The following is a 576,716-nucleotide window of genomic DNA, read 5'->3' as shown; positions in this document are numbered from 1 at the left end:
AAGGTCTAGATTTGAAATTGAATGAAGACATGGGAAGGCAGCAGATTAATGGAAGAGAAGGTCATTTATTTCACAAAGTGGTGAGTTGTCAGAGTTAGAAGGGACTTCTGGGAATTTAGGGTCGGCTAACAGATCTGCACCTTTCATGACGTTGCTGATGATTTCGGAGAGATGGTGTTGATGGTGCCCTAGGGCTCAATGGGAAAACAGTGCTGCGATAGATTAGCAATGTCCATCAAGGGAGCATGAGCAGTGAGTGATAACATGCAGAATATATGCCATATTTCTTTTTTAAAGTTCCAAGAAACACATGTATAAAAAAGTAAACCGGAACTGTAGAACACAAGTGACATTTTCAAGCGACATTAGCAGACTACATCTTACATTATAAATAGTTTTTATTATTCTTATCTAGGGGCTATCTATTTGCTTTTTTTTTAAAGATTTATATATTTATTGGAAAGTTAGATATACAGAGAGGAGGAGAGACAGAGAGGAAGGTCTTCCTTCCAATGATTCACTCCCGAAGTGAGCCCAACAGCCGATGCTATGCCGATCCGAAGCCAGGAGCCAGGAACTTCTTCCGGGTATTCCACACGGGTACAGGGTCCCAAAGCTTTGAGTCATCCTCAACTGCTTTCCCAGGCCACAAGCAGGGAGCTGGATGGGAAGTGGAGCACCCAGGATTAGAAGTGGTGCCTGTATGGGTTCCCGGGCGTTCAAGGCAAGGACTTTAGCCACTAGGCCACGCTGCCGGGCCCCCTATTTGTTTTTAATTTAACAAATATTGACTATCTACTTTTTGACAGGTCTTTTTCCATTTAGACTCTTAACCTTTATTGTTAATGTGACACATTTTTTCTTTTCATCCTCTGCAAAGAATTGATGTCCTTCATGAAGTCTCCCCATAATCTGTTTCCATTTCATTGAATGTTTGCTGTGTAGCATCTTCTGGATCTGGAAAGACACAGCATAGTGTGCAAGACCATGGACCCTGGAGACAAACTTCCTGAACTTCTATCTCAACTTTGACTTATCAACAAGGAGCAGGTTAGTTAAGTCCAGTGCATCTCTGTTATCTCATCTCTGAAGTGGAGATGACAATAGTAACAACATTTGCCTAGTAATTTTTGTCAAGATTAAATTTAAAAGGCCCTTAACACAGTAACTAGCATATAGCGCTACATAAGGGTCAATCATTATTTTTTTTTAATTCAATCTCCAAAACAAATGTATAATGTGAATGCAATTAGTGTCCCAGCCTTTCTCAACAAATTGTCTGGGTGTAGATCATGCTTCTTCCTTTGATTGGATAGGCAGTGGTGGAACTCAGCTTCTTGGCCATTAATTGGGGTGGTAATCAAACATCATCATCATCATCATTAGAATGTAGAAAGGCTATGAATGATCAATAGTGGCTTCAAATCTGAATATTCGTAGCTTCCCTTAAATCTGTTCCACTAATGACTGTCCCTCTCTCAGTTTCACATCTCATGCTACGTACTCAGCCTCAACCAATATGTCTTGACAGCACCTCATTTTCTTAAATTTTTATAGTTAGCTGACACATATGAATTGTACACACTTATAAGACATCAAGTAATATTTTTATAAAGTAAACATTGTATCATATCCAAACAGCACACACATATAACTCCTTGATCTTTTAATAGATTTTTTTTTAACAAACATCTCATTGTTAATCATGTCATAATCAGTTTCTGACTCCTCTCCTCTCTCCAGTCCCTTTCTGGGTAAACCTCATGTCAGTGAACAATGCCACCTCTTGCAGTGTTGTATGCCCATGCCCAGTGTTGGTGAGCTAGGAACTCCAACATGTCTCAAAGTATAGGTTTGATCTGTCTCCAGATTGTATCAGACTTATTTCCTATTTCTTAAACTCTCTGCCTCTCCTTCCCCTCCATTGCTGCCTCTCTTGTAGACTACCGTCCCTCTTATCAGACAGTTGCATTAGGTTTCTAGAGTACCTCATTCACCTGTTCTTACCCTTCCATGAGGCTGTCATCATACTCAAGCCACAAGTACTTCTGGGAAAATCAAGTTTCACCATTTTACGTCCTTCCCTTTTGTTTACTCACCCTGTCCACACGCTACGAGCCACATTCATGTTGTCATGAGAAAGGCCACCTTTCTCAGTGTGGCCTGTCAGCTGTCAGGAAGTCTCTGTAGTGGTGGCTTCCTACATCCCTCTTTAGTCTTACCTCTATTCTCATTGGGCTTTTGTTCCACCATTCATTCTCTCTCTCTTTCTTACACACACACACACACACACACACACACACACACACACACACACACACCCCTACCTGGGATTTTGCACTTGCTGCCTTCTGCCAAGAACTTCCCTGTCCTTTTCAACTTTACCAAGTTCATTTCTATTCAACCATAAGCTCCTAGGAAAGCAACCATGCATTTTATTCATGTGCAACACTTAAAAGCACTCAAAGATACCCCCCCACACACATTATCTATCCCCTCCCCTCCCCTCCCCTTCCTTTCCTTTCCCTTCCTTCCTCCCCTCCCCTCCCCTCCCTTCCCTTCCCCTCCCTTCCCCTTCCTTCCCTTCCCTCCCCTCCCCTCCCCTCCCCTCCCTTCCCCTCCCTTCCCTCCCCTCCCCTCTCCTCTCCTCCCCTCCCCTCCCCTCCTTTCCTTTCCTTTCCTTTCCCTAACCTCTCTTTGTGTGTGTATGAGCCAGAGTTGGGTGATGTCCAGAGTGTTGATCTTCAGGACATCAGAGGTTCTGTTGCAGTGTTCACTGTCCTCCCTGAGAAGACTCACTCCACTGTGAGTTACTTTGCTAGAGTTCAGTACTAAGGCTGGGAGCATAGTTGCCTTATGCCAGCTCCCTGGACTCACTGCCATGCTGTGGATCTTGGGTCCTGGCATCTCATCAAGGAACTGCAAGGCCTTGCAAGGGAGGATTACTGCTACTTTTTATTGCCAGGAAATGCCCAAACCCCACTCTTCCCCTAATTTGGAGGTATTGTTCCCTCTCCTAGTGGGCCATTTCTGGTTCTGCCTCAAAAGAGATGAGTGTTAGAGGAAGCTGGGAGAAGCAGAACACCCTTCTACGCCCTTCTGTACCCTTCTGCACCCTTGTTTGGGCTTCTGGTCACACAGGGAAGGCCTAGGGGTGTAGCAGGGAAGGGTGGTGCTGGAATCAGATCATTTTAATGAAGGGATTCTTAACAAATTTTGTGACATCCCTTTTGAAGTCTGAGGAAACTATGGTCTCCCTTCTCAAAAATTATTTTAGATCCATAAAATATACATCAGTGCAATTCTATCAGAATAATTCTTAAACAGATCAGAATGTGCCTGACACATTTTTCAATTAAAGAAACTAGTTGGTTTAAAAAATTAATTTAGTTATATTCCATGAAAGTACTCCCATTACCAAAACATACTCAATAGAGAAAATTTAGATAATGTTTTCAAAGTACCTTCAATTTAGTTAGTACCTACTAGGTAGGTTGTTGCTAGTTGCTGTTCACTTGCCTTTTTAGTCACAGTAGTTCACACAAAAAAAAAAATGTCAGAGTACCATCATGAAAACCTTCAAGTTGAGATCCAATGAGATTATCTTGAAATAGATCACACACCTGTGGATAAAATCCAGATGTGTTTCACCGAAAGCCATAGTTTCTCGGCAGTCCTGGGGTGCCTTACAGTATGTAATAATAGCTAGAAAACGATGCGGAGCTATAGCCGATCTTCCTTGCTGGCTGGAACTGCGTTGTGTAAGGTCACTGCCAACAGTGGCCGAGGGAATACTGATGTACTGATCCTGTTTCCTGCAAGGCCATGTCCACGTCACCATGTTTCTGTCGGTGGATCAATACTTAGCTTCGTTTCCTGTGTGTTTTTGTGCAAAGGCATTGTCTTTTCAGATGTCTTTTTGGTTCTCTAACATAGAAATTAGTCAACAGCAGCTGGAGGAAGCAAATGCAGTAAGAGCATTTTCCCTGTAAGGCACACCACAGCTTTCTGGAGTTCAGGAACACTTCAGCCTTATGCCTGGGCACTGTGTGAAACAGGAACACTAACAGAAGCAAAAACACCAGAAACAGGTGCCACTACAGAGACCATGAAAAGGAGATTCGTTTACGACATGAAGGCTGCAGCAAATGATTGGGCAGGAGTGAAGTTCTATATTTGTCACATGACTCAATTTTTCACTAATCTGCATGCATGGTCAAACAACTATGAAAGTGCCATAGGTATTGATTTCGGCGTTACAAATACATTTTATGAGCAGATGAATTCACAAATATGAAACCTAAGATATTTAAGATCAACTACATATTGTGAATATTTAGATCAGTTTCTTCTAATATTTGTTTATAATCTCTTATATCTTAACATAAGAGTACTTCAAAAAATGCATGTCAAAATGGAATTATAATGTAAGTTTATTTTGGTGCGAATCTTTTGAAACACATGTAGATTTTTCATCATACACATTTGTATTAATTTTTTATTATTCTTCACATTTTCTGCATTGAAATAAGCTTAAGTTTTAATTCAATTTTTTCCATTAACTTGTGTTCTATGGAAGAGACAGACTACAGACAAATAATGACTCAAGCGGTGATTAGTTCTATTCAGAAAAATTATTCACATGAAGAAAACTAGAAAGTATGAGATTGCAAATAGATCCGAAGAGGATGCAATTTTCCATGGACTTCTGGGAAATTCCTAATAGAAGTGCCACGAAAACAGACACATCATTTCATTTAATCCTGCGTTCCCTTTGCCTTCAGGATCACCTTTCTACTAGTAGGTCTGCAGTAAATACTTTGTTGATTGGACTGAAGAAATGAGTGACTATCATGTGCTTGGCATTTGGGTGTGATTGAGTAGCATCGCCTTATGGCAGTCACTCAAACTTGCATGGTGTTCAAAGGCAGATTGATGAAGCTGTTGGCATTCTGGGCTTGGAACTGTGTATATAAAACATTCCCACGCCACCGTACGGGAAATCCAACACGGGCTGTGTTTCTGAAACTCTGGTAAAAATGTGCAAAGGTTAAGCTCAGTGCTAAAACCACTGACATTTGAACAGACTCAATGAGAAAGCAGAGTAGCTGCAAGAAAGAGTCATTTGAGGCTTTTTCCTCGAAGTGTGAGACCCACGTTAATGACTACCAGAACCACGCTGAGATTTGTTTTAGGGTGGGAGTGAAGTAGAAATGGTCTTCATTAAAATAACACACACACACACACACACACACACACACACACACACACACACGCTAGGTCCTTCCAACTGGAGTTCGGTGGAGCATGGCAAATGGAGGGACAAGTTTAATTATCAATGTGCCATAAACAATGTTTTTGCTGTGTAAACTCTTCCCACTGGAATGCAGTTGAGCGTCACTTGTTTTCCCTCTGCTGCAAGAAGAAAACTCAGACCTGCCGGTGCCGTAAGAAGCTTGCTCAGACTCCTGGGATCGGAACAGTCTCTCCCCATACCCTGTCTGTGAGAGCAACCCTCCCGTACCACGTATCAGGTCAGAGCTTATCCCAGCCACCTACGCATTTTAGCCTCTGCCCAGTTTCCAGCAACACCTTCTGCTTTGGCATCCCTGCATTTAGTCTTGTCCTTTTCTCGACTATCAACCCTGTGCTAAGTACTACAAACAGCTGTTGGAAAATGGAACTTGAAGATAAGTTTACTATAGTAGGCACACCCCCCAAATTGAAGTCCATCAGCATTCCATAATATTCATTTTCCAGGAAGTTTAGGAGAGCTTTTTGATTCTTTTTATGAAAAGCAAGTTTGACCTTTCCATTTCCCAGCTTATAACCTGTCAGGGGCTCCTTGCTATCCTTCTTAGCCTGTGTGCCTTACACTACATAGACCCCTACCCCTAGGTCCACAGAACATTAAACATGAGCATGTGATAATACTGTTGCAGCTGGTTGTTGGGAAGGGAATTCATTAGTGTAATCCCTACTTATGTATATATTTAGTATCTTCTAAACTAAAGGTAAACATGAAACTCTACAGCTAGCTGAGTCCTTCGCAGACTTTTGTATGTGGGACTCTAGGAGAAACATATTGGACTTGAGGGGAAAAGCATTATGCTCTAGGATCAGCAGCTGCAAAGCTCTGAATGCCACATTGGACCTTTGAAGGGACTCAGAGACGTGATGGAACCCTCATCTGAAGGGCTTTATAGTTCTCCCGCATCACATTAAGTTGAGCCTGAGCGCACCATTAGTGTCTTCCCAATTCCATCAAAGAGATTATTTCAGTGTATCTAACTTGGAAAACACAGGCTGTTGTTGTGAGTCACAAAGACTAAAGATAATCCTGAGAGACACAGGTCTGATGAGGACTCCAGTGGGGAACTGGTATTTGATGTAAGAATTCTGAATGAGAGTGAGGGCACGTACTATAAGGTACATAACGGATGTCCGATGACTAAATGAATGAGTGTGCCAGTCAAAATGAGAAATTCATAGGGCATAAAGTTGAAACAAGTATACTAAGGGGAAGACACCTGAAACCATTAGAGATGTCTTAAGAATAGTAGTGACAGGGTTCCAGCGCGTTGGCATCATGACTAAAGTCCTCGCCTTGCACGCACAAGGATCCCATATGGGCACCAGTTTGTATCCCAGCAGCTTGCTTCCCATCCAGCTCCCTGTTTGTGGCCTGGAAAAGCAGTCAAGGACGGCTCAAAACCTTGTCACCCTGCCCCCGCGTGACCCAGAAGAGCTCCTGGCATCAGACTGGCTCAGCTCCAAGCATTGCGGCTACTTGGGGGGTGAATCAACAGACGGAAGATCTTCCTCTTTCTCTCTCATACTCTCTGTATATCTGACTTTCCAATAAAAATAAAATGAATCTCAGAAAAAGAACAGTAGTAACAAGAAAGACTCACACTTGGTAGTTGTCCTCTCGTGTATGAGATCTCCCAGGTGAGTGGCAGTGAGTGGGCGTCCTGCATGTACAGCATAAACAGTGGGTAAAGAAAAGGTGCCCTCTGAAGGCCATCTTACATCCACCACAGGCATTCAAGCTCATACAAGGTCTTGAAGGTTGACACAATCCTAAATCTGAAGTAGCCTTCCTGAAATCTTGAAAATGAGACAACGTTCAGGCCAGGTGGGTAGGAGTACTCTGGCTCTGATCCACGTTGAACAAAACAGCAGCAACACAGAGAGACACCACAAACAGAAACATACAACATGAAGTTCTAGAGATCTTGAGGCCAATAGGCCTTGGTGGCTGCTTAAAGGTAGGATCCCTGCCAGATGATACCAGACCAGATGATCCCCCAATGTTGCTGTAGGAGCCCCGACTCAGGATTTATCTATCCGTGTCCAGCATATCCTCTGAGTCCAGATGGTGCGTCCATAGTCCTTATCTCTTGAGTCCAGAGACAAAGTCCTGTTTCAGATCTTTAACCTTCCCAGCCAATGCACCAAATGTTGCATCCACTCGACACTAAACAGAAAATTACTCACACCAGTGGCAGTCAAAGCAAAGCTCTAATCATGATGAGAGGCAAAGCAACTGACCAACCGAACAGGACTGACACCACTTACCCAGACTGTGACCCTGAACAGCACATTTACAAAGTTTTTATAGGAGCAGTTTACAATGGCTTGCATAGTGTAGCAGGAGAAGAGGCATTGTGTTGCCCTGCTATCTTAGCTGGGCATCCTGTGCCCGACTCTCCTCCGGTCCGGCAGTCCAGATAACTAGACTCAGGCCTTGGCAACATCCGTGAAATAAACAGACTTGGACCTGAATCCCTGGGAACTGGAATTTGTGCTGAAGGTCACGTAGCAGGCTTGGCTTGCGAGCCTACACAGTCTCATATAGCTTCATTGACAAGCAAGGAAAGGAGATGCGAAAGTGAAAAGCATTGCAGTAAGCCACCAGCCTCGTTTACTCCATTTTGACTTCAATTCTACATCCTTCCCACCACCCGCAAGTTGTATCTCAACTTCACAACAAAGCACATACCCCAGAGTCTATTCTTTTAATTTGAAGCTATAAAGAGAAGCTCAGTCAAAGTTTATATAATACCTAATACTTCAATCGTGTACCTGGAAATTTGGATGGCTTTAAGTATCAATGTTAACGATTGAATAAACATGGAAAGCCTGTGGAAACATCTGTTCCTTATCTAACATGTTCAACCCAAAGCTTGCTGTTTAGAATTGCTCTCCCTCAGCACGTGTCAGTCATCCAGGGTGGAGTTATGGATCGCTTTGGCAATAGTCAGGCTGATGCCTTTTCAGGTGAGATGTGTGAAGACAAACTGGATGCCATGGCAAAACACGAATCTGGGGAAGATAAATTTTTAGAAGTCTAAAACTCATACAGAGTCCTTGAGTCAGACAGAGTAGTGAGGGCTCACATGCCTCCTTTTTGTGTGTTCTTTTCAGATCGTTTTTTATGGATACAATATCTGAGAAACAACCGTATAAAATGAAGCTGGCCTTCACCCTACGATCCTCTCAGAGCAAGCATTTGTTTTCTTGTTGTTGGAGTTTCTTATACAGTTTGCCCGTCTACAATGGTGCTGCTGCTGCTTCTTTTTTTTTTTCAGTCCTGATGCATTTTACAGCTATTGAAAAATAAGTTTGTATTGTTTATCATTATAAAATTTATATTCTAAGGAAGCATCAGGGATTGGAGATGAAAACGATGTTACTTATAATATGTATTTAAGGCCCATTGGCAATAGAAGATGTGTTTCCCATTTTCCAATAGAGATCTTTGTCTTGTAAGGCCATATAACACACGGTGATTTTGTGAAAAAAAAATACAGGCTTTAACATTAGAAAGAGGCATGTCTGAATTCTGGCTCAATCAGTTATTTAATGAGCTTCTGATAGCACCACTTCCACAGTGTGTGAAAAAAGAATTAAGGGATGGGCGTTTGACATAGCAATCAAGCCACAGGTTGAAATGCTTCCATCCCTTCGTTGGAATGGCTCAGTTCCAGTCCCACCAATGGCAGATCCTGCTTCCTGCTCATGTGTACCCTGAGAGGCGGCAATTGATGGTGCACGTGCCTGGGACTGTGTCACTCGCACAGCAGATACGACACAAATGAGCCGCATTTCCTGGCTTTGATTTAGCTGAGTCTCAATCACTGCTGGCAGTTGGGGCGTGAACCGGCAGGTAGAAGATCTCTTTCTCTGTGTTTCTCTGTATTTGTCTTTCACATACAATGAAAATAGATTTTCAAAAAGTTAAATGAAGGGATGGCTGTGGGCATTGAGACTTCTAGGCACATAGTATTCAACTCCCTTCCCTCCTTTACATTCACTAAACAAAGCCCAAGCGAATTCCCATAAACTGGTCACCAGAGCCAAAAAATATCCAGGGGGCTTTGTCGGAACATTAGATCTAGGTTCCAAATCAAAGAAGGTGGTTATTACTGATGCATATGCTTTTAACTAAACACTAGAAAACTACCCAGTTGCTACATGAAACACATTATAATGGGATTTATGTATGTTTGTAACCTTTAGTTGAACATTGTGCCTCACTTGGTATTTGTGCATGTTTCCTCGTGTCTGTTTGAGATCAACTCTAACTGGCTGCATTGTGGATGCAGAGCCTGCCAGCGAGGCAGGTTTTGTATCCTGAGGGTTACCCTCTACCCCAGCACCAGCTCCCTGGCCCACCCATACCTGACTGCCCAGGGCTACTCTGCCTTCTGCCTTGGCCAAGATTTTAGCTACTTGTGCAGATGAAGGGCAGAAAGAGATAAGGTTGCAGGTGTGGTTTCCTGCTATGGCACCAGGGTTTCACCATGGCTGGGCTTGCTTTGGACAGCAGGCCTTGGGTGGTGATCTCTGTTTTCCTCCCTTGCTCCTCAAGAACAGGAGCGCTCGCTTGAGCCTGGAGCCTTTGACATCCAAGACCCACCTTTGGACACATTGCTTTGCTTATCATTAGATGCTAAGCTCCTGCACGATCAGCCTCTAGACATCTTGCAATGGTCTGTCCTTGCTCACCAGGGATCTCTGGGCTCCAGAGTTTTGGAAGCATCACTGTTTCTGGAGCTGCTGCAGACATCTGGCTGGATTTCCTATTGGAACACTTGTGTCTTGTCATATGCCCCTATCAGGGCCCCGATGTGTTGGTCAGTTCCTCTTACTTCAGTTCAGGCTGTCTGCTCCTTTGGGCTATTTTCCCTGGTGTGTCCAGGATCGGCAGGCACAGCAGCTTTTCCCTTATTCCAACATCAGTGACTTCTGCTTTGCACCTTCATTACAGCATTCGTTGGCAGAAGGGGGTGCTCCTGTGTGTCTGTTCCCCCCTCATTTCCCCACAGCACATGGAATACTCAAGGGGCTTCCTATGTACCTGTTGGAACAAAATAAAACACATCACAGCTTTTCCTGAATGAGTCCCTCCAAGACATATCAGGAAAGACAGGAAAGAAGCCAATTAGAAAGCATGACATTCTGCCTAAAAATCAAAGGGCAAAGAGACCCATTTTCTGGCAATAAAAAAACAAGGAGAGGGCCCGGTGCAATAGCATAGTGGGTAAGGTCCTCTCCCTGAATGTGCTGGGATCCCACACGGGCACTGATTCTAATCCCGGCAGCTTCATTTCCCATCCAGCATCCTGCTTGTGGTCTGGGAAAGCAGTCGAGGATGGCCCAGAGTATTGGAATCCTGCACCCGCGTGGGAGACCCAGAAAGAAGTTCCTGGATCCTGGCTTCGGACTGGCATAGCATCGGCCGTTGCGCTCACTTGGGGAGTGAATCATCGGATGGAAGATCTTCCTCTCTGTCTCTCCTCCTCTCTGTACATCTGCCTTGCCAATAAATAAATCTTAAACAAACAAATAAACAAACAAGGACAGATGGCACGAGGCACATGACAACTTTGCTGGTTGCCGAATGATAAATGTCAGGTCTGGTCTCTCTTTAGAAAACTGTTGATTAGAAAAGAAGCATAAAATTGATCCGTTTCTTTTCCTTGCCCGTTCTCCAACCTGCCCATGAAATGCTTTGGCAAGGAAAACTAAAGCTGTCATGATCTTCTCCGATGAGAATTATTCTCACAGTGTTTGTGGTGCAGATAAACCAGGAACCTCACTCCCTGGCCGTTTGGTTTTTATAAGGATGCTTTAAAATCAATTTTATCCTAATACACATTAATATTATTTATTCTGTTAATTTTTGATGCCAAAAACAAAGGTGGTATTTACACCCATGTGCTTATATGAAATACAGATGTTTTTGCCCCGCTCTACTGTATTTGGATACAGAGAAACAATGAAATTGTAAACGGTTTTGTGATTATGGCACTCTGATGCCACAGGATGTATTATATTTTAGTGGTGAAAGCAGGGCTCTATATCACAGTTCTCTTTAATTATTATGTATTTCTTTTTATTGAGGGGAAGATGGTTAGAGAAAGTTAGAACATGCTTCTGTCTGCTGGTCCATGCCCTTAAAGTCCACAATACTCAGGGCAGGGCAGGCCAAAGCTGAGAAGCAGATGGTCCATCCATGATTCCTATGTGAGTGGCAGGGACAGAGTCATTTGAGCTATCACTGCCACCTGTCAGTATCTGCATTAGCGGGAAGCTGGAATCAAGAGCCAGTGCTGGGAATGTAACCCAGGCATTTTGACATATACCATAAGGGTCTTAACCACCCTCTGTCTAAGTGCTACGTTAAATGTCTATCCTATTAGTGAATCACACACACACACACACACACACACACACACACACACACAATTTTATAGTTTATTTCTCTGTATGGAAACTCATTGAGACTAGTTCAAGATGTTTCATCTTTTTATTTTCAGATATCATAACAACATGTACATAATAGATGTTCAATAAATACTAGATAGATAAGTGGTTTGATAGAATTCTATCTCAGAGAGTGGTATTACAGCTTTTACAGTTCTTGTTCTCAATTTTAGTTTTAAAGACAGAAGACAATGTGACTATAGTGCCCACATGTTTATAGACTGCATTTATAAGTATTTTGTTCAAATAGAGTGTGGATGCCACGTTCCACTCTGTTTCAGGGAGAAGAATTAAGGAGGAGCTAAGTGTTCTGGGCAGAATGAAGCTCTGTCTCACAGTTCCAGCCATATAGAGGCTACATCTTGCTATTAACAAGAATTATTTTAGGCAAATATAAGTGGAGGATATTTGTAAGTATCAAAATGGGGGAGGGCAGGTGATAGGTATTAAAGGACTATGTCAGTTCATGGAAAAGGGAATGAAAGAAAATAGCAGTGGAATAAGCGATTGGCAGAGTGGTGAAGAGAATGTCCAGGATGCCCCCATTCCCTGTTGGTATGCTCTGTTTCTAGCCCAGCATCCCGTTTGTATGCACTTTGAGAAAGCAATAGAAGATGGATCGGTGCTTGGGTCCCTACCACCAATGTGGGGGACTCTGATCGACTTCTAGGCTGCTGGCCTTCTCCTAGCCCAGTCCTGACTGTTTCAGACACTTGGAGACTCAACAAGAAAGATGAAGTTCTCTCTTGCTTGCTCTCTCGCCTTCACTCTCCCTCTTGCCCCATTTCTCTATTTTTCAAATAAAAAGAAAAACAATAGAAAATGGCAGAAAATGGACACAAGAGCCTGGGTTACAGCTCTAGATCAACTGTAGGAAAAACCACTGAACTTCTCTGAGTATCATTACAAATGAAGCGTCCCCAGCTATTCTGGCATCTCTGCCACTCCTGTAAGTCAACCAGACTTAGTTGTGGATGGTTTAAAAGGTTGATTGTAAATCCATGTATCATTATTAGCATAGTTGAACACTTACTCTTTATCTGTTCCTGTTCATTTAGTTCTAAAAACAAACAAAAACAACAACAACAGCAAAAACCTTAGGCAATTGGTGGTATAATTGTACCCATGTTAAAGTTGAAAAACATTGAGGCACAAAAATTTCACTCTTAAATATTATGGAAAGGCGTTGAAGACAATGGAATCCGATGTCTCTGAATGGTGTGTGGAATCTTCAGAGACCACGTGAAGAGTTGGGGTTGGGGGAGTGGGGTGAATAGAGAGGCCTGGGCCTCCCACTGCCCCCCTTGGCTTGTTATCTATATCCCTCTCTCTTTCTTTCCTACCTTCCTTCCTTCCTCCCTCTGTTCTTCACAAATCACAAGACTGCTAGTGCCAGGCACTCTTCTAGATGGTAAAAATACATCCATCAGTAAGTACAAAAAGTCCCCAACTCTGGTAGCAGTGTCGATGTTGGAAAAACAAGCAAGAAACCATTGGAAGTAGAGGACGATGATAAGAAGTACAAGGAGGGGAAGGAAAGCAGCAGAGGGGGAATGGGAAGGCCAACTTCAGGAAAGAGCTGGGGAAGTGATGTAGTTTGAATGTTTCTTCCAAAATGAGTGTCTAAAAAATACGTTTTCAAAGAGAACTCCCACCCACAGATTCACTCTCCAAATGCTTTAAACAACTGGAACTTGGCCAGGGTGAAGCAAAACTGAGAGCCCAGTCCAGCACTCGTAGATGGTAGGGACTCAAGTATTTGAGCCATTACTTGCTGCCTCCATCAGTCTGCATTAGCAAAAACCTGGAATGAGAAATAGGTTTATTTTTATTATTTTTTTTTAAGATTTATTTTTATTATTTTTTTTTACTGGAAAGGCAGATATACAGAGAGGAGAGACAGAGAGGAAGATCTTCCGTCTAATCATTCACTCCCCACTTGAGCGCAACAGCCGATGCCATGCCGATCCGAAGCCAGGAGCCTCCTCCGGGTCTCCCACACAGGTGCAGGGTCCCAAAGCCTTGGGCCGTCCTCGACTGCTTTCCCGGGCTACAGGCAGGGAGCTGGAAGGGAAGCGGGGCTGCCGGGAAAGAACCGGCACCCATATGGGATCCCGGGTGTGCAAGGTGAGGACCTTACCCACTTGCACCACCGCGCCGGGCCCTGGAATGAGAAATAGAGCCAGGACTCAAACCCACACACTTCTACATGGGATACAGTGGGATACAGATGCATCACCTGTGTTTAAATGTAACTGCAATGCAGTAGCATTCGGAGGTTGGCGGTTTCAGAGGTGATTCCGTCACAGGAGCACCATCTTCATGAACAGTGTAGGAATAGGCCAATCATTGTGGGTGTGAGTTAGTTACACAAGGAGACATGTCATTCCTCTTCCTTTCTCCCTTTCATTCACCCCTTTATGTATACTTTATTCACCCAGTGGTACTTCTGCTGTATCGTTGTGAAGCAAAACAGTCCTCATTAAACGTGGTCCCTCAGTACACCTGCTTTATTTATAACTTACCTAGTCCATGGTGTTTAACAGCAGAAAATGAGCTAAGTCAGGATAATTATACCATTCCTCCATGAAGGCTACACGTCAGTGGAGGCCAGTAGAGTTTGATGTCCAGGCTGGGCAAGGGTCTGGGAAGAGCACTCTGGCAGGGACACAGGAGGTGAGTATGACAGGAGAGCCAGAGAGCCAGACAGCCAAAGAGGCAACAGAGCAGAAGCCATGGCTATTTGTGGATTCATATTGGATTTCAGTTTCGTTTTCACTCTGAAATATCCCAGAGTCTGATAGATCAAGGGATAGAGTGGACTCTGGAGTGCACACAGAGCAAGCTTGCGAGTTTGAGCAGCTCAGCTTCTTCAAGGAATCAAGGATGTGCAGTAAAACACAGCACCGAAGACACAAAAGGAGGCATGAAAAGATGTGCGCTGGGGACTGAGAACAGGGATTTTAGGCTGTGTGGGGACTCTGGGAGGAGGAAGAAAAGATGAAGGAGGTGGGAAGGAATCAGATCAGGCAGGGCCCTGAATGCCACACTGAAGTGTGGAAATTCCTTCCATTCTCAACTCTTGGTCCAAATTAGGAGGCCTAGTATGAAATCTTAAGACTTTAAGGTCAGTTGGACTCCAAGAGCTTGGTGTATGCCAGGTGGTTCAATAAGCTCCTTGGCTGGTGATGTTGGCTGTAATCTTAGGATGGGGAAGTTAATTGCCAGCCAGAGAGGTTGTTGTTCCCCCGGGGGGCTGAAGCCTGGGGCAGACAGCTTGCTGGGTGTACAACAAGGAGAAACAGGGACCGAGTGAGCATCTTTCTCACAGGATGTTCAAGTGTTAGGTACAGCAGTCCTGCTGAGACGCAAGGTTCCCAACAGCATGGCTTTGGCTTTCAGAGGTTGATTTCTTGCCCAGTGGATACTCCTGATGTGAGCAGCTTTGCTCCCCTTCACAGGCTGAGACCTGTTCCTCTCTCATCTGGTAACAACCTGAGCTGCCTACCCAGCTTCCTCCAGTCAGAGGAAAGGACCATAGTGAGAGCCTCTCAGAGTGGTGGCACCTTCTCCCTTCATGGCAGTGGTCACATCTGGCACACAGGAGACTCTGTGCGGGTCCACAGAGGAAAGTATTGATGGCAAGCAGCCCATCTCTGCTGTCAGGATAAAGAAAACAATATTTTTGATCACTGGCAGACATGCCAGTGTGTTTCTTACCCTGCTTCCCACTCCTTATTGACTTCCAAAAACATCAATGGCATCTCTGTAGCTAATGTTGGGAAATCTTTGTTATCTGACGAAAGTTTTGTTTTAATTAGCTTTTTGCACTGTGCTGTATTTTGAAATGGAGAAGTACTTCAAGAAGGATTTAGAAGATCCCTTCATGGTGGGCCCACCAGGCCTCCATGGTCTCCTCCCCATCTCCTCCTCACCTGTCCATCCTACTCCTCTACTCTCATTACTCTGCACCCACTGACATCCCTGGAACCCTGGAAAACTCACTGATCCCAACCACATTGTACAATTTCCCAGTCACTGCATTTTGTTCTGTTGCTTACATTCAGATTTGTAAGATGCTTTAGTCCCATCCTTCTGTGGACCAGTCTCATCAGCTGGACTAGGGCTGTAACAAAGAAAGAAAAGAAGAAGCACCAAGAAGGAAAACCCGGAGACTTGGCTCCTGTTCATGAACTCCACATCCTAACTGGGAATTCGTTCACCTTTTCCGGAAGTCTGTTTCTTCTCCCTCCACGGTCTCCCACTTCCACACAAAGTTCTAAGAAAAGATTCTTTTCTGCACTCTGAAAACATTGCACATGCATCTGAGCCAGTTGCTTTAAAACTTTTTTGGTCTCAGGACACTTCACACACTTAAAAATTATTTATGAGAAAATCTTCATGACCTAGGGCTAGGCAAAGAATTTGGAGACTTAGCACCAAAGGCAAGAACTATAAAAGGAAAAAAAAATCAACAAATTGCACTTCATTAAAATTTAAAACTTTCACTTGTGTGAAAGACCCTGTAAAGAGGATTTTAAAAACCACAGACTACAACAAGTTGTGAATCATATATCTACCAAAAGACTCAATAGTAAGGCAACAAATAATCTAAAACAATACAAAGAACTCACAGTATGTATCAGGACAAGAACCTCCTGGGTCTCTCACATACTGCAGATAGGAATGAAAGTGCCATAGCCACACTGGGGACATTGACTTGTTTCTGAGATAAATCTATTCCCCAAAGGATCCTAGCAACACAATGATGCACAATAAAACTCCCCCCAAAAAGCATGTTTTCATTAAAAAAATACACAAATTTTCACAGTAGTTTTATTTGTAATAGACAAACATGGAAAGCAACACAAATATCCTCATTTGGTGAATATATCCATCCAGTGGAATACTGTTTAGCAAACCAAAAGGAAATAGCTGTTGATACAATTTCTGGGGCATGCTCACAAGCAAAATGCAAAGCAGGAAAGGCCACCTTGTTGGGTTACATGCTCTGGGATGCATTTGCATAACATTCTTAAAGCAACAGAATCATACTGGTAGAAAAAAAGATTGCCAGAAATTAAGATTGGGAGGAGAGGGAAAACAATGCAGTTACGTTGTGTGAGGAAACAGCTTGGCATCTGATCAAGGTAATAGTTGCAAGAATCTGTAGATGTGGTAATAGTTGCAATGAATCTGTAGATTTCATTGGAGTAGACAGTGTGTTACAGGAGATCATGTTTCTGGTTGGGATGCCCCATTCCATCTTGGAATGACAGTTCAAGCCTTAGCTACTTGATTTCTCATCTAGCTGCCTGGGAACGTGCCCAGGAAGCAGCAAATGATGGCTCAGGTGCTTGAGTTTCTGTCCGCCATCTGGGAGATGACAAAGTAGTTCCTGACTGTCGGTATTGGCCTGGCCCAGATTTGGCTGTCATGGTCATCTGGAGAGCAAATCAATGATTGGAAGATCTTGCTCTTTCTTTCTTTCTTTCTTTCTTTCTTTCTTTCTTTCTTTCTTTCTTTCTTTCTTTCTTTCTGTTTCTGCCTCTCTCTCTCATTACTCTGTCTTTCAAATAAATAAATCTTTTAAAGGTTTAAGAAACTTCATTGAAAGCACCCCCCACACAAACACAAGAATACGTATTAAAATGGTAAACAGAGGTTAAGATTTGTGTTGAAATCAAGGTCAGATTTCTGGTTTTGATAATACACTGTAATTATATAAGATATTTTCACAAAGAATATGAACAAAACATACGTACATAGCAGACCAGCACTATTTCTGTACAACCTTGGCCATCCGAACTCTTATTTATGTGTGCTGTATTCATCAATATTAGATACATTAGAAATCAATTCTGAGATCTGTACATAGTTATTGGTTTATTTGCAGAAACTATAAATCAACTATGCAAAGACAAAAATAACATATCTTAATGAAAAGTGTATTTTTTTCGAGGCAAAATAAGGATTTGAAGTGTGGCATTATTTAACACATTGCAACTCTTTCACATCAGGCTTAATCGAAGATAGCTGGCTCGTCCTGTTGGTTGCTGCTTCAGTCCGTGGTGACCTTAATATCATGTCCTCTCAAAACTCTTCTCTTTACACTCATGAGATAATTAGGACAAAAAAACCATAGATGACATGTTGATTTTATTACGAAAAGAGTTTGGATCTCAAACAATCTCTGCAAGGGTCTTAGATTTATGTGGTACTTCATACATTAAGAATTGCTTTTAAACATGCTGATTCAGACTGGTCTTGTGGTACAGTGGCTTAAGTTGCAGCTTACAATACTGGAATCCCATAACAGAACCAGTTTGCATCCCTGCTGCTCCATTTTCAACCAGCTTCCTGATAATATACCTAGGAAGGTGGCAGATGATGGTCCAAGGACTTGGGCACCTGACACCCTTGTGAGAGGCCATGGTGGGGTTCTCTGCTCCTGATGTCAGCCTGGTCCTACCAGGGTTGTTGCAATCATTTGGGCGGGTGAACAAGCATCTGGAAGATCTCCTGTGTATGTGTATATGTGTGTTCCTCTCTTTGTTACTCTGCCTTCCAAATAAGTATTTGTTTTAGAAAGAAAAGAACTGTTGATCCAAGTTTAACAAACGTCCCATGATATGCTAGTGATCTATCTCCTAACGCTGTGAGTCACAGCAGAACAGGAGCTCTTCATTCGCCTGCTTTCCTGAAAACTCCCATTATGCCTAATAATGAGGGGCTGAGTATGCATGGCAAAAAGACGATGAATGACCATAGGAAACTGTCTGTTGTTCTGTCTTTCGTCTGTATTTCTTTGTAGGAGGTTTCTGCTTTTCAAGTTTGCAGAGCAACCCTAAGAATGGAGAGATGTGCTGTTTCTAGGCAGAAAGCGCCCTGGTTCAGGGAGCAGTGGCAGCAGCATGGATGAGGGCTGGGCAAGGCAAGGCAGGCTATTTGCATTCATAGTGTTCCTTATGACTTTTCCCTCCCCTTGTCTCCTGCCATCACTGGTTTTATGTTCCTTGTCAGGACACAGGAGTACATACAGGATATATAGCATATGTTGCAAGGTCCAGGAAGTCTTCTTTGCAGGACCAGGCACAGCCAAGATCAATTAAGAAACAAGGAAGGCAGAAAATATAGCCGCAGCTGGAACAAATCAGTTAGTCAGGCATGCGAGTTGCAGCCCATAAAAGGTCAGCAGGCAATGGACATGAGTAGCTGGGAGCAAAGCTTATAGCTCTGTGGAGCTGGAAGGAGCTAAGCGACCAAGCACCTGACACCAATATTTCCAATCAAGAATGCACATCTTGGAAGGGGAAGGTGCAGTGTGCACCTTGCAAACAGTAGCCCGAGTTGTGTCCAGTTGCATTTCTCATTTGGCTTCTTCTCCATTCTCTTTCTCCTCCCCTAGCTCCAGATGAGTTATTCTGCAGTGACAGGTTGGTTTTATGGGTTAGAGGCGGGCCTCAACTACTAAATTTTAATGAGTGAGAGGAGCTGGACCTGTGTATAAATTAGGGGACCTCTTGGAAGGAGGAGTGGGGTGGTAGAGATCGCTGGCAAAAAGCAAAACCACAAGCTTTATCTTACCACACATATGTCAAAACTGCAGATCAAATTTCAAGTTAGTTTCTATCAAAAAAATAATAACCAATTGGCAAATCGATTAGCTACCTGCTTTTCATTATTTCTGTAACAAGAGATTGTTATTTTGTAGTTTAATTCTGTTCTGCACTCAATGCTTTTTCCAGAAAAATTTACATATACAAATGTGTATATATGTAGCTATTCAGAGCAAAGGAATTAACAGGCATGAGGAATGTAATCTAAGTATCCAAAATGAAATTAAACACCACCTTCCATTTTGAATAGAGTTCTGAACACATTTTGAGACATAGATGCCAATTTCACATTTTGAGACATAGATGCCAATTTCAGTTAGGGATTTTTAGCTGAAAACAAGTATAGAAGTAGGATGTGGCCTAGCAATTAAGTGGCCAACTGGTATACCCATGGTGTGTATTGGAGTAATTTGGTTAAAGTCCAGCTTCCTGCTGGTGTGTACTCTGGGATGCAGCAGGTGGTGGTTCAAGTGGTTTGGCTCTTGCTACCCCACATGGGAGACCTGGATTGGGTACTTGGTTCCTGAATTCTGAGCCAGTCCTGATTATTGAAAGTAGTTGAAGGAATGAACTTTCTCTCTCTCTTTCTCCCCCTGCTGTTTGGTTGTTCAGTCTCCCTCTTCAAATAATTTTTGAAAAAAGGACTGCAAACTCAAGTTTAAGGTTCTCCTTTCATTCAACAATTACTGAACAACTGTGCTGTGAACGACTCAGAGATTGCAGAAATAATAAGGTTAGATGCGGTCACTTCATTGCTGCCTATTCAGAAAGAAGATTGTGCACAGTAGGACCACAAAGGGACAGGTGACTTCTGAAAGGCAGACTTTTGGAGGGAACCATTAGCTCCTAGGGCCCTTTCACACACAGGGTATACATTTTAGAATATTAAGTACTAATTTATCCTCGGTTCAGGCCAGGGAGGTCATGCCACATGTTCATGCTCAGTAAGCAGTAAGAGGGAAAGATGAGGAATCGGAGCTTTTCACTGCAGAGGCACTCCTAAGCTCTTGTTGGAATGAGAATTAAATGAGATCATATGTGTGAAAAACGCCTAGGAAAATTGCATATAAAGACCAGATATTGTCATTGTTACAGTGGTTTTTGTAAAGTGATAATTACATTGAGGAGTCTGATTCCTTGTTTACACTTTCCAGCACCTTTATGCTTAAGTGTGTCCCTTCCAATTCAGTATTTTCCTGAGTGCTTAGTGGGCCCTGCTTTGTGTCTTGCAGGATTGTATATATCTTAAAAAGACATAATGAAATGATTTCTGTTTGCTTGTGTTTGGGAATGAACAGCACATGATTAAAAAGGAGCTTTAGAAATTATCTGTCAGCACGAAGACAAGAAAGAGGGGCAGGGTACTTACTCATTTTTATTTACTTATTTTGTAAACTGCCTAGTTGCATTTGAGATAGGAAGAACTGATGCCATGGCATCTTTTGAAAGGACCTGCTGTGGACGTGGTTAGAGACAAAGCACCAGAGCTGGGACAGGAATCTGCAAATCACAAGGAGAAGGAACCAGCGTCTGAATCTGAGGCAGCCATGGGGCATTAGGAGAGCCATGGGGCTTGTAAGGGAGAGGTGCAGGTGTTGCTGCATGAATCTCCTGGGCCATGGAATCGCCTCTTATGAAGTTTTGTGCAAGAGAAAAGGATACACTGCATTCTCATGAGCCTTTGGTCCATCCCATAAGGGCTTTAAGTTTTCATCAAAATTATTAGAAGTCTGCCACCCTAGCAGCAGAATCAGTGGATGATCTTTGATGGAATGCATGTGAGACAAGAAAGGTCAGGAAGCAAGCTGGAGATGCTCTGTTAGGATAGTGGACAGGAGATCCACAACAAAGCCCCGTATTTCTTCTGGAACATTGAGTCATGGGATAACAGGTCCTTTCCATCACATTGTAGCTCTCTAAGATAGATATGGCCGCCTGTGGCAAACACTCCGGCAGTTTGCAGAAGGGACTGTGTGGTTTAATATGTGTGAATCTTTGATATAGGGATGTTTTGTACTTAGGTGCCTGAAAGAGAAAAAAGAGTGAGAAGAAGAAGTTTCTTTTATAATATATATATGGATTTTCTCATACATACATAAAAATTGGGGAATAGAGACATAAGTGAGAAATCCTCTATTCAACACCTCTTTTTTTTTTTAGAGGAGGAAGAAGCGCTGGAAAGAGCTCAGTTAGTGCAGGATGAGGGGTGTGGGTTAAGAATACAGCGTGAGTCACTGGTGAGTCAGTATTCTTATAAAATAAAGCTTCTGTATGCCAAAAATGAAGGGAAGGGAAAATACGTCAAAGCCTTTTAAAAAGGAAGACTCCTAACCTGGGTAAGAGTAAGCTGTTTAACGATCTGCTGTGTCCTAGGTGAATTGACTGGCCGCAGAGACCATTTGAACCTGCTGACGCACAGCACCGACATCCACAGCATGAACCCAAGAATGACTTGAAGCCATTTGCCACTTCATATCTACAGTCTGTGCTCCTCAAGGGAGTCCCAAGTTCCCCCCCGCCAAATTCATGTGCTGTTTTAGCCTGAAATTTCTGAATACCCAAGTGGCCCTCAGAAGCAATTGACTTTTTTTTTTAAAGATTTATTTTTATTTGCAAAGTCAGATATACAGAGAGGAGGAGAGACAGAGAGGAAGATCTTCCATCTGATGATTCACTCCCCAAGTGACTGTAATGGTTGGTGCTGCGTCGATCCAAAGCCAGGAGCCAGGAACTTCCTCCAGGTCTCTCACATGGGTGCAGGGTCCCAAGGGGTTGGGCCGTCCTCAACTGCTTTCCCAAGCCACAAGCAGGGAGCTGGATAGGAAGTGGAGCTGCCAGGATTAGAACTGGCACACATATGGGATCCCAGCACGTTCAAGGTGAGGACTTTAGCTGCTACGCCAACCAGGTCTGCAATTGACTTTTAATTCTTCTCTGGAAAAATGCTGTACGTTTCCCAGCCCAGTACAGTTCTCAGTTTCTGAAGAAGTGAATGGATCACGTAAAACTAGAGCTGTCCACGCAGAATTGAATCTAGCAGGCAGTGTTTCTCATAAGAGAAGCATGGCTGGAGATGGTGCAGATGCTGGACAGCAGACTCAGAACAATGTAACAGCAGGTGCAAAGGATGCAAAAGAAACAGTAGAATAGAGAACACAGGGCCCTCTGCTCTGCAGTTTTAACAAGGACTGAGGACAAGCCTTAAGGAGAAGACAGAGCAGCAGGGAGAAGTCCTGTGGACCCAGAAATCGCTGCTTTGGATTCCAGTTGTGCCACATCTGGTATCTGCAGCTGCAGCTTTGCTACATCAGCACTTTGAAAGGTTAGGTACATTGTAGTGTCCTCTTCCTTGAGCCTCATTTCTTTCCCTGCATAGCAAAGGACAGAGCGGGAACACGGCCCTCCTGCTTCACTTGAGCATCACAGACACTGGACCAAATGACCGAGGGAGTCCTTGTGGCCAGGAATAAGAGGGGAGGAAATGACAGTTGTATCATTTTGTCTGCTATCTTTTTTCTTGCCTATAGGAAATACCTGAATCAGGTTGCTATGCAAATAAAAGAGGTTTATTTACTCTCTGTGTATTGAGGCGCAAGGCTGAGGGGCTCATCTGGTAATGATTTTTGCTGGCAAAATTCCAAGGCAATGTGGAATACTCCATGGAAAAAGCTTGATATTGCCTCTCTGTACCTCTCCCTCCTCCTGTGCTTCTAAAGACACTAGCATTCGACCATGCGGACTCCATCCTAGAGACTCTACCTAGGGCCCCCATTCTGAAGATCAAGGCTTGATCAAGTATTCCTCTTGTAATACTTCACAATAGGAATTAAATTTCAACACAGAAAGGCTTAAGGGACATCCACACTATAAACAAACTCCAGCTTCTTCTATATTCTTTGACTGACAAGATATAGCATGTCTAACAGTTACTGCCCAGCAGGTGCACGATTTTTAATTCAGAAAGGATGGGAATTTCAGCTCATATATTCCATCAGAAAATTTCCAATCTGGGGAGGATCAAGGGTAGGTAATTTGAATCCCTCATTTTGTAGCTGAGAGCCTTCCATTGTGGGTGTGGTTTACTCCTAAACCTCATTACTGTATTACAAACCTTTGAGTTTAGGAGCAGTGTTGGCCTCTGGTTTCATTCAACTCACAGAAATTTGCTGTCTCACATTTTCATTTTGGCTTGCTGGTATTCTAGACTTCAGGGCATCTTCACATTGATATATCACACAAATTGATTTTCCTTTTAAAATAGAGATGATAAAGAAGAAGGACCAAAACAATCCTGTTTCTTATGTACCAGGCATTTACAACAGTGTTTTCTGTTATGGTCAAGGGCACCGGGATTTGACGGGGAATGAGGCATTGTGAGGCCGGGGAGAACAGCTTCTCCATAGCAACATAAGGAGGCCTGTGGCAGGCTTCCTTTTTTTGTTCCTGAGATATTGGGATGCTTTATCTAGGGGAGAGGAATTAAGATTTAGTGATGTGTCCCTTGATTTTCGAGTTTGGCTTTTTCCTGTTCTCCATATTTTTTCCTTCTTTTACAGTCAAGTCTTCCCTCACTGAGAACCTGCAAGATGTATGGAGACTGTTTACAGCTGCCATGCTGGTGACCTAATGGGGCACACACTGGGCTGGTGTCTCTCTCCCTCAGGCAGGGGTAACAAAGCATCCCAAACCCAAAGGCTTCAACTATACAGATGTATTCCATCACCGTCTACCCATCTTTATCTCCACATGGTCGACTTCCCTAAGTGTTTCTCTGTATGCCTGTTTGTCTTCATTGGAGGCAACCATTATCTCCAGATTAGCGTCCACCCAGATTCAACACAACCTCATCTGAAATGAACTAATGATATCTACCAAGGTCCTATTTTCAAAAAGAGTTACATCCGAGGTTCTAGGTGGACATGAAGTTTGGGAGGACCATGTGCAAATGGAATTTTAAGAGTGCCTCTGCACTGGATCCTGCAGCTGGCTAACTGGCCACTGTACTGTAACCTTTGAATTTGTTCTTTCCTGGGACTCCCTTGGGCTCTCTTTTCTTCTATCTCCTCCAAGTCTAGGACCTTTGTTCCTTATTGATTGAAATTTAGCATCACGAAGAAAACTTTAGTTCTAAGTGCAGTGTTTGCCACCATTTCCCATCAAATCCATCTGACATATTTTCCCCGCCCCTACCTCCGCTATGCCTGGCTTCTTGCAATCCAACTTCACACAAAGTACCAGGCATGTTCCAAAACATGATTCTCACATTTGCTCCTCATGGCTTTGACTCTGACTGAGTACCTCTTGTCCATCTTCTGGGACTCCAGCCTCATAACTCAGCTTTTGTGATATGTTACCCATGCCCTATTATGAGTGCCATCCACAGCTGGTTCACACTTCAAATACAGCGGTGGGCACCCTCTGCCCATGAGCTGTTAGGAGTCTGTTCCTCTTAGGCCCTTTGTTTGTTTGCTGTGCTATTCTCAGACCTTTCCTTAGGTGTGTATCCCTTAGAATAACCCACTGTACTTCATTGATTTGAGGGAGGAGCCTCTTTGCTCTTTCTCTTTCCACTGTCTCAGGTGGCTCTTGGAGGAAGATCACCTGTCAGATAAAGTAGGTTCAGTGCTCCTTTTCATTTTCCCTCCCAACTCCTGGCAGCCACCCCCCCCCCCAAAAAAAAAAAGGAAGACGCTAGTGTGGAGCTGAGTCAGGTTCTAAGATGCTAACAATATCGTCTTTGTGTGGAGCAGAGCTTTAGCGGGAAAATAGGGGGCAGTACCTCTTTCTCCAAAGCTTGAAATAAGCTGGGGACTTAACCCTCCTTCTTTCAGTGAAATAGACATTCTACATCACTTTTCAATATGTCACTGTTACCTTAGAATACCAGGCAAAGCTAGAGGTGGTTGTATTATTTGAGAAGCTCTAGGGAAACAGCTGATAGGATATGGCGAGGGATTATATAAAAACGAATATACTGCAAGGGGATGGTGGCTGAAAATGTAGAGGCTGAGAAACCCTACCACCTGCAGGCTGCAAGCCAGAGATCTAGAAAAGCCAGAGGTCTCGCTTGAGTCCAAGTCTGAAGGCCTGAAAACCAGAGGAGCTGGAGGCCTAAGTTCCATTCCAAACCTACAGGTCAAGAACCAGGAGCAGAGATGAACAAAGGCAGGAAGTGATGGGTATCCTGACTTGAGAAAAATTTTCTCTTCTACTTTTTATCTCATTTGGGTTCTCAGTGGATCAGACAGTGCCAGCCCACATTTGAAAGGGTGGCTTTAACTCAGTCTACTGACTCAGATACTAAGATCTCTTGGAAATACAGAGATATACCTGTGAATATTGCTTTCTCAGCTCTCTGTGCATCTTTTAAACCAAGATCCAAAGGCAGAAATCCACAAAGGCCTACTGTACTAGGAAAAGGGAATCTTACTGCTTCTGAACTATATGGGTTAGATAACCAGGCACAGAGCGTCATCAGGGGCTTGCACACACTGTGGTAAAAAATGCTGGGTTTCGGGTTAGCCCTTGTATCTGCTTTTCTTCCTTGAATCTAAATTTAAAGTTGAGCTGGGCTCATTTGCCGCCTAATGATTTTCCTTCCAACCTCCCATGCCATTGAGTGGAGTCGTAAGAGTGTTTTAAACTGTCTACGGCAATGAGCCACTGACAGAAGATATGCATACAAATTCTTGGAGTATACCTCAAAGAAAGAATATACCTTGCTCTGGTCCTTGTTCGTAGAGTTGGTAGGACTACAAACACAATGGCTATGTTTAAACAACCACTTGCAGATCTTGAGTAAGAAACCAATCCTTGGGGGTCACTATGGCATTGCCATATCAGCTTTGTACGACTTGCTTTCAGGATTTGTGTGTTCCGTGTATGTGTCTCAGTGAAAAGTGACATGTTTTTTGTTGAGTCACTGATTGTTTGGACTTACTGGCAGCCGGGGGGAAGGGGTGTCCAGGATAACCACAACCGAGATGTGAAGTGCAGGAAGGAAACCTCCTGCCCCAGGACTTACTGCCACGGAGTTCGGGTGGACGACACTGCTGAGACACAAACAGGATTTGGAATTCCGGATTCCTGCTGTGGGAAGTGGTTTTTCCTTTACCTTTGAGTGGTCCCATGCTTGTTCCCACCTGGAGCTCAGTAAATCAGGTGTTTCTCAACCTATTTTTAATCATTGAGACTTTGGGAACTCTCCTTAATTTGTTCTCTACTCCCACAATGAGAATTCAAAAACAGAGACAATTCATTAAGAAAGGGTATTATTGTGTGTGTGTGTGTGTGTGTGTGTTATACCCTTTCTCCACAACCAATTGTTCTCCACAACCAACTATGGGGAAGACTACACCTGATGGGAATACGTTGCTTAGGTGAGGATTCTAAGGGCTGAGAAACAAGAGGCTTATTTCAAACCACTCTGCACAGATTTGTGGCTCGTATGTGCCTTTACTGCCTTGAAACGTTATAGTCAAACAGCATACACTGGTTTGAGACATCCTGTTCCTCCCAGCTCTGGAAGCTGGTTGGGAAAATGAGGGAGCCAGCAGGGTGGGGTTCAGGTGAGGACCCCTTCTGGCTTGCAGAAGCTGAATCTCTGAGTGCTTCTCTGAGCAACTGTGAGACCTCAGAAGTCCTGCCACTCATGGATACTGTTGTCAGACCCATTGCCCTCACTTCCACGCTGTCACGTACACTCTACTTTAACTGAGATTTAACATTGTTTTCTGAAAATACCTGATTTATTTGCTTATTGATATGGTTATTGCATGCTATGCAAAAGCATGCAAAATTTCACTAAAGGCCTTTCTTCACAGTTGTAGTCAAGTATTAACGTAAGACCTGGCACACAATAGACACTGAGTGAGTGTGGAATAAAGGAAGAAAGGACCCCCTTTGCCCTCGAGGCCAGCAGAGTGAGGAGCAGACATCCATCATTTGCTTATCCGTGTTCCACGTGGGAGGTCTGACTCCCTCATCCACTCTGGTCCAAGGCTCTCAGCCTTCCAGGCAGGCTGCGGTTATTAGGGTCCATTGTGTCAGGAAGGATTGCTCAGAGTGATGGTTCTGGCTGGTGGGAGGGACTGAGGCCTCCTGACCCTGGGCCAGTCCGTTACAGTCACTCTCCTTTTGCTGGGCAAGGCCTTCCCTGTCCATGATGAAGTCTTCATTTTTTAATCTAGGGAGAAGGACATGGGTCAGCTCCTCAGAAAACCAGGCGGCAGGTCAGTTAGTGGTTCTACTGATGACCACGAAGCCTTCCACTGCACTTCAGGGTGTCTGGAAAGAGCAGGCCTGCTCCACGGCTCAGCAGGTTCCCCTCTGGGACCTGGGCCTCAGCCCTCCTTGGGGCTTCAGAAGCTCTCCTCTTCAACTGTGCTTGTGCTCTCCAAGTTTCCGCAGTGAGAAGCAATTCTGGCAGGAGACAGGTGGGGCATGTGGGTGACTGTTTTCATCTAATTGGTTGTTACCTTGCTCTGTTCCTTTGGAAGAGTCATTCCTTAGAAGGTGATGCACTTTGCCCTGAATAATCAGACACAGCCTAATTGCTCAACAATGTGGGGATTGTCAAATCAGGAAGCAAAATTTGGGAGTAGGAGTTGTGATGCAGTGAACTAAGCTGCTGCTTGCCATGCCTGAATCCCATATAAGAGTGCTGATTTAATTCCCAGCTGCTCTGCTTCTGACTCAGCTTCCTGCTATTAAGCCTGGAAAAGCAGCCGTTGATGACTTAAGTCTTGAGTCTCTGCCACTACACGAGACCCAGAAAGGATTTTTGCCTCTTCTCTTTGGCCTGATATACTTCAGGTGCTGTGGTTGTTTGGGAAGTGAACTAGCAGATGAAAGATCTCTCGTTCTGCCTCTCTCTCACACTGCCTTTTAAGTAAATAAATCATATTATATATATAATATGTAATAGAATAGATTATATATATATACATATATATATATAATACGTTCCTCATTATGACTGTTGGGTAGAAATATTTAATACTAATGTAGAAAAACATTAAAAACAAAAACATTTTAAGTGGTAAGAACAAATTGCAAAACTGTATGCATATTGTGATAGCTGTAACACAAAAGGAAAACCCGAGCTTGAGAAACACAAGAAACACAGCCAGCCGGTAGTGTGGGACTGACAATGACTGCATTACAGAGAGCTGTGCTTCTATGGTCTTCTTTGCTTTTATTATTTTTTATAGCACAATATTTAGATGGTTTTTCTTAAAACATTCATTGTTATTCCTGTAATTCGTGATAAACACATTTAAAAATGAATACAATCGAGAAGGGGAAAATGCTAGTATTCTTACCTTTGGTAATATATTGCAGTATAGCCTTCTTTTTTTTCTACACGCATACAAATTTACCTTTTTTGAAGCAAAAATGAAGTCATACTCTGCTCATAATTTATAATGTATACTTACAGACTGAAATTTTATGAATATTTTAACATGTTAATATTCTCCTACAATAATTTAAATTCTGCTTAGAGTGTGTTGTATAAATGTATTGCTATCTAGTTTATCACCTATTGTTTCAAGTGCCTTCAATTTTTTTCTTTACACATAACAATTTTTTTTTTATTCATTCTAGATTATTTTCTTAAAATAACAATTTTAGGGTGGAAACTGAGTGTCACAGAATACACAATTTTAAATACATCGATTATTTTTAATATTTGTGCATACTCATGTGACTATTTCTGTGAGTTACACATAGGAGAGAGCTTGTTTTGTTCCACACCTAGTACAAATTTGTTATTGCTTTTTACAATTTTTGTAATTTCGATAGTCATGAAAGTATATGCAAGTTAGATGTCTCTATTACAGTCTTCAGAAACCCAACTCTGGTAAGTTAAGCAAAAGGCAGCAGTGGAGGGAGGACAGGAAAGGTGACTGCTCCCATAGCTGTCAGATCCATCCCAAGTGGAGATCTTATTTTAAGGAAGGTTTGCTAGGACCCATTTCTAAAATGGATTTCTTCCAAGTTGGGTTTCTGCTGTCCATGTGATATCATTATAACAGCCAGATCAGATAAGGATGAGTGTTATAAAAACCCACAGAGTGAGTTTGATTGACCCTGGCTTACCTTAGATAGTGCTCATGGCCAACAGAAGAATAGACACTGGCCAGGGGCTGGGGCCAAGCGTGGGAATTGTTCCTCCACCGAAGTTCAGGGGCGGATTCAGGCTGCCACGGCTCTTACAGGTGAGGAGCAGCTTGTTCGATGCCAAGCCAGGTGTGACTGACTGCAAGAAAAGTAAGCAGATGTTGGGTAACAGAAGGTAAAAACGTACCCTACTTTGTACCCATCTGTTTGTTCTGAAAGCACGCGTACAGTTTCAGATGACTCTGGAGATGAAATCTTCATGTACAGAAGAATGTCTAGAGATGTTATGTGCCACCCCTTCTCCTTTCCTTTTTTAATTAAAAAATTTACATTTAATCATGGAAAATATTATCTCCAAAGCTCAGAATATCATCCATAAAATGGATTATCAGCCATCATTTGAATGTGATTGACAAGATAACAGTAAATCATAGTTTGTATTCAATGGAATCTTTTTTTTAAAGACAAGGATGATATTACAGACACACAGAACAGTTCTTTTCTATTTTTCTAAGATCTATTTATTTTTATTGGAAAGGCAGATTTCCAGAGAGAAAGAGAGAAAGATCCTCTGTCCACTGGTTCATACCCTGAGTGGCCACAATGGCCAGAGCTGAGCTAATCCGAAGCTAGGAGCCAGGAACTTCTTCAGGGCCTACTGTGCAAATGCAAGGTCCCAAGGTTGGACCATCCTTTACTGCTTACCCAGGCCAAAAACAGAGAACTGGATGGGAAGCGGAGCAGCCAAAGCATGAATTGGCTTCCATACAGGATCCCCACACTTAAAAGGCAAGGATTTAGCTACTGAGTCATTGCGCTGGGCCCTCCAGTGGCGTCTAACATATTTGACTAGAGATTTCCTACTAATTCAAAGATGCAGACTTATAGAAAAAAACATTGGCCATGGTGTTCAAAAATTCTAAAGAAATTGATTGTATTTTGGGGGAGAAAGGAAACTAATTATTTTGTACATATTCTTGCCCTTAGTATGAAAAAAAAATAAAGTTAGGAACTTCTGCCTTCAAATATACTAGTTCAACTCAAAGAACAAAGCCCTGTATAAATATAAGATAGATTAGTTCAACAGCAAGTGGATTATTTCTGAGAGAATGCAGCAGCTACTTTTACCTAACCCAAGAAGAGCTCCACAAAGAATCTTTCTGAATGCTATATTCAAATATGGTGCATAGAGAACCCTGCCAATTGATATAAGTATCCTTTTATTTATAGCTCCTGAAGTCTCTAATCTCTTATGAACCTCTACTCATGAACTATTTGTATTCTTTCACTGGTGCCCTGTGGAATCTGCTCCAGGGGGACCCTTGTCCTACTTCCCTTTATGTGGCTGTCACTCTTTAGATTTTGCCTCCACTTGGCCTATTGCCCTGTGACCCCAGGGCGCGCGCACACACACACACACACACACACACACACATATATGTATTACACACACATTTCTATATTATGTGAAAGGCAGATTTACGGAGAGAAAGAGACAAAAAGAGAGTTATTCCATCTCTTGGTTCACTCTGCCAGTGATTGCAGTGGTCAGAGCTGAGCTGATCTGAAGCTGAAAGCCAGGAACTTCTTGTAGGTCTCCCGTGTGGTTACAGAGGAGTAAGGACTTAGGACATCCTCTGCTGCTTTTCCAGGTGATAAGCAGAGAGTTGGATTGGAAGTGGAGCAGCCAGGACATGGACTGGTATCCATATGAAATGCTGGCAGCACAGGGGAAGATTAGCCTGTTATGTCATCATAACAGGTCTGTGAGCTCATGCTTAGTTGGACTCCTTTTGTTATAAAATCAAAAGAAAGGGTTTCTTCAACTTTCCACTCCAGAGCAGAAACTGGAAATTCTGGAGGCTGCATCAACAGACCACGTGTGTTCCTTGGCACAGGTGTAGTCAACAAAGAATAGTGGACCTCTTCTTCTCCCGCCCCTTATGAACATAGGGGAAGGTAGAAATATTTCTCTCATTCACCTTCTCCACACCCCCCGAATCCACTTCACCCCAATTAGTGGTCCATGTTGCTCTGTGAGTTCCTCACCTTTGTAATGTATTAAAATTAACTGAAAATCTGTAAATAAACAAATAAATTGAATTCTCATACTGACCAAGGGAGGTAGGCGTTATATTTCAAAATGAAGAAACTTGATCAGACTTAAGTTCAGTGTTTACAAAAGAGGATAACCAGGACTTGAAGACAGGGCCCTGGAACTACTGTTGGATGTGTCTTTTGAGAATGGTGTTTTCTTGAAGGGGTTAAACTGCAGCTTCAATGCAGATGAGGCACAACAGAAAAGTCAGGGCAGTTCACAGCAGACTTGAATGCTAAGTGAGGAAATGTGCCATTTAGGCTACAGAGAGTGACCTTGCCTCTGAGAAGACGGATTTTTATCCATCAAAAGAAGGGATCTGACATCAGTGTGGAGGATACATGAGAAGTCTGAGTCTAAAGGAAATTGAACTGAGGCAGACAGGATAACATTTTTAAATCATTTCCAGCTGTTGAATCAACTCACGAGAGTAGAGAGCAGGATTTTGGGGAATCTGCTCAGGGTCTGGTGTGCATTGGACAAGAGAAAGATGGTGACATGAATTTACTGTGGAGCAGAAATAGGGCGTGCTTGGCAGGGAAATGTGGACAAGGTTTTTGGTTTTAGATTGAGTGGCACGTGTCCAACCCAAAGGGACAGCTGACAGGTACCTGGCCGTGGGTACCTGCCCAGGACACTGACTCAGGTCTCAGTGTGGGTTGCCCAGGGCGTGAGTATCCGTGAGGCATTGATTCCGATATCCGTGGACACAGTAACATTCAGAATCTCCATTACTTTTTGAAAACTTAAAATTGGTAACTCAAATGGGACTTTGGAAGAGTTTTAATGTGACTTGCATGAAAAACAAGCAGTCTTTCCTTTCTGTCAAGCTGGAGCTCATCACACAGGGACAATTTGAAATTTACGACTCAGACATTTAACATGTTTCAAGGAGAACATTTCCATTTGAAAACCTTGCAGAGAACTGTGACTGAGCAAAGAAACCCACTCTCTTCCTTTTGTGCAGAGACCCCAATCATTTACATTTTCACTTTTGCTTCCAATCTCATGTTAAATAATTCTGACATTTTCTTCAAATGCAAATTGTATTTCTGAACATTTCTCACATGTGAGGTTTTATTTTTCCAATGGACAGAGAGAGGAACAAAATACTTTGATGTGGCAGCTCTGGTTTGCCTCCGGGGTCTCTAACCCCTACTCGGTCTAGCGAGAGAAGACGCTAATTTCATCTGGATTTCCTGAACACGAAACTTTGGTTGAAAAATGGTTCCTTGAATCTTAAATGGCTGAGGGACTACTTGCTCAGATAAACAAGGGAGCTGTTCAGCAGTAACTTCCATAGCCTTAACTTTGGGGTTGGAAGACCTTCAAGGTCAGCAGATGCTAGATGCTTCCAGGCATCGCTGAATTTCTAGGGATCCTCTGAGTGAGTTATCTACTTGCAATAACTGATGGAAAAGTTTTCCTCAAACTAGAACAATCAAGTGAAAGTTTAGATATGAGTTCCTACTTGTTAGCCCTAGTAAGCACTTTGGCCTACAGTCATCATTCATCTTAACTTTGTAGACAAACGTGTTTACGTTCAAATTGTTTGCCCAGTGCAAGTCATAGTTTCAGCATTATCTGCATCAGTTGGAAGCTTTTCAGAACCATAGAATCAAAGGCTACACTCTAGACCTACTGAGTCATATCTGCATGTTAACATCAGTTAATTACTCCTGCCCTCAGTTTCTTTTCTGAAATTTGTTGCTAACACTTAACCTTTTTCATCTGTAAAATAATAAAATCGTAAATACGGAGCTTAAAATACACATATTTTTTCATTTCTTTTTTGAAATTATTTTATCATACAATTTCAAAGAACTTCTCAGAGGACTCCCCCTCCCCCACTGATAGCTCCTATTTTGTTACAATAATACAGTCCTTCAAAAAACAGTCATAAGTCCATTGTTCTGTTATTTCAGTGTATCCTGACATTGTGGGTATGGACAATGGCAGAGTCTAGCATCCTATTGTTAAAATATACTTAACACTTTCATTGGGATTCCATCTTTGTTTTGGAAGTAGAGATGCATATTGCATTTCATCTTCATGTTCACATTTTGATATGATGGTCTCTAAAATACAGTTCCTCTATGTGGACATGCATGTTTACCTATATATCTATGATCTGCATTTTGCATGAAGGCTGCCTTATATCAGAGAGAATATATGATGTTTGTCCTTTCAGGATTCATTTATTTCATGGAGCGTAATGGTCTCTGGTTGGGACAATTTTGGTGCCAGTGGTAGAATTTCATTCCTTTTAATGGTTAAGAAGTATTCTCTGGAGTAGATATACCATGGTTTCTTTATCCACTCCCCTTTTGACAGGCGTCTGGGTTGTTTCCATGTCTTTGTTATTGTAGATTGTGCTGCTGTAAATATAGCATTACAAATCCCATTCTCATGTGCAGATTTCATTTCCTTTGTATATTTTCCAGAATTGGGATAGCCGGGGCATACAGCATGTCAATTTCCAGTTCTCCTGACGTTTCTCCATACTGACTTCCATATTGGTTGTTCTAGCTACACTCCCACCAGCAGTGAAGGAGGGTACGTTTTTCCCCACATCCATGACAGCAGGTATTGTTAGCAGAGTTCTGGATACAGGCCAATCTTAGTGGAGGAAGGTGAACCTCATTGTGGTTTTCATTTGTGTTTCCCTATGGCTAGGGAGCCTGAGCATTTTTTCATTGTCTATTAGCCATTTGAATATGTTCTTTTGAAAAATGTTCATCTCCTTTGCCCATCTCTTCAAAGGGTAGAACTTAGAAAATTATGTTAAAAGCTCATTTTTAATAAGGGAAAACTAAAAAGTATCTAGCTATAAAATGATAGAGATATTTTAAACTATTTTTTTTAAGACTTATCCATTTTTATTGCAAAGTCAGCTATATAAAGAGGAGTGACAGAGAGGAAGATCTTCTGTCTGTTGATGACTCCCCAAGAGATGGCCACAGGTGGAGCTGAGCCAATCTGCAACCAGGAACCAGGAGCTTCTGCTTGGTCTCCCATGCGGGCACAGGGTCCCAAGGCATTGGGCCATCCTCAGCTGCTTTCCCAGGACACAAGCAGGGAGCTGGATGGGAAGTGGGACTGTCAGGATTAAAACTGACTCCCATATGGGATCCTTGCACATTCAAGGTGAGGACCTTAGCCACTAGGCCACTACACTGGGCTCTAAACTATTACTTTAATCATTGAATCAGGCTGTTTTAAAAACTATGTTAGACAAAGTTTTGTAAGATAGAAAAGTCTGGAAATAATATGAAGAAAATACCAACGTGAAATTTTCGAAACACAAGAGACCACGAATTCACTTGCTTCTAATCTAGCTTCCGGTCAATGTACACCCCAGGAGGTGGTAGTGATGGCTCACACTCTTGGGTCTGTGCCACACTGAAGGAGAATTGGATGGAGTGCTGCATTCTTGGTTTTTGCCTGGCTCAACCTAGATGTCACAGGCCTTTGGGGAACAAATCAGTGGATGGGTGATTGATAGCGCTCTCGAGCTCAGTTGCTCTGTTGCTCAAATAAATTAAAACAAAAAAATTTACAGCATTGAACATTTATATTGAAAAAAAGTCTCAAGTCTTTCCACTTCAAGAAAAAAGCAAATGAAATGCTATGTAAGCAGAAAAAAATTAAATAGTAAAGATGAGTGAACACCAACGAAACAGAAAAAAAGAAAAAATTTTAAAAGCATTGTTTTCAAAAGCTGTAGTGTTTTTATTTTGTTTTGATTTTTTTTTCCCCACAAGAAACACAACTAACCAAATGGGGGAAAGTGATGGCAAGAGGTAGAGAAATTAAATGTTGCTTAATGTAGGATTGAACAATGTGACATAGAATCAGCTTCTGGATATTACAGTTACACCAAGGGAAAATCATGAATTCTGTATGCCAATAAATTAAGAACTGTAGGTGAAAGAGACAAATTATTTGAAAGATGCAAATTACAAAAACTCTTGCAAGGAAAAAAAAAAAGATGTGGTTAAAAAAAAAGTTTGTGGGAAATGGAATTAAAAGGTAAGTTTAGGAGAGGACTTTTGACCTGGTAGTTAAGATGCCATTTGAGAGTGTCTGGGTTGAAATTTGACTCCGCTCCTGACTCAGCCTCTTACTGGTTCAGATCCAGGGAGGTAGTGGTGAGTTTCTGCCCGCCAGGAGGGAGCCCTGGGTTTAGTTCCTGGCTCCAAGTGTTTGCCCGGCTCACTCCTTTCCTCCGTCCTGGGAGCTCTGGGGGGTGAACCAAAGCAGGGCCGCTCCCTCTTTCTGTGCTCATCTGATTATGATTCTGTGTCTCTCGAAATGAAATTGTCTTAGAGCAAAACATTGAAAATCATCCATGTGAGTAGATGATCTGAATAGGCATAAATCTTCTTCCCATGCAGAAAATGCCAACTCCATTTGATTTCAATGGAAAATTCTATAAAACATTTAAGGAAAAAAATAATATCAATTTTACCTGATCTCTTCCAGAAAACTGTGACAAGATAAAATGCATAGAAAATTTTTATTTAAATTACAAACAAGTGTATCAGCACTAGAAAGTTAATCTAGCAATATTGCAGACTACAGTGTCAATACAACAGAAAGCAATTATATTTCTATATATTAGCAATGAATAATTGGATATTCAAGTCACAAAATATTAGCAGGTCATAGGGTTAAAATGAGGATAAGCACCAACAAATATTCATCATGAGTCTGATGTATAAGGCAGCACCAAGAACTCAGTAGAGATTACGAGTGCACTATATTGTACTTCTTCTAAATACATTAAATTGTAATATTATACGTTAAAGCATTAAAATTACGTTAGGTATTCTGAGACAGGACCTGAAGGAGGGAATAAGATCCTGCAAACAGATTCTCATCTAGTAGGATTAACAATTTACAATGACGAGGAAGAGCCAGGCTCTTTCCCCCCTCTGTCGCTTCCTCTATGGGAAACAGAATTTTTGCCAGTAGTAAATGCGACACATGGAATCAGCTGGTAACTGGTCTTGGATTTACAGCCATGGGGATCTTGGGGAAGGGGAGGAGAAGGGGAATCCCAGTGCCTAAAAACCTGTGTCACATGATGCAATGAGTATCAGGAAATCTCTCATGAAGAGTCCAGTACCAGACTGTCGGATGGTTCAAACTCCGGAAGTGCATGAACCTGGCTATACCTGGCTGGGGATTGCTCCTGCTGAGCTAGGGGTGAAGGTGTGGAGCAGAGCAACTGCTAATCAGCCGTGAAAGCACGAATTCCACAAGGCCTCAAGTACAGGAAATGGACAGACCCGCTTCACTCTCCATTAGGATTTGGTGGACGTGGAATAATGTGAAGAACGCACAGTGGCTGCGTTCTTCAGTTTCAGTGAAAGCACAAACTGAATTTCCCTGGGCTTTGATCTCGTCCGCGTTTATACTGGATGATAACAGATCTGTGTCTCCAGCAATAGCATTGATTCCTGGGTGGAGTGAGAAATGAAAACTTGTGGAAACAGAATTGGACTAAAAGAGCTGAGCAGGGCCTCCTACTCAGGTGGACCTGGGGAAGCAGCAGTGATGGCTCAAGTGACTGACTTACCAGCACCCATGTGAGTTTTTCAGCAAGTTTTTTTTTTTTTTAATTAATGAAAAAAGAAAAAAAAATGATGGTGAATAAGAACTTCATGTGGAACTTTTCCACTGCAGGCAACAAATGTTACATGTTTCATTGCAGAATGGCATCCTTGATAGAGCCAGTGACATGAGCTTTAAAAGCACATTAAGTATACCATCTCAAAGGACATGCTGCTAAACAAAGTTATGATATTCATGCATATTTAAAGCTTTTATATTTCACTCCTAGCACCTATTGAAAAACTCTACACAGCACATGAACATTTTGTTTGGCTGCAAATGATATCACACAGGTCAAAATGGCTCTACGGGCAATTGCCTACCGAATTAACATGAACTTGCAGAAGCTACAAAGGGCCTTTGCTGCACCTTCAGTGACAGGTTCCCTATCTGCTCATTCTGCTCGACTTTCCTACAAGGAACATTAGGAAATGTACTCAGGGATGCCGTGGCATAGTAGGTGTCCTCTGCCTGCAACGCCAGGAAGCTCTTAAATGTTTGTTATCAACTTTGTCATGTACAAGAATAAAACTTCCAACCCAGGAAACTAAAAAACAAACAAAAAATACCCCGGAAAACCATTTACTTTGGAGTTTCCTAGACCTTCTTGCATACAAATTCCTTAGATTACAGTGATTAGGCATAAAGAGGTAACTTATTCTGGTTTTTTTTTTTTCCAGAAATGACTAAACTGGTTTCCAAAGTGGTTGTGCCCATCGACAGAGTGTGAGTGATACTGCTTCTGCCTTCTTAAAGCTTACCATGCTCATCCTGTTCCACTGTTGCCATCCTAACGGTGTGTGGTGGCATCTCACTGTGATGGGAGTTGGCAATTCCCTGATGACTGATGATAAGTGGATCACTTTTCACCCATTTTTTAAAAAAATCTTTTTGTCTTTTCCGTTCAAATACGTGTGTGTGTGTGTGTGTGTGTGTGTGTGTGTGTGTGTAATTTCTGGGAGAAGGGAGGTTGTGGCGGGGGTGGGGAATTCTTTGATTGAGTTCTGAGGGTCCGTGCTAGGCTTGGGGTGCAGTGCGTACAGGTGTTTCCTCTAGTCTGTGGCTTGCCTTTCATCACACGTAGTCTTTGACAGAACTCTAATTTACAATATTGATGAAACTTAATGCACAATTTTTATTTTGCGAGTCATGCTGGGGTATTATATTGAAGAAATATTTGACCTACTCAAGGTCATAATACTTTCTTTGCTCTCTCAAACTATTTGGAGAATTATTTAGAAATAATCAATTTTCTTTAATTTGCCATTGGATATTTAATTAGTCCAGAATAATTTATTGCAAAGATGATTCTTTCTCCATTGAAACATCTTTGCAGCTATGTTAAAAGTTTATTGATCATGTATATGTAGGTCAATTTCTGTATTTCTTACTCTGAAATCTACCTGTTTACCAATATTGATACTAGTTACTACACCACTGATCATTGCGGCTTTGCAAGCTTTGAAGGTAGCTAATGAAAGTACTCCAATTTTGTTCTTTTACTTTTTCAGAATCATCTTAAGTATTCTATATTTTTTGTATTTCCTTTTTAGTTTTAGAATGACCTTATCAATTTCTAAAAAATAAACGAACAAAAAACTGGATTTTGACCAGAATTGTGAAATTGAGATCATTTTGGGAAAACTGCATATAAATAACATGAAATCTGATAGATGAGCTTGATGCATTTAAAAAATAGTTTTTTTGTAATTTCTCTCCATAATGTTCTGTAATTCCCCATATTTAGGTCTTTCAGCAACAGGTTTTTTGATAAGAACTATCCCCCTGTACAATAATACAAGATTATGATATAACGAACAATTCTATTTTTAGCTTTGATAGTCTATTTAATGTGAATTTTTTATGGATGCATATTTTGAGACTTTAAAATTTGCCATTTTGTATCTGACATACTGTGTTTCTAGTGTCCCTTTAAACTTGCGATCACTCTCACCACAGGCCTACTTCAATTTTCCATACCTTCTGTGCTCAAGTTGTGTAACCTGGCATGCCACTAGACACGTCTCTCACACGGGCTGTTACTACAGACCAGCTTCTCTCTTCACGACGGCCTTATCCGCCTAGGAGGGACAGGCCTTTGTCTTCCTTCTGGAATAACACAGAGCAGGAAGGACAGGTCGTGTCCTAGAACGGATACGGCACAAGAGACAGGGCCACTTGAATGAAACTAAGCTGCTCATTTGCTGTCTGATTCTGAGAAAGATCAAAACCTCAGTTTTTTAATCTGGAAAATGAAACCAGTGCTTACATTACAAGGTCATTGTCGTGATGAAGAGGGTAAGAAACCAAATGAAGACTGCAGCCACCACGCTCAGTCCTGTTTCTTGTTCCTTCTACTTGTGCAACTGTAAAGGTCAGGGTGCTCGGGGCCTGTGCTGTGGCACAGGAGGTGAAGCCATGACACATAACACTGGCATCCCCTGAAGAGCCAGTGTAAGTCCCAGCTACTGTGCATCCAGTCAAGCTCCCTGCTAATACACCTTGGAAGGCAGCAGATGCTAGCTTGAGTACCAGGGCCCCTGCCATCCATGTGGGAAATCAACTGTTCTGGCTTCTGCCTGACCCAGCTCTGTCTTTATGTCCATTTAGGGAGTGAGCCAGTGTCTGGAAGATTTCTTGCTTGCTCTGTCTCTTCCTCTCTCCCTGTCACTCTCCCTCTCAGATAAGTTAAATAAATCTTAAGGAAAGAAATCATTCTTCTCCGGAGAAATACAGCCAATGGGATGCAGGGAGATTGATCTTAGGAAATCACATCATGCAATTAGGGCAGCAAGCAAGAGTTAAGTCTTGATGACAAAACAGGCTGGAGACCCCGAGTGGAGCTGGTGCTGCAGTCTTACATCAGAAAACCTCTGGTGGCAGAATTCTTTATCTGTTGGAGGTACTAGTTAGTTGTATACGGCCTCCAGCTGCTGGGACGAGGCCGACCCAATGCCAGAGGTTCTTCGGCTCTACGCAAAGTGTGTCCATTAAAATTTCAATCAACGCTAAAGAACACAGAATGAAACATCTAGCTTAACCTACCTTGCCCATCTCTGAAGGGGAAAGTGATATGGGCAGGAAGTAGCTAGTCAGGAGGGGCTGAAGAGTGCCAACACCTGCAGTGTGGCCAAGTATGTGTTGTAGCCCTTTGCGCACCCCCCGGACCCCACCTCCTTCTCTGCAGACTGCGGCTGCCAAGGTTTGGGCACTGCATAACCTGGTGCCAGCTAATCAATATCCAACACAGCTGCCAGCTGCATGGCCACAGTGCCCTTGAATTCATCAAACCATCATTATTATAAAATGATCATGGCCAACAATCCCACTCCCGTTGTGTATCTAATGTCATGACACTTACAAGATTTCTCCAAAACAGGTAAGTAAATGGGAAAACTCAAGTCATTCCGGGAGCTCTGCCTCTTCTGAGTATTCAAGTAAGCCCTGCTCCGAGCAGCACTCACGTGGTTTGAAAAGACAGCCCCACATTGTTCATTACAGCTCCTCTTTTGAGCGTCTCTGAACTCACTCCTTGAGCGTGAACTTTTCCTTTAACCAGATCTTGCATTCTCAGCTCACCCTTATCCATCTCTTCTTTGATTTTCTTATTATGTCATTACAAGAATTTGGATCAAGCCTAGCTAAAACAAACAAACAAACAAACAAAAACCATAGTATCGAAATGTGTTTGGTCAAACAACTGGGCACTTTACCCTAGCCAAACTGGCATATCAAATTGCCTTCCACACCAACACTTCAGCTTGAGGAGAACTGTGACGGTTCACCATGTGCTTTCTCAAGGCTAGATAGCTCCAGGATCTGCTTCTGTTCTGTGGCTTGGTGGATTCTTTCTTTCAGTCTTTAGTTCTCTCATGCCTTTATTTCTGCTGAGATTATTTTCTCATGTGGTATTAGACCCAAACTCACACAGTTATGGATTTGAAGTGACCTAATCCTTAGAGTTCCACTGACAGCCCAGTTAAAGAACTTGCACTTGTAATGAAGTGTCCATAGTTTTTTAAGATGCACAACTCCATCTTCATATTATGCCTGGGCAGTTATATGAGGTCTTGGAAAGGAAACCCCAGGATGAGTTCATGAACTTCAGCTGTAGGCTGTAGTCCAGATTCCTGACTGCATGAGAATAAAACAATTTTAATTGCTTCACAATTAGGTTTCCTTGTAGATGGTAAGGCTGTGCCTGGGCTGCTAACTTCAATGTGCAAGGAGAGACAAATGGGTTGTAATTTCAATGGCTTTCTACCTATGACGGCCTCAGGGTCTTCTGATCTATCTATCTATCTATCTATCTATCTATCTATCTATCTATCATCTATCTATCTATCTATCTATCTATCTATCTATCTATCTATCTAATACCAGTGCCAGGCCATCCATCTTTCCTGCTGGTGCAAGGACAAGCCATGCACAATTGCAGAGGGACACGGAGCTGCAGCAGTGTGTAAGCACTGGGAAGCTGAATGAGCCCCCATAATTGAAACCAGGCCCACCAAATGCTCCTGATTCCACAGGTCACATCTGATTTCCTCTAAAACATTCTTTTGGGTCCTCTCTTAACCCAGTCTTGACTTTTGAGCATTCTCGTCGTGACCAGGGTAGAGTATGGGAAGAAGAGTGGGGGTGGACAGAAGAATGATACATTGACAATTCTGGGTTGGATTTTGTTTGCAATTGAACTCCAATCGCATGTTTGCAATACAGTGTGAATGGTTATATCTCTGGCACTTTATTTAGTATTCTGTTTTTCTGAGTAGTTTTACAAAAGTAAGATGAAATGAGCTATTGAATTGGGGTACCTCTTATTCTTCCAATCTCACATCCAACTCCCATGATTTTTCTAATGAAAAACAGATGTTTGTTATTACTCACTTTAGCCAACACGCTTCCAAGTGTCTGCAGATTGTTTCATTTTAACTTTGGGAGCATTGTTTCTTGAAATGTCACTTGGACATTACCTAGAAGTTTGGCTAAACAGCACAATGGTTTCACTGTGGAGCAATGTTTTTGTTCGGCATTAGAAAGTTTGAGCAAGACTTTCATTGCTCCAAATGGGGAGCTATAAGCCAAAAGTGCCCTATAGGCTCTGGGCTCTTTTGGAGATCTCAAAGGGATCATGGTGAAATATCTAATTTCGTTATGGAGACAAGGTTAATTAAAGCTGATGATAGTAGAATATAGCCGTGCCTTACTTAACAAGAAGGACACTTTCTGAGAAATGTGTGATTTTTTCCTATGCAAGCATAAAATAAACTTTTATGTAAATATAATGGCTATTGCCATTGCTCTGAAACTTTCAACCTCCTCAGCTTGTTACAGTACTAAACAAAAGGCAAATGCAGTGCTATTTGTGTTTCTAAACAAATTTAAACAGTTGTATTTATACTAGCACCACCACAAACACATGAGTACTGCGTTGCACTGTAGTGCTACAACTGCTAGATCATTAGACAAAACAAATTTTTCAGTTCCATTACAATTTTGTGGATTCACCATTGTATATGCAGCTCATGACCAAAATGACAGAAATGCAATTATGCAATACATGATTACATGTCAGTAATTCGTTCTCTCTGTAACACCTAGTGTTTTTTAAGGTTTAAGTGTCAACTTCTGCAACTATGTTTTGGTTTATTGAAACTGCATTGTCTTTCACACTTTCATGTGTGTTCATCAAGAAGACGAAAGAAATGCAAATGTCTTCACTTTAGTTAGACAACAATTCTATACTGAACAGTTAAGGCGTGCCCAACATTGTGCTGGTGTACCAAATAGCACTAAGAAAGACATCTTTCCTCTCTCTACCTCTTGTTTCTCATCTGGAACATGAAGCCCAGCTAGTGTGATACTGAGAAGCTGGTTCTCCAAAATAGGGAGATGGGAAGAAGACATGAAGGGAGGGCTTGCTTCTTTATGTGACATACATTGAGAAGAGCAATGTACTCGGGATGAGCTGTCTTTTGCATATGTAATTCCAGGCCAACCCATGTGCCACCTTCTTCTCAGAGGCATCACCAAGCCTGTACTACCCTCTGTCCTCTTGCCCATGCAGACAGGCGAATTCCTGGAAAATCTGAGCAGATCGTATCTCCTGGTCGAAGAAATGAATACTGAATAGGACATAAGCATTTTAAGTCTTGAACGTTAGTTACGAACTCTATGCAGTCACACCCCACTTGCCTTGTTGCATCTCCCATGAAAAGGGTGTCTGGTTCACCTCCCTAATGGGCTCATCTACTTCAAAAGAAATGACAGTTTCATAATCATTTTCCTTTCTGGTGGAATCCTGATCAACGTACACATTACCGTGAATAGGAGCAGGTCTGTGGCTTTAAGATATGCCTTGTGGTTTCCTTAACTTAAAACCTTAAGCCAAGCTCTTGAAAGAAGCTACACAGAAAGTAATGATCCTCAAAAATGAATGCATTGTAAGAGCAAAGAAGAAATTTAATTAGCCACCATAATAGCATCATTTAGGCTTCTTTTATCTTTTCCTCCTTATAAACATCAGTGCAATGACTAGAAACTCTAGGTGCCCCTGTCTTAGTCCTCTGAACCCCTGTAACTGGGACAGTGAATGGTGTGTGAATGTGTGTGTGTGTGCCCAATCACAAAAATGAGTTCATCTGACTTTTTGACAGGTAAAAAATAGTAACTTTTTAAAAAATGGCCCCTCAACAGAGAGAAACAAATAGTCAAAACACAGTAAAACAGGCTAGAAAAGAGTTGGCCCTCTCTAATTGTCTGGGCTACCTTCTACCTGCATTTATTGGGGCTCAGCTTCCTCACTGTTATATGGGATGACTATGGTATAACGAATGAGGAAAGAGGGATGAATTTAACAACGGTAAGTCTAGAATCTTCACATTTGAGAGATTTAAATGGGAGTGGCACAAGGGGGTCTGACCAAGGCTGTGTGTTTGGTTGGAGTCTGTGCATTCCTGGATGGTTTAGGGAAGGTCAACTGGACGTGAACAGCAATATCCTTGTTCCTAGGACTCCCGGAGGCCGGTGACTCCTTCCCAGAGTCTCAGGCTGCTCTGGAGGACTTCTCGTCAAGGCCAGGGCTCCTAGCTCTTGGTGTTGATAGGTTGTATTGTTGGTCTGTCAGGACACACAGTTATTCCAGTTGTGATCTTCAATAAGTTACTTAAACTCAGACTCAGCTTTCTCAGACGCAAAAATGAGACAACAATATAATTGTCTGGGCTTTTAAATGAGGAGACTAAGGTGATGTTCAGCATAGAAACATACGAATGTCTTTTCATTAAAAAATAGTAAGGAACACTGTAAGTCAAAGTTCAGAGCAGAGCAAGAAACTGAAATCAGCAGGACCCTGAAGATGCTGTTGGGAAGCAATTTTCCAGAGTAGGTGCGTTAAAAAGCAGGAGGAGGTGGCTGCGGCAGGGCAAAGGGATGCCTTTCCCAGAATGACTTCAGATGACAGGATTTAATATGTATATCCTAAATGAACATGATCACAGCTGGAACCCGGCAGGGTAGCCTAGTGGCTAAAGTTCTCAGCTTGCATGCACCAGGAGTACATATGGCCTCTAATTTATATCCTGGTTGCTCCACTTCCCATCCAGCTTGTGGCCTTGGAAAGCAGTGGAGAATGGCCCAAAGCCTTCGGACTCTGGACCCATGTGGGAAATAGAAAAGAAGCTTCTGGTCCTGGGTCTGGATCAGCTCAGCTCCAGCCATTGTGGCCACTTGGGGAATGAGCCAGCAGATGGAACGTCTCTCTTTCTATACATCTGACTTTCCAATAATAAATAAATAAATAAATAAATAAATAAATAAATAAATAAATAAATAAACAAATAGATATTTTAAAAAGAATGAAGGCTTTCACCAGCCTTTAAAAAGGAAAAAGAAAATCGTCCCAGCTGCCAGCCCTGCACTGGGGAAAGCCATCTCAGCCAAGGCCTCCCTGAGCGGGGCCGAAGCAGGGATACCAGCGCCTGAGCCTCTACCTTAACTTCCTTTGCTCTAACCCTGTGCTTTCTACACCCACACGTGCCACTTCGGGGTGGTGGCTGAGGACGGCAGCCACAGCTTGCTCTGAGGTGTCCCTATCTCCCTGAAGACGGATTTAGGAAAACTTACATCACAGGAAAAGTTAAAGGTGTTGCTGCTTGTTCTTCAGCTCCAGATTTCTTGCTGATACGCTTTCTGCTCAGTGCTTGGCTTCCGCAAAAACCTGACCTCCTCTGATGGCATTCAAGGCTAAGGCAGAGGAAGCATCCAGCAGGGAGGGAGAACAAGCCGGCCATGGTTTCTGGGTGTGACGTCAGCGGGGTTTGGTAGTAGGAAGGAAGCTGCAGGGCATCAAGAAATGGCCTCTCACTGCCCACTCGCCCACTCTGAAGCTGTTGCCACTGAAGAAGATGCTGGAAAGAATAAGCGATGTCTGTTCTAACTAGCCTCTCCGTATGAGCCTCAGCAATAATATAAAATTGCTTGAACTTCATAGAAGTGGGGAAAATCAAGACGTTTTCTTCTTCTAATGCCTTAAAATTTCTTGCAGGGAGAGCTTCATTTTAAGAGGTCAAAGAGAAGACCCAGGCATATTGTGAATAGGTGTAGGCCTCCTCTGCTTCTTCGATTTTTCTTTTCCTAAGTTCAGGGACTGCAACTCTTCTGGCTCAGTGTCAATCAGGAGGATCTGGTGCTTCTCTCAAGGAATAGGAATGGCTCTCAAGGATCTCTCTTTCATCTCTGCCCTTTGGCCCTTTCGCCTTCGACCAGGAGCTGAAGCAGCACTGTTCAGTAACCGGGCTGAGGCCAGCACCTGCTCTTGCAATTCCCAGCTTCCAATTCCGTGACCCAAAGTAAACCACTTTTCTTTATACTAATCCAACCTTGGGTATTATGCTACAGCAACAGAAAGTAGACCAAGGCACCTCATTTTTTGTAAATGCAATTAGAATAATAAAGTTAACATTATATATTTCAAGTGTATGATATGATGTTTTTAATACTTTACATTGTGAAGTGATCACTTCAATGCAACTAATTGACATAGTTACCTTTTCTGTATAATGAGAATATTTAAGAGATACTCTCTTAGCGATTTTAAGACTCGCACACATTATTTTTAAATATCATCATGGGTGTTACATTAGGTTTCCAGAACTTTTTTGCCTTATGACTTAAAGTTTGTGCCTTTTGACTTGCATCATTTCTCTCTTATGCCCTAACCTTGGGCAACTCCATATATATTCTGTGTTTTTATGAGTTAGGATGAGATGAATTTTACCTGTAAGTGACATCATCCAAATAAATATTGTCAACCCAGCATCCTCTTCTTTGTGAGCCTCACATCAGCTGTCTTTCCTGGCTGGCTTCAGGCTAAGTGGGTGCAAATCAACTGATGATCCCCTTCAACACAGAGCTCATGGATCCAAAGAAGGGCTGTTCCCATTTCTCTGTGTTTTCCTCGACCAGTGCAAACAATTACTACTTAGATCCTAACCAGTCTTTGTGGAAGTATTTCTTCATGAGCATGTCTGATTATTCCAAAATTGGACTTTATCTATCTATCTATCTATCTATCTATCTATCTATCTATCCACATATAGTTGTCATGTGAAATTAAAGACAGAAAGATAGTCTGTATCTTACCCCTGAATTCTCTGACCTATCCATCAAAAATAATTACAACGAGCAGTTTTATGTCTCCTTCCAGAAATTTTCTATACATTCAAGAACATTCCTAAACTTTCTAATTTTTTTAACCACAAATATGTGTACTCATTATCCATCTTTTCTCTCTTTTTTTTTCCCCTACATAGTTTAGAGTTTGCCCTGATTTGCCTTGAGTTTGGGTGTGGAATCATTCATCTAAAGGCTCATGTGTTTGGTCCCCAGGTCTCAAGTTAATGGCATTGAGCAGGTAATTCTGTGGTGTCTGAGGTAAAACCTTTGGAAATTATTTAGCTTGGGTCAGGTTATTCAGCAGGAACACCCGTGATGACGTCATTGAGGTTATATAAGGAGAGAGACATATGCTCTTCTTCCAATCTTGTGATTCCCAGGTCTGCCTTGGGATTTTGCTGGTAGGGAAGCCCTCCTCACAGGCTAAACCAGTGGGACCTGCCATGGGCAGAAAAACAAATAAACCATAACAACAACAACAAAAAAACCAAAACAAACAAAAAACTCTCCTTTCTTTACATGCAGCTTACTGTAGGTATTTCGAGACAATGGCAAATGTTGACAAATACAGTGTTCCACTGCCTAAACTAAAACACTCTGTAATTTACCTACATAGTAAGCAGGGTTCATTGACTAAATAACTAGGTGCTTAGAGGAAGAGCAGAATTGACTGAGAAGCTTACCCATATCATCTGAGATCTGATTTCCCTCTCAGTTCTGTTCCTCTCATTTATGTTGCCAAAGCAACATACATGCCTGGCAACATCTGTGCAGGGACAGGAAGTTATTTCTTGAAGTTTCCTCAGAAGGGCTAGGAAATTTTCAATGTAATATTCTCCCACTGGAGGTTTACACTAGGCCTCTGCATGTCTCATCAATGGGTCTCATGCCCCCATTGGAACTAGTCAACTCCTTTACAAAGGGATGGGGTTACATGAATTAGATTTGAGCCAAGGAAAAACTCTCAAAAAGATAGGGGTACAGTTATCATTTTCCCCTTCTTTGGGCAGTGAGTGGTAGTTGTGGCCAAACAAAAGTCAAGTTCTTAGTAACATATTCCATACTTAGTCACACACATCCTTGCGTAGCTGAATGGATGGAGATGTTTCTTTGGAAAAAAATAAAGTGCTCAGCACAGAGTTCAATGATGTGGATACAACATGAGTAATTTAAACACTTTTCTGCTAATGGGCATTTAAGTGTTTTCTAATTTTTTCATGATATCCGTCTATGCTTCAGTAAATTCTATACATTCATTTTTTGCTTCCATATGGATTTTAGGTATATTTACTGGCTAAATTACCAGACGATGGCTTCAGAAATCTAATCAGCTTATATTTCGTTTCAGAAAATCAAATCTACTTCAGGAAACAAAGATTTGAGTTTGAACTTTCAGGGATGCTTGTCAAAGTTACACAATTGGGCCAATTCATCAAGATAGTTTCTGCCAATTAAGGCGTGGCCATATAGCTTTCTGCTTCTAAAATCATACCACCATGAAACCACATTCAGAAATTATCAAGACTAGGAACCCAAAATGATCAGGGAGTCAGATCTATCCTGTGCCTGTCACATGGACATCCCATGCCTTGACATGTAACACTCAAGAAAGGAGGTATCTGCAGAGACAGACGCAATGGAGGGAAAGCTTCGCTGTTGTCTACCAAATCCAACCTAATGCATGAGATTGAATTTAGATTTGATACCCTGTTCGTAAGGGAGTCTGAGGAATGTCTAACTTTCTAGGCCCTTCTATCAAGAAGGCACACTTAAAGAGGGAGAAAAGCATGCCAGTCTCTCCCACACACAGAAATATGTACTGTTTTAATTATGCCAGATCCTCTAAAATTCTCAAGAAAAAAAATGTGTTGCCCCTGTCAATCTAACACTTGCATACAGTGGCCTCCACTGTAGCTTTACTGTGATCATTCAGACCAAAATCGACTTGCCCTTCATTCCTGACTAACAAGGTCCCATACTGGTAAGGAATAATGAGCTACTCTGGAGGATATGGCAGTACATTGGAGCCTGCAGAGGACACCTGGTTCCACAACAGAGGACAGAACAAATTGATCAACAACCCCAGCCAAGTGTTGGCAGTAAAATCTGGGCAAGTGGAGACGCTAAGGAATGCTGAGATTGGCAGCAATTCAGAACAGTTGAATTATCGAAGCCACTTGAGCAGTGCCCTTGGAGTATGCCCCACACTGGGGACCTTGGGATGGTTGGGAGTGTGGGTGTGGCTTCTTCCTTTGTCTCTCCCCTTCCCCTAGATACAGGAAGGAAAAAAGAGAATGTGGAAACAATGGTTTTACCCACTTTCCTACAGCCCTCGACCCTTTGAGTCTTAACCAACTATGTAAATGTCATTAAAAAAGAGTAATGAGTGACTCTAAAACTGCTGTAAAGACAAAAGTTTGTGGGAAATATTATCTGTGTGATTAGAAAGCAAAGGTGTTCGTTCTTCCAAAGACATGAAAGTTGAGCCTCTGGCACCAGACCATTGTTGAACATCTCCACTGGTTGGATTTTGTGTCAGATGACGCTGACTCCTCTCACATGAAGGTGGTCTCTTGTGCTATGGCTGGATACAGAGACAGTGCACAGGAAATGCACATTATCATTTGATTCCATTTTTGAGGAACTTTTTCTACAGCTCTAAGGAGCAATCTGCCGTTTTAATCCTGGTTCCTTGTATGTATCATTCAGTTGTTTGAATATTACTGTTGATTATCTCTACTTTGTAGATAAGAAAAGCAGAGGTACTAAAACATTCTTAGCGCTGCAAAATTCGGGGACTGTTATATGATGGATGATCCAGCACAGCTTGAAAGAGAAGTGACACAGAAATGTACAATGCATATTGAGGCAAACAGGGTTAAGAATCCCTTGGGAGACCAGCATGCCCCGAGTGCCTGTTTAAGGGTCAGTTACACTATTTTTGATCCAACTTCCTGCCAGTGGAACCTGGGAGGCAACTAAGATGGCAGAAGGGCCTGGGCCTGGGCCTGCTCTTGCTTTTGGCTTGTCTCAGTCCTGACTATCGTGGACTTTTGGGGAGTGAAGTGGCAAATGGAAAAATTCTCTGTGTTTCTGTGCAAGTGTGCATACACACACACATACACACACACACACACACACACACACACACACACACACACACACACACATACATGCTTCTTGCTCTGCCTTTCAAGTAGGTGAAAATAAGGATAGTGGCCAACATTGTGGCTCAGCGAGTTAAGCCACAGCTTACTTTGTCATCATCCTATGTTAGAACACCAGTCCAAGCCCCAGCTGTTCTTCTTTCAGTTTGGCTCTCTGCTATTGCAACTGGGAAGCAGTGGATGACAGCCCAGGTACTGAGGCCCCTGATGTCCATCGGGGAGAGCAGGATGGAGTTCTGAGCTCCTGACTTCAACCTGCCCCACACCTGGCTTTTGTTGCCGTTTGAGGAGTGAACCAGCAGATGGAAGATCTCTCTCTCTCTCTTTCTCTTTCCTCTTTGTCATTTTGCCTTTCAAATAAACAATTTTTTTAAGCTAGAAAAGAGACACCTGCCATAATCTGGCAAAAACTAAAATCTGTCCCTAGCCTCCTTTGTGTTTTGCTGCCAAGTTTCTCATGTGTCCCACTTGAAGCATCACCAGCCCACACCCTTGCCAAGACCTATAGATAAAATGCCCTTTGCCTTATAGGATGCCGTCCTCTGAGGCTGGTGCAATGCAGACTTCTGAAGGGGAAACTTTTCTGACATTCTCAAGGTGTTTCCTTCCACCCACTGTGATTATATGTCTGTCATACTCCTAAATGAAGGTAACTTCTTCTAATGTTCTTTTCTTCCAGTGAACTGTGATTTCATAAAATTAATATAGCAATCACCTATGGTATCTTCCAGTTCCTTGCTTGTTTAATATAAATTTAGAGAGTCTGTTATAGTTCTTTGCTTTTCCAAGTAGAAGACTAACAGTAAGGTTTTTTTTTTAAATTACATTTTCTTCATTGTAACTTACAACTTGTATTGTAAAAACTTATGTAATATCAACTACCCTGAAGCCTCAGTAGTGTCTTCCTACAGAGTGAAGAAAGCACTAAATGACAGTGTGGTAGAGAACTGATTCTGGAGTGAGAAATTTGTGGATTGGAATTCTTACCTTACCTTTTGTTTCTTGTTTGACTTTGCTTAGTGTTTTCATGGGTAGAATAAAGAGTGCCTATTCCACACGTGTGCGTGAGGTTCAGAGAGATGATGCGCCTGGAACCGTCAACACAGGGCCTGGCACAGAGTCCTCTAGTCATGGGGGCAGAGTGGGAGAGGGAGTCCAGTAGTCTCTAAGTTTCGAACATGGCATTTTCTCATGTTTGTCAGAGGCGGGTATTAGGACTACCTTCGGAATCTCATCAGTGCCAAAATGTTAGAATCCAAGAATTTTTGTCTAATAGATAAAAAGTATATTGTTCACTCACTTGTAGAAAATTACAAATAACCCTTCTGAAAGACATCTGCCACCATCTCCTGTCAGAGGTGAACTGAGCCACAGTAATGGGCAATATTGATGTCTTTCATTTCTCCTAAAGGTTTGGGGAGAATTGCCGTAGGAGGCTAAAGTCTTGATCCTGGGGCTAAAAGAAAGATCATAAGAAGCAGGGCATAGATGGAACTAAGCTAGGGTGTAAGAAACAGGGAATGAAAATTTGCAAGTTAGAGATCGAAACGTTCCATGGAGTTATGGGGGCTCAGAGTTCAGGGTCGGGGTGGAGTGCTAGGATCAAGAGAGACCAATTCTACTCAATGGCTGAGACTTAGAGAAGCCATTATTTTCTCTTCCAAGCCCCCTCCTTTTTTGCATACATAGAATGAACTTATAAGAGAAGGACAATACTTTCTTCTTTACTTTTCATGGATTGTAAATCGGAATGGACTAACAAGTGAAAACACGTACAGAAATTACTCAATGTGTGTATTCTGTTTCTCCGTAGGAGATGTCAAGGAAGGAGCAGTTCTCCAAGAGGTGACTGTCAATCCCAGCTCATATAGCATCTCCAACAAAGGATCGTAAATCTTAAGAGAAGCAACGAGCCCAAGGTAAAGGACTTCAAGTGGCAAGGGGTGACAGCTCTTGAGCAGGCAGAGAAATGGCAGAGGAAGGCTCTGCCATGTCGATCGTTCAGGTGCCTTTGCCAGGATCTGAGTGGGTTTTCAGTGGTGATGCAGAGGGGAGGAACACTTTCTGTCTTTGAATCTCGATGCTGCTGTTACTAGAGTAAGTGAAGAGAGCGTTCCTGTAGCTGTTTCTCTTCGCTTGTCTTTAGCACAAAAACGCTTCACATGTTGGGGTGGCACATTCTGGCCTCCCATTGGCACAGTGCCCCTATGTCCTATATATCCCAAGGTTTATCAAGCACCATGCACAGGTAAAGAATTTGGTATTAGCAAATCTAAGGAGAATATCAGCCTACTCACCCTGTGTCTCTGCTCAGACACTTTGACCTGAGTATTGTCTTTTTTTTTTTTAAGATTCATTTATTTATTGGAAAGTCAGATATACAGAGAGGAGGAGAGACAGAGAGGAAGGTCATCTATCCGATGATTCACTCCCCAAGTGAGCCCAACAGCCGATGCTATGCCGATCCGAAGCCAGGATCCAGGAAATTCTTCCGGGTCTCCCACGTGGGTGCAGGGTCCCAAGGCTTTGGGCCATCCTCGACTGCTTTCCCAGGCCACAAGCAGGGAGCTGGATGGGAAGTGGAACTGCTGGGATTAGAACCGGTGCCAATATGGGATCCTGGGCGTGTTCAAGGCGAGGACTTTAGCCGCTAGGCCACGCCGCCGGGCCCACCTGAGTATTTTCTTGTAGGAGGTAAACCAGACAGGTGTTACTCTATCTCCTGGCCAGGTGAAGTATTTGAAATGGAAAAATTCATGTGTTCTTTTTTCTTAGCCTCTCTACACTTGCTCTGAAGTTTTAGAGATTTATAAAATAAAACACATTCTTCAAACCTCAAGTTTTATTGTATGCATTATTTTTTATTGCGAACAATACATGCTTTGACTGGGAAAGGACTGAAGTGTGCAAGGCAGGGATTGCATGGGTACATGGCAGTCTGCAGCACTGTGAAGAGAGCAAGTAAGCACATAGAGAAACTGAGGGAGAGTGGGACTAACAGGTGGCCAGGCGGAGATGGACGTACTCCGGTCAGACAGACCGAGCAGCTCTAAAGAAGCTCTCACAGGTTCCGCTTTCCGTTCCCTTTCAAAACTGGGCTCTTACCTTTGACACGGTGCCAGAGAGACAGAGCAGCACTCTATTGACTTCATTGGAAGCTAAGATTTTTCAGCCAGAAAATAAAGACCAACCCTGTCCTCAAAGGGGAGCAGGCAAGTTCCCCATCCCCTCTACCCTGGCCAAACCCAGCCCTTCCCTAGATACCTGACTTCTTCCTCTCTTTTCTAGCACAGTGGATGTATGGACAGTCTGTCAAAACAGAGGATGACATTTCCTAATCTGCTGGCTCATGCCTGGTACCCCATGGTATTCTGAATCGCATCATGGATGTGCAAACTGTAGTCATTTTGTGGTGATTGCATTAATCTTGCCTGTCCACATCATACTCATGCTTTTCCTGGGAACACACTGCGTAGAGGCCATTCACCTGAACTGTTGCAAACTCTCACTTTTAATTTATAAAGAAAGCCAGCAAGAAGAAGAAGAAAATACCAAGAGATAGAGACAAGGAAAGAGGGAGAAAAGGTGCGAGGTTTCTTACTCTAGGGGGCAGGAATGTTTTGACCTTCCACATGGGCTCACTGTTGTAGCTCTGGGTGGAATAGGGACCCAGTGATGTGCAACCAGGGCTCCAGGACCACAACTGTTCTGTCTGTTCTGGCCACTACATGACCAGGACCAGATGCAGGGCAGTGCTATCGCTGAGATCCGGAGCACTGAACATCATGACATCAAACATCTCAAGGATGTTTGTGAGGGCCTCCTGAAGCAGTGCCATCAAAGGAAGGACATGATTGGTTCTAGTACTGATGTACTCAGTGCACGGAGCTCTCTGAGCTGCTGTAGAGCAAGCAGAACTGCCACTGTTCGCAGCCATCTCTCTTGAGTACATCAGCCCCCAGCCCCTGACTTGGATGCCCTTCCCCCTGCCAGTCTAGGACACAGGCCTGTCAGCTACAAATCAGCAGCAATCTCAAAAGTTAGTAGCTACAGGGTGGCAAATAATTTTAAAATAAAGTAAGCAAAATTTAAAAAGAATAACTACACCTCTAGTATTCTTTTGCAATGTTTTCTCTTTATTTCTTTTTTTATGTGTCAATTTTAAGATATGTTAGTGACATGCTTCACTGAAACTGCTTCACAGAATGAGTCAGTATATTCTCACATAGACTTAACTCTCTCTGGTAATTCTCTCCTTAGTTTATCACATACATGTACTGAGTCTGTTTTACACATGAGGTTATCAAGAATCGGAGTTCAAGTAAACTGCCTATCTTTCCAAGCTGGGATGTGGCAGAGTCAGGAACAAAACCCAAACCTGGCCCCAGAAGTCTCAGAAGTTCAAGGTGAAGTGAAAGCTCCCTGCTTGGCATTCTTTTCCTTCAGGTTCACTGCGCCTTCCCGGAAGACAGAGGGTCCCCTGCTATCCCCAGCAGTCGCACGGGCTGAGCCCTCAACCCTTAGTGAGACTGACATTTGTCCTGGACCATTTCAGCCATGCACAAAGCAGGTGGCATGTCACAGAGCCATCATCTTCAGCTACCTGTCAAGCGGGAGCAGAAGGATGGCTCAGGAGAAGGAATGAAGGATGACTGACACAACCATCCTTGACCTGGAAGGAGACCTCTTGGCTTTTGTCTCATCTGGACCCTTGTGCTAAGAATTGCACATATAAACTTTTGTTGTAGAAGAAACACCACTCAGCCCTGTATGGCTGCTGGGGAAAGTTGACACATCAGTTGGTGAACTTGCTAATTTCTTATTTTCCAGGAAGTGAAGGCCCACCCACTGGTGTGGCTGTTGATGGTGGTGCATTTTCAGAAAACAATCACGGCTTGAAACTTTTAGGATTGGGATCTTTGTAAAGGTCAGAAACTTTTGCAGAAGGAAGGTGAGATTTCTGCATTTCCAGACTGACCATTGAAATGCAAGTTATTGTTCAGGGAGAGTTGTGAGGCCAGCAGGCTTCAAATTTCCTTTTGATCTCCTCCCTTCCTTTTCACACCGCACTTTTGCTTTCTCTAGAAAGTGAAGCCCTTCCCATCTGGTTGTCCCCGACCTAGTTTTCCTTCCTGCCATTCAGTAAAGCTGGGAATTTGGTGTTGTGATGTCAGGGAGTTGCCGCACTTCTTTGTGTGGCTCTGTTGGAGGCCATTTATGGCACATTCTGTTATGTTAACCAAATGCTTTAACTAGCAGGTTTTCAGTAAATTCTTTGATCACTTGCTAAGGAGACTAAGGACTCATTTTCTATTTTCACACACAGGAGAATTGGTCATAAAAAGAACTTCAGAAGTAAACAAGTCTTTGAGCTCACTACAAATGACCACACCCAGAAAGCACATGGTTTTGTCAAGGTTTGTGGAAAATGACACATCCATCCAACATTTAAAAATTTCTGTGATCCTTGCTCTGAGTACAACTGCAGCTCGGCATTAGCTTTCAAACCAACGAACCCTTGGTGTTCTCAGAAGAAAAAAAAAAGATTATTCATCCGGAACCTGGACGTAAATGATCCTTTTAGGATTGTTTCCAAATGATGCTGGCAACAATCTTGAGTTGGGTTTCAAAGGGGCTTCTTAAAGCCACATGAATGTTTGCTGTGTGTGTATTCATAATTCTTCTAGGGGGCAGATCCATTGCTTTCCCCAGAGTTATATAAGGGACCTGTGGCCCTCACTGTTTATACTTACTGATACACCGAGGAGGACTTTGTAGGATGAACTTAGCCTGAGCTGCACTGATCACACCTGGAGAAAGCAGCAGGCACAGGGATGTACTCACCTGGTGATCTGCCACGTGTTTAATTCAACCCTGCACTGCATGAGTGAGCTCGAATTGTCTCTTTAGGAGTCACGGTCATCAATGCAGTTGTTTCCTGTAAGTCATACATCCCTTTCAAGTCTCAGAACGCAGGATGGAAAGACTCCAGTTCCAGGGGTTGGGTAGGACTTCCTGCTGTGTGGGGAAGGGCTCAAGCAGTGATTTGTGCAAAGTACTTTGAAGATCTACAGCAGTAGAGTGAAGGAAGTGTTATCAACCTCCCCAAACTTCCTTTGTGTCTTTACTTGAAGGTGACTTGCCCAGCCCTGATGAGGTCCTCATTACACAGGTCTTGCCTACAAATCCTCAGGAATAGGGGTGCTATTTCTATTTTTCCTGAATTGGTGGAGGAGGGACTTGGCATTCCTAAGAAGCCAGGTTTAGAACAAGCAATTTGTCTTTTAAACATAGATGGCTTTTATGGGGAAATGTTTAAGACAAGAGAAAGCCTGGTGCATAAGGCGATGAATTGAATGAGAGGATCTGCAGGCGGGCCGCCCCAGCGCATCTGGGAGGCAGCTCCTCGGGCTGGGATCTGCAAGATGCTCAGAAGCCTCTGCAGGGGATAAAGGGATCAGGATTTACAGTCTAACAGGGACATAAGATAAGTTCACAGATAACTATGGTATAAATCTTGGATGAGTTCTCAGAGCTGGAGGAGACACTTGGAGGGTTAGACAATGGCTCTGTCACATGCTGGGGGCTGAATAACCAGACCATTCAAGACTACAGTGACTTTGGAAAGTGTAACAAGTTATAACCAACATTCCTGGTGTCATCGCCATTTACCCTCAGGGATAAATCTTTGAGGTGCAACATCTCATTCATCGGAGTTCAACTGGTGGTAGGAAGTGCTAAGTAGTTGTGCTGGGTTATATGATTTACTCCAGGGGAAGGCAAAGACCAGAGCCAGAGGCTCCACACTGCTTCCTCTTGAGTCCTTGCAATTTTGCATTAATGGCTACGGATGAGACTAACAGGCCAAGCATGAAAGAAAATCTTTCATCAATCTCTCCCCTCTGCCAGCGATGCCACTCACTGAGCTTCCAGTTACCTGCAGTTAACCGTGGTCTGAAAGAAGGAATTCTTAAGTTTAAATTGTGTGATGAAGTCTCACATCCTGCTCCTTCCCATGTCCTTAAGTAGACTGTGTCATATGAAGCCTACGTTAAAGAATCGAGAAGGGAAGAAATCCGTTTGGTCACTTACAATTGTGTTTTATAGTTAGCTATTGTGTATATTTCTACCAGAGAGGCCTACACTATTGATTATCATTGAACTGAACTCCAGGAACTTGTACTATCCACTATGAAGATTGTGGCCAATGAGCAAACAGGAAAGGAGGCAATTTTAGCATAGTTTATTGGAACAAGAGAGTGATTCTTAGACCCGATGGGCAGTAAAGGACTGAAGCCCAGTCTCCGTGTTCAACGTGCGTTTTTTTGTGAACATCAGTGTGGGTCTCCCATTTCTTCTGCTTTCTTCCCTCTTCAAAGAAAGTCTAGATAGAGGATATTTGGATGTGGAGTTCCCCTAAGCGAACCCCTCCTAATAGTACTGAACACTAAGACTCTTACCTATTAGAGAAGCAACTAAAGCCTTCAGCCCACTGACCATGATAGTTTTGGGCTAGCTGTACTGTTCCCTCAAGTCAGTCAAGTTTTTGATGAAGGACAGGCAGCAGCAACACCTTGGGCTCCTTGGGACAGTCAAGAAGTTGGGTCCTGCTTTCAGTATGTGTTTCCTTGTTCCACTGAACATAATTCATTCTCATTTTCCTCTGTTCCCCTTACATACATAGGCTAATATCTAGTTAGCTGCTTAACAATATCCTTCCCCGTTAATATATCAGAAACATTGGGGGGGGGTCTTATATATATTAAGAGCATACTGCTCAGAGATGGACAGATCTGAGTTGAGATCCAAGCTCTGTCACTTTACTATGAGTTTGGGTAAGTTACATATCACCTGTTCCCCACTGGAATCCCCATGCTCTCCCCCTGGGTGATGGTCAGATTAATTTAAATCATGTGTGTAAAAGCACATGGTGCCATAGACTGGATCTAATGAGGGCCGCCTTCTGCTGAATGGCACAACTTGCCTTAGGCATACTTTGCAAGAGCCAGTCCTTTCTGTCCACAACCAAGCTCCAAATGTCCCACATGCTCCTCTACTCAGTGGCTGGCTTGGGTACCTGACTCGTTCTGTTTCCAGTATCCAATTCATTCTTACAATAGGTTCATGGTTGAGCTCTTTTTAATACAAGACTGGTTAAAAAGAGAAAAACCATATACATGTATTTTGTAGTAGGATTTACATGCCACAGGTGTCTTCAGAAGACCCAAAGAAAAGGAAACTGGTTTTATCCAGTTTTGAAAAGTGGACAGTCTTGGTGAAGCACGATTTTATGGAAGGAATATTATCGTATGACAAGACAGTGAGGAACTTTGGCAAAGTGTGTTCATTCAGATAATTCTATGTGTCCCTGTGTCTTCCTAGATGAGGATATTCCTTTCCTCTAGGCACTGGGTAGCAACCTGCTACATGAAGATCTTAGCATCCATTTTACAGGAAGATGAGAAAATCCCTTATGTCCTTCTTCTGAAGAGAATGGTGGGAGAAGGTCAAATGCGGAAGTGCCCTGGTTTGAGGGGGTGTGTACTGAAACCCACACTCGGACGGCACCTGTCTGCTTCCTCTTAACTCCTAAAACAGGTGCTGTGCTAAAATGTTTGAAGCTAATGCTGATTTCAAAGTGTCATTCCTCTCAGGTGGTGATGTGTTTTATCCGAAGTCATGCAGTCCCATAGTTGAAAAGCAAGGGCAGAATTCAGAGATCTTCATTTTTTAAAATCAGGCTGGACAGCTGGTACTTCCTTTCCCCTTCTAGCTGGGACCCCCAAATTCCCTCCCTCAGTCCCCAGGCTCTGTGTGAGCTGTGTGTCTAAACCTCTGCACCCTATTTTTACCACAGTATATACTTTGGACTACTGTATAAGCTTCGGGATTTGGGGAACTGAAATTCTCCGGTATTTGGGGGCTTTGGGTTTCAGTATCTTTGCTAGTAGAATGTGTTGCTTTGGAAGGGACAGCATGGCTGCAGTAGCCTGGATCTCATATCTTTACATTTATTTTGCTCTCAACTGTGCTTTGAGGAATTGGAGAAAATGCCAATTCTTGCACCGCAATGCAACATATTGTGATAGATGCTTCCTCTGACATCCCATATGCTTCTTATTGCCATGGAAAAAGCACTGGCGGAGCAAGCTTTTTTTTTTTTTCTGTAAATTTCCCCAGAGACTGAATTGGATTCCTGTTGGCTGCTTTTGCAGCAGCATTGCCTCATCAAGGGGAGGGAGCCAGGAAGGCCGGGGAGAGGAAGAGGAGGGGAGGGGACAGAGGGGACTGAAGGGGGGAGGAGGAAAGGAGAGCAGAGGATAGAAATTACTTATTAACAACGGAGTGACTTTTTAATGCACATTTGCTTTAAAACAACAATTTGTGAAGGGCCATGGCCCTACAATACTCCTGGTCTTTGTCCTACTGACTAGTACATGAACTGACAAGTCTTGGACTAATGGAAAAGCGGTGAATTTAGGAAAGGAGAGCCATTGCTTCATTATCTCTGAATCAGAGGCAAGTGTGTCAATTAGTTTTGCTTGCATAATGATTCAACAGTTTTTAAAATTTTTATTTTCTTTTTCTTTTTCTTATTTTGTTTTTACTTTTTCCTTTTTATTTTGTTTTTACTTTTCTTTTTACTTTTTCTCACATTTGGCTCTGTGTTGGCTGTGCAGGGCAGCCTGCTCACATCTAATGCTGGGGATGGTGTCACCGCAGTGATTTAGGGATGTGCCCCTGGTCCCCTGGCAGGTTAGTCCCAAGTGTTCCCTCCCATAGAGGTCATGGGATTACCATGAAGATTTTGTAAACCTGTACTTGTGTTATATTCCCTAACACCCTGTACTGCCAAACAGAGTCACATATAGAAGTTTGCATTCAGGGATCAGAGAGAGAGATTTCCCGCCCTAAGGGGAGGTGTGGCAGTCACGTGACAAAAGGGCCACCTGCACAGTCTATTGCTTCATATGCATTGTGGTGTCTCTGTACCCTCAGGTCTAATATGGGGGAGCACCCTGCACCCAGCAGTTCAAACTTATCACCACAAATACGACTGTTGACCTGGAGCCACTCCATTCTTCCTGCACCTCCTGGATTCTCCTGTCTTAGTTGGTTGCACCACTGTTCACCTCTCAGTGGAAGCAGAACCTGGTCGTGGTGGAGAGTGTCATCCTGAGTCCTTTTCTGTATATCTGGCATCTGTCACACTGATCACAGATGCTAACTCTGAAAGATAATTGCCCTGTCCACTTCACTCTGCTGCAGCCCCTTCTCCTTCAGCAAGACTGGTCTTTCCTCTTTAGGAACAACTTGCCAACACTCACATGGCTTTCTGTGGTCTTGGCTTGGGATCACATTCGGAGTAACATCGTGCTTGACCTTGACAGTCAGATATCCGTTGTCAATCATATACTATCTGGAATTTTGTGTCCTTGTTTCTTATTACTGAGTCACTTATTTTTAAATGTCTGTCTGCCCCATTGGAATTTCAATTCTGTGAGAATGGAGGGGAACAGAGGATGCAGTATTAGTTAGACTCACTGAATCTCAAGCACCTATAATAGTACTCAGAATGTAATTAGCAACATCGACAGACCTGTTTCCTATGCAAAGGCCCTGAGGCACTGAGTCAGAGAAACTTATCAGAGAAATAGTATCTAAGACCTAAAGGTACATGGTGATGGAAGGCAGTAGGTGAGACAACAGCCACACTGATGGCTATGTGCAAAGTTTGTGTGGGCAGATTGCATAGCTGTATCTATCTTAAGAAGGTAAGATAGGCTTTGTTCATTTTGAATGGGGTCCATTAACTCTCACTAACCAAAGGAGACACATCCAGATCAGAAAAGCTGCGGTTCCCCATCATGTAGAGCTTCAGGCTCGAGATTCTCTTTTCATTTCTTTTTCAATCTCTTCTTTCTCTTTATTCTTCGTTTCTCTCTCTTTCTTTTTTCTTTCTTTCTCTCTCTCTTTCTTTCTTTCTTTTTTTTCTTTCTTTTTTCTTTCTTTCTCTCTCTCTCTTTCTTTTTTCTTTTTTCTTCTTTCTTTCTTTCTTTCTTTCTTTCTTTCTTTCTTTCTTTCTTTCTTTCTTTCTTTCCTTTTTTCCTTCTTCCTTCCTTCCTTTCTTTTTCTTTTTTTGTCATATCCTAATCCCTGAAACTTTCCTCTGCCCAGTTGTATTACAATATTTTTACTGGATTTATCTAAAATAGCCTTCACAAAGTAGAAAAGTCACATGAAAAGATTTCTAAGAAACCAATGTGAACTGACAATACTACCATTAAAACAAGCACAAAGGAAAACTGAGACAGCAGAGCTAGTAGTTTAGCTCCTAAAAACAATGACAGACTCTTCAGTTCATACAGAAACAAATGGGGGTGGAAATAAGCTTACAATTGTCAAAACAACCTGAAAAATACATTTACATCAATTGTTAGCAATTCTGAAGAGATTATACTTAAGCTATCCGCAAAGGTGAAAGATTACAATGGATAAGAAACTAAATATTACTCATTGAAGTTTTTATTTTTTGTTGAAGCATACTGTAAGTGTTTCATTGATTTTGAACAACTGCATTGCATAATATCAACCTCAAACAGAATAGAAGACATTTTTATCCACCCTGAAATTTCAATTCCTTTTTGTTCTTTTTGAGTCAATTTTCTCTACCGTGAGCCAAACATTTTCTGACTTGTGTAACTGTAAATAATTCCTTTTTTCACTTTTTTGTTTAACATAAATGTAATCACTGTGTCTGTATGTGAACTTAGATTTTTGTGTCCATAAAATTCTATGGTATTTTTTTAAATCATTTATTTCTTTTTTTCTAAACAACATCAATGTATCCTACATTTAAATGTGTTCTTCTATTGATAGACTTTTCAAGTTGTTTCAATTATGAACAACTAAGTTTGTGATACACATTATCTTTTTGAAAAAAAAATACTTATTTTAAAGGACAGATGGATGGATGGATGGATAGGTGATAGAGACATTAATAGAGAGTTCCTGGAGACACACACAGACACACATACGGGGCGAGAGAGCCCATCAGCTTGTTCATTCCCCAAATTCCAGCGTCAGCCAAGGAATGGTCAGGCTGATGCCAAGAGTTGGAAACGCAAGCCAGGTCTCCCATGTGGGTGTCAGTCACCAGAGCTATCGTCTCCTGCCTCCCCAGGTGCACGTTAGAAGGAAGTGGAGCCTGGACTCAACCCAGGAACTCTGAAGTGGGATGTGGATGTTTCAATTTGTGTGTCAAATAGTTACTTATCTCGACTACAAATATTCTATTCTTATTTGAGTGGATATTTGGTTTTATTGCTATTATATATATATATACACATAATCATATACATATATATGTATATTTAAAAGTAGAATTGCTGAACTCATAGTAGTGGAATTTTTTAAGGTTTATTCATCATTTTGAAAGGCAGAGTTGCAGAATCAAAAGGAGAAGGAGAGAGCGATCTTCCACCTGCGGATTCACTCCCCAGATAGCTGCAGAAGCCAGGGCAATGCCAGGTCAGCGCAAGGAGCAAGGTGGGCCCAAGGACCTGGCCGTTCTCCACTGCTTTGCCAGGCCATGAGCAGGGAGCTGATTTGGAAGCAGAGCAGCCAGAATACAAACCAGCGCCCACATTGGGTACCTGCATTCCAAGGGGCAAATTTACTGCTATGCTGCAACACCGGCCCCATGATTTTTAAACTTTGTATGATTGCGGCATTTCACGTTGACATCAGGATCTTCTATGCATTTTAGTTACACTTCACTCTCACCGTCATCTTCATCCTTTCATGTCAGCCAGTCTATTTAATTTGAGTCATTCTTGCACAGTGACATCTTACTGTCTTTCTAATTTTTGTTTATGTATTTACTAATATCACTGGAACATTTTTTTCATATGTCTACTGGTTATTTCTCTATCATTAATGGTAAAGTGTTCACATGTTTTGCTTACTTAACTTTTTTTTTACCTTATTGTACTTATATATTTTAAGACTCCTTTATTAAATATATATATATAGATAGATGTATTCCCAAATCCCCCCAAAATCGCATATTATGTTCTGTATTATACTTAGGAGGTCTCTACCTATTGGACCCATAAAAATAGACGCCCCATGATTTATTAGATAGCACATTCCATCCTAAACATCAGATTAGTAAGCCTTTATTTTGATGTACCAGAATAAATTTACTGTTTAATTGCATTTTCCCTAAGCATTTTGGAATATATATAAATCTATATATGTGTGTATATATATAATATTTTAAAAATCTATAAAATAAGTACATATAAATAAATAAATATAGATTCACACACATATTAATACATACCCCTCAACTGTGCTTTAACTATTTTGTTAATAATAGCTCGAGAGCATATTCTGAGAATACAGAATTTTTATTTTTGGCCCAGAGTCATGGAATAGCCAGTTAAGTCTCTACCTGTTGTGCTGGGTTCACATATGGGTGCCGATTCAAGCCATGGGCTTCACTTCTAATCCATGTCTCTGCTAACGCACCTGGGAAAGCGGCAGAGGCCAATCCAAGCTCTTGGGCCCCTACACCCACGTGGGAAACTTGGAGGAAGCTCCAAGGTCCTGGCTTCAGACAGACTCAGCTGTAACTGCTGTGGCATTTGGAGAGTGAACTAGTAGTTGGAAGATCTCTCTGCCCTTCCCCACTGCCCACTCTTTCCTTCTCTCTGTAAAGTCTGCATTTCAAACAAAAATACATGCTTTTTAAAACTTCTTATTGAAATGAAATATAATTTACTTTTTTCCTCTTGAAAATTGCTGACTTCTGTCTCCTATCTAGCAATTCTCTTAATCACAGGTTGTAAAGCTTTTCTCATTTCTTTTGTTTTAGAAGACTTGCCCTTTATGCTTTTTTTTTAAAAAGAATCATTTATTTATTGGAAAGACAGATATACAGAGAGGAGCAGAGACAGAGAGAAAGAATTTCTGTTGATGCACTCCCCAAGCAGCCACAATGGCTGGAGCTGAGTTGGTCCTAAGCCAGGAGCCTGGAGCCTCCTCCGGGTCTCCCACATGGGAGCAGGATCCCAAGACTTTGGGCCGTCCTCGACTGCTTTCCGAGGACACAAGCAGGAAGCTGGATGGGAAGTGGAGCTGTTGGGATTAGAACTGGCACCCCTGAGGGATCTTGGCGAGTTCAAAAAGAGGACTTTAGCCTCTAGGATATTGTGCTGGGCCTGCCCTTTATGGTTTTTTTGGTAGTATCTATGATTCATCTCAGATTAGTTTTGTGCATAATATGAATTAAGGATTTATGTATTCATTCTTATATGGATATTTATCAATTTCAGCATCATTTGCTGAATGAATTTTTCTAGACTTATTGAATGACTTTGTAGCTTCCATGAAAGCAATTGACTATATAAAAGGACCTGTTTTGAACTGCATTTTGTTCCGTTGCCTGATTCATCAGTCCTTACGCAAACATTGTACTCTCCCTGGCTTTGCGTTGCAGTGGGTGCTGCTGTCATAAAGTGTTGGTCCTCTAGGTTTATTCTTTTTTTTTGAACATTGATTCAGTTACTCTAAGTTCTTACACTTTCATATAAATTTTAGACACATCACACAGATTTCTATTTTAAAAACCTGCTGGGATTATGAGTTGGATGGTGTTGACTAAATTGCGAAGAATTGACATCTTCACAAAGTTAACTCTTCTTAACTCTAAAGGATGTATCTTCCAATTCCACAGACTACATTCAGCACTTGAAATTTCTCTACAGAGTTGCAGTCTTGAGAAAAGGGGACTTGTCTATCTGTGGCTGAATCTATTCCTAGGTTTGTGAAGTACTTATACTACTGCAAACGGAATTTAAAAAGCTTGTTTTGCTTTCTGTTTGTTGACAGCATGTAGAAATATAGTTGCTGATTGCATGTCAACCTGTGGTATCTCGGGATATCACCAACCTTACTAAGTAGTTCTTATATGTTTGTTTTCTATTAATGTTGTTGTTTATGGCAGGAAATGAAGGACTCCTCAGGATTTTCTATACAATCATATTGTTTGGAAATAGAGAAGTTTTACTTCTTTAGAAGTTTTATTCTCTATTTTCAACCTTTATACATTTTATGTCATTTTCTTTTCACACTAAATGGGCAAGAACCTCCAATAATCTTGAATAGAAATGATAAGAGTGCGAGTAACCTTGCTTTGTTCACACTCTTTTGTATTTATGTTTGAAAAGTAGAGTGACAGAGAGAATCAAAGAGAGAGAGAGAGATTCCATGTGCTGGTTTGGCTCCCAAATGACTGCAATGATTAGGGCTGGGCTAGGGAAAAGCCAGGAACTGCATCCAGGTCTCCCACATGGGTGACAGGGGCCATCCTGCATTTCTTTTCCAGGCACATTGGCACGTATTTGGATTAAAAGCAGAGCAACCAAGATCTGAGTCAGCACTTGGAATCCTGGGATGTGGATATTACAAATGATGTCTTAATACACTGAACCAAACTGCCAACCCGGAGAGAGATGCTGCTCATCATGTGGTCCATCACTCCAGTGCTGGAAACAGCCAGGATTGCACCAGGCCAAGGTCAGGAGCCTGACTTTGTCTAGTTCCCTACCATTGATAGCAGGGATCTAAATACTTAGATCATCACCTGCTACCTTCTTCGAAACATTAACAGGGCACTATATCAGAAGCAGAGAAGCTACGACCCAAACCAGGTTCTTTGATACTATACGCAGGTATTACACCTGCACCGGTTCCTAACATTTTGGGAAATAGGTTTACCAAGTTTGTTGTTAGCTCTAGTTCTTCATATTCATTTTTATCTGACTCATTCTAGCTTTGTAAGAGCCCATTTCATAAATAATATAGAATTATATAAATTTTTAAAAAATAATTATTTACTTTTTTTTAAATTGAAAAGGCAGATTTGCAGAGAAAAGGGCAGAAAGATATTCCATCTGCTAGTTTATTCCATAAGTGGCCACAATGGTCCTAACTGAGCTGATTCAAAGCCATGAGCTAGGAGCTTCCTCCAAATCTCCCACATGGATGCAGGGTCCCAACGGCTTGCACCATCATCTACTGCTCTCCCAAGCAATTACAAGGGAGCTGAATGGGAACAGGTGGGACATGAACCAGAACATATATGGGATCTCAGTGCTTGCAAGGTAAGGATTTAGTTCCTGAACCATCACACCAGGCCCTGTATACATTTGTTGAATTGACCATATAACTACACTGTGTTCTAGAAAATGATGAAATAGTCTGATTTTCAAATATTAAACCACCCTTGATAGAGTGAAACAAAATCTACTTAGTCAAAATTATAATGTATTTTTTTAATATATTGCTTTTTAATTTTCTAATATTACCTAAGAACATAAATAAATGTATTTATCTATCTATATATCTATCACATGTAAATATGTATACATGTTTGTATGCATATACATAAGTGTATATGTGTACATATTTGTGTATTTATACATACATATGCATACATATACACACATATATAGTCCCAGCATAAAACCATTATCAAATCAATAGGGTAAGTCTCCTATCTCTTCTTTTGCTTGAAAGAGATTGTGTGGAATTGATTTTATCTTTTCTTCAAAGAGTAGTATTTCATCTTTTTTGGTAGAATCCACTTCCCTTGAATATTTCTGGGTGAAAAGAATTTTTTATAGCAAATTCAATTACTTCAATAAGTATAAATCCATTCAAATTTTACATTTCATCTTTTGTCAGGCTTAAAAAATCATATTTTTAAGGATTCATCCATTTTGTCCTTTTTGCTGCCTTTATTGACATTCTGCCATCCAAAATATTTTGTTACTACTCTTTTCATGATCTTACGTGATCACCTCTCTTTGATGATGGGCTTGTAACTTATAACCTTTGCTTTTTATTGATCAATGTTCCTAGGAGGTTTTCTATTTGCAAATGTTGCCTTAAATTTTAAAAATATATATTATTCTCTATAACATGTGTTTCCATTTCTCTGACTTTTGTGGTAATCTCTATTTTTTTTTTTCTGTTTTTGTTGGGCTTAATTTGACCCTCTTTCTGGCCTTTTAAGATTGAAAATTACATAACTGGTTCTGAGTTTTCTTTATGTAAAATTTTCACATGTAATCTTGTACAAATTAGCTCCCCTACTTTTTAATGTTGTATTTTAACCTAATTGTGCTCAAATCATTTTTTTTTATTTCACTCTGATTTATCCACTGACTCATGGATCATTTTGAAACAAATTGTTTAAGTATGAGACAATTTTTCACTGTGTCTTATTGGTATTAATCTCTTGTTAAATGCCAGTATGGTTCAAGAACATGCTATGTAAATATCAACAAAAATATTAACTTGTTTTATAATGATTTAAAAAGAGTCTAGATTTTGTTATCTGAAGCATAGTTATTCCAAACTTCCCCAGTGACATCTATTACTTACATTTGTGTGACAAATCAGCACGACTTAGCAAATTCAACCAACACACATTGATTATTGTACCATTTCTGAGAAATGAGAGGCTAGTCATGGCTTAGTGAAGACCCAAGGCTCCCTCACAGGTGTGACTGAGATGTTGACTGGTCAGTGCTCCACCCTGGAACACAGCATCTTTCAACCCTATTCATGCAATCATTGGCAGAGTACAGTTCCTTGAGGTTGTAGATCTGAAGACCTCATTTCTCAGAGGTCAGTGGAAGCCTTCTACCTTGAAATAGTCTATAGGCAGTTTATAACACGGCAGTTTACTTCTTTAAGGACAAGGAAAGAAGTTTCTGTCATAGATTCTGAGAAAAACATGTAGCTGTGTCTGTGCTTTGTGTCATATGCAAATGATACACACACACACACTAAACTGATTCCAAGCTACTGCTCATAATTTTACCTGTATATTGATCAGAAGCAGTCGCAAGTCTCTCCATGACAATGAACAAGCATAAGATATTTATGGGGAGTGCCACCAGGAGCCAGTGGCCACAGAGGGTTGTACTTTGGAAACCTGCATATTTCATCGTTATCACCAGAAGACAGAATTTTGCTTTATTTCTCAAGAACATATTTTTGCTAGATATGGATTGTATCTTGGCAGACAATTTTTTTCTTTCAATACAATAAAAAATACTGTTGTCTTTAAGCTTCCTCGTTCCTGGTGAGCAGTTAGTTGTGATTAGATTATGGTGTTATATTTTTAATGGGGCGTCCTTTCCCATTGGCTGCTCTTAAGAGTCACTCTTCATTTTGCGCTTCATACATACAGCTGCCTATGATGTGTCTGCCTGGTTTGTTTCTGGTCTAGAAGTTGATTTATACAGGTTTTTAAAAATTTTTTAAATCAAACTTCTTATTTTTAGATAATCACAGATTGATACATAACTGTAGGAAAAAGCACGGAAGACTTCTGTGTGTCCATTTCCATTTTCCCACGATGGTAGCATTTTGTAAAACCAAATCAACATGAAAAGATCTTGAAATTGATAAGATACTAATTGCTTTATCATCACAAAGATTTCATACGTTCCGCTTTTATAATCTTGCCAACTTCTATCCCACCTTAATTTCTGATAGCTATTAATGTGTTATCCATTTGTGTAATTTAGTCATTTTAAGAATGCTATTAAAGTATGAAACTTTGGTGGTTGGCTTGGTTATTTTCAGTTTGGGGTTTTGCAGATAAAGATGCTGTAAGCATGCATGGACAGGCTTTGTGTGACTGAGAGTCCTGATTTCTTATGGCTGAATACTCAAGAGCGCAGTTGCTGCATTGAATGGTGGTTGCATGTTAGGGCTCTTATGTGGTGGCAGTGTTTTCAACAGTTCCAGTGACTGACTGCATAGCTTTCCACTTTGACCAGAAATATATCAGCGATCCTGCTTCTCTGCTTGCTCATTAGCATTTGGTGCTGTTGGTTCTATTCCAGGCTTCTCCCTGCAGCTGAAATTGGCCTTCCCCTACTTTATGATCTCCAGCCCCTTGGCATGGCGCATATTGTTAGGGCTTGTCTGCTCTCTTTTTGTCTGGGAGCTTGCTAGTATAGCAGATTTTATTGATTTTAGCTGAGAATGATTTCTTTGTTTTCTCTGTTGCTTTTGTTTTCATTGCAAATGGTTTCTATTCTTACCCTTGTTATTTCCTTCTCTTTGTTGCCTAGACTACTGTTGTCTCATTTTCTACTGGAGGTGGGAGTTTAGGTTCTTGACTTGCTACTTTGTCATTTTCACGTCTGCATTAGTGCTATGAATTTTCCTCTCAGCATTGGTATAGCTGAGCCCTCATCTTCATTTCCAATCAACCTTATCTTTCACATCATTTTCTTTCTTTTAAAGATTTGTTTATTTTTATTACAAAGTCAGCTATACAGAGAGGAGAAGAGACTGAAAGGAAGATCTTCCATCCTATGAGTCACTCCCCAAGTGAGCGCAATGGCCAGTGCTGTGCCAATCTGAAGCCAGGAACCAGGAACTTCTTCCAGTTCCCCCACATGGGTGCAGAGTCTGAAAGCCTTGGGCCGTCCTTGACTGCTTTCCCAGGCTATAAGCAGGAAGCTGGATGGGAAGTGGTGCTGCCAGAACTAGAACCGGCACCCATATGGGATCCTGGTGTGTTCAAGGCAAGGACTTTAGCTGCTAAGCCACTGCACTGGGACCCACATCATTTTATTTCAATTTTATATTTTTATTTTTAAAATTTCCCTCGACACTTTCTCTTTGACCCATGCATTACTGAAATGTGTCTTGGTAAGTTTCCAAGTTTTAGATTTGGTCTGTTTTTGTTTTCTTCTAGCTGATTTCTAGTTTGGTTATGTTGTTGTGTGGGGCACAGTATATGATTTCAATTCTTATAAGTTTGAAAAGTATTTTTTAACAGCCCTGGGCTCTCCTGTGTCTGTTCTCTTTCAGCACACAAACAAAACGACTAGTATGCTATTATTGGCTGGATTGAGAGACAGAGACAGAGAGATCTCCCATATGCTGGTTCACTACCAGCTGCCACCAGCGGCTTGATCTGGGGCTGGGCAAGGCTGAAGTCAGAAACACAAATCAGATCTTCTCTGTGGAGGGCAAACTCCCAATTACTGGGCAGGTATTGTGGGGTTACCTGTTCAACCACGTTTAGAGATGTCCACATCCTATATGGTGCCAGTTTGGGTCCTGGATACTTCAAGCTTTCACTGCATGCTTCTTTAAGGCAGCAAATGATGATGCATATATACGGATTCCTCTACCCATCTGGCTGTCCTAGACTCCTAACCTCAGCCAGGCCTACCCCTAGCTGCAGGCAAAATGGGCAGTGAATCAGGGAATGAAAGATCTTTCTCTTCCCCATTCTATCATTATCAAATAAAATAAAAAATTTTTTTAAATAAAAAGGACCCTGATTACTGATCCCATCGCTGCTGCTTCCCAGAGTTTGTATTATTAAAAAGCTGGAGTCAGTAGCTAGAACTGGGAATCAAACCAAAACACTTAAATATGGGCAGTGGGAATCTTAACTGCTTGGTTAAATAGCTTCTCTCTTATTAAATATTGAGAGGTATATGTTGATGTCTTCAGTAATAATTTGTCTATTTTCAGAAAGAATCTTGTCTTTCTATATAACAGGTATTTTTCAGGAAGTAATATATTAATATACAGAATAGAAATAGATTTATTTGGGAGTATGTATTAAAAGATATCCTTCTGCTGAAGATATGCGATCAAGAGTTTGGAGAAGCATTCTAAAACTAGAAATAATGGCAGGGAGGGTTCTAAATGCTGTTAAAGAATGTGTGTTCTATCCCGGTTGGCGCACTTTGCGTAGTGACAGTTTAAACAGGACCTAAAATGATCAAATATGAGGTGACGCCAAGTTCTTGGATAAATGCAATTAAAAGATAAGTTCATTTTGGCGCAAAAAAAAAAATGAAGTACATCGTGATTTCTTCATAATAGACCTTTTCCATGAGCTTTTTGAAAACTACCCTGTAGACTGTTTATATAAGTTGCTTCAAGTGGAAGACTGGAGTCTAGAGGACTGTTGGAAGCTGGTGTCCATCAGCCTGACTAACCCATACCACTGTAGGCCATGTCACTCTTTACATGTCACTGTAAATTTTAATGAAAGCAATTAGTTTGCTAACTGACTCTCACCATTTCCTTTTCTACCCAATTTCTTATTCCTGCCCCATCTGGGGTGTGTTTAATATTCATGTTTCTCCTGGTTTCTTAGCTTCTCAACTGTCTTAGCTCCATTATCTTTTTCCTCACCATTCTTATCCTTTCACTGTCACAGTGCGTCTGAGACTGTGTCCCCGTCAGTGCAATATCTGTCTTTAATTTCTGTTCTACAAACTTACTTTCGTATTCTGAATATAGAAAGTCTTTTGCTTCATCATGACTCCAAATCCATTGCTTCCATCATTTCTTTGTTGTATGTGACTCTGTCTCCTGCTTTCACCCATTTTCCACAGCACATAGGTTAGGCTGCTCCAGTGACACCGATCTATTCTTTCCCTCTACTGGTAACTGCTTAAGGACTAAGCATGGGATCCCACAGCTCATGAGGCATCACAGCAGATCTTGTTTTATTTGTTGCTTTTTCCTCCCTCATACCTAAGAGAGAGAGTGTCAGAAGAAAAGCGGTGTCAGCTTGTCTCCGGACTGTGCTAGATATTTGTATGATGCCCAGATTTCTGGCAGCCACTATGAAACTAGGGAGAGAGTCAGATTCTGGAAAAAAGTATGACATATTGAAGGCAAAAGAAGTGAATCATGGGACCAATGTGGGTCCTATCACAGCTGAATAAAACATCACCAATCCACTCATGAACTCCATATGTTCAAAGAAAATAGTTCTTATTGTTCAATTCAGTATTCAACCTCACACTGGTGTATGTGTGTGTAGCTACACTTATTGATGCTAGTATTGCCACTTTCTCTTAGTGAACCTATTGAATGATTATGTGTGACTTTAACCTGCTTTAAAAAAAACTTCATTTATTTTCATTTTATTTGAAAGGCAGAAATAGAGAAAGAGAGAGATGGATGGAACCTGATCTTTCATCTATTGGTTCACTGCCCCAGATGTTTGCAATACCAAGGACTGGGACAAACTAAAGCAGGGAGCCTAGAATTCAACCTATGTCTCCTACATGGTGAGACGAGCTCGGGAAAGAACCAGCTCAAAAAGATATTATTGCTGCCTTCTAGATTACACATTAGCAAGACATTGGATGGGAAGACAGAGCAGAAGGCAAATAACTGGAATTGAACAAGCAGCCAAATATGAAGTACGTATCCTATGGGCCAGTTCAGCTTGTTTTGGAGCCATTCATCATTTCCACTTCCTTGAAATCTCAGCTGTTTCTCCTCTTTAACTCTTTAACTCCTTGCCACGTACCAGATTGTACTTTCTAAAGATGATTGCAATAGCATCTTCTTTGACATGTGCTTGTCAAAGCTCTTGCTACTTTCTCATGAAATGTATAGCTCTTCCTTATGAAATCCTTTGATTGACTAATAGATCGTAGTGAAAATACCACTGTGTGACTGCCAAGCGCACACGATATCAGGCTATTCATTTTCTGTCTTTCTTAGCAGCATATTCACTCCTGAAACCGTGTAAGAAATACAGTTCCCTGAGATTGCCATGCTGTAAGGAGCCCAAGCTAGCTAGTCCACACACACTACACGGTGAATCCCTAAGCTCATATTCAGAGTTACCATGCCCTCAGTCTCTACCAAGCCAGTTGTAATTCTAGCCAAGCCCACCAGCAATTTTGCGAAGTGTCCTGGGCCAGAACCACCAGTCCAAATCTCTAGTGAATTCATAAGTCATAATAATCATAGGAGCTAATAAAACTATTGTTATTATAAAACACTAAATTTTAATGGTATTTGTTACACAATTAAAAAATGGAAACCCTTTTCACAAGAACTGACAGTAATGTTCTGAGAAAATGTAAATTTTCTCTTAGTATTTGAACTACTTTGCAAATGGGTAGATTTAGCATTCTGTGTCCTAGAAAATACAGTTTGAGAGGGGGATGGGAACATAACTGGTGCAGCAGGCAGAGAGTTGTCTCTTTGGGTGCGCAGTCCTTTAGGGGGTGCTCCTTGGTGTAGAGTAACTGGCCGATCCGCTGAGAAGGTCTGTGCCTTGACTGTATCTTCCTTGCAATCCTATCACACGAAGGGGTCAAGAACCCATAAGCAATCACTTAACATCTGCCCTTTCCAGGCTTGCTCACTCTTGCTAACTAGATATCCATTCTTGAAGTTGCAGATAGCATGCCCTTGTTCCCTTGTAGCTGGCATACTGCCTGGTGCATATCAGAGTCTAATGTCCTGCTTATAAAGAGGCTCATGGGCAGCATCCATAATAAGTCTCTGATGTGCTTCTCAATATTTGAGGCAGATTTGCTTCATATAGTTGGCATATCATAATTGTTGGTATGATGCTGATGAGTTGAGACAAAAACAGCCACCTTTTTTGAGATTCTAGGCCTGCCACTATCTGGGCAAAGGTAATTACAAAGATAATTAAAATGAAAGGAAACTTGCGGTTTCCATTTGCATTGAACCACTGGAACTTCAGGACTGTGTTGATCAAATTCTCAAGTTGGTAATTTAACTCCTTGTCTTCCCATCTTCATGGGCAAACCAAGGGGGCTGAGTGATCCTAAAGCACAAAATCTAAAATAACATTCAAACAGCAGTCTGAAGAGGGAGAGACAAAGAGAACAGAGATGTCATTTTTATCTTCAGAAAAAATAATTACCCCACTTACTGCATTTTGGTAAATGGTGGGCAGAGGCCTATTAAGATAATGCTTGGCTGTTGAATGAAATTGCTGACCTTGGTCAAGAGCGGAGTGTGAGAGACAGGTGTCTGGTATTAAGATGAAGCGTGGTGTCTGCTCACCCTCCCCTTCTTGCTGCATTTATTGCTAGCCATGAACTCTTCTCATGTCTTTGCTATGGAAGACCTGGATACTAGACCCTCAGAGAAAAATTGGAGCCTGACATGGAAGTGATGAAACCTGTGCTTACTTGGCACATTGAAAGGAAGGGGTCCCTGTGGTCCACGCAAGTGTGAAGGCCACAAGATGAGCGACAAGCAAGGTAAAGATTGCTGGGACCCGGGAGCCACAGGTCAGCATAGTTGGGCCTCACTTTTTAAGATTCTCTCTTTAGATGTCCACACAATCACCAAAAAAAAGGTAAGAATCAGCTCATACTCAATATTTTCTAGTTATTTTTGGTCATGGATCAAGACTTTTTTCAGCATTTTGATAATGTGCCTAATGTGTATATCTTAAGTGGATTTATAAACACCATAGTGTTAAAATTATGTGGACTAGGGCCCGGCACGGTGGCGCAGTGGTTAAGGTCCTCACCTTGCACGCCCGGGATCCCATATGGGCGCCGGTTCTAATCCCGGCAGCCCCGCTTCCCATCCAGCTCCCTGCCTGTGGCCCAGGAAAGCAGTCGAGGACAGCCCAAAGACTTGGGACCCTGCACCCTCATAGGAGATCCGGAAGAGCCTCCTGGCTTCGGATCGGCATAGCATGGGCCATTGTGCTCACTTGGGGAGTGAATCATCAGACAGAAGATCTTCCTCTCTGTCTCTCCTCTCTGTATATCTGCCTTTCCAATAAAAAAAAAATTAAAAACAAATTATGTGGACTAGGCAACATTGTATGAAGAATTATCAAAATAACTGTTCTGGGGGCTGGAGTTGTGGTGCAGTGAGTAGGTTAAGCCATGCCTGCAATGGTGGCATCCCATATGGGTGCTGATTCAAACTCTAGCTACTCCACTTATGACCCAGAGGATGCCATCCTCTGAAGCTGGCACAAAACAGAAGCGCTGGTTATTGTGTGTGAGTCACCATAAACTCAAGTATTTGAGCCATCCCCTGCTACCTGTTAGAATACACATTAATTGGAAGCCAGACTGGAAGCTGAGGCAGGACTGGAACCCCAGAACTCTGACATAGGATGAGGGTGTCCCAAGTGGTGACTGTAACTATTGTACCACAAAACTATTTTCCGTAGGTTCCACTTTTAAAACTGGTCTTTTTCATTTTCAATTTTATTGAGGAATTATTTCAAAACAATAAACCATGCACATCTGAAGTTCACAGCTCGATGTGTTCTGACATTGGCATATTACCCACAAAACCACTGCCATGGTCATGACTCCAAACCTGCCCATCATACCCCAAGGATTCCTCCAAGAGTTTATTCCCCTCCAGCTCTGGCTCAGACAATCCCTGAACTGCTTTTTGTCACTGTGGATTGGTTTACATTCATTTAAATGGACCCATGCATGTGTCTGGTTTCTTTCACTCAGCATCATGCCTTTGAGATCCAGGCATGTCGTTGTGGGCACAGTGATCACATTCTTTTTCAGTGAGGTGCAGTCTCCCCTTCCTTGTGCTATAGCACAGCTGTACTTGACCATTCACCTGTTCAGTGGACATGCCCCACCAAACCCCACTCACCACCCCCTCCGGTTTAAAGCTATTGGCGATGAAGTTGCTTTGAAAATTTAGGACAAGTGGTTGTGTGCATGTATGTTTACATTAGACTTAAGGAACAGAATGGCTTTGAAAAAGTTGGGAAACTAATGGTTCAGAGAGATGATGCAACCAGCCCAAGCCACAAATAAGTGGTAGGAATGGAGATTGAAGTCAGCTTGGCTTAACAGGCTCTTTGCTGGCATTGGATGGAGTCTGGTGTCACTGCAAGAAAATGCAAGATCTTTGGAAGCCAAGAGGGCATAAATCCATGTCAGGGTGTTAGCTGTGTCAGCCTTTCAGTTGATTCCCAAGTATCCTTCTGGAGCTTCCCGGCATCTTGGCCCTGGCTCACATGCTGATGGTGCCTGCAGGGATGACTAGGATGTTGTCCCTGGCTGGGGTGGGGTGTGACATTATTCCCAAGTGGGGTAACAGCAGACAATGTTCCTGTTCCAAGTGCTATGAATGAGCAAACTCAAATTCAGGCTGCAGAAGAAAAAAAAAATCATTTGGAGGGAGCCCAAGTGGCTTGGTGCGCTTTGAAAAAGGAAGGCAGGAAATAGAGAGAACGAAGGCAGGGCATAGAAACAGGAGGTCTCAGGGGTCACAGCTTACACCCTGGGACAGGGAAGGGAGGGAGCAAGGGGTGGAAGAGTGCACAGTAAGTGCTCTGAGCTCTAGCCCTCTCCAAGTGGGGCACATCTCAGGGACAGTGCACCTGGGCCATGCATGTCAACCTTGCTCTGCAGAACAGTGACAATGACACTCACTAGGCAGGATCTGTTTCCATTTTCTTTGTTATAATTCTCATTTGTTGAGAGAAAAATGAAGGCATGAAGAGAACCTTCTCTGTTCTCCAGACAAACTAAAATGCACAGCTTGGAGTTGAGCTCTTCCAGTGACTCAACACAAGCAGGCCTTGTGGACCAATGGAAACGCTTGTCTGCACCTGGGCTCCATACAACTGCCAGGCTGACCCCTCTATGGGGCATTCTATGCTCCTATGCTGCCTCCTAGGTGAAATGAAGGTGCTTGCTCTGCATCCTGGGCCAAAGGAGGGAGTAGTGGTGGGGATTAAGCAGGGCGATTTTAACCTCAGTTCCCAAAAGATCAATATGATATTTAATAATAAGGCTGGGACCGGAGAGGGGAAATGGGGTAGCCACAAAGCAAATTAGAGGAGGAGACATTCTTCTAGGTTGTTGTACCCATAACGTGCTCCTGAAGAATAAGGAAGTGGAAAACGTTTTGGTTCCGGGTCACATGACTCCAGCATTTTGTGGGGAGAGTGTATATATATTGGTTTCTAGATCCTTCAGGCACCTTCTGGTGCCCTGATGAGGGTCTCCAACACCCTGGGCCTAGTTGAACCCTGTGGACACCAAAGAAAATGGAGCTGTGTATTTGGGGAAAGCTCCTGTGGAGCCATGCAGGATGGGCAGGCAGCTCTTTCAGGGAGCTGGGCTGAAAGACTCAGTCTTGGAAAAACATGGACTGAATCCTCGGGGTCATGTTTCTCCCCATTCCTTCCTGCATAGCCCTGGATACATTACATTTTTTATTTCCTTCTGTAAAATGTAACAACTGGTTTATATTGCTAAGATTCTTTCCAACTATAATATATATGTATTTGTAAATATATATATATGATTCTATAAATACAGAGAAAAGAATGAGGGACCAAGAGGCTTAGAACTCTGAGGAACAAGTGGATTTCTCCTGGTCTGCCATCAGTGTTCCCCATCTTCCAATTTTCACTGTGTTTACTGTGAGTTACCGAGCCGAGCCCAAGAGGTGCGGTGTGACTGACAGTGCTGGGAGCCCCACTAAAGCCTGTCCCTTGGACCCTCGCCCTCATCTTTACTGTTTATTGGTCCTGTGTGTGATGAGAAAACCTTCCCTAGCAGCCCCCCTTTTAAGTGGAAAGCTCCAGTGGGAATCAGGCTCCTCCCAGATGCACTGGTGTGGCTTCTCGGCTTCAGCAAGGACAAGCTTCTCTGGTATCTGCAAATGCAGGGAGCAATTCAAGCTGCATCCCCAAGACAAAGAGAGAACTGAAGCTGAAGCCAAACCTTATGTAACAAAGTAGATAGGGGACTGCAAAAACAACAGCAGTGAGAAAAGTGCTGGCATCACAAGACAGAGGAAAGGAGGATTGGAAGCAGGCACTGCGATTCTGTACTTCTGAAGAGGTGGGGGACCTGATTTCTTTAGGAAATTTAAGTTTTGATTGGGCTCTTGGGGCTGAAGCTCTGAGGGCATACATCAGCAAGAAAAAAAAAAAACAAGAGTGAATGAGATGGTTGTATATTCAAAGTGGAAGAGGAATTTTTAGATTTCTTTTATTTGAAAGTCAGAGTTATACACACCAACAGACACATGAGAGCGAGAGAGAAACTTCCATCCACTGACTGACTCCTGGAATAGCTGCGATGGTCAGAGCTAGGCAAGTATGAACCCCCGAATCAGGAACAAGAAGGTTCTTCCAGGTATCCCATATATGTTCAGAGGCCCAAGCAATTGGACCATCCTCATGCTTTCCCAGGCATGTTAGCAGGGAGCTGGGTCAGAAGCAGAGAAGCCAAGACTCAAACCTGAACTCCTGTGGGGTACCAGGGTGGAGGAATTAGATAGGTGGTGAATCAAGAAGGGAAAACAGACAGGGTGGGAGCAGGGATCAAGTGGAGATTAAGTAGTGACAATGCTGTGTGCCACAGGTTGCAGGCTACAGGCAAGTGATGTCACATTACTCTCCAGCAGAGACAGCTGTATCCCTGATGTGAAGCTGTGGAGATGTGACATTGGGCCCTGGAATGGAGGCTCAGAAAAGGGCAAGGCAGATGCACAGTGGCTGCAACCAATGGCTCTGACTCCGCAGGAGCACCTCAAGGAAGATCCAAGGCAGAAAGGCCCTAGGCAGCAGCTATCCCTGACCTACGGTCTGTGGAGAAACTACAGATTTTGCTTCTTGGGCAGAGCACACGAAGAGAGCTACAAGATGACCATCACGGTTCTTAAGCATGGAGGAGAGGATGAGGGGCTCTGTGGGGGCATGACTCAGTTTGGGGGTAATGTGAGCTCTCAGCCTACCTTTGTGGCAACTGCACTTTACAGATAAAGCTTTCCAACACAGGTCATACAGAAACACTCTGGCTTGTTCCATTCATTTTACCTATGTTGAATACTTGCATATGGATTTATTCTGCAAGTCATCAAAATGTAGAAATGCTCAATTTCCTTATATAACACAAAATAGTATTTGTATATAATCTAGGCACTTCCTGTATATACTTTAAATCTGGATTACTTGCAATACCTAATACTATATAAATGCAAATGGTCACCCCTCCCCCTGTATTGTTTTAGGGAATAATGACAAGGCCTGGATGTGTTCAGTACATCTTCGGACATGGAGGGCAGACTGGATCTGATTTATCTCAAAAGCTGCATGCTTGTGTGCTTGCTCTCCATTTTCTGCAGCAGAACTAAATTGCTTAAAATGTAAGTTAAGCATCCATAACACTGGACAAGTCACTGAGGTTTTGGGAAACACATGTTTGTTGAGGGAGGACAACATAATGAGTGAGGTTCCATCCACAGTTCTTCTTGCTAGCCCTCCCACGCCTCTCTGCCTCCTTGACAAGGCTCTGCCATCGCATTTTCATCATGGTGGAAAATTTACTTGTTGAACTTTTCATTTATTGATTTTCTGAGATTTGACTTGCCTGTCCACTGCGAGGTCCCTTAGAAGAGAAATGGACACTTTTGCAGCAAGCTGGTCCAGAGCCCAGTGCAGTGCCTGGTGTATAGAAAGTGCTCAGTAAGTGTTTGATGAATAAATGAATCAAACTGCAGTGAGCTCTGCTCTGCAGGCTTAGCAATCAGGGGCCCATGGGATCAGGCTGTGGGTGAGATGGAATTTTAATAAGCAGTGGAAAATTCACGAATCCGAAACATCTAAAGGCTGTTCCACTGACTTCCCTGCCATCAGCTGCAGGATTTCTGAAAGGCAAAGACAGCTCAAAAATTTTGTGGGCTGGTTAACATGAAGAGGGACTTCTTTGGTTTTCATTATGAGGCTTTCTGTGACAATGGTGGAACGATAACTCCGCATACCCAGGAAGGTACTCCTGAGAATTAGACTTGTCATTTTTCTAACAAAATTTAAAGATGTATGGAAAATAGGAGGAGAAAGTTAAGCTGGGACAAGAACAATAAAACTAAATTTAAGGCCCAGTGTTGCAGTGCAGCAAATTAATCCACCGCTTGCAAAACCATGTTCTGTAACAGAATGCTTGGCTTCTGATCCAGCATCCAGCTTTTGCACCTGTGACGGCAGCAGATGGAGGGCCAAGCACAAAGGAGAACCAGGTGGAATTTCTGGCTTATTATTTCAGATTGGCCCCGCCTTGCAGCCATCTGGGAAATAAACCAGCAGATGAAAAAAATTTTTCTCTCTTCTGTTCTCCAAATTACGTTGTCATTTAAACAGACGAGTCTTAAAAGGATGAGTTAAACTAATTCTTTGCTAACTGCGCAAAGAAACAGCTCCTGATTTGCTGAGAATGTGAGCCACCAAGCAGGCGGCAGGTCCATCCAGGGCAAGCCTACATCTGAGACTGAAAAAAGTCGGTGACCTGACAGGACAAAATATGCATATGCAAAACCTTCGCCTATAGGACGATTGCTTGCCGGCCTCTTTTCCAAAGGTCCGTCCTATATTAATAATCATATCAAATTATTTCTATTTCTATTCTCCCAGATTGTTTCTATTTCAAAGTGAAGAAAAAATAAATATTTGACAGAAGCAATGCATTTGCCCAAGTTAGAAGGCCTACAGTGATTTTTCTTCTTAAAATATTCCTGGCATTCTAGCGAATTGAATCACCTGGCACTGTTTAGGACGATTGTAGCATCTATTTATGAAATATGCCCAATTCTGTCATCCTACATGTGTATTTTATCCATGAAAATGTTACCAATAAAAGAAGAGCTATACAAAATTAGAGCATCTAAGGGCAGTTGTAATATAAAGGGCAGAGATGTATTTCAGGCAGAGAAGAGAAAATGCAGTTTCTTCATTCTACAATTATATTTCACATGTCTGAAAATGTCGCTGTCTTCATGCCGGTTTTGTCTTTAATCTCATCCTTCCTTGTAAGGTAGAAGTTCATGTTCAGAACCGGAAATCCACACAGAACAGAGCTCAGCTGAAGACAAGCTTTTATTGGGAGCGTCCCTGGGCGAGGTTCAGTGGTCCTGCACAGACAGTAATGTCATGTCCCGGCATGTGAGGGGACAAAGCAATGTGCCTTATAGAGTGTCACAGGCCACCTTCGACCTTGGTGGATTCATTCCTCACTGCTGGACTGCTGGCCGAGGGGGAAGCTGCCTTCTCCTGGTGGGGCCTTATCAGCCACCCTGCTCAGCCCCTTCCCAGGGGGTCCGTCACCCACCTCGGCTGGGCTTTACACTTCTGAGGTTAATCCTGTGCTTGTTCGACAAATTCACGAGGATGTGTGCACTGTGAGGGCTTGCCATGGCCGGAACATGAAGTGAGCATCACATGTAAGCATGACTGAAACACACACTTCACAAGATTTGGGGGGTGGGTGATCTATGAGGTGACCGAGGAAGGTGGAGAGAGTGCAGACAGATAACACAGACACGCACAGCTTCATTTGCTGGCTCACCCCTCAAATGTCCATGTTAACTGACAGCTAAGGAGGGCCAAAGCCAGAACTGAGAACTCAATTCAAGTTTCCATTTTGGATAGCTGCAAGCTAACTCCTCCAGCCCTCAGAGCTACCTCTGAGTTTGCACTGGCAGGTAGCTGGAATATGAAGGCAGAGTGAGGAAGGGACACAGGTGCTGTGAGATGCGTCAGCTTAACTGGTGTCTCAACAGCTGGCCCAACAGCCTCCCTCTGGGCCAGGTGTACACGGCACGGAATCATGAGTAAGGTGCACGTCATTGAGCCTTCAGCCAAACCAGGAGGATCAAATGCCGTTTGGACTTTTCAATTATTTAAATTATAGAAAGGTGACTCATTGCAACCTAGTTTTTCTGTTTCTGCAGGATAATACAGTGACTTGAGTAGAGTAAGATTAGGTTTTACAGCCAGATAGATTCTGAAGGAAGTTCCTCCTTTCCCATTTTCAGAGTGCTTGAGGGGATGGAGGTCCGCGGCGTGTAAGTAACAGAAGGAATCTCAGCTCAGGTCATCAGCTTCCCTGGAGAGAAGTCCTGGGGCGGGGGCTGGGGGGATGCCGGTCACCTTAACATCCCCCACCTCTCTTTCTAATGAAGCAACTTGAAATCTGTGCAATTGAGGTTGTCATTCAAGAAAATGCCTCCTGCAGTCTCATGAACCCCTCCCTTCTCAGCCAAATCTTGTATTTTCTCCCTCCGTTTGAAATGGTAGGGATTTTAGATGAAGGATATTTTTTACTTACTTTTCATTACTTGTATATTCTTTACAGTTTGTTACTTTATGCATATATTTATGTATTTTCTTACAAATTTTTTTATGCTTCCTTTTATTGAAGTCATACAAATTCATTCACACACACGCACACACACACACACACACACACAATTAAATGCAGTGACAGACAGCCAGAACAAAGAAGTTGTAAGCCCCTGGCCACTCTAAGATAACAAGACTAACTTGGTTAGTTTCTTTCCAGATTTTTATGTATCCAGTTGTGCAAAAAGTGGGGTTTTATTCCATCAAAATGAATACTGCACTTGAAGCTGTAATGAAGGACTTTTAGAAAAGTTACATTAGTGATACATCCTTTCAGCAAGCAGGCATACATTTTTTTAGACTTATTTATTTTTATTGGAAAGTCAGACATGCAGAGAGGAGGAGAGACAGATCTGTCCATTGATTCACTGCCCAAGTGGCCACAATAGCCAGAGCTCAATCGATTCAAAGCCAGGAGCCAGGAACTTTTTCCAGATCTCTCACATGGGTGCAGGATCCCAAGGCTTTGGGCCATCTTCAACTGTTTTGCCAGGCCACAGGCGGGAGGCTGGATGGGAAGTGGAGCAGCCAGCATTCAAACTGGGATCCCAGTGTGTGCAAGGTGTCACTAGGCTACCATGCTGGGCCAGCTGGCATACATTAATAACTGAAATGTTGGAAGCCCACCTCGCCATTTGGCATTTGGGAATAAGGTTACAGTGCTAATGCTTCATTTTGTTTAGGTTTTGTATTAAATCCAAGTGTTAATGAAAGTGTACCAGTGGGACCTCAGTCCTGAGCTGTGTTCTGCACATGGCTTTCAGGCTTCCTCTTGAAAACTTGATGAGCAAACTAGGGAAACATACAGCAAGTTAAAGCTGGAAGGAAATCCAGTCAACCCGCTGGCTTAAGAGGCAAGGGCACTGGGACCAGAGGATGCCCCGTTGCTGGCCCCACCCTTCGCTCCAATGCCTGGGTTCAAATCCTAGTTCTATTTGGGCAAACCATCTACATCGTGTGAGCTTCACTTTCATAATCTGAAGCAGAGGTGCTACTCCCAAAATGAGATCTTGCCAACCATAGGTTCTACAACTACAGATTTAGTCAACTGCAGAATGAAAATGCGTACCGTCGTTCGGCTTCTGGCACAGTGGCTTCAACTGTGGCTACTTATCCCAGCATCTCAGATGAGCACCAGTTCAAACCCAGCTGCTCCGCTTTCAGACCATCTCCCTGCTAATGCACCTGGGAAAAGCACTGGAAGATGGCTCATGTTACCCACATGAGAGCTGGGTGGTGGTGTTTGTGAACTTTTGGGGAGTAAGTCAATCTATAGATGGAAGGTTCTTTCTCTCTGCCTCACTCTGCCTTTCAAATAAATAAGTGCATCTCCCCCTGTCAAAAAAAAAAAAAAAAAAAACAAGAAAGGAACTGTCTGTGGAAGAATGATACAACTGCATGGAACACATATAGCCTCTTTTCATTCCATTATCCCCTGAATAATACAATCTAACAACAACTTACACAGCATTTACATCGTATTAAGTATTGCAAGTAATCAGGAGACAATTTAAAGTATAAGGGAGTTTGTGCAAAGGCTTATGCAAATATGACTCTTTTTTTAAAAAGCAACTTAAGTATCGATGGGTTTTGGTATCTAACAGTGCAGGAAGCAGTGCTCTGTGGAACCAGGGCCCACCTGTACCTAGCTGAGGATATGGTGAGGCTGCAGTGTGGTGACCTTGGGAAACAGCTAAGCATTCTACTCGCAGCTGATCTGAGTCCAGCGAGCAACTTTACCCCCGACTGGGTTTGGGGTGCCTTGTTCCAAGTCGAGTGCTCCTCCTTACACGCTAAGAACCTCATTGCAAATGATGAGGAGCTGTGGGAGCAACCTTCCTTTTATCTGGAGTTCGAAGCTGTGTGCACAGAGCTGGGAGGAGCACTTCCTGGGATGTAAGAGAAAGCAGCAAGGGTGATTCTGGAGTGGAGCCGTTGCCAGGAGTGTGAGAGCAGTCAGAAGCAGCAGCTCTTTAACCTAGACATGGCTGAAACGAAAGGAAATGCAGAATGCGTAATGGCCGTGCTGGGCAGCAATGTACAGATTCCTCAGCACTGCATAAACACTGATATTCAACATCAACCTGTTCCTTGAAAGATGTCGGAACTAATAAAATTCAGCTTACAACTGATGACTGAAGAAATAAAGACACGGAACATAAACGCAGTGACGTCTGGCTGCAGGAAATGTTTGCTACCTTTGTGCAGCTTGAAACACACACAGTGCTCATGCAAGCACAAATGCAAGCATGCACATACAACAAGCACACCCATGCAGACACACAAGTCCTCACACATGCAAGCATGTATGTGCCCACACAAGCAAACACACAGTGGCATCTCCTAACTGTCCTGGTGATCTGATACATTGGAGAATTGGTGGTGGACTCATGTATGGCTTACTAACGCATTCTTTTCTTTACTGAAAATCGTTAGTTACAGGATCCATGATATTGATTGTTTTTTTTTTTTAAGTGAAGCTCCCACGAAAGAGAAGTTGGGTTTGTAACACAGGCCCTACCCTTAATCATCGGTACTGTTAGATTTCAATACTCTGAAATGATCTCTTAATTTGGAGGATTCAATATGCACAAGTCTCTAGGAAGACTGAGATCTGTAACCTTAATTTACTTAAACGAAACCACTGCTAGGGTCCAATTGCCAGTGGCCTGACACTAATTTTTATGTAAAATTGAGATGGCCATTCATCTTTTCCCTAGGGAAGTTCTAGGGGAGGGGGACCAGACCTCTCTAAGTTGCAAATGGAATTCGTTTGTAAGCTGAAATGGTATTTGTGTGTGGCGGGGGTGGGGGGGCAGAAATGGGGACAGATGCATGCTGTTTTTCTTCATTTCATTAGCTCTTGTAGGGATCCCTGGAGAGCAGACAAAAGAGCCTGGAGTTTGAATACAGTTTGGGATCAGGAAAAAGTAGAACACGGTTCAGTTAAAACGAAAAGGATCCCAAGACTCTCGGTTTTATTAAAGAATTGGGGAGGAGCTGTACGCTGAAGGAAGAGAGGAGACTGTTGAAAGAAACGCCAACCATTTCAAAGATTGCGTCTCTCCTACACTCTTTGCAGGAACTAACCCACAAGGACCTGCAGAAATCCCCTTCTCGGAATGTTTTCTTGATAATTCTCAATAGGTGCTGCTGTTAAGTGGAAGATTGATGAGAAAACCCCGAGTTGGAAAGCAAAAGCACAAAACCAGTATAGCATTAGCAGTGTTTCTGATTCCATTAAGTCAGATGTGAAATAGGAAATTATTTCCATTCTTCTTTGCAAAATAAAATAAATAAAAACTAAACAGGTGGACCAACCAACCTCCTCCATGGGTAGGGGATGAAAGCATATTAGCATCATATGTCAGCTCGTTTTTTTAAAGGGGTTCTTGGAGTGCCCTCTCTTGCTGCAAGTGCCACTGTGCTTTGGTGCTAATGCCCAAGTGTGCTTTTATAGGGCCAGGCTTGCATGCCCATCTCAACAGGCAGTACAAAGCTGCCCTGCTCCTACCCCCAGGAGGCTCTCAGCTCCTGGCAGCATCTCAACTTCTCTGAATAAGATGGAAAATTATTAAGAGGAAATTATTCTGGTGTCTTCAGAAATACAACATTCCTGATAAAAATCTTGCTCCTGATAGCAGACTAACAAGGTACATTTGTGAGCAGTTTGTGTTCCCAGGAATCAGCCATGAATGCCCTGCCCTTCCATTGCAGACTTGAGGTTCCCATTTCACAAACAGCTGAGCTGGAGTTGGTGTGCCAGGAGCTCTCCGGCTTGTTCTGCACATGCCAGGTCTCTGGTGGCTCCTGGCACATAGCAGGTATATAATGAACTGTTGCCATTCTAAAGTTTTGTTGATAAGATAGATTTCATGCCTCCAGAGAGCTCACAGCCTACCAGGAAAACATCGTTTCAGAGACTGGTAAATAGCCAACTGGGCCCTTGCACAGTTCAAATACATGTCCCCATTCATAAAGAAGCAGTGGATACACTTTGCTCATGAGAAAGCATCTTCAAAAACTAGTCTCTTAATTGCTTTTTAAAAATTCTCACAGACTTAAAATTCTGATTGTCTATTAGTTGCACGTTAAGAGTAGTTGTTAAGTTAGTCTGTAACTTGCTGAGAGGCACAGAAGCAGTGGGACGGGGCATCAATCGAGTGGAGACCAATCAAGGACGATAATCCAGCTAAAGAATTCGGACACCATAGAAGTTCTAGGAGTGTTTGAAACAGCAGTAACTCCCCTCCCCCCACCCCGCTCATGGTGCTTCTCAGGGTGGTAGGGCATTCTGGTAGCCAGAATTTTATTTTTTAATTTTCTACAGTTATGTTTATGAAGACAATGAGCATTTTTAACCTGCTCAGGGTGATGTATTTGAGAAAACTGGGAAACTTAAGCTTCATTGTGTTGGAAGGAGACAGAATTAGATGATTGCTCCAAGCAGGCTTAGTTTGTTTTAGTTCAGTTTCTGCAGAATTGCAAGAGACAGAAAAGATGTATATTATTTTCTGCTCATTAACAGAATCCTCGAAATTCCTTGGGTAAAGATACAAACACAGTTATTGAAATACAATTATCATGCGTTAGTTTCCTACTGTTGTTGTAATGAATTAGCACCCATTTAGTGTCTTAAAAGCAGCACCGATCTGTTTTCCTAAAAGCGGGGAGTTTACCATTGCTCACCCGGCAGCGGTTAGGATGCTTGCAGAGCTGCACGGCCCAGGAGGCTCTGCCTGCGGAGACCTGCTCTCCAGTGTTCGCCGCCCATCGCCAGCATCTCTTTGTCTTTCTCTGTCTTAAGTAAGTGTTCTTCCACCTCCACTTAAAAAAACATCCTGGATCATCTCGTTATCTCAAGCTCTTCAGTTCAGTTGCGTCTGCAAACAGAAACTGGTCGTCTTGTAAGCTGGCTTCACGATATCACGTGTCACGGATATCAGAATATTAAGGCTTGCGTATCTTTAATATCACAGAGAGGAAGTAACTGTCAATACTTCCCGCCTGAGATCGATCTTCCTTTTTCTTTTTTCTTCCCTCCTTTTTTTTTTTTTAAGATTTATTTATTTATTATTGGAAAGCCAGATATACAAAGAGAAGTAGATACACAGAGAAAGATCTTCCATTTCTTGGTTCACTCCCAAAGTGACTGCAATGGTCAAAGCTGAACTGATCTGAAGTCAGAAGCCAGGAGCTTCTTCCATGAGGGTATGGGATCCTAAGGCTTTGGGTCATGGTTCGCTGCTTTCCCAGGCCACAAGGAGGGAGCTGAATGGGAAGTGGAGCAGTCAGGACATGAACCAGTGACCATATGGGATCCCAGCACTTGCTAGGTGAGGATTTAGCCACTAGGCTATTGTGCTAGGCCCTATCTCTTCCTCCTCCTCCTTCTTCTTCCCCTCTTCCTGTTCTTCTTCATTTTTTAAAGGACTTACTTATCTATTTTTAATTTGGAAGGCGGAGTACAGAGGGAAGCAGACGCAGAGATGTGATTGTTGAAATGTCACTGCCAAGCTCATGATGGAACTTACTGCCAGGTGTCAGTGTTAATGTGGGACCTCCAGGTTATGATGAAGTCATAGTGATTCTGCCCTCATAGATAAGTGAATGTCCTTAGCCAATGTGTGGGTTAGTTATCACGTGATTTGGACTCCCTCTCTCATGCAGTATTTTCCATGATTATTATCACACAGCAATGAGACCCTCGGCAGATGCAGCCCTCTGATCTTGAACTTCCCAGCCTCCAGAACTGAAAGCAATACATCTTTTTAAATCAAAATTTGCCCAGTTTGTTATTTTGTTATAGCTACATAAAATGGATTAAAACAAACAGGCTTTCTTCTGCAATCATTAAGCAAATTTGCCACACTGTACAACTTCTCTAAGACAGTTTTAGCGATGATAAAAGTGGCAGTTATCTCAAATAATAGTAAATAATGAAGTATCTATCTTACATGGTCATTTTAGAAACTAAGCTAATAAATGTATACAAATTACTTATCAGAGTATATAGTACACATCAATAGTGATTAGTTGCTACTTGATTATTAGCAGGTATTATTTAGCATCTTTTCACATAATCTCTAAGCATTCCTGTTGATAACTTCTTAGAGAAAGAATATTAGGATGTACAGCAGGAACTTTGAAAGATCATCAAATCTGCCCTGTTTGTGAACATATGTTCCCATCCCCCTTCACCACCAATGAATAATTTTAAAACTGAAAATATGGCTACATAAAGAAACGAAATTCATTCTTTCAGTTTTCATTCAGCTGAGTAAATAGTTAGCTAAGATTCCTTTTGGAATGGTGGCCTATTTTCCTTTGCTTTCATTATGCACAGAATTCTTCAATGAATCTCCTTTTTGTCATCACTTTCTAGAAGCTCTTTACATAGTAATATTTTCTTGTCCTTTAAATCTAATCTCATATACAAATATTACCAAATACCTTACAATAAGAGTATTTGGACTCTTGTTTTTTGAGATTTTATTTACTTGTTTGAAGGAGTGATGGAGAAAGAGGAAGATGGGAAGAAAGGGAAGAAGATTGAGAGAGAGAGATCTTACATTCTGATTCACTCCCCAAATGCAAAATGTAAACATCATGGTGCAAAAATGCTATTTGTGACATTGACAGCTCATATCATCCCAGCAACTACACTTTCCAATTCAATTTCCTGCTAATGAGAGTGGGAAGGCAGCAGAAAGTGCTCTGTTTGAGCCCTTGCCGGTATGGAATTCCTGAATCCTGGTTTACGCCTGATCTAGTTTCTGCTATTGTAATCGTCTTGGAAGTGAATCGGTCGATTGAAGATTGCTTTTTCTCTCTCTTTCTCCATCCCTGCCCTCCATCACTCTGCCATTTCAATACATATAACAACAGCTAAATCAATCAATCCATCAATCAATCACTCTTGAAAAAGTAAGCTAAGAGCATGGAACTCTTATTTACATCACCCAGCTAGTAGCAAGAACCCAAGTGTGTAGGCCATCAGCCAGTCAGCAGGAATGTCAGCAGGAGCTGAATGGCTGAATTGGAAGTGGAGGAGCAGGACTCGGTGCTAGGCCCTATGATATGGGGAGGGGCAGGTATCCCAGGCAGTGGTATTATAACTACCAACCAGTGACTCAAGTAAATGTTGAACTATTACATTTCTAAATGAAAGTAAACGTAGTCTCTTCTCATTCATGAAGGATATGAATTTAGTGGGTGGATAGTTCTTCACTTTGAAATATTCTATAATCCACTAGCTCTCTGGCTGGTGAGAATTAGAAAATGACAAGACAAACAAAATCCGCAAGCACTAGCAAAAATAATCCTGTGGTGACATTTTTTTTCTCCTAAGGAGGATCGTCTCAAAGTGGCTCAGGGGAAGTAAGTGTGTCACTAGTCCATCATGTCTGAGAGCAGAGTGACACTTAAGAGTCGTGTTTTCTGAACAAGCATGAGAGTTATTCAGCCTCCAGGAGTAAGCTGTCCATCTCAGAGGCACACAGAAGCACTTCTCATCCTGATCCCCGTGCTGGCCACCCTCCAAGCAATCTGTCCATTCAGTATGCTGTTTGAGTCCGCAGCCACCACATGTTCTGGATCCAATTTTGTGCTCCTCTAAGTGCATATGATCAAGAGTTGATCCCCCAGGACATCCAAACAGGGTCTCATTTGGAAATAGGGCAGCTGCATATGTAACAGGTTAAGGTGCGGGTATGCTGGACCACACTGGGCACCTGACACAATAGGACTGGTAACCTTGGCCATAGGCACAAACACAGGGAGAAAGCCACATGATCACAAAGGTGAAAGTGGACATGATACATCTTCCAGTCAAGCAATGCCAAAGCTGATCTGAAAGCCACCAGGAGCCAGAGTTGTTCTTCCTCACAGTGTAGGCAAGGTTGGCTTTTTAACTTGCCTACACCTTGAACATGGAATGCCATGGGTCAATCATTTTTATACCATCCACTTTCTGGTATCCAGTTTCCAATACCTTCTAGCAACCCTAAGAACTAACATTCCAGGTTGCTCATACAACCTGCACTTTCCTGGCCTTGCATGCACCGGGATCCCATAGAGTGCTGGTTCTAATCCTGGCAGCCCCGCTTTCCATCCAGCTCCCTGCTTGTGGCCTGGGAAAGCAGTCAAGGATGGCCCCAAGCCTTGGGACCCTGCACCCGTGTGGGAGACTTAGAAGAGGCTCCGGGCTCCTGGCTTTGGATCAGCTTATCTCCAACCATTGCGGCCGCTTGCAGAGTAAGTCAATGACAGAAGATCTTCCCCTCTGTCTCTCCTCCTCTCTGTGTATCTGAATTTCAAATAAAAAATAAAATAAATAAAATAAATCTTAAACAGAAAAAATAAAAATAAAACTAGCATCACAAGATGATTTCTAGTCAAATATATAATTGCTCTGACTTGAGCTAACAGTCCAAGCAGTGAATGCACGCAAAGGTACTTATGAGACAGTCAAATTTCTGCTAATTCTTTAGATGCTTTTATTTTTTAGCTAAAAAATAAACAAATTTGATATTTTCACAATTAAATAGGAAGATACTTCAGAATGCACATAGTCAAAACAAAGAATATTAAAAAACACTGATCATCTTACCACCCTGTGATAACTCCTACTAAAAGGTCTGGCTGCCATTTCAGACTGACTTCTGCTGTTACACAGTGAATAGACATTATGTACCTTAAGCAAAGGCAGAATTGTAGTGTATTTTTAATTTCATGATCATGTTCCTATCCATATCTAAGGATATAAATGTCATTTTTTCACCTTACACCAATAAGCATCTATCTATTGAATTATCTTAAGGTTGATTTCAATTATTTCATGCTATTTTGTTTGGGTTTCAGAAGAATCTTCAAAATAACAACCATCTTTCTTACCTAAGTGAGAAATAAATAACACCTTCATCTCGGATGAGTCTGGTATTAGACACAGCAGCTAGCATTACAGATGAGTAGGCCTCCTCATATCAACGCCCCATTAAAACATATTCCCTGGTCTCAAGTGGCACTGCTGAAGAGCAGGGACCCCAAGACATAAGAGGCAGGGATTGGATCAGGACCTCCTGCTTACTGTTCCTGAGTTGTTCGGTGAGAAAAGGCAGCCCTCCTGTTCCATGGAAGGCCAAAAAGCGGGTGGTGAGCCACAGGTTGTCCCTATGTCTGCTCCCTCCACCTCAAAGGAAACAGTAGGAACAAGGAAGCACCACCTCTGAAGGCATGGGCATGCTTGATTTATAGAGCGAGCCCTTAGGAGACATCTGGCTTATTTCCAGACATTCCATTATATCACAAATTATTTTGTCTGTACATGATAATTGTCCTCCATAGATACAGAAGGACTCGGTGCTGTCTGGGATCACATAGTTAGTTAATGCTGGACCTGAACTTAATGTTAGAATTCTCTTGACTTCAAAGTCCAGTATTCCATACCTCTGAAGCAGCTCTGGGGAAAGTCTTACAGATAAAGCTAAATGTATGGGACCTTAACCATAGGCACAGTATATCCAGAAAGCTCTGCAAAACATCTGACAAAGAAATGTGCAATAGGGGCCTGGTGTTGTTACACAGGGGATTCAGCCACAGCCTGAGAATACTTGGCATCCCAGATGAGCTTCAGTGCAGGTACCAGCAACTCTATTTCCCATCCAACTCCCTGATAATGAGTCTGGAGCATTTGGAAGATCTGGTTGGAGTCCCAGGCTCCTAGCTTCAGTTCACTCAAACCTACCCAGAGAGATCAGTTGAGCAGAAGGTTCTTTCTTTCTTTCTTTCTTTCTTTCTTTCTTTCTTTCTTTCTTTCTTTCTTTCTTTCTTTCTTTCTTTCTTTCTTTTTCTCTCTCTCCATAATTCTGATTTTCAAAAAAAACCAATCAATCAATGTCAAAAAGAAAGAGAAAAGGAAGGAAGGAAGGAAGGAAGGAAAGAAGGAAGGAAGGAAGAAAAAGAGAAGAGACAGAGAGAAGCAAAGGGAGGAGAAGAAGCGAGATAATGATCTGATAGACACCAGTGATCAGTGGATGGAATACCTACTTCCTGGTTTCAGCCTTGTCCAACCCTGGCTTTTACAGGCATCTGGAAGATCAAGCAGGTAATAGAAAAGCTCTCTCTCTTTCCCTCTCCTTCTCTCTCTCCCCTTCTCTCTGTCCCTCCCTCTGTCATTGCACCTTTCAACCACATCAATAAGTATTTAAAGAAAAAACCTGTCAAGGGTGCAAGTATCCACCCAGGGATAAGGGGACTAGAACATTCACACAGTGAGAGAGAGAGAAATACACATCACCTTCATTTCGGATGCCTCTGGTGTTAGACACAGCAGCTAGCATGGAGATGAGTAGGCTTCCTGATATCAAACCCCCATTACAATGTATTCCCTGGTCTCGGGCAGCACTACTGGCCCTGCTTGGCTGTTGTTGCTAAAGGCATGCAAGAGGCCTCCCCAGCTGCAAAGCAAACCTCCTCCCCAGTAGTCAGAGTCACTTATTGCAGTTAGGAGTTAACCAGAGTGCCTGAGAATGGTGAGCAGGGAAGAATGATCTGCCACTTCTGTTCCTACTACCTACCCCCAAAATGGCCCTGATCTAGGCCCTTAATGTCTGTGGCTCATCTTCCTTATGAGCAAAATGGGGACTATGAAACCCTCCCCTTGGGAAGGACAAGCCAACTTCATTGCGGTAAGAAAAAAAAATCCCATGAATGCAATGTACTCTTAGGGCATAAACACCAGAATAAGCAGTCATCAGGGGTTTATCAAAAGAACTTCACGTTTTACCCGGCCCTCTTCCAAACTGAGGCTTCACTAAAATTCCCGGAGAAGTGTAAGAGTGAACTGAGAACCTTGAACTCCACATGATTAACTCTCAGAATTGTGAAGCAACATATAAGCTTTTCCCCTCTTCCTCGCCATCGGATCCAGCCCACTTATTGCTAATAATATTTTTGCTTCTTCCTCCAAGGAGGATATCAGTGGCAGGGTCACTGGTGTAGCCTGCAGAGAAATCTAGCGCTGTTTCCATGGTGTCCTCCTAAGAATTCTGCCTTGTGACCACAGCAAGAGGCATGCAGATGGTGGGGGTGATGGGCTGCTTGGCTTTGAGGCCCTCGCAAAAGGGAATTCACAGTGTCCTGAATTACAGGCTCATCCCAGCAGTTACAGCAGGGAACTGAGCCCTCCCACCCTAAAATACTTGCCTTGCTGTTGTCCACTGCAGGCAACATTTCTCTTTGTCTGTGTTAGGTTTAACTCATTCTTTTTCTTCTCTCTGATGGAGCATGATTTTAGTTACAGAAATACAGGGCGCTTAAGCAAAAAATTAGTTGTGTTTTGACAAACCTACACACCTGTGAAACCAATAGCCTAACAGAGTAGTACATCTTAGTCATTCCAGAAAGTTCCCTCATGCCTTTTGACCTTTTATCTTCTCCATCATTTTCATTAATTTCCCCATAGGTCTTGAAATTCTTAAACTTATAAAATATATATTTTTGGGTGTGTCTAGCTTTTTCATCCAACAATATTTTTGAAATTCAATTACATTATTGTCTATAACCTGGTTTGTTCTTTTTTATTGCTTAGCAATGTTATTGCTTGATAGCTCATGATTCCTCTATTTTCTTGTTGATAGTTATTTGGGTTTTATTTTTTATTCTTGGCTCTTATGGGTAACATTAACATGGACTTTCTTGTACAAGTCCTTTCATGAACAAATGTTCTCATTTTTTTTTTTTGTAAAATACTTCCATGCAGTGGCATTCTACCAAAGAATCTATCTAAATATCCAATAAACCATCAACTTCATCATTCTTAAAAGAGATGCAAATTCAAATCCTATGAAATAGTCCTGTACTCCACTATAAGGGACAAAGTTTCCAAGTATTTTCTTTGCACAGGCAAATGAATCTGAAAAGAGTCTGATTTCAAAAATATTTTTAACATTTTTGCTGTAAAACTTTACAATACACACAACTCCAGGGCACTTCAGAAGACTGAGTAAAAACCAAATTAACAGGTAGTGCACATTTTTCCCAAGAAGTTTAGAAGATTCTTTGTAGAATGAATATGAACCTCCAGATACACATCACACAGATTCAATAATTATCAATGTTTTAACATAACCACCTTGTGTCATTTTTTCAAAATAAATCAATCACTCAACTCTCTGATACAAACTGGGGGTTCCTACCACTCAATTCAGTTCTGACATTCATCATCTGGGCTCTATTTGCCCTTATTTGTCAACGATTCAGTCTCACAGGGTAGCCCCCTATTCAGGTGCAAGACACAAATGGGCCCTCAGGCTTCCTGTACTTCTGCGTGCCTAGTAATTCAGTAGTTTTCCAAGTTGCCCCTTTCAGGCTTAGTAATTCGCAAAAACAACTCATAAAACTCACAAGGCATGAATAATTATGGTTTTTAAAAATAAAAGACACAGTTCAATGGAAGGGGCACTTTGGACGAGGTCTGGAGGTGAGAGGCGGGGGGAGGGGATAGTGTTTGGCTGCTAAGACACTGCAGGATGGGCATCATCCTGGCACACACATATACTGGCTAGCCCAGACACCCCTAAACCTTGTGGCATGGAGCTTGTAATACAGGATCTCATTACATAGATGTGAATGAGTCAATCACCACCCATTATTTAATGAACTCAGTCTGTTAACTCTTCTTGGAGTTCTAATTCTCTGGTAATATGATTTATTATTCCCATGTCCAGTCTCTATCCCAAATCCCACCCCCACCATCACCTTCCTTTGCTAGCCTCTCCCTAGGAGTCACTTCCTCAGCTTGGACTTTAGTGTAGTTGAAAGGGGCTCATCATGACTACCAAAGGAGATTCCCCTTACTCAGGAAATTTCAATGGTTTTAGGAATTCTATTTTGGAAGAAAAAAAAAATAGGCCCTAGTATATCACGCATTGCAACTATGCCTTATTTGCATATCTGTACTAATTTTTCATGTTGATATATTTTAAAGTCAATTATATCAAACCATTTTAAATAGCAGCATTTCATAAATAGTGAAAATATTGGCTTTATACCTAATCATAATAGTATCATCTAATAGGCTCTCCATACTTAGATTTCCCCTAATTATCTCAAAAATATCCTCATACAGAGTTTACACTTACACTTGGTGGTAATATGCTTGTCTGTTTTGTTCTAGAGGAGTTCCCATGCTATCTTCTCCCTCCTTTCCCCAGCCACTGAACTATTAAAGAAGCCACATCAACTGCCCTAGAATCCATGTTATGATTCTTATGATTCCTTTCTAACACTCTTCATTTCTGCCATTCTCTTAGCCTATGTTTTTTCTTTCAACAGCAATGTAGCAATAAATATCTCCAGTCCATGTTCCATGAGTTTAAAGCAAGAATACTTAGGAGGTTCAGAGGTGGTTTCATTTATTTTGAAAAACATTTTTTATATTTTTATTATTTTTTAAATTTTTTATTGTCTACCATGTTTGGGATCCTGGGAGTTAGAAAGGAAAATACCATATGTCATAGTCTTGCCCTTATAGATCTTACAGCCTCATTGAGGGGAGAAGCAGGTAAACTAATCAATAGAACAGTATAAATGCCACAGAGGATATGGGTGCGGATATAAATTCTGATAGGAGCATCAAAGCTGCATGAGGAAGTGACAAATGGGGTGATGCTGAAGGAAAAATTAGGGTTTGCTAGTGTAAGCGGGGAGGCAAGGTGGAGCATGTCAAGCCCTTGTCCATGTGTCTGTAGAAAGAGAGGCACAAATCTATTAGAACTCACTTGTACGGAGCCTTAAGTGACACATCAAGGCATCTAAACTAAATCTTTTGAGCAATGGCAAGCCTGGGAATAATGCTATCTGAACATGGGCACGAGAGAAAAGAAATAAGGTAGCAGGATGGATTGTCAGTCCGGTGAGTAGTCCCTAACACCCGAGTGTGACAGATTTACCAAGAATGGCTCTTCCAGCCCAAGATGGACTCCACAAGCCCTGATTTAATTCCTTAGCCTGTGGTCCTGACAAAAGCTGGTATGTGGCATTTTAAATGCCCTATGCTATGTTTACTTTGCCCTTTGTCCCGCTTAGAGGCCTTTGTAACCATGGAAACAGTTGTATTTTTCAATGTAGTATAAGATAGAGCTTAGAGACATGTTGTGTGGGATATGCAGATAATATTTACCTTCTTTTCCTGGACTTTTCCAGTGATGTTACCCAAGATGCAGAGGCAATAGCCAATTGCACAGTCCACTGCCTGGTGTCCAGCCAATCCCCGAGTTCTTTGGCATCCTTTTCCTTATTCTTGATTGGATGAGTTAGTGGAGCACATCTTCAAAAGAAGCAATGAATTCAAGGCAGATCCTAGTTTTGGAATAATGTAAAAGTGATTCAGATGAAGAAACATCTTGGAAGTGCCAGAGACTGGGCAAGCACATGTCACCTCTCCATAACTGGGGTTCTCAGTACCTTCTGTTTTGCTGCTGTATAGCAAGAAATTAAACCATAACCTATATGTGTGAGAGAAGCCCAAGGAAAGTGAAACAGCCACAGTCCAGGAGTAACTAGACCCCATGCCCTTAGAAGTTTCATTTTGAACAAGTGCCCACAAAGTTGAGTCCAGGAGGCTGGAAATCCATTTGAGTGTCACACAGGGTCACAGGGACTCAAGTATTTGAACCATTACTTGCTGCCTCCCAAAATGCCCATTAGCAGAAGCTGGACAGGAAGTGGAGGGAGCACTTGACCCAGACATTCTGATGTGTGAGTGGCTGTGACAGATGTCTTGACTGCCACCTCAGCATGTACCCTACTTTTAAGTGGTCCCTTCAGTTGACTACATGTGATTATAAAGGTGCAATGACTGTAACGAGTCCTTACGTGGCAAAGGCACTGAAAAAGAGTCATCATGTTACTTCACAATGGTGCCCAACACTGGCTGATAGTCCAGATAGGCTACCAGAGGAAGCATCCAAGAACACTTAGCAAGAGGCCCAGAATCTATATCTCTGTGGGCCCTGGCATGACTTGACTGCTAGTGCTCGTCCTTGGACATTCAAATATTGTTTGGGGGATTTTAGCAGGCAACAGAGAGCTCATGCTATGAATGAAAACAAATTCTTACGTAAGGAGAAAACAACTGGCAATCTACCATGTTCTTGGAAAACTCAGCAAATGGATGTTTGCTAAGTATTATGGGAAGTGTTCTGCTGGACATGTGTTGCTTTCCAGAAGACTATCGTCATTATTCACTCCTACTGTGGGGGGTTTTCCCTTGTAGACACTTGCCAGCACTTTGTCCGTGCTTAACACCTGAGGCATCAAAGAACTGGCTTGAGAAACTACATGCATCAATGCAATGTGTTACTGCTGCTTCAAACCATACCAACCCCCTCTACTCTCTCCTCTCGGGACTCCTAGTATACCCTTGAGTCTCAGCTTCCATGTTTATTGATAATTTAGCTAGGTGTTTGCAAAAACAATCGCTTGTGAAATATCAAATGCTGTAAATAACGATTTACCAAGGCCAGCAGAATTCAAACATAAAAAAAAATCAATCAGCAAATATTAAATACCTACCTTCCACTTTTCTACACTTTCCCCCGATGGCTCATTTCATCATCCAACATACTAAGAGTTTACTCATTTATTAAGCATGTTGTTTATCGCCTTTCTTCTCTTCCTGGAAGATAAACTCCTTTGTGTGTTCAGAACTGCCTCAAGTCCTAGTTCAGGATCTTATACATACTGGACACTCAAAACTCCTTTCTGAATGAAGGCATGGATAAAAGGCAAGTGGAATCTGATTCCTGGGAATTAGTTCACACGAGTAAGACTTATAAATACAAATAGTAATTTGTGAGCTTGTTTAGCTACCTCTGGTTTAATAGGAAACAACAGAAATTAGTTGAACTTAGAGCAATGGGTATGTCCTTTCAAAGAGTAAGTCAGTAACAGCAGTAGCAGAGCGAGTAAAGAAGAAAATAGCTCTATGTTCTTGACGTTTATTTTTATCTGCTTCTAGTGCTGCAAACATTTTTTTCCCTTCCCACTTTGGGGATTTCTCTATTTAGATCATTGGAATCTGTGTTACTTCATTAGCAAACCAGCTCAATGAAGGTAAATTATCTGTGATTCTTAGGATAACAGCCCTGCAGTCGAAAATACAGACTGATGTTGGACTGTGGATTCTAGGTGAGAAAGAATTTCTTTCCTCATCCATCACTGAATGCATGGCTGATGTGCCTGTGACAAAAGACAGATTAACAAGACATAAACATGCACATCTGTCCACAGTCCACGTAATAGACACCTGCTACTCTGATTTGGAAAGAAATTTACAAGACGAAGATCTAAATTTTCTCTCTGGACTGGAGAGCATAGAGAGTCTTTCACTGAATTTTTGCCAATTGTCCACCCAAAATTTCATCTGTAGGTTCAATAGTGAGTGGGTGTTTCAGCTGCTTCTAGAGGTTCCAGAAAACGTAGGGGAGAAGGGAAAATGCTATTTATCACTGCTAGTTTCTGGGCATCTTAACCACCAGACTAAACATTTGCTCCAACGAATCATTTTTTCATGTCTGACACACAGAGGCACTCTATAAAATAATCTGATCCGGTTCTCAAGTGGACGGCCAGTTCTGAACCAGGTCCATTTCCATGTATGAACTAAGGAGCATTCTCGCTCCTGAAATGTTCCAAGCACTAGCTGCATGCCAAGTACGCTTTCAAACTCTTAAAATATTATTAACGTATTAATTTAAGTTTGAGTTGACAAGGAATTTGAAAATAGGCCATCGCTCTCTAAAGTCTATTCTCTTTATTGCTACTTTGTTTTTTAGTGTTAATGATATTGTCTTTTACCTATACAAGTTGTATTTTGGATTAAACTACTAGTATTTAGTATACTAAAGTTACAGATTCACAAAACCTAATTGCGTCATTGATATTTAGCTTCTTTTCGAAATGTTATGCTCTATTTGTAAATTAGTTTAGCAATCTTTTTGCTTATCATAATAGGATAGCATTGGCAATTTTATTATTTTGTTTAGGGAAATTTCAAGCCTACAGAAAATAGAATGAATAATACAGTGAATCCACATGTAACCCTCATTCAATTTCAACGATTGCCAATCAACTAATGGAGAGTCTTGTTCCATTTCTCCTTCGGCCTACTTCCTTCTTTCTTGTTATTAGGGAGATAATTTTCATTATTATATGATTTCATCCATAAGTACTTCCTTATGTATGTGAAACAGAAAAGCATGCTTTTAAAAGCATAACTCCAATTTCTTTTCTCACATAGATAGAATAGCAATAAATATTTAACATCAAATATCTAGTCTTAAATTTCCAATTGTGTCATAAATATCGCCCTTCTAAAAACTTTTGATTTGGGATAGGTTTTTGGCTCAGTGGTTAACTTACCACTTGCATCTCCTGCGATTTGTATTGGAACGCCTGGTTCAAGTCCTGGCTTCTCTGTTTCTACTCCCACTTTCTGCTCACATGCATTTTAGGAGTAGTAGATGATAGTAGCTCAAGTACTTGGGTCCCTATTTCCCATGTGGTGGGGCGGGGGGGACTAGCATTGGTATAATACTCCTTGCTTCAGCCTGGAACAGCCCTGGCTACTGAAAATGTTTAGCAAGTGGGCCAGTAGATGGCGGATCTTTTTCTGTCTCTCTTTGTTTCCTTGCCTTTCAAATAAAAGCAAAACTAATGATAGCTTATTTGAAAGAAAAAGCATTTTTGTTTGAATCAGAATTCAAATAAAGTCATATATTGTTGCTGTTAATAGCTATTTATGCTTATTTCTAATTATCTATACCTCTTTTTCTCTTTTCTCCTACAATTTGCTATTGAATAAAATAAGTTGTTTCAATGTCCTTTCTTCACAAGGATGATAGGATTCATATTTCCCATATTTATTCAATTGTGTTATTTCTCAACACACAAAATAACAGCATTAACAAAGGCATAAACAGTAGGATTATTTTCAAATGTTTACATGTAGGGTGATGGGGGAAGAAGTTATTTTGTACTAAGCATATATCCCACTAGTGCAAAAGTCCAATTACTTTGTTTTACAATCACTTAAAATTATTTTCTCTTTGTGGATTTGGCACAAACTATGTTACAACAAAGCTCATCTGCTTTTTATTATTTATAATTTATTTTTAAAATTTAATTTTATTTTTAAGTCATATAAATAATTTGCATGAATCCAAAATCAAATTTAAAAACCAAACCCCTTATGGTTAACCATTTTCTCTTAGTTTCACAACTTATGCTTCCATCATTTTTGTGTCATTAGTAGAAGTAATTATGTGCATATATTCATATTCTGCTTAAAAACAGGAAACCATTCACACTTTTCATTTTTATTTAAAACTTTGCTTCTTTATGTGAAAGAGCAACAAAAAAAGAGAGGTAAAACAGTAAGACAGAGAGAAAGTAAGAGAGAGAGAGATAAATAGAGAGAGATCTTCCACTGCTGGTTCACTCCCCAAATGGCCATCACAGCTGAGGCCAGGAACTTACCTGGGTTTCCCACATGGGTGGCACTGACACAGTATGTCAGCCATCTTCCACTGCTTTCCCAGATCAAAAGCAGTCAGAAATGCAATTGATCAACAAACATATGGAAAAATGTCCAACATCATTAGCTATCTGGCAAATGCAAGTGAAAATCACAAAGAGGTATGACAGCACCCTTGTCAGAATGACTGAAATTCAAAACACAGAGAGTAACAGATTCTGGCGACGATGCAGACGAAAGGGAACGCTAACTTCGTGCAGCTACAGTGGAAAACAACATGGAGAGTTCTTAAGAAAACTAGAAATAAACCTGTCTTCCGAACCGGCAATCCCATTACTTAGTATATACACAAAAGATTTAAACACAAAGAATCAAAAAGATACTTACATCACTGAGTTTATAACAGCCCTGTTCACAATAGCCAAGATTTGGAATCAACCAAGATACGTATCATCAGATGAATGGATAAAGAAAATGTGGTATAGATCCGCAATAGAATATTACTCAGCTATAAAAAAAATTGAAATCCTATTTGCAACAAAATGGATTCATCTAGATTATATCATGTTGAGTGAAATAAGCTAGACTGAGAAAGACAAATACCACATGCTCTCCCTTGTATGTGGAAACCAATGTTTAAAAATCCAGTAGAAAAAGAGAGAGATCAGCATGCATCAGTATTGCTGTAAATGTAATTTTATGAAACTTAATTGTATACCTTTATCAAATCACTGGTTAGGAATATTATACTACTATAGTTTCCATGCTCTGTGATTACTTAAAAATTTACTGTACTAGGTGAATTCAGTTTTCCATTCAAGTGTTTTGCTTACAGCTTTTGTGAATATTGCCCCTAAATTAACTTTTTTTTACTTGTAAAACTTTTTTTTTTGAAGTAATAAGTAATGTGATATAAATTTATAATGTGTCACCTCAAAAACTTTTAAAAATAAAAGAGGAAGAAAGCAAATGAGAGAGAGGGAAGATATTATGTTCTTAGAATTCTATCTATAAATCACATTTAAAAACTAAAAAATTAAAATTAAAATATTGAAAACAAAAAGCAAATGACTGGGATGTGAACTAGCATTTTGACATGGCATGGGAGCTTCCCAAGCGCTGCTTTACTGGCTGCCCCACAATACTGGTCTCATTTTCTATTTGTAGGTGATAATTTACCTTGGGCATCATTCCATCAGGGTGTGTTCAGAGAGCTATTTCTCTTTTATCTAAAAATCTTCGTATTGTACTCTGGTGAAACAGGCTTTTAACTAGTGCCCTGTTAATGGGCACTGGGTCATGCCCATGTTTTTCCTATTATAGTTAATGTTGCAATGAATAACCTGGGAGCTATTCCTTTTCTCATCTTCCCACTTTCTTCCTTTTTGCTGGTGTAACTGGGATACATTCCTAGAAGCAAGATTGTTAGGTCAAAGTTCAAGTGTACATGTACTTTTTCTCCATATTACAAGTCCCCTTCCACCTTGTACCATTTTACACTTTCATCACAATATATGAAAATGTCTACTGGCCTACTTTCCTAAAGTCTTGTATTTTATTCAAATTTTTAAAAAATTTGGCCTTTTCTGTCTACTGGGTAAGAAATTCAAAATGAAATAGATTTATTTAATAGTGAAGGAAGTTGAGAAAACATTCACGCTACTAGGAGTCCCTTGAATTTGGTTTTCTGTGAACATTCTTTTCAGTGCACATTCTGTGAAATTGTGGTCTCTTGAAATTACATTTGGAAGTTTTTCCTATTTTAGGGAGAATTTTTTTAAGCATATTTATTTTTATTGGAAAGTTAGATTTATAGAGGAGATATACAGAGAAAATATTCCATACTCTGGTTCACTTCCCAGTGGCTGGAGCTGAGCTGATCCAAAGCCAGGAGCCAGAAGCATCTTTTTGATTTCCCACGTGGGTCCAGGGTCCAGGACTTTGAGCAATCTGCTACTTTCCCAGGCCATAAGCAGGGAGCTGGATGAGAAGTGAAGCAGCTGGGATTTGAGCCAATGTCCATATTGGATCCTGATGCTTGAAGAAGGGAGGATTAGCTGATTAAGCTAACTCCCAACTGAAGAAGGATACAGACAAGATGGCTTCCATCAGGGACTGGCCTCTGAGTGAGGCTTGGTGCTACACACAACCATGTGTCAGACACCAAGAGCTAGTTCTTCTAAGCTGGAAAGGCAGCACCAAGTCACTGCTCAGAAATGCTGGATATAATGAAAAGGAAGCAAAAGGAACGCAGCCCAGGACACGTCAAGAATCATCCATCAACATCAGTGCTTGAGCTCTGGCCAGAGGATGAAGTATTTGGAAGTAGAACTTTCCTGGTGACTACTGGTGTAGAGTTGCAGTTTTTATAGATTCTTGAATGTTTGATTTTAATCATTGAACGGATACGATATGGGAAAAGTATTTGGCATCGTTTTAGGCCACCTATTGCATTGCATATCTGGAGTGCCTGGGCTCACCTCTCAGCTCCTTGTTCCTGTCTCTGGCTGCCTGTTGACACACGCTCTAAAAGGCAGTGGTAAAGCAACCTGCCACCCGACATCAGAGACCAGGAGTGAGGGCTTCACTGTGAGCCTCAGACTGGCACACGGTCTACCAGTCTGGACATCTAGGGCAGCTGGGGGAGTGGAACAGTGGACAGGGACACTTTCTCTTTCTGTCAGATAAAATCTTTGAAATGCAAAGAAACAAAAAGAATGGAAGGAAAAATGAGCTATTGCTAAAGGCTTTGGTTAAGAATTCATTTGCTCCCAGCGAAAAACCTATTAAGGTAGTCATGACTCGTTATTACTATTTTCAAGTGAAAAAAACTAAGTAACTTGTGAACAGTAACGTCAAATGGATAAAATTAGCCAAAGACAAGAAAGGGATCAAAAGAAAACTGGGACATTAGATCACCGAACCAACTTTTGGCTATTATGCAAGGATTTTGTTGTTGTTGTTGTTAGTTTCTTGGGGTAATAAACATAATAAACAAAAACTTAGAAAAAATAATGAGAATGATGCGAAGTCCATGTTTGAGAAAACAGTTTTAAATATATCTTTTCATAATTTTTCCAGGCCAAAATTACTCACAAAGGCATTTATTGGTTTATAAATGCACAATGTTTTAGCAAATTGTGCTTTTAAAAAAAAGCTACTGGTCATATTTTGTTCACTTTGGCTTTCTAAAACCTAAGACATGGAAATCCTTAAAGTTTTTGAAATTGTACTTTGAAATTTTTTTTTCACAGGGTAGTAGCCTAGAGGCTTACGGCCCCACTTTGAACATGCTAGGATCCCATATGGGTGCCAGTTCTAATCCTGGCAACCCCACTTTCCATCCAACTCCCTGCTTGTGGCCTGGGAAAGCAGTTGAGGAAAGCCCAAAGTCTTGGGACCCTGCACCCAAGTGGGAGACCCAGAAGAGCCTCTGGGCTCCTGGCTTTGGATTAGCTCAGCTCCAGCCGTTGCAGCTGCTTGGGGAGTGAATCAATGGGCAAAATATCTTCCTCTCTCTCTCTCCTCTCTATACATCTGCCTGTCCAATAAAAATAAATAAATCTTTAGAATTTTTTCTTTACAACAGAATTTTCCTTCTGGCAAACTTGAGTCTTTGCTATGGGCTCAGTCTGAATTCCTTTGTGTTGGTTTCTTGAAAGGTTGTGCATAGGGCCTGTCGGGATAGCATAGTGGCTAAGGTTCTTGCCTTGAAAGAGCTGGGATACCATATGGTCACCAGTTCTAATCCCAGCAGTCCCACTTCCCAACCAGCTCCTGGGAAAGCAGTCAAGGACAGCCCAAAGCCTTGGGACCCTGCACCCATGTGGAAGACCGGGAAGAAGTTCCTGGCTCTTGGCTTTGGATTGGTGCAGCTCTGGACGTTTTGGTCGCTTGGGGAGTGAATCAATGGGCAGAAGATCTTCCTCTCTGTCTCTTCCTCTCTGTATACCAGACTTTACAATAAAAAGAAATAAATCTTTGGGGAAAAAAAATTGTATAATTTATAAGAATGAGCAAGAGAGTTGAAAAAGAGTGCTCCATGCAGTATCTGACAAGTGGAGGTAGTTGATAAGGGTTTGGCAATTGAATGAAGGATACATGATGAATTACATTTTGTGTGTATATATGTATATTTACATATTTGTATACATATGTGTGTGTGTAATTATTTTACCCTTTTAACATGTTAGGCAGCGTCCCAGACCCAGGGCCATCAGGAAGACAGGTGATGAAGGAGGTGAGGGTGCTTGTTATCACCTCCAGCGGCCCACCCTCGGGAGGAAAATGTCCGGGAACGTTGCGGTTGACTTCGGTGGACACTGCTGCGTTGCACCTCTGCCTCCTTCTCCGTGCTTCTGGGGAACTGGCAAAGGCTGCAAGCGGCCAAGTTCAGAAAGGGGCCTGAACACATGTGCAATTACACAAAAATGCAGTTAGGCTCATTCGTCTTCAAAGGAATGTCGATTATTGTAAGTGCCTGAGAAGTTATTGGGCAGGCACACTATACATTTTAATTGATCTTTACAAATTGCCTTGCAAAAGAGCAGCACCCTTCCCAATCTTCGCACAGGATAGCAGCAAATAATTCCCACATCCCTGTCAACCCTTGACTTTATTTGTTGTTACTCTGATCAGAAAAGGGAATGTTATGTTCCTCTTCATGTTTTGATCATGAGGTTAAGTGCCTTTGGATATTTTCATTGAACATCTGTGTTGTGTGCCTTACTTGTTTCTGTGTAAAGTTCATTTTCTATAGGGTTGCTTTGTTGATCCTATCTATATAATTTTAGTGTGAAAATACTTAGCTATAAAACATATGAAAATATTAAGATTACTAGTCCTTGGTTATTGCTTTCAAATATATTTTCACCAAATGTTTCTCTTCTAATTTGCTTCATGGATTTACTTATGCTGTGAGAGCAGAGCAGAGAAAGAGGCAGGTATCAAGAGGGATCTGCTCTCTACTCTTTCCCTGCTGAAGCACCCTGCACGGCTGAAGCCAGAGCAGAGCAAAGCCATGACCTCAGTCCAGGCCTCCCACGTGGACGGCAGAGACCCTGCTGCTGGAGTTACGACCTACTGCCCCCCAAGTCCACACTGCCAGGAACCTGAAGTCAGGAGCTGCAGCTGGCCGTTGAACCCAAGCACTCTGCAGTGGGATGCAAGCATCCAAACACGTGCCCACCAACACCTGACATCTTTGTTACCGATTTTGTCAATTCTTTCTTGACTTCTGGGTTGTATGCTTAGCTTTGGAACAGGCTTCCCATTGAAGGTTTTTTTATTCATTATTTTTTTTTCTTGATATGGATTTTTAAGTATAGGGATCTCTCCCTTGCCCTCCTTCCCCCTCCCCCATTCTCCCCCCAACCATTTCTCCCCATAGTGCTACAATAGTACAACTCTTCAGCAACAGTCACAAATCCAGCATTCTGCTATCTAAGTGTATCACGGCATTGTAGGTAAAGACAATGGTAGAAAGTCTAGTGTTCTGTTGTCAAGGTGTAGGTAACAGTTTCTTTGGGAGTCCTCCTTCTGGTCAGAAACAGAAATGCATGCTGTAACATACCTTCAATTCCCGGCATGCTAGTCTCCTTTTAACAGTTCGTGAACTGTTTGCTTTCTCATGCCAGTTTCCCAAATGGTACCAATTTACATCCCAACTGCTCCACTTCCATCCTATCACTCTGTTATTAGTACGAAGCACCTAAGAGAAGCACTGGTTGCTCTATCTGAGGTCTGAATGAAGGGGGAGTTCTCTGAGGAGGAAAGAGAGGGGAAAAAGTTTCAGATGGTGTGTGGCTTCATAAGCACTGGTAAAAACGTAGATTTTATTGTTTGTGATGAGGAAACGTTGATAGATTATTTTTATCATTATTTTTAATTTGAAAGGCAGATTTTACAGAGAAAAGGAGAGAAAGGTGTTCCATCCACTGGTTTACTCCCCAAATGAGTACAAGGGCCAGAGCTGGGCCAGTCTGAAGCCAAAAGCCTCGCGTTTCTTCTGGGTCTTCCACATGGGCAAAGAGGCCCAAGGATTTGGGCTGTCTTTTACTGCTTTTCCAGGCACCTTAGCAGAGAGATGAATTGAAAGTGGAGCAGCTGGGACCCCAATTGGAACCATATGGGATGCTAGCACCACAGGGGAAGATTTAAACTACTAAGCCACAGCACTGGTCTCATATTGGAGAATTTAAAATAAGGATGCCCTGTGGTCTAATTTAACAATTTACTTCAGTTTGCCTGCCATCCTTGAATTTACCACTAGAGGGAGGGAGGAAGTGGCAGGGCAGGCAGCTCAGAATTCCCCTGGTGAGCACCTGTCTCCAGTTATTGCCTAAGAGGCAGAAGTGTCCTGAAGGGTGCTGGCTAATCAGAGGGCACCGACTGTGTCCAATTAAAGCAAAGTGGATTTTAAGAGCTTGTCATAGGCAAGTTTCTCAGCCTGTCTCAAAGTAGTTGAGACTTGGGAAATACCCTCAGACTGACCAGCTTATGGGTCCTCGTGGCCATGCAGAACTCGGAATTCCCCAGGGGATCTGCCACATAGCTTGTTGAGGGTTTTTGCTTTGTTTTGTTTTGTTTGTTTGTTTTTGGTTTTTGTCGGTTCTCCCAGGACAGCTAGATGAAAGATTCACCTTACTGGAGCACCACTTTTGAGCCAAGATGGCCACGGACCAGATTCCAAGAACCCCATCCACCCAGCAGGTCGCTTGCTTTGGAAGACTTTTTCTCTGCAACCGAACTGGACGCCTGATTTTCATCCAGGCACATGCTGAGTGAGCAGAAAATAAGTAAGACAAAGTAAGTGAAGAAAATTTATATGTAAATATATATATATATATTTAATGGTATCAGTCTCTGATCTTGGCGGTGAAGAAAGCTAGCAGGTGAACATGAATTTCAGAGGGCTCCCTCTGCTGGCAAGGCGTGGATGGGCACTGTTAGAGTTTCCTTGGTGAGCTCCACCGGTTTCCTCTACGCCCAGGGAGGGTGTTGCCTAAGAGCACAGGTGTTGGAACTGCACAGGTGAGTTCAAAGCATGGCTCAGCCTGATCCTTATTCTTGACCAGGGCAAGTAAGGCTCCCTGCCTGAGCTGTACGTTCCCCATCTCTGAACAGTCCAATTGGAAGGGCAGTGCACACTCCCCAAGATTGGTGTTGGACTGAATGAGCGATTGTTTTGACACAGAATCTGCACACGGCAGACACTGTCAAGATAGTCAGGGTCCATGCTAGGTTTGGCACCCCTCTTTTCCCTTTTGATTGACAGTCTCTCAGGTGCTCAAGCAATCTGCGTGATTTTGTGTGCTTTAATTGCTTACTTGTAAATGAACAATCATACACCCTTCCTGTTAGTTTCTTCCTGACATGTCCTGACCACACCCACTCATGGGACCAGAACCACCTGCCCCCAACCATGAACCTTTATTTAACTCTTGTTGCAAAAACCTTCTGCTGCTACTGTCATTATTTCTCCGATTCCCACAACCTGGAACTTTAGCAATTATTCAATTTCACCATTACCTTAAGCTGAGTCCTATAAATAGCAGAAATGTATGACTCCAATTCCCTGACAGTGTGTGTGTGATGGAAAGGAAAATATGCAGCCAAGCCAGGTTCCAGTGGGTGACAAGTATATTTTTGAAAACCAGAGAAATCGGTGCATTCGTGTTCACATACAGCAAAATAATTGAGATTATGCCACAGATTTGAATGGGGCTGGACTGGAAACAAAGGAGGCGCTATGAAGACCTCAATGGCAAAAGAGAAATGTCTTCAACATTTTGGGCTCACAAGACGTTCTTCCTCTGAGGGGATGTGATCCAAGATCTGGGTCACTGACCACAGTGACTACCCAAGCTTGACACGTTGTGGAATCCTAAGCCAACACTGCTCCATTGATGTGGTGAATAAAAGGGACACCGTAATTTTATCTGCTGCTCTAATAAATACTCCAAAGGCAGAATTGATGTCGCTCAATGACTTCAAGAGCATGATCACCCACCCACAACTTGAGCTGGGAAAGTAAATAATGACAAGACCAAGCTTTCTTTTTTAAATAAAGCCATTTAGATATGAGTATTTTCAGTTAAACACAGCATGCATGCCAAACAGAAAGACAAGTGTCTCTCAGCCTGTACATTTCTGATCTATAGAAACCATGTGCATAGCCTGTATATTTCTGATTTGCCAAGAGCAGTTTGCATGCAAACTATGTTATTCAATATCATAGCCATTGTTTTTGGAAATTGAAAGATAGCTTATGTTTTAGAGTAGAAGCTTCCAAGTTAATTGGCAGCGTATACTGCTATTGTTAGGGAGGCTCAAGTGGCAGGATAGGGTGTCCTTTCTTCTCTCCTGCACGTGACTGCGGGGAGCAAGCAGCAAATGGCAGAGGACACCTACCAAGAACAAATAAGACAACTGTACTAGAGATTTCCATAGGAAGAGAAGTGAGAGAGAGAGAGAGAGACTGTACGTTCCTAAAACCACAGAGGCTGGAAGATCCAGTCTGCAGCCTGGAATGGCAGCCTGGCGATCCAGCCAAGCTCTCGTTCTAATCTGGAAGCTTCAGGCCATCAGATCTTACGGAATTCCAAAGGCAATCTGCTGGAGAATTCTCTCTGACATGGGGGGGTTCGGGGATCTTGTTTATTCAGGCCTCATCATTGGATGAGGCCAATGCACATTAAGGTAGGGAGGACTCTATGTATGTTAATTTCGTCTTGTAGAAACACTAGGAATATCTGACCATCTGCCCGGGTGCTCCGAGGCCCAGCCATACTGGCCCATAAAGTTAGGCACTGGAACCACCAACCTTTTCCTGAATCCTGTCCTTGGAGGCTATCTCGGCCAGAGTTCTTTTCAGGGGCCAGGTACTCTTCTGCTCAGCTTGGGTCCTACCACAGGCAACGCAACTTGAGCAAAGTGCAGTCTCTATCCTTCTCAAGCCCCTCTTTGGAAATAGTTATTGCTCAGATATTAACTTAAAATAAACAAAATGCATTTGGAGTCTTTTGCTTAAATAAATAAAAGTTCTAAAATATTTTAAAATATGACAGTTTTTTATATCTTTGGAACTATATTCTTATTTACTGCAGTATTGCCACTTTATCTTTGTTACTAACATAAAGATGTCTTAGTACTAAAAAAGACAAATCTTTGAGTAAAATATAATATTTTAGACTGAATACATCTGACTTTATCTAAAACCTATGTTACTGCTCCTCTTAGTTGAGGAATTGCTGTTTTTCTTAGTTTATCTGAGATAGAAAGCAGCACAGGTCCCTAGAGAGAGAATAAGAGAGATCTTCCATCTGTTGGTTCACTCCCCCAGATGACTGCCATCGCCAGGAATAAAAACCAAGAGCTGCCTCCAGCTTTCCCACATGTTTGGCAAGAACCCAAATACACGAGCTGTTGCCTGCTATCTGCCAAGCACATTAGCACGAAACTGCGTTGAACCTGGAGCTAGGGCCTATTCCCAGCTACGATAGTATGGGATTCCAGTGTCCTGAATGGAAGCTTAAGCTTCTGTGCGTGACACCTGAAGTAGGACGAATGGCTTCAGCTTTTAAAAGAATATGTTGAAGTCCCTGGGCCAGTGCATTGGCTCAACTGGCTAATCCTCCACCTCCAAGGGCCAGCATCCCATACAGGTGCTGCTTCATGTCTTGTCTGCTCCTCTTCCCATCCAGCTCCCTGCTTCTGGCCTGGGAAAGCAGTGGAGGATGGCCCAGTGCCATGGGATCCTGCACCCAAGTGGGAGATCCAGAGAAAGCTCCTGGTTCCTGGCTTCAGATAGGTTCAGCTCCAGCATTGTGGTCATATGGGGAGTGAACCAGCAGATGGATGAGCTTTCTCTGTGCCGCCTATTCTCTGTGTAAATCTGCCTTTCCAATAAAAATAAATAAATCTTTTTTAAAAGAATATGTTGAAATCCTAATTCCAATTTCTTTAGAATATTGTTTCTTTTGGAAATAGGGTCCTTGCATGCGAGAGTATTCTGAGTAGAGTGAGATCCTGATCCAAGGGACTGGTGTGCTTATGACGTGATGGCTGTATGCTGACATAGACACACAGGAAGAACACCATGTGATGACAGACAGTGGAAGGTACCTCCGAGGCTGCCAGAAACCGGAGGTTTTCCCTCAGCTCACTTGTAAGGAATCAACCCTGTCAACACGTTGCTTTTGAATTTCCAGTCTCCAGAACCATGAGTCAGAGAATTTCCATTGATTTAGCTTCTGGTTTATGATACATCATTATGGTTGCACCAGAAAACCAATGTATCCTATAATGATAGATATTAGAGAATCTTTTTCAAAATATTTGTATGGCAAAAGTTTAGTGTTTATGATTTTTAGTTCATTGAGCCATAGAGGGCCTCTGAGCAGAGATAAGGCAGTTAGGAATCCAGCCTGCTAAAATTATTCTGGCAGTGAAATAAAGAACAACTTACAAACTAGAGTGCCAGTAAGAAGAGAAAGTGGCTTAGAGGTGGCCACGATGATCTTCCTGACATCAAGAATACACTCATGACAGAGGTCACAGAAAAGACAATCCCTAGGCTGAAGACATGGTGAAATCGGAGATTCTATACAGGTGCACCATGCTACAAAATTGTTTAATTAGCTACTAACTTAACAATCATGTATGCAGCATCTGTTATGTTAATAATGACTCTTGGGTTATTGAAGAAATTATGTGTGACACAAGCAAAAATGGCAAAGGGAGAAGAGTTGGCTTTGAGTAAAGATGGGCTCATTGTACTTTTCTGATTATGGTACACCTTTGTCCTTGTCAGTGTCCACATAGACCTTAAGCATACTAACTCCCATACACTCCTATCAGACTCCCTCCATAATCCAGTTGACAGGGTTTAAGATTACCATTTTGTTTCAGTTTTTTTAGTGTCCTCACAACCGTTAGAATGATTTTTAAATACACCAATAATCTGAAAGTTCCCCAAGCATGAACGTTAGTCCTAGCATCAACTCCATGATGGTTATGAAACCCTGCCTCTGGGCTGAATGCTGACAGCATGCATGGCAGGCAGCCCCAGCCACTGCCCTTGAAGTCTACCATCACTCCTGTGCTGAAAGCACTCTTCCCATGTTATGCTGCAAAGCCAATGAACAGGACGTAAGCACGAGTGGTGAAGTGTGGTACCCCTCCACAAATGTCAGCTTTGGCTTGAACAGTCCCCATCTGGTTTCTGGAATTGTCCTGCAGGCACACTTCTAAGACTCATCCACCAAACCTTCCTCCCTTCCTCTCTTTCTCAGAACTTAGGTCTGTACCTTGATAAACCAGTTCCTTCACACCCCCAACCTCCTGTCTCATTGTTTCCTAAGCACTACCCCAATACAGTGCACTTGTTTCTGTTTCTCTGGAGAACCCTGAGTAAATCAAGGGATTCATTCATTTATTCAGCCATTTGTTCATCTATTTCCTGTCTTACTTATTTAAGATAAAGAATTGGCTAATGTGATTATGAAGGCCAATGAGTCCTAAGACGTACAAACTGAGTCTGTGTAATGACTCACTTATGTGTTGATCATACTGGGCTAGGGGATGTTCAGGTAGCTGATGGAAAACCATCTCTCAGGGAGCCTGAAGGTGTTCTCAGAGATCAGCACTTGAATCAGTGAACTGAGTGAGGAAGATCACCTGTGCAATGAGCGGATCTCATCCAATCCCATGAGGACGAGTGCAAAAGCAGAGTAGATTGATTCTGCCTGTTCCTTTGGAGCTGGAACCTCCACCATTTCCTGGCCTTGTACATCAGGGCTGCTGCTTCTTGGACCTTTGGACTCTAGGACTCAAATGAGCACAGCCCTCCACCCTTCAACTCACAATCCCATATCTTTGGACCAGTCATACTGGGATTCACACCATTTGCTCTTCGTGTTTCTCAGACTAAATTTGTGAATTAAACCACTGGATTCCACTTTGCAGACAGAAATGATGGGGCTTCCCTGCCTCTAAAATCACATGAACTAATTTTAATTATCTATTTATTCAATCCCTATGCCCTATAAGATCTCTATGTCTACACGTCAATCTCTGTCTCTCTGCCATTGATTCTTCTTCCTCTGCAAGTGCTGATTAATATAATCAGTAAGTTAGGGCCCTAAGAGAGCTGGCGATTTAGTTTCAATGTGAGATCAAAAGCCTGAAAATTGGGAGAAGCAATATTCAATACGAGTTCTGGAAAAATTCTTTATTACTGAAATGACAGTCAGCTCTTTTGCCCTCTTCCAGGTCTTCGACTGGCTGGAGGAAGCTCACCTACTTCCGGGAAAGTGATCTGTTTTACTCTATCAAGTTAAATATTAATCTCATTCACAAACAATGTGACAGGAATAACCAGGGTAATATTTGACCAGATATCTCAGCACCTTATGTCCCAATTAACACCTTAAACTAATCACCACCAAGCTACTTTTTGCCAAGTCAGCATCATATACCTCTCCTTAAACTGCATCATAGCTGTATCAAAGACAAAACAAGGTCAAAATTCTATCAAGCACTGTACCACTATCCTGTGTACTATTTGAAAATGTACCAATCTCTTTTCTAGAAAACAAAGTGAAATCCCGAGTTTTCACTTTCTCCTTGATAATTTGCCAGTTACAAAGTATGATGTAAAGTTAATACTTAAATGCTATAATACAAATCAGTAAACCTTGTGTTAAATGATAAAGGCAAAAGAGTAGGTAAAGGTATTTCTTAATATTCACACACACACATGAGCAAAATTAAGACAAAATAAGCTTTGATTCTCAGTGATAAGAACAGTCTTCATTCCTATAAGTGGTCATCTTTTTGCAACTAATACTTATAACTATGTTATTCTACCACCCAATCTATGTTTCTTTTGCCTTCGTGAAGTAACTCAGCATTATTTCCCATGGTTGGGAAACTCAAGCCTTTACTCCCAACGGATCTAAGTTCTTAGCAATCCATCTATTGTGGAATATTATAATTTTTCCATTGACCTCAATCATAGAACATGGTGATACTAAGACAAATGGTCCCGTTGTCTTCCAGACGTATTTCCTTAGCACCACTATGGAGTAGCAGTCCAATTTGCCCTGGCTTCAGCTCAGCTCAGCTCCAGCCATTGTGGCTAGTTGGAGAATAAATCAGGGGAAGGAAAATCTTTGTCTCTCCTTATTTTTTTCAATAAAAATAAATAAAGCTTTTAAAAAGGATAAAGTGATAATATGTTATAGACTTGGGATATATGCATGCTCCCATCATGACACGATGCAGTCAGGACTCCCTCACTAACGGCTGAGTCATGCTGTTGAGACTTTGAGAATCTAAAACCATAAACCAAAGTAAATCTCTTTTCTTTGTCAAACAGCCTGCCTTGGGTATTTTAATTGTGTTAGAATACACTAATATATGCCATAATACAATTCTAAAGCAGTGAATCCATAGGGAATTCTTGCTGCAATAGAATGGTTTTGAGAACCCATTAGCCTCACTGTGAGACCAACCTGAGCTACAATTTCATCAATCACCCGATTTCTATAAATCCTGTTACTGTTTGGAGACCCCAAAGGCATGTGTGTTAAGGATGTGTGTTGATTCTCAGATTCTCGTGCTAACAGGTTAAGAATGAAACAATCCAATTTACCCACAGCCCCTATTAAGAAACTTCACCCGGGCCCAGTGCGATAGCATAGCAATTGAAATCCTTGTCTTGAATGTACTTGGACTCCATATGGTCTCCAGTTCTAGTCTCGGCAACTCCACTTCCCATCCAACTCCCTGTATGTGGCCTGGGAAGGCAGTCAAGGATGCCCCAAAGCCTTGGGACTCTGCACCCACATAGGAGACCTGGAAGAGCTCCTGGCTCCTGGCTTCGGATTGGCTCAGCTCCAACCATTATGGCCACTTGGGGAGTGAACCATCGAACAGAAGATCTTCCTCTCTGCCTCTCCTCCTCTCTGTATATCTGCCTTTGCAATAAAAATAAAATAAATCTTTTTTAAAAAAATAAACTTCACCTGATCTAGCTTTATATTCCTTCCACTATTATTCTGTTCCCATACTACTCATTCCCACACAAGAATTTCAGAGTTCTGTCTTCATTCACTGGAAAATGCAAGTAGTTCTTTTGCAGTGTCATGCCACCTCTGACTGTGTTATCCTTGGTACCTCTCCTTTCCAGGGCTGTTTCAGTCAGTGACAGGTTCAGAAGCAAGACGGTCCAGGGGTGGGTGCTTCGGGAGCACAACCTTGTCAGGCACAGCAACCACCTGTGCAGGACCAATTAGATTTTCTTGAGGCAATGCTGGACTCACTTGCTCAGTCTCCCTTCTGTGACCTGTAGTCTCAAATGGTAATGAAATCCAGAAACTTGGTGAATAGTGTTGAACTATCTGGGCTCTCTGGCTCAGTCCTCTATCACAGTTCCCTGCACTTGCGCGGTATTCAATGCATCACAGCCACAACAGATACTTCTTCAGTTGCACCGAGCGGATAGGGCAGTTTGTACATAAAATATTGATTCATTTCAAAATTAGGTTGCCACTGATAACAGACGTATCTCACAGCATGTTGCGCCTTCTGAAAAGCTTGCTGCATATCACTAGATGTGTGGGGACTTGTGGGTCTCGTGTGCTCAGAAACTGAGCAGGCATTTGCTTCTATGCACAAGATTCAGGGCTTGTATTCCAGTTAATGAACCAAAGCAAGTTGAAATATGGATTGGGGAGTTGAGGGACGCTTTCTTGGGGAGTGGCATTGTGGCCAGTGCGGAACGATGGATGCTAGATATTCATGACCCTGTAGGTGATTGTGAGGGTTTTGCCAACTCCAGTACTCTACATCCACAGTGGATTCTCTTTTGCCACCTGCCAGTGGGACAGTGGTGGTGGTGGGAGGGCGCTCCACTTGCTCACAGAGATGCACCCCTGGAGCCTTCCTGCACGATGTTTGTAGCAGAGAAAATCAGGTGCATTCACAGCTTCCATCACGCTTTGAAGTACTGCGTCAGTTTCCTTCTTGACTTTGTAGCATGCTTGCCAACATTAAAGCACAACCAAAATTAAACCCTGGTAGGATTATACCCATTTAGCTCACCTATAGGACAGTGTGTTTGGCAATATTACCAAATGTATGATTTTTCACCTTAAAACAATTTTATTTTTAGAGTTTTTTTGTCTCTACTTGTGGATATTCGAAAGGTAGGAGAATACGAATTCAAGGATTCTGTTATTAGAGAATTGGAAGTAATGCAAATATCAGCAACAGGGTACAGATCAGCAAGGTCCCTTTCACACAAGGAAATCCTCTCTATCTCTTAAGAATGATGTGCAGGGAAGTCTGTAATGACAATTCACTTGGGAAACAAAGCAGATAAAAGTGGCAAGTGGCCTGATAAAAGCTAGGGGTAAATGATAAGTCCCTAGCAAACAGCAGTGACTGTAAGTGCAGTTTCAGGAACACAGGAGTATCTCCAAGTGGCCTCAGCTATTAAGTACTTCAAAGGCAATGGAAAATGACAGGTGGAAACCTGGACCATTTTGGAAAAGGTACCATTATGTACAGTTATTTTCCAAGATAAATTGTTTGATCTTGGATTAGGGTAGGGCTTTTATGAAACAAAAACATACAGACGCTTCAGATGTCAGACCAAATAATAAAGGGATCTGAAATCAATTCAGAGCAGGAGCAGGCATAGGAAAGTCTTTGTACGAGAATGATTGTCCACTTCCAAGCTGCACCAACCCGTGAGAGTTTGTCCTTGACAGAGTCCTTTGGGAGACTTCGTGCAATGGACTGACTTCCAAGCTTGCGAAGTGCCTATAGTAGTCTTGGGCTCAGCAGATCACAGAAGCTGGAGGTGGCAGGTGGACAGAGAGGATGGGTAAGGCTGTCTCTGGCAGATTGGGACGATAAAGCAAGGACTGAAGTAACAGACAAGAAGATCATGCTATCACGGGCAATCGTCTTTAATGTGTTAGAGCACCATTGCAACAGAGAATTAGCCAACAGGCTGCGATGGCCTAATTGGTGAAATACTTGCCACCTGTCTAACTTGGTGGGCAGGGATGGGGTAGGGGTGTATGTGTATTTAGGGAGATTAGTGAGCTAGAAAACCTGCTGCTGTCACAGCTCTTACCTGGAATGTGAGGAAGCATATTCTGTGTATCATTGATCTTCACATGCCTCGTGCAGCAGGGGTGTTGTGAGCGTTTGAAGATGGGATTTTATGAACAGTACCAGATTGTGTGTTTGCATGGCATGACAGTTAGCAAATGGTGGGATGGTGATGGTGATGATTAGGCCTGGAAAAGACCCTCCTTCCACCGATAGTGGTTTTGAGCCAAGACAACCTTGATGTAGTTGGACATCACAGGCTTTGTGAATGCTGTTTCCCTTCTCTATTGGATTGCTAAGGCTGCAGGGACCATGCACCAATAGCAGGTGGCTTGTACCACCAGCGGTTTGCTCTCCCACCATTTCTGCAGCCGAATGTTGTAGCTCAAGGCATGGGCAGGCCTGAGCTGACTCTGAAGGTGCCACTGAAAAATCTAATGTTGCCTTTCCTTGGCTGCTCGTGCTTTCTAGCTGTGCTGGGCACGCCTTGGCTTTGAGCAATGTTACTCTGTCTCTGCATTTCTCCTCACATGGCTGTCTTCCCACCATGTGTGTCTGTTGCTTTCCTTATGTAGACCAAATGCCACGAGATTTAGGTCTACCTTAATCTAGCAAGGCCTCAACTTGACACCATGAACAAAGACCCTGTTCACATAATTTTAGCTTCACAGGTACTGGATAGTAAATTGTGAGTCTGTGTTTCAGGATTACAGAATTCCTTCCAGTACACTCAGCTTCTGAGAATGGAGCCCTGCCATTTTATCAAGTCGCAGGATTTAGGACAGACAGTTGTCAAACAGACTGGAAGGATGGGCATGGGATTCAGATGTGGCCATTCCCTTTGCTGCAGGGACACTTCAGGTGTGGGCATCTCTAGCCATACCAGGTAATAAGATGCAGCTTGTTTGCTGTTGAGCCTTTCACACTACCTGACCTGGGGTAAGCAACAAAGATGCTTCCTGGATGAGTAAATGAATGAACGATACCTTCTAAATATCCCTGGTATGTGGGTGTCCTGGCCTAGAACCTAGGGGATTTAATTTATCCTGGCATTCAATCTGATAATTTTTTTTAAAAAAATATTTATTTATTTTTATTGGAAAGTCAGATTTACAGAGAGAAGGAGAGACAGAAAGATCTTTCATCTGTTGGTTCACTCCCCAAGTGAAGAGTCTGAGCTGATCCGAAACCAAGAACCAGGAGTTTCCTCCAGGTGTCCTATGTGGGTGCAGGGTCCCAAGGTCCTGGGAGATCCTCTACTGCTTTCCCAGACCACAAGTAGAGAGCTGGAAGGAAAGTGGAGCAGCAGGGACATGAACTGGTGACCATATGGGATCCTGGTGCATGCAAGGCAAGGACTTTAGACACTAGGCTACTGTGCTGGGTCTCCATTCTGATGATTTTTTTTTTTTACCCATTCATTTTACAAAACGTGCTGGATATCCACATATGCCAGGGTTCAGGCTGAATTCTGGTGTACACCGGTGTATAAAAACAGCAAAATGGTACTCAGTGTGGTGCAGAGCATTAAGCTGAACGAAACCCCCATCCTGGATGAGAGAGCCAGTTCTAGTCCTTGCTCCTCTGCTTCGAATCTGCAGTGAGTCTGGGAAGAAGCCGATCATGGCCCAGGTGCTGGGCCCCTTGGCCCACATGTGGGAGACCAGGAATTCCAGGTTCTGTGCTTTGGCCTGGCTTAGCCCTGGCCATTGCAGTTCTTTGGAGAGTGAACCAGCAGATGGAGGATCTCTCTGTCCTCCTGATTCTTCTATGTCACTCCGCTTTTCAGATAGATGAAAATAAGTAGACATTTCTTTTGAAGTTCAGAATAGTAGGGCAGACATTGTGGCTCAGTGGGTTAAGCAGGCACTTGAAATGCTCCCATTCCATGTCAGAGTATCTGATTTTGAGTCCCGTCTCTGCTTCTGACCCAATACTCCTGGTGATTTCTACTTTGTGAGGAAACTGGTGACAAGTACTTGGGTCCCTTATTCCCATGTGGGAGACCCATATTATTGTATATGTATGTGTGACTGTGCTGTTCAAATAAATGAAAATAAATACTAAAAAAATGAAATGCAGCACATCATCATCCCTTGTGAAATTTACAATCTCAAGGTGGACAGAGGCAACAATACAAGTAAATAGCAAATACGGATACGGTTGTACACAACAATCAGCGTTGGAGACCTAACAAACAGAAATCCATGAGAGAAACAGACGGAGCATGGACGGATTATTTAGATAACCTGGTTGTGGATGGCCTTTCTGAAGAGGTAACATTTCAAGTTGAGATGAGCAGCTGAAGCCCATGGAAGGACTGTGGCAAAGCTCAGAGGAGAGGAGGATTCTAGAATCCAAAGGGAAGAGTTTGATGTGATCTAGGAATGAAAGGGAGGAAGGGTCATGGGTAGTGAGGATGGGAAGAGCAGAGAGAAAGAGTTACAGAATGCCTGCAGAGGGCCATTCTGAGAAGAGGGTGTCCCGTGTGGGACTCCTGGTTTCAACCTGTCCAGCCCTGGCTGCGAAGTAAGCCAACGCATGGAAGATTCTTCTCTCTCTCTGGCTGTGGAATTTTTCAATGCATGAAAAATTCTCTAACTATGACTTTAAAATGAAAAAAATCTTAAAAAGAAGAAGATGGAGTGTAGGGATTCTGCTGACACATGTAGTAACTTTAGAAGTACTGTTCAAGCCTTGGCTCTGTCTAAAGCCACTGTTACCCTCTTTGAATCTATAAGTCAGCTACTGGACCAGGTCTCTTCCTCATGTCAATGTCCTGCTCCCATGGGCCCATGCAGTCAACTGTGGAGTCCTTCAAATGTCATGTAACGCCTTCCCAAATTGGACTCTAACATCTTCTTACTGTCTCTGCTTACACAGTTTCTTGAGTTGCTTGATATTAAATAATCTGTTCATTTCCATGGTGCCATTTCTACTTGGTGTGGCCCACATCAAACTTACTTTTCTGTGTGTGGCTGATCCTTTGAGGATTAATACCAATGTCCCTTCCCCTGTGAAGTCTTCCTTGGCATAAGTATTTTTAAATAAATTCTCCTGCTTTTAAGGATCTTTGCAAACTAGGATTTCACTTATAAATTTGATTGTGGGGGCCAGTGTTGTAGCACGGAGTAGGTCAGAATGCTGGCTTGAATTCTGGCTATTACATTCCACATAAGCTCCTGCTAACGTGCCTGGGAGGGAGTGGATGATGGCACAAACACTTGGCTCCCTGCCACCCACAGGTGTCCATCTGGAGGGAGTGCATTTTATAGAGAGAAAGAAGGAGAGACCAGAAGTGTTTTCCATCCATTGCTTCACTCTCTAAATGGCTATAACAGCCAGAGCTGAACTAATCTGAAGCCAGGAACCTGAAGTGTCTTCTGGGTCTCCCACATGCGTGTAATGGCCTAAGGATCTGGGTCTTCCTCTGCTGCCTTCCCAGGCCATGAGCAGGGAGCTGGACCGGAAGTGGAGCAGCCAGGACAGGAAGTGACCCTCACTTCCCAGGCCATGAGCAGGGAGCTGGACCGGAAGTGGAGCAGCCAGGACAGGAAGTGACCCTCACATGAATGCTGGAACTATGGGTAGAGGATTATGCTGATACACTACCTCATCGGCTCCCACTCTACATTTTAAATAAACAACTCTTAAAAAAGATTAATTTGGAGGTGCCTACTACAGAATGCCTTAGATTATTTTCTTCTCTCTTTTTACTTCTTACACCCTGTCCTTATTCCAGCTTATCTGCCACACTCCACGGTATCATTTTGCACTTATTGATGAGATGGGATATTCCTCTCATTTTTTTTCTAATAATATTAGTTACAGGCACTTACTAAATGCCAGGCACTGTTAAAAACAGTTTCCATGTACTAACACATTCAATTCTTTTAGGAAGCAAAGAGTTGCTATTCTCTCCATGTTACAGATAAGAGCATGGAGGCCCAGTTGTTAAGTAGTATGTCACTCTCATACAATAATGGCAGATGTCAATGCTGAAGCACAGTTGGTGAGGCTCTAAAATCCATTCTTTGAAACCATAATTCTAGACTGGGAACTGGGCATTAGTTCTGTATTTTCCTTAATTTTATTTCTGGAGCTGTAGTCCTAGTACCTAAAATGGTATTTTTTTACATCATGGGGACTTGGTATATAGTTGCTGAATATAGAAAGCATATTTAAAAAATAATTTATTGGGCCAGACATTGTAGCCTAGCAGCTAAAGTCCTTGCCTTGTATGTGCCGGGATCTCATATGCGTACCACTTCTAATCCTGGCAGCTCTGCTTCCCATCTAGCTCCCTGCTTGTGGCCTGGAAATGCAGTTGAAGATAGCCCAAAGGCTTGGGACCCTGAACCTGCCTGGGAGACCCGGAAGAGGCTCGTGACTCCTGGCTTTGTATTGGCTCAGCTCAGCTATTGTGGCCACTTGGGGAGTGATTCATCAGATGGAAGATCTTCCTCTCTGTCTCTCCTCCTCTCTGTATACCTGACTTTCTAAAGAAATAAAATAAATATTAAAAAAAATATTCATTTATTTGCAAGTCAGAGTTAGAGAGACAGAGAGATCTTTCATCTGCCGCTTTACTCCGTAGATAGTCTCAATGGCTAAGTCTGACCTAGGCCAAAGCCAGAAGCCGGGAACTTCATCTGGGTCTTCCATGCAGATGTCAGCATCACAAGCACTTGGCCCATCCTTTGCTGCTATCCCAGCTCCTTAGCAGAGAGCTGGATCAGAAGTGTGGTAGCTGGCAGATGAACTGGTGTCTGCATTGGATGTCAAGCTTACATGCAGCCTTACCTGCTATGCTACAATTCAGGCCCCAGGAAGCATATTTTTACATGTCTGAGAGTCCCTGGAAAGCAAAGGCCACACTTTGTAAACCTCTACCCTGCCGCAATTTCACCCAGCAGCTCATGTCAGCTCTAACCTTTTGAAATTGGTTAAATGCTCATTGAATGAAGAGAGAAAATACAGAGCATAGAGCTGGGTAAGGCCAACCAGAGAAGGGAAACTGAAGAATTGTGAGAAAACTTGCTCTTCTAAGCAAAGAACTTCATAGAAGGAGTGGAACAGAATGCTCCTGGACAGATGCAGGGAAGGGTGAGGACCAGGCAGGGAGATGGAAGTTAATGCCTTGAATGGTGAAGGCCAAGCGTGAAGGGGAATGGACAGGCACTCACAGGCCGGTCCAGACACACATGACTGAGGAAGCAAGGATGGGGCCAAAGGGTGCTAGAGCTTAGGATTCCTCAAGAGAGGATTCAAGTTGGATCTTCTGTGTAATCTTTTTGTTTTTTAGCCTATTTGGCAAATATTTCAAATTAAAGGAAAAAAAATAAGTGCTCTGTGGGTTCAATTTGGTGTCTGTAGCTGGGTGAATTTCCAAGGCTAAAGCAGGCCTTCTCCAGGGTGTCTCTCGTACCTTGCGGAGGACTTTTGGAATTTGTTTCATACTGAACATGCAAGCTGATAGGAAAATGCCCTCGCTTCCATCTTTTGGATGAGAGAACTGTCGCCTTGGGCATGGGGCTTGTCCATTCTATGATGGTCTACAGATATCGCTTGCTTGACACTCCCTAAGGTTTACAGGCTTTTCTTTTCCAGAAAAAGACTTATTTACTTAAAGGTAGAGTAACAGAGAGGAGGAGAGGTCTTTCACCTGCTTGCTTACTCCCCAAATGACTGTAAGAGCTGGGACTGGGCCAGGCTAAGTCAGACTTCTGCTGGATACCATGCACGGATGCCAGACTCCTTCACTGCCCTCCCTGCAACAATGGCAAGGAGCTGGATCAAAAGCTAAGACGCAGTGCAGCTGGAACTAGAACATCTCTTTGAGGGATGAGGTTCTATCTGTAGCTTCATTCCCCAAATAGTCACAACTTCTGGGACTGGATCAGGCTGAAAACAGAAGCCTTGACCACCACCCAGGCCTCCCATGTGGGTGGCAGTGACTGCAACAGGTGGGGCAGCTTTGATTGCTTTCCTAAGGTCATTAGTAGCACTCTAGGTAGGAAGTAGTTGAGATGCGGCATCACAAAGGACAGCTTAACCCCTTTTATCACAAAGCCTGCTCCCAGGAAGAGATACTTTCACTGGATAGGAATAGAAAGAGGCGTCTGTAGGTAAATAGGGACCCAGAGGACAAACGTGGCAATGCAAAAAAGAAGATTCAGGAAAATCAAACCTATGAAGTCAATGAGTGAAAGAAGAAATGGATGAGTGTGTGTGTATGTGTAAAGGAGAGAGTATGTGTGTGTGTGTGTGTGTGCGTGCGCGTGTGTGTAAAGGAGAGAGTATGTGTGTGTGTGTGTGTGTGTGCGCGCGCACGGGTCTTCCCGAGCTCTGTGTACCATGTTCATAAGGAACTTTAATTTTTTTTCTATTATTGGCAGCAGGAAAATGGTGGAAAGGAAAAATACAGGACCTGATCAGTTTCACTTTTGTGCAGTCAACATCCTGCTCCGGACGGTTTGGAGATCCGACGGGGGTTTTCAGCCGGTCCGTGGGAGGATAACTCTTGAATCTGGGTGTGGTGAGACCGATTTGGAGACTTGAAATACCAGCACTGGGACGTTAGAAATGTAGATGGAGAATGATGAAGTTCCGGGTGGCTCTCAATTGAGTCTTTTGATTTTTTAAGAGGTTATTAACTGGAATGATGTCAGTTACAGTTTACAAAGATTCATAGGAACGCACGAACACAAAACTTACCCTTCTTCAGAAAGAGGTTTTGGAGCAGGTCTGTATTGGTTAGGCGTGAGCTGCACACGCCTGACGCTGTGTCCTCTTGAGCTGTGCCCTGAAACAGCTATACAGGAACACAACTTCGGGAACATCTCTAGCTTAGGAATTTAAATACAAGGAATGGTTGGGTTTTACAGTGGCCCTCATATGAAAACATAAATCATGCCAAATTTGTTTGAAATGTTGTCTTTAGGAGGTTGTGTGTTTTGACAAACCTTGTAGCAAATTTGGTCCAGCTTTTGGATTTGTAATGAAACCTGAAACCAAGTGTGCTGGCCTGCCTTGGGGTCTCCTAGCATAAGTTCCAAGCAGCCTTAGCTTAATACCTCCCTTAATCCCATCCTGGCAAGCCACACTGCTCTGCTGAGCTAGGTACACTGCTGTAAGGTTGGGAGCAAATTCCTCAAACATTCTATACTATGTTATAGAAAAGGACTGACCGGGATGGCGACTTGGGGTCATTTCTGTGCCCGAGTTTCTTCAGGGTGTAAATTGTAGAATTAGCAGTACTTTATTCCCTGGTGGCTAATGACTTGGAGATACCCCAAGCCATGATTGGGGCAGAAAGTTAATTAATCTGCTTATTAAAAAAGAAGAAATGTCTCATTTGCATGCATTTGCATTCAGGTCTTGTGTTCATTCTGCTTTTTGGTGGCCCTCTGTTTTCTTTAATGCCAGTGACCCAGCTAGGTGTTGGTTGAAAACATCTAAATTGTGCCTGGGCTTTGTTCAAGTATCATCAGGCTGGTTGCCATTGATTCCAGGGGAATTGGATTATGTTTCAGATCCTTTAAATCTCTACAGAGATCTTTTTCTTTCCAAAAGGCTGTTTGGATTTTCTTGCAGTCACCATATACCACAGATGGGAGAAGATTTATATACTTGACCAATCTTGGAAAATAAAGACCATGTCTCCATCAGAGTTAGGCATGTTATTTGGGGATGACCCGTTCAATTATCTACAATTTCCTACTCAACTGAATTTTCCATGGTCGTTTTTGTGGGAGTTCTTTGCTTTGCTTTGCCTATCTTATTGGGAGGTCTGCTTTTAGAATTTTTTTTTTCCTTCTTAGAAAAAAAAAATACAACAAACTCACGCTCCAAGGATTTATCTCAGGCACTCCACCTTGAGAATGACAGTTTTTCACCTGAAAATGCCCAGGTAACCTGAATCCAAGCCTCCTTCAAGACCTTTAAAGGGCTTGAATGAAGTCTTGGGAAGAGAAAGAGGGGGGGTTGGGAAGAGGGGAGGTTGGGGAGGGGTGGAAATGCAAAGAATGCAACAAGCTCTTGGAACAGCAACAAGGAAAGCCAAAACTCTCCAGCGAGATTCCAGCCCAGAGAAGTCTTTGCCTGGGAGGGAGTGACCCGCTCCAATTCGGGGGAACCGCGGCCCACGTTCCTGGGGCTTCCTAGTAATCCCATTTCTGATACATTACACCGGGCGGCTGTCAGGGGTGAGCGCCTCAGACAGCGGGGGAAACCACCTCTATGCTAACAAGCCCAGCAATCAGGTTGTAAAGGGTCCTGGCTGGAGGGGAAAAAATTAAAACCAAACCTTAGACCTCTTGTCAGCCTAGGAGGAGAATTATATTTTTGAACTAGGCTACAATGTGGACGGGAAGTGACCTCTCCACAAACTGCTTCTTTAAAAACAAGCAGTGGTGCCTAAAGCTATTCTCTCTCTCTCTCTCTCTCTCTCTCTCTCTCTCTCTCTCTCTCTCTCTCTCTCTGCCTCTCCAGCTCTCTACCCTTCCCTCCCTTCCTGCTTACCAGTCTCCCTCCCTCTCTGGAGCTCCTGCGCTCTCCCTCTCCCTCCTCTGCCGCGCTCCCTCCCTCCCTCCCTGCCGTCCTCCCTCCTCCCGCTCTCCCGCTCCGCTCCCGCTATACAAGCTCCCACAGCAGTTCTCAGCCAGTGTGTTCTGCCTGCCTGCCTGCCTGCTCTGTGTGTGTGTGCGTGTGTGTGCGTGCGCCTACTTTGTACTGTGAAGAACACAGCCCATGTGCCCTGCATGGACGTTGCTGCCACTCTGTTGAGCTTGATTTTCGACAAGCAGGCAAGATGTCCAGCACGCCACATGACCCCTTCTATTCTTCTCCTTTCGGCCCATTTTATAGGAGACATACACCCTACATGGTGCAGCCAGAGTACCGAATCTATGAGATGAACAAGAGACTGCAGTCTCGAACAGAGGTAAGTACTTCAGCCTTGCGGGTGGGTTGGGGGTTTTTGTTAAACTGCGCCTGGGCTTTTCTCGAGGGGGTTCTGGCGAGGGGAAAATCTGTGGGAAGTGTCCCACCAGTTAGTACCACAGACGCTGAGATGAGCGCCGGGATGAGCCCACGAGTTTGAACGCTGGGTTTGCACGCACAGCAACTCTTGGAGCAGAGGACAGTTTCTGCCGGAATCTTGAGACCCAAAATCCAGCACTTGACTCCCAAGCAGGGTCTCCAGAAATGCTGCTCCCCTGGCACCCCGCGGGTGTAGGCTCTCAGCCCCTGTCCGGCTTGCTTTGTGAGACACAGTTCCAAGGGATTTTGTGATCCTTTGCGTTGGGGAAATATACATATGCACTTAAGATAATCTCTCTCTCACTCTCTCTTTTTAAAAACAAACCCCAGAGGAAGTCTGCACTGACAGGCATTCACTTTTCAAACTCCAACAACCTGGCAAACGGAGGGGACGGGGACACGGCAGTGACCCCACATACTTTTCGGAATCAGCTCTGCAGGGACACATGTTTGTCTATTTCCGCGTTAGATAAAGAAGCCAGTTGCTTGGGGTCGGGGCATTCTTGGACTTTTCTGCTGTGGCGATGGCCGCGCTTCCCAAGCACTCTACCTTAGGATGGGAGCTGGCTGTGCCATCAAGTCAGCTCTAGTTTTTGAGTGTTTGGGATCTCTTGCCTGAGAGGGGTGATGCGCAGCAGCCCAGGCAGCCAGCAACTCTCCTCAGGACTTTCTGCATGCAAAACTCCAGGCTAGCCTTCTGCAATTGAAATGTTTAATGTCACTTGACTTTCTCTCTGTGCTTACTGGACTGGCAAGGTGAGCTGCCAGTCTGTCCCTGGCACTGTGTGTAGGAGCTTGAGGTTGAAGTATTTGCAGAAGTTGGATGTACTTGTGTATCACAGGCTCTTGGGAAATAGAAATCTGGGAGATTTAGCTTCTAGCAGTGTACAAGTACTCGGAGGGTTTCAGAGAACAATTCTGGTGAAATTTTGGATTGAAGATGAACTCTTAACTCGGGAAGGGACTCTATGAAGTTTGTGTCCTAAAATAATGCGCTCTTGCTCGGATTGTCAACACAGCCTTGGGAGTTGATGACACGTGTGGGGGTTTAATACAGCTCACAAAATGTGACCTGTTTTCTCATTGGTCAACTGCTGGACGAGGGGTCCTGTTTGCTTCAAAGCTGGGTCGGGGTGGTTTTTTTGTACCGTGATCCTCTCTGGATGGTCAATGTCGTGGCTCTTTCCAGAAGCCACTTGCTGCAGGAGAGTAAATCCTGCTTGCTCAGGGAGCTGAGCAGTCAGTGAAGTCTGTGTGTACATGAATGTGATGGTTCCTATACTCCCTCCAGACTTTTGTAACTGTGTGTTGGAGTCTTGTATTTAAGCGCTCGGTGAACATCTCCTGCTTTCATTATAAGAGGATAGAAAATTGCTTCTAGTTCAGGCACACATTGATGACCATCTACTTTGGAACGGAAGTCTTTTAAAGTAGAGTTAGTTGTTTGTTTTGTTTTAAAGAGACGAGAGGCCATTGTGGCTCAATTCTTTAAAAGCAATAGGATTTGAAAATAACTCCTGTCACTTATGCTGCAGAAAGTTTGTAAGGACTTGCCAGAAGGGTTTCAGTTCTTGGGGCAGGTGGATGTCTCTGAAATCTGGGTGTTTTGGTGTTCTCTCCCTATGGGGGACAGTTCTGACCTGGGAAACTGGCCCTTACCAAAATCCGCAGGATGCATCAACCCCACATTTGTTTCACATTTGAGATAAGACATGTGAAGCGCCTCCCTCCTGGTCCATTTGTATCATGTTTTTCAAAAATGACACTGTTTTTGTGAGAACTAAACTCAGGAACTCCTAACTTTTGCATTGTGGGCTATTACTTTGAGAGACTAGTCTGAGTGAAACAGTAAACTATTTCACAGCTCAGCAACAGAGAGGCTTGTTCTAATAAATATTAAAGATTTTAGGATGTCTCTGTCCCCAACCCCAGCCATGTTTCCTTAACTTATTAGTTCTTTCTCATGCTTATCAAAATCGTCACCCTGCTATCACCCTGCTCTTTGCTGAGTGATAAATGATGTCATGTACCCAATGCCATAATGTTGTTTTTATTATATTGAAGAAATGAGGACTGAATAATTGTTCCAAGATATTTCAGTATTAACACTAAATGGTCAGTTTTGATCATGATATGCATTTAGAAAAAATGACTTTATGAAAAAGTTACACTGTGTCTTTACTAGTGATGTTTTTGTAATAAAGTTCTTCTGAGCTTTGAAAGAGATTTATTGGAATAAAAATATATGGGTTTCCAGCAAGAGTTATCCATTTATTCACACACAAAAGAAAGTAGATTGTTGAGTATTTACTTTAGAATTCAACTAATAAATCCAAGCATTAGGATCAGGTTCTTCCCTTCTCCTCCCCTCCCCTTCCTTCCCCTCCCCTCCTCTCCCCTCCCCTCCCCTCCCCTCCCCTCCCCTCCCCTCCCTTCCCCTCCCCTCTCCTCCCCTCAACTCCCCTCCTCTCCTCTCCTCTCCTCTCCTCCCCTCCCCTCCCCTCCCCTCTCCTCTCCTCCCCTCCCCTCCCCTCCCCTCCCCTCCCTTCCCTTCCCCTCCCCTCTCCTTCCCTCCCCTCCCCTCTCCTCTCCTCTCCTCTCCTCTCTTTCTCTCCTTTGTGTCTTCTCTTTTCCCCTCCTCTCCCCTCCTCTGTTCTCTATCCTCCTCTCCATTCCCGTTCCCTTCCCTCCTCTCACCTGCACTCCTCTCTACTTCTCTTCTTCCCTCCCAACCCCTCTCTTTTCCTTTCCCCTTTGCTCTCCTTCCCTCTGCTCTTCTCCCCTCCCCTCTCAATTTTTCTCCTCTTCCCTTCCTTCTCCTCCTCTCCTCTCCTCTGCTCTCCTCTCCCCTCCCCCTTCCCTTCCTCCCCTCTCCTCTCCCCTCCCTCTTCCCTCCCCTCCCCTCTCCTCTCCCCTCCCCCTCCTCTCCCCTCCCCCTTCCCTTCCCTCTCCTTTCCTCTGTTCTAGATCCTCATCTCCTCTTTCCTTTCCTTCCCTTTCCTCCTCTCACCTGCTCTCCTCTCTACTTCTCTCCTCCCCTCTCCTCTTCTCCCCACCCAATCCCTCCCTTCTCCTTTCCCCTCTGCTCATATTCCCTCTCCTCTTCTCCCCTACTCCCCCTCTCCCTCTTTTCTTCTTCCCTGCTCTCTCTCCCTCTCTTGCTTCATGTCACCATCTTTGACTCATTCCTATAGTACACAGCATTATGAACTCGTAATAGTGTGTTGCCCCATTTGGATAGCCTTTGCATTCTCCATTCCTTTTGGAACATAGATTTGGCTGGAAAAAGGCTATAGCAAATTAGTGTGTAATTTAAAAATTGTGATCAAATTAGTAGAAATTCCCAGGGAAACCTTTTTATGGAAAGAAATCCATGACGAACCCTGATGTTTTCTCTACCTTTTCCTTGGCTGATCCCCGAGGCGTATTCTCATGTGGAGGCGAACATGTCACCCAATAACCCAGAGTCCTCACCAGTTGGTGTTCTTGTGAAGAGCATTAGATTGAGACTTAACTCTGTTTCTAACTCCTCTTTGTCACTTCCTAAGTAGTGTATTGTGGATCTTGAGTGCTCATCTGCACCCTACGTGCAATTCCGTCTCATTTGAACATTCTGATTCCTTCTCTCTAGTATGAGAAAGTGTAAACTTGAGAGTGCAGATATTATTTCTTGGTTCAAAATCACAAGTGGTTCTGAAATAATTAGATGGTAGTGAAAATGGCTTGAAGATGTAGATCCTGCCAGTCTTGCTTAGTGCTTGTCCTACTTATGGGAACTATTCCACCAGCATTCACTAACTAGTACGTGAATCTGTAGACAAGGGCAGAGAGAGAATCTGAGTCAGGATGGGTGAAATCAGCACCTTCCTTGAGTAACACCACTTGGATGGCCTCGGGGATCTGGGATCTTCTTTTGAGCTGAAGTTGCTCTGCCTTCTACTCCTGTTACAGCACTCTCCTTTATCCCCTGCCTTTGCTTTCATTACAAAGCCATCAGATCCCCCAAGTGTGTGGATCTCAAAGATCCTGGGAAGCAAGCATCTCAAAGACCCTGGGACCTCCGGCCTCACCTCCCTGGAAAGGAAGATGGGCACAGAAAAAAAATTAAATAAAAAAGCAAACATGTGTTTTAATTGCCCCACAATTTTTTGCTATATCAGAATCATGGGGAGTTTCATAAAAAAATGTGTAAATATTTCCCCACCTCCTTTTAAAATCAAATTAAGAGAAACCCTGACCTGGCCCTCATTGCTTTAGCTTTTGTGGGTCCTAGGCAGGTAAAGAAAGGGTTAATGCGTCGTTTGTGTGTGTGTGTGTGTGTGTGTGTGTGTGTGTGTGTGTGTGTGTGTGTGTAGGTAAATGTATGAGAAATGTGGTTGACATTATCATCCACACCATCTTAAGTTTAAGGGGCTTACTATATTGGGTTATCAGAGAATGTAAGAAAGTTTATCAAGTACAGCTAGGGAACTCTTTGTTATTCCAGATAACTTTTCTGTAGCTTATTCCCTTGTTAACCCCAACTGTCTCCAAATCATATCAAGATTTTTGTGGCCTGTACATGTATATGTTTTCATGTTGTTCCATGGTCATTTTACCATCATACCCAAAATACCAGAAAGTGTGAGCTTCCTCACGTTGCTTCTTTTCAGAGATGTGTTTTCTTTTTATCCGTACTACAAATCCCATTCCAAAAAAGAGAAAATTGATTACAATGGGAAATTGTTCACACAAGGATTTTATTAGAATTACAGTGTTTAGTTTCACAGGATTTAATATGAATGTTAAAAATGTTTGAAGACCTTGAAATTTAAATCTGCTGGTTTTCACCCCTCCTTAGCACAACTCTAGCTCCCTGGGGAGGGGGCCTGGAGGGAGGCGGATTCTCTTTTCTTTCAGCTACATTTTTATCTACTTCAGTCACAGGGTTTCATGTTGTAACATCATGTTTATTCATGGAATAGCTCAATATCGTTGATGTTCAGATGGAATCTAGTTAAAATGAGATTAGGTTATTTTGGATAAGTGAAAAAAAAATAAAAAACAGGCTTTGTTACAACTTGGACTGGCCTTCCCATCTCAAAATTTAGAAAGAAAAAAGATGTTTGTGTTCCTCTGAGAGGTAAAGGAATGATTTTAGTGTTAAAAACAGAACTTTCCAACTTTTTTTGAAGGGGCTGCGTGAGGGTTGGAGGAGGGGGTTGGGTAGTGGTAAGGAGAGCTATTTTGAAAATCTTAAATGAAACCAAAAGTGCAGTTTTAAAAATGAGAACTCCCAAACTCTTATTTTTCAGGCTTCCTTCGTGGCCTTAGAAAACAAATTGCAGGACTCTTGTACGGGTTTTATTTTCCTGGAGTCCCTTTTTTTTTTTCCCCCTCTCCCATTTTCTTACTATGGGAACTGTTTTTAATTAAAAATTGCTGCAAACTAACTATTCGTAGGAGGCTAAGAAGAAAAAAAAATCTTTCAACTCACATTCAACACAGATTCTTATCAGCTCCTAAAATCAATGCACATTTAAATTTCTTTTTGGTGTGTAAATTACGATATAGGGTTTAAACACTGCATTTTTTCAGCATTTAGCTTTTTGTTTGGATCTCAGAAAGAAATTAATTTAAGTGATATGGAGAACAGGATCATAAATCTCCTCTTCTTATAATTGTCCATGTTAACTCATTTTTCATGGGGAACACAGAGCACCCTCGTTCTGAAAAGGCAAACAAAACACAAAACAAACAGACACAAAAATGCAATGAGATCCATAAACTTACTTATTTGAATGTGGGTGGTGGATCTCACGGTACGAGTAACCTGGGAGACACCTGACCCTGAGAAGTATCAGAAAAAACCAGCATCGCGTCAGTGCGATGCTCACGTCAATACGGCACCACACACCTTTGTCATTTTCTGGCCATGGCTTTGTCTTTCTTTTGTTTCCTTTCCTGTTTGAGCTTAGATTTTTTTTTTTTTTTTTCAGTTTAGATTCTTGCAGTGTGCATCTGAAACACAGGCAACTGTTAATCCCTAAGACAAAAAAATTTACTCATTGTTCAGGAATTTCCATACTGGAGGCAATGAGAGTCTAGAGGCCGAGGAGACAGAGGTGGTTAAGGCATTTTCTCTGTACTATAGTGGTTATGATTTTGTAATGAAGGGAAGTATGCAAACCAGCCCCCAATAATGAGGAACGCCCTTGGGTCAGCGCACAGTGGATGGGGGAGTGGTAGGGGAAAGTCAGTGTGAAGTGAGGTACTCAGCTGTCGTCGCTGCAGTGTTCGCCATGTCCCACGTACAGTTCTAGGCACTTTGTGTATGTCGGCTTGGGTAACCCTAAGCTTGCCTCCTCTGATAGGTGCTGCCAAGAACTCATTTTAATGATTAGGCAGCTGAGAACAAGAAGTTAAATCGTTTCCGAGATGGTGCAAACTATACTTTGTGATTGCTCCTCTTTGGGAGATTAGACGTGTTAGCCAGGACTCTGTTTTCACCTACAGGTGTTTTAAAGGTGCATCTATTCATTTTGTCCTGGGGTAGGTCGATTTTGCAGGTGGCATGGAAGTTGACCCGATTCACCTAATGTGTTCCTACTGATTGTGTCTCAAATGCCTGACTTGATCTCAAAACGAATCAAGTGAAACTTCTTTCTTTTTTTTTTTAACATTTATTTTATTTTTATTGGAAAGGCGGATATACAGAGAGAAAGATCTCCTGTCTGATGATTCACTCCGCAAGTGCGTGCAAAGGCCAGTACTGCACCAATCTGAAGCAGGGAGCCAGGAGGAGCTCTTTCGGGTCTCCTACGTAGGTGCAGGGTCCCAAGACTTTGGGCCGTCATGACTGCTTTCCCAGGCCACAGGCAGGGAGCTAGATGGCAAGCAGGGCTGCCAGGATTAGAACTGGTGCCCATAGGGGATCCTGGCGCATGCAAGGCAAGGACTTTCACCATTACCCTACCGCGCCAGGCCCCTCAAGTGATGTTTCAAGGGATGGAACCAGAAATGGAAAGTATTCCCTGGTTATTGAAAAGAAAATAATGCAAATCACATTCACAGTTGAAGAACGCTTAACACTAGCTCCCTTACTGCAAGAGACACTGGAGTTGTAAGATATTATGCATTGTCATCTGAAAATGTTCTTTATTTTTTTTTCTTTAAAACATGTTTAGATTTCCGCCCAGTGCCTGATGGCATTTTGACTGTTTTTTACCAGAAGTGGGATGCGTATACAGCTACCCCATGTGTGAGTGTTACCCCTCCACAACAATAGCTATTATGAATTAAATTTGAATTAAAATTTGGCATAGTATTGATTTTATTTGTTGGCAATTAATTGAGAATCTTGGAAAAAATAGAGGAAGAAGAACTCACCATGTTTTGGTTTCTCACTACCATAATTTGATTCACTCCTAAGAGGCGCCCCACGCCCTGACTCTCTCTCTCTGCAGAAGGTTTCCCTGGGAGATGCTGCCATCTTGCTGGCCACCGTGAGGTCACTGTTTTCACAGTGAAGGGCCGCCAGTTACTGGAGATGAGGTGGTTCTCCTCACTGGCCCATGTAGATGAAGTGGCTCTCCACTGGACCCACGCAAACCTTGAAACGCACAATGACAAGGAAACGGAGGCTCCGAGAAGTGGAGACAGGTTGAGTCCAGACATGAACCTCCCGGGCCGGGACTGTCCTGTAGTCAGAGCTCCCAACTCCCCATTCTGTGCGAAGTCACAGGACCTTGCAGCTGCCCAGTGCCTATTGCACGCGCTCTGGCACCTTTGCCTTGTCTCATCAGGACCATGCTCGCTAACCTACATGGATACTTTAGATTTCCAGTGAAAAAATTTAAACGTGGCAGCTCCTTAGGAAGAAGAGAAGCCTACCCTTTTCTAATGCCATCAGAAACCCTCGTCCTGTCTTATCTGAATTGGAGTGGTCTCTGAACTGTGCTGGACCCCCCTTTCTTGCAAACAGACTAGGTGACATTGTCGTGGGACTATCAGTGTCTCCTGCCACCTGGACAAGACCTGAAATCTGCAGTTAAGACTCTGTTTCTTCCTGATGGTTCAGTCACATCTTCTAGACTAATCTATAATAGATTTTGTGTAGATCTGTTAACTTGCTCACCTGTTTGCAAATCCAGGCTGTTCGCTGTGGTTGAAGGGATGTGTGGCATCCTCTTATAATAACTCATGATAATCCCTAGGAAATTTAATTTGGGTTTGGATTTGTTGTAGTGTTGCCTTTATTTGTGGGTAATCAATTAGATATCACAAATAAAATGAGAGTGCAGTGGCACAGTGGTTTAAGCCACACTTTAGGACTTTCACGTATTGTATACGGATTGAAATTCTGGCAACCCTTCTTTCCCTTCAGCTCTCTGCTAATACAGCTGGTAGATCCAGATGGTAGTCCTGGCTCTTGATGTTAGATTGATCTCATCTTGACTATTGCAGTGATTTGGGAAGTGAATCAGTAAGTGGAATAAGTCTGTTTCTCTCTTTCTTTGTTTATCTATATATGTATGTGTGTATTTCTCTCTGTCTCACATTGCCCTTCATAGATATGTACATACATATGTATGCATATGTAGATATCTGTGTATATATATACCCACACCGCAGGGTACCTCCTAGGGGCAAGCATTCTTTTAGCTCCTTGTCTTTGAGATTCAGAGGAGGCACCCTGTTGATCACAGAGAAAGGCATCCTTCACAGAGAACACTTTTTCAATTCTTACAACTAAAATTAATCCCCAATCACTTATTCCTTTTCCTCATAAGAATCATGGCAAGTTCATGTTGTCTTGCTCCCTGTTTGCTTCCTCTGTGCTTAATTGTCCTCGATGGCATGTAAATGACGTAAGGGAGGGCCTTGGCTGCTCCGTTTACAGCTGCTTCCAGGTGCCCATCGCACATAGCTGATATACACAGTGCATTTGTTGAAGAAGTTATGTTGCTTCAGGACTATTGAGGCTGCCGTGGAATCCACATTGAGTCTTCCCAACAAATGCCCAGACTTCTAATCAGAAAAGACTCTGTAAGCCTAGCAGCCAGTGAGCGTTCATCGGTAGAGCACACAGCCAGACCTGCCGGGAAGAGAAGCTCTGAGGAAGGAGAATTTCTTTGTGAAGGAAATCTTGACCTGAGAATTTTGCCCTCTGGGTCTTGTGAACCTGCTGGAAAGCTTCTGACTTATGATTAAAAATATTTAGCTTTATCCTGGTGTTTCTTTTTCCCATTTGATATTTCTACCACTTGTCTCGGTCTCTCTCTCTCTGAATCTACCTGTTGGGGCCCACAGCCATGAATTATGATAGGAATCGTGATAATACTTCACATTTCCTGGAGCACTTTGCATTTTAGGAAAGTGCTTTTCAGGGCCATTAATTAGCTTATCTGAAGTGGTTTGCACTACAGAAAATATGGCAAGTTATATCAGAACAAGTGTGTGATGCTGTGCTCTGTAATGATTTTGTTTGCTAATTGCATAGTGTGTGTGTGTGTGTGTGTGTGTGTGTGAGAGAGAGAGAGAGAGAGAGACGCTAATCAAATGGTATTGTGTAAGTGTACAACTTGTACAATCTTTTCACTAGTATTTTCTTCCTCTGGAGTGGAGTGTCTGTTTTGTATATAACCATCTGACTCTGAGGATGAACTAAAAAAAATCAAATTTGTGTTGAAATCCTACTCAAAGGCAAGCTGTGTCCCTTTGGGAAAGCTTGTTCACTTTCTGAGCCTTGACTTTTCAGCCTGAAATGTGCACTGTGAAGGACTGATGTATGTAAAGTACCTGGCATGTCATAAGCACTAAAACATAGGCACTGTGCTGATGACGATGCTTTATTTTCTATCTGCTAATTAAGTAATGTACATAATGTGAGACCCTACCTGAATTCTTGAAAGTGTTTCCAAAGCAGAGTTTGATATGACCTGCATTAGTGCGTTTCCCTCTCATGAACAAAACTTGCAGTAAAACATTTCCAGGACTTTTTTTTGCTTGATGTTCTCATAATACTGGATAATATTTGATTAGCTTTTAACTGTTTCAGAGTAATGATGAGATAACATAATCACCTAAGAACTTGTGGAAAGTGATACCTCTACAGAGTAGTTCCCGTGTCCTCCAAAGTCCAGGTGGCAGTTGTCCCTGGGACATACCTGTGGTTTAGTTTTAAGAACTTACTAAGTTACAGGACCCTGTGCACTCCATTCTTTTGGCAAAAAGCTGCCCTTAGGGATAGCTCCATCTAAGAACTCAGTAGAGACAACAGTGCATTGACATCTTACCCAACCCCAGTGCTTGGGCAGAGCAATCTAAATGATGCCCCCGGGAGACACTGGCAAGCACTCCCCATGCGCCACTCCTGCCCTTGAACGGCCGTTTCTGGTAAAGAGACACAGTTCTCAATATGCAGCCCATCAGAGATTTCTCCAGGGGAGCTGGGTCAGAGCTAGTTGGAAGCATGGAGCACTGCCTGTGTGATGACAGACCTTGTGACTGATTCACTGGGACTCACCGTGGCTTACTCCTTCACACAGTGAAAGCACTCACACAGGTGGAGATGCCTGTGGGCGGACAGGGCCTGTATGGTAGCTTTCTGACTATAGATGGAGCAGAGAGATGGGCGGCAATGCTACCTGTCTTTGTCTCCTTCACTGATACAACACTGCTGATTTGTCCCACCCGTTCCAGCATAGGGGCTCCTTGATTTTTCATACCAAATGTGTCACATGACATTCACCTTCCTATACTTAATTTCATCCACCAGGATAAATGTGATTTTCACTCAGAGTTCTACATGAAAAAAATCTTTTATCCCATATTTCTGGAGAAATGTCGTCTGCAGCTCTAACAAAACTGTTCCAGATTTAATTAACTAATTAGTTTACGGGGGGGAGGAGCGCTTGTCAATGCTGTGTCCCCATGCAGCTCATTCCTTAGGACTCTTGGGGATTTTATCTTGAGACTCAAAATTGGTGCGCAAACAAAAGCTGAACCAAGAAACAAGGCAAATCATTTGTCAGGACACACAAAAAGAAACTATTTTATGCCTTATAGTTTTAATCATGATTAACCCTGGGGTTGGGTAAAACTCCTTACTTGAAATGGAAACTCAGCAGTTAGTATCTGTCACCTGCCTTTGCAAAATCTTGGTTTGATGGCAACTACTGCTCCTCACTTGGCTGAATCTCAGAATCCCAGGGCTAAACCACAGGTGAGATGAAATCTAACCCAAGCTCCTGATTTTGGAGTACAGAAATGAGATCCAAGTAGGGCGTACCTGGACCATGTGGTGCTACAAGTTCAGATGGAATCTCGGGTTTTGGCACCCATCTGTTACCACATAATATCACAAACTATCAAATTAAAACACCCTGAACCAACTGCTCATTTTGTACTGCAACTCTTAAAACATGTTATCCTTGTTGAGTCCCCATATCTCTTCATTTTTCCAGTTGTTTTGAAGAAGTGTTATTGCTAGTTAACGTCATGCTGATTTTTAAAACCCATGTCCTGTAGTTAGCAGTCCATGGAGTTAACATTTTAGTGCTCTCTTTTGCGTTGTTGTAGGATTTTTTTGTTTGTTTCTGGAGCAGAGTGGCAGGTTCCAGCCAGGAGTCTAGAACTCCATTTCCGGTATGTGTGGCAGGGACCCAAGCACTGGAGCCAACACGTGCTGCCTCCTGGATACGTTGTCAGGAAGCCGACTGGAAGCAGAAGAACCAGTGCTCAAGTCGACACTAGCAGGGGATGGGGTATCCCAAGTGATGACTTGGCCGAAAGTACCACAAAAGTTTAGCTAGCAACATGCTTTGAATATTGAAATATCCCTCACCAGTGTTTGTTGCTTTTGCTTTTGCGATTTTCTTTGCCAATTTTGGTGAAGTCATGTTACATCTGCTTTAAAGGACCTACCTACTTAAAAAAAATGTCAGAACAGTCTGAGAGCTGTGTAAGTGATGTGACTGCAGCTCTGGGATGTTCTTTATTCCGCTGTACCAGGGCTGCCATCACAGGTGCTGGGGTGATGGAGAATCTGTTTCTCTGAGTTGTTGTGACAAAGTGTAAGAGAATTCTTATAAAGTGCTAGCACAACGCCTGGACCCCAAAATGCAAATGGTTATTACTAATACTAAGATTCATGTTTAATGTTAAATATTAATGATGATTACTGCAGCAATTGATGAACAGATATTGTACATCCAGTGCTCATTATGAAATACATGAAAAATATAGCAGTGGCAAAGCAGAACGTAAGTCGTGTTTAATTTTACCATGCGAAGCATTGCTGCTAACATTGCTGTATAAATTCAACATACACATGCGCATCCGTGAGAATTCCTTTGCTTAGGGAGCATATTGAACATTCTTTTGAATCCAGCTCTTTAAAGTTATGAGTATTCAACATTTAGTTAACTCTCTTTATAATGTAATTTGAGTCACTGAATTATTCATACATCTGTGTATGCTTGAAAAATTAACACACATACTCATATCCTTTGACCTCTTTTCCTATGGTTTGAATCCTCTGAACCCTAATAGTTCAGAGTTCATAACTACTGCTCTTATTCCCTACTAAGCCAGAAAAGTGATGACATCAAGGACTTTTACTGGTTCTATTCTGATTACTATTAGCATTTTAGGACGAGTCTGAAGGCTAGAGTCTGAAGCTGTGTCATCTTTTATGAAGACCATTCTCCAATTTGAGGGCAGTTCTTTTTTTCCCTGCTATTCTTTCTTTTGTATTATTACTGAATCAATAGGCAGTCAGTATGCTACCTTATGTAGAACTTGTAACCAAAATGATCTTTGCATGATTCATACTCAGAAGGGTGTTTGGATTAATGTTGAAACTTGGTGTTGATCCAGAAACAGTGGTTAGGATATAACCAGTTCATTTGTAATACTGCTTAGTGGACACATCTTTTTTTTTTAATTACATTTCATTTTATGACAGTTTCATAAGCTCTGGGATTCCCCCAACCCCTCCCTGTACCCTCCCCCCATGGTGGATTTCTCCACCTAGTTGCAGTATTACAGTTCAAATCCAATCATGATTCTTCCATTGCAAGCATGTACTTTGCATAGGGTCCAGAGTCATATTGGATGGACACATCTTTAATTCAAGCAGAAAAGGAGTATCTCAAAAACTGTGCTATGGGACAATGTTTAGTCCAACTGTCAAGATACCATTCAGGAGGTATGCATCCCATATTAGAGTACTGTACTGTGGGACAGTGTCTGGTCCAGCCATGAAGACAGCAGTCAGGACTTAAGCATCCACATTGGAGTACTGGGTTTGGTTTCTTGTCAGTGCAGATCCTGGTAGACAGCAGATGTTAGCTGAAGTCATTGGGTTTCTGACACCCATGTGGAAGACCTGAATTAACATGCCTGGCGCAGCCCTGGTCACTGCATGCACATGGAGAATGAACTAGCAGATGGTGCTCTTGCTTGCCTGTGTCTTTTGATCCAACAGTGAAGTGTGCTTTGTTGTGAGTTGTGTGCCATCTTATCTTGTTTTCTGCACCGCATTTGGACCAGGTGCTATATTACTCAAATTTGTGTCCTTGATGGCAATTAACAGCTGTGGGTTTTTTTTTAAAGTTTCATTTCAGAGGCCACAGTTTTATAATTCATTTTTAAGTTATTGCTGTTTATCTGTTGGTAATATGTGTTCTATAAATAAGCTCCATTCATGTATGCTTCTAGTACGACAAACTATTAGGAGTAATTTCCCTACGATGATGTTAGCATTGAGTACTTAACTTCTACAATCATGCAAATTTCTTTTTTAGTGTTTGTGGGACCCCTGGGCAACTTAATTTTCTCCTTGGTGCCTGCAGTAGCCTCATGGGGGTGGTGGAGATGATGGTGGAATTTGACTTTGGGTTTTTAGAAAGATGGTGAGAGAATTCTTACCAATTGTTAGCAAAGTGCCTGCATCCAGCAAGTGTTAGCATTTGTTATTAGGGCTTATTTGTTGAACAAACGCTGAGAGGCCAATATATGTAATCTTGCTGAAGTAGTGACAAAAGAGCGCAGCCTCCTTATTTGAGAAGAGCTTGGTGAGGCTGCAGTAAGGATTGAGGACTGTCCCAGGACTGGGGGATGAGTGGGAGTTTGCCAGTTCAGAAATAAGGGGAAGAAGTGTCTGATGTCAAAGGAACTGCAAACACAAAGACGTTGAGTCTTGAAAGTTGAAGTTACTTTGAGGAAGAGCAAGTATACTGGCATTCCTGCAGCTTAGGATGTGTGTGTGTGTGTGTGTGTGTGTGTGTGTGTGTGTGTGTGTGTAGGGTGGGGGCTGGTGCAGGTGGGAAGAAATAAATCAGGATAGGATGGAGGGGTGCCACTCTCTGAAGATGTTGCTCTTCAGAGAAAAGCTGTGGGACTGTAGCATGACCATTGACACTTCTGTGACTTAGTTTCCTGGTCTGGAAAATGGCACAACACTGTAAATGTTGCATGAGAGGATTTTTTAAAAAAAGATTTATTTTGTTTTTATTGGAAAATCAGATTACAGAGAGAAGGAGTAACAAAGAGAAATATCTTCCATCTGTTGGTTCACACCCCAAGCAGTTGCAATGGCCAGAGCTGAGCAAATCCAAAGCTAGGAGCCAGGAGCCTCCTTCAGGTCTTCTTCATGGGAGCAGAGTCCGAAGGCTTTGGGCTGTCCTTGACTGCTTTTCCAGGCCACAAGCAGGGAACTGAGTGGGAAGTGGAGCAGCCGGGACACGAACCAGCACCCATGTGGGATCCTGGTGCATGAAAGGCGAACACTGTAGTCATTAGCTTACTGTGCCAGGCCCTTCATAGGAGTTTTTCAGGGAATTTACTGAGAGAAGGTCCCTAAGCCTAGAACACATAAAAAATTCAATCGGCGTCAGCTTGGAGAAAGAGAGCCAAGGCAGCTAGTTTCTGCTTTGTGTGTGAAGTGAAACAGTTGGATCTGATCTGCCCTGGTAGTGCTCCGTTCCCTTTGGGAAGGGTGGGTTGGTGTCCGTCTTAGAGCATCTTTGTATGCAGAGAGAAGAAATCAGTAGATGGGAGATGCGCAAGGGAAGCTTCATGCACGCTTGCTGGCTGACTGAGCTATTTTTAGCCCTGTGTGTCTAAGGCACAGGATGGATTTTCACGGCATTTAAAAAATATGCAAAATTACTGTATGGTAAGGTTATGTTACCATGGACCACGAAACTTGGAGCTGCCATTTCAGAAGGTGGATGCCCCAGATTCTCCATGTTCTGATTTTCTTCCTGCATGGACACAATCAGGACCTTTTATAGGAGATTGAAAGGCTGTGTTGTGTGTTCTGGAAAATTCTCTTAGCCACAACCAGTGTGGCCCAGGTATCCTACAGATCTGTGACAACGGAGGACGTGAGAAGAGAACAAGAAAGGACAGCAAAGGACAACACGGGTTGAAACAGGCGCAGTGCACAGCCAGGTCTCCAAGTCAGTGTATCTATCAGTCAGTAGAATGGGTGCAACAACGCATACCATGTCACAGGAACATCATGTGGCTAACGGGAGCACAGGAAAACCGCCAACACCGAGGGTGTCTGCATGTGGTCATTCCCTTCCCTGAAGGACACTTGATGGTTCATATACTTTGTATGTTTTCTTCAAATCCTTCTCAGACCTTCTGCTTCCAAACCTCAGAGTGGCCTTGGATAAACCTTTTCCTTCCCTGAGCCTCTTTCCACCTCTGACTTCCCTGGAACAGACACGATAGGAGAGCCAAACATCTCCACACCTGTGGCTGCAATGAGGTGGCCTGTGGCCAGTTGCCATCCACGTTGTTCTATACGAAGCCAAGGGCCAGGAGTGTTTTTGAATCTGTTGAGCTTCCTTCTGTTCTTTCTCTTCCACCTTTTTTGTTTTTTGTTTTGTTTTGAGTGAGGCTCTTGCTGAGTCACGAGCCTCCTTTTCTCCTCCCAGGCTGACTGAAGCTGGAAGGCCATGTTTTAGCCTCACAAAGATTGTGTACCATTGTTAAAGCCCGCACCGACAGGAAGCCCAGTGGCTGTTTTTTCCTGTCATCATAAAAGAAGCTCAAAATTCAAATGCAGGATGTACTAAAATTACAGAGTTCAGGGGGATGGATGCCCAGTTCTACCAGTGTGTTTAGAAAGGTTAAAATTTATCTGAACCAAGACTAGAAAATCAGCTTAAGGTGTTAGGTTATTGTGAAAAGACTGTTAACGGTTGTTGGCTAAGTGCATTAAAATGCTTGCAAACCATTACTTGTGTGCACTGTTTTAGAAACTGCTTGCTGGGCTGGTGATTTAAACCTGTTTTTGTCTGGACTCAAAACTTTGCATTTGTCTGTTGAAAAAAATACTGTGTTTGAAACAAACAAACATTAAAATATAGCTTATTGTATTTCCAGGCGTTCATCTGAAAGGAAAATATGTCAAGACATTTATAGTTAGCAACTGAAATCTCAGCCTTAATTCACTCCATTGTGTTTCCAACAAGCTCAACCTTATATAATATTACCCCGTCTCTGGAGACTGCCTTGAAGGGATACCAGATACTCTTGGTATAATGAGGGAATGGGGGAGGTGGGGAGAGAATGGTTGGGGAATGGTTTGCAGTCTTAATTCTATATTTCCTGTGACTTTTTTTTCCATGAAGGCAGGGGGAAAGCAGAGAAGAAAGAACTCTGCTGTTACTTTTATGATGGCTTTGATTTTAAAACCATTTAAGTCATTGCATTCATGGTGGCACCCTGTGGTGTGTAGGATGGAATTGCATCAACTCATTCATTCTGCAACAAATGAGCTTATTTATTTATTTATTTGGGGGTTATGTTCTTAGTGATGAAGGCCATGAGGGAACGTCTTGCCCGCAGGATGCCTGTATCCTGGCTATGGTCAGGGAGACAAGTGCTCCACGGATGAGTGGGCTGTTGGGAGAGCAATGAGAACACCAGCTATGCCAGTGGGACCGTGGTGTTGACAAGCTCGTGGGCATACACACGTGTGCCTACATACATGCTTACTCTTAAGGTTACTTGTGTTTTGTGGCAAATTGTGACCCGGATGCTCATGTTTTTAGTCTAGGACACCTCTAACTTCTTGAGGATGCTGAATTTCTGGTGATCTTTCAAGAACTAAGCTCCTTAAGCAACCAAGAAGAGCACAATGTCATGACGCATTAATGTGCCAGGAATGGCTGCAAGCAAGCCCCTAACCTACTGTGCTCTAACCTTTCAGTGAGAAAAAGTGAACAGTTTCCTTAAGACCATTTAAAAATCTGAATGCAACACAAGCAGTCCCCCAACCCTGGGGATGGACCATTTTCTGGAAGGTGCATCTTTTAAATTTGTGATTTTATTAGAAAATATGATTCTTACCCAGGTATTGATCATAGTAATATTCATGAAATTTCTAGATTGTTATCTAATGGATTTTTAAAACAAATCCACTCCCAAGCTTCTCTCCCTCATGATAGTGAAGTATCCTACAGAAGCAGCTGGGTCATCTACAGCCTGGAACTCCTGCAGGTGAAGGCAGAAGACTGGTAGCTTAAGAGCAGAAATGCTGCTCATCGCAGTGAACCAAGGGTGGTTGACTAGTAGCTGCATGTGAGTCTTGCCACGTGCTTTGCGTCATCGTGTCAGTCAAGTCCTGTGCTGCTGTGGTCATCAGCATATTCTCCCCATGTTTCAGACTAGAAAGCGGGCTCAGAAAAGCCTAGCCATCATCTTGGGTTCAAGAGCCATTTGCTCAGGGTGAGAGAGGCACCTTGTCACTTGAAGCTGGGTGTAGTCAAGTCCAGAGATGAACTTGTCTTCAACTCTCTGACACTCTAGAAGGGCTCCCACTTTACAGCCAAAAAGGATGAGGTCCAGAGACGTCACAGCAGAACTTGAGTCTTGCTAGAGGGCACAATCAAAACCTTGCCATTGACTGACAGCTTGGTGTGGTTCCTTCCCGAGCCCTGCATGTGCACCCTGAGAGCCCAGGAGGAGTGTCACACCACTGTGCGGGGTCACGGACTTCTTCAAGTCAGGGACTGTGCATGGCTCATCTTTGTTTCCGTCATGAAGCAGAGATCAGAGATAGAAAAGGATTTAGAATTTTCTTGCCTGAATGAAGGGTATGAAGCCAGTAGCAGGCTCTGAAGTTTAAGCACAGCAGCTGACGTTAAGCTCCCCCACAGATATGCGGGATGTGACATTCTAGGCGTGGCAGTGTACAGGACTGCCTTCGGGTGAGTTCATGGCCCTTTTGTGAGAAAGCAAAGCTTCTTGGTCTTCTGGCAGACAGCTACTGCTCAGGCTTGTCAAAGTGATCTGATAGTCAACCCTCTCCTGCTAGCCTCTTGGCCAGTTTTCTGCAGTGTGCAAACTGCCCAACTGTATAAGATGGCTTATTTTTATTTAATTTGCAGAGTCTAACACAGGTCCTGAGATCTAATTGATATTCACTAACTATTGGTTGAACACACAAAGCATTTTTTAGATGGTGCTAACTTGTCCTATGTGTTAGAACAAAGCGTATACAAAATCATGTTTGGACCAAATGTCACAGAGAAAGTTGGGGTTGATTTTCCAAAGATTACAAAATTTGGGTATGCTGGAGGCACATAAGGGCATCCCAGCTGGCAGACACAGAGGCCTGAGATACCAATCAGCAAGCAAGCCCTGGGGCCAAGGCGGGATGTGGTTGGTTGACCTGCACAGGGAAGCATCTGCAAACGCTGCATACCCGAGGAAGCCACTGCAGCTGGCGTGCCCATGCTGGGGCACTATGCCCATATAGTTCATTGGGAATGGACTTCTAGTTGTCTCCAAATGCCCCTTCTTCTCCACCCGCTCCATATTGTCAGACACCTCTACAGAAGCAAAGTTAACATATGCCCAGGACAAGAGGTACTATGAGGTATAGCCCCACATGATTCGGCAGGCTGGCAAGTTCTGTGATTTGCCATTTGCAAATTGCAGACCGAGGAAACCAAGAAAATCTGAATAGCTTAGATCTGACGGTGCAGATCCAGTCTGGGTCAGGAGTTTGCAGAAGCAGGCAGCCTTCCTGGGGGCCACTTCACTGGAGAGCATCAGTTCCCATAATCAACCCACGATTCAGATGCTGGTTTCTGAGAAGCCACCTTCACAGGCCTGCTCAGCAGTGTGTGAGTAGTAATTAACCAGGACTATGGGCATCCTCTAGCCCCATAAAGCTGATATATAAAATTAAGTATTTCATCCTTCCCTGTCTAAATTCTGCTTTTTCGAGGATAGCAGCTGGTGTTGGAGGTTCTTTTTTTAAAAAAAATTCTTTATTGTTATTATTACAATCATTTTATGATACAGTTCCATAAGCCCTGAAATTTCCCTTACCCCCTTTTTAATCCCCCCAACTGAGTTCCCCTATATTATTACTATAGTATAGTTTTTTTAAAAAAATTTATTTTTATTATTTTTTTTATTGGAAAGGCAGATATACAGAGAGGAGAGACAGAGAGGAAGATCTTCCGTCTGATGATTCACTCCCCAAGTGAGCGCAACAGCCGATGCTATGCCGATCTGAAGCCAGGAGCCTCTTCCGGGTCTCCCACGCGGGTGCAGGGTCCCAAGGCCTTTGGCCGTCCTTGACTGCTTTCCTGGGCCACAGGCAGGGAGCCGGAAGGGAAGCGGGGCTGCCGGGACCAGAACCAGCTCCCACATGGGATCCCGGGCGTTCAAGGTGAGGACCTTAACCACTGCGCCACCGCGCAGGGCCCTACTATAGTATAGTTTTTCATAAACATCCATATGTCCATCATTGTGGGCATGGACAATGGCAGAATTCAGCATCTTATTGTCAAGATATAGTTAACAGTTTCATTGGGAGTCAATTTTTGATTTGGAAGTAGAAATGTACACTGCATTGTGTGTTCACATCTGGATATAATAGTCTCCATTACACAGTTACTATACATTTCCTTAAATGAAAAGCCACAATACAAAATCAACAACAGGAAGAAAAATAGAAATTTACAATGCCATGAAGTTAAATGACACGTTACTGGATATGATGATCTCTAGTACACAGTTGCTGTACTTACCCTTGGTTTTGAATTATGGACGGAGGAGTTTGCTTTGGATTTTGGCAGTAGAGAACTCATGTATACATTTTGAGTAGGTCCTTGAAATTTTGCCAATTCTGTGTGAAGAGGCACCTATATTGAGAAGAATACTTGGTATTTAGCATATGGCATGTAAACATAGACACAGTGCTGCATTGCAGGAAATGTATCCTCATGAAAGAGAGAGATACGCAGCAACTAAATCATCACACTAATTCATGTGTACTATAGAACACAATATGATATGTTCGCATAAAGGATTAAACATGTTTGTATGAAAACAAAGAGATCTGACTAGAGAGAGACATGTTTTGCGGGGGCTTCGTGGAGGAAGTAGTTTTAGTGGAGAGTTAAAGATCAAATGAGATTCAGCTTACACAAATGGACCATGGGATGCAAGAGGGCGCTAAGATAGGGCTGATCGTGCAAGAGCCCTGAGGTTGGAAGAAGTTGTTGTTTATGTTTGGAGAGCAAGTGGGAAACACATGATGTAATCTGTCGGTGAGGGGTACAGATTGGGGTCTGACCAAGTTTGACACTGGATAGGTGATATTGAAGATTTTGAATTTTCCAAACCATAAAAACAATGGCTATTGTGCTTATTTTGGTGAAATTGAGAGATGAATCTACATGAATGGCATTTTTAAAACAACACTTACACTGTGTAATAGGGAATGGTTGGGAAGGCTTTAACGGCAGATGTAGAAAGTCAAGTTAGAGAAGAGTATTCTGGTTTTCCGAGTAAACAAAGACAACACATTTGATAGATACTGGAATGCTTCTGGAAAGTACTGGGTGGCGGTGGTCTCCCATTCAACCTCAGGTTTACTGGAGGAAAAGGGCCTCTTCTCATCTATTTTTGACAGAAGCATGTCCTTGTGTCGTCAAGGCCTGAATCAGCTTGCGGTTGAATGGTGCCCATTCACCTGCTTCCCAGCATCCCTTTGAAATGGCTGTAACAGCACATCGCTGAGATCCACTCGCTGCCTCACCCTCTGGGGCGGTCCTCGCTTCCTGTCCCGAGCTGTGTCATCCCCAGTTCTTTCCCCTTACCTGCCTTTGATAACATCTTCGTTACTCACCAATTTTTGTTCGACACATTGTTTATTTTTTTAAAAGCAAAGATTGATTAGGAGTTTACTCTCTTCCCAGTTCTTGTCTCATTATTTCCGTTTCCTTGGTTATTAGTGGTCCTGTTTGCTTTCGAGTGCCTCTTGTCTTTGAGAAGTTCTTGTGATTCTCTTCAGCCTGTTTGCCGTTTTACTGGCTGGTTTCCCTTTACCCTGTAAGCCTTAAGGATGGCATCATGGTTTTTTCATCCTTCTTTCTTTTCCAGGTATAACTCTAGACACTTTTCTCTTTCGAGATTGTTAAGTAGTGCCAGACACAATACAGAGACCTACCAATATTGGCTAAATTTTTTTTAGTATTGAATGCACGAATTTTGATGGCATCATTTAAAATTCTTACTCTCATTTACATCTGTGTGTGTACATGTATGGCTATTGGAATCCATATTTCTCTAGGGGAGGCTCACAACAAAATTAATTTTTCTGTGAATATGGAATGGTGACATGAATTTTCACCTATGCCTGTGAGGAGAATATCCTCAGAAATACAGAGTGCTTTTTCATCATAAATGCATGAGTTCATACTCTTTCTCATGTGCTTCTCTTCTTAGCTTTTTGATGATTTCAGATGGTATGCAGTTTCTGTATCTGTTAAGAGACAATAATCAGAGGATACAATTTTTCTAGATATTTCTAGAGCTTGTATTTATTCCAATTTGGGACATTGTCCTGTTTTAGAAAAATGCAAAGATGAACAAGATTAAGAGTAAGAAGGGGCCAATGATGATTTGTCGTATAAACTTCTTAAAGTGTCAGTTAAAAGTCACAAGAATGTTTTGGATTGGAAGTTGTCTCCAAAACATGATTGTCCTCTTTTTACAAACCAACTCTGATCACCAGTAAAGCAGCTAACTGATTTAAACGTGTTTTGAATAGGTACCAACACTGGACAAATTCCAGGTTAGGAGATTATCACTGGATCAAAGGTACAAAGATATTTGATTAGTATTTGGAGAATTTCGAGGCTCGATAGAAGTAGCTTTCCCTCCCTGGAAGTGGCCTGTTGTTTGCTGACTACTATTAGTTACGATCAGTTTAATGTCTTTCCCTCTAATGTGCCTAGATATCTATGAAGAGATTAATTATGCAAATGGATCCTTAAAGAAAAAAAAAACTCAGCAAACCTGTATGTTATATTTATAAACTTTACATTGTACTAAAGTCAGCAAATGTCACAGAATTAAAATCAGTAAATGTAAAAGTGAAGGTTTCCATGGCAACAGTAACTAACCCATATTGCAAGTAAAATGGAGTGTACATTAGGATTTACATTTAACTGTGTATTAGTAGAGAAAAATCCTGTAGAGAAGAGAAGCAGCATTGACCCACTAGGGTCCCCTTAACAGATCTTTATCTTTGCAACTTTCCAAGCTTTAGCTGCCCAAACTCTTCCGTGTCTGTACATTTTAGACTCCTTTGAGGAAAGCAAGGCAGGAAAAATGAAAAGCAACGGCAAGGCAGAGAGGTGTGGATCCCTAAAGGCGGCAGAAAATCACTATTGCATAAATTATCAATCACCCCGGTTGGTGTTTCAGAGAAAGAAAAAGCCCAGAACACTAAATGGTTCTGAAATAGTTGTATATTAGCTACTTGAGAATTCTAACACAGTTATCCAAGCCTCCAAAGACTCTAAGACATGGTAATGCGAGATGACCTTATTCTTCGGTTGTGGAGAGGTCCAATAGGAGAGGGGACAAAACTGGAGCCAAAGATGCGGGTTGGAGTGCGAGCCCACCATTCTGCGTATCAGGTCTCCCTGGTGGAGCTTTGGTTTCTTCCTACACTGTGTCTCTTCTCAACTTCAGATGGAAGTGAGCAAGGAGGATGTGGCCAAATTCCCCGCACGGACAGTGGCACTGCTATGGGGAGTTAGACCTGGCTTTTGACTCATTCTGCCTGGAAAGGAGCTGTCCCCGAGAGCTTACATGATGGGTGTCTCCTTTGCAGGCCCACGTGGTCTTGCTGATCACCCATAACGCAGTAGTTCTGCCTCCTCCAGATCACCCTGTGTTACATGCAAGGAGGTAGAGAATCTTCTTTTGCACACATTTTTCTCCTATAACATCGGAAAAAAAATTAGTAATGGCTAATCATGTTTCATTCTAAAATCCAGTTAATAATTTTTTAAAAATGTAATCAATCCTATTGTTTTATTTGTTTCTCAGATTGGCCTCCCTTGTAGTCAAACACGTGTTAGTTATTTTTAATGCTCTTATTTTCTGGTCCATTAGATGTTCCATGGCCTTCTCTGCTCTCTCTGTGGCCATGAACTCTGTCCTACCAGCTTGTGGTTTATGGTTTGTGTCACCTTTTCTTACCACACAGAATTTTTGTTTCGTGTTTATCAAAAGAACTTTATATAGATTTAATTAGGCAAATTTTCATCAATTATTACTCTTCACAAACCTAATGTGGAACAGAAATGAAATAAATTGGCTTAGTATTCTTTAAGCATATCATATTCAGGATCTAACTATTCAGAATTTATTTTTAGAATTGTATGCAGGTGCCTAAGAAAAAGTTTTTCATGGAAGATGTCAGGTAGATTTGTCTTAGTGCAAAACAATTTTGAAATAATTCATGTTTTTTTTGTAATATATGTTTTCCATAAACTTTCTGGAGACCCATTCATAGTTGTCCATGACTTTCCATTCAATATAATTTCTTTGAGTTAGAAATATTCTTAATAATTGTTTTTTTAAAAAAGCTATAGAGATGCTAGACTTTGGGCAAGCTTTGTATTATACAGGTCTTGCCTAAGTTCAGTCTCCAGGAATGAAACAAATTTTGTTGTGAGTATAACGTCTCTGGCTCTTACCTCAAACATTTGCTCCTCAGAGGTGGAGGAGAGATTCGTCCGTTCACTCTGCAAGCCATGATGGTTCTGCTTCTGACACTGGCACCTGTGTAGTGACATCAATGGCTTCACAGAGATGATGCATCCTAACCTGATTATAAAGGGTAGTTGGTATTGGAAAAAGTGCGTGCATCTTACAATTGATGAAATTATTTCTATACTCGTATAAATAGACACATTTGGGATCTTATTGCACTTACTGCTTTATAATCTTAAAATACACTCTAAACTTGTTTTTTTTTGGCAAATATAATGTAAGATTGGACTTTAATATCTGCATCATTGTACTGTATTTATTGCCATGATGTATATTATCATTATTTGGTTCTTGTCATCTACTTCTGTATTTTCCATGGATGTTTGATCCTGGCCCAACTCTGTCTTATGCAGGTAGGGAAGTGGAAATAGATCTTTTAAAATGACAATGTCAATGTCATTTGTAATGATCAAAAGCAGAAGTGAGCGAAATGTCTGTTAGCTGATGAATAGAATCATGAAACGCGATAGAACAATCCAATGGAAGTCATAACACGGAATGCGACTCTAGTACATCCTGCAGTAAGGGTGAGTCTCACAATGATTCTGTTAAAGAGAAGCAGCCCTTCATGAAAGGACATGCATCTGTGACTGTGTGTGGGAGGGACAAGAGTTCATTTAATGCATGCGAGGGTTATGTTGAGAAAAATGGAAATCTTCCAAAATTGGTTGTAGTGGCACTTGTACAACTTGGTGAATTTATTTAAACTTACAAGAATAAATTTTATAATTGTGAATTATGCCTCGGCATGATAATTAAAAACACGTTTTTTTTCCACCATGGCTGTCTTTCTATAATATTTTAAGACTAAAATATGCTAATTAGTATAAAATATTAAACAATTGAAATATATCCAAAATGCTTTGTTTTGCAAGGCCTTTCAAGTATTGGAACTGTTTTTTTTTTCTTCTTGTTCATGTATTTTTTTAGAGCTGTAAGGTGGAAGTATAGGAAGCATAAATATGAAGAACGTTTTTCATCTTTAGGTGTCCATCAGCGTTCCTGCAGGCTCAATGCCAGAGTCTCCGGGTTTTTTTTTTTTTTTCAGCATCCTAGCCTATTGTTCTGGGTTTCAATGCTAAAATCAACTTAAAAAACACAGAACTCAAGTCTATCTTTCTGTTGCTGTTAATGACTAGTCACTTTCTGAGCTTGTACACAGTAAGTTCCCTCTCTCTTCAGTGAGACAGCCCTCTGTTGTGCGGACACTGACAGCCAGTTCTCTCCAGAGTCTTGATCTGTTTGCTGGCCCGAGCCTTTGCAAGGGTTCGCAGCTTTCAGGAGCACTGAAGATGCTCTCTGTACACCCCGCCTCACTCTCCTGTATCCTCACCTGCCTGCCTCTTGATCTGTCCCGCATTGCTGGCTGGGGGCACCTCCTTTGCTGGCTTTCCTGGACCCTGAGATGTCAATGATGCTCCTGGAATGTGACCGTGGGAGCCAGTGAACCAGCCCAGCAGGGATCTGGCTGGTTTTGCCTTGAGTGTGATGGGTCTTGAGCTTTCCAAGCTCTCTTTCCAGAAATTGTAAGTAGCTTAATTGCAGATCTTATTATCCTTGGCTTAAACACACTGGAAATTAGGGAAGAGTCACAGTGCACATCACAAACTGCAAAATTTATTTCAGCATATGTGTCTTTATCCTCTACTTTGACTTTTTATTATGACACTATGAGAGGAGTCTAGAGTTCTGCATATATAAACTTGTAACAAAATTATGAATGTGCCCAAGAGTCTGAGGAGCACTTTTTTTTTTTTAAAGATTTTTCTACATTTATTAGAAAGCTAGATTTAGAGAGAGAAAGGAGAGACGGCTAAAAAGAGAAAGATCTTCCATCTACCGGTTCACTCCCCAAGTGACCACAACCGCCAGAGCTGAGATGATCCAAACCAAGAACCAGGAGCTTCTCCCGGGTCTCCCATGCAGGTGCAGGGTCCCTTTAGGCCATGCTTGACTACTTTCCCAGGCCACAAGCAGGGAGTTGGATGGAAAGTGGAGAACCTGGGACATGAACTGGCATGGATATAGGATCCTGGTGCATCCAAGCTGAGAACTTTAGCTACTAGGTTACTGTGCCAGGCCCCGTCATTTTATCTTTACAAAGCCAGAATCATGATGTGTGCAATATTGAGACCACCAGCATGTGTATTCAACATTAACAACTAATTCTGAAAAAAGCTGACACATATATAATAAGTTTATTGCATATTTTACAGATAGAATGATAGATACATTGTTTATAGTTTATGAATCATAATAAAATACATAGTTCTTTTTATTATAAATTCAACATCATCAATTAAATTTCTCAAAATGCTTTCATTGATTTTTGCTAAATGCTTCTAGTCATAGCCGAACTGTAATTTTAATAGCCCAGCAAGTGTGATTCTGACATGAGTGTGGGATGATACATTCTTTTACACTAATGAGTTATAAAAACATAAAACAACAGGGATGAATCTGCACTTCGTTCATTCAATGGTATGAGTTATTGCTCCTCTGAATCACATAGTTATAAAATATTAGAATATTTCCCTTTATCTTCTGCCATTTGCAATGTAATGGCTACTAACATGATGCACTTCCATATTAAATCTGAATTATTGCCATTTTTCCACCACTTTCTTAAATTCAGAAAATCAGCAAAAGCAAATTGTCAGACTCTGGGTTGTAACATTTGCCAATTCCTACCGTGTAAATACTGTGACTGTGGCCAATCTCAACTTGAACTCACGGAGCTTGGATTTGAAAGAGACATCTTACCTTGTGACATCTCCACCATGCTTGAAGCATGAATGCAAGATGCAAGCTTGATGCAAGAAGCTTGAAGAATCTCAGGATCACCGATACTAGTAACACATAGCAAAATGAATTTCTTTAGGTTTTCGTTTTTGCTTTTGGTTTGAATGGAACTTGATTAATTGGGAGTTCGAAGCAGGAGGGCTGCTGTGAAGGACTGAGCACGTTGCCAAGGGCAACATGCAGATTTTGGGGACACTGCAGACAGAGAAGTTTGCTGTCAGGGATGCCCTCAATAATTTAAAGAAAAGTGGAGAAGTCAGTGCAGGGGACATGGTGTGCGCAGAGGCCCTCCACGGTAGGTCAAGGCTGAGCAGGGAGGACCTTGGTGCCTGAAGAGCAGTTGTGTTGCAGGAATAGATGCCCACAGAGCTCCGGTTCCTCCAGCTGAATGTGGTGACCTCTGAATCCGACTTTTTGTTTCTCCAGTAGAGTATTTGGTAGAGGTGAGGTGTAACCTCCTTCATTCCAGGGCTATTGCTACTTTCAAGCCCCACATGCGATCCTCAAACTCTTAACATCTGTCAAAACGCACACATCTCAGAGACCTGAGAGGCATGGCTCAGATGGGGCTGCCGGAGCAAAATGGAATCCACTGGGAACATCCTGAGTGCTGCTCTTGAGCTTACCCATTGACCTTCTTGGTCAACTCTAGATTCAGAACCTGAAGTAGCTTGGTGTCCTTTAGACACCTAGATGAAGGATGGGCTAAATATCAGTGGGGAAAGTACCCATCCTCATGTTTGCTAGAAGTAGCTCCAAAGTTGAAGAATGGAGCAGGGAAACAGTATTATGACACAAGAGTTTCTTAACTCAGTAATCATGATGTTTTGAAGCACTGTGGCGTGGAGATTAAGACCCCACTCTCCTGGCCAGACTGTCTCTGTTGAACTTGAGGCACCCGTCCTCAGCCACGTTCTGTAACTGCCCGTGAGTCCATTTCCTCAGTTCACACAGTGTGATGGAGTAGGAGCTATCTGTTGGGATTAGATGCATAAACACTATTGCATAGCGCTTATGGCACATTATAGTTTTAGGAACACCCTCATATGTGGGATTTGAAAATCTATTGATTACAGTGCCGTTTCTGGCTGATGTCACCATCTCCAGTTTAGAGGGACATTATGGAATGAGCTACTCTTCCTGGCACTGCAGGCACCCTGAGCACTTTTGCCCTTCGTGTACAGGGATGCACCTCTGACACTGGCCTGTCTGAGTTTGATGTGCTTGAAACAGTTGTATGTCTTTGTGGCCTGATTTTCCTTTTCTGATAAAGCAGATTAATAATAATACCACTTCACAGTGGAGTTGATAATTAGACAACTATGTCTTTGACGAGCATTGAGACATTTAACATGGCACCTGGAAAGTGATAATACATCAGCATGAATATGTCATCATCTTTATCGGTTTCATATTAACAATATCAACATCACAGCTACCACCACCACCCTTTATCTTCATCATCATCATCATTATCATCAATCAGAGGTTAAATGCATGGTTTGAAAAAAAGAGCATGGAGACGAAGGCCTTGGGTAGTCCCTTCCTCAGTGAATCATATATTGTTCTGTGTAACACTCTGCCTGGCTATTACTGTTTCTGTCTTCATTTCCGGGAAGGAGAAATGTGAGTAAAAGGATGAGGGCAGCTTTCGTGGGATGACAAGGAGATTTTCATCTGCCTGCATGACTATTGGTCCTGCTTTATCATAAGATTCTTCCAGCTTGTTTTTATTCCAGAGCTGGGTGGGTGATTGGGAAACCAGAACTTGGGTTAGGGTGATGACTCCGGCCATTCTGATGTTAAAAAGCCATAGAGAGCATTTGCTGTGCATCTTAATCAGTGAAATGCACACCCTTTGGCAGCTTTTAATTTGCATTTTGACATCTACAAATGATCCCCTGGGAACTTGAGAATCTGGTGTAGAAGCAATTAGAAATTTTGCATAATGATATCTCACTGCTCTCTGGAGATACTAAATCTAGTTACATTTTTTCCCCCATGCCACAGTGGTGAGACACTTGGGAATGCCTCCTAGCTTTCTGGAAGCTCAAATGACCAAAATAAAAAATAAATGAAAAATACCTACTTTCTCAAGAGATCAGAATGGATTGAATAATCAATTAAGGCTCATTTAAATAATTAGAATGAACACTTCCAATGTGATTAAAAGAAAGGTGTGGCAAACATGTACGTAATGATACAGGACCTGATAATGACAACTTTCGTGGGTCTCAGGAATCTGAGAGGTCTGGGCTCTTTATTGGAGATGGCACATGGATTTCATTTCATTCGACATCTCCAGTAGTTACTAATGAACTGTTTTGAAATCTGTTAGGTTAGGTTAGGTTGAGTTGGGTTAGGTTAGAAGATACGAAGCTTCACTGACTATTGATACCAGCTACATGCATAGGAAGGAGGGTTTTGGATATGAACACCCAATGTTTGCCATCCCTGGCTGCTTGATGTGAATCATCCTGGCAGATTCTGATGGCACAATACCTCTGTCTGGAAATCATGCACTATTATGATCTTTTGCCAGTGAATTACTGAAGATAATTTTGCTCATTCCCTAACAGCCTTCTACCACCTCAGGTTAGAAGTTCCCTAGTTAGCTCTACCTGCTGTAGTCCCTTAGGACCTAGAAAGCTTCACAAAATTTTGGCCTCATACACCACGTACATTACTGTTCCCATAGTCGTTTCAGAGCAGCCATCTTTTTACCCACAAATCTGTGATTTGGATAGGGTTCTGCAGCCATGACCTATCTGTGCTCTCCTTAGATGTTTAAGTCTGAATGTTGGGATCAGCGAAAACGTATTAATGCCCATGACTGGTAGTTGTTGCTGGGCATTGGCCAGTACCTTGAATGGATCACCCGTGGGCTACAATACTCACACAGTTTCTCTGTGGGCTTTGGATTTTCTCCTAGCCTGGCGTGGAGCATCCAGCTCCCAAGCAGGAGCCATAGAGCCTTTTAGAACCTCGATCCTCAGAATATGTCACTTTTGTCAAAATGTTTGGTGAAGCAGTGTCCCCAGTCCCTCCAGAGTCAGAAATAAAAAGTGGATACTTGGTGTGCATGTGTGTTGGTGGGACAGGTTGTCTCCATCATTTGCTAAGGTACATGAGATGGGATACCTATAAATGTGACTCCTTTGCGAACTACAATCTGTCATCCTGTATGAACAACACACATCCAATTTTCTTCCAAGGTTTTTAGGTCTGGTTGATACAGAGAACAAAATAATAGTCCTGCAGCTGCAATTAAGTTAAAAAACATTTTGTTTATCTCCTAATGGAGGAAGGCGTACTTCACCCGTCTCCAACCCTGGTATGTCTTCTTCCTTTGGTTGCAAAACTATGCAGTGGGAGAAGCACTGGGTCTGGAGTTCAAGTTCTGCTTTTAGTTCTCTCTCCCATTATGTAACCTTGGGTATGAACTTGAACAACTCAATTTTTCTAAGCTCTTTATCTTCATCTGGTAAATTGAGGATGTTTGATCAGGTACTGTCTATAGTTTGTCAGACTATTACATAACTTTTGCTTTATTTTATTTTGATGGTTCTTATATCAGGCAGTTTTTCTGTTTTGAAGGTATTCTTAAAATGATTAAAGTGCTATATAGTAGCATACAGAACTCTGAAAAGCAAAACTCTTACTATTGCATCACTTGAATATAACATTGGTATGTTGCATGCCATTTCTTTCTAATGTAGCTATAAGTGAAGTATGCTACTCTAATTTGCATTGCTATTAACCTGATATTATGTGTGCTTTCTGTAATGGTGTCTTTTACACATATTGATTGCTTTTAAAAAGTATTCAGAAAAAAAAAAAGAAAGAAACACACACAATCGCCTTCTTTTTCTAGGTTCCCAGCTCTTATCAGAAAGTTCTCTATAGATATCCTGTCAGAGCAAAATAACAATTATTCTACTTCCAAGGGGAGATAAGACCTTTGAAGAAAAAACGAAATGGGGCAAGGGGTTAGAGAGTGGCCAGAATGAGGGCAGCTGATTGGGAAAGGAAGTCTTTCTGAAGGAACACTGGCACAGGGACCTTCAGGAAGCAGAGGTACAAACCATGTGAAGGCTTGGGAAAGAACATGCGAGGTGGACGGAGCAGCAAGTGAAAAGGTGGAAATGAGACTGACGTATGTGGGAGCAGCAGCAAGGCTGTTGGTGTTGATAGTGTGCATGGAAATTTCTGTTGCCGAGTTCCCGGATGTGGACAGTCTACTGTCTCTGGAGGCAGAATTGGCTCCTTCCCAGCATGCCATAGCTAGTTGTGTGAGGTCTTCTGGAGGCTCAAGCTCTGTTGTGAACTGCTCATGTGAAGTTGGTTTGGCTCAAAAAGAATGAAACAAACTGGAGATGCTTGCTTCTTCTTGGCAATGGTTTACTTCACAGATGAGGATGCAACTTCAGATGAAGCATGGACCTTCTCATGGAGTTGGCCAGTGCAGACTGGGGCCCGATCCCCTGAGACTCAGCCTGGCCCAAGCTTACCTGCCTTGCAATAGATTGAGGGCATGATTTCCTGACTGCTACTTAGTGGAGTGCAAGGGAATGTCAAGGTCGCCAAGTGAATGTGACACACGGGCTATTTTCCAAGAGCCCTGGCCATGTCTTGGGAACAGAAGCCTTTATGTTTCTGGTATCCTGAGACAGTCGATGCATATTCTGAGCCCAGATGACCCATCACAATACTAGTTTACATTAAGTGTTACCCAAATGTAACATATTTAATGTGGGTAAAAGATCTTAAGTGTGTAATCTTGGAAGTACATGGAGATTTCAAAGATCTATTATATTTTAAAGAGTTTCCACTACTATATTTGAGGGCAAGTTTGGATTTTTTTTTTTGAAAGGCAAAATGACAAGAATGAGTGAGAGACAGAGAGGTCTACAATAGCCAGGGGTGTTGCAAGCTACATCCTGAAGCCTGAGACTCCATCCTCGTATCCTGTGTGAGCGACAGAGGTGCAATATTTCAGCCATCATTCACTGCTTTCCCTAACACATCAGCAGGGAGCTGGACAGACAGCAGAGCAGCCAGGACGTGACACATCATACTGATAACAGATCACAAGTGGTATCCTAACCCATTGTGCCACAATGCCAGCCTCAGGGTTGGATTTTGACGACCTGGATCACTCTTTGATTTTACCCTGTGTTTTTTCCTAGTTTGTCCTTGACTCATTTACCTTGGATATTTAAAATGGAAATCTAGTAAGACTGTGGAATAGATGAGTAATGTATGTTTTTCCAGAAAAGGTGCTGGAAGAAAAATTGTTATATCTTAGTGTCTTAATGAAATACAGGTCTCTCTCCCTCTCTCTCTCTCTCTCTCTCTCTCTCTCTCTCTCCCTTTTCTCCCAAGGGGCAGTATGCAATGTGCCATAGTATTTTTCCCCATTCCACTTAGTCTTTCAGGGACTTTCACATGCAATAACAGTGCTGATCCCCACCCCAGGGCTTTCCTGGGAGTCTCTGCCTGCCACCTGCTAACAGCCACAGGAGCTCCATGTGAGCGTGGGGCGGGAGACCATAGAACCTGGTCTGGCAGGTGCACATAGCACTATGCCTCCTCGCTCTTCCCTCCGCCTTAGCGGACAAACTTCGTCACCTGCCTCCAGCTGTGTGGGAAGGAGACCAACACAGCAATTTGTCCCTGTCTGCATCCCAGTGACTGCACGGTGGGAGGTGATTAATGAAAACGCGGGTTTCCCGATTCAATCCAAAACTTCAGCAAATGGAATTCTGTGAGGACCCCCAGTATCTGCCTTTATCATTGAGGACAAAGCAGAGTAAAGAGAGATTAATGAAAACATAATAGATACTCCTCTTGCTCACTTTCCCATACCTTTGGCACCCCTTCAAAGAGGGATTAAATTAATAACTTGTTGATTTGTAACTCTTGCCCTTTAAGCATGTAAGCACTCAGAACTCTGGATGTCAGAATCACTAGTCAATACATCAGTACTCTTAAGGTGCCTGTTCACTTAGCTCATGAAGCAAAGCCAAGGTTGTTTTTTCCTGGTGTCCTTGGCTGGCCAGAGCCCGTGCCCTGTGTGACTGGAGCCGTGTGGCTACCCAGGAAGTGCTGGTGATGGACGGCCCCTTGCTCAGCTGGCTGTGGCTTAGGAAGCCCCTTCCCTTCCTTGTTCTCTTCCTCTTCCTGATGGCCAGTCTTTGAGGGCTTTGGCTTCTTTATAAACGTTACACAAAGAACGCCACAGTTGCTGGACTCCAGGGGTGGGGGTAGATGTGGGGGGTGTGGGTTTGTTCCCGTTTTTCTTATCGTTGGCTGTAATAATTCCAATTTCCTTATATTCTCGTGGGAAACTGGAAACCATTTGAAAACTCCTGACGATTGCAGAGTGTGGGTTGCAGCAGCACTGGGTGAGAACTCACCCAGGGCCAGAGACGGGGGTGCTGTGGGGTGAGGGGGACTCTAATTCACACAAGACAGGTTTTTTCTATAGTTACTTGGGTATCAAACTTGACTTCCTCTCTAAATGTTGGGGGTGGGGGAGGAGAAATCTAAAATCCACAAATGAAAAAAAGATGGAATATTACTCAGGTTTTGAAAGAAAGAGATGTTAAATCTTCTTACTGGGCTTCTCCATGCTGTACACGTGGAGATGTAATAACCCAGAGAGCAAGCCCATTCTCAGAGCACAATCTTCACGGAGCTGGAACAATGAGAAGATAAGGCACAGAGATTGTGAATGGTCTTCGTTTATCGTGACCATTCTACAGATGAGGAAACTGAGGTCTCAGATGGTTAAGTTACTTGGTTGAAGTCAAAGGCTAAGGCACCTGAGGCAGAGTCAGTTCAGGTCCACTGAGCATCTTTGGAGTGTCCACAGTGGGAGGACAAGGGGCAGGAACAGCACTGCGAAGAGAGAGGTGTGTCTTGCTGTCATGGCATGGCCAAAATTGTTGGTTTTCTGGAGTGGGCACACTCCCGGAGGCCACATAGAATTGTACATGTGAATATGTTGTCAAGCAAGACAGCACGGCTGGAAAGATTGAAAGTATGGGTGCAGCCTGATAGGCCGTGGGATTGGAAGGAGGGCTGTTGGAAGTGAATGGAATTCCCTGGGGTAGGAGGTGGCTCTGGTTAGACCCTGGCTATATGGCACCTGAACTATTACCATCCTTCCTGTAGTCATTGAAATTTTGTAGCCCCAGCTCTTACCTTGGTGGGGGGAAGATACTTTTTGAGATAATTTTGGTTGTCATAACTGGAGAGGAGCTGTTGGTAACTAATGAGTGGAAGCCGGGGGTGCTACCACACTTGGGGCTAATCCTGCAGCATGGAGTGATCCAGCCATGTCCACCGGGCCAAGGCAGAGGGCTGCAGGGCTGTGGTGATTCCAGGAGTCTGGTTGGGTATCACTGGGCCTGCATTCCCTCTCTCCATTTTTGATCAGTTTAGTCTGGTCTTGTAGTTCCTCACCTGTAGACTAGATATAAAGACATAACAGAAAGAATCCAGTGTTAGGACAGACATTTTGCCAAAACATCCCAATGATTATCTATTCCATATAGACTCACAGTCAAAGCAGGAACTTGCTTCTCTCCTCCCAAATAGATTCTATACTTGGAAGTGTTGGGTGGGGTGAATGGAGTCTGTGTAGTTTCCAAGTCTGTGATATTTAAGCTACAGATTCCTAGGAACGAGGTGAATGCATGCTTTTTTAGTAGATGGTCTTAGGTTAATATTTTTATTGTTGTTGCAATGGCCCTTGGGCACCAGTTTTTTCACTGGGCAGATATGAATCCGTTGTGATAAAGACCCTAGGTGTTGCCAAGGCCTCTGCATTGCTAAGCATGAAATAAATTCAGCAACCCTGACTTCGTCCTCAAATGTGGATCACTGCCAGTATTGCCTCAATGGGACAGAGCCCCTCAATGAATGCTTTAGTCATGAGACAAGTGCTTATTGAATGAGATCACCTTGGAGCACTTTGTCAAAGAGTCATAGAGTATTTGGTTTGGAAGACACGACTTTTTGTTCAGTCTGCCTCTAATTTGATGGACGAGCAGGGGCCAGAGTTGTTGAGTGACTTGTCTGAGGCCACACAGCTGATGGGTGGCAGCCAGAGGCCCTGTTTCTACTTCTAAGAGTGCAATTTTTTATAAAAAAAATATTTATTCTTATTGGAAAAACAGATATACAGAGAGGAGGAGAGACAGAGAGGAAGATCTTCTTTCTGATGATTCATTCCCCAAGCTGCCGCAATGGCTGGAGCTATGCTGATCTGAAGCCAGAATCCCAGATCTTCATCCAGGTCTTCCATTTGGATGCAGGGTCCCAAGGTGTTTTGGGCCATCCTTGACTGTTTTCCCAGGCCACAGGCAGGGAGCTGGATGGAAAGCAGGGCTGCCGGGACTAGAACCGGCGTCCATATGGGATCCTGATACGTGCAAGGTGAGGACTTTAGCGTTAGGTCCGAATGGACACGTTTTAATACACACCATCATACCTTGTGGTGTTCTGTATGGATAGATTCCTGGGTGCTGTTTTCTTCCAGTTTGGGCAGAGGTGGGTCAGTGATAAAGATGAGCTTTGAGAAGGGCCACTCAGGCTTAGGAACCACCCTATTTTCTTTGTGACAGGCCGGTCTTTTTACCCACAGGACCAACGTTCTAACCTGATGATGAATACACCCGTGATGCACTTCTTACAGGTCTCATTAGTATTAAATAACTCAGGGAAGTATAGATGAATTGTAGATAAAGGAAACTGCCTATGGGACTGTCAGGTCATCTCCCAGGCTGCCAAAAATCCGCTTGTCTTTTCCAGCATTTGTCTCAGCAGAAATCTGTTGTTAACAAGAAGCTTTCTTGGGCTAGGTTGGAGTGTTAGAGAGCAGCAGTGTGAGAGCACATCTTGCTTTCTAAACCAAAGCCAGGCTTCTATTTCTGGATAGGCCTGGTTCTTCAAATTCTGTCTCCCTCACTGAAAGGTTCTTCCATTCACGCAATGGGAATCATGGTAATAACTGTCTCTTAGTTAGAAAGGATTAAATATTTTAAAAATTTAGCCTTCAGTATTTCAGGTGACATTTTAAGAGTACACTGTGTGTAGATTATTATCATTGCTGGTCCCGCCGAGTGGGGCTGGTATCTAGCAGGTTGTTGATAGATATTGCTTCTCTTCTTTCAAATAATTCCTCTTCTGCTCAAGAATCCCATGACCCAGCAAAAGGTATCATCTACGTTAGGCCTCCTGCCTTGAATGAAAGGAGAAGATCTCTCCCAAGTGAAAGATGTCTTGCTAAGGGACACATGCAGGACTGGACTGCATCCACCTCCAAGCTTGAAGAGATTGGGGCTTCTGGCCCTGGGTACCTGGAACTCACAGAAGGTGGCTGGACACAGTGAAAGTGGCAACATGTTTTGAGACCAAGTCCCAGCTTCTTTCTGCTGTGTAATTAGAGTTTGCAGTAGGATGTCCAGAGAGCAGAGTTCGTATCTATGACCTATTGAGCATGCAGTCCTATCGCTTCTCTTAGGACAGTTGAAAACAGGAAAGTTAGCAGAATGGGGAATAATGAGACAAAGTAAAGCACAAGGTTTCTCTCTGACACCTGTTTTGGTTTTTTTTTAAAGACAGCATTTAAGGTTTGGGAAGGTTTTAGATCACATGGCAATCACCAAGCTTTTTAATGGATTAAAATTTTTAACAGCAAACCCTAAAAAACTCAGGCAATACTTCAGAAAAAATTAGGTTCCAACACAATTTGTAGAGTTCAATAAGTATTATATCAGGTCCAGAATGGAAAAAGGATGTTGCTGAAATAATGGTGATGTGATAGTTAAAAAAAATCCTCCAACAATAGGCTAGCGTGCTGGCCAGCAGGAAGCTCCAACAATACCCCCACCTTTTTCCTGTACCTTACCCCAAGTTCCTTCCAGGCAGCACAGATAACCGATGGATGATAACATAGAGGGCTGGGTTTTGTGCCAGCTGCAAATAGAAGAATTAGTGTCAAACTGTTATCTGATTAGAAAGTGGACTAGACAAACCCCCTTCCCAGTGGTGTTTAAGAAAATGTCCCTTGGAGAGGAAAGAATCTTTTAGGCACCTGGCCAACCCTCTGACTGCTCAGAGGGTTCCCTGAACATGCATGGGCATACACATGGCATCACCTCATGTGTGAAGCTGTCAGCGGGTGGTGTGGTGGGGGTAAACAGTACGTTCTTGTGTTTTTACAAAGAACGCTATGCTACCAGTGTGGCTAGACCCGTCTTGGTCAGTGCAGCTCTGGAGGCAACTCCTGGCTCTTAGTCTATTGCTTCCACGAGTTACTGCCACTGCGCGAAGTGCTGACAGGCGCCTGCTACATACTCCCAACTTTAGGGAACACGTTCCATGAGAATGAGAGAAATGAGATTGCTGTGGGCCCGTGATTAGGCAAAGAAACAAATGCAGGAAATCTCTGAATTCTGAATAAACTGTATGAACACAGCAACCCGCTCATGTCTAAGGTTTAATGTCTGTGAATACTCAAGTAACTTTTCAGTACAGAAAATACTGCATTAAATGTTGTGCATTAGCTATGTGATATATTCTGAGCTTTTTTTTCATTCTGGCCTTACTTTCTCCATCCACAAAATGGGGAGACTGATTACATTTACCTCATAGGATTGTGGCACAGATGAAACGGGTTAATATATGTAGTAATTAGAGTAATACTGAGGACATATTAAATACCAGGCAGGTACCTAACAGCAAAATTCTTGTTGTAAAATTGCGGAAATCTTTAGAGTGTTTTCAAGACATTTTCCAAAGACCTCTCGATATCAGTCGGTAATGAGATGAGCATTGCAATGTGAAATGCGGTCTGATGTAATGCATGCAAATTAAGGGCATACTCATGGAAACAAAGGGATTTTAAAGGTAAAGTGAGGAGGACTACATGAGATGTTTTGCAATAATTAGATTTAAGTACAAGGACCAGTTACAACGGTGATGCTGGTTGAAAGTCGGACAAGCAGTTGTTGGGTAGATATTCTTAAAGAAGCATTTTTGGTGCAAGGTTCTGACCCTGGCAGGGTCTTTTGCCAGGCTTACCGATTTATGTTTTGGTTATATTTTGACACAAGTGACTCCATTTTGAGTCTGGCAAATTTCATGGAATATAGATACAATTAAAATACAAATACTATTCGATTGGAGTAGGGCCATGCTGATCTATTTACACATCCTCCAAGGCTTTTATCATGCCAGAGGAGCAGATCTGAGTCGCTTAGCAGAGACCCTCCTGCAGCAGCAAGCAGGATATGGCAGTGGCCTTACTTGTCTTCAAGGAGTAGATGCCCGAAACTGGGGGTGGTAGCAACACTACTCAGGCTGCTTGTTTTTTTCTATACATATGTAGCTATGATCACTTTTAATTTGTAAATTAGGCACATTAGAATATATAACTAATAATGAAGTAGAACAATGACACCCAATTACTGCCATGGAATCACCACCATCACAACTCTGTACTTCAGAGCCATCTGTTAGTAAATGAAGGGCCGTTCGAACACAAGGCTGGTGAAGACACCAACACTCCATTTGTTAGCCATCATGGCACCTAAATGACTATGAAGCAGGTAACACACACACACTAACTGTAGATGAACTGAAAGAAAAGAATGATTTCCCCACACAAGTGAGATTTCATCGTACTATTCATAACTACGCACAATTTAAAACATGAATTTCAATTTATGAAGTTTTCCATTTAATATTTCACAATGTATGGTCTACAAGTAACCAAAAATATAGAAAGAAAAATCTCCAATAAAGGAACTTCATTTGTTTATTTATTTTTTAAACTGTCTGGTCTTCATTGAAAAAGTTAACTAAGCCCTACAGTAGACACAATCTAATTGTACTTTACCAATTTTCACTTCCATTCAGTATTAAGCCTTTGAGAATATCCATTTCTCTATGCTTTTACCAACCAATGCTGTTGGATCAAAATTGTTACCTAAATTTAATTTACATTCTCTTGACCAAGGAATCAAAATAGTTTGGTCTTAGGAGATCTCATTACTCTTAAAAATTTTTGAGGACCTAAGAGAATTTTTGTTTGGGCATTGTTTTACATAGTTGAAAATTATTATCTCTAAAAATTTTTAATAGGTGATTGATGGATTTACATGTTAGCTTTGCATTTAATCTGATGACTTGTCTTGTTTTGATAACTGTATTTGAAGGGCAGAAAGATGGAGATTTTTCCATCCACAAATTCATTCCCAAGAGTGTGTCATAGCTAGGGCTGGGCCAGGATGATGCCCAGATCCGGGAACTCACTGTGGGCATCCCATATGGCTGGTAGGGACCCACATACTTGAGCTGTCATCCACTGTCATGCACAGCTGTCTTCCAGTTGTGTATTACCAGGAAGTGCTCCGAGTATAGATGCCCCAACTGGTGTCATACCTGAAATATACAAGTCTGCCCTGATGTGTTGCTTTGATTGAAAATGATTGGCAGCCTCAATTTGATTTTTGGTAGGAGAAAGGGATATAAAGGAATATTCGAGTAGTTTCTTGAGATAATTATAAACATTCTTCTAATTACAAACATTCTTCTTTATGGGTACACCACAACTATAAAAATGGTGGTTTCTTAAATGTTAGTTTCAATATGGAATCTTTTTCATGCATTATTACAATAAAATCCATTAATCTGCCTTGTATTTCAAGTGGATATTTTATCCACTCATGAATTTGCAATATCATAAATTGGTTATTTGAAAAATTCAAGTTCACTGATTTTTGCACATCTTCCAAATTTTACACCTTTTATTATGGAATAGCAAAATCTCACATTCATTAATGCCACCAAGAATTTCACCAGGAAAAAAACATTTTAAGTATTGGGAAGCTGTCAAGTTCACAAGGCAGATTTAACTTTTCTCTCATGTAATGTTTTCTCAAGCTCAAAGTTTCTCACTGGCGAAGCATGCCTTCAATTGTTGTGTCAAATGATTGTGAGAGCATGTCTGCCAAAGGTACTTCTGAACAACTGCAGTGTGTCAATAGTGTTTCCAGCTGCTATAGTATTGCACAGAATAACCCACAAGTCTCCCCAATCCTGGGAACACGAGTGCAGTTCCTAAAACAGTCTTCATACTTTTTTGCTTTGTTTCTGAGAATTCTGACAAGCTCTATACTCAGTGATAAGGACATACAGAATTTCTAGTTTTTAATGCTTTTCTACCCCAAGTGCATGGTGATGGAGACTGCAGTTACTCTCATGTCGTCTGTGTGTACCAAATACCTTGCTTGGCTGTAAGTCTCTCCAGCTTTCTCCTCTTTTGCTGTGCACTCACAGTGCCAATGTGAGCTCAGAACAAGAGGCAACAAGCATGCAACTGAGACGAGAATGGCTTCAATCTCATTGAAAACAGCCATTGAGACTGGGTGTGTGTTGGGTGGGCCAGGGGTGAGGAGAGTAGGGAGCGGGTAGGGTGATATTTTGTAGGTTTTCTTTTGCAAACTATCTCTTCTACCCACTTCTTGTTGTTTCCCTTATTCTATTTGTCTTGTTGACTTTTAGAAGTGATGTGCACATTGAAACTAGTGATCTTTCATACCAATGTGGAAAATAGTTCACCAACAAGGCAAGGACTAAGTATGCTTCCATATTGCATCGAATGAGCCAACAAGGAAAAGCCGTAGCATATGGCTGTGAAAAAAGACATTCCCCAAAAATGTAGACCATATTACTAATAATTTCTCTTCTCCTAAAGAGAGTTATATATTTGTATGTAGCCATATATAAATATTATATGTGTAACAAAATATGAATAATTAATTGTTCTATATGGTATGTATGTATTTGAAAAGACATATGTCAAAATGATTAGCCAATTGTTGTTTTAGCTAGAGGAAGATGACTCACTGTAGGCAGTCAGTTATGACTTTTGATTTATTTGATACTTTTATTTTTTAACATGGGAAATATGACTATTTTGTTTTTTTGCCATAAGATATATACAGACGGTAAACATTTATTATAGCAAAGAGCACTGACGTATCCATCTTCTCATTGGCTCCCTTTTTCGTTTTCGTGGCAAGAACAGATAAAATCTACTCATTTAGCATAAATCCCATATGCAACACACTTGTGTTGCCCATAGTCTTTGCTGTTTTCATCCCATATATCTAGTGCTCTGTAGTCTGATCTGCCTCTCCTCACTTCTTTTCTTCCCATATCCCCAGTTCACTACCCATGGTTACCACTGTTTGCTCTCTAGCTCTTGGTATATTTGAATTTAGGGAGTGTGTGTATTGATGATGTTTCCACATATAAGTGAGATCAAGCAATATTTTCTTTAACTGTCTGTCTTATTTCCCTTGGCATAGCATCTCCCAGCCTCTTCCATGTTGTAGCAAACAGTACAATTTTATTCTTTTTTAGGGCTAACTGACATTAATCCCATTGTTTATCACAGTCTGTCTATCCACTCATCTATTGATGGACATTTAGGTTTTCTCCATAACTTAGCTATTGTGAACAATACTTGCAATGAACATAGACATGTAGATATTTTTACAATGTGGTGATTTCATTTCCTTTGGACGTATGCTCTGGAAAGACTGCTGGATCATATGATAGTTCTATTTTTTAGTGTCTTTACAAAAGTTTGTGTTGTTTTCCCTAATGGTTGCATGCATCTTCATCCCTACTATGAGTGGATAAGAATTTCCCTCGCTGTATCCCTTGCCAATATCTTTTGTCTTGTGAGTTTTTGATAATTAGCTCTCCTAATGAGTATGAGATGCTACCTTTTGTGGTTTTGATCTGCATTTCCCTGATTAGCTTTTTATACTCCCAGTGGTCATTTTTATGTCTTTGGCCCTTTTTAAAGTCACATTGTTTGCTATTCTGCTGTTGTTTCATTTGAGTTCCTTATAAAATATGGATATGGGCATCAATGCTGTGGGGTAGCTGGTAAAGCTTCTGCTGTGATGTTAGGATACATTTGTTTACCAGTTTCAGACCACGCTGCTCCATTTCCAATCTAACTCCCTGCTAATGAAAGCTCCTTGGGAGAGCCGCAGAAGATGGCGCAAATGCTTGCATCCCTACACCCACAAGGGAGATCCACAAGAAACTCTGGACTCCTGGCCAACTGGGAGGAATCAGCAGATTGAAGAAATCACTCACAATCTCTCTCATTCTGTAACTGTCTTTCAAAAAGATAAAAATAATTTTTTTTGATATTTTGGATATTAATCCCTTAGCACATACATGGTTTTCAAAAGCTTCTTCCCAGTTGAACAGCTGCTGTTCAATTGTTGACTTAGTTATCATAATAAATTACATAAAATTATAGAAATGTAATTTCTTATTAACAACATGCAAAAATATTTAAATTCCAAATGCAATAGCAAAAATTAAATATATACATATTAGGGAAAGTAGTAATTTGGTTTTTTTTTTTAAGAAAAAGGGCTTCCGGGCCCCGCGCGGTGGCGCAAGTGGTTAAGTCCTCGCCTTGCACGCCCGGGGTCCCATATGGGCGCCGGTTCTAATCCCGGCAGCCCCGCTTCCCTTCCTGCTCCCTGCCTGTGGCCTGGGAAAGCAGTCGAGGACGGCCCAAAGCTTTGGGAACCTGCACCCGCGTGGGAGACCTGGAAGAGGCTCCTGGCTTGGGATCGGCATAGTATCGACCCGTTGCGCTCACTTGGGGAGTGAATCATCGGATGGAAGATCTTCCTCTCTGTCTCTCCTCTCTGTATATCCGCCTTTCCAATGAAAAAATAATAAAAATAAATCTTTAAAAAAAAAAAAGAAAAAGGGCTTCCTTTGTGTTGCTTCCTAATGAAAAAAGAAACCTACCTATCTTGTTGTGAATGAGTCAACGTATTGACTAAACTTAAAGTGATCTTTCCTTTTTCCATTTTCCAACTGACCAACTAATATAAATAAACCCACTTCAATATTTATATGAAAAGTGGTACAGTAACCACTGCTACATAAAATATTTGGATCAGTTTGTTTAATTTACATATTAGTGACTGACTTTTCCATTTTTGTAATTGCTTAACATTCTTGTATTTACCATAGGACAATAAATGAAGTTTTCATCCCCAAAGGAACCATTTAAGGGATTTAAAACAAGTGTGACTCTTGCATTGCATTCATATATGAGATGAGTTCATAACATCCTAAAAATAGCCAACGTCAAATTAGGAAAACCTGGATGAAGTTAATTCTTTAGGTATAATTTTCTTAACACATGCTTGATCTTCCCATGATTCATACAGTGGAATATGTAACTAGCAGTGGTCGTGGACATTCATGTAGCATCTTTTGTCCAGGTGGTTCTCCAGGCAGTTTGTGAATGGCTTTCCTTAAGGTGGCAGCACAAGGCTCACCCCATGTATGGATAGTTCACCACTCATCGAGCTGTTGATATAGGTGAGGGGAAGAAGGGGCCACCTGTGTACCTGAAACTGCATGATCTACATTTCCTTCCTCCCCAGCCATGGGTGAAGTGGAGGGTATCTTTGTAATTTTAGTTTAATTGTCTTTGTGCTCTTGGTAAGGGATGGAACACAATTATTAAAATGTTTCAAGGGTCTACCAAAAGCCAGATACTCTGCATCCTTTGCATATCTTCATACTGTTTCTTCATAAAAACCCATCAATGTGAGGAACAACCTGGACGGTGGAGGAAGTGAGTCTTGCCTGAGATGACAAAGGAAAGGATCAAGATTTCTGTCAACTGCTTGTGACTTCAAAATTCAGGCTGCACATCCATGTTGCTTTCACACTAGAAATAGTGGTAACAGCCTGGGCAGCGGCGTGTCTCCAGAGCTGCAGCGACTTTCACGTGCTGGGGAGCACACTGCCAACTGTTGTGCTAGTGACTGTAGATGACCTAGCGATTGTTTGGCTTCAATGCTCTTCTCCAACAAGTGGAGACTCACACCTCTCAAGTGATGCTCAAACTCTGCCTTGAGTCTAAATCCCACTTTAGACATTACTTTAATTGTCTCCTGCCTTGCAAGAGCCTCCGTTTCTCCATTGGTGCACTCCTGAGGCAGCGTATCTTCCCTACTCTTTTTTGAGCTTGCTTCTGAAGCCTCATTCACCAACACATCCGTAAATCCTAATATGACATCTTTTGTGCTTACCAATTAGACCTTTCTGTTGGCCCCACGAAGATGGTCATGACACTATGCCTAGTGGTGTTTATTTTATTTTACTGACTTTTTGTTGATTCGTTTTCCTTTGGCATTCTTTCTTTCCTCTCACCCTTTGTCCTGTTGGACCTGGCTCACATCTGTAAGAGCCGATCATGCACTTCTCATAACTTTTGTGAGCCTGATGTTATCATGTTGATAGCTGGAAGTTAACTGGAATGGAATATTTACACCTGGAAAAGAAAAGAATGTTAAAAAAAAAGTTCCCTCAGCTCCAAGAACAGATAATTACAACTCTCAGCTTCCATCCAAACAGATCAGTGACTGATTGATACCGCATGCTACCTACAATATAATGGGTACCAGCATTTGGTGCAATGGTTGAATCACTATTTAAATGCCTGCATCCCATTTGTAGTGCTGGCATCACTGTCCACTAATGCACACTCTAGAAGCCAGCAGCACATAATGGTTTAAGTAGCTGGGCCTTTGCCACTATGTGGGAGACCTGGATTGATTTTTTTCATTGTTGTTGTTCTTGGCTTTTGGTGTGGCCCAGCACTGGAAGTTGCATTTGAAAAGTGAGCCAGAGTGGATGGAAGCTTTCTTTGTCCCAATCTCCTCTGTCTCTACCTTTGTGTATGACTTTCAAATAAAATATTTAAAGGAAGTATGATATAATGTAGGTATTCTCTAGTATAATCCTTCTGAACAAGCTTTTCTCTCACTTGACACATATTCTTTGGATATCTAACTCTCCTCAATACATGCGCGTGCACACACACACACACACACACACACACACACACACACACACATTCACTTCAGTGTACCAGGCTTATATATTCCAAAGAAGAATTCCTAAAATTCTTCACTTGGATATGGAACAGGCACCATAATTCATCTCACCATCTTGCTCTTTTCCTGTGTCTCCAATTTCAATGAGTGGCTCCTCCATCCACTTTCCTTCCCAATCTAGAATTTAGTGGTTCTCTCTTTTTTTCCTCCATCATGCAGGAACGAAGAGAGTATTATTGAAAGTGAATATCTTCTAGGGACTAATTTCTGGGATAGTGAGATTGGGAAATGCTTATTTGGGGTGAGGGCATTTTTGAAATCTATTTTTAGACTGTTCACATTTCTGCAGTGTGGGAAATTTGATGTTCTCAAGTTCTCTGTGCTCAAGAAAGGGAGGAAATAAGCTCATGTAAATTACATATCTACTGGGTGCCAAGGTTTCTAGGAGTTTTTCCAAACATAAATTTACTGAATCTTCTGAATATTTCTGTGATGTGAATATAACTGTCACTTTTTTTTCATGTAAGGGAATTCAGCCCAGTTCAATTGAGTAGGTTATCCAAGGCAGTTCTGCTAGTAGTGGTAGAGTGACAGTTTGGCCAGGCCCATGGTACCTCAAATCTGTGACCATTCCATTGCATCATGCTGATCATGGTTAAGTGTCCATGGTAAGTCTTCCGTAACAGATTCACAAAACAGGTGCCCTGTCCTTCCCCTCTGTGAGAGCTCCAGACGCTGATGAGCTTTTAGGGCTGGCTTAATATTTGCCCCTATTCAGCACCTTGCCTGACCACCAATTTCATTTGTTAAAATATCTGCATATAAAAATGCAGAGAACACAAAATTACTTATGGTTTTTAGGCTGAAAAGGCCTAGTGCTCTTGGAGGATGTTGGTTAAGAATATATGGTCTTCAAATAGCCTTTTTAAAAGTGCTTCCATCTTTATAAAAAATATTATTTTTATTGGAAGGGCAGATAGACAGAGAGGAGGAGAGACTGAGAGGAAGATCTTCCCTCAGTGATTCACTCCCCAAGTGACCACAATGGCCAGAGCTGAGCCGATCCAAAGCCAGGAGCCTGGAACTTCTTCCGGGTCTCCGTTATGGGTGCAGGGTCCCAAGGCTTTAGGCTGTCCTCTACCACTTTCCCAGGCCACAAGCAGGGAGCGGGATGGGAAGCAGGACTGCCGGGATTAGAACTGGTGCCCATATGGGATTTGGTGCTTTCAAGGAGAGGATTTTAACCAGTACACAATTGTGCCAGGCCCCACAGTACTTTCATCTTGATGCGAATACCTGCCACTGGCTCGCACACTAGAAGATAGCAAAGATAACTGAGATCAGCAGTATGGCTGAAGGTTGGAACTTTCTTCAAGAATCTAACTGTTCAGAAGGGGCAGGACATCCACTCCTCTGCCCAAGGAATGATCAGAGTTATAGGAGGGCAGTAGGATCAAGTTTCATGTAACTAACAGTTACTTTTTAGCAGCTACAATTACATACGTTACTTTTCCATAAACTGGAAACAGTCTTGTTATAAAGTGTCACTCACAGACTACTGAAAATTTACTGTATGACTTAAGCCATAGGATGCAGAGCAGTGGCACAGCTGCTTAGGAAGGCCCCTCAGGAGCCACTGGCTCCTTGGAGAGTGTCTTTGTGTTTCCCATATATTGAGTTGTGGTCATGATAAATTGCATCTAACATTCATTCTGTCTATATTAAGCAATTATTTTATGACAGGTATTTTGAATGAAAATAACTGTCAAGGTTAGCAAGATCTCTCTGTCTCTCTTGTTCTCTCTCTTTGAGCTTGCGTTGGATGAAATCAACTGAAAAGAAAAACAAATCAGGAGACGTCAGGTGGTGATACAAGTCAAAGGAAAAAGTAACAGAGCAGAATGAGCGTGTTCGTGCTCAGGACTTGTTAGATGGGATGACAAGGCCAACTGATATTTAAACAAAGACTTCGATGTGAGAGAAAGCCAAGATGCCAACACTGTGGACATTTGTGGGGAGAATCAACAAGCAAAAGCCGGTATAAGTGCAGAAAAACAGAGAGAGGGTTAGGGAAAGAGAGAGGGGGGATGGAAGAAAGAGAGAGAGAGAGAGCATAGGAATCAATGGCTGAAGCAGAGATTATTTTTAAGAGATATTTGGTAACCAGATATTATTATTCTTTTCAGACAAGCAAAAGGGGTTTTGATTTTCAATTTGGGATTTAATTTTATTCCTCTGGGAAATCTCTGAAAATAGGAGAGTGGTGAGATATGAGTGTTTGCTGTGGATTTCTGCATCTTGGGTGCCTATACATGAAGAATTGTAGGTGGGAGTACTAATGGTTCTTCTCCTGGTCCACAGAAGACACATCTGACTTGGATCTGTTCAAGGAGGAGGGAGAAGTGAATGGATTGGAGATGTCATTTGCTGAGGAATTACTGGTCCAGACTGAAGTTACGACCCTCACGCAGGTCTCCCGCATGGGTGCAGTGGCCTAAGCATTTTGGTCATCTTCTGCTGCTTTGCTGAGCCCATTAGCAGGACAGCTGGCTGAGAAGTAGACCAGCTGGCATTTGAACTGGTGATCATATAGGAAGCTGGGATGGCAAATGGATGCTTCAGCCACTGCATGAAGTGAGCAGCCTCAGGTTTAACTACTTAATTTGAGCAAGTAGGTGGCTATTAGGATCATTGACAGAGATGTCACTCACAAGGAACTGCAGGAAAGCATAGGAAGAAAATCACTCCTCCAGTGCCCTAGCCTGTGGCCCCAGAGCCTCTGCTGAGACTGTCAGGCTGAGGAAGAGGCCGTGTCCTTAGACTACCTGCCTGGTTATTGGATGTCTCTGAAGCTGAAACATACTTCCACATGCGGAGCTCTAAGCTGCCTTCCCGTGGCTTCCATCCATGTGCACGTGTATTCTTGTTTTTCTGGAAACACATGGAATACATCTGCTGTCTACTCAGGAAGCTGTGCCAAGTATGTGAATACTCAAGATGTTTGACATTGTTTTACAACATTAAAATTTCAAGTTATTTTGGATAAAATGCCATTAGTTAAACCATAGGGTATGCAAGTGGGTGGGCCTCTTCAGCCTGAGCCCTGTTGGTGGTATAACTTGGTTTAGAATAAATGCGAAACTTCGGACTGACTTGTCACTAAGACCTTTACCAGAGTTCTTTTTCACCTTTGATTATTCATTTTGTCTCCACTGTTAATGTAATATGTGCTTTTCTGTAGGATATCAGAAAAATCCAAGCAGGTAGGTAAACTTAGAAACAAATTATCTCCCAGCATTTCACTTCCAGAAGATCTTGATATTTAAGTGATTGGCTGAGTTTTGTTCAGTAGTTTTCTTCATTCTTTTCACATGATGTTTGTACTATACAATTTTAATTTCCTTTTTCGTTTGCATAATAGAAACATTAAAAAATATCACTTCAGGGATAGGTGCTGTGATGCGGCAGCTTAAGCCGTTGCTTGGGTTGGCGACACGCCATATCCTGGCGCCTGGGATTCAGTCCCACCTCCGTCTCCACTTCTGATCCAGTGTTCTGGTAGTGTAGACCTGGGGGGCAGCAAGCAGTGGTGCAAGTACCAGGGCCTTGCCGCGCGTTGGAGAAGCCCAGATAGCTTCCTGCATCCTCATGTCCTCCTGGCCCAGCCCTGGCAGACATTTACAGGACGAAATCATCGAATCCTGAATACTCAGTTGCTTATTTCCTCTCTCCCAACTTGCCTCCCTGTCAAAGAAATAAAAATAAGCATAAGAAGCTAAGTGCTGTTAACAAGGCAAAACACTGTTTTAAAACATTTCTTAAAGACCATTCTTCTGCGCCTGGTGTGATAGCCTAGTGGCTACAGTCTTCACCTTGCATGTGCCAGGTTCCCAGATGGGTGCCCATTCTAATGCCAGCAGTCCCGCTTCCCATCCAGTTCCCTGCTTGTGGCCTAGGAAAGCAGTTGAAATTTGCCCAAAGCGTTGAGACCCTGCACCCGTATGGGAGGCCTGGAAGAGGCTCTTGGCTCCTGGCTTTGGATTGGCTCAGCTCTGGCCATTGTGACCACTTTGGGAGAGAATTAATGGACGGAAGATCTTCTCTCTGTCTCTCCCCCTTTCTGTGTGTCTAACTTTCCAATAAAACTAAAATTAAAAAGACCTTTTTTCCTTTTAACCTATTTTTGGCTAACATATTTAAGAGGGCTGTGGTTGCAATCAGAGAGCATGGATAATTCTGAGAGTCTTCAACTTTTCAATGCCAAGTTTTCAACAGAATAGACCAATGAAGCCTTCCATAGTATGGCCATGGATAGCCATTGGGCCATACAGTCATGTTTGCAAAACTGCATCACTAGAGAGACACCTGCTGACTCAAGAGATGAGGGTCCAAATAGAACTGGAAATGTCCTTTGTCTTTGTATTCTGGTGGCTTACTACAGAAGATCAATGCTTTTTTTTTTTGTTATTGTTGCTTTAGATTTATTTATTTTAATTTAAAAGGCAGATTTACAGAGAAGGAGTGACAGGTGGAGATAAACATTTCATGTACTAGTTCACTCCCCCATAGCCACAAAAGCCAGAGCTGAGCCAATCCAAAGCCAGAAGCTAAAAGCCAGGAGGTTCCTCCAAGTCTCCTGCACAGGTTCCAGGACCCAAGGACTTGTGTCGTCCTCTATTGCTTTCACAGGTCGTAAGCAGAGAGCTGGATCAGAAGTGGAGCAGGCAGGACATGAATCGCTACCCATATGGGATGCTGGCACCACAGGCCCTCTCTCATCACCTCCCCTGCCACCCCCTTTTAAAGTTGTGTTAGTTATTGGATTTTATTGTTTCTGAGTTCTCTGCTTTTGCTTTTTGCCTGTATTTCTATTTAGTCTGCATGTTTAAGTTGTGTCTACCTGTGATATCATTTTCCCCTCTATTATCTTGTTATTTTTCCATACTGTGATCCAACCAATTAGAATCTTAACTATTGAAAATTCAGGCGAGAGGCAAACTGAAAAGAAATTGACACATGCTCCAAATGTAGAGAGATTCAGATAGAGTGTTGGCCTTCTTTAGCTCTCAGTATAAAATTCATCAAAACAAAGCTGTTTTATTTAGACATCTAGGAAACGTACTTTGACAAACAGCTGCTTGATGGCTGTCAGTGTCATCAAGAGTCTTTGGTATCAAAATCCACAGAAATGGTTGAAATAAATGATCTGTGTTTATGACACAGCACTCTCTGATGATTCATTTGCATTGTCCATGTAATTTGGCTTGAGCATCTTATAAAAAGGAAGGCCCCACTTTCATGGAAATGACGTGGAGTTCGCAGATGGCAGATGTGACATCTTTCTACCTGCTTTTAGCCGTGCTTACACATGATGGCTTTTCAGCATTTTTAACATACAAATGTTTCCAAAATTTACATATTCAGTGTTTTTAGAACTTTAGAAGCACTCTCCAAAACCACCACAGAAGATATCAAAACATCGTTCAAAATTCTCATATTCCTGCTTTTAGGTCATAAAAAAATGTAGGAATAGAATTTTTAGACTCAACTTCCAATAAGTTAAAATATAACTAGTTTTGCTAGTGAGTTTGAGCTCTTGCTCATTCTCAACAGTAGGGGCAAGCAAGAGAGACTATAGCTCACCTACTATTGACAAAACGTGCAACCACTGAGCTACTAGTTCTTTGAAATTGTTGAGCTGGGTTAACTGTCTTGATGGATTTACACATTAGGTAAGGCTTTTCATCTGTTAACTAACATATTAATCCTGAAAAGTAAGGCTGAATGAAATAGAAGATACAATCCACCTAGCAGAATGCCTTTCCCTAGCAGGTTTTTATGAATCGTTATGCCATTATTATCGGTGTCAATATTATTTCTACAACTGTTGCTATTAGAGAATACTCTGGAAGGAGAAATTGTAGGTGTCGGAAAATAGAAGTTAGACAAAAATTGTAGCAGACTGTGGCTTTATTTGACCTTCTGAAAAAACAGGAGAAATGAAAGATATTATTCATATTTCCCCAACAGACTTGTTTGAGTGGGCATGGAAATGAGGTTTTCTCAGCATATATTCCTTTCAGTCCTCAGTCCCTTCGTCATGAAACCATTTGATAACAACCAGCTACTTACTTTACCATTGTCCTGCCTTCACATTATAAGGAATATAACTTTTATTATCATCATTATTTTAATTGTACATATTTATGGGGTATAGTGTAAAAATTTGATGCATTATAAAATAGATATTGATTTAATCAGATTGGTTAGAATTTCTGCTTCCTTGAGAACTTTTGAATATATCTTTTTCATTAACACTTAACAATGTTCATTATTTTTGAGCACTGTGTGATATTTCAATAAGTTTGTACATCCTACTGATCAAATCAAAGAAATCAATGTTTTCGTCTCATTATGCTTATGTTGGGGGCCTTCGGACATTTCTGTTTATTTATGGGAAGGTAATCGGCTCTTGTGGATCCCAAGTGCTGACATCCAGTGTGCCCTGGGACATGGCCCTTTCCTCCCTCCATATACCCTTTGTTCTTTGCTTTCTGCTCTCCCCAGCCTTCCTTTGTCTACAAAATCAGTCCTTTACACTCAGTCCATTGGAATAATCATTCTACTTCTTGGAAGGAAAACTTGGCAACTGTTAGAATAAAACAAAGCCAATAAAGATTTTTATGCTAAGTTACAATGATGTCTTTGGACAAAAGTCACTTTGTATTTTGTAAGCAGTCTATATTATAACTAATATTGTTAACTGTAACAAGCATATATTTGACCATTAGAGACATGTCAGGTCCTTGTGCCCACTAAAGCAAGACAGAAAGCAGCCTTTTTCGCTTCTGCCTTTGCCATTTCTTTGGCGGAGAATGCTGTGAGTGAGAGGGCTCACCATCACCACCTTCCAATCACTGAAGCTCAGAGGAGCAGCAAAGGCCACCAAAGGCACCCCACGGGTGACAGAGCTAAAAGGGGTCTCAGTGACATTCGGGATACTTGGGGTGTTGTCACCGAAGCTGCCTTCCAATAATAGACTCATTGTGTCAATTCAGCTATAAGAAATCTGTCCACAGCAAGGATTTCTTCTCATTTGCAAGAACCCTTAAGTCTTTTTTTGAATATTTATATATTATTTTTTATTGGAAAGTCAGGTACACAGAAAGAAGGAGAGAGAGAGGAAGTTATTCTTTCTGATGATTTACTCCCCAAGTGGCTGCAACGACTAGAGCTGAGCTGATCTGAAACCTGAAGCAGTAGCCTCTTCCAGGTCTCCCATGGAGATGCAGAGTCCCATGGCTTTGGGCTGTCCTTGACTGCTTTCCCAGGTCTCAGGCAGGGAGCTGGATGGGAAGCAGGGCTGCCAGGATTAGAACTGGCACTCCTATGGAAATCTGGTGGATGCAAGGCGAAGACGTTAGCCATTAGGCTATCACACTGGATCAAACACGTTAAATCTTTTGGATTCATAGAACCAAGATCCGTGACCTTCTACGGCCCTGCTGGCAAGCTGAGCGTGATGAAATTGAGGCCCAGATATTTCTAACCTGGGGCTGTGCTCAAACATTCATTCCATGTACCCAAGATGTGCCTTCTGAAGGAGCCCTGGTGAACTTTTCCCAGTGGGCAGTGGACTCAGCTGCACCTGCTTGCCAGTGTGTGCTCTTGACCTCCCATTAGCAGAAACACGACCTGATGGAGATGATGTAGTTTTCCCTCTTGTACCTCTGAACCACAGACCACATTCCATTTGCTCTGAATGTTTAAACCCGTATCAAGGCTGAAATCAAACAAATGCAGTTGGAAGAAAACATTAACTGGTATAGGTCAGGGAGAAGCAATGCTTTCAGGGGTTCTGAGAAATGTACTCAGGGAGAATTCAGCAGTCAGAGAGGGGAAGTCGCATTTTGAACTAATGTCTTCAGAAGTCACAGGTAGACAACAATCAAACAAGATGGGAAAAGGCAGTGGAAATACATTCTTGAATGCAATATCAATTAATTTGATTTCTTAATTATTAAAAAGTTCTGTGCCTTAACCACATATCTCAAGGACAGCATCAGAGAACAGAATTAGGGGACAAATCTTTAATATCTTCCTTGTGTAAAGGGTCGTGAGGGAGCCACAAGAGTTCCTGTGAAGTTGGCAAGTTTCTTGTCCAAATGTTGAACTGCAAAAAGGTAAATGAAACTCCAATGAAAAGAAGTCCTCTTCTTGAAAGGATGGTATTGGCCAAAGAATGTGAAATGAGATACTGAGGGGAGTAAGGGAGAGTGAGAAATTTAATTTTCGTGTAAACATCTGTTGCTTTCTGACCCCTCGTTGGTCACTTCTAGTAGGAAAGGACATACCTTGTTTTTTAAAGAATTAAAACTTTACAAAGTAACACAAAACCTGTGTTTTTTTTTTAAATACAAATTTGATGTATTTGAAAGGCAGAGAGCAGAGAGAGGTACCTATTGCTTCACCCTGCAAATGCTTGCACCAACATGGAGTGGGTGAGGCCAAAGCTAGAAGCCTGAAAAGACTAGACAGGCCTTCCAGCTGGGCGGCATGGCAGCAGCTACCTGATCCATCACGTCTTGCCTCCTGGGGTGCGCATTAGCAAGAGGCAATATTTAATATGTAAGGATTTAGTGAACTGACTTACTCATTTGCAATGAACTAATGAAGTGATCCATTACTTTCTTTTGTCATTCACTCATTTCTTGAGCCAAGTTCCCTGCCAGACTCTAGCTTCCTTGAAGAGCCATGAAGAAAACAGACTTGGTTTCTGCCCTTGATGTATGCATGTGGCAAGAATGTTTTGGAGGAAATGAAATACCTGCATCTACAGAAGATGATGAATTTCCAAAGACATTTATCATTATTTATTTTTAAGATTTATTTTTATTGGAAAGTCAGGTTTATGGATAGGAGGAGAGACAGAGAGGAATGTCTTCCGTCCAATGATTCACTCCCTAAGTGGCCGCAACGGCCATAGCTGAGCTGATCCAAAGCCAGAGGACGGGAGCTTCTTTCAGGTCTCCCACGTGGGTGCAGGGTCCCAAGGCTTTGGGCAATTTTCAACACCTTTTTCAGGCCACAAGCAAGGAGCTGAATGGGAAGTGGGGTTGCTGGGATTAGAACCAGTGCCCATATGGGATACAGGTGTATGCAAGGAGAGGACTTCAGCCACTAGGCGACCCCACTGGGCCCTATCAGTATTATTTTTTTAAAGCTGAAATTGGAGACACACCTCAAATTTCAAACATGAGGGACATGACTGCTTATAACAAATTAACTAGACGTTGTGATTGAGCAAGGTATCTTCAAGGAAAGTGTTTACACTGTGTTAAGGAAACATGAGGGAGCACAGATTTGTACATATGAACGAGGCAATTAGGCTAACAATGGATAAAGGAAAAAGTAGAGGAAAAATTAAAATCAGTAATAGTTCTATGATGAGATTGTAGTGGACTTTGTTTTCTCTGCAGTTTATTTTTTCTTGTTGTCGAAACACAATGACAATTCCCATTGTCAGCAAATTTCTCAATGTTGGATTTTTACTCGTTTATTCCTCCCACTAACCCTGTTTCTCAGAGAAGGGTAACAAGGAAACTGACAGTTGCAGGGCTTGGATATAATCTGGAAATTCCAGCTCCAGAATCTGCTCTCTTAGCTCCTCTTTGAATTTTAGTTTGAGAGATAATTGGATGTGACTTTAAAAATGCAAATCCAGAAGCTGGTATACAGAACCCAAACTCTAGGGTCTGATTGGTAAAGCGGAACCTTACCAGCACCCAATACCCAAAGCTGTGACAGAATCACATGTGCTGCATTTGTGATTTCTTTGTAAATTTTAAGTCAATATATTATGCATTGGAAATTATGTTTGAGTGCCTTAGTGTATATGCACATAAAATAATTTTAAGTGCATTTTGTAGAAATGTATAAATTAACCAGCTTGTCCGCTGTCAATAGCTACCTAGAATATGGTTTTTAATTTAATCAATGGAAATGAGTTGGCTTCTCCTCACTGTTTCTCCCTTTCTCTCTCTGATTTTCTCAGTCCCAATAACGTGTGAGTTTCTTTGACTTTCTCCGTTTGTTGGAGAAGTCCCTTCAAGGTCAGGAAACCACTGTCCTTTACACTTTGGAAGCATTTGGCAGGCCAAGTTTCACATTTTGAAGCAGCAATTGGGACTTGGGGCTTAGGTTGCTTTATTATGCTTTATATCTGTTGACAATGAGTCAAAAAAAAAAAAACAATCTGTGCAGTAGAATTACAAAGGTGACTCTTAAAAGCATGTGGAAAGATTATAGCTTTACAATGCATTCACCAAGGCCATGCAAATAGATGAGTTCCCCAAGAGGTATCCAGCAATACACCTTTATAGACTTCTAGCATGAAGATATGAACCCCACACGGACTTGAAGGCCTTTTGTAGACATTGGGAAGAGCTTTGTACTCTAAGAGTTTACGGGGTTTTACATTGCATCATATGCCACTGACATTTAATTTGGAAGTGATCTGTTTGATATGCCATCTGGTTTTCATTTGTGGGGCCCACTTGAAAATGGGAGGCTGCACTCAGTGACCTCCTGGCTGCCTTCCAACTCTGAAAGTTTTGTAGTTGTTTAATTTTTTAAGGTGAATGTAAAGTTTATTTTCCAACACAACAACTGATATTTGTGGATGACTTCAGAGTTTACACAACATTTTTCTCAGGTCGCTTCCCTGCCTAAGACAGGGCCAAGGGAGAGAGAGCGTGTCTTTTGGGTGTTGGTTAGAATACATACTCCACATGCTCCTGGTATTTTTCTCTGTTGGTTGCTTCCAACATGGAAAGTAATGTTCACATTCAAATGTGATTATGTGAGAATTAGAATCTCATTCACACGCACCTGTTAAGTAGGGTCACACATGATGTATAAAGACACTCAAAAATTTGTTTCACCACGTGGGAGAATTTGAATAGACCATGTCATCCTCTACTTTAAATATTTGCTTTATCTGCTTTAAATATGTAAAAGAAAACATTGATTGTTCTGGAACACTGTGAATTCATTCACAGTTTTTATGGATAAACGCAAACCTTCCTATACTTGTTGTGTTCACTGCGCTTTCCCTGGAAATTCAAGTCTGTTCAGCAATGTCAAGGCTAGCTATGGTGATGCCTGTCCTGAATTTTAAAAAATGTAATAACTGAATCTGTTTCTTCAGGGGCTAAGAAAAAAATGGCATTCTATAATTTTCTTTAGGGACTTTGGCAGATAAGACTGGGTGTAGGTGGTGTAGCCAATCAAAACACAATTTCACAGGTTATAGGTTTGCATGAGACGCCGTCTATCTCATGGAGCCTGGGCTTGAGTGTGCATGCAGAAATGAGGCAAACACCACCGTAACCAGCACCTGCCCTTTGGTGCTCCCAACAGAGACTGGGCTACTGTTGGGGTTCCTTCACTGTGGGCCTCCTCTGGGGACCTGTGAGTTGAGCATAGAGCATTGTGCCAGGTTCTACAGGTCAAGACCATTCCAACTGTTTTTATACAGAAACAATGAATGAATCATCCTCTGATGAACCTTTATTCTCTGCAGTGTGTGTGTGTGTGTGAGAGAGAGAGAGAGAGACTCATACATGGCAAAGTACAATAATCAACTTGTTAGTTGAGCATCTTTGTCTGAGGCTAAGAGATGCTGAGCAGGTCGTCCGACCTCATGCCACCTGTTGCCTAAGAACTGAGCCAGACTTTGCTCAGATTCTGTAGGTCCTGAGAATCCATTCTCTCACAACTGTTCTCTACTATTTCTCACCAAGTCCTAAGTTACCTCTGTGGAAAAGATGCACTGCAGCCACCTAAAGAATTGTCAAATTCTGCCTTCTTCTACCTTTTCTTTGTCCCGGTTTTGACCTCTCAGTGTCCCGTGTCGTAGACTTCCAAATAAATATTCAGTGATTCAGAAAGCTAGCATGGAACTTGAGTTGGCCCTTGCTATCTATGGGTCTTGCATCTGGACATTTAACCAACTGTGGCTCGAAGATGAAGTCAGGCTGGCAATGGCTGCGTACACTTTTTTCTTGTCATTATTAACTGAACAGTACAATATAACAGTAACTTACAATGCATTTACATTATATTAGGTATTATAAGGAATCTAGCACTGAATTAACCTACATTTCAGGATGCGTATAGGTTATTTGTAGGTATGATGTTATTTTGTATAAGGTAGTGAGCATTCTCAGATTTTGCTTTCTGCAAGAGCCCTAGAACCAATCCCCTGGGGATTCAGAAGGATAACTGTTGGCAGGCATTTGGCATCTATGTTTAAAACAGGTTCATTCATAAAATGTATACATATAAATATATGTATACATGCGAAATAAGTGAAAGGTATATGTGCAAATATATTTACATAGTTAAGATCATATATGTATGCATTATTTCGTGTCATACTTTTTTCCTTAAAAGTTGTTTTCATCTGCAGTTCTCTCAATATTAGGTGTCAGATTTATCTCTGGTGTTGACCAGTAGACTCAGTTCCTGTCTTTGTCGTTCTTGGCTGATGGGCTTGGCACAAGTTACTGAACTTGTGGAATTCTTAATCCTTATTTGGGAGCTGACTATTATTTTTCTCCTGATAGGATTGTTTGAAGGATGAAAGGAGATGCTGATTCTATAGTAATTGGTAAATTGGGAGAGATGATAGAGAAGATACTTATGTTCAGCCTTCATAAAAGTCTTAGAAAAGCTTTGGGTTGCTTTCAGCCCAAAGCACAGGCTATGCAAATATTGGCTACTTTAAAGGCCGCCGTGTCACATTGATTATGGACCAGTTGATGGTAGACTGGCACTGGATGCTAGGGAAGCAGGTTCCTTATCTACAGATCGTGGGTAATAACCACTCACAATTTATTTAAACAAAGTGGACACAAACTTGTAGCACAGTGTCCAGCACACAGGCGACAGTAAAGAAAGGCATGTTTTTTTCAGTTTAATATGTCTTCAAATAATATAGACTCTATCAGTTTCAGATCTCTGTTTCATCATGACTTGTTTCCTACCACCCCTGATTAACCATGACGAACTTTTAGCTTGGACAAATTCCTTAGCTTATTTTTTTTTTACTTTACTTATTTGAAAGGCTGAGATGCAGAGAGAGAAACAGATAAATAGGGATCTTCTATCTGGGTTGTTTCTCTCACATGTCCAAAAAAGGCTGTGGCTAAGCCCGAGCAGCTGGCAATGGTGGAACCCGCGGGGAAGGCAGGTCACACCTCTTGATCTGTCACCTGTTGCCTCCCATGCATGCTTTAGCAGGAAGCTGGAAACAGAAACAAAAGTGAGGCTTGAACCTAGGCACTCCCATTTGAGATGAGGGCGTCCCAACTAGCATCGTAACAGGTGGAATGTCTATCTTTTGTAACTTAAATCTTGACACACTAATTAACTTGAGGAAATTACTTAACCTCCTCCCTCTCAGTTTCTTCGTGTGTAATTAACATGATTCTCCCTGAAAGGGGTCATAGTTATGCTCAAATATCAGCAGGTATATTCAACTGAAGCAGCTCAGGAAGCAGTTCCCTTATCCGTCCTTTCTCTTCTGTTTTTGACACAGCGTACTTGCAGTTCTAGCCTTGCAAGACATAATGGGGAAGCAGATCCTGCCCTCTTATAAGACTTTATCACTGACACAGTGTGAAATATCACCCCACGAAGGAGGCTGAAAAAACAAAGGCACATGGAATTTTCTAGGCTGAGTCACGGACATAATTGTATCTGCTGCACACTTAGAGAAAGTTCTTCCTAAGTGCATTGGTCTGTGCTTTGGCTTTTTAGTCTTCGCTCAGTTCAGGGAAGGCTGCATCCCTTGTCAGCATTAATGGCAAACAGTGTAATGTTCTTTATTTTCTCTTACAATGGAGCTGCCTAGTCTCCTGGCAGAGAAGTGGTGGCTACAGTGTGTATTGGGAGCTCTGTAATGAGGAGTCCCCCCCGATATGTTCTCCAGAGTGTGACAGTGCACTCCGGGACGTGTCTGCAAGTACATGGCAAGGAAAAGCCTGTTAGCAGGCCAGCAATACTCCACGTGAACTGACATCAAGCTCTTGGCTGGAGGTGTCACGGACATGCGTCTGTATCTACAGAGGCCAGAGGTGAGCCGCACACGTACTTAGGAAATAAAAAGTTGATTTCTTAAATGTGCAGCTGCACAACTGCCAGCACAGGCAGGGTGAAAGGGGTCCTTGTGGTCACATGCCCAGGATTTGAAGTCTGGAGGCTGTGGTGACAGACAGATGAGTTTGAGGGTGTGTAGCTGTTGCTTGCTGATCTCCATTTCTAATTTCCCACAATTAGGGAGAAGGTCAGTCTGTCCTGACGTGGGGCGCAGAAATGTGTCTTACCTACTTGCATTTCCATGTCAGAAAAATCTGTGCTGTGAGAGCTCATTGCTCAAGAAGATGCCTACATTTCTTAGTGGTTCGTATAAATAGGGCTTTGATTTTCTTCAAATGCAAATTAAGTCAACCTTCCATGGTTGCAAGAAGGCTTGTTTTGTACCTTCTCTGTGTTGAAACTCTGAGATGTCATGAAAATATACAGACTCAGCCTGCCTCTGGAGATCACACAGCCTGATGCACAAATAATTTGCCCTGTGCTTGTACAATAGTTCTGTGATTTGGGGATGAGTTATTTTTCTGAAATTCAGTTTCTTCATCTGAAAGTTAGTTATAGCACATTCATTTATTCTTTCAGCAATTATTGCCATATGGCTATTGCTGTGTTGACAGGTCCTGGGAATATAATAGACAAATCCTTGCCTGCTTCCACGGATCTTGTTTTCTAAAGTCAGTATCTATAGACTCATAGGCCTGTAGGATAAAAACAACATGTGTGTCCTGTTCGGATTCTGTCACAGCTGCAGAATATGCACTCATGTGTGGGCCAAGTGCTTCCTCCACTCTAAATCAACCCTGTCACACAGGTGTGATGGCGCAGTCATGCCTGCTCCAATGTGTCAAGAGAATCTGGAAATCCCTGGATAACATGATAAGCCCATCCCTTGTGAAAGAGACAGAACATTATTAAATAAATATGTAGTAGAATGCCAGTAAGTGCAGTGATAAAAAGTGGGCAGAGTTAACAGGCCACTATTTTAGAGAAAATACCCAGGAAAGGCATTTCTAGAAAGGTGACAACTGAGCACGGACCTGAACTCACTGAATGGGCCAGATGTGGGTATGTGGATCAGACACTTAGAAGATGTAACAAGAGCAAATATAAGATCCCAGGGTGAGAGTGTGCTTCAAGGGGCTGGAATAGATGGAGCAATGGAAAATGAAGAAAGGAGTTTATTAGGACAGAATCGTAGCATTACTGCCAAGTCAGATATTGCAGGTAAGGCCACCAAACACTTACTAGATGCTCACAGAGATGTTTCTAAAATGAAGAAAAGTTAGTCCAAGGAACGTTGCTTCTTCGTTCTGTTGCATAACATCACATGTGTATTTGTTTGTCCATGACATCAAAACTGAGAAACGCCTTCTGAAAATAAGTTATAAGAAGGATCCTAAAGCCGTTTATCTAATCATTGGAAATATTTCCTCCCAGGAGTCTAGTGACCCTTTTGGAGTATCTCACTGGCTTGATCATTATACAGATCTCACTTTCCTAATTATGACTTATTAAGTATGTAGAATTTCTTGCATTTAGGCTTTAATTAGTTTCTTAATTTTAAAATATTTCTTTGAAGAGCAGGAGAGATGGAGACAGCTGGTTCACTCTGCCAATCCCTGTAATGGCTGTGTTTGGGTCAGGCAGAAGCCAGGAACCAGGAAGCTCATTGGGGACTCTCGGATAGCTGTAGAGTCCCAGGTACTTGAACTATCTTCTACTGCCTCCCAAGATGCACATTGTCAGGAAGATGGAGCAGGAGTGGAGCTGAGATTTGAACCCAGACATTCTAATACCTGACTGTGAGAGTCTTAGCTGCTATTCCAGACGTGTGCCTCCGGGCTTCATTATATACTGAAATGGAGATAAAAGTATGAACAAATGTATATTATAGGTTAACACTTGAGGATTGATATGGGGTAGTGATGCTTTAGATTTGTCCTTTTTATCCCTTTGTTATTCACCTAGATCAAGTCTTCACTCTCCATTCACCAACCCTTAGCACAAGACTTCTGTTTATAGACATCTGCGTGAGTTGGAGGAGTCAGGTCCTTTTCTGTCTGTAACAGCAGCCTATCTCTAAGCATTGCCTATAGACTTAAAATGTAGATCAGAAATTTAAACTCATTCTGTTTGCACCCATTTCAAGACTCAGGCTGTGCAATTTTATTTCATTATGATGTTTGAGATTGCACTGTGAAAGACGATTTAGTGTCACATTCATAAACATTTTCACTAAAGAATGCTATACCTCCAAAACTTAACCCAGTTTAAGAACTATAACTTGAATGTCTTTATGTTTCAGTGCTAACAAAGATGTTAAAATATAATGCCTCCAGATAAGAGTATCAAAGATAATCTCCATTTAATTTCATCATTATGTTCTCCCACAATGTCCCATTAGTACCTTCTATTAGTCAAATTCTAGTTAGCCAAACCCCTGTAATTATAAACTAGACAAGTGGTCTAGGACAAGTCATTTAACCTCTCACTGTACCAGCTTTGTTATCTGTAAAATGATAATAACAGTTCATTTACTTTGAGGTCATGAAGATTAAAGAGCATAATGTGTGTCAAGTGCTTTTCACATTACCCAGAACATAGCTAACATGTAATGAGTATATTAATAGTTGTTATTTTGATTAACCTTTGAATCAGGTGCTATTCGGTTCAGTTTTGAATAACAGAATAGACAAAATAATAGCATTTAGAGAAGTTTTGTTCAGAACTTTTCTTGGGAATAGGGACACTTCAGGTATCAGGAGGATGTGCCCAGCTTAGTGGGAGTAGAAAGTTGTTTTTTTAGTACCTGGGGTTCCGCGTTAGAGGCTGAGATGTCTCTACCAGCTCTGATCATGCTTATGTGAACTCATAGAAAGGAAGAGAAGGGGGTGGACTTTATGACAGCTCCTCATAGATGCAAAGGTTACTAAAACTGTCATCCCTCTAACTACAACTTGGTGGCCTGGTCACATCTGGTTCCCAGGGATATTTGAACCTTTGGCTGATGCTCTTCCTCCATGACTGAGAAATGAGGAGACAACAACCTCCTTACTCTTGTTGCCTTTTTTTTTTAACAGTGTAAGTCATGTTACTTCTATGAAGTTACCTTTGACTCCTTGGATTTCTCAGCTTTGCTTTCCCTTAGAACACATAGCAATGCATGTCTCCTAGCCTGAACCTTATTCCTCTCCTCACCTGTACCATTGTCGTCACTGGGATTCCTGATCCTGCTTCCACAATGTTTCCCATGCAATCGTCAGAAGAACAGATAAGGAAAGTATAGATCAGATAAGGACTCTCTTAAAAACCCTCCAGTGGTGTCTAATATTGCTCAGAAGGCAGCCTAAAGTCTCTCTCTGCTGTGTGAGAGCTAGTTGATATGCCTTCAGTCTTCCTGTGATTGTCTGTCATTCTTCCTGCTATGCTCCAGCCATTCCAGCTGCCTTGCTGTTTGTCCTGCATTTCTAAAGGATATATACTCTTTTCTGATGATCTTTGTTCTCAAAATAGGAAAACAAGTTCAGAGGCCGAGTAAGCTGCTCGAAGTCATGAACTTTGGAAGTCATGAGGGCAGCATTCAAATCCAGATCAGTCTGAGTACAGCTGTGTGTCTTCCTATTCATCTGCATTGCTTAGACTTAATGAATTCTTGATTAGTCAGTAATAGGACATCAATGCTTCTAAAGCAAGGTTAGTCCACACCTCCTTGAGATCCAGTGTCATAGCAGGAGACAATGATGCTACCTGGGTTCCACCATTGCTGGAACCTTGGTGATGCTCAATCTACTCCATGTAGTCGTAGAAAAATAACTGTGTCAGGTCTCAGGTCAGCACATACTAATTGGACCGACCATCTTTCTTCCATGGACCTAGTGCAATGCTCATCTGCGAGTTAACGTTTGGTCTCCTTGGTTCAGGTGAATCTCTTACCATGATTTGTTGCAGAATCATCTCTGTTAGGCATGGCCAGGATTAAATATAGTTCTTACCCCTTTCGCCAAGTTGCCTTTGTGTTTCTTCCTAAGCATGACAATTAATTTAAAAAAAAAATGAAAAGCAACATCTTCACCCTTGAGGGCATCTTCATGTAAATCAATTATGGAACCATGGAGGATTTCATCTGGGTTTCAGATAGTCTTTCCTTCCTTTTAATTTATATGAGAAATCATCGCTCTCTACGTCTTTGTTTCTCCAGTGAAAGCGTACATTGTTTTTACATCGTTTTTGTTAAGTTCTCCAAGTTACCTGTCATTCCTGGAGCCCCCCAAAATGGTGAGAACTACTGATAACATCAATTTCCTAAATCATTTATTTTGCACAGAATGTAAACACTAGATCATATCACCTCCTTCTAGTTCTCAAAAGCAACCCCATGAGCTAGTATATTAATGTGGTAATCTCAGAAAGCAAAAATGAAATCAGAGAGATTCAATTGCTTTTCAATATTCAACATAGATGTTAACTGAAGAAATCCTATTTCCAATACTCTCAAGAATGTACTTGATTTTTATATTGACATTTTTTATCAAAGAAGTATGTATAAATATACATAATTTTTAAAATCACTTTTTTTTTGCAGAATGATGCTTTCTTTTGCTATTTACATTCTGTCTATGGGCTTTTCCCTCCCCTGGTTGTTTGTGCCCATGGCTCCCATGGTGAAAATTTTGCTTAAATCTTGGGGTCTTCATTAAATATATGACCTCCAGAGCTAACTATAAGCTTGAAGTCCAGTGGAAATATTTATCTGATGATTGTCACCACTTATTAATGGTTAGCCAGATGGTATATTTTGCCACTGGAGTGCCACACTTTTTCTCCTCTGGATCCTTCTAGTTTCTCCATTCTTACTCCTTGTGTAATGTGTGCTGAGACCAAAGCATCATGGTTTCTAGTTAAAAAAGGGAAAGTCTAATCAGGAACTCCGAGTGTATACATGTGTCATCTGTGGAGCCTGTTTGCAACTTGATGTTTCACCTGAAGCTTAAGTTCTGAGCCTCTCTGGTCCTGTGGAGTACACTCGCTCATGGCCCTAACCAAGTTGTTCCCCTTTTAACAAGGGATTTGCTTTTTGTTTCATTTCCATCTTGGAATAATTTATGGAAATATTTACCTATTCCACTCCTTCCATTCTATTTCTACTGTTTATGTTGTACCTTTTCTATGACTTTCTTGTCATTTCTGATCTGGATAGTCAAAGTGTTCATGATCTTGCTGTAATCCTAAACTGGAAGTGCTTAGGTTTACTTCCCACCATCATTATATCATCTCCAAATATCTATCAAGTGCAGGATCACTTGAAATCTGGGAGCAAAGGATAGCTTGCAAGGCATTACACCTTGAGGAATTTTATGACCTGGTACTTATGCAGTCATTTAGTGGACTCTGCATCTCTACTACAAGCAGACAACCGTGCATCCAAGAGGGAGGCTACAGATGGTGGGCTGGAAGGAGAGACCCTTTTTATGACAAGGCATCTGGAAGGACAGAGGGAAAAAAGTAAAGGAAAATGTGTTTAAAACTAGGGAAGCCATAGTATGAGTGAAAGCCTGAAGGCAGAGACAATAGCGACAGAGAAAATATAGTCCAATAGTTTAGGTTTGGCAAAAGGAGAATCAGTACATAAATCCTGCTATCCACCAGGTGGAGGCAGCCTTAGATATCAGTGAGAAGTCTGGGTGCTTGCTGATATAGCACACACAGGTGGTGGAAAGTGGGACTATGGGAATTGAGGAGGAGCTCCTGCAACAGGAGGGTGTGCACTAACTAGTTCAGGAGATGAAGCAAAGGAAATGGTTGGGTGTGGCAGCATTCATGGCTATGGAGTGAGAGGAACCTTCCAAGAATAGGCTGCAAGCACAAAAGTGGCAATAGACCAGAGTCACAGATTAGTAAGACAGCTGTCCCTGACACAAGTGCAGGAGGGAAGGAATTTAGGAGAGAAGAAACTGGGAAGTCATTGATGAGGTCCAACCATGGAGTGTCTCCTGCCAGGGACTCAGCTGCTGTGAACTCGTGGGCTTTTCCACAGATCTTCTGATTCTGTTTGGTTTTCTTCCACTCACCCTCTTATCAAAGTATTTGCACTCATTGATACTCCAAAAAATGTTGGACAAAAGGAAATTAAAAGATGTTTACTTTGGTGCAAAAGTGTTTGAAATCCATGCATTTTTTTCATGATGTGTATTTCTATGAAACTTAAAAAAAATACTTATTTGAAAGGCAGTTATAGACAGAGAAAAAGAAATACCTTTTTCATCTTCTGGATCACTCCCCAGTAGACTATAACAGCTGGGACTGGGCCAGACTGTAGTCAGGATGCAGGAATTCCATCTTGGTCTCCCACATGGATGTGGCAGGGACTTGAGCCATTACCTGCTGGTTCCCAGGCACAGTAGGCGGAAACTGGATTGAAAGCATAGTTGCAAATGGATCCCAGGCACGTGGCATTCACAACAGGTCTTAACCCACTGTGTCACAAGGTATGTCTCCCATAATGTTTTTGAAGTAACTTCTGACAGGCAAATTTTAAAATAAAATGGTAAGCAGTATTGATTTTGCATTTGGGTCAAACATGAATACTGAAGTATATGCAGGCAAGAGAATTTTCATGATCTATTCACATGTCACATGCTATAGTTCTGTTCAAAATCTGTGGCCTCTTCAACATTAATCTGAGCAAATCTCATGAACCACATTGAAATCCTCGTGTCAAAGTTGTAGGCTTTGCCAGTTGTTCCTGTTATCCACTGGTGTGTGTGCGTGTGTGTGTGTGTCCTTTCCGAGCATGCAAGGAAAATTCTCAATGTATTTAAGAGCAAAAAATGCACATCTTAGCTGCCTCTCAGTACATCGTCCATCTTACAAAATTCCAAACTCGCTTCGTACATATCAGCCCTCACTGAGCACGCCTGAATTGCCTCTCTTTCCAGCACCATCTGCCAGCTGTCTCTGGGGTCAAGGCCTCTGAGAAGCTGCTCTGTTGGCTGTTGAGGAGGAGTGACGTCAGATCTGGAGTCCTGTTTCCTGGGGGTGGAGTACGTTCCCATGAGGGGACAGCTATAGGCACGAATGCTGTCAGCCAAGTATGGATTTTCTAAGTGCCTCTCTGTGCAACTGGTTTGTATCTTCCTCAGACTTAAGGTTCCCAAGGGGAATTTCCTTCCACGATACATCTCATGATTACGTTGAATCTCTTGGCCAATCAAGCCTAAATCAGGATTTAATCAATCCTGAGTTATTCACAACTCAAATGTCACTCTAGACACCTTTATAAACTCTTTCCCCTTGGATTGGAACACACATTTTGGAGGTGCTTCACCTCTCCCCTTTTTTTTTTTTTTTTTGGTCCTGGCCCTTTCCAAAATGGTTGGCTTGTTAAAAAAAAAAAAAAAAAGAATAGATTTCCTCAGAGTATTTGCCATCAGACGAATAATCTAATAAATCATAAGTGGGCTTAGGGAGTCCATTTTCCCTGTTCACAGTGGACTTTAGAGTGAAGATTTAACAGTTGTTGGGAAGGCTTGTTGAAGAGCTCTATCTTAGAAAACTGGTCTGTGGGAGGAGCTGGCTTCCCAGAGTAAGGCATTCAACACACCAGAAAGACAATGTCTTTTGCCTAACAATAGAAACCCTCCATTCATGGGTGAATATTCATATTCTAGGGTTAGAAGTTTCCATATGTACAAACTTCTGGAAACGGAAAATGGAGATCTGACCTGGGAAATACATTGTTTGCTCTTCTTTTTTTAAAGGACCAGTATGTCTGGAAATAAATTTCATTTTTATTTCTTTTTCTTCATTTGCTTTGAAATAAAGGGGACTTGGGAGGTTACAGATATTGGACTATAGGGACCAGATATACTCTGATGACTTGCATTCTGCGACAAATGCTAATAAATACCAATTTGTCTAATTATGATTTAGGGATCATGATGACTTATATGTACACAACAATCAAACATGATGATAACATTAAAGTACATATATGTTATACACATAATATACAGATTATATAAGATGTGTTTAATGTATATATCATATACCATATTATTTGGGATACTTCAGTTATATTAAAGCCTTCTAAAGAAAGTGAAAAGCATTGTTTACTAACCCCCATAGGGAAGAATTTATTCATATATGGCGTTCTACATGTGACTAAATACTCATAACAGGCCCACGAACCACATGTGAAGAAACTAGATAGGAGAGTGACAATGATTGCCCAGAGTAGCTGGGCTAGACACAGGGCTTTCTCCATCTCATTGGAGGGGAACCAGTTCCCTCTTTCATGGCCCTTCCTATTTGTGAGTTTTATGCTGAAAGTATTATGATCCTGGGTTCTGTAAGAAGTGGAGAGAGCAAATGAGACAGTCGGATTGTGACCAGTGCATTCTTGCTGTGTACATTGTGCTTAATATTGTATGTGCTGGGAAAATATCAGGGAATGGACTATAAATGTGCCCCTCCACTAGAACTCATATTCTAGGAATGACTAAAGGTCTAGCATCAGCATCTGCCATAAGATGGGGGAAGGGACCGTTCTAGGTAGCACCAGGAGTGATGCGGTCCCTCCATCTCAGCATACACTTAGCCTCATAGCTAAAGCACAACTCAGCCTTATCTTGCTCAGGAATACGCACTTCTGTGCCCTGTTCCTTAACTCTCACACATGGCCTTGAGTGTCACATGATCATCCAAAGTCCATTTAGTGACTTTAAAGATTTATTTTTATTATTTTTCCATTGGAAAGGCAGATATACAGAGAGGAGAGACAGAGAGGAAGATCTTCCGTCCAATGATTCACTCCCCAAGTGAGCGCAACGGGCCGATACTCTGCCGATCCCAAGCCAGGAGCCTCTTCTGGGTCTCCCACACGGGCGCAGGTTCCCAAAGCTTTTGGGCCGTCCTTGACTGCTTTCCCGGGCCACAGGCAGGGAGCTGGAAGGGAAGCAGGGCTGCCGGGATTAGAACCGGCGCCCATATGGGATCCTGGGCGTGCAAGGCGAGGACCTTTAACCACTTGCGCCACCCCATTTAGTGACTTTAACATGTGTGACTCCCTAGTGGAGTGCTCTCCTTGTTTCATCCCGGTGATTCTATGTCTGCTATTCACTTTCCTATCCCCATTTCCCAGGCTTATGTGGTGATATGGTTGGGACCCTACTTTCATGTAATAAGAAATTTTCCTTTTGGTCTTATGAACCCTTGTTGTGGTGCAGTAGGTTAAGCAGGTGCCTTTGACAACAGCATTCTGGCTTCTCCACGTGTGATCCAGCTCAATGCAATTGCTCCTGGGAAATCAGCAAAAATGGCTCAAGTCCTTGGGCTGCTGTACATGAAGGTCCTGAATCCTACCTTTGGCTTCACCCAGGCCAAAGCATTGCAGCCATTTGGGAAGTAAACCAGCAGACAAAAGATCTCTCTGTCTGTTTATATCTTTCTACTCTTAAAATATTAATACATAAATCTTTTTAAAAAAAGATACCCAAGCAAGAATTAAAAAAAACACATAATGCCTGAGCTTTGCTTGCAAGGGGAGTAAAAAGATTGAAGGAGGAGATTCATGGTTGAAAACATGAATGTGGGCGTCCAAACTGGGACCTTACAGTTCAGGTTCAAATTCCTGATGCTGAGTCTTAGAAAGAGACGTTTTGCATCCCTGCAATAGTAAAAAGGAATGCTAGTACATGGGAGCTTATGTGGCTAAGACAGCATCTCATCTATCAGTTTTGATTTTGGCCAAAAAAACCAAAGGATGGTAGTGTGTGCTCCCTCAAATGAATGTCCCAGAGCCTTGGATGGTAACGCACCACTTTGTGCAGGTTAAGCAATGCCTTCTTCCAGGTTCGCCTGCTCCTGGGGCGTCAGTGCAGAGCGGCACTTTGCAGAGCTGCACAGTAAGTCGTGTTGTGATGCAGTGTTTAAAAATAGATGTAAATTGTTAACACTTCTCTGAAACGGAATCAAATCCTCACTTATAGCCTTTATCAACCAGCTGGTTCTTGTAAGCATCTTCCCGGTCTGTGTGCAAACATTACTTTTAAGTGATCAGCTGGCATAATTAGGTAAGATTGTACACTAGAAGCACAATTCAGCCTTCTCTTCATCTCGGCTGGAAGAAGAAACAAACATCAGAGCTGATGATGTGGCGGCAGGTTCGATGTGGGAGGTTTTCCCCGCAGCTGCTGTGCCTCGCTAATCAACAGCCTAGTTATTTATTTATTTGTTTTCTTTTCTAGTTCAAAGGTATGGCTTTGTGGCACCTGAACCAGTGAGGTAATTATGAATCTGGGGAGCAGGAATGCCAGCATTGTTGCTGACACAGAGAGCGGCCTGTGGGTCTCAGTTTCTTGTTTGACTCTCTGTGCCTGGATCTTGAAGTCGTTAATACTCCCCTCCTTGTTAATTGTGTATGTCAAACCCTCCTTTAAGAGACTTGAGTCAGATTCAGGTGGGAAGACCTGTCTGGGGATGGATCATGGTTGTGCTTCAGGGGAAAGAGGTGTCGTTACCTGGGAGGCTGACAGTGAGTGGGGAAGCCAACCAATAAGCTTGCTGAAGCATGGAAAGAACGTGGTCTCAGAAAGAGGAGATGCCTATCCAGGCACCAGCATGCTAGCTTGCTCCCATTCTCTGCTCTGTGAAACGAAGGATGGGAAAGAGCACCCAGATGTATTGACACATTAGGCTCTGTGGTGACAACAGTAGATGGGAAGACAGATAAACTTGGCTGGGATCAAGGGCATTGCAATGCATGGTGGGGGCAGGGCTGTGCTCTGCTTACCTGTGCAGACTCTGCGCTAAACAGTCCAGGGCCAAAGCTGTCACTGACACCACCAGCCATAGGACCTGGGAGACCTGGGCTGCCATGATGGTTCCATGAAGTCGTGTGTGAGTGCCTGACAGGTAGCGTGTGCTCAGTGATTGCCAGCAGTTGACATGAGAGAATAGAAATTACAGAATACAGAATGGATGGGCAAGTCAAATTTCTAAGAGGAAACACTTAAACCTGAAACCTGTAAGAAAATTTAGGGCAAAGTCTTGAAGATGTCAAGTTTTATCAAGTTTTATCAAGTTTTTTATCAAGTTTTACCACTTGATAAAAACTCACGGTTTGCTAACATGCTTCTGCTCTGTAAAACATATGGGTGATGCAAAGGTCATGGTCAACAGGCCATGCCATCTTTACTTTCACCCATGTTCTGTTTGCTCACCAGCAACTGGACCCTCTTAGATCAGATACCTACAAAGCCGTATCATGGAAATAGTATCAATAAAAAAGTTTTTTAAAAATGGATGTCTAGTGTAGAAGCATTGTATTAATATTCATGGGGCAGACTCTACCTGGCCATGCATACATGTTTCTAATAATCCTGTTTTCCAATCTTCTTACATCCTAACTTAATGCCTATTTTACAATTGAGGCGCAGGTGACAAGCTCCCCAGCAGCTGGGTGAAGCCTTGATTCTGAGCCTCACAGGGGTCCAAAAGCCCTCATCCTAAACCTTCTTTAGGAGGCATCAGGGGAACAAAGGGGTCCGAATGTTCCCAGAGGAGACGGCACTGTGGTCCTGAGTTCTATGACCCACTTGGTAGTCACAGAGCCCATGAGTTTCACGGTACAAAATGAAGCTCAGGGAACTTGGGCAATTTTCCAAAAGTTGTACCTTATACTTTTCTCATTAAAAAAAATAATGGTTCTGGTCTCATATACCAAATGAAAAATTCAAGCATTCCATGAAAAAGGCTAGTGACATAACGGTTGCAGTCTGCTTTCTGCCTTTCTGAAAAGTAGCACTTATATTTTCAAAACGTAAAACCTTCAGAGTGACTGAATCATTGCCTGCTTTCTGTTAGCTGCTTCTAGTCCTGCCTTGTTCTAAGAAGGAGCAGGAGTGAGGCGGTGCTGTCGGGTGAGAAGGGGGCAGACTCTAACCTAACATGCACAAAGGTGCAACGGGGACAGGCGTTATAAAGAATTCCAACCATACACATTCTTTATTCACCAAATATATATTTTTCTTTAGCAGCTGTAAGCAGCTGGTGATTAATCATTCCATTTATAAATTCTAATGAGAAAGAGATAAAACACACTGCAGATAGTTAAAAAGTGATAAGACCACCATTCATTGCACATAGAAATGTGGCCTGGAGAAAAATCAGTCTCAACAGAAGAAGGGACAAAGAAAACCCTTTCTACAATTAAACATTATCATTCTGATATTGGCTTCATGGTCATGAAAAATAATATTTAAAATTGATCCAACTATTTTGTGTATGCACTGTGCAAAAAATGTCTACTATACTTTCCCTGAAAAATTTTTTTTTCGTTCTTTCCCAACCTGCACTAATATATGGAACACAGTGGGATTGTGGTTAGGTGGGTGAGAAGCACACAGATTAAGCGTAACTTATTCCAACGGAGAGCGAAGCATTGGTTTGCGAAAGGCTTTCTGCCATGCCCTTGCATTGATCTGGAGAACACGCCAGGTCCATTTCCTCTGTAGTCTGTTTGCCCCCCAAGTTCACTGCCAGGAAAGCTCTGCCCACAGATTTGCAGAAGGCTGGATCCTTCCTGCTATTCAGAATTCAGCTCAAATGTCACTTCCTTAGAATTATCAGTGATGCGTTTTTTCCCCTTCATAAAATTGCACTTACCCCAATCTGGAAGGATCTCACCCTTTGTGTTTCTATTTCTTCTCTTCCCATTTGGCTAAACTGTAAACACCACACTTGCCCTTTTCTCCTCTGCTTACAGCAGTGCCCGGTCCAGAGTTCTTGAATAAATGAGTGACAAATGGGATTTTAAAAAGCAAATTGCTCCCACAAATGGGTTATTATTTAAACATTACAATCAAAAATATTTTTAAAAATTAGCAAAATAATATGTTGTCACATCATTTCTGTTTTTTTTCCAGCAAATAACATACATTTTTCTCAGCAGTTTATTCTAATTTGTAAAAGTTCAGGAAATCAATAGTTTCCAAAATAAAATACATTTGCATTTAAAGTAAAAAAAAAATCTTCCTGTTGGTTGGATATGAAGGGGAAAGTGCTTCAGTTTTTATTTGAAAGGAGAAAAATGATTTGGTACCTCATTCTGACCAACAAAATCTCAAGGATCAGGGAGACAAGATCATCCACAATTCATGTTGACGTTCCTACTTCAGAGCACCTGCCTGTCAACATTTGCAGGACTGCAGAATCAGGAAATCTCAGTGCAAAGATATTTACGTTTCATTGGCCAGTTCCCCAAATCACCTACATGTATCCCTAAATCACTTCTTTAATTTTGACAATTGTACCCTATGAATTAATTTAGCATGGATAGAATATTACCCACACTTGTGTCTTAAAATATTCTGTTGGAGTTTAATTCCTAGACACCACCACATTTAATAAAAATTGAATTGTGCATGTTATATTTCAAATTGGGAAGATGGCTCTAATGTTTTCAAGGAGGTAAAATTTCATGCCAAAATTTGACTGCAATGATAGAAGAGGTAAGAACTTGGAGTATTTACTGGGCAGGGTTTTTTTTCTCCTGAGGAAGGTTTCTATTTGGCCAAAAATTTACCTCAAGTACTGTATATATAGGGAGTTTGAGTTGATAAATATGTCACATATAATGTAACAAATAGTTTGTTTCTTCAGATTATTGTCCAAGGCAAATTAGATGTAGCCTCTATTTTATACAAAATCATGGTTGAAATTTTGACTGTTCCTAGAATTTTTTTTTTTTTTGATCTGGAAGAAATCATAAAAGGTAACCTAACCTAGTTGCTTCCAAACTTTTTTCTTTGTCCCACAATGACAAATGTATTTTATTCTATGATCTATTGCCATGTATATTCTCTCTCTCTCTCTCTCTCTCTCTCACACACACATACACATGAACACATGTTATTAAGCCTTTCAAATAAGATCAAAAGCTAAGGACCAAGATTTTTTGGCACATCCATCTGAAAACCGTCTTGTCCTTTATGTAGTGTGGTAGACTAAGATGACCACAAATTCATTGGCAGTGCTGTCACTCTGAGGGTAGTCTCCTCTCTGTCTCTCTCTCTCTCTCTCTCTCACTCTCTCTCTCTCTCTCTGTTATTTGGGTGGCCTGTGACTATTGATCAAAAATCTAGCAGCAATGTTGCACTGCCAGGAGCAGGCCAGAAGTTATAGTAGCTCAGAAGTTTTAGTTTCATATGGCTCAGAAGGCTAAGCGAACTTGTGAGAAGTGCAAGCACTCTGCCCAGGAGCCATGCGGGAGGCCTGGAGTGACACATGGAGGGATGCTCAACTGGGTCAGCTACCCAGTTGCCCCCTCCAAACCAATCCCATCACCAGCTAGAAAGCACTCAGTTTAAACTCATTATAACAAGCATGCAGGCTGTTTTTTCTAAAAGATGTATTTATTTATTTGAAAGAATTACAGAGAGGAAAAGACAGGGAAAAATCCTCCATCCATGGGTTCACACCTCCTATGGCCAAAACACCCAAGGCTGGGCTGGGTGGAAGCCAAGAACCAGGAGCTTCTTTCTCTTCTCCTAGGTCTTCCACATGGATAACAGGGCCCAGGCACTTAGGCTATCTTCCCCTACTTTTCCCAGTACTTTAGCAGGGAGTTTGGAATGAAAACAGATGGAAAATGAAGTGTGTCCAGTCTGGGATGTTGGTGTTGCAATGGCAAATTTACCTGTTACGCTATGATGCCAGCCCCTTACTTAACTCTGTGTGCCTCAGTTTCCTTATCTGTAAAATAAGTACTGTGGGGTTACTTTGAAGATTTAAAAAGTCAGCTCTAGGATGGGTATATGGAAAGAGCGAGGAGCAGGACTTGGCATGCATCAATGGATGTAGAAATATCTCTTACTCTAGAGTAAGAAACTGTGTCCTTGTACATGGATTTAAATTCCATCCTGACAATCATGATTGTGAGGTTTCTTGAAATGAATTCAATTTTGTCTTAGAAATAAATCTTGCTGCAGGACCTAAGAGAGAGAAAGAACTGTAAACAAGTGCAGAGAGAAATGACATTCGCTTGACTGGCGTTTGGTGGCAGGTGCTCTCTTAAATATTGTTATTAGTGATGTGGAAGGAGGTTGAGCATCATGTTAGTCATATCTGTGACATAAAGTCATGTAGAAGCTAGAGGACATTAGCAATTGCATCTCCCCATGAGGAAAGAATGGGAAGGAGAGCTAAATGAAAAATGAAATGGAAATACTAAAACACTCAAGTTCAAAATTTTGAATTGGATATATCAATAAACTATGTTAACCTTTTCCAAGAAACAAAAAATTATTTGAATCATTTCAGTTGAACAGCTACTTACTGAGAGTGGGTTACATGTCAGGTAGTATGCGAGGAAAAGAAGACACGCCCTTCCTTTCAGGGAACTTGCAGGGTGACATCAGGTAGTGGAGACAGGAGCAGAGCTCAGGCAGCTGAGGAAATGAATGTTTGTACTTAGGATGCTGTACAGAGCAGTGGCCATGTAAGCAACAGGCTAGAACATCCCAGCTCCATTAGGAAACTGAGACCGTAGAGAAAAAGACAAAGGGAGTTAAGCCTGTAAGAGTGCTTGGATTTGAAAAGTACAATTGGCCATGCCCTTCTCAACTAGAAAGACAAAAAAGACAGCAGAATGAATTACAGAATTCCCTCAGAGAATGAGAGCTAAAGTCCAAGATATCAATGAAGGAAAGTGGTCCATGACAGACACATTTTTTTTTTAATTTGGGAAAAACATGTTAAGGGATATTTATTGATATTCACATATATATATGTTTACATAGATAGCACACATCCATTGTGCTATATAATACATATTAGCAGTTTTTATCTGTGGGGCATTTGCATGGTCATTGGAAATAACAGGATTTTTCAGTCAAATATACCAGAACATGTGTTCCTTTATTTTCGTTGTGTGAAGATGATTCCGTGTAAGTGCTACGTGGGTCCCTGTTCCCCATTAGGAGACAGTAGGAAAATCACTGTCACAGCATTGTATCACAATTCTGTCATCTTGGGCGGGGAACACACTTTGAACTCGGAGCGACTTGAACTGTCAGAGGGGCAACTGAAGCGAATATTGTTTCTCAAAGGATATTGTCTTTTCTAAAGTGATGGCTTTAGCTTTAAGCCTGAAGAATGGGTTACACAGGTAGGAAGAGAAGGCATCAGGAAGGGTGGTTGGGCAGTCTACATAGGCCTGTGTAAATGATCTGTGACAGAGAGCCCTTACAAAAACAGTCAAGAGGGCAAACGAGAGTCATAGGGAAGGGCACTGAATTTCAATAAATACCATAGAAACTTACATTCAAATGTTTGGATTTATTCTGTTTACCTTGAACAACTCATGGGTTCTTAAGATTAGTGAAGTTATCTGAGCTTTGTAAATTCTTTTCTGAATCTAGAAGAAACAATTCTATCCCCCCCCCACACACACACCTGTCTGAGTCCACCAGTGCTGCCAATATCGTGGTGGTTAGAGGTGAGTTTATAGTCTGAAGTATTGGGTCTGGGAAGTAAGCATACTGACCATGTATAGTGTTCCCACAGCTCTTAGCTGGCAAACCTGCTTCTAAGCCCAACAAGAATTTCTACTGTCACTTCAGTGATAAATTTGACGGATGCAATGAAAAATACATCACCTAGGACTTCAGTTACAAATACGCATTAATGGATCTGTGACAGTTTTCAGAGCCGATGTGCACAAACGCTAGTTATACATTTGAATGATCTTGATGTATAGGATTGTGTTTCTCCAAATGCTTTTCTTCTCCATAACTTAGGCATTACTTCTTAGGAGGAAGATACTTATGTTATTGAATGAAGCACTAATTTTTTCCATTCTAGTATTAGACTCTGCAAGTTTTGAAAATGAGCTTTGAATCCTGTTAGTTTTTCAGCACCCAGATGAAGTTGCTACTTGCTTTTGTTATCTCTCCAGAGGGCCCTGATGTGCCTGTTTTCTGGTACCCATCACTTTGCATTCCTGATTGTGACATTTTATCATCTCTTTTTTGCAAACTCTCTTAGGGACTTGGGATTTTTTACCCTGACTGTATTCCAAACTAATTCCTAGCATGACAGCTGGCAATTGATAAAGTCTCAATAAGTCTGTTGATGGAATGGAGATGATAAAGGAAGAAATAGGAGTGTGGCATCAACTATGGGCATGAAAGTTGTGGGAAACAGGATGTGATTTCTTAGCTTCCACAAAAAGATAGGCTATGAACGATTATAAGGATTGCTTGGAGCACGGGCCGGAGGCAGAGGAAGCCGACTTGGGGAGTGGGAAGCAGGATATAGCATCAGAAAGAAATTCCTAGTCTTACCTGATTGTAATCACTGAATTGAAACCACACTTTCATTTCAACCTTGTGTCCTGTTACTCAACATTCAAAGTAGCAGAGTGAGAATGGTTCTGTTCCACTCTAGGCTGAAAGGGCAGCCGCAGGACAACCGGCTTCTGTGGGTGGTTTCACTTGCCTCCCCCCCCCCCCATGAAGCTTGCACATAGCTAAGCACAAGGTAATTCTAGTAGGCGAATAGATGTGTTATTAAGTAGGTGGAACCTGAATGGGTAGTCATTCAGTAAATAACTAAATTAATAAGTCTAAACAAAGCCACAGGAAAAGCTGTCGTGGGTGGAAAGTACTCCGTAGTAACCAGATTGGCTTTGAGTTAATCGTGGTTCTACGTTGCTGGTGCTCCTGGGTGTGTTACCCGTCCTCTCTAGTCCTTGGCTACTCACTCGTCTAGTTAACTTGTCAAATAAATTAGCTTGAAAGTGCTAGTTAAGTGCAGAGTGCTCCTGTTTATGTTTTGTTTTTTATAATTTCTCAGTACCAATGCACTGTAGGTATTCAATAACTGCAATGAAAAAACTGAGCTCCTCTCATGAGTATCGATGCTCTCGAGTGAACATGACAGTAACTTCCTTTTATCTGCATCATGTATGCCAGTGGTGGTAGTAGTAGTAGCAGTGGTAGTGGTTGTGGCAGCAATGGGTTGTAGCGCAGTTGGTTAAGCCAAGGTCTGCGACACTGGCATTCTAGTGTGAGTCATGGCTGCTCCACTTGCAATCCAACTCCCTGTGGTTTGCCTAAGAAAGCAGCAAAGGATGGAGCAAGCACTTGGGTTCCTGCCTGTACTTGGGATACCTGGATGGTGTTTCAGACACCTGGTTTCAGCGTGCCCCAGGCCTGGCAGTTGTGGTCCTTGGGGAAGCGAGCTGGCAGACGGGGGAATCTCTGTCTCTCTTTAATTCTGCCTTTCAAATAAAATAAATCAGTGTTTACATTATAGTAATATCTTCTCACATTTCCTAAGGATTCAGAATTGTGAGCTCTCTATGTCCTGCTCATGTACCCTCTCACTGCAGGTGTTGACTGCTCTGAGCATGCTCACCGTGAGACTGAGTAAACGGAGTCTAGAGAGGCAGCAGATGTATCTGTCACCAGCATCTCACTGTATTCCTTCTAACCCTTTGATGAGATTTAAATGTTAATTTTTGCTTTTTTTTACCATCAGACAAGATTATGAAGAAGATTAATAAGGAAATGTTGGCATAATATTTAGTATTCTCTGGAAGAAAGCTTCTGGTGAATACAATTATTGTTGTGCATTTTCATGATAATGAAATATCATGCTATTTTTATGCTCTTGTTCTCTTTAGCTAATCTTTTCAGGACTAACTCATGATCAACTTATTTTCCGAAACCAGAGGCTTCAGAATAGTTATCTTTTATAATGTTTTTCCTGAATCTCAACACACACACACACACACACACACACACACACACACACACGATTCATTGATTCTACTCTCTTGTTCTTTTTGCTCTTGCTTTCTTGGAGGGTCAGGCCACCAGAGCTGTGAGACATGGAACCCCCATTAAAATGAGAGTGACCACTCTGCAGGAGGGCAGGTGATCTGTTCAGGTTGGATTTGGGGACACAAGCCCAACCATCTTGCATTAAAACTTCAGCTTCTTCAGTAGAGTTGGCGTCCATGCTTCTTAGCGCCTAACAAGGGGCCCTTTCTGTACCAGAAGAAAAAGAAGAGATGAGAGGTAGAGAGCATGATCTGGAAGGAATTTCCCCTTGATACCTTGTCACTCACCCAAATGGCTCATGATAACTGAACATTGGAGCCATTTGTAAGATCAGACAGAATGTCACTTCCTTAAGAAGCTGTATCGCTGACAACAGAGTGTCACTCATCGTCCCCAGACACAGAGGCTCTGTGCCTTGCTAATGCCAATGTGCTAACTCTCAATTACCAGAAAATGCAGTGAGACATTACAACAGATGGGACGAAAGATTTCATCCAGGTAGTGGAGTTTAAGATTATTGGTGGGACAGCCAAAACTTTCCCATAGCTAAACGAAGAAGAAAGTATGAAGGCACAGGGCTGGAGGCTTGGAAGAAAAATTGATAAAAAGATCTTTATATTCCTGTGGATGGGCTCTAATAATTTTGCTAAATGGGGCAATACAATATCATTTGTTTCCTGATAGTCTTTTTTTTAAAATTTATTTTTATTGGAAAGTTGGGTTTACAGAGCTAAGAGGCAGAGAGAAAGATCTTCTGTTTCCTGCTTCACCTCCCAAGTGTCCTCAACGGCCGGAGCTGAGCCGACCCAAAGCCAGGAGCTTCTTCCTGGTCTCCCATGCGGATGCAGGGTCCCAAGGCTTTGGGCTGTCCTTGACTGCTTTCCCAGGCCACAGGCAGGCAGTGGAGCTGCCGGAATTAGAACTGGCGCCCATTTGGGATTCCAGCGCATGCAAGGCAAGGGTGTTAGCCACTAGGCCAGCACACTGCGGCCCTGATAGTCTTTTATGTTTATGGAAGCACTTTCCATGATCAAATATATACAGGCATATCTTTGCCTCACTCCTTTTAGCTGCCAAGGCTGGACCAGGCCAAAACCAGCAGCCTGGAACTCATTCTGGACTCTGGAAAAGGATGACAGGATCCCAAGCACCTGAAAGTCTGCTGCTGTATTGCTGGGTGTACCTTAGCAGGAAGCTGGATCAGAAACAGAGGAGCACAAGCCTTGAGGTGGGATGGAGCCGTCCCACATGGTGACCTCACTGCTGTACCAAGTGCCTGCCCGTGGCCCCTAAGCCTTCTGCAAACATCCTAAAAACCCGTTTTACCTATTTGTTAACTGCTTATGTTTCTAGGGACAGCATTAACAGTTTTTATCCCTTCCTCAAATAAATTTTATGACCACTCCTCTGCACTTTCCCATAAGTTTAAGATGCAATGGAAACATTAACACTGAGTCATATGCCAATAGCAAGGGATACACAGATGATGAAATACAGTTCAGCCTAGTGTGATTTGTTGGAGCATTCGCACTCTTGGACACGCTAGGCGACGGTGTGATTTGCAGAGGATACTTCTAGAAAGACGCAATTGGACCAGGCCCGTGGAAGGATATGGCTAAGCAGGTGTCACTGTAGTGATGTGAGCCTCATGCACTCTCCCCTCTCTCCTTTTAATGGGGACATTTGACAGCAAGGAGGAATTAATTACCGCATGCTTCCCTTGCCTCTCCACGTTACTCGCAGCTGTGAACGGTGAGCCACATGTCCTCTGGAAGCGCTTCGCTCAGAGCGGATGTCCAGCTGCTCGTTTAGATCATGAACTGTTTGTCAATACTGACAATTAGTGGGCTAAAGATTGCATTGACCATATGACAAGAATCAATCTGAGCAGTACTTGTTAGTTATTTACCACCCAGTGTATTAAAGCCAGTAGATTTCCTCTAAACCCCTCAAAGCCATCCCGCTATGATCCCCCTCGACTGCACACATTGACACATCAATAAATCCTTTTGACAAGAGCGATCTGTGAAAATCAATACCAGTTTATCAGCGACTCCCATGTAGTCCTTGTGCTTTGAAAGGCCAGCAGAGGTTTCAGATCACTTCCCAAAGCGAGGCAATCGACATGGCTTAAGAACAAGAACCGTAGCCACAGTGCTCGTGGGCACTGACCTTGATTAAAGTCTTTTGCTCAAAGAATCTCTGTAAATCCGGCAGCAGGGAGTGAGGCCCACTCAGTGATGTGTAGTGATGACTCTGGCCAAGTTCCTAAGCCAGGTGGGAAGTGAAAGGACTCAGCATACAGCAACTGTGACTATCCTAGCCAGTCCTTAGCTCTTCTCTCTCTCCAAAGAAACTGGGGGCATAACCAGTAGGTGCCCAGCCTGACTCCTGGACAGCCTTAGAGCACCCGGCCTTCCTTGGATAGACAAGGTGTTTTACTTTGTTCAACTGTGCTAAATGAAGTATTCATTCAAGTGCTAAGCAAAAGATACAATGTAAGCTCTAATAATAAAAGCATGTGCTGGGATAAAGAGTGGCTATATCAAAGCTCCCACTTTCTGGAAGGTGTTTCCTCTATATCCTGCTTCCAGGCACACAGCCCTTTCCATCTGAAGTTCTGATGTCTCCTCGAGTCTGTATTCTTTGAGTTTCAATGTGAGGAAGGAGATACATGTCCACTTCTGAAGTCCTGATACAAGAATGACATCTTCAACCTAGGTTTCTCTCTGTTGGTAACAAAACAAGGGCACCACATGCAAAAGGGACTTGTCGGTGTAGTCCCATTCTATGGGCAGCCTCCTCCTGGAGACAATCCCATCGGAGGCAAGGGGAGCCACAGGTTTGCAATGGCGTGTGAGCCGGAGCTGACACTGGGGCCTGTCCTGTGCTGCCGTTCTGGGCCTCGTTGGCCTGAGGCTTGGCAAAGTTTGCCACAGGTGGGAAAGGCAATCCCTCTGCCCCCAAAGCAGAACCTGTGCAGGTTTGCATTTTGTCATTAATCTCCCAGATAAGCCTCTAAATACTGATAACCTTGATTTGTTTGGGTGTCCAGGCACCTCCACTTTTGCTATTAAAGAGTCGCTGAGTCAAAACTATCTCTTAGATCTTCCCCTGAAGGTTCTGTTATCTGCATCAGTTAAGGAATGCAGAGAGATGAAGAGTTATTAATGATTTCTCTATGTTTGCCTCTCTAATAATATAACTCTAAAAGAGGCTTTGGGCCAAAGTCTCAGGCCCCAGGGTTCCACTGATCATTAATATGATCCACCTGGAGCTCCACTTGTTTCAGGGGATTTTTGCCACCGATAGCTTTTCTCTGATTTTTATAAAATGTCTTTGCTGAATGACCATGTCTATGTCTTGCTGAAACAAATGAAGTTCTGCCTATGGCTTGCTTGGGGAGTTCTGGCTAGAGTCGCATGTGAGATACTAAGAGAGAGAGGAATTTCTTCTAGGTTTTAGTTTAATGTTCCAAGTTTCCAGAGAGGTCTATCCAAAGAAAAAGATGTCTACTACATTTAGGATTTTTGAATTTTCTGCTTTTCTTTATATTTTCCCTCCCTTTCCTTCTTTCTTTCCTTTCTCCATCTTTATATTATTTTAATTCTACTATTTCATTAATTATTTGATCTCTACATTGATTATTAGAAGCACATAGTCTCTTTATTTATTTATTTTTAAATTTAGCATAGAAGCTCCTTTTACGTATGGAACTGGGAGAAGAAAAATATTTTGGAGAAAGACTATGTCACCTTTTACAGGTGAATTTAAATACTTAAATTCTGGCAGAGAAGTTCCCATTGCCATGAGACTCACTTAAACAGTCCTTAGTTAGACATCTGGCAATTTTTCATGTACCAGGGGTGATTGATTATTTTTTAAAAGATTCGTGAAATTCGTTTTTATTGGAAAGGCAGAGCTACAGAGAGAGGGAGAGAGAGAGAGAGGGAGAGAGAGTCATCCATCCACTGGTTTACTTCCTCAGTGACCACACAACAATGTGCAGAATTGAGCTGATCTGAAGCCAGGAGCCAGAAACCTCCTCTGGGTCTCCCATGTGGATGAAGTGATCCATCCTTTGCTGCTTTCCCAGGCCACAAGCACGGAGTTATATCAGAAATGGAGCAGCCAGGACTTAAACTGATGCCCATATGGCATGCCGTCGTTACAGGGGAAGGTTTACCTTGTTATACCACTGCACCAATCTCAAAAGATGATGTAATTTTTTAATTTGGTGGACAAAGACCTGCTATGTGCTGCCTCACTTCCCCAGTGCCCAAAATAGCTGCGATTGTCTCACCCGAAGCATGGAGCCTAATTTCAATTAGTGTTTCTCATGTTGGTGCCAGGGACCCAAGTGCCGTAGCCTTCACCTATTACTTCCCAGTGTTTGCATTAGCAGGATGCTAGAATAAAAACGGAGCTGAAATTCAAGCCACCACCACTCAGAGGGTGCCCAAAGCAGGTTCTTAGCTGTGCCATCGACAAGGGAGAAAGAGGAACTGAACTTTTTGTCTCACTGTGTAATCATCACAGTGTCTCCAAATGCACTGTGTAGATCACACCCACTGGGAGAGTACAGAGAAACAGCACATTCGCCACGAAATTCAGAGTGAAGGATCTGAGAGGCTTTCTGCAGTGGCACACGGAGTAGCTGTAAGCAGCTGATAATCTCTTGCGATTCACAGGGTAATACGATCCCTCAGGGAAACGTAGGCTAGGATAGGTAAGGCTGGGATAATGAGAAAGCGAGAGGAAAGAGGGATTGTAGAATAAGGAAAGCATGAGTGGACGCATGCTCGGTCTGCTCACCGAAGACTTGCATATCTGCCACTCTAGGGTTCGCATGGTATTCCAGCTCTGCAGCTAGGCTATTTTTAGCATCTAACATGATTCCTGTCCAGAAGGATGACTTTGGTTATTATTCTCAATTAGTTAAGCCATATGGCTCTTCAAAATTCTACTTGTGAATATAATAATAATTATTATTATATTAAGATCATAACTGTTTACATTTTTCAAGGTATGATCACATTTGTGAAGTAGACAAGGCAGGCATTTGCAGCGAGTTCTCCCGAAGGCATGATGACATTATATACACATCTTGCATTTCTATTCCTAGAGTTGGGATTTGAACCAGATCCATAGCCAGAGGTCAGAGGGAATTGTTGGTGTGGTCCTAGGACAGGACTTATTCAGGCCAAAACTGTTTTTCTAACTCTCAATCCATGATCCTTTTTGCTGAGGAGATTTGAAATATAAAAAGTACTGAGCAAAAGGGACAGGGATCACCTGGGACTCCTGCATCCCCTGTTGGAGTGTCAGGGTTCGAGTCCTAGCTCTGCACCTGCCCCTAGCTTCCTGCTAAAGCACACGTGGGAGGCATGCGGATGGCTTCAGGAGTCGGGTGCTTGCCATCCAGACAGAAAACTGAGCTTGAGTCCTTGAGTCATGGCTTCAACCTGGCCGAGCTGTGGTTGTACAAATTGGGAGAATGACGGTAAATGGAAGATAAGTCAAATTAACAAGAGACACATTTTAAAAACTTTAAAAAATGTATTAATGATAACTAATATATAACATTTTACTAGTTACTTTTCCTCTACTAACTCAATCTGAATGCTATGAGGCAGCTCCTGATACTAAACTGTAATTTTTTAAAAACTCATTTATTTAGTTGAAAGAATTACAGAAAGAGAGAGAGAGAGAGAGAGATATCTACCATCTGCTGGGTCACTTCTCAAGTGGCCACAATGGCCAGGGCAAAGCCAGGTCAAAGCCAAGAGCCAATGGCTGTATCAGGTTCTCTCTCTGAGTGCAGAGGCTCAAGCAATTGGGTCACTTATCCGGTTTTTTTCCAGGTGCATTTGCAGGGAGCTGGATTAGAAGTGGAGCAGTCAGGACTCAAACTGGTGCCAATATGAGATGCTGATATTTTGGCTGCAGTTTAATCCATTATGAAACAAGTCTGGTCCCCATGAGCACCATTTATGAATGAGAAAATGGAAACAGGAACAGAGAAGCAGCTTGTCATTGGTGACACAGCTGGAAAGGAGAGGAGCTTGGAATCCAAGCAGTCTGTCCTCAAAATTCCAGGCAACACCTCTTGTCAAATAGCTATGAATTCTGGAATTAGAGCAAGATTCTTATGGGTGTCCCATGACCTTGAAGTTCTGAGCTCAGATTCAAGACTTACAGTCTTGTCTTCTGAGTCTGATTGAACTCCTGCAGAAAGAATTTGTAAATAGGTGGAATCCAAGTCACCCATTCCCCTGTCCCCCAGTATCCCTTCTCAACTGTCTACTCACTTGAAAACAGGGTTGCTTCTAAAGCCAGTTCCACAGATGGCCAGTGGCCCATTGTCCACTGATTAAGTGTAATGATCATCTTATCAGCTTTGTAGAGAGCCTGACGCTTTCTGACAACATGGAGTTGTTGGGCAGAGAAGAGAAGGTGCATGCAAGGGAAAGGAAGAAAATCCCAGACCACAAATAAGCTAACACAAAGCTGCGGAGTGCTCCCCCTGGCCCAGCCTGGGGAGTGCTATCAGGCAGTGGCTCCACCTTCCTCTCCTCTCTGTAGGCTCTTCCTATTCTCGGTGATTCTGCGCATGGTCAGAGGGCTCATCTTTCGCAGCGGTGATCATTATCCTGGCATTTTCCGTCCCAAGAGCTAGGCAGTGCTTCCCAATTGCCTCTTGAATCAGCTTGAATCAAATTGATCTCAGGTTTCCAGCCCTCCCTCCCTTCCAACAGCCTCATCGCATTTCACATCCTTCTCCCACACCCTGGATTTTCCCTCTACTCCAATCAAGAAAGCTTTATTTTTCACCGTTCTCTCTCTCCCAGAAGTGTCTGAACACCATCCTCCCAGACTCCTAGCAGCTCCGGCATAAGTATTTGATAGAATTTATAAAGTAAATGTATGTAATGTGATTTTAAATTTTATTTTTTTTAAATGGGGGCACAGTAAGAGAAAAGTTTCCTAATCACTACTTCACTCCTCAAATGCCTGCAATGGCCAGGGCAGAACTCAGAGTTGAGAGGTCAGCCCAGGTCTCCCATAGGAGTAGGCAGGAGACCAGTTGCTTGGGATATCACCACTGCTTCTCAGTGTCCACCTGAAGCTGGAGTCTGGAGACAGAGCTAGGAATGAAACCCATGTAGCTACCCCCATGTAGGGCATAGTCAGAACCACTAGGTAAGTGGCCACCCTGGGATGATTTCAGAGTGATAATATACGGTGAAGCAATGGTGGATAGCCGAGAGAAATATTTGCCTATAGAAAGGTGATTTCTGGCGGCCTTCTCAGCATTTGTAACTATTCAGTGTCATGGGTTGAATCTTTGTGCCCCTCAAAATGTATAAAGTCAACCTGGTGCTAGGGGTTGGAGTCTTTGTAAGGTGGTCAAGCTTGGGTTATCTCACAAAGGTGAAGCTCTCATGATAGAATTAGTGTCTTTGTAAGAAGAGAAACCAGAGCATGAACTGCCTCTCTCTCTCTCTCTCTCTCTCTCTCTCTCTCTCTTTTTCTGCGTATATGTGTCTATGTCCTTATGAGAGATCAAAGAATGGGTCCCACAAACCCCACCCCCTGAGTCGACAGAGAAAAATGGCTACCTGCAAGCCAGGAAGTGAACCCTCACCACAACCCCACCATGAGAAAAGACTTCAGCTGTTAAAGCCAGAATACCATCAGCTGTACAGTATTTTAGTATGGTGGCCCAATCTGAGATACATCCAGCTATTATAGCTTCTAACCAAAGTAACTAACACATAAACAAGCAAACAACCAAAAATACCCATCTCTATTCTAGAAGCAACATTTTCCTGGAACTGAATAGAGGTTGCCCGCCTTCCGGTGGAATCTCCCTCTGCTGCGCTTGGCAAGCTCTGCCCGAGTGTTCCCTGTAAGACCAGGGTGGTCACTAGAGCCATGTGGTTCTGCCTCAGAGCCTCCATTTTCTCAGTTGGAATAAACTTTCACATGAGACCATTGGTTGTTCTGCATATACCACAAACAACACAGACAGACTCCTCTTAACCTTCTGTAGGCAGCAAGGGGCGGGAGGGGAGCAGCGTGAACAGGCTGTCATCCTGTGTCCTAGGCACATGGCTGCTTATTTTTTTCTGTGGTTCACTGCCTCCCTTTCTCTCTTTCTCTGTCTATATTTCAACGAGTATGCATGGCTTTCAAATGAGATTTTTGCTCCCAAATAAACTTATCTAATTCCATTTTCTATAAACTTTTTGTTCCCTAAGCTCTCTAAGAGTTTTGAGAAGCAACAGGGAGGAATTGAGACTGCTGCTATGTGCTGGACACTTCCCAAAATCTGACACAAAAGCTTAGGTCCAAGTCAGGAGCCAGGAGCTCACTTCCAGCCTCTTATATAGATGCCAGGCTGTGACATCATAGGGAGCTGAACTCTAGAGGAAAGCAAGGAAGTCAAGTCCTGGCCTTCCTATGGGGTGCAGGTGTCCCAGACAAATGCCTGCCCCTCACCACTTTCTGAGGTATTCCTTCACACTTCCTCAATCGGTAATTATATCCACTTTCAAAAAGTTTTATTTATTTGAGAGGCAGAATGACAAAGAGGAATGTAGCAAATGTGATTTTACATGTATTGGTTCATTCCCCCAAATACACACAACAGCTAGAACTGAGCTATGTCGAAGCCAGGAGCCTACAGCTCAGTTCAGGTCTCCTATATGGATGGTGGCAAGCACAAGAAAAACCACTGTCTGCCTTCCCAGGTGTGTTATCAGGGAAGCAGCACTGAAAGCAGCTCCTGGGATTCCCATATTTGGGACTTCAGTATGGGATGCCATGTTGTAAGCAGCAGTTTAATCCAATGAACCACACTGTTATTCCTTCAATAATTACATTCTTAGAGTACTTAATTGAGTATTGAAGTCTATTTGATACCAATGCTAACCACAACCATTTGTGTGGATAAAAGTCCTTTATCCTTTATTCTCAAAAGCTTCAAGGTAATCCATATCCCTACTATTTACATGTTATATAAAAGCATGCATCACTGTACTAGGTCCACAATTTCTGTTACTATAATGAATTACCTGAGAATAGGTGGCTTAGAAAACAAAAAGATTTAGTTAGCTAGTATTTTTGGAGGTTAAAATGGCAAACAGCTTGGTGCCAGCTCTGGCAAGGGCCCTGCTCTTGACATGAGAGATGCCGTGACAGTGGTGGCACTCATGTGAGAGAGAATCCCATTGATCCCATCTGAGGGCAGTACCTCTAGTGCCTTAAGGATTCCCTGTAACTTCCCTCTTACACTGCCACACTGAAGGTTAAGCTCCCAACCCATGGACAGTGGGGGACACACTTAACCACTCCCAAGCCATGGCAGTAAGCATTCCCTAAGCAACGCCCTATGCTCAAAGGATTGTTCCCTCCAGCCCATTTAGTGTATGAATAAGCCTCAAAGAAGTATTATTCTTTGCATTTTACTGATGAGAAAACCAAGACAACAAGGGGAGACAACACTAAGTAAAAACATAACATTTAAACTCGGGTTTTTTTCTTCCAGTCTGATTCTTATTCTATTGCGACCTGTTTCTTACCATATGTGGTTGAAAATTGTTTTATGCATGGCGCCAAGCCAGATGCATTTACCTTCGTCATTGGTTGATGAGTTCACATGCCTAATGAACCGTGTGCTGCTTTGATTTGAAAATCACAAAATGCTGCCCTAGGATCAAACCCTCACTTGTAAATTAAACTGAGCCATCTTCCCTCGGATGATATACATCTATATCCCACTCCTTCCACTCCTTAGCAAATACTCCAAAGGATTTCTGAAGCTGCAGCTCTGTTTGGAAAGTGGCTTCCTTCTAACTTGCAAGGACCAGACAGATCCTCTTCTCTGATCATTTCCAAAATGGAAATAAATCCATAATTTGAGCCAATGACTTGATGAAGGCTTAAGGGAACTGAAGGAGGATCAGGTGATAAGTTCATAGTGGCAAAGCCAGAAAACAAGGTTCAGTGATTTCTGAATCAAAGCTTGTTGATGTTTGCCCAACACAAAGGTATCCCACACTGTCCCTGATACCACTCCATAGGGAAGGTCCTTGCAAGTGGCTGTAACAGCTGGCATTGAAGAACGTGAAGAAGCATGATTGTTCTCAGAGCTGGTGATAAATGGCACGTCGGGGCCCTAGCCATGCTGACTAGCCTAAACTTGACTCTTTGAGAATAGATTGACGCACCTGGTGAACAGCAGCCTGCACCAGCTCTCAGGGCTCCTTGCATACACTCCAGCATTGATGTCCCATATCCACTTTCACCCAGCTGACAGACCCCCACACAGAGTACTCTCTCCTAAGCTTGCCCCATCACTTTCTAGCTGTGCAACCTGGGGACAGTTCCTTGGGTGAATCCACTGCTTTAGAATACGGTTGGGGCATAGATAGGATGGCAGGAATAAAAATGTCACATTTAATTTCCAAGCATATATATCCTAGTTGATGTGAGTTTGGTCTTTATTGGGTTTTAATTCCATCACTGCTGATGTGTGGTTGAGACCTTGAGGAGGTTGTGTACCATCTTCCAAGCTGCTTCCTTCATTTCTCAGGTGTGAGTGGGACAGTACACACAGTCTCAGTGAAGGATAAATAAGAGATTGCGTGTATGCACACACACACACACACACACACACACACACACACACACACAGTGCTTGGCATTGTACATAGCATTGGTAAGCCCTAAGTTTATTTTAGTACTCTTCTAATACCAAAGCATGTCTTTAAAGAAAGACCCCAGCTGCTCTCTGCCAGGGGAGAGAGCCAGCATTGGGCTGCAGCTCTTTATCAGGATACCCAGTTAGGGTGCGTCCCCTGGCTGATAACAGCCACCAGCCTTGCATCACCTGCTCCACCTCAAACTCTCCCCCAGGAAAAGATCCAACCATGTCCTGACTCCAGCCTGCTTTTGGCTTCCTTTCTGAGATTTCTTCTGCGAAGTCATTTGTCCTTTACCTGAAGAACAGGGAACAGTGACTGTTGAGCAATAAAGAAACTACTGGGATGCAGACCAGCCTGCGGTTCCTACAAAGGGGGGTGATGGTGCCTGTGGGAAAAGTGCTGGAGGGGTAGAGGCTGCAGCACTCAGTCCCTGCTCCCTCCCACAGGTATCAGTTAGGAGCATGGCGGCGACATGGTGGGTGTGCCAGGGCGGTGATTTATGCCCCAGCCTTCGTGCCCTCAGGATCCTTCAGTGCACACATCTAGCTAATTCACCTGTTTGTGGCTATCAAAAAAAGCTGTCTGCAAATGGAAACCACAGCCTCCAGTACAAGTGCACTTTGGAAAGGGAAAGCTGCAAATCAGGTTGTCCTTGGGGGATCCTGAGGACTTAGAGGATCCTGGAATTCTTTGGGGGCTTTTAACATGCAGTTGAAAGTAGAGATGGATCAACACATTAGGAAAGAATGAGGAGTTTGCCTGCGTCCTGGAAGCATCTCATTGGAACCAACTGGCTTTTCCCCAGGTTGTGGATGGGTGGAGTTCGAATATATATTGTCTGTCTGTCTTTCAATAGGATTCTTCCTTTAAGAAATAGACTAAGCTTTGTAGGTGGATCTGTTCAATTTTATATTTCAATTTTTCAGAAGAGAAGTAAAAATTATGCTGTACTCTTGAACAATGTAATAATTAGGTCTGTGTAGTTAGGTGGAAAAAAATCAGTTGTAGGTAGTGAATCAGTCCGAGGGAGGCAAGTGGCTTTGTGATTTACCCTCACAGACTGCATACGGAAACACAGTGAGCATGAGTCTGTTGGCTTTGCTTCCTGCGCTTCTTATCCCTTCAGCTTCCTGCACCACCCTATCCCACTCTGTGCTTCCAGTTGCTTTTACTCATTCAGCAAATAACGTCAAGCCTCAGTGTGTGCTGCAACCTCCCCCACCTCTGCCAGGAGGCAGGCATCTACAAGCGAAAACAACAGTGCAAGCGTGGGCCCCAGCCTTCACGAAGTGCAGGCTCCAGACAATTAAATGGTGATTCATGCACAAGAGAAATGTGCAGTGGTGCCTGAAGACCAAAAGGCTTATAGGAACACCCAAGATGGGCACTTGCCTGAACAGGGAGAGTTGGGGGAGCCCAGTGAAGATAGGGGTGGGGAAATTAGAGTTCCCAGGATGCGTAAAGTTCTCATGAGGGAAAGAGCTCCAGGAGGACAGACACTGAGTTAAGGTGGGGATGTTTGAACTCATCCCCAGGGTCAAGCATGCGGAGTCTGGAGACTGTCCCATGGGGAATGGCAGGATCAGATTTGTGCTGCAGAAATTGCTTCCATTGCTCTCTACTCGAGCCCCTTTCATTGTAAGACTTGCACTAGCACCCCACAACTAGCCACACTCTATCTTTGACTTCCTTTCAGGCTCGGAGTGCAAAGAATGACAAGATGTTCATGGATAACTGTTTATGAAAGTTCAAATAATGAGCCTTGTAAGTAAAAAAGGAGACACGTGTCAAAGATGTATTGAACTCAAGAATTAGTGAGGAAACTAGTAAGATGTTACAAACCGTTCAAGGGAGAATTCAGAGAACCACATGTCTGAATGCACTCAAGGAATGCTGAAATAAGCTTATAATTAAATGTAGAAATGGATCTGTCCGTAGGGCTCTGCTCAGCCTGACACAGCTCAAGCATGTCTGTGGGCAAGAATTGGTTACACACTCAGTTTCCTATTATAGAGTTGTGTCATGCCTAAAAGACAAAAGGTGGAAGCATCCAAGTTGGAAACAACACTGCTGAATCTTTCTTGCCCATTTTCAAGTCTTTCAGTCTGCCTTGAGAGTCAGTTAAACAAACTTGCATCGTGAGCTCTGTAAGATTGCATTGACTTCCCAGGCCTGTCCCTCCCAGTTTGGATTTGTCCCTTCCTGGGACCTCAGCCTTTTTGCTTAATTTGTGGAACAAGACATTGTACTGAAAAAAAAAAAAGTTAAACTTTGTACAGGGTTATAACAATGGTAAATCACACATGTAAGAACACAGCCCACTTAAATTTTAGATACATATGAAATAATTCTGGCCTGAGTCTCAAATATTTCATGAGATATGTGTAGCTGCAAAAGTTTTATTCATTGGCCTGAATTCCAGACTAGAGTGAGCATTCTGTGTTTTCTTTGGCAACCATACCTATCTGCCAAGGATTAAGCAGTGGCTTAGTCCATAGCCTTGTAAGAATCAAGAGGAGGAGGTTGATTCAAGCTTGAGATGCTATTTCTCAGAATTTTTCCTTTAGTTTTGTCTGATTCATAATAAATAACCTGTAGGGCAGAGGCTGCAGCCTGGCAGCAATCCGTATTCCTGAAGGAGCAGAAAGGGAGGGAAAGTGCCAGCCGAGAGGACCCTTTTCCTCTGTTTCTTCCCTTCCACTCAGCGGATACAGGTGGTGGGCTCTGAGTGGAAGAGGAAGCCTGGAACAAGGATTAGATCCCATGGCTGGTCGTCACCTGTCCCCAAAGAGCAGTTGTGTCCCAAATCAATTCCAATCCACATAGGACCTTTTGCTTCCTTGTACATCATTCAGGGCATCAGCTGTCCCAGGTTTTGTGTTTCACAACACTGGGGATGGGAGGAGTGGGAGCTTTTTTGTTGTTTCTTCTGGAATTCTGTAGGATTTAATCATTTGCACGCAATAGCATTGCATTGCATTTTTTCCCAATTGTGCAGTTGGCTGGCAGATGAAAACCCCATATGTGATGCTGAGTAAGCACTGCAGAAGCTGTCATTTGTGCTGAAGTGACTGTAGATTCCAGAGTCCAGGCCAGAGGCACAGGCAGTTTTCGAAGATTTAGGGAGGGAACTGGACATCTCTAAGGCAACTGCTCACAGAAGATGCTAGAATGGGAGAAGTCCACTAGGGAACCAGCCGTAAAGAAATACAGGAGACAGACAGCAGGCGTGTTTTACGGCGTTAATAGACATGGCCTGTCTCCCAAGGCATCCTGAAAGCCAATGCCTACAGCATTCATGTGCACATAGACCGAGTTAGTCTGGCTGCAATTTTCCCACACTTGCCGTCTCTCAGCCCTATGTCTTAGAGCTTCTTTTCCAGAGTTTTCAAGATCTGAGGCTTTAGCCTTGGTCTTGGGCATCCTCCGAGATGAACTTGACCCACTGGCCTCTAGCAGTGTGACCTGGAATTGGTTATTTGGAGTATTTTCTTTCTTGAAGTGGGAATCACCTCATACAGTCATACTTGCAACAGACAAGGGGCATGTGGAAAATCCTGAAGGAAAATCACAATGAATCATGAATATTCATCAGTCGGCTATGTGCCACGTGTTTATCTATATGGACACACAGATTTCTCATTCTAACTCTAAAATCTAGGTAGCGCTGCTCCCATTCTGCAGCTAAGGAGGCAAAGGCACGTTTGAATTAAATCACTTGCTTAGGTGCCACAGCCTTGAGGGAGTTGCTGGTTTGTGTGTAGCCTGTCACCTCACAGAATTATTACTACCCACAGTGCTTAGACGCTCTCCAATAAACATTAGCAATGATTATTATTTCAAATATCCTGAAGAAGATATGAGCCCCAAGAGAAAGTAACAAGTTTTCACTTTTTTACTCATATTATTTTTGGTAATATCCAAAATATAATCTATTTCAGAATATTAGGCACTTTTCTTCTTTCTTTTCCTTTACTTTTCTTTTTCAGTAAAAGAAAGACAGTAAGAAATACAGGAAAAAAACAGGCAGAGTTTCTTTCGTCTGGTTTTCTCCCTGGATATGTGTGTTGGCCTGAGGCTGGGTCACACCAGGCATGAAATCCCGGCCTCCCCAGTGGGCAGCTGGAGTCCAGGCGTTGATGCCCTTAGCTCTGCCTCCCAGGAACGGACTGGAGCCTGGCATCAGGAACAGGGCTAGGGTTTGAACCCAAGCTCTGAGATACAGGCGACAAGCCTCTCAAGCCTGCATCCTACTTGGAAGGCCAAATCCCATCCCAGCATGTTGAAGCGTTGGAGAAGTCAGAGGCTGAAAACCTTTAACTGTTTAAGTAGGCTTTTCTTTTAGGATACTTTGAGATTTACATGAAAGTTGCAAATATACTTCAGGAAATTCTCAATTTCCCCGAGTTTAAGACCTCTCATTACTAGAAATTTGTCAGAACTGGTGAACATAGACAAATGCCTTGTTGTTAGTTAAAACCCATGCTTTATTCAGGTTCCTGCAGTTCTACATAATAGCCCCAGGTTTCTAACCAGGATACACATTAGTCATCATGCTTGCTTATGTTCCTCTGGGCTGAAAGAGTGTCTTGGGTACTTTTTCCCTTTAATGATCATGACCATGTTGTTGGTTATTTGGCAGAGTATCTTCCTTTGAGTGCGTCTGTGGTTAGACAAAGGCTGTGGGTACTGGGGCAAAAAAGCATCATTCTCGTTACATTGAATCCAAGGTACCATGACCCGCATGGTGTACTGGTGATGATGCGAAGCCTGCCCACGTGGCTGGGAGGGTCTCTGTCAGCTTTCTCCACTGTGAAGTTGCTCTTGTTACTTCCTCTTCTGTGCCACAGCGCTTGGATGAAAGTCAGAAAACAGCCATGGTTGCTTGGGGGATGGGGAGATAGCACCCTCCAACCGTGTCAGCAAGGTAAATAAACCAATTATCTGTGATTCTCCCACATATGAGATGTGTCTCCTCTCTCCCCACCCCCACATTTATCCAATCCTCTTTTATGTTAGTAAAGCCTCACAAGTTGTGTTGTGTTTCGGGTTCTAATCTATTCACTGCTGTTTCACCTCTGATCGGTGGAAGCTTCTTCAGTTGGCTCCCGTGGCCCGTTGACCTACGGCCATCGTAGGTGTGTCTGGGATACTTCCTTAGACTCATCATATGCACTCACTTCTCCGGTTTCACCCCAGAGGCTTTGTCCGTCTGCCTTGAGAATCTGGGTGCTAGCTCTGCCCATTGCTTCGGGGGCATTGCTGCTTGCAGGTTCTCTTGGCAGAGAGAGTTTGGAAATGTGTATGTGCCTGCCGATACCGGTTCATGTCTTTGAGTAAATATTTTCCTGGGCCTATTCCTTGCCTCCAACTATCCCAAACATTGATAATGTTAGGATTCCAATTTGCCATTCATATGTCCAGATTTCAACAATCAAGTGTAGTGCTAACAACGACCACTTGCTGTTACGTATAAGGCATTGTGCTGGTCCCAGAGGGTTGGCTGATAGGAAATTCCTGGGCTCCTCTAAACAGAGTCAGGATCTAGTGAAGGTTAACAAGTAAAGGAACACCTGGGAATCATTAACACACATGCTCTGCTGAAGATGAACTCTGAGGCCTTGGAAATCCACGTGAGGTCCCCACCCATCAACCTAGCAAAGGGACAGCAGCTTTCTGGCCTGCCCGGCCCTCCTCTACTGTGTCATCCACACTGACATCATCCACTTCCTCAGAGGCTTTCCGTTGGCTCAGGATGTGCTCCATGGACTTAGGACTAGAGTGAGACACTTGGGGATGCATGCCAAGGAAGCACCCACTCTCAAGGATAACCTGGCCCTCGTGAGCCCTGACTTCTTTGGTGACATGTGAGGCTCTTTACGATTGAGTCTCTCCTACTTCTGATCTCTTTAACTGTCTCTTCACCAGGCTTTTTCTTCATCATTACACCCAACATCCTTCTCTTCCCTGGTCTCTGACTTCTGGATTTCCACAAAGAACCAGATGCTTCTGGGATGCTTCTTTTTCCTTTCTTTATCTGACTAGTTCCTACTGATTCTTCAGGTCTTGGTTAGGGCAACGTTTCCTTGCTCTAGAAAGACTTTTTCTGCCCTCTGTGCCTTTTCACCATCAAGGCTGTTTTCAAGTATGTCTCCCATGGCGCCCTCTACTGGCTAGAGAGGGACTTGTACCTGAATGGTCAGTGCTTGATTGTATCTTTCAGGGAAGGCTCGTGCAGACTTAACTCATGGTTTAATTTCCACAGCACTGCCTGTGTGTGTTCAGTACTTTGTTGGTGCATGAGTGGTGTGAGGAACTGAACTCATGCTGAGTGCCTGAAAGGCTGCCAGAGGCAGGTGGTGCCTGAGTGAAATCAAGAGACACTTCATTCAGTGAAGCTGAGAACTTTTGTGGTCATTAGCTTAAATCATAAATTATTATTATTTCCATAAGTTAAAGATGGTTGAAATTACAAGACTCAACCTAATGGTTGATGCCATTGTTAAAAACTTAATGTGTTCTTAAAATGTGCAGAATCATTACGGATGATACCCGCCCGTAGGGGTGATACCCCTGGTGCGTTTGCGTTAGACCAATGACGCTATTGAGCTACAGAGAAGTTAAGCCTCACGGTAGGGCAAGGCTGCTGATGAGGCTGTATACTTTAAGACTCTGAAAGCTCGTCCCGTACCTTGAAAGTGAAGAGGACAGAGGGCAGTGAGGGACATCGAAGAAATGTAAAAATTCAAGGCATGCATTTTTTCGAAGAGATGTATGAGGGCAGCCTGCAGGTTATTTGACAGGTGCAGAGGGGCTGTGATCCTGGAGATGGACATCCCGATATTGTGATGTGCTTGCCCTTCACCTGCGCCTCCCTGCCTCCTTCCTGCCTTCAACTTCAGCTAACCAAGGTTCCTTCAGGACAGATAGGATACAGCCTGCTGTTTCCAGGGATTTTAAGCCAAGCCACTACAGCTCTGCCCCGAGGGCATCAGCCCAACATGGCGGAATTTAGGCACCTCTGCTGCCTGCTTGGCAAGGAAGCATTGTGGTTATTCTTCCTGAAAGAGGCAGTGCCTTAAGCTGGCAAATCTGAGGTTTTACGGAGCGAGCTGCGAAAGGAGCCTCCCACACGCTACAGGCTACGATTGATTGCATGACCTGGTATTGCTTTCAGAGGCCTCAGTCAGTGTCAAGAGCTGTAAAATGGGGCTACGCTCTGCTTGCCGTATTTTGTTCTGGTTCTTCCGAATTTTAATCCACATGCATGGAGATTCTCACTACACCCAAGTCCAGACTGGGGTTCTTTATAACCTTGTTGAACTCTTTTAGGTTGTGGATTTTCTACCCCCAAAGACTGTAAGGAGATGCACTGCTAAGTCCCCATTAAAAATCGGATTTATTTGCATGGAGGATTTAGGATTTTGTTTCCAAGAACAGAAACCTCCTGTTTTATTCTTTTTTTTTTTTTTTATGTATGAATGGCTGTTGCAAGACAACGATCCTTTTAACCTGGAAAAAGCATATTTGGGTAAAGAATCAAGTGATTAGAAATAAGAACTACAACCCAGGAGCTGATAGCCTGGGATTCAGGTGGAATTCTTCTGTCTGAACCTCTAAGTAGAATTAAACACAGAAGCTCCACCTGAAGGAACAGTGAGGCTTTGATGTAAACCCACAAAAGCCAGTACATTTGGAATTGAAGCTCTGGGGCCGTGGAGCTCATCCAGTGCTTGTAGGGTACTTCGGCACTGCTCTGTCCTCAGGCGACAGGAGCCACCTGAGATCCCCAAGCCGTAAGAACCAGGAAATGGGCACAGAAGCTGGCAACGCTATGCCAGCTTTCAGCTGTTTTCCTTTTGTCAGCTGAAGGAAGCCCATAGGTTCTACTTAGCCATGAAGTTTCCTGATTTAGAAAAAGCAAATGCTTGCACTGCACCAGTAGCTACTTTCAACCATTGGGGGGGTGGGGCATGACCCATCCAAGAAGTCGGGCTGGGAATTACCTGCTGTTCTTTTGGGTTTCGGGAAGGTTGTGATCGTTGACCTTGTCCAGCGTGTGGTAAAGCCCTGCTGGGGCTTTCCCTCCTGCTTCTCGGAAACCATTTCTCTGTCATGTTAGGGTCTGCGGCGGTGAGCTCCCTTCAGCGGCAGAGAGAGGGACAGAATGAATGTCCTGGCTGGGACTCAGGCCAGCACTCTAAGTCTCTAAAATAGGGAGAGGCCTCTCCAGCATATCTGGCACAGAGAGGGGTCCGTTAGAGAGGTCTTTGTTTTTTTGTTTTTTTTTCCTTTTAAACATTCACAGTAGCAGATAATCCTGGCAGTCCACCCTGGGATGAGATCCGTGGAGAGGAAGATACGGGGATGGAGGTCATGTTTAGACAGTGACTATGGTGCCCACCATCTTGGGCAGCGATCATGCCCCGCAGGAGCGTCTTCAGCACCTCGGGCTTCTCCATGGGCGGCGCCTCCTTGGCCTTGCGCAGCCGCCTGAGAGCGAGTGCTGCTTCCTGCGCAGGCCCCGCTCAGCCGCCGCTGCTGGCGCGCTGTCCAGCTGCATGAGCTGCGCGTAGGTCAGCAGCTGGTCCAGGTCCACGCCGCGGTAGGTGAACTTGCGGAACGTGCACTTCTTCTTTTGCTCCACCTCTGCCATCTTGTCTTCCCGGAAGAGCTGTTTCTTTTCTTTCTCAGTTTTTGTTGTTGTTGTTTCAAAGCCTTCCCACTCCCAGATGGCTTCAGAAGGCCAAATTCAAGGCTGGCCCTTCTGTTGGTTAGGATGGGGTGTGAGACTTCCTGGTGGTCAGAACATAGATCATTAAAACATGTTTGAGCTCTAAGACCAGCTGCCTGGGTGAGGAGGTGGGAGGGCAGCCGGTAGGGAGCCAACCCGGAGCTGGGGTCGTGGTGCAGTGAGTTAAAGCACTGCCTGCTATGCCAGTATCCCATATGGATGCTGGTTCAAGTCCTGGCTGTTCCACTTCCAATCCAGCCCCTTGCTAATACACCTACGAAGGCAGCAGAGCATGGCCCAAGTCCTTAGTTGCCTGCACTTAGGTGGAAAGCCTGGGTGGAGCCCCACACTCCTGGCTTCAGGGAGCAGTGAGGGCTGCAGCCTGTGTCCCTGAGAACTGAGGCGCACTGAGCTCCGTGGTTGGAGAACTCGCTCCTCACGCCCTGAAGGCCCACAGCTGTGCACGCTTCGCGGCCAGAAACCTGGGGCGTCCCTGCCCATTGCTGCAGGTCGGTATGGAAGGCTCCCCGATTTCCAGGGTTCCTGTCGCGGCAACCATAGGGGATGCAGGTGGTACAGGGTGGAGGATTAGCCTGTTTATCCAAGGTGCCAGCCCCGCAAGATCAAATTTAAAGAATAAAAGATTAAGGGAGCAAATGCGGACCTATGTTCTGAGTGCTTATGGGGATTAAGCATCTCCAAAGCACTTTAAGCACAGTGTGATGTACACAGTGGGGATGTAAGGACTTGTTAAGTCCAGTCAGTGGGTTGCTTGCTGTCTTCACTGGAAGAGTAGCTAATGTTCATGTCTTATGGTAAATGATCAGCAGAACTCGAGAGGTTACAAACCCCAAGGAAGATGTTAGCTGCTGTGGAAGCTTTGCTTGGGACGACCGCATCCCATCCCAAAGCCCCTGGTTCAGGTGGAAGGCTTCTGCCTTTAAAGTAAAAATGAGGGGAAAGGAATTGGCACAGTGGTGCAGCGGGCTAATCCTCTGTCCTGTGGAGTTGGCATCCCATATGGGTGCTGGTTCATGTCCCGAATGCTTCCACTTCCTATTCAGCTTCCTGCTTGTGGCCTGGGAAGGCAGCAGAGGATGGTCCAAGTCCTTGGGCCCCTGTACTTACTTATGTGGGAGACATGGAAACATTTCCTGGCTCCCAGCTTTGGAACAGCCCAGTTCTGCCTGTCGCAGCTATTTGAGGAGTGAACCAGCAGATGGAAGACCTCCTCTACCTCTCCTTCTCTTTGTAAAGTCTGCCTTTCAAATAAAAAAAAAATCTTTAAAAACTTAGAAATACAAAAAAAATTAAAAACTGAGGGTAACTTTAATGATCACACAATTTGCAGAATTCTCAAATCTACCAAGTTCTTTCTCATTTAGAGTATATAGGGTCCTTCAAAAATTTATGGAGAATAGGAATTAAATCATGTTTGTTTCAATGTGTGTTATTAAAGACCTACTCTGCTGAAAAGGATGCAATGTGTTACCGTGAAAACTTTTGGACACGTTTTGCTGGGATCCTACAGGTGGATGCTGGGACCCTACAGGTGGATGCTGGGATCCTACAGGTGGATGCTGGGATCCTACAGGTGGATGCTGGGATCCTACAGGTGGATGCTGGGATCCTACAGGTGGATGCTGGGATCCTACAGGTAGAGACCGCCATGTACATTAAGCATCTCACAATATTTTGAAGCATCTACCCTTGTAGATTTTAGGGTGTTCTGGAGAAACGCTCTGCTCTGTATAAAGCCATGCTCAGAGTTTTAAACTTCCAGCAGGTAAATTCATACCACTCCACATGGCATTCAGAAATGCTCAAGCTGGTTGGTAAAATGCACATATAGAAATTATCTTTTATTCTGGAGATTATAGGTAAGCACTATATGATCCCTGAAGGGTCAATTTGTAATTTTCAATAAAGAACTGGTATCTCCAGATGAGGCTCCCAGCCCCCTTCAGCAGGGAGAACAAGAGAGGTGCTACAGCAAATTACTTGATTAGCTATCTTTCAAAATTAAATTGGTTCTGATCTGGATGTTGTCAAAAAGTACCTAAGGCCTGGGGAAGATTACAGTGTTTATAAATCAAAAGCAGCTGCTTCTGTTTGTAATGGCTTTGGTTTAAAAAAAAAAATCCCGATTTGACAATCCCCTTCTTAGATCTGAGTTCACTACAAAAGGGGAAAATAGGCAAGGTATTAAAGCACAAAGAACAGATTTTGTCATGGAAATAATAAAATGCCCTTCTCTGCTGTGGTGGCAAGCGATACTGGCTTGGATATGAGTAGAGAATGTTGCCCCAGCAGTTGATAATGACAGGTCATTAGTGCAAGTAGATTACTGGAGACAGGCAGTTGGTATTCCTTGAAAGTAGGAGTCTATTGGACAGGCAGGAACCCAAGGAAGGGCCAGGGGTTGTGTGTGTGTGTGTGTGTGTGTGTGTGTGTGTGTGTGTGTGTGTGTGTGTGTATGTGTGTGTGTGTGTGTATTCCCTGCATCTAACCACAAGCCTGAAATGCTGCATTGCTTACATTGTTAGATTGCTTCAACAGTGTTAGAATTAGCACGTTGCTCTAGTCCTGGTTCATTCCCAAATAAAACTTCTCCAAGCCTCAAGCTTAACACTAGTTTATCTGCAAGACTAGCTGGACATCTCAAAGGAGAACTTATACTTCCTGGGCTGTGAGTACAGCACTTTCAGACCCCTGGAACTTTCCATCCTGGTGGTCAAGGAGAGAATTCCGTGAGCTTTCTCAGCTAATTCTGCATTATGTGCTGAGGCGCCAGCAAGGCCTCACACTCATACAGGCCTGAGTTTGAATCCTGCCTTCACCCCTTACTGGATCTTCTATGCTGGCTAAGCCAACCAGCTTCTCTGAGTCCAAGTCTGCATAACAGGACTAGTCAATGCTGCTGTGAAACACCTGTTTTTGGTAAGAATTCCGTGTTTAATGTTATGGGGTGGACGTTACAGGGAAGGTTATCTGCAATGTAAGCAGCTGTTTGAAACTCTGAGCCTTGATTTCTCATCTGTAGAATGGGGCTAGCCATGCCCATCTCATAGGTTTCCCTATGACCCTTGAATGCAGCATTTTGCAAGTGTGTGGAATGTACTGAGTGCTGACTAAATATACACCGGGCAATTTTGTTTGATTCTGTTAGTGCTGTTCAAGGCTCCTGCCTCCAATAAAGACTCACTCTCACTCTGTTCCAAGACTTGAGACCAAGGCATATTATTGGCCTGGTTTCCTCCACCTCCTAATTTGATGTCTGACTCACTATAGGCACTCGCTAAGCGTTTGCGGTATGAGTAAATGAAGGAGTGAATATAAACACTAAACAGAACATAACTTTCTTCCGCCATGGCTGGGACCGCAGGGTTGCAGCTGTCCTGCACCTGGCAATCCCTGTGTGGTTGTTCTGCTGCCCCCATCATCATCCTCATGAAAGATTCCCCCTTCCACCCTCGTGGCATCTTCTCTGGCCACCCCTTTCTGCTGCCTGCAGCCCCTCCTCCAGCCAGTGTGTGCTTGGGGAATGCAAACTAATTTAACCAAAGCCAAACATAATTAGGAGAGTAAATCTGCTGCTACTGCTGCTGCTGCTGGAGCAGCAGGAAAAAAAAAGCATATAGCTCATTCCAAAATGAAATCCGGCTTGGCGGCTTTGGGGACCCCCTATTGTCAGTGTAATCACCTTGCTGCTGGGGGCTGGGGAGGGGGCTGCTTGCTTTCCCCACACCAGCAGCCCAACAGGAAGGAGTTAATTGTGTCATTGCACCCTTGCTGCCTTTGGTCTCCAGAGGTAGAGACAAAATCCAGCCAATAAACTTGCCTGTTGCCAGTGCCCCTTGGCCTGAGCTAAGGGCACACTCTGAGCTACTGCTTTCCACTGCCTTCAACCATTCGTTCATCTAGCAATGCTGTTGTGCCAGGCATGGTACTGAGTACTGGAATCCCAGCAGAGGTGTTAGCCGCTCCAGAGTCAGGTGGCTCCTTGAGAACCTCAGTAGCTCCCAGTTTCACTTGGTTCCCAGTGAGAGACCTGGACAGATGCCACCCTGTAGAGCCTCTGTGGAAAAGGCCACTTGGGCATTTGAAAATCCCACCCAGCAAACCTTCTCTTTTGACATCCATGCTGCCTTTATGTGGGTAGCTGAGATGGGAGAAGGGCCTTGACTCCCTTGCTGAAGGCTAAGAGCTGAGAGGAGGAGGGAGGGATGGTCTCCCTGCTAGTGGCTGGAGCACAGTCACAGCAGATTTCGAGGTCCACTGTGCAGGGTCTGGGGTCTGCTAAGAGTGAAGGAGATGCAGGTGCAGCTGCCTTCTGAAAGGCACACATGTTGATTCCAAGTTGGAAGACTGGCATTTAAGGAGTCCCCAGCTGTTCCAAGGCTTATGACACTACTGAGCAATTGACACAGAACAAGAGGGAGAGAGAGAGGGAGAGAGAGAAATGGAGCACTCAAGGGACTTAGCCAGCCTACTTCCTCTCTCCCGCCAGCCCTCAGTGTCTGTACCAGACATTTGATTCTGATTACCTACTCTACCTTGTTTCTCTGCTTGAGCCTATGTTTATCTGTGCATGTACGCTCCACTAGGAAGACACAAAATTAATCCTTTGTAGGACTAATTTGTAAACAAGACAAGTGTGCATGGGAGTCACCAAGTGTTAGGCAAGAAGTCTAGGCTCCGGCATCCAGAGGTGAGCACAGCAGATGAAATCGCTCACCCTGTGGCGTTCACGTGCGAGTTAGACCAAGACAGACTGTAAACAAATAAGCATTCAGAAGAACAACTTTTGGGGCTCAGAAGGAGGCCTCCTGCAGCCATGGCCAGTTCCCTGGAAACTGGAGAAATGAGATTCCTGCCGAGTGGGAGACAAGCCTTTGGGTCCCGCCATTGTTGAGTTGTTGGTTCCATTCAGGCCTGGAAGACATTCAATGAAAATGCATACATTTAAGCTTTCTTCTAAAAGTATTTGTTCCAGAAATCAGAGCTCCCTTTTAGTGGTTGTTAATATCAGGAAATGAATATCTGATTACATTTTTCTAAGGCGAGTCCCTTAGCAGCAGGTGGAATCTCTTCTTATCACATCTTGTGCATAATTCATTTTGGAGAAAGTCCCTGGAGTTTGGCTTTTCAAACTTAAGGAGAAAAATGAAGCTGGTTTGGGGGTCGTGAGAGTTTTTAACCTTTCTGGATAAGCAAAACTGCTTAAATGTGATTCCAGGAACAGACCCTCAAGTGGGGATTCCTTGAGAAATGGTGCTGGAGCTAAGCTTTCTCAGTGATGTGTGGGTAATTTGCTCATTGGGTGTGGACGTGCAGCTAGGGGAGGGAACAAAGCAGGATGCGCAGGGTGAGCCTGCAAGCAGCCAGCAACCATGTGCACACTACTCCGTGTATCTATCTGTCATGTAGTTTTTGGCTGCCACTCCCCAGGCTTGGCTAGAGCTGCTTATCACTGGAATGTTACGGAACATTGCTTTTTCTGTTTTTGCCCTGATGTAGTAGCCCCAGTGGGCAATACTTCCCTGTGGCGTTCAGGCCTGTCTTTGGTGCTTGAATGGGTACTGGCTCAGAAGGACAAAGCTTCCACCCTCCCACGAAGCCTGTTTCCCAGCTGATTGTCCTGAGGAGGTGACCCCTGTCTTCCTCCATTCTGACTTGGCCTGCAGGAGAACTTGGACTCAGAAAGTGACCTGAACAGGCAGGCAGTGGCTTGTGCTGGCTGCAGTCTCTGGGCAGGGAACTAATCGTGAGCTCTGAAAGTCTCCCTGGTGCTTAGGGAGCCCCAGTGCATATTCACTGACCGGGAATCTCCTGCACATTGGGAATTGGGAGCCGGGGCATAAAAATGTAGTCCTACATAGGGTGAATTTTTAGTCTTCTTGTAGACATGGACATACGTAGGCAAATACTTGCTTGAGCAGAGAGACACACAGGGGCCTGTTCTCAGAGCCAATTGGTTGGCACAGACAAGAGGGCTAGGAAAGGAGTTGAATCAGATCATTTCTTTTTATCGCTTTTTGTTTTTAAACATCAAAAGAATCTCTTCCCAGCTTAAAATGTCCTTTATTTTTATAAAAATGTGAATCATTTAATATGCATGTATATTTTCATATCTTATTTGGCACCAAACTTCTTTCATTTGCTGTTATAAATATCTTTACATGCTGGTATTAACAGTTTAAAAATCATGATTTCCTCAATTATAAAAGTAATTCCCATTCAATGTAATGAATTAGTACAGTGTGTGGGACAAAAAAATTTTTTTAAATATGTATTTATTTACTGGACAGGGAGTGAGAGGTGGGCAGGGTGAAAGAGCTCTTATATGCTCATTCACACCCCAGCTGGCTTTGGTGGCCATGGCTGAACTGGATCAAAGATGGGTAGTGGGTATTGAGTCCAGGTCAGCTCCATGGGTGGCAAGGATCCATTTACTTGGATCCTCACTGCTATCTCCCAAGATCTGCATTAGCAGGAAGCAAAACTCAGGAGCTGCAACTAGGAGGCAAACCCAGGTCCTCCAAGCTCTATGTGCATCTTAACCAATGGGCTAAATGCCGGCTCTAGAGTAAAGCCTAGTAAATGGAGGCACAGCAAATTCTGGGAGCCAGAATGTCCACATACAACTGAATGGGTTACTTTTGTCACTGTGCATACTTTAAGAGAATAAAAAATGGTGTAGTTTATATAACAGTGGGGGGAATATAATTGTTGACAGAGTAGGAAGGTGTGAGATTGTTGGGTTACCATGGCTGGTTGGAATTGGACCCCGGCAATCCATGAGTAGTGTGGTGAGAATTTTGAAGTTTATTGTCTGGGCAAGATTTCTACTCAAGATTCACAATGGAGAGAACGAGCAAACCATGGCTCAAGTAAAAGCACAGCATTCTTGGTTCACTCTGCTTTAGCCATCTCTGCTCCACAGGAGAAGTTTGGTAAGTGCAAACATGTGTAAGATGCACAAACTGATGATAAATTTTATACAAAGATGAGAAAGTGAACATTCATGTGCATAAGAGTGATTTGCTCAACACAGGGAAATACCCATTGTGAGTAGGCCAAAGCAATACATGGATGAAGGCGAAGGGTGGGAGATACTACCCAGGCAGCGTCTCCAGCCACTGCTTCCAGCCAAAGTGAATGATTTACACTCATTCAGCCACTGCCATTTCTGGGGACATACTTTTTTCAAACTCATAACTGGCTTGCTAATATGATTTGGGCATGGGTGTGTTAATTCTACTCCGGATTCTTGTCTCACAAAGACTAGCATTCTAAGTGCAGACATTTGCATAAGTATACAAGTAGAAACAGGATTTACTTAACAGTGACAGAAAACACATATTCACAAGTGAGTGAATGGAGAAACACCCATCATGGGTGAGCCAGAGGATTGTCTGAAGGGAGAAGAGGTGGGAGGAGGGAGAGAGAGACACAGAGAGAGAGACCCCCCATGTTGGCTTCATTTATGAGTGAGGTATGGGTGGTGCTTCTACATTTATGATTTTTGTGATGCCTCCCTAGATACCACATGGAGCTAAGCATCCATATTTTCATGATGTGCCCCTTTAAATCCTGAATGAGGCAGGTGCATCTTGGGAAAGGGGTTGTTGTGATTGACAAGTAGAAAGATGGTGTTAAATGTGGGGCTTTCAGAGACTTCCAGCTCATGCAGACCTACCTTCCGACCTAGCTACATTAGATAATAAGGAGATGAGCAATGTGGCAGTGAGCAGATGGTTGATGGAGAGCCTGGCACACTGTTGCAAAGACTTTGCCTTTTGCTCTGGATTGCTTGGAAAGGTACTGGGGGATTCTGAACATAAAAGATACGTAAGCTATATTTTGAACTTGCCTCTCTTCTCCCTAATAATAACTGGTTATTTACGATGTGCATTATTACACTAATGTTATAAATATGTGTTCTTTTTCAATTCCTAAACCAAATTTGTGAAGGGATAAAGCCCAGTCCCAAGCTACAGCTGGGTAAACTGAGGTTTAAAGAGGCTCCATGAATTCTCAAAGTTGTAAACACTGTTTGAATCAGGAACCTGTGCTCTTTGCCTCTCACACATTTGAAGGTCTTTTTGGCTGTTTTTGGTTTGGTTTTTGCCATTCTGATCCAGAGTTGGCCTAAGTATACTCTATCTCACTGGACCAAATGACGCCCATAAGTGGCTTACAGACAGCAGGGAGCGGGGACATCTGCTAACACAGCCTGTTCTTGCACCTTGGACCAGCTGTCTCACACAGATGTGGAAGGCAGCGTGGTGTAAAGGAACTGTAAAAACCCAGAAATCTGTAAGCTGAGTGCCAGGTCATGGTCTGTGAGCAACTTACTGTGCAGTCTTATGCACCCTTTTTTGCCGTAACTATAATCAAGAGAACTTACGGATGTGTGTTTTTGTGTCTGCCTCTCTTTTGGTCTTCAGGAGCATCAGCAGCTCAGTGGCTTTCCTTTCTTACTGTGTCCTGGTCACATGAAGTGGAGTTAGCTATGTACTGAGAGCCAGTTGCTATTTGTTGAATGAAAAATCATCGTAGCCGTCATGATGGAGCATTCCGTGCATTATCCCAACATAATTTAATCATCGTAACTATTTAAGGGGATGCTGTGTGTTCATCACCCCCATTCAACAAATTAGGAAACGAGTAGGGATGGCACAGCTTAGCAGTTGCTTAAGAGCACACAGATAAATGTGAGTTCAAAACAAAGTTTCAGTGTCCTTGGAGAGAGTTGGACTGCAAGTTTATGCCTATGATTCTTTCTATTTTTTTCAATTAGTCTTACAGAACCTGGCTCCAGGGCCAATGCCGTTTGATCCTTATCTCATTGGTTCCTTATAACTCAGTGGAGGATAATTTCAATACAACTGCTCTTTCCTTATAGCTCACTTTCTCTCTTTTCTGTGTTCTTTTTTCGAGCACAACATGATGGAACAAATGAGTTTGCTGGGCCGTCTGACTGTGGGGGGTTGTGAGCTGGGTGGAGGAGCCTCTTTGCAGAACTTGGCTCCAGGCCTGGGATTTGAACTTGCACTGCCCGCTGGCAGGACTCCTCGGGCTGCTGAGATGAGCAGTGGTTATGCAATTTCCCATTCCTCCCTAAGTGCACCACAGGAAGCCTGATTTTCTTGAAATCACTCTCATTTAAAAATCTGTCCATTTTGAAGCAAATGTGTCCTCTGAACCCTGTTATGGCTTTATAGGAAATGAAATAGGCTATCTAAGCAGAGTCGGCCTGGCATTCTGTTATCCATCCGGGAGAAACACTAGGTGGCGGTTTACCAGCTTGGACTTCAGGTCTGCCCTGTATCTTGAGTATGGTGGGAAGACAGGAAACTGTCCTTTTAGGTGAAGTTGAAAGAATCGCAGACAATTAACTTGTAGAAGAACCATGGACTCTGTGGCTGTGTCCTTGTATATTTAAAAGTCACTTTTAAGAGACTAATCTTTAGGGTTCTTGGGTGGTTAACCAGCCTTAAGACCAAGAAATCAAGAAGCAAGGATGACAGAGACAAATCCGTTTCCCTCTGTTGCTTTTACTACTCTTCTATCAGCTTTGTGGAACAGACACATTGTTGAGGAATGTTGTCCCTGAATGCCAGGCACCAGGTGGCCCCTGCTCTTGGTGATGTGCCAAATCCTTGCAGTTTCTAACTTGTGAAAAGTTTGTGGAAAATAGAATTAAAAGATAATTATTCTCTCTTTTTTAAATGAAATACGTATATAATTTTTTTCCATCATACATGTTTTTTTCCAATGTTTAAGACCACTTGTGTTTGTTCCAGTAACAAAAATTGTTTGAAATAATTTATACTTCTTATCATTCTTTTCTCCAAATGTACAATCTGAACCTGTTTCTTTACACTTTTAAAATGAAAATATGGCAACATTTTCGTTGACTTTAGTGGGATTTATTTGCTTATTCATTTAACAAATTTTATAAAGAATATTGTCTCATTCAGGTGCTGGGGTTGGAGCTTAGTAAAGGGCCCCCACACAGCTCCAAGAACAGAAGACAAATGATCTGCACAAACGCAGGCAAAAACAATTATTCTTAGCAATAAACAGTGTGAGAAAAATGGGCTGAGACTAAATAAAAGAGAGAGAAATTCTTTTACACCAAGTGGCTAACAAGGAGGTGAGGTTTATCGTAGCTGAAGATTGGGAGACCGTGCAATGAAATGTGTTTCTCCCCTGACTCCCCAATCCAGTATTTCCTTCTCAGAATTACATTAGTTGCACGTTGGGTATTTTAATCTTCCCAGTATAATCTGAAGAATATATCGTAAGCACATTCTGTGTGTCTCTAACTGTGGTAAGTGTATTCGATTGAATTAGTCAGGAGAAAAAGTATGTGGGTCACTCCTCAGACTTTAGCACGCCCACATGCTTGGTGGAGAATACGATTTGGACATATTAAACCATCTCACAGCTGATACTCCTAAGAGTAAGTATCTTTTCTGGAAGCAAAGAGTAAGTTACAGCCAGTTATACTGGACTGAGTAATGTTCTCCCCAAATTTGTATCCATGTGGAGTCTCAGAATATCACATTACCTGGAAAACAGGCCTTTAAAGGAATTATGCGTTATGATAAGGTCCAAGAGCCAGGGTCCTTTCAAGAAGAAAACACAGAGAAATGCTGTGTATGGAGTGATGTCTGTGCAAGCCAGCGGAGGTCCAGAACTGCCAGCTACTTCCAGGAGCTGGCAAGAGGGCATAGAACAAGCTCTTTCTCAAAGCTCTCAGAAGAAACCCACCCTGCTGACAGTTTTATTCAGGAGTTCTACACCCTAGTGCTTATGAGAAAAGAAGTTTGTTATTTTAAACCACCAGCATGTGGTCATTTGTTATAGACGTCTTAGGCAACAATACTCTCACACACATAACAGTGAGGACTTTTGAGCTCCAGAGTGTGACCCAAACCCCTGACCTGGCGTCACCACCCACTGTTAAGCCCTAGCTTCTCCTTTGTGCCCTAACACGTTTCTCACCTGTCATTACATTGCAACATTGAAGTCTGTTTCTCTCTCTCTCTCTCTCTCTCTCTCTCTCTCTCCACTATCAGTTCCTTGTGGGCAGAGATCAGATTTAATTCATCACTGTGTACCCTACTCTTGGAATATATTTGGCACTTCACAAATGTTGAAAGAATGAACAATGAAATAAATCCTTCTTGGCTAAAGGAGTGTTTCAAAAGATTGAGAAACCCCAAACAACTCACCATTTTATTTATTCCTTCTGTTGGTATTATTAAATGGGTCTTTTGGTGCCAGGAGTTGTGAGAGCAGTTAGAAACACGGGGATAAACAAGTAAAAGGGCAAAATTTAAGGAGAAGTTGGAGAAGGAGAAAAATTAAACCTGCCAACAAATATATGTATAATTGGTGACGTAGGTAACTTGGACCTGAGGTAAGCGTCTGGATGGAGATGGACAGCATGGTGGACATCGTCATTGGAGCTCCCCCAGTTCCATGGTGTTCACAAAGATCTCTCTTCTGGAAAGCACATTGAGACTGAGAAACAGTGTGCCTCATAAGCTGCAGTCGTGCCAAGTCATCAGAGTGACCTACCCAGCTGTGCTCTTAGGGACATGGGTCAACATGAAAATCACCCTGTCTGTGCATGGCCAGGAAGGGGGAGCCCCACAAATGATCAAATGCTGTGTAAAGAATGGCACCAAGTCCTCAGTAAGGCCAAACAGAGTAAAGCCAGACGTGGCATTTTCTCCTCATTAAATCACAGAAAGCCTGAATGACCACCCACGGAGGCTGTCCTCACTTGGAGCTTTGACCAAAGCTGCCTTTCTTTGTATTTCAGCAAAAAGACAAAGCAGAGTTGGCTTTGGGAGATGGCTTCTCTGGCTGGCATCAGCCTGTGCCACTGGTACAAGATTTTCCACAGTTCTATGCCCTGCAGTTTGACGGCAGTGATCTAAGAATGACCTTGTGCTACGGAGTCCTCGTGTCTGTCCTTGGTTTTGGCATTTTCTGTAAATGCTAGCTGTCTTTAATTGCTTCCATGTGGTCCAAATCCCAGTTGATTGGAATTTTATAGAAAGTGGAATTTGCTTTATTAAATAGCATTGCTAAAGGGATTTCAGTGGCCTTCGGTTTCCTTTCTTTACACTTCGACTTTGTGTGTGTGAGTTTTAATTTGTTGCAGTATATATGATTGCTCTCTTTGGTGCTCAGCTTGCTCTCCCAACTTCTCCAATTGTGCATTGTAATTTACTTTATTGCTTCAACATTGCTCTTGGTCTTGCAGTTAAGATGGCTGAATGAGAATCAGATGGACCAGAGTTGGTATCTCGTTTGTATGGTGCATTGGTCCTGAAGCCAGTAGTGTCCTTTGCTTGCCAACATTTTTTATGGTGTTAGAAACAATGAGATTAGAATAATCAGTACACCGTCTGATGTAAACATCAAAGTGTTTTGGGGCTCACGGGTTTAAGTCCACATCTGACATCAGAAGAAATGTGCACTATTCTTTTTCTCAGAGAGATGAAATGACTTACCCAAGGTCACCCATGTAGAATATGGGTGATACAAGGCTAACCATGACCCTGAAAATCCAAGCTGTCTCTGCTTGTATTTCTTGAAATATAGGCAGGAAAATAAAAAACACACTGCTTCTGATATGTTGGAACAAACTTGGAAAATGTTTGAGTGAGTTTCTTCTACATACTATTCTTTTTTTTTCCTTTTTTTTTAAATTGTTATTAACATTGTATTATGTGATACAGTTTTATAGGCACTGGGGATTCCCCCCACCCCTCGGATACCCCTCCCCCCATGGTGGATTCCTCCACCTTGCTGCATAACCACAGTTCAAGTTCAGTTGAGATTCCTTCATTGCAAGCATATACCTAGCATAAAGTCCAGCGTCTTATTGTCCAGATAAGTTCAGTGGCCTCTTGGGGAGACCTTCTCTGGTCATACTATTCTTAATAAAAGTCTCCTCTCTATCTGGAGTAAAGAGAAGTTGTGTGTGGGCTTGTTATAGAGAATGGTAGCCTACCAGGGCTTTGGCACATGGCACCTTGCTACTCAGGTATCTCCGGGAAAACAAAACCAATAAAGGCATTATTGTTCGTGTGACTATGGCAGCTAACAAGCAGGACATTTTACAGTCAGCGATGGAGGTCTTGGGAAGCCAAGGATCTGAGAGCTGGGATACCCAATGGGGTGAGATATAGTATAGCCATAGACGGAAGACTGATGCTTCCGTTCAAGCAGGAAGGCAGTTACCGCTTCTTACTCAATAGTCTTGTGCTGTTCAAGCCTTCAAATGATTGAGCTGATGCTCACTCGTGTGGACGGGGCTGATGTACTTTGTTTAGTCCACTGATCCAGGTAGAAAACACATCCAGAATAATGTTTAGCCAAATGCCTGGTCATCCTATGGCCCAGTCAAGTTGATACATACCATTTCAAGTTGACACATTAACCATTACAAAGGTATAAATTTCAGTGTTCCCTTTATTAAATATTAGTTAAGTAGCTTTGCTAAAGTGACTCAAACATTTTCTCATTAGCTATAAATTGTAAATAGCAGTATCTTACTCAGTTGGCATCTTGTAAGAATGAACAAATCAGTTTTAGAAAGGGGCTTACCCAGCACACTGCCTGGCCCAGAGAAAAGACTCAATAATTATTTGTTAGTGTTACTCTTCTCATATTGTTGTGGCAATACTAAGTCCTGGAGCAGGTCGACAATGATTGGTGCATTTTTGTTGAATATATTTGTTGTGCATTTTAGGTCTTTTTTAAAATGAATTTGGTAAATAAAGTCATTGAAAGCAGAAATCAGCAACTGGGAGTTAGAAAGTGTTGCGTAGGTCATGGCTTGGGTGTTGGCTTTCACCGTGTGTTTATGCTCTGTGAGCCTCAGATTGCTCGTGTGTCTGCCACCTGTGTGTTGATCTGACCAGTTTTGTGGACAGATAACTGAAGACAGACGCGAGGCTGTTTGTGACATTGCTTTGTGGGTGTTGACCCCTTCAACAGATCCTGACTGGGTGATGAAATAACAACTGCTTAATGCCCTGAGCTGAGTAGGGACTGGCCTTCTGAGCTGAGCAGGATGGAATTGTATCCCCAAAGCAAATCTATCTACCATGCCTGGGAAGATCATGGTGGTGTCAAAGAGGAATTTGTGGTGAGGACAAACAGTGATTAGCAGGAAGCTGCTGCAAAGGTTGACTAGTAGAAATTATCTAGGTCATGAATTGCTGTATAGGTGATCCTCTGCCATATAGGCAGAGAAACTCTTCTTAAGATTTGCTTACCTGATTGATAGCAGAGTTATAGCAAAAGAAGAGAGACAGGGATCTTCCATTTGTTGATTCACTCTCCAAATGGTCACAGTGACGAGGGCTGAGCCAGACTGAATCCAGGAACCTGAAACTCCATCTGGTTCTCCATGTGGGTAACAGGGACCGAACTACTTGGGCCATTTTCTGCTTTTACATGCAAATTATCAGGGAGATAGGCTTGAACGGGCACAGTTAGGACTTGAGCTGGTGATCCCATGGAATGCTGGCATTGCAGGTGGTAGCTTAATCTTATGTGCTATACGAAGTGGCCCTGCCCTGGCAGAGGAATTTTTTCGACATTGTATGACATATGAAGAAGCAGTATATTGTGTGTGTGTGTTGTGTTTGAGGGTTGGTTTGCTGGTCCTCAAGATTTAGAGTTAATTGTTCTAGGAAATAGTCCAAAGATAGGCCTAAAGGTTAACATGCAAATGTGGGACCTTAAAGTACTGAAGTACACAGAACTCTTTGACATTGATTTCTAAGCCAAATATTTGCTGCAGTTCAAGTCTGTTTATGGGGAATATGAAGTCCAGACATGCTGAGAAGTCGGCAGCCAGGTGTTGCAATGAGTTTTGACGTGCAGGGCCTGAGTTAGATGTTCCAGGGGCAGTAGGAAACAGAGAGAGAGAGAGAGAGAGAGAGAGAGAAAGTTGGCTGTGAAGGCACAGTGCTTGCGGAATCTTGCTCTGGTGAGACAAAGGGGAGAAAGAAAAGCTTACATTTGTGGAAGAAGAAGCCTGCTGTGAGCCTAGACATGGTCTTTTTGAGAATACAAGCCAGTTTCAAATGTTCTGTAGATATTGTCTCATTTGATGCTCACAAGAAACTTGTGGAGTGCACAGGATTGCTGTTGCATGTTAAGATGGGAGAGCTGAGGCCCAGGCTTGTAAAGGAGTTTAATCAAGGTCACATGGCTGTTAAAGTAAAGGAATTGGTGTTGTTTTGGAAGACCTTTGGAATCCAGAACACCAGGGATCATAGTACTTTCTTGCTTACAACCTTTTCAGGAGATCCCATTGCTTGTCACAAGAGACCCACGTCTTGGCCAGCTCTGCCAGGCCCCCGGTACTCCACCAGTCCCATCTGCAGCCCCCACCTTATTTCCCAATCCTCACATTAGGCATCTTCCCTCCAATTCATTAAATATATCACAGTACATTTCAAGGCTGTTGCACCTGTTCCCTTACCCTAACTCAACCCCTTCATGCATCTACTCTCAGCCTAAACGTGACTTTTTTAAAAACTAATTTCTCACCTCACAAACAATGTGGATCCCCTTCTTGTCTTTCACAAACCTCTCTCATGTTGTCCATGCTGGCTGAGGTTTAATCACAGAGGGTGTTTGTTTGTTAGATGTACCTTGCAGCAAGGAAGTGTATGGGCTATTCTTGTTCATTCCTCTACCTTTACTGACTGCAAAAATCCTTCTGGATCTTTGTGCAGCTCCCTCCCTCCTTCCCTTTCTCAGGAATGAAGCCAGTGCTGTTTTGCCCGGGACATTTGTGCTACCTGTCCCAGAGGCCATGTGTGGACATTTTTGGTTGTCACAGCTGGGAGTAGAGGTGCTGTTGGCATCAAGTGGCTGAGTGGTACAAATGCAGTTGAGCATCCTTCAATGCACAGGGCAGTCCCTTGCAAGGAAGTGCTCACATGCTTACCATGTCAGTGATGCTCAGGTGGAGATCCCTGCTCTGAAGATGCATTCCTGGCAAGAGGGCCCACAGCCACCCTGTCTGCAAGTCCACTTTCCTTCCCCACTCCCATACTTCATCCATTTAAGCTTTAGGAAGACAGGGATTTGCCTCCCCTTTGTTTACTGTCATTTGTGCCTTGGACAGTGTCCAGCACCTAGTAGGTCATCAGTACATTTAAATAAGGCATGAATGAGCTGAGGACCCTGAGGGCCACCAGCAGCCCATCAGAGAGGCAACTGTTCATCATTCTTATGCAGACAACATGGGGCTCAAGAAGGTGATGAGATGAGAATTTTTTTCCTTTACCTTCTTGGGTAACATTGTCGCCATTACAGACCTGAGTAAGATCCTTCAAAAAGATTTTCAGTGAAGGCATGAGTGGAGAAGCATGCTAGATCCAGTGAACAAGAAATTCCTGAGGTCACTTTTGGAAGGACCCTTAGAAACTGTCTCTTCTGTGACTCCTGGGGAAACTGAATAAATTGTCCAAGAACATTTGGGTTGGGATCTTGCGTATGGGCACGCAACAGAGAAGCCTCATAATTAGAACCCGGTTTCCTGATTCCTGCTAGATGAAAGAACGAACGTGAAAAATCCTGCAGCTCTAAATATGGACGCTGGCAGGCAAGCCCCTGTTTCCTAAAGCTCTCTTTTGCCTCGCGAGTTGTGATTTCTAGTTGACAAGGAAGCAAATTGAAGAGCTAAATGTAGAACTTTCCGAGATGCAAATGAGCTCAAACCACGTGCAACTATAGATTTGAGGGTGGTGTGCAAAATGGAGGTTTGGCGCTAGTCAGGCTGCTTAGAAAATTCACTGATTCGAACTCCTTCAGCAGGCCCTGTGCAAGCACTGGGGCTATAGTGAGCATTACAGCATGGTCATTGCCTCAGCAGGCTCTTAGTTTCTATGTCATGATGAAAACAGACAGTGGAGGGTGCCCTATTTTCAGTCTGATGGAGGAGAGTGCTTTGTTGATGTCGGTGCTATGTCAGTTCTGCTAAGGGCGTTGCTCCTTTTCTGAAGACAGGTACTCTTATGTTGGGTGTCCTCATGATGATGGTGTACAAACTGCAGAGAGCCTACTGTGTGCCAGGCACTAGTCTGAGTTCTTCAATGTTCGTTCCTTTCATTCAGCCCTCCTAGTGGCACCACAAGGGAGTTACCGCAGTTACTTGTATTTTTATAGAAACGTCATATGAGATGGAGTGACTTGCCAAAGTTGCAGACAGAAGTGATGGCACTCGGGCCTAGGGCATCTGATTGCAAAGTGCAGGCTAGATTGTCAGGTGCATTATTAATCTGTGTTGTAGATTAACCACAGCAGCTCCAGCTTTGGGACTTTCTCCACCATTCTATAAGAGTACCCTTTACTGGATGCTTGTCCTGTGCCAGTCATAACTGCATGCATTATCTACATTAATTCTGCAAACTGAAAGCGGGGTGCCATGTCCCTTTTAGAGACAATGAACTGGCACACAGAGAATTGATGTGCTTTGCCTGAGGTCCCCGAGGCAGTGAGCAGCAGGGCACCGGGATTCTGGATGCTTTGTACACATGCAGTCATACAGTATGATCTTTTGCGTCTTCTTCTGTAGTATGTTTTTGGAGTACATGTGATACTTAGCATGGATCAGAATTTTGCTCCTTTATTGCTCATAGTACAGGATTTCCATATAAGGAGAGATCACATTTTGAAGCATGTTTATCAGCTGGTAGACCTTTTGATTGCATCCATTTCTTGACCATAGTGACAAATGTTGAGGCTGGGAGCATTCATGAGCTTATATGCATGACCTTTTAAGGTTAATTGGTGATATGAAAAGCAGAATTACACAGAAGAAAACAGAAGAAGAGAGCTCCTTTGTCTGCTAGTTCACACCCCCAAATGGCTGTAACAGCAAAGGCTGGGTTGGCAGAAGCTCCTTCGGGGTTTCCCATGCGGTAGTAGGGGCTGAGCACTTAGACAATTCAATCACATTTCCAGATACATTAATAAGGAGTTGGACAGGAAGTGGTGCTGCTGGGCCTGGAATCCACACTCATACGGGATGCCAGCTTCGTGGGCAATGCCTTAACCCACCGCATACACCACCCTCTTGTGACCTTCCGTTATGTGATGGTGTGTTTCTCTCTCCCTAGCTCTAACACACATGCTTGCAAACACAGAGTCGCTAACAGGGATAAGTTCTTAGCTTTGATTTGCTTTTCACCTGTAAAATGAGAATAATAACACCTGCCTGAGTGTTCAAGAGCTGGAAATGGATCATGCATAGAGCTGGGTTCAATTAAGTGTACAATAAATGTTTGTTGGGTGAGAAATGGAAAGACACAAAACAACTTCAACAAGATGCTGACTCTACTCATGAAATTCACAGTCAAGGTGCTGGGACATGAACTGGTAATGCGTGGCATGATGTAAATGCAGTCCTGCAGGAGAAACTACATCAAGGTTCATGTCAGTTAAAAATATTTTAATAACTTAATATAGATAAGAGAGACTTTTCTGTAGGTTCTAAGCCCGAGTGGCTTCAGAATAGAGATGAGGCTAGAGGAGTGGACTTAGAGAATGCATGAGGGATGGCTGGGAGTGGAAGGCAGGTGTGTGGGGTCACCGCAGGATGAGAGTGGGGAGAGGAATCTGTGTGGGTCTGCCACAGGGTCCCAGGCAGCGGCAATGGGAAGAGTGGATGTGCATGGTGGAGGTGGGCTATACTGAGCACCGGGGCTTTAGACACTCAGGTAGAAGAATCCTTGTCTCCCCATACCTCCAGCAACAGGTGGTTCTGTTCAATGTTTTTAATTTTTTTTTTTACTCTTGCCTGGGTGTACAGTGGCTTACTTTTAATTTCCCCTTCCTTGATTGCAAGTGAAATGCGGCATCTTTTGATAGCTGTAAGCATTTTGATTTATTTTCTTGGAATGGTGCTTTTACATCCTTTGCTCTCTTGCACTATATTGATTTTTGATTTGTAACAGTTTGTCATCTATGCTAGGGTTACTTTTCCCCTCCCAGCTTGTCACACTTCTTACTGCAGCCCAGTGTAGAATGTCTTTCATCACAGTAGTGCTTATAGTTTGATATATTATCAAGTGGGTCGCTTGTTTTTCATTTGCCTTGCACTTTGAGTGAGCTTACAACATTCTGACGACATAAAAATAAATATCTTCCCTCTTCCAGTAGTTTGTGATGTTTGGTTTTCTTCATGTCCATTTTAATTCATCTGAGTTTATCTCCGGTTATGTGAGATGCAATCTAATTTTGTTGCATATTCTGTTTGAAGAGCCAATTGTGGGAACACTACTTACCAGGAGGTTGGTCCTGACCTCGCCATCTAGCAGCGACCTCCCTGGCCCCCGCTTCTCCCCAGGCATGCTAGGCTGTCTTTCCTCTGTTCCAACCCTTGTTCCTTTAGCCTTTCCTCCTGCCTCTACATTACCACGTAAGGAGGGTTCGTGTTGTTGTGGCTCGTGTGCTAATCTTGCTTTTAAGGTGCCTGCTTTGTTTCACAGGGAATGACAGTGGTGTCATGAGTCACTCCTCTTTTGTGGGGCATGCATATACTTTCAAGTTTTCTCTTTTTTCCCCCCATGATGAATACTCCTCTGGTGAATAATTTTTCATGTAAAGAATTTACATATTTTTGGATTATGTCTTTTGGATGGATTCCCAGAAATAGAATTACTGAGTCAAAGGGCATGAATATTTTTAATGCTTTTAATTCGTTGCATATATTTATTTAAAATATTAAAGTGGATAAAAATTCTGGTAAGTTCAGTTTCCTCTATTATTCAGCTGCAGTCAACTGGGTTGTGCCGCATCTGGGTTGGGAATGGCTGTCCTGTGCATGTCCAACAGGGAGATTAATGACATTTTTTAAGAAAAGCTTTATGTATTTGCTTGTTTATTTGTGAGGCAAAGTGACAAAGAGAAAAGCGAAAGAGATCCACTATCTGCTGGTTCATTCCCCAAATGGCTACAACAGCTAGGACTGTGTCGGTTCTAAGCCAGGAGCTCAGTTGCATCTCCTGCTCAGTTGGTCAAGACCCAGTCGCCTGAGCTGTGACCCACTGCTTCCAAGGAGCATTAGCAAGAAGCCGAATTGCAAGTGGAGCAGCCAGGTCTCAAACTGGTTCTCTGTAAGTAGCTGGCATAGCAAGCAGAAAGTAACCCTCTGCGCCCATAGGACACAAGCTGTAATCCAAAGCTGAGAAAAGAGTGATTTGGGCTTCTTCTGGGCACAGTGTAGGTTCTGGTGCCTAGCAGCACAGTCTTGCCTGACCAGGCTGGAGTCACTGTAGGTAGAGAGCAGAGGCGATGGGGCAAGCATTCGTGTGCTGAAGTTGGACACAGGATTTACTGACTGGTTTAAGGTGCATAGTTAGAAAAAGGCAGGGATCTGGAATATGCCCTAAAACATTGGCTGAGCAACCGGGATATGAAAGATACCTTAGCAGGATGGAAAACAACCCAGAAACTGAAAAAAAACCCACCACTTTTATTTCCTCGTTTTTTTCTAAGGAAGAGGAGTGTTCATTTCTAGTGGCTTCTTAAGGCCTCAGCCCTGGCATAATCTTCCAGCTTGTAGTGATGAATTTTTCCTGTCATTTGATCAACTATTCAGATGCAGTTGGGTGGGCCACAAAAACAAGCTGTTGCATCTTGCAAGCTTCTCCAGCAATGTGCTCTTGTCTGCTGTGTTTATGTTGGAACTAAAACCATGTGCCTGGTTTTATGGTGAGTTTTACTCAAGATAGATGATCGCTGCCTCATCACATTCCCTGGCCTCTTTGGATCTCTCACACCTAGATGACGTTATGTCATATGAGGTGTAGTGCTCACTGCCACAGAGCTGTCACCAACAAGACTCGTCCTTGGGGAGCTGTGCCTTGCTATGTCAATTTCAGCGTGGCTCTGCATAGAGTCCTAGTATATATATATTTAACATGCTAAAGTATAAGTCTCTATGTTTGAGTATAAAATAGGACATTCTAAACAAGTCATTATAAAATAGGGCCATTTCTCTATCACACTAGAATTCTATAGATTGCAAGGGTGGTGGGTTAATCTTTGGCAATGAAAACAGAAATTCAGGAATTGCAGTGGGATGAAACCAATGCTGTAATTTACTTGTCATATGAACTTGAGTCCTCTTTTGAACTTACAAAGGGGCTTCAGTGTCTCTTTCAACTGGGGCAATAAGAAGTACCATCCTGCGGCAGACACTGTGAGGATGCAAAGCTAGTGCATTGCTAAGCTGTTTGCATCTTCACGAATTCAGTCATCAAACAAGCCAAACCTCTGGTCTCATAAACAGAGAAGAGGGTGGCTGTGTTCAATCATTATTAAAGTCAAACTATCGGTTTCTTGTGAATTTTGAGACTATGCTATGTTTTAATTACAAATGTGTCAAATCAAATCGTTTAAACAATTGAGCAATTATTTGGTATAAGCCTACCATGTGTCAGATGCTGTGTATAGGAAATGCGGAAGACCTGGGTACAGATCTTGCGTTCCTAAAGCTGACAGGAAGTTAAAGTTTAAAAGACAAATGTTACTTCATTGCAGTTGTGTTAACTGACAAAAAATTCCATTTCTGATAATAAACATATGTGCATATATATGACTGTTTTTAAATGATCTAAAATAATATTCTGTTTGGAATCATCACAATTTATGGAAAATTTAGTACGCTGAATACAGATGGCATTGCGTCTTCAAAGTGTATGAGGGCTGACACTGGGGGTTATCTTGCTGAAGAAATCTGTCCACTCAGCACCACAGGATGCCTTCCTGTTGCCTGTGACCTGTGCTTCCCACGGCAGCATGCGCTTGCGCTAGTGAAGCAGGAGCTGCAAACACTTTCTGAATTAGAAGCCTTCAGTTGTGAATCAGACTCTGTTATGTTCTGTAACATACCATTTTAGGGTCTATCTGTTATGGCAACTTATGCTTACTATGAAATGCAATGCAGTTTACCTGAGAATAAGCAAATTCAGAGTTGTGAATCAGAACAATTTAATCCCTGAAACATGAGTTGTTTAATTCCAGAAGAATAAGCAAAAAGGGGGATTTAAATTCTCTCCCTGTGTGTATTCCATGCCTTGGTGGTTATCAGCTGGGAAGATCAAGTGGTCCTACCTTATGACTTTCACTTCTATGTCACCTTGTAAAATCCCTTGGGTGTGAAAGGCAGCTGTGTTGTGGCCATCTGTTCAGGAGGAAGTCCCACAAATTCAGCACATTTCACATTGATTTGATGTAGAAACAACTAAGTTATTTTGAAGAATCTGTTCTGGACATTGGAACGTCATAGACCGGTTTTAGGAATGTAACTGCCAGAAGAGTTCTGTCTTTGAACTCTTCTTCTGCAGTTTGGTACTTAGGTAATTTGCAAATGTTAAGGTTCTCATCCCTTACTTCTCTCACCCATAAAATGAGGTTAGAGATGGTGTTTTGGTGCATCGGGTTAGACTGACTCTTGGGACATGCCCAACTCATATGGAGTGTGGATTTGAGTTCTGGTACTTCCAATACAGCTCCATGCTAATGCATTGTGAAACTGTGGGTGATATCTCAAATGCCTGGGTCCTTTTCACACGTGTGTGACAAATTGATTGGAGCTCCTCAATTTGGCCTGATAACCCTCACTGACCATTTGGGAAGTGAATGACCATGTCAAAAATCATTTTCTATCTGTCTGTGTGTCAATCTTAAAAGAAAAAAAAAAACAGCTAACAATAGACGTTATCTCATAGGTTGTGAGAGTGGAAGGAGTTCTCAGTGTGCTCTAAGTTCAGAACAGTGTGTAAGCATTGGTGAGTGTAACTACAGATCGTCAGAATTAAATGCACCTGACTCAGAATCAGCATCAGTTTGGCATTGGAGTTTCAGGTTGGGAGACAGGGTGGCTATCAATTAAAGCAACATGACTCCTATGATCCAGGTAAATAAATGACCTGCACTTCCTTCACTGTGAGAAGAACTCTCCTGAAAGTAAGGGCAGAAGGCAAGAGATTAGGGGTCTGTTTTGTCTCCTGTCTCAATACATGGACATGCCAGGCAAAGAGACTAAAGTCGGCATGTATGGCCGAGTGTGCTTTTGCCTCCATCATTTGAGGAACCTTCTGCTTTCTTCATTATCTTCTGGAGAAACCAGCTGACACGTGTAAAATGGGAGGGAACAAAGCAATACAATACCACTTCATGGAGTGGTAGGTGTGTGTGTGTTAGTGTGTGTGAGTGTGTGTGTGTGTGTGTGTGAGAAGTACCATGTAATGAGATTGTCTTATTTTTCACAGCCACAAGGTATGCAGATAGGAGGTGTCCCGCCCTGCCTGTATCCCAACTCCTGGACCCTTTCAGAATATTCTCCACCTAGACTTGTTTTAGTTTAGTTTAATTTTAAAAATCCCCATTTTCAAGAAATAGGTGCTTTAAGCATGGTTCACTCTTTGGAGGGGGTGTATGTGCAGCACGTGACAACTGGTTGCCATGGTAATTTCTCATTATTGTTGAATTGAAAAATAATTACTCTGGCAAAAATCCCATGTAACCTGTCAGTGCTTAAGTTAAAGATGCCGGGGGCAGCCCTGGCACCAGAATCCTGTGTTTGGCAGAGTGGGACAGGGTAAGGGACAGGAAAGAACCTGGGATGGAAGCAAAATGCTTTAGTAGATTCTAAAATATAATTAAAACTCTCTCCTGCTATTTGACATGGGGGTGTCCCTTTTCCTGGTGCATGATTCGGCTGCTGGTGGAAGTTGGGCTCATGTATAAGATGAGACAAAGGACTTTAATCACAGAAATGCATTTGGGGGTTATTTAGAATGGAGAGGATGCAGAGGTATTTTTACCTAATTAAACTATAGTAGAACAGTCAGTAGCGATTGCTCTGCCTGTGTTCAGACTGAGTGAATTTCCTCTTTATGTTTTTGGACATGGCTCTGTGTTCTTGTTGCTTTCCAGTTTTGGAGGAAAGAACCTAGTTTTTTGTTTTTCCCATTCAATAAATACTAACCATGTGCTGTTCAGAGCAAACAACAGGAAGGATTGCAAGTCTCATTGTGATAAGGCGTGCCCTGAGTTAGAAGCTCTGTGCAGGCTGATGGGCAGGACTTATGCAGGAGTTAAAGATGGTTCATTTTCAGTCATCCTCTTATGGGAGTCACCTTGGGGGGCTGGGAGACTGTGTGTTATTGTCCTTGATTCAGTATCAAGAAATAACATCTTTTCGCATTGTGAAGTCCACTTTCAGACCCTGTTTCTTTAAGAGAATAAAAGAGGTATGTCATTCCTAACTCTTCTTTGGGCTTCTAGATGTTCTTCCTTCTCTGGGTAGAGCTACACTGCCTGGAATGATGATGCTCTTTCTGGTCCCGTTCACCAATGTGCTGCTAAGAGTGTTCTTTGCTGCATCTCTGCTGCAACATCTCTAGACCAGGATTCTTCAATGTGGAGCCACAGGGTCCTCCTAGTGCAAGAGCCAAAATAGAAACAAACCTCTCCTCTGTGCTTTCACAGTCACTTCACTGGCATGCCGGGGAAAAATCTCTACATGAATATGAGGGGCTTCAAAGAGTACAGGAAAAGTACATTTTATGTCTCAAGATAAACTTACATGTCTTTCCTGAAACTTGGGTTATAGACATCCAAGGGGACATTGCAAAGGTTATTATCACAGTATCATTGTAGTAGAGAAATTAGAGTATCTAGGTATCATTAGTAGCACAATGCTTAAGTATATTCTGTCCAATCAGTGCATTATTGCATGGTGTTGATAGTGAAAGAAATGTTGAAGGAGAAACACATATCAGGTATAAAGTAACAAGCGTGAGCATTTGGGACAGTTTTGGAGTTGCGTCTTCGGATGCCCACATCCCAGATCTGAATGTCCAGTGGAAGTCCGGGCAACTTCACTTTCAATCCAAGTTTTTGCCAATATGTCTTCTGGGAGACAAAGATGATCCTTCCATCCATCTGGGAGACATACATGGAATTCTGGCCTACTGCCTTGAGCCTGGCCCAGCTCTGACTATTGAGGTTAACTGGGAGAATGAACTAGTAAAGAGAAGATTGTGTGTTTGTGTGTGTGTGTGTGTGTGTGTGCGCGCGTGCATGCGTTCCTGTTCCTTTGTCTTTCAATAAAGTGAAAATTAAGATCATTTTTAAAGGACATAAATACTACATCATTAAAATAAAACATTCACACAAGGCTGGATACAAATGGTATCACATGCTCACCAACAGAAAAGACAGGCGAGGGAATAGCCAGTTGATGCAGCAGTTAAGTCACCATTTGAGACCCTTTCACCCCCTGTTGCAGAACCGATGCTCAAGTCCTATCTGTGCTCCTGATCATCTTCTACTAGTGGATTTTGAGCTCTTTTTCAAACTCTGATTCAACTGTGCCATCCGAGGGCCTGCATATAGCAAGCAGTCAATAAACATGTGGTCGGGAAAAGAGAATAATGGAGGTGGCTTGTAGGGTAAGCCATGCATAGCTCCTGGGTTTCATCAAGAAAAGTATAGGCTTTTGCTGTGGCAACTGGGGAGAAGCCAAAGAGAGGTACAAAAATACATCTGTGTGGAATTCTTTTACTTTCACTGTTTTTGAAAATCTAGTTTGTTCAGTTAAAAAAATTGATCTCTTCATTTACGTGAAAGGGAGAGAGAGGAGGAGGGTGAGAAAGGCAGAGGGAGAGGGCAAGGGAGAGAGGGAGGGAGAGACAGAGAGACGGAGGGAGAGAGAAAGCGATCCCGTTGTTCGTTTGTGCCCCAAATTCCTGCAACATTTTGTCCTGGGGCTGCACCAGGCTGAAGCCAAGAGCCAGGAACTCAATACTCAAGTCAGTTCTCCCAGGTGGGTGACAGAGACCAGTTACTTGAGCCATCACCTTCTTGCCTCTAGGGTGCACCTTAGCAGAAAACTCGCATGAAGAGCAAAGCCAGCACTTGAACTCAGGCCCTGATGGGACATGTCAGAGTCCCAGGCACAGGTGCAATGGAATGCCAAACTGCCGGCCCTAAGATTCTCTTCTGAAGCACAGAACCAACAGAACAAATCTGCCATGTTTCCTGACGTACTGTGGGGGCTGGAGGCTCATTCTTAAGATCTTCCAAGGACAACATCTCGCCTGTCATGAGCAGAGTAACTTATTGGGAAGAAGACGTGCCACATCTTCATAAAGGCCCCAGCAGCAGGGACTCTGAGTTCAGAGCAACAATTCCTCTTCTGTCCCCTCCTCCCATCTTATAGGCAGCTGGGAAGCATCTTGTCCTAAAACCTGGCACTAGCCAGCAATTCTCTGGAACAAGATTATGCTTAAGAACTGAAGGGTAAATCGGGCCATATACAGAGCACGGCCAGGGTATGATTTGTCCTTTAAATATGACACTCTGTATAACTTTTCTAATTCACTGTTTCAGGAGGCCTCCTTCTCCCTGTGGAGATTAGCAATGATTCTTGCTGCCTTAAACTGGGCCACTTCCAAAGTGTTTTCTGGATGAGCCAGAGCAAAACTCAGCCCAAGACAAACAGAGTTCATGCGGGTGGCCTGCATTCTGTTGAACTGCTCTATTTTTAATAATCATTTGAGTAACATGCTCGTGGTTGCTTATTATCTTGAAACAACACTAATGAACAATTTGCAGACCTACAATAGTTGTTTGGTCATCAACCCCTCCACCTTTCTCTCTCCATGGAGCCATACCGATGTCATCTATAGCATCTCTTACAGGGGTAGTTACTCAGAGCAGAGCTCAGGATAGTCCTTCTCAATTGAAACAGTTCAAGGCAAATCACCCCACATATCCTGGTTATAATGTTGTGGTTGCTCTTTGTGCAAAATGACTCTTTAAATAAAGAAGAGAAAGAAATGGGGTAAGGGGATTTGAATATGTTTTATATGAAATGTAAATCCTTTGGTTAAAAAAAATTGTAGTGCTCCATGGTACATTTATTATATCTCCCCAATCCATCCTGGAAAAGTGCGTTTTCATTCAGCTCTATCTGCTCACGGATGAAACTGGAATTTAGATGATTGATTCCAAAAGTGAGCACAGGCAGGGCAAGGCCTCTGAGGACAGTCACAGATGTCTGCTAACTGCCCAGCAGGTACCAGGCACTGAGCTCTGCTTCCTCTTTACTTTCCCTTCTTCTCTGTGAAATGTTTTCCTCCTGTTAAATAACTGATCTGTCTCTTTCCAGGACAGTGACAACCTCTGGTGGGATGCATTTGCCACAGAATTTTTTGAAGATGATGCCACATTAACCCTTTCATTTTGTTTGGAAGATGGACCAAAGCGATACAGTAAGAACGTTTCTACTTCTCATTCTCTCTCTCTGTGCCTGGAACAAAACCACAGGGGTCTTTGGAGAGTGGCTCAGGGCTGGCAGCCCGACAATAATTTCTCGACTGGTGACAATGCTCTTGTTTCTTGTCAAGGCATTGTCACTGGTAGCAGTCCGCGGTGTGGTCAGAGAGTTCCATCGGGGATCAGGGCATGTGGGCACCTGCGTGTTTAGAGCAGAAAGCAAACATATGCCCACTGGGTCACCCGGTCCTAGGTGGAGCCCAGTGATGGGAAGTTTCCGTGCGTCTCTTCTCGGCCATCCTTTTAATCATTCACAGCATGTACTTGACACCCAATGTTCTGCTTCTGAGATTTCTTTTAAATAAATAACAAAGAAAGTCTCGGTGCCACTGTATCAGCCACATCCTTTTAATTCCCTCTTCTCAATGATCTCAGGTATTTATTTGACAAGTGCTATCTTTTCTTGGAGAAAGCGGAGGCCACGACCACTTTGAACATACAGCTTGGGATTAGTGTTGACAGAATAATAGCTGTTTGTCTTTGCGGTAGTGATAACTCTGTATAGATCCTCAAATTACAGCCTGTGGCACCACGGGCAACAGCTGATCTTTCCTGATTAGGTTCAGCCAACTTGTCTGCAATCAGATTTGCTAGTCTGTGGTATCAGACCAAGAGGCATACATATGTCAACATAAAAGCAATTAATGTCCGGTTAGATCAGAGAGTGATGTGTTTCTGGAAATCAGTAGCGCATATGAAAGGATCCATCTGAGGAGAAACCATCTCCGCAGTCACAGACTGCGATGACAGAGCCCACCATGGCATGCGTGAACCACACCAAAGCCTTTGCAATGGATAGGCGATCTTGATAAATGTAATTGAACGCTCTGATTGGTGCTAACTCTGTTTCAGAGCCACCAGGGAGCAGTAGATTGTCTTGTCTGTTGAATTTGGGGCTACTTTAGAAAAGTTTCTACTGTACAGGTATATTGCAAGATGTGTTAGCTAACTATGCTGAGGTCCACATCTGCATTTTATCATTCTGTGAGTGTCAGTAGGCCAGTGAGGACTTCTGCCAGGTTTTTGCATTAGATTCGTGCGTTATGGGCTTTGAAATTGTGGCAAATCACAAAGGAAAATTTTGGGTGAGAGAGGAGGAATGGCATTTAAAAATGAGTTTGTGCTTATTTCAAAAACAACAACAAAAGACAAATTAAAGCCATGGTCAGGCCTGTGTCTCATGGAATTCAGTCCTGGATTAGGATGTTGCTGTTGCCACATCGGAGTGCATTGCTCCACTCCTGGCTACCCCATGCCTTTGATCCAGCTTCCTGCTACTGCTCCTGGAAGGCAGCAGCCGAGGGTTTAGGTCCTTGGGCCCCCTGCCATGCTTGCCGGAGACTAGCAGAGATTTCCTGGCTCCCATTCCACTTTGGCTCAGCCCCAGTCATCCTGGGCTTGTGAGGAATGAGCCATCAGTTGTATCTGCCTTTTAGCCTTGCACAAAAATGTATGCAAATTAGAAAATAAAAAGTACATGAATTTTTTTCTGCATATGCACTTCCTTGAACTTTAAGAAGTTCCCTTACAGTTATAAGACCACAGATGGTTTAGAGTTAAAACAAAGTGACTCTTGTCAGAAGCCCTGGAAAATCCCCTTCTGAGGATACAGCTGGATTAACCTGCATTCCTGGTATGGGGAGCCCCAGGCAGGCTCTGCCCTTACAGGGATGTTTCCATCAAAGTCCCTGGAAGATGGGTAAAATCAGGAATTACTCTGCCCAGAGGCTCCCTGATCAATGGCTTCTACAAAGCTGTCATCCCTCTCAGAGCCCACTCTTTTTTTTAATATTTATTTTTTCTTGGTGAGACATAAGCTTGAATAACTTCAAGTTATCATTGTGTTGTGTTCCCTTGCTTTATGGGTTCAGGGATCCATCGGGTTCTGCTCTGGGAGATAGAATCATAGTTTTAAAGCCTGTACTTGTAAAACAGATTCTTATTCTTCCCTCCGTCCACCCCCCACCCCGACATCACCAGAGGAATGAGCCATGATCAATACTGTGTAAGATCTTCTATCCATTCCCAGGAATGCATGCCTGACTATGAGTCGTTGTGGTCCAGGTTTCTTTGTTTCTTGAAGCCAAAATATTTCCCGAGTGGAGAAGAGAAACAAGGATGATTGACAGTCCTGAGCCAAGTCTCATCAGCTGCCTTGCTGGCAGCCTGGTGATGTGCATACATTGCTGATGTGCAGGCGAGTGACAGCTGATTGACAGCACAGCACTGGGAGACAGGGAAGATGAAGCTTGCTTAGAACGCCTGACACGTGCTGTTTATGCAGTGCTCTGAACCCAGGCGTTGCCACCTTAACCCGTTCCCCAGCCAGGCACGCTGGGAGAAAGCCTGTTGGACAGCGGGAACTGGAAATGACAGCCTTGTCTCCTAGGGCGCTGAAGGCTTTGCCTTTGTAAGGAGAGAGACTAGGCTTGGCTAATACATTTGTGCTTGTAAAATAATTCCCCCAATTACATAGTTAGGCAAAAGGAAATATTCCAGAGGAGGCTGTTGCAGCCTTTCCTGGACTAACTTTTCCTTCCTCCTCCCCATCTCTGTTTTCTCTGTGTCTTGTTGGCTCTCTGAGAGGTTCTGTTTCTGAGCTACCGTAAATCCTTTAATAGATGCCTGTTTGCGCGTTCTCTGGCAGCCCTTTCTGGAATGTTATTTCTGTGCGGACAGCAGCTTGGTTTAGTTAATCATTGAATTTTCACATTAGTACAGGTGCTGGTGCACAACATGTGCTCATTAAGTATTTGTTGAGTGAAAGAGTGGTGTGAATACATGATCAGAGAAAAGCTTTGCTCGTCAAACTAGGATGTTGGCAAAACGTTTCTTTGGACTCAATGCTAACAGAACTTGGTGCACAATACTTGGGTGGTATTCAGAAATACATTTTAGGGTCTAATTTAATTTATTTAATGAGAAAAATATTCTCAATGATATAGTAATTCAGGAAAGAGCTAATCTGTGGGCAACTCCCTTCTCCTTCTCCCGTCCCCAGGGCATTTCTATATTCAAGTGAATCCTCCAGCCATGCAATCCCAGCCCCCAAAACCCTTCACTCTCCTGATGGGAGTGGGGTGCTCAGGGCTAGGACTGAGCTGATGAGGGGACCACTGTACCAGATAGAAGATGCTGCTGCTGCCTGGCTGCTGCTGATGCCCTGCTTGCAGTGGCTGGTATGTGAGGATGTGTGGAAGGTCCCAGGGAACAGGGCTGTGTGTTCAGAGGCCACTGCCCACTCTGGCAGGAGGCATGTCAAGAAGATTGCTTGGCTTTTGCTGGGGGGTTCCATGCAGATTCTTCCTTTGAATGGGCTGGGGGTTCAGGAAAGTGGCAGGTCAAGTGGGCAGTTTCCTTGTTAGCAGGTCAGTGCAATAAAGACTAGGAGAGCCAAGAAGGATCTTTAAGAAAATATGAAATCCAGTTCCATAGAAGTAGGTAGATGTCCAGCTTGTTGGGGAGCTAGAGATTAATGTCCCTTGGCCTCCAGTCTGCTGACAGCCCCACGCCTACATCTACCCTGGCATCATTCCATAGCTGAGGGAAGAGAAAGGATTTTGTTAACACACATTTCTGGGAGGCGAAGTGAAACTCAGGAGTAATGACTGTGCCTTTACCAAAACAGAAAGAAAGGGGAGCCAGGAGTTAGGGTCCTCAAAGCACTCTATGCAGCTGCTCTGCCATTCCAGGCTCAGCTTGGTATGTTACAGATTTCCCCACCCTAGGTGGACACATACATGAGGCAGACTGGTCTCTTGGTTGCTTGTCTCAAGCAAAACATTACTGTTCCTTTGCTCCTCTTAGTAGTTAGCAGGAATACCCTGACACATTCTCTCCCCCTTCTTAGTCATCACAGTCATTGGGGTGCCCTGTGTCTTGTGGCTCCCTCAGCAAACCCAGCCTGAATGAAGTTAGGCATGTTCTTAGGAAATCTGCGTCAGGAAATATTTTCCTGCTTTAGAGATGCATGGGAAAAAAATCTCTGGCGGCTCCTGAATACTGGCAGTGGTGAGGCTGCATGGTATAGGAGAAATGACACAAGTGGTCAAGGTGGACACTTAAGGCTTTCATCCATATGTTGCTGCATGAACAGAACCTGCATCTCTGTGACTGCAAAATGGGTCTCAGGGTGCAGTGCTTGGCTTGTGGGGAAAATGAAATGAAATGATACAAAGAGACTAAAGTTATTGGAAGCATGTAGTTGTCAGTCGTTGTCTACTGAGAACAGCGCGTGACTATATCCCCACTGTGGCCTCTGAGCATTGAAGAGTTTGTGTTTCACTGGGAACCGTCATGTGCACCACGTGCAGCTCCTGCCACAGGGGCTCCTGGACCAGGGAGAGCACAGCTGAGCCCTCTGCTGCCTGGTCCCTGCTGGAATGCAGAGCCGAGAACATTCTCTTCCCATTTTAAGGGCAGAAATCCAAACTCACCTCTGCTAAGTAAATGCTTCTAAAGAAGGGAATGGAAGGGGAAACGACTGAAGACTACAGCTTACGTGGCTAAACAATGTTTAGAAGGCCACTGCTTTGAAAGCTTAGAAAAGGTTCTCACTCCTGAAATGCCTTCTTGTTTCACAGTACTTCCTTTAGGCATGGAGTCTGATACTTGGTTCAAATTCAGCCCTGTTTGAGTGGTTTTGGGGTACCACTGGCCTCCTCTGAAAAGTGCTTTGAGGGCATGATATGTGCAAAGCATTTCTGGCCCTTGGAATTGCTGCCCCTGTGTTAGCTTTGAACCCATTCCTCCCTGTGGATTGAGAGCCAAGAGAATTCAGATTAGATCATACACCTGCTATTTTATCTTGCCTTCCATCTTCCGTCTTCCATCTTCCATCTGAAACACGGATGTCCAGTAGGACACGCCTTCATGGACACAGCAGACAAGAACCATTCTGTGGATCCTGGCATATGGCTCTTTCTCCAGCAAAAGCAATTAAAGAATGTCCGCTATGTCTTCATTTTCTTGTCACCCAAACTCATCAATTCAAGAACTGCAATGCAGCCCTCTCTAGAGCCTGCTTCTCTTCTACATTTTCTTCTCTCATCCACTTTTCCTCCCCTCATTTTTTCCTCAAAGCTTTGTAATGTTGACTAAAATTTCCAATTTTGTCTTGTAATATGTGTGTTTATGTATTACATATTTGGACCTGTTCCCCTAAGGTAAAGAAGTTTTACAATGTTCAAGTAGCGGCACTGGTTACTATTTTTATCCCGTTTTTATTGGTTCACCTTACCCACTTTTATATTTATTGGGTTTTCTGTATATGAATTTTGAAGACATATACTATAATTTTCTTTCTGTTGCTCTAGTATCATATTGCATGATTAAAAATATGTTTCTCAGACAATCACTCTTCAATAACATATAGAAGATATTTTGACACTATGCTTACTATTGTGGTATTGCCATGGCCTTTCAAAAAATTACGCGTTAATAGCATGCCTTGCAGCACACTGGGAAAAAGAAGTTCAAGACTAGAATCTGTGCATACATCTTTCCTATGAATTATATCAATAGAGTCTGCGAAGTCTAGAATGGCCTGGGTTTGCATGGTCAGAGTTTGAGACAACTGGACCACATCAAAGGCAGGGACCAGTTGTCGTCTGGGAGTTAGGAATTCACAGAGTAGTAACTGTGTTCCCCTGAAATTCTCTCTGAAATGGGGGGTGAAGATGAGAATCCTGGAATTTGGATACACAGAGTCTTTGCTCTTCCAGCAGGTATGTGATGTGATGTTAGACATGTTGCTCAAACTACTGTAACCACTATGTCATCATCCATTACTCCAAGGTAATAAGAATGCCCACACCATAGGCTGCTTAAGAAGATTCTCTGAGAGGTTTCCATAACATGAGCTTAATGCTGTCCCTGGAAAGCACACTGTAAATGCTTCCTGCATAAATGAATGAGTGGATGAACGACTAAGTGAATGTGTTAAGCCTACCAATGTGACAGTCACTTGAAATTAAATTAGAGGTCGGTTGCCTTTATTTGGTTAAATTACTTGCTCTCAAAGGATGTGTGGGCAGAGCCAGTTTAGACTTGTAGGGCAACCCTAAGAACTCGGTGGCTAACTAGAAGAAGCACTGATACCAGTAGGAGAAATTTCTACTGATTTCAATGAAATTTCAATCTATTAAATTACAATGCCTATTCAACAGAAAGTAAGACTTCCACAGCCCCCCAATCCCACTTTTTTAAAAATCAGGGAGCAAAGTGCTTCTATTGAACACTCATCAACCTGTCTTGGCACCTTCTTTGGGTTCTATGCAGTATTTTCTAAAGACCAGATGAAAGCAAATTGGCTTGGCATCCAAAAATTTATCTTGGAGGAAAGAATGCACTTCCTCCAAGTAGTTTTTGATGGTTAATTATAGATTTATTTGTTGCATCATGATATGATTGTGGCTGTCTTTGAGAACTCAGACTTTTCATTGGTGGAGTTACATTAAGTAGTTTCTGGATGCCTCTACCCCCTGACAGTGATTGTAATCAATGACTGTTCATAATAGCTATTTTCACAAGGGTGGTGAAATTTGGAGCAAGTCAAGTTAGGATTAAAATAAATATTCACTTAAATCTACTTGTTTCTTTACTCATTCATTTATTCAAAATCCTCTGAATTTTACTATTTGTCCTATGTTATCTTAGGCAGAGAGCCCTTTGGAAGAAAATAAATATGTGTTTAGTTTTTTTTTTTGTTGCTGTTGTTTCATATAAAACTCTTGTCTTCAGTTAGCAGAAACAATCAAGTGACTCAGAAAGAGAATATTCTTGTGACATTAATGGAAAAATCTGGACTAATTCTCCAGAATGACTTGAAAGAGAGCCTCCAACTGATAAATGAAGTGATGATTTCTGAAGGAGAAAAAGGAGACTGAATCTCTTCCCATTTGTGGTTTCAAATTGATGGTATCAGAAGTTGTAAATTGGTCGTAACAATAGATTGAGCAGGCGTTCCATTCTCTCATCTCTAATAAATACCATGCTAATGATCACATGAGATAATGGACAGAAAAGTGCTTTGAATAAATCTAAAGTATGGTACAAGTTGAAGGTATAATTATCATCATATTTATAATTCATCTTTCAGATTTGTTGAGCTTTTATTTTTTTCCCTATGTGTTATAAATCAAGCTGTTATGGAATCTGGGATGGTTGTTAGATCTTTTGTCATGGTATTAAAATTGTCAAAGTCAGACCTGTGACTGCCCTTAAGAATTTAGTTACAACGTTCCTATGAGGTACCAATCAGGAAAAAAGACATTCTGTGTTGTCGTGAAACTTTATTTTTTATTTGAAACTCAGAGAGTAATGGGGGTGAGGGGGAGGTGGTGAGAATGAGAAGTCGGGGGAGGGAGGGATGCGAGGTCTTGCATCTGCTGGGTGCATTCCCCAGATGGCCTTCAGGAGTTGGGAATGGCCAAGCAGGAACTCCAGATAGGCCTTTCACCGGGGTGGCAGGGATTCAGGCTGTGGGCCGTTACCTGCTGATCCCAGGCACAGCATCAGCTAGAATGTAAGCAGGGTGCTCTGATGTAGGGTGTGCGCAGCCCCAAGGATGGCTTCACCCATGATAGCACAATGGCCACCCTAATCTGTTGTTTTTGAGGCTCTGAGTGACTGTGGCATTTGGGACCTTGGTACACGCTTTGCATAATCTTTAGTGTCACGTGGCTTTTATCTACTTCTCTATCCTACACATGGCTCCCAAACCAACATGGTCCCATCCCTTAGTAGTAACACAAAAGACGTATTCAACCACAGTGACAGGTGGCGTTCCTGGCATTTAATACCACTTCATCTCCACCTCTTTGCTTCTAACTTATCAGGTTCCCCAATAAAACATAAAGAAACAAATGTAATATTTGGGACATACCGATACAGAGGGGATCTGTGCCAATAAATAAATAAATATATATATATATATTTTATATATGTATAAAATGCACTTAATGTGCCAAACACAGCTTAGCCCCATGGTCCACTATGGAGACTCGGATGCTTACCCACCTGATCGCGTACCTGAGAACTACAACTTGTTCCTACTGCTGAGAACCATGACAGAGACTACTGTTTCCACATATTACTAAGCCAGGAAACTATCAAAGTGTATGATTCAAAGGATGAATTCCACTGCTTGTACATCACATTTGCACCATTGTAAAATAAAATATTGAAAGTCAAACCATTGTAAATTGAGGTACCACCTACACTGCAAAATTATTTTCTTTATATCCAAAATTCAAATTTAGCCAGGTGTCTCGCATTTTTGTTTTTCAGTATGGCCTATCTGCTTGAGCTTGAGCAGTTACTACTGATTGTTAGTTAGCCTGACAACTTATATAAGAAAGGATGGTAAGAAATTTACCTGGTCTTTTTTATCACAATATTCTTGTCTCAGTGTCTAACAGCTGTGTCTTGTCTCTTGTGTCCCACCCAAAGAAAGTAGTGCTTCTACACATGGTTGAGGGCAAAGGGCCATGCTGAAGTCTTCTGGAGCTTAAATCCAAAGTCCATCTTGCAGGCCATCTCTAGTTGACTGTGTCGAATGTCTTGAGAGTTGTTGAAAATTTTATGCATGATCTGCCTTCAAAGACGGAAAAGTTCCAAAAGGAGCTAAACTTATCATGTTCTAGCCCTGGTGCAATAGCCCGAGCACTGTGAGAAAGAGGGACGCGAAATGCCATGGTGTTCTTGCGATGTAATGTGCCATGTATGATGACTTAGTCTCGTCACGCTGTATTGAGTATTAGAAAATCGTTAAGACTGTAGATTTGGGGTGTGATCAGAATGATTACAAACCAGGGTAACTGTATAAGGAGATAGTTGTGTTAATGACCATTTTACTATTTATATTAAAAATGTAGAAGATGACGGAGTGTGGAGAAAAGAGTAATTGAATCTGCTTCCAGAGGGAAAGGACGGAGATTAGCAAAGATTTCTAGCGTTATAAAACGCCGAATTTCTTAAATCCTAGCACATAGATACTCCTCCACAATATATTACGCAAATGAGGCTTTTCAGAAATATAGCTCACAGGCACATCACTGCACCTATGGTTTTCCCATGTTTCAATAAGTTCCCACCATCACAATCCCAAGACACCAGAGCTGATTATTCACTACAGAGTGCGAGAAATGTCAAAGAGCCATTCAGAATCAGAGCTTAAGATGAATATTTCAAACTCCAAAATAAAATTATAGGTGCTCAAGCTACAGTACCAGAAGTGAACTTCATTTTTGCTTTGGGTGTGTCGGCCCATGGACTACTGGAGTAGTTGACTGCAGACTTGGCCAAGGTTCTGGAAAGCCCAATTAGGCTGTCAAATCTAGAATAAGTAGTCCTTAGCGATGGTTAACCAGGAATTTGAATCTTCTTTCTGAATAGATCATGTGGGAAACACCTATTAATATATTTAACCTTGCTTAAGGACTTTTATGTGTTATCTTACTGTGCCCTGGGAATAAGAAGATAAATGAGCAGAATCTGCTGCTTCAGAAGAGCTCAAGGTCTAGTGAGGTGTTGTTTCAAAGATGCAACTAATAGCAGGTCGTGGCCACGTCTTTTCACGGGAAGGCCCTCTGACTCTGTTTATAAACCTGTTCCTAATAATTTTTAACACCATGTTTCTAGAATATTTCCAGGTCTAACATTGGTGTTATTTTTCAATGTAGAACAATGGGGGAAAATTCAACAGTAAGCTGAGATGTGCCATCCTATTAGAATACCGGTTTTTGTATTTGAGATGAGCTGATTCCAGGTATTTTTCTCTATCAATGTATAGCTTAATCTTTCACTTTCCTCGTTTTCAAGTTGTGAACTCACCTTATTTATGCAAATAGGGTAAAATAAAGCCTTGGTTGAAGTCAGGTTAAATTAGTATGTTTCTACAACTCTATTAAGCAATGTTCAGATGGATTTCATTAAGAATGTAGGGGCTCCCTGACAAAATTACCCATCAGAGTGTGTTTCATTATTTATTGTTTAATCAAGGTAGTCATGTTGGAGTATTTGAAATCGAGAGCTTATGGAATTTAATGCCTTCATGTGTTTTGCTTTCATTATTCATTCTAGGACTAGCGGCTTCACAGAGCCATTATGCTACACTTGTTTGTGTAAACTTGGTTTTTCCCACTTGCTGCTTTTTTTTTTTTCATGCACTCTTTGATGGGAACTTCCTTGTTACAGCATGCATCTTTGGTTCTTCAACAAATTAGGAGGCCTTGAATTTGAGAACAATTGGCACACATAATCTTGTTTAAGTTCTGGGGGAGGATGAAGGAATGTGAGCTGGGCAGTGGGAGAAAAGCGAATTGCTTCTTCTTGGAGCACAAATACATCCTTATGTATATGGGAATGTGTTCTCCACAGTGTCTGCAACAGAGCATTGTACGGTTTTTACAGGCTTTTCTAAAACTCTGTCTTATTTATTCCTGCCTTTGAATAATCTATTTGAAAATGTATAGTCTTTGTTTTACTTTGAAAAGAGGTATGATTTGTTGTGTTATAATGGATTTCTCATAGAACAATGGGAACAAAAAGCAAAAAATATGTCTTCCAGAATCTCAGTCTGTACTCAGCCCAATCAATAATGCTTGGAAGCCGATTTTTCTCACTAGCATGCACGGTCTGTCTGAGCTACTCACTTTTTCATAGAAATACTAGCTCTTTGAGATGGTTCTCTGATATGGGATGACTATGTTTTTTTTTTTCAGAATTAAGTTTAAAAATATATTCCAAAAATTGGAGTCAACTACCTGAGAAATGTATTTGTCTACATAAAATTTCTTCTGGAAACCTTGTCGTGTCATGTGTGTGAAACAGTGCTGGCACTCACTGAAGCTAAGCACACTAAGTTTTTTTTGAATCATTTAGGAAAATTAAACCTTAAGATTGTAAAAAGATTAATAATAATAAACTTTTTTCAAGGCTACCTGCATTAAATAACAACATGGTCATGCATATTTGCTTCCCTTCAATAGGACAATAAGAAACATAACAAATGGCATTTGACTGATTGGGTAAATAAACTGCTAATTATAGCCTTAATAGTTCTTTACGCTTTAGATATCACACCAGAATGTATTTCCTATAAATGCTTTCGTACGTCGGGTGCTATTATTTTTTTTAAAAGATGGGCCCAAAGTCAGTAATTATGAGAGTTAATATTCAGGTTCACAGTAGTGCAGCAGCTATTTTTCACTTGATAATTACCTTGTTAAACTAATGTCAGACTAGCACCATGCCTTATTTAAGAAAATGGTCCACTGGCCCTTTATATGCAGGCCTCGCTGTAGGAATATTAAAAGATTTATTAAATCTCATCTGATCCTCTGCGTTGCCTTCTTGGCACTAGTTACCAAAGTCCAAAAAAGTTTTATGTGTTTGTTTAGATGTTGCTAGCGTCTTTCCTGACAATTCTATCGCGTCTCTGAGTAGTTGATATTTCCATTGTTGTCCTTCCACTCTTGGTTCTTGACTTTGTGTCCAACTAGGACACTGCTTCACTGGTTCCGAAGCCTTCAGAAGGAAAAAGGAACATGTCCCATGCCCGGGGAAACTAGGAATCCGTGTGATACTGTTTTCTGTTTTTGAACTTCCAGACATTTCTACATGGGAGTTGGTTTGATTTAAAGAGAGACACAGGTACACATCACAGATTATAATCCAAAATAACTAATGCCTGCAGTGATATTACATTTACAAAACTTAATAAGAGACAAATACTTATTGGATTCTTATCTTGAAAATTATAAAGTAAGAACCTCCTGGATTTGCTCATGAATCAAAATAGCAAACATTATGATAATGCTTCGTAGTTTCAACAATTCTCGAGTGAATGTATACCATCTGTGAGATCGTTGTGGGTGAGCACTGCATGAGTGATGGAGAGGAGGCCCATGGTTAATAATGACTGAATGGAACTGGATGACAATGCTCATGCCAACCTCACTCTGGGGCGGGAGGAGGAGTTCTGTTAGATTGGAGAGATAAAGGCAGGAAGGCTCTGGGAGAGACAAGAAGTGAACCCTTACACTGCTGCACTGCCTCCTGCTGCCTCTTTACCATTCCATTCAACAGCTTACAACAGAAAATCTTTCACTGTTGGGCCCGGCGCGGTGGCGCAAGTGGTTAAGTCCTCGCCTTGCACGCCCGGGATCCCATATGGGCGCCGGTTCTAATCCCGGCAGCCCCGCTTCCCTTCCAGCTCCCTGCCTGTGGCCTGGGAAAGCAGTCGAGGACGGCCCAAAGCTTTGGGACCCTGCACCCGCGTGGGAGACCCGGAAGAGGCTCCTGGCTTCGGATCGGCATAGTATCGGCCCGTTGCGGCTCACTTGGGGAGTGAATCATCGGATGGAAGATCTTCCTCTCTCTCTCTCCTCTCTGTATATCCGCCTTTCCAATAAAAAATAATAAAAATAAATCTTTAAAATCTTTCACTGTTGTCTGTTGGGATGGAAAAAGTGCCGTCTCCTCTCCTGAATCTTGGATACGGAGCTCCACCTGCCTCTGCCCAGCATAGGTGGCAAACAATGAGATCTGATGGCGAATGGGTGTACCTCTGGTATCTTTTTCTCTTTGTAGTGAAGTGGAGCTTACTGAAATCCTCCCACAGTGCTGCTACGGAGCTGACATTTATCAGCTTTCTCTCTCGACACAGAATGGGATCCTCCATATGTCTTCCACAATAACTATCAGTGTTTTCAGGGAATCTAAAGATTTATTTCCTTCCAAGTTCTTCTTGCTGGCATTTTCTCCAAGCCTCCCAAACTGCCAAGAAATGAACTTCAATTTGGAGGAACTGTTACATTTGTCATTGTGAATTTGCTAAACTTTGGATAAATTTGAAGATTTATGCTTCTTCCGATGGGCCCTGGAAGTATCTTTGAAGCTCACAAAGTTCACGCTTGACTTTCTTTTCTTTGCAACACATAAACCAGTTCTTAAGTCCAGGCCATCTAGTTGCCTGGCTGCCAGGTCCCTGCCGCTGTCTCAGCGTGGATACCCTTGGACTGATGGGTATTTAAAAGTGACTTGCCTCAGAGGCATGGGGAGCAGGGTCCTTTCCCTGTCCTGCGCTGGAGAAATCGCATATTCTGCATTTTTGGAATGATACAATTACGAAGTCCTTTCCATAAATCCAGGACCTTGGGCCAGTCAAATGTGACTTTGAATCATAGTTCTGTCCCATAATTACCACATGCCACAGGAAACAATGCCTAATCCCTTTGAGTTCACTCTTTTTATCTGTATATTGAAAATAATGTCTGTTTGGCAGTAATACATACATATCCATGTGATAATAACATACATGGGGTTCCTGATAGTTGGGAGTTTGTCAGTGGTAGCTCTTGTACAGTGATTATTCATGCTAACATGCCAAGTTATTTCCTTGACTTAGACTTGTTCAAGGTAACCCAGGGTTAGAACCAGGATTCAAATTCATGTCTCTATATCCCTCGCTCAACACAGGACGATGACTCCCTATTTCATAAACACACTAGAATCTTATTATTACATTCTGTTCTTTGAATCATCAAAATATTTCAGAGTGACGTGTAGTACAAAGTAGCACTTCGTTCAACTCAATGGTGAAGCTATCCTGTCTTCCAGTTGTCCTAGTCATTTATCACATTATAGCAAGTTGTCGCATACTTAGTGGCTTGAAAAGCAGCATATATTTATTATCTCACAGTTTCCCTTGGCCAGGAGTCTAGACTGGGTTACCAGATACCCAGCCCAGGCCCTCACAAGGCTGACGTAGATGTCAGTTGGGTCTGTGATGTCAGCTGAGCATTGTCGGCAAGGTGTAGTTCCCGTGAGAGTGGGATGAGGTTCCTAATGTCCTGCTGCCTGGTGTCAACTCTGGATCTGTGTGCACGTTAACCCTTTCTACATACAGGTAATATCATGTATGAAGAGGTAGTTTTCCTTTATGTTTCTATGTTCCCCAATGTCCCTGATATGTAGTCTCCACAATATGGCAGCTTATTCCTTCAATATCAGCAGGAAAATGTTCTATTTTTTTTCAGATCTCCCAAACATTAAGGACCCACATGCTTATTTCAGATTAACCCAGAATAACCTCTTCTTTGATGAACTCACAATTGATCTGATTAGGGGCATTAATTACACTTATGTGCTTTTTCAGTCACATAATGTAATATAATCATAGGAAGATATTTCATCATAGTTGTAAGAATTCCTTCTGAGGAAGGGGAAGGGATAGAAAGGTGAGTATAGCAGGAATGGGAATCTCGGCGTTTGTCTCAGAATATTGCCTACCCTGAGGGTATGAGACATGTACATAACTGTAGCACATCAGGAACACACACTGCCCTACGAAGCCAGGGAAGGAAGCGTGCCTTGCCTTTCTGGGGGCAAAGCAGGAAACATGGAGAAGATTCAGTGGACACAGAGAAAAGCAAAGATGTTGGGGAAATGGTTAATGGCTTGTCTAGAATTGGACTTGTAGAAACTTCACTGTGACTCTTAGGAGGAGGCTGTTTTGAACCTTTGACACCAGTTTGAACTGTCATGGCGACGCCCTCTGAGGACTCGGGTTTCATGAGCCCTGTGTGCTTTGTGGGGGCTGAGTCCTCGGCAAGGACAGGCCATTCCGGCATGGCTTTGTGTGGAGGACCCTCTCTGGCGTCTCTGCTCAGACCTCAGAAAGCCTGTTTCCTCCCCAATTTTGGCAGAGAATTCCAACTCTGGTAACTTCTGTGGTTTAAGAAATGACTTTTTTTCTGGAAGCTTCTCCCGTGTTGTAGAAATATGGGAGACCAGTCTGGGAAAATGGGCTCAGCTCTGTAAACTGCACATGAAACTAACAGGAGCTGCAAAGGTCAGAGAGATCAAAAGTATGTTGTGTAAGAAATAGTCAACTTGTTCATTCTTCTGTTTATCTAATAAGCATATATCCTGTTTCTTCCATGTCACTCTATCTGTTTTTTATTTTGGAAATACGTATGCCTGCTGCCCACAAATGGTTTATAATTTAGACCTTAAAGTTCTTGATAATCCTAGCTACTTTAGACATTAGTCACGTGAGAAATAGCTTCTAAAACACAGATCACATGAATTATTAATTAATTTTTCTTGTCACAAGTGCTGTCAGAAAGTTATGAAATGTCTTGAGAGTGAGTTGGGGGCTGCAGCCAGTGCCTGCTCAGAGTGCCAATGGAAGGCAGGGAAGGGAGCACGTTAAACCTCCCTGAAAATAAAATTTACAAAAATCTAGGAAAATAACTGTTTCTTAGAAAAAGGATTTCTGGATGCACATGAGTGTGACCATATATCTCGTCGGCTGACAGGAAGATGTGTCAGCTTGGGGCAGAAGGACCTCAGTTAGGATCCCGACTTTGTCGTCCCTGGCTGCCATACCCCTTTCAAGTCTTTATGGTTCCCTGTGCTCCCCACGCAGGATCAATTTCTCCCTTGCTGGTGATGTGTGTCACACGTATGTGCTTCAGTGTTCATGGTTATTTGTTTAGTCCCTGCTTCCCTGAACACTTAGAGTCTTGCATGGAGGTTAGGCTCTTTTCATCTCTTAGTCTCCGATTTCTTCTTCTTTCTTTCTTTCTTGCAAGATTTATGTATTTTTATTGGGAAGTCAGATATACAGACAGCAGGAAAGACACATAGAAAGATCTTCTGTCACGTGATTTACTCCCCAAGCAGTTACAACGGCCGGAGCTGTGCCAATCTGAAGCCAGGAGCCCAGAGCCTTTTCCAGTTCTCCCATGTGGATGCAGGGTTCCAAGGCTTTGGGTCATCCTTGACTGCCTTTCCAGGCCACAAGCAGGGAGCTGGATGGGAAGAAGGGCTTCCGGAACTAAAACCAGTACCCATAAGGGATCCCGATGCGTGCAAGGTGAGAACTTTAGCCACTAGGCTACTGCACTGGACCCAGTCTCCGATATCTAATACTCAAGTCAATACCATCATTGGTACAGATGATGTCTGTTGAATGAATTAACTAGAGCTAATTGGAAGTCATGGAAGTAACTTGCTGATGACTGTATGCTTGAAAAGAAAGGTCTTTTACAAAATCAGCTTTTCAAACTTGCATGATCTGGCTTAGAATGCGATTCAAACCTCATCCTCTGCAGAGGTGACAAAGTCCCATCAGCCTGTGTGTAAGTCAGTCATAAAACAGAACTGGGAAAACTTGACTCTTTGTCAATGATCAAATTATCTCTTCATTCTTGCTTACTGGAGAAAATCCAGTGTGCTTTTTAACAGGCTTGTTTTATGTCCAGGGTAGCAATACTGGTTGGAGACTTTTTCCCGGTCACAAATTTCTGAGTTTGCTGTGAATTCTTGTCTCCCTACTAAAGGTTGTATTTGAAGTGGATAAGGATTCTTTCAAAAATTGTACATAATATGGATTCTATTATGGAACTGGTTAAGTAAATCATAGGCCCCAAGTCTGCCAAACTGTGAATAAAAACATGCTTGTGCACTAGTGTAAGGCACAGGTGGGGTAATCATGTCACTTAGTATAGCAGAAAATGTACCCGTGTGAAGGAAATGTCACCCAGCAGACAGCGCTCCCACGTGAGAGAGCTAAGGAGCGCTTCCCTCCCAGCCTGTGTTTTACAGTAACGGAGTACCCCATTAGCATGAGACAAAAGTCAAACCAATAAAGGTCGTGAACTAGTACCTGGCATGCTGCTTGTAGCAGCGGGAAGGGCAAAGGATGCAGAGGGACAATCAAAAGAGCAGCTCTCGCTGCTGGAGGCCTGGTGGGATTGATCCATGGACCAGGAACAAAAGCTTTGCAATGTAGCTAAGCAACTGTTACCGGAGAATGCATCCTGATAGACACCTATAAATCTCCAAGACTTGCAAGTGGCATGTTTAGGGCAGCGTATGCTGGGAATATTACCAAATGCAATAAGATGAAAGAAGAATTTGAACAGTTGGGCATCTGCCAGAAGAAGAAATGATGGAAACTTTCTCTTAGAGAACTGCAAACAAAGCTGCTCTCCTTCCAGTGGAAGATGTCATAGTTTAGTGCCAATAAAACAAAACCGAGGAGTATTTATTGAGGTCTCACAATAGAATCTCTGGTCACTCTTTCCTATTTCCAATTCCAAGTTTAATCTTCATTTTTTCCTTTCCATTAATCATATGAATTGGACAATGCTAGTGCATTATTCCTTTATTACATGCTTTAAAAGTTCCCTCATTTAATCCAACAAACAAGCCCTGTTTTAAAAATGCACTTTGATTTTAATTTTTTAACTGAGAAATAAAATGCAATCTACTTCATGAAAATGTAAGTTACTTTCATGGATGTTAAAATCTTAACAATTTCTCCCTCTTTGCTCTATTTTGTGTTTGTACTCTATACCTTCTCCAAACATCCTTTAAAAAAGAAAAAATTAAATATCTGTGTCATTTAAAAAGTTGTAGTAACTGACAGAAAATAGTCAGGATTCTGAAGGAAGATGATTTTGGAGATGACCGAGAAAGGTTTAATTCAAGAAAAATTCACTGCAAGTTCCCATTTGAAAGAATTGAAAGTCAGTCACGTCTCTCTTTTTCACTCTATCTTTCTGATTATATCCTTCTATCAAAAGAGTTTGAGACAGATAATTCAGAATGTTAGATGTTTGCCAAGTTAGTTTTGTTCCCAGGAGTTTAAACTCCCTTCCTCCAGCAAGACCCCAAATTGTTGGAAGTATCAGCCAGCCCGAATTGAGATGATTTGCATAGAGTGTGAGTAAACAATCCATGATAAGAATTTATTCAATATGGGACTGCAAATGTTATTTTATCCATTCGCATATTCATTCATTCTACACTTCACACTGCTAACATTTGTTCGTTAATTTGCCAAATGTTCTCTGTCTCTTGTACTTAATACACAGGAGCCAGATTTTCGCTTCTCTGGACATCTCTGATAGCCTTAGAATTCTTCAGGTAATGAAAGCAACAGTGTCTCTTTACATTGGACAGTGTAGGCCCACAGTTGTGTACCAACACCTAAATTTTATGTACTGTAGGATCTGCCATCAAAAATCTTGAAAGCTTTGTGGTCCCTTCTGATCTGAGGCAGTGACTTTGTATCATGAAAACTGGAGAAAATTAAGTTTCTGAGTTCAAAGCTCTTCATATGTTTGTTGCTCTCTGTTTTCCCTATTGCTTTTCTTCTTTCCTCCCACCACCTCCTTCTCCTACTTTCCTCTTCTTCCTTCAGTTATTGCTCCAAAACATTAGCTATTGCCTTATCGCTTTGGTCTTGGGTTGACAAAAATTGTACAGTGTGTTGTGGCTGTGGATGGGTGGGTGAGTCAATACCAGCAGGGCATCTAGGAAATGGGCTTATAGAATTCCTGGACTGGTTTCTGCAGTTGTATCTGCCCCATTTATTGATCCTTCCCATGCAACTGACCACGTCAGGTGTTGATGCTACTGGCAGGATGTTTTTAATAGAACCCTTAAATCATATATTCTTATTGTTGTACCAGTCGCTTTTAGATTTAAGCTTAACTGTAAAATAAACAGAATAGGGCCCGACGCAGTGGCGCAGTGGTTAAGGTCCTCACCTTGCACGCCCGGGATCCCATATGGGCGCCGGTTCTAATCCCGGCAGCTCCACTTCCCCTCCAGCTCCCTGCTTGTGGCTTGGGAAAGCAGTTGAGGACAGCCCAAAGCTTTGGGACTCTCCACCCGTGTGGGAGACCTGGAAGAAGTTCCTGGCTCCTGGCTTCGGATCTGCATAGCATCAGCTGTTGCGCTCACTTGGGGAGTGAATGATCGGACGGAAGATCTTCCTCTCTGTCTCTCCTCTTCTCTGTATATCTGCCTTTCCAATAAAGAAAATAAAAAAATAAATCTTAAAAAAAAACAGAATATAATATGGGATTAAAATAAACTCCTGTAAATGAATATTAAATGTAATAACACCCGTAAACAACTGCTGATTCAGTAACATCCATAGCCAGCTCATTTCTGTCATTTGGAATACCAAAATTTCTAGAGTTTCTTCTTTGAGAACTATAAATTGTTAAAGAAAAACACAAAGAATATATGCTAATTAAAGATAATCTTGAAAAGCAGAAAAGCAGAATAAATAAATAGAGCCAAAAAAGAAAGAAGAAAAGTAGAAATCCATAATTGCATAGCTGAGAGACAAATCAGTCAATATTTTGGTTTATACCCCTCCCATCTTTGGTTTGGATGTGTATATAATTTGTCTTTACATAAACAGAACCCCAGTGTATGCACTGTACAATCTGTCCCTGTCTCTGCTCAGCAACAATAAGCAACTTTTAGCTACACTATTTTCTTTTACAATGTTCTTTTTAATGCCTATGCAATATATTTTATGAATAAGTTTCAAAAATATTCTCCTTTTGTTGAATATTCTTTTCTTTCTTACATTGTTCATTGTAACTTAAAGATATCCTGGCACTACATTTTTATGAGCAAGTGTATTTTTTTTTCCTTCAGATAAATTCACAAAAGAAAAATTGTTGGATAGAAATAAACTTTTTTTCTACACTTGAACACTTTCAGTAGACATGACCACTGACTACTTCTTTGAAAGGCAGAGAGAGGTCTTGCACTTGCTGGTCCGTCCTTTGAATTCCTGCATTGACGGGTCTGGGTCAGACCAATGCCATGAACAAACAGACAGTAGCATGGCAGGAACACAACACCCAGATCCACCACCCACTGCCTCACAGGAAAGGATTTCATCAGGATTCATCCCAACATTCCAGTGATCCACGAGCTTAACCCAACCAGTGTCCTAACCGTTCCTCCTAAAGTCCACCCCAATAAGGCCATGTTGAAACTGAAGAAATTATATCTGTAAGTGAGCATTTAGCCCAGTGGTTAAGATGCCAGACTGGCTTGGTTTATTTCCAAACTGTGTACCTCAGCAAGCTTCCTGCCAAGGTAAATTCTGGGAGGTGATGGTGATGGCTCAAGTCACTGGATTTGTGCCGACATACTTTGAACACCTGTATAGAGTTTCTGGCTCCTGATCCCAGCACTGGCTGTTACAGGTATCGACAAATAAAATACTTGTAGGATATTGCTTTGTCTCCTCTATCAAATAAAAGAGACAAATTCTATCAGTTTAAACTCCTACCAGTGATACATACGAAAATCCATTTTCCTGTATTCCTAAAAGCACTAGTTGTTACCATGAAAGCATAATTAAAATTTGCATTTTCACTCACTGTGTATGTGTGTGTTTTATATACATGTATATATATATATAATATACATAGATAAGTATCCATATTTATATTTGAAATGAACTCTAGGCATAAGTGGATTCGCAAGTTCTCAGCACTGAACAAGGATTGAAGAATCTACTCCTGAAATGTTAATACACTTTGGCACATTCTTTCCTTCCTTCTTTCTTTTTCTCATTCATTCCCCGTCTACTTATTCAACAAGCTTAAATACATAGCTGCCGGAAGAATCACTTCAGGATGTGGATTTCCAAATACTTTGCTGCAAAGATCTGACCTACAGAGCCATCCTTATTAGCCATCATTATTACAGTGGTCATTTAAGGAAAACCTACTATATACTTTAAACTACATTACAAATATTTCTAAAACTCCTCAGTTAATCCAGACAAGAACTCTCCACAGGGGAATATGATTATTTCCAGTGATCAGATGAGAATACTAAGGACTCCAAATGCAAACTCAGGTTTTCCACCCGATCCTTTCCACTCCTCCCCGGACTGGGATGTCTTTATGAAAAGCATGCATTGTGCTCTGCGGCATGCTTCTCTCCCCAGGATTGAGATTTTATTCATTGTCTCTGTTACTGCTAACAGCAATGTTTGTTAGAAAAAAAAATTAGCCAATATGTGATGATCCTGTGAAAAGTAAACAAGGTAATTAAACGGTATCAAGAGGGAGTTAATTGCTGCCTGCGGGACTTGGGTGGTCTGCATACAGTAGCGGAGAGAGTGCCGGATGGCATGCAGAGAAGCTGGTACTTGGCCATGCTCACCATTTTACAACGTGGTGCTCGTTCTCTCTTAGCAAATTCTTGGAAAATGAGCAAACTCCAAATTCATTGTTGCCACCCAAATTATCTTGACCCAGTGCTGCCATTTCTAAGGGCTTTCTCTTTTGCTATTTCCTTATATCCTTCTGGCTTTCCTTTGGGGCAGATGCCCTCAACCCCAAATTTGGTCCTATAGCTAGGGTAATCTCCCAGCTGTCAGGTTACTGAGTGGCAAGTCCTTGCCCAGCCTGTAGTTATGCACATTGTAACTGTCAAGCACTTGCAGAATTGCTCTGGAATCAGGTGCCAGGACCATGATGCCAGCTGGATATTAGCCTTAGACAGCTCTTTTTCTTCAAATTCCTAATAAATTAGGTACCTGTTAAAATTCATCACAGTTAATTTGGCCCATAGCATCTTCTGTAAGATTAAATTTTATATAACTTCAGTTCATTTTATAATCATGAAGGGCTAGGTTAGATCCTGTTTCTTCTTACCTTGCCTTGTTGGAAGATGTAGGGAAGAAGCTGCATCTGGGTTACAAGCAGCCTCTTTGGATGTGGACTGTAATTTTGGTGGAAGTGTTAGAGTTCATTGGCACATTCGCTCTTGCAAGGGGCCTGAGTATGGTGCTTGCCCTGGTTCACGGTTTCACTCTTTTTTTTCTGGTGGTTTTAAGATTTGTCTGGTTCAGTTAAGCTAGCTTAGCTCCTCCACTGTCGATTCAACGTGTCCCTCAACAGCCAGCTCAGAAGAATATAAATCTCCCCTGTGCCTTTCTCTCTGACTCTAAAAAGTCAGCCAATGCACAGAAACAGTAGCTAGGTAGAAAGTGGGTGGATTTGCATAATTTGGTTTCTTTAGTGCAGAGTGTTCATTTTTAGGTTTTGCTTTGTTGCCAAAGCCATTTTCAGGGACAAGCGCAACCCACATTTCCCTCCTGCACTCCAGTCCCTAGCAGTCCATCAAAGATAAAACACCACCTCTACCACCACCCATCAAAACGAAACTTTCTGTATTAGGCAGTTTCTCCCCTTTTTTCCCATTTGGCTTCTACATGGAACTGTAGTTGTAGATGGTAATGAGTTTGCTTGCTATGGCAATTTCAAGCTGTCCTTTACTATAAGACCCTATTCTAAGCATGCATAATAATTAAGGTTATTAATGAGGGATTGAATTAGTGGGAGAGCATAATACTGAGTCACTGTGATTGGCTTGGTGTAAGTTTATAATCATATATTATATCATACTCACAGCTTTTTTGAGCTCCAGAATAGAAGCCATGGTGGCAAAGAGCATTGTGGCCAAATCCCCGTTAAGGAAGTAACATTGGGAGCTCTGCGGGGGATAAAAAGGAACATATTGTTGCTGTGAGTTTCACAGTATTGTCCTTTACCATTTTAGGGTATATTGAAATGCATAGCTAATAATTGTAGCTGTATTTATAAAAGAGAGCTCCTGTAAAGACCCAATTCTCTTTGAAAAAGATGAGAGTGAGGCTGAAAATCATAAAGAATATCTTGGAACAATAGTTCATTACGAAAAGAGACTGTTTTTCTCTCTGTGCAATAGGTTCGTGTCTGCAGTAAGATAGACTGGACCACAGCCACTTGAAATGGACAGGCTGCATCATTTAGGCAGAGGAATTAGAAGGAAGAAATCTACTTTTCAAGGCAGGGCTCCTGAATTCCTACTAGGACATTTTTAGAATGTCGCCCTGAGCTTCGAGGCAGAGAGAGGAGCTTGGGAAAGCTGGGGAATTTGCCTTTGAATTAGTATGGGTTTGCTTTCCTGAAATTCTTTTCTTGCAGAAGTAGGCAAACCCAGATAGATTAAAAGAAATTCTTAGTAAGTGTTACTGACAGAAGACAACCTTGGCCAAGTTGAGGAATTTAGAAACAAGAACATTTCTAAGGAAGGTCCCCAACACTGAATCTGTCAGCTTGGGCTTTCCTAGGAAAATACAACAGACTGGATAGAGTGAAACCCAGAGGTCACGGTGAGAAAATCTGAGATTATGCTTTCAGTTGACTTGGTTTCTTATGTGAGGTGCTTTTCTGGCTTGTGCAATCAAATGATCTCTTCTGTGTACATGTGTGGAGACATGGAGACATGGACCACGTGTAGGCACACTTGTGTATACACACACATTGCTGGCAAAACAGAGGAAGCTGATGTTTCTGACAATCCCCACATGAAGATTTTCCCCTCTAAGCTTATTTTGATGTTATTAACCTCCCAAAGATCCCACCTTCATATAGTACCACACCAAGATCCATATGCCAAAAAATGGGATAAGCCCAGCTACCAGGGGAGATTGGCCATTTGTTTTTTTTCCTTTTCAGTTGTCTTTTAAAAAGATATTTATGAAAGACTGATAGACCAACCGGTCTTTTATCTGTTGGTTCACTCTCCAAATGTCCACACCAAGTGGGACATTTGCTAGTTTGCAGCCAGGAGCCAAAAATCCCATTCTGGTTGCCTTTCTGGGTGGCAAAAACTATATGTTAATTTGAGCTATTCTATACAGCCTCCTGGGTACACCATCAGGAAGCCAGATTGGAAGGAGAGGTTATTTGGAACTTGAAGCAGGTACTCTGGTGTGGAATGCGGGCATCCTAAATTGAGGCTTCACCTACCGCACTGTGTACCTACCATGGGTATTGGCTACAATTTCGTGTCACTCTGTTCCTTTGCATCCTGCTCCATTCCATTCCCACCCGTTCTAGTCCAGTTCTAAGAAATGACATGCCAGGTTCCTCTATGAATCCAGCATACCACAAGATTTTGCTCCGCCTTCTGTTGCTGGAATATCCTTCTCTTTTTCTGTCTGAGGCATTTTGAATTTTGTCTGATCTTGACTCACTGGGTTGACCTGGAGAATTCAAGGATTAATGATGATTTCAGCCCAGGGAAATTTACCACGCCATAGATGAGAGACTAGCGGCCAAAGATGAGGCAGTATCTGCCTGTTAGATGATCATGACAGTGAAGTGGAGATGCGTAGCGCTATGGGGCAGCGCAGAGGGGCCCTGAGGTTCAAGCCCGCAAAATGTAAAGCAGGGAAGGACTCTGGTTATCTCAGGATGCTTCTGTTTATCCAGCAGTCGGGGTGAAGCAGGACGAAGTCAGGAAAGGGATGTTTCTTTCTGGCATTGCTGGCCAGCATCCAGAATTCATCATGAACAACACAAAAGCAGAAGGAAGCAGCAGAGCCAGGAGGAGCCTGCTCCGCGCCGCGTCAGCGCTGTTCTCCGCGTCAGAAGACGTTTCCCCAAGAACACACGCTGCTGTGGGAGCAAACGTCAGGAGCTGCTCTAGGATATACCATGAAACGAAACACTTCTCGGGCAACCACTCGCTTCCGGTGTGTCAGAAATCAGTGCTAATGAGGAGACACTTGGTGCAGCCGTGATTTTAGAAAATCCCTAAGCAAAACAAACGCATGGGCCACAGCGTGCTTGCTCTAGGTGGGTGTGCACTCCACTTTGGAAGACGGTCTGTTGCCTGGAGAGCCAGCGAATGATTAAAAGTTATCATCTCTTTTTATACTTGATCTTAGCCAAAAGGCCGAGAAGTGAAAACCACTTTTAAATACAGCAACTTGCTCACAGATCAGTGGCGGTGTAGAGGGCTGTGCGTGCGTGCGTGTGTGTGCGTGCTTTCCTTCTTTTTCTACCAGCTTTTCAAAGTTTCATTTGATTTGTCCAGAGAGGTAGATAATATGGGGAGGCCAGTGAGTCCGTTTGTAGCTTAAACAAAGATGAGGGATTTGGAGGTTAAGGGCTGCCTGAAATATAGCAGATTACGCAGCTTTATTTTTCAAAGATTTGTTAATTTCCTTCTCCCCCTCCTGCTCTCGGGCTGAGTGGGTGGGTTGTGTGAATGTACGTGTGTGTATATATATATATATATATCCCCCCTTTTGGTTGCCATTCAAAGAGAAAATATAAGTTTTAAGTGTGATTTTTTAACTGAATTTCACATGCCCAGCTCCATCCTCAGTCAGCAAATATGTGTTCCCCTTAAACAGCGTAGCCTTAAGATAAATAATAGGATAAATAAAGGCTGAAACTTACAAAGCCTCTTTTAATATGACAAGCTTAATTCACAGTACGAGCAGAAAGGGCTAGAGGGCTTATGTTTTTTTGTTTTTTCCTGTAAAAGATGAAGTTGGCTTTGAAATCTGAAATAATCTGAAATGAAATTTTCCAAAAGGGAAACCCTTGAGTTTCCTGCAAGGCAAACATGGTCTTTTGCCAAGGAATTCCGACTTTCATCATCCACGTGTTGAGTGTCTGGGGGATAATGACACAGGGCATTTTCAGGATCCGTGCCTCTGATAAAAATGGAATCTTATTGGATTTTTAATTTACTATCTTGACTAGATTTAGCACATTTTTTGTATATGACTTTCTGGGACAAAGAGTTCAAACATTTTATTCTAGAACCCCCTTATAGGGTCAGTATGATGATGCGATGGGCTGGTCCTTCACCTACAAATGCCAGCATCCTATATGGGTGTCAGGTCATGTTTCAGATGCTCTACTTCCCATTCAGCTCCTTATCCATGGGTTAGAAAAGCAGTGGAAAATGCCCCAAAGTCTTGGAACCCTGCACTTGCATGGCAGACAGGAAAGGGAGTCCAGGCTCCTGATTCCAGATCAGCTCAGCTCTGGCCATCACAACCATTTTGGGGTGAAGTAAAGGGTGGAAGATCTTTCTTTCTGTTTCTTTCCCTCTCTGTAAATCTTCTATTCCAACAAAATAATGAAAAAGAACCCCTTTATTTCTCCCCTTTATTTGTAACACTATTGCTTTCATTTAGCCATTTTGCACACAGTTCTTATCCTCCTGCCCTCTACAAAGCTTCGCTTGTGCCCTTGGGGGACACAAACATACCCCTAGTGGAGTCTTGCCCTTGCTGGAAAGACAGCTGAGAAATACGGATGGAACTGAATATTTCCATGGGGGCAATCATCTAACAATGGAAGCAACATAAGAAAAAGAGTTGAATTATATTTGGTGTGGCACTGTGTGGTAACAAAGCTTAAACTGCAGATCAAATGTAACTAGTTCTGTAATTAAGATGGGCATGTAAGCAAAAGAATTCTAGTTCCTGATTGCCTTATTAGTCTGAAAGAACTTAAAAATATCTGAGGTTAACATTAATAGCTATCACTGAACTTGAATGACTTTTGTCTCGATCTCTCTCACTCTCTCTTCCTGGACACACTGAAGCACAGAGGTGAGCGGCTCAGCAGAGTTTGTCAGCCCTACCGTGGGAAGGCTCCATGTCCGGTGGCACTTGATGCTTGATGGATTTCTCGGACACAGCCTTGGACATCTCTGTTGTTTTCCTCTTCTTGGGTCACGATGTTTTTACTGCTCCCTATTCCGTATCCCTTTTTCTTTCATTAGAGACACACATTCTCATATGCAGAATCCATGAAAAACTACAACTTTTGGAACTCCACAGTGAAGTCAGTTACTGCAGAGCGGATCTTTGCTGAACTGAGCTAACATCAGAAGAAGGAAGAGCTTGGATCAATCTGTGCTGTGGACTTGAGCATGAGGAGAATGTAAACCTTTCTGAGCTCCTGCATGGGCATGTTGTCTTTGTAAAAGTTGAGCAGGCTAATGACCTTTCCACATTAATATTCTATGTTTGAATTTCCATCCATTTGACCAAATAGGACCTGCCTCTACTTTCAAAATGAAAAACAAAACAAAACAAAAGACTTTAACAACCTTTAGAAATGAGGGAGGATTAATCCTAGGACAGGTGGAGTGAGATGTAACTTAAGGGAGATATGAAAAAATAAATGCTGGTTATGGATAGGGCAAAGTATTTCTGATGTGGTTATATCTCTTTTTAAAGGTGAACTTATCACTTGTATTCTTGAAATACAAGTTGTATTTTTTTGTATACAAATTATTGTATAATTGCATTTCAAGAACTTGTATTCTTGAAATACAATTCTTGATAGGAATAGAAAGCCAAGTGAGTAGTACCTTGGAGAAGAGCTCTGATATTCATCTGTAGCCCTGGGCATCCCCTTTCCCAGTGCAGAGCTCTGGAGTCCCCAGTACCTTGTACATGGGCTTCAACAACACAGCCAACTCTGAGCTTGTTTTCAAGTCTTTGGTTTACCAGCTGACTGATTCATGTGTGGCTTCCCCAAGGTTGGTTGCTTCTTCTTGGAGCTAGAACCCTCCCTGTTCTTCCCTTGGGGGAACATGTTGATGTTACCCTTCTTGTTCCGACTTATGGCCTCCAGGGATTTTGTCTAGACAGTTTTTGGATCTGGGAATCAGAAATCTGCATCCCATAACGGAGTCACGGAGTCTACCTAACTTACTTCTATGGAATCCTCGGAGAAAAAGGATGATCTTTTCCCACACTTTAAACCCATCCTGTTGATTTATTAGTGTGTGGTTGCTTATGAAATAACATATCATCCAGACACTTTGATCGTGTTATTTTTCTAAAGCATCCACTGCACACTATTGAGAACCTTGTTACAATCGTACTGCCGACACACAATTATAACATACACATAGAATTTCTACGGTCCAGTTTTTTTTACTGTTATTGTCTATTTAAGACTTTTGAAAGAGGCACAGGCTTCTCTGGAATGTGTGTGAAAATAGATTTGATGCTGTTTTGTCATCCACTGATGCTGTTTATCTACCTCGGCTTTGATTCTGATCAGTGCTCAAAGGCCTGCCATATTGGTCACTCAGCACCTGTCATGGGTGATGGATCTGGCGGTAAATGGTGGCAGGCTCTGCCCCTTCCTCCTTTAAAGGCACCCTTGCAGACAGTACCTGGCATTGCAGCCACCCTGATTTAAATAGCTTTTTATTGCAAGCGCTTCTCAGTGTGGGTGAGCATTTTCTAGCTGCTGTTTGCTCACTGATGGACTCCAAATACTCATTTGGATTTGAACATTTTCAAGGAACTTAACTCTGATCCTATATTTACTCCTTCTCCCGCAATCCTTTAGGCCTCCTGTTACTTCGCATGTATTAAAATAGAACCATGCTTGTCGGGCCCCTGTTTGAGTGCTATATAAACAAATACTATTGAATTTTACTCTTTAACTTTGAATTTCCTATTAGCATCCTTTAGGTAAGTATTCAACATTCAGCGAGGTTACATCATGTGCCCTAGCTCGTATGCAGCAGTGAGAGGTAGAGCTGAATTCTAATATAGGTTTTCTTTTTTTTTTTTTTTTAACTTTATCTCAGCATTTGCCTCACTAAGCTACACACATTATCGGTAGCAAGCTAAATGTTTTCAGATGGTTAGTGAATGTGTAAATTGAATTCAATATTTATTTATTGGATGTTACAAAATTATCATTTGTGTTTAAGATAGGTGTATAAGAATCAGCTTAAAAATACATGAAACATAAGGTTTATATTTTAAAATATATTTAAAAATCCAGTAATTATGAGCTTTATTATACATGTAACATATAAATATGTATGTATATGTATTTATTTTTTATATGCTAATACATAGTAGCCCAATGAGAGTAAGTCAAGCCTCCCTATCCAGAGCTTGCTGTTGTAAGACAGCCTGCCACCCTTACTTGCTTCTCATAGAGACTCAAAGAATGGAAAGTGTAATTCCAGAAAGTGGCTCCAGGTGTGCTGTCGAGGGAGGCTGCTGACCTGGGGAGGAAAACAGGCGTGCTATTAGGTTGGTTAGGCTGACAAGCTGCCATTCTGTAATTGGTTCTGCGTTGCAAGTGGGACCAAAAATGAAGCTGGCAGTTATTAATTAAGGCTGGCCAGTACAGCTTAGTTGTTACACACGTTTTTTGTTTGGCTTCCTGCGTGGTCACTAGAGAGTCATCTGACCTCCTCAGGTCTGACTTCTGGAAGGCTGGGCTCCTGGGCTGGTTGCTGTCGATAAGGAACTGATTTCCCAAGCAGCTTACCGTGGGTTTTGGGTCAGAGTTCAACTAGGATCTGGCCATCATGAATTGGTGTATTCAGCATTTTTTTCTCTCTCACCTGTGCACAGATATGTGTGCACACACACTCAGGTAGGACATGTGGACATTTATACGTAAGTTGGTTTCCATAACTAACTGCTCCCTATCAGTAGATAACAAAAAGCCTCACTGTGATTACCTCGAAAATTTCTTCTTTTCCTATATGTGTGGATGAACAGTTGCAAGAGAGAATAGAACAATTCCTTATTAAAATTAGAGTTCCCTCATCAATAGGTATAATTTGATGGATCAGTTAAGATTGTTAAATGAATATTTAATTTCTGAGATACAGAAGGTAGGTTTCTGGCTTTTCTGCTCTACATCTGATGGATGGCATCCCTTCCTGAAGGCACAGAACAGAGAGCGGGTCCTAACCCTGAGGGACACACTGACAGGCAAACTTCCACAGCTGCTAGAATCTGGGCAACCGGTTTCCTCTCTAGAAACCCACAAAATCCTCTTCATCCAGGGCGGCAATTATATTCCTATTTCTTAGGTACCCAAATATCTCAGTGAAGCAATGAGCTTCCTGTCCTGCTGGTAGCTTCTTAACAAATGTAAAAAGTCACAGGGTCAAGAGCTAATCAGAGGTGAAATTTGGTTATTAGCCTAAAGAACATTTAAATTTGTTAGTCATAACAAGCTACTTGTTAAAAGCATTTTATTCATTCATTGCTTTATCTACACAATTTTTGTTTGCCTCTAAATATGCTGCATACTCTTTTAGGAAATTAAGACCTAGCAGGAAGGCAACTGATGAAAGATTCTCGCTTTTTGGTGCTGTAATTTGAATGGAAGAGAAACGGGCTATATCCAAGTACCTTTGTCCCGTTTCAGGAAGTAGAAAATGCCTTGGCCAAAGAGAGGGAGCAGGGAGAGGAGAAAGAGCCAGATGATGGATGTTGTGATTTACTGTAGGTTTCCATGAAGGCTTCTCATCCAAGGGCATTTTAGCAGAGATTTAAACAAATTGGGGATATGAGATGTACTGATTGAGTTAAGGGCATCAGGCAAGAGGCAGAACCTTAGGGTAGGGCCTGTCTGGCACAATAAAAAACACCCAGGGGATCACACAGCTTCAGAGACTGTGACAGGAGACAATAAAATGGAAGCTATGACAGCTGGAGGTTGTACGAAGAGATGTGTTCATGGATGGCAGGGGAAGGGAGCTGGGCTAGTTTAACACAGTATTCTCCATTTATTCACAGGGGATATGTTCCCAGATCGCCGTAGACAGTTGACACCATGAATAAGCCCAGACTTATTAATAAAACTGTGATACTGTGGCAGGAAATCTGATCATCAGCGTGGCTACCTAATCACTAACAGGGTGATACTATATACAGCATGGATCCACCTGCTGCACAGAAGGATAATTTACATCCCAGGAAGAATGGAGTAGATGACATGAGATTTCTTCATGCAATTCTGAATAATACTCAATATGAAACTTATGAATCGCTTATTTCTGGATCTTGTCCTTTAATATTTTCAATCTATGATTAACCACAAGTGACTGAGACAACAGATGGTAAAATCATGGACGAGAGGACACTATTTTATTCTTAAATAATCTGCCCCCCTGATCTTGTCACAGTTTGGAAATCTCTTGCCTCTAGTTAGATTACAGGCTAGTAAGTGCATTACTTCCAGATCAATGCAGAATTATTGAGTGCCTGTCATAGTATAACTTTGGGCATCATGCAGGGAGATACAAGTGGTGATCTTGACTTAGAGGAGTTAGTAATCAAGTAAATAACAAAGGCAAGCTAAGGATACTGCGTACAGGGTGCTGAGTGTCATGCCAGGATTCAGTCCACTCTCATCACACCTGTGCTGGTGTTGATGCTGAAAGCATACAGGAGGTGACATGGGATCAGCATCCTGACTTTGCAATAAAAATAAATAAATCCTTAAAAAATAAATAAACTATGTTGACCCCTTTTCTACTGTTTTGGATTGTGTCGTCTTTCACTCCAGCTCCCACTGTAGATAACTAAGAGTGGTTCTTCTTTGACTTGCATTTGCTACGTACCTGTTTAAGAATCTTTATGATCATCTAAGAAGTTCAGTCATTTCTTTGTTTCTAATTCTGGAAAATCTCTAAGTAAATATATTCTCAATCATTTGATTATTATTGCATTAGCAGCTTAAAAACGCGATGGAGGCTGAATACATAGTTGTCAGAGGGCGTAGTGTTGGAATAAAGGCGTTAAGGATTGATCTGCTTCTGCTAGCCTATACTGCTGACTTCTCTTTCAAACTTTCTGGTCAAGTGACTTGACCTTGAGCTTGCATTCTCTTGATCAATCAAGGCTATCTTCAGTTTGCTTGTATGATTTGTATTGAAGGAAAGCTTACATCTTTATAGATTATACCTGTGAAATGCAATTACGATGTCAAATGTTATTTGATTCCTTGCTGGAAGAGACTAACTCTGTAGTAAACATTAATTACTACTAGCATTGCTATTATATATGAGAAATATGTGAGAAATTATAGGAGAGAGTGGTGTTTCATACCACTGTATATAAACATCCAGATGGCCTAATCATGGTGTATGTGGTTAAAGCTACTTAAGTCAGTAGGAAGATGATAAAGCCAAAACCTATTTGACAAACATCAGAGGTGCAGTGGTCAGGATGCTCATAAGCCAAAGTTGGACTGTGTCTCTGGCTACAAGATTTGAGTTTGGATCAAGATGTATCAGCTGGGGTTCAATCTGAAAAATAGAACCAATCAGAGGACATAGAAGATTCGTTGTAAATGTTTTGGGGGGCTGATACAGCATATCTGAACAGTGCAGAGCAAGTCCATGAGGAGAGGCAGGCTGTCTGCTGGACTCTGAGTGCTCCTCTCTGTTCCCCTTCCCTAGCCTCTGCTCCTAAAATCTTTCAATGATTGGGGCAAGCACACCAGAAAGTCTAATCTGCTTTATACAGGCAAACTGAGCAGGCACTCAAATCACACGTAAACAGTCAAAACAAACACCTAAGTCAGCATAGAGTTGAATTGCTGTGGGTTGGGACTTAGGAAACTAAACATGGCTATTCCCACCCTGAGGGTGCTGTTGAACCCCTTTGACTTTATGTTTCACTCAGCTGAGGCTGGTGGTTACCGTACGATGAGGGTTAGGAGTCTCAAGAAGACAGATAACTAAGTTGGCTCTCAATTGTGCTTGAAACAGTCCCTGGGATCTATATCCGCTTTGCTCCGAGTTGTTTAGTGTCATTGAGTTTCAGTTTGTTCATCTGTAAAATAGGGAGAATAATAAGATCTACTCAAGAGAAGTGTGAAGAGGGGAAGATGTATTGAATTTAGAAGTACTGACACATTATGTGGCACATAATAATATCTAATGCATAATTCCACAGTAACAGCCAGTTCTCAGGGAAAAATCAACCTTGGGTCGATGCTGTTATAAAAGTATTCCCTATATTACCTCATTTAAGAGTTTCAGTAACTGCTACTTTTAGTAACAGCAATAATGATCAATATAGATATCATCGCTTCAGTGCAAAAAAATTCAGCTAAAACATCCATGGACACAAATGAGAAAGAAGGTATTTTAGAACGAATTAGAATGTTAGGCCAGATCAACGAGGGTGAATGATGGAGAATGAATGATATTTTTAAGTGACTATTTTTTAAAACGCATTCATTTTTTCAAGACTGATGAACTGAGGCAAAGATGTGCTAGCGATAGAGGGAATGCTTCCATCCGCTGGCTCACTGCCTGGAGGTCCACAGCAGCTGAGACCCAAGCCAGGAGCGAGAATCACGATTCAGGTCTTCCACATGGATGGCAAGATCCCAGTTACAGAATCTGTCATTGCTGCTTCACAGAGTGTGTGGGCATGAAACTGATCAGGCACTAATGCCAGGAACAGAACTCAGCTACTCAAATGTAAGACAGGCTTGTCTGAACCCTGTGGGTATTATTTAAGAGCGATGCTTTGGGCTATCAATTTCTGAGGCCCCAATAATCTTTCTAATCAATCTTTGGAGGAAAATCTAAAAAGATGATGATCTTTTAGGAATAATAAGAGAGTCATTCTGTCAATAAAATAACGTGTGGATCAGCTGCTTTCATAGGCATAGCTCTATTGTTGCCCATGTGCCTTGTGTCTTAAGATACAAGAAAAAATAAACTAGTTTAAGCCATTAAAATATCGGACTCAGACTCATCTTAAAAACAGTTTCGTGTTTCTTTTTTATTGTTTTGTACTCAGCATGTTAAATGGATTGAAGAATATATAGCACAAGTATATATAGAGAATTACATTTTATATATTTGATTATACATTACTGATTTTCCCTTTTCTATTGATAATTTCTTCAGGAAAGGAACCATAACTTATACGCCTGTTTTTCTCTGTGTCTTGCTTAAATGTCCAACATCCAACAAAAGCTGAATAGATCATTCCATTCTTTGGTGGATAAATATGCAAAACTACCTATCCTACACCTGACTCATATAAAAAAAAAAGCACACTTTTGCTTTTTTCAACTTACAAAGTTATGTTTTATTAATTGCTGCTAGATTCCATATCCCAAAAGATTTAGTCAATCTAGCTGCATTTAACATGTAACTAACTCTTTGCCTCGTTGTTTGCTACTGAAAGAGCTTCTCAAAGCAGGTGTGACCATTGCCATTACCACACTTGAGTTCAAGAATTTCTGCCTAAAGAAAAAGAAACCTGATATTTTAGTTAATTTTGGGAACCCAGTCTCAGGAGGGGAATAGTGTGTTTTTAGGAGATTTAAGCCTAGGAGGTCCCAATTACCACTTTTAAGAATACTTAATGGCACAACTTCCCATAGGGAATCACTGATGTGATAATTTAGGCAAAATACCAAATGACACAATCAATCCGGCCAGGTGGGTGGGGCTTTATCAAGTAAGAGATTTGCATTTAATAGAACATAATCATAAAGAAAGGCAAAGAGATCGAACGGATATATTGTTCACTTGTGAGTCTGTGGGCTCAATGTGCTGAAGACACATTGTGTGGGGTCAAAGTTGAAGAATTTTTGCTATGATTATTAAGATTCTTAAAGTATAGTTTTTTTTTTTTTAAAGATTTATTTTTATTATTTTTTCATTGGAAAGGCGGATATACAGAGAGGAGAGACAGAGAGGAAGATCTTCCATCCGATGATTCACTCCCCAAGTGAGCGCAACGGGTCGATACTATGCCGATCCGAAGCCAGGAGCCTCTTCCGGGTCTCCCACGCGGGTGCAGGTTCCCAAAGCTTTGGGCTGTCCTCGACTGCTTTCCCAGGCCACAGGCAGGGAGCTGGAAGGGAAGCGGGGCTGCCGGGATTAGAACCGGCGCCCATATGGGATCCCGGGCGTGCAAGGCGAGGACCTTTAACCACTTGCGCCACCGCGCCGGGCCCTAAAGTATAGTTTTAATCATGGTTTGGGATCATTTGTCTTCCTCTGGGAAAACTTTGCAGCCAGTATAAGCAAGTCAGCGAATAATGATTCAATACGTGTCTATTTGCATTGCCCGGAACTTCTCTGGATTTCATCTAATGTGCAAGAGAGGGTATGCGATGGGTGTGGGGAATGCTTTGTATTCAAGAGAGCAATACAGTTTTCTCCAGCTAATATCCAATTAAACATGCGTGCTTTTTATGGCTTGAAAAGCATCAGAGCTATTGTTTTGTCTGCTGATGTATCTCCTGCACATCAATTTCAAGTTGCAGTAGAAGGGAACAGGCAAAAGAGAAGCATGAGTTTCACCATTATGATCACCAGCTGTTTTTGCTTTACCATTTGACTTCCTTTTTCCATGCCAACCTCCCCATCTGTTGCTGACCTGAGATTCTTTGACTCACTTGAAATAGATATTGACAAGAGGTCAAACCTTCCATTCAAAGTGGACAATCACGACAGAGATGGTGGAGTGGGACAAAGTTCCACCAACTGGTCCCTGCAGACTGCTGAGCGGGGTTTTCATAGGGCTTGGGAGGTGTGGTAGCTTCCTCTGGATCTCGTCCTCTTTGACTCTCTGCTCTAACTTGTACCTGGCTCAGTAGTTGGCGCAGCTGCTATGACTCCTCCTGCATACAACACACTTATAGCAGTGGGATGCTCGCTACTGTCTACTCAGGAAGACCATCTGTTGTTCACACTGGTCTATGGGGGCCTTCACACAAGCTAGAGAAGCCCCAAGGGACAGGAAGTTCTCTGCAGGCAGAGTTTAGGAGCTTCTTGCCTGGACTGGCTGGGAGCTGGGCAAGTCCACCTGCAGTAGGAACCCAGCTGGTGGGTCAGCTTGAAGGGAGCTCTATTTGGTGAGTCAAGTGCTACCGCTATCCTGTTGCACACCCATTACTTTGAGTAAATGAGAAACATCTTGTATAGAAACATCTTTTCAAAACCTTATCTTATGCAATATTTCATCTTCAAATTAACTTTTAATTTTTCTTTAAGTTCAGCTCCATTCTAGCTTATGATAGACTAGAAAACATTAAAACAAATATCAAAAATCAACATAAATGCTTGTCAGCCAATTAAATTATCTTGTGTAAGATAAAGGTACATGGCTGGAACTTTGTAGAAATCTTGTTTTGTGGGATGGGAATGGGGACATTCCATCCATAACTGAGATGGGGGATCATCACATACTTTGCACCAATGGCCATTTGGATATTTACAAAATCATCTTTTAGGACATACAAAATTACTAACTTAAAGATCAGCCCGATATAGATTACTGGATTTCAAATCCTCCCTGTGATTACCTTGGTAGGACCAGGCCAGGTGATTTTGTTGCCTGGCTCATTGTCCATGATGCAGATGTTCTCCAGCCCTGCAGAGGAGTTCAACATGGGTTTGCTCAGAGCACATGATCATAGAGATGCATGCTCTAACCCTTCCTATTAGAGGCAGTGTTACAGAGCACCCCGGTCTTGCTCCCCATTGGAGGTTCACATCTCTAGATACACACTGCACATTGACCAGACTTATTTCTCTCTTCCATTAGGAAAAAAGCAAATACAATTCCTTGCCATTGTTAACTCAAGGAACTGATGCTAACTTCTGATGACTTTTGCAGTATTCCATTAAATGGAATACATGAAGCCTAAACAGTTCTTGAGGGAAATATATCTCCAATAATTACACCAGCAGGCAGCGGAGTGCTACTTCGAAAGAACAAAAGACCTGTCATTAATTCTGCCTTACGTGAACCCGGGGATTTGTGGCTGGATGTCATAGTTGCTCCTCATTCTGCCCAGCAGGTCTAGAGCAGCACGCCTGCCCCCCTCACTTCCTTGCATGTGTGTCCATGTGGCTGACTCAAGATTGATTGAATCTCAGTGATCCCCTCCGGCTCGTCCAAAATTAAGTGAAAGAGATTCTTCTAAATTGTGGAAGAGAGAGAAATAATCGCAAATAAAAGAGCAAGAACCTTCACAAGCAGGTGTCTGAAACTTACACGGCAATATGTCAGCCACATAATATTTTTTGCTTATTTGTTTGGTCTTTAAATTGAGGAAAAAAGTAATTGAACAACCTGTGTATACTTTCAGATCTTTGAATCTTAGTGTCTTGAATTTCTTCCTTATTACAAGTTTTAATCAAAGCTCAATGTACGCGTCGCTCAGAGAAAGCCATTTATTTTGTCCGGGACGTATTAGAGTCTTGTTGACATCTGTGTTCCAGTGATCAGTAGAGAACCTGAGGCATTTATTAAGTGTTGAGCCTTTATTCCGCTGTTTCTTAATGAATGAATGAATGAATGGAATCCGATAGTACCTGCAATCTGCATAAAGTTGACCTTGTGTGTGATAAGGTCTGTTTAGGAAACAGCAAGAAATCCTGCCGGAGTGTGTTTGCCAGAGGTATGTGGCTTACCTGGCTTAAGAGCCGGGTTATACGGGGGCAGTTAGTCAACCGCTAGGTTTCATTTGTAATGTGTACACAACATGAGGATTTTACTACATGGGATATTGGATGGATTCAATAGGAAAACACCTGTGAGACATTGAGAAATAAGCTAGATACATTCAATTTCACTCAGTGGTAGCTATCTGTTAGCCGGTTAGTATTGTCCTCCCAAAAGTTTTTTTTTCAAAATTCTAACCCTTAGGATCTGTGGGATTGGGAAAAGGGTTTCTGAAATGTAGTCAAATGAAAGATCTCAAGATGACATCACCTTGGATTTAAGATGGACCCAAAATGCAAGAACTAGTGTGCCTACTAGGGAAAGGAGTTTTGTCACGCAAATGGGTAGTATACCAAAACCATATGACAACAGAGCAAAACGGTGTCTATCAGCCCAGACACTCCCAGGAAAGTGCACACAATTCTTACCAGAAGGCAAGAAACCAAGCTCTACGCTTAACTTCTTACATTCTCCGCAGAATTCCCAATGAAGACACTAGCCTGTTTCACATATAAAAGTAGCAGATACAGAGGGACATCTGCATTCATTTACTCTAAAGTCATCATGTTGCTGCCCACAGTGAGAATGGACCCTGCTTGCACAGAAAGTTGGCACAGCAGCAGCAGGAGAGCCGGAAGTGCAGAGGGTTGGCTGCTGCACGTGTCCTGTCCCAGGCCACTCTTTGTAGGAGAGCTGTGCCTACGCGGGGCAGCCACGTCAGTGCTTCTCTCATAGTGTGCTACCTGAAGCTGGCAGGCACGTGCTGCCCACCTGTTCATTTCTGATGCAAGTAAAGTTTTGGTGGAAGAAGTCCAGCCAGTATTACTCCCCAGCGTTATCTTCCAAGCAAAATAGTATCCCGGTTTGACTAGCAATCCAGGAAAACCGAGTTTCTCAGGACAAACTCCTCAACCTGCTGTTAAATGGCTTCCTGCTTCCTGCCAAGAGGAAGTGGGCTGTCACCTGGTGACTTTTCTCTGCTGTTTCTGACTGCTTGTCAGAAGGAAGCTGCTCATCATCTTTTACATAACCTAGCCCTAGTGACAGCCTGTTTTTTTTTTTTTTTTAATTTCCCTTCGCTGTTGTCTGTGACCTACAAATAGCGTTTCTGATGGTCTCAGGCAGAAATAATATCAGCTACCATCCACAACAGAGGTGGTGGCAGAGCTGGATTCACTCGTCCCAGCCAGTGTCCACAGCAAGAACGGGACTGGGAATGCCATATTTCCCGGTTGGATCAGGGTGGGCTTTGGGAATGTCAGGGAGCATGGTTAAGGATTGAATGAATTTCCATTGCAGCTTGTGAAATTCATTCCTCTATTTGCACTGCTGGCTTGACCTATGTTTTGGCTAGTAAAGCTAATGTGTGCCCCTCAGAAAATAGCTTTACCTCTCTGCCTCAGTGGAGTTTTCTCACATAAAAGACATGGGTAGTAATTGTATTAACGTAATCAGCTTTTTCCTGAAACTCCTCTGATGGCTGCTAACAAAACCTATGAGGGCCTAGTGCATAGTAGTTGCTTGTTAAGATTAGCAAACTCCATTGTCCTATAATTCTTTGACCACCTTTTCTCAGATTCTTCAGGTTCCTGAGTTCTTCTTATGGTACTTCTTTTTTTGTCCTTCAATGATATCACTTCCTTTTATTTCTCATCTGTCCTTTTCTTTAAAAGAAACTCTATTGCTTATCTTACGCATTTTGCAAAAATAAATCAATTGCACTTGAGATGTTTTTAATGTACTTAAAATTGTGTGTAACTAACAACTCATTCCAATTCTGAAACATCCGCATCACTCCAGTATGAACTGTATTTGCATACACACACCCAGTTCTGCCTCTAGCTACCCCTTATCTGCTTCGGGCCTTTATCTTCACTTTCACCTTTTTTAAACAAAAATACTTCTTCCATGGAATCGTTTAATACTTGGTTCTGTGCATCTGGCTTTTTTCTAAGATTCATTTATTTAATGTCAGAGTTGCAGAGAGCAGGGTAGCAGACAGAGAGGGAGAAAGAGAAGAACGAGAGCTTCATCCACTGCTTCAGGCCTAACGTGGCAGCAAGGGCTGGAGCTGGACTGGTCCAAAGCAGGAGCCTCCTCTGGGTCTGCCATGTATGTTCCCTGATTTTTCCTTTTCTAAGCACAATTCCTTAGATTCTTGATTGGGTCAAAGCGATCAACTTTTTCTCTTGTGGATGTATGGTGTCTAAGAAACTGCTGCCTAAAGTTTATATTCCTGTCAAGGAAGTTTTGATTGTTTCATTTCCTACATTTGAATCAGTGATCCATTGAGTTCATTATTCTGTTTGATGTGAGATATGCATTCAAATTCTGCTAGACAGACAGTTGTCCCAACACCATTCAATAAAAAAAAATCTCAAGAGCTTGATTTAAAACGACTGGCTGCCAATAAAGCCTCTTCTGTTCTTTCAGTTCTCTTCCGCCTGTCTGTATATCTATCCTCATATTAGATTTATACCAATTTCTAATTTATTGTAGCTTTAAGAATTTTTAACCTCCACATCATTACATTTGTCCCTCCGGATTTTAAACCCATCCTCTTAACTGATCCCCTGCCTCCACTCTACGCTGTTTGCAGTCCCTCCAAAACCTCCACAGAGGTTCTTCTAAAACACAGGTGGCTCTTCATCATCCCTGGGGAAAGCCTTTCATGGATCCTGGCATTAATAAACTCTAAATTTGACCTTGGCAATGTAGCCTCTGCTGACTGTTTATCTTCATTTGCCCTCAGTGGCACTCAGGCTTCATTCATTGCAGCATGACTGGGCTATTCAAGCCGCCCAGTGGGACCTGATGCTTTGACACCTCGAACCCCAGAGCTCAGCATTCCCGCCTGGAGTCACAGAGTCAATATGCGCAGATCAGGCCGAGGAGGCTGGGAATATAGGGATTTTAGTCCAGGTACTGTTTTGCTCTTGCTTTTCAATGAATTCTCTCTGTCTGAAATTTTAGGGTGAGATAACTAAGTCCTCTCCTGCTACCATGTACGTTAGGTATTCTAGAAATAGTTTTACCAAATGAACTTATAAATGTAACTTTACATGGTTACTTATACTTCCGGTTATAGGTGCTTCAGTATCACTTTTCATGATGACTGATACACAACAGCATGACTGAATAGAAGGGTGTCAATGTGCTTTTGAGCTTCAGGAAGGACCTTAGCTGAAGGTACCTTTTAGAATTTCAGTCTGGATCCACTGCTGGCTACACTGAACTACTTTCCCAGACACCAGCAAAAGGACAAGGTCAGTTGCTTTTGGGTCTTTCATGTATCTTTCCCACTTGATCTAACCTGTTATTAGGAATTGGTTCTTGGTCAATAAGCCATGGAATAAAATTGAGGAGAATAATGAAAATAAACAATAACAGCTGTTGGCATAAGGATAAATCTAGATCTGAATATTGGTTAAGGATGCATTGGTGAGTCTCCTGCCTCTACACAAGCCACTTTTATATTGTGAGATATACTCTAAAAACGAACAAATAAAACTGTATGTTGGTTGCCAGTGCGTTGCTTCCTTAGACTACTTCCCACTTTTGATGAGTTGCTATTAAAATCACCTCTCAGCAGCTGTTGCTTTTTTTAACACCATCTTCTGGGGTCCTGTGATAATTGAATCCAGACTCCTCGGAAGCTCCTCTGAAGTCTTGGTTCTCCACAACTCAGTCACTTACACATGATGATGTCACTGAGGACAACCCATATCTGCATGATTATGTTAGGTTGATTAGGCTAGCCCCAGCAAGGACTGCTTCTCGGATGCCAGTTTCTGAAAGCAACTACTCCACTTTTTGAAGTCGTTGGATGATTTTACAGTCAAACAAGACATCCTTTCAATACTTTCCAGGACTGTTTTCATTCATTCTCTCCTTTATAGGCCAGCTTAGGAACCCGTGAAGAACAAAACCCTACCCCTCCCTGCCAGTTTTGGCTTACTTGGAAGGTTAAGGAATTAATCGAGTTCTATTTAAAACGACAGATATTTTGTCCAAAGTTATGCTTGCCGGCTCACCATTCTCCATGTTAAATACTTAAGAGAGAGATAAGCCAAAGGATTTGAACTACAAATTATTAAAACGTTCAGAGAGGCTTAGGCCTTCTAATCTCAAATGATCTTTCTTGCTTCTTGGGTAATATGCTTGCATTGCACAGCCATTGCCAGATGTGTGAAATGGCCCAGGCAGGTATTGTAAGGAACTAGAACATTCTTGCTGTATCCGAAGAAGTCAGGCAATGAAGCCAAAGATTGTGTTTTCCCTTCAGCATTGTCACCACTCCACACTTCTCATGTCATCTGGTATTCATGGGAAAATAGAAATGAGATTTTTAAGGAAGATTTTTATTTATTTGAAAGGTGAGAGAAAGAGGGAGAGAAAATCCTCAATCTGCTGTTTCTCTTCCCAAACGGCTGTAATATCTGTGGCTTGGCACATCCAACACCCGGATCCTGGAACTCAATTCATGTCCCCCACGTGGTGGCAGTACTCCAAATACTTGAGCTGTCTTCCACTGGTTTCCTGGGCAACTGGATTAAAAGTGGAACAGCTGGACTTTGAACTGGTGCTTATGTAGGAAGTGATGACAAAGGTAGCCATTTTAGCTTGTTGCACCACGACACCTGCCCCATGTGAATTCTTGTGTAGAAGGTCCTCAGCACACAAATGTCTTGTGAATCAAAAGTTTATTTCATCTCATTCATCTGCTATTTTCAATGAATAGTAATTGAGAACATTTTTGTGCTAAGCTCTGTGCTAATAGGCACTTGGTACTGGACAAGTCAGACCTAGTGATAGTTTGAATGTTTGGGTCCTTTAATGCTCATGCTAGGGCCGTGTGTGATAGCCTAGTGGCTGAAGTCCTCACCTTGGATATGCCAGAATCCCACATGGGCACTGGTTTGTATTCCAGTGGCCCTGCGTCCTATCCAGTGGCCCTATTTGTGGCCTGGGAAAACAGTTCAGCATGGCCCAAGGCCTTGGGACCCTGCACACACATGGGATACCCATAAGAAGCTCCAGGCCCCTGACTTTGGATTGGCTCAGCTCTGGCCGTTGTGGACACTTGGAGAGTGAATCAGCAGATGCAAGATTTCTCGCTCTGTCTCTCTTCCTTTCTGTATATCTGACTTTCCAATAAAAATAAATAAATCTTTTTTAAAAATTCATGTTGCAATTTAGTTTCTGTTGTAAAAGTATTAGCAGAGGGACCTTTAACAAGTGATGAGACATGAAGACTCCACCCCATGAGTGGGACTGCTAAAGTTACAAAGGAACAAGTGCTTCCCGCTTTGCCCTTTCTGACACTCTTGTTCCCAATGTATCAGTGATGACAGAAGCAGGATACCCTCACCAGGTGTTAGTGCCTTGACGCTGGATGTCACGGTATTCAGAACTGCCAACTGGTAAATGTCTGTCATTTCAGGTATTTAGTTACAGCAGTACAAGGCAGAATGGATCATTTAGACTCATGGAAATGATAGTGTAAGTCAGGTGCTCTGGACTTGAGGTTCCTTAGTGACAGTCATTTGATTTATTAATAACAGATGCCGTGTTCTGCCCAGCTCTGAGGCAGACAGGTGATGGTTTTGAACCTCTGCATAGTGCACCCTATACAGAATAGTTTAGTGTGCTCATCTTTTCTTCTCAAATTTCATCAACTGTGTCTGGCACTTATCACAATTCTTCAAATATCCATTCCTCATGAGCTAAAAATGCACTTTTTCATTGCTGTATTTGAGAAAAAAATTGAGGCAGGTGTTTTAAGCTGATGAGAGAGAATAGAACAGACAGTCCACATGTCATGGAGTGTGTGGTACAGGGAGGGCTGCTGTCAAAACCAGGACCCCAGCCTGGGAATAAAGAAGGTATCAGGCAGCTCTCACCCCCAGAGTGTCAGAGTATTTGGGCAGGAGGAGGGTACTTGCAAAGGGTGCATCACAGACTGAGAAGAGTGTAACTCTGGTCACATTTTCCCTGTCAGAGAAAGTCAAGGTGTCACTTGCCCAACACTGTCCTCTCACATACGAGAAAACTCAGAGCAGAGGGAACACAGAAAACTTGAAGGATAAGAAGTGATCCCCAGTGTAATAGAGGGGTGCTCCTGCAGACCACCTTGAATGTAATATCTACCACATATTAATGTCTATCACCTAATCTGTAACGTCTATCAGAATGATCAGTGTCTCCTCTTGACCAGAGGTCTTGTGAAGCACAGGAATCATTTCTATCTTATCCCAAGAGTGTCTGCAGGACGAGGCCCAGGGTTCTGGTTGACAGGAGGTGCGCCATTAACATGGCTGACCGAAGAGAGGCTTGCTGGAGCCATAGCTGCAGAGGAGGTAGGTGGTAGGTGGCAGTTGTATTCCTAAAGGGTGAGGTAATGGGGAGGAAGGAAGGGTGTTGGTGCATGGGAGGAAGCCACGTCCGGGGCACACTGAAGGGAGCACAGGAAGCAGGACAGGTTGATGGAGGACCTGGTGTCTGAAAGACATTGGACTGAAGGCAAACAGATCCTGACCATTTTGGGGGGCAAAAAAAAAAAAGGGAGAGAGAGAGAGATTTTTTTCCCCCAAATTTGAGGCAAGACATGGATTCCTATGAACTGCTCCTGAAAAACAAGTTCCCACCAGGAAGACAGGGTTCAGAGAACGAGGTTTCTAAATTAGGTAAAAATCACTTTGTGAAGAACAAATGTTCCCTGAGCCATCCATGATCAGTGCATGTCCGTTTGAACACCGGAGTTGGCTCCTTTGAGGCTCACACGCAAATCGCCCCCTTTGCATGTGAGCTGGGTTTCAGGTAGAGCTCCTTGCTTCCCAGCTGCACGCGCGTGGGCCCCTGGTAAAGGTCAGTGTATAATGATACAACGTCTTTCATGATGGCATTTCTCACCATGTATTCCTGTACCCAAGATTTCAGAAAATCAATCACCCAGTTTTTATGCCTTTTTTTTTTTTTAAGCTGAGCTTAAACAGCTGGATGTTGGAATTTGCCATCAACCATTCACCCATTCCTAACCTTTAAATGTTTGGAGCAAAAAAATTTAAAAAGAGGAATGGTGTAAAATAATTTAGAAACTGCAGAATTCATTTAGTTTAATTTATGCTAATCATGGTGTATTGGTGTACTGGCAGCTAAAAAATAAAGTCGGTAGAGAAGATTGCATTGAATAAAATGCAACAATTAACCCTCGAAATTATCACGTGAAATGATTTTAGCTTGCTACTGAAAATAACAGGCCCAACCAATTGTCTTAACTAGTGATGATTAAAAACTTGATTAAATCACAGGGTTTATTTTACATTACTCCCACGTCCATTTGGCCATTTTGCATAATATTTTAATTATAGCAGTTTTCCTTCATCTGCAAGGTTAGAGCACAAAATTAGAATTTGATTTTATTATTTGCTCAGTTATTTGCCAAAATGTATAGAACAGGAAGGAGGTTATCTCACTCTACGGACCAAGTATTAAACTGAAGTTAGTGATATAAAATGACCATAATATTGAAAGAGGTCATAAGATCATTTGTGAATGATCAAATTATCAGATTTTATCTCATTGAATTAGTTTCTAGACTCCCATAAGCAGTTTCTTTCCTGAGTTGTGTGCAATAGGATTACTATTAATTTTATTAGAGGGCAGATTAAAACTGTGACTGTTTCATGGTGTTGCAGCCTTTGCCTCCACCCATGCTTGTTTTCCACTATGGTGAGCTGCTGGCCTGTGGGGGGCGTTAAGGAGGCAGACTTGTAGACAGACCAGACCAGCTGAGGAAGCCCTGTGCTCAGACCCGCCCATGGCAATGACAAACCTCCTCCACCCTGAGGGACCCTTGTTGCCCTCTCTGCCGGAGGTTTCTGATGAGAGCAACATTAGTTGGCAATGTATTTATCATTCAATCAGCTATCTCCTATTCAACATTTATTTTTTAAAAAGATGCATTTATTTTTATTAGAAAGTCACAAAAACAGAGAGGAGGAGACAGAGAGGAAGGTCTTCTGTTCGCTGATTTACTCCCCGAGCAGCTGCAATGGCTGGAGCTGAGCCAACCCGAAGCTAGGAGCCAGGAGCTTCTTCCAGGTCTCCCACACGGTGCAGGGTCCCAAAGCTTTGGGCTGTCCTCTACTGCTTTCCCAGGTCACAAGGAGGGAGCTAGATGGGAAGCGAGGCTGCCAGGATATGAACCAGTGCCCAATGTGATTCCAGCAGTATGTTCAAGGCAAGGACTTTATCCACTAGTCTATTGCGCAAGGTCCCTCCTGTTTATCTTTTAAAATATAGCCAACTGGCACCAACTCAAGTGGCGCCTTCTTTGATATCCCCATAGGAAAAACACCGTCCTATCTAGTCATTTAGTGTCCTCACTTTCAGATGCTTATAGAACTGCGTCTGCTGTTCTAGCATAATTGATTCGAGAACCATCACCTTGTTTTCCACATGTCTGTGTCAGTGCCAATGGAAAAAAAAAATGCCATAGACCAAGCGACTGATAAATAGCAGAAATTTAGTCTCACAGACCTGCAGATCCAGAGAGAGGTACTCCCAGATCGGACGTCCCAGGAGGGCCCTCCTCCTGGCAAGTGGATAGCTCTCTTCTTGCCTATGCCCTTATGTGGCAGCAGGGACACTCTCCAGCTTCTTTGTCAATGGCACCAACTTCACATCTAACAGCTTCCCCAGCCTCTCGTGCCCTGGCCTGATCACAGAGGCCTTCCCGCTTTATGTCATGGCCTTGAAAATGAGAGTTTCAATGCACAAATTTTGCTGAGATATATTCAGTATGTTTGGTGTTATTTCTAAGACCTAAAGTGAGGCTATGCACAAACCACAGTCATAAGGCTTGCTGAGCGAATACAATGCACATATTTAGAACATTTTTTTAAAGTAACATTGTTGATCCTTTGCATGGACAATTTTAAAGGGGCACCTATGTCTGTTTACTTTTGTAATTGAGAAAATGTAAGTTTTTTTCTGGAAAATACATATACCTGCTAGGACTAGGAAAAGTGAAACATAATCTCACATGTAGTTTGTCTATATGTTTTTGAAGTAGGATTGCTTTTGCTCTTAACTTTGTGTCTGATGAGAGAGGAGACTAGATTGAAGTAACCGACTCAGATCCTTAAATGTCTCGCATGATAATCTGTAATAGAAGTGAGGAAACAACCATGGTCCAGAAAGAACCTGACTCCGGCTCTGTAGACCTTAACATCATGCGAAGTGTGGTGGGATTTGTGATAAAGACTAATGTAGTGCCAACTACACTAGTTGCAAAGTTGTTGTGTAACAGCAAAACTGAGTGACTTAGAATTGCAGGCATTTGGGTCCTGTGCAATAGCCTAATGACTGATGTCCTCACCTTGCACATGTCAGGATCGCATTTTGGCACCAGTTTGTATTGTGGCAACCCTGCTTCCTATCCAGCTCCTTATTTGTACCCTGGAAAAGCAGTCGAAGACAGCCCAAGGCCTTGGGACCCTGTACCTGGGTGGGAGATGCGAAAGCAGCTCCTGGATCCTGGCTCCAGATCAACTCAGCTCTGGCCATTGTTGCCACTTAGTGAACCAGCAGATGCAATATCTTCCTCTCTGTATATCTGCTTTTCCAATAAAAATACATAAATCTTAAAAGAAAAAGAATTGCAGGCATTATTTTGTCCTTCATGGGGCTGAGGTAAGCTGTGATGGTTCCTTAGGAGGGAGGTTGGTTGGGCTTGGCTCCAGACCATCGGCTGGTCCCACAAAACAGCAGCCGCAGGTCATGTTCTCTTAGTAAATTGCCAGAAGGGCGCACGTGGAAATTGCCATGACTTCTGCGGTCTCCCCTCAGAAGAGGAACTCTCTGCTTCTGGCCACTTGCCATCAGCTGAAGGATGGCATGTGAACACACCCAACTGCAACGGGTAGTTGAATATACCATCCGTCTTAAAAATGATGGTCAAGGTCAGGCCAAGGACAAAGATGTCAGCTGTCACGCAAGGAGGGCTGGAAGAAGTACTCCTCAGGTAAAGTGCAAGATTTTGCACCTGTTTTTTGTCATTTATAACAGTATATTATATACATCCCTTTAGTGATTGTCCTGTACCGAAAAATATCGGTCAAATCATGGAATCACAAGCCATGAGGAAACATACAGGACCCTGTCATGTCCTCTGGAATGTTCCCTGCTCCTCTTTGTTTCTCATCTTACTGTGTCACTAGAATTCATTGTGAGAGAATTATCTGTAGCTTCCTCATGTAAGCAGGTATAATCTGTGGGTCCTGAATCTATGTCCTTGTCCTCTGCAACAAGAATCCACCTAGCAAGCATCTTTCTCTGCTGATATTTGATCAGAAGCTTTCTTTATGTAACTATGTCATTGACCTTGAGAACAGATATTAAGCCAGCAGCCCAGTCTATCATTTCTAGGTTTTTTTCTTGATTTGAACTTTAGCCAGGATTTAGACTTTAACTACAAACCATACAAGCCTATGTGAATAGATATATATTAAGTGCAGGTGTGGGTGTGAATGTGAAAGTGAGTAGAGATTTATGTGGCTTGCTTTGGGTTTTATTACCTGCTCCAAATTTAGGTAGGATATTATGGGAAGTTTGTGCTTCTATCATCATGAGATTATAAAAAAGCAGTAATATTGGTAGCTGAGCCCTCATTTTTAATAACAACAACAATAATAAAATAATCTGAATTGATTATATTTGACCTCAAGAGAAAGAAAATAGTGTTGGCTAGTTTTAACAAAATGTAACCTATTGCAAGGCTGGTAGGAATTTCTAGAATTGAGAAATAAGGGACAATGGGTTTTAAAAAGAATACATGTTTTTTTTCCCCCCAATTCCATAAGAAACAGAAATAGAGGCATATGCAAGACCAAGTTTCTTAGAAATCACTGCTTGAATGAATGACATCTTATTTTTTTTTTCAGTCTTGTTGACTATACTCAAGATTCAGACTCCAGGAAAGACAGAGCTGCTTAGCTCAGAGTGTCACATGCCTAGGGAGCCCAGGGTCCCTCGGGGATCTCACCAGATTTGTCTAGTTGCAAGGAGATCCTCCTGAATGGAGATAAGGATGCTGTCAGGGAGAGGGATGTTTGCATATACTATCATACCTTTATAGATCCTTCCTGGGCACTGTACATAAATTATGCCTAATTTTCAAACAACTCACGCAATTGGTGTTATTCCTTGCACAAAAATGTATAACAATAGCACTGATAATGTATACAGTATATAGTCCAGCTATCAAATGCCAAGTTTGATATTTGTGATCACATGGTATATAGAAAAAAAACCAGCCTCATAAAACTTAAATATGTGGTCACCCAATTGGCAGAACAGCAGTTGTCTAATTCTATGGTCTTCTTTTAAATACTCTATGAGCTAAGAAATCCAGTCATCAGAGTGGCTAAAGAACTTATACATGGCAAACAGCTAGTAAATGGAAATACATTTGTTTCATCCTAATGCTCTTTTCATATGCCCAGTTGCTCTGCCCATTACATGACCATGAACGTGGCCATGAACATGATTTTACTGACATGCAGATAAACCTCTAGTTTCTCCCCAGGAAGACTTTCATCTGCCCCACACATCAAACCCATTCCTTCCTCAGCATCTTTGCATTGTCTTCCAACAGGAACAGTCTTCCCCAGATGTTTCCATGATGCCTTGGCTGTTTCTTGGCCACCAGAGCTTTGCCTAAATATATTGCTTCCCAATTTCATGTGACTGTATCCTTTCAGATACAGTTATCAGAGCCCTCATCCCATCTGAAGTTGTCTTGTTTATGTTCTTGCCTTTTCTCTTTCAGTGTTGACTTCTTCAATACGGTTTTCTCCATTGCTTACATCGGGGCTTGGCAAATAGCAAATGCTGAATCAATGGGACTGCTTGCATATAGAAATACACAGTGGGAACAACTTACCCATACTTGCTGGTCAGGAACAGTTTGTGAGGATGCTTTGGTTAAACTTAGCCATTCCTAGTGAGCAGAGATGTAGAGGAGAGGGAATTGAGTTTTCCATTCAGGAGAGTGTTTTGCATCGGGTATGGATGAGGGGAGAGTGGACTTGTAGTTCAGGGGCTGTGAGAAACTCAATGTGGTGGAGGGGAGAGGATAATGGCAGGACAATTCATCTAGGACAGGGTGTGAGTAACCCAACAAGGCAAGGTACAAACACTCCAAGCTGGTTGCAGGCATTGGTGTGGAATTCACAAACGGGGTTCACTCATTCAATGCACAAAAAGCTAGTTGGTGACGTCGGGGATGGGGTTGGGGTGGGTGGAAGAACACAGGCCTTTATTGCAAAGTTCAGAGTAAGGAGCTGGGTAGCTATTGCTTAATTCCCAGGCTTCCAGAGGAGTTAGGGATGAAGGTTCATGTAGGCAGAAAATTGGGGCTGAAAGGTGTGTAGGTGCAAGGTTCCTGGTTGGTCCGATATGTCGTGTTCTTTAAGGAACTTGTGATGGTCTGGTGGGCTCCAACCCATGGAGTGGGGTCACTTGAATGCAGTCACAGAATTTCCTTCCAGACAATATTGACCATTAAGGTTCTTATCCATTGGGCAAGCAAATGCTCCTGGAGGTCACTCCCTGAAGTCAGCAAATTCCTTCGGATAAAAGTCAGGCAAGGGTGCCTTCTGCTAAGGTGACAGAAAAGGACACCTGAGGCTGGGGGAGAGGGCATGGGGCTGGTCCATGCTTTCCCTTTATAGGGATTTGACTTCAAGAACAGGATTATTTCAGTCAAACTGAACACCACAAGCTAAACACCACAGACTACAGTCACCCTAGAAAGTTAAACATGCATGAGAGAACTCCTTGCTTTGCTTCACAGTAGCATTGTGACTCCACTGTTTCTCAGTTTCTACAACCACGAAGCACTCCTGACAAGCAAAGAACCATGTAAAATTTCCTCCATAATCATTCTGATTCTATTATAACCCTTATTGGAAAGCCTCAGCCTTTGTACAAAAGACCCAAATACTCAGGGAATACTTGAGCTGATGGTTATGGTCTTAACCTGTTTGCTCCCAGAGGAACAAGGGTTGGCATCATAGTGTTCTTGGGACCCTGTGTGCTAAATGCCTTCCTTGTGCTTGACACATAGCAGGGCTCATTCTAGGAGTATTACTGTTTTTGTTACCTCGCTACTCATTCTGTTAAGGAAACCACTGCAGCGTGGAACTATAGGAACCATCCAAAGTGGATTTGCTGGTAGCGAGGTCTTGGTTATTCAATGTACTCTACTGATCACCAGCTCAAGGAGTATTGGTTGAGCCTCCAGGTCTTTGCATAAAGGCAGAGGCTGTCCACAAAGGGTGATAGTTGAAGCAGACTGATTATGGAGAAAATCTTATATTGTGCTTTACTTGTCAGATAATCCAAAGGACAGGAAGCATCTTAGAAAGGAAGAGCATTTCCTGCCATAGTTTCGATTCCACCTTAAATGTTTCCTCACAATGCATTCTTGAGTCATCATTCAACTTTGTGTGCTCAGGCTTCCGGGCAGTAAAATAGAGATAATAAAAGTTCCTGCCTCAAAGGACTGTTTTGAGTAACAAATGAGTTAATATGCATAAACCACACCTAATTCAAAATGAGAGCTATATATATTAGTATCACTTAATATAGGCTGTGATTTGCTCACATATTTGTTCCCTACTCCTGTTACTTGATGAGAGCATTTATTCTCATCTATTCACTTGGGGGCTTTACCTTTTGTTTTTAATGAAGGCATTATCTCAACTATGTTTGAATTCAAAATGGTCCAGGAGGTGTTAGAAGTGGTCACTCTCACAATCCAATTGGATTTTGTTCTCACCTCATATCTTTCTGCTTTTCTATTTACAAAGGGACCCTCGTAAGAAGATTCTATGGCTTTCTTCCACGGTCTGGCTTCTGCCCAATGTAGCTTATTTCATTGCAATTCAAACCCATCTTTGCAAGTATGACATGATTGAATGTGAAATGTCATGCAAAATAGAATAACTATGACTTTTCTTTAACCCCACCAGATGTTTCCAAGTAGCCAAACAAGTAGTAATTGTTTCTCAGGGCAGAATATGTGAATTACATAGTTGGGATATTTTCTAGGATATCTGGGATCTCCCAAAATGAGATGTCTTATTACATGGCAACTGAGTGTATTTAACACGTAATATAAAAAATTTGTGTGTCTTGAGTTGCCTCAAGGGTTACCTTCAGGAATCAAGGCTTGAAACCTCGAGATGAAAAATAAGCTAACCATTCTTCAGGGCTGCCAAGCAGAATCCGAGGGACTCAGATGATATTTGAATATGTTTTACATGAAAACTTTTTTTGTTTACCTGAAATACAATCTTAATGGGCTATTCTATCTTACTAGTTGCTAAATCTGACAACCTCACCTGTGATTATGTGATTTTTCCCTCTGAACTAAGGAGTTTAGTGCTTAAAGTCTTATGTTAATGATTTCGAGGATGGAAATGTAATCCAATTAGATATTCAGCAGCAAGGCCTCCGGGAAGCAATTAGGTTGGACTCAATTCCTGAGTTGGAGCCCAAGATTGAATCTTGGTAGCTTTGTAAAGAGAAATACAGACATGCGCCCCGTGTCCCTTGCCATCAATGCCTGCCTCAGAACTCTGCCAACAAGAATATCATCACTGCATGAGGAACAAGTGGGGCCTGCCAGATCTTGAAATGTGAATCTCCCAAATGTGATCCAAAATAAACCTCTTTTCTTCTCAAGTTTAGGCTGCCTCGTGCATTTCATTGTAGTAACAAAAAGCCCATGAATACACTTGCCGTCTGTGAGGCCTAAGTGGATGTAGTGCTAGGCATACTGGAAAGAGTGCATAATGGGGGTTCCAGCCTCCTCCACATATATTCCACAAAGCCCAGCCATGGAGGGGACACTGGATGAGTGAAAGCTGGGCATTTTTCTTTCAAACAAAATCATTTGTAGCTACCTGTATTTCTTGGCCTTTTCTTCCTCGTTCCTCTCCCAGTGGTTTTTATTTTTGAATGTTATTCCCTTGTTTACCTACAGTTTCTGGTGCATTTTTTTTATTCCTCAGTGATCCATGTACTTCTCCATCTCAAATATTCTGCATGGAAACATGTCCTTATTTTTCATAATGGATGTTGATGCAAGGCCATGATATACCTAATTACATAATAAACTCAATGGAAAATGGAATTGATATACAGAACTTATTTTACAGACAAACTCACAGAAGTACAGCCTATCCCTGCCAACTGGCGAGAAATACTATTACCTGATAATATCATCTGGGAATGAAGTCTGGATTTACTACACAATTAGTTAGTGATGATCCTTATCATGTTGAGTGGGTTTGGGCTTTGCGACATGGATCAAAGAGAGTGGTGGAATCTTTCATTTCAAATGCATTCGCTTTATCACGCATTCATGAGAAAGCACTGGGTGAGAGTTGTGCAGTCTGCACGAAGAAGAATTGTCCCATAATTAGAGGGTGAAACACGAAGGTGGTATCGTCTCTTGCTCTCAACCCCTGTTTGTTCTGCTCGCCTGCCTGGATGGTGGTTCGTCTACTTGTGATTGGAACAAATGAACAGAAACAGTTTCACAATACAAAGGACTACCTCTTAAAATGGGAAGCATAGTCTGCAGAGGCTGAGGGAAAGAAGCTGTCTGATCTGCACCAGAGGCAGCATGGAAGGGCTTCGCTCATCATCTACACATTTTCTCCGTAGTTTTATTAAAGAGACTTTGATTGCCAAGACTTTACGCGTTCTATATTCCATGTCACATTGTTCTTTATAAGACTCCTACAATGCTTATCACAGGATAAATAAACCATTATCTAGGAATTATAAGTTTACCTTCACATAGGTTAAAACACTTTTCTGGATGGCAAGTAAAAATAATCAATACAAAGTAAACACATAAAAACAAGCATGATAAGCCAGGATGGAATATTTATGATAATGACTTATAAAAGCAAATTTCATTAATTTGCCAAAAACCTACAGTAAAGAATAAGAAAAAAGATGAGCAGCCTAATTGAAGAAAGGGAATGGATATGAAAATATAATTTATTAAGAAATGCAAATGGCCAATAAACATATGAAAAGATTCTCAACTCCACTCCTCATTAAGGAAATGCAAACCAAAGACAACAAGAAGCCTCTCAGACTTAAATATTAGAAGTCTGATAATGTGACCAGGTGAGGTGCAAATGATGACATTGTTTTTGAAGAAAATTTGTCAAAATTATCCTTTTGGTATTCTCAGTGCTTGTACCCTTTGGAGTGTTTTGTTAACATGGTCCCCAGTGCATCAGATCATATGCTCAAAAAGATTCAGCAAAATACTTCTTATTAAAAATAAAAACAAATCTGGGAGGGGACTTGTCCACAGGAGACTAAATGAATAGAAAATAAGTTGTTTGTGCAATTCAGCTGGACCAAAGCAGTAATTCATTGGGACCGCTCCATAGAAATCTCTCCCACGTATGGCACCCATCAAAAGACTATAAAATGTGAAATGGGGCAGCTATTAGGATACATTTTTATTTAGGTATAAGCAAAATACAAATGCACACACCAATGAGGATTCTTTTTCCTGCTCTTACTTCTCCAGCACCTTGAAAGTTCCAAGCATTGTGCAGGTGCTGGCACTGTCGTGCTTACCCAGTTTCCATCACGCCATCCTCCTGTGATTTTCTTTACTTACTACCACCCAGCTCGGTCTCACTTAGCTTTACTAGGAATTAGTTGTTCTTTACCCACCAAAGTATAAACACGATAGAACCAGATCTTCATCCATTTTTTTCCTCCAATCTCCGCCCCCAACACTGGTGTGGGGAATTGGAGAACTTTTTCTCTAGAAGTACTTAGGATGCTAGAGAGAGTGGAAATGGAGGATCAAGAAAGGGTAAGTACTTGGGCAGAGGGAAAGGAGGTGCAAGGTCCAGAAGGCAGAAAAGAAGTAGAGGATTGGAGAAGAGCGAGCCAGGGTAAGTGAGAAGGCAAAAGAGATACAGTCAAGTGGCAGCCGGGGCTTCAGAAAGCAGACCTCATGACATGCTGGAGGCCAGGGCTTGGTTTTACAGTGATCCCTGGACAGGTTTTTGTGCAGGGAAGTGATTTGATATGATTGTTATTGTTCTAAAATTCTCCCACGAGGTGTGTGAAAAATTCCCCAAAGGTGGCAGGATAACAGCAAACCGTGAGGCTGGAGGCTGTGTGTGGATCCCAGCAAGATAGCGTTTGAGCTATCAGCTACTGCATCCCAATATGTAGGAAGCCAGAACTGGAAGTAGACCCAGGACCCAAGCCAGGCATTCCCCTGTGGAATAGGAGTGTCATAAGCAGTCTATTAACTTGTGCGCCAGATGCCCACTCAAACCTGTTCTAAGACAAACTTGATGCTTTTCAAAGAAAAAAAATTATTTTCACCACTGCTTATTGTGCAAAATGACATCCTGATTCGCACAAATGGGTAACAGTGCTTCTTCCGTGAGCAATTTACAGAGAATAAAGCTGTGCAGACATCCTGGCTGTAGGAAGCTAGAATCTTCAGGATGAACAGTGATGACCAGACCTCACTCAGGCTTTTGTCTTTCTACCACTGCCTGCACCACCTACCCCATGGCACATTTCTCTGTGTGTGTGTGTCCATTCTGGTAGAACACCTGTGGTGCTCGCTGGTCCTTGGCCAACGGGGTCTCTGGTCATGCCAGTGGATTGTAACTGCTCTCAACCTGCTTCTCTGTTCCCGCTCTTTCCAACCATACAGCCACAGCTCTGCTGCCTAAAGGCTGTGGAAAACCACAGATACTAGTGATTGGGACTGACTCTTTCTTTCTATATGTTAACTCCTTTGAAGAAAACGTTTTTAGTGTTAAGTGGCAACTTTGGTGCTTATTACTTTGCCCTGACCTAGCCTTAGCTGTTGCAACCATTTGGGCAGTAACTCAATGGAAGGAATATTTCTCTCTGTCATGCTGACTTTCAAATAAATGAATCCTTTGTTTTAAAGGTTTATCTATTTATTTGAAATTCAGGGTTACAGAGAGGGTGAGACAGAGGTAGGAAAGTCATCCATGTGCTGATTCAATCCCCAAATGCAGCAATGGCCTGGACTGGGTCAAGTCGTAGTTAGGAACCCAGAACTCCATCCAGGTCTCCCATATGGGTACAGGGGCTCAAGCGTTTGAGCTATGCTCCCCTGCTTTCCCAGGAGCATTAGCAGGGAGCTGGATCAGAAGTGGAGCAGCTAAACTCCAACTGGCATCCAGTCCCATAAAGAAACGTTAATTATTATTATTTTTTTTTTTTTACAAAATTTTCTGAGGCTTTCCATCTTTAAAAGGCTTGATTACATCTTCTCTTGCTAAACCCGATTGCTTTTCATGGTAGGCCTCTGGTTCTGTAATAATCCTGGGTCACTGCACAGGTTAGGAAGGAATGGATGCTGCAGAGGCAAAAAAGCACTGTGGCCTGAAGCATTCATGTTCTATGCAACAGGAGTGCAACATACCCATGAGAGCATCCTGTGTTTCCCCTCTGGAGAAGCTCAGCTTCCCACACAAGCTGCTGCCAGCCTGAACAAGTGCATGGCCCTGACACCCTCCTTTCTTCCCTTCCCATAGAGTAAGCCTGCATGCAAATGAGTGATGATCATTTATGCTTGCTTCAATACTGCTGATAGGTAGTATATACTTCCTGTGGTTGCCTCTCTGAGCAGATCACATCAAACCCCTAAGTCAGAACAAAAGTTGAAAATCACAATTCCAGTGCACGGCATACGGGGCTGTCAGTGTAATATGTGGCCAGCTTTATTTTATTTTGCCTTAAAGCAACAAAGCTTACCTGAGTGCCCACATGGTGAGGAATCTTCCTCAGTCAAGATTTGGACCATGCATTGGGGCTCACTGGAAGCATTTTAATGGATTCATGACCCCGATAGTTGCTTGTGAAAACAGCACTTTACAAACAGTTGCCCTATTTTTCTTGCACATTCACACTTCCCTCTAATTTTGAGAAGAAGCTTGCAAGAGGGGTTTTCTCTCCTGTCTCTTTCCCATGCTCCCTTTCCCTGTTTTAAGAACAGTGGCTGCTTCTAGCTGGTGACGGCCCATGCAGTGGAGGGAAAACTGCACGAGGAAGAGAAGCAGTACCGTAGATTCTGTTTGTTTTAATGGGAGCTGTTTTAGAAAGAAAGCACTCCAGACAACGCCAGGTGCTAATGTTCCTTATAGCTGCTGAAATCTGCTGAGATACACCGAGTGGGCTTTGTAGCGGCAGTGGCAGGAAGACAAAAGCCTGAGTGAGGTCCGGTCATCACTGCACATCCTGGAGATTCCAGCCTCCTGCAGCCTAGATGTCTGCACAGCTTTATTCTCTTGGTCACTTTACTCATTAGCTTTGTGTACAACATGTACAGTCTCTTGTTGTATAGTGAAGTCACAGTGGTGATTGGATGTTGTGGATGGCTGTAAAAAATTACATTGCTTAGTGATGGCAAAGACTTCTTAGCTTGCATAAGCACACCTGCGGTATTCACACACATGTGAAGCCCCTAACGATGTGCTTCTCTACACTTTTAACTAAGTGATATATGAATGTGCCTACCTTCCAGGGTTGATGTGCTAATGGTAGAATCTTCAAAAAGTTCATGCTAAATAAAAATGATGGAAAATGCACAAATCGTCCGAAAGTCATTGACAGAAGCAGAGACTTCTCCTTGAGTCTGGACTTTTTCGTGGACTTTGAGAAGTACCTCTGAGCAGCTAGCACTCTTAGGTCAATGCGAGGGAATGATCAGCCCTTGGTGACGAGTAGACAGCGTGACTCTGGTGTTCTGTCCATGCAGGATGCTTACGGCTCTGTGGCACCAGTCTGAGCGGGATCTCTGAGCTTGTCTTCTTGTCTGCATTCCCTTTCCCATGCTTTTCTTCCTCCATGCTCCCTCCTTTCTCTCACTCTCTTCCCCCTCTTGCCTCCCTCTCACTGCTTCCTGCAGCTTATGGCAAGCCTTATCATTTCATAGACCAAGGATCAGTTATTTGAGGTTCAAGGAAACTCAAGGGGATTTCAGTGATCAGTGCCCTGCAAATGCAGACATGGCTTGAATACATTGGTGTCTCATGCATTTTCCCAGGGACAGTAAATATAGATTTTGGTCATATCTCCACAGGGAAGATGATCCTGTTTCTGTAGTGAGCAGGTAGCTCACAGCATCAAGGTACAACCCTGCTAGAAGACTTTTTGGGGGTGGAGTTGTTGACTCTTCCTACTAAATTGTAGGCACCAATGTTCTTAAGGCTTGAAGGAAAGTATGAAGTGAACCTAGAAAGCTCTTCAATTCACATTTTATTCTTTTTCGCTAGAAATTTACTTCTTGCATGTCTCAAAGCACAGTGTCCTGGCTGCTAATATCCTGCTTGAAGCCGAGCCAAGGCCCCTGAAACTCATTTCGTCTTGCTTGCTGTTTAGGAGAATAACAGGGGGCCTGGTCCAGATAATTACTTAATTCTCACTCTAAAAATAAACAGGGCTTAAGGGCAGGGAAGGAAATATTAGGAATAAACCCATTTAGAGTCATTTCTACTCTAAGTAAGACAGGAATTGAAGCAAATGTTCACTGTGGAGAGACACTTGCTTTGGGGTTTTGTAGCAAGTCTCTCTTGTGCTCGGCCACACAGGGGCCACCAAATGAATCTGTGATGAACAGAAAAATTCAGCAAGACGCAAGCACCAACTCAGCTCAGGCTAAATGAGCCTTGTGGACTCTGAATAGTTTCCGAAATTCACCCAGAGAAATCCTATCTTTGTCTCCAGTCTGCCTTTCTGTCTCCTTCATTCTCCCAACTTAGACTTAAGGGCAGGAGTGGAAAATTCCAAACTGAAGTGATTCTTTTTATTTCTTCCCCCTGCAGTGCTGAGACTTACCAAAAAAGAAGGTAAAAGGCATTCATTCCTTCCATAGCAAAGAAAAAAAAATTAAACTTGCATGATGGTTATAAATATTGCATGTTCAGGGCACATGTACCTGTATTTCTCCACGTTATGAGGCAAGGGTGGAAATAACCCTTTGTTGCTGGTGGGGCTTGTAGACTGGTACATGCCTAAGGGAAAGTGATTGAGGGTTTCAGCAAGAGATTTGCCAAGAAGAAGTTGGCTATACGTAGTCTGAACATCTCAGCAATTAATTCAAGAGCATATTCTGCTGTGTTGCTTTGGGCCCAAGTCAGCATATTGACATTGAACTCACACTTCATCTAAATTCTGATAGATAACATAAGTTTATGTGCTTCCTTATTCTAAAGTGTAATCACATGATACCTTTTTTTTTCTGTGTAGGATTTCTCCCTCCAGGTAGACATGTTTGTCTCTTGTGATGGGTCAAATGGTACCACTGTCACACTCTGCTTGTCATAGTATGTTACGTGGATATTAGGATTCTCAGGATATGTCACCAAGGCACAGATTTGACACGAGACAGTCACTGGAATATCACAGAGGGAAGATCAGGTTTCCAACGCTGAGTCATTACAAACAGTGGCGGTGAGTAGCTGGTGGAGAGAGGATATAAATAAGTTTAGGACAGGAAACAGCTTCTCAAAGGAGCATACCGGGAAACAAAGAGGGGCCTGTAACAGAAGGAATGACAGTCTTTTTCAGATACATGGACCCTTTTGATGATCATTATGATAAGAAGAAAATGGGTTAAATTCTTTTCGTTTTTATAACAAAGAAAAAAATGAAAAAGGTAGGATCAAAACATTCACAGTGCTGAACTGCTCCTATTCCCCAAAGAAAGCCTGGGAGGGAGGCTGCCAAAGGCAATCGGCCAAGCTGAGACTGATCACAGACATGCTGCAGAGTTCTCCTTAAAATTAAATATTGTATTCTTCTTCCATGCAGGAAACAATGGTGCTTGCTTGTTCTTCTAGCCCAATGCTGTCCTCCTTCTCTCTATCTTGATTCGTGCCCTATGGTCAATTAGTCTATGCTGCTCTCCTGGACCAATGCCTATAGCATCATATAAGTGCCTCTAATAGCCCTCAGTGCTTATTCACAGAGCTGCTTAGTTCCCTGCAGGGCAGAGAACTGTACAATTATTGTGAATACTCACCACTGGGATGCTGCTTTGCCCACATATATTTTCATTGATTCTGTACCCAGCATAGCTTGGTGTGTGTTGTAAGAAGAAACCAATGAATGGGTAAGCACCACTCTTACGTATGAAGTGGCCTGGTTCAGCTGCAAGACCCCAGAGGCTTAGAAACAAGTAGCCTGAATTAGACTCCCAGAGGTGCCTCTTAACTTAAGAGTTATTTGACCTTGGGTGGCCTCCTAATATTTATAATCTTCTAATTTTCTTCATCTCTAAAATTTGGATATGAAAGCAGACCTTGCAGATATGCAATAAAACCTAGAAAATAACAAAAATAATTTCCTGGTGCATAATTAGTAACTGATCAGTGGTGCTGGGAGGGGTGCTTGAATTATAAGAAAAAATTGGAGACAAATTTGTAACTTACAGGAAACCGTCCATCGATTTAAGCTTGTTTCTGAAAAAATTATAATGATTTTTTATTATATTTGAAATATTTCTTAATTCTGTCAATGATAGCTTATTCAATGATAATTTGTTTTAAGCTTTGGGAATAGTACTTAGCATCTGCAAAGTATCTTTCTCCCATATTCTCATGGTGAACACTCATGTTGAACATTTTGCTCAACTTGCCCTATAGGATTTACATTTTTGTGTGGCCCATTTCCCCAGAGCCGGAAGTTGGTCTCCTGGATTAGGTTAATGAGTCTCAGTTCCCAAGATGATCAAAGTAGGAATCGGAAGCCACAGACCTTTCAACTACCCCATGGTATTTTAGTGGGAGAGGTTTACAGTGGCAGGTGTGGCATCCTTGATGAGACACACCCATGTGGTGGTCTCCTCTGCCAGTTAGTGTGGGCAGGGTGATCGCTCTCACCCCATGGTGTTTTAATGGGAGAGGTTTACAGTGGCAGGTGTGGCATCCTTGATGAGACACACCCATGTAGTGGTCTCCTCTGCCAGTTAGTGAGGGCAGGGTGATCGCTCTCTAAAAGTGTCACAGACAGTGGCAGAAATCAGCTCACCCATCTTTGTCTATTTGCTTGGCTAGTTGAAGTTGATTAAGTGCGCACCTGGATCTCACCCAATTTGGAGTGGCCCTAGGGGATTCTCTCACTCGAGAAGCCATTAGAGGAAGGCGGAATCTGCAAATAGATCTTCATATTCACAGTTCCAAGACCTAACTATTCTTAGACACCTCTGACTAGACACCACCAATTCCATTCCGTTAGGTTGTACCGTATACAGTAAGTGATTTAGGGAAATAGGCAAACAAGAGCCATTAGCTCTTCAAAGGCACCATAATTCATTTGCAATCCTGGCGAGACTATTATAATGAGAAACTGCTCACTAGTTCAGCTGCCAAATCAGTTAATACTCATACTGGCCCTAATTGGCTAAGTTCATTTCCCCATAAGTGAGGAAACTGAGGTAGATTATAGAATTTAGCAAGGGTTAGATGTCTTGTAATTGGTAGAGCCAGGAGTTGAGTATAAGTCTATCACACCTCTGTCTTCTGTAGGTTAAGGCACCACAAGTCTCCTCTATAGTGCTTATTTTAGGGAACTCAATATACTGTCCTATTTATATAACTAAGAGTTGCAGCCAAGTGTGGCACTGTGAGAAGGCCTATGTAAAGGGGGTTGGTTGTTCAGACCAGTATGTAATTCATGGGGGAAGTAGTATGGCAGCCAAACTATTAACAAAACATTTGCATTTTTCCATTTTGCTTGCCTGGCAGAACCAGGCAAATTTTAGCAAGGGTAGTTACAGTTATAAAACCAGTGACCAGGAGCCAGTGGAGCGATGATGCAGAATAAACCTCTGCTAATGATGCTACTTCCGTGTTTGTCGCATGCCTGTTGGAGTCCTGGATACCTTGTTTCTGCTTTAATTTCTTGCTGTTGCACCTGTGAAGGCAGCAGGTAATGGCCCAGACATTCACCTGGGAGACCAGAATGGACTACTGGGATGCTGGCTTCAGCTGTCCCAGCCTGGCTCTTGTGGACATTTGGGGGAAGTAAACCAGAAGATGCAAAATTCTCTGTGTGTCTCTCTTGACCTTTTGAACAAATAAATATTTAAAATAAAATTAGTGGACAGAGCTGACACAGTAAGATCATCCTCCACCTTGTGGTTTGGGGATTGTCTCTCACACCTGCCATACGTCCTCTATCATCCGTTCTCATGGGTCAGCCCTCCCTTCCGTATCATAACCTTTAATGGGTTCCATCTCCTACTATGGCCTTGGGTGCTGAATTCCCATCTTTTATCTTCCAGCAAGTGGATTTTCAGTGGCTTCTTGCTATTGGCAATTACCATAGTGCTCACTGTCCCCCACCCTTAGTTTTGGCTGCTCCATCACTGGGGTAACCAGTACCCTATATTGTGTTCATTCTGCTTGAAATAGCAAAAGCAGCTGTGGTTTATTTGACTGGACTCTACCTGATGCAATCAAGACATATAACAAAACATTGTTTCATGTTTTTGAAAGTGCTTTAGCAAGGACATATGGAGACCTGAGCATAGGTAATAGGAAAGAAGGAGGATAGAGGAAGCCAAGAAAGTAGCGATTCTGGATTGAGACTGCAAGATCCTGTTTGTTCTTGACATTGAGCTTGCAGATTTAATGTGGAGAATGCTACATAGTATGAACACCTCATTGAAATTCAGGCCATTCACTGTGTTGAGAACAGCTGAATTGCACAAGTACAAAACTTGGTCCCCTGCACAAGTCATTCAGGACTCAGAGAGAGAGAGACAAAGCTACCCTGCATTCTTTTAAATCATTCTCAGGCTTCATATTATAATCTAATGCTGTAACAGTAATTACAGCTATAGAACAAAATGCCATTTTGTGCTTTTTTAAGAAAATGGAATAAAAGGAAAAATAAGAACCTATCATTTTGGATCTGCCCAGTGCATGGGCATTGGTGGCAGCTCCCAGGGCCTCTGCTACTCTCTGCTGTTTAAGCAGCTTTAAACATTCACGTGCCCAGTGAAGTCTCTGGAGTGTTACTGCACAGTAGCTGCTTCCCACCCTCCCTGCAGGGGACAAAGGCACAGCTCCACCCATGCTGAGAAAGAACTTCAGCAAACGGATTCCTCTGCACCCCTCCAGCCCCCATTTCTCCTTCCATAGAACATTCACAGAGGTACCGAAATGCAAGACTTAAGCCTTTCTTATATCTGCCTCTCCTCCCCAAATAAACAGTTTGTGTAGATTGGAAAAGGCCCAGTGCAAGAACTTAAAAATGAACGCCATCAGACAGCTTAGAGTGGAATATTCCCGCTTGCCTTTTCTGCTGACCATCACACAGACCCTTGCCAATTGTCTGGCCCTGTTTCCATCTGCTTATCAATGTCCAATGGTTAAGCAGACACCACAGATGGACATAAATATACTCAATAGAGAAGGGCAGTACCTCTATATCAGTACAGTGTGTGTGCACTGCGTGCACTGCACACTGCTATTGGAAGGTAGGATTTCCTACCAATATGCTACTGTAGCATCATCTCCTGTCTTCCACAGCTGGTACTTCTGTCCTTTCTGGACTCTATCTGCATCCGTTCTTGATCTACATTCCACGCTGTGTCTTCCTTGTTGAAGTCAGACGTATTGTTTGTGAGTGTCTGGGCTGATCCTTGGTTTACTTGTTGTTATCCCATTTTAGGATGTGTGATGTTTAACAACTGGGGGGATCCGTGGCTTGAGAGCAAAGATTTTTGTCTCAGAGCAGCACCCAAACTGTGTTCTTTTAAAAAAAAAAATTCTGCTAAACATCTGTTGATTCATTTATTAGCAATAGAAAGATAAATGTATGGAAATGTAACTCTATCCCTGATGGTTTATGCAGATGAAATGAAACCACATATTCAAATGCTCAGCACGATGGACCATGGCTGGCCTAGAGCAGGTACGCATGGGATGAGCACAGGCGTTAATGAGTTCTCACTGATGCCAAGGAGCACACTGCCCTTCAGCCACTGTGGTGACTCCTCCTTGGATCCTGTGAGTGTGGCAGCTGACCTCAGAGCAGCCAGTCTCAGGAAGCTACTGTCCGTGACTAGGACCTGCTTTCTCTGGCTGTGGATGTGGGGGGTGACTTAAACATCCGTGTGAGTTGTGTGGAATGAGGAATTTTCAAGTCCGTATCAGTTTATTCAAAAGTCATTCATCTTGTTGCTGTTTCTTTAGTCTCCTGACTACTTTCCATGCTCTTCCTGCTGTATGAGGCCATTCATGGATGCAGAGGGATTGTAAATACAGTGAGGGCTTCAGGATACAGCAGTTCTGAATTCAGACCACCTTTTGTGTATGCCAGTGTAGTAGTTAGTAGCTTAATGTGTCATACCAGAACACTGACACACCACAAGGATTCTTTAAAATAACAAAGTAATTTACTTTATTCATTTGAAAGAGTTATAAAGTGTGGTCTTCTATCTGCTGGTTTACTCCACAAAGAGCCACAATAGCTAGGACTGAGCCAGGCCACGGCCAGAAGCCCCGAGCTTCGACTTGTGCCATTTCACATTGCTTTTCCAGATGCATTAGCTGGGAGCTTTGTCAGAAATGGAGCAACTGGTACACCAGTGTCCCTATGTGATGCAAGCCTTTTAGGCAAACGTTAAATGAGAAATGATCAGAATAACTGCCACAGGGGTTGGAGCTGTAGCTCAGTGGGTTAAACTTCTACCTGTGATGGCCACAGACTCTGCCTCCACCCACCCACCCCAGTGATTGTTAACAAGAATCATAAGGCATCAGAAAAGGAACTAATGATAATGATTTTTTTGAAGTTTATAGAGAAGAATCAGAAAAGTCTAAATGTGGGTAAACACAAGACGACTTTTTGTATTCACTCCATGTGCCAATGGTGAAAAATACTAAAAACAATTAATTTATTGAACTTTCTCCTTTTGAAACAACTTGAAATGAAAATGAAGTGTAAGACGCAGAAAGGAGGAAGAGGAATATGAAGCCAAAGAAAACAGGAGGTCAGAGACATGGAAAGTGAAAACTAAATGGAAAAGGACCTAGGAATTGAATTTATAGCCAAAGCACAGGCATGTATTAAAAAGAAAAAGTTGAGACAGCAGTCATTTTACCAGCATAAAACTGACAACATGATTTGGGCAGTTCTTTATAGATTCCTTCATTCGAAGTCAGATAGAGTTCATCTGATGCCCCAGGCTCTGATCCAGTACCAGGAACAAGTTAGGACTCCCAACATGAACCCTCATGTCTCCCTGCCTTGCCTTTGGACAGCCTGGTAGTTTGGAAAAAGTAATGTGTGATTTTTGTGTTTATGGGCAAGTTTGCCTTCAGTTGTGGTCCTTCTTTCCTTTCTTTTTAAAATTGCACTGATCTTTTTGGTGGTGGGGGAAGGGTGCCAAACAAAATTTAGGTACTCATTTATCGAAAAGTCAAAGCTACAGAGAGTGGAAACAGAGAGAGACATTTCTTCTGTCTGTAGAGTTGCATTATTTCTTGATATCTATGCCTGAAAGAATGAACATGGGGCCAAGCATGATGGCTCAGTTGGCTAATCCTCCCCTTGCAAGCTCCAGAATCCCATGTGGGAGCCAGCTCATGTCCCTGCTGCTCCATTTCCTATCCAGCTCTCTGGCTGGGAAATTACCAGAGGATGACCCAGGGCTTGGTAACCCTACACCGCCAGTGTGGGGAACCCCAAAGGAGGCTCCTGGCTCCAGATTGGCTGAGATCTGGGGCTGAGGGGCAGGTGGTGGGCCAATGGCTGTAAGACCTTTCTCTCTTTCTCTATGTAAGTCTGCCTTTCCAATGAAAAAAAATCTTTAAAAAATAGTGAGAACACAGCTTGTGTTGTCGTTGTGTCTGTTGTTTAAGCGGTTGGAGACTCAGCAAGAGTAAGAATAAGAATAAGAATAACAATAAGGATAAGGATAAGGATAAGGATAAGGATAAGGATAAGGATAAGGATAAGGATAAGGATAAGGATAAGGATAAGGATAAGGATAAGGCAACTCCAACAGTGGAGCATGACAGTGTACACACATTGGGAAGTGATGTGTGACAAGGCAAGCATGGTGACTGGCTCAAGGGAAACTGTCATTGGCCTTCTGCTTCTGCGTCTGGATGTAGGTTGCCAACTGAGTCTATAATATGGGAATAGCCACAAGGAATGGGGATATTGAGATCTCATTCATGTTGTGAAAATCTAAAGAAGGAATCATGGACACTACATTCGTGTCACTCCCTACTCAGAGCTTTCTGCACTGGGGAATTAAATTGTTGATGTTGTTGTTAGCTTTGATCTGCTGTGTTTATATATTTTGACTTAGTTTTTCCTGCTTTCTGATAATCAATAGCTAGAGAATGCTCCCAATCTTGTGGGCAGTTTTGAGTGCATTATTAGAATAATACTGAAGGCTGTTCCTTTCAGGTAGACATGAAAGTGTGAAAGTAGATTTGGATTCAATTCATTTTGGAACACCAAATCTGATTCCCTTTCCTAAGATTCATTTTCCCATACACTAGTTTAGGTAAGGGAACTTGTTGAGCCTTGGCAAGTTTCAATACAGCACCCAAAGTGACATGTGCAGTAAGCTGTAGAACCGTGTCTTCTGAGTTTGAGTACCAAGTTGTTTCTCAACAGAGTTAGAAAGAACTTGAGAGATGTCAAGGAAACTTGAGGTTGTCTCAAGTAACTCCCTGCTTTTAATGGGATGGAAACAAAGGTCTATGAAAGTCCAGTGAGGCTGGAGCCAGCCTGGAAGTACTGAAACAAGAACCTGGGCCTCCAGCTCTGCTCATTAACAGCTGAGAAATAACTCCTTCTTTTATCATCTGTTTATAATAGGATGTTCTTTGTATAGGAAGCTCCAAACAAGCCTGCAAAATTTATCCCTAAAAGGGAGAGAAATTTCAGGTTCTGCCCACCTATGCACAAGAAATCCTTCCCTTTGGATTTTCTGCATTCTTGTCTAGTAAACTGTGCATGGAGGTCAAATCTGATTTGTCACCTGTTTTTCTAAATACACTTTTGTTGGGACAGAGACAGGCCCATTCATTCACATGTCATAGAGTGATTGCATTCTTGCTACAAGGCAAAGTTGTGTAGTTCTGACAGAAACAATAGGATCCATAAAACCTAAAGTATTTACTCTTTTGTGCGGTGAGGAGAAAGTTTCTGTCATGCTTTAGTCTATATTTGTTGTTGATGAGAGTTTCAAATTTATACTCTGATGAAATTTCTCTTCCCTCATAGACAGTGATATATGGTAAAAATGCTATCAAAGCCAAAATCTGAATGTCCAAATGTTTCTTGTAGGTTAGAACCTGAATATGCAAAACCTAGACTTTTCTTCACCTTGGAGAGCAAATTAAAATAAAGGTTCTACTATTCTGAAAATAACACAGCACCTTTGCAAAGTGTTGTTTTTCCCGACAAAACAAGAAATATAACTCTGTCAGCAGCTCAATAAGCCAAAATATGATGAATGGGTAATCAAGGAATGTATACATACTTTGTAGAATATTCTTGGTGATTTCAATTCCACCTAAATCCAGCAATTCTTTTTGGGTTATTTCTTATTACAATTGGACACAAATACCTCCAGTCATATTTTCTTCTCTTAGAGTCATTTGGCATGTGTTTCTGCTTGCACACACTGAACACAGAAAGGCACATAGAGCAAAACACACCCCAGATTTCAGCTAGGTAGCTTGCTTTGCGTGGCACCATTATATCACATAATTAAAACCAGATAAAGGAGAAATTAGTTGCTAATATAAAAGTTGCCGCAGAAAATAGAGTGCTTCTATCTGAGAGGAACATATCACATTAACTGTGACAGATGTGGTCATTAGGCTCCAAAGATTGATTCTTATTTTCCATGGAGGAACATTGTTGATGCCAAGTGGCTTTGCAGTCAGGATCTGTAATTCTAATGCCCTTTTTCATCCTCCTGTATTTCTAGGCAAGGTCTTAGGAGCCATTACTGCCAATAGAATTTGAGAACTGATGTATTGCTTTTTAGCTGAGTGGATAAGAAGCTAGAGCATCGTCTTCATCCTTTATCTCCTTGTCTGGAAGCACCAACAGGTGCTTAGAGGCTATGGGTGACAAGGGGCCACAGTTCTGCAATCGCTAGGAGGTAGGCTGCCTATGGAATTCCCCAACTGGAAAGTGGATGGACAAAATACAGCTTTCTTTTGTGTTAGGACACTGAGACCTGGTAAATGACATGCTAATTCATAATTCTAACCTCTTCTGCCATAGTACATTCCTTCAAATGAACCGTTTGCAATAGCAAAAAAATTTTTAGCTGTGGTCCAGATCAAAGTTTCTCTGAATACTACTCCTGACTTTCTTTTCTTTGGCCCTTACAATGACACACGTTTACAGCTGGGAAGGACTTTGGAAGGGAAAATTCAAGCAACTAACCCCCTTTCACATCAGGAAACTCAAGTTTATCCATAATATCAATCTGGATGATTCAGACGCTATTCCTACTCAGGGTTAGCACGGGCTCTAGGTGCTTGTTTACTTGGGAGGAAGGAAGTGAAAAAAGGGGAGCAGAGCTCCTGTTGCCTCGCCAGTTCCCCTGTCCACGTAGGTTAAGGTTGGGCCTTGCTGAGGCCAGAAATTGTAAGCTCAATCTAGGTCTCCCACAGGAGTGGCAGAAACTCGGTTTCTTGAGCCATCATTACTGCCTTCCAGTCTGGGAGTCAACCGAAAATGTGTGTCAAGACAGGGAACCAGGAACTGGTTCCAGGAATTCCAATATGGAATGCAGGCATTTTAGTTTCTAAGCTAAATGTTTATTTTTTTTTTAATTCCAAATAATGACTCCCCCAAATTATTTTTTATGTTTAAACTTCAGCAAGATATACATTTTAGGACATGATGGTTTACACTTGAAAGCAAGAATGACTATTGGGGTTAGGGAAAATTCAGTACTCCTGCAAAGGCAGGAAATAGGCTAATGTGACATCTTCCAGCTGTGCAGTCAACCACAAGTGGAATTTTCCAAACAGGAAAATATTTGGAGATAAATGTAGTTGTTGGTTTGTAATGGATTGTTGAAAGTAACATTATTATTTTCTGGATCTCATAAGCAAGTATTTGAAGTTTACCTCCCATTTAGCTTTGGGTTAGAGACTTCCCAGGTGGGATGAATTTGTTAGACTGAGAAGCTACATTCATGCAATTTGCCAGAGATTTATAAATAAGAAGCGAAATCCACTGAAGGATACATCCTAGATTTGCAGGGTCTGTTTTTCATAATTCATGAGGCAGGGCTCAGTTCTAGAGACTTGAGTTTGACTGTTCTCAGTCGGGTCTTGCAATATACTCATTCAGGTTTCGGCTAGATCAGGCTTTTATCTGGAGACTTTATGGAAGACTTCATTTCCAAGCCTATCCACGTTGTTAGAAGAATTTAGTTTCAAGGAGCTGATATCGCCACATTCTTGCCAATGATTGCCAGGAAGAGCTCAGTTTCTGGCGGGTGTGCACCTTCCCTCCGTTTCAGCCGGGGAGAAGCCCCTTGGCCTTGAATCCCTTTCGTGTTTTAAATCTGCCTGACTTCCTTTTCTACTACCTGCCGGAGAAAAGAATACACGTGATTGCTTCTTTGGACTTCCGACCTGTGTAATAGCCATATCTTAAGGCCATTTAATTTGGGATTATAATTTCATCTGTGAGACACTACAACAGTAGTGCCTAGGTTCATATCTGATGGGTTAACCTAGAACTAGTGATCATGGGATGCTTGTTTAGAATTCTGTCTGTTGTGCTACTATTTCCTGTGACTTCTCATATTAATGTTAAATTTCCAGATATACAAACAGATTGAATTGTGAGGGGGTATATTTCTCTCTTTCTTTGGTTATAAGAAATTAAAGATCATTGATTATAAATAGTAAGGTAGGAGAACAAATATATGTTAGATGGCGTGTGGGTTTTTTGTTTTTGTTTTCATTTGTATTTTTCGCTTCCCCATTTCTACCAGTTGCAAAAATGTAGAGAAAGGTTAAAATAGAACAATGGAGAAGTGCATGACGAAGTTGGACAAGCCAGGACTCATATACATGCGCATATGAAAGTACTTCAAGCAGCTCATGGAAATTCACACATAGATTTTTTCATAATGTGCATTTTCCATGAATTTCTTAACATCTCTGTGTATACTTATTTTCTACATGGCCATAGGTGTGCTATAGAGACTTTCTGAACCTCAATGCTTTCATCTCTGAGAAAATTCCCTCGTAATGAACCCTCTATACACTCTAAAGACTCTAGAAATAAGTGGTGATTATTTTAGTAGCTCACCTAGCAGGTTTTTGAAACATTAGTACAGACATTTGTTCCCAGAGGTGCTCAAGCCACAGCTGGTGAAAGAAAGGGATGTATGGAGCAGAGGGTGTTTCTTCTGTTTCACTGCTGCTAGAGACACGTGTGTTACTAGTCTGGGCACTGTACCTATAGGATGACAGATAGGTGACTTCAGCAACAGAGACGTATTCTGGGATATTTTGTTTGTTTTGGTTTTGTGTATAATTATATTTTTTTATTTGAAAAAGTTATAGCTAGGAAACAGAGAGAGGAGTGAGAGGGATCTTCTATCCAATGGTTCACTCCCCATATGGTTCCAATGGCCAAGAGCTAAGACAATCTAAGCCAGGAGCCAAGAACCAGGAGCTTCTTCCCAGTCTCCCATTGGGTTTCAGGGTCTCAGGAACTCAGGAATTGAGCCATTGTCTGCTGCTCTCCTACAGGCCATAAGCAGGGAGCTGGATCAAGACTGGAACAGATGGGACATGAATTGGCATTCATATAGGATGTTGGTCTCCCACAGCTGGAGGGTTAGCTTGCAATACCATGGTGCTGGCCCCAGAGATATATTCAAAACTTTGAAGGACAAGATCAAGGTGCCAGGCCATTTGGTTTCTAGGAAGGGTTGATAATCTTCCTGGCTTTCAGAAGATCTTACTGCTCTATTTTCATTTACCAGACATAAAGCATCTCTCTCACAACCTCATACTCCCATTTTTGAGGGTTCTACCCTCATTATCTGATGATCTCCATAAGGTCCTTTTCCCAAATGCTGTCACTCTGGGGATTAGGGCCTCAACATGAAAATGGGAGCAAGAATGACACAAACATTAGGTTGGTAGCAAAAGGTACAAGTCAAATCTGCTTGGACTAAGCAACAGACAGATGTTCTGAGCAGAAATGATTCATCTTTCCTACATAAGGAAAAAGAGGGAGGCTGGACCATGTCCTATGTCCCTGCAGAAAATCTTTGCAGAAGTCAGACTGGTTGCCTAGGTTCTTCATGCAACTCTTTCCCCAGCCACCTCCTCTCAGGGCCTCCAGGGCAGGGACTACAGGTGCACAGAGGAGAGCTGAATGTGGGTTACAAGTGTGTTTATTAATCTCTCCTTGAATCTTGCTCTTTATAGGTCATGTGACTGAAGTCCCAGCATGTAAATTTGCTCTGTTTCCCTCATCTTTGAAATAGACACGAGACCAATGTCTCCATCTATTGGGTTGTTGTATGGATACAATGAGTTGATAGAAAGATTAGTTCCTGGTCCATTGCAATGTTCAGCAAATACTCCTATTGTTGTTCATTATTTTACTGACAACCTAGAAGAGTTCTATTTTTTGCTCTTTTTCCTTTCCTTCTCCTCTTCTTTCCTGCACCCCTTACTCTTCGGTATTCTTACTCTTTGATATTCACATAATATCAAAACAAAGAGGAGCATTCATTTATAGTCAAACCATTAAACTGTTTAATTTTTATGCATTCTTCTTCAGAGTCTGAAAGTATGAATGAAAAAGATGAAAATTGAAGGCTAAAAATATCTTTGCCATTATTAGAAGGCATTAAGAAGATGAAGTCTCACAGCTTACATATTCTCAGTGAATTTGTGTGTTTGTTTTATATCCACAGCCTAGCAACGTGGGCAAAACCTTTTTATTTGATGTATCTGTTGAGAATGGGGAAAATCTAATAAACAGCATGTAGCAGCCTTACACCTGTTTAAAAATGAAAGCACTCAAGCAGGTGGCCATCAACTTGTCAGTAGAAAGGGGAAGATGGGGCTGCAACTTTGGGCCTTGATACACATGGGACCTCGGGCGAGCCTTCTTACCCTGTCACGGGCAATGCTAACAAAAGCTCGCATCTCTGTGTTATGCTGCATCCTCCACACCACAATGCAAGGGGAGCAGGAAAGGAAACCTTTTTCCAATTGTTTCTGTCCTTAGAAGAGAGAAAGGGAAATCAAATTGTTTTTGCAGTGATTGCTCCAAACGTTGTCAAATCACTTATTCTACATTTCCTGGGGTACTGTGAGGAAGGGACTCAAGAAAGACGTTGGGAATTAACTAAGATAAAGTTATCTTCACTGACAAATGGGAAGCCCAAAGCAAGGCCCCACTGAATTCCTTGAAGTCCATTGGTGCTCATCAATCCACTTAGCACACCATAGGATGGGGTAAGAAGAAACTGAACACTATTAAGTGGAGGTGAGAATACCCAACAATATATTCAATTTATTATGTAAATTATTCTTCAGTACACATGGTATATTTTACCAGTAGCCTTAACACACAATAATTGGTGCACATACATTAGCGCTTTTTTAAGAGACTTATTTATTTTTAATTTAAAAGACAGTTTTTACAGAGAGGAGATATAGAAAAAGTCTTCCATCCACTGGTTCACTCCCCAAATGGCACAATAGCCAGAGCTGATCCAAAGCCAGGAGCCAGGAACTACTTTTGAGTCTCCCACATGGTGCAGAGTCCCAAGGACTTGGGCCATTCTCCACTGCTTTCCCAGTCATAAGCAGAGAGCTGGATCAGAAGTGGAGCAGACTAAATGAAGATGGCAGGATAGGGTAAGGACACGTTTAAACAGATGGAGAAATATTAGCCTGTGTGAAGAGAGGGCACATTCCAGGAAATAGGAGAGGACAGAACAATAGCAGAGGGGTACCTTGAGACTGACAAAGGAAAGCAGCAAAAATAACAGTGTGGTGTTGCAGTGACTGATACCCAAGCAGCATTCAGCGAGTGGTGACCTCAATTCTATCGGCAGCTGGAACTCCACCAGCAACCAGGTGGAAAGGGAAATTTACCAGGAACTCTAGAGGTGAACCCAGACAAAGAACTGCTCGTGCTGCTGGTCTATTTGATCTGACCAAGAGCAGAGACAGAATGGCAGATCCCAGATGGGCAATGTGGGGATTGGGTGGATTTCACAGCCCAGTCCACCTCCTGGAGGTAAACTAGGTGCCATTTCGATTAAGGAGGCAAGGGCTATGGGGCAGGACTACGTGTGTGTTCTCATTTCTGGCTCAGTTAACTGCAATAACATGGTATCCGACAGGTTCCACCCAAGTTAGGTCTGGGTAGCCCTCAGACCTGATGGCCAGCAGATCAAGAACTCTAGTAGTGGCACATCAGATGCCATTTCTTATAGTGTGGCAAAAAATTTAAGACGGCAGGGGACAACAGTGAGCTGTACATACGCTGAGCTAGATGAAGAGCCTCCCAATTTGAATAATCTAATACAGAAAGATTGGACACAAAAGTAATGAATGTTTTGGAGCTGTAGAATATGACATAAAATATCAGGCTAGTAAGCCATCAGACCCTTGCCCAAAAAGAGATCTTGCCTACCAGGAGACCAGCAGGGTCACTCTGCTAGACTGGAGCTCTAATTTTTTTTCTCCTAGGTTGTTTCATTGGCTCTGGTCACCTTTCTAATCCAGTTACCCTCCTCCCATGTATCCTTTGCAGATCTTACCCACATACTTCAGAGCTTTCCTTGTTTGACATGGGTTAGGTATGAATACCACATCTGTTGTAATTAACATTTCATGCACATATGCATATTTGTCTTGATTTCATTGGATTCACTCACAAGCCCCTTGGCACATGCTAAAGACTGTGGTTAATGTTCAAGTGAGGGTATGCAGGGAAACTTAATTCTTCCACCCAGCTTCACGTCACTCATGAATTTTGTTCATTCCTCCGTTACTCACTCATCTTGTTCCTTGCCACCCCTTGCCACTTGGCTATTATGTTAACTGCTTCACTTAATAGTAACTACAATATTAACACGTATCACTACAGCCCAATGGCATAGGTACTATCCTGTTTCCTCCTACAGATGAGACTTACTCAAACAGTTAAGAGACTTATAAATGCTCGAGTTTACATAAGGGGCTACAAATCAAATGTCAACTTGACTGATTCAAATACAAAAAGCCAAGGTCTCTGTTCCGACCTCGATATCTAGCCCCCAATGCCTCTCATTTTTGCTCTTTGCCCTACTCTTCCAGTTCCTACAACTCCCACTAACTTTCAAGACCACAATTTACATTTCACCATACCCAAATATTAACCATTGACTTGCCTCTCAAATTCCTGTTTTCATTTTGATAATCTTAAAGTATTTATAACATGCCATATATTTTGTTTTTTTAATCGAGTATTTTGTTGTTCTTATATCAGCCTTATAATGCTTCTAGTTCTTGACTTCTCACCCAGACTGCATTGTAGGTTGTTTGTAGTTCCAGAATGTAGCTCTGTGCTATATATATGCTAGGCGGTAAACAGACCATACTGTTAGATTCTCCTCATATGATTCCCCACCTGATACTGTGGGTTGCACAGAGTAGGTCCTCAATAATGGATTCTGTAATCCTGACTAGCCACTACTGTGGAGTGTGATCTTGGTCATGGGCTGTCCCTTCATAAACCCCAGGTCCCCCACCTACGTTAGGGATGTACCACACTGCAGCAGTCATGCAGATGGAACAGAGAAAAAGAAGAAATCATCTGCATCTCGTCATTCTTTTTTTCTTCTAGTGTCTGCTAGAATTGTTGCATGGCTCTTAAATGCTGCATCAGAAACATACTGCAGGAGAGAATTGTTCAGCTTTAGCGAGAAAGAAAAATGTATTTTGGTTCAGGTGTAGGTGAACTGATTTAGCACACACACATACAAGCTGGGAAACTGTCTTATGTGTGGACATGACAATAGTCAACTGTAAGAAACAGGTTTCTTCTGACTTACCCCAAGAGTATTTTTCATGTGGGCGTGACATACTGTTCTATCAAAACTTAAAAGCACCTGCCAATGTACCAAAATGCCCTGCTTTTCTGACAAGAGTTTTTATTTAGTTAAGGATAGGTAGAATTCTATATAATCTTGTAATAACAAAATGGGAGAATCTGTGCATCAACAAATCAAATCTGGAGTTTATGTTTCAACATACACACTTGAACTGTTACACTGAAGAGACACACAGATATCAATACATCATGACAGCTAATATTTTAAAAACATATATATTACATATATAAACATTATATATATATATATATGTATGTATATATCCCAGGAGCACAATTAATAAATTAAGATATGTATAGTAGTAAAATACAAGTATCTTAGGGATAGAGGTTGGTAGTATAGGCACTGAAACATAATTTCATTCATTTGGATAATTTTTGTAACTAAACAAAATACTTTCCTTATATTGTACTCATAATTACCTACATTCCTGTCTTTCCTGTGAGACCAGTAGATCCGTGAGAATAGGAACCATGTTCTCCTTCTTGTCAGATCTTTTTCTTTTTCCCATCTAAGTGGCTGGAACAGAAAGGACCATCAATGAATCAATTGACGACTGTGTCAACATCAGTAGTGTGTATTAATAAGGTTTTATTTTGATTTGTACTGAAGTTGCCATACAATCAGTGTTCACATGGTAAATTGCATAGAATTAAACACAGACACACAGGCATGCATCCAAAGCTGGGGAAATATAATGAGGTGCATGGGTCATGTGAGAGGCAGGTTCCTGATTGTCAGTTACACTATAGAGATTCCATGAGGGAACCTGAGAGAAGGGAATTAGGAATTGCTCTGTAACATTGCTTTCAACTGTATGGGAATCTTCAATTATCAAAATAATGTCTGTTAATTTTTCAAGATTTATTTATTTATTTTTAAAGGTTTATTTTATTTTTATTGCAAAGTCAGATATGCACAGAGGAGGAGACATAGAGAGGAAGATCTTCTGTGCAATGATTTACTCCCCAAGTGGTCACAATAGCTGGAGCTGAGCCAATCCAAAACCAGGAGCTGGGAGTTCCCTCTGGGTCTCTCATACAGGTGCAGGATCCCAAGGCTTCTGGCCATCCTTGACTGCTTTCCCAGGCCACAAGCAGGGAGCTGGATGGGAAGCGGGATTGCTGGGATTAGAACCAGCGCCCATATGGGATCCCAGTGGGTGCAACGCAAGGACATTAACCACTAGGCCACCACACCAGGCCCAAAGATTTATTTTTTTTATTGGAAAGTCAGATACACAGAGTGGAGGAGAAACAGGGAGGAAGATCTTCCATCCAATGATTCATTCCCCAAGTGGCTGCGATGGCCAGAGCTGAGCTGATCCAAAGCAAGGAGCCAGGAGCCCCCTCTGGGTCTCCCATATGGATTCAGAGTCCAAAACCTTAAGCCATCCCTGACTGCCTTCCCAGGTCACAAGGAGGAAGCTGAATGGGAAGCAGGAGCACCGGAATTAGACCCAGCACAAGGGGAGTATCCAAGCCAACAGGCCACAGCAGTGGGCTGTCTTTTCTTTTCTTGTTTTTTTTTCTTTTTTTTAAGTGTGAGCAATTGCAGTGCCAGGGAGTCAGCATGACAATAATTACAGAACAAAAGTTAGCAATGGAAATAGCCTATTGTCCACAGAGCTTTTGTGTACTCACACAACAGCAAATATGAAATTTAATCTGGGGTGTCCAGCTACTAAGGCACATCCCCAAGTGGTGAATGAGAACAGGTGCTGGTTGGTATATTCCCTCTCCTTGGATGGGGAACTCACCAAAGAAGAGCGGGAGATGTGTGTTGTCTCCACATGAGCTTTTCTTTTCTTTCTTTCATTCCCCTCCCTGAAAACAATGATGACAACCAGTGTTCCGTCAGCAATTCTGCATGCTGAACATTACACATTCACAGTAGAAAACATGTACATTTGGTGCAGAGCGATCATGGGTCAGCTCTATTGCTGCCATTTGTCTACCTGAGGACAATGGCATAACCTCTTCATTCTCTTAGCTATCAATTGCAGGAGGGTAGGAATCTTCATTTTAATATAATACAGAACTCAAGCCTGAACTTATAGCATGTCAGCACCCACCTTAGGCTCATAGAACCAATGATAGGTGCTCCGTAGTTATGACAAGGAAGGCATGGATGCCTCCAATCCCCTCGGGGCAGCATCCTCTCTGGAATGAGAACTCTGTGATCTTAGTGTGTCCCAGAGCATTCTTGCTGTGAGTCAGGCCGTGGCTGGCGCTCTGCCCTGGGCAGCAGATGCCGGCAGAAGCCACATCGAGCTCCGGGATTCGGAACCAGACGCCTGTGATTGATTATTACAATTTCCTATCATGTAATTGCTTTTCTGTTTGACCAAAGGTACCTTGGCTAATCTATTTCTAATTTGCTTTAAACTGTTAATTCCAAAAATGCATAAAATGGGAAAGATTCTAAGGGAAATTTTCCAACTTCCTTTTTCTGCGAAACTGCAGTTGGCTTAATGTAAGAGTGCTCGGTAAGCAGTAGAGCAGTGTATCAATGTGAATCATCACCGGTATGTTTATTATTGATCTTTGCTCTAATTTCCCTTTGGGTTTTCTCAACATCCCAGACACAGATACCCTACAGAATGTAAAGGGTCTTGTGAAAGTGAGGAAGAGTTAAAAGAGAGAGATATGTTTTTATTTTAATATCTACATTGCCTTTCATTGTCAATAATAGGATAAGCACTGCTTTTTCAGGCTTGGAACTACCAACACCCAGGATTAGATGAATCCTGGTTGGGGTGAAGGCACTTAGGTGCATTGCAGAAAGTTTAATGGCATCCCTGGACTTCGTCCACCACACACCAGTCACACCCCATCAGTTGTTACAGCCAAATGTCTCTAAGCACTACCTAGTATCCCAGGGCAGAGGCAAAACTCACCCTACATCTTGAGAGGGAACCCAAAACTCTGGATTTTGGTAGTTTCCAAGTCTAGGTAAAACTAATTCTTAAGCCAGAGGCATATATGTAAATTATCAAGGGAAGACCCAACCCCTTCTTCCCCCATTTCCAACCATGTTAAAAGCGACATGTGATTTTATTTGAAACTGAAGCACTGGGCCACAGAAATAACCTTGACTTTGAAGTTCTCCTAACATTGATCCATTCAGTATTGAGCACAGATGTTTTTGGCCTGATCTTAGTAGAATATGTGCATGTTCACTGAAGTTCCTCAAGAAGCCAGGTAGGCATTAGCGCCAGATCATATCAAATAACTACAAATGCCCAGATTTTAAGAAAATATATCTCCTGTGAAATTGATTCATGTCCTTTCCATGACAAGGAAGAACATAATTACCAGTCTCCTTCAGAATTACAAACCCATGATCACTGGTCCAGGATCCTGGTCAATGAGTTGGGAAAGGAGAGGAAGAGGAAGGAGGAGCGAATGAGCAGGCCGTCAAGAAGCAGGCCTTTGTCTCCCTTAAGGAGATGGTCTCTCCATCGCTGTACAAAGTATTGCTATTCTTTGTTGTTTTTCTGACCTCAGAGAGACACTGTGTTTAATAAGAGATCTGCAGATCCCTTAGCCAGAGCACTTGAAGCGCTGCCTCCATGGGGTTGGCTTCCCTTCAGCTTGGCTCCTTTTTTTGCCCATAATATATCTAGCTTTTGTGCTGTAGCTGCTACCTAAACAGATTTTCTGTTTTTAATAAGGAACAGGGAAGTCTTGTAGTCCTTCCCAGTAGTACAGTTTAAAACAGAAACTAGAACACTCGTACATAAGGGTCCACTTTTCCATTTAACTCTTGCCTCTCCTGTAGTCAGCCCAGGCTTAGATCGGGCTGTTGGACTGGACGCAGTCCCTCCCAGCTTCTTTCTCTGTGTATGCCTCCTAGGAGCTGGCCACAGAGAATGTTGGTCTGTATACACCTTAGATAGGAAAATCAGTGTGATTGGGAGTTAGACCTGCAGCCTAGCTGGCTTGCCTTTTAATAGATTTCTATCTCATATAAGCTATGTGATATCAAGCATTGGTTTCCTCAGCAATAAAAACAGAGATGTAATGATTCCTATTCATAATGGATTGATTGCTCTGAGCAACACATGAGACGACATCTGCTGGGCACCTGGCAAATGCCCAGCAAAGGGTCTGGTGACTGCTGCTGTTAGAACAGGTGGAATCTGTCGGTGGTGTCTTAGTCCTCTCGATGCACTTGTCCAGAGAGCCAGAACACAGCTCTAGAAATTGCATCCCTGTGGATTCTAGGCAGCATGTTTTGTACTGAAAGGAAGAAAATGACGAATCATTATTCCAAAGCCAATTTGGCTGTTGTTCACTTTTGTCCTGTGTGGAAAGCAGCTATTACTTCTCAGGCCTGGCCCATGTAATCTGATTACAGTTCCAGTCACCCACTGCCTGTGGAGGAGTTATCTGCAGATGGTTTATGAGATGCAGTGGCATCATTGTGCTTGCCTGGGGCCCCCAGGCTTTTGCGTTGTTGCCAGTGGCACAGACCCAGGCGGCAGTGAAAAGGTATTAGAGGACAGGACACGTTTACTAAGCCTTCTCTGGGTCTTAAGGGTTCAGGTTTCTGCTACAGAAGTTCCCAGACAATGTTGACATGGGATTCTTGTTCCATTTGTAGATCTAGATCCCCTGATTCTAATCAATGCTTTGTTCCCTTTTCTGGCTAAGTGGCTGAGCTGCTGCACTGGAATGTCCTTGGTTCTGACCCTGGATAACCCAGACCCAGTGGGGTAAAAGCAGGTGAGCTGAGGTTTCGGTGATGATCACAGTCTGAAGAGGAGTAGTCACGCTCTCCATGAGATTTTGCATGGTGTCTCATTTCCTTCTCACAGTGAACCTAGGAATCTGGCATTTTACGTATGAAGAAAACTCCTGGTGGACTGAAAGAGAAAATACAGTTCTTAGGGCCCAGAGGAGAGACTTCCAAGGATTTTGTGTGTGGGGTACGTTTGACAGATGGTGTTCACCTCATTGACACACTCTCAAGTGTACACTATATCTGGATTTTGAAAGCTGCCCTTTTCCTATCTTAAAAGGAAGTTAAGCAAATTAAAGTTAAGCTCTGAGCTCTTGTTTTTGTGTATGTGCTATTTTAAAGGGATTTTTCCCCAGCCACTTGAGTATGATATCATTCAGCTAAAGATCTATTTCTGGACATGGCATAGATAAGACAGGCTGTGGATTCTGCACAGTTCCCCACACACCAGCTGCAGCTGATTCCTCCTTTCTCATATGGAAGAATATCATAAGTCAGGTGACAGAGGCAGGATTACAGGTTCAGGATAATCCATGTAAAGCTCTTAGCATATTATTATTACATGTTACAGACACTCAAATATCAACCACTAGTCTATAAATGGTCCCAACTACCTCTAAGGCACTCTCATAATTATGGGTGGCACAGAGTCTAACAAATTTACCCACTAAAATCTTTTTTTCAGCTAATTATGTCTATCATTCCCACTTCACAGAAGAAGATATTAAGGCATTGGATGGATAAGGAGTTTAGCAAAGGTCATGGGGTAGAATAAAGTAAGACAAACTTTAATGCAGAGTCTGCAGCCTTAGTTATTCCTGAGCATTACACCAAGTTTTACTAAACACTTCAATTGTGTCTGGTCTTCTACTGAATTGTACAGTAAGCCTGGACTTTAGGGCTTGGACTGTTGTCTTTAACAAGTTAGTTATGCATGCTTCACAGGTAACCTTAAATTCCATGTTCTGTGACACCACTCAGAAGATCTACTCAGATGGTGCCCAGAAAAGTCCAGTGATAATGGGGACTTCATATTTATTGTGAGGATAAACATGACATTTAACCTCCGAAATAACAGACTCACAGAAATAAGGGAAGAATCACCTTCCAAAGCAAACTAAAAAGGTAAATATTTGAAAGTCCTGTTCAGCATCGTCTGGCTTGCATTCTGTGAAGCCCAAGGCTGACATGTTGCTCATATCAGTCAATTGTCTGTGCATGCTGTCTTGGGCAGGGACTGACTGTAAGGAGTGCTGATCACTCCAGCCTGGCACAGGACTCCAGAGGTGGGAAGTTGAATAAACATTGCGTAGGCCCAGTTCACTTCTTTGCTGGTGATTTTGGTCAATGGTTGCCAAGACTTTTCTATAAAAAACTAGATGGTAAATATATTAGACTGTGCCATTCTGGCTACAATAGGATGGATGCAGCCTTCTCCATTTATCCTTTAGAAAATAATCTATAAGGTACAATCTGGAAAAACCTGATTCAAAAATCAAAATCCAGACTTTAGTTGATGTAAATGTAAGAGCTTGTCGCTGAAGTGGAGAAAGGGAATTTGCTCACAGTAAGGAGTGGGGGAGGCAGTGCTGGCAAAGAGCTATTGTAGAGAACAGGGAATAAGACCTGAGAGTTCTAGACTGGAATTGTTCCTTGTCCTGTTGAAAATGGTCCTCGTCACATTGCATAGTCATTCTGATCTTTAGTTCGGAATGAACTGTGAAGAACATCCTGCTCACGGGACTGTGAGGCCTTCGTGGATGACTCCTGCTTGAGTTTGCTCAACATCCATTCTCCTTTTTCTGGCAACAAGTCCCCTGTCTTTTTCCTGTCACTACCACTCAGACTCAGGCTCTATAAAGGTTACAAACTATGAAGTTTATTGTGGTTGACTCCACCTCTTCATGCAGAGATGAGCAGGGAACTCAAGGAATTTCGTGAGAATAGGAATTTAGGAAAAGCTAAGCTAACATGAATCACACTCTGTTCCACTTGTGGCTATAAGATGGAGATATTGAGCTCATAAAACGACTTAGATGTAGTGGAACATTGATGCTTCCTTTTTGGTAAAGTCTTTGGAAAACCATGATAAAGGGGTGTTACAAAGCACTCATGGTGTAGAAACTATCTTCTGCTGAGAATGTGGATCTAAAAGAAGGGAAGTTGAGCAGTAGAATCATAAGGGCCTGAAAGAGCTGTCAAGGGGAAGACCATGCAGATTTTCTTTCTTTTTGTTTTTCCTTCATGTCTTTTGAAAGGATTACAGAGAGCTCTTCCATCCACTGATGGACTCTAAGTGGCTGTAATGGCCAGGGCTAAGCAAAGCAGGAGCTCCATTTAGGTCTCCCACATGGGCACATGGGCCCAAATGCTTGGGCAGTCCTCTTCTGCTTTCCCAAACACATTAACAGAGAGCTGGTTTAGAAGTGCAACAGTCAGGATCCAAACTAGCACCCATATGGGACGCTGGTATTACAGATGGTAGCTTAATCCACCCTACCACAGCACTGGCCTCTACAACACACGCTTTCTACTGACTTTGTGTGTGTGTGTGTGTATGTACCTTCACCTAAGTGTGTATGGGTATATTGAAAAAAAATCACTTCAAATTTTGTGTCATATAAAACATGTTTTGAAAACTTTCTATTCTTTTTAGGTTTTGTTTTAATTGCTGTATCCCATTTGGCAGTTTTTAGATGCTGGTGTTGATCCAGTAATTTGATTTCAATAATGCTACTGTATTCCAGCCTGTGTTTGAATTGCACTGTTATATAGGACAGCATCACCTGCCACGGAATGGTGGTAATGGTGATGGCAATGATGATGCCGCGATTATTGTTGCTACCATAATAGTATTTAACACGAAGCTGACAACTTGCTATGTTTGCTGCAAGCTCTTCAAACACAAAGAATATTTTAAAATTCTGTGATCCCATGTTATTCATCATTTATGTTTTTTTTTTCAGTCTCATAATGAGTTAGCCTGAATGACTACATACCTTAATTAAGCCACTATGTCTTTTTGCCAGAGTCTGTTCTTCTTTCTTCCTCCTTTTCCTCCTCCTCCGTCCATCCTCTTCTTTCTCTCCTCCTCTACCTTGTCCTCCTTCGTCCTTGCTCTTCTCCTTCTTCATGGACCTAGGACCACATTGTTCAATATCTGCCTGTATCTTTGTAATGATGAATAGGAGGAAAAGAGAGATCTGGATGCATACCTTGGGTCTTCCTGCCCCAGAGAAGTATGGGGCAGGGAGTCGTTTTGTACAGCAAGTTAGGCTGCTATTTATGATACTAATGACCCATATCAAGGTGCTCAGCTACTCCGTTTCCAATCCAGCTCCTGCTAATGCACCTGGGAAGGCACTTGATCTATAAACCCTTATTTACCTGGATACTAAAGCCACATCTTCATATCCACATATTCCTAGGTCATGCCTTTTTATTGTTTTATTGTTTTAGATAATCATTAGCATGGTAATACAGCATACACATTTGTGAAAACTAAAGGACACTTTCACCTTGGATCAAACCATTCATCCTAAGGCTGAGTTTTCATCTTTTGTTTTGTTCTGTTTTTACTATTTATTTATTTTATTTGAAAGTCAGAATTACTTGGGGAGAGTTGGACTGGCCTAAAGCTGGAAGCCAAGGACTTCTGAGTTTCGCACATTGGTGCAGGAGCCCAAGGCCTTGGGCCATTCTCTGCTGCCCTTCCAAGCCACTAGCAGGGAGCTGGATCAGAAGTGGAGCAGACAAGACATGAACCAGAGGCCACATGGGATGCTGGCTTCACAGGTGGAGGGTTAGCTTGCTGCACCAAGGCAATGACCCCAAGACCCTGCTCATGAGCTTATGGCATGCTCATTCTTTTCCATTTGTTTTCATTACCATTGTATTTACTTAAAGACAATAACAATTGTAATAGCTGACATTTACTTTGCACTTACTGTCTACTAGGAACTGTTTCCAGAGCTTTACTTGGAGTCATTTCCTTCGTCTTTATAATAATCCTATAACGTAGGTGCTTGTATCATCCTTAGAACACATCTTACACAGATGTGGAAGGCAAGGACCAAAGAGTGAATAGCTTGGCCAGAGTGAGGCAGAAGAGTCAGAAATCAAGCCCAGGCTTCTTAGCTTTGGGAGCTGTGTCTGAAGTACCATCTAGCCTTATCTTACATGTGTAAGATAGTTGACACTTACATATATATATATATATAAGCAGCTATTTCTTCAACTGTGAACATTATTAAAATATGGGTTTTTAGGGTAGTTTTGGGTTTCTAGTAGTAATTGATAAGTGATAACTGTTAATATCATTCAAAATTCAACTTTTGTGTTTTACACAAAATGTGGTCAACATTTTACTATATTGCAGTCATGGTTCTGCTGTGAAAAAAGATATTTATATTAAACTAGATTGACAGGACATGTTTCACAAATCTAAATCAAGTTTGTCCAGCATTTGATATCCTCTAAGACTTGTATATCAAAATCTTTCTTCTGAATTTAAGGAAAATTATGATGATGATCAATTACAGAGGAGACATGAAGGCTTAGATCAGCATGATGAACACCATTCAGTACAGAACAGAAAAGTCAGCAATAACCATAGCTTGGCCCACTTGAATGCTACAGATTTAATACCAAAACTCTAAATCTGTACTATGTCATTAACAAGCCCAGACCTCTCTAGTGACCTTGGAGAAGTGGGTTGTTATTCCCATTTGTCAGGAGACACCCCGAGCTCTGTGTTCTGAGCATCTCAGCACACTGTAGATCATTGGTTTTCATTTCCCTGAGTATCCCTGCCGCACTGCATACACCCCATGTGATTCTGACCTTGTGTTGCTCCTTATTACAAATTAGCATACTTAATCTGAAAACCTCAAACCCAGTAGGGTCTGAACCATGAAATTTTCAAGCATCAATAGAACACCACATGTGGAAATTCCACACCTAACATCATTTGTTCAGTTGTAAGGCAAAATACAGGTTCAGTAAAACTACCGTATAAAATCACAAGGTATTTCGTGTTTTGATGTGAGTCTCCTCCCAACAATTCCTCAGTCAGTACATGTAGATATTTCAAAATGCCATCAGATCCCAGTGTTTCAGATAACAGATACACAATGTCCCATTTCTTTGCAATGTTTTCAGTGTTACACAATCACCTTATAATTCACATACTTTATCAATGAATAACATTGTTTTTGTTTTTGGAGCATATATGCTATGTTAGATGCTTTGAATTGAAAATTTTGCTTTGTCATCTGCAAAACCTAGCTAGCCTGTCATATGTTATTGGTGAGACATTTTTAGGCAATGAACGTAAGCTCCCATGGGTCATGAGGCATGCTTCTGGGCTCCAAAGCTTATATTTTGGAGTAAAATTTAATTCCAAATCATTCTGAGGACAGCATTCCTCCTGCCTTATCTCTGATATAAACCCATATGGAAGCAGCCTAAAATAGCCATGAATACAGGAACTGCCATATGGTAGCATGTAACAATTCATCAGGTGTAAGAAATAGGACACATTTCTACTAAAGACTTGCATTATGATGGCCCGGGTAGGTGTCTCAAAGGTCATACCAAATTTTAGGATGGATAAAAAGAGGAGCAGCTCAGCTGTGAGCCCGAGCAGGGGAAGCAAAGCCCTTGTATCGCATGCACAGTTTAGTTTCCCCCTGTGCATTATGATGCAACATGATTTGGTTTTGTTTTTCCATCATTTCTACACTTCTTTGGGATTGCCTTTGCTTCCTGTAGCTGTATAAACTTGGCTGATTAAAACTATCGAAATTTGCTCTCACAGTTCTGGAGGCCAGAGTAAAATGTAAGGTGGTAGCAGGGTTGGGGGTTGTCTTAGCAGAAACTTCCTTCGCAAGCCCTTCTCCATGGACACTGCTGCAGTCCTGGCGGTTCCTTGTGAAGGAGTCACTGCAAGCTCAGCCTCCACTACCATGAAGCCTCCATACCACAATGGTTTCCCACTTCTGTTTTTTTAGAAAAAGGACTTCTGGGCCTAGTATGGTGGCCTAGGTGCTAAGGTTCTCACCTTGAATGCATCAGGATCCCATATCAGCACCAGTTCTAATCCCAGCAGCACCCCTTCCTATCCAGGTCCCTGCCTGTGGCCTGGGAAAACAGTCGATGACAGCCCATAGCCTTGGGACCCTGAGCCTGTGTGGGAGACCTGGAGGAAGTTCCTGGCTCCTGGCTTCAGATCGGCTCAACACGGGCCATTTCAGTCACTTGGGGAGTGAATCATCGGACGGAAGATCTTCCTCTCTGTCTCTCCTCCTCTCTGTATATCTGACTTTAGCTCACCTCTGTTTCTTATCATCCTTCATCTAAAGTTGATGCATCTGATTCTTGGCTTGGGACAAAGATCAATAAAGTACTAATTCTTAGGGCTAAGGTGGGATATAGCAAAGAACCAGGGCCCATGTAAATCTGTGAGTAAATAGATATGAAATAAGTGTGACTCACTGGGAGGAGAGACAACCAAGAAATGGAAAAGAAGATATTTATAAAGAGAATTTGCATATAATTAATCAAGAATTTCTCTAGCAGTCATTGATTCCCCTTCCCTTCTACCTTTGCCCTCCAGAAAGAGAAACAGATAACTAAAAGGCTGGCGTGGGACCGAGAATTAATTAAAGGCTTTCTTTGTTTGAGGCTAGAATCCATTTTTGAAGCATCCAAGAATGGATGTTAACTGCCTGAATAATTAAAATTTCCAGATATCAAGGGATTCCTTTTTCCTTAAAGATTTATTTTATTTTTATTGGAAAGTCAGATATACAGAGAGGAGGAGAGATATAGGAAGGTCTTTCATCCATTAAATCATTCCCCATCTAACTGCAATGGCTAGAGCTCAGCCAATATGAAGCCAGGAGCCCAGAGCCTCTTCCGGGTCTCCCACCCTGGTGCAGGACCCCAAGGCTTTGGGCCACCTCAACTGCTTTTCCAGGCCACAGCAGGTACCTGGATGTGAAGCAGGGCTGCCAGGATTAGAACTGGCATCTATATGGGATCCCAGCATGTTCAAGGCAAGGACTGTAGCCACTAGGCTACCACACCAGGCTGGAGATTCCTTGATTTTAACTTAATGCTTCTGACCCTGATGCTTACTTGATTGATTTTCTACTTTTCCATTGCATGTGGTCGGCATTTCATCCAATCATCTGTATAGTCCTCTCTCTTCTGTGGTGCCTGCTGCATGCTGAGTCAGTAGTTCTACATTTTAGGCACATCTTAAAAAGTACTGACTGCTGTGATCAGTAATCCTCCATTCCCTGAAACTGATGGAAAATAACTGGCTGAGGCCAAGGGCTTCTGTCACAAGGATAATAATATTTGCAACATACAGAATTGTCACACTGTAACAGAAGCTCTAGCAAATATTGATTGGGTGCCAGATATTGTCTATTTTGTGTAAATGAGCTCATTTAATCCTCACAACAGCCCTGTGAGATGGATAATGTTAGTATTCAATCAAGGTGAGAGACTGTCCCTTGGACAAGAGCATGTCACTCAGCCAAGGTCCTTATCTAGTAAGTGACAGAGCTAGGATTTAGCCTTTCTCTGTCTCTTTTCCTCTGTTGTATGATCTCTAGATTTCTATAAACTTTCCCAGAAGTTCCTCATCTATCTCTAAAGTTGGAAACCGTTGGCCAAAGTAGCATCCTTGCCATGCATTGGCATTTGCTTCTTGTCTATCTGTCCAAACATATTTGTCCTTCTTTCTTTCTAAAATATGTTAGCTATGACTAAGGAACCATGCACAACATGAAGTATTTTATACAAAGTACTCTGAGGCAGAGTATGAGTGCAGGAATATAGGAATAAGAATTCTTCGTGAATAATCTTGGAAGAAATGCTGGAAAGAGCAGAGTGCCATTGAGCTTTTAAGATCGGAAGTCAATACATGTTCCTCAAGAGAATGGAGTCCAAATCCTGTGAGAACTTGCCCTCATGTGAGAATATTCCCCATTAGCCTGTGTAAGGTGATGGCTGGATACTGGTGCTTCTAGGAAGGGACTAACTCAGACTGGGTCAAGTTTCAACTAATCTCTGCAATGTTTTCCCTAATCCTTCCTGGTGCCTGTCCAAAAAATACCTACCCTTCCTTATTATATCCTTCCTCTCTGAGATCAGCAGTTAAGAAAGACCCTCTGAAATAATGCAGGGACTGTCTGTCCCACCCATCCCAAAGCTGTTTCTCTTTTTCCTCCCAGTGACAATCACTTGATGATATAGAATAGATAGTGCATGGAGGTGTATTACTCATCGCCATGACTGGAACCTAGCAAGGAGCTGGATGGGAAGCAGAGCAACCAGGACATGAACCAGTGCCCATATGGGATCCTGGTGCTGGAAGGGGGAGGATTAGGTAATTGGTCGTCATGGTCACTGGTATTTGTGTATACTTTTACAATCATTTATCCCTTTGACTTTCTTAATATCCTGTGCAATCAGATGGGCAGTACTATACTTGATTTTGCCACCCATATGTTCATCCTCAGGGTAGCAGTCTTAGGAAGCAGTGTGACACATTTAAGAGGTCCCTGGGGATGTGTCCCTCAGAAGGACCTGAGATGACTCTTGCAGAATCCTGAGTTAGTTCTCCTAAGAGTGAGCTGTTCCAGATATAGAATCAGCCCCTACAACACCATCTGGCACCTTTTGTCTCCATGTGACCCCTTCCTCATATCTGCGTGCTTGTCTGTGTGAGGATGCTCTCCAGGAGGTCCCTAGTAAAGCCATCCTAAAGCCACGGCCATTCTCTGAAAGCTTCAGAACCATGAGCTAAATAAGCCTCTTTTCCTTATGAAGTCAGCCAGCCTTGAATATTTCATTGCATTAATGAAAAACAGACTACAGCATATATAGGAGGCTTCATCTTCACCCCAATTTATGAGTAAGAACATTGAGTTTCAATGAGTTCAAGACCATTGCCTAAGACCATTTATTGAGCTGTGTAAAATTTTGCTCTTAAATGTGTAGTCTTCCCAAATTATGTGCCTTCACATTTTTTGTAACACATTGCAAATATCCAACTGCAAAAGAAGATTTGAACCAGAGAGAAATAAGAAATATGTGTTTCCTTTGAGATTAAATATGCCTGCCTAATCCCTTGATTCTTTTTTTGAAAATATTTATTTATTTTGATTGGAAAGACAGATTTACAAACAGAAGGACAGGCAGAGAGAAAGATCTCCCATCTGCTGGTTCACACCCCAAGTGACCCCAAGCTGAGCCATTTTGAAGCCAGTAGCTTTTTCCAAGTCTCTCACACAAGTGCAAGGTCACAAGCATTTGGGAAATCCTCCTCTGCTTTTCTATACCACTAGCAGGGAGCTGGTTGGGAAGTGGAGCAGCCAGGGCATGAACCAGTGCCCATATGGGACACTAATGGTTGAAGTGGAGGATAAGCTAATTAAAGTATTGTACCGGGCTCTAATCTCTTGATTTCTAGGCCATCCTTCCTACTTTCCCTATTCCCTGTGTCATGTATCAACCAAGTAGATACTAGTAACGACCCCTCTCACCAAGTTATGACTACCCAAAATGTCTCTGATTTTTTCTAATCGCAACCTGGAAAACAAAACCATTTTTTGCCAGCAATCTACTGGCCTGAAGAGTTTGTTGGAACTATAAACCTTAATTTATCAAATCTTAATAGCATCATCCCACTTCTTTCTTCCCTTCGTTCCTTTAATTTTTTTTTTTTGATGGCTATGCTGAGCTACCTAGTTACAAAAGTCTAGGAAAGATTACAAAGCAATAGGTTATAAAGTCAGAAGATAAAGGTAGGAAAATGTAATCCTCAGAGTTACATGGCTCGTAACTGTCATAAAACAATTCTATTTTATTAGATTGAACTTTGAACTCTCTGTTTGCTTTTCTCAGAAGGTTGACCATATTATAATGTGTGTGTGTGTGTGTGTGTATAGAAGATGCATGTTAGATTTTTTTTCCATCTGGGATTGTTCAAAATTCCCTCCTGCCTACTTAAAGCAAGAATTGGCTAATAAATTAATTAAAAGCGTATTAAGGTTGAAAAACACTGGCATTTCAATCATGTGTGACACATTATTGTTTCCTGGACAGATGGACAGTGAAATTCAGGAAAAGTATGGAATTAAAACCTAATGAAATGTTATAGAAAATCCCAAGTCTTGTCCACTGCAGCGGTGAGATCATGCCAGGAAAGTTAATGGAGCTGACTCTGAGAATGACAACCCAGTGATTTATCCACCTCTGCATTTCTAAGCAAAAACACATGTCTGCAAAATGAGGTTTTGGAAAGCAAAAACAGAAAGATTAAACTGCCAAGTGTCTCAGACCATTTCTTTGTATGCAACTTTCATATTTAAGGGCAGTCCCGGTCTTTACAAACTTCAAGAAGGAATATCAGAATCCTGACATACATTAGAATGTGTTATGTTTGTGTGTCTCATTGTTTATCTCCTGTTAAAAAATTGGTCTGGAGAGGCCAGCGTGATGGCTCAACTGGCTAACCATCTACCCGCAAATGCTGGTATCCCATATGGGCAGTTATTTTGTCCGTAATGCTTGACTTGTGATCTAGCTCCTGCTTATGCTCTGGGAAACGTGGAGGCTGATTCAAAGTTTTGGTACCCTGCACCCACATGGAAAACAAGTTCCTGGCTTCTAGCTTCGAAGTAGCTCAGCCATTTGGGTAGCGAGCTAGTAGGTGGGAGATCTTTGTCTCTCTGTCTCTGAATCTGCCTTTCCAATAAAGATAAATAAGTCTCTAGCAAAATGATCTGGAGCGAGTGATTTACCTACTAGCTAAGACACAAGTTAGGAAACTTGCATCAATATTGGAGTGCCTGGGTTCTAGCTGTGGGCTGGCTCCTGACTTCAGCTTTCTGCTATTACAAACATTGGGAGACAGCGGTAACGCCTCAGGCTTAGAATGACATCGAGTTCCTGGCTCTTAGGCTTCCCCCTGCCTGAGTCCCATCATTGTAGGCATTGGGAGAATGACCTGAATGATGGGAGCTCTCTCTGTATATTCGTTTTTCATTCTTTTCATCTTTTCCTCCCTCTCAGATATATGAATGTGTGTGTATGAATTCCATATATATATTCTTGCATAGCTGAGTATGATAGAGGAATGACTTTAGTATCTGTAATTGGAACATGGCTCAAGGTGTTATCAAAGTCATACATGTATGTATGACCTTGGAAAAACCAGTTCAGCCTCTGAGCCCTACTGTTCCCTCCCATGAATGGAGTCAATGATACTCACCACTCAGGGAGTTTTGAAGACTGTAAGGAGATGGAAACTGGAAAAGAATGCAATGTGTGCTGTAAAGATTGACAAATGTTTAACAAAAGTTTGTTTTACCTCCTATTCTTTGCATCAACTACACAATCCACTCATCTGGTGGAATAAATGAGGAAGGTGTGGGTGTTTGTGAAATATTTTCAAACATTCCAAATTAATTATAATCTTTAAAAAGCAAGCTATTTTAAGAAAAAATAAAGCAATGTCTGTATTATGTATGTATCAGTATTGCTTAAAAATTCCTCTGTAAAACTTTGTCAAACCAATAATTAAGAATGTTACACTACCATACTTTCAATGATCTTTGATTATTTTAAAATAATGGTCATTTACCTTTTCAGTTGTTGCTTATAGCCATCATCTGTATTCCAACTAAATCCTTTCGCTTTTGACTTGTTAATCTTATTTGGTGAAGTTTGATAAGCCATTTTATTGTATTTAAATTTGAAATGTTACTCCATAAAATTAAAAAGTGAGACTGGGGCAAGGAAGAGAAATATCAGCATGTCCTCAGAATTATCTATAAATCATAATACATCCATTGAAAAATAGTTACAATTAAAATATTAAAACATATGTTTATTATGAACGTTGGAAGAATTCAAGCAAAAATCTAGGTTTCTGGCATTTGGGTCAAAAAGTCAAATGATGTGGCAACCGTGGCCATGTGTCGGCAGCATGATCTGCAGTCCCACAGCTTCCTGATGCCACTCTGGCCTGCTTCACTCACCTTCCTATGGTTCTGAAATGTTTAAGAATCAAGCTTTTAGCCATAATACACATAGGTAATCACGGAGTGTCTGGTGTATGGGAGGTCTCCAAGATAAAGGAATCTCCCAGCGTAGAGCCTGCCTTGAAGGAATTCACAGTCCTGTTATGGGCTGGTAAGTGATGATTTCAATTTAGCAGGAATTTATTGAATTCTTGCTGTGGAGCTGGCACGGAGAATATAAAACTTAATAAGAGATAGCCCTTGCCCATGAGGAACTGCCCTGGTGCCCTCCTCCACTCTAGTGATTGGATTTGAGTTTTTAAATTTCTGCTTCCCACTCAGGTTACGGTTCATAATCTCATTAACTTTTTATATTCTGCTTACAACATCATCAAGTGGGACCCTCGTATTTTTGTTTTGTTTTCAATATACTTACAACATGAAATTTCAACAATGATTTAGCTGCAGATGAATTTAGTCTTCCTAAAATTGGGGAGAAGAGAAAACAGTGACAGAAACGGTGTTTCTGCTTATTTCCTCCGGGGAGAGGTTTTTTTTTTTTTTTTTTTTTCTTCAAATATGAGTTTCTCAACTCTTAGCTTAGTACCCATGAAGCAGAATGGGCCAAGTAATGGGTATTTATTGAAATAAAATGATGAATGATAAATGTTGGTTTTGCCCCAATGTTTAATTCAACTCATCACTCTCCTCATATCATCTCATTCATCTCATCAACCCATATACAAATTCATAGAAATTTCCAATTATGAAAAAGCTGCATGGATTTCAAAATTCTTGTACCAGAATCCTATCTTTTAGATTTTTTTTTTCATGAACTTTTTGAAGTATCAAGCAACAAGCTTCATATGTTCCAAGATGGGAGAAAGGTGACTCAAGGTGATCACCATGGCCAGGTTATACCATGTCCTGTGTGTTTTATGTATTTGCAAAGTGGGGTGAGCACGAGAGTTGAAAAATGCTTCTGGCTTCCACATACAGAATGGATTAAAAAGAGGCAAAAGTGAACATAGGAGGCCAGTTAGTTGGCCTGAAAAAGAGCAAGTGAAAGATGGTAATGACCTTGAGTTATCATGTTGGGCAAGTTGGAAAACACTGGGAAATACCATGATGCTGGCAACAGGATGTAAAATGCAAACCCTGCCTGTAACTTCACATATTCTAACAACATTCTAGAATCCATGTTTTCTAGTAGCAACATTTTCATTTTGGGTGTTCAAAATACTAGATTCATTACGTATTTGTTGGAAATGTCTTTTTGCAATCATTAGCATCTTTCATATTTGCGTATTTACCTGCTTTGAATAATTAGTATTACCTTTGTTTTTCTTTTTTAACATGTATGTTTGCTTTCTTCTGCTGCAATAAGTTGCAACCCATGTTGTACTTAAAATTTGTGACATTTTCCTTTTTCTGTAAATTTTCCCACTATAAACTGACATGTGGTCCTCCTCTTGGTTTTGCATCAAAACCATCATTTTGAATATTTCTATCTGCCCATATGTATTTTAGCTAGAAACTAATAGTATAATAGAAACTAATAGCTTAATAGTGTTTACCTCACATAGCTAATTTTCAGTTTGATTTACAATGGTATCTCTGTAACTTGTGCTGTGTGAATAAAGCATCCAAGTTAACACAGGAGGGAAAAAAATTACTGGAGTGAATCAGCTAAATCACTCTGTTGAAAAACACTGAACACGTGCTACTGTGACACTTTGCTGTATATTAGTATAAGCAACATGTGAACCCAGATGTTGACTACTAAACTACAGTGCTTTCTTGACATATTAATGGAAATGAAGCCCTACGCCCCTAGAAGTATTTTCTGCATATTTATTTAATTTATTTGAAAGGTATAGTTACACACACACACACACACATACACGCACACAGAACATTGATCTACTGGTTCACTCCCTGGATCCCACAATCACCAGGGCTGGGTCAAGCCAAAATCAAGAGCCAATAGATTTGTCTGGGTTCCCATGTGCGTACAGAGGCCCAAGCACTTGGGTCATCCTAGGCTGTTTTCCCAGATGCATTAAGAGGCTGCTGACCTAGCTCTGGTTCAAACTATTTCCCATTCGACATTCTGGCAGAATGCTTATTGGCTTTGTCAGCTATACTAAAAGGTTAACCCTGACTTCAGAAATTTTTGATCGGTGGGAGAATATTTAGTGTATTTTAAAATCAACTTTAGCATAGTTAAAATGAATTCCAGCTCAAAACGTATCTCCTTGGTGTCATTTTGAGTGCTCTTTCACCGTGTGAGCTTGATGGCAGCCTTCCTGAACAGCAAAGCCGCAGTAGAGTTCAGTGTGGTGCTCCCCTACCTTGTTCTTCACCGGTGAGAGCTGAGCTTCAAGGGACTCCTCTCCAGGTCACTGTTCTCACTTTACTCTCTGCTCCTCCTTTGGCTGATCCTAAAACCTGAAATAGGGCTTGCCGATGACATTCTATTAGAAACAAGTTAAGGCATGAGGAAATCTGATTATTAATAACCAGATTATGTTCTTAAATATGATTCCTAAAAGAACAATCAACATTTTATGTAAGAAGAGGAAATAATATTTTGATATAGAAAAATTGACCCTCACACACACTGATGCTTTTTTCTTTCTTTCTTCACCTGTTATGTTTTAAATACAGATGTCCACAAGCTCAATGTTTTCAAAATGCTAATAATGGTACCTAGAAATTATGGCTGATATCCAAATGGTGTCACAGAGGAGTCACCACTGCAAGTCAGCTTAATATGTTCATTTTTACAAATACTAAATATAACGTCATTTGTTGTTGGCTGCCCTACTTCATCAAGCAGCCAATAAGTGCACTTAATATTCAGGCAGTTGGGACTTTTGCTGGAGTCCATAGAGCAGATGATGCTCATTTTTCATTTTGCATAAGCACAGATCCTAATTGGTAATATATTTGTGTGATCAGAGGAGCCATTGGTGACTGTCACACATACTCAGCATTCATCCACATCCACAAGCACATGGCTCACTAGAAGCACTCTCCTGTTTAAACTCTGATCTTTCCAGAGTTGCCCTAATGGGGCTCCAGCCCTGCTGTCAACATGCCTTGTCCTTGGGTAGTGCTTTGAAGCAAGAACAGACCCCTTCATGTCTGTGAGGATCTGGATTTCAAGACAGATCAACCTTGACTTCCTGCTGCTGATGGAAGACCCGCTCTGCCCCTTGTCCCCCATGGCTAGTGTCACAAATATTAATGCCATATTTCCACATGCTGGGCACAGAATGGCCCCTTTTAATTAAAATATGGATCTATTTTTTTCAAATGCATTTTCAGATTTCTGCACGGGGAGAAGGGCTGCTCCTGCAGAGTGCGATTTCAGTTTGGGCAAAATAGGTACAGGTTTTATTCTAATCTCTTTGAAGTTTCAGAATGTCCTTAAACCCTGGGATGATTTTTTGCTGCTTTTATATTCTCAATGGTTTCCTGGACATTAGGGAAGAACTTTCATGTATTCTCATCTTCGGGATTCTGAAACATTATTGGATAAATATTAAAGAAAACCAAATTGAATCACAGTTAAAGTGAATCCAATAGGCCCTAAATAAAATTTAAAAGCAACACTTAAAATACATTGTTATTAACCAAGACTTTGGGAGAAGTTATAGACTTAATGTGATTCTCATACCAATAAGTCAAGGGTTTCTGATGTAAGGAAAAAATGCTCTTTCCTTGTATGTAGGCCTGTGTCCACAAGGAAATAGAACTCTAAGTTTCTCTCTGACGATAACTAGACAGAGATATCAGCAATAGTATTTTCTTGGGCTAAATTTCCCTAAGGTTCTGAACAAATCATGGCTTTCTTTGTATCCCACCAGTTTGGGACCTCCTTTTTGGCATGATCCACTGAAATGGTTATCACATTCTTCTTATACTATTTCTCACACTTGCTCCTGCTTCTCCCAGTATTTTAAAAATCCTGGAGGATGGGAATGATGTTGGGTGTTCTGTCTCACAGTGCCCCCTCTAGACTCTAAATTTCTCATGATTTGGATGGGGTAAGGTAGCTTTCAATGATCGATATTGCATAAATCAATACAAAATGCAAACATTCACAGGGAGGGTATCACATTTACTGATCAACTCCTGACTTCTTGTTTTCAAAAATATGTAAATAGAATTCAGATACCTGGGTAATTCTGTCATCCATATTTTTTCACATTGACCTATATTCTCACTCTCTGTATTGGTCCACTTTTATCACTATAAGGAAATCCCTGAAGCAAGCTACTGTATATAGAACAGAGATGAACTCATGGTCTGATGATGTGAGGTTCATTGGCCTCACCTACTGCTGGTCCTTGTGATGGACAAGCCCTGTGTGATGCAAAAGCTTATGAGGCAAGAAGAGAGAAAACATGTAAATGTTTGTGTTTGTCTCTCCCTCTGCCTTTCCCTTAATATCATTAACATGTGACTGGGAATTTAACTCCTCCACGAGTTCAGTTGGCAAACCATATCTAAACGATAACACCCTCAAATATTTGGCTGCACAATTTTTGAAGTTGCTCGCATTGGCATTTGAACCCTGGGAGTATAGCCTGTTATGGACTTTAATCCTTTTATACATAATTAATTTGTCATCAACCACCCACTTGGAATGCCATTAATAAAAACAGTAGAGGTAGATACTTGTCTGTGGGTTTTCAGAATGTACACTGTAGATGTGTAGAAATGGCTTCTGAATTTCATCTTTTTGTATCAAAGTAGCCAGCCTAGTGAAATAAACTTTACATCTAATGACCCCTGGGTCTATTAACAGTGACTGGATGTGGGCAGCAGCAGTCATGGCGCAGTTCACAGACTGCAAAGTCACGGCCAGCCCAGCTGTGTTGCAAAGCTCTCTTGCTCCCATCTTTTCAATCCTTAGCCAGTGAGCGAGTCCAAGTCCACCCATGGAGGCACTTGAGCTTTGTGGTTTTGTTGGCTTTCCTGTGAATTTGCATTTTTTTTTTTTACTTTCCTCTACACTCTTAAGCTGTTCTTCTGGCTTGCCCTCCTGCTTTGAAAGAGTGAGGCTCTGCCTGGGGAAGGAGCTGAATGCAGAATACACAAGGATCCTCCTGTATTTGGAAATGTGAACACCTTGCTTTTACCATCTTCCACTCTCTGTAGGAATCCCCAAGGGTGTTTGTATCACGTTTCACAGGTGGTCCCCCAGCAGAGCGTTACTGTGAGGGCAACGCCCCCTAGCTCACCTACTTGGCCTCGCTAGTGAGCACCTGGCTGGTGGGCTTGGTGGTGGGGTAAAGGGAACTTTGTAGTCACCAGCAGAAACCCAACACGGGACAACAAGGTGTCAAACAGAGAGGCTGCTACAGCAACCGATGCAAATTCCTTTTCTCCAGTCAGGGCAGTAGGGCCCAGGCCCGTTCTGCTCAGCTGCAGAGCCCAGGCTATGACTTGCTCAAGCTGTTTCACAGCCACGCACAACAGTTAACTTCAAGCACATTTTCACACTGTTGGCTCAAGCTCCTGGCAGCGTTCCTAAACACTCTGAGGAAATAATTCCACAAAGTGGCATAAATTAATGTGACTAATTAACATGATGTTAATTATTTGTAAATTGTATGTTTGGATACACATTACTTGAGAGGCATATGTTATATTCAATGTTTACTGAAACAAGCGCCTGCTAATAGCTCCTCCTGAGTGTTCCCTTCAGGACAGGCAGCAAATGGAAGCTTCTCTAAAAATAAAACCTATGTCCTCGGGGAACTTGCATGAGTGACTAAACAGATTCAACCACACCGGAGTAGCCCCGCTCTTTAAAAAGCCAGAATTACTGAGACTCCCCATTGCATACCTGGATGCATTGTAACTACAGCTTCATTGAAATGGATTCTGTGTTTTCAAGCCAACGGGCAATCCAAACTTTGGGGGTGTTCCTGAGATGCCCACTCAGGTTTGGCTGAGGTGATAGCAGTGTCCAGTGTCTCTGAGCCTGTGAGGGCCAGCCCCACCAATAGCCCTAATGACAGGGAACTGTGGGAATAGCATGGGTCAGATGTGAATTAGCCTGGCCATCGCAAGTCCACACTTGTCCAGGGCTGCTCGCTCAACAGCAAAGCATTGGCATTGTCTGGACTCAACCTGACAGCTCCATCGCAGAACAAGCCAGCCTGTTTAAGCGGCTTTCACGTTGTGCAGAGTGTCTGTTACCTCAGGGTTCGTTCCTCTCCAATGCTTTGAGTGTACAATACTAACATGCACCATAAATCATTTCTTTAAAAAGGGGTTTATTTATTTTTATTACAAAGTCAGATATACAGAGAGGAGGAGAGATAAAGAGAAAGATTTTCCATCTGTTGATTCATTCCCCAAGTGATCACAGCAGCCAGAGCTGAGCTGAACCAAAGCCAGGAGCCAGGAGCCAGGAGCTTCTTCCAGGTCTCCCACATGGGTGCCGGGTCCAAGGCCCTGCACTGTCCTCGGCTGCTTTCCCAGGCCACAAGCAGGGAACTGGATGGGAAGCGGGGCTGCAGGGATTAGAACCGGTGCCATAAATCATTCTTTTCACTTAAAAAAAGTAACCACTCCGTCCCACCGTACTTTTTCCACAGAGTATATGCTCCCAGGACCACTGTGGATGTCTGGATTTGTGGATAATACTGAATCCTGTGCTTACTGTGATTTTCCTGCACACGTGCACACACACACTCTTTGAACGACAATTCCATCATAACACATCACGTGTCACATGTTGTGACTGCAGCTTTGTAGTTTGCAGCTTTGCAATGTGACAGCAAAGCTAGCATGAATTTCCCTTCTACTCATCATCTCACTGATAGGAGATTCACTGGATCTTAGCAACCTTACAGTACTTCCTTTGTTTCTTATTAAGAATCTTTTCATTTAAATAAAGCACTTTATGGATTTTTGTTGGCATATCTGAATTGCAACCCTTCTTGCACTTTGGAGCCCTTATTAAATTAAAATTTTTAAAAAAGTCTACTTGATCATAAGCCTGTGGTACCGTGACAGGGGTGTAATGGCTGAGACCGGGGATGGGGTGCAGCACAGATAGGCTGCACAAAGACACGACGCACGTCCTAGGGGAACAAGATTTCATACGATTTTTTTTCATGGCACCTGAAACAATTTGAAACTCATAAAATGTTTATTTCTGGAATTTTCCATGATTTTCACAGTGTGTTTTATAACTGGTAACTGAGGCTCTGCAGAAATCATCCACCCTGGGGACTATCCTACAGCATTTTGAGCATTTTCTGGATAAAGTGGCTGTTGGGGAGACTCCTGGAAGAGCAAGCGTCACTTCTTTGCGACATGGCACCTCCATCTGAGGAAACCCATGTGTTTTGCCGATGGTCTTTGAGACTGAGTGACCAAGTCTAGTGGAAGGAAACTGTTGATTTCTTTCCCAAGGGGAGAGAAAGAAAGCAAGGTCACGGTGTGACTTACTCATGAAAAAGCCAAGGAAAAGATATGTCCTTATTGCAGTCATTATTATTTGGAGTAAAAAATATCCATACCTTTCAAATCCTATTACAAACCAAGCATTTAGAAAGAAAGAAAGAGAACATTAGGAATGGAGGAATGACACAGATGGAGGAATTGATGGAGCTTTCTTCCAGGTAATTATCCACAAGGGGAATATTTGCTGGAATTTGTTTCCTGCAGGGGCATGTGAAAATATTTCTGGAAAGTCTAGAACATTTTAACCTGCTCATGGGCAATAATGCTTTAAATAAAAGCAATGAATAATGCTTAAAATATGCACTGATTCTCCAGGACTTCGGGGCTGCAACAAAACCCTCGCAGACTCAATAACTCCTTTGAGTGCTATCTCATCAATCATTAATTTTGCCGTACCTATTGCAGCGACCCTAAAAAAAGTGCCTATTACGTAGTGGACACGGAAGACCATGTGAGTGATTAAGTGAATCATTCCTGGTGGAAAATAAAAGTAGTTAGCCTTTTCTAACCAAGCGAGCACAGTCATTCTCACCCAAAGTCCCCAGTAAGATGTTTATTTTGTGTCAGCTTCATGGATAAAAAAGTAAGTATATGCCACTTTAGAAGAAGAAAGCAGAAACAAAGTTGGGAAATATCGAATTGCTTCCCGAGCAAGATAACCCGAAAGTAATAGGAATAAAGAAATTGAGATTCTAAGAGGGTTTTTTACATTTGAGTTTGGGAAGTTCACCCTCGACTTGAGAAATAGTATCTGCTCTGGGAGAAAGGAGAATGAACGTTTATGTGACAGCAGCGAGGGAAACAAAGACGAGGAGAAGCTTCTTGGAGACGGTCTCACAGCTCGGTAGGACACTCGTAGCTACGCTGGAAGGAAGATAGAAAGCATTGCTTCACATTGCATGAGTTTTGTAATTTAAACATAAGCACAAATCTGTTTATAATTACCAAATCTTATGAGTTCCAGAAAAAATGTTGTTTTTTAAGTTGTATAAATGACTACAGGAAATAATTGACATAACTGTTCTCCCTCTGCATATATGTCTTAGATAAATGGTCCTTAATTTAGATTCTTTGTAATCTGAACACATAACATGGAGACCACACAGTCAACCCTAGCTAAGCATTTAGCATATGATTGAATTGCACTGAACAAGTCAGGACATTCAAAGGAAATCATGTGACTGCAACATAAACGTGGTAGTTCTTTACTATGTTGTCATTGCAGTGACGACTTAGCATGTATTGACTGATTCCTGCAGTCAGTCCTCACACAACCCCTTCAGATAAATCCTGTCATTATCTGAATTTCACAAACCGACCAACACTGACACGGAGAGGTCAAGACACTTACTCCAGGTCACAGAGCTTAGAATGGTGATGCTAGGACTGGAACGGCATGAGCATCCTACAGGTTGCTTGCAACTACTGTTTCTCTCGACTAGGCAGTGGGAAAACAATCTTAGATTCAAGCTCCACTCTTGGAATAGGATTGAGAGCAGAAGCACTCCTCCACTTGCCAGGCGTCTTCAGGTAGAAGGAAAAGATGAATATTCCTGAAAGTGTATTTTTTAATTGCTTCCAGCCACCATCTGTATGAATTTCTTAAAATACTATTCCAAATAGCACTGAATTCTGAAGCCCTTTGATTATATCAAATTGTTGGTTTACTTTTCCTTATCTCGTTATAGTCGTTCAGATCCAGTAATAATGTATAAAGTTAATAGTGGCTACATGTTTTTTGTACAGCAGACTCAATTCTAATCATTTAGTGTCATCTCCATTTCTCAGATGAGGAATTGAGACACTGAAGTGAAAAGCTGACAGTGGTAGAGAAAAACTCAGGCAGTCTGAATCTGCTGGGGCGCTCATAGTTCATAGAGGTTGTAACATACAAGTGATGAAGAAAGCGTAAAAGACTGTATCCCTTCAACATGTCTATGCAAGGTCTTCAGAATGACTACGGAAGATGCCTATTATGGAAAAACGATGCTTGCATTTCAACATTTGAGGGGATTCAAATAAGCTTAAATATTTTCTGTGATTTTTTTAAAGTTTCCTCATAGAAGGCATATTATGCTTTCTTGATGTGTGTGTGTGTGTGTGTGTGTGTGTCTTCCAATACATTCCAGCACATCTGTTTGTTCAGAAACCTAAGGAGAGAGAAAAGTTGACAATACGTCGGGCAGTTACACTCTGCTTACGGTGTCTCGTTGTGAGAAGTACAAGCATCTCGTGCCCAGAGTCAGCCTGGCTACGCTTGCAGTTCCCACTCCAGGGACTCCTGCAGGCCTCATACTGCAGTTCCTCCTGGCAGGGAAGAGTTTGGGGTAACATTCCCCCTAAGGTTACTCCAAGAGAGAAAACAATGAAGCTCTAAGGTGAGATTTGGCTTCTTGCCACAGTCTAGTTAGCACAGGATTAATATTTTCCTTCTCTACACTAAAAAGTCGTTTTCCAAGGGATCATAAATTTTTAAAACAGTGATGGTGATTTCTGACTTTAAAAAAATTCAAATCATTGGCTTCAGCTACCAGTTTTAAACTCTGCCCTGCTTTGTACTGACTTAGAATGTTCAGACTTCGGAGTCCTTCATCTGTGAATTAATCATGTGCCGCACATCTACAGTTGGAATTTTGCTATAAATATAAATGAAACTCCTTCAGCCAGGGTTGGGCTCAAAAAAACAAGACTGATTTTGAGTTTTCACCTTAAAAAAATTAAAGAGAGAAAGTTCAGTTAAGGCAAGCAATTGAACTGAATACTCTTTTGGCATTAAAATGCCGGGCTTGTGCTGTGTATCTACTTTGTTAGTAAATCTATGCAAAGCAATGTGTAAGCTCTGCTGTGGAAGGGGAAAGAATTTCTAGAGTATTCACCTGACTCAAACTGCAGACTGCGTGAAAGGAAGCCTCAGACAGCAACCAACGCGAGGCCGGTGATGTCCGGTTAGGTTACACTGCCTTATTACTGAGAGTAAGAAGGTTCACCAAGCTACACAACCAGAACAGTGAGACAGAAAATAAAGAATGGATGACCAGTGCTGGCTTGTCTAAGAGTACACAGCTTACGCTCTGTCGTCCTCCCAGGAACGTCTAGAAAGCACATTCATCCAGTGCGAGGTGTCTGCTCACATCTCTTTAACCATGTCAACTCTGCTGACAAAATGGAAAGGAGTGGGAATTTGAGGCTGGCATGCTGGACTGGTGTTGGCTGTAACACTTAGCAGCCTCGTAAGTGAATAAACCCTGAGACCCAGAAGTTTTGTGTGTACATTGAGAGCATCTGCCTTTTAAGATAGAGGTGTGAAGCCACTGAGAAAGGCTGTTTTAATTATCCGCTTATCTTAAATATCTGTGGTATACTCCAAGTGTTAAGGATAAAGAGACAGAGATTTCTCTGAATGAATTCTTCCTGTAGGGAACACAGACGCATGAAATGATTATAGTACATCACAAGGAGTAAAACAGTAATATATTCAGAAGGGAAAGGTAGCAAGGGAGAAGATGGGTGAGTCTGTCAGGTGTACTATTTTTGGCCGCAGACACACAATATACTGAGGAGATGCATTTTTCTTCCATAGAAGAGAATGTAAGAATCAGAAAAGGTCTCAAAAAGGGTACCTGAACTCGGTGTTGGGGTTGGAACTGCGATGCACCTCGACAGACAGTGGGAAGAGGAAGTGCCCCGAGCCACGGGGCAGATGGTATGGAGCTGAAGCACAGGACACCAACGGGATCATTGACTGGACTCTCCCAGGGACTGAGGCTCCCTTTGGAGGCTATGGCAGAGAGGAGGTAGGATCAGATTGGACGCAGGATCCAGCTGCAGTGGACAGTGGAGCCTAAGGCTGATGGCTGTGCAGAAGTCACTGTTGGCTACTAGGAAGTGCACACTTGACATGCACACCATTCGGACATGAGTGCTGAACATCTGGTATGCAACTCTGTTTACAAACTAGTGGTTTTTTTTTCTATATTCAGTAAGCCATGTAACATTGCCACAATCAGTACTACAATATTTTTGTCTCCCTCAAAGAAACCACCCTCTGTATTCGTCACTCCCCCACTTTCTTCAGCTTTTGACAACCTCTAATCTGGTCTCCTTTCCTCTAGATTTACCCATTCTAGACACTACATAATGGAATCAACCTTTTGTGACAAGTTCTTTTTCTTTTTCTCAGCATAGGTGTTCCAGGTTCATCCACGCCTTCATCCCTTTTGCAGAGCAAATAATTCCTTGTAAAGCTGTGACACAGGTTGCTTCCCCGTATCTTTCTGGTTGTACGTATGGGTGTTCCTACATTTTGACTCTCGCGCATGCTGATGCCATGACTACTCCTACCAAGTCTGCATGTGGCATTTGCTTGCATCTCTCTTGTGTATATACTTAGTAGGGGCTTTACTAACTCATATGCTAATTCTATTTATTTAACCTTTGCAGCGACTTTGAAACTTCCAAAGTGGCTACACCGTTTTCCACCTTCCTCTCAGTACCTGATGCTTGTCCTTACATAACTATTGTGGAACAGAACCCAGGTTGGAGTAATAGCCCAATTCAGTCTTTTTGTTGCATAGATAGTCCTGGGCAGAGGTTAGCTCTTCTCATCAAATGCCTCATGATGACAAATGTGTCTTTCTTCCTCTTAGATCTGTCAGTTGAATGTAATCTTGTGCACGTCTTAGGACAAGAGGGGTTCAGCTCCAAACTAAAGGTCAGACAAATCTAGGGGCAATTGTACTTTCGGGACATAGTCTTACTATGACGAATACATAAGAAACCACTACTCACCTTTGACCAGAGCAAGTCACACAGCAGTGCCCAAAGTCAATGGCATGGAAACATTTGCTCTGCCTATGCTAGATGGTTCTGCAGTGCCTCGTGGCAAAGTGTATATAATATTGTTATGAGGATGGGGTAAAGAATTGGGTAGAATTCTCTAATGTTTTTCATGTAATACAGAATTCACAATCTTTTAATGTGGAATTCCAAATTGAGAGGTCAGCAAGGAAACAGACCAAAGTTAAAATTCTCAAATCATAGCCTAGTTATTAACAAATAAAAATGTGAAAAAGTCATATCATACAAGTATTCTTTACAGGTACACTTGAATGTTAACTTGGGGGCCAGCATTGTGATATAGTGGGTAAAACCATTGGCTACTATGCTAGCATTCCATAGGGGCACAAGTTCAAGACCCAGTTGCTTTACTTCTTATCAGACTCCCTGCTAATGTCTTGGAAAGTAGCAGAAGATGGCCTGCATGGTCCCTGAACCCACGTGGGAGACTCTAATCATTGTGACAATTTGAGTTGTGCGATTTCTCTTTCTCTTTCTATCTTTCAAATTAAAAAATACATCTTTAAAATGAAAGCCTGAAGATACCTGGAAATCATTGTTTTACATATTCCATTTTATATCTTAAGGGTTTCCCATGTGCTTGATCACTTATGGAATAACAAAATCTGAAGTGGAGAGAGCCTTAAGTGATACCTTATGTTGTTGATAGAGACAAAAAAAAAAAGTCCTACATGGATAAATCACATGCTTTTCCAAGGCTACTCGGTCCCCATGAGTTATACCAGTGGGCCTCCTACTAATTACGTCTACTTATTTTTAAGACAACTCTTGGAATAGATGCTGTTTTCATCCCAGGACAGTGAGACTTCAGAAAATCTCTTAGCTGAAAGGCACAACTCTTCCGTGGCAAGTCTAAGATTGAGAAGCCTGTGTCATCAAACGAGATCACGGGTATCTGTGGCAACAGAGCTCTACTTTGTGTTGTTCTTGAGTCCACTGCTTCACCATTCTTCCGCATGCTACCCATTCATCCTTGATCCCATTGAAGTAGGTAAAACATTCCTTTCACAGTTGTGCTGCTGCTTTGGATGCCCATAGCTGATCCTTTCGTTTCCTCACAGCTATGTATAAAGAAGGCTCCAGTCACTGTGTGAATTAGCTTAGATTCTGAGTTGGTAGGGTGCGAAATCATGGGCACTCCAATCTGTTACCTAAAACAGGTTGAAGTTATCGCGTGGCTTAGGCGTCTGTGCTTTTGCTTTTAACAAGCAAGGCCTGCATTAAACACAGGTGGAGTGCAAAGAAGAAGGTGATTATGTCTTGCTTGTTTCTACAGAAGGAAGAATTTTTCTGTTTCCGAATTAAATGTCCGTGTTATATCTGAAATGCATTGCTGTAAGCACCTGAGGTCAGGTCACTTGAAAGTCTCTGGAAAGAAACAGGAAATAGTGAGAACGGAAAAAAGGAAGAAAATTGAATTCCTGAAAGTGGAAATGAACCTGAATATCTGATATGGAAGGCGGATGGAAAAAAGGAACTACTGTAACAGGAGAGCATTACGAGAACTAAAAAGAGGAATTGTGAATGAGAGAAATATTGTTACAAAGCTTCAAAACGAATGGAGTCATTGTGGTAGTATTGAAAAAATAAGCAGCTTGTCTGCGGTAGGAGCCAATGACATTTGATTGATGCTCCCTGTAGCAAACAACCAGAGCTTGGAAGAAATAGGGAAGTTCAGGTCCCAAAATTTGTCTCTTGACCCTGACTGACATTCTGTATGCAAGGAAATTCTGTCCAAAATCCAAATTATCACCTTGCTGGTCATCAGTCGCCCAGACACCTTGTCCCTCTTCCCAGTTAGAGGCAGAGCTTGCTCACAAGGGGCCATCACATCTCGTGGCATTCCAAAGGCTGACTCTTGCCATCAGTCTGTAACACCTGTGTGTGAGAGTTCACACACTGTGAGGCATCGACAAGGTGACAAGTCATCAACAGAGAACAGTTGCTCAGAAAGTAGCACTTAGAAGGGTTGTGTGTATTTCAGTCTCAAGACATTGAAGAAACAGAGTCAGTATGATTGTGTAAAATTTTGGTCATTATGCTATATACACATTAATTCTGCAAATGCCTCAAGACTATAAAAAACAGCAAATTAAATGATAGATTTATAAGACATTGTTTTCTCCTTCTATGTTATTTTTGTTTTGAAAGACGAATGAGTAATTATTCTCCAGCTAGAACCAAAATGTGCTTGTTTTAGGATGTCAGTAAGATGGATGTTGGGAATAGACATGGAATGCTTCCATAGGAACATTCCTATTAGCTTCCAAAACTTACTGTGTTTTCAAGTATGATCTGCATAATCTATTTTGAGAATAACTTCTTGGTGTGAAATGCAAAGAAGTCAAAGTCTAGTATATTTGATATTAAAAATAATATAGTAATGGGGTCTGGCACAGTAGCCTAGTGGCTAAAGTCTTGGCCTTGAACATGCCGGGATCCCATATGGGCTCCAGTTCTAATCCTGGCAGCCCTGCTTCCCATTCAGCTCCCTGCTTGTGCCCTTGGAAAGCAGTTGAGGATGGCCCAAAGCTTTGGGAACCTGCACCCGCGTGGGAGACCCGGAAGAGGCTCCTGACTCCTGGCTTCGGATTGTCTCAGGTCTAGATGTTGTGGTCACATGGGGAATGAATCAACGGATGGAAGACCTTTCTATCTCTCCTCCTCTCTGTATATCTGACTTTGCAATAAAAAATAAATAAATATTTAATTTAAAAAAATAATAACGAGGGTGGTGGTTGCAAATAATACCTGGGTTTTATTTTCGGCCGGTCAGTTCTGCTAACTGTTTACCTGTGGGGCTCGATGAGTTCTGTGCGTCGCTCCACGAGGATGTGCACCAGGTAAGGAAGACAACTCTTCGAGCACGTGCATCACTTTCCCGAGATAGCACAGCTAGTAACTTGTAGAATTGCGTTTTGAACATCGGCGTGTCATGCTTTGGGTACTGGGATTAAGCACATATGGCATCTTCAGGGGTAGGAAAGTAATACCTCTCCCTCAAGATATCTTTAAAATCATCATTAGCAAAGTGTTAAGGGAGTATTCTTCTGTCATCTCAGACATCAACAATGACATCATGAATTCATCAGCCATGAATTGGTCCTAATGCTAATTTTCTGTGAGTTTGTTTAGTCATTATTCAGTGATTGTGGAGTAAGGTAAGTTCAGGAATAGTTAAAGTGAAGCTCCACTTTCTATGAGCTCATAGTACAAATGAGGCAACACATAGATAATTATGATAGACTCCTGCATTTGTTTGCGGGAGCTCCCTCCAATGATTGGTCACGGCCCCTCTTGATATTGAGGGACCAGATTTTGAGTCTAGGTCCACATCCAAGACATCATCCCGGTGGATCTTTGTTGTCAGTGCAGGAGGACTGTTGGTTTATTACTGAGTGTTATCTGTTGGATTTTCTTCTACAAACAAGCACTCCCCCGACCCATATATGTATTCAGCTCACCTCTGGGGATTTCATCAGTGCCCTGAGCTCTGAGTTTCCTGAGTTAATCTGTTTTAAAATCAGAATCTCTTCATGAAGACTATGTGGGCTATGTCTCAGTTTTTCACTTATTTTTTGTTTTTTTACCTGCTACGTTTTTTTTTTCCAGTCTTACACTTTGTGTCCTGTCATTTCTGTGTGACTTGTTGTCCTGTTAAGCACTCTGCAAGGCTCAGGATCTCCAGCTGGCCTGACACTGTGGATGTAAGCATGGCCTAGAACTGCTCTGTCTTTGGCTCCAAGCAACTCACTTTTCTGAGCTCTCTGATTTCTAAGGGATGAGACCAGTTCGCGAGTCAGGTGTTGCAGCTAGCTCTCCATCCGGTTCCAGAAAAGCCTGCTTCTTTCTCTAAACTGCTAAATTTCACTGCATGAAGTCAGGCCTCACTCCTTTGTTGGTTACTCGAGCAGCTGTGCCATGCTAGCTTTGCCTTTTCTCTGTGGAAGTCAGTTTATAATAAGCCACACCTCCTGTCCCCTGACTCCACTTCTCTGTTTTATTTTTTTGTACATACAATTCTGTCCTTTATGCTTCCTAAATTATCTGCTTTCCCTAAAGCTACCCCATGATTCTGAGTGCTCACACTTCAAACTTTCGTTTCTGTCTTGTTGAGCACATTTTTAGATACTGAAAGTTGAGTCTTAGCATATTATCCACTCGTAAGAGAAACACCATCTCCCGTAGCTGTGTCTCCAAAGCACACACTGACACCCGATGTCACCTTCTGTCCACATCCCCTCCGCATTATTCCTCACTTCCATACTTTTTTATTGCCTCCCACTATGTCATTTGGAACAGCTGGTCTGTCTGTCTGAACTGTGTAATGCTGGAATACAATTCACACACAGGCATGTGCACACACAGAAACACATTTCAAGGGTGTAGTGTGAACTGTACTCTGTGTTAACTGCCTGATATCAAGCCGGGCTGCACATACCAGGGGGGTGGGGAAACATTTGCACCATGATAGCACGAAGGGCTCTAAGCCTAACGGGAAAACTGACTCAATTTAAATACAGCAAAATTGCTACCTGGAAACACTTGTGAAACTTAAGCTAAAAATAACGGTACTTCCTACTGGGGTGCTAGGGACAAGTTCTAAATATGAATCTTAAATATTAGGTGCAAGATATTGGGTAAACAGTTAGGAGCCCAGAGGCAGAGCATCCTCTCTTTTCAGAAGAGGACTTGGAAAAAGATCAGGACTGTTTGGTCACGTGTTTGTCAATGACCATCTGGAAAGCCTGGGCCAAATTACTTCCCTTCCGCTATATACATTCCTGACATGTAGATCAGAGACAATTATTGTCCCCGTCTCGCAGACTGCCATGAGGACACCAATACCTATCACAAGTGGTTCAGTGGTGTCTAGCTGATGGTTGCTGGCAAAAAATGTCAAATGTTGTTGTTATTTTCTTCATCACGAGTCTCTGGTAAATAACCAGCACTTGTCCCTGATGTCATCTTCATGAATTCCTCCTCTTTCCCTCGTCCTTTTTCTGAAAGAGTCTGGTCATCTTTGAAATATCTCTTAACAGCCAGAGCACACAGGGGGTCCTTCATCTTCCAGTGAACTGCCTACTACCCCTTAGTTCTTTGAAGAGTCTCTGTTGCTGTACTCGCCAAACTTTACCAGACACTTCTCCACTTACCCATGTCTCTCCCCGCTAGACTATGAGCTCATCCATTTTGTTCATTCTGCAAGTATTCTTTTTGTGCACCTTCAAGGTAGAACATGCGCCTTTTTAATACTGATAGAACTTCCTGTAAAAGGTTCAGATGCTACAAAAAATTACAAGGCAGAATGGTACACAGTAGGTGCCTAACAAATAATGAATTAATACATAAACGAACTGAAGATTACTCAGCCAACAAATAAGAGCATTGTATAATCATTGGGGTACTTGTCACTGTTGGTCTCTGCAGGAGCTTTTTCATTCCTGTGAGAATCATGAAGGCAGATCTAAACCTGCTCCATTGCTTCTCGTCTCCTGCCTTTCCGGTGGCGCTATGGACCCCATTAGGCCTTTCTTGAAGGAATGAATGTGTGTGAAACATTACATTTCAGTATGTTTAACACAACAAAAACCCATTCGATTCTTCCTCTATATTTATTTTCTTTCAACATAATTATTATCCCTTTATCATGAAAAGATTTGTTTTTACCAGTTTTGTATTTATGATATTATACCTACTTTTGGATTTGTTTCATAGCCCTCTCTAAAGCCAAGTTATACCCATGCCAAATTTTTATACACTCAATTTAGCATAATTAGCTTTTTTAACCTTTAAATTATTTCACATGGCAACAGAAATTTGTGAGTCACTTTTTTTCCTGCCAGGTGAGGTTAGAAACACTTTGCCTAAAATTAATTCTATATTCAAGGGGGAAAAATGTGATATCAAGTGAGGACTCTAATTCTTATCTAGTTTGTTTTCCACCTATTACAACCTTTCTGAAATGCTATCAAAATTCTCAAACTCTTCTCTAAAACTAGTTCCAAAGGCTCCGGTCTGAATTTACTGTTGCATAATGAGAGAATAGAGGATTTAAACAGCAATTTATAAATTCCAAGTGGGAGATTATGTCTCCTGTTTTCTCCTTCCAAACCCTGCGCTTGCTTCCATTGCAGGACACGCTGGCGCTGTTCTCTTCCTGTATCTGTTGAGTACTGGGAGATAAACTCTTTGCATGCAGGAAGTGTCATACCTACATTCATATCTTAGTAATTGGCCCAGGACTGGATAGGTTGAGGTCATAAACTGGATAAATGTGTAAATGCAGAATAAATAAAAAAAGGAGATACAAACTTTAAAAGTATAGTATGCAAAAGACTGACAAACAGAATCAAGTGAGAGTTCATCTGAAAAGGAAAGGGTTATACATTTGACATCATTTTTATGTATTTCTTTTCATTAACAAAATCTGTAAGTGTTGCTTAACATGCTAGCTCTTGGATGGGGTAGTTACTATGAAGATGAGGAATATGAAACCATGAGATAAGTAAAGAACAGAGCGCTCTTTGCATGGCATGATGCGTTTTTTTTTTTTCCCTACTGCACAAGATCTGTCTGAGACACACTGTTGAGGGGCATAGGATCCATGGTTTCCTTCTTTGCGCTCCCGTCTGCGTGCAGCCTGTCCTCCTTGAAGTGATTACGTAACTGACTCCTCCCTTGGACTGTGCAGAGTCCTTATGTGGGTGCAGTTGCAGCTTTCTCCTCTAAACCCTCATCCATTACTGAATTTGGATAATCCTTTAACCCCATGAGGTGGGTGTCATATAATAATGCGCCATGCTTTTAAAAGCAAGGGCATGGCACAGAGGAAGGAAGGCCGTAGCTGGAAGTTTCAGAGTCAGAATTTGAGTCAGCCCTGACTCTGCAGGACACTGTGTTTGGCTCCCTCCGCATGGCCGGGAGAACTGCTTTCTTCAGCTTTTTATCTCGTGCACCTGCTGTGACTGCCTTTGGGTGGACTCTCAGGAGAACAAGTCTACGTAATTAAGATGCTGAAGAATCATTCATTCCCGTGCTGTTGTTCTTTTTTTTTTTTTTTTATTGTTGCTTACATTGTATTATGTAGTACAGTTTTATAGGCGCTGGGGATTCCCCCCACCCCTCCCATACCCCTCCCCCCATGGTGGATTCCTCCACCTTGTTGCATAACCATAGTTCAAGTTCAGTTGAGATTCATTGCTTGCAAACACATGCCTAGCATAAAGTTCAGCGTCTTATTGTCCAGATAAGTTCAGTGGCCTCTTGGGGAGACCTTCTATGGTCTGAAGATAGGTCTAACAGAGTAAAGATCCGGTCAGTTAAAAGCCTCAACAAGGCCTCAGTATCAATATACAACATTATGGAATTAATTGACATAGTATTGGGTAAACAATATGTTAAAAATAATGCAAGTTCCATTCTTCGAAACATCTGGGTTGAGACAGTATCAATGACAGGTTCAAAAAATAACAAACAACCATACAAAAATTATAGGTTAAATCAAGGCAAACATGTGGTATCTAATCTTTTGGGATTCACTCATTTCCCTTAGCATTATAGTTTCCAGTTGTGCCCATTTAGCCACAAAGAACTGCATTTTGTTTTTTTTAATAGCTGAGTAGTATTCCATGGAGTAGATGAACCAAAGCTTTCTTATCCATTCTTCTGCTGATGGGCATTTCGGTTGCTTCCATGTTTTTGCAATTACTGATTGTGCTGCAATGAACATAGGGATGCATGTTGGTTTGTCGTAAAACAGGTGTTTTGGATATATTCCTAGGAGTGCTATTGCTGGGTCATATGGTATGCAGATTTTGAGTTGTTTGAGTGTTCTCCAGACTGATTTCCATAGAGGCTGTACCAATTTGCAGCTCCACCAGCAGTGGAGTAGGGTTCCCTTTTCCCCGCATCCTCGCCAGCAAGCGTCGTTGGTGTTCTTGTTTATGTGGGCCAATCTTGCTGGTGTTAGGTGGTACCTCATCGATGTTTTAATTTGGATTTCCCTTATTGCTAGGGAGCTGGAACATTTTTTCATATGTTTGTTTGCCATTTGGACTTGTTCCTTTGTGAAATGTTTGCCCATTTCCCGTGCCCATTTCTTGAGTGGCTTGTTCGTTTTGGTTTTTTGGTTGTTTTGAAGTTCTTTGTATATCCTGGAAATTAGCCCCCTATCGCCTATATCGTGTGCAAAGATCTTCTCCCACTCTGTGGGTTGCTTTTTTACTTTGTTGATTGTTTCCCTTGCTGTACAGAAGCTTCTTAGTTTGATGAGGTCCCATTTGTTTATTCTGTTCTCAACTGCTATTGCTTTTGGTGTCCTTCTTAGAAAGTTGGGACCTACTCCTAGGTCTTGCAGGGTATTTCCTACATTTTCTTGCAAGAGTTTGAAGGTTTCTGGATGTAGGTTTAGGTCTTTTATCCATGTAGATTGGATCTTGGTGTATGGTGATAGACGTGGGTCTATCTTTTTGTTTCTACAGGCTATTAGCCAGTTGTCCCAACAACATTTACTAAAGAGGCCTTCCCACTTGCTTGAGTTGTCATTGGTCTTTTTGTCAAAGATTAATTGGCTGTATTTGTGTGGGTTCCCTTTTGGTGCTTCTATTCTATTCCATTGATCTTCCTTTCTGTCTTTGTGCCAGTACCAGGCTGTTTTGATAACCACTGCTCTATAGTATGTCCAGAGGTCCGGGATTGTGATTCCCCCTGCTAACTTCTTATATACTACCACAAGCAATATACATTTTCAATGCAATTCCAATCAAATTGCCCAAAACATTCTTCATGGAACTGGATACAATGATTCAAAAGTTCATCTGGAAACACAAAAAACCACGAATAGCTAGAACCATCCGTGCTGTTGTTCTTACTATCCAGTTCCCATCTTCCTCTCTGTCACCTGTCCCAAAACCTCATCCTTAATTAAATCTTCTTCCCTTCATTCTCTAACAGCATCAGGACTTTCCTGGGTACCTTTTAGCACAGTTTATTATTATATATTTCTTTTTTCTAACATTTGCTTATGGTCAAGTAAGTTTTGAACTCCAGGAGGATAAGATGAAGACTTTGGCCAAAGAGCCAGCCCTTGCACCTGGCACAGATTCAACACTGCATGAACATTTGTGGAATTGGGAGAAAATCATTGGACTTCATGGAATGGCCATATACCATTAACATGCCCACGTAACTATTTGGTGGAATAACAGCTCTCTTTTAACAACTCCTTAGACAAAATGCCATCTTTTCTACAAGAAATAGGAATTTTAAAATGAATATATATGTACATATATATATGTATATGATGTCAGCTTAGACAAGGGCTTCTAAAAGGCGTTCACGCTTTTTGCACATAGAATTGGAATTCATTATGAGAGTAGAGAAAAGCAGCCCACATTTTATGACTGAAATCTCATTTAGACCTCACCAAGGCAAAAATATGTATTTTATCTGGGTTGAGCCTTATTCGAAAAAAAAAATGTTTCTAATTATTTACAACAGAACACTAGGAGCTTTTGTGTTCTCTAGAGCAAAATGGTTTTGCAAAATTTCACTACCAAAAAATTGTGACCAAAGAGGGTTGCCCATTTCATTAAAGCAAATCCAGCCGGACTTCTAGCTGCAGAGTTTTGTTATCAGGGAGTAAAAATTGCAGAGTAAACTCCAACACAATGCAGTACTGCTTCTTAAAATCTTAGAGAATTTATACCACTTTCTTTCTCCTTTTTGCAAATCCTATTTGAACTGCTTCGACCCCCAGCAGCTTCAAAGGTGTGTGTTCTCTCTTTGGCAGCCAGATAAAGTATAAACTTAAAAACATGTCATCTCTGTAAGATTATTACATGCTCTAAGTTTCTCATCAGTACAAACTGCCCCTCTTGTCTTCCCCCACTCCTCACATCCCCTTAGTCCAAATGTAAGCAGATTTGCTGTAATAAAATGATTCCTGTTATTAATCTCAAAGATGCAACATTGGAAGCAAAATACATAAATGCAAGTTGTCATACAGCCTGAAGGATCTTCAGGTAAATTACAGCATCCTGTTGTCTAGCGATTGGCTTATCCCCAAAATAACAGGAACCCATCAGACATACTCATCGGTGTTGACTGTAATCAAGTTAAGACATCAAGGGCCTGTGCCCGCCCTGTGACATGTGGGCATCTAATTTCTCCCTGTCCACTTTGCCTGCCCTGAGGTGCTTGGCAGAATTGTACAAAATACTGCCTGCAGAGAGACAGCAGGGAACGCCAAAGGCTTCTGCGGGTTTGAGTGGCTTTCCTCATGAACCCAGGGTAGTTTGGTGTCCTAGCTGTACTGTTGATATGCGGATGTCATCCTAAGCGTGCCACTTCAGTTTCTTGAGCCACTGTCATTTTATCTGTCAGACAAGAATAATGTAATCATGGCTTTTAGAATATGAATCGAACTCAGTTGGGGCTTTAGTAATTTGTGATGGAATTTTCGACAGCATATGCCTTCATCCACCATGACCCTAGACCTTACCAAGATTCCACTGGCTCAGCACCTCTGTGGCCATGCTTCTGCCAGCTGCTAGTGCTAATTTGTGACAGCCTCCTCTTTTCTTGAATGCACCTGAGGAGCCAGGACCTGACAAATGAAGACGGGAGCCTGGAGTATAGAAATGGTAACCCCTAAACAGTGAAATTAGTGCATTTCATCCTCACCAGAGGCCTAACTTGAAATTATCTTTACTCTTTCAAACGTTTCCAAAAGGCAAGGTTACTTTGAAAGCGCTGTTACTTTTCTATAAGAAACAAAGAAATGGTAAAAGACCCTTGGAGAGGTTCTAGATCAGCTGTCAATGCGTGGGGTCCTCTGGGAAACCTTTGGACTGTGCCATTTATCCAGAGATCTCGGAAACTCACAAAATCCTTAGGGATCAGCATTTTAATTGAGCGGATGAGAAGAATGTAACTTTGTGTGTTTCTGCTTTTAATAGAGTTTATGAGGATTTATATGTTAAAGGAAAAGATACCAGATAGGATATGTTGTTCAAATTCAACTAAATCCAGACCATCCGAAATAGACTGGCTTTTCTTTCCTCATATTTAACTGGCTTAGAGACATCCTAGCCTTTCTAATGAATCACACAGGGATTAAGGTGAGCTTCTTTGAAAAACAAATCTTTCATTTGATTTGCAAAGAGATAGATAATTTTAAAAAATGAAAGAAACAGATACATGGCTTCTGTGTGCTGGTTCACTCCCCAGATGGCCACAAAGGTCAGAGCCAGGTCAGTTTGAGTTCAGGAGTCAGGAGCTTCTCTAGGTCTCCAACATGGGTGCAGGGGTCCAAGGTTTTGGCCCATCCTCCACTGCTTTCCCAGGTCACAGGCAGGGAGGTGGGTCGGAAGAGGAGCAGCCAGGACACGAAACAGCACCTCTGTTGGATCCCAGTGCCACAAGTGGAAAAGTTGTCTACTAGGCCACAGTGCTGGCACCATAAAATGTTTGTTTAAAAGTATATGAACAAGCAAAAGGGGAAGAAACAAACTCATAAACTATATTGTACTCATTTGCCGTCAATGTTTGGTCCCTCCTCCATGTTTTCAGCGGCTAGATGTTCGGGCAAGCCCTCATTAATTAGTTTAACCTGCTGATCAAGAGAATGTGTAATGACTCACCAAGATGGCCAGAAAATCTTGCCTTCTTGTACAGCGGTCACTCTTCCTCTGAATAATTCCTTTGTGATTCTTTGTTTTCCCATGATCTCCTGTCACATTTACTTATTCCTTTCAGTATGCACTTGGGTTATGGGAATGCAGGCCATAGGTCCATAGAAACTCTCAGTCAGAAGGAAAGAAACATGTAAATGCAGAGAATTATAAGAGTGTGATGTAAGGTATATCCGATGAAATACTTGGCGTCATGGAGGACAGAGTGAATCCTCTGACCCAGTTGGGGATACACTGGTAGGGACATGTCATGAGACATCAATAGTTTCTCAAAGAAATGACCAACGAACTGGGTATCTGAAGGATGCCTGGGGGTTAACCAGAAAAGTAATAGTTGTGGAAAAGAAAAGCAGGAGGTGGAAGAAGGTGCAGTCCTGGTGGCCAGCTCACAGAACCAGCTCCGTACATTTCCCTCCGCACAGGCTATTTTGTGTTCCTAAATAGCAGCTCACCAGTCACAACCCTCTTCTTAACAGAATATGCGATTGCACTGGAGAGGGAAGTCAGGTGATAAAGAAGAGTTTGCAGACGGTTCTTCTCCATCGGTCTCAATGATCTGTACCTGCCTGGTTCAGGTCTAGACCAAGTCAAGATTGTAAAAGTCCACTATTTAGGCAAGTTGCCTCTGCCTTGGTCCAGGTAAATATAAACAGCATGTTTAGAGAGTGCCCAGGACTTTCCTGACTAATAAGACATGAAATGGAAAATGAGAAGAAACTATATTGAGTGACATAATAAAAGTTCCTGGTGCCACCATAATAGGACTATTTCTTGGCTTTGCAAAGCTTCTAATTTGCTGGCTCTTAATAAGATATTGCGACAGTCACCATCCTTTGAGCCCACATGTGATTCACCAGGTCCCTTTTGCATGGATGTTGCCTGTTTCACCTCACTCTCACTGCTAGAGTGCCCATACTGCACGACCACAGATAATGTCTGGTTGGCATCAGCTCAAAGGGGCTTCTATAAAACTAGATGCACTGGTTCTTAGCCCTTGACAGAAGAGTAGAAAGAAAGGTCCTAGCTAATTTTCTTCCTCGCTCTCCTTCCCAGCCCTCAGAGGCATTGCACTCTCCCATTGTGGAGCATGAGTGACATGACTGGATTTACAAAATACTGATTTTCAGCATGAAGAAGCAGAGTCAGGTGTCCCAAGACCAATGTAAAAATTAAAGAAAGCCTGGTGCTTAGGCTATACAGCCAGCCAAATTGAGTTTGAGTATTAAGCATTACTATGTAAGACACTACTTCAAAAGTTAGCAGTTTCATGAACACAAACATTTTATGTCATAATTGTCATGGTTTAGGAATTGTAGTGTTTTCACTGAGCTTTCCTGTATCTGACTTTCACAGGAAGCCAGAATGAAGGTGTCATAAAGCAGCAAGGTAGAAGTTTGATTTTGGTAAAAGAAGACATGACATTCAGCAGAAGAATCTTTTAGTCCTAACCTCCCAGTACAGTGTGTGTGTCATTGCCAAGAATTCCTAACCATGACTATGTAGCTATCAGGGAGGGGGTTATGGGAGGGGTGCACCTTCATGCAGCTTTCCTATGAGAATTTAACTAACAACAGCAGCCTTGAATGTAATTTAATGCAATGTAATTTAATTTAATTTAATTAATGTGTTCTACCTTCTTTCAGCTTCTAGAGAATCCTCTGTTTCTAGCAGGGATCTCTCTTGACAGCCATTCATGTGGGCATGTTTTTGTAGTATTTTCATCTTGGTGTGGACACTCCTCCCTAATAGAGAACAGAGACTTTCTTTCGAGGTCCTGGGTGTCAAAGACACATCTAATGGATATTTATGAAGAGTCACTTATATGAGGGCATCATGTGTTGTCTCATCCAAGCCATATTCATTTGTAACAGGGACGAACATTATGGTACCGATGAGGAAACAGGTGCAGGGATGCTAACCATGTTGTCCATAATCACATAGCGGCTATAATGACTTGCGACAAAACAGGCCATGGCCTGAGTTGTTGACCACTGAAAGTGGGTGTAAGTTGCACTTACCTGGTTTTCTCAGGGCTCCTATCTGCATTCCTGGCATGTAGGATTAGAGTGTACAGTTTGTGGAATTTGGGAATAATGTATTTTGAAAGTTGTTGCCCTAGGCAGGTCAAACTTAAGCTTTGTAATGAATCTCCCCAAGCTGCACTTTTACTGACATCTGACATGTGTCACTGAGAAACAGTGACAGAAATAATCCGTGGAAGGTGAGTGAAAACCCAGGGTGTGGGTAGATGTGGAAGGAAGAGTCTCTTATTTTCCTGGAGGAATGCAAAGTCTGTTTTGGTAGGAATGAGGTGGATTGAAGTAGTAGATGGGAAACAAACACTATACATGCTATACCGTAAACTGTACAGTGTGTGACTTCAAACAGGCCACTCTGACTTATAAATTTTATCTCCCTCATTTATAACTTTATGCCTATCTCGTGCACTTGTGCTGTCAGTAACACCACACTAAAGCTTGCTTCGCATGGGCAGTGTGCCAACCTTGCCCAGGAGCCTCTTGGGCCTTCAGTGCCCTGTTACATTCATAACAAATGAAAGTGTGAGGTGAACCTGGCTCCTTCTGCGCCATGATGCTGGGGTGGTACAGAGCAGCAGTGATGGGCCATCGTGTGAAGGTTCGAGTCATTCTTTACAAGGGACGGTGCTATCATATGTAAGGCATGTAGCGAAATCTCAAAGAACTTTCTGTCACTAAGAGCAGTGATGAGAATTATAAGCTGCTGGGTTACAATTAAGCTTCTAAGTTTTCAGGGGACCTCAAACTGCTGCCGATGCAAAAGCCAACTCAGAATCTGGAAACTGTACCAAACATTTTATGGCTTCCAGGTTTATCCCAGGTGATGAGGCAATGTACTCATGGAAGAGATCTAAGTGGACATTAGAAAAGCTGCTTTCTAGGCCTAACTCATTCATTCACAGAAATACATGCACCTTCCTGGGCTCTTTGGTGAGGATGCAATGGTGACGTTGCAGGATGCCGCCCCTTCTTTAAAGAGCGTAGTCTCATCAGGAGGGCCAAGCGTGAGCTGGGAGTCCAGTGTGAGCTGTGCTCTGTTAGTGTCAGCAGAAGCCAAGGAAATTGGGGTAAACAATCCTTCTTCAAGATGGAAAAGGTTCCCAAAGGAAGTCATGCAATCCCAGGCCATTGACCTGAATGAACTGCAACTCAGAAGGAAGGGAGAGCTACTGGAGTGAATCCTAAGTCATCGTGTGCTGTAAAAATCCAAGCATGTGTATTTGTCAATGAGGTGCACTACACAGTAGGGGCAGAGGGAGGCATACGAGGACAAACAGAAGCAACAGGACAGGGAGGAAGCGAACCGTAAGATCAAAGAGGTCAGCAGGAACCTGTCGCGGGAGATCCTGGCAAGACAAACTAAGGTTGGAGTCTCATCCCAAGGGCACCAAGGAGCCACTGAAAGCTTTCCAAGGTGACCAAAGCTCGTCAAATGCTTTTGATAGATGGTTAGACTGGATGATCTTTAAGAACCTGTGTGTCTAAGCATCCCAAACAGGTTCCATTGTATGTCCTTTGAAATGTTATCCAAAGTTATTGAATACTTAAAAAATAGCCAATGGTACTTCTATAGTCTTTATTCTCAAAATGTCAACCAAGCAAAATTTTGCTCATTTGTGATATGGGGGACATCATGCTGAGTGTGGTGAAGAACTGGGCTGTGCATGAAGTTACATCTAAATGCAAGGGACTCTTAACTGTCCACACAGCAAAAATGACCAAAAAAGATGTGTCATTGCCTGAATTTGGAGTCACTCATTGTAGATGTGTGACTTTCAGTATCTAAGCCTCATTGTAGCTGTAAAATCCATTCACTCCCATTGCACTCTTGGTAATATTCACTGTCCCAAGTACAACTACCTACACCTACAATGGCAGAGTACACTTACACAGCAGGACCTTGGACTGTGACTGTTGTTGAAGGATTATACTACTGTAATAATATGGAAGAAAATGTTTGGGGGATGAAGAAAAGGGAGAAAAGAAGTGGAGACAGAGGAAGGAATCCCTATACCTACAAAACTGTTTCATGGAAAACATTTTTAAAAAGTCATTTCCGATATTAGAGGACGCAGTGCAGGCAAAAATTTAACCTAATTACTATCAAATGTAAGCAATATAGTCACGTTTTTTAAACTTTCCTGTTTTGTGTACCTATTTTCAAATACATTTTACTGTTTATGTTTGAGATGAACAATAGTGTAGGACATACGGAAATAGTAAAATGGTGAATTTATGAGAAGCAGGCTTATTCTTGTATCAAACACTTTCTGTGATGTGATAAGAACAGCCAAAAAGGTACTTATTTAGTAAAAAATCCTTAATGCAGTGTAATTTTACCAATATTATTTTTAGTAACAGTAATAGTACTGGTGATTTCATGAAGCAAAAACTGAAAAGCATGCGGACGAGGGGGCAATGGCTGCTACTGCTGTCACACTGCTAGATATGATGAAATCGTTTGGTATTTGGAAACCTCAAATTCAGAATCGTAATTTGATTTTCTATGAATTTGTTTTTCATCAGACTAAAAACAATTTGCTTCACAACTGAACAGTGAAAAGTCTGGCAGTGGTAGAGGTGATGAGGGGCATTAAGCCCCTTTAAAAATAGCAAACAAATGAGTAAGTATAAATATATGTATTTCAAGCTCTTCAAGCAACTTTCAAGGCGAGCATACGATATGCTGATTATAAACACGGTCAAACTGACTTATTCAACTATCACCCAGTGTCACTTAAATTGATAGAATTGTGATAGTTACTGCCTTTCAATAATTTGTTTTAAAACCATTAATTGATGGTTTTAAATTGATGCAATGCATTTTACTCCTTATTTCTTTTGCATGTCCTGTTTTTCCCTAGTTTCCCTCAATATGCTCTCAGAAAGTTTTATTTTACTTAGTCCATACTGGTCATCACTTATTTACTTATTTAGTGAATATTTGTAGATTTTTCTGCTCTGTATTAGGAGATAATGTGGGTGTTGAAGACACAGGGCACACAAAAAGACAAGAGCCCTGCAGCCCCGCCCCTACTCCTGTGTTACATCTTAGTCATGGGCGTGTCTTGGAACAACACAATGATGATCTTTACAGATCATCTGGTTAAAATCGTCTGGAGGCAGATGTAGAAAAATAAACACACTAGGGGCTGACACAGTGCCATAGCATGCTAACCCCCCACCTGAAAGGGCTAGCATCTCATGTGGGTATAGATTCATGTCCTGGCTGCTCCACTTTTAATCCAGCTTCCTCCTGGTAGCCTGGGAAGGGAGAGAAGGATGACCCATGCTGCATGCACATGGGAGACCCAGAGGAAGCTCCTGGCTCCCAACTTTGGACTATCTCAGCTCTGGCCACTCTGGCCAATTGGGAATGAACCAGCAGATGGAAGATCTCTCTATCTCTTTTTGTCTCTCTGTAAAAAAAAAAAAATGCACCTTTCAAATAAGAGTAAATTAAATATTAAAGAAAAATAAGCATGGCAATATTAAACACTAATAGAATAATACTCATAGTTGAGACTACAGACTACATAAGATCACAAACTTTAGGGCACTAGTGTAAGACACCGTTTTTTAATTTAAATCTTGAAAATCATAGCCTCCTGATACATGGATATTTGAATGTTTTCCCCAGTTTAAGAATGGGAGATTTGTTCATTTATTTTGCAAGTCAGAATTAGAAGGAGAGAAAGTTCTTCTATCTGCTTGTTCATTCCCCAGATACCCACAACAGCCAACACTAGGCCGGGGCAAAGCTGGAAAGTTCTTTCCTCATAGGGTAGAGGCTCAAATCCTTAGGCTATCTTCCACTACTTTCCCTGGCCAATATCAGGGAGAATTATGTAAGTGGAGCACCAGGAACTCAAACGTGTGCTCGTATGAGATGCCAGCACTGCAGGCAGTGGCTTCATATGCCTCGCTACAATATGATGCCAGGATAGTTCCCTATTACCAAATGCTCATGAAAACCCCACATCAGTTTCATAAAATTCCTTTTTTAGTTTTTAGGGATTTGAAATGAAGGTTATGATGGGTACTAACCAGTGTTGGTTTGCCACAACTTTAAAACTCACAGAATTTGGAAGCTAAAATATATTTAAATCTAGCTTTGCTCCTGCCTTGCCCAAATCCTTAACTACAGAGCCTGTCTATAGAGAACAAGCTGAACTCCAAAGTTCCTTTCTAGAAACTTCCACACGAACCAGATCGATACTGCTGTTGTTCTTGATAGCTTGTCTTTAGTTCCCAAGGCATCCTGAAGGCTCAAGAGACCCTGAGTGCAGAAGGAAAGGTGTGTTGGAACTGTTTGCCATATACCCAACTATCATCTCGCTCACTCCAGTGAGCTGTGCTTTGTTCCCATCCTGGCTCTTATGTTTTAAGCAGGTGTCTGGTTCATTAAATAGTTACTGAATGTCTCCCATGTGAAGATCATTCATAGTCTCTGTTTTTGTCTTTATTTGTTCCCCCTCCTGACATATGAAATCCAATATGTGGCTTCTCTGCAGGTAAGTAAGCACCCTTTGTAAATTCTCCAACTGGTACTTGTTCCACTCATATGGAAACCCGAAGTAGCCTGCCTATCAACCGGAGTTTACTATTACACTAATTACTCATGGGCTGGAGAAGCAAAAGAAAGGGCGCATTGATGGAAGTAATAAGTAGGCTTTTTGTCTAGATTTGTTAGCCATTTACCCACTAGCTATCGTCTGTCTATTTCAAAACACCTGCATTTAGTGTGTTGTGATTTAATCCTGTATCTATAAACAATCCCCATTATGTATTTTTCTCAATTTGAAATACACAGAGAGTGAGAGACAGAGATGCAAGATCTGCCATCCCAGGCTCAGTCCTTACCTTGCATGCACTGGGAACCTTTATAGGTGCTGCGTCATGTCCTGGCTGCTCCATTTGCCTTCCAGGTCCCTGCTTGTGGCCTAGGGAAGCAGAAGAGGATAGCCCAAAGCCTTGAGACCCTGCATCCACATGGGAGACTTGGAAGAAGCTCCTGCCTCCTGGCTTTGGATTGGCTCAGCTCTGGCCATTGAGACCACTTGGAAAGTAAGATCTTCCAGTGGATGGAAGATCTTTCTGTCTGTCTCTCCTTCTATCTGTAAATCTGACTTTCCAATAGAAATAAACAAATCTTTTAATAAGGAAGAAGAAAAAGAAGGAAAAAAAAAGATCTCCCATCCCATCTGCTACTTTGCTTTCCAAATATTTGCAATGGTACGAGCTGGGCCAGGCCAAAGCCAGAACCCAGGAATTCATTCTGGGCACAACACATGGGCAGCAGAGATGCAAATACTTGAGCCGTTGCTGCTGTCTTCCAAATCATGTTAGCAAAAAGCTGGACTCAGAAGTGAAGCCAGGAATTAGCATATGCATTCCAGTATGGGAGTCGGGCATCACAAACACCATCCTAACAGCTACATCACACTCTCATCACACTGCTATTTTATTTTTGAACACTTTTCTATAAGATGACAGAATTTTAGAAGCATAATAGTTAAGCCAGTTCAAGCCTTCTGACTTACCACTTCAATCATTTGGGGTGGAGGTGATTTTTATCTTCTTCTCAACGTACATGTTTCCATATCTTGTAGGATTTATTCATCCTGTCATTCAATCATCCATTCAGTCAACTATCTTATTAGAAGGCCCTAAGCTGAGCCTTGTCCAGCCCTGAATCAAGAAAACCAAAGCAGAGTTCTTGCCTCAAGAAGCTAACACTGCAAGATGCCTGTTGAGGGACCACGAGGCTCAACTGGTTAATCCTCCACCTCCAAACATCCGTGTGGGCACTGGCCTGTGCCCCGGCTGCTCTACTTCCCAACCAGTTCTATGCTTGTGGTCTGGGAACGCAGCAGAGGATGGCTCAAATCCTTGTGACAATGTATGCACGGGAGAGACCCAGAGGAAGCTCTTGGTCCCTGGCTTTGGACTGGTTCAGCTCCGGGCATTGTGGCCATTTGGAGAGTGAATCGGCAAAAAGAAGATCTCGCTCCATCTCTCCTTCTCTCTGTAAATCTGCCTTTTCAATAAAAATAGACCAATCTTTTAAAAAAAAGATGCCCTCATAGCATCTTTTCTATAGGGATCCTAGGTCAGCCCTAGAGTTTGATCTCTAAACCTGAATTCTGGGCAGCAGTCCAGATTCCGCTTGGAATCAGCTGCCATGGCCTCTGACATGAGTCAGTCCGAGTCTCTGCCTAGAGTGTCACCTAGGGCTCTCTGCCCTGAAATTGTGATTACCGTATGACCACTCTGAAAGGCAACATAGTGCTCCACATACGTGGTGTGAAAAGCATTTACAAAATTGAGCTGAGTTGAAATTCTTTTACTCCCTGCTGGTTACTTGTCAGTGAATTGAGATGCTAATAAATGACACTTTTTTTAACTCTTCTGTTGTGAACTGTATGAGAAATAGGACAAAGAAAATGCATATATGGAGGACACCATTTTATCATTCTGATATAGATAGAATTGGAGAGTATGGCGTTTGTTTACAGGCAAATGACTTTCTTTATATAAAATCCAAGAACATATAGACTTGTCACCTAGTCCCCAGCACTGTAGAACAGGGTCTGCCCTGGAGCAGCTGAGCAGAACCAGCATTCCTTGCAGAGCTTGTTTCCAAGCTAAGGAAGTCAAAGGAGCTGGGTGGTGTCCAGACACTCTTAGCCGGTCATGGGTCAGAAACCAATGGGTCATCGGTCTTTCCCTCTGCACTCCTCCCCAGTTCCCCCAGGGGGCAGCAGAGAGTGAGCAGTTCCCTTGGGTGTAACTCCATTAGAGCAGAACCGTGACAACCTGGGAGCAGTGGCCCTTATCTGTTCTCTGACCACGTTCTCCGTGGTTGTCTTAGTTATTGGTGTTTCCGTATCAGCCATCTGAGTCATTTAAGACTCATAACTCACCACGTCCCTCCTGCCTATCCCTTCCACTAGGCTCACTGTCTCTCCCAGGCGCACCCTGCCCTGCTTGGCTCCCAGCCTACCTGAGCTGCCTTCTTGTAGCCTACAGACTCAGTGTGCTGAACGAATGGATTCATTATTTAGCAACTGTGCCAGACACTGTTTTGGACATTGATGATGAGATGGGATCGAGCTAGATGTGTTCCCTTCCCTTATGGACAACCAGGGCCCAGAGCGATGTAACAGGCAATTACATCTCCACCATGATAATTATTGAGGCAAAGAATGCAGTGCATCTGAAATATGGAAAATTCTCCCAATGTTGACTACAGATATTAAAATACACATTTAGAATCCCTTCCACGGTGTTTAATATACTGATGAAATGGTAATTCATAATGTTTCTTTATCTGCTATCTTGAATTTTACTCTTTACTTTTATCTACCGTAACCTCTCTGCAAAAACAAGAAAAGAGTAAAAACCAGATAAAAGCATTCCAGCGTTCCGTGCAGCCAGAAGAAGAAAAATCAAAGATACGCACTAGCAGCTTGCAAAAACAAGAGGGAGTACTGGGGGTTATAAAACATATGCTTGACAACTGATATTATCCACTAGTGAGATATTGTTCATATCTCCACAGCCTGAAATTGCACGAGTGATCACCCTAGTTATCAATTCACACACGCTCACAACGGCTGGGTAGCTGCAGGAATTGGCTTCTTGGATTGTTTGCAAATCCCTCATCTCCAACAAATTCATCATGCAAAGTTTCCACTATAATGAACCTGGGGTAAAACTCAGCACTCAATTGTATTATAATGTGTTAAGTGGAGTGTGGGCAGTCTCTGAAACATAACTGTCTGGGAATGTTAGGAAAGAGACCTCACCTTTCCAATCTGTTTTCCAAAATTATCTCAGCACGTGTCCTCACTTCAGGCTTCGGTGTTTGAGACTGGAAGAGCTGTCCTCTGCAGGAGTGCCCCTGGAGGACGATCTGTCTGGGGCTTGTCCACGTCCCAGGCTCAGAGCAGCCCTGGATGCTGTCATCAGCAGGGTGCGGCTTGCAGAGCTTCTGGGAGGAGTGAGACAGCCTGCTTTCTTTCTCCAGCTGTTGGAAACAATAAGAAGTGCAAGTTTCTGTTGCTATTGTTTTTTGAGAGCACACACATTCTTGGGGCACGCCCCTCTTGGAGGAAGCCCGTTATCCCAGCAGGGTGCTGGGAGGACCTGACCCAGGGCTCCACACCATGACCAACTGCATCCTCATCTGTTGAACTGAGCATCCTGTAATCTGTTTCTTTCACTCCATGTCTGTATGTGTGTGCACGCACAACTGCATCTATACATACATACATAAACATATATGCAGGCATAATCACACATAAATGTGTGTGCATACATGTAGGAGTCCCGCTGTTACCTGTGGGTTTAATTCTGTGGTCTCAGATAGCTGTGGTCAAATGTAGTCTGAAAATACTAAATGTAAAGTTCCCGAAACAAGCAATTCATAACTTGAAATAATTTATTAAAGCATGTTGTTACACTTTATTATTAGATATTGTCACATATCTTAATTTAATGCCTAATTTATAAATTAAACTTTTTAAGAGGTGCAAATCAGAAAAGGCATTCGTGAATAAAGGGCTTGGTGCTATGTACAGCTTAAACTTTCCATTGGGTGTCTTAGAACATACCCAAAATCATACAAAGGCACTGTGCTGTGTGTTGGGTACTCGGAAAATGTCTCAGAATCCAATTGTGAACGTAGCAGCTGGGGTGTCTACTCAGCTAGCTTGCCTACTAAGAAAGCATAGACATGATTCAAATAAAGCAGTGTCTCCCACTATGATACAGAGAACACTGCAACTTGGTTCCTGGGGCACGTGTGAAGAATGTCAGAATCTAGCCTAAGGCCTGTCCCACTGATGCTGTTGAGAACAGGACCCGGGTCCTTAATCCTGCCCTTCCACAGGTGGTCTAAACGTAATGCTTAGTCAATGTCCTAGCACAGAAATGGAGCTTGTTGGTCGATTCGCAGGAACTATCCCTGACTAGTTTGGCCTACAGAAGTCAGAGAAGACATCCTAGAGAAAATAGTTCACAAGTTAGAAGTTCAAGAAAAAAAGCAATTTTCCAGAAAAAGAAATGAAGAAAGAGCAGTTGGAGGAACTACCTAGAACTAAGGGACAGGTGGTGCTTCCTCCATTTGTAAAGAGCATTTAAGTTAGAAGACATGCTTTCCCTGTGGGTCTCAGCATCGCATTGAGCTGCATTCTGCCTCACTTCCTCCTCCTGTGCTGGCTTCTTTCCAACATTGACCCCACCAGAGAAGCCTGGGCTGGTGTTCTGGTCAACCACAGGGTTCACACCTTAAATAGCCAAGAACCTTCCAAGTCAGCTGTTAGAAACACGGAGTCCGTAAGCATGTCACACGGTGCCTTCTCGATGACTGTGGCTGTAAAGTGGATTATTTCATGTTTTCTGTACCAATCTGGATGTCCTGAGAAGGGGGAATTTGAAACACCTACATGCTCACTGGGTCCCTTTTCCTTTGGGTGTAACCATTTCCTAATCTTATGCTTGTTCAGGATCTGGCTTGCTGAGGTCAGTTGAAGTCAGGAGATGTCATCTTGATTTAGTAAAATGGAATTCTTTGTCTGCCTTAGGTTTATCTCCTCAGACTGAGCTGTCATTTGAATTTTATGTTTTTGTCCTTATTTCTTCTGACCATTTTTTTCCCTTGGGGAGGGTTTTCAGTGTTTCACTAGCCCAGCCTGTTTGCAAAGAAGGTGTTTGTTTCTGCAAAGTGCCTGTCCCGTCTCATCTCCATCATCTTTACGGTCTTGCATTCTGTCACTGTGGCTCATTTCTGGATGTGGTTTGTTATGTTTTGACAGGGGTTTGCTATAAAGCGGGGATCACGTCCAGCTTTGCCTTTCAAACTTCCTTCTTTACAGTAACCATAAACCCAGACTACTAAAATGTTCCCTCTGAGGAGAGGGTAAACTCTGATAACCAAAGCCTTAGGGGAAAGGAAGAGGGGAGGGAGGGAGAAGAGCGAGAACTCTGAGGAGACATTATTACAGCAGCCAGGTATACACTGTCATTCAAATGCAAGCTGGAAAAGAGTGGATTTTCCAAAAATTTGAGGAAATCACTAGGACAGACAGAGAGAGGTACCTAGCTGACCCTGCCCTGCTGGTTGCAACCTTGTAAGACAACTTGGGAACTGCAGACACATGAATGAAACCAAGTCTGGGTTTGCTGAGTGTGGTGTCACTTTCTAAGATTGCTTTCTGCACATCTGTTTAACACAGTCTTGCAAGTTCATTCATGGAAACACTGAGTTACCTTGTTTTCCTGTATAGTGAACTGAATGTAAATAGAGTCTGTATCTATCCTGATGTGGCATCTGAATTCACCCTGCCCTGCTTCCCTCCATCAGCACTTATTGAGTGCTTGCTGTATGCATTCAGCACAGCTGTGATGTGGAAGCTTGGCTCATTACTCCATGTATTTTGTCCATTTCAGTTCATGATCAGGACACTTGGAAGGGAAGCAATGACACCTCCTTTCACTAGCTTGGAAGGCCTCCATGGTACCTAACATAGCATTGGAGTGAGATGGAGGTAGTCCACATCCTTGGCTCCCCAGCTCTGGGAAATAGCCAGAGGCGCCATCTCAGACACAGGAGATAGGTCCCCGCCACCTGACCCCAGTCTAGCAGTGCGCTACACCAAAGCAGCACTGACGCACCAGCAACTCTGTGAACTTTTCTCCCAGTGGTCGCGTCGCCCTGACCTATAGCATGCATTTGCGAGTGCAGCTTAGTCAGTGCTGTGGTGTTCTGGCCCCATCTCTTTGCTCTCTCGCCGCTCACTGCCTACCCAACCTGACTCTCCTCCAGACATCTCCAGCTTGCCACCTGTCCACCCTTGTCTCTGCCATCCACTGGCCCTCCACCCCTTCCTCTCTTCCTGGTGTTTATCTATGAGACACCAAGGCGCCAAGTACGTTTGTATTGTTTTTAATCCTTATGGCAAGTGAATCATAAAAACAATAGAATCATTTGAAGTAGCCAGTAGAGTCTTCACATAAACCAATGCAGACTCAGTCCTGCAACAAACATTTATGAAATTCCCATGAAATACCTGAAAGCACCACCAGAAACAGGAGGCCATAGCTCCTCCTTCTTGGAGCTGTGGGGAGTGGATGATGTACATGTGTGATATAATCTGAGTAGCAATGAATGCTATGAAGAAAACTAACTAAGGTGAGGATGCATTATTTAGCCTGAGATGAGAGCATGGTGTGATGGTTTGATGTGCTCTCTGGGACATCCTTATGAGGTTGTTATGCTTTTCAGCCCCATTTGTCAGATGAGAAACCTGAGGTCGGAGTGATTACAAGATCACACAGCTACCATTTGGCTGAGATGATTTCCCAGGGCACTCAGACGCCTCCATGTCCATACTCTTGATCTCATGGCTCACTTTAGGGAGAAAATGAGGCCTGCAGATGCTGGGGAAAAGGCAGGCTATGAGGCTCTTAACACAACAGAGGAGAGGTGGGGAGGCAAAGAGAGGCCATAGCTGTCCGGTGCTGTGCCTCTCCCAATGCGGGGAACGATGAATTGCTCTCAAGTTATAATTTGGAAGCGCTGAAGCCACACCGTAAGACTTGTGACAGGCATTGTTTCAGCATAGGGACCAGAGGCACAGTTCACTCCCTGAGAGGCTATGGATCAGCTTCAAGGCAGGGACAGCTGGAAAGGAGTGAAAAGTCAGCATGGATAATGAGTGTCTGGGTTTTAATACAGATAGGATGATAGTTGGTATGTTTAAGCCCCAGCTAGGAGGTGCTGCAACTCAGGCCCATGAATGCCATTTCAGAACCCAATGAGCACCCACCCACAGGTGGCCTGCCCCTGCCGAACTCCTCAGCGCTTGCTAAAATCCCGATACAAAATGCCAGCCTTGTGTGGTTTCATCAGACTTGGGTGGATACATTTGGGCTGTTTGCAACAACTGAGTTCTCTGTTGGAATGGCTGTTCCCTTTCTTGCAGACACAATCGAAGGGGCAACAGCACAACCCCTGTGGACCCTTAGGAATGTGAATCTGACCCTCTGTCACTGCTTTTCATTTCCAAGACCTCCACTCCCTTGTAAAACTCCCCTGGAATGCTGACTTGGCATGCAGATGGAGCCTTGAGGCTGGGGAACTGTGCACAAAAGTACAGTAGGGGGAGAGGTCTCATCAAAACTGAGCACTCCGCAAGGGGAGACTTTTTTTAACTCACAGAACTCACAGAATTAAATAACTTTAATCCTAAACTGAATCTTTGAAACTGATTAGTCCTAAAACTGTAATTATCTGGATCAAGGCTTGAAGACATGAGAAATGCAAGGACAGGAGCACTACAGCATTATTTTCCACTTATGGTTTTGGGTCTCTGGACCTGAACTGAAAGTGGCCCCAGCTCTCCATCAGAAACCCATGTGTGTGCCTGCTGGTCTGAGATTGGCACGCTGTCCAAACAGACAAGCCAAGTCTGCATTCAGCTACATGCCAAGCATCTCCTAAGAAGCTAATTACATCACAAATGCACTGCAATACTGAACCCTGTTCCAGGGACCTATAGTCATGGAAGGAAAGGCAATAAAATGGGTAATGCTAATACGATGGGGCATGTGCTGGTCTGTGTGTATGCAAAGTACTATGAGAATGGTTGGAAGGGATGGCAGGTACTTAGTGTCGGGCCGCATGCCAAGTCCCTTACCTGCATGAGGTTAGTGATTCATCGACGCCAAATAAGCTGTTTTTCTTGTTTGGAAGGTGAAGAAACTGGGGTTGAGAGGTCATACCTCATTGGGTCAAGGTCAATCTTGACTAAGCAACACAACCTGTCTATGAAACAGGAACTTTCTCTGCAGAGACAGGCTCATAATAATTTTAAGAGGGCAGAGAGAGCAGAAACCTCAAGGGAAACGGGAATGTGGAGCTGAGACTGAGAATCAAGGTGCCTCACAGTTTGCAGAAAACCGGACATGCGCAACAGCTGCTTCTCTTTATCTGTAAGATTCGTTTATTTAAAGCACAGAATTCCAGAAGAAGATGTAGAGATAAATCCATTCTTGCACGCCTCAAATGTCCATGATAGCCAGAACTGAACTGAGCCAAAGCCAGGATTCTTACGCGCCATCCAGGTCTCCAACATGGGTGGCAAGGGCCCATGCATTTGGGTCATCTTGTGCTATTTCCAAGGCACGTTAGCAGGGAGTTGGAATAGAAGTGGAGCAGCTGGTCTTGAACCAGTGATCATACAAGATGCCAACTTTGCAGGCTGCTATTTAAGCCACTGGACAACAAAGCCAGCCCCTAAATAAGTAATAGTTTTGAGGAACAACCTGTGCTCAGCGACAGAAAAGGTATGGATGATTCTGAAATAGAGTTGAGGGAAGGGTATGGGGAGGAAGACCAATTTGTAATTTTGAGTATTCAGGCTTTTCCTTTGACTTCGAACTATGATTTATTTTTAAAATATTTGTTATTTGAAAATCAACTACAGATAGGAAAAAACAGAGAGAGTGAAATAGGTATTTTCCATTTACTGGTTTAGGTACCGGTGACTTCAGTGGTCAAGGCTGTGGAGGTGAATCCATGAGCCTCATCTCCCACATGGGTGTCAGAGATCCAAGCTTTGTGGCTATCCTTGCTTTTCCCAAGCCATTAGCATGAAGCTGGATTAGAAACAACCAGTTTTCGATCCAGCATAAAAATGGGATGTCAGCATCGCGGGGTAGTGTTTTAACTCACTAGTCCAGTCCCTTCCAAATCCTTTCTAAAGGGGCATAAACTTCCATTTCAGTGACCACTGAACACCTTGGAAGGAATATCTTTGTACACCCGAGGAGAGTCTGCTGAAGTTCACCCACTCTGGGTTCAGATTACTTTTTCTTTTAAAGATTTATTTTATTTTTATTGGAAAGTCAGATATATAAAGAGGAGGAGAGACAGAAACATCTTCCTTCCGATGATTCACTCCTCAAGTGACCGCAACGGCCGGCGCTGTGTCAATCCGAAGCCTAGAGCCAGGAGCCAGGAGCTTCTTCTGGGTCTCCCATGCATGTGCAAGGTCCCAAGGTTTTGGGCTGTCCTCGATTGCTTTCCCAGTCCACAAGCAGGGACTGGATGGGAAGTGGAGCTGCCAGGATTTGAACCAGTGCCCATGTGGGATCCTGGCGCATTCAAGGCAAGGACTTTAGCCGCTAGGCCACGCTGCCTGGCCCCTGGATTACTTTTAAAATCAAACCCCTGTGTGTGTTTCTCTGGGAATGCTCATCTAAGCCAGAATTGTGCTGATAGGGAAACACAACGTGTCCTGACCTGTTCTGTCTTGATTGGCTTGAGTTTGGGGAGATCTGATCAATCATGGTGAAATCGTTTCAGAGGAACTCCTGATGTTTCATGCTTTTGAAAACAAAGGAGTGGTTGTAAAAGAATTGTCCATTTGAGATGCAGTTCTTACATGGCTGGAAGAGGGCACAACCCAGGTGTCCCACGTGAGTGGCTGAGACCCACGCACTTGATCCCTCACTGCTGCCTTAGCAGGAAATGCATCAGGAGACAGATGTGGGCGTTGAACCCAGACACTACAGCATGGAGTATGCGTGTTTGAAACTTTTTTTAAAAAAAGCTTTCCTTGTTTGCAGCTCATTTTTTCCCCCCTTTAACCATTTCAATAGGTTTTGAGGGGGAGAACAGAAAGCCATCTGAAAAGGAGAAATGGAGACAGCTTCTTTGTAGTAAGAACCAGGTGACCAGGTGTCTGTAGTTAATGGCTGGATTTTACCATGCACATGCAGACAACACTTAGACTACTTCAGGCCCCCAGTTTCAAGGCTCACACTTTGAGATCTAACATGGAAAAACTTCTAAATCTGGCCATCATGTTGGTGAATCTGTGATGGTGACATGTTATTTTGCGGGGAATGTCTTACTGATGTGATTTTAAAAGTATTGCAAATGAAATACTCCTCTGGCGGTTAGATTCCTTTCCCATAAAATGAAGATGTGGAATATAATCATGCATATCCTAATTACATTTATTAAATAATTGTCAGTGTTTTGTATTTTATTTTTTCCACATGATAAGTGCCATCAGAATCACTCATCAGGAGCTAATCAGGACAGCCAGGAGTTGAGCTCATGCCTGCTTGAATCAGAGCAATACACTAAACATGTTTCTTCTGTAGACTTTTTTAGAATACGTGATTAGTTTAGCTAGGTGTGCATTTTAAGGTCTTCAGGGAGCCTATTGGGATGGGGAATGTTACTGGGAACCACTGGATTAAACTTGATGTCTCTCTAACCGTATCATTTTAATACTCAAAACCCTAGCTCCAAGACTGCACTGTGTGCACTCCTGATTGCCAACGGGAAGAATGAATTCAGAAGTCGAATGTATGCAAAGATCTGTGCAAAAATGTGTGTATAGGAGAGAGTAAGGTTTATACTGAAAGGGTAAAGCCATTCAGTGATTGGAGCCATATTAATATATTTTTCCAAAGAAAAGGCAATTCAATAATTATTAACAAAACATTTGAGCAAGCCAACATCTACCAGCTTTAAAAATTATGAAAACATGTAACAAAAGAATAATTTTTCTTTCCATAATAATTTATCTGATCTCAAATCTCTATGTAGTATCTTCCTTAGTCCTAATGACATTCCTTAAAATTATCAGAGGGAAAAGATTGCACACAACTTCCTTTATTATTTCATCTTTCTCCAGAAAGTTCTTTTGTAACCATTGCAATAACATGAGAAAAATGGCATAAGTATGTTGAAAAAGAGAAAATGAATAAAATTATTAACAATTGGGAATGAGAGATTTCTTTGCATAGAAACTTTAAAAAAATTCTGGAAAATATTAACAAAAGTGTTCAGTGAAGTGTCTGAATTCCAAATAGAAATATGACGAAAAACATTGCATTAACCTTCCAGCAATACTAAAATACTCCGGTATCATTTCAGAAATAGTAAGCATCTGTACATAGAAAACTATGAAGTTCTGTTGAGATAAAAATAACTGTTTAAATAATTGGGCATATATGTCATAGCCCTGTATGGAAATAGTGTGTATTTTAAAGATGTCAGTTCTTCATAGCATATTTTATTTAATTAAATCTCTCTCCTAATTTTTTTAATTTAACAGTTAGCTTTAGGTTTACCTTGGATAATTATAAGCAATGTAATTGTGGAAGAACTATTATAAAATAACAATACAGAAGGCAAAACTAAATCTACCAGATACAAAACTCTGTTAGGAAGTTTCAGTAACTGAATTGGATATTGCACTGTCGTAAAAAAAGAGTAATACACTATGTAACAGAATAGCTTATTGAGACAAGATTTGAACGCATGCTGTTCCCCATGTTAAGGCAACTCCTCCCAACACACACACACATCCCCAGAACCAACTGATGCTCTTCATCCTTGAGCTTAGGTCTTTCTCTGGCATCTCACTTTCTCCCAGTTGACCCTGCACCATTTCCAGAAAGCATCAGTAACTGGATCGTGGGCAGATTTATTACAAAAACTAATGAAGAATTTCCACTTCATACTCAAAGGTGGACAATTCATACCAAGAGATTTGGGCAAAAGGAGATCTCAGTTGCTCAGCATTTCTGCTGCATAATGTTAAGCCCTTGGATCAGGAACTAAAGGAATTTTTGCCCATCATGAAAAGCACACATCTGAGAGAAATAACCTGCAGTATGACTGCCATGATTAGGATCCCAAGGAACTAACATACCGAAGCACTATGTGAAGTTCAATGAGGTGAAATCTATCACGTTTTTGTGCAAATCCCTGCTCTGTTGGTCCCACAAATTCAAGCAGGCAATGCATCAAGTCATTCACTGATTTGTGCCAGGTGATGAGTGAATGGTGGAAACCATTTGTTTTCCCTTCATTAAGGAGTTAATGGCACAAAGGACGGCTTTGTCAGAAGTCTCGAAGCACAGGAATGGGGTGCATCTTGGTCACTTGGTTCCTGTTGTTTCTCCAGGATCTAGCACTTAGTGCAGGTGTTGAGGCACTGAAAATTTGATAAATAGAAATGAAAGAAAAAATCTGCATTAGATTTTGGGGAAGATAAAATGTTGGCAGAGCTTCAGACCAGGTTGGCAAGTGTATTTCCCGTTTCAGAAGAACAGAATTGATTTATCAGGTTATATTATTGGGTAAAATCTTCCAGTTCCATGTCATTGCACGTAGAATAAAATAAGACAACATTGCCTTGGCTTAGAAAGTTCAGTATAATTTGTTCTTGCCTCTTTCTCTTACCTCCTTTCCGAGGCTGTAAACATCCAGTCTCATCATCCCCAAACTCATTTCTGTCTTGCACATTTGCCCTTACTGCTCCTTAGGTTTTGAACCATTCTGATTACAGCTTGTCATGTGACCTTTTCTGTCAAGATGGCTCCATCCTCAGCTCCTCCTTTGAACTTGTCTTTCATCCCACCATATTTTATCTTGTCTCCCCATTTGTCTGTTATTTATAGTACCAGGCACATCTGGACCATGGCAGGGATTCATAAGCAGATAAAAAATGAATTAACCATTGAAAACACAGGGGAGGCAATCAGGGAAGATATTTAAGTCAAAATGCTTTAATTGAGAAAAAATAAGTAAAAGGCATAATCTGATGAAAATGGTAACAGCTTACCAAGGTAAAGTTCACAACACTTGCCTTGAACCCCTGGAGACCAACAGGGATTCATCATGGCTCATTCCTACTGTTCTGGACATTTAGAATGGCTGTTTGCTATAAATAAAATGAACAGTACTGTTTCTTTTACTCGTAGGCTCCTCTTCGTTTGCATGGCAGCATAATGTATTCATTAATGTTTGGATACAACTGGGTTTCAAGTTCAAGGAATCCTCGTGTTCATTCTATACCTCAGTAAGAGAATTTCCATTTGAATTTCTAAGAGGACAGCAGCTTTATTAAAACTATATAAATTTCCCAGTTTCAACAAATGTGTTAGGGAGCTTAGAAATCATAGAGCAATCAATTATTTTAATATAACTAATATTGCCTCATTAAAAACATATCTGATACGGTTCTTTCTATTCATAGTTGAAAATAATTAGCTATGTAATAGCCAAGTGTTGAGCGGTACTAGCACATTATTATTTACAAGTCTTTCTCATTCAAATGAGATTTTCAACTCTGATTTTTTGAAGTTGTTTGTTTCTGAAACACAGAAATCAGCAACATTTATAATAGTAAATGATGTCCCCAAATCAAAAGATCCTACTAGACAATGGATTCTCAAAAAAGCTGAAGACCTTCAGAATTGCTTTTTGAACAGGGACTATATCAACAGTTTACCATCTAAATATGCAAATACATATATTGTCACAGATGAGCTGTGTAATGGAGACTAGCTTTCCAAGAAGTGGAGAGACATGGCATTATGCATTTCTACCCCCAAATGAAAGGAGCCAATGAAACTATTGAATATACTTTGACAATAGGATACTAGATTTTCTACCAATGCCATACCTAAAATGTCATAAGACACATAAACAGCAGAATGTTGGACTTGTGGCTGTTATTGAAAGAGTAACTATGCTATTCTAATAGTACAGGGGGAAATGGGGTGGGGGCGTTAAAGGGGGAACTCTGTGCCTGTGGAACCATATCATGAAAAACAAGCAAACAAAATAATAAAAAGTTTGCCTTCGCACCTTACAGATGTCCAGAGAATTAGAGGGTGTGAAGTTAAGGCAAAATTGCCTCACTGCTTTCTCAGAAAATTTGTGAATTTTCCCATTTTTTCACTACTTCACTGGGTTTACATTTTAGTCTTTTTATTATTTTAATGTGTGCCTTGACTGCTACCGTGATATTTCCCCATGTAGTTCCTTTCTGTGCATAAATTCTCTCCTGCTAATTACTTCTAAACATCCATAAGAACTTATGAAAAACATTTCACAAATACTAACAGATTTGAAATTCTCTAAAAAGGGAGAATGCATAAAAACTTTATCTTTTTTAGTGAGCCTTCAACTTGTAGTGGTTGTTTTCTAAATTGGGAGAAAAATCAGCCAATATGTCTGCAAATATCCTACAGATTTCCTAATATCTGAAATAATATCTCAAAAAATGAAGCAAGATGCCACCTTCATAGCTGAGACAATTAGCATAACGGAAGATTCTAGGGCCCAAAGATAGGTGAAAACAACACGGAAAAACCATGAAAACTTCCTACAGTATTTGAACACCAGTCTCCATAACTAAACAAATTTGTAGTTATTTCTGGTCTAATCATATTTATCTAAAAGGTAGGTTGCTATTTAAACATTCTTTGTACACATTTTGGCTCCTGAATAATTTAGTCTATGATTTTCTTTCATGAGCAAATAGATAAATAATATATAATGCATTCCACTCACCTATTACAGAAAGTCTTTCCATTGCTATATAGATTTCTATACTTATCAACACTTGATGCTTTGGCCTATATCTACTTTAAAAAGACATATTGTGTAATCTAGTCTTAATGTTACCCCCAAGAACATATGAAAGATATAATCCTTTTCATGTGAGCACAATGCAGATGTATGCATATCAATATTCCAATTATTTTAATTCTAGGGATTGGAGTATAAACTAAAGATATAAGTCAACATGTACATGTAGCAGTGTAAAGTCTGGATTTTAAATTGTTGTAAGTGATGAGTTAGGAAAACAATGAATCCAAATCTGAAATGCTTTCTCATTTAAAGTAATTTATCTTTAACTATGCTATGTAGCTTGCTAATTTACAACATTAAAAGAACATGTTAATCTTCTCAACACTTCAAAAATAACAAGATCATACATTGAATTTAGGAGTCACAAGATACCGGTAATGAGTTCATGGTCATAAATCCATTTTTTACAAATTGGGGCCAGTTTTGTGGCACCAAGGTGAAGCTGCCACTTGCAATGCTGGCATCCCTTATGGCTGCCAGTTTGAGTCATGGCTGTTCCACTTCCGATCCAGCTCTCTGCAAATGTGCTTGAGAAAGCATTAGAAAATGGCCCATGTGCTTGGGTACCTGCACCCACATAGGAAACACAGGCTCTCAGCTTTAGCCTGGCTTTGTACTGGCTGTTGTGGGCATTTATGAAGAAACTGCTGGCTGGAAGTCTCTCTCTCTCTCTCTCTCTCTCTCTCTCTCATATTATGGTTAAATATTTGTGACCTCTCCTGATAAAATCAACTTTGAAAGACAGAAACAAAATTTTGCCTTGAGTTTTCAGAGTTTTCCTTGGTGCTTTTCACCTGCTCCAGGCTCAGGGGAAGTCTCCTGAACAAATCAACGGATGCACATGGGTTTGACTCTGCAAATTTCTTGTATATGACATGTCTTACATGTGTACACCTCTGTGTGTTGAATACAGTGTATACATTACTTATGTTTTTGATTGCCAAACAGAAGCTCTTTAAAAATTTGTTTACTTGAAAGTCAGTCACAGAAAGAGGTAGAGAGAAAAAAGAGGGAGCACCGAGAGAAGGAAAATATGCCAGCTACTGTTTCACTCTCCAAATGACCATGATAGCCTCAACTGGGCAAGGACAAAGCCAAGAGCTTTGTCCAGGTCCCCCATGTGAGTGCAGAGGACCAAACACTTGAGCAGTCTTCTGCTGCTTTCCCAAGCATATTAGCAGGGAACTGGAAATAATGGAAGATTCGAATCGAGGCCATTTAGTACCCCAGGCAGTGGCTTTCCCAGATATGTAACAACGCCTGTCCCCAAACAGAAGCTCTTGGCAACTATGTTCTTCATGGGAAGCAGAATAATGGCCTCTCCAAAGATATCCAGGTCCTGGATCATACTGCCCATGATGGCACAAGGGCTTTGTGTATCTGATTAAGTTAAAGAATTTGAAATGAACTGGCTCTCTGGGATGCTTGTGTGGGAGCATAAGAGGTCAAAGTGCTGCCCGGGAGGCCCAACCTGCTCGTATTGGATTTGAAGATTGGGAAGGTACAAGGAGTTCTAGTGACTCTAGATGCTAAAAAAGGCAAGAAAACTGGTTCTTCCCCAGGGTTTCTGAAAGGATTCAGTCCTGCTGATACCATAGTTAACCCTGCAAAACTCTTGTCTGATTGTCCCAACTGTAACAAAATGCACTGTGTTTGTGACCATCTACAGCAGCCACAGGAAGTTAATATAGGCCTGTTGATCTCCTGCAGCTTCTAATACGGTTGTGTGGAGACATGTACATCTTTGCAGTTGAATCTTCCCATCTCTTCCTCTGTTTCCACATTCAGGTTCACTATTCCATGATAGAACCACACCAGTGAGGATTTCTCAGTTCACAAATGACTGCATCTTATCCAGACCAGTTTAAGCAAAAGCACCAAGAGGAGCACATTTTCTATAATGAGAACACTGAGGGATGGAGTTGGCTTCATATGTTTTATACTTCGTATGTTCTATACTCAGGCTTCTGAATTTCCATTTCCTCTTTCAGGAAAGAATTCTGATTGGCCCATCCTTGTAGCCTAGCTAGTAGAAAGGGTGCTGCAGATATCCGTTTGAATACTTAAAACATCCCAACACTTGATGTCTTAGAATGTGAATGATAGGTGAGTCTGCATTGTAGGCACAGTGTGCTGTGGGTGGCGTGTCTTTGCTCCATATAACACCAACTTGGAGCAACTCAGCTTGAGCTCAAGGATTCATTTTCAAGATGGTCTCACTCACACAAAGCTGACTCTGGCTGGAAGATTCAATCTCTTCTCCATGAGAACTCCTTACATGGGTACCCTGGGTTCCTCCCAGGATGACAATTGCACATCATTCATAGTAACTTGCTTCTTCTCAAGTTCAAAGTGGATCATTGTAGATCTTGTCATGTTCAGGTGTAACTGAAAGTCAACACAAGGTGTCTTGTTCTGATGTCTGTTAATTAAAGCAGATACAGTGTTTGTCCAGATGTAAAGAGAGAGAACCATATGCAAGGAGCGGATTGTACTGTCACGGGTCATTGGGAGACCAGCAGTTGCTTACACAGCGGAAGCTGGAGCTCTGTGCCTAGTCCCGAAGTACTACTGAAGAATCAGGGCCAAAAACACATCTCCAATACCTGTAACAATCATTTCTGAGAGTGCCAGAAATTATCCTGTAAAGGCAACTGTATTTCTCTTTAAGTGTGTTTGCACATTTTCTGAAGTTGGGGGAGCTACTCAAAAATTTATGTTTAAAGTTAAGGAATCCTAACCTTTTCACTGTTTTAGCTTTCTTACGCTGTGAGTGAAAATCATAATAGATAGCAAATAGTACTGTAAAGGAATGAAATTACGCAGCATTCGTGATGAATAAACAATTATGTGACTAATCCAGTGGTGGTTATTTTCCATAACCTACAGAATGTGACAATTCCTCAGATATTGTAGTGAAATATTTTCACCTTTCCTCCACATTTTTATGGTTTGTATTTATTATCAAAATTGCAGATTCTAAATTGTTAAATTGCCTGAGCTGATTTATGGTAATTAGCTTCAACTTAGAATATTTGAAATGCATTCAATTAATTTTATCTCTTTAGCAAGATACAATATGGTTTTAGCATTATAAATTTTCTTTATGATTTTAGCTATGCATATGTTTAAGAATATGGTGGACTCAAATTTCTCATTTGGATTTTGTATTCAGAGAATGAATATGTAGTATTGGAGATCAGACAGTATTTGGGAAATGTATGCATAAGAATTATTCAGATTGAAATCACCAAAGTTTTGGAATATTTAGCATACACTTGTTGATTGATTTTATCAGCAGCAAATATGAAGTGATAACAACGATATAAATTATTCAGACACTCATCACCCATATCAAGATCCTGTGAAGATCGTTTTAGTAAATAGTTTGGCAGAGTACTCTCTTTATATGTATTTTTTCCCAAGTTCATGTACAAAAGCTATGGATCCATATGAAGTAGATTAACACTGATTCTTTTAAAATGAAATTAAATATTTTAAAAACATGAAGTGTTGAATGGCTGATCTCCCTGACTGAAGCTCTTTTTGGTAGTTTAGCATTAATGTTATTTTTGTCTTTCAGGGGGCATTCTGTAGTGAAAGTGAGAGATTTACACAAAACCTTGGATAGCTTGAGAGGACTTTAAGACTTCGCCTTAAAATCTGCACATAGGCAAAATTCCTGATATGAGTTGGGATTTCCAGTGTAAGAGGATTTTAAAGCATTGCTGAAGCAAGGGCTTGTTGCAGGTTTCTAAACACTGTATCGGAAAGGCCCGACTGCTTTCACCGTCACTCGGACTAAAACGGGGCAGAACCAGGCAACCACATGGCATGAAAATTTAAACCAAGTAGAGGCGTCAAGTTCTCCTAAAGTGGGCCATTTATTCCAGGGAGATATTTTATCCAGCTCAAGGGCAGGTAGAATAATTAGTATTTGCATAGTCATGTTTTTCTGCATATGGAGATGCAATTACTTTTTAGAGATTTCATTAAAGCAATTAAAAAGATGGTGCTGGAGGAAGCAGCAGTTCTGATGTGAATAAAGGTGCATGTATGGGCCCCAATAGCCTCTGGAGGCATTCATCTTAACCCCTTTGGTCTCAAATCTATGCTTGTTAAGATTGTTCTGAAGTTCCAATGAGAAAATGTCCAAATATTTAACATACTACAGAGCTCTATGTCATTCAACTTTGCATTAAAATTGTTAGTGATAAAAATAAAGCATGATTGGCAAACTTGTTTGTAAATGACAGAGTGGTTGAATGCATGAAATATCAACGTGTCATGTTCTAGAAAATATGTTCACTTAAGAACTATCTGCAAGGTGCAGAGTAGCTAATATATTTCCCTCATTCTAAAGCTAATATATTTCCCTCATTTTCCTATTATTTAACTAACTAACTTCAACTGGATACACAATCTGGAGAAGTGACCATATGCTTGTGTGTGTGTGTGTGTGTGTGTGTGTGTGTGTGTTGGTTGCACCCAGAAGAAGTCATGCCTATTACCTCCATGAATTCTGTCTTGGGAGGTTTTATACCCAGTTAGTGTAGGTTTGGCAGTGCTGTGGGAAGGATGTGGGGAAGTTGGTATTTTGGTTAATGATTGCTTTCTCTGTTTCTCTCCCAGCTATCGGCAGAACCCTCATCCCCCGTTACTTTAGCACTGTGTTTGAAGGAGGGGTGACCGACCTGTATTACATCCTCAAGCATTCGAAAGAGTCATACCACAATTCATCCATCACAGTGGACTGCGACCAGTGTGCCATGGTCACTCAGCATGGGAAGCCCATGTTTACCAAGGTACAATACAGGAAACAGGCCTCACCGGGCACTTTATTCAGAGTGAAGTAATGGAGGATAATTATCATTGTTTTTGGGAATTTTGAGATGATTTCTCATATCTTCAGCCACCCACTGTTAGGAACTTGATGGAATCTTGTTTTCAATAATGGCTAGCTAGACTCTCTTTGAACACAAACCTCAGATGTCTGCTGGTGACGTTGAGAACACAAATACCAAACAGGGGAGATCCTCAAAACTCAAGACAGGTTTCACCTTTAGTTACTGAAATGGAATTTCTCTTTGCTAGAATTGGGCCTCAACAGTTGAAAGAACATTCTCCAATTACTGTGCAGTCAGTATCTATGTTTTCTTAAAAAGGTTTTTTAAAAGCTATATTCAAATTTTGCCAAATGAGAGAATCTATTAACTGCAATACAATGATAATTGGTAAGATACATAACAACACTCCAAAAATATGAATGAAATTAAGTAATTCAGAGATGAGTTTGTTTCTCTGAATTCTTGGAAGTTTTACCATTGTTCGAGTAACACATCAAATAAGCAGCTCATATTGGGGTCACGATAGAACCCTAAAATGGTTCAAAGTGAGCAAGAAAATGGAAGAGTATTAGTCACTGGTAACTTAGTGTAACAAAATTCAAAGCCCTCACCAAGGTGTGTGAAACCAAACGCACAGGAGATAATTATTTCACCTCATTTTCTATGTATTTTACACCTATAACCATTGACAAACATGGAAAATTGACCAATATTCCCACCATGAAATGTTCTGGAACACTGCAAAATACCCTTGTTTTGTTCTCTCCCAAGAAGAGAAGTTGCTAAGCACAAACATCTGGTCATAGAATCTACGAACAAGTTTGTTTTGATGAATACTAGTCAGTTGCACTTTGACTATGACTTGGCATGAAAGTAATTTGCATTGTTAACTATTTTACTATCTTTTTTTTGGAACAAAACACACATTATGATCCTCCCTTACAGTCAACAAATTGGATTATCAATTGTTAAAAAAACTCCAAATGATAAAACTAAAGATGGGCTGTTACTGATGCAGCTAGGTTGTGAGAATGCAAACAAAATATTTGTTGTTCATTCATTGGTTTTTCTGGGTGCAATTTCTTCTTTGCCCATGCTGGTAGAGAAAGTCAAAGTCCAACGATCAGCTGTTATTGATTCTGTGGCATCTTGATTTCGCAGTGGATATTTTCACGGAGTACAGGGGTGCGGTTTTCTGTCTTTCAGTTTAAATGACTGGGCAGAGAGGAAACAAAGAAGCTGTATTGGAATGCAGAATCTGTGCTGGGAGGAGAGATGTTCTCTGTGGGAAAAAGGATGCCCTAAGTGATGCTGAATTTACCCTTACCCCCGTGTCATTCCAGAGATGCGGCACATCCACGCACTCTGGAATTCAGATGGAAACAGCGCTTATTTATTTGGCTTGCTACCAAGTCTGAGTACTGCTCAGAAAGCTTTTCTCAGTGCTTCATGATCGCTTTTTCTTTAAAAAAAAAAATGTATGCTTAATGTTACATTTAGCTAATTCAGGCAAACATACCAACCTCTTATGCTTTAAGGGGGAAAAAATCCATGATAATTAAATAAAGCTTTGTCATAATTAAGGAGCTACTTCCAAAGCCTGTAGCCACTGGAAAACAGACTGTACCTTGTAGGAGCCCTTTTATATATTTATTCTGGTTTTTTTATTTCTCAGATTCAGACATCTTCATAAATGAGCATAGCTCATTGCTTTAAAGGTATAGTGTTGAACATTCCAGGCTTGTTTTAAAAGAAAAAGAATCCCGATATTCTGATGAATGGATAAACTGTGGTTTTCACCCAAATTGAGCCAGGTTTGCCTGGGGTGCAGTATTTCCTTTCTGGGATTGCCCCTCACCCCTGTCTGAGAGTGACGCGGTTTGATCAGGCATCCAAGATACAGGACGCCAACCACAGCTCTCCCAGGCCCTGGATGAGTTATCCAGACCACCCACCTTACTCCACTCAATACTAATGTGTGTGCCCTTGCCATACTGCAAAGAAAATTGCCATTTTCTGAGGAATGTGTCTCAGTTATGTGGACCTGGCCAGATGTTAATTAAGTATAGTTATTTTTTAAAGAATTTGAAGGGGTTCTTTTTCTTTCAATCCTTTATTTTTTTGCTTCTTTGTAATTAGCGCACAACCCAAACTTGAGAAGAATCTCTATAATTTCTTTCTTGCTCTTATATTAATTTAAAATATCTCATCTTCCCATAAGAAGATATTGTGGATATTTAGAATGAAATAGAGAGTTTGTGAACTTTCAGTGTCACAAAAGAAAGAGTACAGAAGCCAAAGCTTATTATTGTTATTTTACTATTAATGCCTCAGCTCATGATGTGTAGGCAGCTTATCACATTGCTCTAATTTGTTTTACCAATAATCTCTCATTCCCCAAATAGTGTTTAACCCAGTGGTTCTGAGTTGCTTTCACAAAAATGTGGCCAACTGGTGAAACAAAACTCAGCTGCAATTCTAATCAACAATGATATTAAACATGGCGCAGGAGGAGAGGGAGCATCTTGTAATTTCCTGATTCCAGGAACATTATAGATCATGGATACATTTGTAATTAGAATTTTAAAACCTGTCATAAACCTTTCTTTCATGGCTTCAAATTTGGTCTCCAATAGAAAATGAGGCTCTATCATGGGACGAGCATACGCCAGTGATTTCAGAATCAAAGACGCCTGACTCATGCTCTGTGTGAGGGTGGGGGTGCTGCAGGATGCTGGGAGGAGCACTTCCACCATGACCTCCTTGGCATTATATAGAGGTCTTGTAGGACAACAGTTGCAACCATTACTGGACAATGTCACCACCTCTGTAAATTTTTGTTTTTATTTTTGTTTTTTCCTATTCATGAGTATTTATCATGAAATTCTTGACTATGAAGAAAAGTACTGGAGAGAAACTCAGGTCTTTAACAGCGAGTTCATCATTCCTAGCTTGGCCTCTGTGCCATGTCAGACTGGAGAATGCCTACCCTTCTCCCAGCTCTATAGAATTATAATATCAGTGGTCATATTGCTGGAATGTGTAATAAATACGAACACTTACATATTCTCTGTGTCCAAGTGAAACACAGTGAGCTTTGCACACCGGGGGATCAGAAAGCACCCTTCCAGGCACGCTGTTCAAAGCTGAGAAAGTGAATTGATGACTACCTGAAACTCAGTGGATTATACAGCTACATGCTCAATAATGCTTTACAATTAGCTGAAGAAAGAAAGGGGTTAAACAGCTACGGATAGTTTTAGAAATGTTCTTTTTTAGTTCTCTTGTTCCTGGCCTAGTCTCAAGCTAGCACGTGATCTGCTGAACGCCTGCCAGCCTCTTTCTTGTTGATCCTCTGGAGACCATCTGTGCTGGGGGCATTGATTAGAGTGTGTCTGCTGGGATTACATCTTTTCTGTTGCCATGCCAACTAATCAGCTGATTTTGGTTACCACAGAAACAAAATGTCAGAGCTCACAGTACGGTAACATGAATTCAGCACAACAGAAAATGTTTTCTTAATTGGAGACCCCTTTTGATTTTGGATTTCAAGTGAAAAAAAGCAGCTAAAAAAACAAGTTTAGATAAAAGCTACATTAATTGTATTGATTAAAAGGGATACACAGATTTTTTTTTTCTGAGAGAAGACATTAATTCCCCTCAATATGCTATGCCCATCTTTTTACCACTCATGAGCAAGAAATATAAATACATACATATGTTTTGTTATTCCATATATGTTACATGTATAATAAATCACAAAGCCTTCAGTTTCCCTTAACTTCCATCATAAAGGTAGGTGACGGAGAAGCTGCCTGGGGCCCGAGGACAAGGTGAAGATGTAATTACTTGAGAATGCCCAGTGATAACCAAGATTTCCCTCTTCCTTTCACTCCAAGAAGCCACTTAATTTTTCTTCAAGAAAGCACTCAACACACTCAACTCAGATTCAATCCTAAAGTTACCCATCTTGCATATGGTGTGCCCTTGGAAAAGCTGATCCCTTGGTTTTGTTTTACAAGGAGCTTGAGTTTTGTAATAACTCACCAACATGATAGTTAGATTCCAAGAAAGCCCCCTTTTAGGTGGGCAGAGCAGAAGTGACTTGACGGATGCTCCCTTCAGGAATGCTGGCAATGGCCGATCACCCTAACCTTGTCTCTGCACAGAAGGTCAGCACCTACCGTGATGAGTATCCTACCGTGATGAGTATCCCACACTACATGTCACATGTGCAAGCTGAAGAGCTGCTGCCTTCTCCATCCGCTGTGCCTCGGGTTTATAAAAGCCCAGTGCTATGTACCCTGGGGACCATTCCCCTCATGTGGCCACTCCGCCGTGTGGAAGTGGTCCCAGGCAGCTTTCCATCAGGGAGTATTCTGTCAGGCTTTCTCTGCTGACTAATACAACTTGTGTGAACTAAAAGCCTCTTTCTTTCATTCTCTGAACCGAACATTCCCCGACTAGTTTGCTCATTTAAAATGGAACGAAAAGCACAATTTCAGCTGAAATTTAAAGATGAACAACTGAGCAGTCCACCAGAAGGATAACATACTGGGCATTCACTTCTGAAATTGTTTTTCCGATGTTAGTTCATCAGACCCTCCACCTGCCCTGGATTCCACTTGCACCAACAGAAGGGATAAACGCCTGACATTAAACCCTGCTAATCTTGGCTTAAATACCAAAAATCCCTTCCCCTTAAATGGGGGAATTGTAGCATCCAAATATCCCCATTCTGCATTGTGAAGACATTTTGCTAATGATGGCTGGATGGCCATGCATACCTCCTTTTTGTGAAAGCAGGAGCTTCTGTCACAGGCATATCACAAGGAATTATGGGGCTTCTTCTCCATGCAACACTTTGAAAACATGGATATACTGACCCCACTGCTGCTAATGTTCTGTGGGGGTAATTTGGGACAGTTGTGTCCTCCTCATTTTTGTGCACTCTATTCTCTCAGCCAGGATGCCAGGAACAGATTCTGGAAGTGACTCAAGCAAAGTTTTCTAAGGTAGTGTGCCCAAATGTCCCAAATTCCCACAGATTCTGCTAATTGCATCTGAAACAGAAGTTATTCAGAACCTCAATAATTACTTTGCATTGTTTCCAACACCTTTTGTGAAATAAAGGTAGCAAACACCAACAGCCTCTTTCTCAAGTAGTAAGCTGTCAGCACTTGTTAGTAATTTTTCTGCATTGGTTTTTGGTCTATTTAAATATTCCATTTAGGTAGAGTACATAAAAACCACTATACCCCGTAGACCTGGTTGGTGTTCAGGAAATGGTGCTTTGTATTAAATTCACAACAAAATAAGTGAATATTAATACTTCATGCAAGTTTGACACTTTATGAACTTTAGTCTTAGAAATATTCATATTTCATATCAATTCATATTGATTCAGATGTGTTCATAAAGGTTTTGTTCATCTGCTTTTAGCTTAAGAGGTCTTCCCTCGGGCCCGGCGCGGTGGTGCAGTGGTTAAGGTCCTCGCCTTGCATGCCCGGGATCCCATATGGGCGCCGGTTCTAATCCCAGCGGCCCCTCTTCCCATCCAGCTCCCTGCCTGTGGCCTGGGAAAGCAGACGAGGAAAGCCCAAAGCTTTGGGACCCTGCACCCGCGTGGGAGACCCGGAAGAGGCTCCTGGCTTCGGATCGGCATAGCATTGACCATTGCGCTCACTTGGGGAGTGAATCATCGGAGGGAAGATCTTCCTCTGTCTCTCCTCTCTGTATATCCGCCTTTCCAATAAAAATAAAAAAATAAATCTTTAAAAAAAAAAAAAAAAAGAGGTCTTCCCTCCAAAGTTGCTTACTCAGAATCCCAATGTATTAGCAGAGAGAGAGACAGAGCTGCTCTGACTCAGGAAATGAATGAAGACTTCCTAGTGAAAGGAGCACCCCAGAAATGACTGGCATGCATCCAAGGGCACGCTCGGACATGTTTGGGTCTAGGGATTCATTTTTCCTCTGGTTGTGTTTCTTTTGTCTATAGGGCAATCATTTACTTTGATTCCATTTGTGACACACACAATACTGGACAATCTACATATATAATTTCATTTACTATATTTTCACAACAACCCCATCTGGGGATAGTTTCCTCAATGTATGAAGGAGAAAGCAGAAATTTGGAGAACCTAAATGACTCTAAAGAGAATCCACAGGATTCAAATCTAGAACTTTCTGATTCCCGAAGGTTCTATTCATTCTTTTGCAGTTTTCTTCTGGCAAATAAATGCAGGCGAAATAAGAAGCTGTTACGATTTAAACTGGGTCAACATGTTACTAACATGTCCTCTTACTCAGAAGATATGGGCTTACAGTCGTACGATTGCCTAGCATTTTCTTCCATCTCAAATTCATTAATAATGAAGAACCTGGCAAACAAAACAGAAACTATGCTGAAAATGACAAGAATATTGAAAGAAGATAAACATGCTATCTTGTCAGTGATTATTCCGTCAAGAAGGAGATCCTCCAAAATTCTTTCATTATGATATATTTTTTTTTTCTTAGAAGCATGGAGCACTCCAGTCCTTTGTGTAAACAGACTGTCTTTGGTGATGTGACAAGATCCAGGAATGCGCTCTCCAAATAAGCCTTTACACATGTCAGTAACTGATATCCACTGTCTTGGGCTATGCATTGCCTTCCAGAATTCCTTTGTGGAAATAAAAACATTTCCTGCTTATGTTTGTAGTAGTAATTCACACTTAAGTATGCATGCGTGATGGTACTAGTTACTGTTCTCCAAAGGACAATTTAGGTTAGAATGAGAACTCCAGCTCCCACGGTAAAGGAAGAGTGAACATGGAGAGGTAGGAAAGGAGACAGGACCATTTGGGGAAAGGAGGATACCCAGTGTGTGTCAGGGGTGGTTAACCAAAAACTCCTATCCCTGTGAATTTTGTTCCCTTCTTAAGAAATCTGGCAGAGTCAGAAGTAACTACTAGTTACAATACCTCATGACTGGGAGGCAGATGAACATTCAAATTCACTGATTCTAGAACAGATCCTTGTGCCTGTGTGCCATGGGTAAACCACTTGTGCCATGTGACTGGCAAGAACCACTGCCACCCGTGGTCAACAAAGGAGAGCAGGTGGATTGCTGATGTGTGCAATACAGAACGAGAAATATCTAACTAGTGAGTGTGCCTGTCTCTTCTAGGTATGTACCGAAGGCAGACTGATCTTGGAGTTCACCTTTGATGATCTCATGAGAATAAAAACGTGGCACTTCACCATTAGACAATACAGAGAGTTGGTCCCGCGGAGCATTCTAGCCATGCATGTGAGTAACTTCATTTCTATTTTAATTTCTTCCTCTCCCATTCCGTGTTACTCAATGGGAAAATTCCAGCACTCACACGCTGGCTCACTGTCAAAGAACTCTAGAATCCCTCCTCTTTAAGGAATTAACTCCACATACTAAGTATTACTCTAAGCCATTTTAAACCAGGGTTTTCTTAATCTTCTCCATCGTTCTGAGTTTGGTGCATGGGGAGACTGTTTTCGATACCTTGTTATGTTAAACTCCAAACTGAGGTTACCTCAATAAATAGTTTCTACTTTCCTTTAAATTCTGTTCAGTCATTATCAACTACAGCTCTGCCTGGACCCATAAACCTGTTACACATAAGGGGGTATGAAATAAAACAAAGAAGAAGAAAAACGGTTTCTCGTTTTGATTAGAACCACCTGCTGGGAGGTGGGGCCACTAGCCCTTCAGATCTGCCTTAGCAAGCACTGCTCCTTTCTAACCACATGCTGCCTTTGAAGTGGAATATTTGTGATTCTCTTGGCTTCGTTTGGTTATAAATCATATCACATTTATTGGTCAGCATTTAGGTAAAGGGTAGGTTCTATGCTAAACCAGAGATGTATTTAAGAGGTACAGAAAAAATAGATGCAGTGCCTTAAAAAGTCATCAGAGAGCAAGGACTTACATCCCTCCCATATCGCGAAAGCTATAACAACTTCTATGAAAAACCTTTGGAGAAAATCAAATCTGATGGGTCTGAAGACTAGGACTTTGAATAATTTAGGAAGAATAAAATGTCTATAGTTACCATTAATTGATTATTTAGTATGCAGGCCTTGGCCTAAATATTCTACACACATTATGGTGTTTAATCCTCAAGCCCCTTCCAGAAGTTACTGATTATTCCCTATAGGAGAAGGGAAGAAATAAGCTCAGGGAAGTTCAATCAATTGCCTAGTGCTTCTCAGCCCTAATGTGTTGAGTCAGGGTTTTGACCCAGCTTATTCTGATCCAGAAGCCTTGGTCTCCCAGCCCTCTCATGCCAGGCTGACTCCAAAGTTTGTCCTCCCCTCTCTCCTTGCAGCTGAGGAACCCAAGCTCTACTCTTCTCAAAGAACTCATGTTTTCTGTTGCGGTGCCCTTCTCTCCTGGTCCACTACTTCCAAAGGTCCATGCTACAAGTCATTCTTCATTTGAATCCCTTCTCCCACTCTCTTTGCTGGGGCATCTTCTTCATGACTACCAAAATAGCCTGAGGGGCAGCAGAGCCACAGCCCTAAAGGAAGGATAAATAGTGATGGTCCATGAAGCCCCTAGACTAGGGCTGGCCCATAGTGGGTCTTCTGCAGGCTTGATGATTGCCCAACAGCAGCAGCAACAGCATTTCCCTTTAGTTATTTTCATCCTGAAGTGCCATGCCTGCTTCATGGAGGATCAGCTTCACCTAGCACAAGAGATGAGGCTGAACCTACAGCCTCCATGTCAACACTACTCTTCTTTTAAGACAGTCACATAAAAATAATACCCTAGGCCGGTTTTCTCCCACACTTTATTATATGTGTATGCACATCCAATTGGTAGTATCATTGTGAAAATAAAGCAAGCACAGAAAAGATCTAGCTCTCATCAGTCCGAGTGCGATGGCCTCATGAATGCCAATGAGGAAACACGAGGCTATTGACTGAATGCATTAAGAAAGAGAAGCAGAAACAACCACAACCAAGAGACTCATCTTTAAATAGATCCAGAAAGAATTGGGGGGAGGAGGTTCTGACCAAACAGGCCATATGAAGTGGTCCTTGGTAATTTATATCTCTCTTTTGCACTGTGGTGGCATTTGGAAAAATCAATGCCTACACTTACAATCCTGCATGAAATCGGTGAGGACATGGATCTCCAGCCTGAGGCTCTTTGGGGAGGAGAATTCTCCCTTCCAAATGCAGTTCTCAACCCAAGGCTGTGAAAACAGCATCGCTTAACTTTGCAGGAAGAAAAGGCCCAGGCTGACACTGCCACCAAATCCACAAGCATGACCTGTTTGAGTACAGACCTGGTGCTGGGATTCTCCTGGCAGAACCAACTCACGCTCTGCCTAAAGAGGCAGGGCCAGGACCTTCCAAGAAGGAATTTATGTCATTTCTTCAAAGGACTGGAGGCACATCTAAGGAAGTTTGATCGTCCTGGTTAATTGATCCAAAAATATTCTTGAGCACTATATATTCACACCTTCAAGATGGTAATGAAATTTTCCCCACTAACCTGACCCTCCAGGAAAAACCAACTTCAAGATTGCATTTCCTAGCAGCTGAAATATATTCTTCAGATTCTCTTATAAGCATCTCATGGGAATAAAATAGCTTGATTTCCTCTTTTCTCTCTAGGCACAAGATCCTCAGGCCCTGGATCAACTTTCCAAAAACATCACCAGAATGGGGCTGACAAACTTCACCCTCAACTACCTCAGGGTAAGGTTGATTCAATCGTTCTCATTGCCTGGTGAGTAGGAAGAGTCCCTTTGAATATTTATATGCATCTGGAACCAAGGAGCTTAAATGAGGCAACACTCATAACTGCGCATTGCGTACTCATACATGCTGTAACACAAAGGTGTGAGTGTGGGTGTGGCTGTATATGTTTGTAGTCAGTGGACCCTGAGGGTTAATTAGCAAAGTGTCCAATTTGGAACTTTTCACGGTTGAGCTTCCTCTGTCCATTGATTGGACTCTTGGAATTAATTACAGGCTAGCCGTGCCCCGGTTTTTGTCCTTTGGTGCCATTACCCATGTGGCCATTTCAAGTTTCTAATGTACTTTTGCTGGGTTCACTGCCTCTGCATCTCCACCCAGAGACCTGCCTCGCTTAGAGACAGTGTGCCATCCTGAAAGAGGCTGCTGCTATAGAATGTCCTGCAGAAATTCCAGGAAGGACTGTTTCATAGATGTTTTCATGGCTACCACAGGTTCTCTGGGTAACATACAGCAGATTTTTCTGGTCTAGTTATAAATGTAGTATCTATTAAAATTAATGATTTGGACAACTTTTCCTTCCTATGGATACTCATAGCCTTTCTTTTTGCCCTAAAAGGGTAAATTCAATATGCCTGTGTGGGATTGTAGTCATAGAAGGTTACAAGTGGATGCTACGGCCTCATTCATAAAGCAAGAACTGTCCTCCAGAAGGCACGGCAAGTTCCTGACCACATACCTCACAATTCCTTCTCAGAGAGGCTGAATTCCTTGGTAGTACAGCAGGGTGCTTCTCTGGGTCCCCTCCATCCTAAAATTAATGCTATTGCTTCTCTATTCATAAATGTATCTAGCTTTTGTGAATTTTATTATGCTCTTAGTATCCTCTGTGTGTATCTGTTTTGTATTTGTTGAAATAGTGAAATGCTTTGTTTTCCCTGCTGTGAGTTGACAATGCTTTATACAGATTATTCCAACATTGTTGGACACTGAAAAGGCAAAGATAAAAAGGCGTTACCTGGCATCAAGAAATTGACCTCGAAGAGGTACAGACCCACAAAGAGAGTAAATTCTAGACAAAATGATCGATACTATGATGGACTTTTCCAGAAGAACTAGGTGATCAGAAAACAGATATTTTCGAGGAACCAGTCAGAGAAGGGCTGCACACACTGAGAGCAGCGGAGGAGGAAAGGTAACCCCACAGGCAGAAAGGCCTTTTCCACAGGAGAGAAAAGGAGCACAGATTAAGGAATGGAATTCTAACTAAACTGATGATCCCGAGGCAAGAAGCAGTGGTAAAAGAAAGACTTTCTTGGGAGCTGAACTGATTTAAAACTGACACTGGAAGGCCTTATCCTGCATGTGAGGAAAAGCCTCCCTCTACCTGTACCCTTGGTGCCCCAGAGTCAAATCCAGATCCAGCAAGAGCTGGAATCAACTGCACTGCCCACCAGCTCACCCCAATCCCACCCCCAGTTTGAAAGCCCTGACCCAGCAAGCAGCTCAGAAGGAAACCAAAGTTAGCCCAGGAGTGTGTGCCAACAGAATGAGTCTCTGAGGCTATGACTTCCCAAACCTCAAAATTTTGTACTTTGGCTAGCTCCCCAGAGGGACAGCTAGCTGAGAAGGATTGGGTAGCAAGGCCTGAGGTGTGAGGGCCTACCTATAAGAATCCAGAAGGCTGCTCAACATTACCGGAGCCGGAAGAGACTTCGTTGAGAATCCTTCCCAGGCAGATGAATGTCCATGTTCGTGTCTCATTGTGACCCTGTGTGGGAATCTGGGTCTTTGGAGTCTATCCCAGACTTGGTCATTGACCCTCTGGCAAGAATTTGGACTGTTGTTTCATTATAGCTTTTAGCTGTGTTTAACAGAGTGATAAATGTGAATTTCTTCTCTTTTCCAACTCATCCCTCTTATCATCTGTAGATGGTTGGCTCCCACCCTGTAGTCAGGGCTCACCAGGTTCCCATATCCTGCAGCTCTGTGACTTCAACACAGGAGTATTGAGAAGATGAGACCTGAGGGTTGAGGGGAGGTGGGCCATGCCTCCTCCTAACAGTGAACCAAGGAAGCTGTAATGGGTTGAGGCAATCTAGAGTCATGCTCCCAAGCTGCCCCTTAATGGTATGCTTGCTACAAGCCAATTCCTGTGCTATATTATCTCCTGAGTGAACAAAGCTCTCACTAGAGCCTCCTGCAGTGTTGTTGTTCCATGAAAAAAATGATGTGCAGAAAAGTTCAACAAGTAATGTCCCAGCTTTACACACCAAAAGGCAGAACGTACACTTGCACTCAGGCAACCTTGCTTGAAACTGCTGAAAGTCACTGTAAAATTGAGCGACCTTAATGTTAGGAGTTAGTTGTTGGAGGTTTTCTACCTCTTCCTTCACTTTGAAGAAATTAATAGTTATCCCTTATAGACTTCAGTGCAAAGACAATGTCAAACAACCCACATAGAAGGCTCAGCACAGCACCTGAAGATGGAGGGTGTCTCATTGGTGTCATGGTTGAAATTTATGGCACATACTAGGTTTCCATCCTTGTTCTGTGTGCTGGAGCCACTTATAGCGATGTGCTCGCAATCCTTCTCTCACACTGGCTCTATCTAGCACTACTTTATGATTTAAGCAACCTGGTGCCACAGAAACTGTTTGCTTTTTCTGGATCCATCTCTTCTTTCCATGTTTCTCAACAATATTTCAAAGCATTCATGAGAAACTTGGCTGGTCATGGCAGAGCAGAATGTCAAACTCATTGCTCAAAACACTTGTCCTTAGGGAAATCCCATCATGGTTAATGATCACCAGAAATGACAAAGCTTGCTTCTGCAGTCTTGAGCTAAAGTCTAATATTTCCCCGTGATCTTTAACGAATCTTCAAAACATGCGTGAAAAAAAGTATGTTAAGGAAAAAGCAGAAGGCTCAGTGCAATAGCTTGATTGGCTACTCCTCCACCTTGCTTGCACTGGGATTCCATATAGACGCTGGTTCATGTCCAGGCTGCTCCACTTCCCATCCAAGTCCCTGCTTGTGGCCTGGGAAAGCACAGGAATGTTACCCAAAACCTTGGGACCCTGTAACCATGTGGGAGACCCAGGAGAAAATTCTGGCTCCCAGCTTCCGATTAGATTATCTCTGGCCATTGAGGTCATTTGGGGGGTGGAGCAGTAGATGGAAGATCTTTATTTCTCTCTCTCTTTTTCCTATAAATCTGACTTTCCAATAAAAATAAATAAACTTTTCTTTTAAAAAATCTAAGAAAAAGCATGTACACACTTCACAAAATTTCATGGCAAATTATCTTCTAATTTTATGAACTTTTTGAAGTACTTCATCTCATCTACTTTTTTTTTTCAAATAACTTTGCAATTACCAGGACCAACATTCACTGATAAAATCACATTAAAATCTGAGTTTTCCTATGCATTCAAGAATGGCAGCCTCCGCTTCCACCTCAAGGATTCACCGGAAGTATTATTCCAGTACAGCAAAGGCAGAGCTTCTGCAGCCACTCCCCATAGCAGAGGATGAGGTCAGATGGAAGTGTTGGCAAATATGAATCCAGTGCCTTCCAGAGGCATACAATTTTCAAAAATCACAACGTCTTCTTTGTGAAGGAGTGATGAAGATTTTAAATTCTCTGCACACCCAACATTTCAATATGCAGTATCTTAAATGTAACAGAATTAAGCAGTGAAAAAGTAAGCAATTATAGTCATCAGAGCTTCCTTAAAACAAATTCATTTATTATTATAAAGTTCTGGCTCACTCTTGGGTAATGCTGCAGGCAGGGGATATGCAGAGCAGATCACAGGCATGTGTTGTCCCTGAGGGGAAGAGCAGGTGAAGGCTAGTGAACAGGCTTGGAGATTGTGGATGCAGGAAGTGGAGCTCAACTCTCACCCACACACCAGTGGTTCTTGGGGGGAGCAGCACTGGTAACAAGCTTTTGAAGCAACAAGTGTCATTTGGTTTACGTTTTCAAATAGCCTCCCAGCCTAGCAAGTTTGGAAGTGTCATGAAGTTGTCAGGCCAGGTGGCACAATGCCCTGTCCTGACACAGCCTCTCTGGTTCAGTCACTCTGGTGGCTGTCAGGCGAGGGTTGGGACTTGACCGACACCTTGATGGAGTCATTGTCTTGTGACTGCTGGACATTCTTACACGTTGATACGTGTTCCCTAACTGGGAAGGAGAATTGTTTTATGACAGAAGGAGGGTGCACCCCCTGCCGTGGAGTTGGCCACTAGCTTGGAGAGAGCAAGCCAGGAATTGAGAATTGTGTCCTTTGCTATTCAGGCTGGGATGTAGCCCTCCTACTACATCCCTGCTGTGTCATGAAGCAACTCAGTTCAACACAAGAAGGCACAATGGAGCACAGTGATTGCCGGGTCACCCATGGCAGCAGGACGTGACTGGGAAGCACTGTCACTTCTCTCTCGACCCTCTTCAACAATTTTCTCATCTTTCATTTCACAAGCATCTCTTAGACACCTTTTTTTTGTGTCAAATCAAGTCTCAGCCTTGAGGTTCACCACCTACTATGTCAGAATTAAAAGCAAGTGTGTTCTGAGGGAGAAACTGGTCCTAGGGACAGTGATAAACACAGCAACCAGCATTTACAAAGTGCTTGTGCTGTGTCGGGAACGGCTGTCATCTGCTCTGTAAGAAGGCTTTTTTGTTACAGCTACTGTCTTTCGGAAGTAGGGCCTAATCTAGTCTGATTTTGAGGATGGAAAAAATAGAAGAATGAAATCATGTCCTCAGGTCACAGAGCTGCTAAGTGCCAAAGTGGAATGTGAGCCCATAGTTGGACTCCAGGCATAAAGAACAGGGAGGTTGTTGAAAGGTTGACGTGAAAAACCATTAGTCTCCACAAACAGATGGCACTTGAAATGATTTTTTTTTTAAGATGAACAGATAGATACAAGGCAGACAAAGCAGAGGGCAGTCTGCAAGGAGGCTCTGTCTTCAGTAGTGACAGAAAAAATGGAGAAAATTGGTGGACATTGGCACTTTAAGAACTCTCAAATTTGTCTTAGGCACTGTCAAACTAGAGAATAGATTCTTTGAAAGACAGGACTGACATGGCAACAAGAAGTCACATAACTACGTGTGTGCATCCAAAGGAGTTGTGAAAAGTAGTTCTCAAAAGCCAAGTGAGCAAGATTTCATGAACTGCCTTGGGTTAACTGTCCTTGGCCACTGGATCAATAAGGATGGCATCAGGGCAAGACCAGATGAGCCATTGTGAGACAGTTGCCCTTGCAGAGTTATTGCCTGGGTGGGGTCATAGTGACCTTTGTCAAGGTTGTGCTTCTGGCAGAGTCACTGTGATGGTTTTTGTCATCCAGCATATTTGCATGGGAGTGTCTCCTACACAATCACCTAACTTTGTATTGTTATTTTTGTTAGGGTTTGACACAAGCAGCTCCATTTTTATTCTGCTTATTTTTAAAAAGATTTATTTATTTTTATTGGAAAGGTAGCTCATATTTATGGAGAGAAGGAGACAGACAGAAAGATTTTCTATATGCTGGTTCACTCCCCAAAATGGCCACAATAGCTGGAGCTGAAACCATCTGAAGCCAGGAGCTTTTTCCACTGGGTCTCCCCACATGGGTGCAAGGTACCAAGCCTTTGGGTCATCTCTGCTGCTTTTCCAGGTCACAAGCAGTGAGCTGCCTGGTAAGTGGAGCAGCTGGAACACAAACCAGTGCCCATGTGGGGTCATGGTGTTTGCAGGAAAAGGATTTAGCTAATTGAGCCATCACATAGGGCTCTATTCCGATAGTTTTGAATACTAACTTCAGTACTAACACAAGATAATTGTTTTAACCCAATCTGTACAGCTTACCCAAGTGATGTAATTCTGGAAAATGATTTTCCAGCAATAATGTGGTCAAAGACATGATCAAATGAAGCAACCAACTGTGGAATGAGTTTGAAGATTTGATGGACAAAACCGTGTGTCAGAGAATATCCATTTTCTAGCTGTGTGACAAGTTAAATGGCCTCTCAAAACTACAGCTTTTTCATCTTTGAGATGAGGTGTAATTTCCCCTCCCTGGGTTCCTGTCAGATGAATTTGTTTAAAGCTTCCAGTGCCTGTTTGCCAGACAGAACTATGTAGAAGTCCCTGATCCTTTGCCAGGTATACTGGAGTTGGGACTGTATCCCCCACACTCAGAGGACCAGAGGACACTCCTGAGCATCAGCAACCTAGAAGTCTGAACTTTCTTCAGCAAAGTGAAATCCAGTTCTAAGAGTGTAAGGTTGCCATCATTTTTAATGTTGATGAAGTCCTTGCATGGGACTGTCCATTGTACGCAATAGCAATGTCTTCTTTAAATACTTGAAGAGACTAGGATTACAAACCTTTTTAAAAAGTATTTGATCATGTCTCGAGTATGGCCAATACCATAAAGGTACTACAGGTGGACAGTGAAGAAATCGTGTCCTTAAATGTTTGAGGAAAATACCTGCAGACTTCTAAGATGGCACTGAGTAGAGTGTGTCATTGTCATCTCCATTGACTGTCTCTCCCATAGTAAGTGAAAGAGTATTCCCTGAATGGATACATTAAATTGTCTCTTGTTAAGGATTTGAGGAGATTGGTTTTAGAATTTCATGCCAGTGAGTTAAGCAGTAGCTCACTGGTGGCCCCTACCATATATTAGACAGAAACATAACATGACAGTGTCCATTTTCTTCCCCATGGAGTTGAAGACACTGTTACAAGCAGATCTGCTTCTAGCCTATAGTGTCCTACCTCAGGTGGAACCTTCGGCTCAACCTAGAAATTTCTTCCTCTCCCGTTATCCCTGAAAATATTTGGTCAGCTCTAGCCTCACCACATGACTTGCGTTAGAATTCTTTACAATCACTGTTTAAATGTGCCTTCCTAAGTTGGCACTTAGAGCCTTCTGTGATCTAGCATCTGCTATATCCCTCCCTCGTCCCATGCTCCCGCCCCAACTGGCATTTCATTTTATACCACACAAAGCACTTGTAGTTGGTCCAAATAGGCCATGTTCTCTTGTTTTAATGTGTTTGTGATTGACTCATTGTCCAACATGCTGTTGTTCCGTTTCTCTTCCCATCTAGTTTTCTCATGCTAGATCCTGCTCATACCTCCTGTAAAATTCTCCATCTGACTTTGAGCTGGGATAGGTACCTTTCCCCCATGCTCCTGAGATTCTGTGCACATGGTCTTGTGCATAGCTCTTGCCAGGTTCCATGTAAGAACCATCCTACTTTTTTCCAACTCTAGGCTCTGAGCCACATGAAGACATGCAAACATTCAGTAAACTTATGAATGGATGGTTGATGGATGAATGATTCCATAAATGGAAGTCAAGATTTCGTTGTTACCACACTCCAGACAAAACCTAATCAAATCAAACTCGGATGGATCACTTACTCTACAATATATAGGAAAAAAGGAGAATATGGAATTTAGTTTCAGAGTCACTGCCATGGAACTTCAGCATGAAGTTTAAGACTAGAGTAGCAAAATGTATTAAAAATGAAATATCGTATGGTGCCACTAAGGTCTCCCATGTATGCAATGTTCTATCACAAATACTCAGAATTTCCATGTCAAATTTTTATTTTAATATCATTTCTTTAGTTGCTCTGAGAAACTTTTACCCTAAATGTCATGATGCCCTTTTCATTATTTTGGAAAGGCATTCTTTCAAGTCTTGAGGACAAATTTTTTAATGGGTGATTATTTTTGTCTATTTCCTTTGGCTAGGTTTTCTTGATGCTAGGGCTTACATGCTTATTTTTTTTAAGTATCATGTTTAACATAACTTTAATACACTTATTATTATGCATTTCAGTTGAAATGTGTTTTCTTTGTATTTTCAATCACTCCTTGTCCATTCACATGCATAGTTTCTGCATAAATGCAATCACATTACAATCTCTTAATTTTATTTGATAAATCTTTGAATGTTTTTGCAGAATCAACATAGTAACCATGGACAACAATAGCTGCAAATACTCCAGGGAGGAGTTGTGATGGTGCTTATTTAGTCTCTAATGTTGATCATAGTAGACACATTCAAGTTGCTGCTGGACCATTTCTTGAAACATCTTTGCCTTATCTTGTTCTTAACAACATTTCCTGCAAGTTGAAGGCTGGATTAGGAAGACACATAAATGCACTTTGGAATCAGAGAAATTCAGGTCCAAATTCTAACTCTTCCCTCTTTTTCACTAAAGGACCTTGAGCAAGTTGCTTAAGCTCCCCGAGCCCTACTTTCCTCATCTGAGCACTGAGCATTGAGAAGAATCATGTTTTTACATGGGTAGCATGAAGAGTGGATGAATTGCAGTTTATAAGGGAATGACACACAGAAGGTGCATAATAATTACAAATCCTCTCCTGTGCCATTCCAAGGTAGCAGATTGAGGTTCAATTTTTGCTGCTTCCTTTTCTTTTTATGATATTGATGACTGGCCTTCCCAGAGTCTAGGTTTTATGTGATTGAAATCTTTTGTATGCTGTGGACCCACGGTCATTGCATCACAGGTGCGGGCTGAAGTGATCATTTGCTTCTAAACTCCAAATTGCTACTCATGGTCAGTCTCCACGCAACTGCAATGCTCCTTATCTCTGCCATAGCCTCTAATCTTTTGCTGAGATTCTGAAACTATGTAAAAACTTAAAAAAAAAAAAAAAGCAGAGAGTGAAGGACATGGAGCAGTAGGAACTTGGCCTATGTGCTTCAAGTTTGATCCCCTTACGCTAACCCCATACACTGTTGTTACAAATGGGTAACCATTATCCTGATGTTGCAGTACCAATGAGCTTTTTACCATGCTTCTTATTGAGTAATCAGCTGAGTGTGAAAGCATTTCGATTTCTCAGCAATTTTTTCTTTTGATCTTGTACCTTTAATTTTTTTCCAAACATAATGGTAAGTTCTGTTGCATTATTGTTATGCTTAAACAATCATTGGTCCCTGAATGTCAGTTCCTCCAAGGAAAGGGACAGAACTGGAATGACTGGAAGACCTGAGTGGTTAACTTTGGAAAATGACTGCCAGCAAAAGGAGAGTCACAGTGGCTAGAGCCATGACTGGAACCCTGCTGAAGCTCTTTGCTTCTTGTTTTTGTAGTCTCGAGGGTTTCCTTGGTCTAGTGGCAAGAGAAGGGATTACAATCCAATCCGATTTCCCACCTAAATGTCAAGCCACGCCTGAGAATGGAACCAGAGTCCCTGTTTAGAGGATGATGAATGCAGCTATTGACAATCAGAATAGGGTGAAAGAGGGAAGCTGGTCACTATTCATGCATTCAGACACGCAGCAGAAACACCCTTGTTAAACCCTGAAGTTCTGGGAGGCCAATCCACACCAGCAAATCCCCTGTGCCTCATACAGTGCCCAGCATTTCTAAATCCACAAAGACACAAAGTGTGTTGTTCAACGTGTACACCATAGGTCACAACAGGCTTGCAAACCATGTCCCCAATGTGTCACAGGTTCAGAAAATGAGAAGAATTTCAGACCTACTGGAGCAATTTGACACTGTCAGGATATCCAAGTGCATGGACAGTGGACTCACCATGGGCATGATGAGTGTGCACTGAGGATGGGTTGGAGGGCACTGGTATAGCACTGTGCCATGAATGTGATCTCGAGTCCACTTCCCCGGGACTGTCAAGAATAACAATAGTTATGGGGCTGATACTGTAGCACAGCAAGCTAAACTGCTACTTGCCATGCCAGTATTCTATGTTAGAGAACAGGATAGAGTCCCTACTATACCACTTCCAGTCCAGCTCCTTGGTGATGTGCTTGGGAAAGCTTCAAAAGATGGCCCTGGTCATCCATGTAGGAGACCTGGGTGGAGTTGATGGCTCTGATTTCAAGTAGGCTCTGCACGGTCTCCTGCAGCTTTTTGAGGAGAGAGCTAGTAAATGGAAGATTTCTTTCTCTCTGTTTCTCTTTCCCTCTGACTTTAACTCTTGCAATTAAGTAATTCCCTAAATAATACACATCATCAGTTATTGAGGAAGCTGTGTGTGTTCTTAATAAACTCATGAAATGAATATCACTATCCCCACTTTACAGACACAAACTCCTGCTGGGGTCTGAGGTCTCACAACTGGCCTGCTCTCCTGCCCTTGAGCCTGCTTTATTCTCTACACCCTCTGTAGGAATGGTGCCCTTGATCTGAGACCATGGAAGAGCAAAAGTTCATTACAGAAGTGCAGAAGGCAGGCTGCAAAACAAAGCTGTCAGACTGTATTCTAACTTCTCCTCCTGTTCTCTCTCCTCTTCCCCTCCCTCCTCATCCTCTTCCTCAGAGATGGGTTTCAACTGAGAGGAAGCAGAGAAAGCCCCTTGGACCCCTGAGAATGCTCCCCACATAGTATGATTAAAACTTGGAGCACCCAAAGGGCACTTGTAATTGCATTTGAAGATAGAAAAGTAGTACATATGATGGGGAATAAAAGCAATTCACTCTTTAAAGAAACGTAATGTAACCATAACACACAGGCATCCCCAGATCCAGGAAAAAGTGATTTCTGAAGGCAGGCCAAAGAGAATGGCTACAGAGCCAAATCAACCCAACAAACAAGACAGTATTTTAGCAGAGAAATCCTAACCAAAAACAGTGTCAGAGTCAAGAGTGCTTCCCAAGTTCTTGGCCTTCAAAAAACAAATAGCACCTGTATTAAAGAAAGTAATTTTGCAGTCTTGTATGCTAGGGAAAGTGAAATAAATGGTTGTTTAATGAGACAGTGGAAATCAAGGGAGACGGTGAGGTGGGAATCAGACTGTCAAACTGGGAGAGACTGCAAAAGCATGTAAAGGATGGAGTCCAGAGATTTTCCAGAAATAGCCTCCCCAATTTCCTGAATTAATAAAAAAAAATTGTCTAGCAAGAATAAGAGGGAGAGGCTTTGGAGAGCTACTGTCGTTGGAATATGCCTGAATGTGACAGCATATCCAGGAGGTCGGCTCCGAAATGAGGAGGGGACAGCACACCTCACTGCTTCATACAAAACTCAAAAAGTGTGAATCCTCTAAAACGAACACCTTCCATACTTACCCTCCAATCGCAAAGCTGGCCTTTGCTAGAGGCAGACACTATCGCCAATGTCTTAGGTTTGCTTCCAGGGATGCTGTATGCATCTACAAGCCTGTACCGCTTTAATATGCACAAATAAGTGCAAGACAATGGCATTCTTCAGGAAAGTAGCCAAGTTGCATCCTCCATTGGGGATATCGCTCCAAGCTCTGCCATCATTCCTTTTGCTCATACTGTATGGATAAACATTTAGTTTATTCCTAATCTTTTTTTTCCAAAATTCACCGCAATGAGCAACTATGTTTTTGTATTTGATTTTTCACAAAACCACTAAAACACTGAGTCTGTAGTGAAATTCCCAGAGGTGCAATTCCCAGGTGGAAAAATTGGCACCTTGAAATTATGACAGTTCTTGGCATATTGCTCAATATGGAGATTGTGCTCATTTTCACACAGGTGTACCTGCAGCATATGAAATAGTCTATTTTCCACACTGTCCAGTCACTGAAATTATCCATTTTTCATTGTTCTCATTTAAGCTGAAAGTATATCCGCTTTGCACTCTTACATACATCTCTCTTCTTAATGGAGAGATCTGTTTTCCCATGTATTTAAGTCCCGTTTGTATTTCCTTTCTTGTAGATTATCTATTCATATACTTTGCTCATTTGCCTATTGGGCTATTCTCATTTCAAATAAAAAGTTACATTTTAAAGAAGGAGGCTTGTTGGGCCATACTTTAAATGACAATCTTGTGAGGCTTCTTCAAACTTTATTCAAGAGTGCTTTGTCCAAGAGTTTGTTTTGGTTTGTGGTTTGTGGTGCGTGTGTGTGTGTGTGTGTGTACACTTCTTGAATGAAGCAGTATTTTCTCATTGTCTTTTGTCTTTCAGCTGATAACAATAGCACATTATTCTGTTGTATAATGTTACTTTTAAATTTTAGGAGTTCTATGATTAAACAATTGAGCCACCTGGGATTTGAGGGCTTATGAAATGCAAAGGAAGCATGTATTTGACCTTGAATGAAAGCTGCTGGGCTGAGATGTCCGGGTCCTCGTCCAAGGTGCCTGGGCTAACACCTGCATCCAGCTCTTGACTCAGTTTCCGGCTAATGCAGGTCCCAGGGAGCACAGTGACAACTCAAGCAGATGGATTCCTGAAGCCCATGTAAGAGACCAGGATTGAGTTTCCAGCTCCCAGTTCTAGCTTTGGCCAACCAGGGCTGTTACAGTTACTTGGGCAGTCCATCAGCAGATGGACAAATGAGGAAGACTTTCTCCCTTTTCCCCCACCCCTCCTAGCCCCAACAGACTGTGAACAGCATCTTTACTTAGTTGTCTAAAGGCCATTTATTGATGAATACCTATTTTTTTTTTACTGATTTGATGTCCTGCTGTTAGCATATAATAAATTGCTGAATGAATTGGAATCCACTTCCTGTCCTGATTGGCTTTATATTCTTAATCCAATACTATACATTAAAAAATTTTGTTGATTTGCAGTATACTTTGACATCCAGCAGAATTCATATAGTCTTCTTATTCATGAAGACTCTTAAATTTTTAACCATTTTTCAGCAAAACTATAATCTTTTCAATATATATTTTTGTTGACCCTCTTGGGTATCCCAACTGAGTTATCATATCATTTGCAAATAATTTTACCAAGGCCCTTTCTTTGTTCATGTTTATTTATTTATTATTTTTGTATAATTGGATGATAGACAAACACACATACACACAAACACACAGCAAGAAACAGAGAGACTGTTCTTCCACAGACAAGTTCACAGCCAGGGTTTAGCCAGCTGAAATCAGCTTTCTCCCTGGTTGTATTAGCAGGAAGTTGAATTGGAAGCAGAACAACTGGGACCTGAATATGCACTGCAATGTGAGATGCGATGATCCCAAATGGTGGCTTCCCCTGCTGTGGCACAGTGACCACCGCTTTAAAGGCTCTTTAATTTTTGATATTGTCTTGTTTGTTTTGTCTAAAACCATTTTAGCCAATAACACAGAAAAGTGTGAAGATAATCATCATTCTTATCTTGTACTGACTAAATGGGTTTGTTGTCAGATTTTTTTCATTAAAACCTATCACAAGACTGAAGGTTTGTAACGTAGGTCACATATATGCACTTGGACAAATTTAAGATTAGGCTATTGATTAAGGTGCACCCTATTGATGGTTCCAAGCCTTTTGGCTAAGATCCAGTGAAGAGTGGTTGCATAGGTAGTATAGTGGTGAGCATAGCTACCTTCCAAGGTCAAGTGAAGAGGAATAATGAGTGCGAGAATGATGTGGAACTCCGCCCTGAACCCTGTGGTTAGCTTCTGGGCAGGATGAATGCCAGCCCCCCTCATTGACAGTTAACAGCAAGAATGCCTGCAGTGGGTTTGGAATGGTTGAGTTAGGAGGAGCACTGAACTGGTTATTTTTTTTATATATACGATGATTTGAGATAACCAAAGTTGTCCAACAATCAGACATAAATGGTGAATCTCTTCAATACCTGGCCATTACATCTTTGTGGATTCTTCTGAAGCAAAAGCATTACAAGAAAGAAGAGGGAAGGGAAGAAAGCTAAGAAACCAACAAGAGTGTTCACTAGTGTTCGCCTTTGCGCAGTTCCCAGCGTTGAGCAGTTGCTTTATTTTGCCATAGATTGAGCATCATTAATTTCAGGGCTTCTGAAGGCCACTCCTAACTTGAGGGGGCAGTGAATTTGTGGGTATCTCTCCTTGAGAAAGTGTGTTCCATATTCAGGTTAAGGCAGGCCTCAAGTGATGTGAGAGTCTTGTAGTCTTTCTTCTATGCTGTTTTAAGAATCTCAGAGTACATGCCTTTCAATGTTTCTAATAACACTATGGTCCATTATGTGGCCCATGAACCCAGTGAGCCTCTTGGATCATGATATATAGGTTTCTATCAGGAAATAAAGTTTGAAGGCACAGAGGCACATACAGCAACTAGTGCCTAGGGTCCTGGGAGAGCTTTGTGTGCTTATGAGTTTTGCAAATTCTTCATGGAAAGAAAGTATTGCCTTGCCAGTTTTTTTTAAAATAAGTCCAGGGAATAATACCTGGATAAGTTATTAACACATCAGGTTAGTGTTTGAAAATCTCTTTAACATAGATAGACTTGAATTTTCTTACCATAGAGTTTTCCAGAAAAAAAAAATGGACTCTATTTTTGCCATTGATCCTAAGTCATGTTCTTATGGTACCTCTTACTCCACAAAAATGTTTGATCGGCCAACTTCAATTTGTACAATTATAAATTGCTAGAGACTGACTTCTTTAAACAAATATAGATGTACCTGTATTTTCCACTACTATATTTACATGTAGTCAATTCAACTTTTAAGTACAACCGTTCACTTGGTTTTCTGTATGAGAGGTCTTTCACCCCTCTGAAAACTATTATTTCCTTATTAATTTCCCAATGGCTTTAGGCAACTTCTAGCTGTGGCAATGACTATGTGAATAAACAGTTTATTGTTCATGGTTTTATGATAGAGAAAAAATGCTTCTGATATACTTAAAATGCTGGTTATTAGATGAAGTCCAAGGAATGAGCATTAGCTTCAGTAATGCATAAAACAATCTCTATTGAGTGCACACTGTATTCCAGAGACCAAGGACTCAGAAAATGAAGATGCCTTTCTTACTGTCACCAAGCTTAGTGATTATGATCAAAACAATGGAGCATTTACCCTGTGCCTGGCTTTCATTCATTACTTCTTGTAACTAACGTTTAAAGGCTGCCCGCCAGATGTATACATGATGCTATATACTAGAAATACAAGGATAAGAACCTTATCTTCCTATCTCATATACTTATGATAGAATGCAGAAGTATATATTACATAGTCTCAAACAAATGTGGTATAATTTCAAATTAAGAAACAAATATATTTTTTTAAGATTTACTTTTTATTGAAAGAACAGATTCACAGAGAAGGAGAGAAAGAGAAAAAGATCTTCCATCCACTGATGCACTCCCCAAGTAGCTGCAATGGCTAGAGCTGAGCCAAGCTGAAACCAGGCCCTAGGAGCTTCTTCTGCATCTCCCATGCAGCCATACAGTCTGAAAGCTTTGGGCAGTCTTCCCCTGCTTTCCCAGGCCACAGGCAGGGAGCTGGATGGGAAGTGGGGCAGTCATCTCATATGGGATCCAAATATGTGCAAGGAGAGGACTTTAGCTGCTAGGCTCTTGTTGCAGGGCCTGAGAAATATAATTCTGTGAATGAACCTAAAAGTGAAAACTTACCACCAAGTCCAGAAGAGATATCAATAGGTGACTGTTGGACTGAGTTACAAGGGTGAGTGGGTTTTAACTGAGAGAAGAAAAAGAGTGCTACAGATTTAAGCATCAGTGCTAACAGCCCTGTGGCAGGAAGGGGAAGACTCGTGGCTGGAATGTGAAGTAAGAGAGCAACATGAGATCAGACTGGAGAGGGAAAAGGCAGAGTGGTTGGCGACAAGCAACACAGAACCTGCCCACGCTCATGGTTGGCTGGTGATGCGACAGCACAGAATCTGACGCCTTGTGCATCAAGAGGACTGTCATGAAAAGACACTGGCCTGGATGTGAGCTCAAAGGATGGAAAGCCCTATTGAGGGGCTGGAGAAAATACCTAGGCAGAGGCTTTCTGAAACTGAGTAGGAGCTTGGCAGTTGAGAAAGAATACCCCAGGTTAAAAATCATAAATATATACAACTAGGTGAAAGAAGCTGGTTTGAAAAGGATCAAGTTTTGCACATTCTGGAAAAGATAAACCATGTCTTTTCATGGTTTGATAGCTCATTTCATATTAGTGTTGTAAACATCCCACTCTCTGGGAGCCCCAGTGGTTTTGAAAGTTTCCTAGGTGATGCCAGTGTGTAACTAACCTTGAAGAATGGGAATTTAAAAAGACTCCTTGGCTTGAGAGTAGAAATTAGAAAGCTGCAAGGAGGTCAGGAAGCGTCCATGAAGGGTCTTGAAGATGGCAATACTCAGCGGAGTAGGAAGGAGATGGATTTCCAAAAGCATTCAGGCCATTACGTTACAGTAGTAACAGACACCTAACGGTGCATAAGGAGGGGGAGAGACAAGGAAGACTGCTTTTCAGTTTCTAGTGATGCCATTGCAATCCAGAGAGACGGTAGCTAAGGGTCTGGGGCTGGATGCAGGGATTCCAAAGAGGCCAACACAGTGGCCACTGGAGTGACCTTATGTAAATCACCCACTGTCTCAGATAGGAATAAAGAGGGCATGTGGGCCCAGCACGGTAGCCCAGTGGCTACGGTCTTTGCCTTGTATGTGCCAGGATCCTAAATGGGTACCTATTCATGTTCCAGCAGCCTCACGTTTCATCCATCTCCCTGCTTGTGGCCTGGGAAAGCAATCAAGAATGACCCAAAGCCTTGGGACCCTGCACCTGCATGGGAGACCCAGAGGAAGCACCTGGCTCCTAGCTCCTGGCTTCATATTGGCTGAGCTCCGGCCATTGTGGCCACTTGGGAAGTGTACCAGCAGATGGAAGATCTTCCTCTCTGTCTCCATATCTGACTTTCCAATACAATAAATAAATCTTTTTTTTAAAGGTGGAGGATATATGTTATTGCAAGTAAGATTCCACTTGAGAAAGAGTCTGGGTTCAAACTCCACTCCACTCCTGATCCAAACTTTCCAGCAATGCACAGTCTAAGAGAAAGCAGATGAGGGATCAAGTACTTGAGTCCTCGGCACCCACATGGGATACCTAGAGCTCGGGGTCTGGTTCCTGGCTCCTGATTTTGAGCTGGCCTTGTTCCACCCATTGTATGAATTTGAGGAGTGAACCAATCGAAGGAAGTGTTCCCTGACTTGCTCTCTTTCTCACTCTCTCCCTTTGAGATAACATGGAAATAAATAGCGAAATAATAAGAAAACAGTGGTACCTATCTGGTCATGAGAAATAAAGGAGCTAATGTGCATCCCAAAAAAAGTTAAAACAACCCCCGATGCGTCAGATACCCTTCATAAATGTTCTTCCCTGAGAAGAGCAGCCGGGGCAGGGCAAAGCATTCTCCAAGAAAGAGCTTACAGCTAAAGTAGAATATGAGAAAAGCTTTCTTACCTGCTCAGGTTCAGGAGAACAAGATTCTGGAACCTAATGGCTGTGCTATCTCCATCAAGGGGCAAAAGTCAAAGCACCTCTCTGTGCCTCCATTTCCTTACCTGTAAAATGGGAATGCTAAAAAATACTTCATTTTCAGGTTTCAGAGAATATTAAATCTGCCAAAGAAAGAATGTCTCTTTGCCTGCCTGGTGTCTGAAAAGGACTGTCTCCTGCTCTGACATGGTTATGCATCGTGCATGGAGAGTTGGGTTTACATGTGTCCATCCGCATCAACCAAGAGAAAGTGATGGACATTCCAAATGCTGACAAGACTATGGTGGGTGAAGGCACCTGCCATCCACTCCATCTTCTCTCTCAGGTTATGTTAAGCTGGACATATCACTTCTCAGTGTGATGAATACAACCTACCTTTAGCTACTGTGTCCTTGTAACTGCTCTTTTTCACTTCAGTCCATTCTTGGTCACTCGAGTTAGGAAGCTTCAAGAGGAACTAGTTGAAGAAGTATCTTGTGGAATGGAGCTCACTGATTGCTGAATGTTTGCAGCTGGATTTCCCTGAAAGGGCACCTCTGCATGATTTTGATCTTGAAGCAGTTAACTGAGAACTCTACTTCGGAATGTGTCATCACAGGGGTAAGGGACTGGTGAGATCTGGGTAAATAGAGACAATGCCAGGAGGGGAGAAGTGCAGGAAACATCACTGACAAATGGTTCCTCTGTATGTCGTTTATTTGCAGACATAGCCAGGAACAAATAGGAAGGAAAGTAGAATCCTGAGGAATGCAAATTGTTGAGTCTAAGAAAAAGATGGATATATTTTAGTAACAGAAGTTTGTTATTAACATCATGATTGAAAGTGTGAGTTGAAAGGTGACCAATTTCTCAATAAAATACAATTTAAAGGACTTAGAATAAAACTATTGGCATTTTAAAGCAATCTGTTAAATATTTATTTACTTAAAGGACAGAACAGAAGAGAGAGGGAGAGACAAAGAGATCTCTTCCTTTGATTGGTTCACTCATCAACTGGCTCCAACAGCCACAGCTGGGCCAGACAGAAGCCCGGACCTGATCTCCATCCAGCTCTCCCATGTGTATGGTAGGAGCCCAAGCACTTGGACTGTCCACGCCTGCTTTCCCACATGCATTAGCAGTGAACTAATTAGGAAGCAGACTTCAAACTGGCCACACAGGATGCCAGACTCACAGGCTATAGTTTAAATTGCTAGCCACAACCAGCCCCAAGATTGTCATCTTTAATGCTTTGCATACATGTCACCACCACCTTAAAAAATGCTTTGATAGATTTATTGATTTAACTAAGATTGATTTATTTTTACTAAGTATCTACTCTGTAAAATAAGCAATAATAAAACTTCTGCATTCTTGCCTCCAGGGAATTAACGCAGATACAAAAAATCATAATACAAGCTAGCAAGAACAATGGCCAAATCAAATGGAAGAAATCTTTTTCAACACTATCTCCAGAATCTGAAAGAATACCTATAAATAGTGGAGGTCCAGTTTGTTGGATGAATAAATGAAAGAATGAGTGAAGGGTATATACAAGGCTTACAAAGCAATGAAGAAAAGGAAATTATCCCATAAAAAGAATTAGGAGTGGTATTGCCCATGGCATACTTTGTTATACTTCATCATACTATGCCCCCAAAAAATATGCCTGCTACAAAAATATGAAGGAAAAAGTCAGCCCAAAGGAACAAATACATATAGAAGATTTATTCACACAGCCAATCTGCTTAGAGACTTTTTCAATGGAGTTTATAGACTAGCTGAATATATGAAAGTTGTTTAATGTACACACAGAAAGAGACAGACACATACACACACACACACACACACACACACACACACACACACAGCCTTAAAAATAGCTGACATCCAATCTATATGGTTAAGGTAAATTTTTCCTTAACCCTTAAAAACCACTATGAAATGTTTTTGGATAAATGTAATGAACATCCATGAATTTCCCATACTTCATACGACAATGGTTCTTTTGCTTTTCAGCATGTTTTCTTTTGAGTCTTTTTTATTCATAAGATAACTGCATTGCAGCTGTCGGAGAACCCTTACTACCCATGTTTTACTCTCCTGTCTCCAAAGAAACCCCCCTCCAGGTTGAATAGGCATCATTGCCTGCATGCTTTCATGTGTAAGTATGTATGTATCTAACTAGAAATAACATACAGCTTTATTTTCTGCTTGTAATCTTTGCAGAAATGGTATACAAGTTCCTACACAATTTGCTTTTGTACCTCATCAGTATGGTTTTGAAATTAATTTATATAGATTCACATATTTTAAATGCTGTAAGGAATTGCATATAGTAATATCCCATAACTTATATTTCTGTTTTCTCATTGTTGGACATGTGGGCAATTTCCAATTTTATCACTATTACAAACTCTGCTGCTATGAAACTGCCTTTGAAGATGTGAACAAATTTCTCCAAGGCACACATTCAGGATAGAGTTGTTGGATAAAACGTCGTGCATGTCGGAAGCTTTGTTTTCGACACGGCCTGTTTATGCCAAATGACATTCTCACCAAAAGTACAAGTGAGTCTCCATCACTTTGGCCCTGCCCAATGCTTGGGCTGGGAATTTTCCATCAATTTTGTCAACATCAAGAATTTTGTCATTACTGTTTTCCATCTTTCCTCATACTGCAACGGTTCTTTTTCTTTTCATCTACTGATGCAATATACCAGGGTAATAAAGGACAGTTTGTTGAAGACTAGTAATTCCTGGCTAACATTCACATGAGATATATACCTTCCATTTGTCCCTGAGTGTTCATTCACAAATCCATTCAACAAATGTTACCAGTATAGGCATAGAGGACATAAAGATAGATAAGAGATATTCTGAACCACTCAGGAACTCATGATCTTGAGGGGAGTCATACAAAACAAGTAAGATGGGATTTTAAACACATTGATGATTTGCTAGTAGAAATGAAGAAACTTCCAGAGAGAAGGATATTTGTTCCATCAGAGGCTTAACCAGACTTCCTACAAAAAATGACATCTAAGAAGAATCCAAGACTAATCAGGAGGCACTATCCTCCCCCTTTCATGTGACTCAGAGTATGGCCTCAAGTGTTTTAACTTTGTTGGGTAAGTTAATGAACCTAGTAAAATGAAGAAGGAATTGAATCTATATTTTTGACTCAAAGCCAGTACACACCCATGTTCACCACATTGTTTCAGAAATTGTGGAATCCCAGTTGATGCCAACTGATGTTTAAGGACTGAAAGAACTCTGACAAGAGCATGCCTAAACCATGAGACTCATGTACACACTATTTGAATATTCAGTTGGCTTCAACCCTTGCACCAGAGCTCTGTGTGTGTCTGTGTGTATATGTGCATATCTATGGCTACTTTTCAGCAAAATATATGGCTACTTTTCACAATCTATTTTGTGGCTGTTAGAGAGAAAAGCTCCTGCGTTAGCCAAAGTTTACCATATTCTTATTTCTGGCCCAAACTCAATGGTACTAATTTCCTGAGGCAAGGGTTCACCACTGAGAGTGCTGGGTTTATGCTCCAGTGACACAGAACTAGGGAGCCATGGTCTGACATAACTCCAAAAGACCCTGGCTGCTGTGTTGAGGAGAGAACAAAGGGATGCCAGCTAAAGATGGAAACAGAGAGACAGTCTGGAGACAACTCCTGACCAGAGCTGATGCGAACCCGGGCCACTGTCCCTCACAGTGGAGACATCTTTCCCGTATGTCTTTGGAAAACTGAATCAACTATGTTTTCAGAACAACTAAAGGTGGGGTTTACAAAAAGATAGGATTCCTGTCCTATTTTCCTGCTCATAGCTCACAAAGACGAGCACAGGCACCTCTAGCAGTTGCATATTCTAATGCAGGGAAGACACTTGCTTTGCTGCCCCTGTCATTTGATTAGCAACATAGAGGTACTTGGCTTTTCCTAAAGCTAAGAACTGGGCCTAAAGGTAAAACCAGAAGAAAATCTTGAAAAGACACTAAGGTTGTAAAGATACTCCGAGGAATTGTGTACTGGTTGACATCATGGGCTCTAGAAAAAGTACTGAGCACAGCAGCGGCATATGTCAAGCTCCTGCAGCAGTTCTAAGTCACAGCTGAATTAAGGACATTGCAGAACAGCCGTGGCACTCCAGTACCTCTAATAGCATAGATATTACAATTCCAGTTGTTTTGTTTGCTTCTAGGCATAAGTCTTTAGGTCTTGTTCTGTGCCTTTGGCTATCTAGCAATCGATTCCTTTCTCTTATTCTCACTGGCATTCCATCTGCTCTGGCACATTTTGCTGTTTTCTTTGTGAAATGCACTTTGCGTGTAATCTGTCAGGAGACTGAGGGGTGTTGTTCTTTGTTAGATTCTAAATGGTGAATGACTATTACATTTCTTCAAAGGCTTTTTAGCTAATTGTTAAAATGAAGGATCTTAGGGCTATAATTTTGTACCTAAGATTCCTTTTCAGGCCTACCCTGACATTCATTAACCAAAGGGATACAGAAGCTGCTAAACAAATGTTTATTCATTTCCTAAAGATTCCCAATGTGTCTAATACATGCAGGCTGAGTTCCAGGTCTTCAAGCTGCAGATAGTAGTAAAACACAATTTCTGCTTTCAAAGAGCTCACAGTCTAATAGCAGAGACAGGCCATAAACAGATTGCCACACTTCAACTTATACAGTGGAGACTTTGTGGAAGAGGTTACATTGAGGCTGATTCCAACTAAGAGAGAAATGTAGGAGGATGGAAAACAGAAGGAACAAAGAATTGCAATTCAGATAAGTAAATGGGCTTGGGATCAGGAGCCTGGGACATATCTCCCTAATAGGACATGTCTTAGTAACAGAGTCTGATTTAATTGTTAAGTAACTCTTAAAACAGGTGTTAAGTCAGGATGTCACCTACATAAAAGGCCTCTGAGTACTTTGCAGGTGGACACAGGTGCCTTTTGGAACCACCTGAGAGAATCCTGTGCTTTCTACCCTGTGTGAGGATGGCATCTTACTGATCCTGGGTTTAGGTCAAGAATCGAGAGAACTCTGAATGTTTATAAATTTTAAAATTTATTTTAAAATGAACAAATAGCACATTCTACATATTGTGTGATATTTGAAGCATTTTACAAAGAGAAATTAATTTATTATTTACAATGCCCACTGGGGGTAAATACTCTTTACCCTGCATTTCAGATGAGCAAGCTGAGAATACAAGAGAAAACACTGGCTCAGGTTTAAGCAGTAAGTGTGTCCATGTGAGATCAAACATTCCAGTTCCTGAGCCTGAGTTCTTAGTCCCTTCATCTTGCTGCTGCTGCCTCTCTCATTAGAGGTTGCTGTGGTTTAACTTTTGAAGACAGATGAAAGTCTCCTGTCTCTAGCCTCAGCGAAAGATGGAGCAGGGAGGGGCTCTGGTTTAGAGATGTGTCTTGACAAGGAGACATCTGGGAGACTTATCAGCTGAGGTTGTTGAGTGCCAAGGGTCTGCAACTCAAGAGAGATCTGGGTAGGAGCTCTGGAATTGGGAATCATTAAAGTAGGTATGTAAGTCTCATCAATTTGCTATGGCAGCTGTAACAAACAAACCACTATAGTATGGTGGCTTAAAGCAATAGACCTTTATTTTCTCAATATTCAAGGGGTCAAAATTCTTACCTCAAGGTGTCAGTAAGGGCCAGGGATCCTTTAAAGTCTTAGTGCTCATTTCTCTTCACCCCTCTTTCACAGCTGTAGACATTCCTTGGCCTGTTGCAATCTGACTTTCATTTCTGCCTCCATGCTCACACAGTTGCCTTTCCTATGCAACTTGGCATCATCTTCTCACTTTATTTGAATGACTCTCAGTAGATTGAAGGTCCACCCCAAATCCTACCAGTTACCACCTCAAGATTCTTACCATAATTACAACTGTATCAGCCCTGTATTTCATAGCTTGCATCTCAGTCTCCATGAATCAGTGTCTATCTTTAGGGTGATGATGGGAGGCAGCATTCAAACCACTGTGGTGACTGAGCTCATCCCGGAAATGTGGTGACAGGATCATTGAGGATACACACACACCTAGAGCAGACCAGTGGGGGAGGATCGACATGGAAGAACGCTAAGTGAGGTAAGCTAACAGGAGACTTAAGAAAAGCCATCAGAGATCAAAGGAGAGAACTAGGAGAGTCCTAGAAACTCAACAAGAAGGAGAGGTTGTTTGATAAGAAAAGAATGCCATCTGCGATGACATCGAGTGGGAGATATGCACAGAGATGAGCAGCAAGGATGGATTTGTTGACCTTGGCAAGGAATGATGTTTCTTAGATGCATGGAGTTGATGGGAAAAGGCAGCAGCCTAGAGCTGGAGTTCATGGTGACCAGCTCTGTTACGCCATTGGCAAGCTGTAAACTGGCATCACACACACTGGCAACTTCAAAACACTCCGATGAGACAGTCTCATGTTCTTTCGTTGCCAGATAATTTGATGCACACGTAAGAATGCATTTTATACTAATTCTGTCACACACAGTATATTGAAGTGGTAGATAAATGAATGACTGTGTCTATATAGGATAATTATTTTAGATGACAATATTTTGACTTTCCATTTTCTTTAAATTAGTTTGACATGGTAGAGGGCCAATTCACATTTTAGAATTCAGCCAGAAACTGTTTTAATTGTGCTTTCAAACACAGATACAGGACTCCTTAAATGTCAAAACTCAGTTCCATTTCAATTGGACTAACTGACATTTCTCATATATTTTGAAATTCACTTGTATGTTTGCAAATATCAATTATGAAAGAGCTGAGCTAATCCGAAGTATTTTTGTGCTAAAAAAAATTACCTTCTTTTCTCCACTAGTCTGAAATAAGAATGTAACTTTTCTTACAGTTACCAGAGTTCATTTCAATTAAATCTTAATGAGGAAAAATGAGACAAATGGGTTCATGAGCATTACCTCTCAGACCTTTTAATTTTTATAAATTCACTTGCAGAGTTAGACTTACCCTGTTGCTATTATTTCATTTGGCTCTTGGAAATTTCACCCGGATTGCATACGGCGGGTGCCAGAGGCAATCAGCTGCTTCGGGCCCTAACTCTTGTGGTCATGTTATCCATCTAAATCTATAATCGGAGAAGGGGCATGTTAGAAAGGTGAAAAGTATCATTTGTCACAGCGCTCTTGCGTAAAGATGGCTGGTGCTTTGGGAATAGGCAGCAGGGGCAGTTTTTCTTCTCATTAGCTGCTTTATTTGTAACTGCAGGGGCTGTCAGAAGCATGGACTTAATAACCTTCAGGTTTTTCTGCATTAATATGAAAAAAAAGAGTTGCATGAAATTTTGGCAAATCATTGTCCCCAGGAGGCCGTTGGAAATACTTTGGCTCATGATGCAGAATAACCTTTCTTTGGGGAGCTCTCTGCTGAATTAAATATATAATCGAAGTGGATTCATCCAGAGTGAAACATTTATGCTGATCATGTCTACATTTTGATGATTCTGAGTCTTTACTTGGGGTGTTTTTGTAATTCTCCATGGGTAAAAGTTGGAAGAAAAGTACCAGCGGTGCTATTAATATAGTAAGAGTGAAAGGGGTGCATTTTGTAGTCAGATGTGATTATCTCTTTATCTGCTATGTCTTTCCATGTACTGTGGAAATCAGGAGGAAAGCCCAGGCTCTTGGATCCAAGGAGCACATCTCAGACTAATGGTGGCCTCAAGGACAGGGGAAGACAGGCACAGGGATAAACACAGCAATTCCTCTCTCCTGCTCATCCCCCTTTTCAGCAGTTCTTGTTTGTTCTTGAGAGCATCTTGCTTCTTGCATTTGCATCTCACTAGCTGCCATTCCTCTGGCCACAGGGTTCAGGACACAAAATTTTGTGGTTTCTCCTTATCCATGTTTCCTAGGAGATCTCATTAAGTGTCAACTTTCTCAGGATGATCACTCAGTTGATAACTTTCTATGCTCGGCCTCCACCTCTTCTAGAAAGTTCAGAACCCTGCATCTAACCACCTCCATCACATTCTCAAAGGAATCAGACATGTCAGAGTCATCTTACTCAGAATGGTATTGGTTCCCCCACCTTTTCCTAACTTGTCTCTTCCACACACAGCTGAAGTGGATGACAGACAGTGAAGGTTCCATCCGTGGGTTCACTCTTCAAATGCCCAAAATAGGCCGGGCTGAAACCAGTAATCAGAAACTCAACCAAGGTTTCCCATGTGAGTGCCAGGTACCCAATTACGTGAGCCATCACCCCATCTTAAGTCGCAGAGGTCTGGAATCAGAAGCCACAGCAGACAGTGACCACAGACATTCCAGTCCAGGACATGGACTTTCTAAGCAGTATCTGAACTATTAGGTCAAATGTCTGCCCCCAATTTATTATTTTAAGCTTAAATTGAATTGTTTCATCTTCGTTCATAATTCTCTAATGTTTTCAATGTCAGAATTAAAGTCAACATCCTCACCTTGCCTCATGCAGTCCTCGTGGTTGAAACACCACCCCCAACCTCCAAACCAGGATCCTTCCCATACTGTTTCCATCCGTTGCTCCTTCTGGCCACCTGTGTCTCATTGAACTCACCAATCAGGCCCTTGCCCCTGGCCTTTGTCTCCACATGTTTGACAGCTTCTGCCTAAGTGCTAGTACTCAGTCTCCAATGACTCTATCAAAGATCTCTTATCATGAACAGCCAACATACATCCGCATGTAGGTACAGCATTCTGTCTATTTACAACTCTTAGATTTCATATAAAAGATCTGGGTGTCCCTCTCCTAGCTTCAGCCTGCCCTGCTCCAGCTGTTGCGGGCATTTGACCAGTCAACCAAAGAATGAACTGCACTATTTCACTCTCTTTCTCCTCTCTCTCCACTTTTCCCTCCCTCTTCCCTTCTCTTTCTCCCTCTCTCTCTCTCTCTCTGACTCCCTTTCCCCCGTTTCCTCCTGCCTTTCAAATAACTAAACGTTTTTTAAAAGAGAAAGGCCTTTACCAATCCTACTGCCCCATCCTCTAAGCATTTTCAATCACATGACTTGCTTCATTGATGGCATTTATTGGCATCTAAGACATCTTATTTATTATCTACTTCTCTGTCCTTCAGAACATGATCCATATGCAGACAGGGCCTCTATCGGTCTCCATGACTTTTGCCCCATTTCTACATATTGCCTGGTATGTGGCCAGTGTTGAGTCATTATTTGCTTAGTAAGCAAATAAATAAGGCTGCCTTGTGAAGCACTGACCTTTTCTGTTCGCCTGACGCGATCACAGATGAGGACTGTTTATGCATTCACTGCTGTGTGCATGTCAGTGAGCTGAGCCTCTTGAACACACTGCAGATGGCCACAGTTGTTGCCAGAACATTCTCCAGGAAGCAGAGAAGACTAAAGCGTAAGATAGTTGGGAAAGAAAATACTCAGAGCATAACTGACTGCATGAGTCTTTATTCCTTTAGCGAAAATGTTTTAAATAGAGCCCACACATGTTTCCTGGAACAACAGTGCTCAATGTGCATGTATCATCATGAATTGTGAATGGTGTTTCTTGTGAGAGCCAAATTATCAGACTTTGAGTGTCATTTACCTTTCATGCTTTATATATCAGGGAGATTTAACATCACTCTAATGGTGTTATTGGTCTGATACTTTTGTTGGGTTGAGAGGTGAGTGAGAGTTGACATATTCCTGCCTGCTGTCTGGCCTTTTCTCCGAATCTCCTGGGCAGGTGACACAGCTGATTATGGCTCAAAAAACTCCTCCAACCATGATGATCTCTTGGCCTTTACCAATTCCACATCCACACATCACCACACATCATCATATGTATGTTCAGGTCCTGTGCTGCAATATGCACAATTTTAATGCTTACCAGCTCATTGCTACTTTTTAATACATCCTCACATTACCAATTTGAAGAACATTACTATATTTTGTTTTGTAACTTATCCAGTCTCTCGTGTAAAGATACTGCTCTGTAACCTTCTGCATGCTCTTAATTTGGAGTGACAGTATAAAAACTGTGAAAGCATGAGTCATGGTTCACTGACACCAAGTTGTATCATGACTTAAGATCAGTCCACCTTCCCTGAGAATCTAAGTGTCCGAAACAAATGGTCCTGTTTTATTGATCTCTTTTTATAGTGAAAGCCAGTCCTGTGTACATTTTTTTAGAATAATAGACTTCCCATAAATGATTTCCTTTTCCAAATGGTGACATATCCCCACTCTCTAGTAATTTATGTGTGAGTAGGAAGGACAGATACCATTGGTAAAAATTCTCAAAGCCAGGTAACTCTAAGAGGTTCAGTGAGACTGAGAAATCAGTTGGAGCTAGGGTAGTTGTGGGAAAAAGACAAGCAGAAAAACATACATGTTTTGCAAGCTCTGGTTGTCAGGATAGGTTGCTGGAGTGAAGATAAGACCCCACCTTGTAGTGGCTTTAGCCCAATGAAGACTTTCTCCTAACTTTAAGAAGCCTAACTTCATCTTGACACAAAACCATCAGGAAACTCTTCATCCAAGGCTTCTGGGTCAGGGGAAAGCAGTGAGCTACAGTCTGAAGTGACACTTCACAACAACCATAGCCCATTGGCCACACTTGGTCACATGACTCCAGTTGAATGCCAAAGGACACTGGGGAATTCAGGGGAGCATTTGTTTATGCTAATTCTGTCATAGTAATAATGGTTTTGATCTCTTAGCAAATTTTTTCCCTTCCTGGCTAAAACTGGACTCCTGGTCTCTAAATGAAATGATCATTGTTTGATCACTTCATTGTAAGGTGGTATAATAAGCTAGATACAAATTCACATAAGCAATGGGAAGCCAAACTTTTCAGATAGCATTGAGTTACTACTACTTCCTGCCTTGCCCACTTCTCTGTGTAATGTACGTGGGTGTGTTTCATAAACTGTTCAGTGCCACACAAATCCATTCCATAATCATCATCCCAGACACTATTATCACCATAGTTACTCACTGCAGCCAGCACAGCATGAACCAGGGTTTGAAAAGGGAGTGACTTATAATGAAAAAAAGAAAAGATAGAAGTTTTTGAAAGTGACAGGCCAGAGTGTTCCTCTCGAGAAAGGAGCACTCCGTGCCTTGTCCCATCAGCTTTTACTCACTTGGGAAACCATACTTTCACGTCATCTGAATTCACCTGTTCATTGATGCATCACTGTCCAGGCCAGGAGACCCTCAGGGTACATGCTCGCATGCCCAGAAAGAGGAGAAGAGCAGATTCACCTGAGAGCCATCATCTCTTGAATGTGTTCTGCCTGAGGCTCTGGTCTGGCCAGCCGCAGACCCCATCGGCTGCGCTCTTTCAGCTTCCGCTCTCAGACACGTGGCCCTGGCCTGGCTCTGTCCTCCCCTGCTTGCTGCTGACTCCCCTAGTGACTTCTGACATCACTTAAGAACAACTGATTGCTGGTTTACATGAGCAGCTCCGAGCAAAGTTTGCTCTTCAAACACGTAGTTTATGCCTATACCAGTTACAAAACAGAGCAGTTCGGAGTGTCTAGGGAAAAAAGTCCCTGCCTAGCCTTCTGTCTTAATGTCACTCGTTTTTCCTTGAAGCACCCTGCTCTCCAAGCTGAACTCCTGACAGTTTCCCTAACAAACCTAATCTGCCCTGCGCCTCTCCTCATTCTTTCACTGCTTGGAATGCCTCCCACCTCTCCCCTTCTTTACTCAGATAATACCCATGTGTCCTTCAAGTTTAACTCAAAATTGTCCCGGCTATAAAGCTTTCCTAATCCTGAAATCTTAGACTTCATGGAGTACCTCCCTATGTGCACGTCTGTTAGAATCTTGGCATACATATCACATAACCATTCATGTCTCTGTCTCCCTGCTAAATTGTGAGCATCTTAAGATCAGAGACCAAATGCTTTGTCCCCTAGTGTGGGCTCAAAACAGAGATTGCATGGGTTCCAATCCCAGCTCAACTTCCAACTGATTACATGACCTCAGTTGAGCTGTCACCTGTGCTACGCAGATAACAAAGTCACTAACTCAAGATTGTCAGTGATGAAATTTTTAAAAACACGCACAAAGCACTAAGTAATAACACCTGGTCCATAGTAGGCATGAAATAAATACTTGATAAGAGAGTAGATGAGTGACTGAATTGCATGATGTGGTGTTTCACAGAGAACTAAAGCTTCGGGAGTTTTTCCTTAAAGTCACACAGCTAACTTGAATATACTGACTCAAAAACTCATCTTTTTTCTGTGGCAGCTGGTGCCTAGCAGGTGATTGGCAATTGAGTGACCTAAACTTCAGAATCAATAAGCCCAGACAAGCTTAGTGGGAAGGGGGAAAAGCTGCTGAAACTCCCTGAAAACTCCTCAGCCTCTGCCGAATCTTGCTCGTTGTGATTTTTTTTTTTTTTTTTTTTTGCTTGTTGAACTGTTTTGGTTCCTTTCCAGCTGATTTATTATAAAAGACAAACAGCCCATGCAGCAGGACTGGAAGCCTCTGGCCACAGCACAGAGGTTTTTCATTTCACAGGTCATATGCAGCTCTCAGCAGCCAGGCTTGCATCAGTCTCTATGCCTGATGCCTCCTGGATGCCAGGAGAAAGCAGAACAGGGCTCATTGTTCACCCAGGCCCTCAGGAGAATTATTCCACATGAACAGGGGAGACAGGCAGTCCCCAACACCAGCTAGGCAGTGCCTGGTGTGAGTGAAGTCAGAAAGATTTGTCATCCTTGAGCTGCCTTTATAATGTATCCTCAGCGTCTGAACAGCTCATCCTTGCCCGAGTCCCATATGCTCAAAGGGAAAAGTGGCATGCAGTTTGTTTGACTTCCTTAGCCAGGGAGACAACAAAGTCAATAGGTCCTGTCACCACTGCCCTGTCCTGCACCACAGGCAACTAAGCAGGACAGGAGCTGTGGAGTCCGGTAGCTGCAGGGCGTGCAGATTCTGGTCCTGCTCTGGTACTGACCAGCTATGGCACTGTGGATCACTCCATGCCTGAACATGGAGGACAGGAATTCCAGGTTGAACCTGTTAAGATTGCTTCAGGCATCCTGCACTGATCACCACAAAAGGTCTTTGTAACTTGTTATGATCTGTGCCCAATAAACTCGTAGGAGACACGCAAGCACTGGCCTCAGACTGGTGTCACATGGGGCTCTCGCAAACACTAAGGTTTTGTCATAAAGAGAGTAGAAACAAAACCCGTAGGCTGTTCCTGGAGTCCAAAAGGGCTTTGATTTGGAGCATGATTCATATGTACCTTGTTTTTTTCCTAATTATTCTACAATAAAAGCAGTGTGCAGATGGAGGAAATGTACATATTTTCTCCCCCCAAAAATGAGAGTTACAGAAACTGATTGTCACTCAGTGAAAACCATTTTTCCCTTTTTCCTTTCACACTCTTCTATGATATTCTTTCTTTGTCACTCAGAACACAAGAAAACAGGATCAAACTCAGTGTTTTTGAGAATCTGAGTTTTTGACACAATTTTTCCACTGATGAAGTTATAATTTGGAAGTCCCTTATTCCCAAACCAGACAGTTCTATATGTATGCATGTGCCAATTACATAAATATAAACTTCTCCCCAAGTTAAAGAAAGGCAGTATACAAATCGTATTGCAGAAAACACCACTGTGATGACCAACACAACCCTACTATGATGACCCTGTGTCCATAGACTGTGTAGATTTGACCAATCATGGATCAAAAATTTTTCAAAAGCAAATTGTGCCTCTACTAAACCCATACAGCTTCATGTTTTGGTCTTTATACCCTAAAACATAGAGCATAAAAATTTACATTTACATTGTAATGAATGCAGTATGTCATCTAGAGATAGCGTAAAGTATATGTGAGGTGCCTAGGTTACAGTTTGCAAATACTACAGAATTTCCTGTAAAGATTTTAGGCATCTGTAGATTGTGACGTCTGAGGGGTCCTAGTACACTGTCCAGAAGAGGGTGAATGACAACTGCTGTGGTCCAGCACTGCAGTGGGCCAGGCAGTTGATGCACATCCTCTTGCTTCATTCTCAGGGCAGCCCTGCTCAGGACTTTATTTTGAGCACAGAGAGACTGTATCCTCAGCCCAAGGCCACACAGTCAAAACATGGGGAAGTAGCCTCAGTATGTTTGACTTCCAGTGGGGCCCATTCTATCTTGCCTCCATCTTATCCCCTCCACCCTCAGGCAGGTTCTCCACAGTCCTGCCACCTCCTGCTCCAGGAATTCCCTACCCCCCCCTCTGTCCCCATCTGAGTGATGGGATTGTCTAGGATGCCATCATCAAGATTTCCTCTGCCCTAGAATAATTTCCTGTGGAGTGAGAACAGATGTATTCATCAGTAAATTCAAGTCCAATTACCACCAAAATCCATTCATCACATCCCTGGATCTTCCTCACCCAAGTGTGAGGTTTATTTGGTGTCATATGAGGCTAAAGTGGTCTCAGGGAGGTACTTGTCTCATCAGCAGTCCAGCACACCTGAACACACACACATGCAGCAGAGGAAGTCTACCTGGCCTGGGTGTACCACACGCAGACCATTCACGAGTGACTGAGCGCACACCTCCTGTCCACCTGGACCAGCTCTATCTCCCTGGACCAGCTCTCCTGCCATGGCCATGAGTTTGTTCTTCCTGCTTGTCCACATTAGCTGTTCTTCTCCACAGCTAACGGAGTGTAAGACGCAACAACAGTGACTGAAGGAAGTTGCAGCCATCTTCTAAGGTTCTTTGTGGCTTGATGCTCCCTATGACTTTCTTCATATCCATCGCATGTGTTTGGATGATGCTGCACTCCAGCCACAAGCTACAATTTAGCAATTCAGTCCCTGTTCCCAAGGATCTTTCCCAGGTCGCTAAGATCAGCAGCATAGGACTAGAAGCCACTATCTAGATGGGACCAGAGTCAAAGCGCTTAAACTGGTTAAGCATTAGTGTAGTTCTTCCCTGCAACTTGAAGTGATTTGTTTCAAGATTCCCCAATGTGTACAGGGGACATAGGCAGGTGTGTCTAACGGATGAAGTGTGGGCTTCCGAGACAAAGGCAGTGAGAGGGTCCCAAGATCAGAACTGCCTGGATCTCATCTGTCCGTTCTGGATCTGACATCCTCCTTCGAGGGATCCTGCTGTACCATGCTCTTCTGAATTCACCCAAAAAATTAAAACAAACCCTATCATCTTTCACCAATCAAACTGGCAGGTTTTTTTTAAAAGGGTAATATGTAGTGTGTGTGTGAAAACACATGACAATGAATGACCTTTTAAATTGCTTGGGGAATATAAATTTGCAACACTCTATGTTTCCAATCTGTTTTGGTTACTCGGGACCATGATAGACCTCCAGCCAAATTATCCATGATACAATGTGCACAGCCCTTATTCCAGGGCTGGAGATAATGCCTCCTAAAAGACAACCTGGAGTGCTTAGGAGGGGGATAGAAATTGTGGGGCAAGTCCCGCTGTGGTAAGATTTGGTTGCTAAGACCCTAACTAAGGCATCCTCTTCATCAACACAAGGCCCCGTGAGCTTTAAAATGGAGATTGAGCAAGAACAAGCATTTTGAGGACATTAATCATATTTTGCCACATCCAAAATTTGGGAGTGCAGCCAAGTCTGCTCAAGCTAAGACTTTAAAACGGACGTCATCCCTGCAGGCACCTGGGACAGAGCATTTGCTGTTGCTGTTGCTGAGGGATCACCAGGGAGACAGGAACTGGCCCTGTGCATTATTCCCCAATAAGCTCTCTCAGCCACAAAGTTGATGATCATTTACATTGAAAGCTGAAACTACAGCAGGGCGCTCAATAGGAAGGCTGTGCTAGCGTAATTAATAATGTGCAGTGCTTGCCTGCTGTATGCTATGAATTGTGTTGCTAATTATACTATTTTGAATGTGTTCTAGAGTTTTATTAATGCAGGAAATATCAATACTTATATTCTTCTCTGGCAGTGGAATTCTTGCTGCAGCAGACGCAAGCCAGCCTATAGACATTAAACACTCTCCTGCTTGCAGGCATTAATCTGCTCTCCCTTTGAATGTATTTAATTAAAAATTGCAACTTTCCAGGAATCGCTGCTCTCATGTAACCCCCAAATGAAATTTTATTGGAGAGCAAGAGATTTTATGTAAGCACCCCACCTATTCAGCCTGAGTGACGTCCCTCAAAAGGGTGAGCGGTGCCACTGGGGAGATGCGAAGGAATGAGCTGGCCTTCTCTGGGAAAGTGTGGGTTTCCGGGGAAAAGTTGAGTTGAGAGTTCTGTCCTACAGGATGGAACTCAATTGTCAAATTTTAAATCAGTTTTTATTCTTACTATTTATTTTTATGTGATATAGTGAAGTCATGACAATAGATATTTATGAGACACCTTTTAATGATCTGATACCTATATATATATATATAAGAAAATTAGTGTTTTTCCTAAGTTTCTTGGTGTTGGGAAACTTCAAGTTCTTCTCGTTCTTTGTAAAATATTTGATCAATGACTGTGGTGAGTGACCAGGTATGCTTCAGCACATTTGAACTGAAACTTGCCAAGGAGCTGTGTGCTATGGTCACTTTCACAGCATTTACTCCAGAGAGCTCATCTCAAGCCACTCTGGGGCCCAGAAACCAGGACTCTCAATTTTACTGGTTTTTGTGCATAGGAAGGTGCCTTGCTACAACTGACCTTGCCTCCCCAGATGTAGGCAGTAGCTGTTATTACTTTCATTGTTTCAAACTTAAGTGGTTTTTAATTTAGCAAATGGGTTCACTGGACCTCAGATTAGGCATTGCATTGATGGTATTGCAGCTCGAGAGTCAGACAGATGCTAGGGCCCAGCTAGAATTGAAGCCTGGGCCTGACTTGAAATACCAAGGCCCTTTTAGGCTCAAGCCACCTGGGGAAACCCATCAGTCTGTTAGTGCCTTCAAGGATCTCCCAGAGTGTTGGACTTGCAGTTTTGAAATCTGGAACATGTCCAAGCCAAAAATAATAATAATACATTGAGTCATCCTAATTTCATCCCATAATGCCTCACTGAACTCTACTAGTGCTCAAGCTCTGGATTTACCTAGACAAGATGGGAATACCTGGGCACCCTCCCCAGGAGATTGTTGTCATCAGAGGCATGTCGGACTGACCTACAAAGGGAACAGTTCACCAAGGGGGTGGCAAACCCACCCCAAGAAGTCACATCCTGTCTGAGTTCCAGAACCTCAGGTTGTGGCTTAGAGCAAAGCGCCACAGAGCCGAAGCTGCTGCTGGCTCTGTTATGGATGTGGAGGAAGCCAACTGTCATATATGCACCTCTTCAGTTAATTTGCAGTTGATTTAAGACACTCTCTATGACCACACCCATGCATGTCAGGCTCCAGGACTTTACTAATAAAGTTGAAAATATGCTAGTATTAACATAACTGGCACCAAACAATAGGAAATAAAAGCCTGGAATTTTGTCAGCATATTAATCATTCTTTTGTAAGCCATATTTTTACTTTCATTGCTGCAACATCTAACCACAATTCTCTGGCGAATGGCCAAGCAAGCTCTGATGTTGGCATAAAATTCTGCTCTGTGGTTCTGGGCTTCTTGCTCATCTATTAATGTTGCAGACTTCCTACAGTTCAGTCTAAAAATAGCACCAGTTCTGTGAAAAACACTGCATTTATTCTTTTGCCCTAAAGCAGAGACATGGAAGGATGTATGGACTGGGGTACTCTTGTGATATCTAAAATGCATAATTTGTTGTACTCTGAAAAAACCTTAATTTTTGACATGCTGAAAATTAAAAGAAAAAAAATTAAGCTATGATGTGGAGGAGCCGGATAAAGAGAGTCTGAGTTCCCCAAAACGCCAACCAAGCATAATCTCAGTGTATTTTTAGTGCATAGAATGCTAGTGGTGAGCTAGAATGAAACATCAGGAAAAGTCTTTTATTAAAGGGCTTTCTTCCTAAGTGAAACTTAAATGCCCTCATCACAGCTCCAATTCTGCTTCCCTCTCTCAGTTAGAAAAGCAAAGTGTCCATGGGAAAGCAATTGGTAGGCATAATTTCCTTTTATCTTGCTCACAGAATTGCATATCTTTTGGTAATATTGAATGCAATGCACCCAGATAAAAGTTGTTTCAATTGTAAGATTTTCCCAGACAACATCCCCCATTTGAATGTGTCATCTGTCTGTCTGTCTGCTTAGTTATGCCATCACTAGTGCATGGAAGACACAGTGATGACAGATGCCATTTGAGAAGTCATGTGGATTTGGGGAAGCTGCCAATGGTGTGGAGGAGCATGATAGGAAATGCAATTTCACAATGGAAAGGAAGAACAGTGGGGAAAAAACGTGAATGGCTTGAGGAGCTGACCTGTCAGCTGTTAGGATTTGATACGGAACTTCTGAGTCATATGCAGTTTGCATTTTGAAGAGTTAAAGTGAAGGAAATATCCTTCTGCAACTTCACACAAGATAGCAAAGTGAGATCGGACGCTGGGAAAGTGTCATTTCCTAAGCTGTTTCCGAAAGATAGTGTTGGGGAAATCAGAGGCTACACGGAGGTTACAGAGGAACTGGGCAGCCCCAAGCTGGTCTAAGAAAATCTAACTTGACAACATGATTTTTAATCAGCTTGCGTTTCAAAACCATGCACCAAACAGCCATATCAATTTTGCTATTGTAGAGGGCAGTGGAAAGAACAGGCTTCAGAATAATCCATTCATTCCATAAGTGATTATTGAGCACCTGCTATTTACTGACCATTTTTTATGTGTATCAGCTAAGTTTTAATCACTATAACCAAAAGCCTGAGATGGGTTAATTTTATAAAGGAAGGAGGCTTATTTTCCATTTGTGGTTCTAGAGGTTAAATGATTAGATGTTTCCCACTGGTTTGGTTCCTAGTGATGCAGGAGTTCTTGTAGGTAGAGGACCAGATGGCTCAGAGCATCACTTGGCAAGAGATGGGGCATCATATGTCTGCCTATATTTATGCAATTTCTCTTTTTTAGTTTTGAAGTTTAATTCTATTTCTTATAAAGCCAGAACTAAAGCAAAAGAGGAAGAATCAGAGGAAGAAATCTATCCCCAAATTGTTGCAATGGCTAGGACTGGATCAGGACAAATCGAGGAACAAGGAACTCTACCCAGGCCTCCAAGGGAGATGTATGGATACAAGTGCTTGGGCCATCTTCTGCTTTCTTAGGAGCATTATCAGTGAGTCAAACTGGAAGCAGAGCAGCTAGAATTTGGATTAGTATTCTGATATGGGTTCTGGTCTTGCAGGTGTCAGCTTCACCAACCATGCCACATCACCAGCCCATAGGTCATCTCCTACCAAGCCATCAGGAGTTAGTGACAAGAGTCCATTCTCTAAAGTTCCCGCCCCAAAGCACTATGATTCAATGATGTTTCCAGCTTCTTAGCATCTTTAATGTAAGACTTTGGAAACTAAACTCCTGAGTTTAGGGGAATACATATCTAAACCCAGCCTCTATATTTTGTGCTTTTGAAAAGCTTAATTCTTTTTAAAATGTCTGCTGATGGCCCCTGAAAATGGAGGTCACGATTGTAATCATTAATGTCATCATAAGGAGCAATGGGATCATGGTTGAATAGTGGGTCACTGAAATCTCTCTCAGTCTCAGTTACTCACCTATAAAGTGGGGGTACAGAGACCCATGTCTCTGAATGTCCTAAAGCCATTGTGATGTTGAGATGGGGCGACAGGAAACTTATTTGTGTTTAAGCTTCTTAAAATAGAAGATGGCACTTTGAGGATTCCTTTTCTTGATGCAGGTGAATCAACCTCAATAGTAAATGTCAGGAAAATCTCTAGGAGAGTACCTGGGAACTGGTAATTTGGGAGAAACTCTGTGGATCATGAAAATAGGCCATTATCTTGCCAAAAATTCCAGAAGAAAAGAATCATGGGGTGATCCTGATTTTATATATTTGTATACCAAATGAATATGAAGACACTTTTAAAAGTGCATGGAAAAGATTAAACGTGGTAGCCTAGAGTGAGTTTGTGGGTGTGTTTTCTTCCCTCTCTTTCTGGAAAGTGTCTTGATCATTTCTATCAATTAGGCCAGACGTCCATCACCTGTGTATACCCAAGCTCGTTGGTGTTCTCAGAGGATTTCAGAAACTCATTCTTCCTCATAACTAGTGATTCAATTCTAACAGTGATTGAGGTCGTTCAGGTGTCAACCATAAAGCTATGCATATACACACACACAACTAAAGGAGTGGAGCAAAAACTCCAGCAAATTGTATCAATTCAGTGTCTACACCAACAACACATTTTCAGGAATAGCCTTTGGATGTTCTGTAAAGCACGTAGGGTTCAGCAGTTCCCTGTAAGCATGGAAAGGGAATGGAAACAATGTGATGAATCCATGCATGTGTACTGGATAGATGGAGGAAAAATACAAAAGATCCATATTCCATGAGCACTCTCTCGGCTTTTGGTTCCCTTTATGGGGAAATGCACTTGATAGAGTGCATGTATCTTTTCCAGTGACGCCAGAGGAGGAATAGCAAATAGACAGGATTCCTTGGTTCTGACTTGTTGCGCTTAGGATGAGGAACTTGGCCCCCTGGATTCTCCTGCACTACACTGAGGTGGCTGCCAGGGAGGCTCAGTGAGGGTCTCTCCTTCCCTCTCTCCTTCCATCACTTACCTCCTTTCTTCATTCCTTCCTTTCTTCCCTCTTCCCTTCCTGTCTCCCTCCCACCCTCCCTCTTCCCTTGCTTCCTCTCTTCCTTTCTATCTTCAATCGTTCCTTGCCTCATTCTTTCATTCAACATTCATTTCTCAGCTTACCTCCTAAGTATTGATTTCCAGTGATAGAATGCTAGTCCATTCTCCTCACAACTAGAATTCAAGTCCCATAATAAACCAGACATATCCTTATAACATGGGGATGCTAAAGATACATTCAGAAGCACCAGCATAAAAATTAGGAGGTGGATAATTGATGTGGAACAGCAGCCAAGTTCAATAGGTGAAAGCCAACACATTCCTGAAAGCTATGTGACTTTGGGTCAGTTTCTCAATCTCTTTCTTTGTTCACTTTTCTTTATATGTATAATGAACGGGGCTGGGAGAGTGAAATAGTAAAACTGACGTGAGAAACCAAGCCCAGTGCACAGTACCCAGAACACACCAGTTGCCAGTCATGCTTGGAGATTATGATTTAGTTATTAACAAGTTTCTAGAAAACAAATAAGAGGCATATTTGTTTCTCCTCTTATAACTTTTTTCAATAAAACTTGGATGTATTTGAGAAGTTGGTCTTGAGATTTCAATGTAGACTTCTCTGCTCTGAATTCATTAGACAGTAGTTGCCTGTCTAAAAAACCACCTGATGGGCACAAGGAGGTGCAGGTGCAAGTCCTGTAGTCTTTAAGCCAGAGAGCCTCTATTTCTGTTCAATACCAGGAAATGAAGAGGAGAAGGAGAGGAGTCTCCTTCATTTAGACTTATTGAGCTCCCAACCGATTGCACAGTGCTTGTCATTTCAAAATTCATAGCAGAGGCTCACACTTGGTCCACCTGCCTACAGCTCTCCCTCTCTGGAGACACACATATGGACACACCCAGAAATGATGCTTCACCAGCTCTCAGGCAGTGACACCTAAAATTAACCATCACAATATACTTGTTAATATACTGCCCTCTTCCTCTCCCTTTCACCCTCAGCCACTCAGATGATCCAGGCTGTTGTCTCCATCATGACACTAGCAGATCAACAAACTTGATTTCTCCTGCAGGTTCCAGAGCTTCAAGAGTGGGCATCTCTGCAGCTTTGTTATTCTATTTCAGCGCATTAGCAAAGGCATCCAAGTTTTTAACCATCTCAAGCCCAAAAGCCTGCATCTTTCTCCTTTGCTTTCTTTTTTCTCTTTGGTACTTAGCAATGTCTAACTTAGTCACGTCTTTTGCTTATATCACTTATTTGTTAAGTGCCCGTTTTATTTGCATGTAATTCTATTAAGAGCTGTGACGTTCTTTGTATTCAATTCCCACACCTAGTACAAACAAAGTGTATGTAGCACACAATGAATGTGTTGAACAAGTGAATGAATGAATGAATGAAACACAGCTTCTGCCAATTCAGTTTTCATAAAGCACCACCATCATCCACAAGAGTTCACTTTTTGCCGGACTCACTTCTCTGCCTGTGTGGAGAAATGGCTGGATACTAGGCCCCCTAGGCACACAATAATCAGGCCAGTCTGGGAGCAATTGAGCAGCTGAGCGCTGTGTTATTGAGAAATCACTCCTTTCCTTTGTGTCAGAGCGTGGCTAATATCTAGGAGAAGTCCCATGAACGCAGGCCAACATCCGAGATGCTGACACCTTCACTCACTCTGAGAGCCCAGGGCCAAAATACATGAACTTGACTGAGCCCTTCTCTGTGCTTTAGAGTTTAGTTCAATTCTAGAATGCTTGCATATACATAAGAAAGTATATTGGGGATGAGACCCCAATCTAAACACGAGATTCACTTATGTTTCATAGACAGATTATAGGCATTCTCCAGTGGTAAATTTATGCAGTTTTTAGTGTGCCTGAGTTATGACTTCAACTTATCATAGGAGGTGAGCTGTGGACATCATGTCAATGTTCACTGAGTATTGGAGTTTGGAGGATTTTGAATAGGGGTGATTGGCCTGTGCTCTTACATATAAAGCAGGGAGCATCTATTGAAGTAGAACGTGTGTGTCTTGATAGGTTTTGAAATGTCTTCTGTGAAGTCTAGCACTCCCTGGTTTGGTTATACGTCACTCACAACAAATTCATAAAGAGCACTTTCCACGTGCTATGACGTGGGGAAGGACTTCAACAGACTCTTTTGTTTCTCCTAGAAACAACCAGTTGGCTACTGTTGGCTGGTCTGGTGCTGCAGTTGTGTAGTTTGGGAAGGCAGCTGGACCACTTCTCCCAGGGCAGTCAGAGAAACAGTTGGTAGTCTCAATAGTCACCTATTGGCACCCTCAACAATGAGACCAAAAAAAAAAAAAATAGATGCTGGCTGCTCACTCTGGGAGAGCGCTGGTCCCTTTTGAGATCATAGTGACAGTGGCAGCTACATAAAGTTGGCCCATGGCCTCTGCTACTATCTTTCACTCTCCCAGCCCCCAACTCCCACCCTCACAGCCCACCCACACACACATTCCTCTCCGAAAAAAAAAAATGCAATCCTCCATCAGTAATCGATCTGCAAAACAGTTCCAAAAGCATAAAGTCTCCTCTAGTTGAATCTTCAGATAAAAGGGAGGATGTTTTGAATTTGACAACCAATCTGCATTTAATCCTATCAGGAAATAAGCCCAAATCATAACCTGATGCTTTGGGATTGCTTAGCTTCTAAGGAGAGTATTTGCATCTCTTTCTTAGTTTCTCTCTCAGGCAGAGTGGGTTGGGGTTGTGGATGCCTGTCATTCATTCTACCCTGCCTGTGGGAGGGAATTGCTTTGATTTCATTTGGGCTTGATTTTTTTCCTTTAGAATCTGTGTGTTATCTTTTCTGTTCTTTTAATATAAGATCTCTTTTCTTAATGTGCTTCTGAGTTAGATTTCTTCTCCCTGAGAGTTTGCTTCTTAATCAATCCTAACTTCTAATATCTTTCTAATTCAGATTTTGCTGGAGGAATAAATTAACAGAGGAAAGACAAGAACCCTGGCATGTTGGTGTCAACACTAGGGTTATCAGTAAAGATGTTTGTGTATTCCTGGATCGCTGTGTGCCACTGGCCTGGCCTCCACCCATGGTGCCTTGTATCTAGTGACTCCCCATGACACAGAGGGTTGTGTGTTGTGCTTCTCCAAGTAATATTTCAGCCCTATCCAGCCTGACCTCCTAACCCAGAACTGCTGGGTGGTGCGTGCAACCAACACCCTTCACAGTAACAATGTCTGTCCTTTGAGTACTCACCTTGTTCCAGATTTTAAAGGAAAACATTTCATGCACTATTTGAAACTGTCCAAGATAAGCCTCATTATCCCCAATTCAAAGATGTGAAATGTGAGATTCAACAAAGAACACACAACTAATAGATAACAAACTTCAGGGTTTGAACTCAGCACCCTTCAGTACGTTAGAATTAATAGAAGCCACTTCTGTCCAGAGAGGTACAACATAGCAGTTAGAGTTAGGAGTTAGTAGCACAGGATTAGTGTCAGAGAAACTTGACTGAGCCCTTCTGATAACTGAAGAATCACACCCTTCTGTGGCGGTTCAGGGAGACTTGCCAGCTTTGGGTCTGAATCTCCTTACCTGTAAGTGGACCAAGAAGCAATGAGCTTTAACAATCCATGTGCACATTCCAAGTGCATAAACTAGACACTCCACAGCTAGTAAGATATGACCCAAATATTTGAGTATAGATAATACTGTGTTGAATAAAAAAAAGGAAAGTAAAATGCAGCTTGCTGTAGATGGCGAAGCCCACAAGAAATGTCTCAATGCCCTTAAAAACATTTGGATGCACAGAGATTAGTAATAAGTGCTGTGGAAGCAAAGGCTCTCCTGTCAGGCTGGGATGCTCAAACCTAACTGTGAGACTCAGCTGGGTCTCTGAGGACACTCGTGTTTCAGATTGGTGGGAATCAGCCTTGGTTTGCAGACCAGCTGCCCACTGCAATCTCCTACTTTTTCACAGCAAGATGGGGAGATTTTTCTAGAATGTAGCTCAGCTATCTCACTAGACATATTATTTGGCTCATCTGACTTTTTCTCTTTTTTATGCAAAGCTTTCTCAAGCAATGAATTGAATTTATTCTGCCTCAAGCTCCTTGTTCTATTGCAGAGTCACAACCAGCATGTGCAGTCGAGCTCCTCAGAATAGTCCTGGTTTAGATCAGGGCTCAGCAAACTCTGTAAAGGGCAAGATAGTAAATATTTTGAGCCTTGTGGCTATGTGGAATCAATCCAACTATTCAATGTCGCTGTAGCACAAATGCAGCTGTAGACAATATGTAAGTATGGCCGGATTTGGCCTTTGGCAAGAGCTGCATTAGAAGCCAGGAAAATAACATGAGCCAAAGCCCAAGAAAGGACTTCACCTGGCCTCCCAAAACAGACCTGGGTACAAAGAATAGCAGTTCAAGTGCAGAGGACATTGTCCTGGAAAGATAAGATCAAAGTGTTGGCAACAGACAGAAGCTAGGTTGGAGTCTAAGCAAAGGTCACTGGGACACCAGCTTTGTGTAGTCCACAACCAGCTCTGAGAGACACCATCCACTCCAACAGTTCACGAGAGGGGATACATCAGAAGCGTGTATATGAGTTTGTAGACATAGAGTTCAACTTTCTCAAGGGTGGTTGTCAGATGAAAAATTAAAATGAAGACAAGATGCCATACTGCCTTCCCTGTGCTATGCCCTCTGTTAGCATGAAACAGCAGGGACTCAGGAGGAATGCCAGGGTCTTTCTGCCTATATGCAAATTTACTAAGCATTCTGCACAGAAACAGCAGTCACTTATTTATCAACTGAACAAATTGACTGCTTGTATGCCCATAGGCCTGTATGTGATTTGTCTCCATTAACAGATGACCCCTTGCTACAAATCTAGCCAAGTTCTCTCTTATCCATCCATCCATCCTACCACCCACTCATCCAGCAAGCCCCTGCCGTGGTTACAGAATTTCATACCAAGGATCCATGTTGGGGCTGGAGCTCCAGAAAATAAAGTCTTTAGGATAGGGGAACCAACTCACTCTAGTGCTAGTATTAAGTCTGTAACAAGGGGTCCTTGGAGCTTTGCTACACTGAACAGATCTTTCTCTGAGATGCTAGCAGGATTCGGCAGATGCCAAGTGTTTGAGGGCTTCAGATCCAAAGGGAGATCTCAGGGCCTTGAGATCTTTTTCCATGTACCTCTCTCTTCCAGGGTAAGTGGCATCCCTCCTGATGTTCTCTAGCACTGTCTCAGGAGGAGACTAAGCGAAGTTGCAACCCTGCCTGGGGACAGCCACACACTTTGCAAACAGGTTGGCTGCTGCCTTTCTTCTCCTGCAGAAGGACTCGGGCACTCGGAACTTGGAATCAGTCCCAATGTCACATGTAAAATGAGTCATCAGAATCAAAGGATCATGCATTATGGTGCTGAGTGCTATCAGTGTGCTTTTGAGTTGAATGTGTGTGTGTGTGTGTGTGTGTGTGTGTGTGTGTGTGTGTGTTGTGGGGAGAGGGCAGGATGATGGCAGGAGACAAACATTTAAATTTTGTCTTGCACATACTTAATGGAAACAGGGGGCTTTTTCTGTAATCATTGAACCTCCAGAAATTTTGTGTGAAATTGGAAAGACAGGCTGCGTAGTCCTCCCCAGATCTTCAGGAGGCCAAAGGGAGAACAAAAATCACAGATCCAGAATTTGCTGGTGACTGTGGAAACCCACTCCCCACACTGTCTTCCTGATTTCATTTCCTAACACCCAGGGCCTCTCTTGCCATTCAGATGCACTGGCTGGCCACTGGAGAACATTGGCTCTTGTCTGAGCCAGTTCTGCCACCTACAGCATGCAGCCCAGCAATGCCTTCGCCTCCCAGACAGTAGAGCCTCATTTGCATATATGAATAAGGGGAGGGCCCTCTCCATCCCAGGAACACAGGATTGGAAGGAAAATGGCTTTGGGGATTCTCAATTAGCATTCAGAGAAGCATGATCCTTTGGGGCGGGTTGCAGTGCTGGGAAGACATTTTTACATTAAAGGGGAGGAAAACACATTTGGAGGATTTACACCTAAAAAAATTGTGTTACCCAAAATGCACAGAGAAAGGACACTGTTAAAAAGAGGGATGCTAGATGCATGGCTAATCACACTAACAGCAAACCTCCCATTCTGAAGCCTGTGTGAGAACCTTCATCTTTTTTTGGATCCAGGCAGAGAGCCTTTGCCATCTACCTCGTCACATAATGATAATCACTCTCGCTTAGGCAGAATGGAATTTTCTAGGATGCATGAACCGGAAATGCAAGGTGGTTTCTCTTTGAGGGCAGAGATTACCATATTCTTTCTTTGTGTCCACAGTAAGTAAGCAGAGATCCTGACCCTTAGGAGGAAACTCAGGAAGTGCTTGGTGATTTCAAGAAATAGAAACGTGACTCGTCCTGCTGCCTATTCTGTGCTTGTTCATACACAAGCATGGTGTCCATATACTGTTAAACTCATCATCATGAGCTGTTGCTCATGTTCACTCAACATACAAGATGGGTACTGGATGACTATGAAACGGAGATCATTAAAAACTCACCCTTGCAACAGGACCCATCTGCATCTCCAGACTTCTCAGCTTGTGAACCCTGTTCCATCCCCACCTGCACCATGAATGTGTATCCATTCAGTGTTAGTGAACCTAAAGGAATTAGTTGGGAAACAGTTTTGAATTATTATTTAAAAGTATTCCCCAGTTTTCAGACTTTACCTGAATGCCTTTCTTATTATGATTATGTAGTAATAGATGGAAACATGTTCTCAGCCTGTCTGAGATAACAGCGCTGTTTCTTTGACAGATAATCCATTCTCAAATCTACCTCTAGAGGTGATTGTGACACCTCTCGGTCGTCTAGCCTAGGATGCAATGGTGCCTGGAGAAGGCAGCGAGGTTTGTGCAATATGCAATACTTGTATTTTCAACAAGGAATTTTTAAAGATTTATTTATTTTCATTTGGAAAGAAGACTTACAGAGAGAAAAAGAGAGAAGGAGAGAGATTTTTTCCATCCACTGGTTCACTCACCAGATGGCTGCAGTGTCCAGAGCTGGGCCAATCCAAAGCCAGGAGCCAGGGACTTCTTCCAGGTCTCCTATGAGGCAGCAGAGGCCCAAGGATTTGAGCCATCTTCCACTGCCTTACTGGACCATAAGCAGGGAGCTCAATTGGAAGAGGGGCAGCCAGAACTTTAACTGGCATCCATATGGGATTCAGGTGCCACCCCCCACAACAAGGAATTCTTAATGTAAGATACACATGTAGAGTCCTCACCATGTTGGACAATGGACCTAATTTTGTAGTAATGTTGCCTCTTTCACAGGATTTTCTTATGATACTTGAGGTTTCAAAAAGGGATGCAAAGTAGACAAGAAGTTGCACACGACTAAAGTGCCATCTTACTCTATTGAATTCATTAGGATGGTCTGTCCAGAGTTGAACAATTTTGTCTGTGTTGTGCATGTTACATTGTGTTGTCTGTGATTTGAAATCTTGCTATCTTCTTCCAGAGAAAAAGCCCTTAAAACTAGTTTTAGTATATGTGTACCATTGATAGATAAAGGTAAAAAGGACTGAAGGATCATTCCAAGGAAAGATTGCCATGCTCAGCCTTCAGAACAGAGCATGAGATGATGAGAAGGATGGAGTGAGAGCTAGCAATGGCTGGCGGTTTGTGCTTGTCTTGTGTTTCTATATTCTAACAACCACAGTCTACAGGACAATGGGCTTCACTCTGTAGTAGCGTCTGTCAGAATTTCATGGGAAAGTGAATTTAGAAAGCACCGACTCAGGACTCCACTTCCAGAGCCAGTAGTAAACCAGAAAACACAGAGCTAGGGAGTGTGCATGGGACACAGGCCACCTGATTCTGAGGGGCGTGTTCTTCACCATACTTTGTGCGCTGGCCATCTGGAAAGGTCTCCTGGCCTGTCTACGAATCACTCCATAAAAGGAAACATTCATGTGAGCCAAATCTAGGAATATGGTTAAAAGGCATGGTCTCAGTGTTCCTGGAAAAGACAGCTTAGAGGAAAATATTTCAAAGAGCGAATGAGGCTGTCTGTGGACCACAGAGGGTTGGGTGCTGTGGGAACTGGTGGAGAGGCACCAACTCTGCCTGCATGTGGAGAGGTGTATCTGGGAGGAAGCCATCAACTGGCAAGCAACCGTATCTCCATGTGGGGTCTGTGCGTCAGCCAGGGCAAAGGGAGGGAAGAAGTCCGAGAATGAGAAAGTTGAGTGAACACAGAGCATTTTGGCTCAAGTCAAGGGATGGCTTGGGAAATGGGATGGGGTCTAGCAAGGAAGGTAGCCATTGAAGCTGCAGATTGCACATCCATCTTTCATAAGCAAGTGAGGCTTTTTCACATGGACAAGTGCATTGCCGATTTTTGTAGCGCTCTGATTGCCACAGTGATGAGGTACCCTTGCCACGGATGGTCCCTGTACCCATGGCTACTGTCCTCTCAGTGCATTGGTGTTCTGATAAGCTTCCCCATGAGAAGGAATTTGGAAAAATCCAAAACAATCCTGAATGCTTTCACCTTCTTGTTTCACTCGTGAATCATGGTCCTCAGATATACCAAAGTAAAGCTGAAAAATCCAACTAAAGGAGGGAATTAGGTGACTGTTGCAGAATCACAGAGGAACCCCCCACATGAAATGACATTATTATCATTGACATTATCAGCATGTATGATACAAACACATGAACTACAATAAAATAACATTCATGGCTTGCCTTTAGTAAGATCATAAAGCAGCCATAGCTGCCACTGTATTCTTGCAGAGTTTAAAAGAGGAAGTTCAGTGCTGGATCACCTGTGTATATGGGCATTGTCACTCACAGTGTGTGGCTGTACAAATAAGAGCAACAGCCAGAGGCCAGAGGAGAAATCACAGCTGACTGTGCTCCTGAGAAGAGAGCTGTCGCTCTTGAGCCAGGGAGAGTCCCTTGAATGCTGAGTGGAGCCTGGTCTATCTACTGCACAGAATGCACAAAAGATGTGTGTGTGTGTGTGTGTGTGTGTGTGTGTGTGTGTGTGTGTGTGTGTGTGTGTGTGTACATTGATAAGAGTAATGGTAAATGAGAAACTCGAAGGTTGGTAATATTTCTGTTCCCTCACTCAGGGAAAATCACAACCAGAGGAAAAAAGGAAAGTACTCTTAGCTCCTAATTGATTCCAGCTGCTAACATTCATTATTGTTATTAACTTAAACCAATGGCAAAACTCCAATACCTTTGAACTCCTTGCAGTTGTGTGTAATACTGGAGCCAATGCAGGAACTGATGTCGAGACATAAAACCTACAACCTCAGTCCACGCGACTGCCTCAAGACCTGCCTGTTCCAGAAGTGGCAGCGGATGGTGGCCCCGCCAGGTACACCCTTGCTCTTCACTCTTTCCAAATAGCATCTTTGGGGGATAAAAATGGAGGAGATGATTACAAATCTGTAGGCAACGTGATTTCTTAGGGATCTCATGACAAGTGTTTTGCAAATGTTCTTAGGACTGACTTGTGGGCTCCTTGCTTGCCCTGAGAAGTAAAATGATTTGCTCCAAGACTTCAGGAAAATCAGTGACAAAGCCAAACTCAGAAGCAGTGGTTCCTGTCTGCTGCTCCAAGAGTTGTTCTACAAAACAAGAGCGTGGGCCTAGAGGGAGGGAGGATAATAAAGTTTATACTATTTTTAAGTATCTTCTATCAAAAGACACTCTAGCCATGAAACAAATACATAAAAAGTTTCATTCTCCTCACTTTCCCTAGACTGTGGTTTAGACACAAAATCTCATACTGGGGTTCTGAAATTATCGCTTCAAGTCATCATTAATTGTCTCTCTATCTAATACATTTTCACTCCCAGGCCTGTGTTGAGCCTCACTGGTCATAAAAGTGAAATGTATCCATTCACTACAGATTATTTTATAAAGAGTAATTATTAGCATGAGGCAAATAGCTTTTTGAATCACAGTGGTCACCTTCTGTTGGTAACTGGCCAGGAGCACTATATAAAATGAAGATAGCACATTTAACCAAGTACATCTTCAGAAGTCTGAGAAAATATGTGCTATTTTTCATAGAATGTTGCATCCCCATTCAAGGAAAACTTTATACCTTCAGAACATTATTTTTCAGATTAGTGCAATGTTCTTCATTTTGCCTTTTCTCAAATGGAATGTTTATTCACTCTCCACTGCTTTGAACACCAACATTTTTTAACACATGACAACAAAATTAAGATATCATTTATTCATCCAATAATTACTTACTGAAGCTATTGAAGGCAAAGGCTCTGCTCTACCCACTGGGGGTGTAAACACTGGATGAAACTATTAGAAATGTTGAATTCTTGCAGTGACCTTTTGAGATCCTTATCATAATCCCCATCTCACGGTGTGGAGGTTGAGACTTGGCAGCGTTGTTATCCGAAGTTGGTCTCATGGCTAATAAATGAGAAGTGAGTCACAAAAGGCTTTGTGCCTCCAGAATTCATAGTTTTACTGCCACAGCTTCTACTACCAATGGAAGCAATACGTTTACCAAGAATTTCATAAATACGATACAAATAAATACAAGAAGTAGCCAATTTGCATTCTTAAGTCAAAGAAAGAAGACACTTGTCAGCATAGACATGGTCACTGATAGTGCCTGGAAGGACCTTCTCAGCTCCTGCGTGGACGTGCTGAGCTGGCTCTGTACCACCTACTCCTTCCGTCACCCTCCAGAACAAGTGTCCACAGCCTTATTAAAAGGGACAATAGACTCCGGTGAAAAGTTTTAGTATTAAGAAAAAGTACTTATGAAAGAAAAATATGGGAGATGTGTAGAAACATTAGATATGTAATATATGTCGCATATAACATCATATTGCAATGTAATACAATCCTTGCTTCCTCAATAAAGTCAGGCTTACCTCTGTAGACTAAGGAGGATTTTTTCCTTTTTCCTTCATAAACCATAAGAGTGTTTGAAGGCACTAGACCAAGGCCCTCTCACCTACTTTGAACATGGCTTTGGCAGGCTTCCTGTCCCATTAGAGTAAAATCTATAAGAGGGTTAGCAACATATTCAGTACCTAGCTGAGAATGGCTTTTGAAAACACCTGATTTATGAAACAAAGATGATAATAATGTGCTTGTTTAAGAAATCCTTCAGAATGTAAGCTAGTTAATGCACACACAAAAAAAATTAAGGATAATGTCTGATATTGAATAAAGTCCCATGTGAAATTAGGAGATAACAAAACTTGATGCACGCCCCCCCAGGGGTGCCCATATTTGCACTAAGGTGTTGCTCCATCCTTCTAGTCCCAAAACCTTTTTCTCTGTTGCTGAATAGGCCATTGCCGAAGAGTTTTAGCTTCCCTTCATGAATGCAGCAAGGATACAAGACTGCCACATTTCCCCAAAGCATTTTTGGAACTACTGGGCCTCATCAAACAGCAGAGTCCAAACCAGTGCCTGTTCCTGCTGAATCTGGGAACCCCTTAGCTTACTCATCTCTGATTAGAGTTACCCAAATGTACCAGAGGCAGGCTGCAATACGACACCAGGCCGGTAGGGGATGCTGTTGTGCACTGGCTAGCAGATTGAATATTCAGGCTCCAATTTAACCTCTGAGGTTTCCTAGGGATTCTAAGAATCCTTCCTTTATTATTAGGAGATCAGGAGGGAAGAGAAATCCCAAGCTTCCCAGTGGTAGTGATATGTTAAATTCAATTATGAAAGAGACACTTGTGGTTCCCTCTTTTTTTAAACAATATTTTTGTGGGTAATACCAATGTTTCCACACTAATATCATCACCCGCCCCTGCATCTGGGGTGAGGGGAGAAACAAAGGGAGAAGCCCCACCCAGCCTCCCACCCATCCCAGGTCCCCGATGTGAGGCGCGCTCCGAGGGTCCTGCTCAAGCAGTTTTGATAGTTCAACAGTTCTGAATTGCTGCCAATCTCGCCATTCCAGTTGTAATGGTGCAAGCAAAAAATTAGGCTGATTTCCTCTAGAAGGAAAGAATTTCACACCCTTTTGTGTTCAAATCAGCAGGTCTCTCCCTTTTCTTCGCAAATTTATACGAAATGGGGGGAAAGACATACACAGGCTGCTCGTCCATGGTTCTTTCTGGTGGTCACCCTGGAACTGACACTGCCACCCTTGTGCTTAATGCAGCAGAACCCACAAGGCAACCGACAACCAAACGGAGAAAAAGGAAAAATTCCACCAGCAGTACGTCCAACAGCAGCGCCGGGAACACAACCAACAGCGCGGGCAGCAAGAAGAAAACTCCAGCAGCCAACCTGAGTCTGTCCAGTCAGGTACCTGTAAGTCTCGCTTTCATTTTAGGCCTAAAATCTGCCCCCTACCCATCTCCTGACACAAAAGGCCTGCGCTGAAGTCTGCTTTAGCTGCAGGAGCCTTCCAGGCCTGTGGGGTGGTGGTGGGGGTTGGGAGGTGGCTTTGGGGATGGGAGGGGGATGGAGGAACCCTGTCCTGGAAACTTTCCCCAGCCATCTATGATGGGGAGTATTCGAAGTCAGTGCTGCAATGGGACCGGGATGAAAAAAAGCCCTCAGAGTCACAGATGGGACATACATCACTTAAACTTTACTTAAAATATCACCTAGCAACCTGCCTGGTGGGATCTGGTAACCTCTTGGTGGCAACAGGACAAACCCTGCTTGCCACAGGAAGCTGGTGTCCAGCACTCAGGACCAGAACTCTAACTTGCCTGGGCCATCCCAACATGGGCATCCCAACATGGGGCTAGGAGTCAAGTTGTTAACTCGCAGCCCTAAAAAGGAACAGCCAAGTGTGTTTCCCTTTGCCCAACTCCTTGTCTCTGGAGAGGCTCAGCCCCTAGCTCCATCTTAGCTATCTTAGTTCCATCACTTTTTCCTTTCATTTCTGGGTCTTGGCAAAGGGTGTTACTGGAACTCCGAAAGTGCCAGCGGTGGTATACCATGCAGGATCTTTCTTCCTCTCAGTGTCCCCTCTCCAACTCTGTTTCTGCCTCCTGCCTTCCATTCTGCTTGCCCTCTTTAGCAGGCCTCCAGCTGCCCTAAACATCTGCTGTCCCCTGCCCCACCATGGCTCCTTGTGGCTTTTCCTTCTTTGCCACCCCTGTCACATCACCCTGTCTCCAAGTGCTTGGCTGTTGTTTGAATAGGACACTTTCTTGGGGCTTTACCCTCTAGATACGATATATTTAGAAAGTGCACCCTACTCTCTTACTTGCAGCAACAGACTCCATTTGACCTCCATCTTTCTCACTTTCCTCCCATTTTGTCTGTGGTCCTCACCCTTCCTCTCCTGGTCCTGCTCCTTCTCTCTCCCTGCAAGAGTAGACCTCAGTACACGGGCACTCCCACTTGCTTCTAAATGTGCCCTTTCCAGTATTTCTCCACCCACTTTTCATAGGTCAGTACTCTGAGGGCCAAAACCAAGCCCATCCACCCCCCGAAAATTCCATACACAACTGGGACTGCTCCCATCCTTCCTAGACAGGGAGGGAGAAGGAAAGAGCTCCTGGAGACACTGGGCAACCTGGAAGGAGCCATCTTCATGTCAAGACCGCTAGGACTCATGGGTCTTGGGCAAAGAAAAGAGTCTTCAAATGACCCTCTGGTTACACCAATCACCTCCCTGAAGATCAAGGGCAAAATCTAAGCAGAAGAGATGAATTTGTTTATTAAATTTCCAACAGCTATGCCCATTCCTGGTTAAGTTGGGAAATGTGTAGAAAGAATAATTGGATGTATGGAAATTGAGCAATAAAGAGCTCACCAGTAGCCCATTCACTCTCTTAATTCTGGAGTTTCAGAAACTAACATTTGTCAGCTTCCTGTAGCAAAGGAGTGAAGTGTTTTCTAGAGAATTCTGGAGCCATGGCATTGCTACTGAAGGGCACAGTCACAGGGCTTAGATCCTTAGACCGCGAAAATATGTACGATCAGCATGAACCCATTTAGAAGAATATACTAAGAATTTTAAATCTTTTGGAATTAAAAAAAAAAAAGAATTCAAGCATTTAACAAATGTTTTCTGCGCTCCTCTTACGTGTTCCAGGCTATTCTAGGTATTTGTAATACCAGGATTTAACAACAGCTTAAAAGAACCACGCCCTGTCACTGAAAAGATCCCAGGCTAATTGAGGGATGGCGAAAAGGTATCCTAGGATTCCAAGACCTGAACTGGGGTTAGTAGGTCATCCATTAGTGATGCCTGCCACAGGTACAGAATTTGAGAGTGGCAGCCCACATGTGCATTTTAAGACTTACCTGATCTCGTCAGTCATTTCAATTCTTTTATAGAGCGTGTTTTTAAAATATACTATGTTATGTTCCTGTCCTCTGAACCAATAATTACATTTTGGTGATAATTCTCTGTCTCCAGGGGTCTTTTAGTAAGCTGTGACCTTGGAGATCCTTTAGGAAATCATAGCTGAATTTCAGCACTATGCTTACACTTGGAGTTGGAATCAAATAAAGCTTGCAAATGAGTCAAGGCAAGGAGACAATAAGGCTGGGAAAACAGGCCAATTCCTAGGTGTTCTCGAGTTGAGTGGTGTTGAATGATCAGCACAAGATGGCCTGGAGTGGTCACAGCTTCTAGCCCTGTCTTTGGACCATCAATAAACTCTTACTAGTGGAGTAGAGGATCCCTTGCAGGCATTAGTGGCTTGGGCCCTTGACCGTAGCTGTGGTTTGTGGTGTGTGTGTGTGTTGTGGCGGGGACAGGTTTAGGGTTTAATCATTGGCTTCTGCTTCTCACTCCATGAGCAGGGGCTAGGAGCGATCCCGACCTGCAGCCTCAACCCTGGGAGGGATGGAGACCTGTGTCATTCAACAGCAGTGACCCCTTCTGGCCAATTTAAGGAGAAGCATTGAGGGGCCCTGAAAGGAGTCACTTCCAGTCCTCCTCAGAGGTTGGTGGTCCTTGCACGGGGGATGAGTGAGAAAACAGAGTGGGGAAAGGCTGGTGGCATCTCAAAGCGGGCTTTGTGGGGGAACTAAGGGTATATGAGCTGCACTCAGGGGGATCCCTGTTGCCTTCTTGGGGACACACAGGACAGAGATGGGAAGGAAACACACTCTCACTCCAGCTGTGGAGATTCCTAAAGACCTGGAGGTGTGGGGGATGTGATGCTAACACCCCCAAAACAGAGGTAGCCTGGCCTTGCCCCATGTCTGCATTTGTTTTCTGTGGGAAAAACAAAGAGCAGGGTGTCCTTATCCTGAACCTGACCTTTGGAAGAACCACACGGAAACACGTGCATCGTCCGTTGGTGACTTCTGGTTTCTGTGTGCCTATGAAATTCTTTATGTGTGTCTCTTTAATGACTTGTCATTTGTCAGTCACACACACACACACACACACACACACACTGTTATGTTCCATCCAGGAGTATCTTGTGATCAGGAAAGCAAACGTGACATCTCTTTGAGATTCAGGGTACTTAGGAATACCTCTTCCTGGAAATCCCTTCCAGTTGTTTCTGGAACAGCAACAAAAAACTTACTACCCATTTCAAGCCTGTGTGAACCCCACTGGAAATGATTCGAACCACCATTTTCATAGCACTTTTCTGGAAAGGCTCTTATTTTCTAACACGAACGCATCTGCAGTAGTGGCAACTTGTCCTCTAACATGCTTCGGTTCGCTGCTTCTTATTTTCCTATGCTATTTTCAAACCAGGCTCATCTCCTCCAACTCTGAGCCTCACTGTTGACCTTGGAGACCCACACAGAAGGCTCCCACACCTTTCTCCTGTCCCAAGGAGCCGAGGCTCTTCAAGGCGTGCTGGGGAGAGGCGGGACATGACATGAATGTCCATGCCGTGCTCCAGACAGTCTCACCCCATTTCTTCCACCCTCCTTTGACTCCTGATCATCATCATTGTGCTCTCCTAATTGCCTGTGTCACTGAGGGGCACTTTGTTCCAGTCAAGAACATCCTCAACAGTCATATGGCAGCTTTCCAGCCGGCCGAATAACCTTTCCACGTCACCTCCCACCATCATTTTTGCCAAGGGCAGTGTCTGTTTTGCATGTCACCTGAAACAGCCTTGTGAGTCTCCTTACATGTCAGCATCGTTTCTGGTTCTTCATTGCCTAATCAGTGTGTTCTTGGAAACCATCAGCTCAGTGCCCCACAGGTACTTCCATGGCTGTGTTGACCAGCTCACGTGTGAGGCGTTTACTCTATCAGGGACATTTAAAAAAAAATCATTTTTGTCCATGCCCTGGAATGCCTAAGTTAGAGAAGCATGACTCGGACACCTATGAACTGCCTTCCCTCATTGGGGGCGGGAGAATAAATAACCAAAATCACATTCCCATCCCAAAGTGGACTCGGTGGCAATTAAGAGATTTTTCCACTGGGATCCTTCTGATTCTAGAATGGACATGGATATCCTTCTAGACCTTCTCCTGACCATAGGTTCTACTAACCTGTCCAGGAACCCTCCTCTCCATGGGCTGCCAGGGAAAAGAATTTTTTTATGCATTCAGTCCAGGCTTTTGCTTGAGTCAGCCTCCCTCACAAGAAACACCTCCTTCCCTGTGCAACAGTGTCCATCCCATCACGCCTTCTTCTTTTTTCCTTGGAGACTGAGAGCAGTTGCTCATTTTCCTGGAGTCTCTGCACTTTGGAGTAGAATACTGCTCAGAGCTTGGCCAGAACCATGTGCCCCGCTGGGACCCTGTCTCTAGCCCAGGTCACCCGTCTACCCCATGGGGTTTCCTCTGAACAGAGGCCAACACTGTGCCCAGAGTGCACATCCTCCCAACCCACCCCCCCCAGTCCCTGTGCCTCTCCAGCTGTGGCCTCCACAATTCTCACAGTTCCAGTAGGTGGCTTCCTTGTTTGCACAAAAGGACAATTTGTGCTGAACAGGAGTGATTAGAGGGATTCTTCTCGCTCGCTTCTGTGTCTGATGGCGATCAGCATCGTCCATGTAATTATAATTAGCGCTCTTCATCTTCCTTTATGGCACCAGCTGGACACACTGGTTTCTCTTTCCTGCCCAGATTGGTAGCAGGGTTGCCTGTGTGGGGATAGGTGACAGGCACCATGAAATAACAGATGGTAAATTCAGGGCTTGTTGGCAATCAGCAGGTTTTTGCTAATGACTTAATTAGCTATGCAAATTGTCAAATCAGTGTGAACATTGTTTTTATCGAAAACTTTACCTAAATTAATTACCATAATTAAGTAGCAGAATGTCAAGGATATTGGCTGCATAAAAGGGCCTGGCTGAGTAGAGAAAAGAGAGATTCTGTCTTCAATTAAAATGTATACCATCTTTGGGACAGAGAAAATCCCATTTGGAATGAGTTGTGCGAATATGGCAGAACTGCACCTTCCGCGGGTCCCGCTGGCCGCTAGTCTCCAGAGAGGCTCTCAGCCCATCAGTACAAGTGGCGGCTTTTGGGATGGATTGCACAGCACCCAGCAGAAGGTTCCACAGCCCTCTCCAGAGTCCCCAGTGTCAGCACGTTCCAAGCGTGGATTTTTTTAATTTTGAAAAATCCATTTTTTTATTTCTGCAGATTGCTAGCATTGCTCGTTCTCCGGTGTCAGGCTGCGCACTAAGGACATAAACTCGCGTGGTTGTTACACATCAGGAGGCGATGTTTAGTTCCCGTAGAAATCACATTTGCGTCTCGGCCCCCGACATTGAGACTTGACCCTGTTGTCTGTCCTAGATCCCCCAGCTCCTCCCACTGTTGTTTTAAGCTGAGCTTCTCTCTCCCAAGGTTTCCCTGTAATAATGTCAGCTGCTGTTCACAGGATGTGATGGTGGTAGGAGAGCCAACTCTGATGGGAGGTGAGTTTGGGGACGAGGACGAAAGGCTAATCACTAGATTAGAAAACACGCAATATGATGCGGCCAACGGCATGGACGACGAGGAGGACTTCAACAATTCACCTGCCCTGGGGAACAACAGCCCGTGGAACAATAAACCTCCTGCCGCTCCAGAGACCAAATCAGAAAACCCCCCACCCCAGGCTTCCCAATAAGACCGGCGGGATCGATCTCGGTCGGCACCTGAATCCACTGTCCATAGGTCCCATCGCAATCTTTACTTACAGGAGAGGAAAGAGGAGAGATGGGAAAAAAGTTTCAAGCAAATACCTGTTTCTAAACCACAGTGATCTGACTTTTTTTTCTTTGTTCTGTTTAACTGAGAGGAGCATTCCAAAAACGCTTCAATGACCGTTCCTTACAAGCCTTCGCGGGCTCTACAGACACAGGCACTGAAAAGAGAGAAAAGGCGTGCGCGTCTCCTGGCGCGCTGCGGACTGTGGGCTCGGGCTGAGTTCCTTTCCATGCATCCACCAGATTGTCCACCCGTGCCCAGTGCTCAGGATCCCGATCATAGCCGAACCCAACTACAGATGACTTTTTAATCCTGTAAAATATTTTCTGCTTTTTGACTTGCATCTGAGAGTTTCTTGTTTCAGTAAAAAAAGAAAAGGAAAAAAAAATCAGCTTTGGGGAAGTAATTTAAATGTATCTTTTTCCTTCGCTTCTTTACATTTTCTTTTATTGGGCAGCAGTGAAGAGGGCCCATCCGGGTAATTCATGGTCAAGGTGATGTTGATTGGTTTTTGAGTCTGAGTTTTGGTTCAATTTAGCCCAAGTGCTGAAACAAGAAATGTCTTTTTGTCCCTGGGGACACCAAGACAGAATGTTATGTAAAGAGGCCAACTGGACCTTGGGGATTTGTATGCATTTATGAAGTTGCTGTTGATGCAAATACTTCAAGCCATGTAATCCATTAATTTAGTGGGCAGTTTCATAAAGCTGAAACTTTTTTAAAATTTTCATTGTATCTGAGTTGATCGTTCTTCCTTTTCATAGTATATTTCTTGTATAATATTTTGTAAAGCATTTACCTGGCTCTTTTACGGGGACTTTTCTGTTTGGGCAATTCCAGTGTATTTATGTGAAACTTTCTAAGATAACTAATTTTTCCATTGGCATATTAATATGTTGCTCCACTCATGTAAAGACACAGTGGTTCTGTGTGTTATAAAACAGCTGTATTTTATGTATGCTTTACTGGTAAGTGTGCCAATAATAAACTGTGTTAACGACCAAAGCAAGTGAATCTGTTGGTTTGTGTGAGTACATGCACACACAGCAATCTGTCCACATTTGTGAGAGGGGTTGGGCTTTGAGTTCATGGTCAAATCCCACAAAAGCTGCATGGGGGCCAAGGCCACGGTACTACCCGTTGTACACTGGGACCGACCACACTCACACAGAAGCTATGCAAAATAGTTTGAGGCCTTACAGGAAGGTGGCAAGAGATGACAGAAGTCTTTGCACACTGCTCAGGAGAGCCGCACAAGGCAGGCTGTGCCTTGCTCTGCAGTAAGAAGCCCCAGAAAGCCACCTGCCTTGAGTTTTCTAGCTTTGGGCCATGCCCTACACTGGGTATGACTTTTGAGGGGTATCTGAGTCCATTTCTTGTTGCTATGGCAGAATAACACAGACTGGGCAATTGATTGAGAAGAAATTTATTTCTTACCACCTGGAAGCTGGGAAGTGTAATATCAAGGTGCTGGCACAATGCAATAGTCTTCTTGCCATGTTAGTACATGATGGAAGACTAGAGCTTATAGAAATACAAGTGTGCGAGAGACCAACAGGCAACTGAGCTCATCCTTCCCTCCGGAAGCTGTTCCCACGTCAATCCCCCCATCCTGTGACAATGGCCCAACGGCACTCATGAGGTCAGGGATGTGGTGAGCTAATCACCTCTACAAGTCTCAGGCTATCACAGCAGTCCTGCCACACCTCAGGTTCATACTGACTGCCAGGATGAACCACTACCGTTGGCTTTCAGTCATAGCTGCTCAGCCTGGATTCATGCACAAAGCAGCTAGGCTTTGGCCCAGAGGACCCAGCTTCAAATCTCCCCTCATCACTTATTAGTTGTGTGACAAAGCGTGTCATGTAAACCACTTGAGCTTCAGTCAGCACATCTCTAAATGTGGCCCACAGTACTTACTTCCAAAGGGAGTTATGAAGACAGATGAAGAGCATGGGTGTATTGGATATGGAGCTGACAGCAGCCACTCAGGTACAGTGAGTAAACAAAACAAATTGAGAGCCCAAGCCAAGGAGCAGCTGGATGGTGCTCCGACTTACAGCCAACCAAGGAATCAGGAGTGAGCTGACTGTTGTTCCATTTCATTTGTTAAAGAGAAGTAAGAAACTATAAGTTTTGTGGGAAATTTTACCTCTGTTGGGAAGCAATTAGAAAACTTTAGCAAAGGTGTGTAGGCCAGCGGTGAGAGATTGGATTCCCAGGTGTGTACTTGTAGATCTGTCGGCCATGGCCTCTGCCAGCAGTGGTTGTTAGTTTAGTCAATGGATGTAGCACGGCAGGCGTGCATGTGTGTGATCTGGTGTAGCTTCTTTCTGTTCTGCTGCTTTCCAAGAAAAGAACATGCATGCGATGAGCCGCCTCTGTATTAGAGACATGAGGACTAGGCCTGAGGCAGAGGAGTCCTGCTTGACTCATATTTCATGAGTGAGAAAAAGGCAATGTTGGCTATTTCAGGCTGTTGAGATTTTGAGATTATTACAGAGCAAAGCCAACTGATAGAGGTGTAAGGTAAGTTGGGGCCAGATAGCATTGCCTACATGAGATAACAGCGGGGAGCACACTGGTGGAGTGAGGGTTATAGTAACAGTCACCCTTTGGCATTGTTAGACATTTAATAGGCATGAGAATATTGAGTCATTGACAGTTTAGTTCATTCTTCTTTGTTTGTTTTATGAAACAGTTCTATAGGATTTCTTGTCTGCCTCCCCACGCACCCTCTCCTCTTCTACATTTTCCTCCCCTTCTATGATTTTTCTTCTATATTACAATGGGTGGTCCTTCATTGTTCACGCTTCTGTAGCAAATAGTGCAGATGGAGCGGCTTATTATCCTGAGTTTCTTTCACTGTTCTGGACACACTGAAAGTCTGGGATGATGCTCCCTCCAAGGTTGGGGTTTCTCTTCCCTGTTTCAGACTGCTGGCTATTTCTTGCATCCTCTCAGTGCTGAAAGAAAGGTCTCAGGGCTCCCTATTATGAGGCCATATACTTATATCAGGCATGAGATCCCATGGGACATAACCATCTAGTGCCTAACAGCCCAGTGAGGGGGCCGTCCTCTTTTGTGTAGTTGGGACACAGTGCAGTTAAACAATCAGCTCAGCGTTGTGATGGTCACAAGTGGCGCCATGCCCCTGGGCCATGTGTTTCCTGGTTTAGCAGAGTTTCAGATAGGCTCCGCCTTTCCGGCATTCGCTAGCTATTTGAGCAGTGTTGTCAGACAGTATGTCAGAGAGCAAGACTATCTGTTTACTTGGAAATGTAGCATGCAGGGAGGCCCTGATTAGGACCTTGAACTCCCAAGGGCATCTGACAAGGGATTTATAAATCAGTGGCCCGGTCCTTGCAGAAAATTCTTCCTTTCTCCATTTCTCTTTAACCTTGGGGTGAACATTTAATGCAACTGGATAACATAACCCACACAGGTCGTATATGGGCTAGAATGTGGCAGAAACAGTTTTCAAGATCAATTTCCCTAAAGCAGAGTGCGCAGCAACCTTAGGAAATTTATCTTATGATGGGTTAGCTCCTCTATCATTCATAAGAAAAACATTAGCAGATTTCTTCTCATCGTAAAGTAATGCATACTGATTATACATCATTTGAAAAGGAAAAAGAAAATAAATTCACCACCCTGAAAGGAGCATTTCTAGTATTCTGATGCATATGCTTCCAGTCTTTCCTTCTTAGCTCATTCGTAGGACTTCAAAATGTCCATGGAAAACTACAGGATAAGCTTGAGAGCAAAAACATTTTGAAATTCATACAGATAAGGAACATTCAGAAAGTTCGTGGAAAAAAATACACATCATGAAAAAAAAAACTACTTCTCCAAATATGATTGCATCAAAGTAAATTTGTATTTTAATCCCATTTCTCCATAAACTTGTTGAAGGGCTCTCACACATTGCAACACTGGCCATCTATAGAAAAGAGAATTACCTATCACGACCCTTTGGTTATAGAATATATCGTGAGTCTTCTTGTTAACTACCCCTTAAAACATGATTTTAGTTTCTATATAATCTCCACTAATAGAAATAGCCTAATTTATTGTCCGATTTACTTCTGAATGGCCCCACTCCCTTTGTATACCAAATTAAAATTGTATAATCATTAGTCATCTGGTAGGAAGTTGGTAAAACTTTGATAAATCAAGATTCACTTATTGGTACTCAGTGAGAGCCACTATTATGAGCTTTTTAAGAGATTCCTATTCCTGATGCCAACCTTCCAGGTGCTTGTAATTAACCTGGGACAAAGGACAAGTGCTTACCACGCCAGCTGAGCACACAAGACTGAGTATCCTCTACATGTCAACAACACAGAGAGGAAAAGCCCTCAGAGCTTAAAGACATCAGGGTGAAGTGTTTTGCATTTCGTTTGATATTCACTGAAAACTGGAGTGGCAAGGTGCAAGCACATTATATATGAAGTCCACAGAGGTGGAAGGTCCAGTTGGCCCAGTTCATGACTCCAAGTCTGACTCCTCACTCAAGCCACAGGAATTTCCTGGAGAAGGGGCAAAAGCTGTGACTGAACATCTTCAGGAAACACGTCGTGGCAGAGGAGGGGCAGTAGTCAAACTGATACCGACAGGCAGATTGGAGGGGGTGCCTCTCTGTCCCTCTCACCTCCTTCATCCACTGATAGAGCAAGACAGTGTCTCTGAGGGCTGGAAGTTCAAAAGAGTGTGTGTTTGTAGAAAACCTCATGTGCTGTTGGTGTTCATATAAAAGAGGCTTTGCAAACTTGCATGCACGGAGCTGTAAAAGCTCCTAACACATTACTCATACCAGTCATGAAAAGCCATTCTCTCTCTCTTTTAATTCTTAATTTCCTGACAAAGGTCTGCAAGCTTTGGGGGTTTGCACCCTCTGCTATGTTGTCATGAGTGTCCCAGTGCTTTCAGAGAGATCCTCAAAAGTTTGCAAACAAGTGTGAAATTGTTTCAATCCCATAGCCTTCTGAAGCCAGGATGAAGTCCCTTTTATCCTTTGTAGAAAGGAAATTTTGAAAATCCTATGGGATCAGACAAGCTCCGAGTCCTTGCCTTTCCCACCTTCACACTATGTCACAGCAACAATTTCTCAGGCAGAAACTTTGAGGGCTTGTCACTGTTTTTTCTCTCAGATAAGGTGACCAGCCTACCCGACCTTGCCAACAGTCCTAGGTTAGTACCAAACAACCCACGGGCCTGGAAACTCCTGGATTATGGGCACACCTGCCCGTGCATGTAGCAAAATAGAGAAATGTACAATCACAGCAGTAGATGCTCTACACAGACAGACTTCAACGTCATCATTCCATGCTAGCATGCTAAGACATTCAAGAAGATGGCCAAGTACTTCCGGAAGTAGCAGAGCTAAGACCTGACCTGGCCATGGCCATCTACATATCCTGTGCTTTCTCTGCTGCATCCATGGTTGTGAATTTTCATTTTAATTATGACCCCAGTATGTGCAATAGATAAAGTTGGCTGACAAAGAACAATCTGGCATCAGCAACCATGAGACCCAAAGCAGGTCCTGTGGAACCAGAATTCTGATTTTACAACCAAGCTATATGCATACCTCTCCTGCTACCATCCGATTCAAGGGCGGAGAGCCCTCAAGACGGCTCAGTCACACAAACACTGCAGAAACTGCACACACTGTTGAAACTGAGGGCTTTCAACCGGCTGCCAGAGGGTATTCTGCTTAGCATGATGCAAGTCTGTTTCCATTTGTGATGCAGCCTAGTTCAGCTGCTTGAAGGGCTTATCTGAGGCTCAGTTCAAGGAGGGGAAAGAAATATCTTTGGCTACTTTTGACTTCAGTCCAGTTATTCCAACTACTGGATTTGGGCACATGGGTTTACCAAGTGAAACCTGGAAGATTCTTTACAAATCACTAATGTTGTTGTTTTAGAGGCCATGGAAGGAATCTCCAGGATACCTTCCACGCTTTACACATTTCTTACTACAGAACTCAGAGGAAAAGGTAGCACTGTCTCCGGGCTGTGTATTTTTAAGAAACAGCAGAGTAGTTATGCTCAGAGAGCAAAGTGCCTACACAGCCAGGTTTAAACTAGCTGGTCCTTGAGAACATAGGCTTCCTTAATTGCCTCCTCTCTTTCAAAAGTGTGCATCAAGCTGACTCCAGATGAATTGCTCCTATACAGGCCTAAGAAAAGGTTTCATGGATGTCCTCTTTTTGAAATGACTTTCAGTTTATAAAGACTTCTGGCAAGTATCCTTATAATAACCTTCCCAGGAGCTGACGCAGTGCTGTAGTAGGCTAATCCTCCACCTGCTAGTGCAGGCAGCCATAGGGGTACCAGTTCCTGTCCTGGCTGTTCCACCTCTGATTCAGCACTCTACATATGGCCTGGGAAAGTAGCAGGTAGTTCAAATCTGCTCCTGGCTCCTGCAACCACATGGGAGACCCAGAAGAAGCTCATGGCTCCCAGGTTTGGATCCACTTAGCTTTGACAGCTCCCTTATAGGCTTCTGGAACTTGGACGGGCAGGATTAGCTAGACTCCCCTATTGGCTTCTGACACTTAGAGTGGGAGGTTAAGCTAGTTGAGCCACAGTCAGACCCAGCTAAGGCTCTGAATCTCTGTCACACACATGCAAACTGCAGGATCTGACTTCAACCTGGCCTGCCCCAATGGTTGTAGGCATTTGTGGCATAGACCAGCAGATGGGGTTGATTCTCTCTCTCTCTCTCTCTCTCTCTCTCTCTCTCTCTCTCTCTTTCTCTCACACACACACACAAAATGCATAATTTCAAAAGTTTACTTTTCACTTTTCATCAAAGGGGGCTTATACAATTGGATATCCAAAAGGAAAACAGTGAGGTCGGACTCCTACCTCACATTATATCTATGGAGGCTAACCTAAAAATGGCTCACAGACTTAAAAGTAACAATTAAAATCCTGAAACTCTTGGAAGAAAACAAGCATAAAGATTTGTAAACTTCCATCAATAATAATTACTACAAATTATTACTTCAGTGCTTTAGCAAGTAAAAATCAAAGCCACAATAAGATGTCACTTTATAACACTAGCATAACTGCCTGAAAATGATGGATGATAACAGGGTTGCTGAAGGCGAGGAGGGACTGCAATCTTCATACACTGCTGGTGGGAATGTAAAATGATTCAGTCGCTTTGGAAACAGCTGGAAGTTCCTCAAAGATAAAGCATGGAGTTACCATATGGTCCAGCAATCTACTACTAGGGATGCATGCTTCTAAGAGAAATGAAACATGTGTCCACACAACAGATCAGTCCCGAGTGTGAACAACTCCAAGACCCCGAGTGTGAACAACTCCAAGTTTCATCAGCTGATGAATGTGGCAGCTGTTGGGGCATACTCCCTCCAAAACTTGTGTGGGAAGTTGGGAGAGGGCTCTGCTCTCCTGAGTCGACTATGTGATGCCTCATGGGAAAGTGTGTACCCCTTTTGTTCTCTCTTCCTTACTCCTTCCCCACACTTGTGCAGTGGGATGCCGTCTCCGTTACGATTGCACAGCAAGAAAACCATTGCCAGATATCAGTACCTTGAGATTGAACTATCCAATTTCCAGACTGTGAGCAGCACTCATGGGTTAGAACAAGGGGGCTAGTAAGATGAATATTTATATAATGGACTATTACATAGCAAAAAAATGATAATATGCTACTGATTAACACATGCTACAAAATTGGTGAAAGTTGAACATTTTAAGTCAAAAAAATCAGTCACAGAAGACCATGTGGGAATACAATTCCATTTCTATGAGATGTCTTGAATAAGCACAGGAACCAGAAAACAAGAATGGCAGGAAGGGTGGGATGGGCAGTGACTACTAATAAGTATGTGGCTTGAAGTTGGCTTAATGAAAATGTTCAAAACTTGACTGTGGTTGTGGCTGCACAACTCTTTAAGGTACCAAAACCATCAGAATGTAAACTCTAAATGTGTCAGTGTATGCCACATGAAGTATATCTCTGTGTAAAGAGTGATGATACTGGGCCAGCACTGAGGTTCAGCAGGTAAAGTTGCTTGCTACTGTGCCAGCATCCCATATAGGAGTTGTTTGTGAGCCAGCTGTTCCATTCCTGATCCAGCTCACTGCTAACAGCCTGGGAAGGCAGCAGAAAATGACCCAAGTGTTTGGGACATTGCCACTCACATGGAAGACCCAGATAAAGCCCTGGCTCCCGAGTTTGGCATGACACAGCCCTAGACATTGTCGTCATCTAGAAAGTGAACCAGGGATGGATTCTCTCTCTCTCCTCTCTCTCTGTCTTTCTCTCCCTCTTTGTCTGTAGCTCTGACTTACAAATAAATTTTCAAACAATAATGATGATTCTAGCCTTATAACTTATGTGAGCAAACCACCTCCATAGTTATGATGTATTGTCTAGTAACTTCACTTACTGTTTTCTGTTTTGCTCTCAACAAATGTACAGATAACACTAACTTTTACAAACATTGGATATGGTCACTTAATAAATACCTTCCTTACAGGGTGGGGATCTGCTGAACTTGAATGAAACTAAGGTGTTCTCTTGTTTCATCAGACAAGTCCTCAATAAGAAAGATGATTAAATTTACTGTATTTTTGTCATATGCCTGATACCTTTTGAAACATTTTGTTTTACTTATATTAATTTATTTAATGTCCAGATAATAATCCCTACTTTAATAGATAATTAAATAAAAGTGTGTAATAAAAATAATGGAAAGACTAGAAGAGAGGATGTTAATCTTCTAACCCTCAAATTAGGAGGGAATTCTCATTTCAAATTGTATCATTCTTATGTCACAAAGAATTAAAATTAAAAGCCAAACTTTTACTCAACACATTCTAAGTTTCAAAACTCATCCTATTTTTGGCTGCAAAGACATTGCCTCAGAACCAGCAGAGCCAATAGTACAATCTTTAGGATGCAGGTGGCCACTACACAAGGACAGAGTCCAAAGGTTGGTGAGCCCAGAGCTGTGATGTTTAAGTGCAGGAACACAAGGATATCGCAGTTACAGAAGGAGATGGAGAGACAGAGAGAGAGAGAGCATGCACCTTCACTCTGCCCTTTATCATGGCCTCAGCTGATAGGATGGCTCCTGTCCACGGTGTTGGGAGGTCTTGCCCACTCAGTCCCTGCCTCACTCCTAATCTCTGGATATGCCTTCACGGATACACACAGAACTAGTGCTTAACACATTGCTAAGCGCTGTTTAATCTCATCATGTTGACACCTTAATTAACAAAACAACATTCTTACAGAACATCACATGACCTTAAGTGTGAGTGAATTTTTTGTTCTGGTTTTCTGGGCATGCAATTTCACTCTACTGTCTCATTAATGTAGGTTGGTAGTAGGTTTAAACACCAGGGAATGTGATTCTTCCAACTTGTGTTCCTTTTGCAAAATTTTGTGTGGCTATTTGGGGTCCTTTACACTGTAAGGATTTTAGAATCAACTTGACAGTTTCTGCAAAGAAGCCAGCTGGAATTTGGGTAGAAATTATGTTGCGCATGTAGATCTGCATGGGGATTCTTGCCATCTTTGCAAGATTAACAATTACCATTCTGGTTGGTAAAGATCCAAATCAATCAACTGAGAGCATTTTCAATCAGCCTCTAAGTTGGCCGAAGACAGTGAAGACATAAAAATCAGTGCAATTATACAGATGCCAAAAATAGCCATTTCACTCGATTTCTGTAGAGGAATAAAATGAACAAAAGCAAGGATGTGTGTGTGTGTAAACTACTAAGGAACAATCTTATTTTAGAAAGTATAAAATCCGTATAAAGATGGCTGCCTTTGGTTTAGTGGTCAAGATGATAAGGATGTTGGTCAGCATTCCTATGGCGTGTGTTAGAGTGATTGGGTTCAATTCCCGAACTCTAGTTCCTGCCTCTGCCTTCCTGTTCACACTGACCATCAAAGCTAGCATGGATAGATCAAGTTGAATTTCTGCCATCATGTGGAAGACTCAGGTGAAGATCCTTGCTCCTAGCTTGGTCTCACCTTTCCACTTGGGAGGGCATTTGGGTACATGAACAAATGTACAGGAACTCACTTTTTCTGTGTGTGTGTGTGTGTGTGTGTGTGTGTGTGTCCTGTCTTTCTGCCTCTTAAGTAAATACTTTTTAAAATAAAAATAAAACACATATATAAAACTTTGCTAAAATGTAGACAAAGAAGCAATAGTTGCAGGAACCTCAGACATGGGCAGCAGAGGCAGACGGAATTTCAGCCCGACCCTGCCTCCAATCCGTTCTGTGATTTTTGAAAAGACAGTGTTTTTCTACTGCATTTGTCAAATGAGTGCCATAATAAAACTTCTCCTGTAATGCTATTGTGAGAAGAAACACAATATTTATGCAGTACATCTAAATTATTTAATAAACACTGAATTGCTATTATGGTTTTTTTCTACAAAAATGTAAGTTCATCACAAATTAACATAAATACTTAATCAAAACACCAAAAATAATTTTTGTTGCAAACACCATATTAAGCTTCCTTTTTAAACATAATTAGGTATATTATTTAGCCTTTTTGAAAAATAAGAGCAATTGATGACAAAGGTTTCTTTTTCCCTACTTAAATGCATGATAAGGCCTCAATGATTTGGAAAATATTCTACTTATGACAGATGACAGGTTGTTAAATTAGAATAGATAGCTTTTAAAAACTCTGGCGCATTTAAGGATTTTGTTTATGATGCAGGAGATGAAGGAGTGTTTGATAAATGATGTTTACACAATTAGCTAACTGTAGGAGGAGCACATAGTGCAAATGCTTAGCACTTTCACGAGAAAAAAATAAATTCCAGATGGACCAAAGAACTAACTGTGTAAAACAAAAATGTAAAATAACAAAACATTGATGTAGACTGACTCCCTAAGTCTAAAGCAATAGAGAAGATTTCATTTAAAAAAATGTTATTTGATTTTGTAAAAATGAAAAACTGATTTGTAACATCAAATCGAAAGGAAATCATTCAGTGAGAGAAGTAAGTACTACATTTCTTCTGGGAAAATAATAACCAGGTTCCTTAACAAGCATTAAGGAACTAGAAAAATATTAAACTTTTAAAGTAAACCCAAGCGAAGTACATGACAAAATTAGCAAAATTTTATCATTAATACTTGCATAAATGTTTATCTGCTTATTTTTTAATGAAATTTTTAGAAAGTTATATGCCTGTGTCTTAAATGCCAATTGCAATTATCAAACTGGGCCCCAACTTTGAATTTTGTACCCTGAGAATTCCAGAGCACACCCCATGAACCCTAAGCCTCTGTCCCCTGGGTGTGGACCAGGGTCTCCTCCCAGCCCTGCAACCTCCTGTTCTCCTTTGCTCTAGTAAAAAGGCCTTTTCTAACTTTCACTCCTTGAATTAAATGCAGGAGGGGCTGCAAATCAAGACATTCTAGTTTCCTACACCTAAGGGTGTGGCTTGTGGTCCTGGCGGACTATTCAAAACCTTGCTCCCAGGATGAGTGATGAGAGCTGGTGGTGTTCGTGAAAGCTGCTACTTGTGTGTGTGATACACAGACCAGCCCTGTGCCTCCACGAATGTGGCCTTCAATTGTTTGAGATGTTCAGGGGTGACCACCTGCTGGCTTCCCATATTCCACACCCAGACCTCATAGTTTTTGCTCCTAAATCAATCTTTATTTTGGCTGCATTGTTTGGAGAGAAATGAACGATTGTCTATTTTGAGTATTAATCTCCAGTTGTTTCCATGGATACCTGCTTCGCTTAGATAGAGAGCAAGAGAAAATAAAGGTTTCAGAGGCCAGAGAGCCTTTATTTGCTTCCTTACGAATGAAAAACCTGAGGTGTGAGGAGGTGAGTCTGTAAACCCCAGGGGAATGGACACAAATTGGGTCAGTAGTGAAACTCCAGGTGCTGCCAATGGAAAAGAGGGGAGCGTGCTTCATGACTCGTGCAGACGATGCATCAGCGTTTGAGTTTCTGCTTAAAGAGAGACTCTGTTTTTGGATCAGGTCCTAACCAAAGGGCTGTTCTATTGCTGAGATGAGTGAGGAATTAAACACGGTGCCATCAAGCCGACCTAAAAGGGAATAAGGTCATTGCAGAACATCTCGCATCAGAGACAGGATGGAATCCCTGCAAGCAGAGGGGACCCTTTCTTGCCCCAAAGCCTTTATAGGAATCTTCCATTTCACACTTATACTTAACACCTGTTTTTCATCACTAGAATGTAGAAACCAAGACTGTGTTCCACAAACTCACATTGTGTTAACAATCAAAGAAGCGTATAGCCTAGTGATGGCTGACCTAGAACAAAAGTAATAGAAGAGAACCTGGAAAAATCATCACATTCTGAGCAAGAAATAAGCAGAAATTAAGTCTAGAACAAAGAGTGTTCAGTTATTCACATCCGGCCAAATGAGTTCATGAGTTCTTTGCTTAAGTGGAATGACTGATAGTGCAGCTTGCAATGCCAGAATGCCGTAGCAGGGAATCTATTCAACTTCTGACCGCTCTACTTCCAATCCAGCTTCTTACTAATGCACCTGGAAAATGAGTGAAAGACAGGTCTCTTACACACACATGAGAAACCTGGTTGGACTTCCAGGCTCCTGCCTTTGGCATGGTCCACTACTGGCCATTATGATTATTTGGGGAACAAATTATTAGATGGAAGAGCTCTCTCTAGCTTTCATTCTCTCTGCCACGCTTCCTTTCAATGAGATTCTAACTCTCCAAGCTGGAGAGACAAGAATAAAGACACAGCAAGCATGCACTGGGTGTGTACAGCTTACCATGCTCCATTACAATTGTGGTATTCTTCTAAGAATCAGCCAAGTCTTAACCACACGCTATCTCAGACTATGTTGCTTTGGTCTACTAATAAATACTTCAAACTGGAATTAGTAGAGGAATGGTAACTGCAGGAAGGCCGTTTTTACTGTCCTCTCACAGCAAGCCATTATCAACCTTTATGGAGGGGTGTGCACTCCCTGTCAACTTGGCAAAATAGCCCTGATCACCAGACACTGGTAACTTTAACGAACCTGAAAAAGCAAACTGTTTGGCATAATCCTTTTCATTCGTCAGCTTTGAAATGTGCCCGGCCCCTTGAATCTCTCAGTTGCATCACCAGAATTTACCCTCTTAGCCTTGAGGTCCTTTTGTCCTGTCATACCCTTGAGAATTTAGTGCTCTTTGTCTAAACAGTAACACCTCATTTTTTTTGGTCATTCTTTAGGCTCAACTGTCTTTTGAAGACACACACACATATGTAAATTTAACAAAACACATACAGATTTCTTTGGATAACCAGCTATTGCACTGATTCAGCCCCTTGATATAGCCAAAGAGCTCACTTAAGAACTAAGGGGATGGAGGGACTGTCCTCCACACTGACCCAGGGAAGCAGCCTTCAACAGGGCCCAAGTTGGACCCAAAGGTAATGGGAGAACATTTAATACTCTCAAGGCACAAGGAGTTTTGTTTGTTTGTTTTTGATTTTTGAAAACATCATATAGATCTAAAAAAGTTTAGGGAACAGTGTGCTGAATTGTTGAAAATGTCAACTACATTACAACAGGCTTGATCTTTCTAGATACTTTTCCAACCCAAGAACAGCAAATAGCCAAAGCACTACTAAACCAAGCATGTGTCCAGGGGATGAGGACTGCCTTTTAAGTCAAATTTAAATCAATTCTGGTCAAAATTAGATATATTTGTAACTCCTGCAAACTCTAAGATCTTAGGGAGAAATGAGTTCTTTCAGACCTACTCAGTCTACTCAGGGAATCCAAATATGTAGAAGCCACTCTGCACTACCACCTGCCTGCAGAAAGCAGACCGAAGACTGTCATGCTCTAAAAACACAGAGACATGTTTCATCTGGCTGGAGAAGAGGTGGAGTTTTTTAGGAGATTCATTTATTTTTTTTATTGGAGAGGCAGATTTACAGAGAGGAGATATAGAGAGAAAAATCGTCCATTCACTGATCCACTCCCAAGTGGTTGCAATGGCCACAGCTGCACTGATTTGAAGTTAGGAGCCAGGAGCTTCTTCCACGTCTCCCACACAGGTGCAGGGTCCCAGGGTTTTGGGCCGTCCTTGACTGCTTTCTCAGGCCACAGGCAGGGAGCTGAGTGGAAAGTAGAGCAAGTGAGACATGAATCAGCACCGATTTGGGATCCTGGTGCATGCAAGGTGACAACTTTAGCCACTAGGGTATCACACTGGATCCAGAAGAGGTGAGTTTTTAATTAATCCTTGATGTAAAAACAAGAATTAAGCAGAATTGGGGTTGTGATTCACCTTGAACCCTCATACAAACTGTTGCCTAATTAAGGGCAGGACAAAACTACAAAGAACATACTATTGATCTTCAGAGACTGTGCCACATCCTCCAAGATCTAACCCTGCCCTGACATTCACAGCACAGGGACCCAGGGCATCCACTGCTTCTTTTTTGACTTCTGCCATGACATGTGTCCCTAGATGCTCCATCATACTTCCCACCATGACCAGTATGTGAGCAGAGGAAGGCTGGGAAGCCTGCTTCAGAACCCCTATAGACCAAAAATGTGCGTTCCAGATCCTGAACTTGCCAATAAAGCAAAACTCCTTAGGGAACAAATTGGACCATGCACATATAACCTCCAGCCAAAACCAGCAGCCAGCAGCTCGTCCAGGCTTCACAAGCGGGAGGCAAGAACCCAAACATTTTTGAACCATCCTCTGCTGCTTTTACCATGCTGTTAGCAGGGAACTTGATCAGAAGTAGGGCAGCTCAAAAACTAAAGCCCATATGGGACGCTGGTGCAGACTCTAAATGGGGCTCCTTCTCTTTATGCATCCTGCAATTGCATTTCTACAAAGATAGGAACTGGATGCTTGGTACTACTACTCCTCAGCATAGAGTGCTTCAGTTAACTAAGCTCACCCCAAGTCACTGAGGCAGCCCATAGTTAATCCTTAGGATCCGTATTCTCTGACTCGTATGTTGACACACTGCTCACAGCTGGACTGGGGAACAGGCCTGCTTTCATCCCCAAATGTCAACTCTTAGCAGCTGATTCAAAAGGAAAGGCTCTTGAAGCCCTTCTCTAAGCAAAGCCTTCTGAGTGCAGGCCCTGTGGCGATGCCAGCCTGAGTTCATCCCAGAAAGCGCAGTGGCCTCCCTCTTGTCCACAGGGAGCAGGTTCCACGCTCCCCAGTCCATGTCAGACGCAGTGGAAAGCTGTGAACTGTTGGCTTCCTGGCACAGGAAGTTCTCATGTCTGTCTTCTACTCACAGATGTGATGTCATTCCCATCTTATCCAAGCACTTATCACACAAGGTGGTCATGACTTTTGTAGGTTCAGTTATGACAGAAAAAACAGCATTTTTTCACAATACATTTCACAATGCATTGCACTAAATATTCATTCTCATTGATTTTATGAATTTCTCCTTTCCTTGTGTTGAGAGCATTTGCCTTTTCATTGAAAGATAGCACTTTACAGCTTCTCTTTGCATATTCCAACTACCAACATCACTCCTGTTACACTCTGAGGCCATTCTTAAGTAAAAATCAGTTATGTGAACACAAGCCCCGTGCTGTTAAAACACCTAATCTGATAAGGGAACCATGACAAGTGACTAAGAGGCAGGCACACAGCACGGGTTTGCTAAGTAGAGGAATGATGTCCACCCTGAGCAAGACGACACAGGACAGGTGACCTCTCACCACACTACTCAGAACGACATACAATCTAAAATTTATGGATTGGTTATTTCTGAAACTTCCCACTTGTTTTTCAGAATGTAATTGGACACAGGGAACCAAAGTCTTTGAAATCTGCTGTGTTTTTCACACACACGGCACTTCTTCCTCTGGACTGACTGCATTTCAGGAGCAGAGGGCCCACGTGGTGTTGGTGGCTACTGCATGGGAGGTGAAAGACATGGGCTGTCTCCTGCTTGTTCACCATCCCAAGCTGTACGGTGAACACACCAGCTAAGCCTTGTCCCAGCATGTCTTCATGCCTTCTCAGCTCCCTAACCCACCCCATTATGTTTAAAATAATTCTTCATGTTGGTTCATGAAGAATGTGAGATTTCAAATATTCTAACTTTTAAAAGCCAGGAAATTAAAGAACTGGTTTTATATGAATGAAGTAAAGCGTGTGTGACCATGTGGCTTTACTAAAAGTGAAGACTAATCTTGTTGGTTTAGCTTACAAACAACAGCCTTGTTTCTTACTCGACACGTTGTGTCCCTGACCCACGGGGAGACCACTAACCTGTAGTCCTGCTTACTAGCTGGCATGGTTATGAGCCCTCAGAGAACGAGGCAGGCACAGCCACCAAGTCCTTTTGAAAGAGCTGATGTTCTCACCAGTGAGGCAGAGCTATTGTTGGCTGTGCCCCAGGCAAGGCAGTAAGGGATGGCAGTAACCTTGATCACGCTTAGAGTTTGTAAAATATGTTTGTATGCATTATCTCTTCAGCCAGATGTGCGCAGATGGCTTACCTGAGGCACCTGCCCTACAACCTTGCTACCAACTCCACAGCTCAGCCTGCAGCCTCGTCTTTGCAAAGCAGGCCATCAATGGGGGAGCTTCAGGTATGGACTTGGAGACCAGAGTACCTGGCCTAGATGTCTGGTCCGTGATGTTCTAACAGAGCCAATTCTTTAACTTCTATTCTGTGCCTCAGAATTCATGTCCCAAAAGTAGGGAGAATAAAGGCACTAATCTCATAAGGTTGATGTAAGGATAAAAATTTGCTAGATTACACTGTAGCTGTGCATGGACTATAGTAACTGCAACAAATGCACAATGGTATCAATGTCATCGTTATCATCACGGACATAATTATCACCATTATCACCACCACAAGTTATATAAGCAAGGAAAAGTAAAGATTAATCATTTAAATTTGATTTCGAAGACAGTAGAGTTAGAATCCTGTCCCTCCATTTAACAGCTGTGTCACCTAGAGCAGATCACTTAACCTCACTGGGTCTAACAATCCTTGTCTACACAATTATGTTTACCTGAAAGAATTGGTTTTTCAGAGGGTGAAATGAGATACTAGCTCTGTGTAGTGCTGGATGAATGATAGTGGTTAAAAAGAATACCTTTTTTACCATCAACCTTACCATTTATCTTTCCTGGTGGCACAACAGAAGTAAGGAAACATACTTTATCTGTTTGATTCATTGTATTTAAGACCCAGGGGACCTACACGAATTAGTAAATATTCCCATGGAATCATGAAATATTGCCCAAACTACTCAACCACCTTTCATCAGGAAAGGAAGAAACTTAAACTAAATTTCTAAAGATTTTTCCATCTATAAAATAGTTCATTGTCTAAAATGATAAATATTGCAATGAATTGCTTTTATCAAACAAGTTTCAAAAGTCCAAGTGACTTTATATGGGACCCAACACAGAAAGAATAAGTTTGCATGATATAAACGAAGGGAAGGGAAAAACCAACAGCACTCGTGTAGGTGAATGGAACAAGAGCAGGGATGGATCTGGGAAGATAGATATGATAGAGGGCAGATGGATAAATATATATGGATACATGGTGCAGAAATAATGAATGGCTGTGGTTGGAAATTCACTGAAGCCTCAGAGTCATGTAAGACATTTTTTTGTAAAGTGCAAGGCAAAGGATCTAAAAATGTATGTGCCACCTACTTCACAAGTTAATTCAAACTCTTTGCATTTTGTGTTGTTCTCCTTTTATAGTCAAATTCTAAAGATGGTGCCCCGCACAGTAGCCTAGTGGCTAAAATCCTCGCCTTGCATACACCAGGATCCCATATGGTGGCCAGTTTTAATCCTGGTTGCTCTGCTTCCAATCCAGCTCCCTGCTTGTGACCTGGGAAAGCTGCAGTGGAAGAAGGCCCAAAGCCTTAGGACCCTGCACCTGTGAGGGAGACCTGGAAAAGGTCCTGACTCCTGGCTTCAGATCGGTGCAGCTCCGGCAGTTGCGGCCACTTGAGGAATAAATCAATGAATGGAAGACCTTCCTCTATGTATATCTGACTTTCTAATAAAAAAAATTTTTTTTTTTAATTCTAAAGATAAAGCTCCCAAAGTCACACCATTTGTAAGCAAGGTTTGGCCTTGAACCAAGGAAAATTGAACTCCAAGGCTCAAGTTTTATTTCTAAACCGCTGAATCTGCCAGTTCAGAGTGAACCTGGACAAAAAGGCGCCCACGACCCACAGTTTTAATTAGAAAAGCAAAGAGGGAATGAAAAACGATGTCAGTTAATTTTATCAGAAACTCTTCCCTTCCAAGTGTGGGTGAAATGGATGGAAGTGAAACTGTCATCTTGAAAATAAAATCTGCCTCATGCAGCCAGATGAGTTTGTGTTCAGTCCACTTGTGACTTAGGGAATCTGAGCAGATCTCTGTTACTTAAGTCACTCAATTTTGTAGTCCAAATCAATGAGTACAGAGATTTAAAAAAAAAAAAAGAAAAATTAGTTCTATTTCCGCATGTATTAAATGCTGTTTCTGGTGCTTTCAATATTCTCGGGCAATCTTTAATTTTTGCCAGGACCCTTCTCCCAGCTCAAAGACTCCATGTCCTGCAGTGCAGACCCGCTGCCAAAGACCTGTTGCAGCATTTGTGAAACAGACAACTTTTACATTGCCCCTGTTGTCAACTTCTTTTGCTGGATGTTAGGTTAATGGCCTTTCCAGTTTCTTTCTTTTCTTTTTTTTTTTATTACATTGTATTATGTGACACAGTTGTAGGTACTGGGATTTCCCCCTCCCCTCCCCCAATGCTGGATTCCTCCACCTTGCTGCATTGCCACAGTTCAAGTTCAGTTGGGGTTCTTTCATTGTAAGCTTATATCAAGCATAGGGCCCAGCATCTTATTGTCCAGATAAGTTCAACAGCTTCTTGTGGAGACCATCTCTGGTCTGAAAGTAGAGCCGACAGTGTCATCCCGACCAATCAAATGCCCCAACATAACATCAGCAACAATCCACAACATTATGGAATTAGTGGACATAGTATTGAGTAACACATATGTTAAAATAAAGTAAAATAAAGTTTTAAAAAATTGCATTTTACAGGTACTATTTTTCATATTGACATCATTTCATCTTAAATTCTTAAATTAAGGCAAACATGTGATATCTAGCCTTTTGAGATTGGCTCATTTCTCTTAGCATTATGGTTTCCAGTTGGGCCCATTTGGCCACAAAGAGCTGCATTTTGTTTTTTTTAATAGCTGAGTATTATTCCATGGAGTAGATGAACCATAGCTTTCTTATCCAATCTTCTGTTGATGGGCATTTCGGTTTCTTTTCTTGTTTTACATTTAGGATTGAAAAATTGCTGTACCACTGTATTCACACTTACATTATTTCTAATAAGAAATTTATCTTTCCTAGCAATGTATAAAAAAATCATCTTTGGGGTTGACATGGTATAGCAAGTAAAACTTCTACCTATGATGCCAGCATCCCAAGTGGGCACAGTTCAAGTCCTGGCTGCTCTGCTTCTTATTTATGTGCCTGGGAAAGCAGCAGCAGATGGCCCAATCCCTTTGGCCCTTGTACCCATATGGAAGACACAGAAGAAGCCTCTGGTTCCTGGTTTCTAACTGGCCCAGCTCCAACCATTGTATCCATTTGGATAATGAACCAGAAAATGCAAGAGATAGATACCTTTCTTTCTCTCCCTCTGTTTCTTTCTAATTAATTAATTAATTACAGGTACCTCCCTTGGAACTGACATTGTGGCATATATAGCCATTGCCTGTGTCACCACATCCCGTTTGGGCACTAGTTTGTGTCCCGGTTACTCTACTTCTGATCTAATTCCCTGATAAAGGCCTAAGAAAAGAATATGATTGTACACAAGTGCTTGGGCCTCTGGCATCTACATACAAGACAGGATGAAATGCTAGACTCCTAGCTGTAGCCTGGCTCAGTCTTGGCTGTTTTGGTCATGTGGAACGTGGGTCAGTGAATGAAAACTCTCTCTCTCTCTCTCTCTCTCTCTCTCTCTCACACACACACACACACACACACACACACACACACAAGTATTTCTGAGATCTTCCCTTTCTGTGGCTCTGAGCATCTGTCACTGCCTACCTTTGAGCAGTTCTCATCACAAGTTTTGTACTTGAGCTCCATTAGGGTTCCTGGTTGCAAAAGTTTATAGTTTCTACCAACTTTGGAAAATTTTTTAGTCATTATTCCATTTGTATTTTACCTATTTATTCTCTTGTTTTGATCTCTAATGGTAATTGTACTACCACTTATCAACACCCAATACTCCATTTATCTTTCTCTTGCCACAGTTACCCATTAGGATGACCAGGAAGGATACATTCTAAGACCCCCTAATGGATGCTTGAAACTTACATTTACTATTTTTTTTTTCTGTTCGTAATTATCTATTATAAAGTTTGACTTATCAATTAGGCATAGTAAGAGAAAAAAGCAAAAATTAGCTACAAAATAAAACAATTACAATAATCTACTGCATTGCTACTCTTATGCTCTGGGTCCATTATGAAGTAACATTAAGGTTGCCTGAACATGAGCTCAAGTTGTGACAGTCAATAGGATAACTGAGACAACTACCACAAGATGATGAGTGGGTGGCACAACAATGTGGTTTATGTGTCAAGCGGGTGATTCCTGTCCCACACAAGATGAAGCAGAGTGCTACAGAATTTTACCTTATTACAGTAACACAAAGTTTAAAACGTATGAATTATTTCTGGATTTTCCATTTAGTGCTTTCAGACTGCAGTTGATCATGGGTAACAGAAATGACAGAAAGTGAAATCTCAGACAGGAGACTGATGTATTATTAACTTTGGTGTTCACATCTCATTTTTGGATAATTTCTATTGCTGTGTTTTCAAATTCACCAATCTCCAACATCTAAGTTAACATTCACTGCATTAGATGTATTTTTTATATCTAACATTGCAGTTTTTACTTCTAGAATTTTGTAATGGATCTCTGTTAGAATCTGAAACTTTGCATTTTACACACTTTTACGATATGTGTTTTAATGTTCTCTACAAATGTAGTATCTGTGACAGTACAGCTGTTTTTATTATCTGACACTTAGCTCTTTTTCACACTGCCCCCTTGATTTTCTGCATAAGTGTTGTTGCTCCTAGTTCATTTTGAACCCTTTCATATTTCTAAATCTCAAACCTGGATTGACCACTTCCCCACAAATCCCTTTTACCTTTTAGTAGAAAAATTAGTGATCAATTCCTCATGCCAAGGAAGGCATTGCTATTATTTACATGGTTATAGGCAGAAAAAGTATGTGTGTGTGTGTAAAATCTTGTTTTTGTAAATATTTCTATTTAACATCATGATGGCTTCACTTAATTTCTTTAAATTTCTCATTGTGTCTCTTTAATAGTACACTTTTCATTCTGACTCCAAAGCATATTGAGGAATTATTCATATGCTTTAACCAACATTATAAGGAAATAATTTCAAAATAGTAACACAGAAATTGCTTTAAATTACAAAAAAAAATTGTAGAAGTTTAAAATCTCTTTGTACTTCTTTTCATCCTTAGAAGTTTTTACCCATTGAGCATTACAATGTTCTAAAGCCCCATGAAATATTTTTTCTTCTTTTTGTGGCTGTGCTGACAGCTTGATATAGGATTAGTTTCTTTTGTTTCTTTTAAATGTAAGAGGTTTTCAAATGTTTTAATATTAATTCATTTGTGTGACTTAAAGGTCAGATCTTTATAGAGAAGTGTATCTAAGGGTATTTTGTTGCTATTCTGTAGACCTCTACCTTTTCTCCTCGATCATGGTTAACCATTTTGTGTTAGTTTTTATTCCCCCAAGTTAATGCTTGCAACCTTGCATGATAGGAATATTCCCAGCCTGGCCATGTCCAGGATACTGTAGGAATGTGAATTTGCTGGCAATGTTTCTGACGATTTATCATTGTCAACCTTAACAGGTGTAGACAGACTGCCTCCAGTGAACTTCTCCTCTCCTCCCCACACTGTGTTCACTCAAGAAGTAACAGCTACTCTGAGTCTGAGTTTCTGTTTTGCCTTTCTTAACTCACTTAACCCTTGTTTAGGAGCCATCTATGTGCTATTACAAGTTTTCCATTTATATGTCATGTTATGCAACGTGAGCTATCACTTTTTCCCCAATAAGGGTGTGGGAAGAGTTTGAGTAGATGCTATTGTTAATAACAACATTACAATATGTAATTTATGCATATATATATGCACATACATGCACATGGTTTTTCTGGATATACCAAATACATAGATTATGAATCTATGCTTATGACCTATATGTATGTATATTAATGCTAATTTTGTAGAAAACTATAGCAACTTCTCATTTTAGGAGTCTTATTAATTGAAAGTCCGAAAAATTTTAGTTCTATCTTTAAAGATTGATCTGTGTGTTTGAAAGGCAGAGAGGAGAGAGAACAAGAGAGGGAAAGACATAGACAGAAAGAATTTGCATCCCCTCACTCATTCCCCAAGTGGCTGCAGCAGCCAGGACTGGACCAGGCCAGAACTTCACCCTGGTCTCCCACAAGGGAGGCAAGGACCCAGGTGTTTGAGTCATGATCTACTGCCTTCTTAACTGCAGTGGTAAAACGTCAGATCCAACGTGAAGCAGGCAGCACTGATGCTGGAACTCAGAAAGGGGATGTCAGCACCGCAAGTAGTAGCATTAATCAATGTACAACAATAATGGAACTAAGATTTAAGCTGTAATCTTAAATAATAACTTACCTCTCTGAATGTCAATTTCCTCATCTATGAAATGAGGGCCATATCTAAATGTCTTCACCACAATAAGTTGAATAAAATGTTCAGGTGTAATAGAAACAATAGAAGTCACAACTATCACACATGAGGGCTTAATGCTTGTCAGACCGGGTTTTAGCACCTGACCCTGATTAACTAACTTAACTCTCACAATACTAAGAGATGATGTTACCACTATTGCTCCTATTATAGAGATAAAGTAAGTTATACAAATCTAGGAAACTTTCCCAAGCTCACACAACTATTAGGTGACAAAGTGGTGGTAATATGCACATCTTCTTCCCCCAGAGACTGCCCTCTGCTTAGTCACAGTCCTTACCAACATGCCTGGCACACAGTGAGGTTGACTGGGCTTAGTTTCTCTCTCCAGTTCCTTGGTTTCAACTACAACTTCCTCTTGGTTATTTGAGATCTTCCTAAGACAAGTGAATCCCTTTGATTTCTCTAACTCTCCAACTTGTTTCTTCTTGTCTCAATCAGCAAAGTTCTCCAAATCCACTCCAAGTTTACTGCCACATATGCCTGTGGGGAAGTGACAAATGGAAGAGAAAAGCTGAACTGAGACCATTTCCTGACCCCTGCCAAGAGACCAACGGAACTGTAGACCCCTATGGTAATCAAGCACAGCAAGGGGACTTCTGCAGGGTGTCCACAGTAGCACATTGGCAGCTTTGCTGGACTTGACGTTAGACACGTTAGATGTCTAAGATGACCGTCTCTCTTCTATAGATCGATTGTATAGATCCCAAGACTTAAATGACAAAACTGTCTCAGAGATTAAACAACTTGTATGAATCCTAGGGATAATTGATTTTAGGTTTCAAAACATAAACCACGATATCACCAAACTCTTAACCTTGGCAATTTTGGAAGGAGATGAGAACCACCATTTCCACGGGTGCTTGAGTCTGCTGTCAATGTCAGAAAGGCTTGACTCTAGAAAGGCAGCTGGCCTCAAGGCCTCCCTAACCTAAATCAGGACTTCAGTCTCAGACCCCGGCATTTATCTTGAGCTCAGATTCTCAGAGCTGGCACTTATATTTAATGCCACACCTAGAGCAGGTATAACCACGACCCTGTTGTCTTAGGAGTAGATGAAATCTGAATTCTTCTTTAGCATTTTTTGTAAGTACAAAATGAGACAATATCTACAGAGTTTAGTATGATACCTGCTTCAGAGTCAGCCCCCAGGAAATGCTATCAGTTTTCTGACTGCCTCAGGAGAACATCACATACAAGAAGATTGAGAAACAGCTATGAGCTTATTACTCAAGACTGACTTGTGACCCTAAGCAAGTGCCAGACATGCCTGAGTGTTCTCGTTTTAACTGTTATGTGGAGCAAATGAGGTAGCATGTGTAACATGTTAAACACACAGTGGGCATTTAGGCAGCGCACCTGATTCTGTGTTTGTCCAGAAGCAGAGGACCTTCTGGCATGTGTGAGAAGGACAAGGCAGGGGATGTGGAGACGCACATCATATTCTTGTCTCTTACTTCCCCTGAGCTAAAGAGCCAAGTTCTGGATTATCTGCATCCCATCTTTCTCCACCCTCTCGGCTCTCATGAGCTATTCTTCTTCAAAGTATTCTGCTGATCTTCCCAATACTGCTGTGAGTTAGCAGGCAGCTTGACCTTGTAACCCCCAAAGCACATGTGTTGGAAACTTCGCCACCATTGCAGCAGTGTTGAGAAGTGGAATCTCTAAGCCATGAGTAGATCCTACTGTGCTCCCACTATTGCCCTTGTCATGGGAGTGTGTCAGTCATGACAACAATCCCTGGTATTGAGTTCCACACCCTTCCCCTGCCTCTGCATTCCCGGCTTGTGCTGTACCCTTTAACCCTCTGCTCTGGGACAGTGTAGCAAGCAGGTTCTTGAGGCAGAATGGTAAGAAATGCATCTGTGTTCTTTACCAATGCTCAGCCTTGGCTATTCTGATACAGCTACACAAATCAAACCTAGATAGTAACATCTCTGTCCTCCCCAGTCTCTCAGCACTGCCTTTGGCAGTGGATGGATGGAACTTGATTGCTTCAGTGAAGGCAAAGAACAGGATGATGTGTATGGAAACAGCCCTTGCATGCTGCTGTAAAGGACAAAAGAGAGTGTATGGACCCCAGAAGACTGAGACACAGTGTCTGCTTTTCTGGCAGAGCCAAAAGGCAGCAGGCTGGGAGCTGAGTTCTACTTTGATTTTCACTCTGTCTACATTCAAATGCTCCATGTCTCAGTTTCATCATGTGCAAAACACAGATGATAATTTCTCTGCAGTCTGATTCTGAAGACCACTTTGAGAGGTGTATGGCACAAGGTATAGGAATGTGCAAACAGCTGACAAAAAGAGAAAGCTATTTACTCACCTGCAGTGAAGGCAGACTGGGAGCAATAGTGTTGTTTTTCTCCTGGAAAGATTATTGACCCAGTATTTTATAAAATAACTTGTATCTACCAAATACACTAGCAACTGCCTTGAATGTGAAAAAAAAATCTGTCCAGTTCTTTTTGGTATTATTATCACAAAACTATCTTGAGCACATCACTAATTTTAATCAATGCTTTTCTCCAATCCATGAAATTTGTTAAAAAAAAAATAGGCCAGTGCAGCTAGGATTTTCCTGTTTTTAGGAGAGCCTCGAAAGAGCAGGAGAAAAGAGGTTGGCAAGGAAAATCACATTCTCCTAGCTCTTATTATGCTACCATTTGCCTTTGGTTTCTTGCCATTTAATCTCTACCATAAATTACAGAAAGCTGTCCATATCTGTATGCTCTGGGTAAAGAAACAGAAAGTCAGAGAAAGTAGGGAATTTGACTAGACCCACACCATGGAGGGAGAGAGAAACACCATTATACCCAGAGCTCTGGAGTCAACAGACTTCCCAGCAGCCCAGTGTCTGTGACCTACAGGCTCAGCCCTGGTTATGGGGCGGAGTTGGTGAGTCTCAGTAACCAGCCACACATGGTTTATCTCAGCTCACACAGCCCTCATTGCAGAGTTTAAGCCGAGTGAACAGACAGAATAGCAGACATCGTCTTCCCTCAGAAGCACTGCAGTTTCCCAAACTAAATATGCAATATCCCGTAGGGACTGGTGCAAAGCAAATGCTTCTACATGCAAAGAATACGGATCTAAACCTCTCATTGACATGAGTTATCAATCCAATGGAAAGTGCTTTGGAGCACAAATAGCTTCTCAGGAACGCACACACCAGAAATGTATGAACATCGGACTTTCCACCCAGAGGAGCCACAGCCACAGTAAAAAGACATGGGGAAGGCACAGCTGCTACGCTGGATGTCTTGCTCCCTGGTTGTGTCCCCTCTCTGAAGCTCTGAACAGAGTCTGTGGATCCTCCAAACCTGTCCCCATAAACTCATGCGCAGGATGTGCCTCATGGAATGGTCACTTTCAGTCTTCAGGATTTCTCACCACAGGCTTTTCATTCAAAGCCGCTCCTCTTAATTTCAACTTTAGGATTAAAACTAATACTATGTTTTACTTCCCCTTGAAGTGGCACTTACTTGCCTATATTTTAAGAACAATGAATGCTATTTATGCCTACTATGTACATAAGACAGAACCTAAAACCTAACATGAGCTCACAAAACCTGTAGGGGAGTCCAGCTTACTGCCTGAAATAGCTAGAAAGCAGGTTTGGAGTGGTACAACTTATTAATTTGTCCACCTGGCTGAAGCTCCCCTCCTCATATGTCCTTTAGCGTATTTGCATAATAATTAGCATATATAATTCAATCATATATTCTACAATACTCTCAGGACTTTGCACAGCATTTTGGCCCTATTGATTTACTCACAAGTTTACCTTCGGTTGCTTGAGATTAGAACAGCATGTTTGGGTCAAAACTATTTTTCTAATTTGTATTATATAATAAACCTTCCCAAAAGACGTTTGCAGGAAATATGAACAGAAAGGAATTGCTTGTGAGTAAAAAGCTTAGAAATGAAAGTCCTGTTTTGAGCTTCATGGGTGAACATAAAGCAAGCATCTCTAAAGTTTCAACAGGATGAGCAACCTCCCTCCCTGACTTGCAAGCAGATGTTTTGTGCTAAGGAACAGAGCTGTGCAAGGGGCTCAGTGGGATCCCAGAATCTGAAACCCAATTTGAGGGGGTCAGGAAGCTGGGGTTAACTGATGGAGAACTGAAATGCCATAAATGGTAGGTAAAAAGTCAACATGACAAAGAGTTCTTAGCTGGTGAAAGTTGGTTTTACCAGTGAAGTTTTGTTTACTCATCAGAGCTCCCTAAGGTTAGGGCCATTCTTGTCCCCATTTGATAGATGAAGACCTGGAGGGAGGAATGTATCAGACACATCCCTCCTAGAGGCCCTTGTCCTAGGAACCAGTGGAGTTTGGTGCCACAGGGAAGCCAAGAGCTCTGGAAGCTCACCCAACGCCAGCCTCTGGCTTCCCAGAGAGGTGAACTTTCTCAAGAAGCAGCATAGTATTTCTAATGGGCAGCAAGCTCTGGCAGGACTCTGATGAAAACAGGGATTCCAGTGTGGTACCCAAGGCCACAAAGTCAGATACTCATAAGGAGATCCAAGTCTCTCCCCTGTGAGACCCCAGAGCCTTATGCATATCTTTCACCAATTACACTTACCACATATGCACATGTGTAGATATGTGTCCCAGGTTTTTGTATTTTAAGCTTGTGAAATTATATATTTTAACTATTTCTTCAACTGCAAATTTCTTACCCCAGTATCTAAGCCTCTGTGTGTGCAAGTTCCTCAAGGCCAGGAATCTTGACTTCCTACGAAGACAGGCCATAAGGCTGCAGCTATGTAATGCTACACATAGATGAATGGCAGTCAATTGGGCAAGCAAGGGAACAAGTGCTACCTCCAAGTTGGTGTGTGCCCAGGAACTCCATCTGTCTGTGAATCCCTTCCAGACTTTGCTTCTGGCTGTGTCAGCAGGAGAGAGAGCATATACAAGGAAAGAAGTAAGGTCTAAGGCACAGAAGACACCTGAAATTGCAGACCACACATGCAGGCCAAAAGCTGATGATCAAGACAGCCTCTGTGGTCCAGAGCAGCACAAGTTGTAGATTTGCTGCTACTTGGGTGGCATGCACAACACGCTCTCCCATCTGAACAGAAAACACAGGCAGAAAGGGCACAGGGGATCTGCAGTTGGCTCCACCTGCTGGTCCAAGAAGAAGAGTCTGTGCATACAACTTTAATGTCACCACAGAGTTCCTTTTTCTCTTTCTAGTCCCCCCAATCCTGTCCAGTTTTACCAAGGTAAACCATTTCAAGTGTTTGCTAGCAAAGTCTGAGCTGTCAATCCCATGTGGATAGTAGATATCTGTCTGTCTGATGCTCAGCTGGCCAGGCACTCTGTTGGTGCTAGCAGAGCACTTCTGGAATAGGCAGCTCTGTTCAGAACATGGAGAACCTGTATGTGACAGCGTGGAGCACGCACACACATACACGCACACACTGGTGCACTTCGCATCCTGAAGTATGTCTTTGAGTCAACTCCACGGCAGTAACTGGTAAAACCACACACTGACTTGATTTGCGTGGTTGCTTGGTGTTTTATCTTTACAGCTGTCTACCTCACTGGTACTTCGGTTTTCCCATGGTTTCAGGAAGTCACAGTCAACCACAATCCAAAAACTGAAATGAAAAATTTCACAAATAAATGATTTATGAGTTTTAAGTAGCTTTGGATATATAGTAGATTGCTGTGGTTGTTCTATTTTATTATTATGTATGATTAATCTCTCAAAGGATCTAAAGTATAAATTAAACTTCATCACAGGTGTGTATATGCAACACAGTGCGTGTGTAGGGTTTAGTGCTGCCCATGGTTGCTTCCAAGGAGGTTCTACAGGGCATGATTTTATTTGGAGGTCTTTGAGAACTGAGACAGACCTGCACCTGTGCTCACTACAGGGGAAAGGGGTGGCCAGCAGAGCTCTCCCCCTGGTGCTGCTGGCAAGGTGACATTTCAACATGGCTTCCTTAGCCCTTGCGTCCTTTGTCACCCATCTCCAACTGCCCTCACAACCTATGGAAGGGTTGGCCGCTTAGAGGTATGACTTCTTTCAACCAACTCTCCTGTGAACAAGTTGAACCAAATGGATTTGGTTTAGGAAATACATTACAGCAACATTCCTCCACACGATCGCAGCTCAACTGCATATGCCCCATTTGTACATCTGATTTAACTCCCGCAGCCCAATTAGGCCATGGGAATTCAACCCTCCGCTTCGATTTTCTAGTAGAGGAAACTGTGTGGCCTCAGGCAGGTTTTGAATTGCTCAGAACCTCAGTTTCAAGAAGAGCATTTCTACTTGTATTGCTATTTCTGTTCACATAACATCTTATCTCTTTTAGGTTCCAGCCTTTTGACTCCTACCTTCATTAATGTAATGCTTGATTGTTTAATTAGAAAATACTGCACTGTTAGTCAAACAGTTGTCATTACCTAAGCTTGTAACGGTCAGAGGACAGTCTTTAGACAAAGGGAAGAAATACTTGATAATCTTTAACTTAATTGTATTTATTTTCACATTTCTAAAAATTCCCTTCTTGCCAATAGCACCAACCACAAAATGCAAATCAGCCAAGCTGATGGCATTGTCCTCAGCTTCCTTTCTCAGGAAATGCCCCCAAACTCCCTGGTAACTTCTGGTACCATAGCCTGAATGATGTCTCCTCCTCTCTCCACTGACATCTCCAGCTGTTGATGGAGAGGCATTCGAGGAACACCTGCTCTGGATCCAAAGGAGGAAGGCCAAGGAAGCATGGTGCCCCGACACAGGTCCTGGTTCCAAGAGCTAAAACCAGGTCTGGGTTTCTCAAAACAGTGACCTCTCAGATCCATGCATCTTTTAAAAAAAATTTTTTTATTGTAAAGTCAGATGTATAGAGGACAGACGCAGAGGAACATCTTCTGCCCACTGATTGACTCCCCCAAACAGCTGCAATGGCTGGAACTGTGTTGATCTGAAGTCAGGAGCCTGGAGCCTCTTCTGGGTCCCCCAAGCCTTTAGGCCATCTTTGACCGCCTTCCCAGGCCACAAGCAGGCAGTTGTATGGGAAGCAAGGCTTAGAACTGGCACCCATATGAGATCCCAGAACATGAAAGGCAAGGACTTTAGCCACTAGGGTACCGTGCCAGGCTCAGATCCATGCATCTTGATGGCTCTTGCACTGTGGCCACCTGATCTGGCTGGAAAAAAAAAAAGGAGAGCGAGGAAACAGTGTTATTGCTCAATAGGCTTATACCCTGCCTTCAAGCACTATTATCCCATATAGGTGCCAGTTTACATCCCGGCTGCTCCACTTCAGATCCAGCTTTCTGCTTATAACCTGGAAAAGCAGCAGAGAATAGCACAAATCCTTGGGACCCTGCACCTGCATGGAAGACCCTGAAGAAGCTCCTGGTTCTTGGCTTTGGATCAGTTCAGCTTCTACCATTGAAGCTATTTGGGGGTGAACTGGCAAATGGAGTATCTTTTTCTCTGTATCTGTAAATCTGTCTTTTCAGTAAAAATAAATAAGTCTTAAAAAAATGAAGGGAAGATCAAGAGCACCTGCAGGGGAGTTGAAATAGTTGCTGCCCTAACAGAGAACACCCATTGAGTGTTTACTCAGTCAGGCTCTGCTCTGTGAATTTCATCACATATTCTTGAAACATCCAGTTTTCATCCAGTTTCATTGGAAAGGCCCTGAGATGCAGTTACTAGGAAACACAGAGAGGTGGGGGGTGGGGATCAGGAAGTGGTTTCCCAGAGGACTCCAGAGCTGAGTCCAAAAGAATGAGTGAGGGTTGCCAGGCAACAAAGGGGTGGGGAGTTGCAGGCAGCAGCAAGCCTCCTCTCCCTGGGCTGAGGAGGATAGGCTATAGGTCTGTAAATCTGCTGGATTCTCTGTTACCAATCTGGGAGGCAGAGGATGCAAGCCCAGGGAGAGAAAGAGCAGAGATAAGGACTGCCGGGATTGGGATTTGATTAATTGGACAGATAGAGGTAGGGGAAAAAAGATTTCCCAGGCAAATGGTCAATGACAAGAGGCCACGTGCTGAGCTGAATCAGGGTGTGCCTAGCTGGCCAGGCCTGCCAGAATTCCTACAGGTGATGTCCAACAGGCAGTTGCTGACCTGAGGCTGGAGGCAGGAGATAGGAGATGAACAGCCAGCAGGAGGCAGGGAGTGCTTCCCTAAGCCCTGGGAGGTCTTATTGGAAGTCTCAATGACAAGTCAGTGGATCCAGACCGGACCTGAGATTCTGAACGTCTAAGGAGCTCCCCTTGTGACTTGTAGATTGTATTTCAAGTAATAAGGTAGTAGAAGTTTTGCGGTGACAATGAAGCCTATACAGAGGGGAAAAAAGCAATGGGTTGACAGTATAGTAACATCAATATTTATAGGTTGGATGTGAGAGTCAGCTCATGAAAACAGAATGAAGCAGAGGGGTAAAAGCTAAACTGTGTCTGAAAGTTCTGGGTCTTAGAAATCAGGACTTTACAGGCTTTTGACTGCAAGGTATCCAGAGCATTGCCCAAGGGAGAAGTCTGGTAGAGATTGCCATGTGGAGATGCTACGTCTGATCTTCAGGAGCCTTTCTTACTGATTGGCTGAGATGAGACTTCAAGGGCAGAATCTAACTGGATTGACCATCATTGCACCCCAAGTGCTAGCATCATAACTGACACTGGTCGGTGTTACAGAAGCGGGAATTAGAATACAGCTATATGGGCAATCAGAGGAAAGACAGGTGAGAATACAGCAAGAAGGCGACTATGCAAATCAAGGAGAAGGGCCTCAAAAGGAACCACCCCTCCGTATGCTTTGATCTTGGACTTTCATCTTCCGGAACTGGAGACAACACACACCTGTTATCACCATTGATGGTCATTTTTTGTGTAGAGCAGCCCTAGCAAACTCAGTTATTTTGTAAAGCTTATTGAAATGGCATGGTTGATGTGTTGTCTTTAGTGACTCTGGGCCCCATATTTTATTCCTCTGACATCCACTGGATTCCATATAGTGGGAATTTTTAGGTGTCCCCTGCACACAAAGCCATCATTGTCATGGTGTGACCCTGCCCGCTCTTTATAAAATGCTTGTTCCCCTTGCACAGAAATGCCAGAAGCCAGTAGCAGAGCTGTTGCAGCCACAGGAGAATTGAATGGGGGAAGGAAGCAGGGAGCATTCTGATAGGTATGTTTTTTGCTAAGGAAACTTGCAATATCTAACACCAAGGAGGACCTGAATGTCACCTTCTTTTCAATTACTGGCTTATTTATTCACAAATTCCTTTTGCAGTAACAAGCTGAATATAGCAATTTATCTGTGTGTCAACTAACTAATGTTATGGGGTAGTACAAGAGAGAGGAACCAAATTACACACTCAAAATGCTAAGCAATTTCTGGATTTACAGTATTTCTAAGGCATAGCACCTGTGGTTGTAGGATTCCTGCAGGTGACTGTATCCTTTGGCACCAAGCCCTGACCCCGAAGCTTCTTCTAAACAAATAGGACTTCTTGTATATACATACTCAAATCAGTCTAATCCAGGTACAATTCAAAAATGCTGCTCTCCAGCAATTTGCTCAGAACAATCTAATTTTTTTTTCAGTGGCACAAGCATATGGCAGGAAAATCTTGTAGGTGTTATTTGATGATCGATGTTTCATTTTCCTTCCGCAACATGCTGGCATCCAGCAGGGCTCCTTTTCCCGAAAGATACATTATTAAGCCTCAAAAGGAACCCTCAGTTTGCTTGTGTTCAATCTGTACATATAAAGACACTTAGATACAGAAGGGTTCAAGCAACTTGTTCCTCAAGATGTCATCTCAGGTTCCCCTAACTCTTAAAACCTGCACGCTTCCTTCTGTTCCAAACACCGTCTGCTGGAAAAGTTCCTCCTTCTAGGGTTACCTGCAATGTGCATTTTATACAGATTTCCTGAATACTGTGAAGGCCCCAGAGAAGAACTTATCTAAGACCCAGCAATCCAAACCCAGAGAACCCCAGAGTCAGTGACCCCTAGATACACCTGCCCAAGGACTGAGTCATCTTTCCCTTCCATCAATCCTTCTTTACTACATCCATCAGCAGGCCCTTCAAACCTCAAAGAAAAGCATTGTCTTGCATCTGAATCACTCATGCAACAACCCATCAAGTGATCCCTCTGTTTTCCTGAAAATTGCAAGGCTTTTCAATGATCGGTTGGCTCCGTGATCAAGGCAAACAGTTCAGCTGGGTGATCAAAGAGATGCTAAATCCCAGTTAGACTACTCTCCCCAGTGCTCCAATTCCCACTACGGAAGTCATAATTTAAAATGACTCAGCTCAAGAATTTTGATTACAGTATCTAAGTGGCCTTCTCCCTGACAGGTTTTGAACAAAGCTGTGGAAAGGGCTGGCAAAAAAGCCTCAGAATGGTGAGGAACTGTGGTGACAGCAAGTTCTGCGATTGTTACCAATTAGTGTACCTTCACAGTCTCTAACCTGCTGATTGGCCTTCGAAAACCTAGAGGCACACAGTGTAATCTCTACAGAAAGGGGAGGGTGGAGGAGGCACAAGGGAGGGAAATCAAGGCGTGGAAAGTCTTGGCTCCAAGGTCTGAAGACCTCCCAGCTCCCACCTTGCACTGTTTGCCAGCTGGAGCTCTAGAGGGTTGCAAATTAAAGCATCACTTGATGGCGTCATGACTGTAGGGTTTTTTAGTGAGTTACGTCTGCAGCTGACACTCTCAGTATAACAAACCTCTTGTTTCTTGGGCTGATGTGAGTCAGCAACCCAGAAGGTCTAAAAAGGTTTCCTTCACAGAAAGCCCATAACCCCTGGAGAAGAGCGGCCATCTCAGACTCACCATATTGTAAAGGGTGGAGGTTAGAGGGCAAGCAGACAAGACAACACTGGGAGAAAAAGTCATTTTTGTAAAACAAAGTAAATCATTACAATATCCGGGAAAGCCAGACCCGGGCACGTTACAATCAATCCGACATATGTAGGGAGCCAGCAAGGCAGTACTGGGGAAAGCAAGCCGCTGGCATTCTTTGATGCAACTGATTTCTGATGAAAAACGCAAGGTGAGAAGGAAGATTTCTCAGTGTACCAGAAAGCTGCCTGGAAGTTGACCCAACTCTACTTCCCTAACCATGAAGTACATCCTGACACAAGTAAGGAAACCTGAGCTATCTGAACCTGAATATTAGATATAGCTATATAGATATAATTATATCATCATACAGTGATGGATGTTTATACACACATACACAAAATGAAGAATGTACAACCTGGGACAATGTGTGAATCCTGCCAGTGGCATCCCAATGTGCAGCTAGCCCACAGCCTCTGATGTCCAGCAAGGCACCCGAGCCCTTCCATCCTTGCATCCTTGGATGTCTAATAGCATAAGTACATGCATGAGCACTGTATGTGTAAATACTGTTAACGCTTTATAAACATTGTTTTCATATGCACCTTCAAACAGGTGCTACTCTTGCCCATTTTGCAAGTACTAAAATTTACCAAAGTAGGCAACTTGCTCAAGCTCACATAGCCCCTAAAGGCCAGCACGTGCACAACCCTCTTCCTGGTGGTAGGGAGTGAACCTGAAAATGTCACGTGCAGCCAGCACACGAGCTGCTCAGGAATATTCTGGAATTTACATAGGAAGAGTAAGTGAGTTCCCAAATTGATGAATCAATAAATGAATAATATCTTCCTTGTGAAGTGGCCCTATGGCTCTTGTACTAGACCAAGTCTCTGGGTCACATTTGTAAAATATAACTGGTTGCTGTTGTTCCATTAGCAATTAATTATAAACTCATTATTAATAGTTAATAAAGTAAAATATTAATTGCAATTAAATTGCATATATGTTTATAATCTACCAGAACCAGGACTGTATGTAGCATAATGAAGATCTACAACAATGGCTTGCAAATAACAATTTTATTGTGAAACATCTCAGCAATAGGTCAAGGCAATAAAAGCACATCATTTGAATCAATGGTACAAAAGCACTTTATAAAATTCATGACTAGTTTCTGTTTTTAAAATTCAAGTACAAATATTTTTAAAAAGCTGCTTGTCATAAAAAGATAATACATTCCACATTACAAGTTGGCAATCACTTCAGGTAAAATATCAAACTTGAGAACCAAAGACACAAGCTTTTTGTCATCATTTCTTATATTTTTGAGAAATTCTGACCCAATGAAGAAGAAAGGAAACAAAATAGCAGGTATTAAACATAAAAATATTCCTTATAGATCATACATTTCTATATTTCAAGAAACCCAAATGCATGTGGTAAAAATTATCATAATTCAATAAAATTAGGAGCTTGGATATAAGATAAATAAAAATTACAAAAAAAACAATGCATGAAACAATTTCTTTAAAATCCTTATTTTAGCAGCAACATATCATGAAATAATTCCAATGAAAACCGTGTGTGATGAAAGATGCATGGTTTCGGTGGGGGTGCACAGGCAGCTTTGTGTGCAGGGAAAGAGAGAAATGCCATGCAGACATGCTGAATATTTCTAAAGGAAAAACTCTTCTCAAATAAATGTGTGCCTTGCTACACTTCCGATAAAAATTTCTCCATGAATTAGACAAGACGAGTACAAAAAGGGACACCCATGAAAATTGGCAAAACATTAAAGGGAATATTAAAGGGAAAGCACCGTGTATTTTACAAAACTGTAGTGTGCAAATAACATTGAGGACAATAACCCAAAAATAGAGATTCTATTGTGTATTGTATCTCAATACATGATAAAGAATTCAGCAGAAGTCAATCCCCAGATAAGCCAGGGTTATTCAACAAATGAACTTTGGACAATCGACTGATCATTTGGAGCATAAAATATTTAAGTAATTACCTCATTCAGCGTAACAAAAGACATTTCTGATTAATGGGAAAACATAATGTATACAAATAAAAAATAAAAAGGGATTTCATTTAATTCCCTTTTGGGGGGGCAGGGGAGAAACAGCCTACTCTCAGAAATCATAAATAATTCACAGCGGCAGAGATGGGCAGACAGATCCTGCAGAGGACGCGAGCCGTAGTTATTTATATTTTGAAACTCATCCTTACTGATAATTACACACAATTAAAATGTTGTAGGACAAAAACAAACAAAAAATGATCACCAGCAGACTAAGAGAATAATTGGACAAATATGAAAAAGCAGTGAGAAAAATCTGAAACTCCCATAGATAAGTCAGCAAAAGGAAGAGACCGAAAATTAATAAAAGCAGAAAATGCACCTAGCAAATAAAGTAAGGGAAAAACTTCAGCCCTAAATGCATATTATGAAATACTATTTTTGCTGATCATTGTGTTATGTCAAATGTACATGTATACATTTATGGATTTAAGGGGAAAAAGGGGGGTGAGCTCCCAAGGAGCATTACTACTGAGATGATCATTAACTCCCTGATATGGCTATAACATGATTTATAAACAGACAGCATGACAATTAATCACTGAAGAATCCATCTAATATAATGGACAAACTTTCACAATTCTCAATAAGCCAAACACTAGAAAATTTTCTACTGTCCCTCGATACACACAGTTATATATGATTAGATCAATCTTACCTCAACCAATAACAAAAGTTAAGTTGGCAAAATTCAGGGGTATATAGTCACAATTCTGTTGGGTGTGTGCTGATGAACCTGCATATTTAAATAGACATTCATTCCTATTTCTTGAGCACTTGCCACATGCCCTTACTAGAGCAGCAAACAGAAATGTCCCAATTTCAACCCTTAAAACAATCCTACCAAGCTTATGTCATAGTGTTTAGCTATGACACGGTGAAGTTACACAAAGTTGAAGCAGCAGGCACCAGCAGTAAGCAACAAGAAGAACTATTCTGTCCTGGGAAGATGGGAAAATCCTACTGAATCTTACACATTTAAAGTGAAGTTAAACTAATTCCTCAAGAGAGGGGAGAAATCTGCTGAGCCAATTGGAAGAGGGAAGTCAAGTTCAGAATAGAGAAGAGCCTGCTCCCAGGTTGCAGACTTGGGGTGCTTCTGGTGGACTGGAGACATTAAATGAAGAGCAGCGTCTAATCAGCAAGGAATGAGGCAGGGAGCACAGAGCCCAGCAGACAATGCTGCAGCTTTGGGGCTTAATCATGGAGTGCAACGGGAAGGCACCGGAGCATTTTTAAAGAGACTAGAGTGATTTATATTTAAAGTAGCTCTCTCAGGCTTCAGGGCAGAATTGTGGAACAGTAAGAGTAGATGAAGAGAGACCACTGAGAATTCGCTGGCAGGAGTCCAGGTCAAAGATGAGGGGACTCACACTAGAGAGAAGGAATTTGAGGAACAGATTTGGAATTTTCAAACATAACCTGCAAACTTTGTTCGCATTGGACAACTGCCTATACTAAACATAGGGAAACATCAGGTTATGCCCTCTGACAGAGCACATTTGCTCTCTGCATCCATGTTTTCACATCACATTCACTTACTCTGCACAAACTCTGCATCAGAGTTTATTGTTATTATTATTATTCAGTTGTGCCCATCCTTTTCCACTGAACATTTCTACTGAACTGCCTGCTCCAATAGCTACATACTTATGTTTTAAGTTTCTGATTATGTTTGTTACTTGCTTGATCTTTCTTTATAACCTCCATTTCATCCCTCCACTTTCTCTCTCACATAATATTAAATGCATTGTCTTTTTTAAAATTAATAATAAATTTGTTTTTTTATTCAAAGCCAGGAGCCTCCTCCAGATCTTCCACACAGGGACAGGGTCCCAAGGATTTAGGCCATCCTCAACTGCTTTCTCACACCACAATCAGGGAGCTGGAAAGGAAGTGGAGCAGCTGGGGCATGAACCAGCATCCATATGAGACTCTGGCGTATGCAAGGTTAGGATTTTAATGACTAGGCTATCGCGCCAATCCCATGGCTTATCCCTTCTAGAATTGTTTATAGTGTCTCATCCATAGAGATCTTTCTGTCAATTTCAAGTGCTACTGTTTCCTTACTTATCATTTTAAAAACAGCTCATTTATTATTTTTGATTTGTTTCTGTCTTCCATGGGTGTTTTGGGGATAGAAGGGAGATATTTCAAACGGTCTCCAGAACCAGAACACCACACCGAATCAGTCATGAGATCATTCTGACTTGATCAAAAAGCTCTGGGAATCTGGGAGCAGATCAGGGAGTGACCTATGAAGGATGCTACTCCAGGAATAACTTCCAGGTGCCAGCAAAGGAATGCTGCAGCAGTGACATCATGCCCGCCACGTCACACAGACACCATGGGTGGAGACTTTGAAAGTGACCATCCTGTCCCCGGCCTCCCCAGGGCAAATTCTGTCCAGCCACAACCTCTTCACTGCTCTCTCATTCGAGTTGAAATCGCATTCCAGTGTTTGTGACATGGGGCTGAAGCCACATCCCAGCAAGACCAGATGGGAAGTGAGCTTCGGGCTTCCAGCCAGGGGAGAAGAGGCTCCACTCCCTAAGACAGTCCTCAAACACAGGGCAAAAACTGGAGAAGCTGCTGCTGCCAAACCCTGCAGTCGCTGCTCCGTTACTGTGGAGGTGAAACATGGAAAACAAATCATCTACACACGTAGGAATGACAAACCACAGCTCGCGATGAGGGTTAATGCAGATAGTGGCTGTGGATGCTCTTAGCAGAGCACTGGTCACAGACTGGGCATCCGCAGGTGACTCACCAATCAGTAAACCACAGCCTACTGCTGGAACAAGAGCAGTCACCCTTGGTTCTAGGCTTGCAGTCTTGCTTTTAGTTCTCCAAGGAATCACTTTGCTTTTCTGATAGTATTTCCGTCTTTTACTTTTATCACCTCTAGTCTTCCAGTATGATGATTCCATTTTTTTACATGCTGGTCAGAGCCTTGCCAGCTGTACCTGCTTAGGCCTCACCATCTGCTAGTCTGTCAGGTAACATCTCCAGGAAGAGATTCATTCTAGAGAAATTGGCCTGCATCAAGAATTTAAAGAAACTAAAACATCAGTGGGCAAATGAATTCAGAATTATCATTTGACATGAATGGAAAAGGAGAATAAAGGTTCTGGCATGACAAAATTTATACACACCCTACATAAAGTACTTCTTTTCCTCTTCCTGTTTTCTTAAACCATTAAAGTTATACATTTGAAGTGAGATATAGAGAATAAAGATAAAAATGAATTGCAGTGAAAATAAGAAAAAAACTTTCTAACTATGTAAATATAGTTTTTATATGTTATGTTTTGGTATATTGAGTAATGTGGGTTAACCCTCAAACTTGAAATTGTTTAAATAAGATTGATTTCGTGCTGGTCATGTGCCAAACTACAGTGGCTATGTGACTGAATGGAGAGCAACCCCTCAGGGCACCTGCTTTAAATTTGCTGCAATTGAGCTGGGTCTTCTAGCTGAATGAGTTCAATACTATATTATCCCTGTAACTATGAAACCAGAGCAAATATCACTCTGGAAGAAGGAAGGAAGGAAGGAAGGAAGGAAGGAAGGAAGGAAGGAAGGAAGGAAGGAAGGAAGGAAGGAAGGAAGGAAGGAAGGAAGGGAGTTAGAGGAAAATAGAGGAAAAGCCTGGGTCCCTCTGAGAGCAGCGTCCGAGACAGGTTCACATGTGAGGAGTTTATTTGGAAGTGGGAGCTCAGGGGGCAGAACTGAGGGAAAGGGAAGTTCAGACAGACAGGAAAGGGAAGTGTCATCTCCCTCCTCTTCACGACTTCCTTCTCTTTCCATTCTTCCTCTTTCTTCCTTCTTTGCTTCCTCCTTTACCCTCCCTCCATCTCTCCTTCCTTCCCTGATCTCTTTTTCCTCCTTCCTTCCTTACATCTTTCTTCCTTACTTTCACACTCCAAAAGCCTTGTCTGCGGAGGTGAAACTTCCAACCAATGGAAAATGATTGAAGACAGGAGGGGAAGGAGGAGGAGAAACACGTGACAGAAGCACCACTCAAATGCTTCTGATCCAATGTTGAATTATCAAGCCATATCCCTACAGGTTATCCCATTTGACCTTCAGAACACACCTAGGAAGTAGATACCATTTAATCATAGTATGTGTTTATATTATTCACAATTGTGCTTGATAGTGCAGGCTCTGGAGTCAGTGCACAGCAAGGAAACACTGGCTCCCTGACTTAGAAACCAGGTGAACCTTGGTAGATTTCTTAATAGTTTAATGCCTGGGTCTTCTCATCTACAAATTGAGGATCATAAATATAGCAAAATATTTGAGACATATTTGAGTATTTGAATCAAATATTTGTGGTGCCCTTAACTGTGGATAGAATTCAAATGCCTCCTGGTCCCTTAGGCAGGAGAACTTCCACATGAGCAAAATTTCTTCGAAACTCTGCACAGTCAGGTCCTCCAACAGCAAGCAACCCAGCTGGGCCTCAAGACAGCCCAGCTCACTGAGCAGGACCCAGCCAGAAAGATCTGGAATGGAGGGGTGGGGCTCAGCTGGGCAGCATGTTGGTAGCAAATACACAATTTGCTCATTACAGCTTTTTGCAGCATGTCCTCCTTAAATCACTCCCCTACAACATAAAATCTCCATTCCAGGCCTGGTGCCAGATGTACCCTCCCCTGCACTGGATGAGACCATGTTCCTTTCTCGTTGGCCATTTGTATCAAAAATGAAACCAACAATCCATTTCAGGCCAAATGTTCAACGTCTTCAGGAACACACTTGGATCATTTACAAAGGACAGGCTCCTCTTTCTGCCCCACGGAGAGGGTCCAGTAACCCTGGCACTTCTAACCATCACTTCCCATTTTTTTTCAGAAGGACAAAGAATCTTCTTCTTCCCTTCTCAACACCCCCTGATTCTACAATATCTAGGAACCCAGTAATGTTTAATCAAAAAAAAAAAAAAGACTCCACTGAAGCCATAGAGGCCAGATTTATCAACTCTAGAAGAAGAAGTCGTGTAGAAAACAAGTTCAGATTTTTATAAAGTAGGACAGTCTATGTTATCACAGGCTTGAAAGAGAAAGGACTGGGGAGGCAAAGCAGGTGGGATTGCATTGGAACCAATTTCCAGCTTGGAAGATATATTAAATATTGGAAGAAAGAAATTGTTGCAAAATGTGTTTGTATTTATTTGTTAGATTGGATGTACCAGGGCATCTCCTTTTCTCTCTGAGGGCAGGTGGAAGAACCCGGATAGCAGGATTGAGCCACAGCTTACCTTCACAGCTTACAGGACTCACAGCAGAGCCCAGGAATGCAAGTTATCCATACATTCTCACCTGTCCTCACACCCATCCTTAGATTTCCACACAGATTCCATTTATAGCCCTGATTCCTCAAGGCAAAAAGGACTCATGCTTGTTAGCAAGGATGCCACAGATTCGTATTCAGGCTCGTTCCTGCTTCTAGGCTTTGCCCATCTGCTCTCCTTCACATGCGTGACCCTAGACTAGGAGAATCCCATCTACACCTAAAAAAATAAGTCCATTCCTGTACCTTCAGAAAGCATTTCGGCTTCGGGGGGGAGGAAGCTGGGGTTAGCCTGGTGCTTAGCTTCTCACATGCCATATCAGAGGAGCTGGATTCTCTATCCAGCTCTGAATTCTGACTCTGTCATCTTGCCAACACAGCCCTTGGCAGGCAGGGCTGAACAACTCAAGGAATCAGGTTCCTGCTGCTTGAGAGACCTGTGCTGTGTTCCTAGCTCCCAGCACCAGCCTCTAGCTTGTTGCCAGCATTTGGAGAGGAAACCAGCAGATGGAAGCGGTCTTTCTCTCCATGTCTCTGTTCCTGGAAGTTGGAAACTAGGAGACCTCTGGACTGCAGCTTGTCCCCAGGCAGGACATTGAGAATAGGAGAAAATAGGGCTCTCCTGCTGGATGGTTGATGAAATGGATCCTGGATTTGGACCCATCCCAGCTTACCCCTAATGAGCATAGAGGTACATCTTGTTGGGTTTTTTTAACAGCTTATTTTATTTTTATTTGAAATTAAGATTCATAGAGAGAAGGAAAGACAGAAGAAAGAGGTCTTCCATCCTCTGATTCACTCCCCATGGCTACAACAGCCAGAGTTGAGCTCAGCCAAACCCAGGAGCTAGGAGCTTCCTTCAGATCTCCCACATACATGTGTGCAGGGTTCCAATGCTTCGGGCCATCGTCTACTGCCTTCCCAGGCCATGACCAGGGAGTTGAATTGGAAGTGGTACAGCCAGGATGTGAACCAGTGATACGGGATGTCAGTGCTGGCAGATTGAGGCATGTTGAGCCACCATGTCAACTCCAGGTAGAGATATATCTTATGTTCGTCTCTACCTTCTTAGAAGGAAAGCAGCAATTGACAACTTTCCAGTAAAAGCCTGTTGCATGTCCATGCTGGCTGTGGAAAAAACCTTACTAACAGTTAGTACTTACAGTAGAATCAATGTCATGGTCCCTATCCTGGAAACACCCATTTAAAACACACTTCTGGGCCCAGCGCGGTGGCGCAGTGGTTAAGGTCCTCACCTTGCATGCCCAGGATCCCATAGGGGCGCAGGTTCTATCCCGGCAGCCCCACTTCCCTTCCAGCTCCCTGCCTGTGGCCCGGGAAAGCAGTTGAGGACAGCCCAAAGCTTTGGGACCCTGCACCTGCGTGGGAGATCCGGAAGAGGCTTCTGGCTTCGGATCGGCATAGCATCTGCTGTTGCGCTCACTTGGGGAGTGAATCATCGGAAGGAAGATCTTCCTCTCTGTCTCTCCTCTCTGTATATCCGCCTTTCCAATAAAAAAATAATAAAAATAAATCTTTAAAAAAAAAACACACTTCTGCCTTTGTTTCTGCCAAGCAATTCAGTTGTGCTTTTGCACTTTTGTGTTTCATTGGTTTCCTCATCCATGAAATTGGGATATTGATGGGAATCACATACAGAACATTACAAGAGATATTGCATTAATTCTTAAAAACCTGCTAGCTAGTTATTAAACATTAAATCAAGGCTTGAAAAGCCCATTTTCCAAAGAAAAAAGTACTGTGCCTTAGAGAAAGTTCAGTCACTTGCCCAAGGTGCTTAGCTGCAGCAGGGACAGGATTCACACCTCCATGTTTGGGTGGCAGCCACCATGCTCCTGCATCCTTTCATGTTGCCCAACACAGCACCAGGAATTGCAGTCCCAATCCAGATCACCAGGACACAAAACGCAGGAACCATGAGCTCTCTAGCTGTCAGGTCCTAGACCCATGCCTTTGGTATTCCTAAATCTCCAACTTGCAGAGGAGAAATCATGAGATGTCTTAGCCGAATGTAATCAAATAAGCCAAAACTTTATTGTCTTTCTCTTTAGCAACATACCACTCCCTTCCCTCAAATGCACAGTTGAAATAAAGACACTTCAAATTGACATTTATATGCAAAACAGTGAATACCACCATGGACAGACAGTTGATGTCTAACTCAGCATCTAGCCTTCTTTTTCCTTCTTTGATGCCACACACAAAGTTGAAGAACATGCTGATTTTAGCCCAGCAGTTTTCTCCTCCTTGGCACAACACTCCTAGAGGAGGTTGGCCTGACCCAGGCTCTCCGCTCAATTGTCCCCTGGCTTCTGCTTGCTCTCCTGCTTCTCCAGTGTACACATTTCGAGGTCTTCCTTCGAGGTCTTCCTTCCTTCCTTCCTACTCCAACTGAGTAAAGCAGTGAGACTTGAATCTCAGGTCTATGCCTTGCCTAGGCAAGTAAGAGAAGCAAGCCCTGGGTTCACATGGACAGTGGCACATCAGGCTGTTGGAACTGAAGGAAAAGAAGTCTTTGCTCTTGCAGTAGGAGACCTCTCTGCCCCAACAGTGTGACCCTCTTCCCTCCCCACTTCCCAAGGCTTCACTCCCATGGTCGCCTTCTCTCCTGTGGGCATGCACTAGCTGTCCATCTGCTGAGAACACAAACAATGTCAGACCTTGATAGAATTGTCTCCCAATTTGCCATATTCACCTATTACCTGTACAACTGCTTCCCCAACATATTGTAATTGACAATACATTTTTGAACTTTTTAGAAACGTAGCTTGGTTCTTGGCAATAATATTCATGTACTCATATCTTAAGACTCCAACATTACATTGAAATAAATAATTGACTATGAAAATAGAAAAAGTCTTCAGACCAGAGATGGTCTCCCCAAGAAACTGTTAAATTTATCTGGACAATAAGATGCTGGACTCTATGCTTGCAATGAAAGAATCTGAACTTGAACTGTAATACTGCAACAAGGTGGGGGAATCCACCATGAGGGGAGAGTATGGGGAAGGGTTGGGGGAATCCCAGAGCCTATGAGACAGTGTCACATAATGCAATGTAATCAATAAAAAATAATATAACAAAAAAAAAGGAAATAGAAAAAGTCAATGGTCCCTTCCTCACCTCCCTTACTTTTGACTCTTGCTTACCACTGAGGATGTATAAAGCCCAAAGTTAAGGACTTGCCCTTAGATACTGTGGCTCAATGATGACCACAGACAACATCTAATTTTGCAAGAAAGCAGAGAAACGAGGGAAGGGTACCAAAACAGTGATGAAAATATAACAAGGCCCTGCAGATGCAATTAAACACTCTAGGAGAGCAACAAGAGGCACAGATACAAAGGTTTTAAAATAGAAATGAGAGACAAGCTAATCCCTGGAAAGGGAGCTGTGCCACTCTGGGCATTTTTTCCAGTGAGTAAATTTCTGTTTGCATTTCATAAGGAATACTATATTCTCTCTTACTTAAATAAGATAAATTGAAGAATTTTACACAATTCCTGTGTCTCAGCTGAGCTAGGAGGGCTTTCTCCCCTAACTATACATCGATGTGTTTTCACCTGCAGTCCTGAATTACTGGTTAGGACGGATAGCATTTGTTGCACAGACCAGATTGGCTAGACGTGACCTAGATTTTCATGCAGCCTAAATCAACAATGGAAAAGCCTTGGAATATCACTAATCAGCCAAATGCCCAGCATAATCTACTGTGTTGGAAGGAAGCAATGCCTCAACTCAGGGTTGCCAATTTTGCTCACTATGACCACACAAGTCAGGAATGGCATCTACAAGGACTGCACTGTGTCTTCCTCCATGCTCACAGCACAGCCCTCTGCCTGGTTGTTATCGATACTTTCCACGTCGCAAGGGGAAGAGCCATTCAGAAGAAATGACAGACTGACAACATGCATCTACAATGACCCAGCTTGGCACATGAACACTTCTTCCCCCTTTGCGACACATGGTGTAGCTCCCATGATGCAGTCATACATTCTTAAGGCTGCTGGAAATGCTCTCCATTGCTTTGACAGAGATCTTCATGGGAAAGTTTCTGCTGTCAGCCCAAGTTATGCCTGGGAGAGGGATGCAGTGAGCAGTTGCAGATGTAGCATATTGCAAAGAGTGCTGTCTCTGGAGCATGAATAAGTTGAGTTCAAATCCCTGGTCACTGTATCTCAAGGGAAGATGCTGCCCCATGCTTCCTTAACATACCCCACCCCCTTTTGTGGAGAACTACAAGACCATGGCTACTCCTCGCAAATGGTATGTGCCTTTCTTTTACAGTCACTAAATGTCTTGAGCAGTCTTCTAGCATCAAGCCTCCATGTACTCATCTGTAAAATGGGATGGCAGCACCAGCCTCAAGAATTATTTGTGGTGATGAAAAGAAAGTGCCTAATGTTTATTAAATGATACAATGATCATTGTCTTTGAGTGTGCTTTCTTTCTCTGTGTTTGTTAAAGGGATTCCAGCTTAACCTAAGAGAACTTTCTTCTTTATCATTTTAAATGAGCACTTTCAAGCCCAGAACTCAAAGATTCTCCCCCCACAACACACACAGAGACACACACACACTCGATAAATTTCTGTCACAACAATTTTTTTTCTGCAATGATCAAGAGGGCCTTGCTTACGACAGGGGTCTCAACATTAGGCATACATAGCCACATCCTTGAGAGTACAGAGTTTCATGCCGGGGAAGTCGGAGCTCCCTCTCCGCTGACCCCCTGCTTGCCAACTCCCTGCCATGGGCCGTCAGATCAATTTTACAGCATGTTTGAGTAAGTTGATGAGGACCTGAGGGAGCAGCCCGGCTCTGCACTGGACTAATGAGGAGGGGGGCAAACTTCTGAGCACCAAGCAAGGAAAGTCCTCATTCTTCAAAACACAAGCTGAAAAGGAGATCTTTTGTTGTTGAGTTGCACGGCTGGTTAATGCCCTCAGTCATTTGAATCACAGCCTGTGCCTGACACAGATCTTTTTTTAATCAGTTCATTTTAATTGCATAAATGCTCATTTTTGCCTTAAGGGGGATAGGACACGCAATTCATTGGGAAAGGGCATCATCTTGGTCAGCATAAGAAAGAATGTCTGTTCAAGTGTACCCTGGAACAGCCAGGGAATGGACAGGACTTCTCTCATATGTCCCTAAAAACCAAAGAACTAAAGATGCTTTATCCCAACTTGTATTTTCATTTTATTCTTTTCTTAGAAAAAGTAGAAGTAGATCAAAAGCCAGCAAAAAAGCAGCCTGGGGCCAGCACAGCAGCCTGGGGCCAGCACAGCAACACCGCGTGTTCAGCCGCTGCCTGTCACTCCAGCGTCCCCCCTCCGGGTACTGTTTAGAGTCTGGATGGCTCTGCCTCTGAAGTTCCTCGCTACTGTGGTTTGGAAGGTAACAAAGGATGTCCCAAGCACATGGGTACCTACCACCCACATGGAACATCTGGATGGAGTTTTTGATACCTGACTTCGGCCTGGCCCTGCCCTGGTTGTTGTAGCTATTTGGGGGAGCGACTCAGTAGATGGAAGATCTCTCTGTGTCTTCTTTCCCCCTCTGTCATTCTGTATATCACATAACAAATAAATCCTTTTAAAAACTAGTGGAGACCAACCCAGCACAGTAGCCTAGCAGCTAAAGTCCTCGCCTTGAATGCGCCAGGATACCGTATGGGCACTGGTTCTAATGCCGGCAGTCCCACTTCCCACCCAGCTCCCTGCTTGTGGCCTGGGAAAGCAGGCAAAGAAGGCCCAAAGCCTTGGGACCCTGTACCAGCATAGGAGATTCGGAAGAGGCTCGGGGATCCTGGCTTCAGCTAGGCGCAGCTACGGCCATTGCGGCCACTTTGGACATGAATCAATGGATGGAAGATCTTCTTCTCTGTCCTTCCTCCTCCTCCACATATACATCTGGCTTTGCAACAAAAATAAATAAATCTTTTAAAAAATAAGAAAAAAAAACTAGCAGAGACTACGATTGATGATCCCTGTTCTTTACAAGCTTCAAGTTTGCATGGGTTTTAGGATTTTTTGTTTTGTTTTGCTTTTATTGTGTTGTCTAGTGTTGAAATAAAGAAAACAAAGAGAGAACCGATGCTCTATCATGAACTGGTTTATTCTGCAAAGCTTCCTGACCCTGTGGATTGGCCAGACAGAAGCCAGGAGCAGGGAACCCATGCACATGTCCCAAGAGGTGGCAAGTACTACTTGAGCCATAGCATGTTACTAGGCATACATTAGCAAGAAGTCGGAACCTAAAGCAAAGCCCAGACTTGAACCCAGTTGCTGAATGTTGCCAGTGCCCACACTAAGTTTGTGCAGTTTGTGTATGCATTGTGTTAGTGAACGTCTCGGGAAGGAGGCTACTTGTGGTGATGAAATAAAAGCCACTCTCTTCATAAGGAACGAGCATTGCCAGGACAAAGTTCTCCGAACTTTCATGCACCCAGATTTGCCATTACCTTTCAGGAAAACATAGTATAGACTGTACCAGCTAGAACCGTTGTTTAGACCTCTGGATTAAATTATGTCCCCCTCAAGAATTTGCTCAAATTCCCAGACCCAGAACCTCATCTGCAAGTAGAGGTCTCATAGAAAAAGATCAAAGAAGAAGCCATACTGTATCCCAGACAGCAAGAGTTTAAGGATCATGGTAGTTTTGGAAGGCTGAGATAGACTGCAGCGCTTGCAACGCAAGGGAGATAGATGACTTCTATTACAGACGCAGAGGTGGGAGTGATGCTGTGACCAGCCAGGGAGGCCAAAGACCACACTGTGATCACCAGGACCAAACCAGGCCAAGAAATGTTCTTCCTGGGAGCCGGCCAAGAGAGCCCAGTCCTGTCAGCTCCCTGATCTCAGAATCCAGGCTCCAGAACTGTGAGAAAACAGATTTCTGCCAAATTAAGTCACCTAACATGGTTTGTATTTTTTTTTTTTGGTACAAAGGTTCTAGGAAAATAATACAGAATCCAATTCCCAGGATTCAACATGGAAGAAAGGAATAATCCTACCCACTAACTAGCAGGAACTAGAGGCTACAGCCAAGCCCCCCCCCCCACAGGCTTGGAAATGCTGCATTTGCAAGCTTCACAGCACGGAAAAAGATGTTACTCTTCAGGCAAACTTCCCTTAACTACATGCAGGTTCCTTGCCTCCAACTCTCCTGAAACCACCTAGAGCCTTCTGGACCTCAGATTCTCTTCCTCCTCTTGGAACTTGCACTTGACAGGACTGAAATGGCAATCTGCAACCTACGCAGAAGTATTGGAGTCAAACCCATTGGACTTACAATCCGTGCTGAAGGCACTGAGGAACGTTGCTCTCGTGGGGGACCTGGGGTTAGCTCCCTGACACTCACTGACGCATTTGCAAATTGGGAACAGCAAGGCCAGCCTTGCATGGTTTTAGAGATGTTTACATAAAATGATTTATGTCAAAATTCTGGCATTTACTGCATGCCCAATAAAATTTCGTTTCTCTTGTGCAAAAGACAACGTGCCAAGAATTTAAGATGTCAGCAAGCCCAGAGAAGTCGGGTAAAGCAAGGAGATTCAGAGTTCCTGATGTTAGAAAGTGTTTGGAACCTACTATGAACCAGACACTGCTGCTAAATCCTTTGTACATGGTTAGCGACCACTCCTCACCACCACCCTATGAGGCAGATACCATTGTCATCTGACTTTTCTGGAAGGAATTCAAAGCCTAGAGCAGAGTTCATTAATCTCAACACTACTAGCATGCTGAACCAGATATCTCTGCATTCTCTCCTGTGCTTTGCAGAGTATTTGATAGTATTTCTGGATTCCATCCACTAGATGGCTTCCTCCCCTCAGTGTGGACAACCAAAAGTATCTCCAAGCACTGCCAGATCTTCCGCATAATGCAAAATAATCCCCCTCTTTGAAACCACTCGAAAAATTCATTTAGTTGTCAGTCCAATCTCACGGGGTCCATGTACTCTAGGATTTTCAAGCCCAGGTGGACATTAAAATGATGCCAAAAATGATAAGGAAGATGATGACAAGAAAACTGATAGTCCTTTCTATTGCCCCGCTAATGTCAACTTTTAGTGAAACCAGCAAGGATACAATTTACAACCATAGTAGGTTAGAAGACAGAATGAAGGGCCTGAATTGTAAAAATTCTTTACAGGTGCCAGGTAGGGGAGCTGTGCTAATTCACATGGTAGGTGGGGGCAAATTCCCTTTCTACAGAAAATGGCTTTTTAGATGATCACTCAGTCAGCCACAGTGAAGACACCTGCGTCCTTCAGCACCACAGCTCGCTATGGACATGGGACTCAGAGATGTGAGTCTGGCATTCGTCTCATGAGCTCTACGTGCGGAAGAGCAATCTACGCACGTGCTCCCTTCCTCTGTCCCCCAGCCTGATGCCTGACAGAAGAGGAAGCCACAAGCCCTCTGGAACCATGCAGAGACACATCTTAGAGCAAAGGAAAAAGCAGAAACTGCTCAGGCCTTAAAAATCTTGCAGACCAGGCCAGCCAGATCACCTTGAGCTTTTGGATGAGACAGAACCAAGTTTCCCTCTTTGTTGAAGTCGCTGTCATCTCAGGTGCCTGTAGCAGACAGGTGATGTCTAAGACCAGGGACAAACGCCTCCAGAATAATATATTAGACCTTCTGATTTGTGTACTTAATAGATTCCCTGTCTTAATTAATGCCTTGATGGCTGAATCCCAGCCACTAATGAAAAATAAGGAAAACATGTGAGAATGGTCCCTCCCACTCTCCCTAAATCATGGGACATGAGTAATACTTATAGATAATAATTCATGAAGTGGTGATACGTGCCAGGAAGGGTTTTAAGTATCTCAAATACGCTAACTTATGCAACCTATATGGAAACCTCTTAAGATGTGTACAATTAGAATCTCAACTTTAGAATAACAGAACCTGAGGCATAAAAACATTGAGTTAAGTTGCCCAATGTCATATAGCTTACAAACAGAGTAAAACATTTAGCGTGGCCAGTCCAACACCAAAGACACACCTTGAATCACAACTCCGGTCTGAGTATCCAGTCTCAAAAGGATCCAGTGCTTTGCCCTTTCTCTTCAGTTCTATTTTACAGATCTATAGCTCAACAGATTTGCAGCAAGAGGATGGTCTTCAGTATGCCTTATGCTTCATTCATCCCAGTGGGTAGAGGAGATATGGGAGGTAGCTGGGCAAGACAAATGGGGCATTCTTCCCTGCATGGCTCCAAATCAGAGCCCTGACTTGACAACCTCAAGTTGCTGCTCCTCCTCCTTTTTCTCCTCCTCCCCCCTTCTCAGTGAGACAGTGTCAGATGACTTAGAGGAGAATCAGTATGTTGAATACAACTCAGTGAAAGAGGATGGTCCCTCATCTTCACCATAGTGGCACTGGAGGCTACCAGGGCAGAGGTGTAGAGGCCTTCCTACCCACAGTGGCGGCTAAGTGGGGATCCATAACTCATCGTCACTCAGCAGTAATAAGGACCCTCTGCTCATTGAGACCAACTGGAGAACCTGAACTTTTACCCACACCTGTCAGTGATGAGGCAGCACCTTTCCCTTCAAATCCAGAGGACATGGATGTCTACTGTTGACACTCTCATTCAGTATAGTGTTGAAAGTTCTGGCAGGGGGCCCGGCGCGGTGGCGCAAGTGGTTAAGCCCTTGCCTTGCACGCCCGGGATCCCATATGGGCGCCGGTTCTAATCCCGGCAGCCCCGCTTCCCTTCCAGCTCCCTGCCTGTGGCCTGGGAAAGCAGTCGAGGACAGGCCAAAGCTTTGGAACCTGCACCCACGTGGGAGACCCGGAAGAGGCCTGGCTTCGGATCGGCATAGTAACGGCCGTGCGCTCACTTGGGGAGTGAACCATCGGACGGAAGATCTTCCTCTCTGTCTCTCTTCTCTGTATATCTGCCTTTCCAATGAAAAAAATAATAAAAAAATAAATCTTTAAAAAGAAAGTTCTGGCAGGCAGGCAGGCAGGAAGGAAGGAAGGAAGAGAGAATAGGAGGGAGGGAGGAAGGGAGAGAAGGAGGAAAGAAAAAAGAAAGGAAAAAGGCATTCTAGCAAGAAATATGAAAGTCAGATAAGAAGAATGTGTCCAAATTTGCAAATTATCTGCCCATAAAATCTCAAGTAATCTAGAACAAAAGTCCTAAAGCTAATGTTAGCTCAGGAACATTTCATGATACAAGAATATGTATTGATACCATATTTGTATGTACTAGCCATGAGTACATGGAACTGAAAGCTTTTTTAAAAGCAAAATACCATTTTGAAATACCATTTAAAATACCATTTGAAAAATGCTTGGGCTTAAAGCTAACAAAACTTACACAGGGTTTGTATGCTAAAAACTGCAAAATACTGATTTTTAAAAAACAGATAAAAACAAATGGAGTTGCATGGTATATACTTAGATTGAAAATCAACACAAATATGTGGATTCTCTTCAAATTGATGTACATATTTATCAAAACTGCAGAAACATTTGTTGTAGATATAGACAGTTTCATCAAATTCATTCTCAAATTCCTATGAAAAGGCAAAGGAACCACAATAGCTAACAACATTTTGCAAAAGAATAAAATGGGAGCAATCAATCTGCCTGCTTTCAAGACATATTCCAGAGCCAGAGTGGTTAAGATTATGTGTGTAAGTGAAGGCACAGACATGTGGATCAATGAAACAGAATAAAACATCCAGAACTAGGTCTACAAATATATCCCAACTGATTTTTGACAAAGGAGCAAAAGCAAATCAATAAAGGGACACATTCCACAAACGGTGTTGGAGCAATTGAATGGCTGTCGCAGACAAAGCAATTTAAGTTCATAATGAGATATTATTACACACTTACCAGTATGACTGAAATTAAAAATGGTTGTAATAGCAAATCACAGTGAAGCTTCAAGAAACTCTTCATATATTTCCTTTGGGAATTTTAAATGGTATTGTTACTAAGGGGAGAAAAAGTCTGCCAGTTTCTTTAAAAAATAATCTGGGATGACCTTTAGTGCAGTGGATTAAATCACAGACTGCAAAACCAGAATCCCATATCCAAGTATAGTTCTATTCCTGGCTGCTCTACTTTTGATCCAGGCTTCTGAGAAAGTGTTTGGAAAAGGAGTAGAATATGACCCAAGCATTTGGACCCCTGCCACATATGGGAGAGAGCTTGGAGAGGATTCCTGGCTCCTGGCTCCATCCTGCCCCACATCTGCCTGTTACAAGTCACAATCAGAAGATAGATTATCTCTCTATGTCTATCTAACTATTTCTCTCTCTCTCTCTCTCTCTCTCTCTCTTTCTTGCTTCAACTAAATAAATAAATCCTTTTTATTTTCATTTTAATAATATAAATAGAGCCTATTTTATAAACACAGTTCATACAACTCCAACAGAAGCTGGGAATTGAACTGCTGACATTTATCACAAAATCATAAAATCTATGTTCACATAAGAATCTGTCCAAAGACAATTAGAGCAAATTGGTTCTTAACAGCACTAAATGGGAAACAATCCAGATGTCTTGCAATGGGTGAATGGTTAAACACACTGTGGTATAGCTATTCCGCTGAATACTCATCACCTGTGAAAAGGAGTGACTTATTAACATCCACAATGTGTAATGAATTGCCAAGGAACTATGCCAAATGAAAATGTCAACTCCAAACATTTATGAATCATGTGTTTTGTTGAATACAACATTCTCGAGGCTAAAAAAAAATTATAGAAATGGTTACAAGGGAGCACAGAGGTATGAAGATAGCAGGATGGATGACTGTGTATCTTGACTGCATTGATGCCAATAACCTGGTAATGATAGTAAACATCTACAAGAGAGTATAGATCTTAATATCTGCAAAAATTTATTAGTGACAACTGGGTAGAGAGCACATGGATGTGTTTGTATTATTTCTTACAATTGCATGTGAAAATATAACTGTCTCACAGTTAAAAGCCTAATTTGAAAAAAACAATGAATTGAGGTGTATATTTAGCACAATATTTAGGACTCTGCTTGGGATACCCATATTACATGCTGAGAAGCCTGTGTTGAGCCCTGGCCTTGTTTTCTATTCCCATGATAATCTGCACCCAATGAGCAGATTATTGATAGCTTAAGTAATTAGATCCCTGTCACCCACGTGGGGAATCCAGATTGGGTTCCTGACTCTTGCCCTTAGTTGTTTGCAGATATTGGGGAAGTAAAGTGGCTGCAACAGCCAAAACAGAGCTGATCTGAAGCCAGGAGCAAGGAACTTCCTCCAGGTCTCCCCGCTACTTGGGTGCAGTATCTCCAGGTTTTGGGCCGTCCTGCACTGCTTTCCCAGGTGACAATCAAGGAGTTGGCTTAAAAATAGAATAGTGAGGATACAAATTGGCACCCATAAGGGATACCAATGAATGCAAGGCAAGGATATAGCCTCTGCGCCATTGTGCCAAGGCAAAAGTTGGCTGTTTAATAATGCATTCCAAATGTTTAGAATGGAATTAAGCCAAGCCAGTAAGTACTTGCTGAACAAATGAATTACTATAAATATCAGTGTATAAGTAACACTTACAGCAACCTCTGGATTTTCATTAATGTGTTGCTTTTACTATTTATGAATTTGGAAGTGAGTTAGCAAGCTTGTTATATGGTTGCTAAGGTAAGAAATAACCAGATTCTGAGAGAGGAATAAGGTGCTCACCTGTGAATGAAGAGCATGAGATTTGTGCATTGACCTGACTTGGAACTCAGAAAGTGACTTATTCCTATTCTTCCTATCTAGGGTTTCAGTTGTGAGTCTATTATTAGGCTGTTATTGAAAAAAGACACTAAAGCCAAAAATGCAGAGGTGAATACAAAGCTACCTCTGGACATAGCATCTACTGAAATCTGGGAGATGTTCCCAAGAATCTCAAAGGAAGAACTGAAAAAACAGAAGTAGATAAGAGACAAAGACCATTACAGAGTGGATAATCATGTTGGCAACCAGATCCCAATGCTAGTGCTGAACCTCTGCCCACTTGTGACCCAGAGGGAACAACCATCTTAGACTTCCCCGCAGGAGCAAGCAGCCTGGAGCAATGATCCGTTAAATCACCCTCTACTGGGTCCCTCACTTCTAAGCTGTGTCTGATTCTGGAGAGCAAGATGAGAGCTTGAGTTCCTCTTTAGAAGGATGTTGTGGACATCCTTGAACGTGTGCTAGGACCATCTGCTCACAGAGCAGAGGCAGAAGGGCAGGCAGGAAACACAAGCCATGTCTCAGACTGGAAGACTGCTCATTCCAAGTCATTTAGAATGTGAAGGAAAAGACCTGGTTAGTCTTTCCATTTCTCAAGAAAGGAACTCTGATTAGATGTCATCCAACTTGCCCAGTCGTTTATCTTCTGAATGATTAAAGTCTATTATCTCATATTAGGGTTTCTTACAAAAATCAAAAAAGCTATGGAAAATTTTGAGCTTAATTATGTTTCAGCAGAATAAATCAAGACCCTTGTCAATCACGTGTCTAACAAGTCATTTAGGACCACTGAGCTCTCTGGGTGTTCCAAGAAACAAATTTGTAATCTACATTTTTAAAAACATGTCTGACTGTAACACATATCAAGAAGGACATGTGGACTGGGGAATAGTTTGACAAGAGCAAAGTTAACATATGCAGAAATGGAAATGAAACATACAAGCAAAAATTAAGAAAATCTGGCAGGTATACTTCCAAGGCACTGACCTATCCAGTGCAGAAAGAAAATGAGTATTAACCAAGTATCTGCTTTGTGCAAATACTGTGCTGTGCATTTTTACAATACACAATCTCGCTTGTTCTCTGGAACAGCCTGGTGCAGGAAGATCTCCTGCTTCCACGTTACACAAAGGCACGTCAAAAAGTTTGTGGAAAGTGTTCAAAGATATGTTTGCTTTAGTGCAAAAAAAGATTTTCAAAGTATGTGTCTCCCATGAGCTTTTTGAAAATGCCTTGCAGGTAAGAAAATGAAGGCTCAGAGAAAAGATTCAGGAATACACGCAAGGCGTGTCAACACTCACTTCCTGCTTGTTCCATCTCCAGCCACCAGATCCCTTCTTGAGGTTATTCACCCCTGGCTATGCATCAGAGTCATTTATATCCAAGTATGTTTCCGGTCCTACTGAACACAGTCTCTGGAGATAGGTCTACAAATTTCTGTGATAAATGATCTCCAGGTAATTCTAGTAAGCGATATTTGGAAAGTTCTGTTCTTAATGCTTTTTTTTTCCTCCTACAGACAGAGAACTAAATTTGGAGGGGAAAAAAGTGGAAAGAGCCAATTTAAATATATATTTAATATTTAATAGTATGTGAATTTAATATTGTATCTATATGTACTTGAAAAGAAGATTTATAGAGAGAAGGAGAGACAGAGAGAAAGATCTTCCATCTGCTGGTTCACTCCCCAAATGTCAGCAATGGTTAGAGCTGAGCCAATCTGAAACCAGGAACCAGGAGCCTCTTCCAGATCTCCCAGAAGGGTAGAGGGTCCCAAGGCTATGCTGCTTTCCCAGGCCATGATCGGAAGCAGATTGGAAGTGGAGCAGCCGGGACACAGACCGGAGCCACATGGGCTGTCAGGGTTTGAAGGTGGAGGATTAAGCTAAAGAGTCACAATGCTAGCTGTAAAGAGCCAATTCAAAATCAGTCAGCAAGAGCAAGGTACCCAGGTTCCACAGCAAGAAAGCATGTGGCAATGCCACCGTTGGCAAACATCTGCAAAGAACCAAATGGTAAATACTGCAGTCCTCGTTGCAACTATTCAAATCTTCCATTTGTGAAGGTACCAAAGATAAAAGAATGGGAGTGGTTTGACCAGAGCATATTCTTGCCTGCCATACTGGCAGTTGTTCCTCAGAGGTATCCTCACAGCTGTCTGTCCTCTGACAACAGAATGCTGCTCTGCAGTGTGGAACTTTGCTATTTCCCAGACTTGGCCTTGTGGTGCTGTGTACATGACACTGGGTGTACGAGTGCTTCTTTGGCCCTCCCTGCTTCATGGCATCACAGTGCCTCCCAGGCATGGCAGTTATTTTTCAGTGAATCTGATTTCTACAATAACACCAAGGTTGCAGGAAACCATCTGACATTATCTTTGTACATCAAATGAAGTAGAAAGCAGGCTCTCCCCTGTGCAGTGTTGAGTAAGCTGATTGTTATTGTCTCTGGAACACCTTTCTTCTCACCCCCAGGGCCTCCGCAGGGCAGAGACGTGCACAGAGCTCCTTCTGATTTGCTGTCCTCCAGCATTACCTAAGACCACAAGACTCCCGCAGGTAGGACCCTACAGTTCCTGCACCAGCTGCAGGCTCCCAATCTTTACAAAACTACATTGATTAAATCTTCAAAGGAAAGTTTGTGTTGAAGGACTACGCATGTATCAGCTATTGCTTAACTTTGCAATTTTAGGCATTACCTTTCCCTGGGAACTCGACTCTCATTCTGCCTATACACACACAAACACACATACTGGCACACAAGCCCCTTCCCCTCCCCCCAACTCTCCAATGCAGCTACATAACAATATTTGGTCTACTCTATATTCAATATTTACCTGACTGATTCCATGTAAATGTTACTTCTTTCTGGATTGTTTTACTTCCTCTTGTTAGTATTTGGATTTAATTAACCTACCTTGCTATATCCCCATCACAGATGACATCACCAACCCTCAGAGCGCCTCCGAGGAAATTGCTGGCATGGGTGCTGGAGGTCCTCTTGCACAGCCCTCTGCCCATCACTCCCAGCATGAACTGGGCGCTGCCAAGGGCTGCTGCAGAGCAGGGCTCTCTGGATCATGCCTGCCCTCAGCCTTCTGCCCCTGCCCTGCAGTAACTGAGGACTTCCAGATCTCACTCAGCTTCTCATCCTAATGTAAAGTGATTGTAAATCATCATGATTCTGAGAAAGGGAGTAGATCAAACTTGCAGCATTTTTGAGACCTGGGGTATCTAGAAATACCTAGTCCTACAATTAAAATCATCACTTCTCTGGCTGTAAAACTGCAGAATGGACATCATTTTCCCTTGGATTTCACAGTTCCTCCTTTGTCACCTGACTAGGAGAGCTGAAATTGAGAGTTTCAATGTAGCCATGATTCCTACTACTGTGTATGCATTGTTTTCTGTCTGGGAAGATCTTATGACCAATTTTAAACATTCTCCAGTTGTTTATCACAAGTTAACAACTGTACTAACTGGATACCCCAAGCATGTATTTTATTTCTTCTCTGTGCAATAAATAAAGTAACTACATATAGCACACTGGCACAATTGTCGAAGTTTAATAACTCAGAAACTTCAGGCTGGGGTTCCAGGGCGGAGTTCCAAAAAGTAGAACTCATGGGGCCTTATCACATGTTGGGCTAAAACTTCCTACTAAATTTCAAGTGGGTCACTTTAGAAGTAAACTAAACATCTGGTCCAGCAAAGAAAGCAGTACTTTATCAGAAAGTTTCTGGTGGACACTCGGCTCACTAGAACACAACTAGGAAAGCCTGAAATATATGCGGCCAGAGCAGACACTAATGTGTCCATAAAGATAACGGGGCCGTTCCGAGGTTGGAACATGGCAAAATGCTATGAGAATCCCCAGAGTCAACAGCGCTGAAGGTGAAGGATCATATTGGTAAAGATAACTTATATGAGCAGTAAATGGCACAGAATGGGCCCTGTCAGGAAATGTGACAGATGGAATTGCAGGAAGTTTGATCTGACTACTTCTGCGCTGACATTTTATACCAATTACTTAGCAGACCATGGTCTACTCAAGAATGAACAAAAAACTTGTTCAAAAAATATCAAGAAAAATACATATGTGCATTACATGAAAGTGCTGTTTTATGTGATACTGTTTCTCCTAAGAGGCTCCCGACCCAACAATGAGAACATGATAGAAAACCTCAGAGGAACAAAAGCAGGGTGCCCTCCCATAGCACCCAACCCTTTGCCCCTCCCCCACCTTCTTGAGGAATGAAACTCCCTTCTGGGGGGTTTTCTAGAATCCTTTTCAACCTACCTATAGCATTGCTTGCGGGTTCCTGTACACAGGCTGAAGATGAGACTGTGAAAGATGGAGGGAAGGCAGAGAAGAAAAAAAGAGGGAGGAAGAAAAAAGGGAGAGAGGGAGGGTGTGAGGGAGTGAGGAATGCATGACTTATTCAATAATATGCAACCAGTGTGTCTCCTGGACTCTCTCGGAGTCTTGAAATCGTGATAAGATTTGCAATTTTTATTTTATGACCTATCAAAATCCAGCACTTTCCATCCATGTCTTTAAGACTTGGGGAGAGTCCCATTGTGAGGCTGGTACTGCCTGTAAGGCCCTGTACCTGCTGACACAGTGCCCTGCCCTACACTGGTCCAGCCAGAAATTCAAACCTCCCCTCTACAGCAATGGCAGTGGCAATGACCGCCACGGGGCAGCTCACACAAAATGGGTGAGCAGGAGGAGCATGCACTTCTCTGAGTGCTTGGTCATGGCCTGGAGAAGGTCCAGAAAGATTGCATCTGGGAAAGACAACGAATTTTCACTTGAACTTGAGGACACCTTTGTTTTTCAAAATGCCCTTTGGCCAGTCTTAGCACCACAGAATTTGCACAGCTTGCTCGGCTGCCTTCTGACTTCTCTCTTCCCTTCCCGTCGCTCACCCTTCCTTTCTGCACTGGGATCACTGAAATTCTTTTTGAAAAATTTAAATTGTTTTATTTATATAGTATAAAAATTTTCATGCATTTCACAATACCTAGATCTTTGAATCTTTTTTATGTGATGGTGATAATAACTTCTCTGTCCATTTCTGAGTTCTAAAATCAACCAATGCAAAGCTAACACTTAGAGAGATGTCAGGAAAAACCATTCCTTGTTTCCCTGGGATAGGAAAGAGGAAGGGGAATGAGTCTCCACAGTTTTACACTCATTCCGCTCAAGCGAGAGTCCACTTGGTCTAGCTGACCTCCAACTTTAGCAAAATGAGGCAAGTCAGACAGACATACAGACACATACACACACAGAGTTGATGTGTTTACAATGCTTCCTGACAAAAAGCACACTCAAGAAAATGGCAGTCATGACCCTAATGTAGTTCTTGAAAAGATGGGGCAACTGGGCCTGTATTAGATCATCACCTGGCTTCTGATGACCAACCGTACAACATAGTGTTCCCTAAAGGGAGACAAATCTTTTTCTTAAAGACAGTTTAGTTCTGCCAAAACCAACTCTCTCCAGCCAACAGTCTACTGCAGCAAACAGGAGAGCACTTGCAACCCAGGGCAGCTCTACCTAAGGGATAATGGTGGTGATGAAGAACAAATGAAGATTGTGGCGACTTTGAACTTCTCATGGAGTTCTACTACAGTCCAGCAACACAACTTGTGCCATTATTTCTGCTCATCAGACTATAGCTGCCCTGCATTTTCATCAAAGTCCATTGAGAAACACAATCCTCTTTCCTGGGTCATGTTTCAGAAAAGCAGTGCTATTCCCCGAGAGAGAGAAAAGAGGATGAAAGGAAAGCTGCAATGGGAGCTTCCAGAGAAGTTAATCTGACCCTGTGCCTTTCATCTGCCCACCAGGCTCACCAAGCACTCTCATAACTTTTCCACCTAGGCTGATGTGCATTTTATTAAGTGAACCATATCCATGCTGAGATGTGAGCTCAGTGGAGGAGATAAAGCAGCCCTTGCTATGTCTTTCCCAAGAGGGTACCTTCATGAGGCAACACCAGATATAAGAACCCCAAAATTGCTTTGATTTGTGTCATTTTCATTTATTTCCACCTTACCTTGTCTCATGAGGGATATGAAACAGCCTTCAGTAATAACAATAAACAAACAAAAGGACACATTAATCCACTGAAATAATTTCTACATAAATAAAAATTGAAATTTTAGGGTCAGGAAAAACATAAGTTAACATTCAAGATTGGGAAGAGGGTTTTGAATTCAAAGCACTGGCCATAAACACAGTCATCTCAGAAGCATCATCAAAAGCCAGAGGGCTATGGTCTCCGTCTCTTTGGGCATTCTCTTTTTCTGTCTGACTCTGCTGCTTCTGGAAGATGCAGGAGACCTGAATATATGGTGCCAAGAGACGCTACTGCTCCACCCACTAAACTCACTCTGTGTGCCTTGGGGTAAGTCACTTCCCTTCTTTGAATTTAGCCTCCTCATCTGTAACACCAGGGAGAAGGTTCAGAATAAGACAGGTGCAGACGTTGGCTCATGATTCTGTGATTCTCTTCCTGTTCTTTACAAATACATGGAAGGCTGGAAGGGACTCCCTCCATCTCTTCCTAGCAGTCCACAGCAGGCCAGGGCTCTTAGATGCCTATGTGCACAGGCCTAGGCTCCGAGAAAGAGTGATGCGGCACAAAATAGAACACTAATCCTTTATGTATTCTGCTTGCATGGGTTAACACAGCTGCCTTGCAACGTTTGTTCCTAAGAAGGGTAATAATGAGAGATACCATATATCAAGAAATCAAGCACCTACTGTGCCCCAGTTTTGACACTTCTCTGACCAGCACCTGCTCTTTGAATCCTCACCACCACTATGTCATGTGTACACATCACGTCTCTAGCCCCAATTTCACATGGGAGGAGTTTGAATTTCAGACTGCATAAGGAAAGTATATCCAAGGACATGGTCAATATCAGAGTCATCTCAGATAACTTCTTTAATCAACACAATAAAAGTGGTTAGCTCACAAAGCTTCAAATGTGCCACTAATCATGTCAACCTACACACAATAACTGCCATAAACTTTCATGTGCATTCTATGAATCTTCTCACACCACCTGATGAGCAAAATACTAGCATCAGCAAAGACTGATGGGACATGGTTGAGTTCAGCCAGCCTTTCCCCAAGAGACGCCAAGATGAAGATTCCTTCCCATGTGAGGTGTTAGTAGTGCAAGGCCTCTGGAGAGTCAGGGTCAAAGAGATGGTATTGGACAGGAGAGTGAAGAAGACATGCCAAAGGCAGGAAATCAGGCAAAGTCCCACACGGGGCAGCATTAGCCTGATGCTCTGGGGAGCCTCTGGGAAAAGCAGGATGTCAGAGCCGTGCCAACCCAACATGAACAGCAGCAGAGGGAAAAACACCAACTACTTCTCCTATTCTTGCTCTGTTGGGATAGCAGAGAATGCTTCAGCTCTGGCCACCAACATGTGTGTGGGAATCCCCTTCCCCATTTACACACTTGCCATACACACACACACACACACACACACACACACACACACACACTGCTCCCAATTTTCTCCTGTAGATACCAGTTAGGGGTCTTGGAACCCAAGTTAATTCTGACACTGTCTACATGTAAGCAAAACAGAAGATGCCGGACACAGAAGGCTTGGTCCCTAAGACTGTCCCCCTACTTCAGAAGTCAATCACAAGCCCCATGTGTTGACCTGCTATCCTGACCAATCCCAGTCATGGATTCCCATGATCCCTACCTGGTCTATTAACTTGGTAGCATACACTATAGAACTCAGGGAGATAGCTTATTTACATTGCCCCATGTACTAGAAAGCATATGACAGAAGAAGGGTATGGAACTCTCCTGGCCTCTTCAGGTGCCTCCTTGCAGGAAGCTGCATGTGTTTAGCAGTACAGAAGTTCTCCAAACCCACTCCTTTCGGAGCAGCATCTTACACGTGCACATGACTCAGTAGATCACGGCTCTTGGTGGTCTGCTTTGCCTTCAGCTCCTTTTGCTTCCTTGGATGAAGCATGCAGTAAGGTTCAACGTCTCAACTCTCTAATGTTGCTATTTCCAGTGACCAACTCCCATTCCGAAGCTTCTCCAGTCATCTCATTATTCAAAAGACATTCATCTCTCCAGATTTCACCGGTTTTATGAGCTGAATGCCCAGAACCAACACCAGAGATCAAAAAAGTATTTTTCTAGGACCTAAACCCTTTATTCTCCTGCATATCGCAGCCATTGGTTAAGGGCATCAACCATCTGCTGGCACTGGACAAGACTCAGAGTTCTGTGTGGTGGAGCAGGATCTGCATGCAGCCAGTTCAGCATTTATCATCTTCAGAATTACTAAATTTGCTGTTAAAGGATAGAGAATTAACAGTAAATGACACTTTTCAGCCGTCCACCACACACTCACATCTGTTTAGTCTGATAACCCTGAGCTAACTTTTAAAAATGCTGAATGAATGGAGTCCTGTGGAAGTAAAGGGGTATTGGGGAGGAGGGGAGGAAATCCCCCTAAATAATTTATGCAGATTATATGTTTCTGCATCTGCTGGCATACAGCCGGCAAATACAAACAAGGCTCACATTTTAGTTGTTACAATACCTGCAGCTCACAACATGAGTGTCATTATCCTATTTTTACAAACTCTAATACGATTTCAATTGATGTCCATGAGTTTTGATTGAATTTTCTGTTGAATAGAATTGATCATCCCTTCAAACAAGAAATTATGTCTAATTCGGTTCATTAGCAAGATTGGTGTTCAGTTTATGAGCTGTAACACCAATAGTAATTACCAGGGATAATTGATTTCATATGTGGACATATTAATTACATGGATAAAGGGAACTTAAAAACAGTTTACCCTGCCAATTATTACTGTGAAAAGTAAACAAGCCATACACTGTGGACCAGGAAGTTTAGTTACTCTGTCAACTTACCTTCTGATGTCCCAGAAAAATTGTATCCCAATAAGGTGGTTGTGGCACAGACATGCAGCAGAGGCTTTAGCAGGCTCTCTCAGAAGAACAACCCCAAGGAATGTGAAGATGACCCCCAGCAAAGTAAGAAGAGGAGGAAGTGGATGTGGTGAAAAAACTTAAGGTCTCCATCTCATCTGAAAATAGAAAAGGATGCCATACAGAGGTGACACATGGAAGAACTCATTCAATTATTGCAACCATTCAATAAACATGTGTTAAGTGCCTACTATGTGTTGGACGCTGTGGGTATGTATGAATGTAGAGTTATGTTCATGAGTTCATAGCTTTAAAGGGAAGTTAGACCTTAATTGTGAAAATGCAACTAAATAACCATAAATTTAAGATACATGTAAAGCAGAACCACGGTTGCTAGAAGAGGGATTGATTTGGTGACCTAATTCAGACTGAAGGTGACAATCAAGGAAAGTAACATTTAGAGATGTGGATTGAGAGGCGCATAGCCTGGACAGGCACTGCAAAACTGTCTTCTAAGAGCAGTACGAGCTCTGTGGCACCTGCACGCTCAGCAGTGCCACAGCCTCATGTGTTTTCAAGATTAATCGAGTCCTTGGACCCAAGAGACTCGCTCTAACTCAAAACCACAGACTAGGAGGATATCACCCAAGTTTAGGCCATCCAAAATATTTTGGACTCCAGAGGCCAAACTGAAAAAGAAACAAAACAAAACTCTGTGATACCACAATGTCCACTTTGTATAGAAAAACAATGGAGGAGAACGAGGCCCAAAGACAGAATGTAGATTGAGAGGGGTGAAGGAGTTTTGTTTTCTGAGTTTAGTTCTTCATGTGCCCACATTGGCTCTTCCTTTGACCCTGAGAGCAGTTTTGGGCTCTTAAGCCAATTCCAGTTGGGAATCTGTACTTCACGCAGGAGGATGAGTGACTAGGACAGAGTGGACACCCTCCCTGACCTCACAGGCCTGCAGAAGCAGGCAGAGAGCCGAAAGTCTCGTTAATTAAGTCTAAATGGTTTTCTCCATGAGGGACTTTGAAGACATTGATGAAAATTCCTTAACTCAGTCACTCAGCAGTTTCAGAGCAGTTGGAGAGTCTCTGAGCACAGTGAGTTTCTGCTTTCATTTAGTTTCACCTGTTGCTGTCAACGACACCCAGCAGAAGGCAAAGGACCTAACTTTCTCTGCTTCCTGTAAGTTGTTCATCAGCCCACATTTTTCAGGAAGCGCATTAACTACTCAATTTCTTTTCTCTGCAGTGATTTTTCGAAAGTTAAGAGGTTACAAAATGGAGCCAGCCTAGAGCCATAGCAGGTAATGCCACTGCCAGCAGCACCAGCACCCCATAGAGGCACTGGTGATTCCTAGATGATCTACTACCAAGAAGGCTCCCTGATAATGATCTGGAAAAAGCAGCAGAAAACGGACCAAGTGTTTGGGTTCCTATTACCCATGTGAAAGACCCAGATGAAGCTCCTGGCTCCTCCTGGCTTAAGCCCGGCCCAGCACTGGCTTTCACAACCATGTAGAGAGTGAACCAGCAGATCAAAGATATTCTCTCTCTGTCTCTCTTCTCTCTCTCAAGAACTCTGACTTTCAAAATAAATAAGGCATAAAACAAAAGACAATACTGATTATGCAGGTAGGAATAGAGCAATGTGAAATATACACAGTTATTCATGCCCACCACATTTGATTCTTTAAAAGCATTTATTTTTGTAAAGATGTGAACAAAAAATAAAAAGAGAAGAATGTGGTGTCATGTGGGAAGTCAGGTGTCACGGAGAAGGCCATGTGCAATGCTCATACCTGCAGTATGAATAGAGTAGAGCTGAAGGTCAAGAGCTTGCGTTTGGAGTGAAGAGATAAGAATTCAGGGCCCAGTTCTGCAGCCTACCAGCTCGACTGTGTGAACTTGTGAATGCTACTTAACCTCTCTAGACTTCACCTTCTCGGGTATTAAATAAGGCTCATAATAACACTAGCCTCACTCTGTGAGTCAACCCAGATAACATGTGTGAAAGGACTTGGCCCAGTGCCTAACACCTAGAGTCCATGTTCACTAAAGAAGAACAAATATTATGCATCACCGTGGAAAGAAAAGTACCTAGATACAGCTCCTGAAAAGACCTCGGAGACTTGTCAACCAAAAGCCTAGGTACAGACGAGACATGGTGTGCAAAATCTTATTCCTCTAATCTAGAAAAAGAGTGTCTCCGGAGGAGGCAGCAACTGTGATGTGTAAACAGCTTTGAGATCACAGTATAAATTAATCAAGGGAATTATTCTTGCTTGCAGGGGATTTCAACTAAGAAACAATGGCCTGAAGCTGCAGAGGAGGAAATCTGGGTTAGATACAGCAAGAACGCTCTCAGCAGGGAAAGTAATTAGGAAATGAAATAGGCGCTCTGGGCTTAGGATAAAGGAATCTTCCCTGATGATACTCAAGGAGAAGTGAGAGGAAAACAGGCAAGTAGGCAGAAAGGGCAGAATATTTCTGCCTTGCCAGCATGACTGTGCCCATTCGCTATCTCTAGCCAACCCCGCCCCCACAGGATCCTTTTGAAAGACCCTTCAAGCATTGAGCAATCATTGAGGAGCAAGAAGCACAGGCTTTGGTGTCCCTGGACAGGTGCAGCATGTGGATGCTGACCTCAGTAAGCTTGCAATCCAGCTGAAATGGCAGACTGTAAGACACAGAGACCTGAACAGTGAGTGAGTGAGTGAGTGTGTGTGTGTGTGTGTGTGTGTGTACTAGGGGGGAGGAGGGCAGGCGATTAGTACCATATAAACTAGGCCTTCTCCTTGAAACAGCACTTAGTCATTTTTATTTTGTTTTGTTTTGTTTTGTTTTGTTTTGCTTTGCTTTGCTTTGCTTTGTTTTGAGGCCTTTTATATGATCACTAAAGAAATGCATGAGTTGGGCTTAAAGCTTGATCATTGTTAATTTTAAACTGACAGTTCAAAAGTTTGTTTTTCACATGGGCCATTGAGTTGATTCTCCTTGAGACGTGACACTGGGACACTGTTATTGGTACAGGAAAACAGCAAAACATAGTGAACTTGTTTTTTAATTAAAAAAGGATTTCAAGCAGTTTGTGAGAAAATGGAAATTTAAAGAATGCAAATTTTCTGGCCTGGCATGATAGCCTAGTGGCTAAATCCTTGCCTTGCATGAGCCAGGGTTCCATACGGGTGCTGGTTCATGTCCTGGCTGCTTCTTTCCCAATGCAGCTCCCAGTTTGTGAAACTGGAAAGCAGTAGAGGATGGTCAGAGCCTTGGGTCCCTGAGCCCATGTGGGAGTTGCAGACGGAGATCCTAGCTCCTAGCTTCGGATCAGCTCAGCACCGACTATTGCAGGCACTTGGGGAGTTAACCAGTGGCTGGAAGATCTTTCTGTCTCCTTCTCTCTGTAATTCTGCCTTTCTAATAAAAATAAACAAATCCTTTTTAATGTAAGTTTTCCATGAAACTTTGGGACACCCTTTGTGTGAGACCAAAACTAAAGCTCATATCTAATTGTTTTGTAATGGAATTCAGCTAAGAGGAAAGTCATGAAAGGCTGGTGCCACCAAAGAGACACACTTGGAGTGGGGTGAGGTAAGGTAGACTTTGACCTGAGTCATGGCAGATTTGAGTCATTAGACAGCTATCATTGGCTGGCTGGCTGGCTGGCTGGCTGACTGGCTGGCTGTTGCTGCAATATTGCCAGATAGCAAAAGCCCATATCTATGGCTTCGGTTGCTCTCTTGGTCTGGGTAGAGCAAGGCTAAGCTTTTCTTGGCTTACCAAGCTGCTCTGTAAAGGGCTGGTCGGTGAAGGAGGGGCTGGAGTCAATAGGAATGACTTCTCTTAGCAGCTCTACAACCTACCCTCCTCCGGCAGGCCTATGTGGGTTTGTTCTTGTGGCTGTGACAGAGCTTTCAGAGAACATCAAAGTAGGAAGACCTCATGAGATCTGGGCTCAGAAACTGAGCTCCATTCACTTACCATCCCCTCTTGTTAGAGAAAAGATTTTGGTGAAATCTACTCTTAGCTTTTTTCAGACAATCTGGACAAAGAGGAGTGAAGGATTTTGATTGGCATAATAACGAGCCACTCTCAATGAGGGAAAGAGGAAGAGGAACAACCTGCTGTGCTACTATTTAGAATAAGTTTTAGGGAAATTTGGAGAGAAGCAGAGGTTGTAGGTAGATTATGGCGGCAAAATCCATTTAGGAAAGATGGAAATGGCAGCTTCAGCTGGTTGAACTGTGACTGACACAGTAGACTTTTGGGGGATTCTCAGAGAGACTTGGCAAGAATTACACTTTTATTAGTTGGGATTGCACTGCTCTGAGTGCTACTCTGCGTTTGGCAGTGGCTGTAGGCATGGCTTTGGTAGTTAGACAGAGCAAGGAGCCTCTTGAAGCAGCAGCACCCTTAGGTTCACACTGAGCCTAATAAACATCTCACATACACCTCTGGCCACAGCAAATTGCGTGGCACTCACACAAGGGGATAAATCAAATGAAATGCTAAATGAAGGCGAGAAATGAAACTGTCTCTAGAAAGAGCTGGCCAATTCATCCAACTGCTCGTAAATTTTACCTTCATTTGAAATTGGAAGAAATCTTGCAGATCCTTCTTCCTGATTAAGAATGTCGTAAATTCCAGGGATCAGAGGGATAAGTAAACCTTCTCTAACCTCAAATGCATGCCCAAACAGGAGCCACACTCAGGAAAGGGTCTCAAGTCTTTATGCATTGACCTCAGGAGCTGGCTGCAGGAAATCATCATTTGCTAACTGAGAAATATTCCCAAATGCTCCACGAAAATTCACCCAACTAGTGAGACAATTTTATGTATGGAACATGGTCAGCATAAACAGGTGTTTGGAGAGGTTCAGTGTGCTTCATGTTTGCTTTCTAATGTGGAAGAAAATAAAATTCAATGATACTTGCAAAGCATGCCAAGGACAATTTTACTCCAGACCATCTCCAAGGAATACAGTGCCTAAGCAATGGGATTGTGCAATGCAGTAGAGAAACTGGGCTCATCTCTGAGTACAGCATGGGCAGAGGACAGCGTACAGACAAGGGATAGAGGACAGAACATGATGAGCCAAAGAATCCTGGTTTCTCCAACCTGACAGGCTCCTCCCTAAAGATGGGCCAGTGTGACCAGATACCATCTGGAGAAGAGGAGAATGAGGGATATGACCAAATAACCTGGGTGAGTGGACACCTAGTGAGATATGGGCACATTCTTTCAAGACGGGAAACAGGGATATTTGCTACAACTGGCTTTTATAAGAAAGTGCGCAGCAGGGCCTGAGAGAAGCCCAATAGAGTTTGGTCAAAGCAAAGGACCCACATCAGTAGTTTCAGGAAGAAATTCTATCCCTAAGAATCTGCTATCTATTGCAATTCCTGAAGGCCAAGTTCATAGGTCAGTGAATTAGCAGTTATCCTAATATTAGCACTGACCCTGTGAAATCTCCAAGCATAATGGAAGAGGGAAAGGCTGAGAACACTTGGAGATCTTAGAGAAATGTCCTTTTGCATGGTGGTCAACACTAGACAGAAAGCAGAGTCTGTTATAGGGGGTGATGATCAGAGACTTAAACACTGGACTAATTCTTTGAAGCCTAGGGCAGCCTGTGGCAAGTCCCTGCTGAAGATGTAGAGGCTTCCTGTGTCTTAGAGACAGCTTCCTCTGCCAGGGGACAACAAGGCTGCTCATACTCAAGCCTTTCCCACCTCGCAGCATTCTTCCACTGAGCCAGCCCCCCATCTGCTCGCATTAGTACTTGTGAACTCTCAGAAGGATAAGGCAGTGACAAACACAGCCACAGAAGCTGCCCATGGTCTCATGTGTGCTGCCAAACTTCCGCAGCTTCAGCTTCTGTTCCCTGGGGCTTCTTTTGCTTGGAAGTCCATCTATGCTGTGTTGGAAGAGACCCCATCAGCTCAGCAGTTATTCCCGTAGAGACCTTTCTTGACCAGTGTTGCCAGCCCTATGCCTCTCCATCCAGCTCCCTGGAGCCATACACACCCTTTTTCCATAGCACACGGGTCACTGCCCTGTCACTGTGGGTTTGCTTTCCTGTCTGCTAAGTAGAAAGGTATTCCCAAACTTCTTCCAGGGAATGTTGCTACAAAAACAATTGCTAATAAATTGGCTGAAGTGTCTCTTTAGCTCCATCTATTCAGGGAGAGGTTACCACATATACCCTGCTTGACCTGGAATCCCCAACAGAGCTGCTACATCTTAGAAAGAAGACCAGGCTCCATGATGCACTCATCAACACGTAAGCATTGAGTGTCACTCATCTAACACCTTACTGATTATCTGTTCCTCCAGGCCTGGGGTACAGACCTCTTCACACCCACATCAGTCTGGTGTTTTGACTCAGGGCTCCCTCTGTTCTAGCTCTCTTGCCCTACAAGTGCTATCATTCCACACAAAAACAAAACAAAACAAAACAAAACAAAACAAAACAAAACAAAAACCATTAAGAACTGCTCAAACATCTCTTTGCAGAAGTGTAACCTCTTATCACCCTAAAAACTTTGCATTCACCTTCCTATTCTGAGGAATCATGTAAGCACACCCCAGAGAAGCCATTGCTGCTTCTTGCGTCCAGGTTCACTGGCCTTGAATCCTCTTTGCCCCTCTTTGGAATTCCAAACTGTCACCTCCTCATTGACTTGGCTTGAAACCATCACTTCTACACTTAACCACAAAGGCCTTTGCAACTGGTCTTTCCCGGGAATTAGCACCTGCTGCACATTTGAGAATCTGACCAAAAATGTACATTCTTCCACTGGGAAAACCCAAGGCAGCACAGCTTGGATTTTTCTCACAATAGCTGAGGGTCCACTGATTTCTAATGCCCAGGTAAGGACCCTGTCTGTTGATGCCATTTGTAGTGACTCACTTTCCCCCACTTCTTCAAATAAAAAAATGGCAGTATGAATCAGTCAGCAGATTTTTTTTTTTTGAGGAATAGCTGATACTACCTTCAATCTTTTCTGGATAAGTCTTTTTTCTGGCTGGCAAAATTCTCCTTTGGGGTTGAGAGGGCAGTGAGGAGAAGGCTGGCGAGAACATAAAAACTGGCAGAAGGAAGAGAAAACTATCAATCACTCTCAAACTTTCCTGAGTCGTGGGAGAACAAGGAGGACTGGGCCTTCCTTTAAACAAGGAAGCAGAAACCGCCACCACAGCAGGAAGGATCCGGGAGCTTGGGCCAGGCTTAGTTACTAGGTTTCATGTCCTTTCTCTTTACATCTTTTGGGCTCCATGTTCCCCAGGGTACAGAAAAGGCCCATGGATGTGATATCTTCAGTCTCCAGGAAATCTTGAGAAACAGAATCAGGTAGGGTGCGGTACCCCATTGTGCCTGTGAAGACTGCCCAGGGAAACAATGCCAAGAGCTGTGTTCTATCCTTCCCGGTACTGTGCACTGTGTCATTAGCAGAAGGGATGCAAGTACTGCTTTTTAAGAGGATGGAAAAATAGTATTTGATGTCCCCAAAGAAGACAAACACCAGGAGCATTCAACCAGGAACACAGAATTCTTAATACAAAACACCAATGAAAAGGAAAGATTGTCAATGATTCTATAGTTGACTGACCGTGGTTTGAGCATTACCACAATGTTCAATTTTCAGATTCAGGAAATATGATGCTCCCTTGCTCAAAAGCAACCTGTATCAACTATCTGATCTTTTGTCTCACATTTAATCTCACAGCATACCTGGCCCTGGACAATTTAATGTCACTAAAGTCTCCAATTATACATTTGAAGAACAAAGATAGTGATATCTATTGAATCAATAACCAATGTTGGAGAAGGGCCTCCTGCATTAGTTGGTGTACAACAGGCTCACACTTTTTACCATTCCTGTTACGGAAGTGAAATTGGTTTTGTTGCATCCTCTATTTCTCTAATTCAACGTGGAACTATGATCTCAGTGTGCTCCTGATGTTTATAGAAGGCGTGAGTAGGCTCTGAGATTACATATAAATGATTTAAACATGGCAGAGTATTGTGGAATGTTTGCTTTATGATTTAGTGGTAGGGCATCGATAATCAAGAACCAGCTATATTATCAGCAGGCAAAATGTCACTGAAATGACAGAAGGTGCCAGTTAAGTAAAGTAATTTATTATGGAATCATGTTGAAAGATTTTGGAGGTATGTGTAAAAGGACCATTCTGTTATTTAGATCTACACTTTTATGGGTGACTTTATGTCAATAAAGTGACATAAATTCACTCTCATTAGGCATAATGAGTTCATCCAACTCAACTAATAATGTGGAACATCTGTCAGGCTGACCTTCCAACATGCACTTTTCAGTGATGTCACAGAGCTTGCTGATTTGTGACTCCTCCAGGGGTCAAGGCCAGCTGTTTGTTCTGCACAAAAAGGCTGTTAGACCCACTGCCCCTTACTTCACACATGAACCACAGTGTTCTGAGCATGTCTAGTACCTTGGGATGAAAAGAGAAGAGAAGCGAGAGAGGAGGCAAAAAGAAAAAAAAAATCCCATGATCCTTTATGTTTGACAAACAGAGGACTAAACAGCATTTAATGGATGATGACCCCGATTTTCTAAAACTTGACTCTCCATTATGACTTTCCAAGTGGAATGTTGGGTCTTCAGTGTATAGTAAGTACCCTTTGTGCATCACACACTGGAAGGACTTTTGTTCCATGGGAATCATGCAAAGGGAAGGGGGCTGAGAATCAAAGCCTTGCTTTTCCATTGACTGAGGATGACTCAAGCCAAGGTTCTTTGCTCCAGCAAAACCCTCAACTCTTGTCTTAGTCAATTCAGGCTGCTGTTAAAAAATATACACCAAACACTGGACACCTTAGGATGTCTCCATGTTTTGTAGTTTTCTGCAATATCCACAACAATGACAGCAATTCTAGGAATCTGTTAACTGAGTGGTATGTCAGCCTGCTCGAGAGATCTTGAGTTGGAAGATTTTTGGAATCCCAGAAATCCGCCTTCTATTTTATCTGTTCTAAAACAGGAGTGTCTGCTATTTCCTTACTCCAGCTTCCTGCCATTGTGGATTCTGGGAGGCAGCTGTGAAAAGCTCAAGTGTTTGCTGGGTGCCTGCCACTCACAAAGGAGACGTGGACTGAGTTCCTACCTCCCAGCGTCAACATGGTCCAGCCCTGGCTGTTGTGGACATTTGGAGAGAGAACCAGTGGAGAGATCTGTCTGACTGACTGTCTGTCTCTGTCTCTATCTTTGTGTACTTTTGTCTGCAAAAAAATAAATGAAAATTATTTTAATACAGAGGATGATGGCATTCATTAGACATAAGGGATTCATGCAAGGTAAGGAAATATTGTCTGTACTCACCTAACAGGATTTTCCATCAACTGACCCCCTATCCTGCTCCTCAAGTGTACATTCCCAACTGTTCACCATGCCTTTGCTTCTGTACTCCAGCTGACAGAAAGGGAGGAAGAAAAAGTAATATAACCTTGCCTTAACATGTTACTTGGATGAAAAAAAAAAGATACTTCAACTTTTGATATTCATAGGAGTCATGAATTTTAGAAAGCTAATTAAATGAAAATTGTCATCACTGTATGGAAAATATTCTAATGTAAACCAAAATTTTCAATTCCTAAGGTAATATATTGCTCTTAACACAAAAATTTGCAAGACCAGGGGGAGCAGAATCTTCTTCCAGATTTGGGATGACTTGTGTGAAGGAGGTGATAGGGCAGCAGCATCTTGCCTTGTCTTTCCTCGGAGCCCCAAAGAGTTTTCGTATCCAGAACAATGCTTCAGAATAAAAAAATATGTGTTAGAGGTTGACATTTTCTTTTGTAACAAAATGGCAAGGGTGAAAAGAGAATGAAGAATATATTTTTTTACAAGTTATGCTGTCAAATGGAACAGTTTTAAGAGAATCTGTTCAAACCTTGAAAGTGTAAGAATTATTTCATTTAAACACCTGTGTTGCAGATTCCTCAGAATAAGTTCTCATGAAGACCCAGGGGACACATGAACTTCAGTTTAAGACCACTGTCAACAGACAGACATTTAGGAAGGGAACTGAGTGTGAGAGGAAATGTGCAGCTTCAGACTCATCAGACAAGGGCAAGCTGTTTCCAAAGTGATTAGGCCATTTCCCACTCTCTCTGCAGACTGGGAATCCCAGAACTCCACAACAAGGAGCACAGGGGATTTGTCTTAGAGTCTGAGAAGGACAGTTGAGCAGATATAGCACAGGAGGGATTTTAGGGGCACGAAACTCTTCTGTATAATACCATATTACTGTGGACAGATCCCAGTCTATGTAAGTCAGGACCCACTGAACTTCACAGCACCAAAAATGGTGTTTTAATTCTGAAAAATAGAAATTATTCAGATAATCAGAGAAATCCCCAGATGGAGTATAGAATGTGAGAAAATTATCAAGCTCTGTTATAAATACATAAAATAACTTCATTGTGGGGATTGGGTAGGAAGAAAAGAGGAAAGTGCTCACTTGACTAAACTCGGAGGTACGGAGGGTCTGTAAGACTAAAGGAAAACTAAATTTCATAAAATCGCTATACTCTACATACTAGTCACTTCCCCCAGATATTCAGGCTGAAAATTCTGATATGGTTCTATTTGTTCATCTATGCTGGCATTGACTCCTTCAAGGAAATGGATAGCAGATGGTGAAAGCAAGTTTCTCTGTGCTGGAGTGAGAGGTTATGGAGAGGTGAGACGAAGGGCAGAGTGAGCCTTATGGTAAGAATTAGAGCTGGAGACATCAGTGTAAACTCAGGCTGGACTTCACACAGGTGCACGTGGTATCCCATGGAAACACACAAAGATATAATCTCAATAGACTTGATATGCAATATTTATGTTTCATGAATTAACGTATAAACATATATTCTTTCTTTGTTTCTACTGAGAAGGCTTAGAAGCTATAGCACCCCACTAGGTAAGTACCTACTAGGGGATATTCTATAAAATACCTAACTTGTAGTTCTAAAAAAGCATCAAGGTTATCAAAAGTCAGAAACTATGAAAACCATCAACACTTATAAAGTATGGCACCTAAATGGGATGTAGTATCCTAAATGGAAACTTGAAGCAGAAAAGAATATCAAATAAAAATTAAGGAAGTCCGGGGCCCGGCGCGGTGGCGCAAGTGGTTAAAGGTCCTCGCCTTGCATGCCCAGGATCCCATATGGGCGCCGGTTCTAATCCCAGCAGCCCCGCTTCCCTTCCAGCTCCCTGCCTGTGGCCTGGGAAAGCAGTCGAGGACGGCCCAAAGCTTTGGGAACCTGCACCTGCGTGGGAGACCCGGAAGAGGCTCCTGGCTTCGGATCGGCATAGTATCGGCCCGTTGCGCTCACTTGGGGAGTGAATCGGAAGGAAGATCTTCCTCTCTGTCTCTCCTCTCTGTATATCCGCCTTTCCAATGAAAAAATAATAAAAATAAATCTTTTAAAAAAAATTAAGGAAGTCCGAAAAAGTTATGGACTTCACAATTTCTAATAAAATACCCATGGATCGGCCACTTCATGCAATGCCAGCATCCCAAATCAATGTATTGCTTTGAGTCCCACCTGCTCCATAGCCAATCCAACTCTCTGGAAATATGCCTGCAAAAGCAGTGAGAATGGCTCACGTGCTTGGGCCCCTCCCACTCTCATGGGAGACCCTGGTTCCAGGCTTTAACCTGGTCCAGTACAGCCAATGCACCCATTTGTAGAGTGACTAAAAGGTGAAAGGTACCACTCTATTGCTCCCTCATTTTCTTTCTCTCCCTGGCACTCCATTTACATCCCTCTGTCTTTCAAATAAATAAATTATGCATTTTTAACACATAAAACACCCATATGGTTTAATAACAAATATACTGTACTAATGTAGGATGTTATTAACAGGGAAAAGTAAGTGTGGAGATCTATGGAAAATCTCTGGTCCACCTTAAAAATTTTCTCTGTAAATTGAAAATTGTCCTAAGCAGTAAATCTACTAATAAAATATTTTGAAGTACTTGATTCCCTGTTCAAAAGAGCAAAGTTGGGTTGAGCATTTAGCTTGGCAATTACGACACCCACATCTGACATCAGAGCATCTGAGTTCAAGTCCTGACCTTGACCCTTGACCCCAGATTCCTGCTAGTGCAGTGCCTAGAGAGGTATCAGGTGATTGTCCTAGTGCCTGAGGCCCTGTCATGCACATGGGAAACTTGGACTGAAACTCCAGCGTAAGATGGGAGATGTTTCAGGGACTGTGGAAGGGAGCCAGCAGATACAAGCTCTCTGTCATTCATTTATTCTCTTTCTTTTTCCCTCTCCATCTCTCACAAATAAAAAAAATAATTTATTAATACAATAATTTAAAATATGTTTTTAGATGTGCTGTCGAGGAAGTGGCTTTGCTTGTCATAGGTGGAGTCATCCATGTTACCACAATGAATATTTGTTATTGACCCCATTCTCTTGCTTATGAGCAAGGGTTCTCCAAGGAAACAGAATCACTAGGACTTGTTTACTACAAGGAATTGTCTCCCAAAAGCACGAAAGCCAAGAAGTCCCAAGACTCTCAGTGACAAGCTGGGGGCCCAGGAAAGTCATGGTTGTAGTTCAAAAGCTCAAGACCTAGGAACTGATCTGAAGCCAGGAAAAAATAATCAATGCCTCAGCCCAAGTAACCAGACTCAAGTTTTCCTTTTCACTCTTTTTCTGTTCAGATCTTCCATAGATTGAAGTGAGGCCTCCTCACTTGATGGAAGGCAACTTGTTTCACTCAGTCTTTTCCATTCAAATTCTACTCTCGTTCAGAATTACCCTCTTAAACACACCAGAAATAATGTCTGTCCAAATTTCTGGGCAGGCCATGGCCCAGTCAAGTTTACACACACATAAATGATCACAGCCCGAGGTCAAGGATGATTTAGGTGGCACTCCTCTATTCTCTCTGCAGGAATGTCTGTAGCCCTGGCAACTGGAAGCACATTCTTGACTCTTTTCTGCATGGGAAATGTGACCAGAGCCCAGGGAACTAATAAGGGTGCCTGATCCTTGACTGAATGAAAAAGTGTGTGTGGGAACTCACTGCATAAACTGTGACATTCTTCAGAGGTCAAAGGCTGCCTTTAATCTGCTATTTCCCTGTGGATTATCAGCGTTTACTTTAGCCTACCTGTATTTTTACGCAAAAATGAAAGGATAACACAGCTGAAAAATCTAAGTTCTTAGAATCCCAAGTGAGAAGCTGATTGTTACCGTCTGCATGAAAAAACAGTAGTTCACAATTTTAAGTGGTTTGGGTACACACACCACTTTCTAATGCATAATCTCACGTAACTTTACTAAAATCCTATTGAATTCAGTGTATAATTATACTACTTTTGCAGGTGTGGAGACCTGACAAGTAAACTGGCCCAAGATGACTCAAACTAGAATTTAACTAATTCCAAATCATGGATATTCAACCTATAGACTCCTCCTGATATATTCAAGCATGGTGATTGCTGAGACTAGTGTTATTTTATTTGATAGAGAGAAAAAAAATACAGAATATTCACAGCCACTGACTTACTCCCCAGATGTCTACAACAGCCAGGACTGGGACAGAACCAGATACCAGCAATGCTGTCCTGGTCTCCAGCATGAGTTACAAGAACACAGGAAGTTGACTGTCCCTCAGACTTCATGTTCAGAAAGCTGGAGTCAGGAACCAAGAATCCAAATAAACTTCTCCAATATGGCATATGGCATCTTAAACACTAAGCTAAATGTTCACCCTCAGCTTTACTTTTGATGAACTAAGATAGGTTACAGAAAGGGGTGCATTAGCTTGTGCAATATACTGAGCAATTGACAGAGAAAAATTATGATGCTCAGAACTGTGCCTCCAGATGCTTGCTTCTAAGCAACACTGATTTAACAAAAAGGGAAATGGCATGCCCAGATGTATTGATCAACAATTAAGGCCAACTATGAAAGTCGTAGGACATTCTTGCCAGCATGTAACCAGAAAACAGATACTACTTAAGATTAGACACAAGACCAAATTCTAAGAATCAGAACGTCAGAGAAGCCTCAGTTCTCAGTCTTTCAGTGTCGAGTGAGAAGATCAAGGCCTCTGCTAGGAACCCAGTGCACGCTAAGATTTGAAATTGGGATATCTGAATGGATCGTATGAGAACATGATTGCTCTGAAACTTCTGGACCTGCCAAAGGGTCACACTCTCATTTTCCAACATAGAGAACCCCTTGCCCCCAAACTCTATAAATATCTACCAAGCAGGTGCTTTGTAACTTAGTAATTGTATTCAAAAGAATCTCTGTAACTATTCCTTGGACACCCTGCTTCCTTTGTTTCCCTTCTGTAAGCACTTCTGGATGAACCACTTGAATAGGAATATTTGTTTTAATCTTTGCTGCAAAGGAATTGTTCATAAGACATGGAGTTTTTTGGTACAGTTTTTCTTACTAAAAATCACCTGTGAAACACCTAGATAATATTGTTGAGTAAAAGCTTAATAATCATCATAGAACTGTCACATTGGGCTTAGTGGCCATTGCCCATTCATTCAGTAGTTTATTTGATTGACTTAGCAGCTTTTATCCACTGCTTCCTGTGTTCAAGGCTACAGGCCAAGTGTTGACAATGGGGAAAAACACAAGTCTTGTTATTTTTATCCTGAACGCACTGTCTTATCAAGTACACATAGCAATAACCCAACTAACTTGAATACAGGATGATGAATGTTAATATGATGCTCTCTCACACACACATACACACACACACATACTTTCATAGGTTGAAGCCCTACCATGTAGAGGTAGTTAAAATGAAACTAGGTCTTAAGACTAGGATCATAGTCCATAGAATCAACATGCTTGCGCAAAGAGCGAACACTTTAGGAGGCATAGGAGGTAAGACCACATGAGGACACTCTAAGAAAGTGGCCACCTACAGTCAAAGGACAGAGTCCTATATGCTACCAGCACCTTGATCTTGGACCTCCAACCTTTCACACCATGAGAAAGAAACTTCCTGCTTTTCAAGCTACCTGGTTCATGGTACTTATTAGGGCAGAGCAGGAAGACTGAGAAAGCCATGAAGAGAATCCTCCACGTCCCTACTCCAGAAAAAAAAAGATATAGATGCTGGCACAGGCACAGTAGGCCTCAGTAAATGGATGAAGCATGTAAGAATTTCCTGGGCCTTGTGCAAGGCTCATGATCCCTGTTAGATGGGATTAGGCTCAGCTGTTGCAACCCAACACAAAATGCCTGTAATTTTCCCTCTCAGCAATTGGCTTTGGTCCTACCCTATGCCAGTGTCCCAGGACGGTTATTCTAGTCCTTTGCATGGGCTAAGGCCTGTTCATCATGTGACATTTAGCTCACAAAATCACACTGAGCATTCCTGGCCCTGCCTCACTGCAGATCAGAGAAGTGCTTTTGCTAGCCCCTTTTGCCTGCCTCCTCCATTGCATAAAGCATTTCCTAACATGGTTTACTATCCGTTTATCTCTTCTATGACTTAATAATCGCATCAGGGGCTTGACACCTAGATGCTATAAACTATTTTTTAAGATCCAAGAAAGAAATAATATTGAAAACTATATATATGTATTTCCATGGCTTTGATTTTCTTGGATAATGATTTGCTTCAATTTTTATTTAAAATTTGTTTTTCTCTTAGTCTTTAAATTCAAGTTCCAAGCTAACCAGTGCATTTAATTAGAAATGCAATGATTGAGTGTGAAAATTAAAAACACTCTCATTCTTTGATTTCTGCTAATTTATCTCATAAATTTCACAGACTAATTTTCTGTAAGCATTTGAACATTATTTTCAAACTTCAACAAATTTTTACAAACATCAAATTAAAGTCACAAAAATTATACGTGACCAATTTAAACAGCCTATACTATCAAAACTTAAATTCTCTTAAGCATGTCAAACTGTTGTTATGAATTGAATATATATTTTCTCAAGTACTTCAGATAGCCACAACAGACTTAAAAATCTAGTGGCAAATATCTTCCTATCTCCTCAGTAGCTCTTCTAATTTTAGTACATATAAATTCCTAAAATTGGTTTATTAGATACAGTTAAGCATTTTTATACCTCCAAAAGTAATATCCATATATAAACTTAATAATTTAGATTCTCTTTTAAAATTTTAAGCAAATATAATCAAGTCAAACATCCTAACAATTTAAAATAAAATCCTAAATCTAGACTCTTGGAACTGCTAGAACATTCTGCATGCATCCTTCAAAGTTTCTCCAATCAACACAAGGACTGCAAGATTTTTTTTAATAATACGTAGTTGATTAGGGTACAAAGGGTCAAGGGCTACAGGAAAGTGGGTAAGACCATTGTGTCCACATTAGTATCATCATTTTATTTCCTGCATCTGGAGTCAGGGGAGAAACAAAAGGGAGAAGCCCCACCCAGCCTCACACCCCTTCCAGGTCCCCAATGTGAAGCACGCTCCAACGGTCCTGCTCATACAGTTTTGATAGTTCAACAGTTCTGAATTGCGGCCAATCTCGCCGTTCCAATCACGATTAAATTTCTTCAGAATCCACTGGCTGACATAGTCTCTTCATGGTTGGGGTTCTGAGATCAGCAGTTCAGTTAGAGGGATCTCCAAAGAAACTTTGTCTGAGGTTATCCCAGACCTGATTCTTGCACAAGTTTGCTAGTACAGACTCCAACACCGTCTGTCACCCCAATCAGCTTATGCACATGCTGGTCATTGCAGTTGTTTGGTCAGTTCTGTTTCCAGCCCTGTCTTCCATGCAAGTCAATGAATGTTGCAAGAATTTCTTTTTTAAGATTTATTTTATTTTTATTGAAAAGTCAGACATACAGAGAGGAGGAGAGACAGAGAGGAAGATCTTCCGTCCAATGATTCACTCCCCAAGTAACCACAATGGCTGGTGCTGCACCCATCTGAAGCCAGGAGACAGGAACCTCCTCCGGGTCTCCCACATGGGTGCAGGGTCCCAAGGCTTTGAGCCATCCTCAACTGCTTTCCCAGGCCACAAGCAGTGAGCTGGATGGGAAGTGGAGCTGCAGGGATTAGAACCAGTGCCCATATGGGATCCCAACATGTTCAAGGTGAGGACTTTAGCCACTAGGCCATCTCACTGGGCCTGCAAGAATTTTTTAATTGCACTTCTATAATCACAGTTGACACAAGGCTCAAGTGCCAAAGTTATTTCTTTGCTTTTCTCTACTTACATCTTATACCCCCCTTAAACTTACTTTTTATATTTTAGTCATTTATCTAATAATGAATAGAATTAGCATCTAAAGCTGACTACAGCAGTTAATATATACAGCAATTAATATTGCATATTCAAGGTAGTCGGACATTTAGGACCAAATCTTAGAATCACATAATCTGAGACAAACTGAGGAACACAAAACAGACAAGAGAGCTCACTCTTCTCTGTCTACTCCCCCCCCAACCGCACCCCTTTTCACTCTGCCTTACAAGTTAATTATTTAGTTTTTCAATTTAAATAGAGCTGGGGAGTACAATTGGAAGGATCATAAGCAAATGCTGAGTCGGCACAGATGCCATTTCTGGGCCAAGGCCCCCACCTCCCATCCTTGTCTCCATTCTCTCTTGGCTTTTCCCCTGCAGGCCACTGACCTGGAAGCCCGAAGACTAAGAAGACATCACCAGGACACAGCAGTGTTGGTAAGCATGTGCTCCACCACAGACTCCACAGCCCAAGGCAGAAACGGGAGGAACGCTCTGCTCCCAGGACCCCAGGGTGCAGCCAGGAATTACCCACATCCGTGACAATGCAGAGGGATTGGTCCACTCCCCACGCGTGCATCATTAATGAGACTTCTACACAATAATGGTGGGAAGTCACAGTTCCCTCAACATGGAGCCTCAATCTGCATTCCTAAATGGGCTTTAAGGCCAAGAAGAGCTAGTGCTTCAACCAAACAGAGCGCGCTTTGCAGTCCTACCCACAGGATATGGGGAAGTTAAAAAGAAGGAGAGAAAGACAGAGAGAGAAAGAAGAATGTGAATGGCCCCTCAGAATATGTGTGAAACGCAAGGCTGGGATGAGCTAAATCACGTCCCTCTCCATGGACGCTGTAAGTGCCCAATCTGGGGTTCTGTTGGCTGCAATGGATATGGATGTAAACGCAGCACTTCTGTGCGTGAACTTCAAGTCTAAATTTAATTAGCCCAAGTGACACAGTCCCTGCTTAAGACTTGATTCACGGGAGTTGTTTCTGATGTTTTACTAACAATTTGGGTAAATATGCAGAAACCAATATGTTCATCCAGGTGCTGAGCAAATTCAGCCCCACGTGGCTCAGGCCTGCAGAAATCTGAATCCACAGATGGAAGTGCAGAGGTACAAATGAGTGCAGCACAAACGCAGGAGGCTGGGCCGTGGGAGAGCTCCCTGAGATCAAAGGAGAAGCAGAGGGGAAATTGGACACAGTTGCATGTCAGTTCGTTATAAGGCAAAGGGTACTTAATTATTTTATTTCAGCATTTTCTTTCCTCCAAGAATTAGGTTAATTCTCCCACTATTCCAGTTTGACCCTGAACTTCCTAAAAAGATAAGAGAGCTCTGTGTCACTGAGATATGCACAATACCAAGGAATTTCTCTCAACCATTATTAATCTGGGACCAGGCGTGAAATCCAAAATGTATTCAAAATCAGAACACTATTTATAGGAGGAATATTTACACATAAGTGTCATCAAAGAGATATGTACAAAGGCACACTTTAAAGGTCATGAAAATGGAATTAAAAGATTTATTTACTTGGATGCTTTAAAAATTTGAGATCTCTGCATCTCTGCATTATTATGCTTTCTCATAATTTGTATTTTCCATGAAGATTTGGAAGGCCCCTCACACCATGTCATGATTTTTCTCTGTTCTTAATTGCTTTTTTGTCCTAAACAACACACTGCTTTAAAGTCATAATTAATCAACATACAGTTTTTTAGTTATTATCACATTATGTTGCTTTCTCCCTTCCACTCTCTGCAAGGATGCATAATCACAGTGATTTAGTTGTTTATCACCAAGCTTGGGGTCTTGCCCACAAATCGAGTAGGAATTATTTTTTGCAGAATCGTAATCATGTGTTCTGTCAATGAGGAGTTGTTAACTATACTTCGTGTTTAAAGGACAAAGCAGGATAAGAAGACCAAGGCAGTATGTTAACATTTTTTACAATACCTCCCAAACTGATTTGTAACCAACAACGAGACACTTGCCTCCATTCACTTGAGATGTCATACGGGAGAAAAAGGACAGGAGCAAAAAGGCTAGGAATGCTTTGCAGAAAGTACCGTGATGACTCCAGAAGGAGTTTACAGCATCTGTCAGTAGAGACAGATGCAAATTCAGAACTAACTAGGAAAAAAGCCAGGACTGGTTAGAGAAGCCGAAGAGGTGATCAAAGGAATCTTGTGGCAGGCAATCAAAGATTAGGGTGAAGCCTCAAAAGAGAAGGAGAAGGAACCCAGAAAGGCGGAGTCAGACCACACTGGCTCAGCAGATCTTAGCAGGCATTTGCATTGGCACGCCCACCCGATGTGGATCATTGATGGAACAGCACTATGCTGGCCTCCTTTCCAGCCCTAAATATGGTGTGCACACAACCCTTATTCTTTCAGGTTCATGTCCAGGGAGGAGGGAGCCAACGCAAGTCAACAAACAAGAATGGAATAGAACAGACTGCATGGAAATAGAACAGACTGATACAGCTGAGGGTGATGGGGCTGCTTTTTGAGACTAGGTGACCAACAAAAGTCTCCCTGAAGAGGTGTTTCTTAGGCTGAGAAAATGATAATGGGGGGTATTTGTACATTGTTTGCCATAAGCAAGCCTTCTCTGGAGTACTTACAGACTTTAAAGTGATTGGAAGTGGTTCTATTGTGGTCACATCCATTAGTGTAGTGGGACTTGTCTCCCTGAAACACTCATGAAATGTGCAAGGTCTAATGTCTCCACAATAGTCTGTGTATTGAAGGTGAAGATGTGAACTAATTGTGACAGCTTGGAGGATGGGCCTATGGGAGGCATTCAGGGCCCTGGGAGCAAGCCCTAGGAGATTCCTTTGAAAGCATCGATTCTCATTTGAGTTCAAGTCCACCATAGGGTCTCTGCTGCTGAATCATCATAACATCATTCCTCCACACCCACCGTAATGAGCTTATACCTTCCACCAGACTACATGACTACCTGACCTTGAACTGTCATCTCCAAAGTATTGGCTAAAATTAATTTTTTCTCATCCAAAATGTTCTCGTGGACATGTTAGGTAGAGCAAGCAAAAACAGACTAATACAATTACTGAGGAAACCAAGGAAAAAAGCATGTTAAGTAACTTATCTGGCATTCCTTGTTGCTAAGTGTTGAATTTTATTTTCCAAATACATTCATTTTATTTAAAAGGTAGATTTAAAGAGGTGAGAGAGAGAGCAAGATCTTCCACCAGTGGGATGACTCTCAAAATGCCTGTGAATAGCCGGGGTGAATCAGACTGCAGCCAAGACCCAGGAGTTCCCTTGGGTACTCCATAGCTGGCAGAGACCAAATGCTTCGGTCAACAACCACTGCCTCCCAGATGTGCATTGGCAGGAAACTGGATCAAGAGCTGAACTGCAGATGCTCCAACCAAGCGGTTTGGAGACAAACCAAGCTGACTCCAAATTTTCATTGCTGATTACAACACTCTCAGTGACATTTACTGAGTGAGAAAAGATGGAATCTTTTTTTTTCTTTTTGAAGATTTATTTATTTATTTGAAAAGGAGATTTACAGAAAGAAGGAAAGACAAATATCTTCCATCTGCTTGTTCACGCCCCAGAAGGCCCCAACGACTAGAGCTGAGCCAACCCAAATCAAGGAATCAGGAGCTTCTTCTGTGTCTGACAAACTGGTATTGGATCATTGCCCCCATTTCCTAGCCACAAGCAGGGAAATGGATCTGAAGTGACACAGCCAGGACATAAAACTTCAGCTATATAGGATCCCAGCCCTTGAAGGGAGAGGATTATCCAGCTGAACCACTGTGCTGAGTCTGAAATGGAACTTTAGGAGACTGTCATGGGAGACATTAGGAGAAGAATTTCTAGCTGGCTTGGGACCACTTACTCTTGCTTTCTTTATTCCACCTTCTCTGTCGGCGTCTGGGATTCTCTGTGAGAAATGTCTTAACTCTGTGTGTTGGTAGCCAGTGACTTGTTCTTTGAGTTTTACAAGTTCTAGATAGAGAACTATGTCTCAAAGAGGACTGTACACAGAGCTTCACTTATACTTGATGCAATCCTCTGAATGTGGTACCCGAAGTTCACATGTTGGAAGCTTCGTCCCCAACACAACAGTGTGGACTTAGAGAAAAGAGTGGAGCAGAGGGGCAAAGGCCTTCAGAACAGATCCATGCTGCTGTTATTTTGGGAGTGAGTTGGCTTTATTCCTGATAAAGGCGTGAGTCGGGTCCCCTTCCCAGGCAGGTACATGTTTCCTTGCCCTTTTTTCCTTCCAAACACTGCCTGACATAACAAGAAAACCTTCATCAGATGCCACTGCCTTGATGCTGGGCTTCCCACCCTCCAGAACACAAAGAGCTAAATGTATACTTTTTATAGATCAGTCTAGCAGCACAGAGATGCCTAAGACACCTGGCTGAGAGGATTTACAGGTTGTGACTTGAGACTTCTAAGCTGATTGGATTTATAAGAGTTTCTTTTTAATGAGTAGTGATACTGTGATGGGTCGAGATACATGAGAATATTGGGAGCAGCTAACTAAATATTGCATGTACGATGTGTGTGAATTTTGAAATACATTGTAGCATGCAGAATAATTCCTCAAAGATGTTTATATCTGAATACCCACCACCTGTGAGTACATTACAGTGCATGACAGGAGCTTTAAGATGACGAGTGAAATTCACGTTGCTGATTAGGTATGGGAGTCTGTCTTATACTCTATTTAAAATCCGTACACATAGAGTAAATCCATCCCTCAGGTAGAGATACAGATGTTAAAAGCACAATTATGACATCTTTCAGAAGGATATTTTCATGATTTTGAAGTACAAATGCATTTCTTTAAAAGCTGAAATAAAATGGGGTTGCTGTGGAGGCATAACAAGATAACCCACTACCACACTTGCAATCCAGTTCCATGTTTATGACCTGGGAAAGCAGTGAAGGATGGCCCAAGGTCGTGGAACCCTGAACCCAAATGGGACACCTGTTGGGGGCACTGACAATTTCCTGCCCTGTGATTGGCCCTTTGCCCTGATTGGTCTGCCTTGGTTATCTTGAAGCTGATTGGACAGGTTTGACAGATAAACAGGGGGCTTGGCGGGGGAGGGGCGTCACCATAAGAGAAACAACGGACATAACGGTTTTTAACGGAAGATCGGAATAAAAGCGCCTCGGAGACTCTCTCAAGTGTCGGGTGATTTCCTCCGCGGGACGGGAGGACCCCAGATAGACACCAAAAGAAGCTCCTGGCTCCCAGCTTCAGATTGGCTCAGTTCTGGCCATCGTGGCCATTTGAGGAGTGGACCAGCAAATGGTATTGCTTCCTTTCTCTCTCTCCCTCTCCCTCTCTCTCTCTCTTTCTGTGTATGTGTGTAAAACCCTAACAACTTTGAATTCTTATAAAAAAAACTGAAATAAATACTACAAACAGTACAATTAAAAACAGTGAACAAAAATGAAATAAAAAACTGAAAGGAAATTGAACATAGAATACAAACATAGAACATAAAAACAGGACAGAGAAATGAAACAAACCACAAATATATTTAAACACAGGTATATCAATAATTATTTAAAATGTCAAAAATTAAGTACTGAAATTACAATAAAAGACAGAACTGTCAGATTGGATGAAAAGAAAAATTTTGTACTCTGTCAAGATACATTTCTTCAACATAACACAGAAAGGTAAGAGAATAAATCTATAACATGCAGCCAACATGAAGCAATGTGGATGTTTAGGTAAGAAATAAGAGCTAAAAATGGATGATTTGTAATAATTAGAGTATATTGGGAAAATGTTTTTCAAATTTAAATTTCTAGAAAATAATAATCTCACCATACAAAAAGCAAAAAAAAAAAAAAAAAAAAAAGCCAAAGCCCAAAGGAGAAATTCATGAAACAACAATCATAGTGGGAGTTTGAGACAGTTTTCTCAGTAATCAACGTGATAAACCATTAAAAAGTACTGAGTGGGGCTGTTGTTGCAGCATGCTGGGAGTTAAACCACCATTTGTGACACCAGGATCCCACACTGAAGCACTAGTTTAAGTCCCAGATCTACTTCCGATCCAACTTTCTCTAATGCATGTGGAGAGGCAGCAGATGACGGGCCGACATCCGTGTACCCCTGCCACTCGTCCGGGAGACTTAGACGGAATTTCTGGTGCCTGCATCCTGGCTAAAGCACGGCCAGACATGGATCTTGTGGCCATTTGTGCAGTGCATCAGCAACCCCAAGCACTTTCTCACTCCCTCAACACTTGTTCTCTCTCTGATCCACTTTTTGAGCAAATAAACCTTTTGGAAAAACACTAAAAAAAGTGACATATAAAATTAATTTATTTATGTAAAATACTGCACCCAGAAACTGCAGAAAACATATTATTTTAGGTACCCACATAAGTATTGCCAAAATTCTTGATCTTACAAAAGAAATATTATTGTAAGTAAAAAAAAAAAAGACATGACTACAGAGCCTATGAACACAAAAGGTTAAGTTAACAATTCATATTCAATTCTAAAACTTAGGTAAATGGATAATTTATTGGATAAGAACAAAGATGATATAAGAAATAGTTTTAGTTACCTATAGGTATTAAAGATAGTGATGTAATTGTTTTCATGAAGAAATTTCCACACCAAAATGATATCACTGGTGAGCTCTTTTAAACACCTAAGAAATGACAATAACATTACATTTTTTAATTTTATATGATCTGTATATTTTTGATATCAGTCTGATAAAGACATTGCAAGAAAAATTAGAGATCAGTATTGTACATCAACATATATTAAGATATTTACTATCTCAGCAACAAATTAAGTAACACATTATCGCCATAGTGATTATTTCAGATACACCTGGTTAATTTAATAGTCAAAGTATAAAGATTCCCCAGACCTAAAAATACATATACTATAAGACCCAGCCATTGCTTTCCTAGGAACTTGCCCCTGCAAAAAGAAGAAATTGATATGTGAGAGTTATTTGTACCCCTATGCTTACTGCAGCCCGGTTCACATTAGCTTAGACACAACACCATCCAGTGGTCCATCAACTAATAACTGGATAAAGAAAATGTGGTGGGCCCAGCACAGTAGCCTAGTGGCTAAAATTCTCACCTTGCATGCGCCAATATCCCATATGAGCCGTGGCTCGTATCATGACTGCTCTACTTCCCATCCACAGCTCCCTGCTGTGGCCTGGGAAAGTAGTCCAGGACGGCCCAAAGCCTTGCAACCTTGCGCCTGGGTGGGACACTAGGAGAAAGCTCCTGGCTCCTGACTTCAGATCGGTTCAGCTCTGGCGAGTGCAGCCACTTGGGGAGTGAACCAGCAGACTGAAGCTCTTTCTCTCTGTTTCTCCTAATCTCTGTTAATCCGACTTTCAAATAAAAATAAATAAATCTGTTTTTTTAAAAAGAAAATCTGATGTATACACACACACACACACACACACACACACACACACACACACACACACGTGCATTTACACACTGCGGAATGCCACTCAGCAATGTCACTCAGCCATGAAAAAGAATGAAATCCTATCTTCTTCAACAATATGAATGCAACTGAAAAAGCATTATGCTAGGTGGAAAAAACCATTCTTATAAAGACAAATATCGTACATTTTCTTTGATATGTGTCAGAGTGGCTTTTGTGTACCCTGTTGTGTGGTATAGAACACACACACAAATGCTTGGGGACGAGATGGTCACTTTGCAATGGGATGGTCATTTCTAGCCCATGTTTATTCCCCCGTGAAAATGTGACCTTGCGGTATTTTTACTTTTTAGTGGCCAATTAAGCCTGTTAATACAGAGTGGATTAAAATTATGTCTATGCAGATACTGTTGAAGAGAGAGAAAGGAAAGAGGATTATTGAGAAGCAGGAGATGCAGGCGGGTGACTGTCTTCCTGAAAATGACCTATAGAGGGCATACAATCTATTCTCTTCATATTAACACAAATTTAAAAATTAACAGTCAAATACCAACAACTATAATTCACTACATTAACATAAGAAAGGCATAAAAACATATTAATTGTGAAAATGAATAAAATTCACTCTTAAAAACTTTCAGTAAAATATGACCCTAGATTCGCTTAAATTTTGTTTAGGACTTTAATAAATAGAACTCCCAGAAATACCTTACTTAAAGATAATATATTCAAGTAGTAATGCAATATAAAGAGATTAAAGGTACAAATATTAGAAAGGAAGAAATAAAGTTATCATTATTTACAGGTAACATATATAGAGAAAATCTTAAAAGTAAAAATAAAATAGCATGTGCATGCAAATTTAGCAAGGTCACTAGATAATGGTTTAGTACAAAATCAATTTTGTTTCTGTATACCCACAGAGAGTAAAGGGAAATGAAAATTAAAAGGCATCTTTTGCCTTAGCATTTAAAAAAATATGAAGAGTAAGGGAGAGAGTGAAAGATACACGCTTCTATACAGGAAACTATTGAATAAAACACTAATAAAGGCCGAAAAAGTAAAGGACTATGTCATGTTCATAGATGGAAAGTTACAATGATCAATTCTCTTTAAGTGAATCATTATGAGTTAATAAATATTCAAAAAGGATTGTGGTAATTATTGACAACCTGGTTTAAATACTTTTAACGGAAACAGGGGGTCAAGAAAATCAAAGCAATCTTAAAGAAGAACAAAGCTTTATGATGTCAGTTGTCAAGCTGTGTCATGGAGTTACAGTAATTTAAAAAGGGCAGTATTGACACGAAGACAAATAGGTTAGTGGAATGAGATGAGGAGTCCAGCAATAAATGACACATAACGGGCACTCGGTGTAAGGACATCCTGTGTTACAGAAGGGAGAGATGCTCTTATAACAAACAGGACTCGATTAATTGGATTCTACATGAGCCTGGACCCTACCTCATAAAACACATAGAAGTCAATTCAGGACAGACTATAGATCTAAATATGTAAAGTAAAACAGTAAAACTTTTAAAGATGTACTCATTTTTATGTGAGAGACAGATGTACGGGGGCGGGGGGGTGGAGAAATAAACAGAGAGAAAGAGATCTTTCAAATTCTGGTTCACTCCCCAAATGACCAAAATGGTCAGAGTTGATCCAGAGCAAATCCAAGAGGCAGGAGCTTCTTATTGGTGTCCCATGTGGGTGCAGGGGCCCAAGACCTCCTCTGCTGCTCTCCCGGGCCGTAGGCAGAGAGCTGGAGTGGAAGTGGACCGTCCAGGACTCGAACTGGCACCCATATGGAATGCCAGCTCTACAGGTCGAAGATTAGACTGTTAAGCCACCATACCTGCCCCAGAACGAACTTTTAAGATAACTTTCCTGACTCAGTGATATTTTTGGAAAGGAACAATAATGTTGGTATGCGATTCTCCTTTATACAGTTCTTGTAGATGAAGTGAAGATGCAGTGTATTATACATCTCTACTCCCGGATAAACAATGGGCTCCCAGGAAAACTGGTCAATATATCTTGACAATGGGATGCTTGATTTTTCTACCATTGTCTCTATCTACAATGTCATTATACTCTTAAATAACAGAATGACGGTTTTGTGACCTTTGATGAAGTACTATACTATTGTTATAATTTAGGAGAAACCAGTGGTTGCTGGGGGGGAGGAGTAAATGAGGAGGGTTGCAGGGGGAATCCCTAAGCCTATGGAACTACAAAGTAAAAAATAAAAGTCCTTTGAAAAGGGACATTAATGGAAAAAAATCAATAGACTGAACATTTTGAGTTAAAATCCATGTTATTCAAAGACAGTTAAGAATATGGACAGGATTCAATGTAGGGAGTGTTACAGCAAACAAAGCACTAATCTTCAGAATATATTCTATGAATCAAAGAAAGAAAGGATTGGCAATTGAATGACTTTGCATAGCTGAAAGGGTCAGCAAAGCAATACAGAAAAGGCCAATGACCATCTGGAATGGTTCTCAACCTTATTATTCATTAGCAAAATAGTAATTAGAACCTAGATATTAAATTACAATTAAAGGACTGAAAAGCCATTTGTTAAGTATGTGGCATAGTAGGAATTTTATGAAACCATCACTTCCAGCATAAATTAGTACATTTTGGAAAACTACTTGATCACGGATATTACTTTATTAAGCTAGGAAATCATTTCTCCACAGTAGAACTGTATCTCTGCACTCAGAAAGGCTTCGGCATTTCTCTCCAGCCCTTTGGAAGTGACGTCTGCCCATCCCTTGGCTGTACCCAGGTGAATGACATCGTCCCGACGGATGGGGGTGAACAGAATGTGAGCAGAGTTGGAACACGCTCTTCCGCTGTGTGGACATATAGTGCCAGCCTCTTGCCATGGGATAATGTGCCATGAGGAGCCAAGAAAGACGAGAGGCATCCTGAGGAGACGTGGTCCTCACACCCAGCTTGGAGCCAAGCCCAGCCAAGCCTGCCTTAAGTCAGAAACATCCCAGCCAAGCCACGAGAAAGAGCAACGCTCATTGTTCATGTTGGTCATTTTCATGCCATTATTGTAACAACATTTGGTTAATATGTGTTCTCATTTACCTACTAAAACTCAACAAATACTGTGGCCTGGGAAAGTAGTAGAGGATGACCCACCTTGAAACCCTGAGCCCATGTGGGAGACCCAGAAGAAGCTCCTGGCTTCAGATCATCTTGGTTCAACTCCAGTCATTGCAGCTGCTTGGTGAGTGAACCAACAGATGGAAAATCTTTCTCTCTGTCTCTCCTTCTCTCTATAAATCTGACTTTCTAATAAAGATAAACATCTAAAAACTACACGGCACTATATTTAAATAATGAAATACAATCTAACAACAAAAGATAGAAAACACCCTGGGAAGATTCTTTTTCTTGATCCACTCAGTGGTCAAGTGAACAGGCATATACTTTTTTTGAACAAGTTATATAGATATTGATATTTTCTTCCTTGTTATTTTTGCAGGAAAAAAAATGGAAAATCTGTAGTCTCATTTCTAGTCCCTACTCCCCCAGGAATTCAGTGTTCCTATCATGAGATGAGAAAGGTCATTGCTTGGGATAGCAGGAGAAAATATGGGGAAACATTTTAACGTTTATTTTCATAGCATCAGGAAAAGCCATACTAGCATTTGAAGTATGCAATGACACCCTCATCCTCTTTAGTCCTTATGTCATACAATGCCCAGAGCCTTCAAGTTCACGCAATAGGATGGGAAGAGACGGTTCAATTCCATCACATACGTGTTCACAAATGGTATATTAATGTGTATGTACTTATTGCCCAGTCTTAATCAAAGTAACCAACATGACATAGGGAAGTGGCTAAAATATAGTTATACTATGGAAAAATTAATTTTTACTAATTTAATAAAGTGATGTCACTGATCAGGTAGTTTTTCAAAGTATATCAACTTATGCTGCAAATGATGTTTTCTTGAAATTCCTACTATGCCACAGGCTTATGCCTGCAAAGAAGCTAGATGGAACCTGAGACAAGAGAAAAGCAAGTGAATGGCAAAGTTGATGTTTCTCATCCAAGTATGATTTCTTGTTTGGCCCCATCGGAAGATACAAAGAAGGAAGTCAGCCCGAAGCCTCTCAGGTACTTCTGCAAAGATATTTTTGGGAATTATGTCATCCTGTGAGTAACGGTCTTTGCCTAAGTGTGTAATGAGCCTCCACAGACTACTACCCATGCCTTAAGTAGAAAAACATCACAGTAAACTTCACGGTAAAACATGATACATAGTGTCCATTTCACTCTTTCATTCTTGTTTATTTCTCTCTATTATTTTATAATGTACAAATTATGTTAATACAGTAGTTTGTGCACATGCATTCAAATATCAATGTATTTAGAGTACCTGTTTAAATCTTTTTTGATGGCTTAACAATCAAAATGTTTTAGAAGTAACTGAAAGCTACAAGACTTTACTGATTCCTTTGGAATGAAATGTGTATAATAAAGAATATGGAATAAAGCTGAATATTTCTTAAATTCTTTCCTACTCTGGTATTCTAGGAGTCTGTCATTTTGTGTCTTAAAAGGAATTTTCCTCAATCTGTAAGAAAAATACACATTAGAAAGTGGAATGGGGATTAACATTCAATGCTCAACTAGAGCCAGGTCTGGGGTTGGCAGCATTGAGCCTACAATGCATTCAATCATAACAGATTGATGAGGGAGACATTAGTGTTCCCATTCTCCAGATGAGGAAATAGAGTCAGAAATGCAAATAACTCTCCAACTGTTTCACGCAGACACACTATGAAGCAATTGGGGATTTTACACCAAGATCAAGCTGGTTGTGAACTTCTCATCTGCATCCTGAAGCAGCGCATGAGATTCATGCTTGGGTTTTTATGCGACATTTATGTGTATTTCTATGAAATGGTCTGTTTTATTTCCTTTCGGGGAGCCAGAGGTGTTACCAATTATCACTGTTAACTTCTATATCTCAAGTGTCTAGTTCAATGCCAGCTACCGAGTAGCCATCCATAAATATTTATGGAAAAACAGTCTGAATGAATGAATGAATGAATGAATGAATGAATGAATACAGTGGAAGCACATATTCCATGCCAGCTAAAGTCATTCCTTTGTTAACACAGAAGCTCTCCACCCTGAATTTTTATTTTGCTATAAAAAAATCAATCCAAAATGAGCCTTCCTTCAGATGTATAATGTACTGCGTGCAGAACCAAAACACGCATTTAAATCACTTATATCTAACTTTTTATGATGCCACTGGGAATGGTGTTCTTTTTACATTTGCAGTTAAAGGGTAGAACAGATGGTAGAAGTTTAGTTTCAAGCGATGGGCCCATTAAAATAACTTATGCCATGCAGTGATTGTTCACTCTAAAGGGTCCATTCATTACATCTGAGTTTGCAAGCTTCAAAATACTTGGGATGGAAATGGGACTTGAAGAAATGTTTTGCATATCAAGGTATTTGCTTGAATAGGACTGCAGACCCAGAAATTCTATCCCTTGAAACAGAGAGAAAGAACCTAGGGGCTGCCTCGCTCCTCAGAGCCCTCTCCCTGAAGAACCTTTGCAGGCAGAGAGAATATCAGGGGCAAAAAGGGGAGCCCTCCCTGGAACAACAACATGGTTCTCTTCTGTCTTCCGAGGGTGTGGGCTTGACTGAGGAATTCTGTAGAGGGGCCAGCCAGGTTAAGCTATTACCTGTGACCTGGCATTCCAAATGGTGCTGTTTTGAGTCCCAGCTGCTCCACTTCTGATCCAGCTCCCTGCAAATGAGCTGGGAAAAGTAGCAGAAGACAGCCCAAGTTCTTGGACCCCTATTGGGCCCAACTGGAAAAACCAGAAGAATCTCCTGGCTTAGGCCAGGCACACCGTGCTCATTGTAGCTAAGTGTTTGGGAAGTGACCCAGAGAATAAAAGGTTCTCTCTCTCTCTCTCTCTCTCTCTCTCTCACACACACACACACACATAAATAAATAACTCTCAAAATAGAAATCTTATAGCAACAAAGATAAAGCTATAGAGGATGAAGGAGGAAAAGTTGTGAATGTCTAAAACAGGGCTAGACACCAACTAGAAGAGAGTTGGAGACAGAGTGTGTTCTTCAAGGTATCCCGTGGCAGCAGTAGGAAGCTAGACCCTGTGCAGAGTGTTGAAAGAATGTGCTTACCCTGTTAGTACTAACAAGGAAAGATTTTTAAGACATTCATAATTTACTAAAACAAAGTTTCAAAAATATGTTTACACAATATATTTTTAACAGGATAAAACAAACTCTTCTCTTGGATGTCTACAAAGGAAAGTTTATAACAATGCCTTCCACACTGAGGCAGGGCCCTCTGGAGTGGACAAACAGCAAAGAAGGATCTGGCTCCATGCAGAATCTGAAGTGCATACATAAGAGAATGAAATTAATCCATGACTGCCAGCGCGACCTCAATGTGTCCAGAAAATGTTCTTTGGATACTCAGAGGTGTATATAAAGATTGAGAAAGAAATCTTACCATGAAATAGACCCTGACACCTCTACAGAATAGAGCATCCAAAGGTGCAATCAAAGAGAAACACAATTTGTCTATAAATGACAGATATTTTGTAAAATGTTACATTCATACATTCATTGTGCATGTGATACAAAGTCAGTCAACAGTTACAATTCTCTGTATAGTGAAGAGGTTGGCCTCAATGCAAATCTTAGGTAACAGTAGGTTTTGTTTGTTTGCATTTCCCCGATGGGAAATGAGCACACCAAGGACTGGAACAGACAGCTAGGGCAAGAGGGAACTTTAAGATGTCCATAATTTCCAACCCTCCCAAGGATTGCTACAGTATAAAAAGTCAGATAATAGTCACAATAGTATGTCTTACCTGGATTACTGTAACAGCCAACACTTCAATGCTTACACCATGAGTTTTTAAAAAAATTATTTTTGTTAGAAAGTCAGACTTACACAGAGAGAAAAAGCAGAGAGAAAGATCTTCTGTCCGCTGATCAACTTCCCAAGTAGTATCTACAGCTGGAGCTGAGCCAATCAAAGCCAAGAGCCAGGAGCCAGGAGCCTCTTCTGGGTCTCCCATGTGGGTGAAGGGTACCAAGGCTCAGGGCTCAGGGCTGTCCTCTACTACTTTCCCAGGCCACAGGCAGGGAACTAGATGAAAAATGGAGCAGCTGGGATATGAAGCAGTGCCTACATGGGATTCCAGCACATGCAAGGTGAGGGCTTTAGCCACTCACCAGGCCGGAGTTAAGGTTTTAAAAGTCAATGTCTGACAGGTGTCCGGCCCAGCAGTTAAGAAATTAACATCTCTAATTGGAGAACCTGCTTTAGTACTCATTTTCACCTCTGGCAGGCCCTGAGAAGCAGTGCTAAAAACTCGGGCTGTTAAGTCCTTCTCACCCCATGGGAGCCCTGGAAAGGGTCCCGGGTTCACGGTACCAGTTCCCCAGCTTCCGCAGGCATTGGAGAACAAACCAGCCAGTGGGAGCATTTTCTCTCTGTGTCTGGTTCCCTTTCTTTTTAAGTCTTTCTGACTCTTAAAGTGGGAGTGGTTTGTAAAATAAATGTGATGACATCCAGAGACTATCACATCCTTCCCATCTCCTCAGGACAATATCCAAACAAATCTTTCCCAGTCATGCCTCTCCCCAAACCCAGTCCACAAACTTCCTCACCACATTGAGGGACTTTTCTTGGCTTGGGCCTTTGCCCAGTCCACTTCCCAGACCTTCACGGGTAAATTCATGGTCAATGCCCAAAATTCCCACCGCCGTCCATTCCCTCCCGGGCTCCTTTGACTTCCCAAATATGAATGGACCCATCCCCCATGTTTCCGTAAACACCTGCTCCTCCCATCAGGGCCCCGTCATTCTGCATTGTAATCTCTTTGCATGGCTCTTGACATTAGATTCTGAGCATTTGAGAAGACAGGTGGTCTGTCCTACTTCCCACAGGGTCCCTGGCATCTCACACCATGCCTGGAACACATTCAGTAAATATTGATGGAATGGTACTGAAAATCAGGCCTCCTGCTCCTGACTTTCCCCATTAGGTTTTCTTCCATGTAACATAAACATTTCAAAACATGACAAGCATGTATTTGGAAAGGGATGTGTCATGGTAAGCTAGTGAGTCAACCACTTAGTACCATTAAATGGGCAGCATTTATCCCCGTGACTTAGAGAGCCCATTTTGATCAAGGATGTGTCAGCCTTCTTAGCATCAATGCCAAGTGATTTCTTAATTACTCACAAGTGCTGTCAAGGGAAGTCCATTGTTGAATATGAATGAGAATTAAGATAGGAGAACTACTTCCTCCAGATTTAAAAAAAAAAAATGCTCTGGTGATTACACAATCAAGGTAAACTTTGAATAGAAATTCAGCAATATCTGATCTGCTTTCAATCCTATTTAGTGTATTTTTCATTTCTGCCATAATTTTCATGTCTAGAAATTTTGATTTTGGCTTGTTTCAAATCACTTCTGTGTCCTTACTTCACGTGTCAGCCTCTTCTCTAACTTATTGGACATATGAAATGAAGATATAATCACTGTTGGACTAGGACTGTGACACAGCAGGTTAAGCCTCCATGATGCCAACCTCCCCTATGAGCACTGGTTTAAATCCCAACTCCTCCATTTCTGATCCAGTTCCCTGCTGATGTGCCTGAGGAAGTAGTGGAAGGCCCCTGCACCCAAGTGAGAAACCCAAAAGCAGCTCCAGACTCCTGGCCTTGGATTGGCCCAGAACCTATCGCTGTGGCCATCTTGGGAGTGAAACAGTGGCTGGCAGATCTCTGTATCTCCTTTTCTCTCTATAACTCTGTCTTTCAAAAATAACCAACTAAATAAATATCTTACTTATTAATTCTTTGATATTTCCTGGTCAGTGTCAGTTCATGGATGTTTCTACTAACTATTTTCATAATCAATTTTCTGTGAATTTGAGGCTTCTATTTTTGTTTTGGGGAATGTTCTGGATGCTGTTTTAATTTTTTGAGGGTTCTTTCCTCAGTCTTGACTGATTTCTTCAGAGGCACAGATAAACAATCATTTGTTGCATCATGATGCTTTGTTTTACCATAGAGCTCGTAAAATGGTGGCCCACTAATATTAGAATAGAGCTGACAATTCCCCATCATCCACTGACATTATAAGTGTTGTGATACAACACTTCAAGACATTAATCATGGTTTGGGGGTGATATTCTTATAAAGAATCCTACTGTGCTACCACCAGTCATAGGGCCCAGCACAATAGCCTAGTGACTAAATCCTTGCCTTGCATCCAATGGCATCCCATATGACCACCTGTTCGTATCCTGGTTGCTCCGCTTCCCATCCAGCTCCCTGCTTGTGGCCTGGGAAAGCAGTCGAGAATGGCCCAAAGCCTTGGGACCCTGCACCTGCATAGGAGACCAAGAAGAAGTTCCTGACCCCTGGCTTCAGATTTGTGGCTACTTGGGCAGTGAACCAGTTAATGGAAGATCTTTCTCTCTGTATCTCCTTCTCTGTACATCTGCTTTCCAATAAAATAAATAAAAAACATTTTGAAGACTTAACTGTATAATATATAATGCCAATGTTAATAAACAGTCATATTCATTGTTTTTGTTTCTGTGATTCTGTGCTTTATAATTATACTTCAGCGTGTAATTCTTCAACTTATTTAAAGAGTTCACTGTTAAACGTTATGTCATGTCAGGTGACAGCATCTTCATGTCTCAGGTTTAAGAGTCTTGATTTCATCAAGTGGATGAAGCAGGAGCAGCCATTTGGCAAAGAGCCAAGAAGCCCCCATCTTCTTATTTAGAACCTGTATGTTCTGGAACCAGTGTTGTGGCTTCTCAGGCTCAGCCTCTGTCTATACATCATCATCCATTCGGAAACAACTCCAAGGCCTGACTGACCCTCTTCGCATTCAGCTCCTGCTGGTGTGACGGGGAAAGCAGTGGAAGACGGCCCAAGTGCTCGAGCTCCTACACTCACACGGGAGATTCGAAACAAGTTCAGGGCTGCTAGCTTTGGTCTGGCCCAGGCCCAGGTGTTATGGCCACTGGGGGAAGTAAACCAGTGGGTAGAAGATCTCTTTCTCTGTTTCTCCTCCCCTCTCTTTAACTGTATTCCAAATATATTTTTTTTTATTTAAAGAAAATTGCATATGTTTCAACTCCAAGCCCCAGCCCCTGATTCTAGTTTCCTGCCAGTACACATCCTGGAAGACGCAGTCGAAGGCTCAAGTCTTTGAGTCTTTATCATTTATGTAGGAGACCCGATTGAATTCCCAGCACCTGCTCCACTGTCTGTGTGGGAGACCAGGGTTGATTTCCCAGCACCAGCTATCCCAGTTCAATCTAAGTTTTATTTGCATTTGAGAATAAACTAACAGGTAGAATTTTCTCCTCTCTCTTTTTCTCTCTCTCCCCTCACTCTCCCTACCTACTTTCTCCCTTCCTCCCTTTCTTCTTTCTTCTATCCGTCTCAAATATTTAAAAAAAAAAATAGAAAAAGGAGGGGAAACCACATCAAGCAATTGGTCTATACCATCAAGGTTTATATAAGCATACGCTGTGATAACATACAACATTGACCAGGACACATCTCTCACACACATCTCCCTCATTAAGCAACACATGACTGTGTGCATCACAGAGACCTCCTGTCGCTCTGGAGTGCTCCCTGTGACACAGTTCCCGATGCTCTACGCTATGAACTGGAGCTGCCTTGCTGTCTCCGACACTCAGCTCCACCCCGTCAGCTCCTGGACAGTCTTCCCACCTCCCTAGCTGCAGCTGAAAATGTGAACCCAGAGGGAATGGCTAAAGGGCATGCTTGTATCTGTTACCTAAGACTCCTTTTTCAGACCAGCTTGCTATTGTTCCTGTTCTCTAAATCGCATACAACTTCTGTGCCAAAGTCTTAGTCCATTTCCTTCCTTGTTTTGTAAAACATCTTCTAAAAGCTTTATGAGATTGGGTGCAGGGAAAATAAAAAATTTTAAATTCTTTCCAATCTTAAAATTAGCTTAGCTACACTTGGGCTTGATCAAAAACATGATTTATGAGTGCAGATGAATTGTATCTTGGGCCAGGTGTGATAGTCTACTGGTTAAATCCTCACCTTGCATCCGCTGGCATCCCATGTAGGTATGCAGTTTGCATTCTGGCTGCTCCACTTCCCATTCACTTCCCTGATAGTGGCCTGGGAAAGCAGTAGAGGATGGGCCAAAACTTTGGGACCCTGCACCCACATGGGGGAGACAGAAAAACCTCCTGACTCTTGGTTTCAGATCAGCTCAGCTCTGGCCACTGTGGCCACTTGGGGAGTGAGCCAGCAGGTGGAAGATCTTTCTCTCTGTCTTCCTCCCCTCTGTAAATCTGCATTTCCAATTAAAACAATAAAATAAATCTTTAAAAACAAAACAAAATCAAATGAATTGTATCTTGAAAATAATTTCCTCTTGGGGCCAGTTTTGTAGCGTAGCAAGTTACCACCTGCAATGCCAACATTCAATATGGGCACCGGTTGTGTCCCAGTTGCTCCACTTCTGGTCCAGCTCTGTGCTAGTGTACTTTAAAAAGGCAACGAAAGAGGGCCCAAGGGCCTGGCCTCCTGTTCTCCATGTGGGAGAGATGGAGGAATCTCCTGGTTTCTGGCTTTGGCCTGACCCAGCCCCAACTCTTTCGGATATATGACAAGTGAATCAGTGGATAAAGAAGAAAACTTCTTCATTTCTCTCTCCTCTTTCTCTACATTTAGAATAAAATAGTCTTTTGTAAAAAGATGGAAAAAATCCTCTCAATTTTAAATTCAGTGCTATTTGTCATTTAACATTTAATGTGCCCTTTAAATTATCTAATGACATTTGCATCCACATTCTTTGTACTGGCTTGCTGACTGCTTTGTTTCTTTTCGTTTTTACCAATGTCTAAAGTTTCCACAGGTCCATTTTCATTTACGGTGAAGGGGATTGGCTAAGTCCTCTCAAGCCAGAGTAATATCTCTGGATTCTGAAAAATTTTTCTCTGCTCTTTCTTTGATACTTTTTCTCCCAATTTTATTCTCTTTATTCCTTATGGAATTCCTGTTAGATAGATATTAGATGTCTTAGATCAATTGTTGATATTTTCTTATCTCTTTTATCTTAATGTTCATCTCTGATTTTTGCTTCAATTTCTACAAAAACGTTCTTGAGATTTCTAACAATATTTGGTTTCGTTTTTCATTCAAGTTACTTTATTCTTTAAGTTGAAGAGTGGCTTTTTTCTTCCACATTAGTCCTTTGTTATAGTATCCTGTTGGCCTTCAATATTTTAATATCTTACCTTAATTCCAAAAAGATATCAGTGACGTTTTTAAGTGTTCTTTTATTGTCTCTGTTGTCTGTGTTTCTTTGAATTCCTTTTTGCTCCGTTTCTTTACATCGGGGTATCTCTCACATGCCCCATATGTTTGGTGACACTTCATACTTGAGAATAAAGCTGTCATGCGAGTGCAACCCGGAATCCTCACTCTTGAGTAGTTTGGGTACAAACTGGGCTTTTCATTGAGGAGGGTTACTATCCTCAATCAAACGGTTACTATCTATACCAGTGGTTTTTGAACAATTCCATTTCCCCCAAATAAGAATTTCTAATGGCCCACGTGAGTTCATGGGAGAAGGGTGGGCAGTTCTCGATGCTTCAGAGGCAGCCTAGGGAGCAGAGACTGGCAGCGTCTCATCCTCAGATTTATACCTAAGCCAACCTAAGCAGGGCTCCTCCACTCCCCGCTGACAGGTGTTCTCCAGGCCTGAAACTAGACCTGCTCCCTGTGGACAGGGGAAAAGGAGCTGTCTTCTGGCAGCAAAGCAGGTGGCACCTGGAGGTCTGACCGTTCTGTGTCAGACTTCCCGTCAACAGGCTCGGTGCTAGCCTCACTCCAGCCTTCAGCAGGCCATGGCATTTCCAAGTCCCAAATCATTTGCGGATACACAGGGTCAGTCACACTTGCTTTTCATGGTTGTCCCTCTCTGCTCTGCTCATCTGTCGTGTCACTCACCTCTACTGCAGCCAAGGAGAGAGCATACTGAGAGCAGGGCAAAGAAGCACAGGACAAATGGGTCCACTTGTCCTTAGAGAGAATAGCCTACTTCGGATTTCAGTGAATAGGTGATACTTCAGGTGGCAGCTGTGAATACCTTCCTTCCTTCCTTCCCTCCTTCCTTCCTTCCTTCCTCCCTTCCTCACTTCCTTCCTTCCTCCCTTCCTCACTTCCTTCCTTCCTCCCTTCCTCACTTCCTTCCTTCCCTCCTATGTGCTAAACATGATAATTTATGCTTACATGAGAACTTCCCAGTGCCTGGCACCATTCCAAATCCTTGGTATACACTGATTCACATGACCCACCCTAAATCAATGGAACCAACACTATTAATATTCCCATTTCACAGAGTCTAGAAAAGAGGCACAGAGGTTTGGAATAACAAAGATAACAAGGCCAGTGAGGCTGAGAGCTAAGATGCTAGCTTGGCTCTTGGGTGCCGGTGTTGGTGCTTTGGGACACAGCGTGAGGCAGTGAGGAAGACTTCGAGGTAAATGAATCAGGTGGGTTCTTGCCCCTCCTAGCTTAAGTCTAATGTGACAGGGAGACACAGCAGCTTGTCAGGCAGAGGCACTGAGACTCAGGACAGTCTCACAGGGAGAAGCATGTGTGTGAAGAAGTGACTCGGTGGCACAAGTTCTGCCCCGCGCTCATTTTTTCCCACAGACAAGGCAGGCTGTGGCCACCTCGAGCGGGAGAGAGGAGGGAAGACGCACTTTACCATCTGCAGCTGAGCCCCTAAAAGGGAAAGCAATAGGATTTCAAAGTAATCTAGACTTGTCTCTCTTCACTCATCTAGCACAGAAAAGATGAAAGGCAGGGGACACGTGTTTCTGAGAAATAAAATGAGGAGTAGGAAAGAAGGGATAGATCCTTAACAATCAACATTGGACACTCTAGAATTGTTTGCATGTAAGCCACAGGTTTGGGGATGACCCAACTGCAGTCTCACTAGGATATCTACTGAGACAGATAAGTGTGAACACTGAGTAAAGCCCTGAGCAGCTAGAGCACAGTGGATAAGCCAGAGAATGGCAGAAGGAGGGTTTGGCGTGGAAGGCACAGGCCCAAGGAGGCGGGGATGGCCCAACCTTCTCAGGAGACTTAGCTTTCAAGGCCCTGAGGATTCGACTCCTGTTTTAAAAGCACTTTTTGGAGGCCCATATGTGGCATAGCAGGTTAAGCAGCCACATGCAGCATAAGCATCCCAAACTCTCTCCCTGCTAATATGCCTGGGAAAGCAGCAGAAGATGGCCCGAGTGCTTGAACCTGTTCACCCACGAAGCAGAACTGAATGAAGCTCATAGTCTCTGGGTTTGGCCTGGCCCAGCCCCAGCCATTGTAGTCATCTTGGGGGTGAACTCATTCTGTCTGTAGCTCTGCCTTTCAAAGAAATAAAATAAATACCTTTTTAAAGGGATTTTTTCTGGCTGCTATTAGCAGATCAGATAAGAAAGGGGCATCAGGAGAAGCACAGTGGCCAAGCAGAATATAGAAGATGTTCCAGGATTGAGTAGTGGCTTAGGAATTGAGAAGAGAGTACTGGGGCAGTAGAATTGACAGCACTTGCTGGCAGACTGAGAAAGCAGGTAGAAAGAAAAGACAGAATGAGGGATGACACCTAGCTTTCTGTCTGGGACAGCTGAGAAATTGAAATTGTGGAGCTATTTGCCGAGCAGATGGTGCCAAGCTGGGGGACAGAGTGGAGGGAGAGGGACTGAAAAGCTTCAATTCGCAGTGACCACTGCACAGCGGCGATCGCCTGCAGAGGCCAGCTGAGCCGGTTCAGGCTCCACTTAGCTCGTGCAGAGTGAGACCTGCAAAACTGAAGTCCCTCTGAACCTGAACAGGCAGGGAGCCACGGCGATGCTCAGATGAATAGACATCCCTGGCTCCTCCCGGTCACCGCGCAGTCACCCAGCCTAAAGGGCGACCATTTTTCACACTTTGCTAATCCGTCGCACAGGTGCCTGCATTTCACTGCAGAATTGCCATTCTATCCTGCTGCATTTATTTTCCATTCAACCCAATTTTAACCCCAATGTTCAAGGGTTTTTTGCCCATTATGCCCCATTAATGGAAGAAAATCATGCCTATGTGTGTGAATGCTGCTGGGTTTTTTTTTTTCACTTTTCTCATTTTAGATGAAAATCTTCTTTCTTCTTTCCTTGTTATCACTCCTCCACCTGCTGGCATCCTGCCAAGGGCCTGACCATGAGCTGGTTTTGTTCTTGTGCTGCTCTGGCTTCTTCCTGCTCATTCAAGGAGCCCCTGCAGAGAAGTCTTCTTACATAATCAAATTATAGGTCAAATTCATCAAAGGGATTTCATGAGGTACATTTCCTGTGAACATCTAAACACGTGCAGCAAGTAACACTTTTTTAAGTACAAGCATTGGTAAACAATGATGCTCTTTGGTTAAGAAAACTGAAATACGGAGTACACCTTTGAAAAGTTCTTTGTTGAGCTGTAGGTTTCCGTAGCCGTACATTGCCATCACCACTATTGTGGCCACTTTTGAGTAGTATTGTCGCACAGTATATTTTTAGATGCTTTATGGTTGGTTTCAATTAATATCCTCTGGGTGCTTGGGATATGGTTCCCATTGCGCATGCACAGGAATTCAGGGATCACAGATGAGGTCTCTACTGGAGAGGGAAAAGGCAAAGGAAAAAAGCACGGGAGCAGATCATTTCAACCTATGAAATGGAAATGCTATAACTGTAGTAACAGCAGGGACACTCCTGCCATAGGACCCACTGCCAAGGTCTCTTTAGTTGAGTCTGACATTGTGAGCCATAATTTACCTATATAAGCTCACTGGATCCGCAAGGCCATTGTACAAAATAAGGCCACTGTTCTTATTTTGTATAAGAACAAACAAAGGTACAGCAAAGTTAAAAAATTGCCAAAAAGTCACCCAGAAAGAGAGTGGCAGATAGAATGAAAGAGAGAATGCTCTATGGCATCAAAATTGAGTATTTTTCCCTACTTCTACTAAGGCTGTCTATGGTGTAGTTTAGGATAGGGAAGGCAGAAAATCAGTCTAGAGTAGAGGTGGAGCAAGTCTTGGAGGACTCTGAGCTGTCTTCCATACTGAATGATGAACCAAGAAGAACACCTTAGCTAGAGATTTTAGGCAGGGGAAAAACACAGAGGTGTGGAAGAGAATTAGGCTTCAGGAAGATGAGTGGAGGAGCCAGTTCAGGAGTTGAAGACTAGGGAGAGATGAGGACATGGGCAAATGACAAAAGGCCTCATATGCCACCCTAGGGGCTCTGGAATTGATTCTGAAGGCAGTAGAACAATCTCAAAGCCAGTGAGTGAACATGATTGAAACTGAGCTTTGGATATCACAACAGCCAAGTGCAGGATAGATCAGATGCAGTAGGACCAAGATCCTGTATGTTAACTTCCAGGTTCTTGGTAAGGAGCAGGCAGTCATGGGATGAAGTCAGTGTGTGCAAGACTCTCCATTGCTGCATCTGTGGCATTTCTATAGCCCCAATGTCATAGCTCTGTCTGAGTCAGGCTGCTGCCCTTCACAGTCACCCTCCATTCCCAGCATCTGCACCCTGTCCCTCCCTTTTGGCCTGGAATATGGCCTTCATAATTCATCTCTTCCCACTCCATTTCACCAGAAACTGACCACAACCTCTTGCTGAGCACCAAATATCTCATCACATTTGCTACGCTTGGTAGACTTTCTTTCTAACTTGGATGAGCCTTTCCATCTTCTTTATCTGATGGACCACCCTGCAATGGCTCCTGCTAGAAAACACAAAACTATCTGTCTTAAAAAGCAGGTGTTGTGGAGCAGCAGCTTAAGTTACCACTCACAGTACTCAGTCCCAACTTGGAGTGCCAGCTTGTCCCAGCATCTCCACTTCTGATCCAGCTTCCTACTAATGCCCACCCTGGGAGGCTGCAGATGATGGCCCAAATGCTTCGGCCCCTGAAACCAAGTGGGATATCTAGATGGAGTTCTGAGCGACTGGATTGCCCTAAGCAGTCCCAGAGAATATGGGCATGTGTATAATGTCAAACAAGCAGGTGAAAAACATCTCTCTCTTTCTCTTTCTCTCTCTCTTTCCTGTTGTCTTTCTTAAAGATGGAAATAATGATGAAAGTAACCGATTTCAATTGCTTGAACAATTTGTAATGTTGTATTTTCCTACTATACTAGGCATCTAGTGACATTCTTGAGAAGTTTTGATTTGTATTTCTCTATTTATATTTATAAGTGTAGCACCTTTTTATATTTCATATCCCACTTCAACCATTTTTCTTTCCATCCATCCACATCCTTTATGCATTCATCTTTGGATCAAAGGACTTTGTTTTATCAGTTTTAATTAATCTTTTGTCTGGAATATGAATTGCAAGTATCATCCACAGTTTCCTGTGTGTGTCAGAGATTGCCTGAAGTTTTCCTTCACATTTGTTTTCTCCGGAAGAAAGGCGCAAAGGTGGGTGAGCCACTACCAAACCTGGAAAATGTTGGCATATCACGGACCCATCATTGAGCCCCAGGCTTGTGGTCTTGCTAGAAAAGGACTTCAGTTTCCACTAATAATCCATGCTATGTAACAGAAATAAGGGCACCTGATTGTGTGTGATAGCTTTCTTTCTTGTTAAAATATGAAATTTAGCCTTAAGAAATTCTCTGAAATACGAACCTTAAAAAACGTCCTCAAGGCTCCCACATGCATCTGTCTTTCACTAAAGATGGCCCATTGGGATTTTTTCAAGCTTTGAGAAAGATGTTAAATTCTTATCTCAGATGAGCGTGCTTGTGATGATTGCCGTATACATGGCCTAGCGTGACCTCAGGGAGCTGCCACCAGAAGATAATTCAGGAGCCAGTTGTTTAAAGAGGTGAGTGATCCCTCTGTGAGCTGATTTGAAGAATGAAACGTAGAAGCTGACAACTTTGTGACATCATCTGAGAGTGGTCGATGGCTTAGATAAACCCAACATCTCCCACAACCGCAGCGAAGGACCCCACTGAATCCTCCTAACATCTATTCATAAAGAGCATTCCTGAGCGCTCTTAAGCTAAAGAAGAGTGTGATAAGAAATTTTCAGTCATCACAGCAGGTGGGAGGGTGAATGGTGTGCAGGAATTATTTGCTGATGATCTCCTGATGCACTTCTTGGTTGCAGCACATTTCAAAGAACATAGAACTATCTCCAGGACAGCAAGTAGCTTCTCCCTGTCCTCGACTCGCTGACCCATGACTTGGAGGCAGGTGATCCCAGCTTCTTTCTTTTGAAAAAAAATTATTTATTTTTATTGGAAAGTCAGATTTACAGAGATAAGGAGAGACAACAAGATCTTTCATCAGCTAGTTTATTCCCCGAACTCCCACAATGGCTGAAACTGAGCCAATCCAAAGCCAGGAGCTTCTTCCAGGTCTCCCACATGCGTGCTGAGTCCCAGGGATTTAATTCATCCTCTACTGGTTTTCCAGGCCACAAGCTGGGAGAAGTGGAGCAGTCAGGACACAAACCAGCGCTTGCAAGGGGAGGATTAGCCAACTGACCCTTTGCACCACACCCAATCCCAACTTCTTCGCCCCATCAAAACTGAAGGGGAAGATACCAAAGCAATTAAATTGATGATTTCACATGATGTTCTGCCAGGAACTTCTCCATAGGATGTGATCACCAGGTGTTCCATGTCCAGCACCCCACTACAGCTGGAATACAGCTGGTTGTGCCATCACATCATCCCCAGCTTCACCACTGCAGCCCAGTTTCCCACACAGAGCAGGCCAGGAGGCCTTGGACTAGAGAGAAGAAGGAAGGAAGGAAGGAAGGAAGGAAGGAAGGAAGGAAGGAAGGAAGGAAGGAAGGAAGGAACGAAAGAGGAAAGGAAGGAAGAAAGGAAGGAAAAAGTAATGTTTGTTAAAGCACAAAAAGGGCAATTGAGTGGGAGAGGGCAGGGTTGGAGTACACTCTCTGAGAAATTAGTTCATTTGAAAGATTTACCTATTTGAAAGAATGACAGAGAGAGAGAGAGAGAAAGTGTGACAAGGAGACAGAGAAAGAGATAGAGATTTTCTGCTCACTCTCCAAATGTCACGACAGCTGGGCAAACCCACCCCAGGCCACCACATGCGCCGTGGGGCCTCCTGTACAGGAACCATCACCTATTGGTCCCCAATCACATTACCAGGAAAATGGATTAAAAGTAAAGTAGCCAGGCCTCAAAGCAGCACTCTGATCGGGAGTGCAGGTGGCTTGCCTCCGTGTGCCACAGCAGCACATCAGCCAGGAAGATAACTTTTGGCTGGGAACTTTGCAGAATGAGAATGAGCCAGATGTTGGGAGGTTAGTTTTCAGAGTGGGCTTTGGGCCTAGTGGTGGCAATGCTGGTTGGAATATCCACCTTCCATATCAGAGCACCTGTGTCTATGTGCCAGCTCACTCCCAGTTCCAGCTTGCTGCTAGCACAGTCCCTGAGAGGCAGTATATGATGGTTCCACTAGTTGGGTCCTGCTACCCACACAGGAGACCTGAACTGAGTTCCCACTGCCTAACTTGCTTGGAGAGTTAACTGGGTAATGGGAACCACACCCCACCCCCGCTGCTATGTGTGTGTGTGTACGTGTGTGTGTGATTATGTATATACACAACATGTGTGTATGGGTGCAAGCAGATCTAAAAGGAAAACCCCGTGAAATGCTGCCACTGTCTGAGAAGTCTGGGTGGGGCCGCAGGCCATTAACAGGAAGTCCCTGGGTCCACCAGTAGCTGACAGCAGACCAATACGGCCAGCTTTCCACCAACTCCCACTCCAGCCTCAACTCTCTGAACTCTTGCTTTACCAGAACCCCAACCTGCCTCTGTCTTCTCTTCTGCCACCCAACCAACTCATTCCTCAGATCCCAGCCTCATGTTGCATGGTACATGGGCACCTGGATCCTAGAGGGTTCACCCTGTGCCACTCCCAATAGTTGGGTGTCTCTCCTTAACTTGGAGTCAGCCTTCCTCTCCCAGGCCAAATGGACAGAGCACACAAGTGACAGTCCACCCACCACCACACACCAAATTGCTGAGACTCTTTTAAACAGCATCTTGTAGTTTGAAAATAAAGCTGCTGGCTCCTAGGATGCCAGTAGGATTGTACAGGCTCTGCCCCTGCAGTTCTAGCAGTGGCCTTAGGCTCTGTAACTCTGGCCTTGAAGAGGAAGCACTTACATTGTGAATGCAACAGCAGAATGAAAACTGTTCTAGCCTGCGGGATCCAACAGGGCTAAAAATCCAGAAGCGGCTTTTCCCTTTCTTCTGCAAGGTCTAATCCGTAGGGCTTTCACAGGGACAAAATCAAACACTTACATTCATTGTCCATGGGTTCTAGCTGTGAATTTGCATAAAATCTGAAATTTCACACAACCAATCCTGTTGTGGGGATTTTACCACTGACTACAGGAAATAGAGCTGCTGGAGGAGTCAGGGCAAATGGGAGTGTGCCGGCCCTTGGGCCAACAAGCTTGAGAACAAATAGCCTGAAAGGCCTGCTCTCCCTTCTCTGTAGCACCCGAGTCCTGCGGAGGTGCACTGACTCAAAGGCAACAGTGTGGAGAAGAGAGGCCTCATTCGTTCCAGATATGCAAAACTCAGTCTGCACCTCCAGACATTGTTGCTAGTCACACTGGGAGAGAGAAGACTCAAAGTGACTTCACAGCTTACTCTACGTGTCACAATGGTGTGTACTGTCGCTAGGGGGCAAACCAGTAAAGAGCAAGTGGAAGAAATTAGAGAAAGCTTCCAACTCATGCCTCTTTAGGACTATGATGCTAGTGTAAGCCATAAGGTCACACCCTGATGGTGCCAGAGAAGGTGCCTGGAGAATGGGGGAAGCGGCATCACTCAGCTTAATCCTGGCCCTGTAAGTGGTGCGGGACAACATCCCAGAACGGCCCCTACATGCTTGACATGCGCAGTTTGGGAAATGGGGTTACGTGAACAGATTGGGATAGGAGCATTCACCTGTCTGGGGTCTCTGCCTCTTGAAAAAATTCTTTCCATGTGCCAGAACTGTTCTAAGTACATTAGGGCGGGTAACTTGTCTAAATGCATGCCAGCCTCAAGATAAAAATCAGCATTCTCCGATCATCCCAAGTTCACATAAGAGGAAGTTGGGACAGCTGCAGAGAAGGAAGCCCTGGATGCCCAGCCCCCTCTGTGTTACCCGGCCTCAGCAGGGGCCTCTGCAGGGTCACTGAGAGCCTGGCCTCTGAATGCCGCTTTCTGCTTTCCCTGCCTTTCAGCAACAATAAGCCTTTCCTGGCATGGGTTTTGCAACCATGGTACTCCTAGCACTACACAGTCTCTGAAAAAACCACAAGATTTAGATGACAGACCGTGAAAGTGTTTCATTTTTCCAACACATCTATAAATGGTCTTTGTGTAGGGTACCTGCTTCTAAGTTACGGGGCCACATAAGAAACTTTAGGTGTGAACCAGTCTGTCTTCCACAGACTTGATCTGAGCAGAGTTCATTAGGGATCAGAGGATTAAAGAGCTGGCCCAGAGACTAACAAGCCACCTGCAGGGGCCAACCCCCAGCTAAGGACTAAGGACTAAAGCAAAACTCCCCCCCCCCCAAACTTCTTTTCAATTCTGCAAGACCAAGATGAGGGCATCAGTAGGTTGGGCACTTAGCAAAGGGTGCTCTTCACTTTCCTTGTGATGCACGTTCTCGAGGGTGGACTCTGTGTGTTCAGAGGGCAGAGAGAGGAAATGGCCCAGCCATTGTACTGCAGCCCTTCGTGGCATGCTTATCCCAACCAGGAGAGCAGGGCTGTAATTGTCTAATCACAGGCTGGTGGCCCTACGTCTCAAAGCTGTGGCACTGAGGATCAAGTTGTGACATAAACTTGCAGGAACACAGATATTCAGTCCGTCATGCCGACCTAAGCGGATCAAGGTTCTGACTTAAGGATCCCTGAATAGTTTGTCTTATCCTGACTCAGGGCTGTACAGAGCTGTCTGTGTGAGGCCTGAGGCCACAGGGCTGCATATTCTCGTGGACCTTACGAGCAAATGGCCTTCCTTTGTTGTAGCTGTAATGAGCATGGGCAGGGTGATGATGCTCTTCAGTTCCCTGTGTGTAGCAGTGTGTTCACAGATCCTCCCACCATGGTTGACCCCTGTCACGTTTGTCCCTTTTCCTTGCATGAGTCTCCCCTCTAACTCCTGTGTACAAAAGTACTTCCAAAAGTTCATGAAGGGATTAGCATGTTACAATGGCTTCAACTGCCTCCTGCAGTGCCAGCATTCCGTATGGGCACCACTGTGTCCTGACTGCTCCACTTCTGCCCCAGCTCCGTGCTACTATGCCTGAGAAAGCAGCAGAAGGTGGCCCAAGTTCTTAGTTCCCTACCACCCACTTGGGAGACCTGAATGAAGCTTCCGGCTTCGGCCTGACCTAGCCCCATCTATTGCAGCCACCTGAAGAATGAACTAGTAGATAGAATTGATTTCCATCGTAAAAGTGGTATTTTGTTGTGTTTTGTTTCATTTAATGTGTTGATTTACCTTGGCAAACTTGTTGGGCTACCAATGCTGTACTTTTGATGAAATTATAATTTGAATGCTACATTAATTTAATATTTCAATTGTCTTAAAATAAAATAAAAATACATAAAGTCAATAAGGAAAAAAAGATGTCCCTGCATGTTTCCCCCTACCCCTGTTATTCTGACTTTTAAATAAGTAAATTATTTCTAAGTACATAAAAACTGAGATAAAACGATGTATATTTTAATGCACAAAATTTGAAATCCATGTGCAGTATTTACAAAATGCACATTTTCTATAAACTTTTTGAAGAATTCCTGAACTTGTGAATTTCTTGGCCCTCTCCCCGCTGGTGAGCTCCCTGAGGACACAATAGCCATCACCTGGGCATTGCTCTCTCACCAGTGCCTAAAACTAGACTCAACACTATAAATCATGCTGATGGGTCAGAGGATGGATGAATGCAAGTATTATCCATGGAAGAGCTTGGTGCAGTGCCTGGAACACACCCAGCCAGCATAATGTGAATTGGCTGCAGACAATCCTCGGTATGCCCTTTTACTTGGTCAGTATAAAAGGCTGTCCCACCCCACCTGCCCTTCCTCTCTGCCACCTATAGACACTCTAAAATTATACCATTACTGACTCCATTTTCTCACTTCTCCTTCTCTGTGGAATTGTGAAAAGTCACTATGAATAGTTTGCCCTCTTTTCCCAATTCTTTAATTATTTGCAGATCATATATATACTAATGTGTAAATGGCTATCACTAATATTATCTCTTTATCCCATTCCATTCCAGCTCCCTGGCCTCTCCTAGCTTCTGCAACTTTGACATCCCTTTGCTGTCATAGCTGCTGACAGGTGCCAACCCATGACCACTCTGATCCATTTCACTCCTAAAGATGCTCTCTCCAGCCAGCTCCATAGCAGTGACTGAGACATAGCATGAACAAGGCATGCAACGTGAAAACAGAGATCCTAACTAGCACACTTCCTAAGGATCAAACATGCAGTCCCATGGACCACTCTAGGAAGACTGGAACTCTGAAACAGATCACACTAGGAATGACTCAGAATAGGTGGGAAGCTAAAGTCATTCCCTGGATGTTCCATCCACTGATGCACAAGGACGGAGTTGTGAGATCATATGGGGCCAGATACTGAGTAACCAACATAAATTGAACACATTTGGAAACAACACAGGAGCTTTATTATGGTGATTAATTCAGCAGGAAGTGACTTACCGAAATCTCCACCCTGACTTCTTAAGCACAGGAGCCAGACTGTGGTGCACAGTCTCTGCCAATCACACCTGGGAAGTGACCACCAGCCCCTGCAGAACACAGAGTTTGTCCCATGGAGCACTGCACTCTGCCAGCACAGACATCCTGCCCAGGGAAGTGGGGATGTAAGGGGAGAGAAGGTCCAGGGGAGCCTCCCTCATGCTCAGGAATCAAAGTCCCCCACCTTCCTGAAGCACCTGTTCCTTATTCTCCTAGGAAGAAGTCAGGAGCAGAAGAAGACTTGGCAGAACAAGCTCCAGTATGTTTGGGTTACTCGAGGAACATCTGCTGGATCTGCTGCTGGAGCCATTGCTCTGCTGGGTTGACTATTTCTGGTCATATTGTTCTCTTTGCAGATTCTGCTGTCCCCATTGCTCCCACAGATGGTTCTGCTCATCCTTCTGCTGGTCCTGTTCCCACTGCTGTCCTTCTGTGGAAGCTGTTGTTCTGCCTCCTGCTGCCGGAGACCAGCTCCAGCTGAATTCCGAGCTTGTGGAGGATGTGTGGACTCAGTGAGAAGGAAGATGCGAACCACTGTGACTCGGTGCTCATAATGGACAACTCAAAAAGCTGCTTCTTTACTTATATAGAAACCATCACAGCCTTTGTGTTAACATCTAATTGTTTCATTTTTACTTCATGGTTAAAAGAAATGATTACAAAGATAATTCTAAAAAGCATTATAATCATTTTATTTCAAAGAAAACATTCTCAGCAAGCCATTACTCATTCAGATGTGTAGTCACCTGGCGGAGGCCAGGAACCCCATGGTTGGCAGCACATGCAGTTACACAATGACAGGTGGTTTACTTATGTCCAAAGTCAATTTTCACTAAACTTAAACTTAAAATCAAGAATACAAAATTTAATTTTTAAAAAAGCTTATAAAAGGAATTTATACGGGTGTATGTTATAGATTCTTATTAAATCTTTTCATTAATCATACACTAACTACCATCACCTTCACCTAGTACTAAATCAATTGTTTTTTTGTTTTGGTTTGATTTTTTGTTGTTGTTGTTGTTCTTTAGTTAAAGGGCAGTGGGAAGGATCAGGGTGCTTCAGCCTTTCTTAGAATGGAGGGCCTTCACAAGAAACTCTTCATAACCTTGCCAACAGGGGAGCCCCCCTCCTTACACCTGTGAGCCATTTGCCCTAATTGCATGGCTCCCCAAATGCTGCCCCCATTGTTTCTACTGTGGGACCTGCTGTTCCTGCTGGTCCTTCTGCAGGACCTGCAGTTCTGCCTGCTGTTTCTGCTGCTGCCCCCACTGCTCCCACTGCTGATCCTGCTGTTCTACCTGCTGGTCCTCTTCTACCTGCTGGCCCTGCTGTTCTACCTGCTGTCCCCACTGCTGGCCCTGCTGTTCTACCTGCTGTCCCCACTGCTGGCCCTGCTGCTCTACATGCTGTCCCCACTGCTGGCCCTGCTGCTCTACATGCTGTCCCCACTGCTGGCCCTGCTGTTCTACCTGCTGTCCCCACTGCTGGCCCTGCTGTTCTACCTGCTGTCCCCACTGCTGGCCCTGCTGTTCTACCTGCTGTCCCCACTGCTGATCCTGTTCATCTTTCTGCTGGTGTTGCTGTCCCACCTGCTGATCCTTCTGCAGGACCTGCTTTTCTACCTGCTGACCCCATTGTGGCACCTGCTGTTTCACTCCCTGCTCATACTCTTCCCCCTGTTGATCTGATTGCTGAGATGTCTTCCTGGTTTGGATGCCTGATGCAGTCACACAGTTGGTTCTAGTGGTAACTGTGATTTGTTTCTGTACTGAGCTTGAAGTGATCATCTCTGGGATCTTTACTGACTCTTTAGGGATGATCGTTTGGGTCTTGTCTTGGGTGATGTGAACTGTTCTTCTGCCCTTGACCTGCTCAGTAGGGATGATCTCTTGGGTCTGGCTTGGGATAGTGTGGGTGGTTCTTCTGCCCTTGACCTGCTCAGTAGGGATGGTTTTTCTAATGTGCACCTGCTCTGTGGTAGTGAGTCCTTGGGTTTTGACTGCCTCTATAGGGCAGGGCCCCTGTCTGAGTTTCTTGCAGTCAATCAGAGTTGAGTTTACCAGCTTGAGGTTGGATTCTGGATAGTTCTTATGACACACCCTGGTCTTCAGGATGACCTTGGAGTCCTCACAGATATATTTTTGGCTGCTCAGGTACCACCCAATTTCTTTCCAGTAGAAAGTGTCATTGTCCAAACAACGAAGGCATGCAGCTGGATCTCCCATAAAGATACAGGAAAACACATGATCGAATCGGACACAATCTACCTGCAGAGATACGCCTCCGTCTCGTTCAGTCACAGACATGTTGCATGTGGCTTTGTCTTTGGTAATGAATCCACCAGTGACAATAACCTGCGGTGGTGAATCTTCCATCACACTGTGAGTGACCTGTAGACCTGTGTTATGTTCATTGTTTATCTCATTGTGTGCCTCCATCAAGAGCTCCTGAGAGGCCACAAGGAGGAGGAGGAAGAGCAGGGTGACGCTGTGGATCCTCATGATTCAGTTGGGCAGGTACCTGTTTGACAAAAGGCAAGGGTTAATGCCAATCAGATCAGGCTTCCTTCCCTCTATCCTGCCACAGGCCTGCCTGCATTAGGAAGGGACCAAGCAGCCTCTGGCTCCTGTGGTCACAGTGTAAGCAGCTTGGCTGCTCCCATGTGTACCTGACCTGAAGCCAGACAATACAGTCGGCCACACCTCACCCTTCCCTCTGCACTCACTCAGCTTCCTCCACTCTCATACCTCGTGTTCTCACTCGTCTACTCCTGCCTATCTCACCTACTCATCACTTCAACATCAGGCAGCAAGCACTTACTGAGTACCTACTACAAGTCATGAACATGTCTACGTGTTCGATACCTTGAGGTTCATGAAGAAGCCATGCAATTGTCCATGTGTTCAACAACTTGAGCTTCATGAGGAAGCCTTGAGTCTTTAATAACTTACAGGCCACTCTCTGGGCAATTTAAATAGCACTGTTCAGGATTTCCTTCCCATCCCTATCCTCAGCTCCACCTTGGAGAAGTCACTCTCCCCCTCGGGACCTCAGTTCCTTCCCCTGGGACTCGTTGTTCTGTCTCTCCACTTTGTTAAAATTTTTATTTTAATTTTATTTGAAAATCAGAGAGAAAAAGACAGACACAGACAGGGATCACTCAGTTCGCTTCCCAAATGTTCACAACAGCCAGGGCTAGGCTAGGTCAAAGTCAGGAGCCCAGAGCCCAATCCTACTTGCACACATGTGTGGCTAGAACCCAAGTGCTGGAGTCATTTTTCTACCTTTTAGGTATACACCGGCAGCAAGCTGGATCAGGAGCACAAGAGCTGAACCTTGAATCAGACACTGTGATGGGTTGTAGGTAACCCAAGCCGCATCCTGATTCCTGCACCCAATGCCCAACCCTTCTCCCTTTCTTCACGCACATCCAGGTTCCTGAACCACATGTCTAACCTGAGGAATATGTTGAATACCTAAGGCTGACTGATGGTGAACTTCCTCAGTTTGCTTATTTGTCTATTTCTCCTTACATTATAAGAATAATTTCATTGGATATGTAAGTCTACACAGGTGGATTTCTTTATCAATGATTCGTTTCACTTGATGCTCATCTCAGAATGATTTTCTGATGAGAGATCTGCCATAACACAGAGGAATTCTGCCTCCGTGCCTCCCCCAAGAACTCTGCATGCTCAGAGAAACTTCCCTAGTCACAAATGAAAGGAATGATCCCTAAATGTACAGTCTTGCCCCCAATAACTTTCTTTAAAAAAAAAAACAATGATTTATTTTCATTGCAAAATCAGATATACAGAGAGGAGGAGAAACAGACAGGAAGATCTTCTGTCCATTGATTCACTCCTCAAATGACCACAGTGGCCAGAACTGAGCCAATCTGAAGCCAGGAGCCTCTTCCCGGTCTCCCATGTGGGTGCAGGATCCCAAGGCTTTCGGCCATCTTCAAATGCTTTCCCAGGCCACAAGCAGGAGCTGGATGGGAAGCAGGGCCACTAGGATTAGAACTAGCACCCATATGGGATCCTGGGCATGTTCAAGGTAAAGACTTTAGCTGCTAAGCTGCTGTGCCAAGCCCACCCCCAATATCTTTCTATGACTTCTGAACCTGGCACACTTTCTTCTCTTTGTCACTTTTCTTCATCCTTCTATGTCAGTACATTATCGATTGGGTAAAAATTTTTTTTGTCGCCAACTTCCTTCTATATTTTCGAAAATTAAGAAAAAAAAAACAAAGAAAACAATGTCACTTTGAGTGTTGTTGCTTGCACTCAAAGTGAAGAGAAGAGACTAGCAAGCACTGGGGGGGAAGAAACCACTACATAACACGTGGACTTGGTGTGGGTCAGCCAATCGCCTTCTGCAACCTACAGTGAGCACGTCAACAGCATCACCGCATTTCGTTCGGTTGAATCTTTTCATTTAACGGTGTTACTAATGATTCTCCTTTTAAGAACATTACAACTGATTTCCTCACTCAATGAAGAGCAGCCTGATTTACAGCCTTGTCATCTCCAAGGGGACTGGCTGTTTGAGCAGCGCTGGATCAGAGAGTTCTCAAAGTACTAGCACAGCATTGCTCAGCTATAGGAGGCTCTTGGCTCTGTTCTCTGGGCGTTACTGACGGTACAGCATTTAATTCTCAAGAAAGCAAGCTGTGGATGAGGCAGGGAATTTTACTCTGCTTGTCACAGGTAAGGAAACTGACAGGTGAAGCCTGATCTGTAGTGACCACGTATCCTGCTTGTCTCCCAGTGGTCTTCACCTCTGATGTTCGCGCTCTTGTATCATCAGCTCTTTTGACCCAAGAACACAGTAGGAGTGATACCAGATTGTAACAAACCCTGTAGCCTCTTGCTGACTCTCTGAGCTCACTTGTTCTGGAGGAGCAGGCTTCCGTGTCATGAGGACACCTACGCATCGCTAGGGCTGAGGCCTCAGTAGATGGCCAGCACTGACCCCCTGGTCATACTGTGAACAGTCTTGGGGGAGGACCCCAGTTCAAGACTGCCCAGTGCAGCCTTCAGGTGGCCACAGCTTGGCCTGACACCTTGACTGTGACCTCGAGACACTCTGAGTCAGGACCATCAGCATACACACTCCCAAACACATGATGCACATGACCTGTATAAAATAATGACCTGTAGTTAAGTCTCTGAGTTTGGAACTACTGGTTATGAAACGAGAGCTGGCTAGCACAGGGGCAGCAGGTCTGACTCCACACGCTGTTTTCTTAGTTGTTGTAATCTCTCTCTCTCCCTCTCTCTCTCTCCCCCTCCTTCTCAGTTGAATTTCTCTGCAGATTGATAGAGAACTTAAGATGGAGATGACTGTCTGCTTATCTAACGCTGCAGAACACCACAATTATGTACCAGTCACCACCATCCAACTGACAGCAGCCGTGCCCATTGCAAATCCCGTGAACACAGGAAAGGACCCCAAAGCTGAGGATCTGAAGTAAGATATACCTGAACTCAAATCCCCATGACATGTCTTTCACCTTGGGCATATCCAAGACAATGAACACTGTCACGTGGAAAGCAAATAGCAGCTTTTAGGGCCTAAAACGCAAAGCTGAGGCCAGCACTTTTATGATTATTCATGATGTGTGTGGCAGAGACCCAGCATGAGTTATCGCCTGCTGTTCTCAAGGTGCTCAACGGCAGGAGGCGGAAGTCACAAGCCAGGGATCAAACCCAGGAACTCCAGTGTAAGACTTGGGCGTCCCAACCACAGTCTCAGCCTCTGGGCCAAGCGTGCCTTGGGGACACTTCGCTGCAGAAGCCTGTGGGTGACATCCATGCTGATGGAAGACCCCCAGCGGAGTGGGTGCTCAGTCAGGTGGCCACTGATCAATGAGGGTAGATCTGACAGTTACCAGATTTGAAGACCAAATGACGCTAAGCCCTTTCTCACCTACCTTTAGCTGTTCCACATCAATGTGCTCTTCTCCAAAACAAGGAATACATAGATATTAAAACAGCTGCTACTATTTATTAAGTGCCTATTATGGGCCCATTGCCATTCATCACATATCACAACAAATCAACTCAACAACTGCATGAATAATCAATAAGCACATGGATATTTGTGTTCCAATGACACTTCATGACAAAATACGTGGGGGCCATATGGCCAACGCCCATGGTGTCCCCACCTTTGGTCTACCCTAACATTAGGAGCTTGTTAAGGTTTTTGCATTCCCCCAGCTTCTCCAGGCTCTGCCCCTTCTGTCTGGGTCACAGTTTGTTCTCTCCAAAAGTGCTTTGCACCTCTCTACTGTCAGCACCCAGCTGAGGCCCCCCTAACTTGGGGGAGGTGCTGTCCACACCTGCAAACTCAGGTGCCCCTCCATCTGTACTCAGAGGCACATTTCCTGTCTCCCTCACCACATTCTCCCGTGATGCATTGCTTCCACATTTTGCTAAACTGTGAGTTCTTCACAAGCAAGAGCTGTTTATCTCCTGCACCATCTGATCACAAGGCTGAGCCGAGTCCTTGACACACAGGTGGGAGGAATGAATGAACACAATGCGACATAGAACATTGAAGACACATTTTAGCCACTTCACACTGTGTCTACCTATTTGACAATTTTTCCTGAAGCTACTGTGCACCAAAGAAATGACTTCTCCACTTGTATATTTTTTAAGCTCACAGGCAATTTTCCCTCTATTTTATAGTCTGAGACTTTTAAAATGACGAAGCGTCTGTGAAATCATGTTTAAGGCACTTTCATTCTCTCGCCACTATTTTCCTGCACACGGTGACCTTTAAATGCAGCCTGAGTGTAAGTGGGCTTGTCAGAACATCAGGTTACATTATGCAATTCAGCTAGTTGTGCCTTTTAAAGACGACATCAGTTCCTGCGCGGACGGCACAGCGGGAAAGCTACCCTGCCCGGAAGGATGGGTTCCGGAAGTGGGTCAGTAGTCAGAAGGTTCAACCTTCTTGGAAATCAGTTTTGCTGAAATCAGATCCTCATTTATCCTCCAGGGAAATAAGTCACCTGTGGCTTGCCTGCTCTTGCTTCTCCAGGCACGCTGCAAACAGAACATAGAACTGTGCGTGCAGGACTTGTCCCTGCCAGCATTGTGTGTGCTGCTGTGCCTGGGATCTCAGTGAACCAAGGACTCCCTGAGTGTTCCACTGAATCTGAGGTGCAGAGGGTTCTGGGACTGGCACCTGGGGATCCCTGGCAAACAATACAGATGTCTGATGGGCTGTTCACATACCCCCCCCCCCCGCATGTTCATAAACAGCTCCAAGGTCGATCTCAGCAGTTCCTAGAGGAACTTCCAGCCCTGGGTCCTGGAGCTGGTCTATTCAGGGTGGTTTTCTAGGTAGAGCAGGGCAGGTAGAAGTGTGGGGTAGCAAAGAAGAGAGAGAGAGGATTCAGAACCAAATGACTAGGCAAGAGCTCCTCCAACTGCTGTTGCTTTGTCATAAAAGAACAACTTCTTGTCTTTCTGGACCAGAGGATGCGCTGGGAGCCAGAGGTAGAGAACAATAATCAGAAGCAAATTGTTGAAGTTCATGGAGACCATAAATGGAGAAAGAACTGACACTTGGAGTGGGCATT

At 42.4% G+C, this 576,716-nt stretch overlaps 1 protein-coding gene and 1 pseudogene across 7 annotated transcripts; one reads left to right on the top strand and one right to left on the bottom strand.

Annotated features, from left to right (window-relative positions):
• Window positions 1-125,349: 125,349 nt before the first annotated feature.
• On the top strand, window positions 125,350-458,658 carry LDB2 (LIM domain binding 2). 7 transcript variants are annotated; one of them, XM_040965820.1, is made up of 8 exons: window positions 125,350-125,732; window positions 250,402-250,504; window positions 391,719-391,891; window positions 399,108-399,230; window positions 401,582-401,665; window positions 448,818-448,941; window positions 451,729-451,880; window positions 457,351-458,658. In XM_040965820.1, the coding sequence occupies exons 1-8, from the start codon at window positions 125,601-125,603 to the stop codon at window positions 457,579-457,581; spliced, it is 1,122 nt and encodes a 373-aa protein (XP_040821754.1). In that variant the 5' UTR covers window positions 125,350-125,600; the 3' UTR covers window positions 457,582-458,658. The 7 variants fall into 7 exon arrangements, with proteins under 7 accessions (XP_040821754.1, XP_040821761.1, XP_040821760.1 ...); XM_040965827.1 differs by having other exon boundaries at window positions 457,110-458,658; XM_040965826.1 differs by lacking the exon at window positions 457,351-458,658 and adding an exon at window positions 454,341-454,484 and having other exon boundaries at window positions 451,729-451,874.
• On the bottom strand, window positions 222,715-223,076 carry LOC121146722 (annotated as a pseudogene).
• Window positions 458,659-576,716: the final 118,058 nt, after the last annotated feature.

This window comes from Ochotona curzoniae, unplaced genomic scaffold (assembly GCF_017591425.1).
Source record: "Ochotona curzoniae isolate NIBS_2020 unplaced genomic scaffold, NIBS_Ocur_1.0 scaffold_4505, whole genome shotgun sequence".
In the NCBI taxonomy this organism is placed as follows: domain Eukaryota; kingdom Metazoa; phylum Chordata; class Mammalia; order Lagomorpha; family Ochotonidae; genus Ochotona; species Ochotona curzoniae.
Note: the sequence above shows the minus strand (reverse complement) of the source record. Positions and strands in the feature narration are given on the sequence as shown.

Coding starts and splice junctions, on each gene's coding strand:
- LDB2 (XM_040965820.1), top strand. CDS start 125,601: ATGTCCAGCACGCCACATGACCCCTTCTATTCTTCTCCTTTCGGCCCA. Junction 125,733..250,401: donor GACTGCAGTCTCGAACAGAG/GTAAGTACTTCA, acceptor GTCTCTTTCCAG/GACAGTGACAACCTCTGGTG. Junction 401,666..448,817: donor TCACCCTCAACTACCTCAGG/GTAAGGTTGATT, acceptor AACTCCTTGCAG/TTGTGTGTAATACTGGAGCC.